The 576,716-nt window shown below is 37.5% G+C and overlaps 4 protein-coding genes across 11 annotated transcripts; 2 read left to right on the top strand and 2 right to left on the bottom strand.

The window, feature by feature from the left end:
• Nucleotides 1-105,143: 105,143 nt before the first annotated feature.
• TRMT9B (tRNA methyltransferase 9B (putative)) lies at nt 105,144-114,445 on the top strand. Of its 2 annotated transcripts, XM_069485217.1 has the most exons (3): nt 105,144-105,297; nt 108,973-109,146; nt 113,409-114,445. In XM_069485217.1, the coding sequence occupies exons 1-3, from the start codon at nt 105,144-105,146 to the stop codon at nt 114,443-114,445; spliced, it is 1,365 nt and encodes a 454-aa protein (XP_069341318.1). The 2 variants fall into 2 exon arrangements, with proteins under 2 accessions (XP_069341318.1, XP_069341319.1); XM_069485218.1 differs by lacking the exon at nt 105,144-105,297 and having other exon boundaries at nt 109,058-109,082.
• A 34,653-nt stretch (nt 114,446-149,098) lies between these two features.
• On the bottom strand, nt 149,099-486,889 carry DLC1 (DLC1 Rho GTPase activating protein). Of its 6 annotated transcripts, XM_069484934.1 has the most exons (17): nt 472,006-473,028; nt 385,346-385,495; nt 378,130-378,270; nt 321,748-321,781; nt 176,329-176,400; nt 171,939-172,020; nt 165,690-165,753; nt 162,569-163,992; nt 161,801-161,977; nt 159,157-159,316; nt 158,855-159,053; nt 157,030-157,243; nt 155,480-155,594; nt 154,505-154,723; nt 153,648-153,865; nt 152,373-152,546; nt 149,099-151,674 (listed from the first exon to the last, which is right to left on the bottom strand). In XM_069484934.1, the coding sequence occupies exons 1-17, from the start codon at nt 473,026-473,028 to the stop codon at nt 151,554-151,556; spliced, it is 4,587 nt and encodes a 1,528-aa protein (XP_069341035.1). In that variant the 3' UTR covers nt 149,099-151,553. The 6 variants fall into 6 exon arrangements, with proteins under 6 accessions (XP_069341035.1, XP_069341036.1, XP_069341037.1 ...); XM_069484935.1 differs by lacking the exons at nt 321,748-321,781; nt 378,130-378,270; nt 385,346-385,495; nt 472,006-473,028 and adding an exon at nt 295,049-295,335; XM_069484936.1 differs by lacking the exons at nt 321,748-321,781; nt 378,130-378,270; nt 385,346-385,495; nt 472,006-473,028 and adding an exon at nt 191,022-191,358.
• LOC138393756 (nucleoside diphosphate kinase B) lies at nt 396,473-397,121 on the bottom strand. Of its 2 annotated transcripts, XM_069485216.1 has the most exons (2): nt 396,843-397,121; nt 396,473-396,729 (listed from the first exon to the last, which is right to left on the bottom strand). In XM_069485216.1, exons 1-2 carry the CDS (start codon nt 397,068-397,070, stop codon nt 396,709-396,711), a joined length of 249 nt encoding a protein of 82 aa, XP_069341317.1. In that variant the 5' UTR covers nt 397,071-397,121; the 3' UTR covers nt 396,473-396,708. The 2 variants fall into 2 exon arrangements, with proteins under 2 accessions (XP_069341317.1, XP_069341316.1); XM_069485215.1 differs by having other exon boundaries at nt 396,473-397,121.
• Nucleotides 486,890-523,200: 36,311 nt separating the features above from the next.
• C12H8orf48 (chromosome 12 C8orf48 homolog) lies at nt 523,201-524,196 on the top strand. The gene is given in 1 exon segment (XM_069485041.1): nt 523,201-524,196. A coding segment is annotated over 1 exon segment (996 nt).
• The last annotated feature ends 52,520 nt before the right edge of the window (nt 524,197-576,716 follow it).

Below are 576,716 nucleotides of genomic sequence, written 5' to 3'. Positions count from 1 at the left end.
CTGTCTCAAGAAAAGTCTGAGGAAACAGCTGATGTTAGACTGTGTCTTGATTTCATGGATAGTCATTCTGATATTCTCTTTAGCTATGAGCTATATCCACTCTGGTGGGTCCAAGAAAAGGCTCATCATTTCTAGCATAACTTTAGTGCCGTCCTCAACTCCACAAATCCTCTCATATCTCATCTTCAAAGAAAATATCCACTGTTTCTAAAGCCATACAATAAAAAGATCTTACAGTGAATAAAGTTATTTTTTGCATAAACATAACTGATTTTTAATGTTTCTATTCTTATTGCAAAATATATTTAAAAGTATCTTAATCATATCTACCTTAATCACATCATTTGTAAATACGATATGAGTTCATTGGTCTTTGTATATAAAATCAGATCTGACCTACAACTGTATCATCTTTGTGGCTACACATCCTAATTTTCGTGGGGCCTAGAGGTCTACTTCAGCGATGGTGTTAAACTAAAATGCATTGCTACTGTACACTAGAATCGGTGGAACCATCATGGGCCTGCCACAGACTCTCATGTGGAATAAGCCAGTTCTGTAATCTTGTGCTGAAAAACTACCCAATGGTGCAGGAGGAGAACAATAGCTGAAAACAATATTGCATGAAATTGTAACTTCCAGGGAACATTTGTTGAGGAGACAGAATAAACAATTCTGTGAAAAACTTTCAAGGGCCTTTGCTTTGCATACAACAATCCTTAAAATAATGGGTTTGGAGGAGCTTTAGTTTCAGCATTCTCCAGCTTTTAAATCATGCCTTAAGGTGGTTGTGTTCAAAGTAGTACACACTCCTCTGGCTGTGCATGACAAGGTTCACTGGAGAACTTCAATTTATATTTATTTTTCATCTAAAAAAAGATGGGAAGTAAGTTTTATTAATACAAAAATATTTAATATACAGATGGACACTGTTGCCATCTGTATTAGTCAGGGTTCTCCACAGAAACATAACTCAATAGGATATATAGAGATATATAAGAGGAGATGCATTATGGGAATTGGTTCATGCAATTATGGAGGCTGAGAACTTCCACAATTTGCTTTCTGCAAGACGGAGAACCAGAAATGCCAGTGCTATAATTCAATCTGAATCTGAAGGCTTAAGAACAAAGGGAACAAAGGCATGGTGTGACTACCAGTCTGAATCTAAAGGCCTGAAAGGTGGAGTGGGGGGTGTAAGTCCTAGAATACAAAGGCCTGAGAAGTAGGAGATCCAACGTCCAAGGGCAGGAGAAGATGATGTTCCAGGTCAAGAAGAGAGAGAGTTCACCCCTCCTCTTCCTTTTTGTTCTATTCAGGGCCTCAATGGATTGGAAGATGCCCACCTACATTGGTGAGGGTGGATCTTCTTTACTCAGCCTACTGACTCATGCTAATTTCCTCCAGAAACACTTTCTCGGACACACCAGAAATGTTTTACCAGCTATGTGGTTATTCCTTAACCCAATCAAGTTGACACATAAAATATTAACCATCACACTGTCCCTCAGGCTACATGTCAGCTGTTTCTTGTGCCCTACTGCACACAAAGAAGAACCTGAGAGAAGATGGAGGTTCTACCACACACATGCTGACACATGCCTTCTTGGGTTTCTGGTGTCTGTGTGCATATAATTTTCTATGGCCCAGTTAAGTTGGTTTGTGAATTAAATTACCTGGTCCTGATTCAAACAAACCTTCACAAATCAGAAAAGTGTCGTAAATAGACTTCTGCAAAAACAAACACTACCTCCCCATCCCAGAAAAAAACCCACTTTTGAAGATAAAATAGCACAAGAAAACAAGAAGAAAAAGACAAAATTGACATTTCTATTTTCTGTAGATCTTCACTGACTACATAATGTGGTTGAACTGATAATGATCTCAAGCTCTGAAAAACTCTGAGAAGAATGCCAAAAATAAGGGAGTATCAGGACTTTTGAAATATGGATTTAAATTCAATTTCATTAACAAGGAACCTCACCCTGAGGACCTATTGTGCCTTGGAATAATACTTGATGATAGAATGAAGCCATCAAGATCAGCAAGCTGTGTAAAAATTAATAATCTGAAATATGAACTTATAACTTTTTCAGTATGGTTTACACATGAGGTATTTAATTTTTTAAAACTTCTCATAAAATTTAATGATGAGAGTTTCCAAATACAGGAGTTCCTGTATAAAATTTATATATAAGTAGTATTTCCATTTTAGTGGCACGTGGACAGGAATGTTTTACTGATGCAAAAAAGCTTGAAGACAACCAACTTTGAGACACAATGTGATCATGAGTAGTATAGTCAATGCTTATTTGTAAATAAAGGATGATCCTCTTGTTAAAATCTTATTGCTATGAACCGTGAGATAAAATTCTTAGTTATCCTGGCCAATTATGAGGGGATAATCATTATCAATGGGTGTGTTTGGACATTTTTAAAGAGAATTAATACTAAAAGAAATGGAAAAATACTTCTTACACCCAGACTGAACTGAGCAGTGAATCCAAAATTATATATTACTTTTGAGGCATTCAGATCTAAAGAAACTAAAGGTGGCAGAACTAGTTCTCAATGCGACAGAGTAGAGTGTATTTTGCTAGTCTGCAAGCAGAGCTATACTAGTTTGGGTAATAATGTTTTTAATTGTATGTGGTTCATTATACTTAGGCAAATTTCTGTATTGGACGTACATAGTCTTGATAACTAATTATAAGGACCAAGACAGTCAGTTCTACCAAAGTAGTTGATTGATGAAACAATGGGAGCCCTGAAATCATGGCTCTCACTGGCAGAGTGAGTTGCAGGGAATCCCATGTCCTGGCACTAGCATGAGGCTGAGTGGGCCAGCTGCCCTGGTAACCCTCACTCTCATTTCAGTGCTCCAAGCAGCATTTTGTTTTGATTTTGAGTGACACACTGAAATCAGTGAAGTTTACCTTAAACCTCCCTCTCATCTTGGAATACCTGGGGAAAGGCACATTTCTCATTCCAACCACAGGTTCTCAGAAATTTATATACCATAAAATAGAATGTAATATAAAACAATTATAAATTACTTGATATTTGCTCTGTGCATGGTATTATGGTTAGCACTTTACATGCATAATCTATCTCATTATAAAATGTTTCTAAAGAAGTTTTATGACTCTAACCAAGCGTCATCTTAAAACAACCATGACTTAACGGCTTAATTCACATAAGTCAAATACTTTTGCACACTTTCTTTTCCCCAATAACTACTATTCAGCATGAGTTTTCTCTATACAGAATTTCAGGCTTGTTTCCAGCTTTTAATAGATCACTACATCTGCTTTTAATTCCTTCTACCTCAAGCTTTTCAAAATACAATGCATGGATGACTCACTCCTTAGCACCATCAGCCTTCCAGCTGAGGTCCAGCCTAGGGAGAGTGTGAGGCCTGTAGTAACTCTCAATGCCTGGACCCTGGAATTGCTTGCAAATACAGCTCTGAGCAAGGGATAAATGGCATCTATGGCTACATCATGGAACAGTAGGGCCTCTAGAGATTCATGGAGCATATATTGCAAAATTTCCTGTCTGCAAAGAGGAGAGGTAAGCACAATGACAATTCTGCATAACTTCATATAGGCTCCCTGGTTCGCTAAGTGCTGTATATTGTTATCACATACGCTCACAGGTTCTAGAGTCACATAACCCGCAACCTCAGTTCAAATCCTGTTATCCAATTTATAAACCAGGTGACTTGGTCCTGAGTTTCCACATCCAGAAAGGAAGGGTAATAATAATACCTACTGCATAGGGTTGATGTAAGGATTAAATGAATTGTTTTTTTCTAGATAAAGTGCTGAGAATGTGCCTGATACATAGTAAGCACTTAACACAAGCTGATTATTTAAATCTGAAGTGTCACAACAACCCTAAGAGGTGTATATTAATATTGCCATTTTATAATAGAGAAAATAAGCTCAGAGTACTTTAGTGATTTTCTTGGGTCCTACAGCAAGTAAGTGATGATACTGGTATTTGTACGTAAGCTGGATGCTCTTAAATTTCAAGTGCTTTTCTCTATACCACACAGCAATAGTCCCCAACCTTTTTGACCCCAGGGACCGGTTTCATGGAAGACAATGTTTTCCACGGAACGGGGTTGGGCGGAGGAGAGGGAGATGGTTTTGGGATGACTCAAATGCATTGCATTTATTGTACACTTTATTTCTATTAGTATCACATTGTAATATATGATGAAATAATTATACAACTCACCATAATGCAGAATCAGTGGGAGCCCTGAGAGGCTATAAATACAGATGAAGTTTCCCTCCCTTGCCTGCCACTCACCTCCTGCTGTGCGGCCTGGTTCCTAACAGAACACTGACCAGCACCGGTCTGCAGCCCAGGACCATAGAGCCCCACAAGGAAAAAAAATATGTATCTTTTAAATGAGAACCAAGCAGAAACTTATAGTATAGACAAGGCTATCTGAGTCATATATGATCTTCATATTTATTTTGGTCAATATATATGGAAATCAGATTTGATTAAAATCCTTTTCAGAATATAGTGAGGATATAAATGGTGTTCTAAATTTTGAGGAGCTATTTTATAAGATGTGGGAAAATCTGAAATATCTGTGTGTGGAATGTGGCCTTTAAATTTCAAGTTTTATCAGAAAACTATGACTCTTGCTATTGTCTACTTATAAACAAATTTAAATATCAACCCAGTTTCTAAATTGCTTATTGCCTATACCATAGCTTTATTCTTTTGGTTGACTTCTACATGTGTTTGTGTGGCAAAGACTGGAAAACTTAAGGGATTTTTTTTTGTTTTGTTTTGAAGAATCAGAGATGATTTCCTTTTCTAAGCAAAGAAGCTGTTGAAATGGAGAGAATCGAGCAAGTAACAACAATGTAGCGTACTTTGCTTTTCCCCAATGCTGTAGATAACTGGAATAGTTCATCTAATCTCTTACATAAGTCTTATGCAAGAGACGTGAGCCAGTTCTTTCCTGATCTAGTGCCAGAGCTAATTCAGATATTTAAGAGCCTTTGCTTCCTAATACTCCTGCTAAGCATGGTATACACTTACTTAGTTCACTTAGGTTATTTTTAAATTACTTGGATAAACACACACACACACTCACACACACATTTACGTTTATAAACATCCTTGCCAACACAGTGAAAGCTCACATTGTGTCTGTTCAAGTATGCTTAGCCTGAGTGGGGAAGGAGAAAGGGAGAGAAAGTTTTGGCATAATTAATGGTACTTTTAAAATTTTTCCTAAAAACATATATATTCACTGGATGCATTTACATAACACGCTATTATTGTTCATCAGGCTTTTTGTAGGGCATAACTCTAGTGTAGAAGGCTAAAAGCCCTATTAACTGGCTCAGAAGTTTGTTTTTTCTTATTTTTAATGAGGAAAGCGAGGCAGCTAAAAGTTAAGCCACTATGCTTAAGGACAGAGAGAAAATCAGAAACAGATAGATTAGTCTCAGAGATCCTGTTTGGACCACAAGGGTAAAGAGGGAACATAAAAAAAAAAAAAAAAAATCAAAAGATACAATTCAAGGAAATTCCTAACCCCTTCATTCAGAGCACAGTCTTCTAGGATAGCCCTTAGTCTCTGTCTTAGTGGTTTATCCCCCGTTAATGCAGAATTCTAAGTGATCATTTTGTTCTCCAGTTGGAGGTACTAGCTCCTTCTTGCCACTCCTCTTAGACTTTTAATGAGCTTAACACTGACTCAGAGCAGCTATTACTCTAGAGGCAAGAGGCAGGGCATTAAACAAGACTCTCTTGGTTCCTGCCTCCTCTATGGAGTTCACTAGGATGGTATGGTTTAGCACAGTGTTTCTCAACTTCAAGTACAATTAGAATCAACTGGAAGCTTTTATAAAATGTCCTGCCTGGGTCCCACTCCCTCAGAGATACTTATTTGCTTAGCCTGGTGTAGAGCCAGAGTGCAGCTGTGGTTGAAAACTACTGGTCTAGTGGAACATTGCTCGGAGGCAGGGTGTTACGTGATCATGTTCTTTATTTCTTTATTACATCTGTCTTCCCAGTGTGTATTCACATGTAAGATGAATTTAAGTAGTTCAGAGATGAACTTTCTTGAATCCAAATAGTTAAGTATTTTTTATGTGTACTTAAAAATATATCTATACATAACTGGCATGTCAAACTTGTGACTCCACAGATATTTTTGCTCAGTACTATAGAAGAGGCAAAATGGTATCTCTATCCTCAGGGTTTTTGGCAGGGTTTGAGAATTAGATTGACCTAAGACAGATTAACAGGAGAAAAGCATACAAACTTATTTACTGTAAGTTTTACATGACACAGGAGCCCTCATAAGTAAATGAAGACCCAAAGAAGAAGTTGGAATTGAATATTTATATACTGAATTAGACAAAGAGGAGTAAATTATGAAAATGTGGCAAGTCCAAGAAGCCTTGGGCTAGTGTAGTTTTGGTGGAAAAGATAAGGATTTTTGTCTCACAAGGTTTGTTTGTACAGATTGGTCTCAATTTCAGCTCTTCATTTCTAGTGATAAAAATGTTACTTTCTTTCTCATATAGGGAGGACATCTTCCATATCAGGGTTTTATTTCCTGATTTTAGGGAAAAAGGGGAGGTCAGAGAGCCCTTCATGCACCTGCTATTTTTATAAGCACCAACAGCTCAAAGTAATCCTTATGCCAGAGTGAGATATTTTGGAGTGGCATATTCTGACACTTTTCAGTACACGAGTATGAAGATTTCCTTTAAAATAATGAATTGGCCAGGCATGGTGGCTCATGCTTGTAATCCCTGCATTCTGGGATGCCAAGGTGGGAGGGAGAATCACTTGAGTCCAGGAGTTCAAGACCAGCCTGGGCAACAGAGCAAGACCCCATCTCTACAAAAAACAAAAAAATTAGCTGGTTGTGTTGGTGCACACCTGTAGTCCCAGCTTTGTGGAAGGCTAAGGTGGGAGGATTGCTTGAGCCCAGGAGTTTGAGGTTACAGTGAGCTATGATTGTACCACATCTGTACTTCACCCTGGGTAACAGAGTGAGACTCTGTCTCTAAAATAAATAAACAAATAAATAAAATTTAAATTTAAAAGTGAGTCCGATTAATAAAAATATTAAATAAACTATAGGTACTATGAGGCTGTCATAAAAATTATAAAGTTGGTAGGAGACTGAAAATTAGGAAACGCTGATTTGAAGAGTATGGGAAAATCAAGGTACTCATCAAGGTACTCATCAAGGTATGAGCAAGTCATGGACTGTCTAAATTATTCTTGGTGGTGGCTCCCAAGCACGTGCAAGGTAAGAAAGACCTGAAGTTGACTCAGTTCAATTCCCTAAATGATCATTTAACTGATGGCCATTTCATTGGACGACCAATTTGCCAAAAGCCAATTTATTGAATGATCAGCTAACTAACTGACCAAAAAAATACTGAGGGACAGACATCTTACACCAAAGTATTTTACTTTGAAACAAATGGAGATTTCTCAAAGAACTAAAAATAGAACTACCATTCAATCCACTAAGCCCACTACTGGGAATCTACCCAAAGGAAAAGAAAGCAATATATCAAAAAGATACCTGCACTTGTATGTTTATCACGGCACTATTCACAATAGCAAAGGTATGAAATCAACTTAGTGTCCATCAATGAATGACTGAATAGAGAAAATGTGGTATATATACACAACGAAACACTATTCATGTATAAACAAGAATGAAATCATGTCTTTTGCCCCAACATGGATGTAACTGAAGGTCATTATCTTAAGTGAAACAAATTAGACACAGAAAGACAAATATTGCATATTCTCACTCATAAGTGGTAGCTAAAAATTAACATATCCACATGGGCATAGAGTGGAACAATAAACAATGGAGACGCAGAAGGGGGGGGCTGGATGATGAAAAATTGCTTAATGGATACAATGTATATCATTCATGTGATAGATAACCTAAAAGCCCCGATGTGATTGCTACAAAATCTACGCATGTAACAACATTGCATTTGTACCCCATAGATCTATACAAATTTTTTAAAATGGCAAAAAAAAAAAAAGAAAAGAAAAGAAAAAGAACTGGGATAGGACATAAATCCTCAAAATTAGAGAAAGGAGTATGTTGCAATGAAGTAAAATCATCCCTTCCCATTGCACATTAGAGAGCTATTCCGGTATCTGAAATTTGAAACACACTTGAGATTCACATTCAACTGACCTGGGCTTAGGAATTCATGGTGAGATGACTCTGCGATGCAGAGGAGAAACTAAAATTAAAAAACAGAAAACCCTCAGTAATGCAACAGTGAATCACAGTGAATTGATTTTTGCCATAAGGGCTTTTTGTGAATTAGCAACTTGACAAACTGGCTTTCCACAAAACAGATTTGCTTTAGAGTAGTGGTTACCTATTTTATAGAAAACTGGAATACTTTTTTTTGTGGGTGAATCTTTCTATATAAGTCCTCTTCTCTAGGCTGCTAACTTCTGGAAGTGCTGTGTCACATCTCTGTGTTCTCTCCAACACCTGATGCATTATATTAGCTGGTGAAACAGGAACAAGCCCTGTTAAGGTATGTTTGGTGCAGTGCCCTTTTTCTCGCTTGCCATTTAAGGCACAGAATCTCAAATGCAAGTACCAATTGAGTCCCACCAATCCAAATAATCTATCTATGAATAGAAATGGTGAATAGGTCTATTCATTTATTCATCTATCTATGAAAAGGAGATTAATTTTAGCTGTTTTAAAAAAAACAAAGAACTAATTGAAAAAAATGAATTCACACCACAGATCATGAACTGTATGAATTTAATTATAAAATTCAGTTAATAATTGAATTGAGCAATCTTTCATATATAGTGAGAATTCTGATACCAATTTGTAATTTTTCCTTTCCAAAAAGTGTTGACTTGCTAACTTCCTTCCTTTGGTGTGACAAGTAGAGTCATTTCTGTTCTAGCCCAGTCAGAATTTTCATAACAAGCCTCCAGGTTCTGTTGATTTTTTTATGTATCTTCTGTGTGATTCTAGTCTCAGGCTGTTTTATACTGAGGTTGTCACTCTCAGGTATTAAATGCAGAAAACAGTCTCTTGTGTTATACACGTTCAAAGTGCTGGTTTTAGATACAGTCTTCTCCAGCTATATTTATAGGGGTTAATTCCTCAAAGCATCTCTGTGAAATGCCTGACACACAGTGGGAATGTCTCTGCTCAGTATTACGTGACTGTACATTTCTCTCTCTGACTCCAACTTCTGGACTCTGCCCTATTGTGGCAATAGAAGCATTTAAAACTTAGCAACTTCAGTCAGGAAGAGTAACTTCCTGATTGGATCTAAGTAGGTATAACCCCTCTACTGCTCTAAGTCAATTAACACCATGACACTTCCAGTCAAACATCATCAAATACTGTACCAGGCAGCAGACCCTCAAGGTTTTATTGCTTATTCATTTAGTACTATTATATGGGCCACACCAGCATTATGTAATACACAATATATGCTAAATAAATAAACAAGAACTTTGCAAACAATGTACTACTTTAACTGTCATATTTTTCTCCAAAAATATGATCTAAGAAATAGTTCACTAAATTTTTTAAGCTAGCCCATTAGTGCAGCTAGAATAGAACTAGCCATGGACTTAAGGGAACTAGATGGCCACCCAAATACCAGGCACATCCCTGTCTTAGTTCATTCAGGCTGATAGAACAAAACACCATAGTGTAGTTATAAGCAACAAAAATTTATTGCTCACGGTTCTGGAGGCTGGGAAGTTCAAGATCAAGGTGCCAGCAGGTAAGAGTCCATTCCTCATGGATGGTGTCTTCTATGTGTCCTCACATGGCACTAGAGGCAGGCTTCTGTAATAAGGGCACGAATACCATTTATAAGGGCAGAGCCCTCATGACCTAATCACCACCCCCAAAGTCCCCACTTCTTAATACTGCCACCTTGGGGGTTAGGTTTCAAGATATGAATTTTGGAAGCACACAAACATTCAGACCATAGCAATTCTGTACCCCAAATTTCCCTCCTAAAATTCTGTAACGAGAGGCATTTCAGTCATTACTTTGAATTTGAAAGGTCACTTATTTCTGTAAAGGGTTTTATACTATGCTCCCAAAAGGTAAAATCTGAGCTGGGCTTAGTGAACAGATACCTTGAAACAAGACAGACTTCTAGTAGATTTCACAAAAATGAAAAATATGCCTTGGTGCTTTGTGAAATGGGGTAAAGGAGCAGGGATCCAGAGGCCAATTGACCTGGTAGGGAAAGGGAACCGGACAGAGGCATTGTCTAATTCCCAGCACTGGGAAGGGCTGCCTGACCCTAGACAGCTGCTTTATAACAGCAGCAGTAAAACCTACAAAGAATCTGAGGTCTAGAGCAGCGCTGCCCAACAGGGGGTTCTACAATGCTGGAAATGTTTTCTATCTACTCTATCCAATATGGCAGCCACTGGCCAAACATGGCTATTGAGCATTTAAACTGTGGCTAGTGCAAGTGAGGAACTGAATTTTTAATTAAAAATTTTAAATATAAATAGCCACATGTGGCTAGTGGCTACTGTATCAGACAGGGCAGGTCTGGACCATGCTCTCTCTGTGTTCTGCCTATATTTTGCCGAGACCAAACAACATTTTAATTTCTTTAGTTCCCTTCTTCTTCATTTTTTTTAATTGCAAGAACATTTCCAAACAAGATATTGAAATTATATTACTATTATTACAACTTCCATATATTGAATACCTAAGTATCAAGTGCTTTTATTATTACTTTTAATTCTAACAAGTCTTCAATATAGATATTAATATTTTTTAACAGGTGAAGCTGAGATTCAGAAAAGTCAGGAAGATAGTAAAGGAAGGAGGTTGAATTTAAACCTAGATCTGAGTTTAAAGTCTATATTCTTTCTACTACATCACACTAAAGCTACCAAGCATATAAAAATACTTAAAATTTTTATCTATGTCTATTTTTCCAGATTTAATCATACTTTTATTACATTTTATTAGTATAAAGAATAAAATTTTCTGTCACTTCATCATTCTGTGTACCTAGTTCTCTCTCTGTATTTGTCACAGCCAAAGAGAGTGACTATTGTCTATAGCAGAAGTAGTTCTCTTAGGAAACACAAGTGGAATTATAAAAAGTATGGACAAATTTATGACTAAGAGGGTCATAAATTGCTACTAGCACACTGAGATGCAGTTATTTTTAAAGCTTGTTAGGAAGAACAGTTGTGTGTTCTTACTGCATGCTATTTGAGGTAACTATTTGTAGCTGAACATTGAGATGGATTAATCCTGGCATGACTGACTTCAAATCCTATGTTCTTATGATAGACCATTAGCAAATTAAAGAATCAGGATTCTTCATAGAGCTCAGTTGTCGGCTACTAATTTATTAGTTCAAGCAAGGTCTCAAGTTTGATCTACCTATGTCATTATACAAAAAATACTAACTGCTTGAAAATGCAAGACTTATAAAAATCAAACATAAACAAATGCTTGTATATTTGAATAAATTCATGAGGAACAATATTAATTTTAGAGAAAGCAGAAAAGCATAATACCATTGAACACACAGTTGTAAAGAGAACCTCAATTAATCAATTTTTAAGTGTTCTTTTCAGTTGTTGGATTTAGCCTTCTTGAATCAGAATTTAGATGGCCGTGAAATGAGCCAGAGTAGAAAAAGAAAAGACTAAATACCCAATTAGATGCACAGTGTCAAGAGGAGGCCAGGTTTCTGAACAAGCAAATGAGGCCAAGGGCCAGCTGTTTTAGGAACAACTGGTACCCAGAGATGTCAGATAAAGGGAGCTCTTAAAAACTAACAGTTAGTCCTCAAGGGAAAACCAGGTGATATACAAAGTAAAGGAACATGGTGTCTGGCAAACTAAAAGTAAAAGAACATGGGTCAGATATTCATAAAAAGCCCACGCGGGTGGGCATTTGGCACGGGCAGGATGGTAGGTCACTGCAAGGAAGGAGAAAATGAAGTCAACAACAGAAAAACCCAGATGCGAGGGAGACTGCAGTGCAGGACAAGAAATATAGTCTCTGGGAGGGCAGTATAGGAGCCTAGCCACTGAAGAACTGGAGAGTAAAGACGGAAGCCGACTGTGGGCCCGAGTATACAACCAAGAGTGAGCTCAATGCAAGACTAATTCATGGCTGAGAAAGTGAGCTGTGCCTTTAGAATCAGGAACAATGAGGTGTCCGCTGGCGTGGGAGACGACTTGGACCAAGAGAAGGTCCAGGGCAGTTTTTAAAAATGGCAAGACTACTTGATGTCTAAGATTGCTGAGAAAAAAGAGTGGCTCTGTGGGAATTAACACTAACAATCTCTCCCTGGGGCCAGCTGAGAAAGGTCAGAGAGCCAGGGCCCTTACCCCTGGATAGTTACGCATTTGGGCAGTGGGAGCTTGGAAGGTAGCATGCATAGTAACCTAATTCTCTCCACCTTTTCTCTACCTAAAGGCATAATCAGAGACAACCAGAGATTTTCACCCTGGTAAGGGGAGACACATTCTCTGAATCACAGGTGTTCTCTGATGACAGTGGAATCAAGCCCCCTTTCCATTTTAGTGTCCTCTTTCTCCCCTGTAAGAACCAAATGCTACCATGTCTCAGGTACCATTAATTTGCACCAAAGGAAAATTGCAGAAGATTCCCTCTGTATTTGCTCCTCTGATGGGGAGGATTGTGAGGACAAAAAGGCCATACTCCTCCTTGAGCACATGGTAAAATATTACTGATTATCTCTGCAACATAAGCCAGTAAAGGCATGCTTTACAAAACTCACATGACTCAATGTTCTTCCATTGGAATCCATTAATCCCTTTCTATATGTGTTTACTGTTTCCCCATCCAATGTATAAAAGTCATGGCAATTGAACTAAAGTGTTCAGCTTGTTTTCTTTATTTGCTAGGAGCTTTGGCTTCTGGGAGGAGTCAAGGATGGAGAAGAAACAGGTGGATGGGGGTGTATCTCAGCGCCCACTGTCCAAAACTCAGCAGTGAAATCTGCTTTTGCCTTCCCCACCTCCATTTCCCATAGTCTTCTGTATGTGTGATTCCTCTTGTGGCTATCCTGTTGTAACTCTCAGGTTTTAGTTTCTTCTTGAAACTATTATATAAATTAGGCTGGAGTCACCAGAGTTACTTGGAAAATAACAAATCTATCTCATAATTAGCACAAGAAAAGCATTAAAACCAGCAAAACTTATTAAAGAAATGCCAATCAAGTTTATAGATATTTTCTGTAATAAAGGATGAAGTTTATATTCCATATAGTAGTATAATATGCCCAGAAGGAGGCAAAGATGCTATTAAATAGTGAAAATGAACATTGCAAAAGCTTTACCAGAGCCATGCTGTTTAAAGGATTATGTTTTTGGATGGAGATAAATCTAACAATTGAAATTGTTGTTTTCTTAGAACTAATTCAAGAAGCATTCACTTCTGGAAATCTCTTTTCTTAGTTGTTCCTTTGTTTATAATTATTTTGAACATTTGCTTTCTGTTATCTATGATAACAGAAAACAGATTTGAAAAAAGCAGTTCTATTGGGTCACAGGCTTCAGAAGTGACCAGCCTTTACTTAAATAGATATTTGTTAGGTGACATCTCTTTTTAAAAAAAGTTATCAGAAGTAAGAAAGGTTATTGAAGCTTCCAGAATCGAGAAAAACTACAAGCGGCTCATTTTTATAAATGCTATTGTCTTATATAACCCCCTGGAAGACACCCAGTTCTCACTTCTGAGAGCTCTCATGAGTCAATTTGTCATCTGATATTTTGGAGAGTTTGAAGTAAATTGGAAGAAGTGAATTCTCCTACTAAACTTCAATGACAAACTATCTTGTACTTTAGTTTCTTGGAAACTAAACAGAAGGAACCTATTTTATCCCTTTCTTCTCCATGCCCCATGTATTCCCAATGTCTAGAACAGTTTCTTGCATATAAGTGCCCAGGAATTGTCTGTAGAATTAAATTGAATTTTGGAAAATTTTCTTTTTCTGAAGATGGAATTAAAAAAAATATGAAGCCAGGAAGTTTTTCCAGTGTTCCCCTCTAACACCCACAGGCATCAACCACCCAAGCATCTCCCTTTCCTGCACTGGGGAATGAGGCCTACTCCCCTCCCCTCTCTCCCCTTCCCTTCCGGCTCCTTCCTCCTCCTGTTTCTCCCCTCCCCTCTCCTTTTTCTTTCCTATACCCTCTTCCCTCACCTAGAAGTTTCTAACCAAAAACTCTATACACACAAAGAACAATTGCCAGTGGGAAAATAGGATGCCACTTTATTAAGAGCAGGGAAAGGACTCAATAATCGCAATGCAAATCTCTCTAGACAGGCAAATTTGGAGAGTAAGGTTTAAGTAAGGAAGCCTGAGTCCCTGTCCCTGACTCTAAGATTATCAGGGAGTCCACTTATTCTCCAAAACACAACAAAAAGGAGATAAGACAATCTTACAGCAAGTCAGCAGGCACCCCCAAGGTCCTCAGCCAGAGGCAGAGAAGCTTCCACTAGGATAGAGGAATCAGCAGCAGAGCAACTCAGATGGGCTTGTCTGTAACCACACACGAATTCCCACCACAGGTAAAACACAGCCCAATGACACTCTCATGTCCTCAGTAACCAGGAAACCACTTGTTCTACTTCAGAGAAGAGTTAGTGGAGGACTAGGGGTGGGCAGAAGGATTGAAGTGTTAGCTTCCCTCAAGGACAGAGATAGAAAGTGGGAAGAGGGAACTGAAGGTTTCCAGACAGGGAAGCATAGATAAAAAATTGGAAAGTGAATTTAGGATTCTATATGATCTCGATTTTGCAGAGGAAACCAGGCCACAGAGCTGTGATTTTCCCTGGGCCTTTCCCCAACCCTAAGAATACATGAATTCTCATCACTGGAGTTGCTGGCATCTCACCCCGACCTGGCTTCAACCTCTCCCTTTTATCTTCTTCTACTGTCACCATGTTGCCACCAAATCAGACTTCTTTTCAGGTCCTTAAACAATCTCTGTAGTTTCCCGTATCCATGTCTTTGGCAACTTTAGTCCCTCTTCTCACTCTGTCATTAGCTTATGTCTCCTTCAAGACCCAGCTCAGACACCACTTCTATTAGACAATCAGTGATCGCTCCAAGCAGACATCTGCAAGCTCTTATTGGTGTGCCCCAAAGCAAGGATCTAGCAATCTGAGTCCAAAACCTGGCTCACCAGCTTTTTAGCTCTGACCTTGAGCAAGTTACTTAACTTTTCCTGTTGCTCAGTTTCCTCAGATATCTCATAGGGGGTCGTCATGTCATGTTAACGGACATCATTTAAATTATATAGTATAATGCCAAGCATCCCTAGGCTACCAAAAAAGGGAACCTACTATTATTGCTTGCATAGATGATAAAATATGGTGAATTATATTTATTTGTGGACCTGAGTTACCTCTTCCCATTGATTAGGTACTTGCTGAAGCAGCAACAATAGCTGCCAATTTTTTTATCTCTTCCACCCCTACCCAAATGTCTTGCACAATGTATACAATACAATGTACATCTGATGAATGGAATAGACTTAAATATGCCAAAATAGACTTGACTCTCTATGTTAGTTCATATTATACTAAATCATTAATTGCTACTTACCTTAAAAGGGGACCATATAAATTAATCCATATTGTAGAACATATATTAATTTATTTAAAATATCAGATTACCTAACTTTATATTTTTGTATATATCAAGTGTGTTTTTAAAAAAAGTGCTCCACTTTAATAAAGCATGATAACCTATTAATCATTTATTCTAACTTTTGCTTAGCTTTTACCCAAAGTTCAGACCTTGCCAAAATTTTTTCTCCACCTGGTTAAGAATTATTTTCTTTGGATTTAATCTGTTTTTTCTACTGCAGAGCACTTCTTACCAAGATAGCTTAATAGACTCAACAAACTAATAAGAGTTTGGTAAAATGTCATTCATAATTGAGGACAATAATGGTTCTTTAGAGGCCATATTTGGTGCTTTTCTGCTTCACCAGGGCAGGTTTATGCCTCGTGAGGGTTAGGAATGGTGTCTAAACACCCCTGTGGAGGTATGTATACACTCTGTTGTAAGAGTGTATTCATTTCAACCATGTCTCTTAACACACAATTTTTAAAAATAAATTTTGAAAAAAATCGCTGTGAGTATAGCAAGTTTGCACCATATTAACTCTACAGCATCTTCAAAGGCAAAGATTCTTTCAGAACATGGAGGAGACAAACAGGGTCCTTTTGTTCCAGGATTGTACTTCTTAAAGAGCAATTCCAAACCCAACAGGCTGAAGGGGCACACACAGTGGGCCTTGCGTGAGCCTCCAAATGCCCAAAAATGGTTCCCTGGAATCTTCCGCTGCTCACTGATGTGTTGACAGGCTCTTGAGCAGAAAGCTCAGGCTGTTAATAGGAATATATGGCTAAGATAGTCAGAAATCGATCCACTCACATTTCTCAGACCAGCCTCCATTTCTCTCTTCTAAACAATCCAAGCACAGATTTTCTTTTTAAAACATTTCTCCAAAAAAGTGTTTACATTCCTGCTTCCTCCTCACTGGGGTGGGGATAAGGTGAGTAAAATCCTTAAGGTGCTTTAAGGCAAGTGGGGTCAGTCCTCCTCCTCCGCAGCCCCCAAGTGCTCCTGGATTCCCAGAAGAGGGTGGGAAGAGCCAGCAGTTGGCAACTGCCCGCCCTCCCTGCCCGCTCTCGTCTCACTTGGCATCGCCCTCCCCTCAAGCTCAGTCATGTCTTTTGGGGCCTCACAAAGCAATGAAAAGCACTGTTTGCTTACAAAGATTGTGGGAACCCCTGCAGTCCATGCATTTTTTTTCTCTTTTACTTTCTTCTAAAAAGCCTTTAATTTTCTAAACGCACATACAGTCTATGCCTATTTTGATGGTTTTAGGGAAATCAATTTCTCTGCGCACAAGGTATTAATTCTGGATAATAAAGCTCTGAGTTCATACATTTAAAAGTTGGGGAGGGGAGAGGGGGAGAGAGTGAGAAAGATCGGAGAAAATGCTATCCTGAATACTGATTTTCCTCTTCTACGATAAGAAAACCCTCGACATTTAGCTGAGGCCTGAGAACTGGAACCTTCCTCAAGTTCCCCAGCGGCTGAAGGCCAAGTGACTAAATTCTGGCCAATGGGATGTAAGAAGTTCCCCGCGCACTTCGCGTGTTAGGCACACGCCCATTCTTCCAGCCCTTTCTCAAGCCTGCTGCCCAGACCAGGGCCTTGCTGGCAAAGGCAAAATCCTAGGGACGACAGAGGCAAAAAAAAAAAAAAAGGAAGCTCGAGCAACGCAGTCACAGTATCAGCCCTGGAGCGCCTGTCTCTGGACTCTTGTGTGAAAAAGAGATTTTAAACTGAGTTTCTATTTTATTTTATGCAGCCAATCATATTTTAAGCAAAGGTGGATTTTCCACAAAGCTAATCAAGCATAAGCTTCAGAAATCCTTACCAGCCTCACACCTCATCCATAGTGAGTCTTTTCGTGGGTGCCTTTTGCATCGAGCAGCACCTTTTTGTTAGAAACGTGCAGGAAGGAACTCAGTAGGCCGAGATGAAGGGAAAGAAAATTTATTCTAACATCTCCTTAAACACCGCTGACTCCAAGATGGCGTCAGCCCCCAAATGGCCGGGGGGGGGGGGGGGGGGGGGAGCTTTTATCGTCTGGTTGGGGCGGTCTCTCAAAGGGGTGGAGCTTGGGCGGGCCCTCAGAGGGGTGGGGCCAGTTTAAAGGGAAAGTTCCCATGGAACCTCCCGCCAGCCTCTGGGTTCAGCCTAGCACTTTCGTGTCAGCCAACTTTACACATGGCACAATAAATACTTCATAGCTTCCTTTACATAAGGTAAATTTTAATGTACTTGGTGAGATTTAGAATTGTGTGACCCATTGTTTCTCAAAGTACACTCTTAGCTATTAATGATTGTCATAACAAAAAGGAGTACCTTGGGGAACTAAAATATTTGCTAATACATGTCTGTTTATGGTTTTAACTACAATATTTCTCAGAGTAGGCAACATGGGAATGTGCATAGTGGATATCCCAGCCAAAGAGAATGGTGTGTTTCCTAAACTTACTGGATCATCAAACCTCCTTTTCGAGGAGTAGTTCACAGGTTAGTTTTCCATGAAGCACAACTTGGAAGCACTCTCCTGGTCTCAGCAGAAAATATTTGTAGATCATCTCTTGGGGGAAACTATGTGTTTTATTTTTGTTGCATTAATGTAAGAAGATGATTTTTCTTCCTGATCTTATTTTTTTAAATTGCTCCCTTTCTGGAGTTTGTTGCTCACTACGCATTAATTTCACTAATATTCTCATATGTGGATTGACACCGGCCCATCTGTCAGGTCTCCAACAAAAGCTAGGAGTATTATGCACAAAATACTTGATCACCTGTGGAGGAAAGGGTGTGACTTCAAAGGAGTTGGAGTCACACTGAGGTTTTATGTCCCACAGGGAGGTTCTTGGATGGTGGGGTACAGAAGGCTATAACCACAGTGGAGATGTGGTTCTGCCTAAGGGACCCTTTTCTATGTTTATGTCAGTGCTTGTGGAAATATCCAGGTACATATATGTGAGCCAGATTTTCACTACAGGGAAATCATTGACTCCATGCTTCTTGTCTTCCACTGAAATTTAAGTATTTACACTTGTATTCATCTTCTAGGGCTTCCGTAAGAAAGCACCACAAACTGGGTGGCTTAAAACAACAGATATTTATTCTTTCACAGTGCTGGGGGCTAGAAGTCCAAAGTCAAGGTGTCATCAGGCCATGCTGCCACTGAAATTCTGTGTAGAATCCTTCCTTGCCTCTTCCTATCTTTGGGTGGTGGACATGGATTCTTGGCATTCCTTAACTGTGTTACTCCAGTCTCTGCCTCTGTCTTCACCTGGTGTTTTCTTTTTCCTACTGGGGTTAGGACTTCAACATATTTTTTGGAGCGGGCACAATTCAACCCATAGCAACATCAAAAAATCCTTAATTATCTGTGGGGCAGCATGATGTCATGGTGGACTTAGGTGTCAGAAGGCCTGAGTGGGTACTTGGCACATCCCTAGGCTGTATGCCCATGTACATAAATGAAGATAACAATGCACTCCTTGAGTTCCCTCTAAGGGTTGTGACAAAGACATAGAAAAGTGCTTTGCAGGCTTTCAGTGATGATAGAAGTGTTGTTATTGTCTTCAGAGAGAAACATGGCTAATGTGGGTAATTGAAATTTGGCACATCATCTCATACCTTACTTTAGACAATCATTTCAACCTCTACCCCATTCATCTGTCTCCTAGACAAGGACAAAATATCGTTTGTATTGCTGCCCTTGCACTCTCTACTAAGTGATGTTAGATGATGAAGAGAATCCTTGTCACTGCAGCTAATTTACAAATTGGATTATGAAGCATTGAGTAATGGGGAAAAGTCCATATTGCTTTAATTATAATTCTCTGAGGTTCAGCTTAGGGTAGAAGACTGAAAAATGCTAGCAGAAGACTTTTTCAAGACTACATATTAATTAGTTTATCCAAAATTACTCATCCTCAATTATATATAAACTACTACTGTTAAGTTCGAATAGTAGTTAGTAAGGAAATAGGAAAATAGTAGATAATAAGGAAATAGTAGAGCTATGATTCACAAACTAATGCCTTGGTCTCTAGAAGCACTGGTGGTAGCAATCAGAATTTGCAACCTTGTTTGCAGAAGTCCCCCAAATCATATTTCTTTATTTAGTTTTTTTTTCAGTGCAGAGTAACTAAAATGTTCATCCTTTCCCTTTGGATGGAATTTATGATATTAGTTTGATAATACATGTTACCTCATGCTTGGTTGATACTCTTTTTAGCAATCATATATCTTTTCAAATAAATAAAAATGAGTTATTTATAATGTGCAACTTTTTTGATGTATAAAATATTATAAAGCATGGAGATAAGAGAAATTGAGATCTTCAAAACGGATTCTTGACAGTTAAAATGTTGAGAAAATGATGGAGTGAAGAGTGAATACTGATCACATGTCCCTTTTAATGAACATTGGAAAAGCAAGGCAGTCTTCCAAATACTTTGTTCTATTTCTTACTTCAACCCATTACTTGACTTAAATGCTTTTTAACTATGACCTTCTAGAATTTCCTGTACAACAATATTCCACTGTTTAAAATGTAGTTGGCTGACTGATTTCTTTAACATTTCAGAATGTCCTGTATCATTTTAATGACTGGGGAGTGTGACTTTGTTCTCAGCACGGTAAGTAAACAAAGCCAAAGCGCTGGAGAATAATTTTATATGTTCAAGGAAACCTCAGACAGGGCAGAATGCTTTTGTGATACAGTACATTAAAATAAGACAAAGCCTGGAGGTCAGAATCACCGTCCCAAAAGAGCTCAAACCTGAAATCAGAATATACTACGTGAGGAGATGATCATGTTTTAGTGCATTTGTTGAAGCAGGCTGCCCTTGTTTGTGATGGGATAACCCCACATGGTTTTCCTGTGCTCCCTGGCATCCCTGAAACATCAACAGATGTCCCCTGACCCTTCTTTGGTGGTTTCTATCACCTTCCCTAAACTTGAACACGATCTTACTTATCATACATTTTGTCTTAGAGTAGAATAAGTCATTATAAGGAAGCCTTTTTCACCCTCTGGGGAAAGATGTTCCCACGTAAGGGCCGGGATCTGTTTTCCCTTTCATTCAAAGATTCTAAAATAAGCAGCCTCTCATCTTCGCTTTTCCCAACAAGTTTCTTAAAATCAGCTGATTTTCCTTTAAAGGAGGGGATATCACATTACATTTTCTCTTGGGGGGCATGTGATGAGAGAAAAGTAACTCCCTAAGTGATTTTTTTTTTGTAAACTTTCTTATGAAGTATAACATACACACCAACATTAAGGGTACAGCTTGATAAAACTTTATGCAGTAACCCACTCATGGAACCACAGCTAGAATAAGAAACAGGATTTTGCCAGCACCTCAGAACCTTCTGTAAGGCACCTCCTAGTCACTAACTAGTATAATTAACTGGTATTCTGATTTCTATCACCATAGATTGATTTTGCCTCTTTTTCAAGCTTACGTAAATGGAGTGGGACAGTACATTCTCTTTTGTACCTGGCTCAATATTCTGTTTGTTGAGTCTGCTGAAGCAGTAATTTGTTCGCTTTTATTGCTGACTCATACTCCGTGCTATGAAAAATGCAACAATTTATTTTTCCATTCTACCACTGATGGGACTTTAGATTGTTTCTAATATTTGACTATAATGGAAAATGCTGTAATAAAAATTGTTGTGCATGTCTTTCGAGGGCACATGTACATATTTCTGTGGATATATATCAAGAAGTGTAATTTCTGGGTCATAAACAGTGGTATGTTCAAGCAGCCTTGTGCTGGCTCATAATTGCCCACTGTTTTTGCAACCCAGTTGTTAAATATAGCCATTATTAAAAATTACGTTATAGAAACACAATAAAATAAATGATTTTTTAAATGATGGTAATAAATACTCAAAGCTCATTGTTTCCTAATTATTTTACTACATTTTACTATCATCTGTCCTCTTGAAGTTATTTGTATTTATTACACCTGTACGGTAGAAATATTATATAATGGTGTGCTATTATGCATCTTTTTTTTTTTTTTTTTTTTTTTGAGACAGAGTCTCGCTTTGTTGCCCAGGCTAGAGTGAGTGCCGTGGCGTCAGCCTAGCTCACAGCAACCTCAAACTCCTGGGCTTAAGCGATCCTACTGCCTCAGCCTCCCGAGTAGCTGGGACTACAGGCATGTGCCACCATGCCCGGCTAATTTTTTCTATATATATTTTAGTTGGCCAGATAATTTCTTTCTATTTTTAGTAGAGACGGGGTCTCACTCTTGCTCAGGCTGGTCTCGAACTCCTGACCTTGAGCGATCCACCCGCCTCGGCCTCCCAGAGTGCTAGGATTACAGGCGTGAGCCACCGCGCCCGGCCCTATTATGCATCTTTTCTCAACTATGCATTCAGGAACATCATGTTGATAGCATGACATTGGTTGTGGTGGTAGTATCTACACTATAGGAATTAGCAATCACTAAAACGATCAGGATTTATTGTTTTGTTGATTATCGAGACTTAAGAAAGACATAGAGAAAATAATAATGTAAATTAAAGGCAAAATGTATTGTTTCTGTAGCAATTACATTGTAATTCCTTTAATCAAACCTATGTGAATTACAATGATTGCTTTCTCAAGGAAAACAACTCAATGTCTCTTTCAGTTAATGTGTCCAGTTCCATTTCTAGTGTCTGTGGATATTAAGTCTTATCAGGTCCAGATATAGCTTCTTATAATCCAGCATCCTAAACACATGTTGGATTATAGCCTTGTGTGAGCAAAACATGAGATACAATCCAGCATTTCTCTAAACTTTTGTCTCTTTCTTAGATATACATACAATGGATAATGGGAAGTATTTGGACAGTGTGTGGCAAATTAGGCTTGTCTTTGAGGAATAAAAATAAAATCTTAAGTCGCCCAACCAACTGATCCAAGGAGACCCAGAGAAACCTTAAAACTGAAATTCTAGCCATGACAGGATGGGAGGTCAGACATGCCTCATTATACTCCCTTCCTTGCTAACCACCAATAGGATTTTTTGACTAAGGGTTACCAGCCTTTTGGAAAGACTTGCTCCACCATTGATTACAATCAACCTCCTAATGCTGCTCCTCCCTTTTTGCCATTTCAGAACTACACAACTAACATTCCTTCCTGATATGAGGCCGCTGACCGTGGAATGGTTCTACCAGTTTACAAAGAATGCACAGTGAGGGTTTTCATGTCCTCTGCTTCACTTTTTGACAGCAGAGGGCCCAAAATTCCACCCTCAGATCATGCTAACACTACCCTTTTCTGTACATGGATCTCATGAAGTAGTATGAGGCTTAATTGTGCATGCACATGTATCTCCTTTCATAAATATTCATGACTCCCCCTATAGCTTGTTAAATATGTATATTTGGCCACTCTGCTGAACACACATTCCTGTTCCTGTTGCCCCTCCCTTGAAGTACCTGCTTCTGGCTTCTGGCCTGAGGCCATGCTTCCTATCCTGTCAGAATGGCCACCATGCAGGCTGCAACCCATGGTGAGAAATAAAGCTCTCCTTTCCAAATTTATGAACCTCATAATTCTTCAGTTGACATCTTTTACCTCAGTTTTATCTCCCCTAAGTCCCCAGCATCCCCGTCTGCTTTCAGATGTTCATCTTTGTAGCTCGATTCTTTGAAATTTTAGTGTCCTGGCATTTTTAATGGCTGTAAAATTGGACTAGGCCCTTGGTTGTTTGCTCATGTTAATTGCTTGCTGCCTGCCCAGCACCCCTTGTTCTCACAGCAGTTATTAACTGCAGATACCTTACTTTCTTGCCAACCAAGAGGGATAATTCCTCTTGGTTGGAATAGATAATATCTGCAGTTCCAATCAGTTTGGATGATTGACTCAGCGTGCAGTCTTTGCGGCACATACTGGGATAGTGCTTATGACATTTTTAGGTACATTGGTCTTTGATGAGGCAAGATGAGAACATTGGCTTAATTTTACATATGCAGAAAGTGAACCCTAGAGGAATAAAGTGACCTGCTTAAGGGCACAGGTGAGTTAGTAGTAGAAGAGTTAATGGAATCTAGAAATCTAAATTCTCAACTCCCAGGCAAGTCCTCTTCCCACTCTACCACTTCTGGTGGCTATTTTTATTTTAGTGATACTGTGATACTGGTGGTACTAGACTGCACTAGGTACATACTACTGTGAAGTTGGTAATCTCACCTATTCTGTTGCTTATTCTGTTGACTGCAGTGCCACCAATGGACCTTAACACTTTGACCCATAATTAATTTTGGAATATAAGGGACAGAAAATTCCACTCACACTAGTTTGGGGTGGGGCTGGGGTGAAGAAGGCAAACTTATTGGGTGGGATAAAGATGGCCTCAGGCATGATCAGGACAGGGGACTCAAATGTCATCCAGTTTTCTCTCCACTTGCTGCTGCTTCTTCTGTCTGTGTTTTGGTTTGTTTCTCTTCCACTTCTTCTCTGCTTTCTCCAAGCTGCAGCAGACATAGTGGGTACAGCACCCAGGCTCACTTCTTTATTGCTTAACAACTGAAAACGGAAAGGGACCCTCTTTCATGCTCTTTTCTAAAGGAAATCTTTCAGGGAAAAATCTGATTGTCATGACCTTGGACACAAGGCCACTTCCCCACAAAGATCACAGCAACTGGGAAGATATGAGAAATAGTTCCCTAAAATAAAGGTGGATTCCATAGTCAAGGCCCCTGGTGATGTGAGAAGCCAAGAAGCCACGCCGATTTTTATCAAGAGGATGGCCTTGATAGCAGAGTGTTTATTATTTGAGTTACAAGGTTGTATAGGGAAGCAAAAGTCAACTGAGCAAAAGTACTCACAAATGAACTGTGTGTCCACTCAGGTTAATTGTCTCTAATTCCCTTTTCTGATGTCACAAATAACTGTCAACCCAATGCAACATAATGGAAATCCATTGCAAAGTGAAATCACCAATAGTGCAAAAGTTGCCTTGATAAAAAGAGATCTTAGGAAACTACTCCAATCATTCACAAATCCACTGATAACGAGGACCTGCCAAAGTAAGATCAGCTCACAACTAAGAAGAGAAAGCCAGTCATGGTGTGCTGTGAGTTCAGCATCAGAGGATTAAGAATGGTCCATGGAAAACTGGTGAAATCCTAAAATTTTTAAGCTAAATAATCGTCTTTACAATCACATTGCGCAAATGAGTCACATAAAATGGAAGGTGAATAATCAGGCCCTCTTACATTTTTGTCAGAAAAACAATGTCCCAAAGAAGTGTAATAAAGATTTCATTTATTATTTGTTCATTTCACAGAATTAACACATAGATGCAATGAAAACCAAATTTTATTAAATATAAGGTAAAATAAGCTTTTATTTACTATCCTCTGGTTATTCTTCAAGATTAAATTTTAGGCAAAATCTTTTTAAAAAACTATTTACTATGAAGTTTCTGTCTTCTTGTAAGGTGATTCCCTATAAATAACGTTTTCCTGTTAGCTGTATTGCAAACTAGCATAGTCACTGTTTCTCAGAACTTCTCTTACTAGGCTAAATGATTTCAAAATGTGGTTTAGGGCATTTTTAATTATTTATTTCTGTCCTTCCTCTAAGTAATTGTGTCATGTCAGCTTATCCTACAATGGCTTCTTGGAGAGTTCCAGCTGACACACCATCTTTGTACATACCTAGTCAGATGAATTCAATTTCATTAATTTCAGTGCAATTTGATGATGATATGTTGCATTACGTCCAAGTAGATATATTCGTTGTGTTTGAGTACCTTGTTTTTGGTGATATATTTTTAACTGGTTGTATGAACTCTGGGAAAGTCGTGTAACCAATCTGAGGCCGAATGGCAAGACTAAAAATTCAGGATGGTTGCTTCACATTCAATGATGCAGTGACATGATCCCTGGCACACAGTAGACAATTAGTGCTCGTTGATGTTCACTTTGTTTTCCTGATTACTGATAAGGATGGTGCTTGCATGGCAACAATAAAACTGTTCAAGGAGCTTTGGCAGACTCGAGTCTCATAGCCACAAATGCTATTAAATACAAGCAAAAAAAATTGGAGGCTCTCCAAATAACTGACAACACAATGCAACATAATGCAAAGTAATTTCCAAGTGAAATCACAAATCATGCAAAACATGTCCTGACAAAGGTGATCTTGGGGGAAATGCTCAAACAATACACCAATCTATTGATAGCACTTGTCACCATTTGTTAGGCCGGAATAAAATATGCTACCATTATGTCTCTGATGGAAGGATCGTGTGAGTCAAATCACAAGAATGTATGACAACGGTGCTCTGAAAACCATTGCTGTCACACTGCACCAGCACTTACTCCAACTTCTAGCAGACCCCAACCTATCATGAGTTTTATCTCCATAAATCAATTTTCCCAGGATTTGATAGTGTCTGGATTAATCATACTCACAGTTTTGAGCTGAGAGAACAAATAGAATATAAAGAGCTAAAAGCAACCATGATTGTTTTAAGACCAGGAAACTTGATAACAATACTATTCACGCCCTGTCTTTTATAAATCATTTTTTTTATTAAGACAAAATTCACCTACTTTAAGTATTTCAAAGTGCACAGTTCAATGGTTTTAGTGTAGCCACAATGTTATGTAAACATCGTCACTATCTAATTCCAGAATATTTCTATCACCCCCCAAAAGAAATCTCTCTTTTAAAATGAACACACTTCTGGAGGAGCAATACAGAAAGTCCAACACTAATATTTATACATTTTCAGATTTTTTTTAATTGCAAAGGAAAATAAAAAACTAATGTACTAGGGAAAAGAAGTCACTTGAAACAGGGAAACAGGGAGAGAGAAATATTGAAGCAAGTATGAATAGTCATTATTTGGGGTAGTGGTGGTGGCCTGCCTCCAAGGTGGCTTCCACTGATGTCAGCCTCCTGTTTGTCACACTCTGTGTAATCCCCTCCCAGATGATATCAGAATTGGTCTGTGTGACCAGTAGAATCCTGCAGGAGCGATGCCATGGTACTTCTGAAGCTAGGTTACAAAAGACATTGTGTTTCTGCCTTGCTTTCTCCCTCAGACACCTCTCTCTGTGGGAAGCCAGCTGCCATGTCATGAAGACACCAAACAGCTGGTAGATACCTGGTTATATTACGGTAATTAAAAAAATATTTTTAAACCAGTCTGTAGAGTGCCTCATGTAGACGGGAACTGAGGCCTTCTGCCAACTATCAGCGAGGAACTAATGCTTCCTTCCGGCAGCCACATGAGTGCACCATCTTCGAAGCAGATCCTGTAGCCCCAGTCAAGCCTTCAGATGAGATGCAGCCCTGAACAACCTCCTGAGAGACTTTGAGCCAGAGCCACCTGGCTAAACTGCTCCTGGATTCCTGACCCTTAGAAACTGTGTGGGATAAGATAGATCTGTGGTTTGATACTGCTAAGTTTTGAGGTAATTTGTTACAGAATAGTAGATAACTTATACAGTGGTATTTGGATAATAATTCAGCAAAGTTGGGAACATGAGAAAAGAAAGCATCTCTGTCATCTGGGGCAAACCACTGAGGTTCATAGATATAGAATCAATGTACAAACCCTTTAATTGGCACTAACCTTAAGCAGGTCAGACTGAAACTTCCATTATTAGTCTTTTCTCTACCATCAGGGTGCTCTGTTTTAACTTCTTTTTATAATCAAGACAGTCCTTGTTCAAATTAAGCCTGTATCATAAAGAAATCAACAGAGAGGCCTGCAGTGTGATTTTCATTGGGCCCCATTCATGGCTAACTTTGATCCCCTGAATCTTCATAGGGATAGGCTGAGGGAAGGTTGACATAAGTACTTTACAGAAGGGGATTCCAATTTTTCTGTTTGCTTTTATTGGATTTTACTGAAAGATGTCAAATAAACAAACCAAAATTTAAATTAAGTGCAAATAAAATGGCAAATCAATTTCAAATAAGTAGGGAGTCATGGAAGAGAGAGTTTGAAATGTTAACTCAGGTATCAATATACCACCATCCCCTATCCTTTTGGAAAGGGACTGGTTTCTCCTTTCCTGCTGAACATATACTCAAACCCTCTCCTCTTTGAGTTACTTTAACCACTCTGCAATGTTTTCGTTTGGCACCAAAATATGTTTATATAATTCAAACCTTCAGTCTGTTCGGATCTTGTTAAAACTTGTTATGCTTTGCTAAACTCCTAGGAAAGGAAGTACATTTTCAGCATGTGGGCCATAGACTTCAGCTATGTTTGACTAGATGTTTGCCAGATACCATCAATTTCTGTCACCTAGTCAAGAAGTTACTGGAGGTAGGGTAAATTTTCTTTTTGAAGGAATGTGGACCAAAAATGTATTTAATGATTCCGAGCACTAGTTTTCTTGGATTTGCAGTGGCTCTTAGATGGCAACTATGGGACTAAGCCAAGGCTGTCCAGTTACTAATATCAACAGTCAGGAGCCAGGGGAGCTCATCTTGTGTTTCATCAAATGAAAACAGCACACATGCATTTGTTAATAGAGCATAAAGGGCAGACATGGTATCCATGGGTCCACTGGTTTTTAGAATAAGCCAAAAAACAACCAGGTTGCTTCTCTGGGGCTCTTAGAATCAGGTATGCAATCAAAGTGATGGTGTCTTCCAGACTGGCCCCATCCTGCTTTCTCCTCTTCTTCTGTTTTTATTGATCTTTTAAACTTAAACTGTCCTTGGTTGGTGAGCCCGGTTATTAATTTTTTTTAAAAAATTTATTGATGAGATTTTGAATTATTTCAACTACAAAGTCCAGAAATAATATAACAGATATCTATTTATGTAGCATCAAAGTTGAACAAATGTTAAAATTTGAATTGTTTTTTTTTCTGGATGGAAAAAATATTTCAGACACAGTCAAGGCTCTAGCCCTGTAGTGGACGTGCCCTAGGGCTACACCCAACTACCCATACCCTTGTGTAGTCCTCTCCCCTTGAGTCACAGGATCTGTGACTTGTTTCTAATCAATTGACTGTGGCAAAGAGGATCTCACTCCTTTGACTAGGATATATTATGTGGCAAAGGTTAAGAGATTTTTTAGATATCATTAAAGTCTTTAACACTTGGAGTTTAAGTTTACCAAATAGGGGATTATCCCAGTTGGGCCTCATCTAACCAGGGAGCCTTTTAAAAGAGGAGATCAGAGACTTACAACTACAGAGAATCTCTCTCTTTATTGCTGGTTTTGAAAAAGCAAGCTGCCATGAATTCTACAGCTTGGGGAAAATGAATTCTGCCAACAATATGAGGGAGTTTGGAAGCAGATTCTTCCCCAGTCAAGCCTTCAAAAGAACAGAGTCTGGTGGACACTTTGATTTCAGTTTGACAGATCCTGGATCAGAGAACCCAGCTAAGCCATGCCCAGACTCCCCACATATAGAAACTGGCAGATAATAAATGGATACTGTTATAATTTATTAAGTATGTAGTAATTTGTTATTCAGAGATGGAATACTAATACAAACCCTAATCTCATCCCTCTGTCTTCCCCAGAGGTGACCATATGAGATAATGCTCGGTCTTACCAGAATAAAGTAAAATACAATGGAAACAATGAGATCCCATTTCACATTCACCACATTGATAAATATTAAAATACCTCATAATCCTAAACATTGAAGTAATAAAAAGTTTCATATACTGAAAGCAGGAATGAAATTGGTACAGAGAAATTTTACAATACCAATGTGACCTAGCAATGCCATGGCTAATATGTCTTTAAAAAGACTGAACTTTTTAGAGAAGTTTTAGGTTCACAGCAAAATGGACAGAAAGGCACAGAGATTTCCTATAGATCCCCAGCCCCAACACATGCATAACCTCAATGTTCACCACCAGAGAGGTACAGTTGTTACAACTGATGAACCTACACTGACAAAGCATTATCATCCAAAGTCCTTAGTTTACAGTATGGTTCCCTCTTGGTGTTGTCATTTTATGGATTTTGACATGTATCCACTATTACAGCATCATACAGAATAATTTCACTGCTTTAAAAATGTGCTCAGCCTAGTCATCCCTCCCTCTCCCCGAATCCCTGGCAACCACTGATGACTTTGCTATTTCAATAGTTTTGATTTTTCCAGAATGTCATATAGTTGGAATCATATAGTATGTAGCCTTTTCAGACTGGCTGCTTTCTCTTAGCAGTATTCATTTATGTTTCCTCCATCTCTTTCGATAGTTTGATAGCTCATTTATTTTTATCACTGAATTGTATTGCATTGTCTGGATGTACCACAGATTATTTATCCATTCGCCCACTGAAGGACATCTTGATTGCTTCCACGTTTTGGCAATTATGAATAAAGCTGCTATTTGTGTGAAGGTTTTGTGTGGACACAAGCTTTCAACCCTTTAGGGTAAATGCCAAGAAGCATGATTTCTGGATCATATGATAAGAGTATGTCTAGTTTTGTAAGAAACTGCCAAACTGTCTTCCAAAGTGCTGTACCCATCAGCACTGAATGAGAGTTCCTGTTGCTCCACATCCTCATCAGCATTTGATATTGTCAGTGTTCTAGATTTTGGCCATTCTAATAGGTGTGTAAGTTTTTAATTCTTCATCTCCAAAAACTTTTTGAGCTGTTTTTTATTAAAAAGTTGTTATCCTTATTTTACAATAACAACAAAAAAGAAACAAAGACCATGGGTCTCTGAGAAGTTACTTGACTTCTAATAGTACAGATGTGATGGTGATTCTAATGAGAGAAACATGTCTTGTGACTATCATCTATATTTGTTGTCTTCAAATCATGATTCACAAATGACACTTGAAATACTATTTTTCATCAAGAGGGCTTTTATTTTCATTAAGGAATTAAGTGAGGCAATTTTGTATATTTCTATCAATTTGCTAAAATTTTCCCCAAGTAACTGCTCCAGATGGCATGTTAGAGACCAGAACACAGGATATTAAATGTTTTTAGGATATAATGCCATCTCTAACAATACTTTCTTCTAGATAACATGGCCAACCTTTTTCTTCTTAATGCCATCTAATTAATCAAGATGAGAGATGTCAGATGGAAAATTCCCATTTTCCCTTCTGAATTAGGTACTTTTTTATATAGACTTTGGCACCTGCACCGCTTGGGCAGAAACACAGCTCACACTAGTGAGCAATTTGGCCTTGTTGGTAAATAAAATATACGTATACTTCTAATCAGTTGTATTTAAAATTAAACAAAAATTACATTCCAAGCATTTTTAAAGTCATCATTTTTGGCAGGGTAGCTACGCCAGCTGAATCATTGATATTTTATGACACAATTCCAGGTGGTACACTTTCCTCTCCTGTTTTGCCTTGTGTTTTGTTTTCCTCCTTTAATCTAAGTCTTAAAAATTCACTTGAGCACAGGACTCTTTTTAAAAAGAGTCTCTACTCAGATATGGTATGTAGGCTTGTTCCTGTTGTCATCTCCTGGGACACATGGAAGTGAAATGGCTGATACTGTTGTCCCATCAAGGCTAGAGTTGCAGAAATTCTTAAATTAGCATATGCAAAACTTCCCGAATTCTTTCTCTCATTTTCATGAAACTCTACACTCTTAACATCATGTCCTTAAAAAATGGAAGAGAGGCTTATGTATTGGGTATGATCAACAAAGAAGGAAATGGAACCCACTGGCTCTCTCCTCGTCTCCCATCTTTGGCCACGAGTGGCGCACTCACTCTTGGCAGAGGGAGTCAGGGACAGATGGGATGTTAATAACCACTCTTGGAACATGACTTGGCTGCTGTCGGGTCCTGTTTTCAGTTTCTTGGCTGCTTATTTTGGTGGAAGTCACTGGGATTGAGTTGGGTCTAAAGGTGTCATGTGAACAAACAAGGTGTGTATTACAGCAGCTTTAGTCTTCACAGACCCTAAGACCTTCCATAACCTTCTCTGTCTCCCACTCCGTGGAGGAGGAAGAAAAACAATTAAATCTCTAATGTGGTTTAAACTTGGTCCAAGCTAAAAAAAAAATAAATATAACAATACCTTTTAGATAAAAAATTTTCATTTAGATAAAAATGTTCTGTCTCTGAGATCACCTTGTCCCCCTGCCTTCTCCCTAAGACATTGTAGTTGGTATAGAAGGTGGTAAGGGGTGGCCACACAACCTCTTGGGTGTGAGGGGGAGGGAGGGGCTACTGTGGTCTTGTGTTGGATTGGGAGTGTGATCTGGCAACATCTGCTGGCCACTTGATCAACTGCTTCCAGCCCTGCTGTTTTGGGCTAATGAACTCATGGGTCATTTTTCTGGGCAATGCTTCTGGGCAGTGCCAGTCAACTCTCACAGGTTGGTGCAGGCTCATCTCACCTCTCACTGCCTGCGGACTCCCGAGTTGGTCTTACCTTCCACATGGTCGCCCGGCCAGATAGTGCACCCTTAGCCTCTGCTGTGGGTCACTTGACCTTTATTCTGGCAGCCCTTGACCCAGTGTCCTTATCTCGTGGAAATGAAACTAAACTTCAAGACATTTCTCTGCCTGACCGTGATGGACTGTTTCCTGTCTGGTATGTGGCTGCCTACAAGGTATCCTCCTCCCTGGGACCTAAACAAATAAGACAAGAGTCCAAGAACTCAACTTATAAAATGCATGTATAGGGAAGCATCCAGGTGCATCCCTCTGGCCATCTCATTCTCTCTCTCTCATTCCCCCTTCCTTTGCATTATTGTCTCAGGGCTGGAAAAAAGGCAAGTTTCTTCCCTCCTCTTTCTGCTCTGTTGATCCCGCACATAAAACTCTATGGTTTAACTCACCACGCTGAAGAAAAAGATAAATGGATTTAGCTAGCACTTTTTTGAGAGCAAAAGCCTTGCCTAAAAAGGCTTTTATTTTGGTCCATTTAAAGTACACTTCTAATGTTTTTTAAAGTTCTAAATGTTTTGTTTCATTTAAACTAAATCAGAGTTTAAATGATAGAAACTGAATATTAGCTGTTATTCTGTCATTGTTGTTGTTAATTTTTTTGTGTGTTCTGTTTATAGAAATATTAATCGCCTGCCCCCGGCAGATGGGTGCCTGGAGTGTGTTGGAGTCAAGACCACAGATTTGGAAAGTCAGAAGTTAAAGAACAAAAAAAGAACACACATGATTGCCAAATGATTTCCCCCATTGTAATTATGCTGTCACAAATCCTCACAGGAACTGAGCAAAACAAGTATAACTTTTGATGCTGGTCCATAGGTGAGAAAACTAAGCTTTACTTAAACACATTTCAAACTGTATCTGACTTGCTCCAAAACCCACCTCCTTTCCTGCATACAGTGCTGCCTCTGGCGAAAAGCTGGAAGTTTAGAGAGAGATCAAGAACCAAGAGTGGAGGCCAGAAAGGAACCATGTCGATAGCGTCACCCACAGCGTTTAAATTGCCTACAGATTCTCGAAGGTCAGAGAACAGAGACAAATGTGGCTCCCATCATCCCCATGCCAGGGTGCTCTGATTCTTTCAAGTAAATGCTGGGCAGAGAGGCTGCTCAGGACATTGCCATTCAGTGTGAAGAGAAGATCCGGTACATCTGATTGCTTGTTTAATATTAAAAACAGAATCAGCAGATGACTTTGTTAAAATGAAGGAGGCTCTGAGGCACATTCTCTGAATTCTTGATATCATCTGGGAAGCTCATACATCCTTCCCCAATCTGGGGAAGACAGGAAGAACAAGTTCTGTCATTTTGGCTTCTGAATCCCATGCTGTCTACCAAGTCTCCATGACTTTGACAAATGTCATAGGATGGGTGTTCAGAGAATGGATTTATTATATAATATGTTGACAACTTAGTAACTGAAGCCTGCTGCAATTAAGTTTATACATACCTTGACATGTTTTCAGTTGCAGAATTTCCTCCATGTAAATTTTACTTTCCCTATTATTTTCATTTGATTGTATAAAGAATGGTGACAAATGAACAAGTCTGCTGAAAGAAGAATGAGCTCTCACCCTTGAGCAGGGTGAAGAGGGCTTTCATGCAAGGATATGTCCCAACTGGGGTTGTGAGACCCTGAGGCTAGTGGGAAGGACATCCTGAGAGAGAGGTGGCCTGGTGAGGGTATTTGAGCCCAGGCTGGGTGAGGAGGGTGTCTGTGCATGTCGGTGGCCTGGGGAGTCTTCAGAGTCCCTGAGGGCATGTGGAGTCATCCATGCAGGGAGGCAGAGGTGGTAGCCAAACCTTGGAGTGTGGGATCCCAAGTGTGGTGAAGAGTGAGCGCATCCTTATGGGGGAGTGGGTGGTGGCAGCAATCAGAGATTGTTTACATATTGGGAAATTAATCAGACAAGTAAATAGATTAAGCATGACGGGAGACAGATTTTCCACTGTCAAAGAAGGGGAGAAAACTAAATAAACCCTGTGGTATTGGATCAGAATTGGTAGTATAAGTGTAAGCATATGGTTTTTCCAATATATGTAGAGGTAGGTAAAGAAATATATATAGATATACATGTATTCCTGGCTCTGTCCATTGACAGAGTGTGACTGAAATGATACCCTAGTAACAGTGAGCAAGACACCTGCACCCAGATCTGGTTGTTTCAATACCAATCTCCACAAAAAGGAACCAGGTTCCTTTTATTAATAAAACTAGCTGATTCCAGGGCTTGGGAAGGGAAAGTATAAGGTAAGGCAGAAACATCTTTTAGTGTGTCAGAAACCAAAAGAGTGCTCAGACAATTATGGGGACCTGTCAAAAGGACACAGGGCCAGCTTGAAGGGACTCCAACTGGCCAAATATAGGACAATTTGCATTTCAAAATAAATAATACTATTAGTGAATTATAACCTATTTAACAAAATAGAAAACTACAAATCTATACTGATATTAATAAATTATAAATTGGATGAGGAATGGGATTTTTATTCTCACAGTCTTTCTGCACATAATACTTATTAAGACAAAAAGAGAACTTTACATCAAAGAAGTCTGGCAGACACCAGACTTAGTCAAGTGATCAAAGTGAATGTCACCAGTTATAGGGCAAATTAAAATAGTGCACCACCGATAGTGTGTAGCAAGACCACAGCTTCACATCTGTGATGTTCTTGCCAAAGACACTTAACCTGAATCTAATCATGGGGAAACAGCAGCCAATCCTAAACTGAGAGGCATTCTACAATATAAGCTTCTTATTATCTTCAACATACCAGGGTTATAAAAGTCAAGAAAGTCAGAGGAACAGTTCTAGAAGTAGAATGAAGAGACCTACAATTAAATCTAACTATGGGTCTAAAGCAAATCCATTTGCTATAAGGGGTGTTACTAGGAAAATCAGATAGGGTCTGAAGATTAGATGGCAATTATGTATAGATGTTAATTTTCTCATTTTTGGTTGCATTGTAGTTCCATAGGACAATGTCCTTGTTTGAAGGAAATGCACACTAAAGTATTCTGCAGTTATAAGGTATGAGGTTGGTAAGTTATTCTCCAGGATTCAGAAAAAAGTCTTTGTGCTGTACTAATAACTTTTCTATGGACGAAATCTTTAAGTAACATATAATATAATACATATGTAAATAAAACAACAGATATTTAATGTAAACTTTACACATAGACACTGGCATACTTATTTCTATGGCTATCATAAATGATTAGACATGGGTGTTCAACCATGCTAGTCTAGTTTGAAGCAGAAAAATGTAGCTAGTATGAAGCTCTAGGTCAAGTGTCTATGAATCATTATAATATTATAATCATTATTACTTTTAAATTTAAAGTAATTATAAATATATGGCAAAGTTTTAATAGTCCAAAGAACTTCTGTACACCTTTAAACGTCATCTAGAGTCAACATTTTATGATATTTGATTTTTCATCGCTCTCCCTGTCTGCATATTTTTATTCTGAACTATTTGATAAGTTGCAGACATCATGTCCCTTTCCCTTTAAATACTTCTACCAACAATAAAAATATATAAATACTTCTACCCCTGTCTCATAAGAATAAGGATATTCTTCTACATAACCATAGTACAGTGATCAAGTTTAGGAAATGTATTATAGCATTGCTATAATATTTTATCTAATATATACTCCCTATTCAAATTTTGGCAATTATCACATTAATTTTCTTTATAGTGATTATTTTACCATTTCAGGATCCAATCCAGGATTGTAAATCATGTTTAGTTGTCATGTCTCTTTAATCTGGAACAGCTCCTCAGATTTGTTTGTCTTTCATGATAGTGACAGTTGTTTTTTAAAATGTTCCTCCATGTGGGTATGATGTTTACTCCTTCCCCATTTTTGTGCCAGTTTTCCCATGTGTTATAGATATCTCTTCTTTTTTTGCTTTCTTGAGTTGAACCAAATCCCAGAAATAGACACTTGTTTTGATGAATGCATTCTTCATAATATAGGCTGCTTTTAATTTTTTTTTTGTTTTTATTTACTGTGCTGGAGGCCCTATAAATCAATATCTGAAGAATTTCAATAATTTGGAATTATATAAAGACAGCAAATAGACTAGTTGAAAAGAGCTAATTCATAGTTTGGAATTAACTATTTACCATTGACTAGACAATTAAGAATAACTCTACACAGCAAGATACAAATTATGGATTTACAAACTATCATATCCTCAGTGTGGATCTGACATTCATTACCGGTTGCATCTTTCTAAAGCATCTACAAAACTCTTAGCTTGAAGGAATGGGGGGTGCTGTGTCTGTTCTACCTGGGTCTTCTTTCATTGTGTTGGTTCAATGTTGAGCTCTCGAGCTGGTTCCTTCCCTAATAATAGAGCACTATGGTATTATAATGGGACTCGTGAGTACATGAAGTGAGAAGGTAGAGAACTAATTGTAAGAGAAAGATGAAACAACCTGAGAGCAAGGGGTTATTAAGTGCACTTAGTGTCAGGGAAGGTGGGGTGAGATGGGATAGAAACCCTGGGTAGAAGGATTATGATAAATATAGAAAGAGAGATATCTACATGAAAGACATAGGAATATAATAGTGCTAACTATGTAACAAAACATTTGCCTCCTGTAGGAGTAATACAACCTCAATATTCTCACAGGCACATTATTTTCCTCCCTGCCAATGTAACTATTAGCTTACAAACTATAAACATAGTAATGTTCAATTTCATAATATTAGGAATATGTGTCCAGCTGGAAGACTGTTTCCCTAATCATATGCATATTGCTGCAATATTTTTGATGACTTATATTTTGTAACAGCTAAGCAATGTTAATATATATGTTCTTCTACTAAAACAAACAAAAAAAGTGTGCGGGGGGGTGGAGTTTGTGCTTAAGAATTTAGTGAGTTAACATTACTTCTGAATGTTTTAAAGTAGTGGCCTAAGAAAATGATATTTTGTTTTAATCTGTTTCAGATGCAAAATGTAAGACACTGGATATGGGCTGGGCCTGCTTCACTTTAATTGCTGAGTGTGCTGCCACCTGGTGTTCTCTAAGGGCCTCTGTCTTTTAGGCAAATGAGTTTGATATTTCCTGTTGCTTGTTGGACATCACACGGGAAAGTGTCTCCTCACTGCAACCTCTTCATGTCGGACTGTAGATATGTCATCTTCTCACCCCTGACTTTCTTATTCCTGCTGCTGTTCCCAGCACTGGGCACAACACTGACAGAGACAGTGCCTGACGTATCGTTAACTATTAGTTGGATGAATGAATGAATGATGTTTGTTACCTAGACTAGAAAGCTTGATGCCATTTTTAATTTTCTCTTCTTTCTTCTGCCAGTGGCTTACTTTTCTTGAACACCTATGGCTCTTGCTTTCTGTACCAGAGATGTATAAATAGGGTGGTCAAGTGGATAAGGCTATAGCGTCAGTAGACATAGGTCTGGATTCCGGCTTTGTCACTTACCAACCGGATGAATTAGGAACATTAATCGTTTTAAGAGGGGAGAGGAGACAGGAGAATGTAACACTGCTCACCCATCCTTACCCTCTCATATGCACATACTCAGAACGCTCCCAGAATACTGTGGGATGTGTTGACCTTTGTGCATTATGAGGGATGGAGGCCCACCGCATTTTATCTCAATATTAAAGCAAACAGACCCACAGAAAGCTGAAGGACTTGGAAGCATCTGGGTTGCATTTGAAAAGCACTTCATGTGATGCTTAGGACAAAAGAAGCATTCAAACATGGTAAGAATGATAACTAGGTCGCCAGCCAGCTATTGTCATTGCCATTTACTCAGAAGAGGATCGCGTATGTAGCTGTTCTGTAATATCTCTTGAAGTGTTGAAATGAATTTCTGATTCTGTCGAGTGCATACTGGTATTTTATCTTCATATGTGTTTCTCTCTAATACAAGGTAAACTGTGAGCTTAGGAGCCATAGCTAGTTCTTCTGCATATGCTTCAAAGCTCCTAGTCTGATATCTTGTACACAGCAAACTCTTAAAATAGTTGTGGACTGAGCTGTCCTGATATGTGGCACTAACTCTTCATTTATGCATTTTGTTGATGAACAGGGATCACCTGGATAATTTAACCTTTAGACATTCTCCAGCTCTCAGCTCCCTCCCCTCACCAAATCTTTAAAGGGCTGTTTCCCTCTTTAAAGAGGAGATGATTTTAGATTAAATTCCTTGTCATTCTTTAAAATGCAGACTGTGCCTGGGATTTTTAATTCTTTGTATCATGACTGCTTCCTGGAAAACATACTGGGACCAAAGTGAAAACCTTATTCCAACAGAGTTCTGGCTTCCAGCCTATCCAAGGAAGTCCATGAGTAAAAGGACATCACTCTACAACAAGTAGCTCCGGAGAGCCATCCTGTCACCTGGGCTCCAGGCTGTCCTGCAAATGTGAGGCCCACAGCATTTATTTCTGTGGTTGTGTCTAAATGGCCTCCATACAACCATTTCTTTTTTTGCAATCTGTGCCTGGTGAGAAGATAGTTCTTTTTAAAATTTTTTATTTATTTATTTATTTTAGCAACGAGTCTTGCTATGTTGCCCAGGCTGGTCTCAAACTCCTGGGCTCAAGCCATCTTCTCACCTCAGCCTCCTCAGTAGCTGGGATTAGAAGAGTTCTTTGACCTGGAGCATTCTGGAATCATCATGTGTCACACTGCTTATTTATCTGTCAGCTCACTCAAAATTTTTGCTCCAAAAGAATGATCATTCACACTCACATAGCAGCTAGAAGTAAGGGAAGGTGAGGGTCGAGAAAGAACTTCCTACCTCTCGCCTCTGGAACACCCGAGATATTCTATTCAACAAAACTTAGCATTTAGAACCTTTCAAGTTACATTCATTTTCTCATAACCAAATAACACATTTATCATTACAAAAATGCCAGTATAAAGAGAACTGTGATCTCTATGATAATAAATACTCAGTCTCCATTCATTTTAGTTTTATTTTATGGCATTTAAAAAATGTTCCTAATTTTCTTTTTTAAAAAAACATTTTGCACATATTTTGTTAGATTTATTCTACACTTTTATTTTTGTTCCTATTATAAATTACATCTCTGTTTTGAGTTATATTTATAATTGCATGCTGCTGGTATTTTAGAATGCTATTGATTTTTGTGTATTTGCCTTGTTTTTGTATATTTATCTTCTAATAGATTCTCAGTATAGTACTTGGAATTTCTGAATAGACAAACATGTTCAATAAAAATTTTGTTTCTTTCTTTAAAATTCTTATTCTTTTATTTTTTTTCCTTGTCTCATTGTGGAACAAACTAGAGCACAATGTTGACTAAAAATGGAGATGGAGCATCTTGTCTTATCCCTAAATTTAAACCAAATATTTAAAAAATTTCACCATTAAGTTGCATGTTTGTTATAGGATTTTTCACAGATAATCCTTTAACAAGTTAAGGCAGATTTCTCTATTCTTGGTTTGCTAAAGATTGTACCACAAATGAGTGTTGAAGTTTAGCAGAATAAATTTTCTGAATCTATTTTTCTCCATGTTCATTAATATGATGAATTTTATTACCATATTTTCTAAAGATACATTATCTCGATTTCCTGAGAAAACTTCTACTTGGTTCTGATGGGTTTTTTAAAAATAAAGGGTTTTATTATGGATTTTAGTGACATATTTTATTTGCATCTGTGTATAAAAGGGAGATTGCTCAATAATTTTTCTTTCCTAATGTTCTTGTCTAACTTAGTATTAAGGTTATGTTAGCCCCATAAAATGAGTGGAGAGGAGCTTCTCCCTCATTTTGCTACTCAGTACGATAGTTTGTAAAATATTGGAATTATGATTTTTCTTAAAATTTTTAAATAGAACTTACATATGAAACTGACTGGATTGATGCTTTCTATTTCTTTTTAGAGCCATTTTTACAAGTCATATCTTTCTAGGAAATAATCCACTTTACCTACATTTTAAAATGTATTTCCCATAAAGTTGTTTATAGTGTTTTTTAATGTCTTTTCAAAATGTGCTACTGTATTGACAATTATGCCTCCTTTTTCATTTGAAATATTCTTTATCTGTATCTTCTCTTCCTTTCTTTCTCTTTAGATTAATCTTGCTGAAGTTTGTATATTTTATTAATCCACTTAAAGAACAGGCTTTTGGCGTTTATTTTTTTCTACCGATTTTTTGTTTATTGAGTTTATTATTTGCTTCATTTTTTTCTCTGTTTGCATTTACTTCACAGCCCTTTTTTTCCTTACCATTGGATTTAATCATTCAATTTATTAATTTTTGATTCTTGATCAGTTTCTCACTGAGTTAAGGGAAACTGGACAACTGTGTGCAGCACATTTTCCATGGGACAATGTTTTCTTCATGACTATAAGGATATGTAAATTCTCACTGAAGACCATGTTAAAGCAAAGCTAAGGCCATTCTATTTCCAGGAGATAACTTAAAATAAATTATATTTAGAGGAAGAAACCCAAAATGAGCTATCCTAGAGAAATACTGTTCTAGACAACTTTCTGTGATGATGGAAATATTCTAAAATGTATACTATCCAATAAAGTAGCCACGAGTCGCAAATGCCTACTGAACTCTTGAAATGTGGCTAATGCAACTCAGGAACTGAAGTTTAAAGTTTACTTAATTTTAGTTCATTTAAATTTAAATTTGAATTTTTACCTTTAATTCATACATAACTGGTGACTTCCATATTGGAGAGCACAGTTGTAGAGTCTGTGTATTATTACCTTTGTCACAGAGTATGCTTATCTATAGACATTAAAATGGGAATAAGAAAGTTTTTCTTCCTCTCTCTTTCTCTTTCCTTCCTCTCTGAACAAGTCAGTCCTAAAAACCTTAGATGTATTATTGTTATCGTTTTATATAATTAGCACTTGTTTCGATTTATAGAGATGTTTACAGTTTCTAACCTCAGTCTTGCTCCTTGCTCCCTTCTGGGTTTTTTTGTGTTTAATGTGTTTTCTGAAGAGTCTCCTTTAATTCCTTATGGGAAGGTCTGTGACTGGTAATTCTACCTTTGTTTATATTTTTAAAATTTTGACTTTAATCTTGAGTGAGAGTTAGGATGGACATACAAATCCTTTGTCTTCCAGCTTCCATTGTTGCTATTGGGAAGTCTGTCATTCTGATTGTCATTCTTTCGTAGGTAACATTCTTCACTTTTGCAATATGCTTTTTGTCCATGATAAACACTCATTGTCTTTGTTTCAATACTGTTGTCTAAGCAGGGATTCATTTATTTCTTTAATCTGAGTAGTCATGTGTTTCTTAAATTCTAGAAAAAAATTAAAAGCATATTGCTTATCTCCCAATTCTATTATTTCTCCTTAAAACTTATTTTATATGTATCTTTAATTTTCATTCTCTTAACTGCCATGTCTCTTAACCTCTCATTTGTATTTCCATCTATTTTTCTCTCTCTCCTGCATTATAGATAATTTCCTCACACTAATTTTTCAGTTCACCAATTCTTTCATTGCCTATGTCTAACCTAACTTTCCATAGGGTTTTTCTTTTTACCTTAAATGTCTATCATCTTTATTTCTGGAATTTCTAGTTGATTGTTTTCTTCAATCTGCCTGCCTTCGTATCACAGGGTCTTATTCTTTCTTAAAAGTTTTGTTTGCTCTTTGTGTCTTTAATTTTTAAAATAGCCTTTCTCAATATTCTTTATCAGACTTATAGTCCATTAAATTTAGTTCTTGGAGTTGTAAATTTACTGTGTTGTTTCTGTTGATTCTCATGTCTTATTTCCTCTCACAAGCTACATTTTTTATAATGAGCTCATCTTTGTCAGGACTTGGTTTTCTGTGAGAATCTTCTGTAGTGTGGGTTGTAAGAATATAATTTTAGACCAGTGTTAACTTTTGCTTTTGCTAAACGTTGTGAATTTTTTTTTTCCAGATGACTTGGATGTTGCAATTTCAATTCACAAATTCAGGTGAGGTTCTGGTCTGTGGCTTTGGATAGTTAGGGCTGAATTTTCCTCTCCAGATCTCCCCACTGAGACAAACTTCCTTGTTGTCTTTCTTTGCAAGGGTGTGATTTTTTTCTGGTCCAATTTAAGTGGCATGACTCTACAGAGGGGTCTCAGTTACAACTCTTTCCTTGCATGGGCCCAGGGTCTTATCACCTACCCCTACCCAAGCATTAAAATCAAATTCCTACACTTCTGAGCCTGACATCCCAGCAGAATATCAGTATTACCTTAATATTTGAACTTAATTTCTAGACCTGATTCTAGCTCAGCTGTGCATTTTTTAAAAAGTATTTATTTTGATATACAATCACCTGAATCAAAGCATCATGAAGCCAAGGATTTTGCCTTGTTTACTGCCATATCCCAAAGCCTAGATAAGTGCCTGGCACGGGGTGGGAGACCAGTGAATATTTGTCAAATGAAGCAAAGAATGAATGAATCCACCTCCTGCCATATGTGTGTGTGTATTTGAAGGGGAAGAAGCATTTCTACATGTCTGGAGTGGGACCATTTTGAGATTGTCCAGTAGGCACCAAAGAGACATACTACCTGACAAATGGTGGTGCATTCCACCTCCTCATCCACCCCATGGCACACAGTAAAATCCCAATCTTCTTAGTCCCCAATCCAATCACTCAAACCCAACCTCCAGCCCTTCCTTTACCCTTAGTGTCCCATTTCCAGCCAACTCTTTCTGGCCATGGTTCCTGCCTGCAACTCCTACTCCACCTGCAACCCAACTCTCATACCTGTGATTTCCCAGATCTACTGCACAGCTACATACCCTGCCCTGTGCTTCCTAACAGAATATTCTACCAAGCCCCTACTGGAATCCAAGCATCAAGAGGCCAAGAACTTTATTTTGTTCATTGCTGTACCCCAAAGCCTAGGGAAGTGCCTGGCACAGAATAGGAACTCAGTAAATATGTCTTGAATAAAACAAAGAATGAATGAATTTAACCACTACCCTCACTGAAATACTGTATGCTATAAATATACAACATGCAATTAAAAGCTTCTGCTCTAAAGTAAAACAAAAATAGCAGAAATATGCAGTCTGAAGCTTTAAATGGCTTTTAAAAAAACTTTTCTAATGTGTGATACTGCTTTGAGTTTCCTTTTACAGTTTCCAACATAAAACAAAGTAACAGACAAGAGCTAAGAAAACCCAAATCCTCTGTTATAAAGAATAAAAATAGAAGTAAAAGATTCTGATGCAAAATTTAGATATGGCTTTTAAAAAAAATCATGTTTAAAGCCCCAGCCTCAGTTTCCAATTAAAATCAAACTGAAGTCCAAAAGCAAAACATTTTTCTTTATAGAAATCTTCTACCATGTTTCTGTACTTGAAGCGGCTGGGAGGGCCTTTTTAGAAACTTCTTTTCTTTAAAAAGTCCTCTACGCCTATGTTTCTAAACAAACAACGTTTTCAAATAAAATAAGCCACAAAAAAGCAAGCCAAACCCCCAAAGCGGAATTCTGTCAAATGCTTTTAAAAAACCCCATCCAGTTCAGTTTCCAATTAAAACAAACAAACAATAAGAACATACAATACACAAACTTACTTTTTTTCTTTGAAGAGGCTTCCCATACATTTTCTGAAAATTTTCCTTCTAAAAGTTTTTTCAAACATGTTGTTGTTTTTTATTTAATGTAAAAAGTGCTCTCTTAAAAAACAACCTACCGTCTATTTTGTTGAAGCCCCAATTACGAAGAGCTAAAATTGGACGTGCTACATACATATGCTTTCTCCTTTGGCGGCTTTGAAATTAAGGGATGTGTATTTGGCAGGACGTAAAGGCTTCTAAGAGCTGAGACCTAAAATGGAACCCAGTGCGCATGCTCCTGGGATCTAACTTCCTGGGTGAGATTTTCCCAAGGAGGCTCTGAGGGTGGGCGACAGCGCCCCGCAGCCCTCCCATGTGGCTGCATTCTGTAATACTGTAAGAGGAAGATGTGTTCAGAGAGTGGTAACTGGGATTTGAAGAAAGTATTAACGTTTGCAGAACATCATCATGTTAATGTGTTTCAGGTCCTTCCAAAATGATCTTGTGTTTGATTGAAAGATAAATATAAAAAAATATAACCTGTTCAAAACAGGTATTCTCTAAATACTGCACAATGGTCTTGAGGACATTCTCATTGGTAAATGACTAGGTAAAAATGTTAGGTAGCATTTCATGCTTTTTTTTTTTTTTTTTTTTCTGGAATCGTTTAAACATGTCTTTTTACTGGGGGGGTTAAAAATGTTTTCTAACCTGCCTGGGGTTTAGAAGTTAGTTCATTTTAGTGTTCTATAGCCTTCTCCAGCTAGAAATTCTTCCAGGGGAAAGAATCTGGGGAAACTCACTTCTGCTCCCCAAAACACAGTTACCAGAGAGGGGAAAAAGATATGTTGACTTACCCTGTGAGGTTGTAAAGAAAGTAAATTTACAGAAGACCAGGTAAATGTCTGAGTTTGGTGAGGCAGTCTCAGTTCCCTGGCGGCATTCCCTGACATTTTCTGATGATATTTTAGAGAGGCTGGCTGATGGAATGGCTGATGGACATTATATATTTATACAATATAAAATAAATGCACAATAAAATTAACCCTTTTATGTGCAATCATATAACCACCACCACCACAATCAATACATAGAACATTTTGTAAATACCTTTTTTATCAAAAGCCTCGATTTTCCTACCATTATACAATCTCTGAAAGTCCTATAGATGACACCTTTGCACGTTCTTTAGGGGTTTGGAAAAGTGCATATTGTAAACAGGTGACACTTAAGGGTATCTAAATGAGAAAGATTTGTAAAAGGGATGATTCCAGCTCTAGGTCAAAGAACTGCCTTCTAATCCCAGCTTCTTAGGAGGCTGAAGTGAGAGGATCGCTTGAGCCCAGGAGTTTGAGACCAGCCTGGGCAGCATAGCAATATCTGTTGCTAGAATAAATAAATAAATAAATAAAAATTTTAAAAAAAATTTTAAGAAGAACTGTCTTCTCACTGGGCACAGATTGCAAAAAAGAACTGGTTGTATGGAGGCCATTTAGACACAACCACAGAAATAAATGCTGTGGGCCTCACATTTGCAGGACAGCCTGGAGCCCAGGTGACAGTATGGCTCTCCGGAGCCACTTGTTGTAAAGTGATGTCCTTTTTGCTCATGGACTTCCTTGGATAGGCTGCAAGCCAGAACTCTGTTGGAATAAGGTTTTCACTTTGGTCCCAGTATGTTTTCCGGGAAGCAGTCATGATACAAAGAATTAAAAATCCCAGGCACAGTCTGCATTTTAAAGAATGACAAGGAATTTAATCTAAAATCATCTCCTCTTTAAAGAGGGAAACGGCCCTTTAAAGACTTGGCGAGGGGAGGGAGCTGAGAGCTGGAGAATGTCTAAAGGTTAAATTATCCAGGTGATCCCTGTTCATCAACAAAATGCATAAATGAAGAGTTAGTGTCACATATCAGGACAGCTCAGTCAACAACTATTTTAAGAGTTTGCTGTGTACAAGATATCAGACTAGGAGCTTTGAGGCATATGCAGAAGAACTAGCCATGGCCCCTAAGCTCAGTTTACCCTGCATTAGAGAGAAACACATATGAAGATAAAATACAGATATGGTGACTGTGTGTCAGAGACTTGTCCTGAGTCAAGTAGTTCTTTGACTCACAAACAGTTTTATAACAGGAACATTTTGCAAACTGGTGTAAAATCTGATCATACCAATTGGGTCACTCTTGTCAACAACTAAAGCAGAGTCAAGAGGCCAGGGGAAAAAACACCCAGGGTACATAACATTGCTCCAAGAATGGAATTCTCTGCAAGCCTGGTTTCAGAAACTGCCTGCTGTAACCTGAAACTAGGTTTATCTAATAGCTGCTGAAACGACCTGCTGTGACCCTAAGACTAGTTTTGGTTGTCTTGAATCTGCCTATTCCATGGTTTGAAATTAAAGTGTTGGTTGAAAGTGCTGTTTTACACACACACAGCCTCCAACCCTATTCTTTTCTCAGCACGGGTCAGGATTTTCACCGCTTTTGTGAAGGAAAGATTTTATATCATGTTTTATAGGGTTACAAATGTTCTGAACATAAATTCTATCATAGCCTCCATGGCTTCTGAGACAAATCACAAAGTTATACAACAATATTGCAATACTTGATTGGGGACAGTAAAACATTTTGCAAGAGAGATACAGCTTACCTAGAGAGAGTGGCCATTTCTGCTGTTAAGAAATGGCTTTGCCATCACAATAAATACACAAAGGGATAAATTTTAAAGGGGGTGGTGGCCTTTCTCACCCAAAGCTGACATTTGCTCCTCCAAGAGAAAGGGAGGAGTGTATAAGTGGAGCAGAAGGGAAGCATTCTCTTTGAGCAAGTGTCTAGTCTAGAGCCTTTGGAGTTAGCCATGTGTAAGCACTTAGAATCTGATGCAGAAAGAGGGAAATACCCACAATAGAGAAGAACGAGTAACACTGTATAATACTGTGAATATCTGTCTATTTGTGATTTAGGGCCAATCTGGGTTTACAAACTGACATGAGAAGATGAAGATGTACAAGCTAGGAAATGGCACAGAGAGATTAAGCAATTTAACTCTGGTCAAAACACAACAGGTGCAGGAGCCATAATGGATCCCAGGCCCCTCCCTTCTTCACACTCCACATTCAAACGACTGAACTGTCACACTGCCTTGGCCTTCAAAAGTGGACAGTGCTGCTTTCTTTCAAAACTGCATGAGTTCAGAGCCAAAGCAAAACTGTCCAATAGCACACACACACAAAAAAAGGAATTACTTTTCAAAGACATTCAATTTCTACCATTTTTGACTGTACCTTCCCATCATCCTCATCAACTTAATAAATATCAAAACAAATTTAATTATTTGTAAATTCTTAGCAAAATTGGAGGAAAATTTTGACTGGTGTGCTAGTCCCAATTCCAGCACATGGTGAGCACATTTGTGTCTGGTTACCTTGGCATCCAGACAGTCCTTCCTCCTCTGTATGTATTTGGATAGTTAACTTACCATTTATTAGAAATACATGTTCCGTTGAGGTGATTTATATACGTTATCCTGTTTAATTTTTTAATCATCTTGCAAGATAGGTATTATCAGCTCATTTTGGAGACAAGAACACTTAGATTTGAAGAATACATTGCTCAAAGCTCAAAAGCAGTGGAGCTGGATTTAAATTGGAATCTAACTTTAAAGCGCTTGATTTTTCTGCTATGGATTACTATCTTTTCCATATTCTGTGCGGAATATAAAATCCTGTTCAAGCCTTCCCATCTCCTTCAACCAGATGTGCGCCCACTGGAGCCGGCTTGTGGGAGACAAGTGTGAGCATCTTTCTCAACGCCACATTCAATAACTTTACATGAGTAGCATGAGCTGAGCACTGGTGCAGGTATTTACACCACAAAAATTAGCAAATGCTACAAATTAGTGCTTTTCAGAGAGCTGTCTGTTAGCCACTGACCAGTACACCACACCCCGCCTTTAAACCATAGCGATCTCTCCACTTTCCGAGTTCCTGGTTTGTACATTTTAGAAGCAGTGAGACAGTCTTCTAAATTTCACATCAGTAAATCTTATTCACGCAAACAATATAGTATAGGAGTTGGCAAATACTAGGTCCAAGATGCTAGAAAACAGAATTGGATTTTAAAAGGCTCTGAGCACAGGGGCAAGAAAGGTGCTACATCTACCAGCAGGGGGTGCCCAATTTCCAGACATGAGCACTCTTGTCTTCTCTCTTGGACTACAGAAGTGATCCAAAAGAAAAACATAGGACCTGGCTTAATGAAATTTGTCAGAAGCTCACACATTAGAAATAAATAGAAATAAAGACTACCTAAATAAACTTATATTGGCAGAGAAAAATCTTACCTAATTCTACATTGCCCACAACACTGGAAATAAAGAGGCACCTTGTTAAAAAAAAAACCAAAAAACAATCTAGTAGAAACATAAAATGAAGAACTCAGAACTTTAAAAGTTCAAGCCATGATTCCATTCATATAAAGTTCAAAAACAGACAAAACTAATTGACAGTGCTTGAAATCAAAACAGAAGTCACTTCTGCAGGATTCAGTGTGAATTGTTAAGAGGGCATGACAGGGTCTTCTAAGGTTCTGGAAGTGTCTTATATTTTGATCTGAATCGTGGTTACATAAATATATACTTTTGTAAAAATTAATTGAATAGTGCATTTAAGATTGCGCATATATGGACATTGTAACTCAGTAAAATTGGTTTTTTTAAAAACAAGGATAGAAAATAGAAGCACCGGAGGGCCCACCAAGTTTGAGAAACTCTGCAATGGCACGTACGCTGTATTTATGCACAAGAGAAGAAAAGCATTAATATTGAAGAAAAAATGATTTGAAAAAAAGAACTAGAAATTCATGATGCTAAATATACATCGTCTGAAATAGAAAGTTAGTTGGCATTATAAATATTCACTATCAGATAGAACATACTTAATGCATTTAAATAACATTCCCTTCTTACAATGATAAATTCTCTTACAATTACAAATGCAGTTAGTTTTATTTGCATAACTTGACTTTAGTAAGGAGCTCACTTCCACCATGCTATTCTAAATAAATCTACATCTCTTCCTGCATCATTTTCACTTAATTAATTAACATCTAATTTATAAGCATCTCAGCATTTGAAGCATTCCCACAAATAGGGCAAACTAAAATAGGTACGCACATATTTAAACATCTTGGCGTTACTTCTCCAGTTGAACAAATGGCCCTTTCCTGTCCTATTTAATAATTACAAAAGCTTTTTCCCTGTGAAGTTGTCGTGACCTGCACAAGTAATTACTCCATTCTTCATGTTCCTGTAAAATCCTGTAGCACCTGTCTCTTTGCAAATAGCACTTACTATACTGTGAGTTCTTTGGGGACAGAGAACAAACCTTAATAATGTGCACTGTGGGCATTCAAGAAATGTCTATTGAATGACTGAATGCACTAATAGACAACTCTCTTTGGACACTGGACATCAGAGTCTTAGGTGCATTTACTAACTTTGGAAATAAAGACTGCACAACCTCGCCATTATTTCACTGAACTCCATACCCTTGCTTACACAGTCCTTTCTTCCTGGAATGTCTTTATTACACACATCCCTCCCCACTGACCTTCTCGTGAATAACATCTCTTTATTCTTTACAATTCAGCGCAGGAGTTGAAGCCTTTGATCCCCCACCTCATTCTGGATTAGGTGTCACGGGCACACTTACGTGAAACCGTATGTCCACAACTAACCCTGCTCTTAGCACACTGAAGAGTTTTCCACTTTAGATCTCTGTTTCCATTATGTGCTGAGCCACACCTTAAAACTTTGGTCCAGGTTTGAGGGCCAGCAAAAGTGCATAGGATATTCAGAATAAAGGTACAATTGAGTAGGCGGATGCTGTTCCCTGGTGCCTCACTACTTACAAGCGAGGTGCACCTGGAATGACAAAGCCCATGTATCTCCCAGGGGTGAGAAACCCTACTGTATACAGAGCACAGAGCCACAGGCTCTGTCCCTCTGCTGTCATGCAGGAGGAGCCAGGTGAGGCACATGTTGCATCACTGCCTCCTCAGTCCTAGGGTTTTGTGGGACCCGAGAGTGAGGCACGAGGCTCACCTGTCATTGGCCACTCACTTCCCCGGGAGAACTGCAGGTCCTTAGCACAACAAAATTTTGCATAGGAGCTTCCTACCCCTGCTTCCAAGGAAGACCCACACACTGTCATAGCCTTATGTTCAGTTCATTAATTTGATGCAGCTTAGATTACATCACTAGGGCCAGTTGTGTGCCTGTGGCACTAGCAAAGGGCTCAGGCCTCTTTCCAAAGCTGGGACTCTGTTCATGATGAATAAGCTCCGCAATTCGATTGTGACAGCACCTCTGCGGTCATGGGAGGCTCCTCACCAGCCTGCCAGCATGTGCTGGCTTCCAGTGCTGGTGAACAGTGCTCACCAGGTCTGCATTAGCTGCCTGGTGCATGCCTAGATGTGGGGCTAGTCCTTGGAGAGGGACAGTCACTGCCACCACTAGCACCTGGGCTCAGTCTTCTCTGTCCCCAGTTAGACAGCTGAAGCCATGTTCTTCCCTTTCCAAACCTCTAACAAATATATCTGTGTTTTGGTTCCATTTGGTGCTGGGCCAATTAATGTCAGCCTAAGAGAGGGACCTGGTTATGGCAACAGGTCTTCTACATCAATCCTCTCCCCAAATGCCCACATACATTCAGGGCACAGAAATAAATATACCTAAGTATACTCACATGACTAGGTCAACTAAGATAATTAATGATTAATTTAATTTAATCAAATCAAACAAATAACAATTTATTGAGCAATTAGTATGTGCTATATAGCATAGAGAAAATGGAACAAAAAGTAGAGTAGTAAAAAGAAGAAGTGCAAACCCTGCCACTAGCTGGTTATAGACCTTGGGAAGGTCCCTGTCTTTTGGGCCTTAACTTCCTCATAGTCATCATACTATGATTTAAAAACTCAATCCCTCTCCTAAATAAGATTAACAATAATTGGCAGTAAAAACAAACAAACAAACAAAAACTCATTTTCTCTCTTGTCTGAAAATGACCATCACAAAGACCTTGACAATGTCATGAGCTCGGGAGGAAGGGGGTGACACCTGGCCTTGTCTGGTAGCTGGTCTCTGGCACTGGCTCCTGGGAACCTCGTAGCTCTCTGTGCTGCACTGCAAACGCTCCTCTGAGCTGTGGTTGGTCTGAAAAGTCAGAGCCAAGAGGCTTGCAGTGCAGCTCAGTTCTCAGGTATGCAGTAGGTTGTGGGGATTTGAGAAACAAAAGGGCAACGTGTACCAACCACTAGGCAAGAGAAAGTTCTTTTCTGCCTTTCTTCCTCTCAAGCTGACCCGACAGTGGGATTCATCTGTGACCTGTGAGTCAGAGAATCAAGCTCATTATTTCTGCTCAATAAAAATCCCTCCCGAATCCTGATTATTTTCATTGTGCTTTGTGTGGTTGACCATAAAATGTCCAAAGGGAACTAAGCCCACATTAATTCTAAATGCTAAGTGGACACTCTTAATGTCCAAAAAGGAGCATTTTTCTGGGCTCTAGGGTATAACGGGCACTTCAACATCTAGGGTATAATGAGCTCTAGGGTATAAAGAGGATCAGTGATCAAAAAAAAAAAAAAAAAACTCTAAATGTGTAAATTTAATTACCATCATCAGAAAGTTCACCATATCCTAGGCAGCGCTGATATTAGACCACAAACAAGAGAATAAATAAATCACAACCAAAACAACCTAATGACCAACCAACCGATCAACAAAACAAAAAACAAGAAAGGACCAGATGAAATGCTAATAGATTTTCTTTAGAGCCAATGTATTCTAGTTTAATGATGTAGTTACAAAACGACACTATTGGAAAAATAAGATCCCTGACTGTAAAAACATCTCTAATACGATGGCTAAGATTGCAATGACTACAAATTCAGCTACTCTCAGAGAAATCAAATTCAGAGTTGTCAAATGCAAGTCCATATACTTTTCTTATTCTCTTGAAAATTACTGTCTGAAGGTTCTTAGTGTTATCAATGCTGAATTCTTGCTGAGTTGATGTTGATGCAGAGTACCTGATAGATAAATTTGATTTTGTACAGTTGATTCATTCACCCCTGACCTGGATGGCCCACTCTGCATAAAGCACTTGGGACCAGAGTTCAATGCCTGAATTCTGGATCTAGTTCTTCTATTAGTTGCGATTCTGAACTGGTTGCTTCACCTTTCTGAGCTTGAATTCCTTCATTTGCAAAATTATAGAATGCTATTAGAGCATCTTTGGGTAACTTTTAAACTCTAAAATTACTTACTTCCATGTCCCACAGAGGTAATACAAAAATTCTCTGTAATAAATTGGGCAGTAGAGAAACTCCATTAACTCTTTCTGGCCACAAGACAACCTTTTGGTAAACTGCAGCTACGAAATATAGTCCGTTGTGCACATGAGATTCCAATATCAACACTCAGTGATAAAAATTATTTTGTTGGAATATGGAAACACAACTTAATTATTTATAAAAAGTAATGCTAATAACTCTGGCTATAAAACTTGTGGTATTTTTCATTAACATTGAAAAATGTAATATGGTTGCATTATAGAAATATTGGCAAATTTTGTCTCTAACAAAGCAATAATGGCGTACATGATCACTGTCAACTCATTCCAAATTAATTTTTCATGACTCCAGGTTGTGATTAACTTTACTACTATTACATACTCAATATCTGCTCATTGTAAAGTAAAAATCCATCAGATTGATTTATGAGTAGATTATAAAAATAAATTAATATCTGTGAGCTGTTTACTTCTCTGGTTCATCCATAACCTGAATTTCAGAAATTATTTCTGACAGTATGAAAATATAAAAGTAATCCTCTCTTTATCTTCGTTTTCTTTAATGTAACAACAAATATTACTCTAACGAATAATATAATAAAATAATATTTTTCCTGGAAGTAGCTAACTTTCTATTCAGAGAAATTTAGCAAAGGTATGATAATACCTCATCTAGAAATAATCCCAGAGGAAATCTGTCCATGGATTGGTTCACGTTCTTAGCAGAAGTGACAGGCACTGAGAATTAAATGCCCTGTCACCGCCCCCCCCCCGCCCCCAGACAGAAATCTCAACTTATTTTAAAGCAAAAGGACTATATCTGAGGTTTAAGCATATTTAACATATATCTATACTTCTTTTTCCTCACATATACAATAACTTCTGTTGCAGGAAGGGTATCACAGATTCCATTCTGCCACAGAGACTTTGTAACACTTCTTTTAATTAATCACATCCTCCCAATTATTTGCACACACAATGCAAAGAACAAAGAGCTACTCTAGACCATGCATATTTATAACAAATTATAAGAAAAAAATTTATCTGACACTCACTATGTACAAGATACCTCCTAATTCCTTGCTAATCGAACTCTTACGATCTGAGTATGTATTACAATACCATGCAAAAAAGCCTACCAAATCAAATCAGAAATCTGCTATAATAATCCAGGTGTGGGTGACAGTGAAAACATTGAAATTATGTGCAAGATACATGCAGGCACACACACACACACACACACATACACACAAACATAAAGCTGTGTGAATATACACATACATATCTATATCCTTGCTTTACTGAGAAAACCTAGATTTGGAATGAATGATACCTGGGTAGCAATGAGCACACTTAGCACCTAGATTGTGGTTCTTAAAAACACCATCTACCCTTTTTTCCTTAAACACCAGGATATAGACCCAAAATTTATGACTCCGCCCCTCCCCTTTGCTCCACAAGTAGGCAACTAATAAATAGAAGATAAGACATGCGACACAGCCAAAGAGCTAGTAAATTTTAATAGCTGAGATTCAAAGGCAGCTCTAGCTGACTCCAAAGCCCAACCTCCTGACCACTGATTCATGATAACCTTTAACGAGTGCAGGTTCTGTCTTGCTTCAAGTCAGCACATATGAATTAATATTGCCATTTTGTGTTCATCATTTGCTTCATGATCAGTGATTCCTCCTCCAATATTTGTGGGAAATCTTATTATCCTAATGATTAAAAAGAATGAGAGGAAGCTGGTAAAGTGAAAGTTTGTATGTAGAAGTAATTTCTATGAGTTCTGGCATTTTATTCAACTTTTAAGAGCCCCGAAGCTTTTGGATTAAATATGAATCCCAAGAAAGAAACTTTGAAGTTAGGGTAAAGAAGGCTCTTTTCGGAAATCCACCACACTGAGTAGGATTCAAAATCTTTCTTCCTTTTGAAACGAACCCTAACTCCAACCTCTAGCCTAAATCCTAACTCCTTTCCTTAATCCCTCTGTGGATTTCGTGTGAGCACGAAATAGACTTCGGTTAAGTAACCAGGATTCGGGCGTTATGTGTTGTGGCAGTTATCCTTCCATAATTAAAACAGAAATTGGTACCTTGAAATAGAGTGCTGCTCCAACAAAACCCCAAAAGCTTGTCTTAGAGTTCAGGGAGTGGGAGGCTGAGACACTGAGAACAGAGGCTAGCGTAGTGTGCAGGGGCAGAACATTCAAACATTGCCTGGGATAACCTGGAAGGCAGCCTGCTGGCCCATTAAAGCAAAGAGGTGGGAAAATAAGAATGTTAGTATTGTGTGTTGGCTGTTACAGTCTGTGATAGCAGTAGAAAGAGGTGAATTGGCCTGTTTTCCAACAGAAATGAAAGGGAATACGGTCCACCCCTCATATCCACGGGTTCCACATTGGAGGAGTCAACGAACCACATGTCAAAAATATTCAGAAAAAAAACCCAAAACAATAAAAAATAATACAACAATAAAAAATAATACAAACAGAAACCATAGTGCATGACAACTACTTACATAGCATTTACACTGTATTGGGTAATTAGAGATAATTTAAAGTATACAGGAGAATGTGTGTAGGTTATATGCAAATACTGTGTCATTTTATATCAGAGACTTGAGCAGTCTCAGATTTTAGCATTCACGGATATCTGAGAACCAATTCCTTGCAGGTACCAAGGAACAACTTAGTCTAGAGATGGAATGCCTTGCAAAGTTGGAAAAACTGACTACTTCCAGACCTCAAATAGGAAAAAATAAAACTGAGAAAGATTTTGTGTGACGAAGTTTCAGTTAAGCCCAAACCCAACTGGACTTTATCAGTGTTAACATAAAAAAATATACAGAGATGAATCTCTAAGTAAAAACATTTTATTTGGACATACTACATAAGAAGTAGGATTGCAATTTGGGACAGACACACAGGCTACGGTGGCCTCCAGTATGCCCGGAGAACAAAGGAAAAGGTTAGGTTTTTATTGGGGAAAGAGGAGGTTATATAAATTGGTTTGAAAGAAAACTTGGTGTTGGCAGAATCTTGTAAGAACTGGCGAGTTTGATTGTGTAGACCTACTGTGTATACAGTAGATCTTTCTAATTCCATTAATGTGAAGCCCTGTTTTAGGAATGTAGCTTAAGAATGGCTACTCTGAGTAGATTATTTCAGAAAGATATATTATGACTTCTGAAAAGAAATTACAGAAATTCAATGCTTCTTAGCTCAGCTTACTGCTTGAAATGGCCTCTTTACCTTCTCTCTGCAGACTCATGAAATTACCAGTATCATCTCTACCTTGGATATTCCTCCACTCGCTTGATCCACTAAAGAAGCTCTGAATAAAGCTAATCCTTGTACCAGCACTCAGTAAACCATTTCATAATCTTTTTTTCCTCTGAAGTGGGTGTGTTCACAAAGAATTTTCCATTTCAAAAATAAGAAGGGGAAAGTCGATGAATGTCCAGGGGCAGAGAAGGGGTCCTCCTAAGCTCGGTCATGTCCAAGGACATTGTATTGTGCCAGTAGGAGGCGCTCTCACTGGAGCGGGTGAAAGGGGCACTCGGTGTGGGTGCAGACCTGCAGGCTCAGCCTCCCCCAGAGCTGCGGCGGGGGGCGGGTGGGGGTGCACAGCTTTTCTCTCGGTCCACCCCTCCCCTGGACCCAGCACCTGGGCCAGAAGCTGCTGCCCCGTCTGAGAAGAGCCCACGGTAAACACCTGTCTGAGTCAGCTCAGGCTGTTATAACAAAATACCTTATGGGGGCAGGAGGCTGCTTAAACAACAAACATTTATTTCTCACAGTTCTAGAGGCTGAAAGTCTGAGATCAGGTAAAGGGTCTCTTCGTTGCAAATTGCTGACTTCTTACTGCGTCCTCACAGGGCAGAGGGCTAGCTAGCTCTCTGGCCTCTTCTTATAAGGGAATTAATCCCATTCGTGAGATCCTCCTGTATCCCATCACTTTGGAAGTTGTTAGAGTTTCAACATACGAAATTGATTTGGGGGTAGACACAAACTTTCAGCCCATTGCAACACCTGCCTGCTCTAGCTGCTACGTTCCTTCCGTTGGTAAATGGATTTTCTTCTCATTGGATGGGTGAGATATGACATTTGAGTTTGAAGGAGGCAGGCAAAGGAAGCCTTTTGACCCTTTTGGTTCTAAGTAAAAGGCAAATGGAAAACCCTCAGATCTATCCTTTTTTTTTGAAGTGCTATATTGGGTGGAAAAAAAAAATGTCACCTTTCCTTGCTTTGTCAACATAAATATATCGTCCTCACGAAGCTCGTGAGGAATGGTGGTTGCCTCAGAGCCAGACTGAGACGTCTGGTCCATTACGTTTTTATTTATGAATTAGCATGCCCTTTGAACTTTATGTAACTAATTTTCTAATATTCATTTATTATAAGAAGAGAGTTTCTTAGTCAACTTCTTAGTAATAATAAAATGTACTAATAAAAATATAATGTTTTAATATATAGAAGTTTAAAATGTCCTGCAAAGTGCAAATATAGAATATATGGCCATTAAAAAAACACTTTTAACAACACACTGTGTTGTTTCCTAAAGGAAGATAGGTTATAAACAAAATTCAAATTAGATCCTGGTAGTATTTTTGCATGAATATTTTTAAAGTCACCTTATTTATATGTTATCCTGAAATGGAGAGAAAGAAGAAAAATAAAATGAATATTAGAGCTAAAATTAAAGTTTTATTGGCCAATTACGGACAGATTGAGAAAGGCCAGAAAGGGAGATCGATGTTCTTGACCAAGCATCAGAAACTCTTTTACATTGGGGGTATTTCTGAGATTCCATGGTGAGAATGAAACCCGTTGGTATGTCAAAAGGAAAGTACGACTTAAGATTGATAAAATAGCTCAGTGGACCTTTCTGGGGGCAGGCAGTACATCACCATACATTCCACATCCCAGGGCAGGACTGCGAAAGGCAAGAATTTGACTTCATCACCCTCGTCTTCCATCCCTTGATCTTTCCATTCCTGTGTCATCCTCCAGTTCAGCTCACAATCAGGATGGGCAGAAATTTGTAATGTGTAACTCACAGGCAGTGATATATGCATTTTCATCAGGGCTTTCAACAATCATAAAACCTTTACCTTTTATCACCAAAGTAATAAATCCTGACATTTCAGTCATCAGATTGAGGGATGCCAAGGAGAGAAGGACCCAGGGACAAGGTAGCTTCCTGATCTCTTTAATCATAGTGTAGAAAAAGCTGTCTTTGGTGTAATTCTCAAAGGACTAGAAACAGACCAGGGCACAGCTTTGAAATGACTATAAGCTGCTCACAGAAGATGTAGAAATAAGCAGATTGCATATGTGAAGCAAGAGAAAGAGAAAAAATATTGGGAGTGGCTGAAGAAGAATCCTGGAGGCCTCTCTCAAAGGTACTCCTACCACCTACCTGTGCCCCTCTCCATTAAGTACCTGTTATGTAAGACTATTTCATTAGAAGAAGTATGAGATGCTGGTGGAGATGTTTAATTTTAGCCTCTCATTCTTTCTTTTTAGTATGATTCAGCCTATTTGGCTTCATTTTAGGAAGCAGATGTTTAACCTCCTGTTCCTTGAGCTAGTAATCTCTATAATTAAGAGTTTTGAAAGAATACTGGAAGGGGTACAACCTAGTTCTCAGATAAATTTATATCTGTGCGTGGGAAATTTATTTCCTTCCGATTACTTTAATTATAATTGTGAACATCTATAGCATTTGTTTAGCATTTACATTTTAACAACAAAGCTTCACTTGGGAAAAAATGGCAGAGATTCTTGAATGGCTTCTTTCAAATTAATCTTTGATGTTTACTTCCTTGTTTGCAGCAAGTGAATTCTTATGGACTTTTTTCAAGTTTTAAATGTATAATTCAGATTAAGTGCAGACTGGGTTGGTTCTGCTACCATGAACGACAAAACCCTGAAATTTCAGCAGCTTTAAATCAATCACAGCTTCACACAAAGTCAGGCAGATCGACTTACCCTCTTGTAGAACATGGGGACCCCAAAGTCGCCATGGCAGGGAAAGAGAGGGTGGTGGAAGGAGTGTATGAGATTTTTTTTTATGGACCAAGACTTCACTTCTCCCCAGATTCTAACAGGCAGACTCAGCCCAACCTAACTGCAAAGGAAGCTGGGCACATAGAACAATCTAGATGGATATTTTGGTAAGAAACATCAGCTTTTACATTAGATAGAAGTGTTTACAATAACTCCACAGAGCAGAAGGACAAAGGAGTAAGAGGATTGTTTTAATAGTGCAACTTTTCTTGTTTGCATGATGTGGCTTTGACACCAAGTATCAGAATCCACTAAGTGTAATCGGGGACACCGATTCTTACTTAAAAGATGTGAAGCACTCACAGTTGGGTGGCTATGTGTGGAGCGGGCAGTGAAGATAGGTTCAGACTGGAATGAAGTTCATAGTGGCTGCCGTGAAGGGAGAAAGACATCCCACCCCCAATAAAAAGTCAGTAGAGTTGGAGTATGAAAGAGAGAACAAGATCAAGTCCCAGACATTTCTGGAAGGGAAAGGAGATTTTTCAGTTTTAGAACCTTTTCTTCCACATTGATCCATCTCTCAGTCTTATTCCCTGGGATTGTTTCAAAGTTCCTCTTTCCATTTCTCTACTTCTCCTAACTGGTCACAATTGAAAAAAGAATTTGAAAATTTAATCCAAGAAAAAAAAAAAAGAGGCAGAAGATTAGAGACAAGCTGATGTTGTCCTAATTTTTGTAAAGGAAAAAGGAACACATCCAGAATCTTCAGATAATTAGGCGTTGTGACCATGTCTATCATGAAGGACACCCAGATGAGTAAAATATAGTCCTTTCCCTGAAGTAGTTCACAATTGGGTAGGAGGAGGTGAACTGTAGCTGTTATACAATGTGACAGGGAACATAAGGGCTCTATATACCACGTGCAACAGGAGTTTGAAACACACAGCAAGCAAATCTGCCTGGAGGGATGAGGGATGTGTCACACAAATGATATTTGAGTATGTCTCAAAGAATGAGACATGTGTAAAGTCAAAGAAGCCTGAACCGACACAACTTGGTCTAGAGCCAAGTTGGATATGGGAAAACGAGAGGAGGCAATGCTGGAAACATAGGCTGAGACCAGAGTGTGCGTGTTCCCAAAAGCCAAATGAAGATGTTTGAATATTATCTGGCAAATGATCATGAGCCAGCCCAGGTTGTAAATTAAGGAAGGAGAAGGATTCTGTGGGAAGTTTCCCAAAATGGTGCTTAAAGAACGATGTCCCTTCCCAACATCTCTGGTCAATATGGTTTAGGAAACACATCATACTGTATCTCCTTGGAGACTCACAAGAACATGAATGAGTATAAAACACTTGAGAATTCCTGAAATAAAGAAATGTGTTAGGTTTTATTCAGTAGTTACAAAATGTACTTGAGTAAATGTTTTTAGCTTCCTATTGCTGCATAACAAATGACTACAAGTATATGGCAGTTTAAAACAAAGCTGGTTTATTAGCTCACAGTTCTGCAGGTCAGAAGTCCCCTACAGTATGATTGGTTTCTCTGCTCAGGTTATCACGAGGTGAAAATCAAAGTGTTGGCCAAGCTGAGTTCTTGTTGTCTGGAGGCTCTGGGAGAAAGTCCACTACCAAGCTCATTCTCACGGTTGCCAGGGTTCAGTTCTTTGATGTTGCAGAATTGAAGTCCCCATTTACTTGCTGGCTGTCGGCCAGAGTTTGATCTCAGCTCTTAGAAGCCCTTTTCGGGTTCCTTCCATGTGTCTCCCACAGATAGAATGTCTCCCACATAAACCACATGGAGGTTTATGTTCTTCTAAGGCAGCCAGAGTGCATCTCTGTCCTTCCTTCTCTGACAAGCGGAGAAAACTCTTTGCATTTAAAGGGCTCATGGGATTTGGTCAGGACCACCAGAATAATGTCCCTATCTTAAGGTTAACTGATTTGGGACTTTAATTACAACTATAAAATTTCTTGACAGCAGTAAGTAGATTAGTATTTGAATAAACAGGGGCCAGGAATCTTAGACATCCATCTTAAAATGCTGCCTATCTTTTATTTTTATAGAAAATTGTTTAGGATATTGCAAAAATAATGTTTCATAGCTGCCAGTTTGATAAAAACTGAGCTGATGTTGTAGAAAGAACACTCTGGAGAAGGCATTGGAGAGCAGAGGTGTGGAAACACGGAAATCAACGTAGCGGCTGTTGTGGTTATCAAAACGAGACAAAATGAGCATCTAAACTAAAAATATTTGGAGATAGAATCAACAAAACTTGATGAGAAAATAGGTAAAGCAAGAAATTGAAACAGATTTTTAGCCCAAAATATTGCATCATGTGTGATGGAGATCATCACTTCAGGTCTTGAAATAGAATTGGCAAGGAAGAGATAGTTTAGTTTTCAATATATTGAGCTTGAGGTCTGTAGTATAGATAGGAAAAGTTTGAAACTCTGAGGAAATATAGGGGCTGATGAAATATATTTGGGAATCATCACAATGGATGAGATTTCCCAAATTGAGTGAAGAGAAGGAGAATGGAATAGGATTGGGGATGGAGTAAACAAGCAAATTCATTAAAATCAGGCTAAGTCAAGTTAAATCCATAAAATCATTTGCTTACTAGGGCAGGAAAATGTCACAGTCAAACGTACCTTAATATTAACAAAGTACTTTACAGAATATCCCATAATATCCTTAAGATAGATGAAAGTAACAAAGTGGCTTTGAGAACTACATAGTATCTGTATTCAAACAGTGATGGTTAATGATTCATTGTCAAAGAATCAATAGACAAGAGCCCTGGTCTTGGAGTTGGGCGTGGGGGCTGGGCTTTTTCACTGAGAGTGAACTCATGTAATAGATTACACACACACACACACACACACACACATACACACAGCCACATGTGTGAGTGTGTTTCCTGAATAAATGCATAACTAGTTATAGGACCTTCAACCAGTCAACCCACTTTCTGGGTCTTTGTTTCTCAGCAATGTGAATGCTGCATTAGATGTTCTGAAAAATTCTTCCATCTTCAAAAATTCTGAGGATTATAAACTACAGCAGGGCGGAGTGCCCTCTTGCAAAGCATAACACAGTTCTCGTCTTTGTTCTGCCCCATTGAACATTTTTGTCTATGATTTGGATAAGTACTTTTTTTTTTTTTTTTTAGCAATTTTGTAGTTGAAACAAATCTGAGAGACGCAGCTAGGTGACAGATGGCAAAAATCAATATTAAATTACTGGCAGGAATCTGGAAACAAAAACACAAATAAATAGCCAATTCTTTGACTAAATAAGGATTGTAGTTGGAATGTAGAATATATTTTTCAATAAACATAATATCAAAGATTGTAATATGGTTTCCAGACCAAGCCCCCAAACCTGTTATGTTAATTCCTGAGCTGTGGGTTACCCCAGCTCATGTTTGTGGGGTCTGGTTAGATGCCCAGTAGGTACCTTGCCTCCCTCTTTCCTGAGTTCGGTGTTTCCACGCTGCTTTCTAACCTTGTTTCATGCTCCAGAATGAATTACCATCTCCTTTCTGCATACATTTGGGGATGCCCTCAGAACAAAATTTTCTTCTGCAATGATCTCGACTAGATGCTCTTCTAAAATACTGTATTATTTCTAAAACTTTTGAAATAATCATGTTAATACAATGGAGTTACACCTTTCATGTTGGGGACGGTAGGTGGGTTCTAAAGTCAACATGGAAAGGTAAAACGTCCTGTAGTCAAAATTACTGTGAAAAAGTCTGTAGGAAGACACCACATTGAGGAGCGACCTATGGTAATTTTGTTAATTCCAGCACAGCTTTTCCTCCATTGTTGGAACAGATTGTTGTTTTTTCAGTTAAGCACCAGATGAACAGGTTGGCTTGCATCCAGGGGCCATATTGTACCAAAAAACACACATCTTGAAACACTAGACTCACACTGAGCACAGCCAGAAGCTAGCTCTGTGGGCCACTTGGTTTTCAATTCCCACCTTGTCCTCACTCTTGAGCAGATATTCATTGCATAGAATGTGACTGGAATTGTTTAAAATCAATATCTATCTATCCATCTAGTTGTCTCAAGTGTACTCCTAATGGGACTGGGCTGTGTAGACAGGTGATTAGTAGAAAATGGCAGATTGAGCAAACTATCCTTCTGCCTCTAATTCTCTAGAAATAACATTAAGTATATATTTTTAATGTGCCAGAAAATAAGACAGTATGGTTTCAATTGAACAGAAATTATGGAAAATCCCTAAAGGACAAGAGATGGGATGTTTGATGGATGGATCAAATCCAGAAATGTAAGCAAGAGAGCTGGGATGGGGGGATGATCAAGGAAGACTTTATTTTATATGTGTTATTTGGATTTTTATGGGGAGAACATATTCCTGAACTATTTGTGAATCCCCTCTCAAAAAATTCCAAAACCAAAACAGGCCAGATGTGATGGCCCACGCCTATGATCCCAGTGGCTCGGGAGGCTAAGGCGAGAGGATCACTTGAGCTAAGGAATTCCAGGCTGCAAAAAACCAAAACAGACTAATATATGCTCAGGAATATAGACAGTAAGAAAGAAAAGTCTCTCCAATGCCCAGTTGGAAGTGGATCCTCACAGATTATTTTCTGGGCATATAAAAACATGGACACATATAGACAGGGTCAGGTCACCATAGAATGTATTGTCCAAACTGTGACACTTTAAAAAGTGGAAGAAGGCATTGGTAATTATTACACCTGGAGAAAAGGTAAAAACCAAAACTATTCTGGCAAACCCAGAAGGAAGGTGACTCTTGCATATATGCATGTTTTTTCCCTACATAAATGAGATCATATTATCCATATTGTACTGGAACTATTTTTTTTAATTAGCTTCCCCTCTTGGACATCCTTCCTCATCAGAACAGGTAGGTCTGCCTCACCTCACCTTTTCCAATGACTGCATAATATTTCCTGGTGTAAATATACTGCAATTTATTTAAACAACCTACTATTAACAAGAGTGACTTTTAAGATTATTTTAAACTAGTTCTTTTGTTTTTGTTAAAGTGCTACCTGAACGAGGCAGGAGAAAAAAAAAAAAATCAAGCCACTGGAGAGCTTCTAAAATGTAAAGTTAGCATCTTCTGCTCTTGTGCCTTCCCCTGAAGTACCCACTTTTACCAGCTTCTATTTTACAGTGCTCCTGGTAGTTAACTTTTCAACATAACATATCCATTTACTGATTTCTTGAACTAAAAAATGTAGTATCTACATGAAAGATGAGAAATACAATGCATGTGTACTACCTTCCTCAACCTCTCTCTGTCTCCGATACCTCATTATATTGAGAAATTAAAGTGACTGGGGTTAAGTCCCACTGATACAGGAGTGATTACAGACTCCAGGAACTATCTGCATTTAAAATGTTTTCATGAAGACTAATTTCCAACTGATAGAAAGATGAAAAAAAAAATCAAGTAGAATTTTTGGACAGGAGGCTGTCCAGTGTCCCCAGCCTCTCCCGCCTGGGCCAATCCTCATACCCTCTCTAGGAGGGCAGCCCTTCCCTATGCCCCCCAAACAACATCAACCCCCTCAAACACAAGGTCATCCTTTCTGAGATGCTCCTTCTAGCCTGGATGGTCTGGTTATTTAGGCAAAATTTTTAATTCGTGAGTTGGGGTGTCTCTTTACAAATGTATATCAGCCTAACCATTCACAGAGAGTATGAGGAATGGGAAGGAAAAATCTTCCATTTCCACTTTAGTCATTACCACTAATGCACAGCTGTAGGCACCGCCCTGTTCTCGTTGAGTCTATTTTACGAAAGTCAAAGGCTGAAAGCACTACCGATGTGTCCTCTCTCCCCAGACGTGCATGGATCCTGCCTCCTGCTAAACTTCACTGTCAGGGAAGAAAGATGACTCAGGTCCTATGCTCCTCAATGTAATTAGATATACAAATGAATGATTGCATTAGAGGGATTACATGTTTTTTCAATTACCTTGATTTAATCTCTTCTATTAACTTAATAGAAATCTTGGTCAGAGGAATCCACCAGGAATACTATGTCATTTGCTAATAAAAAAATTGCATCAAAATAACAAGAAGGCTATGACCCTGATGAACGTATACAGCTTCCAGAACAGCATAGTAATACCATCTTATTTGTTCCTTTCTATAGACTTGGAAGGAAGGAAGGAAGGAAGGAGGGAGGGAAGGAAAATAAATTCAACTCAATTAAGAGGATATCTTGGCTATCATTACTATCAATTTATGTAATTAAAATTATGCCTGGCTTGATCCAGCTCTTTAATGAAAGTGGATTGCAATGTAATCTCCTAGATGTTTTATGGCTCTTGACTATTCTGGTTCTATTGCTCCTACATGGCTATATCCTGGTGGGCCTTTTTATAGATGTGGACTTTGGTTGATGGGCCAAGAAACATTGACTGGGTTGTGAGTTTCTTTCCTGAGAAATATAATCAGCCCGTGCCCCTTGGTCTAAAACCTGTGGACCTTGGGCTCAGAAGAGCATTTTAAACTTGGTAAGGTGTTGATTAGGAACTGAGGTATATAGAATGTTTATGGTTTCTTTGTGTTGCTTATCCATTTTTTCTTGCATATTGTTCAGTTTTCTGATGATCCATGGTTGAAATTCTTCTTCTGTCATTTTGGTGTTCTGAGTTTGGTTAATGTCCATTGCTGGAGAGCTGGTGTTTCCCTTTGGAGGTGTGCTTTCCATTTGATTCTTCATACTTCTGGAGTTCCTTCGCTGATTCCTTCCCTTCTAGATCAGCTGCTGCTTCTTGCCTTTAGATTTTCATTTGGATGATGACACACCCTGTTTAGTCGCTGAGCCACTAGGTGGTGAGATTCGGCCACACCCTATATGATGAGTCAGTAGACGCAGTAAAAGGGTGTGCAGAATGACCTCCCTGTCAGTAGGTGGCGCTTACTGGGAGGGGCAGGCTGCAGTGTTGTTTTGGGGTCCTATAACCAGTTCTGGTTCCTCTGGAGAGACACCCTAGTGCCTCACGTGGTGGGTGGGGCCTTGGGACTTCCAGGTGTGTCCTTATTCTGCACCTCAGTGGGGGCAGGTCAGGGAGTGAGTGGGCAGAGCTGGGTTGGGTGAGCCTGCCCTCAAGCTCCACAAATGCTGTTAGCAGGGGTCAAAGGTCTGTTCTTGGCCTCTGGGCAAAGCTGCCAGGAAGGGGCTGGAATGGCCCCTCTCAGCAGGAAAGTCTGCCTGTGGGGGTGGGGCTGTCTGAGACCTACAGTCTAGAGTAGGCCTTGCTCCTTTCCACCCTCTCCCACTCCGCAGTTTCTCCGAGACAGTCCGCAGGCAGGACCTCAAGCCAGTGGATCTACCCTGGCTGTCATGCAGGCCAGCAGGGTCCCTGCCCAGGATCGCAGCCTGGGCTGGGCGCAAGGCCTTCCTGTGAGAGGAGGGGTGCCCCTCAGGCATGCTGATCTGCCTCTGAAGGCACACACACTCAGTAGGATTGTTCACAAATATCCCTTCTGTGCCCCAGGGCAATGCGATTGAGGCCTGAGTGTATGGGATCTGGTCTGCAGGCCTGTCCCCTGGGCCCTGGAGATCAGTCCCTGACCCTTCCAGGGAGAGGAGTGCTGGTCTCAAGTCACCCACAGGGTGCCCAGGCTGGATCAGTGTCTCTCCGCCTCAGGATTTGCCCCGCTGTCCTGAAGTCACCAGGCAAACAGCACCCGGGAGGCTGGGTGGGTAGGGAGCTCGCAATCTGAGTACCCCTCAGTCTGCTGTAGGTCCCCAAAAGGAGAGGTCCCATTCCCTGCAGATGCCTCCGGGTGGCGGCTAAATTGTCTCTCTCGGCAGTGGCCAGTAGGCAAAGGGGGAGGGGAGAATGGAGCAATATGGTGCCTGCGGACCGGGAGGTGCCCTGAGGGAGCTGGGAGCCTGGTGCCCTGTCCGCAAGAGGCTCAGGCTCACTGGTGGTGGCCGTCCCGGGCTGGAGTGGGCAGCTCTCTCCGCTCAGGAGCCCACCCGCAGTCCCAAACGCAAGGGAGGGGAAATGTAGCTGCTCCACCTACCCTGGTCTCCGAGCCTCTGGGGGGCCTTTCTCCTTCCAGGTCTCCTCCGCAGCCTCTTCGTGTGGAGTCTCCTGTAGTTTCAGGCGCTCTCCCTTCCGACCCTCGTCTGATCTCTGTTCCTCTGCCTGACTATTTTTTTCACTTTCTTCTAAAATCTGTCTTTCTTGCAGAGACACTCTGGCTGGCAGTTTTTCTCGTCGGCCATCTTGATTCCCCCTTCTTCTAGAATGTTTAGAATTTAGTGAAGCAGTCTCTGAGGACACTTCGTATTCCTGTGAGAAGACAGTGAAGGTTTGAGGGGAGGTGTGATCTAAGTCATCTTACATGCATAGCTTCAACCTGCTTTCTGGGATGGTAAAGTTTAAATGCAAGAATCTTATTCCAAAGTTGTAAACAACTTCAGTGAACTCCAAATTTTGGATCTCATAAGTATTTGATTTCTTCTTTATGCTTAAATACTTGCTGAGTTCTTTCTGCCATGTATAAAGGCACACTATGTTGTGCATTATGGGTGCCAGAAAACTGAGTGAGGCAGAGGCCCTATCTGCAAAGGAAATGCGGAGACAGATCTGAACTGCAAGGGAGGGAGAAATATTTGAGGCAATTGGTGGTGGGTAGAGGTATGCAGAGTGATGGCTGAATGTGACTTAGCAAGCCAAAAGTTCCAGATTGGAACCATAATAGGTAGGTGAGGCTTTTAAATATTATCTTAGCATTTGATTGTTAATGGAGTGTTTTCCCAGATCTGGGGGCTGGGCTGAACAGAAGATCAAGTAGTGAGGTTAGTTTTCAAATCCATTCCAGTGTCTGGGTTGCATGTGCCTAGTCCTGCCAAGTGCTGTCAATCTCTTGAATCAAGCGTTAACTTCCCTCTCTACTGGCAAGTAAGTGCCTCGAATGTCATAAGCTAAGAGCTGGCTGCTGAGGACTTATTAATAAAAGAAGGATCTGACCCTCTGGCTAAAGCACTCCAATGAACTGCTTCCATTTCAAGGTCTTCACAGACAGTTGAGATAAATGCAATTTAGTATGTCCTTGCTGGAAATCATTTGACGAAAGAATGTCTGTGAAATTCCTGGAACCATAGACTAATAGACTTAAATATTTTACTGCTGTCAAGTTGGAAGGCTCTTGGAACATTGAGTTTAAGCTAGAAAATTAAGTTTAAGCTTTTCCATCTTTTAGCTATTCTGTGGGAACTGACTGATAAGGACAGTGAAATGGAAATGAAAATACACCAAAGGAGCCTTTTAGATCTTTTTTTATTGGGCTTTGATACATCAGCATAATCCCTTATGCTTGGCTCCTGAGGCAACCAATATAAGTAATCAGAACCCACTTGTGAGTCCTTGTCAAACGAGATGAATTGAACCCTAACATGTGCCCATCAGTGTGCTCAAAGGAACACCAGCATGAGAAAGATTGTGTTCATTGGAGAATGATCTCCAATTGTGCATTAGCTGTTTTCCATGATTGTTCTTAAAATATAAAGAGATATAATCATATATCATAAAAATTGAGAACTGAAAGCCAGGAAAGCAATAACTGATTTTTATTGATCACGTATGATGTGTCAGGCACTAAGCCAAACACATAACATTTGACATCTCATTGAATCCTTCATAAAGGCAGATTGTCTTACTAACTTGATATATGATATAAGCAGAATGTCTTTGTCCTTTAAAACCTCTCAAATATTACCTAGAGAGCATAAATTCTGATCACCTGAGGGTCTGGTGTTTGCTGATCTTGAGATGGGGTGGAAGTGCAGTATATATTTGAGATGCTGGAGCTTAACTTCTCTGCTTAAGAAAGGCAGAGGAAAACAGGAAGGATAAGAAGAGCAGAGGAAAAACTTCAGGGAAAAAAGAAGCTGTGCGAGGAATCGTCCAAGGAGGAAGGGAGGCCAAGAGATTGACCGATGAGGAGAAGAGACATTAGGAAGGGAAAGAAATGTTTATAGAATTTTTTTTTTTTTTTGAAACAGAGTCTCACTCTGTTGCCCGGGCTAGAGTGAGTGCTGTGGCGTCAGCCTAGCTCACAGCAACCTCAAAATCCTGTACTCAAGCAATCCTCCTGCCTCAGCCTCCCGAGTAGCTGGGACTACAGGCATGCACCACCGTGCCCAGCTAATTTTTTTTTCCATATATTTTTTTATTTGTCCATATAATTTCTTTCTATTTTTAGTAGAGACGGGGTCTCGCTCTTGCTCAGGCTGGTCTAGAACTCCTGAGCTCAAATGATCCACTGGCCTCGGCCTCCCAGAGTGCTAGGATTACAGGCGTGAGCCACCTCGCCGGCCTATAGAATTTTAAAAATAATAATCTACTTGCTAAATCCTTGCCCAATAAATCATTTTTTTCCATTACTCCCCCCATGGGGGAAAAAAAAACTATTTCAAAATCTGCATTGGATTTGCTTTGTGGAGAAAGTCTTGCTTCAAAGAGTGCACAGAATGGGAACATGGGCTGTCAAAACCAGAGGGTTGGGGAGCTCCAACTTTTGAATTTCATAGAGTGGGAAAAACTGAGACTCCAAGAGTTTTAGCTTCCTCAAGAGAGATTATCTAACAGCATGAAATGCTGCACAAAAACACAATTTAAACTAAAAATGGATAACATGTAATCCTAATTTTGGTAGATTGACACAGACAGGAAGAAAATGCACCAAAATATTAACAATGGTGTCTTTAGGTGCTAGAATTATGAATGTTTCTTTGTCACTTAATTTTTAACCTTCAGATGATTTTAGAGTAAACATTTGTTTCTTTTATTTGCACTTTATTATTTCTAAAATCCCTTATATCTCTTAAACTTTGTATGCACAGATAATTGCTTTATTAACATGGTGTGATTCTTTTATGTTATTTTTCTCATAAAGACAAGAAGACCTCCCAGAGGAAACTCTTGGCTTTGCCCTTGTCTTGGAATAATTGGCCAACAATATTAAAAATTAATCTGCTGAGAAGCACATAGGTTTTTCTATTTTTTTTGCTTTTGATATTTTTCTTTCTCTGTCAATAGTAAAAAGTTAAAATATCTTTTCAAATCCTTGTTTTCTCCCTTTTATTTTCTTCTAACGTGCACCTAGATCCTCAATCAATACATATTGGAATAATTCCAAATAATTTATCACATAAAATTTTGCTGACAGTCAAACATGACAATCAGAGATATAGACTTCTAGAACCACAAACCATTACAGACTTTCTTTAAAGCTGTAGCTAAGATAGGTGAAAGTTATACATTTACTCTGGTTTATAAATTTAAATATAAATGGAAATTTTGAGAAAAATGTTCATTTTTGTTTCCATGTAAGATGATTTTCTCTTTTGCATGAACATTTCTTTTGTAATTTTTTTTTAAGTGACAGGTGAAATTGTATTTATCATGCACATGATGTTTAAAGTATATTTACATTGCAGGATGACTAAATATAGCTAATTAACATATGCATTATCTCACATACTTATCATTTTTGTGATCAGAACACTTAACAACCACTCTCAGCATTTTTAAAGAATATAATATATTGTTATTAACTATAGTCACCATGTTGTACAATAGATCTCTTGAACTTATTCCTCCTGTCTGACTGAATTTTGTATCCTTTGACCAGCATCTTCCTATCCACCCACCCTTGGTTAATACCATTCTACTCCCTAGTCCTTGGTTAATACCATTCTACTCCCTAGTCCTATGAGATCAACTTTTTTAGATTCCACGTATGAGTGCAATCATGCAGTGTTTGTCTTTCTGTTCTGGCATATTCCACCTAACAAAATGTCCTCCAGGTTCGTCTGTGTTGTCACAAATGGCAGGATTTTCTTCTCTTTTATGGCTAAATAGTAGGCATGAACATTTCTTGAGTACTGATTACAAAATTACAAGTTAACCCTTGTGTAAAGAAAATTTGTCTTGTAACATGTATTTAGTCTGAATATAGGAAAATTGTGCTTGACATTTTTCTTAAATGGTTTACTTCAGGTTATACCGATCTGGTTTATGATTAGACAGAACTGAGTTCATGAGAGAAGCTTGCCTGTGTTATATTACACTTGCCTGTATGTGGCCTGAATAGTAAATGCTGAAAACCTTTGCCGTGGAGAATGAGAGAGCCACTGTCCAAAACGACACGTTTTCTCTTGCAATTAAAAAAAAAATGTAAGCACCAAAGACTTTCCCACCTGTCTGCCCCTTGGCAGTGACTTCAACCTTTGGGCCATATCACCTACATTCTTTCCCTGAGAAGGGCATTTTCTCCTATTTTGTTATTCTTGTTTCAGGATGACTGTTTATTTTTCTTTTAGACCAAAAAAAAAAAAAAGAAAACAAAACAAAAAAACCCAAACCTTCTCTGGCCTTTTGTGCTTGTTTTGACAGCTCAGTTGGATTTCTTTTTAATGTTTTTAATCATTTTCCCACTGATTATCAGTATTCATATCAACCTAATGGAAGAAGCTGAGGCACAGAATATAATTTTAAAGAGTTTGGTTGAGCCAAGATGAGGACAGCTGTCTGGAAGACTCAGAACCAAGTAACCTTGGATGTGAGCTCCATTCGACCTTTGTGACAAGTAAGTTTGTTTTTTTTTTTCTTAATTTTTTTTTTTTTTTTTTTTGAGACAGAGTCTCACTCTGTTGCCCGGGCTAGAGTGCCCGTGGCCTCAGCCTGGCTCACAGCAACCTCAAACTCGTGGGCTCAAGTGATCCTCCTGCCTCAGCCTCCCGAGTAGCTGGGACCAGGGGCATGCACCATCATGCCCGGCTAATTTTTTCTATATATTTTTAGTTGTCCAGCTAATTTCTTTCTATTTTTAGTAGAGATGGGGTCTTGCTCTTGCTCAGGCTGGTCTCGAACTCCTGAGCTCAAATGATCCACCCGCCTCTGCCTCCCAGAGTGCTAGGATTACAGGCGTGAGCCACTGCACGCACAGGCCTGACAAGCAAGTTTTTAAAAGTAAAAAGGGACACAAGGAGTGGGCTGATAACAAAGTTGTTTACCAGGAATTCCTATTGGTTTATAGAAATGGCATTGATTAGCATTGCATATACATTGCTGAACTACAGGGTATGAGTGATGGTGTCAAGCATATGACATTGTTAGGTTAATTTACAGCTACTCATGGCGACAGGCAGTCCAGACACCACATAGCCAGCAGCTTTGAGAGATGATTCCTTAGCTCAAGGGGAGAAGTGGGACTTGACTGCTGCCTCATTCCTCTGCCTCTCTGGTCTGATAATTTAGAGGCACCTCACATTTCTCAGATAAAAAGTATCTTTTCTCATGGGCTATATGTTGTTTCCTTTTTTTTTTTTTCTTTTTCCCATCAAGCCAGCAGAAGTCATCCTTTTCTTCTTTCATCGGAAAAATAGGGAAAAAAAGTACAAGTTACAAGTTTCAGGTCAACAGGGATGAGCACAGTCTTACACCAAAATAAAGACCCTATTTTCGCCGATTATCCATGTACAACGTTCTTCCTGGTGTCCAAGGCAGATTCCTTGTTCTGGTCTCAGTTGAATCCGTCAAATAACGGGATGAAACCAATCTTTGCAACCCTTTCTCATGTTAGTTTACATCTTGACTTGATTACTATTTCCAAACATAACCAGTGTCTTTTCCATAGTACAGAAGACGACACCATGGGAGCAGGAAAGAGACCTAAGAGCTGCAAGGGCTGTGTTGAGAAAATACGAGACTCATTCTTTGTCCAAACACCTGAAAAGACTGTGTTCTGCCATTTCCCAAAGCACGTTGTCAACATCACATCAAAGACTCCCAGCCCAGAAGAAGACTTTGAGGTTATTAACTGAAAAATCACGGGGTTCACAAATTTGGAAAGGAGAGCTTTATTTCTCATAGAGGGTTGCAGCCTGCAGGCTGGGAAGCCTAGGCTCTGGCAGAAACCAGAAGCAAGCACTTGGAGGGAGGGAAGATGGAGACAGGAATTTATGCTGAAGGGTTGGCTGACTATCCACATTCAATAGGTTAGAGGATCAGCTATTAATATTTATGAAGGGGGATACATGCAGGCATAGTAAGCAAACATGCATGTTACACACATCCCATGTTTACTTTGGGGTGGAGACTTAACATTTAAATGCATTAAAATTACGCTGTATACTTCAAAAGGTGAAACAGAAGACACAGAGGCATGCCGTGTGCAGCCTCTGTAAACTGGCCAGAACAAGTCCGTGGCCAGTGGTCTGCTAGTCAGTTGTGTACTTCAGTCGTGGAGCACATCTTTTGAAAGGGCTGGTTTCTGTTTAACACTCAGGAAAGAAAGCCTAGTGGTGGTCAGCCTGGGAGGGGGTATATCGAGGCACGTCCAATCTTCCATCCTGTCATGGCCAGAAACTCAGTTCTTAAAGCTTCTCTAGGGTCCCCATGGCCAAGAAGGGGTCGGTCCTTTCCGTCAGTTTGGGAGCTTAGGACTTTATTTTTATTTCTCAAGCTGTCTGGCGTGAGCTTCTATCTCATGTATGGGTTCCCTCTGCAAGCATCACCAATAAGAGAGCTGGCATCTTCATCTACCCTTCCAGAGACAAAGAATTGTACCTCTTGAAAGAGCCCTACTCTTAGGCAGTTCAAAATTTAGAAATCTCCATCTCTTGTTTAGTCTAAATGTTCTTCACCATAACTTGCATTCACTGGTCCAAGTCTGCCCTCTGGAGCATCTTGGAATTAAGTCTCCTTCCTTTTCCATATCACACGTCCTTCCTAAATTCTTTAAATGAATTAAATGGAAGGCTTTTATCAACGATTAACACCAAAACCGGTCCTTCGAAATCCAGCATGGAAACTAGGAATCTCCTACTGAAACTTTAGATCATAAATGAATACAATAACAAAGGCACCAAATCCTTCCTTTATGCCACAACTTTCCAGATCCAAGCAAGAACTATTGAGGGACCTCAGTGATCATCTAACTCAACCGCCTCACTTTCCAGATGAGGAACTTAAAGCCCAGAGGTCTTGACTGAGTTCAGGGACAGAGAACTCTGGTTATTAGAACTCCAGGAGGAGAAGTGTAGTAGAATAGGATTGTCTTGCTTGTTCTCAGAAGAACTGTGCTTTGACAATTGCAATAGTTTTCTAACAAAATTTTCTTATTGCACACTTCTCTGAAACTATTCTACAGCATGTTAACTTTCAGTAACAAACATGAGTACCTAATATTAAATATTAATTTATCCTAAAATTTTCAAAAACTTGGAGCACCCACCAAAAAAAAGTTCTAGAAGTATTATTAGGAAAAATAAACACTACCTATCCCAATATTCACCCTGTATTTTCCCCAGAAAATGAAATCTCTAGGGATTATGCAGGCGCCTGTGAGCGCATGAGTGTGCGCGCGCACGCGCACACACACACACGCACACAGAGTGGCCCTACCCCATGGAACAAGAGGGTAGTGTGTTGACATGACGTCTCATACTTGATAGGTAACAGCAGGGATGAACTGTCAACAAAATCCATGAGCAAAGAGTTGTGGCTACAAATAGAGGCATGCTTTGCTCTCAAACTACATATAGTCCCTTTACCTTTAAAAATATATAGAATATAAAAATAGAAAATTTCATCATCCAGAAAAAACCACTAGTAACATTTTGGTATACTCATCCAGTATTTTTCCTCTACATATCTGTAAATATACCATGTGATGTTTAAAAAATTGGGATCAAAGTACTTTTCATTTAACATTATATTGTATTTCCAGGTCATTAAGTTGTCCTCAGAATCATGGCTCTGTATTTTACTACTGGTAGATGTGCTCATATTTATATATCACATTGGCTGTTGGTGGAATTTAATTTTTTTGCAGTCTTTCTTTCCCTATTATGACAAATAAGGTCACCTTTGCCATTCCCTGTCCATTCCCAGCTAGAAACAAACAGCACGCACACACATAAATCAGACCTGAGATTCTGTGTCTGAGAGTGCTTCTTGAATTATGTAATAGCATTGTAAAAAAAGAATAAACCAAGAAATATGTGTCACTCAGTGTTCCAACAAAAAGCTGACTCCAAAAATGACAGGATTACAAACAGTAGATGATGAAAGAGGAACGTGACAGAAAGTAAGAGAAAAAGGATGCAGAGGTAATGCCCAAATAGCTTGAGAGAGGGAGAGGAAGGAGGCAAATGACACAAAGGACAGCTGGAGGGTGACCCAGTTTCCTGTGGGGCAAAACAAACAATGTTGTTTGGCATCTTCAGCAAACATTACGGTCCATAAGGAAGAAAGATGATGGGCTTGTATTGGTGATAACAGAAAATTATTAAAGTGCATATAAGAACTTTTATCATAAAGAGTGTTCTTGATAATGCTAAAAGGATAACAAGTATTTACATGTCCTGCTGGCAAAGAAAACAGGATATATTTTGAGAGAGATGAGCCATGGAATGGAAACAAAAGCAAACAGCTAACGTGGCAGAGTGTTGAGGTCAGCATCTGAGGGAATAGCTTCTGTGTATTTTGTTCGGTATTGTGCAGTACAAAAAAAGTCACACACGTATACGTCAGAAGATGATGCATATGTTCCTTCAACAAAAGCTTATTAAACACCTCCACATGCGTGGCTCTGGGCTAGACTTTGAGGATACCAGGATGAATCCTTCACCATCCTCCCTTTAGGAGAGAGATGGGACATTTGGCAGCTCATGACAGCTCTGTAGCCTTCCTTCAAGATACTTATTTCACTTTGGGATTGCACATTTTATTTCCAATATTTGTGATTATTTGATTAATCTCTATCATCCCACTAGACTACAAGTGCCACGGGAGTAGGTGTTTTGTCTGTTTTGCTCCCCATTGCTTTCCTCGCAGAGTGCTTGGCACATAATAAATGTCATGTGAATATTTGTTAAATAAATAAATGAATACTTTTTATGCAGGTTAATAAGTGTTATAACAAGGATCTAGATAAACAGCTGCTAAATTCTTAGGATGGAGAGATTAATTTCAGACAAAAGCTAAAAGATTTGATGGAAGAGATGGCTTTGAAAGCCAGGAGAGCAGATTAAGCAATGACTGTAATCACATAGGTGGGAAGTAATAGGACATAAAAAAACCAGGGCATAACAATGAGAAGGGAGAGAAGCAGATAAATGAAAGTATTACAAACATAAAATTGGCAGACAGCAGCTGCCTATGGGATATGAAGGGCAAGGAGAAACATAGCCTAGGAATGTGCCAGGTGGTTGGAAAAACAAGGGTCATAGAAGAAAGCAGAGCAGCTTAGGACCCTGGAGGGCAAAGGACCTCAGTGTCAAATGTATTGAGGTCACCCTGATGGAGATGTCAAGCAAGATATTAGTGATGTGGATTTGCAGGTTTATGAGAAGACCAGTTCAGAGATACAGAGTTTGGAGACACTCACACAGACTTTCTCTTTGCAGTTAGAAAGGTGGATGAGGTTGCCCAGGGAAAGATGATGGAGAGAGAAAAGCAGACGACCAAGGACAGGTGCTTGAGAAATGTTGAGATTTGGCAGGAACATTTTTTTATATAGTTCAGGAAGACAGAGAGGAAGCAGGCTGTTTCCCTTCTTGGCCCATAAAATCCTATCAGATAAGAAACCACCCTATCCTGATGCTGGGAAATTCACTGTTTACTCCAAGGAGGACTCTGGGTTTCACAGATCTGGAGAACATCAGTTCCTTGGATAAAGGCAGCAGCTCCAGACTCTCTGGCACCAAAATGGCTGGAGAAGTGAAGTGTTTAGAACTTAGGGAGATGGCTACTGTGACAACAGCCCATGCATATCCAAAAATGCCAAGGACTGTTCTTGGGTAGCACCCCTATCTCTAAATTGTGCTGACATATTACAAACAGCTGTGAGCTCTTTCATCCCCAGACCAGTCCGACTGGTTTGTTGTGGGGAATTCTTTAAAACCAATGAGGCCATAAATCCTGAGCTTTGTCTACCCCTGTTGTTAGAATGTTTTGTCTCCAGTCTCCCACAGATCACCCTGGGGAGACTGGGGCACTTTATAACTTCTTTCTGTAGTCAGGAGAACATTCAGTGTTCCACAGCGGTCTAATTTCTGTTGGGACTATGGCCAACACGCTTCCCAATTCACCCTAAGAGAAAACCTATTGTTTCTATATAGACTACGCTCATTAGTAACAATCTTACATGTGGCATCACTGGCATTTTTTTAATTTACCATTTCCTTTTTCTTTTCTTTCTTTTTTTATTCACAAAATCTCTGTTCTAACAAGTCAAGTTAGGGAATGCCATAGGAATGGTTATGAATACCAAGAATAGAAATTCTTTGAAAATTTTTTTCATAGAAAATGTCAAGCATCACAAATAATGAGATAATAATGCAACAACCCGCCATGCGTCCACCCAGCATCAGCAACTGTCAATGTTTCTCCACAGTCGTATTTTATTTCTCCCTTGTCCCTTTTGGGTGAGATATGAAAATGAAATTCTCATGTACAAAAAGAACATAAACTGGTAAAAAGTCCAGCTACGTTCCTCTAGCGTACAAATTTTCTTTACAGCACACTTTTATTTCCATTTCCACAGCCATTATCCGTTTTTTGCTGGTGACCATGGAAATACATTTTATGATGGCCTCAGCTAGAATAATCTGTTTATCTTCCTCTGTGTCTTCAAACAATGATGGTATCTCAAGTCACAGATCTCTAGGGATTCCACAGATATGCTTTAGCCAATCTGTGAGCTCTCAAAAGACATATGCAAATATTTTTACGTTTATTATATAGGGGAGGTTCCAAAGCTTCTATCACAATCTCATAGGGGACTATTAACTACAAAAAATTAAGCATCTCTGCCTCTACTGTATCTTGAAAACATATCAAACATACTTTCTCATTTTCAACCCTTAGGCTAAAAATTGTTTATATCAAAATCCTGCACCTGTCACCACCTGCAGCATGCTGTCCCTGCCCACCTCACCTATAACTGCTTTCCCTGATGCTTTCCTGCAAAAGTTAAACCAGACCACCTTCCTTTCTGTCACATTCTGTTTAGATCTCATTGACAGGACAAGTGTTTATTAGGTACCTACTACACGCCAGGCACTATCCTCTACTTATTTACCTGTACTTTGCCTCCTATTGCCCTGGTAGAAGAAGGCAAGGAACGTCACAGTACCTAATACCGCAACCTGTGTCCAAGGACATACTGTAGTTGTAGCTCCACTGAACGGAAACAGGAGGCAGCAGGGGCATTTCTGCGGGCTGGCGTTCAGCTCAAGAATATGTAAAACCAGGCTCGTGATTTTTTGCCTTTGAAATGGGAAAAGGAGCCGGTTACAGAAAAAGAAGTCACTTTGATTATCCTGGGCATGAGGACAAAGAGGCCCAAGCAGAGGTTCCCTGCCCCCCACCCCAATATACGGTGACACTAGCAAACTATTTGGGAATCAGAAACTATATGATGATCTGCATCACCTCTCTTAGTAGCACCTTAAATATACCAGTGTCTTCGTGAGACATATAATTGGGTCCCCACAAATAACTATGCCTAGAAAAACAACTCAGCTGAAACTTCCCCCACTCTCCACCCCCATGGGATCGGACGCATCAACCTCATTCACAAAGGGCAGCAGAGAGGTTACTAAACGTCCTACTTTTTCCATATTGGAAAAGTGCATTTGTCAAAGTACACAGGTCCTTGATAATTACTGAGTTGTTTATTAATAGGGGTTGAAGATTATTACTCTAATGATCTGTCAGAAAGTAGTTAATGCAGGCGGGTGCGGTTGCTCACGCCTAGCCTATAATCCCCAGCACTTCGGGAGGCCTAGGTGGGAGGATCGCTTGAGGCCAAGAGCTGGAGACCAGCCAGGGCAACATAGCGAGACCCTAGCTCTACAAAAAATAATAATAATAATAAGAAGAAGAAGAAATTAGCTGGGTGTAGTGGTGCACGCCTGTAGTCCCACCTACTGGGGAGGCTGACGAGAGAGGATAGCTTGAGCCTAAGAGTTCCAGGCTGCAGTGACCTGTGATAGTGCCACTGCACTCCAGCCTGGGTGACAGAACGAGACTCTGTCTCTAACATACAAAAAAAAAAAAGTAAAAAGTAGTTAACTCTATTGTCACATTGTCACAGAAGCAATGGGAGGAGGGGAGGTTTGTGTCCAATTTTAGGCAAAAACTTCTAACCTAAGTTCCACTCCACCGTCTGACAAGTGCTACTTTGATGGAGCTGGTTTTGGAAAACACAATAGATTAAGCATGCTGTTTTAGTGGAAAGATTTGGAGCGTCTAAGCAGCGGCACCCTGGACTCAAACCACCCTCTCCCCTCTTCAGTTGTCCCTGGTACCCCATATACCCAACGGGGAAATTTCCGTTGAAGTAGGTGGTTGCAAGAATCAAAAGAGATAAGACGCGCTAAAGCGTCACGTTGTTGGTCGTGTTGTCACCCCAGGTACCGCGTTGTTGCGCTTCGGGCCGACCAGGTGTGCCCGCCTCGGCGTCCTCCCCTACGTAGGATCGGCCACGCCGGGAGGGACAGGCAAGAAGAGAGAGGCGACAGGAAGGTCACCCCAGCCCCAGGCCGGGAGGGCGCGGCAGAGCCTCCCTTCCCCGGCGCACTCGGGCGGGGCGTTCGAGGGGGCCAGGACAGGGAGGGGACACTCCCCGGGCCCCGCTCCGCGCCCGCCGCCCCTCCGAGTGTGCCGGCCCTCCCCGCCCGCAGGCGCCCCGGGCCTGGGATCCCGGAGAGCCGGAGCTGGAGCGCCGCCTCCTGAAAGGTGAGCGCCGGCCGGGGAGGCGGGGATGGCGACGGGGGCCGGGGGCGGTCGCCCAGCTGCTGTCCCTGGAGCCGCCCGGAGCCCCGGATCCCCGAGAGCGGCGCTTCCCGGGCAGGGCGCGCCCGGACAAGGGCTGGCGAAGCCTGGACTCCGGCGGCGCGGGAGGAGGGGCTTGCGGAAGGGGCACCGGCGAGCTGGGCGCGGGTGACCGCGGGGGCCGCGCTCCAACTTGTCTTCGAAGCCCAGACGCGCGCCCGGGTGCGCGCTCCCCACGGCCACGCGCGTCCCCGCCATCCCGCTCCCCCCACCCCGCGCGCGCCCTCCGTCTATTTTTTCCTCTTGCTTTCATCCTCACTCCAAAATAGGTCAAGGGGTGGAAGTTACACCTGGTGCAGCCCCGGCTCTGATGCAAAGGCGGCTTTCCCCCAATCGCGACTCCGGGACAGTGTCGTAACTACTCGGCTCGGTAGAGTTTCCCGCCCCCAGACCGTGCAGAAAGCGCCGGCGACCCGGGCGCTGACAATGGTCAGCCGAGGGGAGCGGCGAGCAGCCTCTTCTCCGCCCTAGATCTGCCGCCTCTCGGCCGCCAGCAGGGAGGACGGGGCGCGACAGGTCACCTCGAGTGTGCCGGGGGCGGCCGCGCCCGGGGTCCGACCGCCTGGGTGAGTTCCTGTTCGTCCTCTGCCATCCCGGTGGCCGAGGGTGACCTGTTTACCTTGCAAACTTAGACACGATCAAAACAGGCGAGCCTGCGTGCAGTGAGGGACTGCGGGATGTGCTTCAGATGTGAGACCGGATAAATCAGAACTCGGAGCTGAAGGGAGCATGTTCAGTGTCTTAAAGGTGAAAATGCTTTTGTATTTCATGGAGTGCACGTGTATCCTGCCCGTTAGAAGCGATGGCTTGAGAATTGATTTTTAACTAGTAGGAGGTGGCCAACTGATAATGTGAAGCCAGAAAGTTTTCAAAGCTGATGGTGAAAATACAGCTTAAGAAGGAATGCCAAAATAGGAAGGTGGGATTTATATAATATCACTTGCTGTGTGTATATCTTTTTATGGTACCTGGTTTCTTTTTGATAAATAGACATGAGCATGCAATGCTTTATGTAGAAAGAGGGTAAGGCTGTAAACATCTTTGTTAGTTGGTATGCATGAATTTAAATGTACGTTGAAAATTTCGTGTGTGTCGAGAGCTAGAATATCTATCTACATCGTTTTGAGATTCAAATTATTGGCAGTACTACAGGTAACTTACCACTGGTGTTTAACCTATTGTTTCAGGAGCCAAAAGTACTATTATGCATGTGACTCAGACACAGATTGAAGCCTTTAGTTTTGTAGCTAATGAATGGTTAATATTTCAAGTTTAGGAGAGGGAGAGTTGGAGGTTTTCCTGTCCCTGATGCCTGGATCGAGGATGCAGTGTAAAGAACTTTCCAGCACGGGTCAGTGAGTGGTGCCTTAGAGTTGCTCCCAGAGCAGCATCCCTGAGAAGAATGAAAACCCCTCTCTGATAGCCGCTGATTACACAACGCTCATTTAAAGCAGACCTTGAACCTTGACAAGTTGGGAAGTACCTTGTCACTAAAGAAACTGCTCCAAAGAATTGCTGCTTTATTAATGCGTTTGGTCAGATTTCAAAAGGGAACTCTCCATAGACTCTTTTCCTAATTCAAAAGAAATTCTATTTCTAGAAAGATTCAATTACCGTAATGATGTTCTCTGGAAATTTGTCCTTTTGTGTGCCTCTCTTAATATGGCTAAAGCTCCAAGGTAGTTCAAAGGTTTTAATAACATTTTACTTACCAGAGAGATGTGGAATTGAAAACGCTTTGTCTGCATAGTTAACGCTGCCTTACATTGGAAGGGCAGTGGGAGATTATTGCTCCCCATGAATCTTAAATCTCCATTTATGCGTATCTGTTAAAGCCAAATCTTAGTTGGGATTACGAGGGCTTTAAAGAAGAGGTAGAAACCAGATATTATAGTATTTCTGATAGGTGGATATGTGAGCGCTTTACTGCATTTCACTTGCAAAGAATTTATATGATCCTTTAAAGAACTAGTCTCCAAAATTTGAAACATGTTATGAAGAAGGTTCTATCATCAAGGCAGGGGCCAGACATGTTTGGCAATACACAGACTTGGAATGTTGAGAGAAAAATGCAATGAACTCCTTGTGTTTTCTGCATGTCAATGTTCTGATTTATATTTTTAAATAGGGATTAAGAAAAAGCTCTTATTGCAGTTTAGCCGCTAGTATAATGCATTGTTGATATTAGGCTGTCAGCACTTGTCTGAGCAATCTTATGTTTCCACTTACAGGTAAATTAGGAAGTATTCTGAAAACAGTGGCATGAAAGCATTAAGATAACTGAGGATTTATTTAAGGACAGACTGAATAATGATGCTAAATGGCCAGTTAAATGTCCTACAGCTTTTGTGATTCTCTTCTCTTGATGTGATAATAGAGACCATTTTCATAGAGCCCCTAGCTAAGAAGTCTTCAAAGGGAGTTAACGTCATTTACTTTGGGTACTTACTTCTCATCCAGAGAAATATCTAACCATTCAAGGAAAGCATTTCCATAGTTGGAACTAGATCACCTGGAGTGAAGCCTACCTCTGAGCCATTTCCTGTCTGTGAAATGGGGCTAACCATGCTCCTCTAGGTGGTTGTGAGGAGCAAATGGGGTAATTGGCGTAAACTGCTGCGTAAACTATTGGCACTGAGCAGCCATAAAGAGGGGTTTATAACAAGAAGTAGAGATATGTCGACTTAAGATCATCTCCTGGGGGCTGCAGGGGAGTTGCTGCCTGACCACATTCAGAACTGAATATTTGGGTCGATGGGTCGTTCGTTCCCCCAATCTTGGCCACTTAGTACACTCCTATAGTATACAGAGTGCACTATACTCTTAGTAGGCAGTGTCCTTTGGGTGCTAGAGGTGGACACTTGCACTTGTATCTCCTCCATCCTAGACAGGCCTTTGCTTACCTAGGTTAAGGAAATAACGTGTGGTTGTTATTGGAGATAATGATGAGATAGTAGGGAGAGGGAGGTGATGACCAGTTGAAATTCTAAAATGGATTTTAAACATTTACTTAATTATTAATAGTTCCTGTTAACGCCTTTGGAAGTAGGGCCACCATAAAATGATGATAATTCCTAGTTTTCCCATGGACGGTTAGCAAAGGTAGAGAACATCTGCCACGATTTAGAATTGGAGTCTTCGGACTATGGGGATGAGGCAGCAATAGCACACGTTCAGCTTTTGAACAGTTTGGCATTCCCAAGGCACCAAAAGCACAATGCTAAGCCCTGGAGTTAATATTAATAGCGAGAAAAACAGATCCCTACTCCTGTTCCTACAGAACGCATGTCTGCTGGTAATAAATAGGTAAACCTATAAATAACACCCATGCTATGTGCTATGCAGGACAAGTATCAAGGACAGAAACGGCGAATTTTATCTGTGGAGGGAGGTTGGTCAGGGAAGGGATATGAAGGAAGAGCATTTAAGGAAGAGGAACAGCACCTGCAGAGACTCTGTGCGCATGTCTGTGTGTGTGTGTGTGTGTGTGTGTTTTGCAGGAAGGACGATGGAGAGAACAGGTGTCTTTGAAGGAGGTGGGAGTGCTGCGTGAATGAGCAATAGGCCCGGGCTGTGAGACACATTTTTTCTTTCTTTTATGTAAGGATGATAGTCTCAGTAGAATTCTTAATTGTTTTGTGTAAACATCTTATCTTAGGCTTTTTTTCAGACTATTGAATTGTAAAAAGATTATTTACAATCTTTTTTTTAGTTGATCAGGAACTAAACCAATATTTACTATGATTGACTAGTGTGTCAGCTCTTTGTATTGTTATTTGTCCGATTATAAAACCACTTGAATTAATTTTCTGTCTTAATTCTAACAGATTTTTGTTTAAAATACATAGTATGTATATTGCCAGCTATCATATACACAGATGCACACAAACAAATCTAGCATGTATCTATCATCTGTCAATCCACCTATTTCTCTCTCTCTCTGGTTTGAATCTATGTGTCTATTAAAGAGCTATAGGGACCGATTCATTTTTTATAATGTTTCTCATGTGAAAAGGCTTCCTGAGTCTTTGAGAACCCCTGAGCCCAGCTCTGCGAAGCTATGGTATGGACTGCAGATTAGCAGCAGGAAGGAGGGTCACCCTTGGCGGATGGCTTGTTCAAGGTCTCTTGAGGGGTTTGATGTATGGTCCTCTTCACCCGTATTCATGGTTTTATTCTCTTTGTTTTTCCCTGTTCTCTTCCCTCTTCCCTTCTTCTCTCTCTAAGGGTCTCCTGTGAGACTAGGCTGGGCTATGCTTATTTCTCAGGTGTTGTCATTATGCCTTGGCCTTAACTCCAGACCCTAAAGGGTTGTTGGCCCTGATTTAGGTAGTCCTGAAGGTACAGCTTGCAACTTTCTTCTTGTTCTTAAATGTGTAAGTGTGTATGTGAGAGGGGCACATTGTCCCTTCCCATGGTCCTTCTGAGGTATTACCTGCCACTTGGTGTACTGACTGGTCTCATCTCTTGCTTTCCTTTCTTGTGTCAGTGAGGTTGCAGATAACAGAAACCACCCTAGCTACTTTAAGCAGAAAGGGCTATGAGAATTAGATGCTCAGAGGAAGGTTGGAAGGGAAAGTTGCAACTTAAAGGAGAGGATAGGATCTAGCCTGGGCCTCGAGAGCTGAAGCCCAGGCAGCATGGCTGGTCTGGCCCCCAGGGCTGCTATGGTCATTGCCATAGTCTGGAGGCTGGGGATCAGAGCCACCAGCAGAGCTGCTAACATTAAGGACACACTGTCTGGGCTGTGTTCCAGTGATCAGAGAAGCTGCTGCAAACTGCCTCTCCACCCCAGGAAGCTAGTGACTGGACGTTGCTATCAACAACAAAAACAAGCTAGCAAACATCTTCCTTAGATGCCCTCCACCTTCCTTCTCATCCAGCTCGTCTCCCTTTTGGAACCTAAGCTGTGCCCAGAACTCTTTTTTCATCTTGTCAAAGTGAAACACTATACCCGTTAAACAATAACTCCCGATCCTTCCTTCCCACACTACCTGGCAGCCACCAGTCTGTCTGTGGACATTTGACTGTTCTAGGAACCTAAAAAGTGGTATCATAACTGTTATCATCCTTTGTGACTGGCTTATTTCACCTAGTATAATATCTTTTAAGATTCATCCATGTTGTACCATGTATCAGAATTTCATTCCTTTTTAAGGCTGAATAATATTCCATTGCATGGATATACCACATTTGTTTATCCATTTATCTCTGATGGACACTGGGTTGTTTCCATCTTTTTCAGTATTGAGAATAAATGCTGCTGTGAACACTGGTGTACAAAACTCTGTTTCAGTACCTGCTTTCAGTTCTTTTGGTTATATGCCCACAATATTGATGTTTAAATTAAGAATTAAAAATGGAGGGAAAAGAAAACATTCTTTTCCTCTATAGGATCTTTCTGATCAGTGATTGCCGGGGGGTTGGGTGTCGGGGGGAGAGATGAATAGGTGAAACACAAGGGATTTATAGGGCAGTAAATCTGTTTGATACTATAATGGTGGATACCTGACCTTATGCATTTGGCAAAACCCATAGAATTGTACAATACAAAGAGTGAATTCTAATATAGACTGTGGACATTGGTTAATGATAATATATCAATATTGTTTCATCTGCTGTAACCAGAGTACCACACCAATGCAAGATTTTAAAGATTTCATAAGATATTTTTTAAAAAAATTAATAAGTATGTCACTTGGTGCTAGCATAGAAGATGTAGAAAATAAATATTAACTTCAGCGGTCTAGGTGGATGCCATGGCAAGTGGTAGGCTACATAGCTCCAAGTCAATGAAAGCAGCTCTGTCACTCTAATCCCAGTGGAAACATCTAATTGGCTACAGTACACCTCAAGAGCAGAAATCTCACCGAAGCTTTTAGCAGATGAGGAGGACGCACTCAATTAGGCTTCAGTGCAGACTATGTCCTTGCCATCTAGTTTCATACTGGTTAAAAACTTGGGTCAGAGTCCACAGAATCCATTGACAGGCCTGAAACCAGAGAAAATGCTAGCCCTGAAGCTATCAGGCCAACCCATCAACAAATCTCTCCAACATTCTACCATTACTTTTTCCTTCTGCAGGCATTGGATTCTCCATGCTGGCTTTTCTCTGCAGGAAGCTCTTGAGGCTGTGCATCGAGTTGGCAGAAATGTAGACCTAGCTCTTCTTGTTTTGCTAGCAAAGAATATTGTAGTTGCCACATAACCTTGGAAAAGTGGGCTCCATCATAAAACATTCCCATAAAAATCTATACAGACATACCCATATGTATGCATTATACATAGAAACCTGCACGCAGAATGTTGAGCTAGATATTTTTAAAGATTTTTTTCAGCCAAAGTAATTTATGATCTTTTGTCTGATAGTTTGTCTATTCTGCTTGTTAAAATGTGGGCCTTTTGAAATGTATTGGCAGTATGTGTGTACAGAAGCTTTTTATTCTCATTAAGAGGATGTATTCTGGCACGAAATTGATGGTTTTGTGTGTAGCATACCACTTTAGCATGAGAATGAATCTTTGAAAGGCAGAAGTTACTAGAAATCCTACCACTTGGTACAGCTAAAAGCAGATCAGCTTCACACCGTAGCTCTGTGTTTGTGCTTCAGGCAAGGTATGCCTTGTCAACTCAGTTGTCAAGTTACGAACTTTTAACCACATAGTTTGGGATTTTGAATTATTCCCAGTGCTCTGTGCATTATAAGGCATCCATTCAAGTAGCAAATTGAATAATTAAAAAAATGAAGGAAAAACTATGTCATATTTTGACAAGGACATTTTTATTACAGGTAAATAGTAATCACTAAAACATGTTTATGAGTTTTGAATACTTTGTGCAACAACTATTTTAGTTGAAGCTGCACCTGAATAACTCCTGTTTTCTGTTTATTTAAACTAGACTGCGGTGTGGCATGGTGGATCTGTGATGCTTATAATCAGTACCCATGGATGCTAGTCCTTGCTTCTGAAGAAACTAATTATATAGTTTCCATATGCGTTGATTCTCAAGTATTCATAAATGACACCAATAGCATCAGCTTTGGTTTTGTATCCATTTGCCTATTTTTGATGCTGATTTTCTCATGCATGAACTTTGCAACATCTCATTTTCTAACAATTTAGGATGCCATAAAACAAAGATTTAATGATCAAAGTAGAATACTGGCCTTTCTAAGAAAACTCTAAAAGTCAAGTTATTATTGTCACATTATTTCCATTATTTTAAGACTACTTTGCAAAAATATTGTATTTCATCTTTTTTAGGCATTATTACACATTTCAACATCATTGGTATGGGTATGTCTTAGATTGGATGGCATATCCTCAACTACCTTAGCAATGAGTAAAATAATTATGCATATTTCAAAAGAGATGGCACCCTAGCTTCCATGAAATGTTGTATAGCCATTTACAAGAAATGTTTCCATCCTGCCTCAGAACTTCTGGTTGAATGTTTTATCTTATTTGTTTTGTAATTTTAAATTTAGAATCACAACTCTGTCCTGTTTGTTTTTTATTTTTAAAGCATATTATGATGGAACCCCAGGAGGGTTAAGAAATAGTATTCACAGTTTTAAATTCAAAATAATAGACCGTATATCTTTGTACACAGACTTTTTATCTCTGAAGAAACAAACACAGTCATAAAATGGGGTATGAAACTGAAAAAATTAAACTTTCTGAAAACACTCTGGTTTATTCTAGGCACAGGCTTAATAACTCCTGCCGCTAGGAGAAGTACAATTTGCTGCCACAGGAAAGCTTAAAATTGTCAAACACATTCTTATAAAAGACAATGCAAGCTGCCTGCAAATGAGACCAGTCTTTCAACTGGCGTATTTCCTATTTCTGTGCAGCTTTCATAATCGTGGCTCTTACTCAGAACTGAAAGCCTCTATGTGTGATATAAACATTCAAGTCAGACCGCCGCATTGTTTCTTATGGGTATCAAGCAGATGTGGGTTGCCGCAGACAATGGGTCTGAGCCGTTGAGAGCTCGGTATAAAGGAAACGGAACTAGCACCGCAGTGAGCACCGAGCGCAGAAATGGTGGCAGGAAGAGCTCTCGTTAAAAAGCGGAAGGCTGGCAACGAGAGGGCCAGCACCCAAGGACTTGGCAGGACGTCGCAGGTGCAGCCAGTCCCCCCCAGCATCCAGATGCCAGCAAGGCGGCCTCCTGTGAGCCATCAGTACAGATGTCACCAAACTTGTCTATCCAAAGCTGACCCCTCTGGTGACCTGAAAATCTTAATACTCTTCAATAGGATCCCAACAGACTTAGTTGTCTGATTTGTTTTTTTAATTCCAAAGGAGACTGAAAGCAGCAAAGTAGAAAGTAGAGGAGCGACTGAAGACGGGCACACTGAGAGTGAGAAGTGACAGCTGACAGCAAGGTAGGGCAGAGGAGCAGTAAAGTACTCCAAACAAGGAACGGCTGTGTGCCATTTAGCGTCGATGCACTGTTTGTTAAGCCCTGGAGGGCATTGCTGCTCCATAACACTTCGTCATCATTAGCCTCTAGGTTACCAATAAAAATGTGTTATTTATAGACTATTTAGGAAGACGTAAAAGTATGTGGTATATGTTAGTATAGGTAATGAAATTATAGGTAGCGTGAAAATAAATTTTTTGACAGTCCACAACAAATTGGATTGAGAAGCAGAAATGTTTTGTGAGTTTCATGTTTAAACATGCCATAACTCTGGGATCCTGGGTAAATCATTTCCTGAATTTGTTCTCTTTCTGAAATGATCATTCCAGCACATAAAAACAATGTGCTGAAATCTTAGATTAGTGCAGTTAAGTTGAATACTAGGGGGTTGAGCAAAAGCACAAGTAAAAAGTCATTGAAGGTGTTAGGAACAAATGTGTTCCATGATGGGATTAGACAGAGGCACAGCCAGGACTTGACCTTGGGACCTTAGGTCTTGAATGCCCTGTTCTTAACTCCTACTCTACCCTATACCTTCCACACAAAGACCGAACTTCATGAGACAACAGTGAAGTGGTAGAGATAATGACAGTGATGATTTGTTTACCCCCTAAATTTTTCATGTGATACAGTTGACATTAAAAAGGATGACATTTTCCAATTAGCATGTGACCAACTCAGGCCTCTTCATTTAGATTGTTTCTAACTTTTCTCTACCAATGCACTATAACTCATCACACCCTTTCTAATTAAAGTGGCTCTTTGACAATGGCAAAGCCTCCTGAGTTTTCAGTTTTTCTATTTAAGTGAGTAGTCACCTCCAGAGTGGAATTATAATCACTAATCCACTTACAATACCAGAAGAGAATATATTAAATGTGTTTTCAGAACATCATCTTTGTGCCACATAGGGATTAGTCAGTATGAAGGTGGTAACTGGGACTTAGCTTAACAAGTGGATTTTGAAGCATTGTCACCAATTAATTTTGCATTGGCATCGCACAGGCTGAAGGGTTTCATAATACAGCTACTAAAAAAAAAAAAACCCAAAAACCACCATATCCTAATTTATTTTTTAAATAAGATACTATTCAAGTCACAAAAGACATACATCCCAAGGGACCATGAAGACCGGCAGGAGTATGTGACTTCCGTGGCATGTGGTCTGATGAGGATAAGGTTAGGAAGGGAATGAAGTGGTTTCTGTCCTTTTAATCTGGAAAGCCATGGGCTTTTTCTTTGGATGGAATTACTGCAAAAAAATTTTTCTTTTCATAAGCAAACATTATCCAGTGACAGACATCTTAGCAATTTCTAGTTTATTTGTCATACAGAGCTACATAGCTCCTGTCGAATTACCAAAATCTCTTGATGCTTAAAAATCTGAGGTCCGAATTTTTTAAGGAATGCATTCAGGTTAAGAGGAATCATAAGATGGTGATGTTTGATGCCCACGTGACTCCAGGTTCATTCTCCACTCTGGAAGGGACCGGTCTTCAGGATGGGGAGGGTGGCAGGGGCAGCCTGAGCAGCTGCGGCCCAGGAGGACCCTTCCTGAGGTGCAAGAGTGCACACCCACCTCTCCCAGGAGGTTTTGTGCAGTGTAACAAGATCATTTATTACTAGGAGAGGCGAAGTGTGGTGGATAGACGATCATGCTGTTCTGTCTACACTGGCCTGGCCTCACTAGCATTATGGAGTAGCAACAAATCTGGACTTCAGAAGTCGTCACATAAGCCAGCTTGTACTCACATATTTATATAAAACCAAAAGGCCCCTCCCTCTCTTAATGACACAGTTTCCGTCTTGGGCTCTGGGACAATGCTACCTTCTTTTGTGCTCACGTCGGCTTATAAATCCACTTTCCTATGTTTTTGTGTAGTTGAAATATAAATAAATACACACCCACACACACAATCATCCCTTAGTATTTATGGGGAATTGGTTCCAGGTCTCACGCTTGCCCCTCTGTACTAAAACCCGAGGATGTTCAAGTCCCTGACATAAGACAGTTTAGTATTTGCATATAACCTACATATTAATACATCCTCCCCTATACTTTAAATCATCTCTAGATTACTTATAACACCAAATGCAAAGTAAATGCTATGTAAATAGTTGTTATAGTATATTGTTTTTATATGTATTCTTTTTTATTGTGGGTTTTTTTTTATTTTTTTGACTATTTTTGATCTACAGTTGGTTGAATCAGCTGATATAGAACCCAGGGATAGAGAGGGCTGACTATCTATCTATCTATATATATATAAAGAGAGAGAACTAATTGAGATCTTTTAGCTTTCTCCTGGTTGTAACTCCAATCAATAATTTTTTTCCAGGTGTGTGCCAACTCTATTTTACATCTGTGAACAAAATCACATGCAAAGACCCAAACAAAACAAATTTACTCAGTTCACTTGTAGAAATCTGCTATTATTAAACAGACCACTGTATTCCTTCACTGTCCTTGAACTTTTGTTCCTGGGATCTGTTTTTCATGTAAGCCTATTTTCCCCTCTGTTCTCTCTCTTTATTTCTAAAGTAGCATTTGATGGATTTTTCTATTGTACTGTATTCCCCATCACGACGTAGCAGTAGAGAGAGAACATTTGTGGCAGGTGCATTACTCTTCGCCTTGTACCATGGTTGCAGTTCACTGTCACGGCTCAGTGCAGGGCTTCTTGGTGAATGTGAGCTCTGTTGTTCAGCTCTCTAGCAGACACCTTCTGGGCTGTCTTACACATTGACGTGTCAGGGAAAGAGATGAGCTGCTGTCGCAATCTGGTCTTTTTTGAGCCTTGCAATGAATCCCAATGTGTTACGTGGTTAAGGCAGCTGTCAATATTATGAATGCTATTCCAGAAATTAGGGTCTTAAAAATATCCAGTCAAGTTCTAAAAGTATTACTCCAGAAAAATCCAAATTTTATTTGGAACTGGAAATAGGAATTGGCACCCAAGCTTTTGATGACACTTTTGACTTACTGTCAGTCACTTCATACCATTCCAGCCTCTCAGTCTGTACAAAGTGACATGTTTGGGGACTCTGATAAGAAGAAATTCAAGCCTGCATATCGGCTGTCAATGCTGGAAAGTTCTGTTGTGCTTTTTGGATGTTAAAGTGCATTTCTATATGAGGGATCAGAGTCTTAAGAAAGGAAGAGCACTTTAGAAATTATCCATGTTTCTTATTTTTTGTATTTGTTATTGATATAGTCGTACATATTTTGGGGGTACATACGCTATTCTGATAAATGTATACAATGTGTCATGATTAAATCAGGTAATTAGGATTTTCATCACCTCACACATTATCTTTTCTTTGTATTGGGAAATGACAGTTTTTCTCTTGTAGCTATTTTGAAATATACAGTAAGTTATTGTTTACTATAATTTCCATATTGTACTATTGGACACTGGTATTTCTTTATTTCTAAGAAGAAATAACCGATACCTAGAGAAGCTAAGTGACTTGCCCAAGGTCACACTGCCCGGGAGTAACAGACCTGGGCTTGTGACCTTGGTGCTCTTCTCCCTGTGTGGTGTTTTTTCATCATACCAAAGTGCTCTCAGTTCTATTTTGAAATTTTATTTGTGAGGTTTAATGTATTGTATTGGTGTTTCACTTTTCAAATTGTGTATTAGCTGACTTTAAAATGGACTTGTCATTATGGCATCTAGTTTAATATCTAGTGTATGGTTGCCATTAAAAGTATTTTATCAACTGAACAAATACCTCATGGCTAAGTGCCCTAATGTATAATAAAAATATAAAGAAACTCCACTAACAAAAATTACTAAACAAGAAAATGGGAGGGGGGGAAGCAGAAAATGGATATTGCTAAAAATTTCAGAAAAGGAGAGTTTTGCAAAGTTCAACAAAGTTATTTCCTCCTAGATATAGTTACATGTGGTTATAACTTTTACGTATTATAAGCATATTCCCATGATGAAAATTTCTTTTAATGTTGAAATATTTCCTATTTATTTATCCAGTGACTACGATTGGGTGCTGGCTATGGGCCAGGGTGTATTCAAAGTGCTGGGCATGTATCATGGAAGCAAAAAAATACCCTGATTTCATGGTGTTTAAAAGCTAGTTGGAAGAGAGAGGTAATTAATTAATACTGCAGAAGGATATTGAAATGGAACTCTTCCTTGTTTTCATTTTTTTTTGCACAGCAGTGCAAAAATACAGTAGTATCAGTCAGGGTCTGGGAAGGGTAACCACACCACTTATGTCAACAGAGAAAATTTAATATAAGGGCTTGGTAAACAGATGTTAGAGGACTGGAAATGCAAAGAGGGAACAAATGAGGAAGGATGGCAAGAGAAACTGCAGGATCCAGCTGCCCCCCGACCCCGTCCTGTGTTGGGGGAACAGAGAGGAGAATGGGCTTCTTAGAACCTAGACGCATGGAGGAGGGGTCCCCAAACCTAGGACCCAGATCTCTGAATGGGAGAGCCTGGAGAGCCAGTACTGTATTTCCAGAGCTCAGAGGAGTTGGGACACAGATCTCTTGGGAGGGGATTTGCTTGGCAGGTAAGGTGTCTTTCGTGGGTGTGCAAAAGGGCTGGTTCTGGGAGAGTAGAAAAAACTGGAAACTAACCGACTGCTCCTGGAAGCAAATGCTGCTGCCAGGGTGAAGAGCTGTTGCTGGGCAACTCTGGGAGGAACAGGAAGCAAACAGCAGAGCTGGTCCTTTCTCCCCCTTCTGCCCTTCCCAGGCTTCCCGTGGTGTCCCCTGTCAGCAGAGCTGCTTGGCAAAGAAGCAATGTTGTTTGTAGAGTCCCCACCCTCACCACACAAAGCAGAGTGTAGGAGGGAGAGTTTGCAGTGGGGAGATGATAACTTGATAACAGGTACAGCCTCAGGTACTTAGGTGGCAATGACGCCCACGTTCTGAAACTAGCTGCTAGACTACCTAAGTAGGACTTGCAGAAGAAGTAACTGAGTTTTATTTTATTGTGGTAAGATATGCATAACATAAATGTACCATTTTAACCATTTTGAAGGATACAGTTCAGTGGCATTAAGTACATTCACAATGTTGCGCAGTTTGTTTTTCTCTTTCTTAAGCCCATTTGGATGCCTCACTGCCTTCTTGAGTTCCTCATGCCCTTTATACTGTTCTCTGGTGAGAACAGTGTTCACCCCCAAAGCCTCGTCCTATCTGGACCCCTAATTCCTACAACCACAGGTGACTGGTTACGTTAGCTGTTTGCCGCTGTGTGCCATTGGCTGCCAGATTCCCACTCTGGAATGGATGATGCTTTTCGGAATCTTCGTATTTCTCTGAATGGAAAAGACCACAACAACTTCTGGTACTTTTTTTTTTTTTTTTTCTATTTTAATTAGTCCAGATTTGAACTGCAAGCAACAGAAATCAATTCTGGATATCTTAAGCAGAGAAGAAAATTTTCTAGAATCTGACGGGGACCACACAGAATCAAGAGAAACAGGAGGCTGCAAAATGAGTATGGTCCGTGACAGTCTGAGAAAAGGAGGGCGAGGACCCCTTTTAGCAGAACTTATCTACCAGGACGCTGTCACCACTACCGCCAGGGCTGCAGTCACTGCTGGGCACCATGACGGTTCCTTTGCCTTTGAATGACTTGCTTTGGATTCACAGGCCAGGATGGGAGCTTCTGATTGAATCTAGGTCACATGACCAGACCATCTATATTAGTTTCCTAGGGCTGCTATAATAAATTACCACGAACTGGATGGCCGAAAACAACAGAAATTATCTCACAGCTCTGGAAACCAGATGTCCTAAATCAAGTTGTCAGCAGCGCTGTGTTCCCTTAGAAGGCTCTAGAGGAAAAATGTTCCATGTCTCTTCCAGCTCTTGGTGGCTCCAGATATTCTTTGACTGGTGGCAGAGTGACTCTAATCTCTGCTTCCATCTTCTACTCTTCCCTTGCAAGGACACTTGTCATTGGATGGAGGGCCCACTGAGAAAACCCAGGATGATCTCATCTTGAGATGCTTAATTCCAATTGTAAAACCTTTTTCCCAAATAAGGTCACATTCTCAGGTTCCATAGGTTAAGATGTGGACATATTTTTTTGGGGGTGGGGCACTGTTCAACCCACTGTACCATCCTACTGGGGTGCAGAAAGTGGGAGAATCTCCCTGCTTCAATGTCTCTGGTGAGAGGCAAGGCCCTGCATCTCACCCTCACTGCACGCTATGTGGCTGTCCCCAGCAGAAAATGACATTGGATGTTAGGCAGCCAAAATGAACCAAACAACGGCCACCACAGTGCTAGTATGAAAGTGTCTCTACATAATACAGGGGAGGCACAAGACAGCACAGGGGATGAATCCTGTCTGGGGGACAGCAAAGGCTTCATAGCGAATATGACACAGCCCGACCTTCAAAGGTAGCTACGTCTGCTAGGTGGTCTAGAGGAGAAAGGAATTCCAGGCAGAGAGGGAACAGATGAGCAAAAAGCGTGAAGATACCAAATGTGCCTTGCAGTGTTCACAGAGTTGCAAGTCTGGGAGAGCAGAGCTTGTGCTGGAATATAAATCAACTAAATCACTAAGCTAATTCCTTTTTCTTTCATCGCAGCAAGCATTTCTCCATGACAGAAGCCAGGAACTCATTTACATTCTGGCGCAAAGTCCTCCTGTCATTGTAACAGACAGTCCGTTGACTGGCTGCTTCAGATAGCTCTGGTGGAACTCAGGGTGTGAACTGGGGGTAGGACATCAGGAGGGAAGATGCTGGAGGATGGGCAAGGTCAGATCGTGGGGGGCTTTAGGTGCCGTGCTCAGGTATTCGGACTTCAGTGCTGAGAGTGAGAGACAGGAAGGGGATGCAGAGAATGACTCCCAAGACACAGCTGTGACAGCAGGGAGTCTGCAAGCGTAGAGACCTTTGTATTCATCTGTTTCCCAAAACTCAGTTCTTTATTCCAGTGTTGATTCATGATAATGTTTTCATCAATCCCTGGTGACATGAGAAGATTAAAGATGGCTTGGTCAGGTTTAGTCAGTTTGTCAAAAATTCTATTCAATTTTAAAGGACTCTCCTTTAGTTTGATGTCATGGCCTCCCAACTTTCGTGGGGGTAAAATTGTCCATTCATCTATGCAATTATGGCGATAGTAAAAATGGTTTTAAAATGTGAATATCTTATCTATCTGTCTATTCATCTACCTATCTATCTGTGTCCTATCCTTCAAATAAAAAGTCCCGTAGTCCCTCTGGTTCTCCAAATGTCCCTTGGAGATTTTTCTGGACTGTGAAATCCACAAGAGTGGGAACTCCTGGGCCAGGTGAGAGCCCAGCCCTAGACTGAGGCAGGGGGAGGAGGCTGGACAGGAACGAGACAGAGCTGGAAGCCACGTCATGAGATCACTGTAGTCCAGATTTTCTTACACTTTGTATGTACACGGACTCGCTGCCTGACACTCAAATATGGAATCAGATTTTGTTTATTTTTTTACGACAGATTGAGCATTTTTGATCCAAAATTCTGAAATCTGAAATGCTCCAAACTGTGAAACTTTTTGAGTGCTGACATGATGCCACATGTGGAAAATTCCACACTTGACTTCATGGGACGGACGGGTTGTAGTCAAAATGCGGGAGCACGACACAGTTTATTCTATGTCCCCAGGGGAAAAAAAGGCCCTTCCATCCGCCTTCAGATGCGATAGATTTTTTCCTTTCATACCCAATTTCCCCCGCACGCATCCTCATGGAGTGTAATAAAACGGCAGGTGTGCAGGCCAGACCTGCCAAGGGCAGCTTCCCCACTATGCCCCAGATCAGGCCAAGACCTAGAGCATTACTCACTGTGATTTCCTGCTTATTGTGTGCTCAGTGGTATAAAGACATTGTTGAAAATGTCCAAAAGACTTGGCAGCTACCACTATGAGTAACAGTAATAAGAAAAAGAGGGAGCATTTGTGTATTAATAGTAGTGATGAGGATGTCGTTAACACTGCAGAAAAAGTGCCCATAGACGGCATAGTGCAAATGTGTGGTGGGCTTATTGAAGGACTAGAGCAGTGTGCATTCATAGCAAAACAAGAAATCATGTCCGTTTATAAAATCAAAAGGAGATTTCTGAGACAAAACCATTGTTAATGAGGCAGCCGACTCTGGAGGAGACATTTTAAAAAGCCATCCTGCAGATCCTCTCTTCACCCCTAGAGGACCCACTTCCGGGTTCCTCAACTGCTTGTGATGTTTATGCTCACCTAAAAAAAAAAAAAATACAGTGCACAGTGACCTTTTAATCAAAACACATCTTCACAGGCGGATTCTGAAAGGCAGCCACTGTTTGCTGGTGCCGTTGTTTAACAGCGATGTGGGTATTCAGTGATGTTACTGTGCCGCTTAGTGACCGTAAAAAAACATTATTTTGTCACTGTATTCATGGTATGTCATATTTTTACTGTGACATGCTTACATGTGGGTAAGTGTAAGAAAATGATTGCTTATTGGTAGCATATAAATTCAGAATCAGGAATGATGGCGCTACCACATGACCACAGATTGTCCACATGGGTGGTTGAAATAGTGACACATTTGCTTTCTGGTACACACACTTTGTTTCATGCACAAATTTGTTAAAAACATTGTATAAAATTACCCTAAAGCTATGTGTATGAGGTATATATGAAACAAATGAATTTCCTGTTTAGACTTGGGTCCTATCCCTGAGCTATCTCATTATGAATATGCAAATATTCCCAAATCCAAAATCTGAAACACTTCTGGTCCCGAGCATTTTGGGTAAGGGATACTCAACCTGCAGTAACCCCATGGGTGCCTGTTTTAGGATTAATTGTGTTATAAATATAGTTTATAAAATACACTGATGTGTAATTCATCCTCATGCTTCCCTCTCAATTCCATTCTTAGAAAATCGTTAGATGATATATAGCTTTACAGTTGACTCTTATTTAAAAGCTCTTTCTTGAACAATCTTTTTTCAGTAAAATAACTGGGGAATTCTTTGTCTACTATCCTCCCTGAATCTTCTTTCTGAAGAAAAGATGGTAAGTAATAAATGTTGCACTTTTTCTCTGTTATTGCTGTTCATCCGTAATATCAGAACAATTCCTTCCAAGCTGTTCTTCCAGGGATCCTATTGCTTTTGTGTCAACACACACTGAGAGCTGGTTTTGCCAAATTGACACCAGCAGCAAATGCCTGGGGGAAGTGGGTGCTGTATTTTCATTTTTCTTAAACCTCCTGTTTGATTTTCTTCTTCTTTGCTGACATTCTCTAATCTACAAAATCAAAATGAAGTGTAATATAGTTACAGTGAATATGGCCTCGTCATTGCCTGTGGAGGAACGATCTTTGGTAACAGATCTCATGATCAATATTGTGCTACAAGCTCCTTTCCTAATTCTTGCATTGTCATCTTGTAATCACCCCCCACACACTCACATTCCCCACCCAGATGTTACCACATTCCTTTCCTTTATTTGGATTTTAGAGCTAATATCTTACTCTTAATGAAGTCAATTTAGACCTGCAATCCTTGAGATTTTTCAAGAAAAACAAAGTATTCTTGGGGAATATTTGATCTCTTTCCCCTAAGATAAACTCCCCTCATATCGTTCAGTTTTTTTTAACGTGTTTACTCGGGGGTAATTTTATAGTCCCTGGTGGGATTATAGAGTGGATCATACACTCCCAGTGCTACATAATTTGTTGTTTTGAAGCTCTGAGTTTGTTCTGCTCATAGGATTTCAATTAAAAATGTCAGTTGCTCCTTTCCGTAGCATTTCCACTATAATCTCTCCGGCATACTATTAAGGAGTTCTGTGTAGAATAGAGAGTATTAATGAGGCTGTTTTACTTGCTTCATTATTTAAAGGGAATAATACTCAGAGTCAAAGTATTTCACCCTGAGCTAGAAAAGCTAATATTGCTTGTTCTCTATGCTTTTCTAGCCATCAATCACATACTTGTTCCCTACTATTGTCATTGAGCTGTTGCTTTGTGTTACTCCTGTATTAATATTAGTCTGTAGCTTTTAGAGAGTAGGGACCACATTATCTTTTGTTCTCGTAGCTACCAAAGCAATTGCAGCCTAGTAGGTGCTTAGTCATCGTTTCCTGAATCAAATTTAATTATAGTAGAGCTCTATGGTGCATGGCTAGCTGTCCTCTAATACTAATATTTATGGGGGTTTACTGTTGGTGATTCTTCATGTTCTAACCTCATTCCTTTTCTTATTGTGCACAATTCTTATATTCTCTCCTGGCCCTACTGGGCCATGTCCTGGGATAATGACAATTTTTAAATGATGTCTAATCCAGCCTGACTTTCTGAGCTTCATACCCATCTAACTTTGTTGTCCTTCAGATATCGCAGAAACAGTATGGCCAAGCCTCAAACCTACACCTCCTCTGATGGTGAACCACAGCCCTCTTTACCCAGGCAAGGCATGAGTTTGGGGAGTCATATGTTTCATCCCCAAAGTAAAGGTTCTACTACATTTTCATTTTATGCTTCTTTGTATGTTTCCTGTATTAAATTCTTGGGTCTTGAATGGGGTAGTGCACTGTTTTATCTCTATCCCTAGTGCCTTACATATACCAGAGGTCCAATTAATATTCATTGAATGGATGAGTGTGTATTTTTAATTTAACATACAAAATCCTTTTTTTTCAAAAAACTGACTTTGCCCCCGAGCTGTAGTTTGAGGTTCTGGATCCTCTCTCTTCACAGGAAAATGCACACAGCTCATTTGAGGAGGTTCGAAGTACAAACTTTTGCCCTGGAAGAGGGCTTCCCATTTATCCAAAGAAGAGGAGAAGAAATGCATTTCTTTCAATACTAAATACGGCTGATCTAATAAAAGGATTCAATCAGAATTCAACCCTTTTTAGATAGATACTACCCTATCCTATCTTTGTCTGCAACTTCTTAGAGAAAATGATATGATTCATACATTTTAGGCAGAAGCAAATTTGGATCATAATTTAGGAACATTAAGGGAAATCAGTTATATGTGTAGGTGTTTTGGGAGTGTGATTTAGATACAGAAAAGCCTCCTGCCCAAGTAGCTCATATATGTCTTCTACACTATTGACAATTTTTCCTTTCATTGGCTACTCTTACTGACTGAGGCGTTGAAGACTTTGTCTTCAGTACCTTATCTGACAGGGTCTAACACCTTGGGGCACTAATGCCTGAAGGAAAGGTGCACAGGCAGCCCAGTCTGCTGGTGACAGCGACTGACCAGGGCAGGACCTGGGAGGGCAAATCCAAGTGGAAAGGCTGGCCCTGGTACGGGGACCGACTCAACAAACATCATCTCCTTTATAACTAAAGCAGGCTCTAAGACTGCATGAGGAAAGATGAGGTGCTTTGACTGGTAGTTCATTCCAAATCCTTCTTAAATGTGCTTCCTAAAAAGTCACCTTCTGTGGCTGTCAATGGCATACATGATATACCCACATACAACCAAGAGATGGCTGGGGTTAAAATGTAGGTATAAATTCTGAAGACCCAAGAAAACCCAGATCAGTGACTCTTAAATAGGGACCAAGACTGGGTTGGGGTGGGAAGTAGGGGACATGTTGAGGGAAGCCATATGCACCTCGCCCTGCCATTCTGAGAACCACTGGGTGTAATACGAGGAAGTTAGTGGCAGGGTGGTGAGCACACAAAAGACACAGAGACTAGGGAAAATAGTTGCAAGCTGTGACTTAGATTAAGGTCCAGTCACCCCATTTACAAACAAGCAATTAGGGCCTGAGATATTACCGGATGTGCTTTTCCTATCATACCAGGCATCTCTCAGAATTTCATTCTATACCCCAGGACCTCTGTATTGCAAAGTGCTTTTTGGTATGCAAGGTGCATTATTTTGTTTTATTTTATTTTTTAGTAACTAAGAGAATTTTGATGGGTTTCATGACAAATTCTATTATGGAAAAGAAAAAAAATGTGAACAATGAAGAATAACTAGGAGCACTTGTCAAAGTGACATGGCAGTAGCTGATAATATGAGCAAACACTGAGGAGTCCAATTGTACCGGAATGATTTGATACAATTTAGTTATATTGCCTTAAATAGTTAGTATACATTTAATTAAGCCCCTGGATTCGGAGTGGACTCTCAATGCTTGTAGTTTTCCCAGGAATAAGATGAAATCAATCAATTTAATTTTGGGAGAAAGTACTGTATGTTTTACAGAAAGTTTAGGAATTGATTATTTATAAGCCGCTCTTATAATCCTGGCACATTCCACATACTAACAGTTCTTTGGAATCCCTACCTCTCTGAGTAATTTATGCACACGACGAGAGGTCAACGTGGGCTGTAGCTGGTTCAATATTTTTATTACATAAAATGACATTTAGTATTTGTCTTTTTTCTAATAGGGCCTGTGTGTTCCCTTCAGAGACTCATACAAGTGTCTCGTCATGTGAAGGACCTAGATATTTGATTTCACTCCTCCAAGTTTTCATTTACATTACACATTGAGAAAGTTATGAGAAACTGCCATGATTCACAAAGACAAGAGGTAATTTTCCTGTAATCACAAGATGACTCAGGTTAGTAGCTTTCAGCTCTTACTGCAACTCAAATAATACGACATTTTTTGGCAATGTGCATATTTGGTAAACCGAATTAGTCCCAATTCCTATAATTTTAAATTTCTGACAAGGTGACAGTAAGTTGGAGTTGTTTTTTTGTACTAGTTGGGAAAACATATTTGAAAATAGGTGTCCAGGGTAAGTAAACATAGGAATATATTTAGTATTTTTAAAAGCAGGATGCTTTTGTAGGACTTAAAAGTATTTTTAAATGATAGTTTTTATCATACAAAAGTTTGCAATATAATTCGTGCTTGAAAATAATTTGTAGTACTCCATGGTATATATATACCACATTTTATTAATCCACTCATGTATTGATGGGCACTTGGGTAAATGGTGAACTAATATTTCTTGTATTAACCTGGATGAAACTGGAGACCATTCTTCTAAGTGAAGTATCACAAGAATGGAAAAACAAACACCACATGTACTCACCATTAAATTGGAACTAATCAATCAACACTTATGTGCACATATGGAAATAACATTCCTTGGAAATCAAACAGATGGGAGGGAGAGGGAGGGGATGGATAAATTCACATCTAATGGGTACAATGCACACTATCTGGGGGTTAGGCACACTTATAACTTTGACAAAAATGGTACAAATGGCACAAAAGCAATTTATGTAACCAAAATGTTTGTACCCCCATAATATTCTGAAATAAAAAAAATGCTGGACAATAGGGAACACATTAGGACTAAATTTCCCACAATGCATTCCAAAGAATATTCCACTATATCTATGGTCCTAAACTCTGCTGTGCCCAATAAAATCACCTGGGAAGCTTTAAAATATTCTATTTTCCAAAACCCACCCCCAACCCCAGACCACTTAAGTTGGATAACTCTAATGGGTGGCCCAGGCTGAGAGCCACAACATTAGATGCTTAGTAGACAGTGCTTGCACTGGGTGGGAGGTTGGCAGGGGGGTGGTGGAGGGAGGTTGTTCCATAGTCAAATAAATTTTAGAAACATGCGTTTCACAATGGACGTAAAGATACTGAAAAATCCTAATGTAAGAGAACTTATTTAAAATACAGAATTTCCTAATCTCAAAAAAAAAGAAAGAAAAGAAAAGAATATGTAGATATTAAATTCAAAGTACCATGTATTTAAAAGTAAAAAAGAAGCTATGTATTTTATAATTAGGTATTTTTTATTAATATAAGCAAAATCTTTTAACTATTCTGACCAACTTGTGTCTTCACTTGAGAAATATAGTTTAAGTCTGTCTTTGCAATTTAAAACAGAATTTTATGCTATCTCTTTTTTTTGATATTGTGTCGACATAGTATATAATAGGAAGACAATATACAATGTTTATTTTTTTTTAGTTATGAAAAAGTGACTATTGTATGCCTAGGAAATGTTCATAAAATATACAGCTGCTAGGGCAGAAAATCATAAAACACAAAACAAAATTTGGAAAGCTTCATCTTAGTTCTTTTTCCCTAAGAGAGCCTCTTGGCCCCACAGCAGGGTATTTACGATTTATGAGCAAAGACTTCAGAGCCAGCTTGTCTGAAATAAAGTAGTATTGTTTTACAAAGGGAGCTAAAGAAATAGCTCCTTGATTCACTGGTTGTACAATTAATTATTATTATTATTATTTTGAGACAGAATCTCACTCTGTTGCCCAGGCTAGAGTGAGTGCCGTGGCATCAGCCTAGCTCACAGCAACCTCAAACTCCTGGACTCAAGGGATCCTCCTGCCTCAGCCTCCCAAGTAGCTGGGACTACAGGTGTGCACCATGATGCCTGGCTGATTTTTCTATTTTTGTAGTAGAAATGGGCCTCACTCTTGCTCAAGTTGGTCTTGAACTCCTGACCTCAAGCAGTCCTCCCGCCTTGGCCTCCCTAAGTGCTAGGATTACAGGGGTGAGCCACGGCACTTAGCCCTAAGTCATAGTTTTTAAATCTTTGTCTATTTTCCCACTCCTCTTTTGCTTCCTTTGCATTAATGTATATGATGCACATGATAACCACTCAATGTCTATTCATTTCTCCTTCTCCTTTTCTCTTCCTCTAGTTCCTTCCTCTTTACTGTGTCATTCCATCTTTCTACTTTTTTTTTTTCCTGCTTTTTATAAAAATTGTATTGGTACATATTATTGGCTGCTTGGTTTTGTTTTTTGGGGAACGCTATTTCTTCTATTAATAGTAGTTATGTGTACTTCAGGAGATTAACTGTCCAAATTTCAGTTAGGCTCCAAATTGTTGTTACCTTAGATTCTACGGCTTATAAATATTATAAAATTGTTCAGAGAGATTTTATTCTCTGATAAACTCAGCAGGTTTTTTCCAATAAATACCAGATAGAGAGCCACGCAAACAACTGGCTAACCATTGCAGCTGATCAACACAGAAGTAATAAATTAGGAAATTGCAGTTTATGCAAACATTTCTAATAAGGTACTGGAGTAGCTGAGAATTGTCTTAATGGGGAACCGTAACAATAAAGCAGTAAGGTAATTAGAGAGTGAAGGTAAGTTAGAATAGCAATCTCAAGCTGTTACAAACTGAGGATCATGGAGCATCCTTCCTGGATCCTTTACCTGTGGTCCCCAATGCCCAAGTCACAGCCCATTACCGGGCCGTGGCCTGTTAGGAAACAGCCTCGCATCACTGCCTGAGCTCTGCCCCACACCCCTCCCATGACACCCCCATCCCCCATCCCCAGTCCGTGGAAAAAGTGTCTTCCATGAATCTAGTCCCTGGTGCCAAAAAGTTTGGGGACTGCTGTTTACACAATTTCTGTTCCCATCTGTTTACTGAGATCAGTAATCCTCATATATCATTATAGTTGTCCCACTTGGAAGCTGTTGCTGGCATAATGCATCCTTATTTACACTTTGAGTTATTGGGTAAAGCTATTTCTTCAACGTCTAACAAGCTCACAAATCTAAGATAGGCAAAATGAGTTTCCTTTCTCTACTCACACTGATGAGCTACTCATCTGCTGCCTTAACTGAAATGGCATCTTTAACGAGAGCAAATGGACACTCTTCTGCACTGGTCACTTCATAATCTGGCATAGAGTTTCAAAAATGTCATATTGGATAGCCCCAACTCAACAAATCAATTTTCACAGTCAGCTATGTATTTTGCAGCATTTAGACTTAACTGGGAAATACCAAAAAATGAAATAGATTCATATTGCTCACACACTTAAAAATAGCTCTGTCTTCAAGGTTATGTGTTTATGGTAGAGGCCAGGTAATTTGAGGAAGAACTTAGAGAAAGGTCTCCAAGGGATGCTATGCTGTTCAGACCCTACAAATGCTGAGGTTGAAATTGGAGCCAGTTTTTAACTGCAAATTGGAAGGAACTGTCAGTTGCCACTTAACATTTGCAAGTGCAGTAAAATTTATTTGTTCCAGTGCTCTCTAAATTATATTGCCTGACTGATTCCTTGCAGGGCAAAAAGCTAAATAGACTTAAATCTACTGAGATTTTGATAAAAGGAGAGCACTTAGCGTTTCAGTTTTTCCTCTTGTGTGGGCAGTTACAGCCGGCCATATGTTCACTTTCTAAATTCCAGTTGAGGGTGCAATATAAGCTGTTTCAGTTTGGGTGGAAGTTTTGTCAGACCTCACAAATTAGATTTTTACTCTGTTAGGAGTTTGGTAAGATTTTTTTTTTTTTTTTTTTTTTTTTTTTTTTTAAGCGGGGGCTGTGTCAGGTCCATAGTGATTAAGGACAACCTACTGCATTTTAAGAATAAATCCTAAACAGCTCTTCCTTGCAGTGGAAGGCATGATGGAATTAGAACATCATTATTTGGTGATAACTGTAGTAATAATTGTTTGAAGCAAAAATCATCAGGGATGCTAAAACTTGTGGGTGAGCACGTAAGAAACAGAGTATTTCTTATAGTCTGAAAGTATCTCTCCAGGAGATATTTCTTAAATACAAAAGAGGAAGAAGTTACTTTACAGTGAAGTAACTTCGAAGACACCATCTTACCCAGGGGCTTCCTACTTCCCAGGGTGGGGCTGGGGGTGGGAGGACAGAGGCTGTCCGGGGACAGTATCTTCTCCCCAGTCACACTCCCATCTGCAAGCTTGCAGGTATAGCGTCCCCTCCCTTCCCGCACTCCCCAGGGTGAAAACAATCACTCCTGCGAACCAAAGCCGGCACTACCCTCTGTACTCAGAGTTAGATTCCATTCGTGTTATGTTTATTTGCTCATTTGTTGAAGGTTTGCTGTGTCCTAAGTGCTGGGGATTCAGCATTAAATAAGACAAGTCTCTGTTCCCTAGGGTCTTACAGCCAGTGCAAGTGACAAATATCTAAATACTGGAAGCCTAAAATAGCAGGGCCCTCCAGGAACTGCACTGGTAACTTTCCCACTCCTTTCCTATTACCCTATGCTACACGGAAGGTCAGGGAAGGCTTCCTGGAGGAGGTGATGCCTGCGGCAAGAATGACTATACATTAGCCAGGTAAGGCACAGCATCTGTTCAGGCACCTGGATGAGAGGGACTGTGTCACCTCTGAGAAACCATGGCTCATTGAGTATTACAAGATCAGCTGACCTGGGGGAAAGATGGTAAGAAGTGGCCCTTCACAGGCACGGTGAGGCCAGATCGGAAAGGGCCTTTTGATCCCTCCTAAGCCAGTTGAATTTGATCGGACCCACTATGAAATGCCTTTGAAGAAGTGTAAGATAAGAAGCAACACAATTAGACTTATATTTAAAAGAAACCAGTTAGGACATCATTGAAATTAGAAAAAGCATTAAAAGGCCAGAAACCTGTTTGCAGGCTGTTGAAGTCATTCAAGCAAGAAAGAGAACCTTTACTGAAACAAAAGCAGTAGTGATATAGAGAAATGGTTGGAATCCAAAGACATTAAAAAGGTAGAATTAATAGAGCTTTGGGACGGCGAGCCACCTGTTGTAAAATTTTAAAATCTATTTAGCATCAGGTAGAACAATCTCAAACCCAAGTGAACCATTTGGTAAGAATTTTGGCTATGCTTCCAAAATTAAGAACTGATTTTGCACAGGTATTTACGATTATTAGCTCATTCTCAAACCTGAAATTCCCTGAAAATTAGCCAGTACGAATCATGCATTTGCTAGTCTTTTGGCAACTATGAGGTTACAGTGAAGGTGTTGTTTTTTGCAGCTTGTAAGAAAGTGTAAGAACAGCGCAACTTTTGCAGTAGTAGGTCCCCAAGTTTAGGAAATCTGCGTCCTCCTTCGGGCATCTTTGGGACATACACTGACCTGCATTCCTTGGGTTGGCCCTGTTTTCCCCAGGATGGATCATGAAGCCGCCCAGCTGGAGAAGCGGCATGTGCACGACGTGTATGAGAGCACAGCCCCTTACTTCAGCGACCTGCAGAGCAAAGCCTGGCCCCGCGTCCGCCAGTTCCTCCAGGAGCAGAAGCCAGGCAGCCTCATCGCCGACATAGGTAACCCCAGTGTCGTGCCACATACAGTGAAACGTCCTCTTCACAGGGAATGGCAAGATATTGGTTAAAGCATTCAAAGCTTCAGTTATATAGGAGGAATAAATTCAAAAGAAAAAAAGAAAAATACCAACAATCCAAAAGAAAAATAGTGAAAGGATATGTGAACATATAGTTCAAAAAAGCAGTGGAATACAAATTGCATAAAAATAGTTTGATAGGTAATCTATTTACATGGTTCAGTAACAAAGGTACCAAAGATGTACAATGCAAAATATCCTCCCTTCCCAGTCTCCTGGCACCAAGTAACCTATACCAGAGGCAACCAATGCTATTAACTTCCTGTGTGATCTTCTTGAGATATTTGATGTTAATGTAAGCATATTTGTGCCTGTGGGTATGTGTATGGGTGCATTTCCCTTTTTTGATTGCACAAATGGTATTATGCTGTAAAAACAATTACACACTTAGCTTTTGTTACTTTTAAAGTACTGTGGAGCTCATTCCATATTTGTGCTTATAGAGCTGCTTAGTATTAAAAGCTGCCTAAAATTATGTGTTGATCATGCCATGTTAGGCCATTTGTTGCATTTTGCTACTAATTCTTTAAATACTCCTATGCAAATCAACAGTTACATCTGTAGTATCTTTTTTCCCATTTGCATCTTTTGAATTTTGTATATTTACATTTTTTAGTATTCAATAAATGGTCATATTTTGATTATAAGATGAAAGATAAGCTGTAAAATGAAATTGAAATTAAGAACAAATAAATGAAAAGGAAAGAAAAAAGTCCAAAGGGATGAGAAGAAGAAATGACAGTGTGATAATATGATTATCTCCAAAAGGAAATGTTTTTTTTGTTTCTGGGTTTTCTGCTTAGCTACAATCATCTACTGTTTGTTATGCATGTTAATCTGACTGGTTATTAGATTAGCATTTTATAATTAATTGCTAATAAAACATTGCATTAAAAAAACATCCAGAGGCCAGCAGGTTCCGGGTGCCCAGACAGGAATTCTCCGGGCAGTTGCACTATTTCAGTGGTGAAACTTTTAGTTAACTAAAATTTTGTTAACCACATCACCCCATTCCCCAATCAAGCTGATTTGCTGAAGTGTGTGATAACAGCTCCCAAATAAATGGAGTAAAAAGAACTTCAGTGATTCAAAGACAGCAGAAATCCCCATATACTCTCAGGAAATACCATGACCTATGCAATTACGGCATTGCCTTTACCTGAAATGGGCTTGGTCAACTTTAGTCCATTAGATGGTACATAGGGGGCATTCTGTGGTTTGAAATCTTTGCTTAGATCAGTTCAGAAAGTAGGAGAAACACCAGAGCTGGATTCTTTTTGAGCGAGATTTCCTTATTACCTGACATCAGAGACAGCTATCCTAATAGTACTGACAATTTCATTTTTATGTACACACTAAAAATTAACTCTTCAATAATTGAGATTCCACTTGTCTCTTAACTTTCTGTGTATTTATTCTTAGCCTCAATGGTCAGATTTAATTGGCTAAATCATTCTCATTCCTTCACTGAAGCAATGAAAATTTAGAACACCTGCTATGTGGCACCTACCACACCGTGCCCGAAGAATAAAACATATCATCTCATCTCTGGACTCAAGAACTGTATATAAAATTGGAAACAAATAAATTATATTCTTCTTTGTTCCCCTAGGAAAAGAGAATTCTCTTTCAGATAAGGTCTTAGGAAAGAACTCTTAATTTTAAAAATGTAATTTTTTTTGGTAAACTTCAAAAAGCACATTCAGATTAATTCAGTTATTCTCAGCAACTAGTTGCCCACCATGGACCAAAACATTCTGTTGAATTGAGGCAATTGTCTGTTTTCTTCTTTAGTTACAGTGTGGTGCACGATACAAAGTCAAGGGGAATGTATGCATGCACTTGGTTAGCTCTCTGTAGTACTGCACAAGGTCATCACTTCATGAGATTTTGTACAGAAGCATGGTTGTGTATTAGAGCTTGCTATGGGATCGTTAATGTTCTGATTTACATGTAAGGTAATGGGTCGTCGACTAGGCTTGGCAGTGTTCTTGATTTCCTTCTTAGGATAAAATCTTCTCTGTCTGGCATCTCAGTGTTTGCACTTAGAAAATGGATAATTGCATCATATTTGGGAGTTCCACTGCTACCCTTAAAAATGAATGCCATTAGAAATGACTACGGGACAAACAGAGGCTGCTTCAGGAGCTGTTTAAATTTGAAAAGACCTCAGTTTCCTCTTTATTACCAAATGCTCTCTGAAGAGTTCCTCCTAGCTCTCATGGTCAATGAATCTCTTCTTATTAGTATCTTCAAAGTAATTTTCCCTTTAATCCCTCCTAGTGTATCCCTTAAAGCCAATAAAAAAGCAAACTAATTTCTTAAAATAGGACCATCATCTTTGAAATCTACAGGATTTCAATTTTAAAATACTTTGTGAATTATATTTTCCCCATCACTCCCCTCCAATAGTGGATACATGTTCTCATAAGCATTATTACAAACAGTAGCTATGAGATCAAAAATGCTTCTCAGACTCCAATCATTTCTATTGAAATGATAACATTGGAAATCTTATTTTTTATTCATATGCTCTCCACTGTCTCAGCTGGCATCAATGAACTTTAATTTTGCTTTTATTGTCTCATGATTTTGAAAAGTGCCTATTAAGGAGGATTTATTAAGGGGTGTCATAATATATTTCAGAAGCAGCAAACGAATCATCTTTAAATAGTGGTAGATTTATTTTTTCCAGGCAGAAAAATCTATAAGTAATGTCAGTAGGTAGAAATATCAGCTCTAATGATTTCTTTAAATATTGCTGGAAAGAAATTAGCTTACAAATCTGTGATAGAATATCATACTAGGTACTAGATTGTAGAAGGCTTTGTTTCCAGATGGTTATTCATTCATGTTATTATCTTGTTCTTCATAACATCAGTAAGATCTGATTGATCTAAATCTTCGGGCTATGAAAATCCTGAATTATTAATATTTCAGTCTTGCCCCTGGAAGCTAAATGTCAAAAATTGTCCATTTAAGAGAAAAATAGTTCTTTGTCCGTGTTGTATGCTGAGTCAAGAGAGATCATTTTAAACCCAGCACTGACAATAGATTGGATAAACACATGTTTAAAATTCTTTTTTCATTCAACTTCAAATTTTAAATATTTGAAAAGCATATTTTGTTGTATAAATTACTTTTATAGCCATTGAAAAGCTGTTGACAGTAGTTTGGTTTACATAGTCAGCAGGTGCTAAGAATCTCTGGAGAGACAACAGGAGAATAAATGCCATAGCATGCCTAGATACATAATGAAATACGTGTATGAAGGTAAAGTCACTGCACACTGTCTGTCCCTGGGATGTAGAACCATCGTCCCCTGCCATGGGCCAGCCAACATGTCGTGGTTGTGCCACTGTGCTAAGCCCTATGGACATTTCCTCGTTAAACATTCCCTTTCCCTCTTCTATTCTAGATGAAAATATGTGAGTATTGTCTAAAGGCTTTTCTTTTGCTTTTGTGGATATCTTCACCCATGTTGTGTTCTATCTTGATTAGTCAATATAAAGTGATTTTTATTCCTTGTTATAAGGCAAATGAATTATTTTCCACTTTCCATTAAGGGAACCATGTAACACAGGTTTTCCTCTTACAGGTTGTGGGACTGGAAAGTATCTTAAAGTGAACAGCCAGGTCCATACCCTGGGCTGTGACTACTGTGAGCCATTGGTAGAGATTGCCCGGGAGAGAGGATGTGAAGTCATGGTATGTGACAACCTTAATCTCCCCTTTAGGGATCAGGGCTTCGATGCCATCATCTCCATAGGAGGTAAGGCAGCCAGATCACACGTTCACTCTTTGCCATGAGAATCATTTACATGGTTGAGGCCACTCTCGTGACTCAACATCCATTCTGTGTAGAAAGGTTTATGTGATTCATTTTATCTCATTTAAGAAAAAAATATTTCAACTACTTGAGTGATTTGACTAATCTCAAATGCACTTAATGGTACACATGATTTTTTAAACTACTTAAACCTTCAAACTGTTATTGTATTCTTTTTGATGATTCATTCCAATTTCTTTTACATTTGAGTAAGAAAATATTAGAGGAATCATATTCATTGAAAATAGTACTTCATTATACTGAAATGAAGCCAGATTCTTCCAAAGCAAAGTAGATTTTTAGGATTCATATAGCCTTTTTCAGAACAAAATAGTGCCCTGTATTAACAGAGAATTCTACGACTAACACACTGAATGTCACCTGGACCAATCTGCCACTCAATGGTACTCAAGTTCCTGGAGAAGATGGGTCCCCCCGGTCCCAGATTGCATTGTTTTTATAATGCCATTCTGCTGTCTCACTGCCAGAGATGGTTCATGAGTTTAAGGAATGTTTTCCTCATATTCTCCCAACAAGTATGCCCAGAAAACACACATGCCAAAAAATGACAAAAACAAAAAACAAAACAAAACAAAAATCCATTTCTGAAATATACACCAATAAGGCTCATTTTACCCAATGTATGTATTCCTGACACCTAGTATATTCCATATTTAAACATGCTAGGAAACTTGATATTTAACTGAACCCTATGACAAGTTCTTTTGCAATGGAAAAATCTTTCACAAAGCAAATTACTTGCATCAATACATTTAAAAAAACGAATCTATTTGAATATAACAAGCTTCATCAAAGCAAGGTGATCTTATATAGAACTAACTGCTGTTCATGACAAAAATACACAGTAAGATTGTTTGCCCTCTCCTGAAATAGATGAGATTGATTTATTCAACATTAGATGGGGACTGTATCTTTGCACAGTGAGAGGACGCAGGCCTGGATGCCATAACCTTGGAAGTAGTTAAAATTGGCAAGAGATGGTTGCCATGGAAACCTGCCGTATGAAATTAGCTGAAACTACTAGGTCCATTTTGGTTGTCAGTATTAAGAGGATTGTCTTAGTCTGCTTGGGCTGCTATAGCAAAATATCATAGACTGGGTGGCTTAAATGACAGACATTTATTTCTCACAGTTCTGGCAACTGGATGTCTGAAATCATGGTACCAGCAGGGTCAGGTTCTGGTGGGGGGCCCTTTTCCTGGATTGCAGATGGCTGACGTCTTGCCATATCTTCACATGAATAGGGGTAGTGGGGGATGGAGGGGTTAAGAGGGGAGAGAGAGAGAGAAAGAGCAAGCTCTCTGGTCTCTTCTTATAAGGCCACTAATCCCACCATGGGGGCCCCACCCTCATGACCTCATCTAAACTTCCCAAAGTCCCCACTTCCTAATACCATCACACCGGAGGTTTAGGGATTTGATATATGAATCTTGAGGGGACACAGATATTCAGTCCATGACAAGGAGGGATTCTTGTTGAATTAAGCAACATGATACAATGCTTTGAATCTTTAGTGGAAAAAGGGTTTGGTGTGGTGATTCCACCTAAAGAACTACCAGTTGGAGAGAGGTCAGAGAAGTGTGTGTACTCTTTGCTCTTCTTTTGTTTACATTAGTTTCAGGGTCTGCAGGCTACCTACATCCAGGCCGTGCTGTTGAGCCACCCTTGGGAGAAGGGGATACTGATCACCTCTTCTACCTTTGGGAAATGCTATGTGTACCTGGCTAAGTCCTCTGTTTTCAGTTTACATCTCATGCGTGGCCCTCAGAGAAAATGGAGCACAGCTGGTTAGCATCTTCTAATTAAAAATACTTCCTTAAGTGGAAAAACAGCATGTGTTTTTATGATCTGTAACAATGAATTAATGTGACATGGTTTTCAGATAGATTTCACATTGAGAACTATACTATGAGAAATTTCAATACACTATCTCTCTTATGTCCATATATATTTACTTCCCTATTAAAATGTTATATGTTGGCACTTCTTGCTTTTCTTAACAGGAAGAAATACTTTTTTTATTTTTTTGCTTTTCCATATCTTTAAGTAATAGTGTAGGAGATAAGCATCACACTAGTTATACATTCATTATGTTTTACTGACAGATTAGGAAAAGAAACACTCTTTCTACTTACCCTTGGAATGGTCTGACAAAAATTCTAGGAATATTTAGCAGCATATTAAAATAGTGTCAATCTATAATATGCTTTTTGCTAGTGGTTCTCAACTGGGGGTTATGTTGCTCTTCCTCCCTTGCCCCAAGGGACATTTGGTAAATGTCTGGAGACATTTTTGGTTGTCACAACTGGGTGCATGTATGTGTGCTAATGTCATCTAGTGGGTGACCCCCAAGAAAGAATTATCTAGCTCGAAATGTCAATACTACTGATGTTGAAAATCCCTGCTTTATGCTAAACCCATAAATTTTGAATGCTAACAGTTAGAGAGATGAGACATATACACTTGAAAACTTAAATAATAATAAATCATTAAATTGTCAAGATATAACAAGACTGTAAAGGTGATCTTCTGTACCTTACCATCTTATTCTGGAATCCAATAATTGAATTCAACCTACCTATTATCCGGGCTCTTAGCAGGAAAATGTTGCGCTAGGATACATATATTAAGCACTGTTTTTGCCTTTAAGTTGTGATCACGATTTTTAAACAAAAGGAGACATTTTTTAATCTTTTAAAAATTCAACATGGTTTCTGAACAGTGATATTTCAGATAAAGATATCTTTACATGCCATTTTAGTTACAGTTGCAATGTTTCTTAATAGAACATGTATGTAATACATGTCTAATACATATTCTATGTAATGAAGAAATCTTCAATTGTAAACTTTTTTCTTAAAAACATTTGGCTTGAAGATTGTTACTTATTATATATTAAATATAAATATAAAGCATAATATAGAAGATTCTGATATTTTCTTGGAGAAAATAGATAGATCTAGCAGAATGAAACCTGCTAGTGACCTGTTCTTCAAACACATTTTACCCTCACACCTCTGGCATGGTACAGATACCAAGGTTTGCGTGCTGTTGGTAGGAACAAAAACCTGATCGCTAGCAATACAAAGTGTGCCTGTGGAATGATCTTTCTTTGACAGTTTTATCTATAAAGGAATCTCATTTTAGATATTTATGAATAATATGTCCCTGTGGCAGGCTAAGTACAGAGACTAATTTCTGGAAATCACCGCTAACAGCTGGATTATGTGACCATTACAGGAATAGTTTCAGCTTCTGTCCCTACCTTCACTACTCGTATCAGAGGGGGCATCTCTCCACTTTCGTCGGGACTAATTTCCTCCCTGAGATAACGTGGCAGATCTGTGTGTGGAGAAATAATTTGATGTTTTCTCTTGACACAAGACTGTGATTAAACTCCCCCAGGAACTAGTAGACTAGCACTTTCTATATATTGTTGAATAAAAATATGCCTAATCACACACTTACAACGAGATAAAGTCAGTCTTGCTTGAATCTCACTTTGACTTTTCAGGTATTGGAAATAAAACAATGACCCCAAAATTGATTTTTTTAAAGAGACACAACTATTTAAATCATATTAACGTTTTAAAAAATTATTAGCAATCGTTTGGACTTGTGCTGGCCTGGTTTATCTTTGCATTAGCTAGACAGGAAAATGATCTTTAACATTTTTCTCTACTTGCATGTGCTTTGTTAATTTTATTAACACTGTTTAGTGGTGTTAATCCTTCCTTGCTTTAGAAGTGCCAATTATTTATTAAAGCAATGAATTATTTCATAGAATTCCTACAGGGAACACTTAGTATTGCTTTCAGATTGTAATAATTCACACTGGCCATCGTGGTTAACAAAATTTGTAGGATTTTGGAACTGAAAGAGCACTCATGGATTTATGTGTTCTAGGCTGCTTATTATAGATGACGAAACTTAAAGTCTATAGAATTTGAATATTAATAACTTGCCTAATATCAGCTGTCTAATAAGTACAGGAGCCAAAGGCAGAAATGATCTCTCTCCTAAAACCAGCCTATGCTGTTCTGCCATCCATCCTGCCACAGAGGAAATAAGTAGGTTTTACTATATGTCAAAATTTCATCATTGTTACATGGAAAACCCTGGTATATAAATGTGTACGTTTATATGTGTGTATACACATTGAGATCTGGTTTCTTCTTTTTCAGTCATACATCATTTTTCTACAAAACAAAGAAGAATCAGAGCCATCAAAGAAATGGCCAGAGTTTTGGTTCCTGGAGGGCAGCTGATGATTTATGTCTGGGCCATGGAACAGAAGAACCGTCACTTTGAGAAGCAAGATGTGCTCGTTCCATGGAACAGAGCCTTGTGCTCCCAATTCTTCTCGGAATCCAGCCAGTCTGGGAGGAAGAGGCGGTGTGGGCATCCCGACAGAAGCCATCCCTACCATCCTCCCTGCTCTGAGTGTAGCTGTGCTGTTTGTTTCAAAGAGCACTGTGATTCCAAACGGTCCCACAGCGTGGATTATGAACCTGTCACAGCCAGAACCTGTTTTGCAAATATTCCTAAAGAAAGTGAGGGAGAATATGGATTCTATAACACATTAGGAAAATCTTTTCGATCCTGGTTTTTCTTCAGATCTTTGGATGAATCAACTCTGAGGAAACAAATTGAAAGAGCGAGACCCTTGAAAACCACAGACGTTTGTGTCGATCACACGATCACAATCCAACCTTCCAGGCACTCTAGTCTAGACTTGGATCTCCAAGAGCCATTTTCAAAAAAGGAGCAAAACTCAGATGAGGACGTGTTTGTGGAAACTTCGTCTCAAAAACACTTGGAGTGGCTGAGAGCACCAGGCACTGTGAAGCATTTAAATGGAGACCATCTAGGAGAAACTGGGAAAAATGCAGGGGGGACTCTTCTGGATAGCACTAACACCAATGACGATAGTGCAGATGCAAGTAACTTAGAAGGAGAAAGCCCTTCTGCTAGTAAAATACTGAGGAGGATTTCTGCAGTCGATTCCACAGATTCCAACCCAGATGACACAATTTCTGTTGAAGAACGACAGGCCGACATTTTGGATTCCAGAGCCTTTATGCGTTATTACCACGTGTTTCGAGAAGGCGAGCTCTACGGCTTGCTCAAGGAGAATGTGTCAGAGCTGCATATTCTGAGCTCTGGGAATGATCATGGCAACTGGTGTATCATTGCAGAGAAAAAGGAAAATTGCGATTGATTGGATCCTTTTTAGACAACTCCTCCAAAAGATGAACCACACTCTTTTCACTGGGTTTGATATGGTTACTGGAATTTGCACTCAGTTTTATTATTTTTTAATCCATTTATTCTGTGGTCTGGAAAGACTGCAGATTAACTGATCTTTTCTTATCTTTGAGTGAGCACAGAGCCCGGCACTGAAAACACTTGACAAAGGATATTTGTGCTTACATGTTAATTTAAAAGATCTGAAGAAGCAATACAAAATATACTGTATATTCATACAGTTTGGATTTGTTTTCCCCCGAAAGGTGAAATTCTCATAATAATATATGTCTAATGTTTTTCAGTATTATACATTAATTTTTAAAGGATTCTTCTGTTAAATATACCTTGAAAAACAGTATTTTTTATAGAGTAAGGGGTAATTTCTGATTCTCAGGTTATAATTTAGATCTGTGTGCAAGATAACAGGTAAACCTGGTCTATTGCACAGATACATATTGAACCATGTGATTAGTTATTTTGTTGCTAAGATCTTGCTTCTACTTAAAGCCTTTCAGAAAAGTGAGCGACAGTAGAGGGAACCAAGAAGTGTTAGAAGGATTTTTCTAAATTATAAGCAAACTTGCTCCAAGATAAGGTGAAATACAGTAATAAGGTTTTTCAGTGTTGCTCAGAAGGTTTTTAACACATTGACTGCCACACTAGAAAAAAAAACCTTTTTTCCTTGGGGCCATGGTGTTTTAGTATGAAAATAGAATAAAAACTTCAAAAACAAAACAATCCTTTCTAATTTAATGAAAAATTTGTTATTTTTTGTTGTTTTCTGTGCATGAGTTACATGCAACTTGAAAAATAGTTCCTGCGGCTCCCAAGGTGAAGAGATGTGTGAGTTCCATATACTTCACGAGACGCCAGGCTCAAAACTACCCTGAGTTAAATACAACTCACATGGCAGTTATTGTGTTAAAGGCACTGTTAGCATGTAGGGAGTGGACTATGTGGATACTAAGAGTTGTAAGAACCCAAGTGATATTTTTCCAACTTTATTAGAAGCATGAACACCCAGGTAGGAGAAGATCAAGATTGACTAATGAGGATTTTCATCAAGAATTATGGTTTTCTTATTAATTGAACGGATATTTGGGAAAGAAGAAGCTAGCTGAAGCACTGTTCTATTTTAGCTCTGAGGACAAATAAATTGTTAAGGTGCAGGATATTTATTTATCCTTGGTAGAGGTATGACTCAGATTTATTGTTGGATTTTTAACAAATAACATCTGAGCATTTATTTTATTGAAGGTGACCGCATTTTATTTGTTATGTTAGGGATTTAGGCAGAATCAACTTCTATTAATTAAAGGTTGAATTTCCACCATTTTATCAATAGACTGGGCTTTGTGTGGTCACTGCATCTATTTAGATTTAACTGTGGGTCTGTTTAAATCTGTGTCATGGATCCTGAGACATAAAATTCAAATAGGACAGGACTAGACGAGTAGGAGAAGCAGAAATAAGTTGATCCAGGAATATGGTCTCAGTTCCTTAATGAGTAGAAAATTCACATTTGACAAAAATCTTTTTACTTTATGCGCCATTGTAATCCTGGATGAAAATCCAAATCTTATTTAATTTTTCCACTAAAACTAAACTAAAATTGTTAGGAATTTCATTTGTTCTTGGGTTCTTTTTTCCTTCAGTGATTGTGCTGTTACTTAAAATAAGGATGCTACTTTCGAAGAAACTGAAAGGATTATTTTTAACGCGAATCTGAAAATCATGGATGTTTATAATTCTCTTTTGGCTTCAAAAGAAGACTGTGTCATCACCATTTCAGTAGATGATGATGTCTGGTGGAAGCGCTACCAATTTGTATTCCTGTGTACATTTTGCATTAAAGGAACATTGAAAATAGACACAGAAGGGGAGTAATAATTAAAAATTAATTTAGTGTCTTCCATTTCTTAAATTAGGACATTAAACCATGAGTATAAGTGGGTTTCCTGGTAGAAAGAAAAGATTCTCAGAGTAAAAGATGTTCTTACAAGTAGGGTTTAGTGGCCTTTTTTATTATGAATGGATTTTTCCTCTCTCTGAAGCCTGTTACTCATATCTTTAATCCTGAAGTCATCTCTTTCTGGTAGTAGCCTACCACACAGAAGTTGTGACGTGGTGTAATTCAATTTATTAGATGGTGCCAGAACAGCTTTTGAGCTAACCTGTAACGGGCAACCTCTGACTCATGTGCCCACCACTTTGTATAAAAGGATTCTCTAGAACAGTCCTTGGGAGAGAAATATTTTCATATAATATTGACAGGGCTGTAGATAAAACACCACTAATAGAAGCAGTCTTTTGTTCTTCATTTGCTGAACACAAGAATCTATGCATCCAGACATTATTTTGTATACAGATATTTAACTCAGTGGTTGGTAAAACCTCTCTTTGGGATATTCATGTGAAAAGGACTTTTAAATTTAACTTCTGCCTTTGGAATTTAAAAAAAGCTATTGAAGAGCCAAACTAATGTTAAGATTGATCATTTAAAAAGCTTGCCCATCTTTACGATTGTCTTTAAAAGGAAATACAAGTCATAAATGAGTACAAATGTAGACAGTTTATTTGTGAATCAATCAATCCATCAAGATTTGGTTGCTTGATTATAGACTTTACTGATCTATCTGAAGAAATTTGAAAACTTACTTCATTATTAATAATAGACCAGTGTCTTTCTGATTCCTTCTCCTTTACTTGCTGCCATCAGCACAGAATCCCACCATCTGAAGTAGAGGGGAGGGTTTGGGGGATTATCAGAGAGTTCTTAAAAACTTTTGCTCATTTGGGGAACTGCATGTTAACAGTCAAATGATTTGGGGGAAAGTGCATTAACACAAAGGATGCCATCAAAATAATGTTACACTGGGAACCATGCAGGTGGCCTATTTAAATTATTATTTTTTCCATTTTCAGTCTAGTGATGAAATTACACCAGCATGTCATCGTAGCTAACAAACTGCATAAATATCTTGGAGTATCACATTGGTTTGATCCTCTTTTCTCATCACAGATCCCTATGCAGAATAGTATGCATTCTTGTTTCTAGTTTGCTGTTCTATTTCCTTCCAAATTCTTTTACATGCCAAGAATTCTTCTGCCTTTTAAGTGACCATTAATTGAATGGGCAAAAATTTGGAGAGAACCCAGAGAGAAAATAATCCAAATATCAATCAGCTAGGAACATTAATGCACGTGTATATTGATGGCCACAAAAAGAGTAAGCACTGGTGGATGTTTGAAAAATAAATATATATGGGTTTTGAGGAAAGCAGAAAGTCTAACTCAATAGTTGAACTTGGTGGGGGAGGGTACTCCTTAAAAATGAGCTGTGAGCACCCTGTTTGGGAGGAAGGAGGAAATCAGGACCAACAACTAGCCAACCAACTGCAGTCCAGGAAGAACAAACTATGGCAGGCCTCAACTTGCCTTTCCTATTACACAGAAAATTTGACATACTGATGACAATAACCGTGAACTTTTCTTAATATCCAGTATTCATTATTTTATTTGTAATCCTCACCACAGCCCTCTAAGATAAGTATACTTATTGTTCCCATCTTGCAGATGAGGAAAACCGAGGCAAAAAGAAATTAAATGGCAGAGCTGAGACTCAAACCCAGATCTAACTCCCAGCCTGTGCTCTTAACCACACCATACACTCCCACTCACTGGGCCCCGGTCACTGTGCTGGGCAGATTATAGGAGCTTTGCAAGGCAAATGTGATTATCTCCTTTACAAATGAGCTTTAGGGAGGTTAAGCAAAGATTACACAGCTAGACAGTAATTTGATAGTAATCCCATACATGCTTTCTCCCATCTTTTACATTTATTTATTTTTTCACTTGTAAGTCTGTTTCAATTTGAATTTTAAAAAAAGTTCTTGGTCACAAAATATTCTGTGATCACTTTTCACCAACTCTTCGATCCTTTAAAAATGTTGTTATTGTGTTCCCATGTTGTAAGTGAGGAAATTGAAGGCTGTTTGATTACTGAGCTCTGCTATGTGCCAGATACATGTGGTACAAGGCGATGTACAAAGAATATTAGAATAAACTGACCTAAAAGTGCCAAGATAGAACACTTTCGTATTTGTTGTGTACCTATTAACAAATTACATTGTTTAGTTTGAGAAAAACAATATAAAAACCCCCCTCTTAGAGAAGCATAATGCATACTAGCACATTTAAGACCTACCCTAAAGTAAAACTGGTCTTAATCTAAATATACATATTAACATTTTCTAGCACAAGTGTTCTGTGGAATATGTTTCAGAAAAGACTATGTCCTATGGAATAAATGCAAACTCCTTTGGATGGCATTTGGGTCCTTCATAAACTGACTCTAAATTGTTTTCAGCCTCATTTCCCGTAATTGCACACATTTTTTTCTGTTCTGCGATCTGCTATTTCAAACAATGGTTTCATCAGACATAATCACAAGTAATTATCACACCTTCCAGATTTATACTTGGATTTCAAATGCTATAAATGTAACCCTTCTCCAAAGAAAAATGCATGACACAGGCTTCATTCCATCTAGAGGCATATGAGATACGAGTGATTACACACCCATCCAACAGATGGAAAAGCCATGGGAGTGGAAGGGAAGCACACAAGCCTGGGCAGACTCTAAACTGGAATGCTCAACTCCTCTAATCCCAGTCTTAACTCAAAATTATAATTATTGTTTTGATATTATAAACTCCATATTTGCAACCTCAGTTATCTACAAAACTGGAGTGGAACACTTAAAAAGCATTCTCACCAACAAAGGATTGAAATCATAATGCAAATAGCATGTGGCATGAAAGCACAAGAAAAAACCCAAGAGAGCTAATCAAAGAGAAAATACTGACTGTGAATTGTCCTATTTTTGATGCCTCAGGGCTCCAACGGCATGTGACACATTAAGAAGGATATGAATCATTTCAGTAACAGAACATGTTCTGTCCCATCTTGATGCAGGTCTTCCCCAATTGATTGTGCACGGATAATGCATCACTTTATCTGGGAAGGATCAGAGCTGTAATATAATCTTTCTGATCAATCTGATGGACCACTGTGACAGCTGATTGTCAAACTGGATCCCCATTTAGCAAATAAATACATACCTTGTCTTTTTTTCAACCAGAGTTGGGCAAAGTAAAGTTTACCCCAACCCAATTAATGATTAACCCGCAGAAAACAATATATTTTCTCCGCATAGAATGTTTATTTTTCTATGGATATTACCTCCTCCTAGGAAGATCAGTGAGTCCCTGCAGTTAACCTGTAGCTAGTGTTACTACATGTTGAATTCCCTGAAGAAGTTACAATTGTATTTCCTGTTCACCCAGCAGGGAATGTGGTTGAATAACAGGCACTTTTCTTATGAGCTAAGCACACCACTTCTAACTAGATTTTCTATTAATGTATAAACAGAGATTCCACTACTAAAGGTTTGTTTTTCTACTCTGTTTATTTACACAGAACACTGGCAATACACAAGGCTCACTAATGTGGACCAAAATGGAATTTCTAAGATGCTTTGAATATGTATGTACAAACTGTCCCATTTTCTTTAGATGCACTTAAATATGTATGTATGTAAATATATATAGACACATATACATGTATATTCCTGGACATCTAGTGCGTGCTGTCATTAATGACCAAAAAAAAGTAACTCCCTTGTGCACTTGTGAAAACATTAAATTAGCAATTACCATAAAAATGTATGTCATTGAATAGATTTGTTTCAGGGAAATTTAAAGATAATTGTTAAATGTTTTTGTGCCTCTTCTGGTGTCAATACATGTCTTTGGGTCAAAATGCAGAAACTCTTTTTTTCTACAGTATACAGTTATTTGAGCTTTTCCCAGAGGAAGCTAGCAATAGTTTTAAAAGCACAAATTGATGTAAAATACCTTGACTCTTGTAATAATTTGAAGATATTTTATTTGCATTAACCAATAATGTTCAGGATCTTTTTGTAATAAGAATTTTTAAAACGGTATAATTTGTATGTTTATGATATGTATTCGATTGTTTAAGTTATGTATCAGTGTATTCTTTAAAATGTTCCTAGATGAACAAAATTTAGATTTTCTCCTCCACTCTGTGACAGGACAATGTTGTTCAATTCACACAGCCAACCCTCATTCCACTTCGACGGAACAGAACAAGTTTGTGTTTGAATTCTATTATATTTAGCTAAAGGAAACCAAGTTAACCATTTAATAATACATTACCTTTAATGGGTTAATAAAATATATTGACTACAAAAGACATGCTTTGAGATTAATAAAGATGTATTAGATCTATCCAAAAGTGTGTGTGTGTAAATGTGGTGCTAATTTTGAAAGTTTGTTATTTTTTATTTTGCTTGGAAGGTGAGAATGTCTGTTCTCCTTCCTGTCCTGCTCCATCTGCAGGTTGTCAGCTCTTGATCAGTGTGGGGGTGTGAAGTCAGGGGGACTTGTGTCCGGCACTGCAGTGGCCCTAGCACAGCTCAGAGGGGATCCGATCTCACCACAGATGGTGATAGTGTGGCTTGACCACCCCTCACCTGTAATCTCCCAGTTTAAAAACGTTGCTAGTTATTGTCTTTAGAAGCCATCACTTCTTGCATCTTTGTGCTCATCCTTCATTACTGAAATATCTAAAATATAAATTCAGCTTAAAATCTCAAAACTTAAGCCAGGTGTGATGGCTCACACCTGTAGCCCCAGCTACTAGGCAGGCTGAGGCAGGAGGTTTGATTGAGCCCAGGAGTTTGAGGTTATAGTGAGGTTTGATCGTGCCACCGTACTCCAGTCTGGGTGACAGAGAGACACTGCATCCAAAAAAAAAAAAAGACACTATACACTATACACTTAACAGATGTTGAGCAGTTTTTATAGTTTACTCAATGGTTAAAATCAGGAGGGAACTGTCAGCTTCAGTACACTCCACGCCCCACCCCATCCCCAGGGGCAGGACACACATAGTCCCACAAAGGTCCATGCTATGCACCCTCCATGCATGGCAAACCACCAGCTGCCTGAGCTTCCAGAAACCTAAGGTGCCACTGACTCCAAGAAGAAGTGACTTAGTGACTTTCCAACCCAAGCACCAGGCCCATGTGCTCTTTTCTGCAGTCTTCCTACCATACCACCTTGTCTGTGCATCCGGAACCTGCTGTCCTTTGCAGCCATGAAGATCTTAGTCGCACTACAGCCCCCACTGTAATTTATTTATTACTGTACAGGAGTATTTTCACAGTATTACACTGTACTATTATTACCACATATGAGCCTTTATAGTATTGTCATCACCATATACACGTAGTTCATCAAGGATCCGAATGACATACAAACTGAACCTACAGAGGTTCTTAGGAATGTATCTCATCTATAACCTGGGACCACCTGTACTACACCATTTTATGTCAGGGACTTGAGCATCCGTGGACATTGGTACCTGAGGTGTTCCTGGAACCAGTCCTCCATGGATACCAGTGATGTCTTTCTCCTCCATGTCACTCTGCCTTGACCTCCAGGAACAAACTAGCCATTTGAAAGGGTAATAGAGAAGCTCTTCCACCCACCCTGCCTGTCTTCAGCATTCTGGGGAAGAAGAGGCCTGTCCTTGGCTGATGGGACTCAGTTCCTGGGATCCGCTATGGAGGGCTAATAAATGATACTATGAAGCCAACTTCATTGATTTCCCGTATCTTTAGTCTCCTCTCAGGAAATAAACTCTCCTGTTAGGTCCCTTAGGTCTAAGTCCCCTCTCTCAGCCTTCTCTAAGACTTCAGGTGTGAAGAATAAGTGCTCATTTATTCGTCAGATTTTTATCTGAGTACTGATGAAAACTGATCATATGTGCTTGGTCCTTGAGTTAATCGTTCAAGGGTAAAAATGAAAACCACCAGTGACCACTATTTGACCATCAGGTAAAGCAATGATGATGCAGATGCCAACAATGACAGCACTATTTATCACGTGGGCACGATGTGCCAAGAACTTTCTATTCATAGAATCATTTATTTGTTACACCATCCCTGGGGGGTAGGTATCACAGAGCCCCACCTGTAGATGTGTAAACCGGGACTTATAGAGGTTAGGTTCCTTGCCAAAGTCATATGGATGGAAAGTAAAGGTGCTCAACTTTGCACTTGGATTTATATCCATGAAAACCCTCATTCTACCCACTCCACAGGAGCGTGGGTCTTGTGAGGGAGATAAAGGCTGAGAAAACCTGGGAAGTGGGTTGCAGTTGGATTCTCAGGGACCTTGAATGCCACGACAAGGGATTCAGACTTGAACCTAATCACACATATTTATTTCTTGAAGATTTCTCTGAAGATTTTTGAGCAGATGGGTCATAAAGATTACTCTGGAGAAAGAGGAGGTGAGGGTGGGGAAGGAAGGGTCTGAGATCAAGGGGAGTCTCCAGAGGGGGTAGGGAGACACAGTGAGGAGCTGGGACAGCAGGTTTAGAAATGAAAATGACACATCCAGAGTGAAGATGGAATGAACTATTCACAGAATCCGGTTAGACAGCCGGGGAGAAGAAAAAGGAAAACATGGCTCCGGAGTTCCCAGCCGGCTGCCCAGGAGACGTGGTGCTTTTAGCAAATAAGACGCACCCGGAAGAGGACGTGCCTGCGAGGGGTCCACACCGGGAACGTGGAGCCAGGCTGCCCTCTTCTGGGGGAGAAAAGCCCGCGGCCGAATCCGGAAGTCCAACTGTCCTTTACAGAACCGACTGAGGCTTGATACTAACCGGGCTTTTAAACACTCGGTAACTAACAACTTGGCAACCAGGTAGCAATTCATGCAAATCTGGTTGTGCAGACAGAACAGGAGGTTGTCAGAGCGAGCTGTTACATCTCCTACTGCATCTTATTTCGGATGCCGGCGCAGTTTAGTGACGACAAAAAAAAAAAAAAAATATATATATATATATATATATATATATATTTAAGTGAAAGTAGATAATATAAATCTGTGGAGGGAAAATGAAGGCAAATCTTTAGTGAATAGTAATACGTTCAGACGTGATAAATGATTAATACCGTGATCCTCAGCTGTTGCTTCTACATTGAAATACTTAAGGCTATCAACTGGGGGAACGTGGAGGGTTGGAGGGACTTAAAAAGATCATATGTGCAATCAATGAAGGTAACAGTAGGCGAAGGGAACTGGACGGAACCAGTGGGAACTGACTCCATGGGCGGCGTCCAGGAGTGTTGATTTACTGCTCTCTGGCACAGTTCCTGTTTACAAGTCAAAGATGTTCCCTGCCCCTACATTTACAGGGTTTCTGGGAGGATTCATCAAGTTAGTATAATACATGTAAAGGGTCTGGCCCATAGTAAAAGATGTTGCTACTAAAATGGTAAGATTCAATCACTTAGGGACTCTAGTCTACGATTTCCCAAAAAGTGGTTAGCAGCCCAGGAACTCTTAATAGACTTCTGAAACATACAATTTATGCTGTAAAATTTTCATGACTAATTTCTATGATATATGGAAGCCCGTCTGGATATCAGGTCAGGATAGGATGTCCGAAGGGGCGGACGACCCAGAGAATGCTGCCCCCCCCCCCCCAGGGGCAGCTGCTACTGGGCTCATTGTTGCTGTAGGAGTGTGGACCAGGCTGGTGTTTGACAGCTGCAGAGCATTTCTTTCGACATTCATCAGATTTAATGGGCTATGCCACATAAGCAAGGTGATGCTACCAGGATGTTTTAAGAAATTTACACACACACAAATCTGTTAGAAGTGGTTACACTATAGGATTCCTAGCCCTGGAAGAAGGGTTATACATTCTGCCTTATCTCCAGCTATTGGGGTTATGTGAATTATCTGACACAGACCTGTATTTAATTTATATATTACAGTACATTTATAAATTAAAAGTATATATGGCAAACAAAAGGTTTCAGGAAGTCCTATGCTAGAGCAAAGAAATTCATTTAACTTTTTTCAGCCCTGTGTTTCCCACACTATTTGAGCTGGAAGAATTGTTTTCCACATAAAATATATTAACACTTTATAGAGGCGACTCACGCCTGTAATCCTAACACTCTGGGAGGCTGAGGCAGGCAGATCGTTTGATCTTAGGAGTTCGAGACCAGCCTGAGCAAGAGCTAGACCCCGTCTCTACTAAAAATAGAAAGAAATTAGCTGGAAAACTAAAAATATATAGAAAAAATTAGCCGGGCATGGTGGCGCATGCCATACTCCCAGCTACTCAGGAGGCTGAGGCAGAAGGATCACTTGAGCCCAGGAGTTTGAGGTTACTGTGAGCTGGGCTGACGCCACAGCACTCTAGTCTGGGCAACGGAATGAGACTCTGTCTCAGAAAAAAAAAAAAAAAAAGACCAAAAAACCTTATAGAGCACATTTTGGGAAAGGTCTCTCAGCTTCTAAAAGGAAGACCCAAACAAGCCAGTCGACAAACACAAATAGAGTGCTTCTGTCGTGCCATGTTCCTCTGCCACCTGCCTTTTTTGCATCAGCATCTGGGACTGTGTCTCCACCACTTCTCACTACTCAGCTCAGAGGGAGGGGGTTTGTGAAAGCACCAGCTCTGGTCTGAGCACCTCATTAGAGATTAATGAATGTTGGTTTCCCAAGAAAATGTATTTTTTAAAAACTACTTCTTTAACAACTGCCTTAGGACAGTAGCTTTATCCCTGTGTGAAAGATGGAGAGATATCCCCCCTAATGTGGCTTGGATACTTTGTATTGTTGGCAAGTGGCAAATTGCATGGAGCTCTACACTGCCAATGGTGTCACGCTGAATTGTCACAGTAGCATATTGCTCCTTGTTTCTCTTTTATCTTCTTTACTAGTTTATAAACATGGAAAGCAGAGTGTGGTGAGCCTTACCTGTAAAACAAGCATAATATTTATCTTTCAGAGTTTTCAGCCAGAATTTCAAAAATGTTTTAAAACGTACATGTGTGTAAACTACCTAAAACAATACCAAAAACACAGCAGCACCCAATAAGTGCCAACTCTTGTTGTTATGTCCAGACCTCCTGTTCACATTAACTCTTGGAGGACGGGAGGAAGCATGTATGTACAATCACTGGAGGAAATCACAGAACTGTAGTGTTTGGAGTTTGTTATAACTTTTTAAAGGACTGAGGCTGGTTCTTAGAAATTACCTTTCACCTAAGAAAAAGAGAAACTGGGGCTGATAAAAACTAAGCAACTTGACCATGTTTTGCACAGGAGCATTAATTACCAACAGACAACACTTTGATCCCACACTAAGAACACAATCTCGCTGAAAAGTTACAAATTGAGCAGGATTCATACCTAAAGCGCACACACCCATAAATCTTCACTTTGCACGGTCTCAGGGATTCTGTAATTTACACAGATTTGCCTATCTAATAAATCTGAACTCTGGGACACTAAATGATCTGCTGCAAAGGGTCCCAGTATTTTGTTTAAGTCTCTGCCTGTATTTCAGTCAACATGTTTTTTCTTCGTCAAGCGTGTCTGAAGCAGGCAGCAAAGCATCAGCCCGTCCCGCCACTAGATGGCGACAAGCCCACTTGTGGATCTGGGGAAGCAATCAGTGTGGGAAGTTTGATGTCCTGGTTCGACTTTAAATGTTCATACTTGGACACAAAAGCAGATGAACTAAATATGCCATCATCCTGAATGTTTAAAGCTAATTGAATTTATTTTTTGGGACACGGTCTCGCTGTGTCGCTCAGTCTAGAGTGCAGTGGCACGATCGTAGCTCACTTAAGTCTCAAACTCCTGGGCTCCCTTAAGTGATCCTCCTGCCTCAGCCTCCCAAGTAACGAGGACTGCAAAAGCACACCACTACACCGAGCTAATTTTTAATTTTTTTTGTAGAGAAAGGATCTCACCATGTTGCCCAGGCTGGTCTCGAACTCCTGGTCTCTCGTGATCCTCCCACCTTGGTCTCCCACAGTGCTGGGTTTACAGGCGTGAGCCACTGGCCTGGCCTAAAACTAGTTGAATTTAATAAAAATAGAGCAGAGGTAGAGAAGGGGCTGCCAGCCCAGCATCTCTGAGCCATCTTCTGTAGGCTCAGGGAGGATCCCGACAACCGTCTAATCTCTCAAACTCTAGACACCACACTAACAAAACAGTAAGCTAACACATTCTGGACTTCTCTCCAAGATAAAGTCGACCATTTGTAACATTTTTTTAGAGACCATGGCAGCTGAATAATAACAAGTGGGTGGGGTGGAGGAACTTTTCTAGAAGAACTTAAATGTAAGAGGCTATAATGTAGAGATGAGGGGAAGTGGAAGAAGACTAAGAACACATGGAAAGTAAAATCAGAAGGAAGAAAAACAAATGTTTTAGAACAGCTGAGTGTGGGGGGTTGGAAAGCGAAGCTCTGAGTACAAAATTTCAAAGCTAGAAGGAGCCTTATAAGGAAGCAGCAATGGGCCTAAGGGCTAAATAATTTGCCAAAAACCACACAGACAGTTAGTGGCAGACAAGCCACAGACCCTCATTTTTGCTAACCAGGGCTCTTTCCATTAAAACACGTGGTCCTCTCAATGTCCAACTGAAAACCTTTCGCAAAATCCAAGTAAGTTCACGTAGAAACATCCTCTCTTGTGTCTCCACTCGTTTCTCCGCCTACCCGTGCACATGTGCACACACATTCACCATTGTAACAATACCGGAAATTGGAGGAAGCCATCTGAAACTTCAACTCGGGGCACAGCCGCCACAGATAACATATCAAACGAAAGGCTAGAAAGCGGTACTGTTCACATCCACACAGGAAGCCCAACTCAAGCTGTTTGACCCTATTTAGTAATCAGTTCCATACTCACAAAAGAATGCCAGAACAAAAACAGAAGGGGAAAAAAAAAAAAAATCCCAACAACATTTTTCCTTAGGAAGAGGAATTATTCCAAGAAGTTTAAAGAGAGGCCCAGCTGGTTTGTAGAGTTTTGCAGGAAATTTGTAACTCTTTTGTTCCTCTCCAACCCAGGGAAGTAGCATGCCAAGGCAGTTATTGGGATAATTCAAACAAATCAAAGCCATGTTTTACCTCAATTGTGCTTATATTTTAGGCAAAAGTATTTTGGAAGTAAACATTTCCCATAAGCATCAGATGCATCTTGGTTTGATGGAAAATGCTAACAGACTTGTGGCGTTATTAGCTGTGTGACTTTGGGCAAGGTACCTAACTGTTCTGAGCCACTTTCTTCTTCTGTCAGAATGAAATTGATTAACACACAACTATACACATGAGAAAAACTCTCTTCTTTGAACTTAAAGACCAGCAAATAGACATCATTAGAGTGAGCCTTCCAGAACTCACGGTCACAGCTGTAACACTTTCACTTGCCCTTCCCTAGCTTGGCGAGCTGTTAATGAGAGACATACTGATTTCCACTTCCCCAGGTTTAAAGAATTAAGTAAAAGAGAATCAAAGTCTCTTTTAGAATTAGCAAGGATTCTTAACCTGGTTTGGGGGAGAAAGCTAAAAACTGAATTATCAAGGCTAAAACAAAAAAGTGCTCTACAGGAACAAATAATCCACAACGCCATAATTTCTAAAGGACTAATAATATTTAGAAATATGAAATTGACTAGTTGAGATTAAAATGTTGTAGTTTTTTTAAAGGTCAGACATTCCTATCTATGCAATTATATTCCCAGAGTAAGACGTTATCACATAGGAATAAACTTTACCAAGAATAAAGAGCTTACTTGGAGGACAGATTAGGTTCATGCCCTTACTTAAATGGAAAATTTCAATTTTTAAACAGGAAAACAAAAAGCATGATTTGGGAATTATTCTGTGAAAAAAATATATAATTTATTTATATTAACTTGAAAAAATAATATCTTTTGTGAATATTCTTAAAATAGCCTTTATTTTCTCTGTACCTTGTAAATATCAGTATTTTGTTTTTACTATACTAGGTTACCATGGCCTTTTAATTAAAATAAACAACATATCATTTTATATCTGGGAAATAATATAAGGTGGTTTATCTACTTTGGATTTACTCAATATTTAGAATAAATATTCCCTTGTGCCAAAAAAAAAAAAATGAGATTGATTAACTATTGCCTAACAGAATAGTAAAGAGAAAAAGAAAGTTAAGAATCAATGCCCCGTGTCACAAAGGCATAGCGGGAAATATTAGCCCCTTTTCTTCCATTTAGTTCTCTTATTTTGCTTCATGGGTATACACCTGCCTAAGAAAAGAGAAACGTGAAAAGAAAATGCCTCATTTACTTTGGAGCCACTGCAGAGCTCTCTTAGACATTATCTTGGTGAGAGCTTCTCAAACATTTTGGTCTCAAAACCCACCTACACTCTTAAGAACTGAAAGTCCCAAATAGCCTTTTTTATGTGGTTTATCGATATTTACTTTATTAGAAATCAATACTAAGACATTCTCACATTGTTTATTCACTTAAAAGTAACAATGCATTACATATTAGTATAAAGTTATAGTTTATGAAAAATATATTTCCTAAAACAAAACAAAAATTTAGTGAGAAGAGTGATGTCATTTACAGTTTACAAATCTTTTTAATGTCTAGCTTAATAGAAAACAGCTGGAGTCTCAGAGCTACTTTGCTTCTATATTGTTTGGTGTATTATAATAGTTTGTTTTAGCTGAAGTTTATGAAGAAAAATCAGCCTCTGTTTGTGGGAGAACTATTTTAATAATTTATACCCAAACTCAATAAGTACTAGTTTCTTAAAAGTAAATTTCAGTGTGGAATCTGCAACCCTATCTACGGAGTTTTTAAACTCTGTTATAGGAAATCCATTGTCTGTTTTGCACTTTGAATGGATTTTGTAACATTTGGAAAATACTGGTTTACTGAGTTATATAGATCTAATTTTGACATATTTTATTACACAACATCAAAAATCATTTTTATCAATATCAACACCAAGCTCATCAGAACAGTCTCTATAAGAAAACTTTCATGTCAAGCTCACCACAATAGACATAGTTTTCTATATTTTTAATTATCTCGAGTTCCAGTTTTATCTTTGGCAACAGACACCGTCAGTTGTTTTCCTTGAGGTGACAATCTCATTTTATTCATTTTTGAGAAAATATCTGTGAAATGTCCAAGTCTAAATAACTAATAGTTTGTCTTTCACTCTTTAAAGTAAAAACAGTGTTCCACAAAAAGAATAGTTTGGTTAGCTCACGATACTATTACCAAGTATTTTTCTCAAAAAAACCAACATTATCATTTAACAGAAATGCTTTTTGATCACACAGAATATTAAATGGACATGAACCCAAAGGTTGAGATTTAATAAAATTTTTACTGATTTATCAAGGGTATTCTTTTTTTTTTTTCTTTCTTTTTTTTTGAGGCAGGGTCTCACTCTGTTGCCCAGGCTAGAATGCAATTGGTGCAATCACAGCTCACTGTAGCCTGCAGTTCCTGGGCTCAAGTGATCCTCCTGCCTCAGCCTCCCGAGTAGCTGGGACTACAGACACACACCACCTGCCTGGCCAATTTTTTTCCTTTTTCGTAGAGATGGGATCTTGCGATGTTACCTAGCCTGGTCTCGAACACCTGAGCTCAAGTGATTCTCCCGCCTCAACCTCCCAAAGTGTGGGGATTACAGGCATGAGCCACCGCACCCGGCCTATCAAGGACATTCTTAAGTGAAAATGACATTTATTTCACTATGAATGTTTGGTGTCAATTTGGTGCCATTGCCTTGATACATACTAAGGTGACAGTAGTTTTAGCCTCTTGCTTTTTTGCATCATGAGTGGAAAGGTAAACATATGAAAAAATGCAAATAAAATCTTAACATTAATACAAAAACAATTCTGACCTCACAGACTCCCCAAAAGGGTACCACCCCAATTAGTCCAAGGAACACACTTTGAGAACCACTTCCCTCAGCTCCCTTAATGCTCCTCTTTCCTCAGTACTCCAGCCTCCAGTGATGTCTGGCTACTTTAAGTTCTCCTACTGCAGCATCCAACAGAGGGTCTTACTTCCCCAATTCTCTGATGTGAAATTTACTATATCCTCTATTCTCAATGAAAAAAAAAATTTATTGAGTACCTACTACATGCCAAACATCATTCTAAGCTCTGAAAATACAGTAGTCGACAAGACAAGCGATGTTCTTATTCTCAGGGACCTTATAATCCGCCACTGGAAAACAGACATAAGCATGTAAATAAATTAACCTACAAGATAACGTCAAACAATATTAAGTGCTGTGATAGCCGTAACAATAGACTGATGTGTCTCAGAATAATGGGGTGAGCCAGTAGCAAGATGGCCCCCAAATAAGAGGTGTCCTATATGTGTACCCAATAATAATATTTCATGTGATGTGGGCATGGGGGAAGATTCCAGTGAGACTGTGGCTAGGGTAGAATTGCAATGCCCCTAGGAAGCTGGGGAAGGGGAAGAGGAAAGAAGGTATGGGTGTCTGCATTTGAAAGGGGTGCTACCTCACCCCTTCTGAGGAGGATGAAGCCTCACCAGTCTCCCAGCAGGAATAGCAAGGCACTGGGAAGAGATGACGTTAGAATAGCAGCTGATGGCTGCTGCTGACTCACACCTGTAATCCTAGCACTCTGGGAGGCCAAGGCTGGAGGATCATTTGAGGTCAGGAATTTGAGGCCAGCCTGAGCAAGAGCGAGACCCCGTCTCTACTAAAAATAGAAAAAATTAGCGGGTTATGGCGTGTGCCTGTAGTCCTAGCTACTCGGGAGGCTGAGGCAGGAGGATCACTTGAGCCCGGGAATTTGAGGTTGCTGTTAGCTAGGCTGACGCCACGGCACTCTGGCCCAGGTGACAGAGTGAAACTCTGTCTCCAAAAAAAAGAATAGCAGCTGAGGCAGGAACAAGAGGCCACCCTGCCCCACTTGGGGCCATTGTGGGAAAGCTAATGCTGCAAGTTGCTACTTGTCCTGCCTGAGGACAGTGGCAGAAGGGGGCGAGGATGGAACTGGGGTTATTTGTAATAACAGGAAATTTCTATTACCACAGTCGCAATACCCAACTTCCCTTGACATTCCAAAGCTGGCTGTTATTTCTGCCTGAGGCATTACATAGCCACTTTTAGAATATATTTTATTCACCTGGTTTAGGTGAATATTTCTATACCAGTATTCGCCTAAACCAGGTATCTAGAACAAAACCAGACAAACAAAAAAATAAAAATAAAACACATTTAAATCAAAAGAGTGGCTTGGAGGTCCTATGGGAAAAAGTGCTTTGCCATGGAACAAGTGTGATGCCACTTACTTGAGAAAGGTCCCCTAGAATTAATTCTTACCTTGTTTTCCTCTCTCCTGTACCCCAGCCAGAGGTTGCTGCTGTTCCTGTTGGAGGAATGTGTCCTTTGCAGCAGCGGAGGCGGCATCTGCTAGGCAAGTTCTGGTGTTTTTTTTTTTTTTTTTTTTTTTTTTGTGTTGCAGCTGGTCCCCCTGTGATCTGTTCCCCTGGAGTTAATGCTGCTTTCTCCACGCTTCACTGAAGAGCCACGATCTTGTTTCACGGGTTTCACGCTTTTCTAGTAAGTATGAATTATGGTAACCCCAGCAGAGGTAGATCTGATCCCTTTCACAGGTCATTTCTCTCTTAGCCACTTCCTGATTTCCAGAAGGCACATCCCGAGTGGCCGCAGGGCTCGGAGTGGCTGCAGGGCTCCATGCAGAACACTGCGCTTTAGACAGATCCTGCATATTCTCCTTTAATGTGAAAAATCTCCCTGCTAGGGAAATGCTCATCCAGAGCCATCCATTCAGTTCCCTCCACCCATTAAATAACATACTCCCCCTTCTTATTAAATCATAACATTCTTAAAAGGCAAGGCTGTTGTTTCTCACTGTAACCCTATAGTCCCAGCCCTTGGAGATGGCTGACGTGTTTATCGTCAGGATGTTAGAAAATGTGGTTAGAAAGACTACTACATGGTCTTCTTTATGTTGTCCCCGGAGACAGCTGGGATAAATTGAAATAAGGGTGGTGGGAGGGTGGGCTTTTCTCTAATCTCTGTTTCAAGAGCAACAGCACTTCGGCTCTAGCACCGTGCCCACCCCCCCGTCAGGTGATTTATTTTATGGTCGCCTTTTAGGTTGATTCCTAAACTGTTTAAAGCCAAACTTACACCCCACATATAGGATCTTATCACAAGCAACTTGAGCATAGATACATCAAGGGCTTCGTCTTAGTTTTCCCAGCTTTGGCATCCTTTTATCCTGTCTACCACACCTTCATCGTGGTGGCTGTCTTCCCTTTTGAACTTTTTCCCATACGTTCATCTCCTAAAAATAGACCCCACATAAACTTTAACCAGTGGGCCCTGCATTTCTACCACAGGAACATTTTTCACATTTACAAATTGCATGCATCAGAGCAAGCCTTCACTCTGGACCCCGGGGAGGACTGCAGGGGAACAACGCATTTTAATAAGGAAAAGGCAAGTCAGAGTCGCAAGGGAGACTCTAGGTTTTCAGAGCTGCCCAATCTAGTCCTTACACTACGAGCATGCAGTATAAGTAATGCATGAGTAATTAGCCCTGCCAGGCCATTGGCTGGATCGCTGTGGGGGCGAGCGGTGTCTAAGTTACAGCTAGCAGGAAATTAATAGAGAAGATAAGGAAAGCTGAGTAAGAGGTGCCTAGTTTTCCTTTGTCCATTCTTCAGAAAACCCTCTACTTTACAGTAAACTCATGCACTGCAAAACGAAGCTAGAAAAACCAGGGTGTGTTCCAGCTGGTCCCTTTATCCTATTCATTCCAGATTCTTTGCTTTGTGTTCCAGCTTCAATTCCTACCTCCAGTTCTCTCTGGTTCCTGCAAATGGGATTCACTTCTTAGCTTCTTGCAGTAGAGCTTACTGTCTCATTGGGTCTGCTCAATGCCTTGGTTTGTGTCTCCTTTCACCCCTTGAGAACCCTGCTAAACCACCAGCTCCATCACCCCTGGCTGAACCAGTAGCTAGTGGTAGTTGTGGGAGAGGGTCAGAAAGATCTAATCAAAACCATGTTGTTGTTTAAAAGCAACATTAAGTGAGCTCAATGAAAGTTGTGTGTTTGGCCCAAACCTTAATTGTTCAACTATTTTATTTCAACTTTTCCTATTTTTGGGGGGGGTGGGTATAATGAAGCTCATGGAGAAGAGAAATAAAAGAAGCCGAAATCCTAATCAATGAATAATTTCCATTATGTAAGACCAGATCCTTTATTTTTAGACAGAAATTCATCCTGTTTTGTAACCATCTGTAGAGGACCTCCGTGGAAGGTAGTAAGCATGGATAATATTAGATAGAAAAATGCTGAGGTTGCACACTTCAGTTATTTTTCTTTGGCTCTCAACAGCCAAAGCATAAAGCATTGAGAGGGCTTTGGCTTTGCCGAGAACACCCAGCGTGCATTTACACTGTTTACTAAAGCAAGCACACTCTAGCAGTTGCTGGTGAGGAAGAGGAAACTTTCCCCAGCCTAATTCCCAGAATACAGAGGGTGAGTGTGTGAGAGGAAACCAAGTGGATTGACAAACACATGACATTCACGCTGTGAGGACAGCAGATGGATCGCTTCAGCAATAAACCGTCAAGTTTTGGTGAGAATATTTCCCAAGAGGAAGAGTGCGGCACAGTGGGAAGAACAGTAAATTCAAAAGGATTTAATTTTGGTTTTGGCTTATGGTGCCTTAAAATTGTCACTCCAAAAGCTGACTGTGTCAGGAAAACAACTTATTTCCTCAGCAATGGTATGAATTACATGGCTGTGCACAGAACTGCTCTGGTTTCTCTCTCATTGGTTCCGTTTCTCTGGAGACTGATTCACTATAGAAAAGGCACCGTTGCATGTGCAGGTGATGAAGACCTGACTTGCAGGTATTTTGACTGGTTGGGTGGCCACGTGTTCATAGAAGCACTTTCATTAAAAGCACATATCAGATATATTAAGGGTAAGATTTTTTAAATCCTTATTCCTATCTGTCCCTAATTCATAAGCTCAAATAGTTGATGTCAGAGATTTTGTTTAGGCAGCATTTGGGATTTGTTTTTTCTTTTTATGGTATTCTGGGTTCCCTATTTATATGCTTGTTCTTGATGTGATGGATTCATTTATTGGTTCATTTATTCAATGATTCATGCAGCAACCAGACTCACCTCCAGTCCTTCAATAAATCCTGTCAGTCTTCCCTTTACAATACCTCCAGAGGCCAGGCACGGTGGCTCACACCTGTAATCCTAGCACTTTGGGAGGCCAAGGCAGAAGGATCACTTGAGCCCAGGAGTCCGAGGCTGCAGTGAGCTATGATCATGCCATTGCACTCTACTCAGAGGAACAGAGTGAGAACCTGTTGCAAAATAAAAAAAAAAAATCCAGAATCCAGCAGGGCATGGTGGCTCACGCCTGTAATCCCAGCACTTTGGAAGGTGGAGGGAGGCAGGAGAAATCACTTGAGTCCAGGAGTCCAAGACCAGAATCTGACTACTTTTCACCACTTACCTCTCTACCCTCCATCGCAAAGATCCACACTGTTCTCTCCCTCACCACCTTCAGGCTGATACCCACGTCCCCTGCTGTGTGTGGCCTTCCCTGACATTCCATTACAGCTGAACGGTCCTTATCCTCACCCAATACACATTGCCTGTCCCCAATTCATTGTCTCCACAGCACTGGTCACTCTGCAACGTGCCGCCTCTCATATTTGTTTATCTTGTTTACGGGCAGTCTTCCTCCTCTCCAGGACGTCAGCTGTCAGCTCCACGAGGGTCGTGCTTCCTCTCTCAACTCTACCCCCAGCCCCTGCACTCAAGTGTTCTAAAAGCATCCTTTAAACATTGCAAGAGTAACACCCAGTTCCTGTTTTCAAGGGACTCACGGTCAAGTGGGGGAAACTGACAGACAACACATTCAAGATATGCACAGTGTACTAGAGAAAACAGCCAGGAAGGAATAACAGAGTAGGTGACACTTGAGCAGAGTCGGGAGGGTGAATCCAGGACCAGGGGAGGGGAAGGAACCTCGAAGAATACGACAACTGCATCCTGATGTGTGTGGACCACGGAGGGGGAGTGGTAGAGGGGTGGGAATGGTTGTGGCCATATTGCAAATGTTGTTAAGGACCAAACTAAAGACCCTTAACTGTACCTGGAGGATGGGGATTTTCAAGCTGTCCCCAAGGGCTTCACCCCTGCCTGTGGGTGTAGGAGAAGATAAAATTGGGCTCGGATCACCATCCTACCCCACCTGTTGCAGACAGAGCAGCCCAGCGTGGGCTGGCTTACACACTGAGCTTCCGATGGGTCCTTCTGAAGGCTGTGCTCCATGGCCAGAGCTTGGAAAACCATCTCTTGGCAAGAAAGCTGCCATCTTCAAAAATGACCAAAGTGCAAGTGGAATCCTTTCCTTTCACTACACAGGAGGTGGCGCCCTGGCCGCAGCCTGTAAAGACAGGCAGGTTTTCCTGAGCAGCTTCAGTTGCAGTGTGGACAGAAAGCGACCTTGGGCTTTTGAGGGGGCTCAAACCTTATCAAGGCTCAGCAACCCAGAGGTGCTGCCTTGCATGTGACAGTAAGTGACCCTTCCTGGAGGCACACCTGTGATCACCTCCTGTTGCAATCCCTGTTTCCCAAGCCATGAAACAACTAACTAAAGACACACAGTGAGTGGCAGAAGCAAGGTGAGCTTTCATTGCATTGTTTAAAGTCCTAAACCCACCAGATAATAATAACAGTGGGGCTGCAGGAGTGCTTGGGGCATGGGCACGGAACCAGGGTGGAGGTGTGGGGCCAGGGAAAAGGGAGGGGGAGGCGGGAGGGGGATCCTAGACCTTTGTATTCTGGATAAGGTTTTCGTTATCTGCAAAACAGGAGAGAAACTCAGGGTTTCTGAGCGCCCTGCTACCTCTCACTGGGACACTTCTTAGTCTTAGGAAAGTGTAGCAAGTACAAACGTGCCAGATTCCCAGTTTCTATCCGTTTCTAGAGAGTTGCAACTAAGGTCACGAAAGAAGGACCTAGCACATACCTGTATCATAAAATGCTGACCTTGAGAAGTCCGCGCGGTGGAGCAGAGCGACCTGGCCCGGGTCGTAGCTACGTGACTGCGCGCTCGCCCGCTGCGCCCCTCGTGGTGTCCTGTCGCGCCCCGCACCGGGCAGGGCGGGTCCCGTCTCCTGCGCTTCCTACACGCCAAAATGCAGCAGCGCCCACTGCAGACCGACGCGGGTCCGCACGCAGAATTCCTTCTCCCCTCTCTGTGCAAGACATGGAAGTTCACCGCCGCTTGCAGAGCCTCGGGTTCCTCATTCTTAGGCTGAGGACTTGGATGAGCTCTCTGAAGCCACCGCCAGCTCTCTGAGGACATGGCTTTGTGATCGTTGCATTTCTACTCTGCAAAAATTAATGGGACCGTATCTGTAAAGTGCCATGAATTCCTTGGGATAGAAGTGCTGACATAATTTTGTCACCCATTGTTTCTGTAGTCCAGTATGATGGCAATTTATGAAACAATACTTAGAAGTAATAATAATATCAACACTCCTACGTAGTAGTTTATAAATCACTTCAAACGGTCAGGTGAACTGGGATCCAAATCATTATTTTCAGTTTTACAGATGGGGAAATTAGCATTGTTTCTTATGATATTAATCATCATTACTGAAAAGCAATCCATTTTGAATGAAAACACGAATTGCTAGGACAAAAATGTCTGAGAAACTCTTTCTTCTTGGGCAACTTTCAAGGAATGCTCCCGACCTAACCTTAAACAAAAGGAAAGAGCAAAGTGATGTTATCTTTTAGGTCAGGAAAATAAACAGAGTTTTTCTATTTTCTTCCCTCTTTTGTAAGCAGTGACACTTGAGAAGTTTCTCACCGGCAGGTTTCTGCCAGAGCCTGAAAATTATCTGCCTGATGTGAGCCTAAACAAGGGAGGGGGCAGTCTGGGGGCACCTCCCCTGTGCTCTGGGTTTGAGCAGACAGAAATGGGAGCTGCAGTTTTAGGGAAAGCTCTTCCTGTTGGTTCTTTGGTTACGTTGCATGGTATCCCTTACCCCTGAAAATGTCAAGAAGGGTAGAAAGGAATGAGAGGTGTCTGTATCTGCTTGTTCTCTGTGCGAGGCTTGGATGATGTCCAAGGAACGCCAGGGCTAGAAGGCAAACTGTGCAACTGGGCAGTGGGGAGTGGGAGGGTGGCATACAGAGTTCCCTCTGCAGAGCCCTTCCTACATCCCTGGGAAGACGCCCAAGTTTCTCTCTGTGTCTTATATAAAAGGCTAGGAAAGTTGCCTCAATCAGGCATACTCAGGGGCTCACGCCTATAATCCTAGCACTCTGGGAGGCTGAAGCAGGAGGATCGCTTGAGCTCAGGAGTTTGAGACCAGCCTAAGCAAGAGCAAGACCTGTCTCTACTAAAAATAGAAAAAGTAGCTGGGCATGGTGGTGTGCACCTGTAGTCCCAGCTACTTGGGAGGCTGAGGCAAGAGGCTTGAGCCCAGGAGTTTGAGGTTGCAGTGAGCTATGATGACGCCACTGCACTCTATGCAGGGCGACAGAGCGAGACTGTTTCAAAAAAAAAAAAAAGTTGCCTCAAGTAAAACAGCTAAGAAGTGATATCCCTGGCTTTCAAACCCAACTGTCTGGACTCCACCTTCAGTACTATCTGCTTCTATTCATCCCACAGACCCAGACATCGCACAGGTTCTCAGGCCCCATCACAGTGATGACCCTGAGGTGGCAGAGACTTCGGGGAGAGCAAGACTGTGGGTCTCCCTAGTCAACCATCCTCTGTTCCAAAGCAGTGAGTGGGTGTCATTCAACAGGGCTATATAGCAGGAGTCTGCAAGCAAAGGTCTGTCCCCGGGTTTAGTATGGCCAGCGAGTTAAAACTGGTTTTATATTTTTAAATGGTTGGGGGGAAAAATCAAAAGAAGAGTAGTACTTTGTGACATATAAATATCACATGAAACTCAAGTTTCAATTTCCATAAATAAAGTTTTATTCGAATGCAGCCATGCACAGTTTTCATATTGCTTAAGGCTGCTTTTGCACTTCAACTGCAGAATCAAATGCAGTCCATTCTCATTATTCCCTTTATTTATGTTCTATTTAATATAAAGTCACCACAAAGACTGAATTCAGTTATGGGGTAGAAACCGGGAGCTCAGGTAATGAATGTGGAAAGAATCCCCAAGCTCTAGAGCAAAACTCAGTTTCCTCCCTTTGCAAATCTTCTCTTCTGTTATTCATTCAACAAACAATACCTTCCAATCGGCATGAGTCTGTGCTGAGTGTTGTGGGCCATTTAGAGTTACTAGTTCAAACAATAACACTGTTACTTAGTCAATCTATTTGAGAATTGAAGTTGTGGAGAGGAAGGATGGTTGGAAGGAGAAGACAAAATAAACAGCTGGCCAATTTGTGTCTGGATCATCAGTCTCTGAAACGGATTACTTTTTAGATGTTTAAAAATTTGTGCATATTTATGAACAATTTTGTTCCATGTATATAATGGGAAACTGGTTATTGTGAACACATTATTTGTTAAACTTATTATTTTAAACATGCTGTTTGCTTGTTGAGACCTAATTTTCAGAAAGGACTTGAGATTGCTTACAACCAAAGCACGTGTACAAAAGCTAGGTGGCTGGGCAGGGTCTGAGCAGTAATGTGACACAAGCAGGCAGGCCACACACAGGGGCCGTGGAATTGTTAGACTGAGTTTCAAACATGATTCTGAGGTTCCCATCTCAAATAAGTGCTTGGGAGAGGGAAGGTCAGTTATAAGAGCAAACTCAGGGGGGAAAAGGCTTTCTGAAGCCCTTATGAATAAAAGGCTCTTCTTTTTTTTTTTTTTTTTGAGACAGAGTCTCACTCTGTTGCCCGGGCTAGAGTGCCGTGGCGTCAGCCTAGCTCACAGCAACCTCAAACTCCTGGGCTCAAGCAATCCTTCTGCCTCAGCCTCCCAAGTAGCTGGGACTACAGGCATGTGCCACCATGCCTGGCTAATTTTTCTATATATATTTTAGCTGTCCATATAATTTCTTTCTATTTTTAGTAGAGACGGGGTCTCGCTCTTGCTCAGGCTGGTCTCGAACTCCTGAGCTCAAACAATCCACCCGCCTCAGCCTCCCAGAGTGCTAGTATTACAGGCGTGAGCCACCTTGCGCGGCCTAAAAGGCTGTCTTGATGGGAGGTTTCTGAGCAGGGACCCTGGAGCTGGAAGGGAGGGGTACCAGTTCCACAACCTAATCAGGTCCAAACAAAATGCTTACTGCCTCCTACCCTGGCTCTTTGAGCTTCCTTGATGAAAATACAACTTGGTATTTCCGTTTAGAACGCAAGTATCAAGTGCGTTAAGTATTTACTTTTCTGATGCCTGGCTATAGCCAAAGAAAAATCCTAAAGTACCCAGAAGAGTGAATGGACTGGATAATTTTGAATAGTCCTTCTTAGGGAATCTCTTCACCCAGCCTTTGGATAAGTCGGGAGGCATCAGTTCAGGGACTTAGAGAAATGGTATTTTGTGTCCCTAATTGAGGGTGATCCATAGACTTTAGAAACATTAGACTTCAGGGGAGAGGCAAGAACCTGAAAGCAAAGCCAGGAATTTTTCAGGAAACAGTTCGGGGTCCACCCTAGCCCGTGAATAAGTCAGGGCTTTATTCTCCTGAGAGGGCTAGAGGTGATTTCATCCTGGAAAATTTTTAAAGCTCATGTCCACCACCCCACGAAAACATTCCATCAGTGCCCACATTTGCATGCACAGAAAGCCACGTTTCTCCTAAGACCCTCGTGGAGACTGGTCTACCTGAAGCCCCTTTGAGCTTACCCTGCCTCTTAGCCTAGGTGACGTATTTCTCCTGCGTCTTGACATGGAGACAGAGGCTCAGACAGATTAAAGAACTACAGTCTGAGAACTCTGATGTCACTTCATTTTTCTATTCATCATGTCTGTTACCCCCAACTCCCCGTGCTTAGTGATCTCAAAAGTGCAGCCACGTGTGGAACAGTCACTGGATAACAGCCCCTCCACCCCACAAACACACACGCTGCAGAACCGTCATTGTGGCCAGGGCAGAAATTGATGCAAATCTCAAGCACTGCAGTGTGGCTTGACAATCCTTGCAAGGAGGTCAGAATTTATCCTGGCGACCGAAAAGAGCTATTTAATAACAATCCTCCGGTAGCCTTTGGTCTTATGAAGAGGATTTCATATGAGGAGTGTCATAAAGCAAGTCACTGAATTGGATATTTCTGGAATATCCTGGAAATCGCCTCCTCCCCTCTCTCCGTCCCACCCCCATCCTTAGTCGGGAGCCTCTGCAGGTTTCTAAGCAGCAGCGTGATGTGCCTGAGACCAACCAGGTGCTAGCAGATGATGCTGAAAATGATCTGGCAGTAGACTGAGCACATACACGCCCAGGATTAATTTGAAGGGATTTGTCAAGTCCAGAGGTCTCATCCTGGCTTGGCGGAAGCCAGGACGCCCTTGTGGACTAGGCTGGAGAATCTGAGTCTGAAACCTCATCTTTGGACCAGGACGCAGCCTCCTCCCTTGGCCCCAGCAGTTTAACATTTGTAAGCACTTAAAAAGCACAGGAAGGTGCCAGTAGCAACTAGAGTCTGAAAGTAAAACCTCATCCCTTCAACCTCATTTGTATCTTTTTTTCCCCAGATTGTTGCAACCAAATCTCTGTTCCTAGTTCCTTCTCCCAGAGGTGAGGCATTAGGCAAAGATAAGGGGGTGTGAGGAGAAGCCTTTTATCTGGGAAGAGAAATGGAGGATGGAAAACAGAGGGTGGTGATGAAATTACATACATTTCCTGTTCACTGCAGACTGATGTCTGACAGTTAAAAGAGTTTAAAGGTAGCCTTTTCACAGCACCTTTTTAAAGCCTAGGTGTTTATTTGGGAGCTGTTTGTGCTGGGTGAAGTATCTTAAGGCTCTGTTGCTTGTTATTTTTTTAAAGGAGGGTAGTTCTGGTAAGTGACTTGGGAAGTCAGTTAAGACACAATTGCACCTACTAGGACACACGTAAACCAGAGTCCCCCAAGAAAACTGTCAGAGTAATTTGAAGCAGAGACCTGGCATGCAATTACTCTGGGAAAACCACAGATGACTTAAATCTTAATTAACGACAGTGAGGGAGAAACATACTTCGTGAGCTCTGAGATAAGTGCATATTTATTATAGATCCATTATTGTCTTCCGGGGTCCAAATAGATAATGAGGAGAAGATACTTAAAACCCAGCTCTCTCTCCACTTCTTAAATCTAATTAAGGGGAAACTCACCGTGCCCTCAAGATTGTCTCTCTTGGATTGTTAGTGTTTGTTTTCCGAATTAGATGGAAGCTCCGAGTCACCAAGAGCCATGTCTGTTGTTCATTGTGTCACCCTGGAACGTGGGGAGAGCAGGTGTCTGTTTGCTGGGATGCTGCAGCGAGGGGTCCTCCCGTCAGGAAGAGGTTCTTTCACAAACCAGCCTCAGACCACGGGGTGGCCCTTCCTCTCCGCCATTTTTTCCTCCTCCATCTTCACAGGTGTGTCTGATTGCAAAGCAGATTGTCTTCTGGGACACACGATTTTGGAGCTCTGGGAATATGCCAGGCACCGTGTTAGGTGTCGGGGACAGAGGCAGGAATAAGGTAATGTCTGCCTTTAAAGAGGCTACTGTCTAGTAGCAGACCCAGACTCAAACCAAAACAAATCAACACAAAACAAAAGGCAAACCCACACAACACAAAATAACATGGCCGAACAGAGCCTGGAGGAAGGACATTTAGTCCACCATGGGGGTGCGGGGTTTGGGGGGTTTCTTAGGGAATTCTCTCTTTAAGAATCACTTGGAGTTAGCTGCTGCCCCAAAAGCTTCTTCTGCCTTGCCTTCCAGAACTTACAGGACCCTCCCTGCTTCGTCACCAAGCCCTACCCCCTCCACGCTCCTGCCTACCTCAGGTTGCGCCCCGCCTGGAATGCCTCCCGCCCCTCCCCTCTGCCATCCTCCAACACCTGGCTCAGATGTCCTCTCCTTCCCTGGGCCTCTGAGTGGAGGCTCCACAACAACAGCACATTTTAATAAAATCGTTCCTCTGTCTGTCTCCTTGGAAAGACTGTCAGCACCTCCCAGTCAAGACTTATACTTTTGTGGCTTTCCTCTGTTGGCGCATAGTAGGTACTTCGCTCAACACGTTTGTCGAATGATTAGCTACATAGAAACCTAGGGACAATACTGCCATTATAAATTCCAAAAACTCCCTAAGGAAAAGAAGCTGCCAGGCCTTTACCACGTTGCTCATGGGCCACCCAAGATTGGATGGGATTAATCTTGATTAATAATTAATCTTCCAAGTGTGTACAGTGTATTTTAGGCATGTGTTTAAACTAAGAAAGAATAGGAAATGCATGCAGAAGTAATATTAATAATAGTTACATGCTGCTTCCTATGTGTCAGGCATGTACTAATTTCTTTACTATTATTAATATTATCTCTATTTTGCAGATGTGTATGAAAATTCAGGTTGAGTGACGACTTCCTTGAGAACACGCGGCCAGTGTAAATGGTGGTTTGACCACAGAGAATCTGGCTCCAGAATCCAGGCTCCCACCTGGTAGATGACACGGCCTCTAGTATAATAAAAATAACAACAGCTAACAGACACTGACTGGGTGCTTACCATGTGCCAGGGGCCATTCTCAAGGCTTATACGATTATCTTACTGGGAACCCTGGACAACTTAAGTTAGCAGTACTTTGTTTTCTTTATCTGTAAAGTAGGATGATAATGCCTCTAATCTCATCATTTCTGTGGTGAGGATTAAATAAGATAATGTGTGGAAAAATTAGAATCATGCAGACCTACCTGCTTGAATAAGCAATTGCTCGTGCAACCTAATGGACACTCATAGCTTTAGGGGACTAAAGGGGAAAGTGAAAACACCGCTGGCTGGTACTGACCGGGACCCCAGCCCTAGGAGAGTTAGAGGTTTGAGTGAAAGTCAAACCAGGACACCCTGATGGAGGTGAACCCAGTCAGAAATGACTAAAAGTGAAGAGCTCATCTACTGTGTTATGGGGGGAAAGAACTTAAAGGCCCTCCAGGGTGACTACTCTCATCCAAACCTGACTTCTGGCCCATTTATTGCTGTTGTTTAAAACCTCAGGGCAAGCTGGGCGGGGTGGCACGTGCCTGTAGTCCCAGCTACCCGGAAGGCTGAGGCAGGAGGATTGCTTGAGGCCAGGAGTTCAAGGCTGCAGTGAGCTAAGATGGAGCGTGTGAATAAGCACTTAGCCACTGCATTCTAGCCTGGGTGACATAGGGAGACTTAATCTCCAAAAAAATAAAAAAATAAAATAAATAAATATGTATATGTATATATATAAAATAAAGCCCCTGGGCAGCTCAACTCCGTAAGCCTGCTTCCACTTCCAGAATATTACATGTTTGCATTTGGCCGCCCAAATGGCCATCTCGGAAGCCCACCCAAGTCAACATTCTCTAACTGTGTGGCCCCCGAGTCTCTTGCACACCAAGATACTCTTTTATTTCCTCACATCATCTGGGTAATGTGTAGTTGTCATAGCAAGGACAGAAGGAGGCACACAAAGGTACTTTTCTTGCCTGTCTTTCCTTGCTGTCCCAAAGGAAGGCACATTCCCTGACGTTGATGCCCTGTGCATCCCTTTCCTCGCAGCACCTTTGATATTTCCCATTCTGTTGGAAAATTGCCTTTGTCTTCACATTTGTGCATATGTGCTCCCAACTTAAGGAAATTTTGCCCAAATCTGTTTTCTCTAACTACCACCCTATGGCTGTCTGCCTTTCCTGTCTAACCTATTGAGGACCATGAGCTCTCTACCCATTGCTTTCCCGCCTCCTATATGGTAGTCCCTCTGTGACAACTTTAGAGGGTGCTCCCTGCCTACAGGGGACAAAGGTCAAAGAATTCCTTAGCCTATCTAGCAGCGATAGGCTGAATACTTTTAAGTTAATAGAAACAGGAGAAACACAACGTGATTTTTCTACTTTGCAAACTAATGAAGGCTATGAAACTAAGTATTTGTTTTGGTTTTTGTTTTTATAGTGCTTTTTTTTTTTCCTTTTTGGAGGGGGCAAGGGATGGGAAGGAGAGGCACATGGAGGTGTGAGATGAAGAGAGAGAATAGAAGGGAGGGACAGAGGGAAGACACAGAGAGTGGGGAACATTCCAGACCTAGCTAGGGCCTTGGAGTCCTGAAGTCCCTTTGAAGGTGTTAGGACTGCAAAGTCACAGCAAAGGGGCATTTGTGTGAAGGAATAGGGACCAACTAAGGAGAGCCTGAACACCAAGAGGGTGCGAAAAGAACGAGGCCAAGAAGTTACTGTGAAAATTGAAGTAAGAAACCACATTCCCTTAGGCAACGTAAGAAAGGGAATGTGGCTCTTTTGGGTGTCTCCAAGCACAGAGGTGTGATCTCGACCTAAGAATTTTTGCCAGTGTATTTTGATAATGAGAAACTCTGCACTGGTTCTGTTTTTGTTTGATTCCTTCCTAGACTGCTTTTCTTTGTTGTTGCTTAAGTGAGGGTTTATTTAGAGGTGTTGTTCTTTATAGTTCCTGATTTTATCTCTATTTGTACTTTTCTTGGGATGAAATGGGTTCAGGATCAGAGAAAACTAGAAAGTGGGTGAAGGCAAATAAACAGAGTTTTGTTTCTGAAATGAATTTCTTATTCTGTTAGGTCTGCTAAGCATGGAATGGCACTGTTCAGAAATCAGCAAAAATGTAATTCTGACATTTAAATGGCCACTGGTCCTCTGAAAGGCAACCTGGCTTCAGGCTGAACGAGCCACGAGCATAGTGGTCCCCAACCTTTTTGGCACTAGGGACTGTTTTCATGGAAGACAATTTTTCCACGGACCGGGGGTGGGGTGAGGATGGTTTCGGGATGATTCGAGCACATTACATTTATTGTGCACTTTATTTCTATTATTATTACATTGTGATATATAATGAAATAATTACACAACTCACCATAGGTTGGGGACCCCTGAGGCCAACCAACCCCAGCTTGAGAAACTCAGAAACTGGCCGTAGGTGGACAAGCAGTTTTAATCTTGCGGTTGGTGGAATGTTGAGTCCATGTTTATCTGACCTGAAACGTGACCAGTTAGATTTTTACAAATATTTACCATATTTCTGTTCTTTCTTTCTTTCTTTTTTTTTTTTTTATAAAGGTTATTATAGGCAATAGAGAGCAATGGAGATTGAACTGCTTGGAAATACTCTTAGATCTTTGAAATAGCATCTGCATTGTCCAATATAGAATCCAAGAGCCACATCATGCTATTTAAGTTTAAATTAATAAAAATGAAATAAAATTAAGCATTCCGTTCCTCAGTCACACTAGCTGTAGCCACATGTGCTAGTGGATACTGTAATAGACAGGGCAGACATGGAAAATTTCCACCACGGCAGAATGTTCTACCTGCTACTCTAGAATTTATTCAGTCTTTTGCAAATATTATACAGATACTGTATTTCTTTAAGCTTTCCTACCTTTACTTTAAACTTTTTCATCTATAAAATGGGGCTACTAAGTTCTCTTTCAAAAGACTGCTATGAAATTTAAATGAGATATTAACTATATATAAAGCATACATCTGCACATATTATTATAAATAGTAGCTCAACAATGAGTCTTTTCAGATTTGGGCGAAACACACTTGTATTTTAAAATACCTGTAACCTACAAAGCTTTTTGAAACAACCTCCTTGTAAACTAGACTGTTTTTATGGGAGCAGGTTACTCATCCTGAAGATAGCCTTTCTCAGTCCTAAGAAGGGTAAGGTTTTCCTTTCCATGATATTTTGTATCTTAATAGGAAAGAGAAAGAAGGAAATGAAAATCTCCTACAAGTAGCACCATTTCTAGCCCTGAACCACCCCCTCTCCTCTTTTTTTAAAGTCCAAATGAGATGAAAAGTCTCTGCAAAAAGATGTTTATACTATAGGTGTCAACACAGCTAGGGGGCCAGACAGGCAAACCAGCGGCTCTAATGGGAACTGTGTATACACAGCAAAGGTAATTACTTCGGGCTGAAACTGCCAACAAGATTTAGCAAACTCCCTGGCTGCAAAAGTCTGATCATCCCCTGGAGAATGGGCCCAAACTCACTGCAACCGCACAGACCTACCTGAGCTTCTCCTGCCACAGGCTCTTTGAGATCTTTTGTAATTTGCATTCCTTAGGCAAATGGAATTTAAATTCCTCAGGCAAATTTCATCCTGATGGAACTCCAAGATGACATGCATGCCGTGATCTCATTGTTTGGGATTTCTGCTTTATAATCATTAATGTACGCTTCAACAGGCAGGTGAGGCAAAAGAAGCATTTGGACTGGATTCCACTTGACGTTCATGAATGCTCTCTTAGAGTTGAATAGCCCTTACTTTTCAAAACACCTTTGCAATACCTCAGCAGCATTTCATGATATTCTTGCGTGGTGGGAAGGGCACAATGAGGTGTTGCAGAAAGAGTCACAAGACCAAGATTCCAGTGCTGGGCTGTAGGTTCAGGAGCCTGTCAGTAGATGTTCCCTGTGTACCCGTAAGTAATGCAAGATCAGAGAGGATGGGGGGTGCAATCAGGACACATCTAATTGTTCTGTGCTTGCCAGTGGGGAGAATCACGTCCTCCTGCTGTGTGTCACAAGGAGGGTAAGTGGAATCTTTGTACATTTCAAATCATATATTCGACTTGCTAGACAGAAATACAAATTCTTGCAGCCATCAACTGGAAAACATTTTTTGCCTCGTATTTATCTTGGCTTATTTAATTTCTCCTTAATCATCTCACTAATAGAGTGACAGAATACTGTAATTTTTTGGGACTCTGACAAATGTGGTTACTTTGCTGTGAACTTTCATTTTCCTAGTTTTTCCTGATTCGGGGCTGAGGCCATGGGGGATTGATTTACTGAGAAATCTGCCCCCTGATTAGGGAAAGATCAGGAAATGGCAGATGGGCTGGGGTACTGGATCTGAGCTGAAATCAGAGCTCTGGCTCTTCTGGGTCCGGGGACTTTAATTTGTCACTAACCCTCTAAGCCATATTCTGAAGACAGAATGGTGAGAATGCGGAATGCCTCTGGTTCGTGGGGGTGTTTGTGAAGCTTAAATAGGGATATGAAAAGCGAATAACAGTGCTATAAAGACACATGAATGTCACTATAAAATCCCACACACCTCCATAACCTTTCTCTACACTTCTCTAACTAGCAATGTTGGAAAGCACCAATTTTGGATCATTATGCTCCTAAATTTTTCTACAGATTTTACTTTTCAAAAATTTCACTTGTCTCTACAGCTCTGAAAAAAAATCTTTTAAGAAATCATTTAATTTTGTTAGCTTTTTCCAACTTACTCCATCTATACACTGGTATGTAGGCTGCTTTGAGTACATAGAACAATTACCTTGAGTTTTGTTCAGGTAAGACCTGAGCTTCCCGTTCTGAGTCCCTAAGAAACTGTCCTGCTGCCCCCCCCACCCCCATGGCATTATCATTTTTATCTTAGTATCTGCAGAGGGCAGGGTGGTGGCAGCCTTGCTCACATTTCTGTCTTCAGTATGAAGTACATAGTTGGTGGTGAATAACTGACTAAATGAATTGAATAACCAAATGGCAGGTGGTGTGACAGAAACAATCTAAACTCATCGTGAGAGCGGCTACTCCATCCTGGTAGCCTTTTGTGACCTACTGGTAACTTACCACTCCAGAGCTCTTCAGACAACCAAAGTAGTAGGTATTCAGGCTTAACGCTTTTTTTTTTCCTTTGGAGACAGAGTCTCGCTTTGTTGCCCGGGCTAGAGTGAGTGCCGTGGCGTCAGCCTAGCTCACAGCAACCTCAAACTCCTGGGCTCAAGCAATCCTTCTGCCTTAGCCTCCCGAGTAGCTGGGACTACAGGCATGCACCACCATGCCTGGCTAATTTTTTCTATATATTTTTAGCTGTCCAGATCATTTCTTTCTATTTTTTTGGTAGAGACAGGGTCTCGCTCTTGCTCAGGTTGGTCTTGAACTCCTGAGCTCAAACTATCCGCCCGCCTCGGCCTCCCAGAGTGCTAGGATTACAGGCGTGAGCCACCGCGCCCGGCCGGCTTAAACACATTTTCATCTTTACTTTATATAGCTCTGAACAAACCAGGTCTGGAGCAAGAGTCAAATAAAAAAAAGTCTTTGGTGTGTGCGTCTTTTAAAAATATTATAGTGGGGTTGGGTTTTCCCCCCCTTCCTATGCCCAGAGTAAATATTTGTTGTAATAAAAGCTCTTCTGAAATGGACATCACATTGTATGTAAGACATGTGATTGGTTAAAATTTCATTACAAAGAACTCTTCATTTTAGAATCAGTAGCCATAGTATCTATGTATAGTATCTATCATCTTTTGTCAGTTTAAATTTAAGATTCCACTAGGTTTAACAATTTATGTCATCTTTTTCATTTTAAACTTTTTAAGATCCTGATAGGTTTAATAATTTCTAATCTCTGCAATGTCAAAGTGGGCAGCAATGAGTGAAAGTGAGTTTCAGAACAATAGAACCCTAGTTCTCTTCTCTTTGAAATAACAGAAGCTAATGCAGCCACTTCAATTGAGCAAATAATAAATTTATTAGGTGCCTACAAGTACAAAATACTGAAAGCCACTGTAGGGGATTATAAAGTTGTGTGGCGAAGAGCCCTGCTCTCAGAGAGCTTACAATCTAGGCAATTAGTCACACAAATATGCCGTGGTGATACTGTATTAAGCGACCTTAGCAAAGTTCTTGAAAATGTTCTTATCCTTCGAATTTTTCTCTTTTCAAACACAGAAGGAATCTTTTCAACAGGGAAGCTAAACAATGGGAAAGAGACCTTTTGTGGGATCAACCGGTGACCCTTGACTTTGCTTATGTGCATCTTTCAGTTGCTGTTGCCTATTCTAACTTTCTCAGCCACTATTTCCTAACTGGACCTTTGTTTGGAGGGAGTCTCCAACGCTTCCTGAACCTTCACCAGGGTTTCCTGTTTGTGAGTGAGTGGCTCAGTTGCAGTTTGGCCTTGGAATGATTTGCAGTCCAACTTTTCCTTCAGCAAATCTATCTCTTGGTTTTAGGTGATGCTAGAATGCTTTGCTTTGCAATCTGTGGTTTTAAGGGTGGGGGTGAAATGCAAAAGGAAAGCAGGCCAGACTTTTCCCTTACTTTAAACATTTAATAGTGCACTTATTGATTATATTCTGTACAGATATAGAGAAAGTTATAAACCTCTTCCTTTTACTTATTTGTTTTTTCATTTAGACTGTATTCACGTAAAGTGTATTTACAATAGGGAAAAAAAAAACACGAAGCCTTGAGGTACAAAACCCAAAAGAATATCTGAGGTATAAATACAAGTATATTTTAAATAATAATCTTTATCATGCTTTATCTATGTTTGAAAGCACAGTGGACATGTGCACGTTTCTTAATAGAATTGGTATATACAACATACAATCTTACAAATCTGGAAGCCATCAAAATGGAATATACAAGTATATCTTCATGAGGAACACGGATATCCAAAATACTCAAATTTTAAAACTCTCATCTGACCCCCTGTGAAATTCTTCAAAAAAACCTCTGATATAACACTGACAATGGTAACTAAATTATAACAAAATAAAAATCCTTCTTACAACTCTCATTCATACATTATTCACTTTTGATCCATACAAAATAAATTTACTAATACTGTCTCTTGAGTCAATCTTTACCACTACAGTAAAACCTGAATAAAGACCACCCTTCTAAAAAATAATTTGCTATTTTTGTTTTTCTGGTGTTTTACTATGATTACTGTTTTCCATTACCACTAAAATATATTTCAAAGGCATTCTAAAAGGAAAAGAAAAAGAAATGTAGGAAAACCAAAATAAAGCAAAAAGTCATAAAACCAGAAAACCTATTTGCTGATAAGAACAAACCCAATTAATAAACACATGCAGCTTTCAGGAATGCATTAAGAATGACCATCAAAAAAACAAAAGAGCTTTTGTAGCTGGGTTAAATTTACAGGGATTTCCTTGGGACATACATAGTTTCCTATGTTCCCATACATAGAGTCTTAAGAAACTTTGTTATAAACACAAAAATGCAAAGAATTCTAACAGGGAAAACATTCTGATGCTTGATTCAGGAGTAAATGTTAGAATGCTCAGTTTTTATACCTCTGCTTAAAAACAAAATGAAATTTACGCTTTGGAGCCAGTAAGGCTGGGACTAGGGGTTCATCCTTGAACTAATCTCTGCTGGTTAAAACTGTATCACTATTTGCAATCAGGTACCAAAAAAAAACCAAACAAACAAACAAACAAAAAAACCCCAAAACACAACACATTTGAAATGGATATCAGAGTAAGAATTCAAGTACAGAAGTTGGAGAAGAAATATGCTTAGTAACTTGGGTGAAAAAACCCAATAAATGGACAAGGGTGTTAGGCTCCCTTTCTGATGGATTCATGGGTAGTCAGATATTCCAGGTTAAACTGAACCCGATGCATCAATATCCTTCTTGGAGGCGTCTCAGTGTGCCAGACACTGCATCCCAACTTATACATCTATGCCATTCAACCAGCAACAAACACACATTCACACTCCTCTGTGCAAACCTTTCTCTGCTCATCTCCATGAGAAAACATGTCAAAGAGTACCAACTATTCCAGTGGATACACCAGTCCCTCAACACACTGTGAATAAAATGACACAGGTACACATACACCGATATCACAAGAGAACAAAGTATCTTCATTATCTTCTGTAATGTATTTAGAGTCTTGCTTCTCAGAAGCAATCTGAATAAGAATACAAATACATTTTTTTTTTGCACAGTCTTATATATTCCAGTCAAGGTCTATTAATATAGACCTTAAACAATCAGGAAGCAGCTTTAAAAATGTATCAAATTGCTATAGTCAATTCCTACACTCCAACTTGTAGTTTTCTTTGAGGATCAGACACGGAACCCATTCTTCCAGGGACTGGGGCAAGGTCCTACAAATGAACACCCGGATGGTGGACACAGTTGGTTTGCTTCAGTAATCACCTAGATTTGGTGTCTTTGGTTTCAGTGTTCTGGTTGGTGAAGGAGTCCCGGATTTTTACAACCTCAGCTGCACACAAATGTCCAAAAGATTTTGTGTACCACTCTGGCATGTGGCCCCTGTAGCAGAAAGGAAAAGCAGATGAATTATTTAAGTTAGAAAGCACTGAAATAAAATGAGAAACATCTGCTTGCTAGGTCAAATGCATAAAATCTATCATTTCCTGTGGCTTTCAATTCGTGGCAGAACTACCATATTTGCATTGCTTTTGTAGCACCTTTTTCTAAGGGATTCAAATTAGGAAGTGGTACACAAAAGACTAAAGCACACTAAGATGCGACTTTATGAGCACCACTCTTCATGAAGTAACCAACAAGGATGTAGTCAATTAAAGACATTCTTTTTTTTTTTTTGAGACAGAGTCTCGCTCTGTTGCCCGGGCTACAGTGAGTGCCGTGGCATCAGCCTAGCTCACAGCAACCTCAAACTCCTGGGCTTAAGCAATCCTATTGCCTTAGCTGCCTGAGTAGCTAGGACTACAGGCATGCGCCACCATGCCCGGCTAATTTTTTCTATATATATTTTAGTTGGCCAGATAATTTCTTTCTACTTTTAGTAGAGACGGGGTCTTGCTCTTGCTGAGGCTGGTCTCAAACTCCTGACCTCGAGCCATCCATCCGCCTCGGCCTCCCAGGGTGCTAGGATTACCGGCGTGAGCCACCGCGCCCGGCCTAAAGACATTCTTTACATCAGACCAAAAGCCTGAATCTTCTTCAGGGCCCTCACGCTGTGTCAAAAAATCAGAATCCGAACGTACCTTAAATCAGCTCTGCATATATAGGTGAGTTTGGATTTTCCTGGCCCGCAGGGTTCGATCAAATACCTGGACAAGAGCACATTAACCCTCACACCCACCACAGGCGCCCGGTCATGATCCACGGAGGTGAGTAAAAGTGCACACGCTCCCTTGGGTAAATTAGTCCTCCAGGTTCTGTAGAGACAAAAACAGATGGGGGGGCAAATGGTATTTTCCTAGAAGCCAAGTTTAAAAAGGTGCTTCACTCTTAGGGGAGACAGCTGAGGGGCCAGGCTCAGTGTTCGGGCTGTGTGACCCAAGCCTGGGTAAATGGCACCTTCTAAATTTGCTATAGTGTATGTTCCCCAAAAAGCATGTGCTGGAACTTTAATCCTCGATGTTGGGAGGCGGGGCCTAATGCAAGGTAGATTAATGGTGATTACAAAAGGGCTTAAGGCTTCAAGTTCGTTCTTTTGCTCTTTCTTGCCTTCTTTGCCTTTCTGCCATGGGGATGACACAGCAAAAGGGTACTCCCCAGATGTGGCCCCTCGATCTTGGCCTTGGCAGCCTCCAGAACCATGAGCCAAATATATTTCCATTCATTATAAAATACCCAGTCTGTGCTATTCTCCTAGAGCAACACAGAACAGACTAAGATACTATTCTCCAAAGACTCCTGAATAAGAAACCCCGTACAAAACCACTTCTATAGGGGGTGTTTGTCCTCAGATAATCTCCTCCTTGAAAACAGAACCCAATTGAAGTGGAGCTTAAAACCATTTTTATATTTCACAAATGTCTTAGAACATGGACACCCAAAAGGAGCACTGCTTGTCTGAAAAGTTCTGGGCTCTCATCGTGACATTGCCTCCAAGATTTTTGGAATTCCTCTTTCAATAATGTCTCCAGAGAACTTCCAAATTACATATAAATCAGCCATAACCACATCTCCCTTGGGACTCAAATGTTATTTCCTGGCTTATTCATTCACTAGCTGTTTCTAACTAGAAAAATCTACCCTAAAAGGGGCAAAAATCTGTGACCAATGAGCATATTCATTTGTATGGGCCTCTCTTTCTGAGATAAGTTCCAAAAGAGTTCAATCCATTCTCAGGGAGGAACATACTGCTGGAATAAACATAGATGTATTTCCCATATTTGGAAAGGTTCGCTCTTTTTCTGGAGGCATATGTTCTACTTTAAATGATTTTACCATATTGTAAGATTCAGTGACATCCAGGCTTGGCGCTGATACCGAGTTATCCTGGCCACAGTAAACAATCTGGAAGCTCTCACCTCAAAACTACGTAGTCCCGAGCAGGGTGGGGCGCCATGCTGTTCTGGACGAACTGGTAAATTTCAGTCTGGCTGTCCAGGATCTCGATCACTTTTGAATCCAACAGGTCTACATCCCAGAGGTGCTGTTCTTTAAGTAGGCGCTTTAAGATTTCCTCAGGCACAGCAGGTACTTCGATGGTTGACCTCCAGAGCCTTAGTGGGGGTCCTTCACTCACCTGGAAAGAGGGTGTATTTTTCAGTGCTAAGACAACCCATTCACGCCTAGACTTCGAGGGCAAATTGTTAGTTGGAGACCAGGTCAAATGTCAAAGGCTAATCAATCTATGACTTTAATAGGCTGCTGTCCCGAAATATATTCAAGAGCAAGTCAGAAAGTGAATAATTCTGTTGTCAGTTCTAGTCAAGATGATTACATTTGTTTTTCTCAGACCTGTATCAGAGAGAATGTAACAAAGTAAGATTATCCATTTGCACCCCAAAGCCTGCTTTATTTTCAAGGTGATAGAGAAAGTATCAACAAATACCTCCTACTGAGCATGTCATAAAATACCCAAAACTCAACACCAGGAGTAAAACATTTGCAGAACTCGAGTGTGATTCTGTGGAACCAAAGGATTTCATTAGAAATAGTTTGAAATCCTCTTCCAAGTGTCACACCAGGTGAGTATTATTCCTCATTTGACTGGTTTCCACTCTTACCTGGCGAACCTGAACCAGCTGGCTGCCCAGCGCTGCCAGGGTCTGGGCTACAGGTCCCCATGGGATTATGGCTGGCCAAGGGGTCTCACCTCTGAGGAATCTGAGTCCTGATCTCTAGAACTTGAGTGGCCGACAAGAGGGAGAAGATGATTTACCTTCTTATAGGACAGCTCGGCCTGCTCCGAAGTCGAGTAGCTGACCCAGCCTTTAAACTTCTCTTTGACCTCTTTGAACAGGCCGTCCACACAGTCCTGGAGGAAGTGCTGGTAGTCAGTGGATTCAGCATTACCCAGGCGGCTCAGGGCTTCCAGGGTGAGGGGCTTCAGCTCCTGTTCGGTATAGGAATTACGACAGCGGCTCATTTCCTCAGGAACCTGTGTGGAACATGAGGGACAAAAAGGAGGTGAGTCCATTCGTCTGCATCATCAGAGGAATAGGCAGGGCAGAAACAATGGCCTGGATGCTCAAGGCAGTACAGGCATCTTCCCACAGATGGCGGGGGATCCCTGCCGACTCATGTGGTAACACAAGGTTATAAACAGATCACCTCCATAAATGTATCTAAAAAGCTTATTTCTTAGCTGGGCGCGGTGCCTCACACCTGTAATCCTAGCACTCTGGGAGGCTGAGGTGGGAGGACTGCTTGAGCTCAGGAGTTCAAGACCAGCCTGAGAAAGAGTGAGACCCCATCTCTACTGAAGACAGAAAAAAATTAGCCAGGCATGTGGCGTGCGCTTGTAGTCCCAGCTACTAAGGAGGCTGAGGCAGGAGGATTGCTTGAGCCCAGGAGTTTGAGGTTGCTGTGAGCTAGGCTGACACCAAGGCAATCTAGCCTGGGCAACAGAGAGAGACTCTGTCTCAAAAAAAAGGTTATTCCTGTGTAACTTTGGAAAGTTAGAATAGGGGACTAAGTTACATTGATCAAGGCAATTTGTTGCTTTTAAAGGAGTATCCCGCAGGTGGGCAATTTCATTAAGCATTGACTCTAACAAGCTTATACATTATAATGTATAAGTAAGACATTTTCAGGCTACGTATATAATCTCCAGCAGTGATCAAGTATCAAGCCTAGGATTTTGTACCTAATCACGTTATCCTTTACAAAGGAGCCAACTTTCCCAACTCCTTACCTGGAAAAGCTTCTTGCACTCGGCAATCATGTGGGCCAGCCCCTGAGTGGCAGCCAGGTTTTCATTCAAATCTTTCTGATCTGGTTTGCCCAAACTCTGTTTTCTTTGCATTACCCTAGGTAGAAGAAATACAGGAAGGGAAGGATTTAAATATTTATATACTTTCAATCAATGTATTATCCAAAAAAAGCCAAAGGAGAGAGGAAAAAAAAAAAAATTTTACTGGAAGCTACTTGTTAACTAGTTCAGGAGAGCTTTGACTTTGGTCACCTGTGATTCTCAGAGTTTTATCAACAACACGCAGGACAATATTAAAGAGACAGCATTAAATCCCAAGTGATTTAAAGCCACTTTTGTTCAATAGGTTTCTATTTTAAATAGGGCAGCTTGTAAGGTCTACATATGCATGGTGGAGAGAGGCAGCTTTTGAAGGGCATGAGGCAGGAGTCACTGGAACTTGGGGAAAGGGTGTCCCTATTCTTACCTGTTTAAATACACAGGATCACCTCCCAGAGGTGAGGGACACATCTATTGTTTCTTAGGCCTTTTGTCTTAATCTTATCTGATCTCTCTCTTCTGCTTCTCTCTAGTTCTCTATCCCATTGCAGCTGCAATGCCCCAGTAAGCTTTTCGAACTAGTTAAAAGGGTATTTAAGCACTGTACGGCTTTCAGAAGCAAAGCTGACTTCAACTAGCCCAAGTAGGCCTCTGTGGCTCTAGCTAAGAAATAGTTTTCAAGCTCCTTTAGAGCTGAGGAAAAGGATGGATTTAGTCTGGGTGGGTTAAGTCCATCTCTTCCGGCCAGACGTGGGCAAGCTGCTTACTCAACTGACTTCCCTAAGCCTCCCCTTCCTCATTTGTCAAACAGATGCTCACAGGCCCTTCAACTCCTGTGACTGTCATGAGGATTAAATGATATAAAAAATGGAAAGGGACCATTCTGTGCCTGACCCAGAATAAGTGCCCAGCAAGTATCAGCCTTCATTATTTTTCAAGATTCCTCAACTTTTTCCACAGCCACCTCCATCTCGTATACATGTGTTCGAGGCAGAAATTTTGCAAACAACTGGTTTCGGCCAGATCCTGAACAGAATCAACTTCTGAGGCTCAACGTTATTCTTAGTTCTTTTAGGCTATTTCCTTTCAACTTCCAGCACAGGCCAAAAGTTTGGCTTTCTTGCCCACACAGAGGCCAAGGTGGTAGGAATCTTATTTTCCATCCAGTTTTTAGGCCAGTAAACCTGCATGCTTCTTTGCTGGCACAAAGTATGATGACACCATGAGACCTGCCTCCAGAGCAAACACTTGCCAGGCAGAGCAGGAATCCAAAGCTCACTCTCTCACGATCAGGTTGTTATCAGATTGTCTAGAAAGTCACAGCCCCAGGGCTGAAAGGAGAAGAGGCTGTGTGCTGTGGAGGTGTGTGGGCTGTGCACGAAGGTGGTCTAACTCATTTTTGCTTGGTTCAGGTAAGAATCCAACAAAAACACAGCGACAGGCCTCGGTCTGAGGAACAGAGCCCATGCGTGCACCTCCCATCCAGCCCGTACCTTGGGGAGGAATTCTCTCTCTTCAGGGTGTTGAGGTGGAAGAGGGAAGGCGCTAAGCACACGGCCAGGTTGGTTGGAGTCATCTGGTTTTCTTTTACAGCCGCTGTGACATCGCTCAAGAAATAAAGAAGGGTCTGGAGAACCTCCCGGTTGTCGTCAGGCAGGAGCATTACGGCCGCCTTGATGGCCTGCAGGCGCTGGTCCTTGGGTACATCTGCACGATACCAGCATTTCTCCCATCAACGTGGTGATTTTCCACGCACATTGCAAGGAAATGTCCCAAAGCAAATATTGGCATCAAATAGCTCCGCCCAGTACTGAACAAGCACTTGCAGAGAATGTACTAGAGGGTAGTGCGGAAAAAATTATGAATTGCCACCGGCGCTACTGCCCTCAAGTATTTCCTGCCTCTTGGAGGAGTTAAAAAATTTTAAACACCCACAATACCAAAACACTCCTAAATCCACCTCAGAGTTTAGCTCCAGAGGATGCCTGTTCTTTTAGTTTACAAAGCAGTTTTTTCTTTCCTAAGCACTTTTTAAAAATTGCTAGTTTACCAATCTCAATTACTGAAAACATTATAGACTTTATGCTTTTGTTTAGTGTCAGTGGAAAACCTTATTTGCGACACATGTCAGAGGATAAGAACTGAGATTTCTTTGCCTTGACTATAATATGTTCAGTATCTTTGAGGACTTTCCTAAGTTTAACTGATTTGCTCATTCTTTAAATGGGCAAAGTTAGTTGCTAAAATATTCAGTCACATTAAACAATAGATACACTTAACTAGTGATTTCTTAAGTTTTGGCAGACATACTGAGAGGCTGTTAAAAATGCATATAGATATGCAAATATATAAAAATGCAAGTAAACCCATACAATAATTCCCATGTAGAAAATGCTAAATTCAACCTTCAGGTCTCCTTTACTAGAAAAATCTTTTAAAAAGCATGTAGTGGAAAAATCACGTCACTCAAATGCAGCTCCATAGGACACACTGGTTAAACAGCTCCATGGTTACAGTACATAACAAATACCTTGGCTGGGAAAATGTGACCTGTGTTTTCATAAAATATGAAAGGATGAAACAACTAATGAAATAATCCAGACCAGCTCCATTTCTCATAAAATAAAGTCCAATGCGCCGGTTCTAAAGACAATTTGAACACTAAGAGAGGCTGCTTTTAAACTGCATTGCTGTAATACCGCAGTGAGCCAAGAAAAACACAAGGCTGTAAAAGCTACAATCCTGATCTTGATCATTAATTTAGACAACTGTTTGCTTTAAGCTTTACATAAAAGTGAGAAGGGTATGGGTATTGTTTTCCCAAGTATTTCTGGCAGAGACTGAGATGAGTAACAGAAAAAGATTATTTATTCATTTTACAGCAAGATAAAACACACAGACACCTGTGAAATTTTAAATACAACAACCATGCTAGAGAGAGATTGTGAAGCAACTGAAATTTCTGCAGACGAGGCGGAGAGACAGAGATCTTGGTATCTGATCTTTATCTGAGCATCTTACATAACAGTGTTCTAGAAGCAAATGAAAGAACAAACTGGATCAGGATGTAAAAATGTACAGTTGCTTCAGTCATTACAGACTGGGAAATTTAGTTTCCCATCATTCAATAAGCACACAGAACTGACTACCTGCTCCACAAATGAGGAGGCAAGGAAGAAATCAATGACATGTGTTTCCAAGAGGTCACCATGCGGGTCCTCTTGTCACAAGAACAACATCAAAAGGGACCCAAGCATCAGTTGTTTCCACTTTCTCCCAACACCAACACCAACAACCCTAAGATCAAAGAGCACTCACATTGATAGATCTGCAGAAAGGTTTCCGAGAGTTTGTTTGTCATGAGTGGCTCAGGAAGATCTCGAAAATACTGCTTCAGCATGTCTGCCACGTCGTAAGCAGACTGTCCTTCGTAGTTGACACAGTCTATGGCACCTTCGTTCATCTGGCGCAGAGCCTGAATCCGGGATTTGACCCCCGATTTTCTGAAGAGCCCAACCTGTTGGAAGAAAAACATTAAGTGTCAGGAACATTGAGACGGAAGCAGCAGCTCGCACCTGAGCTCCCCTGAGTTCCTGGCACCCGCAGGCAGTGGCTCTCACCTGATCCAAACAATGGTTCCGGAGGTAGCGCATAGCCTGCTGAATGCTCTGCGGCAGGGGCTGTCCTGTGCGCTGCACGTTGACCGTCAGAGGGACCCCAAACACATTCCGGTCCTTGTAGTCTGGAACCTTGATCCTTTTCATGAACTTGGGCACAGCCCTGTTTAAAGAGCACGGTGGGGGGAGCGGGAGAGATAGGTTTACTGGTCCCTCTACACTTGTCTTATCTCTGCAGGTAAACCCTGTGGGCTCTAGAGCTGTGCTAAGTCTGTGGATGTTTACGTTGAAATTAATCAAAATGACAAATTCAGTTCCTCAGTTGTACCAGACACATCTCAAGGGCTCCCAGTAGCTAGCTACTGTATTGGCCTGTGCAAATACAGAACATTCCCACCAGCAAAGATGGTTCTGTTGGACAGTGCTGTTCCAGATCTTCTAAGACTTGGGGTGTGAGGCCCACTCACATTTCCTTGGTTGGGGTTGTCCTTCTACTGTTAACCTTGGGAACTGGGGTCCACGACCTTAATGGAATTGAAGGGCTTCCTCACAAAGTGGCAGAAATCAACATATAATACGTGCTTCTAATACACCTAATTATGTGCTTCTGATAGAGTGTGAAGAACAAGTTCCTATTTGTCTTGAAAAAGGATAAGAATCTCTTCTGAGTTCTTGATAAGCTCTAAAGCATTTAAGGTAACAAGGTTCAGGTAACACTGGGTGACAAAAGGACAAACACACAATGTTGGTCTAACACGAGAACTGACTTCAGAGTTCAACAGTGAATGATCCGAAGTCAAAATAAATTCTCCTCCTGATGTCCCTGGAGAATACAACATCTTCAGGTTTCTAAAGGAAGATGGGAAAGGAACAATGGCGGTTTTGTGAGTCTATCCCAGCCTCCCTAGAAGCCTGAAACCAGGTCGGCCCTCCACCCCCAGACCCAGCAGTATGTGCAACAGCAGGAAACTGATGTCATGCGTTTAAGGCTGTCAAGCAGAAATTTCAGCTCTACAAATGACCTCTCTGAACGGGACAAGAAAGGGCAAGGCCAAACAGGAAAAGAACTCTGCGCAGAAGTTGTCCCTACTCCACGGATCCCACAGTGCGAGGCTTTTCCATTTGGTTTACACTCACTGGAAAAACTGACCAGAACTCAAGAAGTATTATGGACTTTTAGATGCTTGCGGGTTTGGTGGGAAGGGGGTGGGAGATTCAGAAATGAGAATCTAAAATATGTAGTTTTAAATAGCCAGCAGGGAAAATATTACTCCAAGCCCAGAGGAGCTCTGCAGAAGACCGACCGCTTTGACTTTGGAGCACTTACCAACGGCCACGACACGTTGCTGTTTATAGCTCTAGCAAAGGTATACAGCAAAAAGCAGAGCCCCGCTTGTATTTCCATACAGTTAAGTATATGGCAGCACGGCTATAAGTGTGCATAATACTCGCTTTGTCGGGGGAGAAAAGCCCAGCGGCGGAATGTGGAAAGAACACATTACGATCCCTGCCGAGAATCTGAAGCATGTGAGGATAAACCGGTCAATACTTATTTCTGTCATTCAGAACAAACAACTTCTGTATTTAGCAAGGCTCACATAATAACAGCCTTTGAACAGGAGGTGCTTTGATGCTGAAGTTAAACTCACTATGGGTCCCAAGGATAGGAGGAGCTGGGGAGAGAAGGAACAGTTACATTGCTTCGCCGACTCTCTCAAGCAACTTGGGTTTGACGCAGAGCACTACTGATGCAATGGGCTGCTTTCTCCATTTGTATAAAACGCAGCAGTTGTGCAACTGGGCAATAAAGACTCAGATTACTGAAAAGACTTAAGGCTACTGGGCTGACACTGTGAAATGTACAGAGATGTCAACCTAAAGACATTTCTCTGCTTCGTACAGATAGCAGAACAATTAAGATGTGCACCGATTGGGCCACATCCACGACCCAGCCAGCCTAACATTCTATGTCTCATACTATACACTGAGGGCTATATTTTTAAAAGTAATTATGAATAATTCATCTAATACACTTCATCTTTATTTATATTTTAGTCAGTATCTTAGTGTAGTGAATTCCTTAAATTTATTATTCTCTGTTTGTGTCTTTGCTGGGGAAAAAACATAACTTCAACTCTTTTGCACAGGTAGATTTTTGAGTGATGTTGCAAATACATCCAAAATGATTTCTCAAAACATGCGTGAATAAGGGAATAAGGCCAGGTGTTGTAAATCAAGCATTTCAAAGATGGCCTCATAACATCTGAACATTTTTCTTTCCTTTCTTCCATAAATATGATCTGATATTGTGCCTATATTTACCTAAAGTGGGTTATTTCTACCACTGGGAAGAAGGTCCCTACACCACGTGATGTAAGAGTAATGCACTCTTATCCTCTTATCCCATCAACTGGCAATTTGTCACTCAGAAAACTGAAAAATCAATCAGCCAACCCATGCTGATAATTCCCTAACACTGCCCTGGCTTTAGCAGTGTCAAATGTGACCTCAGGAATGCAGAGACTGATTGCAGCGGGATGACAGACTAAAGATATTCATCAAGGACAGAACTGTCATATGCTAGTGTGGGGACAGCCTCAAGGAGTTGACTGAAAATATCACTTTCAATGACAGTTTAAACTCTCACCAGCTAAAACCATGCTTGTTAGAAGGTGTGTATTTTTCCAGCAGGGACGTTAACTTTAGGAGCGAGTATTTCTGCAGCAGGTTCATCTGGGCCACAGACTGGCAGTTAATCTGCAGGGATACAGAGTTTAGGCTCGGTCGATGAGAGCTCTGGAAACTGTGCCATCTCAGTCTGTGCCTGCGACAGAAGAGTAGAGGACAGTGAGTGACACAAAATCAGCAATGGGCTGCTTGCTGGCATCTTAGGAACTGAGAGGACTCAATTTCTATCCCATTCTTTTTTCCCCCACTGTACATATAACATAAAATTTACCATTTTAACCTTTTTTTGGAGACAAGGTCTCTGTAGCCCAGGCTGGAGTGCAGTGGCACGATCGTAGTTCACTGCTGCCTAGAGCTTGTGGGCTCTAGCGATCCTCCTGCCTCAGCCTCCGGAGTAGGGACCGCAGGTGCACACTACCACGCCCAGCTTTCATTTTAACCATTTTTAAGTGTACAGTTGAGTGGCATGAAGTCCATTCACGCTGTTGTGCAACCATCACCACCATCCTTCTCCAGAATTCTTTTCCCCTTCCCCATCTGGAACTCTATACCCTTGCAATAATACCCACTCTTTTTGAATGTTGGCGTTTCCTGGTCTGACACCTTCCTTAGTAATTTACAAGGCTATGAATGCCAAACTTAAGCTCATTTCTCCCCACAGAACAAGCGGAAGAAGTTTCTTTCTCATCCCCTCTCCCCAGTCTGGAGAGAGGAGAAAAGCTCTTACCTATTGGACCTGGTCAAGGAGGCCCCAACCCCAGAATCCCTTCTTTCTGGGATGTCGGAGGGCTCTTCAGGTTCGTTCAGGGAGTTGCCGGTGCTGTCCAGGTCACTGGGTGTGGCCCGATCATTGTCCACATCCAGGTGTATCTGCTTTGGCGAGGACGGGCACGGAGAGACTGAGTCCAGGGCCGAGTCGGAGTCGCCCTCATCTGAGAACTTCTCTGACCACTGATTGACTATCCGCTGCATTCCTTTCACGTGGTAGAGGATGTCATCCAGCTCAGGGAAGATGTCCTCATTTTCCAGGTCGGCCAGGTCACCTGAGCTGGAATAGAGGATGGAGCCCGGCACGTTGTCATAGATGCTGAGGCGGCTGCTTATGGAGCTCGAGGAATTGCGCCTCTTAAGTTCCTTAGGGCTGTCGCTGCTGTTTTCCCTTCGTAGGCTGATGTGGCCGGGGCCATGGAAGCTTCCCGTCCTCCAGTTCACAGAGCTGTTATTCCCTGAGGGGGAGAAACTGCCATTGGAGAGGGCCTTGGGGAAAGTGCCAGGCTTGTGATCTTCAGGGATGTAGAACACGGTGTCCTCCGGGTAGGTCTCGCGGTTTTTAAAGTTCTGCTCCACCACGTTGTTAAAAGCTGACTGACTGAAGGGATCAAAGCCTTCTAAGTACATGCCCACCCGCTTGTTGCAGGCACTGAGGCTCCGGGTCCTGGTGACAGGGCTGGGCGTGCTGACTGCGCTGCTGGTCTCAGACTGGCTGCTGCTGCTGCTGGTCTGCGTGGAGTTGGAGACACTCCTCTTTCGTACCATGGGGACGTTGATGCGGTTGCCGTTGAGGGCAGAGATCTCCACGCAGTTCAGCTGCTTCAGCTTGTCCTCGTCCACCCCCTCGTGCAGAATGGGCCCGCTGATGACCAGGCCCAGCTTGGAAGGCGCCTTGTGCTTGCCATGGTGGGAGCCCTTGAGCTTCAAGCTCTCCATCCGTTTCAGCAGGCTGCGCGTCTTGGACTTGGTGTTCTTCTCGTGGCCTTTCATGCTAAAGCTGAAGCTGGACAGTTCCTTGGGAGAGGGCAGGCTGCAGAAAGAGTCGTCATTGCCTGCGAAGTTGCTGGAGGAGCAGACGCTGATGACCGAGTTAGTCCGGGGGGTTGCGGTGTCCTCGCTGGGGGGCGCGTGGCTGGGGAGGCTGCTGGTGCTGCTCAGGCTGCGGACGGAGGACACCTCCTGGCGCTCGCTGAGGTCCATCAGCACGCCCCCGGGGCCCGCGCCATCCTTCGGGTGGGAGTCGTCTGGGGACCCGGGGATCGGATCCTGCTTTGGAGAAAAGACATCAAACTCTTCAAGCCGGGACCACCTCTTGCTGTCCCTCTGGAAAGTCCATTTGCCACTTATGGCACAAGGCTCATCCTCGTCTGAATCTTCACTCTGCAAAGACAGAAAGAAGCCACTGACACACTGGGACTGGCAGCCAGCAGGGAACGGGCGTGTGCTAAGGACCAGACTGCTAAGAACATGCCACCAGGGTCTATTCCTCCCTTACACTTTCTTATTTTTTTAGTAAGAAAGATGTATTTAAAAGGAGAAAGCCTGATCAAATGTTGCACGCTAAATAAGAGTAATTTTATGGAAACCTGGGATCCATAGGCTGTTCTTTAATTGCTCACAGAGGAAATCTCTGAGATGGGTGAAAATTTCAGGCATGCAAAATATTTTGAACTGGAGTCAGCAACCGGTAGGACTGCCTCTGGATGGCCTCCGGTTTTGCTGTCTGTTGTTAGCATGTGTTTAGATTTCCTTTTGCAATTAAAAAGGTAGTTTTCAAACACTAAGAAGAGTGATAACTTAAATCTCTAGCCACTCTAAAAATTCTCCTACTGGACTAATGGGGACATGGAAAGAGGTGAGCCATCACGCTGCTCTGCCCACTAAAGCCTCTTTGTAGCCTCTTACCTGGTCCTCATTCCCGCTCCCCCTCCCCCAGCACCAGACACAGAGGCTAGATCCCAGGCCACAAATGTCCTGGGGAGTTTCAACCTCAGACCTGCTCCAGGCCATTTAACAAGGCTTCACAAATACCCGGCCCTGACAGCACATAACATTCATAAACGCCAAGTAACATCTTTGCTGATGACGCCTGATTTATGTGCAGGACTCAAAGATGTGCTGTCACATGGACTATTGCATCTTGGCCTTTTTGGCAGGGTATCAAAAGGCACCATTCAGTATGATACATATCCTTCCCACTGGTGTGGAAAATATCCTATGACCCGAGTTTCACAGGACGATGAGTAGAGAGCATTAAACGCTGACTCGGAGGGCTCTTCTGCACAGCTCATTGGGTGCTGAGGTTCCAGTTCATTTGTTTAAAAGGTTTAACTCCCCAAGAAGGCAACTTTTTGCAGGTCATGGATTCTAGGATAATTAAAATTCGTACTCTGAACAGTCAGAGAAATATGTTCTTTGACTAAACTTATCCCTGTTTACTCTAATTTGAGACATTCACTCCCAGCACTACACCCACCTCTTCTCCTAAGATCTCATAAAAGGTCCTCACAACTCACATGTAAAAGAAAATACCACCCAATTCAGTTATGTGCCACCATTTGACTACAATGAGTGGGATTTCCTGTCCTCTCCTCCCCCAACTCCTTTCCTCCCTCCCAATCTCTTATTCTTCAATATCCCACCAGCCAGCCTTTCCTTTCATCTCTACAGTTTTGAAACACAGTCATTTATATCTGGGAAGACAGAAGGGGTTGAAAAGAACTTTAGCTTCATTTTCTCTAGGGAGTGATGCAAAAATGCACTGGGATTCCTTAAGCCTCATCTCTTTACTATGTAGTAGGCATTGAGTTTATTAGGCAAAATAACAGATGATCTGCTCAGGTCAAAAACAGTACATAAAATAATTTATTGGCCAGCTGCAGCTATTGACTTCAATTACATAAGGCTATATATATGGTCTTTGGTAAACTTGACTAGATTATAACATCAAAAATGCACATACTTGCAGAATAGAAAATAAGAGTTTGAGAAACAAAACCTATTACAAAACAAACACATCATCTGGTTTTTGGCTTGCCCCTTTTGCACCAATCCTACTATATAATTTATATACTCACTCTCTTCCGATGAGGACTAATTTCTAGCTTCATCACCGCACATTTGTTTAAAGTATTTAGACGCCTACAGAGCAAAGAAATAACATTAGCAAAGATAGGCAACCACTCACTGATGGGTGGATAAATATTTTTTTCCAAACAATTAACATATTTAATGAGTTCTTTGAACCCATTAATATCTGTAATCTAGAAGAGTATTAGAAACTTCTTTAAAAGTGAGTAGTTTAAAATACCTTTATATTTAAATTTTTCACGTAAATTTAATTTGAAGTATTTTATGGTGAAATGGTGCACTGCTATGGTACTGTCGGGTGTCTCTAATTCTTTGTGGAACAAACAATTGTCATCAAGTTGTTCTCACTGAGAACAATTATTCTTGTAATAATCCTTATGTTGAGCATCAGGGAGCTCCACACACAGTGCCAAGAAATAAAAGCCTATGGTGTCTCCTTTCGTTGACACAGAAACAGCAACAAGGAACGAAGTACAGTGGTCTGCAAAATAAGCAGTGTATTCTATCTCTAATCAAAATTAAAATAAAAAATAAAATAAGCCTTAGGTATCTCTGATGAATAATAATCTTGGACAGTCTGTTTTAATATTTTACAGTGTTCTTGTACACAAAGGAAATTGGAGCCCTCTCTAATATTCAATTATTTTTATAACTTCCTGTATAGGACAGAGTAACATTTGATATAGTCACACAGCAAGAGGACAAATGATCATTTTAAAATTTTGTATACTGTAACTTTTATTTTAAGGATCAAAATCTTATTGAGTTCAGAAATTAGTACTTAGATCAGATTCTTCTTTGGAACAGGAGTCACATTTTAACTTTGAATACTTTTCTCATCCCTGCCAAATGGTAATGTCAACTTAAAATTAGAGAAATAATTTAGTTTCATTGAAAATGAAATACTTAAAAAAAAAAAAAAAACCCTCACAAGGAAACAACGCAATAGCTGAAAAAAGAAACTCTTTAAACATGCTGGACTAAATGGCATGTAAAGTGTGAGTGACAGCCCTTCAGGCCCCAATTTTCCAACATCTTCCTGATGATCATCACTTGGTCTTCTTCAAATGAACCTGTCACGTGGCTGACTGCTGTCTCCTATCACAAAAATCCCCACCAGTTTTTCCTAAAATTGCAATTCTTACCTTTTCATAGTATCCTATGAAAGAGCATTTAATTCACACAAATTCAAACTGACCATGAGACCTCCACAAAGATTTATCTTCCTGATCCTGTTCCTGCAGCTTGTCTAGCAACTTTGATGCACCAGGATAGAAAGTATTCTTGCCTGCCTGATAAGCCTGCCTTTGATTTCATACATTATACGGGAGCCTGTTTATAGAATAAACAGAGATAGCTCAGAGCACCCATGTTCAGAAAAATTCTCTCTTGTTGATGGGGAGGGAATGAAAATAAATAACCAAAAAAAGTCTGCAGACTTTAAAATGAGTGGATATAAGGTCTCTTTCTTAGGGGCATCAATTACTTCAATGACTTATACCCAACGGTGTTTTGGGTCTCAAATGTTTTTAAGATTTAAAGAATCCGGAATGGTTACAGTTAGTTTAGGTCTGGGTTCCATTAATCAAAGCTGTAATCAAATACCCACTTGACTTCATTTGGGCTTTACTGGTTGAGTGGTGTTTATAACCAAATTTACTAGGCATGTAGGTCTATGCAGTGGGGGAGGGGCTTAATTTCACAAATTCTAGATTTGAGTCAAACAAAAAAAGACCCAGGAGGCCAATTTTATAAAGGTCCATATTATCTTTTTATGTTGGTAGCACTAAACTAATGGCATTGTAATTCTGAAGCCCAGAGTTATTCCCTGGGGTTTCTGTGGTTTTCCTCTATCCCCTCGGACTTCCAAAGAATGCCCACTGCTGGGACCTCACTTACAGAGAGACAGAACTGATATTAAATCATAGTTCTAGCAAGACAAATCGGGGCCCATTCAGAGTCAGGCACTTTGGTAGGCACTTCATATGTAGGATTTCATCATCACAACGCTATGGTATAGATTTTACAATTTACCTTCATTTTATAGGTGAGAAAATGGGGGCTTAGAGAGGTCACAAACATTGTCCAAGGCCACAGGATTACAATGTGGTGGCTCTGGCACTCAAACTCAGTTATCTTCTGCATTCCTTTCTAAAATAAATACGAATGATCGTAATAAATGAGAGCAACTTACATCCTCAGTATGATTCCTCAAATAGTGGCTGATGTGCTGATATCAGAACCCATCTGTCCAGAAGCCTGGGCGATTCCTATCCCCCTGAGGACCCGCCCAGGCTCAGCTCCACAAGAATGTGTCCCTCTTATCTCCCGGGCAACTTGGACCCTGCTCCCAAGAGGGAGGGAGCCCAGGGTGGGCTATCAAAGCTTCAAGAGTTTTGCAAGCACTCTGATAAACGGACAGCAGGTGAGGAGAGGATCTAGGCCCCATTGTATTCAAAATTAAAACAGGGGAAAAAAGACCAATTTCCCCAAAAGACCTGACAAATAAAAACTGCTCCAATTTGTAAAGATCTTTTCTTGTAGTTAGTGCAATTGCTTTAAAAAAATTACTCACTTCCCTTTTAACAGACCAGAAATCATAACAAAGTTAAACTCAACTACAAGGTAGGCTGCTTTGCGTGGCTTAGGCATTTCCAGGGCTGTTTTACAACCGAGAGCATACTGAAGATGACAGTGTGGAAATCTACTTTTCATTATACGATTGTCACTTGATTTATATTATTCTTTGACGTGTTTACAGGAGGCATTTAGAAGTTTTAATTCCAAAGGAAAGTAGCAATTTGGAGTATTTTTTAGAACTTACAGAAAGACAAAAAGCATTTCAGAAGAGGTAACCTGGTAGTAGATTACAGCTCACAATTAACATTATCTGTGCATGCTTTAAGACAAGCTAATCATTCCTCCAGTTTGACTACTGCGTGTAACTCCCTTGCAATCTTGGCCTTATCATTGGAGTTGGATTATATCGCAAAGCTAGCAAGACTGGGCCAAAGCCAATCTCTCCAAGGAAATCTCTCCCAAAATCCCTTACAGTATGAATGTAAGAATGTTGGTTAGCAATTTAAATCCAAAAAACCTTGTAGTCCCATAATTGTAACTTTTGGTTATTACCAAACTTCATATTTAAAGCAGTATCATCATCATTCTCAAAAAAACCCATTAAGTCTATGTGTCTTCTGCCCTAGGTAGAACATGTTAAGAGATCAGCTCCGACCTGCGTCTCAATCGAAGGAGGTATAAAATCTGTAAATGTTATAGGTACATCAGTAATTTTAAGCAGAATGCTAGCGCTGGCATATGCATGGGATCATTGGTGACATCCATGCACAAAATATGGTCCAAGACAAGGGTAGGAAGAAGGGTGGGAAAGAGAAACTCATGCAAGATTTTTGTAAACTTTTAAAACTGAATTTCTGTAATTGTACTGCTACGTATATTTAAAATCAACTGTTACCTGAGCAAGGCAAAAGATGAAAATATAGAAAGTTTATCAGTCTAGAGAGAACTTCACAAGCCACAAGGCAAAATTTCAAAGGGCACTATAGTTTCATTATTTGCTGGCCCCTGAATTCCACAGGCTGAGAAGGTATTTGGAATAGGCAGTTCTAGCAAATGAGGTGAATCGACATAATCAATAGAACAAGTATCTGAGCTACACTGCTGACGACTCAGAACTTGCAACACATTTCAAAGAAGGTGCTTGAAATACACAGTAGAGGGTTCACATCTTTTTCTCCTGAACATTGGTTTAGGGTTCTCAAAAGGGGAATCATATTCATGAAACATCTATTTATGTGAACATATGGACAAGAGCCCTTGAGTTTTCCATTGCAAACAAGCTGATGACTGTGAATTCTGACGAATTTCATTTTTCTGAAAGTCCGCCCCCAAGCCTTTCTGCACGTACTCAAATTTGGGCCTGATAATTTAAATTTTTTTTTTTTGATAATTTTTAAAGTGCTCCGACATCCATCACTGTGTTTCCTTCTCATAGATAACCCGTGATATGTTATTCTACCTATGAGAGAAAACTGAAGTCCACCCAGAATACGCTGTGGAGTCTGAAAACAGATGAAGCTCCAGTTTCTTTCTGGCTTCTCCTTTCACAAAATATCTAGGAGGAAGATTTATTCCCTTCAAAGGGAGGTGACTTCTGGAAAGGTACTCAGAACCAATAAAAATCGCAAAGTGTAGAGGAGGCTTTTCCCTTCAGAAGAGGAAAACTAAATTTCAAACTGATATTCCAAAGGAAAAAAAAAAGTATTCAAGAATTTAATCATGACCCTTTGGGCTGAAATGTTGCAGTGATATTTTTATGACCCAGGAATTCCTAAGCTGTGGCTGCTGTTCAGAGGGTCCATTCCCTAAGAGGCTTACAATGTGTGAAATGGCTGATCTGATGCAATGCTTAAATATTTCTTAAGATGCATCTTACGAGTGAAATCATTTATATGCATTATCAACAGTGATGAATTGAAAATAAATTAATTCTGCCCCAAAGCTAAGCATTAAAACATTTAAAAAATGTCTACAGTGATTCATATTCCAGAGGCTGACGTTTTCCCCTCCCAAAACTGCACCCGTGACATTTTTTCATTCCAGATGACATAGCTATGATATTACACACCACAGCAAAGGACTTGGAATTAGGTTTCTTTTAGAAAATGTGTACATACCCTGTATAATTCTAAGAGGTTATTTAATTGGACTAGAATAGTGGCAGTGTTTGTTTCTGTGCTTAATGTGACATTTTTTTTCTCTCTTAAACCATGAAAACTAGCCTATTCCACATACCATTCTAAACATGCTCTCTTTCCTGCAAACCACTGCTTAAAGTTGGCTGCTTCAAATAACATTGTATTACATAGGAAAGGCAAAAAAAAAAAAAAAAAAAAAATTGTTCTTTCAAGACCCACCACTCATTTCTTTACCTACAAAGAGGAAAGAAATATGGGATGTCATTCTACCTTACTGATGTTTTTCCAAGTGAAAATGAATACTGAAATTTAAAAAAATAGTTATTTCACTTTTACAATCAAATGAACCTATGTGAAATTTGTCTGTGTATAATTTCTTTTCCCAGAATTCAGTTTTTAGGACTTTTATGTTTTGAGAAAAATTACAAAGGATGACTAACTTAAAATGCATCAAAATGTTATGAAGAGGCTCATGCCTGTAATCCTAGCACTTTGGGAGGCTGAGATGGGAGGATCGCTTGAGCTCAGGAATTTGAGACCAGCCTGAGCAAGAGTGAGACCCCATTTCTACTAAAAACAGAAAAATTAGATGGGTGCAGTGGCATGTGCCTGTAGTCCTGGTTACTTGGGAGGCTGAGACAGGAGGATCTCTTGAGCCCAGGAATTGGAGGTTGCAGTGATCTATGATGATGCCACTGCACTCTAGCTGGGGTGACAGAATGAGACTCTGTCTCAAACCAAACCAAACCAACCAAACAAACAAAAAAACAGTCACGAACAGTTTAGTTTGCAAGAGTCATCAGTGTTCTGTCCCCTACAGGTTTTATTACTTCCACTTCACTAAAACCTACAAGCTGCTACTCAACTTGAAGACCCACCAGCACCATGAACAAGAATTTCTGACAGTTTTATTCACATTTCACATCATTTACTGTCTGTTTCCTGTATGTTAAAGACTGTGCTGAGTTATTTTATAGCCTTATTTAATCTTATCTTTATTTTATACCTGGGGAAACTGAAGAGGGTCAGAAGAGTTTTCCTGGAATTTAAGGGATGGTCCTGTTTCTATATGTCATAACCTCCAGCCCCCTTTTATTCCTCAGAATGTGCTGAATTTCCATGCAATACAGTAGCAGCCCCGACTCTGTTGGGGTACCCGGTTGGGGCTGTGCAGTCAATCACATCACCTTTTAAAAAACCTTATTCCAAGTTTCCAAATCACCTGAAAGTTACCAGTTTCAGCAATCATATCATATCAAATATGGAATGGTATTGTTTGAGGACCTGCTCAGACAATGTGGACGCTATTTTAATGGCAATACCAAATAATGGCATCTTCATTTTTAATGAAAAGGCTTATGATTTATAGCGAAGTAAATCACTATACTATTTGCTAATCAAAGACCTAGCATAATTAGCTAGAACAAAAGCAAACACAACCTATCTCAGTGATCATTACTGTGTTCTTAAAAAATGGAAAAGAAAATAAAAACAGTCAAAACAAAGCATGCATGTTACCTGCATAGAGCCTCAATGGCATCTCTGTCCAAAAAGTCATGCTCTCTCTTGACCAAGGAAATATCAATGGGGAACAGGAGATCTATAAGAAAAATAAAGACAAATATATTTATTGAGCACCTAGGTTATTGCCAAGTATCTCAGTTTAGCAAAGGAGGGTTAAAATGGCCAAAGGAATTTATTGAGAACATACTGTGTGCAGGACATCTCATTCCCTACCAAGTTCTATGGGAGAATAAAGCGACTCAGTATCAGCGTCCTAAAGTAGCACAGGCTCTATGGTGTCTGGAAACTCACTAATTCTTGTCAAAGAGAAGTGGTTCAAAACACTGTTCCACCTTTAAGCAAATCAGTAGGCAAAAAACCCTTGCTATAAACGGAAATTTAAGCCAGAATGAATTCCAGAAGGATGTTCCCTTTTAACGTGGCTGAGGTGGTTTTTTTGTTTGTTTTTTGATTTATTTTTTAAATATGTGTCTTTGCTCACATGTGATCAGGAATGAGTTTACAAAGAAGGGAAAAAAAACAAAAAAACTCCAGGCCAAGTAAAGATCTCCAGAACAATGGCAAGTGGTAGTAAATGGAATCTGATCCATTTGCATGATATCAAGAGCTCAGGAGAATTGGAGATATGCTATTTTTAAACAAATACTAGCACTTCAGTATGGCTTTCCAGGCATTTACACAATTCCCCCTAAAACAAAAGGGGCTAGCTATAAAGTTGGTGCAGAACAAGAGAATCCCATATCCCTTAATCTGTAGCAGAGTTCAATTCTCTCTGAACAATAAAGTTGTATCACAACTGAAAACCAGAAAAGGGGCAAACAGTCAATTCAATTGAAGAATTCCCTTTTCTGTATTGCCTAAAAAGATCCCTTTGTAGATAAATTCACACAAGAGCAGAGAGGAGAAAGACCAACAGCACCACTGTGAAAATTTACAACGGCTCTGAAACTGCCACTAGATAAAGGCGAGTTATCTCTCCCTTTGGAGTTCCAGCTATTAGGGTAAATAATGGGCCTTCCCAGAAGAATCGCTTGCACAGTACCAAGAGTAAGAGTGCCTCTGTGCAGCTCTGGGGGCCAGGCGAGGGCAAACAGGAAACCGGGATCACCATAATCTAAAAAATCCCTTTGGCCTTCAAAATGGCTAATGCTGCATATGGTGATGCACAAGGCCATCAGTAGTTTTGGAGATGCAGGTGATTAGTAATGTTTTAGTTCTTGGGCATGCATAGACTGTTCATTGTGTTTTTATTGTTTCTAACTCCTGATCACTGGTTTTACAGAATGGTATGGAATTCCTTATTCCTAGCAATCTATTAAATATTTTCTAGAGATAATACTTACAGAGTGCCTTTTTTTTTTTTTTTTTTTACAGTGTTACAAACTATCATAAGGAGTGTTAATTTATAGCCTATTCTTTTTTCGGAGGGCAAGAGTTAGGTTACTGATGTTGTTCCCTGAATAATACAGGCAGACCAGGGAGGTAGCTATAGCCCAAAGTTTATGAATATATAAAATTGAGTATCACAGGATTACATTTATTAATTTATAGACCACATCTCTCTTAGGCAAATGATCAGTGGCACCTTTATAGCAGAAATACAAGAGGAGGCTAAATAGTCAATGTAAACTACAGCATTAGTAAATGAAGCAAGACAGACTAAAACTGGTTGATGGTTGTGACACTGTATTTCACTATGGACAGACACCAAGATCTCTAAGTATTAAATAATAGAGCCAATATTAAAGAATATGTTTTTTATTATAACATCAGATCTGTAAATGTAAACTGAAAAGCTCACATGCCTGTTCCATATATGGGAGAAAGTGACCGTGTTATTTTTGCAATTTCTAACTTCTTGTACTCAGAGCTGTATTTTAGATTACTTTTCTGATCCAGATTACTTCACAATTCTTTTTTTCTGTTTTTAAATCGGGTAGGGACTAAATTCAAGTAAGGAGAGAACAATTAAATTAATAATTGTCTCTTATTTGCCGAGACAGTTCTCTGAAAGGGCTAGCTTTTAAAAGATGATAGTTTATTGATGTACAGAAGAAGTTCTCTGAACCCAACTTCCAGCTTGGGTTGAGAGGCAGGAAGTATAAATTGCTAAGTACCAAAATAAAGCTAAACAGGAAGGCAAGGAATGTGTGGGTTGGTATGTGGTGTATGGGATGTATGTACTCTCCCTGCACACAGTGGTGGGAGGAAGGGAAGCTGTGATAGCCCAGATTTCCGGAACAACAAGCAGTGTACCTCAAAAGTAGGTTTATGCTTCAAAAGATTCGTAAACATGAAGGGACCCCCAATGTAAGTTGTGAAAATGCCATCTGCATTTTAGGATTGGTGAAAAAGTGGGACAGAGACTGGAATTGGGTTTTAGCAAACATACATCACAAGAAAGAGCCACTTGGCAGCAAATCAACACCAAAAATAAGCATAATTGAAGGAAATTTAATTTCTAAACAGGAGAACAAAAGGACAGCCACTTTAGTGCCACTGCAAATGCAATTATCTTTCTCTATTTCCAGTAGAGCTGTGAATTGAAAATCCAATAGAATGCTGCTCCCCTCCCCTCCAAAGCCCTCCTGAATGTTAACAGGTCGAAAATTCTCTCTAAAGGAAAGATAAGCAGCTCCAAATACCTTTAGAAAAAAAAAAAAAAAAAGGAAGGAATTGGAAATATTCTCCGAAATGAAGGAATAGTAGAATATTTTTATATAATCTCACAAAATAATTCAGGATCCATCTTTATGGAAAAATGTTATGTAATTAATCTGGGTTGCAATTAGGAAGACCAGGTATTGTAAATTAAAAATCACTTCACTATTCACATAGTCTTTGTTTGAAAATTACCCATAAAATGGAATTCACTACTTCACAGCTGTAATTGTTTTAAATTGATTTCATAGAGAGTATAATAAAACTCCTATTTCAGTGAACAGCCCATTCATCTCAGCAAGCACAGAGCACATGCTCCTCAGGGTATTAGAGCCAGACTTGAGGTGTTCTTCACCTGTTAGCCTCAGCATCCAAGAAATCCCTAGGGCACTAAAGCAGTAGTAAGAATCTAGCCAAGATCCCAATATTTTCTTTAAAAAGATCTATTTTTCTTAATTAAAAAATTGAGTGCCACAGAAAAAAATAATATTCATCAAAAGAAAATCTAAAGAAAAGTAAAATGCCTAATGACAAACTGTGGGAAAGATATCTACAACACACCATCGACAAAGGATTAGTATTTAGAATAAACAGCTCTTATAAATCAGTAAGTTTCTATTTCTTTTCTATCTTTCTTTCTTTCTTTTTTTTTTTTTAGACAGAGTCTTGCTCTGTCACCCAGGCTGGAGTGCAGTGCAGTGATCATAGCTCACTGCAGCCTCGAACTCCTGGGCTCAAAAGTGAGGATCCTTGTATATTATCGGTAGGAGTGAAAACTGGTATAAGCTCTTTCAGAAAAAGAGCTTGCATTATAAAACTGAACATACATATTCTTTGCTACCAGGTATACAGGAAAGATAACTTATTACAGACGTGCTACAAGAGATAGGTACAAGAATGTTCAGAAAAGAACAGTTATAAAAGCAAAACAGAAAAAGCCGAAATGCCCACCCATCAGAGTGTGGATATGTCCACACCATGGAGTATTATAAAACAGTTAAAGCAAATGAATAACAGTGACAGTGTAGAAGAATCTTTACAATATTAAATGAAAAAATTAAATCCTGTAAGATTACATACAGCATGATACACTTGGTAAAAAGGTAAAAACAATTTTGTAAAAATATACTTTTCAGGAAAGGCAACAAAATTATATGAAAGGAATGCAAGAAAAGAATAAACAGGTTTCAGGACCATGGTTACTTTGGGTAGGCCTGGCAGAGGGAGAGACTGGGAGAGTGCATGGGTGTGTTATTATCAAGGTGCTGGCTTTTGAGTGGTGGAGGTCTTAGCTGCTTACTACTTTTTTTTTTTTTTTTTTGATACAGGGTCTTGTTCTGTCGCCTGGGCTAGGGTGCAGTGGCGTCATCATAGCTCACTGCAACCTCAAACTCCTGGGCTCAAGTCATCCTCCTGCCTCAGCCTCCCAAGTAGCTGGGACTATAAGCAGGCATGAGGCTAATTTTTCTATTTTTTTTTTGCAGAGACAGAGGTCTCACTGTTGCTCAGCCTGATCTCGAACTCCTGACCTCAAATGATCCTCTTGTCTCAGCCTCCCAAAGTGCTAGGATTACAGGTGTGAGCCACAGCACCTGCCCTACATTATTTTTTTAAATGAAATATTTAAATAATAAAATTTCTGGAAATAAGTCATAAATCAATAATGATCATGAACCAAGTACTATGATTATGCCAATTAAAAAGGACGTCATTCCCAGCTTACCTTCATACAGTTGCGCATACTGGGGGAAACCCGTTGCCCGCAGCCAATCACATGCTTCCTTGGCTTCAATTTCTAGAACAGAACAGAAGAAAGAACTGTTTAGCCATGTCCTCAGTATGCTTCTTTTTCTCTTAATAAACTTTGATTTTGTTATATACGCAAAACATGACCTCTGTAGAAAATATAGATAAGCCAAAAAAAAAAAAAAACAACAAAACAAAAACCTAAAACAAACCCACTTAATTCAAAATGGTTTAAATTGTTATGCATCTTTTCTCATTTTTTCACATGTATATAATTATGTATTTTTCCTTTAAAAAAATAAAAATGGGGTCCCAGGAGTTAAGTTACTAGGTGCTGCTTCTGGAGTGCTCTGGTTACAAACAGTTATGAAAATAAGGCATAATGAGAAAGTTGAAGAGGGATTAAATAATTTTAAACCTGGCTGGCCTCTCGCTTGGTTGCTTTTCACTTCAACAAAAGGCCACCAAGTATATCTAACATCCTAGAATAGAATTTAACTGAGCAAAGTAACAGACTTTCTGACACCCAGGGGACAGGTGGTTTAAAAGCCCCCAATGTGACGCTGTGCCTTCAGGTGTGTGGGTATTAACTGGGTATCAATCCAGCAGGAGAGGTGCAGGCTGTCAAGTAACGTGAGGGCATGAAGTCAATAAATCCCACAATCTTGGCAGGCTGAAATGGCTAATAAAGCTTCGACTTCCCTGTGGTTTTAACATCTTGTAGATAGTATTGATAAACAGAAAGGCCAAGAGCAACTGACACACTGTGTTAAAACCTCACTCAAGCACATATTTACAATCCCGTTAACACTGACTCATAGACGAGGTCCTAGGCACATTAATTAGTTTCTCTGTTTGCACAGAGAATATTCCTTTCAACTTTTCCTCCCACCTTCCTCGGGCCATTAGAGTACTTAGTTATGTAAGACTATTCACTCATTTATAAAGGACATGCTTAATCTATCCCAGATTCAAATTTTCATTAAGCATCTCTCCTCTGAGCCAGATGGGAGACCAATAGGCAGCAGTAGAATTATACACATCCTACTTTTGTCCCCTGAAACTTTATGGTTTCAAAGCGTTTTTCACTTACTATTTCATGAGTTCCTTGGCCTTTAAAGCTAGGTAAGTAAGAAAACAAATTCATTAAAGCAAATGGGAATGTTCTTACTGAGCATACCAAAGAGAAAAAACAACCTGCCATCTTCTGATGAGTTAGTTAATAGCCAAACTAAAAAACAACCATGGCAGTAGAGTGGAAATGAATGGGATGGCAAAGTTGACTTTCATGGATCTTTTCAGTGTAGTGATAAAAGCAGCATTATTAAACCCAAGATTCAAGACTGCATTGGTGGTGAAGGACTGAGCGACATAAATGTGGAAGAACTTCAATGTCTGTACTGAATAAAAGAATATATAAAATTGTCCAATGTGAATCTGAGCTTAACATTTTTTCATGTAGATCCACACCTTGTCTCAGCAAGAAATTAGGGAAATTTTAAATAAAATCATACAGTTTTATATTTTATTGCTGGAAAAACATAGAAGCTCAATATTTTATTTTAAAGAATGAGGAAATTACCTTTTCCATATCTCTTTGTGTTCTCCCTCCACCCAAAAAAATAGATATGGAAAGAAAAAAGTCTGTTGTAAAAGATATTTTAAATAACTCATTTCTTCTGGCCATTTAGAGGTTATTTTTATTGAACAGATTGTTAGACATCGAACAATAGATTGTTTAAAAGTACATGTGCTTGCTTTTTTTTCTTAGTATTTTACTTAATGATTGGTAACTCGAAATCCTCAACGTCCACTCTTTTATGACTATAACTAGACATGACACCAGGACAGCACCTGTATAAAAAGCATTAATTAGACACAGATTCACTAGCCCATTTTGCCACCTATTTAGAGCACATTCCCAATCTTATAAAAATGGTTGCATGTCAAGAGGCACGAAAGATGTAAGATACTCTTTCTCTAAACAACCTTTACATTTATTTATTAATACCTTGCAAAGTGAGTGTTTACTTAATGTCCCAGGTGATTTCAGGAACACACAAATGCATACTGCTGTCTTATAACTCTCTTATTTTCTACCACTAAGAAAATGAGATGCCCCCAAATGACCAAAAATTGATCTAAAAAGCTGTGTCAAACAATCACCCTTAGGGTCACTTGGTTAGAAAGAAATGATGTGAACAAGGCAAGGTTTGCTTCTTCAGCAGATAATTTAATTAACAGCTTACACAATGGCTAAAAAGCAGTTCTTTCAAGAACTGCAGAGGTCCAGTAATTTTACCCTTCTGTTTCTTCATCCTAGAATAGATGAAAATTTGTCTTTCTTTCAGATATGAAACCATGGGAAATAGACAAGTGTATAACTATTTTACATGAAAAAATGCTCACTCATGAAAACTTAGGCTGCATAACATAAACGAGAACTTAACCCACTCTTTCTGTAGAAAGAAATCAGAATTAGAAAACTTTTAAAAGTTGTCACCTATTTTTTAGAAATTGGGATACTTGACCTTATTCTCACCCTTTCCAATTCACAAGTCAAGGGAAAGTACTAACAATCTAATATAAGCACTGATTTAAAAAAAAAAATCAATATTTTAGTTTTATTTAAAATGAAACGAACCTATGTCTACATGCAAGTTAGGTAGCTACAGTGGTCCCCAACCTTTTTGGACCAGTTTCATGAAAGACAATTTTCCACTGAAGGGGGTGGAGGGAGGAGAAGCTCAGGCAGTGAAGTGAGCGATGGGGAGTGGTTGTAAATAACAGATGAAGCTCTGCTTACTCACCTGTCGCAGCTCACCTCCTACTGTGGGCCTCGTTCCTAAGTTTCATGGAAGACAATTAATTTTTCCAGGGATGCGGGGCAGGCAGAGCTCTGCGGCCTGGTTCCTAACAGGCCACGGACCGGTACTGGTGCTCAGCCTGGGGGTTGGGGACCACAGAGGTAGGACACACCCTTTCTAGTTTCACTCCCTGACTCAGGCCATTACTTTCACTCTTATCTCCTAACTAAAACACTGTATCCACCAACTCTGGCTCATCAAACTTCCTGAGTTAAGTTTTGGTCTTTTCTCTCCCTCACAAACTTTGCTGGAGCTCCACTGCCTAACAAAAAATCAAGTTTAGACGCCTCTGCATGGTTTTCAAGGCTCTCCACTTGGCATCCAACCTAATTTTTCAGCTCCCTGGTATTCCTGCATCCTACCCAGTGCTCATCTCCATGCAAACCACCCTGAAGTCCCTGGCCTGAGGTGCCTTCCCATCTGCTCAAGCTCAAATTTCACTCATCCTTCAAGACCCAGATAAAATGTCACCTGCTCCGTGCAGTCTTCCCAGATGCCTCTCAACAGTTCTACCAATAGCTTATTTTATTGAGCGCTTAATGTGTGTAAGGCCCTGTCTAAGCACTGAATGCATATTAGTTCATTTACTTCTCATATGGATTCTAAAATATGGATTACTAATATCATCCCCAAGATAAACACATGGGGAAACAGGCAGAGAAGTAACCACTTCTCCTAAAAACAAGCTTTCTGCCTGTAGTCCCAGCTACTCAGGAGACTGAGATGGGAGATCACTTGAGCCCAGGAGTTCAAGGCCAGCCTGTGCAACATAGCAAGACCCCATCTCAAAAAAATTATATATATAAAAAATAACCTTTCTACATTCAAATGTCATAGTGGGAGAGGGAATTAAAAGTGAACAGAAATGCAAGTTTCTTTCTTCAACACAAGTTTTCCCTTTAAAAATACTGTTTGTAACAACGAACAAAACTTAAAATATTAAAGAAAACCATGTATATATTACATTACTTCAGTCACCTTAACACCTGCCCAATGCTCACTTTGGGGGGCCTCAACTGGCCCTCAGGGCATGATTTTCCCTTCAGTATAGGTGGGGGATAGTGTGAAAACTATGAGGATGATTTGTTAAAAAACATTTCCCACTGGGCGAAAATGCCATTAGAAACTAAAATTACAATGGAAATACAATGAAACTTTTATACCTGGGTTTTCTCTAAGCAAACAACAGACAAATGTGTTAAGGAGGAAACAGGAAATTTTTATTGGAAACAGCTTCAGTCGTCTGTCTGTCGGTTCACAAAGCATTTCTGCACATCAGGTGAATGAGATCCAGGAGACCCTTTTGTGTATGGCTGGGAACCATTAGGGCATATTTGCACATTTCCTGGCATGATTGGGATGACCCTCTCTTCCCATTACCCCTCAACGGCAAGTTGAACAGAAATTCCCCGACCCCAGCATCACGCTGTTGAACTCTGTTGATCTTAGCTGGTTGAGCAACAGTAATTGTGTCTAAACAGGATGTGATTACTTCCATTTTCTGTCCCATCTGTCTGCACAGTGGGAACTCTCAGGTTTCTGCCCTTCTTTGACAACTTGCTATCAAAATCATGCCTCCATGCAAATTCTACTCTAAATTAGTTTTTTTTTAATGCAATTCTAAGGAATTAGAGGAATGTCAGAAAATTCAAGCATTTTCCAGCTTCCTTGGATTTCCTAAAATATGACATACTCGTGGACAAGATACCTGGAAAAGTTAATGATTTTACTGCTAGAGAACCACGTTAGCTGTGTGCAGGCAGGTGGTCCAAACCAAGATTCAGTCCCCTCCCTGTGGTGACAGAGATTCCTGCAAATGGGAAGGAAGATTCTGCTTATTGATTCTCCTGATTACATTACAGGGAGCCAATTTTACAGGGCTGCTGTGCCCCTGGACACCACGGCTTTAATAACAGCCCATCTTTACCTGGTGGGTGGATTTCACAGGGAGGCTCACCTGGAGAAGCAAACCATGGCCTCAAAAACTTGCAGCAAAGCAAGGAGACTTCAGTGACTCTTAACCCTGGATGTGGGTAGGCACCGCCTTAGGGAACTTCTAAAAACATCAACCACCCACTCCCAGGTATTCTGATTTACTCAGTTTAGGGAGGGCCTGGACATTGTATTTCATAAAAGCTCCCTACATAAGTTTAAAGGTAGCCAGGATTGAGGACCACTCAGCCAGGTAACTTTTCTTTGTATTCCTTTGTCTGGACTCTTTCTCCCTAGGATTATCCTAATAGCCTCCCAACTGAACTCTCAGATAAGCCTTGCCCCTTGCTACCCTGCAACATGTCTATCCTTGGCCAAGGATGCCTGAGACACTGAGTTGGTTTTTAATGAAACACGTATTTCATCATGTCACTCCCCTGCTTACAATTCTCTGGTGACTTTCTACTGCCTTTCAGATACAATCCAAACTCCACAGCGAAGACTACAGCCTTAGCAGTTTGGCCTCTGTCTTTCCACTCAGCTCTTGGAAGGCCCCAAATGCAAGCTTCGCCCCAGGCTAACTGCACCCCTTGGAGTCCCAGATGCCCCCCTCTCTCACACACCTCAAGCCCTGAATTCTCTTCCCTCCCTCAAACCACCCCTTCTCCACTCCACCAACCTCTCCCTTCTTAATTCATTTGTATATCCTGAATGACTACTTTTTGCACACAGGAATTACATATCTATTTGTTTGAAGAAGGAAAAGGAAAAAAAAAATCTATTACTATTTTCCCTTCCTTAAAGGCAGACTAAGAACAATAACTTGAATCTCATTCTCTTTGCAATTAATAAAAATAAATGTGAAACCTACACAACTGCCTGGTTATCAAGAGTGATCTATGTAAAACAAATTCCTAGGAAGGCTAAGTCAGAGAATGCATACATTAATATTTATTAAACTCTAATGTTATCTAATCACAGTAAAGATTTTGACCAGCAGTTGGCAGCATTCTTACCCTCAGGTGCCTAAAAAAAATTCCAAACATCTGCTACATATAGTCTGACAAAAACCAGTCAGGAAGCTTCTGGGAGACTGGTCAACTACTAATTCAGTTTTTTAGGCTATGTGGCCTAACAATAGGTTTATTAGTACAGTCTTACGTTTAAGTGAAGCCAATCATCCTGCATTTCCCTGTTCCCTCAGTATTTACTTATTGAACTAGGTGTCCTGCCAGTGGCCCTTAGGGACAGTCAAAGACACAAGGTCCTCCCCAAAGCAGGAAGCCAAGAGGAAAGGTAATTAACTCACAGTTGAGCAGAGGGTGTCTGATGATCCTCTATCTTCTATTTAGCAATGCATTAGCTTCTTAAGGGCTATTCTACGGTCCAGTGTTTGTTAAGTCCCAAGTGACCCTGTGCAGACAGCACCAATGATTCCCCCTTTCACTGGTGAAAGCCAAACTGCTATCAATGGCCCACACATCCTACCCCACTCACCCCATTTCCCTCTGACTCGTTCAGCCACACTGGCCTCCTCCCCCTTTCCAAACTGCTTTATTTTTCTTCTTCCAACACTTATTTATTACATTGATTTTCTGTCTTCCCTTATTGTAAGCTCCACAATGACAAGTTTCTTTGTCTATTTTATTCTCTGATATATCCCAAGCACCCACAACAGTGCGTGGCATACAGCAGTTGCTTAATAAATATTATGGAAATATTTATATAAATCACTGATAGGATATCTGTTCTAATAAAAGTGGTCTTGTTAATTTTCTTGAGCATGATCCACAATAAGAAATACATTTTATATTGTAACCTGGTATACATATGCAAATATGTACATGTGTACATGTGTGTATAAATATAAGTATACATTCATGCATACAAACGTGTATGTAAGTACATGTAAAACTGAAAGGAGTTTCAAACAATACCTACACTAAGTGTTGTAATCTTACATCTTTCTATTGTATTTTTAAAATGCTGGGCCCACTGAGGTGGCTCATGCCTGTAATCCCAGCACTTTGAGAGGCTGAGGCAGGAGGATTCCTTGAAGTCTGGAATTCTAGACTAGCCCGGGCAACATAGCAAGACCCTATCTCTACAAAAAATAATCAAGAGGCTGAGGCTCAAGGATTGCTTGAGTTCAGCAGTTGATGCCTACAGTCTCAGCTACTCAGGAGGTTAGGGCAAGAGGATTGCTTTAGCCCAGTAGTTAAAGGCTGCAGTGAACTATGATTGCACCACTGCACTCCAGCCTGGATGACAGAGTGAGACCCTGTCTCCAAAAAGAAAAAAAAAAAAAATGCTGTTACCTACTAAAGTGACCAATTTGAAATGCACTGTTCTCAGGCACATGCTCATTTTGCCTTTTCTCTAAGACAACCTTTAGAATATGTTCCATTCCTAGATTAATTTTCAAAATTTCTCATCAATTAGATGGAGACATTCTTCCCTCAAAAAACTGGGTTACTAGAAACTGCTTTGGGAGATCCCCAATTTTGTAAATTTATTGAATTTTTTATTGTTAAAATTTCAACTTTGCCTTTTAATGGATTGAGTTCTTGATCTGTCCCATGAAGTTTATGTTCATGTGACAGAGAACACAAAACCAAAAATGTTTGCTTACATCCATATCTAGAGCCCTCAAACTAAAATTAATCTCTGTAGGAAGAAAACACTTTGACACACAGAAATGTCTGAGTTTTACGCTACTTATTGACGGTTCACATTTGTATTTCTGTTACATAGCAGCTTCTTGGATTGCACAGAAGCAGTGAACTGGGTGCTGAAATGCACCTGGGAGGTTTTTTTTTTTATCTATTCTCTTTACAAATGAGGAATCTGGTCCAGAATTTAGGTAATTTGCTTAAGGTTTCAAAGCTACCCAGCTCTCATCCCCAGGTTAGAGCATCTCTTGCCTATTTCAATAGTACCCTCACTTTTAAATCACTGGACTGTTTTTCAGTACTAGTAAGAAATGGAAGTTTGGGGGAGTTTTCTTTTTAAGTTTTGTTTTGTTTTTCTCTCTTCTGCTTGAGGTTTGGAGATAGATATGCTGCTTTCTAGTAAAGAACATTCCTAGAAATAATATAAAGGGGAGAAGGAGAAAGGACCCATTTTCCCTGTGATGTGATGACAACTTAATAAACGGTTTTACCTTGAAAGAAGGAAACCTTGGGAGACACACCCTGCAAGCTTATACCTGGGATTAAGCCCTCCAAATGACACTTTAGCAATGCAGAAATTAAATCAATTGTAATCCCCTTTGGGGATCATATAGTACAGAGTTTGCAAAGTACTGTTTTTAACTCACCAACTGGGAAAAGGCAAGTAGCTCACGAGAAAATATGTGCTCCTCCCTCGCAAAGGCAACATCTCTGGATTAATTTAAACTCATGAGGGACATGGCTTTGCAGGCACCCTGGCCTTGTGTGGATCCAGTTATTTCCAGGAACAGAAAATATCTCGTAACTAATCAAAAATTGGCACTTACTACCCTGCACAAAGAGGCCAAAATGAAATGAAAATAAACTATTAAGGAAATGGATATTGAATCATCACATCTTTCTGTTTCATTTCAAACGGGGGCGGGATAAAAATAAACCTTTGGTGCACAAACACACATCTATCCATGTACACATACACATATACATATTTCTAGTATTCTATGTCAAATATTTATACATTCCAAACGATGCACTAAAAACAATGATTTGGAATAGCTCTTAAAGGACATCTATCTTTAAGTCCATTAAAGATATTTGCAAAGATTAAGAAGACAATTTCAAGAAAGGAAACTAAGTAACATACTTTTAAGTGCCCTTATTTTTCTGAGCCTTATTTTCTTTGTGAAATGAAGCAGATGTTTTAAGATTATATAACCCATTTCCTTTTCAAAATTATTATTCAAGGCAAAATACCTTGTTATAAACCTTAGAGTAACCCGTTTCCATCATGAAAGGTTGGCACATACATCAATTCTTTTTTTTTTTTCCAATGTTACTCTACAAAGGCCAGCTCCCTCATCTTTAGCTTTTTGCCCTGTATTTGTACTATAGCACAGGAAAAAATAAAATACTGTGCAAATTGCAGTGCTACAAAAACCTTAGATTAGAAATAAAAGGGCCCGGGACAACAAGAAATTATAAAACCAAACCTGCTCACTTCTATTTTAGTCCATTCTGACAGAAAAAAGAAAAATCAAGAAAATGAATGAAATATCAAGTTGCCTTACAAAGACCAATGAAAATAAAAACATGGCAGGTACTGTTGAGAGGTATAAGCTACCTCCAGGTATCCCTATGTCTAATCTCAAACAGGAACCACTATTCAATTTGACTTTCTCAGGTTCCCGTTAAAAGTAGTAAGAAAAAATAAGACACTGACTGTCTTCTAGGTGAGCTAAGGAATTATTTTCATCAACATTGCTTGAGACACCCAGCCACCCAAATGAACACAGTCTATTGGTCAAATTTTGACTCAGGCGCATCTATTTAGGTTCCTCCAAACACATTTAAGATCTTCATCTGTGTCTGTCCTCATTTTGTTTACACGAGGTGACCGGATGGGGTCTGAGGTTCCAGTCAACTCACATGTGGCCTTGGACTAATCACTGAACTTCCCCACATCACAGCTGCCCCTCAGCTAGGAAGAAGGACTGATTTTTCCAGGCTGCCTTTGCTCACTTCTGGACTTTCCCATGAAATGACTTTTACAAATGCACAAACCCTACATAAAATTGCTTTTCAGTGCTACGTAGTTTGAAAAAGGGAGTTGTGGATGCTTCCTGAGTTTAGGATTTTTCTAGATACAGGAGGTAAAGATCACTTCACCATTTCAGCATCTTTTATGTATTTTGTCACTTGAGTGTGACAAATGGCACAGCATGGCTGGAGTGCAGCCCAGTGCATGGGCCACAGGCCATTGCACCTCCAGAGTCTCTTCTTCTATCATTTCCTTAGTGCTGTGAGCCTGGGAAATGCTACAACCTCAGGGTGTGGAAAACTTTTGTCCCGGAGACATCCTTTAGAGGCTCCTACAAGGAGAAGGAAGGCGCCTTTCTGACAAGCTTCAGGAAGTGACCTCCAGTCCTCTCCACAGGACACTCAAAGGTGGGGCAGAGAGAGAACAAAATGTGGATGGGAGGTGTCAAAGGCATCTGAGGACTCTGGCTTCACTGACCTCAGCCTTCAGTTAGCTTTTGATTTTCTCCTGGTGGGGGAGGCAGTAGACATGAAAGCCTTTTCCAGGTAGACATATGGATGAAGGGAAAACGAGCCTACTTTCCAGAACAAAAAACAAGGATGAATGATGAAGAGAAACTGATTTCCATTGTTTTGGCTTCACTCTAGTAAGGCATTAATAGTTTACCTTTGGGTGCCCAAGCACTTCATTTCCTCACAGGCAGGCATTCAAATATTTTCAGTGACATCTGGGAGAAAGGTTTCCCTTAGAAATAATATTTTCAAATACTCTCACCAAAGAAAGCATTATTCAGGACAATCAACAGAGGTTAGACTTAGAAAAACGGTAGCCCAGAACACTTCCTCAAATGTTCAAGACTGAGGCTCAAGTCTTTCAATCACTATGCCCCCAGAGAGGGGACATACACAAAAATTGTCATTCCTGGACACTAACATTGTAATTCCCTACCTATGAAATACAAGCCACCACCTCCCCCCCAAACTTCAAAGTAAACTGCAAGGCTCTATAAAGGCCATACCAGAAAATTGACTGCTGCTTGTGAAAGACTAGAAAAATATACAGGCTAAATATATGCCAGGCTTTCTTCCTGTCCACCATTAATTATGATGGCAAGGAAGAAATATCTAGTGAAAAAAATGTTAAAACTGAGTAGGACTAATTAGAGTCCCCCCAGGACTCCCTGCTTGTTATCATTGATTTTGATCATGATAATCCTTAACAATAACACAGGGTCCCACATAAGGAAAAGTGCCAACAGACAGGATGAGTCCCTTCTCAGTCGGGAATCTTAACCCTTCTTCATTAACTGGATCCCTAACTAATTTGAGGTTGAAAGAAAACCCACTGATTGCACTCATACAATGCAGCTACCGTTCCTAAAACATATTTTAACCTTAAAGCACTGTCTTCCTTAAAGGACGAGTAATGCTGAATTCTCTGCATTCTTCCATATGCAATGGCCACAGAGTCAGAAATAGAGACAGTTGTGCAAGTCAGCTCCAGAAAGGCATTTTCCTTCTACTTTCATAGCTAATGGAAAAGAGGAATTTAGAACTATGCTTTTTAGGGCAGAGTGGACATTTATACTCTATGGTTGGGCATTAGTTCACCTTGACCACAACAGGAAGAAAAAAAAATTTAATGTCCTAAATGCTGTATAGATTATTCTTTTGCATTTTAGCCCCCATAGATTCAAACTAAGTATTTTAGGGGCAGATCCTGATAAAATGAGCATTCTGGGAAAGTAAGAGGTACAATTAAGTTTAGACATTAAAGGAATTAATTCTGTCTCTCTCACTGGATCCCAACTCAAGTAATTCAAATCATTGAACTGTGCAAACATTAAAAATGAAAATCACCTTTCTCCCCAGGTCTGCTTTATAATCTCAAGAACAGGCTGGGCATGACCAGTCACACCAGCCAGTCACACCATGGGGCCAGGTTTTGCTCTGATGTTCTGAAGCACTGAAAATTCAGTCTTTAATGATTTGGCAATATCCAGGGAGGAAAGGGAAACATCTGAAGTTATTTTTACTTTTGCAAGTCTTCTGGTTATACAGGGTGAATGGTAGGGTGGACCAAGTATTGTCTGGAGCCTTTCAGGGTCTTTTTTTTTTTTTTTTTTTTTTGCATGGCCTCATTTCCGTCTTCCTGTTGCTAGGAAGGAGAGTAAAGCATGAGAAACTTGTGTTGACAATACTGGACCATCCTGTCCAGCACAAGGCTCTCTTCAAAAAAGTCTGATTCACTTTACCCACTGTACTTTGGATGTCCCCATTCTTCTGGACCAAATCACCCTTCCCTGAATATTTTCGAATTGTGTGTTTACCAGCCTAAGTCATAAAAAAATACCAATCTCATTTAAACATTGCATCATGGCTTAAAATCTCTATGGGGACATGAAGGGAAACCCAAGTACTTATTTCTGCATTTGAAACCACCTCTTGGAACTTCACCAAGCCTCTGATTGGAAGTCATCTCACTGGGGCCTCTCATATCCCCTGTAAGTCCCATTAATAGTTCTACAAATAAGAATTTAAGTACTATATACATTCTTAAACACACTTCACAGTAATAACTTGTTGAATCATAACACGCTGTTCTACTGATCTGGTATATTTTCCAGGAGGACCCAAACAATTCTTTTAATGTAAAAATGCTCTTAAACTTTGCTTGGTCTTTCCTCTTTGAACCACAGTACAGAACAACAAACAAGCAAAAAAACAAAAGCTTTAGATTGAAGGGCAACCTGCTTTTCACCTTTGTTCTAGAGCCATGAGAAAATTCTTTGATTGGTCCAATGTATTAAAACTTGAAACACTGCCTTCAGTTAGTAATAGTTAATTGCTTAACTGTTCAATCTTTTCATTCTTTAAGGAGTGAGTGGTGTTTCTCATAAGATCTACAATTGGGAAGTTATGATGACAAAAGTCACTGAAATCACTCTTCCCATCCACACCAAGTAGAGTTGGAGGCTCTTTGGAGGCAGAAAAACGGTCAGTCCCCCTTTCTTCAACTTCCAGCCTGTTTGGTGTCACATGTTATCCAGCTTGAATTAAAATAACATTTTTTTGTCAAAAGCAAATTTTTAAAAACAGCTGAGAGAGAAAGTCAGTCGGCTGTGCTTCATTTTAAATTCTCTGAACAGTAGTACTAATGCAAAAAGTATGCGTCCAGACTTGGGCCACGCTGTAAATCTGGCATTCCACAATAAAAGTTAATACACGCAATCGCCAAGATTTTCTCAGAAAATGTCTCGAAATAACTTCTGTGCGCACATCTGCTAACCATTTGACACTCGTTCCTCAGGACTTTAGTTCTTCCATTAGGGGGGCTGCTGCCTTACAGGGCACCCCTCTGACCATCTGCTGTAGTCTGCAAGCCAACATGGCACTGGGTGCCTCCCTTAATTCCACACTTATGGTCTGCAAATTATCTCTGCCGAGGACCAGCCTGCAGTCCAGATGGATGGTGAATTAGTCAACCTCTTGGAGCTGCTGATAGATTTACATTCAGAGCATTGCAATCTGCTGGGCTATTATTTTCCCCTCATCCCTTCAAGCAAACAGAATTTTGGAGGAAAAAAATGTAATTTGAGACTCAGTATTCGGCCTTCTCCAGACCTGTGTTTTTTTTCTACTCAAATACGTCATTCATACATGCCACCAGCCTAGGCTGCATTCCTCTATCTCACCAGGACTAGCTGAAGCAATCTCTGAATCCTGAGAATGAACCCATTTGCTAATCACATCGGTTGTAAAAAGACTCACTCAAAGCAAGACTGGGGATGGGGAAGGGAGGGGAAGTGGGACAAAGTCTTGTGCTCCACAATGCAGACTAATGACTATAGGTAAGGGTTTCCTTCCACAGTAATTAGCATAAATTGGGGATTTGTTGAATATCAGTCAGACACCTCGCTAAGCACTTCTACTTGCATTAGCTCATTTGATCCTCACCAACTCCTCGCGCAAAAATACAGTTATTACCCTCCCCCCTTGCAGATCAAGGAAGCACAGTGAGGTCGTGTCACTGCCCAGGTTCGCCAAGCTGGCAGGCTACAGATTCCGACCCTGCCGGCCTCACCCCTGGGCGCTCTCACTCCCCTCGCCCCACAGGCTGTGCGCTGGAAAGACTCGCAGAAACGCAGAAAATTACAAGCAGCAGGGTCGTTTTGCCGCTGTGGGGTGAAGCTCCTTCCGAAGGATCAAAGGCTCGACCCAAGACGTCGGCGGTGGAGACAGGGGCACAGATTGGGGCGTGGGGCAGGGTTCCAAGAAGCCGTCGCCTCGCTACGAAAAAAGTCGGGTCTGGCGGCATGCTTCCTTCCTCTCTCCCGCCCAGGGACTTGCTCCGCGCGCTCCTCTTCGGGGCCAAGGGCGTGGGCATCTCCACCGGGCATTTCAGGAACCCGATTCAGCGGCCCCGCACTCGCGGGCGAATTGTATTCTTTCTAACAGGAACCCCTCACTTGCAAGCTACGGGGCTTGCTAAAATAAATAGCCTCAGCACTCTCCGCGAACCCAAAGCCCCCAACCCAGACTTTCCTGGCCCCCGGTCCGAGTGAATTCCCAGCGTATAAACATCTGACCCAAAAGCCGTTTGAAATGAAAATTAGTTTTTTAATGAACTTACTTTCAAGTAGTGATGTAAAAAAATTTCACGTGCCACTAGAGTCTAAAATATCCCCAGATAAACTTCCAAGAGTCAACGCTGATTTTGGACGTGGATGGTGAACGACTGCAAGCACCAAGAGCGCCACGGTCCCCAAAGGTAGGTAGAATGCGGTGGCGCTACGCCCCTCGAAGCCGGCGTTCCCCGCGTCCCCCGCCCGGCCCCGTGCCCCCGACTCTAGCAAGCAGCAAGTTCAGTTAACCTGGGCTTCACTTCATTAGTCGCGGCCGATCCTGAGCCCGCCAGGGTCCCCAGGCAATGGTGGCCAAAGGTCATAACCCGAAATTCAAACTTCCCTCCCCAAACTGCGACCCCTGCTTTCCCCACACACCACTTCGGAGAAACTCGGGCGACTCCTCAGAAAGCGTTTCAAAAGCACAGAACGACAGGCACCGACATGACAAGACGGGGTGACATTTTCTCCGCAGAGGGTCCCCTCCGCAGCTGGCTCCCCCGGCTGGCCCGACAGCAAGGCACAGGTCTAGCTTACGTGTTAGGATCATGGTGTCCGGCTTCTCTCTGCACATCCAGCGCGGCCGAAGGCGGCAGGCGCGCTGTGGGGAAGTCGAGGCAGGCCGAGGCAGCTCGGCTCCCGCGTCGGGACCCACCGCAGCACACGGGACGCGCGCCCTCGCGGTGCTCAGCGCATCCTTGCTCGCCTCTCCCTGCCCCTCGCCACGGCCCCAAAAGAACGCGGGGTTGTCTAGAGATCGCAGAGGGAGAGCGCTCAGGGAGCTAGGCGAGCAGCTCGCGAGCGATTGCTCCTGCTCCGGGGAGGTTCGGCCATGGCCGGGACAGAGCTACGCGCCCTCACTCCAGCAGCTGGAGCGCACAGGCTCTCGATCGCCCCGCCGGCAGGGCTCTCCCGCTGGGCCCACCCCCGAGAGGCGGGACCAGACTCGCCTCCTCCGGGAGGCGGGGGTCGCAGGCCGCAGCCCGGGGCTGTGCTCTGACCCCGCCCCACTCCCGGACTCCGCCCGGCTCCCGCCACCTCCTCGCGGTCTGGGTCGCCTGCCGCAGCCACGGGCCGTCCTCTGGCCCCGCCCCGCCCTGTGCCGCCTCCGCCCAAGGCTGGAATGTTTTCCCCCTCTGTGGCCTGCACGTCCGCAACGGGAAGCGCCTAAAAGTCGCCAACTGTTGGCCCCAGGTGCACAGGCAAAAGGCACGAGGCATTTACTTGGCGGGGCTGTCCCGGCTAGACGCTGGGGCACCGTGCCCTTTCCCTCTATCCTGTTCTTGGTGGCTCTGAGCACTTTTTACCCTATGTCATTCTGCCTTTCATCCTGGGGGGAAGCGCCTAAATTTGCGGGAACAGAGAAGCGGAGAAGTAGGGATGGACCAGCGCTTCCCGATCTGTAAAATGGAGAGAAGAGTGCCTGTCCCTTGGACAGTCGACATTCATGGCTAACGCCTGCAGGGGTACAGAACGAATGTAGGTAATTAACACTGCCTTGGAGGGATTGAGCTTTTGCTCAGCACGCATCTAGTGTCACAGCTAGTGTTTCTCAAACTGGCCCTTGGGCCGCAATCCTAAAGCAGAATCTTCATTTTTTACAAGCTCTCAGGTGATTCTGATGCACTGTAATTTGAGGGCCCCTGATACAACACAAAGCCCCATGGTTAAAGATAACAATCAAATACAATTGCAGTAAGATTTTTAAAAATCCAGGCCGGGATTCCATGAAAATTTACTTTGTAGTTCATTGATGCTTTCTGCCTGTTATTAATATCTCTGGGCAAGGAAAACTACTGACGCAAACTCATTCATTCAACAAATACAGAGAGCATTTACTATTATCATGTGCCAAACACAGTTCTAGGCTGGAGGAAACAGCAATGAGCAAAAGACAAAATTATCCCTTCCCCCCTGGAGTTTACTATCTGGTGGGGAAGATGTACAATAAACAAAATAAATAAGTGAAATATATATAGTGTGTTGGGAGAGATATATAAAGCACGGGAGGGGGCAGAGGAGCTGAAGAGGAGCACAGTTTGTCTTTAAATGGGTAAATTGAAATGGGAGAATTTAGTCTTTCTTAATTATAGTTTAAAAGGTATTGATTGCATAGCCATATCATGGTACATATATAAGACTCTTCTCCCCACCCCCACTCCCATAAATTTTGATAAAACAAAAGAAAAATGTTAACTCTACCACTGGCCTCTTAATTTACCCAAACCAGGATTCAGCTCTGAAGAGTATGGGGTTTCGCCATTCAACAGGTATTTCCAGGACTTTGACCTACTTAGAACAGCTAGGGGCACAAAGATAAGCAAAGGCAGGTCTGGCCTCTGCCCACTCAAACTTTGCAGTCTGTTGGGGGAAGCAACAAGGGTGTACGAAAAGGAAAAAGAAATGCTGTGAGAGTCCAGGAAATGGGGACCTGACTTGGCCCAACAAGATGCAGCTGCCCTCTTGCAATTGTGGGAGCTGGAGGAACTGTCCAAACGCCCACAGTTGCCAGCAAGGGGGAGCGTGATTCAGGGGGAAGCCTGGAAAGTATGGGTAAGAACTTTCAGTTCCCTTTATCCTTAACAGAGATAGACAGTGACAAGGCATTTTGATAAATGAAAGCATCCCATGATCAGATTGGCATTTCGAAAAGATCACTCAGGCCGCAGTGTAAACTTCAAACTTAAAAAATAGGGGTATACCTCCAAAACACCCCTAATTTCTCTTATTTGTTAAATTTAAAACCTTAAAAATACAGATACGTTAAGCATCTCCCCCCAAATACACCAATTCTCAGAATCTATTCTTAATGTGCATTATTTGCTTGGTAAAGTTATATTTTTATTTAATTAGGTTTCTAGGAGTCTGTACATCCCTATTATACCCCATCCCCGCTCAGCATTCATCTTTCCAGAATAAAACATGCTAATCCTTTCTTCCCTTCTTGTTCAAGCTCCATTGCTTTGTCCTTGAATATTGAGAAATATTCTCTGAGTCTTCTCTAATTTCATTACATCACTCTGGAGGTCGTGTTATGTGGTTTATCATCTAATAATACTAATAATAACTCCCAAATCATTTTTCTTGGTGATGCATTGGTTTGCACTTGACCTTCACTGAATCTCATGTTCTTCTACTCTTTGGTCTGCTGATAATAGCCTATGACCAGGGCCAAGCCCCAATTTTAATAGTTTAATGCTTACTCCTGTTAGAAATGGACATGCTACATTTTGAAGGCTACTACACTTAGAGATAGTGGTTGGAAACATGACTTTTGGAGAAGGCCGCTTACCAGCTTTATGAGGAATATGTTATATAGTCTCTCAAAACTTCAGTTTCTTCATTTAAAAAAGGAGGTAGTATTACAATAGTGCATACTTTATGGGGTTTTATGAGGATTGAATAAGATGACACACATAAGTGCCTAGCACATAATAAGCACTCGATAATGTTAGCCATTATTATTATATACTATTAAATGGGCACATTAAACTAGATCATGAAATTCCTATTTAAATGATCATTCAGGAAAAGATTAAAATAAAACAAGACCTGACTTTAATCTTTGTGAATGTGAGGAATCCTTACAAACTGGGGGAAGGAAAGAGTGAAAAAGTCATTGAATGTCAACAAACAGTGGTGCTTTACCAGCTGAAAGAAGGTCCTTGGGCCAGTTCAGAGTCCCTCCTCTTTGTTTAACCTTCAACTCATCGGCCAAGGTTTCATTTGTCTGGCAGATGACGTTAAACTGGGTTTGTTAGCTGATTGGCATTGAGATTTCAGTATTGAAGCATTGGACTTTAAGAGGCAGGAATTACTTCTGCAACATAGCCCATTTTTCTGCCAGTAGTCTGTGGTCATCTGAAACCCCTTCAATATATCAGAATGAAAAACCATCACAGACTACATCAGACATTGCTGTTGTTAATTATTTGTTCTCTGTGGCAGATTAATAATAAAAAAAAAGATTTGGCACGAAGACCTGTGCTGTTTATTTCCTGCCATGTTCTTTCCTCAGCTTGGGCTCTAGCTTCTTGGAGGCTATTCACAGAGGTGTCCACACTCACTATATTTGGATGTTTTCCTATTCAACTGTGGGATCAAGGAAAGAAAAATCACAGCGCTAACTCCTAAACTGTGTGGCAGAAGGTGGAGTAACTAAGATGGCTACTCTCTTTGGTTCCTATTCTATTTTAATAATTGATACTGAGATATTATTGATATTGTCCAAGGATACTCTCTTGCATTTTTTCCCACTAAAATGTGTTAAGAAATTCTCAAGTGTTTACAGGCACTCAGGCAGGTGATGCTGGGGAGAAAGCAAGCCACAGTGGGATGGTGAGAACCGGGGAGTCCAGGACCTCTCTAAGAGGACATCCACCAGTTGGGCTCACTTGCTTGTTGACATGTGTTAACAGAGCAACTCCAATATAACAGAGCAAGATTTTTCCATACTCCCTGTGTTTCTTTTTTAAATATCAGATCTCCCAATTTTTGGATGCTGGCACCTCATTTAAAAAAAAAAATCCATTCCAAGTAATTTCAACATTGGGCTTCATTTTAGCCTTGGGGCCACCAGTTTAAACCTCTGCTCTAGTGATACGAGCCAAGCAACCTCTTTGGAAATTTATTTCTCTCCCTTAGGAACTAAAAGACTCCTCTGCACTTGGAAAATGTTGTAATAGAATTTGTGCTCAATGGAGCATTGTGAAATTACTGGGGAAAATAATTTTTATTTGTAATGTTCAAAGGAAATATGACAAAGAATAGAAAGTTTTGAAAATGGTTTTAAACGGTATTCAATTAAGGAAAGTAATTAAATTTGAAAGTGAATGGCTGTCCTTAAAACCTTCATTAATTTTTAAGCTTCAGTGACCCCAGTCTGGGCTCTTCCCCCACTCTCTACCCTAACTGGTATTTAGCTTTTTCAGAATTTTTTAAAAATCCAAATGCTGCGGTGGAGGATGGAGAAAGAAGAGAAGAAAAAAGGGGCTTAGGCAGTGAAGTAAATTCATTTCCTTTTAGTTTTAACTGGAGTTCTCTTGTTCAGTCAGATCTTTTTTGACTACAACTTTTGAACAATCCAAGTTCTGGCTCACGCCTGTAATCCTAGCACTCTGGGAGGCCGAGGCGGGTGGATCGCTCAAGGTCAGGAGTTCCAGACCAGCCTGAGCAAGAGTGAGACCCCGTCTCTACTAAAAAAATAGAAAGAAATGATCTGGCCAACTAAAATATATATAGAAAAAATTAGCCGGGCATGGTGGCACATGCCTGTAGTCCCAGCTACCCGGGAGGCTGAGGCTGTAAGATTGCTTAAGCCCAGGAGTTTGAGGTTGCTGTGAGCTAGACTGATGCCACGGCACTCACTCTAGCCCGGGCAACAAAGCGAGACTCTGTCTCAAAACAAACAAACAAACAAAATACGAGGAAGGTTAATTTAGTCTCCCAGTGATATTTTTAATGAGGGGTGGGGGAAAGTCTGTTGTTCTTGTGTACATGTGATATGTCTAATTTTTGGATAATCATTTACACCCCAACTATGAATCAGCCTAGCATAGTACTTTTGTCATTCAATAAATATTTATCAAACCCTAGAAAAGGCAGTGTGTTCAGTGAAACCAAAATGAACATGAAGAGGCAGCTTGTCCTGAGCTGAACATTGGCAGGACAGCTCTTAGGCAGAAAGCAGGAACAGGTACAATTCTGGAATGAAGTTCAGTGGAGGGTGGGAACATGCTGCAGTCTCCATCCTGACTCGACAAATCAATGGGCATGCTTTCCTCAGAGAGTTACAATATTTGACAGTAGAATTTCCTTTTAAAGGCTATTTTATGTAAAGGCTTAGGTGTTCGATTAGCTCAAGGCCTCCCTGCCAAAAATGGCAGAGAAGACATGGACCCAGGAGTGCTGGTACCCGGTGCGCACTCCCATCATCCCCAACATCCATTTGATCTTTGCCAAGGACTGCTCTCATTCTCTCATGTGGCCCCTGACTACACACAAAAAAACAAGCAAGTAAAAAGAAGAAAAACTGCCATCATTTTTGACTTCACAAAAGGAACTAGGCTCCTTTCCCATGGAATTAACCAATTGAAGTGGCACGGTAAAATGTATATAACATAAAATTTACCACTGTAACCATTTTAAGTGTTCAGTTTAGTGGCATAAAGTGCATTCACATTATTGTGCAACCATCATTACCGTCCATCTCCAGAACTTTTTCATCACCCCAAACTGAAGCTCATAACATAAAATTTACCATTCTAACCACTTTTAAATGTACATTCTCCTCTTTCCCCAGCCTCTGGGAACCACTATTCCACTTTCTGTCCCTAAGAATTTGACTAATCTAGGTATCTAACATAAGTGGAAACATACGTTTGCCCTTTTCTTTCTGGCTCATACTGGTTAAATATTTTAATGTTTTTTTTTTAACAAGTTATATATATTTTTTAAAGTATCCATTTAGTCCTATAGCTTTTCTTGGATGAAGCATTTTGTCTTTTCTTGCTGCTATATAAGTTTTATGTATACATTAGAGATACTAATCATTTATCATTTATTATAAAAATATTTTTACTAGTTTGTCATTTGCCTTTTATGCTTATTAGCTTATGATATTAAAAAATTTAAAAGCTCCAAACAAAATCCAAAGGTCTTACTTATTTGCTCTTTCCAATTATTAACTAGGCGTTTGCTTAAGTTAGTTTTCCCTATATGGTTTGAAACCAGCAAGGCTTAAGGCACAAATTCAATTTATAAAACTTAGTTATTTGATGCATGGGATTTTTTATTTTAAGTTATAGTTTTCATGATGGACCCTAAAAATACTCTAGCTGTCTTAATTTGTGTTTTTCTGTCTCCCCTAGTATCATGTATAGATGCCTTGCCTAGAGTGAGGTCTCCATAAAGACCTGCTGCTAAAAAGCTAGGAGGATCAGAATATAAGTTAGGGACCCAGGGGCACTGAATTTTTGAGAAACTTTTTGATTTTCAAATTTTCCATAAGTGCAATGTGTATGTGTGCATGTATGTATCTACTAACATCTTAGAAGATCTATAAATTTTTCAAGAAGTAAATATAATGCTGAGATTTTTAGCCTTTCACCTTCTCAGTTAAATAAAACATTTTCTTTCTACTGCCTTGTTTCAGAGTCATGTATGTGGTTGCCTCTAAACTCTGGCTTTTAAAATCAATATCCAGATGATTCTAAAACATCTGTGCAAATAAAAGTATCCACCAGAATTCTGAAAATCTGAGTGGGATCACTCATGAGGTTGTTTCCACTAAGGAGATGTTTTGTGTTCATCTGAACTATATATTGCAACTTCTTTCTGGTGGACCCTGAAATAAAGATGCTGTAGGGTGGGTTTGGGCAATTGCCTGAAAAATAATAAACAGTTCTCTTTCTTAGCTGCTAACTACAGCATGTTGGCCATTGTAGTGTTATTTCTGGAAACCCCTACACAGCTCCAGATCATTAACTCACTTTAATAGTCAACAGGAGAAGGGAGCTGCAGTATATCTTCAAGATTGGCTTTTTATGTGTAACTAACTCAGTCAGCTATCTCTTATTGATGCAGTTGAATTAAGCTGTATTTTGGGGAACTGCAAGACAAAACATTATACATTTTTAAAGAGCAGACCTGGCAACAAGACTCATGAATTGTGAAACACAGCATTTGAGGATTTATCACTAGAGAAAGGACGAGATCTGACTGAGATACTCTGTTGCCGGACAAACAACTATTTCCCTACTAGTGGTTGGCATCTTTTTGATGGGCCAACAAAACGAACATATAAACGGCAAAAACAAAACAAAAGATTGGAAAAGCCCACTAAATTTTTGTTAGTTTTCTTGGTATTCACTGGTCTTGGTTGGTTGGTTGGTTGGTTGGTTGGTTTTTGAGACAAGTTCTTGCTCTGTTGCCCAGGTTGGAGTGCAGTGGCACGATCATAGCTCACTGCAGCCTTGAACTCCTGGGCTCAAGCAATCCTTCTGCCTCAGCCTTCCTAGTAGATGAGACTATAGGGGTGTGTCACAGCATCTGGCTAATTTTTAAAAAAATTTTTGTAGAGACAGGGTATCCCTATGTTGCCCAGGCTGGTCTCAAGCTCCTGGACTCAAGCAATCTTCCCACCTCAGCCTCTGAAAGCATTGGGATTATAGGCATGAGCCATTGTGTCCAGCCTCACTTAATTTCACAAGTGAGTTCTCCAAATGTCTGAATCTCCAATAAAACTAAAAATACAAATATAGCTATATATTCTTAAGTAGAGCTACATCAAAAACATGATATGGAAAAGTTGAACACAAAAGGATATACCACACAGATAACTTAGGAAAGAAAAATTAGTATAGCTACATAGATATTAGAAATAAAAGGCTTTAATTTAAAAAGGGCTATAAGTGTTGAAGAGAGTTACTACACAATACTGAAAAGTTCATTTAATAAGGAAAATAAAACTATTCTGAACATGTGTGCCCCTAACAAAATAACTTCAAAGTTTACAAAGCAAAAATTGGTAGAATTAGAGGGAGAAATTAACAAATACATTGTTGGGAGATTTCAACAGACTTCTCTCAATTTTGGATAGGTTGAGTAGATAAAATCCAATAGAAAAGGTTTAAAGATCATGTACAGATACCTGTACCCGTCAATTAGGACATACACATTCTCAATGCTGCAATATGAAGAACAAACAAAACAAAACAAAGGCACTGACCATATACTAATCCATAAAGCAAATCTCAACAAATTTCAAATAGGTGATATCATATTGACCACTGTGGTGATTTTGAAACATGGCCACAAAATCTTGGGCAATCCTCTCATCAAAAGGTGTCATCAATGTCCCCCCTTCTCCCCCTGCATCCAGGTGATCCTTTCTGATCTTCAAGACCATAATTATCTGCCATTTTACCTATACTAGATTTACAATTTAAAATGCCAAATTCCCAATGATGAGATCTCATATATTTCTGGCAGAAAGGTATGTTGGTACAATCTCTTAGGAAAACAAGTTGATATTCATTTTAGCTGAACACTGACTATGTTACGATCCAGGGATTCTGCTCTAACGGATGAACTCTAGAGAAACTCTTGCATATGTGCATCCCAAAAACTCAAGGCTGTCTACAGTAGCATTATAATAGGAAAACTGGAAATTATCCAAATGACCATCAACTAGAGAAAAAAATCTTTAAAAATGGTATATTTACACAGTGAAAATATTACACAGCAGTGAAAATAAATGAGCCATAGCTACATGTTCATAACAACATGGATAAATCTTTGAAAGAATGTTTAGTGAAATACCAAAATTAAAAAGAAAGTACATACATAATAAAAAATTAATAAAATATGAAGGGAATGATAAATTTAGAATTCAGGATGGCGATTTCCTCTGGGGCAAGGCAGGCATACTGGATAGGGAAGAGCATGTGGGTAGCTTTGATAGGAAAGAGAAATATTCCAGTTCTTCAGGTGGGTGATAGAGTAAAAGGTGGTGGGTTATTGTGCCTCAATAACTTTTACGTCACAGGATCTTAAAATACACTGTAAAATACACAGTTGTAGATAAATTATGCTGTTTTACTTATGTCTTAAAAGGACTGTTTCTTTTTTTTTTTTTTTTTTGAGACAGAGTCTCACTCTGTTGCCCAGGCTAGAGTGAGTGCCGTGGCGTCAGCCTAGCTCACAGCAACCTCAAACTCCTGAGCTCAAGCGATCCTCCTGTCTCAGCCTCCCGAGTAGCTGGGACTACAGGCATGCGCCACCATGCCTGGCTAATTTTTTCTATATATATTTTTAGCTGTCCATATAATTTCTTTCTATTTTTAGTAGAGATGGGGTCTCGCTCTTGCTCAGGCTGGTCTCGAACTTCTGAGCTCAAACGATCCGCCCACTTCGGCCTCCCAGAGTGCTAGGATTACAGGCGTGAGCCACCACGCCCGGCCAGGACTGTTTCTTTTTTAATCAATACTATAATAGTTATCCTCTGTTGTGTTGTTATTGGAAAGTTCTAGACCTAGTGAACTAATGGTACTGAAAATAATAACCATTAACTTTTCAATATCTAAGTTTATAAGTTATTAAAATTAATCCCCAAATATTTCCTGTTTCTTCCTTTTCACATCATCAAAGCCAAATATTATTATTGATAATAATAACAGTAGTCATAGTAATTTGATTCTGTAAAGGAACGTCCACTTTCCAATGTTCATATCAACTCTATTTTCATAACATGGCATCTAAAACATGGGCCTTCCATATTTATTTCAGTTCTGTGTTTTAAAAAAAGTTGACATTATTATTGTTGCTTGTGCTATTAGAATGTTTAAAGTTGGGAGGATAAGGTCTGAGATTGGGTTACATATAGAAAAGTTGATAATATTCTTCAGCACAGAGAGCCACGGGGAAAAACAAACCAGGAAATTTAATCTAGAAGCCAAAGGACATTCCTGGTTAGTTTTGACTTGACTGATCCCTCATCTCATATAGCTTTGCTCCTAAATAATGATTTGAAATCTGCATGGAATTTAGAAAGAATGAAGGAATGTTGATTAATGTAGTATAAATTTCAAATATCTCTGGGACGATCAATCTTAATTTAGGCAAGATGAAGACAAAAGCTTCTATCAGTATCCTCCAAACAGTGTTGAAAATGAATCAGTTGGCTCACAATTTATATATGTTTTTCTTCATTTGCCTGGTATGGTGGTTTGCATACTTGTATCTAGGGCAACACATCAGTAAAAAAAGAAAAAAAATTATTTTTCCTTCACTAGGCTATCCTAGAAACTGAACGTATCAGCTGTATCCTTTGGATTTTTCCTGAGAACCGAGTTGCTAAATAATACTGCCAGTCTCCTGGGGGAGTGAGGGAATCTAACCCAAAACTCTGACCTAAATACATCTCCAGGAGAAAACTGAAGAATGATAAAGGAAGCATCAGCCAACTTCCCCAAATTAGTATGTGTGGATTTCTTTTTCCCCTTTTCAAAATGAATTCAGTGTTTCTCTGTACTAAGAGCTCTGGGACCCAAATTGCTCTATCCTAGCAGCTTTTATTTCTTCTCTCACCACTCTGAAATCTTAAAATCGGAAAAGGAAGTTCTTTCATACGGTTTCAGATCTTGGGACCGATGGTGACAATGCTAATCTGCATATTCTGCAGTTATGGAGAGGCAGGATCCTTTACTTGAAAATTAAGTGTGTGGTGGAGAAAGTCTGCTGCAACCGTGGTTACGGCTGGAATAGTGCTTCCCAGCATACTCTGTGAGTGAGAAAGTAGGGTCTCGGGGTACGGCACGAGCAATTTTTGTTTCTAGGCCACTAACAACTAAGCAAGGCCTATAGGGAGAACTTCAACAACTATTAATAAATCTCTGTGTGTGTGTGTGTGTGTGTGTGTATGTTATACAAATGGAGCACAGACATGGTGGTATTTCTTCCTCGGTAACATTTGCAAGCTTAAGAGTTTTATTCCAAAGGCCTAACCTGGAGCTTTTAGGCTCTATGCTCTCACTTCTCATTCTTCTAGGCATTTCCTTGACAGCAGATGCCAAGTTGGCCAGTAATGGGGTGATAATACTTTTATGATACTAATTAAAAATCTCTGAGCAGAATCAAAGTACAGAGGCACAATCTCAATTGTATTGTCCTCACAAAGCTTAAATAACTCAAATACATTTTCAAACCTCCTCTGTTTTTACTTCCTAATTCAAATACCACCCCAGAATTAAGTTCTTTTTCCTAGATTCTTGGTCATATATTAGCCCTGATTTTTTTTATGTTTATTTATTTTTATTTTATTAAATTTTTTTTTTTTTTTTTTTTTTTTTTTTTTTAGAAATAGGGGTCTCACTATGTTGCCCCAGCTGGTCTCATACTCTTGAGCCCTATTCTTTTCATTTAATTTTCTCAAGATTTTAAAACAGCAACTCTCCTCCCTCATCATCTTCAGAGCATTAATAATCCCCTCATTTCCTACTCCCAGAACTTGCTCTGGAACAGCTTTCTCTCCTAGGGACAAACTATCTGACCCAATATCTCTTCTTACTGCCTAGCCATGTATTGAGGCAATGCCCTGGTCCTTGTCAGGTAACAAAAACATAATATTTGTTCTGTCTTCTACTCCTCACCTCGGTCTACACAATGCCATCACGGTCCTTCCTGGCTCTATGAGGGCCCATCTGCACCTTCACTCTTCCTGGCCAAGTATGAGCAACATTACTATTTCGGCCGGGCGCGGTGGCTCACGCCTGTAATCCTAGCACTCTGGGAGGCCGAGGTGGGTGGATCGTTTGAGCTCAGGAGTTCGAGACCAGCCTGAGCAAGAGCGAGACCCCATCTCTACTAAAAATAGAAAGAAATTATATGGACAGCTAAAAATATATATAGAAAAAATTAGCCGGGCATGGTGGTGCATGCCTGTAGTCCCAGCTACTTGGGAGGCTGAGGCAGGAGGATCCCTTGAGCCCAGGAGTCTGAGGTTGCTGTGAGCTAGGCTGACGCCACGGCACTCACTCTAGCCTGGGCAACAGAGTGAGACTCTGTCTCAAAAACAAACAAACAAACAAACAAACACATTACTATTTCTCAAGCCCTCTTTTACAGTTGATTACTTTTCCTCCATCTTCAGATAGGTGAAGAGATCCTACATACTTGGCCAGTCTTACCACTAGTTGGAAGAACATCTGTACATAGGAAGGAATGAGATATAAACAAACTTCAGTCTGGGCTGACTAGGGCCAGAATAAAACAGGTGATTGTGAGACAAAAGGCTCCATTAACAGTCCCTGGGGGCATCAGACCTCCTGTTTGCACTTGGTTTGGGAAGACTTGCTTAAGTGAATTACTCTCAAAATCCCAAACTGAGACTTCATTCTGCTGGTAACCACATACATGTTTAAAGAACTCTTCCTAAGGATATAATAGGCATTTCCCAAGACCTGTCAGCTCCAGGCCAGTTTTAAATCAGCCATTTGTCTCTGAAGGGTGTTGTATTGCCCATTAAACCAACACCACCTGAATGTCTGGGATGTGTACAAGTGTGTGTGTGTGTGTGTGTGTGTGTGTGAATATATATTCCCTCAGCCCTCTCAGGCCCCTTAAAAGAAAAGGAGAGGAAAGACAGAACTATGAGTTGGGTCTGGGGATGTTCTATAGCTTCTCATATTACATCTATTTCTAACAACCTTTTTTTATTAGAAGAAAGTTTAATGAGTATTTTCTTTTAAAGTTCATCTTCCTTTAATGTAATCAAGGAGTCATAACCAAAGAGAACTGTCAGAGAATAAGAATTGCAATGGTTTGCCCAGCAGGCGTGATTATTCCTTTAAAAGTGTGTTGTTTTTTCTTCTAATTACATTAGGCAGTGATTGGGAGGATGGTGACCAATAATAAGGGTTTCATTGTCTCTCTTTTTTTCTTTGTCACCAATACTATAATTACTCACTCCGTTGCCGCCATTGCCGTTAACAAGGAGCTATGGACAAGCCATGGTTTGTGACCCTGGTCATGTGACTTGCTGATACAGACACAGATTGTGCGACACATGACTGGCTGTAAACAGAGGAGCCTGGGATGGCTTTAATATCCTCTTAGACAGAAGCATGACAGATTAGTGGGGGACTCCTTCCTTCACAGGAAACCAGGCCTCTGGCTATAGCTTTGTCTTTAACTCAGTCTTAGATCTTTATAAACACTTTCCCCCTGAACTTTAAAGGACCCATACTTTTCAGCAACAGTTTAATGTGCATGAAATGAAAACTCAGATAAAGGGTTCAAGCATAAAATCTGATTGAAGGGCCTGATTTCTCAAGATGCTTTCTACAAACGCAGACTTGACGTCCAGAAAAATATTTCAACAGAGAACATGTTTCCCTGGAGAGAATACCAGCCTTAAAAATGCATGAGCCTTTATAAGTAGTATTGAAGCTTAATTGTTTTAAAGAAATATAACAACTTGCTACATTCTATTAGGAGCAGGTTACAGTTGAAGTCCTCACTGAAGTGTCTCGAGTAAGAGATGTCCTCAGATAAAGTAGGGTAGCTGGGAGGTGATAATTAGGACTTACTGGAATTGAAACCATATGATGATGAAATATCTGCAGAAGATGAATTATGGAGAGGAGAATCTCAATCCCTATAAACCATGGGTAAAGATCTGTGGGCAGATGTTTGGAGAAAGTGGACTCAAAAACATAAAAAGCAGGAAAACACAAAGAGGACTCTACATAAAAAAAGCACATGGTATTTACATGGGAAGAGAGTATTTGCAGATGTCAGTTCTCCCTTAATCTGTCAGTTTAATGAAATATCACTAAAAACACCAATAATATGATTTAAGCATAATGACCATTAATATACATTCAATGCTATCTATGTCAAGCACTGTTTTCATATATTAAATGGTTTAGTCCCCACAATATTATGATTATTAATACTCCCATTTTATAGATGAGGAATTTAGGCAGAATTTAAACAACTTTCCAAGATCACACAGCCAGTAAATAGCAGAACTGATGTTCAAACACAGACAGGCTTCAGAGCCTGTATGTGAGTTTAGGCATTATCTGTACTTTCAAGTCAATGGCACTGAATATTGATTCTAGAAATTTAGATTTTTTAAAATGTAGCACTGCATATCAGGGAAGTTGAGACACTTGGGTTGCCATTTGGACACAAATAAAGTTGACCCCTAGCCTACTCTTTACACCAAAGTATTTTTCAAATGTATTAAAGGTTTAAAAATGTGAAACAAAACAAAAATGATCTGAAGAAAATCTAGGGGTGACCAAAGAGCAGAGGTGGAGGAAGATTTACTTTTTATTCTATATTACATTGTACTCCTTACATATACTATTTGCATATATTGTCTTTTAAAATTAACTATTTTAAAAGAAGGAAAAGAAAGTGGTAGGGATGCCTACTGTATGTGTATGAATAAATGTTGTGCATTCAAATCTGTTCCTGTAGGACAGAGCTCTGGGGTTTACTCTAACCCAGAAAAATATGGTTGTCTTTTATCTATTTCTATGTGATGTCACAGATAGTCTCCTTTTTATGATTTCTTAGTAATTGAACAGTATGAACGTTCCCTCCAGGCTTACCAAATAGTCACAGGGTTGCTTTGTGTGAGAGACTGTGTGTGAATCCTAAGTATGTTTTGTGAGGCAGAGGCTGATTCTTTAGAGAAGTCTAGAGACTTCAAAAAGTGACAACATTGCCAGATTTTCCAAAGTTTACATAACTCTGGTCTATAAGAAGTGTTCTGAAATGGCACAGGAGATACCAGCTAGTCATCATGAATAGTAGTTGACAAGTTTGCATGCTTTTCTTGACAGATACCAATCATTCTTTTGGGTTCATCTGCAAAGTTTTTGGATAGAACTCAATAATTCTGAGTTTATAAATATATAACCCAAAGAGATGATTCAATATATTTGACCAGTTTTAATGGTGTTTCAAATAAATTTTAATTAAAGCATCTTTGTTTAGTGACGTTACAGATTATTCTTATTACATGAAGCAATAGTTTTAATTTTTATGGACTACTAACGTAACTATTAGAAATAAGTTGATTCCTACTTGTATTATCAGTTTTAAAAAATCTGATTGTGAGCTTTAACATAAAATTAATCCTTTATTTTTATTATGCTTAAGAAATGGGCATATATAACCACCCAAGACTTCATCAATTATCTGAAAAGCTGCTGCTTGGGGCAAATTAGTTCATTAGAAGAACTTGTTTTAAGGTTATGACTTAATAAATCGTGGTAACTATTTTGACCACAACACACTTTAAGGTATATTTCTTCCATTTTGCCTCTGTACATTTTCCCTCTCCTACAAATGCTCTGTTCTCTGCTTTAAAAATTTTAAATTTATTCTTTATTGCATAGTCACACATATTTAGTGTAGAAAATAATAGATAACTCAGATGATCAAAGAAGAAAAAGGCCTAGAAAATCCACTCCATTTTTCACTTAGAAATGAGCACTATTAATATTTTAACATGTAGATAAGGGAAATCTATTGTGTCAGTCACTGTTTTTTTTTTTTTTGCAAATTAGAAAACTTATAAATGTAATAAACTCAAGTTTAAAAAATCAAATGTAAAACTGAATGAACTCAAAAGTGAAATTCTTCTACCTATTGAGAAAGTTAGTGTGATTATTCAAATCATTTTCTATGCAATTACTAGTATATTCTATGTATTCTCTTTCTGTATGTATATGTATGTATACAAACATCTTTTTTCTTCAGTAATTTCTATGCAAACTGTTCTACAACTTTTTTTTTTTAAAGTGTATGTCTACATCAGTGTATAAATATATCCAATTTCTTTTAAAGTTTTCATAGGATTCTGTTATATGGCTATATCCTAATTATTTAACTAGTCTTCTATTGATGGACATTTATATTGTATGCGGTTTCTTACTGCTACAACCCTCCTTCAGTAAATATTTTGGTGCCTGTACGTTTTATACAGTGAGCACATGACAAAACCACCTCTACCAAAAAACAAACAAAAAGAAAAAGAGACTATATGGCTGGACATCAACATTTTTAGTCTTAGAATCTTAAATACTACAATTATAGTTTATAATCCTAGTTTATAACATTTTTAGGCTAAAAAGCTATATTTTATAAAAAGAAATCATATTTGCCAAAACATATTTTCAATGCTTCGGGAAGTTCACTAATGACGTATTAAGATAAATGATTTTAGTTAAATAAAACTTAAACATTCTATTTGTTTTATAAGTTTCCATATATTTTAAAATCATACTGTTTGCTATACTAATTTGTAATTTGAGGGCCCACATCATGACTTGGTTAAAAATCTTGCTATTTTAGAATTATCCCCAAATCTGAGGTCTCCTGGTAAATAACACTTATTGATGAAAACACAATAAAGATCTCATTTAATAGTTCAAATGAGGAGTAAAAGAGCCCAAAGCTGCAGGCCAGTAGTAACGTTAACTGAATATATTCACTATGGGCCAAAGCCTATAAAATGAAATGAGAAACCTTCTAACTAGTTTTTTTTTTTTTAAATAAAAGTGAAATATTTTTAAATGGATAAACTGGAGACTAGTCCTATTTCATTTCTCATTTTGAGTCCTAATTTTTTAGATGTTTTTAAAAGTAGCATGCTCTTTAGATTTACTCTGAATATAGCATCTTTTGTTTTCTGACTTTTAAAATTGGAGAAAAAAGTGACAGTTAATTTTCTTGTTGCTTTGCTTAATCAGCAAAGAGCATCAATCCAGCAACCTAGGAAAGAAATGACTACAGTATTCAAAATTAACAATCTTTGAAATACAGTACTATTCTTTTCTATTAGAAAGTTAGCTTGATTAATATATTATTAAGCTTATTGTTAACCAAATGTCCCTACCTTTACACCAAGCTGTGTCCTAGGACAACTTCCTGTCATCTATATCATGGCCAAAATGCCATCCCAAAGGATCCAAGTTAGAGTCACACAAAGGATATTGAGTACATAGTTTTGTTTTGTTCTGAATTTCTTCCCACTGTGCCAAATGATTACAAGGTTACAGGGTTAGAGTGTGCTGGGTGCACCAGATGCTTTTTATATATTAGCTTTAACTTTGCCTCACATTGTTCTGCCATGTAAGACGCCCTGAGGAAAACTCTTCTCTTTCTTCCCACCAAAGCCTAGAGAGAGCCATCAAATATTTTCTCTCGGAAATTGTGACTCTTGAGTCATTGGGGGGGCTATGTATTCACACACTTCCCATCCCTTCCTTCCAGGGCTTAATCATAGCTGCTGGTTAGGAGAAGGAAAGGGTGGGTTCCCACATTTATAAACTCTAGAATGAAAGGTTATGCAAAGTCCAAGCGCCTTTCTATCTGATCTGGCTAAAGAGAATGTTTGCAACTCAAAAGTCAGAGACCTTGGGTGAAGAGTTTGCTCAGAACATCTCCAGGTAGGATTCAGCCAGCACCTAGTAACTATTAGATCCATCCAGGGGCAACTTTATGCTCTGCCCCTTTTAAAGCAGAAACCTTGCTGAAGTCAATGTATATTTTCTGTGAATACATTCAGGATAGAAAGAATCTATTGCTTTTGTGAAAGAATAATCTTTTTTTTTTTTCAGGTATGAGGGTTAAAGCAAAATTCCAGGATTAACTTCAGTGACTGGAATTTGATTCCTAGACAGGAAGTGTAAACAACTATGTGGATGGTGTTCACGCAGAACCTTGAGACTGATTTACCGAGAGCTCTTTGCAACTCGTCATGCATGTCGTGCTGACCTTGCAAACTTAATTACCGAAGTCGTAAGAGGCAGGATGCCTACTTCTCTGTACCATAACTTACAAATCAAAACCAGTTACCCGGTGAAACTGTCTTTCCCCCTTTTTGGTATAAACAGTCAAGTCTGGAACACTCTACGACATGAAGAAGTCAAAGAATCTTTGACAGTAAAAAGGAAAAATCTTACATGCAATTGCTCAGGGTTAGAGGCAGGGTTAGAGAAAGTGCAAGGAAGTGAAATTGAGCCTTGAAGGGGTTTGGGAAGAGAAGAAAATTCTCCACAAAGAAGAACGTGTTTTTTTTTGCAAGAGCAGCCTGCTAATACTTAGCTCCAAAGGGAATAATAGGAATAAGCAGAATAATAACAAAGAAAGAAAAAAGAAAAAAGAAAAAAAGGAGAGGGCAGTGATTAAGGGTAATGTAGCATTTGAAAAATAAAAAAGAATTGGTAATTATCACATAGCTATTTATTAGCTTCCAAATCATAAGTCAACTAAGCTTAATTCTAAGCAGACTGAGTGAGGAAGTGTCATATAGTCTGTTGTCGTCTCACAAAAATAATATGCTGCCAGGGGTCCTGGTCTAAAGGGGAAGGTCTTCAAAAATGCCACTGTCAGCTCTAGAATTTAAATGCTAACAATCTGGCTATATTTAAATTCTATCTAAATGCAAATCCATGGAGATTCTCTGGTGTACTTTTCACATTCTGAACGGGGACTTGGTTTTTTAAATTTTTATTACCTTTGGAATCATAATAATATTCCTTTTCCTTTTCCACCAATTTACATTTTTCCTCTGAATTTTTATTTATCAGACTAAATACTTCACCACAAAACCAAAGTACATTTTAAAAGAGAAAACTTCTCTTACTTGTTTAGTTTACTCACTAGTTTACAGTAGTAGAATTCTTTGAAACTAGATATCATGGGAATATTTCAGGCTTTGGAACTTGTGCATACAAACCAGCTGGGCTTTGTTTAAAATTTTAAAGCCTTCAGATATTTCACTGAGAGAAACCCAAGATATCTTTTTTTATACATGCCAAGAGGTCACATTTTTATTGGTTCATCTGTGTGTCATATAAAAAAGTCCTTCATATTTTTAACCATAGTATGTCTCTGAGGTCACTGCCCAATTCCTGCATATCATCCAAAGGGGGTAATCGCGAGTCTAACTTTTGTGAAGTACAGCATTTATTTTTGGGAGCTACATTTAGTAAAACTTTTTCATCTTTCTGTGTAATAAACAAAAGAAACAATATTTGATGATATGTTTGCTCTTCACGGAGTAACCAGGTTCCATTGTAATTTACAAACAATTGTGAGGAAATAATTTGTGTATTTGGGGAAAATTCATGGTCGTTCAATTGTACCTCTACCCTAACTTTGCTATTCCTTATTTAAACAAAGATGAAAGTTGTTGTCAGACAAGGATACTGAGGTTCTGAGGCAGATAAGAAAAAGGGAAATGCATCCCATAATATGTGGTTCTTCTTCCCTGGGTCAAACAGTTTCTTGTAGGGATATCTGCAAAGCTTGGTAATCTTTCCCATAGTGAAATCTGGAACATTTTAAAAAGAGGGCATATACTTTCCTACAGATTTAGCCCTGCTTTTGTTCCAATGCCCTCTCAATAGTTTCTCAGTAATCTTTATTGCTAGAGTTAATGTTCACAACCAACACACACAACACACACACACACCTCTCTCTCTCTCTCTCTCTCTCTCTCTTTTTCTTTAACACCTCTGCATCATAAGGCAGTTGTTTAGCTTCATTTCATGAAAGAATGAAATAAATCCAGGGTCCCCTAGCATACCGAACAGAAATAGAGCTAACACTTGAATCTGAGTTCCAGACCAGGCACGAGTGCCCTGAACCCCTTTGTTGAGAGGTACCTCTCTGGGAACCAGAGTTGTATTAATACATAAACAGCTGCAGAATCTAGCAAGGAAATTTATGTAATTAGCGAAGCAGGCAGAGATAGGAGTTTTGGCTTCAGATTCAAATTCCACTCCATGAGTCCAAGGTGGAGAGTGTTTTGTTATCTCCCTACGTGGGGCCGATTTCCCTCTTAGGCCTCTAAATCAAATACCAGTACTGTGGCAGGAGCCCAAGAAACTGTTAAGAGATTGAGGCAGAAAATTCTCCTGCGTCCACTCCCCAAAGCTTTGGGTCCACAGTTTCTGCCGAGCTACAGAAGCTCCTAAGTGAAATTAAAACATGGGAAGGAAGCAAAGTGGACGTTTCATGAAATTCCCCTTGTTAGGTGGTGGTAGTAGTCACACCAGAGGCTCAGGATTGGGTCATTCCGAAGGACCCCAAGGCGCTGCCCTTTATCAAAGGCTTGGGAGACAGCTGCACATTCTTCCTTTCAGATCTTCCTAAGGGTGGAGAAAGGACTTAGTTGGCTCTCCTGGCTCTGTGCCCCAACATGAAGCCTACAAACCCGCTCCCTTGCTTGGGGCACCATCTCATTCAACACTCCCCTCTTTTGTTGATTATTGTGCAACTTCTAGGTATATCACCTCAATTATAAACCCAGACCCGGGCTTTCCCCTCCCCATGCTCCCATGATAACTTTCCCAACTTTCCTGGGTGAGCTGGCACGGATCCTGTGAACCAGAGCCCACACATGTCCACCGTCTCGCCAGACGGCATCCCCGGCAAAGTCTGCCTCCACCCCCGAGCCCAACCTGGGTTAGTTGGTGCACGGTCCTTGGAATGTTCTTCCAACTGGTGTGTGAATCTGAACAGCAAATGGCAAGAAAGAAGAAAGGAAAAGATGGATGGAGGGGCAAAGTGGAAACCTAGCAAAAAAAAAAAAAAAAAAAATGGGAGGGTGAGGGATCACAAACTTTGAGCACTAACTTGACGCCATAAACCTTTGAGTCATAGAGAATGATTCTGATGAGTGGACTGAATGCTGTTTGACTCAGAGACTATTCCAGTACCTGTTCCAGCTTGATTTAAAACCTTGAAAGGTTTCTCATCATCTTCACTTGGTTTTCAGGGGTGCTGCCCTCCTGGATCTGGCGGCTAGAAGGCTGGGAGTTCCCATCTTCATTTTGCCTCACCCCTGGTGGGTGAGGGGCCTGGGGATCTCTCTCTATTTCTTCCTCTTTTCCTTTCTCTCTCTTTCCTGGCATTGGTTAAACCTCTGGAATAATTTGGTTTTGAAACCACAGAAAGCTTAATGTAGCCTAACTCTCTGTCAAAATAAATGGCTTTTATTGGGGAGACGGAGGAGTAGGGTAATGATTGTCAATACCTTTAAATATTTTTGTGAAACTACTATGTGAAGGAGGTGATTGAAAAGGGTTTGGGGAGCTGGGGTGGGGAAGATGGGCCTATAAAAGATTATTCTATATCTAATCTAAATTTAATCTCTTTCCTCACCTAAAAGGTACCACCTATCAGAACTGAACCCTAAATGAATACATTTATTAACAACACCAGCATAGCTTCTGCAGCAGAAGTAAAGCTAAAGATTCTTAGAGCACTTTGGAATGGAGTGAAAGGTTGGTAGTAATCTTTCAGCATCCTCCCTGAACCTGCCCCGATTCTGATCCTATTTTAACCCACCTTCCCTGCCCCTGTCTCTTCTGATGTGAGGGTGACTGGGTTATGTGCCTCTGTTCCTTATGGAAATGTATCACATCCCTTAGAGGATGCTTCCTGGTGGATATCCCTTCTGAGATGCTATAGAACATAGAGAACAACACAGTGCTTCTTAACCTGTGGAATGTGAACCCATGTCAGGAGCCTCATGCTTCTTGTAAAAGGTCCATAAGTCAACATTCATAGTATTTGTAGATGGAAGGGACAAAAATATCTCACTCAGATATGCACACTCTTATTAAAATACAGGTAGAGACCAGGCCCGGCTCACACCTATAATCCCAGCACTTTGGGAGGCCAAGGCGGGAAGATTGCTTGATGCCAGGAGTTTGAGACCAGCCTGAGCAACACAGCGAGACCCTGTCTGTACAAAAAATACAAAAATTAGCTGGGCTTGGTGGTATGTGCCTGTAGTCCCAGCTACTTGGGAGGTTAAGGAGGGAGGATCATTTGAGCTCAGGAGTTCGGGGCTGCAGTGAGCTATGATCACAGCATTGCACTCTAGCTTGGGCGACAGGGGAAGATGCTGTTTCAAAAAAAAAAAAAAATAGGTAGATGCTTTTGTGATAAATAAAATGCAAATTAATTTTAAAATGTGCTAAATTAATAGCAGCTTTTTTTTTCTGCCATATTTAAATCAACAGGGAATAAAAGCACAGCTGCAATTCTGTGGGGGTTTATAGAAGTTTTTGACTTTAATAAGAATTTATAACAGAAAGGTTGGGAATCACTGCTGTACAGAGTGGCTGCCTAGCTATACAGACTTTTGATAAAACAAATATGTAATGACTGATATTGGAACAGCTTTCCTACTTAAGAGAAACATCCTAAGAAGAAAAGTTCAAGAAAAGGTAAACAAGGCCCCAGCAGAGGAACTGAACAGTTCTGGAACTTGAAGAATATCAGAGCAAAAATAATTATTGCCTTCACAACTCAATGGTGGTACGCTATAGTTTAAACAACTGGGTTTGGGGATTCTTAGATACTTATCAAATTGGCAGAGGATCTCTCTTGAAGTCATTGTCATTGTCTGCACCCATGTTTGAGGTTGACACCGTGTAGCCTCCCTAAGTATGACTTCAAGGTATCTGTACAGACAGATGTGCTGTCAACGTGCATATACGAGAAGGCTAAAGTTAGGGAGCCCACTATTTTAGCCTCAGTCCTAACTATGTCTTACCTGGCTCATAGTCAGCTAGAGTGCATCTTATAATATTATTACACTTCTTTAATATGATAAAAGTGCAATATAACAAAAATATTCATTCACACCTTTATAACACATTTTACCTGCATTCAGTTAGTACTAGATTGTTTGGTGAATTGCATGATTCACTGGTCAAAGTTGAGAGAAAGGAATATAATTCACATAGTGTTTAATACTGCCTCCAAGACCTTCCACAAAGTACCTAGAACTAAGAAATGATATTGAAAATGGGTGGGAAGCTCCTTATACTAAGGTTCTCAGACATCGAGGTAGAGGAGGAGTGGCTCCTCCAAATCTCACTTGAGGGATGAATTCAGTCAGATCAACTAAGTGTTTGCGATGGCACCAGCTGGGAGGGCTCTGATCCTCGAGTGTGGGGTAAGGTTGGAAGGGAATGGGTAGTGATTCACTGTGGTGGCTGAACTAGTGGGAAGGAGAAGGAGAAAAGGTGCCTACTACTTCTAGAACAAGGTGGCTGAAGTTACTCAGGAAGCAGTCTTGGAAGAAAGAGCCAGCAAGATCAAGATGGTGCTCGTGGTCTGATGTAGAGTGATCACATTATCCAATCAAGGCAGTTGGGCAGGCGGTTGGGTAACAGGCCTGATCTGTTATCCCTGGCTTTGGTGCATCTTTCTGATGTTCCCTTTGAAGGTTACTGTGGTGTTGATTTTAGCCAGATCTTCTTTATATGAAAATATCAACATGGGATCACAGGTATGAGATACAGTGTGTGAGCTGGCCTGGAAACTTCACTCCTCTGGAGGTAGCAAGGCATAGCCAGAGAAGACATTCATACTTCTATATCAGGACAAAGTTCCTTTTTCTTTCATAATTTTACTTTAACCCAGAGACATCCCCTTTAGGGCTTTCTCAAATGCTTTAACCAGAAATTATCAATGGTGTTGACTACAGTTGTTTATCAGCTTGGGTCATTCAGTGGAATAGCCTGAAACTATATTAGTGAATATGCATTTGTGATGGTGATGAAGTAAAGTCTGAATTAGCAGAGATTATGAGTCTGGTCTTTCCACTTTCTAGTGGGTTTTGCTGTATTTTGTGGGTACAAGTGTATGTTCATGTGATAGTCCCAGAGATCAGTAAAGGGAGTTCTGTCTGAATAGGTAAGTTTCAGAATGGATACAGATGGCTCTATGATTGGTTTTCAGTTGGCTTCTCTTTATATTAGGGTTGCCAGATAAAATGCACAATGACTAGTGACATTTGAATTTCAGATAAATAACAAGAATATTTTTTAGTATAATTATGTCCCATGCATTATTTGGAACATACTTATACTAAAAAAATTCATTGTTTATCTGGAATTCAAATTTCACTGGATGTTCTGTGTTTTTATTTGTTAGATCTAGCAGCCCTACTTTATACTGTAGTCTTAATGAGATTCTAAGTGTTAAGTTAAAAAAAAAAAAGGAGATGAAAGAAAGATAAATGGTCTAATTCAGAAAGGGAATAAATAGGCAAAGAATTTAAAGTGGTTTGGACATGATGCCCTGAAAGGGTGGCTGGTAGATAAATGGCACATGGACTGAGAAGCACTGTTTTTGTATTTCTGGAGACATTCTGACCTCCTTGCAAAGTATTACAGTCCTGGAGAAGCCAGCCAGCGGGTTCTAGTCTCATGTTCTGTTGGTACCTCTAACACAGTGCTCTTAGTGGTGAAGGTAGACACATGGCCAGGATTTCTGTTTGCTGTGGCTCTTTTGGAAAGATTTGGCCAGGATCCCTGAAACCGTAAACATCTGCTATTTCAGCTACATTTTCTTGAATAGTACAGCCAAAGCAGTGAATGCTTCAGTTAAGACATTAGCCTCTACACCTCTGCGTATTCCCCTACTCTGGTGAATTAGGTAGACCATGCACGCATGAATGGCACTGATTCTCTTCCCACTCAGTCTTGTGGCCTTGACTACAAGTAGGGTGGATGACTTCCTTAGGTCCATTTCCTTAAGTACACAACAATATATTGGGTCTCTGGGTCACGTCACTCAGATGGCTGGTTGAGTCCGAAAATGTAAACCCAGGAAAGTGTTTAATTCAGGTCCACAGATGTTCCTCCCCGTAGAGGTACACTTGATACTGTGTCACTAATGACAGCATTGTTTCAGGGCCAATTTCCCTAACGGTGGGAAGAAAGGGATAGGGATTGGAAAGGGGTTATATGTCTGCATCTTAAAGTGTATGGCCAAAAAACCTATTTCCAACTAAACTAACCATCTTTCCTCTCGGTGTTTCCTTAATGGCATGATGTCATCCAAGTTCACAGGCTCAAAACACTGGTATCTTTTTTGACCACTTACTCCTTTGTCTTATTCTCTTCCCCTAATGCTGATGTATCCTTAAGCCCAGTCCATTCTTCCTCTACAGTGCTCTGCCCTTGCTACCACCCTAAGTCAGGCCATCATTACTTTTCACCAGGACTATGAATGATTAACTACTCTTTTTGTGTCTAATTTCCCTTCAAGCCATCTTATTCATACTGATTAAATAAGCCAACTTATCTACACTGGTGGATAATTTTTCTCAAACACACCTCTGATTATGTATTCAGCTATTTAAAATCCTTGAAAGATATACCAGCTCATACCAAGTGCAGCTACCACAGAGAAGGGCTGATGCTGGGACCCAGGTGAAGCCTGACAGGTGAGTCCAGAGGCCACTGGGAATTGCTGCCCTTGTGGCCCTTGAGAAAATACCTTATTTGTCAGATCTGGCAGAAAAGCAGGCGAGCTTCCTGAGCCACGAAGCCACTTCCACATGATGAAAATGAAGAACAAGGGGTTAGAGAAATTTTGTCCAGTTCATCTCCTTTCAAAGGAAACAAAACCCAGAAAATGGATTGAATTTTGAATGAACAAAAAAAGGCTCCGAGTGAGCTGAACTACACAACTAGAGGAAATGAACAAAAGGCCTTTTCTAGTGGAAGGAATTTGTGTACATTCTAGGGTAAACACTCAGCAAGAAGATAATTCAGAAAATGGCTACAAAAGGAGTTAAGGGGGGAAAAGGTAAAAAAGCTAACTAAAATAGACTTTGCTAAAGTCTTCCTTTGTCTTAACATTTCCTATGTTCTTAAGTCTAATTGGTCAAGACTTTTTCTGAAAGATTGCAAGGGAACTTAATCTTTATATTACGGATTTGGGGGCTCTTTAGTAAGCGACTCTGATTACACAGAATTACATATATTATGTGTGTGACCTGGACCATAGCTCCTTTTGGATTTAGCTGAGGTCCTTACCCTCATTTCCCTGAGGATTATGGATTAAAACTGAATGGCTTCTCAGTGGGGAAAGTTGGGTATTTTATCCACTGGATCTCAAAGCTGCTATTTGTGGCCTGATTGAGAATGCCAGAAATCAGAGTATAGATCGTGAGAAGAGCACAGTCCTTCTGTGTGATAAGTCACCGGGCAGTTAACAAAAATGAATTTCTAATGACAAGTACCACTGGCTGAGTGACTTAATTCTAGGAGGAGTTCCACAAAACAGTATTTATTTGATCCATACAGTCCTGCAAATGGCATTTCCGTGGATTATTTTTGCCATAAATAACTCCAAATAGGAAGTGTAACGTACATTTGTCATTTCATTGAACCATGATTTAAAACAAAAACTAAACTTATTTTTAGATGACTTAATCAAATAATTTAGTCTTCTATGACTGAAAATGTACATTGGGTACCATTCACTTCGTCTATTTAGAGTGTTCTTTTTTTTTTTTTCTTTTAACAAATAACAAATCTACATTTTTTTTCTTCATTTTCTGTGTTCTAAGGGGGATTAAGCTTTGGAAAATAAAGGAAGTTGTCACAGATCGGGCCTCTCCAAGCCACAGTGACGACATCTCTAATAGTGCTGCCACACTGTACTTGTTTTCCATTTCTTATTTCTTTATATTTCTTATGAGACCACATCTCAGACATTAAAAAAATGTATCTTTAAGGCTTTGACTGAAGGAGGAAAGCAGCACAAATAGTCTTTAGATTAGCATGGCTTCTCGATAAAGAAATTTATTCATTTGAATGTTGGATGCCTTTTCAAAATTTTAATGACAAGAAGGGCCAGTAATATTCCCCTAAATGAAATTCTTCTTCTCAGACTCTAGCTCTGCATCTAGATGTTGTCCTGGATGTATTTCAGTTCCTTGTAACATCAGGTGTCAGACAGGAGAGGCTACAGGGTTATTTTAAATCTCTTTTGCCTCCAATAGCAACATGAGGCTATTTCCAGGGTTCCTGTTGTGAAAATGAATGAGACAAGTACCAGAAATTGATTTTTATGCTTAAAATACATAGGCTAATGGTCAGGATATTATTGCCAATCAGGAAAGGGAGTGGAAGGAACAGGCACAGGAACTCAAGGGAAAGGAAAAGACAGTTATCTTTTGTCTTCTGAGTTGGAAATAAACTGTCTCCAGTCCAGATAAGCCTCCTTTTGATCTTCCTCTTGGAATAAGGAGACATAAACAACTGACTGTTTTACACTGGTTTTAAAATTCAGAGTGAAGCCCACACTAAACCAATTATCAATGGGCATTATTTCTGTGGGGAGAGACCCATCGGTGACCTTCTTGTTGTTCTATCTGTGCTCCTAAAGCGGCCTAAAATCCCCACAACAGTCAGGAAATGAAGTCGATGATTACAGTTCTGTTTTTCCTGATGGTGACTCTGTGGATATGATGGCTGGATAAAAGAGTATAATTTATTATCATAATGTTAGAGGGAGCACATACTCCTCTTTGTATGGTATAAAAGGTCATGAGTATAGGAAATGAAATTTAGAATTTTCTGTGAAATTTATTATTCATCCAGATATAGTACCTAGGCATATATGTTCATCTTCACCATCTTACGGATCAGAAGGAAATGTGACGTGCAGTACTTGGAAATTTGGGGACTTTACTACTAGATAGTTCAAGGTTAGAACCTACTGAACATTACTCATTTTTAAGTTTTGATTGGTTTGTTCATTTCTCACAGATAAATCAGCTATGTCCAATGAGAGATACTATTTTGGATGTAATGCTTTTTTTTCTTTCTTTTGCTTTGGAGTTTGGATATTCAGGGATTAAGTCTTGGCTCTGTTGTTGAATTGTCTATGAGAATTTGGGCAAATTACTTAATCCCTCAAATTTGCGTGTTTTTGTAAAATGGGAATATAATCCCTATTTTATAGGGTTTTACTGTTTTTTAAGTTTAGAGCTAATATGGATAAAATGTCTTTGAATATTTCCTGGCTTAAAGTACAAACTCACTAAAGAACAGCTCTTCTTCCTGATAAAAAACACTACTGGTTGAGTGACAGGGTACTTAGGTTTTAGTTCACACTAGGGTCTTAGAACTTGCTCTGTGGCTTTGGCCAAGTCTTAACCTACAGAATCTAAATTTCCCCCTCTGAGGAATAAAAGAGGTGGTCTAAACCAGGATCTTCTTTTTGCAAAGATCTGTTGGTGTTATTGCTTTTCATTAAATTCTCAAAGAGATTAAGAATGTAGAGAAATAGTTAATGCTTTAGGTCCCTTAAGGTCTAAAATTCTGTGATTTATGAAATAAAGCTGATTATAAGTTTATTTAGCATGATAATCTTACTTTTTGCCAATTGTTACCAAGACATACTGTGCTGGAGAAGGGTGTTGATGTATACTAAAATTCATTAGAGATAAAAGATGTTGTGATGGATGCATTTCTATGTGTTCTTTAATATTTGAAGAGTCAAACAGTTCTTATATGATGAGAGAAACACAATATGAATGTCTCATTTTAAAATGCAGTCACAGTCATGGAGAAGAAAATTCATTAAACAGTCTTTCACAGTAATTAGAAATTAATAGAAGTCCTGTGAATTAAGAGTAACACATAAATGCCATATGTTATTGATTTCAGAAAGCCATTTTGAAAATACGTTTTTGTATATTATACTCTATTGCAGAAAACATGAACTGACAATATTTTGGAGACATCTCCTAGAGGAATACAGTCAATTAGGGTGTCTGGTGAGAAAAATGGAAGAGGTGTTCTCTATTATGGACTTTTAACCTGGGGGTTTAGCCTAAGGGTCTAACCTTTTATAATGTTCCCTGAAAGGATTAAAATCTACAGGAGACTGCTTTGTGACTGAGGGCCCCTAAGGCTCTGTAATCTGTGATTTAAGAAATACAACTTATTTCACGTTTGTTGAGCATAATAATTTCTTTGTGTACTGGTTATTAGAACATGCTATGGGTAGCCATCTCAGAAGTTGCTGAAACAGGAGGAGAAAGTAAATTGCTTAGCAATTATTTGAAAATCCTTCTATGGTTTAGGAGATAAAAGAGAATCCCTCTCCCCCTTACAATTAGGGATTTGGGTAAGAAAGAAATAAAGAGTTGCTATTAAATTATTGTCTCCTCCCAGTAAAGTGTCAAAGATTTTTATTAAACACTAAGTGAAACTTTCAGGAATGGTATGATTTATGACATTTAGGCTGAACTGACCTAAGTTTATTCTTATTCTCAATTCTTATGATTTAAGAACAATTTGTAATAGACATGAAGTCAGTAAGGACTGAAAGAGTTCACTGAGCTTCCGCAGGTGCTCTTTGTCCTTTTAAAAAAGTAGTTTACATACAGGAGAAAGCAAATTTCTATACAAAGTCTAATACATAATGGCCAATAAAGGCCTTGCAGAGGGTATAGCTAGAGTACTTTGAGGCTGAAAACCCTTGGGGAAAGTCAGTATTTCTAGTATGTGATGTCCCAGGTCAGAACCTGTTGGTGAGGTTTGGGCTTAAAGTCAATTCCAAATGAATCCTATGTGTCAGGTATAAGAATGCCTGTCCAGGCATAGCAGAGCTCAGAATCAGTTTATGGGCTCAGAACTAAGTCTAGGAAGACAAGGAAGTCTACATTGCCATCACCCCCATGGAAAAGCTACTCATAATAACAAACCCAGAAGAACAATAATCAAGCTTCATCTATATGGCACTATTCATTTGAGAATAATGCATTTTTATAGACATCATTTGGGGGTAGCTATTTTTGTAACTAATTTGTAGAGTCTGAGGACTTAAGAGTGGTAATTATTTATTTTAAGAGCTATGTTCTAAGCTTGTCTGGGTGCTTACGCAAATATTTCAGTACCATACTTTCAACCTCACTAAGAGAGCTCTAGCAGGGTGTGGCCAGCTGGATCTTTAATACCAACATCACTGCTCATAGGAAAATTTTCCAATAAGAGAGACCAAAGAAAGGAAGCCAACAGTTATTTAGTGCCTAGTATGTTCCAGACACACAGTGCTGGGGTTTTTACACTTTGTAGCTCATTTACTCCTCACATTTGATCATTTCCTATGAAGTAAGTACTAGGATTTAAGTAAGTATTATTAAATGAGGCCATATACATAAACTTAGATCAGGGCTTAGAACATAGACATCCCTCATAAATGTTAACCATTATTATAACTCCCTTTTACAAACTGCCATTTAGATTCAGTTTATCTCAGAGACTTCCCCATTGCACACAGTTAGTAGGTGGCAGAATGGGGTCTTGAACTTGGCGGGCTTTAGTTAGTACAGAACATGTACTATTTTGAACAAACTTCTCATATGGATTTGTACGGTCGTTTCTATGTCAATATCAGAAAACAGAAGTTCTATTCCTCAGTAGCTTAACTGACCTACTAGGAGCTTTTTAAGTCCCATATCAAAAGGAACACAGGAATCAGCTCCCAGAGTATTTTAGAGGCTACAAGATTTATTTTAACAAACTTTCATCCTGAGTTCTTGTTTCTCATTGACTTCCCCGTCTTCTCCAACTTTCTCAAATTGATGCTGCTTCTCTGACTTCAGATCCTCGCTAGGTAACAGTCATTAGGCTGTATAAAATGTTTTCTTTTCTCTGTATGGCTAATGATCATTAATACTGCATTTCTTCCCAACACAATAATGATTGTTTTGAAGTAACTTGAACTCAGAGTAAACACACATATTTTTAAAATCAACGTATCTTTGAAAGGTACTTTATGGAATTGTCTTGAATATCTTGAAGTGAACAAACATTTAGCCCTATTTTTAAAGTTCCCTGTTTGAGGTTTGGCTTCTTGCAAACCGGTGGAGGAAAAGTCTCCTCTGGACACACTAGAGCTCTCCCCAGAGCTCACGAGGGATGGGAATTTAAGCTCTTCATGTACTCTTCATTTACAGACCAATCTGATTACTTAACTTTTGGTGCTTCTACGGAAACCAAATAATGTTTCCCTTTCTTTCTTCTGCCTCTTTTTTTTTTTTTTCCAGCTACTAAATTATGGATAAAGCTATTTAGTTTATTGAATTTAAAGTACATATGAGGCTCTAGATTTGGAATGATTTGAGTTAGAATGCATTTTTAGGAACATTTATTAATTTAGCTGGCCCATGTCTCTACCAATATTAAATCATAAAGTCTACTTTTTCAACCTTAAATACTGTAGATAGATGTTTAAGTGCTCATTTTCAACTTTTAACCATCTGCCTATACTTTCACTTCCCTCTTATTTTTAAGCATGTGTTTTACAATTCAACATATTTTTGAAATAATTATAGACTCATAAGAAGTTGTAAAAATAGTACACCCATTACTCAGTTTCTCTTAACGCACATTATCAAAACCAAGAAATTGACTGGCATAATGCAACTAACAGACTACAGAGTTTAGTTAGACTTTAGCAATTTTTGCATACCCTCCTTCTTTTTTGTCTTTGTGGAAAATTCTATGACACTTTTAACACATATATGTATAGATTTGTATGGCCATTGTCACAATCATGGTACAGAAATGTTCTGTCACCAAAATGAAACTCCCTACTATTTTTATTTATGGTCACACCTTCCCCCTTGTTCTCTAATCCCTGCAATCACTTATCTGTTCTCCATCTCTATAATTTTGTCATTTACGGAATGTTATATAAACACAGTCACACAGAATGTAGCACTTCATTATTATGAATGGAGAATAAATGTATCTATTTTGGGGGGCATGGATCTCTACAAATCAAACTTCGTAGGATCATACTTTGTTAAATTACTTTTCTTGGTTCATGGTTTGCTTCTCTGGATATAAACTTTCTTGTTTTATTTCATAAACATAAAATGTCTTATAATCAGGTCAGGACCTGGTTTGGTTCTATGGCATCTAAAGCAAAATCTTAATATGTTTTTCTTTTGTTCTCTATTTCCTCTAGAGAAAAAAATGAAACAAGTGAAATAAGTAGATTTAAATTGCTGAGAGAGGGATGAAAACTGCCTACTAATAAGAAGTCTCTTCCTTCTAGAACAGATGGTTGTGGCAGGCAGATTAATGTGCACCGCCCTGCCCGCCATTGACAATGACCGTGTCTTAATCCAAAGAACCTGTGAATATGTCATGTTACATAGCAATAAAGAATTAAGGTATCAGATAGAATTAAATTTGCTAATCCGCTGACCTTCAAATACAAGGATCATCTTGGATTAGCCGGGTGGGCCCAATGTAAAACACAAGGGTCTTTACATGTGGACAAGAGAGGCAGAAGAGGAGGTCACAGTAAAGCAATGTGAGAAGAACTGGCTGTTGCTGGCTTTGAAGGTGGAAAAAGGACCATGAGCCAAGGAATTTGGGCTGCTTCTAGGAGCTGGGAAGCGCGAGACAATTCTCCCCTAGAGCCCCCAGAAAGGAATACATCCCTGCCAACACCTTGAATCTAAGTCCAGTGAGGACGATTCTGGACTTCTGACTTCTAGAACTGGAACATGATACATGTACACTTTTTAAAGCTAGTGGTCATTTTTTACACAAATGAATGTATTGATTATAGAATTTTAAAAGTACAGTAGTCTGCAACCTTACTTCCTTCAAATTCCTGCGTAAGAGACTCAAACACACTTGAGTTTTAGAAGCTAATTGATATAAATATATTACAAAGCAATCATTCTTTTCAGTGGAATTTGAAGGATGTAATGCACAGTGACAGCAATGCGTGCAAATGAAATTGTGGTACTCTAGGGCAAAAAATGCCAACCTTCCTATTCATTTTGCTATTTTATATTTCAGATACCATTCCAATCATTAGTGTTATCAGGAAAAATTTTGGTTCTTGGACTGAGAATCATGTAAAATCTGTGCTATTTCTGGACAGAATAGAAAAAGCAGAATCAGAGTGGACCTACTCCAATTTAATATCTGTGGAATAGATTTATAGTAGTGCAATAAACTTATTTCTTCTCTAATTTTTTTCCTGTCAATATTTGCTGGAAATTTGGGATAGTTACCAAAATAAAATGGCCCTGACACTTAAACTAAGATTTCTGATAGAAAACATTTAAGATAATGGGATATATGTGATTCTTACTTATTTCAGTTGATCTAATACATATTAAATGAATTAAAATAATTGCTGATTTCAACAAAATGGTTCTGGGTCAACTGTAAATCCATATAGAAAAAAAAAAAGTCTCAATCCTGACCTCACATCATAGTTTAAAAAAAATCAATTTAATGGCTTGTAGATCTGGCTGTTAAAGGTAAAATATATAGCATTTAGAGAAAAAGTAGTACTTCTTCCTGACCTGGGAGTGGGCAAAGACTTCACAGGCAACCCAAAAGACAACCCCAAAAAGAACTAACAATAAAAGAAAAATGATAGATGTTCTGTATTAACTTCTGTTCATCAAATGACACCATTAAGAGAGTGGGAGAAGATTTTTTTATAATTCATATAACTGACAATGATTTTGTATCCAGAATGTATAAAGAACTCCTAAAAATCAGTAAGAACAAGACAGACAGTCCTCTACGCATCACCCAGAATGACTAAAAGGAAAAAGATGGAAAATACCAAGAGTTGGATGTGGAGCAAAAGAAACTCTCATAAACTTCCAGTAGGAGTGTAAATTGGTATGGTTGGAAAATTCTTTGGAAGTATCTATCAACTGTGATATGGCAGTTCTACCAAATATATACCAAATACAAATGTGTACATTTGTTCACCAAAAACACATGCAGTGGAATGCTCACTGCAGCATCAACTGTAATGGCTCCAAACTGGAAATCATCCAAGTGCACATCCTCAGTAGAAGGGATAAATAAATTGCAGTATATCAATACAACAGAATGCTATGGAACAAACAGAACAGACATGCTACAACTTCCCAAAACAGTATGATGAATTTCATGACTACAATGATGAGTGAGGGAAGCCAAGCACACAATAATATCTACTATGTGATTGTATTTATGTGAAAGCAGAATGAATATTTAATGTTAGGAATTAGGAACTTTGAGGGCTGGTAGTGGTTGTGACTGGGAGTTGGTGGCAGGGGGTGAGGAAGTCTACTGCAGGGTTGGTAATGTTTTATTTCTTGATGCAGGTTTTGGTTAAACAGGTATATTCACTTTTTAAAATTTATTAAGCTGTACACTTATACATGCACTTTTCTGTATGTATGTTATTTCTTAATAAAAATGTTAACAAAAAGGTAACTTAGCATGCATGCTTGGTATGCCTATTTGGTTTGATTCTCTTTAAAAAACTAGCATATCATTGGCTTTGTGATACTGTAGATTATGGAATATACATGATAGCCCTAGATGTAAACCTTGATATTGTGGGAAATGCATGTATATTATTAGTAATCCAGGTACTTATCAAATGCAGATTGTGTTTGCAGACATTCTTTTTTTAAAATTCATATTTTAAGGATCCCATTAAAAGGAAGCATACTTCTTGCCTTTAGTCCAGTCAAACAAATTGTTCCTTGCTCTGCCCTTCTGTGATGCTTTGTTTGCACTTCTGTTAAAGCATTTATTTCATTACTTAGGAAGTTTTATTAACGGTATATGTATCTCTCTTATCCATTAGATAGCCATTTGAAGGGAAGCACCTTTTTTGTGTCGTAGAACATAGTGGCTTATACTTACATCCCAGATATGAAATAAATAAATGTTAGATTGTGTTAGTACCCTTAAGGCAGACATTGCTAAAAATCAAACTTACACACAACCTTCAGATATGTTGCATTGCATTTTTAAAATAAGATTCATAATAAGAAAAATACATATATAAAAAAGGCACTGCAGATTGCTAGGGGGAGAAGAAGAGGAGAGTTTGTGTTGTTTGTACTGGTTATGTTCCTGATGTTCTGCCTAAGAAATGTGTAAACCAACGCCACAAGTCGATCAATAATTTAGATAAAGAACTCCTACTAAAATTGACATCTGCTTCATGCATAAAAAGTTCATGCATTTTATTCACACAATCATTCAATAAGTTAGGACTTATTTATGAATGTCAGAATCCATTGAGCCTGGATAGGCACTAGACTTGAGAAATCTGTACGTAATGCTTATTTTTTTTCCTCCTTCTTTTGTATAATATCTCCCTGTAGAATTCTTTAATGATAAATGATTATCACACACAAGGGCTTAAACTGTAACATCTAAAGTAAAAATAACTTCCATAAACTTTGCTTAATTTTACAGAGGAAACACAATTAAACTAAATTTGAAAATTCTTCTTCAGTGACTACTAAAGTTTAACTAACCAAATAAATGCTTTGCTGTTTTCCAAATATGCAATAATGCAGGCAGCCTTTTAAATTGTTCTCTAGCACAACTAAACTGTAAAAGGTTTATTTGGCTTTCAGAATTCAAATTGAAGTTACCTTTGTTTTCCAAGGCTTCCCTTTTTGTAGCCATAGCGTGGGTTCTATAATAGAGAGGTCTCAGGAATTTCCACAAAAATGTAATATTAGGTTCATTATTTAAACTCACGGGGTCTCATATTAAAATGGTAAAAACAATATGCCTCCTATAGAAATGTCATGAGGCCCAGAGGGCATGACACCATGGAGATGCCTAGTAAAGGTTAACTATTATAACCCCCAAACTAATCACCTGTAGGGGCCGTTGAACAATAGACCATGAGTAGACCATAACTTTATTGCCAAAGTTATTTTGCCTGTAACATTCACTGAGAAGTATCAAGTTGAATTTAAGAGGTTTCTAAAATGCATCTAGTAGGACTGGTCACTAAATCAACTTAATCATAGAAAAATACCTGCTATAACGTCTTTACTTATTGTACAACTCATCTCAGTCCTTAACATACCTCTTGGATTCCAGAGCATGGCACTCTCCTGATTTTCCTCTTACCTCACTGGCCATGCCCAAGGGCTCAGATATCTTTGAACTCTTCTCTAAAAACTCTTTCTTTAGTGATCTCATCCAATTTGTGGTCTTAAGACCATCTATGGTGAGTACAAGGGTATTCATTTTATTATTTTTAAATAGTCTATGTATCTGTGAGATATACCTATTTATGAAATATTTTAAAGCAAACATACAAACAAAAAACCAAACTGCCCTTCTGGACTAAGCCTCTTCTCAAACAATTAAAGGTTTTTAATATACATTAGACTTAGACTCACCAAACTTACTTCAATAGCATGAAAAAAAGAGTTTTCCTTGATAAAATAATTGTAAGTATTTCAACTCTCTCTGCGGAAAGCTTTTACTTAAAGGTCATTCAACAATAGAGACTAAAATAGCCTCTTCCTGTTAAGGTTATATACAGATTCATTTTGTTTGTTTGTTTATAAATCATTTGTTTTAAACTCTAAATATTCTCCTCTTAGCACTAACACAACTGGAATTCCAGCCAAGAAAGAAAAAGCCTGTTTAACTCAAGTGACAATACTCAGGCCCTAACTACTAACTGCAGCCACAATTAAGTAAAAAGGCATTCAGATCCAAATTAGGAACACAATTAGCCTGGAGGCAAAAGAAGATGCCACTCCTATTCCTGGCTTCCACAAGGCCAGAAGCAGGGCAGGAGAGAGAACATGGGCTGGACAGACATGGTAGGCAGGTCTACAGTACTGTCCAGAAACATGATGATGCCACTTTTATAATCTTAAATTTTCTAGTAGCCACTTTAAAAAACATAAAGGGAAACAGATGAAATTAACTGGAATACTATTTTTTATTTAACCCAATACATTCCCAATATCATTTCAGCAAGTAAACAATGTAAAGATTAATAAGATACTTTACATTGTTTATCTCATGGTGTTTGACATCTAGTGTGTATTTTATGCTTCATCCAAGTTGACACTGGCTACATTTCTGGTACTTAATAGTCACGTGTGGTTGTGGCTACACTGTTGGCCAGTGCAGACTTTGGGGATATTTATGGGGTGTCTCTGGTGCACCCTTGCTGGCGTGAGCCAAGGACTGGGGTTTTTGCTTCTCTTTCCACTGCCACCACCTATTGCTGCTGAGATTTTTCTCTGCTCTCTGGTGTCAACGCCACAGAATAAAGTCTGTCAACAGACAGGATTCTCTCTCTCTATGGACTTTTTAATCACAAACCCCTTTTAGAGCTTGTAAAAAGTTCTGGTGCTTACACAAGCAATGAATTAGACTGACAGGACAAGTGTCTTCTAAATACCTTTGGGAAAGGCAAAAGTCATAAATGGGTAGCAAAAAAAATGAATTCGAGGGTACACAAAAATCTAAGATTCAGTTACATTTAGAGAACTAGGACTTCGCTAATCAGAAACTTGGGCTGTGAAGTTAGGAGAAGGTTCCACATTCCTGGTGCAGGGGAGGTAGAGGTGGAATGACGCTCCAGGAGGAAGATCCAGGCAGGAGAAGTTGAAGGAGTGTCCTTGTGCAACCGACTTCCCTGCCACACTTCCTTCACCAAGATTTACCCCTAAACCATCACTACTAGCCTGGGGAAATTTGGAGAGTGGGATGAATGAGAAACCAGCTTTACATTGTAGTATATGTCTGGGAAGGGTGTTGGGGGATTATATGGAGGGGAGGATAAAAAATGAGGTGGAAAATAGAAATGGTTTGTTTCTCACAAGCTCCGTGAGCAAATGCAAAAGGAAGGGGAGACAGGAAATCACAAATGCCTAGCAGTAGCAAATAAAGTAGAATTCCTGAGGCCTCTTATGCCACATGATTTGCAAGAAGGCGAAGATAAACTGGAGATTGCTTGTATGCTATGTAAACCCTTGTTGCCTTGGAACACTTAGGAGAAGAAAGTCAAGTATGTGCCTGGCAGAGTGGACTTAAGACACTATTTTAAGATGCCATGAGAATTTGATCATGAGAAGCTTCCATGTGTAAGCCTAGATGATGAATTGGAATGCTGAATCTGCCTCTGTCTTCTTTAATTTTCTAAAGCTTAACTCTATTGGACAAACCACAGGACTGAGGATCAAAATCTAGAATCTAGTCTTTGTGTCCAGGTTGTGTGTGACCTTGGCCATACCATTCTCCTCCCTGGGCCTGAGTTTCTTCATCTATAAAATAAAATATTGACAGAAATAACTCCTACGTCCTTTCTGTCTTCAATGTCCATGATTCTGATTTACCTAGTACTCTTTCCTATTAGGGAGACTGGCCTTTTCATTCCTGTACCTCAGGGTGGACCCAAGTTTTGTGAAACCTGATGCTATGCACTTTTGGATGATGTGCTCTATACAAATAAGACAACAAAATTACTAATACAAAATTAGTTATGAAAGTGAATATTGATTTCAAGTGAGAAAATAAATCACAAGGAATTAGCAGAGATTTGAAGATTCAGGTTGTTTTCTTCTGACATCTCTTGTGGCAGTTTCCCAGATATGCTTACATAGAAATGTTTGTTGATTCCAACCTGGCTTCTCCTGTCCTCCCTGAACACTACAGCTCCTGGCACTCACAAGGGCCCATCTAAGTCAGAATCTCCGGACTGTAAATTTCATTTGTGTCATGGGCAGAACTGGATCACTCAATGTTCATATTTTGAAGTCCCAAGCCCCTGTAGTCAGAATGTAGTTGTATCTGGAGATACGGTCTTCAAAGAGATGATTGAGTTAAAATAAGGCTGTTTGGGTAGGGTCCTAATCCATTATGACTGGTCTCCATATAAGAAGAGGAAGAGACACCAGGGGCGCATGTGCACAACTGTGGGAGGACAAAGCTGCCAGAAGATGTCTATGGCAAGCAGAGGAAAGAGGCCTCAGAAGAATCCCACCCTGCTGGAAGTTTGATCTTGGACTTCCAGCCTCAGAACCAGGAGAAAACAAATTTTCTGTTGTTTGAGCCACCCATTCTGTGGTATTTTGTTATGTAGCCCAAGCAAACTAATACACTAACTTCTTGATAAATCTTCCTCCGCTTAAAGACTTTGTTCTTTCATGCCTCATCATCTTGCCCCAAACAGACAACCCCACTTCTCTCCATCTGTTCCAATCCAACCCTACTCAAGCCTTCCCTTCTTCAAGTCTTCCTAGTGGGAAGAACTCTTGAGCTCAGAACACACCAATGCCTATTGACGGTCATTATCTTGGCAAGTGAATATGAATTTCCTTGCGACAGCTCTTATATTATTATCCTATAGTGTTACTTTGACTTTTCAAAAGACCCTATCTCTTCTCCCTCCCTAGGTGAGTCCTTTGAAGACTATTAGGGACAACATTTTATATTAAATTGCAATGTTAGGAAAAAGTCTTGAATTTTTTTCTTTCTTTTTTTGTTTTTTTGTGAGTTAGGGGAAGAGGATACCCATTTAGGGCTATGGATAGTTAAAAGAAAAAAAAAGTCTTTAAAAATGTTATTTCCAAAGTAGTAGGAATCCACCATATCTACTAAGAGTTTAGTTTTATATCTGCACTAAACAGACATAAACAGCACGACAACAGCTATGGCTGAAATCCCCTACTCCCTCCCACCACTTCCTACTAACTCACTGGGTTAGAGGCATTTATCTTTACTTCTGTTGTGGCAACCCAATCCTGGCTATTGCCTTCTGTTTTTCTACTGCTTACACCAGCAACGGAAGTTCACAGGAATATCTTCCAAAAAGCTTTGGCCAGAACGAAAGGAAGTGAGTACATTCAAGGGTGAAAGGATGATTCAACCTCTTTGAGTGCTTGATATTTGGTATCCCTTCTGAAATTGCTCAAAAGAATGCCAAGAAGTTGTAATTACCATGGCCCTCCATGGGAGGTGGAAAGCTGCCAGTACTCACTGGATTTCAACCAACAATCCATTTCAAATAAGTCATCAAATGAAATGAGCATCTATTTTGGTCATTTTTAGGGAATATCTGACACCCCTAAAGAATCCACATGCTTGCTGGATGCAGAGTTCCCTAAAACTATGCTTCTTTATCAACATTTGAAATTCAGGCTTAAATGTGCACTAAAAATAATAAAGTGATTTACTAGAGAGTTGATGACAGCGAATGGCTAGTATTTGGTCTTAGAATAAGAGTAAATGTCTCAGTGCACAAATATCTGCATTAGCTGCCCACGAAGAAATGAGCACTTAATCTCCTAGTAAGAAAACATACCTGTGTTCAAAATATTTGTCCAATGCCATATTTTTCCACTGAACCAAGGTCCTCTAGGGAGGACATCCATCACTATCCTCAGGAAAGTGAGAGGACTGCTTTTGCAATCAGAACAGCTTCCAAGGCCCTTGTGCCAATAGCTGTGTGGAATGATTCAACATTAGCTTTGGAAACTTCCTTGGGAGCTGAGTGGGCAGCAATGGATCATCCCTCGCCCTTTGCACATATTGTTACTGATCTCCTTGGAATAGTATATGAAAAATAATAGCTTGCATTTTTGTAAAGAATGCTTTTCCTGATGGCATCAGACACTTTTAGAGTAAAAGCAGGCCCTGGTGAGCTGTGGATCTTGGAATTGGATATGTTCCAAAAATGTTTGCAAATGCTGTTTTGAGGCAGAGTCAACACACCTGATTTGGAAGGCTGCCATAGGCAGAGGCCAGCAATGTTGGCAAAAGCACAAGGACTCCATTCTGGGGATTAAAAAAAATAACAAAACTAATTTTTAACCTTTTCATAGTCAACTTGAGGGTGCACTGTGGTCCAGAATTACCCCATTTTGTCATGGATAAGAATGCAAACCCAGGAAAATCAACATCTCTTAAAAAAATTGCTACCCATAAACTGAGAAAAATACTGAGCATGGTTTTTCCCTTTGATATGGCTATTTCTCATTTATTTGGCCCAAATTGATACCATAATTTTCTGTGCCATGGGAAAGAATAGCTAGGACCTCAAAGTCTTTGGGTTCTAATCCCAAGTTTATCACCAATTTGCCATGTAGCTTCAGAGTTGTGTATATACCCTGGGATTGCCACTGAAGTTGACTAATGTATTTTGTCAGCATTTGAAGATGGCCCTCCTTCTGCTGCTAAGATCAAAAGCAGATGAGCTGTCCTAATCAAACATGTCCTTACAGGTTGCAACAGCTGCAATGGCATTATTGAGCCTTGGCCTATAAATAAATAGCTCCTGTCAATGATGAATGATCAAGCTGAAAAGGACGTCAATGCAGCTCTTTGTTACTCCCAGATCCATATTACATGAAGTATAGTTGATGGAAATGAGGATGCTTAATTTATAGGAAAGTTGATTCAGAGAAAATATTGTCATTTCTTTGTGTGTTTGAAGAACTTTTGTGAAGAAGGAAAATTAAATTTGTTTTGGTTTGTGTGACATCAAAGTATACAATATGACCAATAGGTAGAAGCCACATGGAAACATTTCAGACCAGCTCAGGATATTATTTTCTAATACAGCTCCTTAGAGATGATGCCACAGTACCAAATGACACACCCATCCCTCAAGGTATCCCAAGAGGATGTTTGATGGCCACATGGCAGGAACATCAGGGTTGAACTATAGAAGTATTACCCTTGGCCAGGATTTCAAGGATCATTTAAAAAAAATAAGCAAGGGATTATTGTAGAAACAGAGACTACCACCTTTTAATTTAGCCAGTTAAGAATAGGACATTTTAATTGCCATTTGTTATTACTACCATTTAATAAAATAAGGGATATCATAAGTCCAGAAGAATAGAAAAGAAATAATGTAAGAATGAAGAATAGTTCTTTAATAGTAAGTAAATCTAGCTTTATAAAATATATATCATTGACATAAATTAAACCACAACAACCAAAGCTATACAATCTGTACACATACACACACACACACACACACACAAATGTGAACTGGAAGAAGAAATATCAACTCACAAGAGTGGAGTGATGTTTAAAAGGGACTTCAATTTTATCCACAATATTTTACTTCTTTATGTCAAAAATGATAACACAAATATTATGAAGTGTTCACATTTGTCAGCTCTGGATTCAGGAAGCAAGGATGTTTGTTATATTATTCTTTTGGGTTTTTCTGTATTCAAAATGATTGCTCTCTCCTTTCAAACAACAAAAAAAAGCACTTAGCTTTACTACATCACCCTTATTTTTCTCAGTGTAACATGTACCAGTGTAAACTCTATTGCCAATTACTGCAGATCTACATACCCTCATTTGTGGGGCAGAAGATCATTCATTTATTAACTGCCTCTCACAGGCCTACTATGAACCATGCATTATGTTTATGCTTTCTCCAATCCTATGATTCTATGAATCTTAATTTTTAGCAAATACTCCTTTCACAGTTTCTTTCAGATCTTATATATCCTCTGAAACTAGGAAAAAAGCTCTTCTGCAAGGAAGCTTTGATCATTTGTACTGATTATCCTTGGGGCTAAGAGAACATCCCCTCACTTAAGTCATGAAAGTCACGATATACAAGTGTTGCACATCTAATATCAAAATACATCAAGTACCTCTGCAAAGTCAGTTATAACCATGGCTTGAAATGAGATGAAAATATTTCTAGTGGTAGGGGTGTTTGGAAATGGAAGTATAGTTGGGGCTTTAATTTGATTCCACTACTTCAGAGAAATTGAAAATCATCTTAGAATTCTCTCTAGTTTATTTTTTCTCTACTTGGTCTTTATGCCTTTTTGAATGTATGTTTACACAAAGCAAAGCACTTGGTCAATGACATGTTACCATAGTTATTTTTCTGATGAATGAATGGGTGAGTATCTATAAAATATAAAACATTTCAGTTCCTGTTTTTATCTATTTCATACTTTTCACTTAATTCTGCAAATAATTTCCAATCTGGGGATCCAAGGATGTCTACTGGAATAAAAATAGTAACATGTCATTGAGCCATTTTCAACATTTCAGAAAGCTTCAAGAAATCTGACTTAAAATGTCAAGTTGTTTGCTCTTCACTGGAATCATATCAACACAGTTTGTTAATAGTAGCTATCCTATGTTGCTCAGGTTCCATAATTAGTAGGTGCTTAATTAAGCCTTTGATTTTTTTTTAAAAAAAGTAAAAATTATTGCTTAATAAATACCTTTTTTGTAGCTAAAAATTTCAGACTATGGGCCCTATGGGGATAAATAAACAACAAAAGGAGTATCTGGGGTAAACAAAAAAGTGTTGGGAACTATAAAAATTTGGATATACTAAGTGGCAGAACTAATCTAATGAGACTTCAGGAAATGCCAAAGGATGCCCTGCAGCAGAAGCAATGGCAAGGATATATTAGTTTAAACTTCTTTTTTGCCTCATCCTGGCTTTAGACTGATGATACATCTTTCTAAGAACAAAGTATTTATTTCATTTAAAGTAAAAATATTAAGTTAATTTAAGGTGGAAGAAATCTCCTGGAAGCTAAGTTCAGTCTTAGGAGATACTGGCAAGTAGTAGTACGATCTGGGCTAGTAATTAATTTTTAAAATTTGTGATAAGATAAAATGCGTGTTGGCAAGAGGACAAATCAAAAGATGGTCACTCTGCAAATTAATATGAGTAATTCTTAATTTCATACTTCTGTTGTTTGTTTTGAATTGGTACCATTTACAAAGGCAAAGTAGAGATGCTAAGCTGGTTTCAGATGCTGTATCTTCCAATTTATCAAAAACTCTTGACCTTTCTCTTGTGTGGTATTAGTCATCTCAGGAAAGTACCTCTGAGTGAAAGAAAGTTCAGTTTTTTTCTTCCTAAGTGCTTGTTCTATACACTTTTCAATTCAAGTAAAACAAATCAAGATCTCTTTTAAAAACAGTTATTCCTACATGAATTTAAATGTTTCTAGGTTACGAGTTGGCTTGGAGATTTCTAGGTTTATTGTTCTTTAAAATAGAAAATGTAGCTCATTTCTTTCTGTCTTGTAAGAACAGAAAGAACAACATACGCCTTATGTAAACAACATAAACAACATACCATGAACAACCTTTAGTCAATCCTCAACCTACAGATAAAGTCACAACTCCTTGGCATGGCATTTAGATTATTAAGTTCAACCAACATTTACACCTAATAGTGCTTTACAGTTTCTAAGTACTTCTGCATGTAATCTCATCTCTATTCACTTATCTCCAAACATGCTTTTTCTTATGCTTCTGACTATGATGACTAGTAAACTTCTCTTCACTCTTTAAAATACCACCGCAACATCACTTCCCTTGGTAAGCTTTCTTTCCTGCTTTGCTAGCTTGCACTTGGTCCTCCCTTCTCTGCATTTTATTGCATTTTGTATATATACTCTTATTAAATAGTTCTTATTTTATATTAAAAATATTTTTATATATCGTTTCCACATAAGACTATGAGGAGAGGATGTTATTTCTATGTATTTATGGATGATAACATAGAGGTTAGAAAAATGGACAAAACCAGTCAGTAGGTTTTAGAGACTGAGTTTGAAACTAAATCCTCTGTCTCCAAGCCATGCTCTTTCTACTTTATAGTATGACTTTTCATAGCATGCTAGAACGCTCAGTTTCACTAAATATTACAGGTATTACCATTGTTTCAGTTTATCAAAACAATGGCCATTAAAAGTTTTAAGAAAAGAGTCTAACAGCCTGCATGTATTGAGTATTTACAATACGCCAAGCAATGTTCTAAAAGATTTAGATGTATTAATTCATTTAATCCTCACAAGAACCCTATAATTTATTTTACAGGTATGAAATTGAAGTGTCCAGTGGTTTAATAGCTGGTGTGAAGGCACCTAGCTAAAGAGCGGCGGAACTGAGATTCCTAACCAGGTGGTTTGGCTTTGGATATTTTCTCTCCTAAATAGAACTTTGGACATGATCACTGTCTACAAGGTTGGTTTCAATTTTGATACTAAGCATTCTATGGAACCAAAGTGTGGCTCTAGATCTCCCTTTATAGCCTCAACTATAATTACAAGGCACAAAAGAGAAACAGAGTTGATTCAGACAACTGAATACATTGGGTTTCATGTGGATAGTTATTATGAAACAAGCAGGGTTTTTATTTTTGGATTTTTTTCCCCTCTTACCCTTCAAATAATAAAGCAAACCGGCAATTGAGAAAAAGAAAAAGAAAAAAACCCGACAACCTGTTTCTGATTTGTTTGGGACTGTATCCAAGATTTTGGGACTAATTCAGTGTTGCATTTTCAGAGTGTTCAAAGCAGGCATTCTATTTTGAAATAACTTTGAGATGAAAAAATAAAATTGTAAAATATGTTGTGTCAAACTGCTATTTTAAAGAGTTTTCACAGTAATAAAAATGAAACAAAAATATTCATTGTAATTTACACTGTAAAGACCACCAGAGTATAAAATCCAAATAAAAACAAAATAAAAGCATGAATAAGAACAAATAAAAATACTTTATGCCTTCTGATAATAAATTAAGAATTTAGATTAAGACAGTAAATTTAAGAAGGCAGTATTTAACAGCTATAAGAACCATAAAATATAGCTGAGAATGTATCAAAGAAGAAAAGCTCCTGATTTCTAATATATCAGAATAAAATTCACAGTCACTATTCTAGTTATTTAAATATTATTGTAGCTTCATGATTAAGAAGAAAAAGCAATTTATACCCGGTAAATTTTGGACATTTTATCCATATTTTTACAATACTGAACTTTTCATCTCTGATAGTTTCTCAAAATTAATCTTGGATGCTGTCTATAAAGTTCTTAAAATTTTTTGTAAGTTTTACTTTGTTTTTAATTGACACATAACTGTACATATTTATGGGGTACAGTGTAATGTTTCAATACATATATACATTGTGAAATGATCAAATCAGGGTAATTAGCATATCTGTCACCTCAAACACTTGTCCTGTCTTTGTGGTAGGAACATTCCTGGACAGTTTTTATTCCTAGACATTTAGGCCAAATGACCTGGGTCTTTATTCCCTTAACTTATAGAATTACCTTTTTTCTATCATCTCTATGGAATTTCTTAGCCTGGCTGTCTCCTCCACTTCTCTCTGGGTTTCTTCATCTTTTCCTTTGTTACTCATGCATTCATTCATTCAATATCTATTTCACTTCCCACATCATGACTTTACTCCCATCAAAACTGAAGCTTCCCTTTTTAATGTATCTTACTTTTTCTGTTTATCAAGGAGAGATTGAGATTTTTTTTGTTTTAGTCCATCTGTCATGAAAATCGAATAGTAGAAAAGTGGGATTCACTCATGTGCCTCTTCTCAATTCATACATTTCCCCCCTTTGTCCTTCTTTAAACTTAAGATATAGTGTTGACTTCAAAGTATTTAGCTTGTGCTCATTTACATATTATTCAATTACTCATTAGTTTTTATGTTTTCCATTTTAGGTTGTAAGATATTAGAGAAAACTCAGCATCAAGTCCCAATAACCACCATGATTAATTTTTTTTAAAAAACTTTATTTGGATGATTTCTTTATTTAAATCAATACCTAGGCTACTTGGCTAACATAATGAATAGGGAATTTAAGTGGGAAATTAGAAACAGGGAAGGGAAGTAAGATGTGACAAGAAACGTCTAGATTTCTTCTGTGGGTTTTGGAATTCTGTTGGGAGTGAGGATTTCTAACCCTGGACAATTACCAAAAATGAAATGAAGATTGAGTTTCTATGAATAGGAAAAAGTTGGAAAAAACCCTGGAGGCTGTGAACAATCCTTATTTTATAAACGAATGACTCTGCTCATAAGTCTGGACAAAAGTGCCTTGATAAAGTGGACTGGTTTTCTGCTAAGAATCCCTTTCCCCTCGGGTCTGTAGTGTACTTACTTGTAAACACAAGGCTCCTAGTTTTTAAGGCAAATGTTCCTCAAGGTTATGGACAGAAGAGGAAATTCCTTTCAAAATAGCTTTGTGATAAGACTCCCGTCCCTTACATGAAATAAACTTTTTGGGAAACAAAACAGAATGGATAGGAAATAACATGATAAGAAAATAGCTCTGTGGTTTTTACATTAATTTTAAATCCAGTCTCTTCACTGGAAGAGTCCTCAATGGTTTGTGCTGACTCCTTTCCCTGCCACTGCCATCACCCTGGAGGGAGACATCTCTACAAGTCTTGCACATACTCCTCGTTGGTAACTTCTTGGGTCTTTGATGTGCTTTGGGTCAACGGAATCATTGTAGCACGCTGGTCATGGGAGCGATTTTGAAGTCTTGAGGCTTGGCTTGACAAAAATGCTCAGGGAGAAAAAGACTTCTGTTAAGGAACGTATGGCTATGAAGCCAGAGGTATTTTCAGTCTTCATTCAGTCTGGCGAACTCCAAGGGTTAGGATGACTGGATATATGGACATACCAGCTCTGTTGAGTGTGCTACAGGGACTGAGTGGGCTGCAGGGGTGGAAAACAGAAAGGCCGGGTGCAGCACCAAACTCTGAAGAAAGCAGGTGTCTGTACAAAGCTCATTCACTTTCAGTTATCTGCAGGTCAAGAGAGTGAGAACCCCTAGCCAAGGTGAAGGTTAAGTACACTATTTCCCTTAGACTTTAAAGTTAGCTTTAGTATTCTATTGATAAGTATTGATGGGGTAAAGCTCAAATTCCAGATTTAAAAAAAAAACTTTTCACTTAGAAATAGACAAATAAACTATTACAGATGTAGACAGTTTCGGATAATTTCAACTCTTTTACTCATTCCCTACACACACACCTATATACACACACACTCACAGGTTTTAGAAGCAATAAAATATTTTATTGAGCTAAAGTCATGGCTATTTCATTTCACTATGAGTAGGATATTTTACAAATAAAATAAATCATTGGCAAATAAAATGTTGCACTTTAATGATCTGAAAACATAACATCTTTTTAAATAGTCACTAGGTATTTTGCAGATTTCACCAATTACTTGTCACACTCTGGCTGGAAATTATGAACCATTCCATTCATTTATTAACTCAGCCAGAGAAGTGTTTTTAAAAATTTATGAGAATGTTTGTGGTCAAATTCCTTCATTGCCTTTACATATGACTAAGTGGAGAGAATGCTTTTCAATCAATTACTGGTACAAGCACCTGTCCTGTATTTTGTACCATAACTATAACCATGACACTAATTGGCTTGCTTCTTAACACCTTCTTGATCATACTGCCTGAATTTGGCCAGTCTTGCAATGGGGCATTTTGTGATTGCATGTTAAAATGAAACTGTTATAGACCAGATGGCATTATTGGGTGGTCACACTGAGAAAAATAAAAACCAAAAAACTACATTGCAAGTTTTAATTTTAGATGGGAAAACAGAATTCCTTTCAGTCTGCAGTGCAGACTAATATACATCATTTGCACCTCTAAGAATAGTGAGTACTCACTCTAAGACGGAGCTCCTGAAAATGGGGTCTGGTACCCCACAACTGCGCAAGATGGTCTGTTAAAGAAAATATTGTTAACTTTGATTTATATTTTATTTGTTTTTTGATTAAAGAAGAATGACATTAATCTTTTCAAATATTTAATTTATATTTAATTCGACATGACATGAGTCACTTAGAATATTCAAAGTCTATTAAGGGGAGATTTTGATTTCCATGGCTTCAATGGGTTGGTCAAGTCTCTCTCAATCATTCATTTGCTTTCAGCATTTACGTGTCTTTCAATTTACTTATGTATGAACATAAGTACACTTAAGAGAGCATAAAGATATATTATATCATTTGAAAAGAAATTTGACTGAAAATAATGCTAATAAGTTAAGACAAAGAGAAGAGCAAGAGAATGTTGATATTTCTCCTAGTCCTGATATGAATTGTTGATGTGTTGACAATCTAAGCAGATTTGACAAAATGTCTACCTCCACTTTCTCCTCCATGAAATGTTAGGAAGGCTATTCAAGTAAAGAGATACATTCACTCTTTTTCAAAGTGAACCCTGACCTAGAGGAAAATTGTGCCTTGAGGTATTGGCTAAGGATAGAACACTCAATCTAATGTTTAATGACAAATGTTGAGAAGCCACACATAAAAAATTTCACTTAATAGCCAGTGACCTAAAGACACATTGAGGAAACATGTCCTTTTTTGCCTTGATAAAAATGGCTATAAGAATCCTTGAAAAATAATATGGTGTCAAGGCTAAAATGTGTTCCTCTGATAGTAAGTACTGTTAGAAATGCACAGTACACATTGCAAAAGACCTGAATAAACAAGTTTTATAACAAAGGGTTTGGAATATACAGTTAAATGAAGACACAGATGTTTCTTATAGGTCTCGGCTTAAGTTATGAAAATTTTATTTATAATGTATGTATTAATTGTATTCTATATGTTATTTTATTTCACTTGATATTAAACATGGGAAGAATGTTAAAAGAAGATGAAAATAAAAAGAATATTAAGGGTCACTTGATAGCTTTGGTTTTTCTAACTCTATTTTTTCTAAAGCCTGTAAACTCCAGAAAAACCAATACTATTACCTTAAAAAAACTTTTTTGGAGAGAGGAGAACTGCCTGTTTAGGAAGATTCTCCAGTTGGGTAGATATTGATGTAAATTGATAAATGCATGTGCATCTGTGAATATCAATATATGCATCTTTATAGATATACAGGTAGCTATATCTAAAAAGGGTCATCTCAAGATTTTGAGAGTCCATGCAGTCTTAATTTCCACAATGGTATATAATTTTCCCCATAAAAAACAGTTTTTCTGGAGAGTTACTGCAAGTAGAGAACAATGAAGTCATGATGAGATAGAGATGTCGGGGAATTAGCTAAGCTCACTTACTAGTAGATGACTTCTGCTTATCACTTTCTGAAAACAAAATTAAAATTTACTTGAGATTATAGAATATGGTATTGCTCATAAATAGAAAAAATAACAAAATCCTGTAAATGTTAAATATGAGAATGGCAAGTCTAGGCAATAAACTAGTATCAATTATGGGCTTTCAAATGCTAATATTAAAGGAGCTAAATTTTGGTGTTTTGTTGGAGGGTGAGGAGTAGAGAGGAAGTGTTTTTTTTCTTTTTCTCAAATTTTCATAATTAAATGCTACAGGAACAAGGCTAGGAAGAAATTGTAAACTTGTTGCCCATCTGTCATTACTGCTTGCTTGTTAATCTCTTGCCTTTTTCTTTTTTTTAAAATAGGCGACAAAACACAGCATATTCCAACAGTTCTCTCAGGTTCTTTTGTGCTAAGCATTTCCCCCCCAATTGTGGTTATATTTTAATGCTGTTTTAGAAAGACCAAAATATTTATTAAAGGAGAACAAAGGTTACAACATTGAAATACATTAACAATGATTATAATACTTATTGGAGGCAAAACTTCAGAAGAAGAAATAAATCAAAGTACACTAACCTTGCTAATAAACTGTTAAAATTAGGTCATAAAGTGAACAGAAACAATGGATTTGATCTTTTTTAGAGATCCATATTTCAAAAACTTTTTTTTTTTTTGCAAATTCATTTACCATGTTAGATCAGTTTTGGAAATGCTTTCTCTGACTTTTGGAAAGAAGGAAATTGATGTTTTGGTATTACAAGGCTGATGGTCCTTATTACTTATTTGGTACCTGGTTCCAATAGAACCACTTTAGGTTTTCCACTTTTAGCAACTTGATAGTTAAACATGTATTTAGACATCTTTTGAAGAAATTGTTTTATGCCTTCATTATCTTCAAAATAAAAACCACATGAAGCATTTGTCATTCTTGCTACTTTTAAATCTCTTTCTATGGTCTGAAGTTCTTTGTATAAGCCTTAAATAATCTGTTTGTTCTAGGTCATTTAATCTGTAGCTATAGAGTGAAAATTTTAAACTCACTGGAAGCCACTATATTAGTTACCAACAAATAGTAGTCATGTTTCCTCTATTAGACATATAACACAATAATACCTCACAAGGATTTGATAGGGGAAAATGTCAATTTATTTTTTCTAATCCCTTATAATTAAAACTATTTGTTACAACATGATAATTATAAAACAGAAATAAAAAAGTAGGCTGGAATTAAAAAGAAAAAAAAAAAAAAAAAGAAACTCCCAACCCAGGAGAAGTGGGAGCCTTTTTCTAAATTTACATGAAGTCCCAGCAAGTCAAACAACTGTGTATTGTATATGTCAGCATTCTGGAATGAAATTTTAACAGAACTCACACGTTGAATGTTGGCTGATCAACAATGAGGTTAAATAAATCATAACCAGGACTTTAAGACCCCATAGAGAAGGCATTCATGCTAACAGCTGTTACTGTCTCTGATAGACAAAAAAATGACTATTGACTCCAGTTTAAACAAATTATAGTATCAATATGTAAACACTCCATGGAGAATTTCAGTTAATATTACAAAGACTTCCATTCCTGTTAAACAACAATATAAGTGGCATTTTTTTTTTCTTTTTTAAATCAGGATAACCCACCAGCCATGATGGCCTTCCCAGCTTCCACAGTTGGCTTTATTCATGTCTGTATCCCCGATTCTCTCCTAGACTAAGTTAGGTCACTCTGTGAATGCACAATTCAATAGCACTCTGCTTTTTTATTTTTTTGGAACTCTCAGGAATTGCTGAGTGCTCTGTTGTGTTCCATGAGGTCAGGGATTGTGTCTGCATTGTTTATTATTATGTCTGTGGTGCTTAGCATAATTCTTGACATGAATGCACGAATGAATGAATGAATGAACGAATTCCTGTTTGTTCATGTCCTAAAACTGTATTTCCTGTGTGTCCTGGTTTATAAGGTTTTGTATTGCTTTCAGCATTCATTCTGCAAAAGAAGATAGATTTATAAAATGTTAATTGTAATGTGATAGTTTAATGTCAGAAAATGTAAGAAAAAGATGAAATGGATGAAAAGTGGTTGTCTGTTTTTAATGATGGACTGCACCGTATTATTGACAGCGCTTGTGTTTTTTCGAGTGGCTTTCTTAGAATAGTTCCAAGAACTTCAAACATGCCTTTAATCCTTGTGTTATCTCTGTGATACGTGAAGCATTTTCAATATCACCATATAACAGCTTGGGAGGCAGGCAGGTCTGAAAGGCAGAAGTCCAGAAATGTTTTCCATTTGACTAAATGTTTGTTTCTAGTTTAGGACTGTGTTCGTTTTCATCTGATCTCATCAAAATTTGCTTTACTCAAGGGCACTGTTTTAATTTTTTATTTGTGTAGTTTTCTATTTGCTATTGTCTATATTTAAAAATGGCCTATGTTTTCTTTTTGAATCTTCAAATTTCAAGAAGAGCTGTTTAATATCATGGGAATTTAAGACACATATTAATTTACTGCTTTTCTCTTTAGTCTCACTCAGAGATAAGGTGAAAGACTTTTAATGAAAAATTCTACATGATAACATCAACATTAAATATATCCTGGTAACGAATTTACAAGCACTGAGAAAACAGAATTTTCCTCAGGAATTGTATTGGCTCTATGTAGCTCAGGAAAGCAAAATGACTACACAGATAGGTACATACACACCTATGCCTGCAGCTTAGAGGTACACAGTTGTGCAATACACACCTCCACGGACTCTGTTGCCATCTACGATACATTTTATATTCTTGAACTATGTAGAAACAAATAACACGATTGTATATTTCTACATGGAGATTAAAGAAGATCGTCTCCCCAAATTTATCAGGACTTCAGGTTTTCAGAAAACATATAAATTACAGAATCTGGGGAAGATGAAAAATTACTGATTTTAAATCCAAGGATATACTATTTTAAAAGGACATTATACTTAAAAAATAACTCATAAATTAAGTTGGTTTCTTCTAGGAATTAAATATGAAACTTGAGAGGCTTCCATTACCAGTGAAAGAGACCCCATAGCAGATTCCCTTTCTCTCCTTTACTCCTCGATAATGCAATTTCATCTTTTAGGAGTCGTGGTTTTGTCTGCAGTAAGGCTCCAACTGTGCAATAAAATCTCAAACCAATTCTTAATTAGAATTTGGTAATGTGATGCACTTCATAGTAAGTACTTTTTATGATCATTTGTTTTTCTTTATATTATCAGTTAAATATTCTTGGGTTCCTTTTTTTCCCCTAAATGAAGATTTCAAATATCACAAAGAACAAGCTGATGTATTAATAGAAAGCAAGGAGACATTATTAATGGCTAGGAAATCCTCAGAATGGCTAAAGAGAATAGAAAATATGCAAACGAGGATCCTTGTAACCAAGGAGGGCATCCTTAAATGATCAATTTTGTTCTCACATTTTTTTTATTTTAAAATTTTAAATTACATTGGGACATCTTGAAAGCTATTGCTACATTCATTAATAGTTCTTTAGGAAAGCCACTTGTTTAATTTTCAGAACCCTGTTGCAGGGCTTTGAAAATAGCTCTCCTATTTGCTTTGTTTGGTGGACCTTGTAGCTCTGCATTGTGAAATATGGCCTGTGGCCTGTGGTGACTCTTGGGGCTTCAGGGTTTTCTTATCGTTTGTGGAAGTGGTGGCATATTGTCACGTCTTACTGAAGGGCCCTTTTTTCTGCTGCTGAGAAGATTGGAGTGCAATGGCCCTTCCTGCCAGGAACATGCCCGACTAGGCAATGTTTTCTTCTTCAGGATCATGGAAAGGCCTCTCTTGGGAAAAGGTGTAAGGAGACAAACCAGTTGCCACTTCTGAGGAGGGGAAATTTGATCCCTTTGTGGTCTTATCTTCATCCACTTCCAACTTTACTGATTTACCACTGCTGGGTTGCAGAGGAGGAACAAAGGAGAGGAGAAAATGATTGATTTGAGTGCTCGTGGCAATGAATGAGTGACAAGAGATGCGTCTCAGTGACAGGGCTTTGATAACGGCCTTGGTTCATGATTGGGGGTCCGATATTGTCATGCCCACCACCATACCACAAAGTGCACACAGCACTTATTCAATCTAATAACTGTCTGTGGAAGAATGCCATATAACATACTCCTCTTGTTAGTTTGTTCGTTCATTCATTTATTCATTCAACAAATAATTATTGAGTACTTTCATGGGCTGGACAGTTTTATAAGCATAGAGTTATAGTCATGAACAAAACAGTCCCAAATGCCTGCCCTTTGGAAGCTTACATGTTAATGGAATCTGCATTCTACACTCTACATTCTTACAATAGAGTAAAACTATTAGATCATTTCCCAAATGTCTTACAAAATAAATTACTTTAAATAAAAAAAATCATGAATATGGGTAATTTTCTGCCTTGGTGCCAGGCAGGGAGAATTTGAATTTAAATAATAAATGTGGGAAAAATAAACTTCAAACAAGGAGCTAGAAAATACATCCTACTGTAGATGCATGCTTTAAAAAATATTACCATTGTATTACTATTGAAGATGAGACACAATTCAAGGAAAATTCATAACCCATATTTTCTTAGAATTCTATGTTGATTATCTATAAAATACTAAACATCCAGTCTCAGAAACCACAGGTAATTTTTACTTGTTGTGTTCCATCTCATTACATAAAACTGGTATACAAGACCATGGAGTAATCTGCCAATTTTTCTGTCTGCCTCTACAAAGGGCTACAACTCATCCCCCATCACGCTCCCCAGAATTGCTGTGTGAATCAATTTACCGCCCTCTGCTTCCCTGATGTGCAGTCTACAGGACCAGCAGGTGCCTCTGGCCAGGGCCATCTCATCCACTCATGCTGCTGCCCTGGAGAGGTTGCCTACATGATTTTCCCAACTCCACTCTCTCCCTGTTCCCATCTCTCCTATACACTGCATCAAAGGGAACCTTCCACAGCACTGCTGTCCTGTAATTGCTTTCCTGTTCCAGAGGGTCCTAGCAGATCCAGCATCCTCTCTTTGACAGGCAACAAATATAGCAACAAAGTCAACAACAGTATTTTGTATTTTCAATTATAAATTGTCTTATACAGATCATACCACTTCATACTCAAACTTAGAAAGGATCAAATTTATTAAAATCATTCCCATTTCACAGAGGGTTACATTGAACAGATATGTCTCTTGTGAGACTTGAGGTTATGGGCATAGTGCTCAATTTTGTTTGTATCCTTGAAGGTATTCTGCATACAACATAGAACTTAATAAAATACTAGAAACATGAAAAAAGTGTCTCTTCCCTTGAATGGGTTCCTATGTACTTGTAGAGATAAGACATACATGTATGAAACAGCAAAAAAAAAGCTATATATATAATATAATACAATAATTATTAAGTAAAATGCTATCAACTAGAAAGTTTCAAGATTGAATGGCTGATGGAAAGAATAGTCTCTTGAGTAAAGACACTGGTAGAACTGAATATTCCCATGCAAAATAATGAAGTTGGACACTTACTTCATAGCATATAGAAAAATTAACTAAAAATGGATCAAAGATCTACATTTAAGAGCTAAAACTATAAAACTCCTAGAAGAAAACATAGACATAAATCACATGATCTTGGATTTGGCACTGCAGTCTTAGATATGACACCAAAAGCATGAGTGACAAAAGAAAAACTAGGTAAATTGGACCTCATCAAAATTATGGACTTTTGTGCATCAAAGGAAACTTGCGATCAAGTAAAGAGACAACCCAAAGAATGGAGAAAATGTTTGCAAATCAATAGAAATTTATCCCACAGTGGATAAACAAATGGCCAACATACATGAAAAGAAGCTCAAGGTCATAAACCATTAGGGAAATGCAAATCAAAACTACAATGATGCACCATCTCACACTCACTAGGTTAGCTATAATTGAAAAAAAAAGAATAAGAAGTAATGCAGAGAAAAATCAACTCATCCATTGCTAGTGGGAATGTAAAAATGGTGAAGCCTTTTAAAACAGCCTGGCAGTTCCTTAACAGGTTAAACATAAAATTATTATATGACCCAGCAATTCCCCTCCCAGTTATATGTATATTCAAAATAATTAAAAATGGGTGTTCAAACAAAATCTTGTACAAGAATGATCACAGCAGCACTATTCATGGTAGCCAAAAAAGTGGGAACATTACAAATGCTTATTAATGGATGGATGAATAAATAAAATGTAGTATGTCCATATAATGGACTATTATTCAGCCATAAGAAGCACTGATACATGCTACAACATGGATGAATTGAGACATTACGTCAAGTAAAGAAACTAGACTCAAGATGCCATATACTGTATAATTCCATTTATATGAAATATCCAGACTAGGTTAATCCATAGAGACAGAAAGCAGATTAGTGGTTTCTAGGGGCCGGGAAGAGGAGGGACTGGGGAATGACTACTTAATAGGTATGGGGTTTCCTTTTTGGGAGATGAAAATGTTCTGGAACTAGGTAACGGTGATGGCTGCACAATGTTGTAAATATATTAAGCATTCCTGAATTGTGCATTTTAAAACAGTTAAACTGGTGAATTTTATGGTATGTTTGTTTTACCACAATAAATACAATTGAATGGCTGATTGTGGTTTGGGGAGAAGAGAGGGATCAGTGAGTGTTTTTTTTTTTTTTTTTTTTTAAAAGGTGGGCTTCTGAGCACAAAAGAAATGTAGAATTTGAATTTACAGGAAAGGGTAAGGGTGATCCACATATAAATAGAAACTAGAGCAGACTGGCTTGTGTGACAAATGGGGTTCATGTGGAATTGCTAAGGAATGTCTCATTATATTCTACAATTTTGATCTAAGCAAGAACTGATTTAAAGCACAAAACACATTTTCATCAGAGACTAAATGTTCCCAAACTGATAAATGCAACTATCAATAAGTAAGCACATAAAATAGAACATTATATTCATTGGATATTGTTATCAAATATTATTTTCCTATGTCTTTAAGAAAAGAGGCAAATACTCCTTGATCTCTCATAGCTCACTAACTTTTATAACATTTGTTTTACAAAATACTGTGATACTGTAAAAGAGAGAAGTGGGGGACACACACAGCATATTTATTTATTTTTTAATATCCAAAGTGAATCCATACATCACTACTTTAGGAACTCAATATGTGCAACTTGTCTTTGATGTATTACAGCATCAATATGCAATTTGAAATATACAGAGTTTGAAATAGAGATTGTTAACCGTTCACATGGAGATCAATATAGCCTCCGGAAGTCTGACTGTGGGCCTTGCCAAAAAAACTCAGTGACAGCCATGCAGTCAGTCGAGAATGTCAGCAGGGCAGGCTGTGGGGTGAGTGATGAAATGCAGCCCCACATATGAGGGTGTTAGGGGATCATATTTTAAATTTAATGGCGTAGACTTCTGCCAAGGGAGTCCTAGAGGTTACTCCCCGGCACAAGAAAGTAAAGGGACTATCTTTTGAGTCTTCAATTTTTAGCCACTTTAAACTCATTGGTTTTCTCAGCCCTAAACTAAGGTCATCACCTTTCCCAAGTTTTCTCTACAAACTAAATAAATGCTGTGTGTCGCCACCTCCTTCTCTCCGTGGGGATGTTAGACACCACTGACCTAGGTGACTGCTGCTGGCAATACACCCACATACAGACATTTAGATTGGGAAGAGGCCTCAAAAACTGGCTGACAACCAGAATCCTAGTTCAGGGACCTATTTTACACAATGGGAAAAGTTGCTTCCAAAGGTCTTACATTTCTTAATGTCAAGGAAAGCATTGCCAAGTGAGATGGTCTTTGATTATTTTCATCAGTTCATGTTTATTTGGCAGCCTTTGGTGTTCATGCTACTGTGCAATAGAATATATTAAAGGGAGTTATTTTAATCAAGAAATTTAAGGCCACCCTCAAAAACATTATTTTTGTTAAATCTCTTAATCACTCACACTTGTTATCATAAATGAGAAAAGGGGTTGAGGAAGCCCACATTTTAAATCCTCTGAGATTATGGTAGGAAAATTAAACCTAAAAAGGTGGTTAGTGTACATTATCCTATAGTGGATTTTGAGCTATTATGCTAAAAGTGTTTGATACAGGAAAATTACATTCCATACTAGTATTTCATTAAATATACTGAAGTTGTTTTATGTAGGTTAGACACATCTAAAGGATTTTAAAAGCTGAGCAACATATTAAAATCTTTTTTTTTTTTTGAGACAGAGTCTCGCTCTGTTGCCCTGGCTAGAGTGCCGTGGCATCAGCCTAGCTCACAGCAACCTCAAACTCCTGGGCTTAAGCAATCCTTCTGTCTCAGCCTCCCAAGTAGCTGGGACTACAGGCATGCGCCACCATGCCCGGCTAATTTTTTTCTATATATATTTTTAGCTGTCCAAATCATTTCTTTCTATTTTTAGTAGAGACGGGGGTCTCACTCTTGCTCAGGCTGGCCTCGAACTCCTGACCTCGAGCTATCCACCCGCCTCGGCCTCCCAGAGTGTTAGGATTACAGGCGTGAGCCACTGCGCCCGGCCTAAAACCTTTAAAAAAAAAAAAAAAAAAAAAAATTTCCCCTGGGACCTTGCCATCTGATTGCTCCTTCTTCAGAAGTTCCCAAATTCTGGCCAGGCATGGTGGCTGACACCTGTAATCCCAGCACTTTGGGAGGCTGAGGCAGGAGGATCACTTGAGGCCAGGAGTTTGAGGTTACAGTGAGCTGTGATGAAGCCACTGCACTCCAGCCTGGGCAACAGAGAAAGACTCTTTCTCAAAAAAAAAAAAAAAAAAAGTTCCCAGATTCTACTGCTAAAATTTCTAAACTGTCTCTCAAATCTAAGCACCACTTCACCATAGTTTCCCTCTGGCTTCCGTTGATCAGTTTCCTGTGATACTGCTCTTCTACTCTATTCTGTCGTGGAGGTACTGTTCTTCTTTCTTAGTTAAAACAAGAGGAGCTTAGGATTTGGAATAAAACAGACCTGACTGAAATCTCAGTTCTACCAGTCACTAGTTGCGTGAACTTCTGCAGTCTTCTTACATATACGTGCCTCAATTTCTTCCTTTGCAAAATGCAGAGTCACACTACAGGTTTGTTAAAGGATAATGTGAAGCACTATATATAAAAATCATTTAGTACAGAGAAGTGCACAGAAACTCAATAAAAAGTGTCCCCCATAGACTAGAATAGCCCCTGCACCCCGTCCCCTTCAGGTGAATATCTTGTGCAGCTACTCTGTACGTAATCCAGTTTTGCTTTCTTTAAAGAACATTAAATGCTCACTTTAAATAACACAATAATCTACCTCTGTGAAGCCTTGCTGTTTGTGTTATGTTTATTTTTTATCATTCTCTTGCTATTATTATGAAATGGAGCAAGGATTAAAAACTCTAGATGAAAGATTGACCACCAATGATATTCATTAAATATGGTAAAGAAAGAACACGTAAAACTGGCTTTAGTTTAACTTAATGTTCCAAAACAAACTATAAACATTAATTGGTATAGAAACATTCCTTTGTACACATTTTTGCACAGGAAACTTTAAAAAAGAATTACTTGGTTGGCTAACACCATTGGAATGTCAATTTCTAATAAACAACGAGCACTCCATTTTATTGGTCTGTTAGGGATACGTATATATGAAAGTACAGCATTATAATTTGAAAAATTTATTTTAGCTTTAAAGTCTTTAAAGCTGGCTTCAACTATTCCTACTTTTATATGTTTTAAAAAAATTCTCAGTGGTTAATATGTTTCAGTAAAAGGTGGAGAGTTTTACATTACACGCTAAAACAGAAACAAATCAAAAGATTTCCTAAAAATGTGAAGAATGTCTGAAATCAGCTCTAATAAAAAAGAAAATACACTTAGAGCATGTGTAAGAAGCTGTTTCTTTCTGTATCTGTTACCTGGAATTGCCGTGATCAGATTATGTAATTTTTGAAATGACTACAGATTCTGAGCAACTTTTTTGGATAAAAACATTGGAATCTTTTGTTTTTAAGAAGCTACTTAGATCCAGGTGAACAGAAAAAGAAGTACTCATTTAATCTCACAAGGCTGCTGAAGTTTTTTGGGGAAATAAAATTGTTTGCTCCATAAAGCAACCGCAAAGCTTTTATAAAAATAGCCAAGATTTTGGTTGTTTTGAGACATGTAAACTAAACTGGAGTCTATTTTCTAGAGGATCCTATTGCCTAGGAGCAAAATTTAGTCCTGTTGGCGAGAAGAGCTTGACCATGAAATAAATGGTCATGCAATTTCATCAATTTTTTGCTTCTTGGCTGTGGAAAGAATGTGAAATTCTTTGCAAAGTGAGAACAAATGGCACAGACTCATCTGTTTACTAAGGGCTTGAGAACCTAAACAGGATATGAGGGATACAAATGCCAGTGACATTAATTTTGGAAAAATATTCACGATTGTTTATGGGCAAGGGCAGGCTTTGACAGGTTTTAACATGTGTATCACTGTCCAGCAGGACTTGGACGTGGGGCAGAAAGCTTTAAGGGGTGGTCAAAGGTGAATTCTATTCTGGGAAGGCTCTGATTTGTTTTTCCTGTACTGCCCACTTCCTTCCTCAAGAAGTTACTACCATCTAAACAATATTTCTTCTCTCCTCAATATTAGCACAGGACAGCTTGCACAGTAAGGTCTACATATGGCCAGTATCTGCAGGAGCAAGAGCTTACAGATTTTTTTCTCTTCCTACTATCTCCACTGTAGCTAATACTTCTCCCAGGGCCAAAGGCCGAGTTACTCATCTTACTATAGTCTTACACATGGAGAAAGTTAACCGCCAAAGACAAAACCAAAAAAACTGTAGAAAGTTGGAAGCTTCATTAGGAATGATCTAGGTAATTATAGAAGATGGGTGCTTGAATTAGAGGTTCAGTCATTTTTTTTTCTTTGCTAGGTTTTCAATGAGTTTTCCTATCTATACCAGGAAATGAAAGGCCAATCTGAAGAATTCTTGGGAGAGCCCAGCCACTTAATCTCAATTTATTATAGTCTGTTGCATAGGGCGGAAATGTCTGTTCCTTCTGTTCCTCCATGCAATTTTAAATAGAAAGCTGATAGGAGTTCTGCCTTTTAAAAAATCATACTTCTTTTTAAAAGTGGCTCTTGACTGAGAACAAGTTTCACTTGGATTGCTAAAGGAGCCCCAAAACACTTTCAAAGGGCTTCATTCTCCAGGCACTCCAACCAGTGTAATCATCACATTTACATTTGAAGATTTCCCCGTTAAGTCAAGAGATTTGTCAGGATTCAGGAGAGAATGTGAACAACCAGTTGGCACCTACAACTAGGGAGGGCAAATATCTCATTCACTCCCTCCCCCCTGCACAGGTATTTCTGACCTCCCACTGGTTGGAAGAGCACTAAGAACTCTAAATTAAATACGTATCACATGGGAGGGGAAGTATGCATGTCCAAGAGTCCACTTTGGCAAAACAGTAGAGGCATGCTTTTTTTTTTTCAGTTGATAAAAATATTTTCAAAAATCAATTAATCAATTAAAATGTAAAACTCTGTGGTTAGTAGTTTTGGATTTATATTTTGAATTTTCTCTAGGAAATTAGAGGTGCTTTCACATATGCTTTCATATTCATCTGTGTAATATTGCAGGTAGAGACAGAGAAGTTAGTGCTGCATACATGATAAAGAATGACACAAACAATTATTTGGCACTTTATAGAAATCTGCCCTATTGTTTAATTTAATGTAAATAAAAGCAGATAGGCTGACTAAAATTGACACTCTGTAGTTGATCACATGGCCAGCTTACATGGTCAGGCTCACAATTTAAATTCTAGAAATGTGAATTTCTCTTTCCAGGCCACTAGTCTGTCCTTTGGGGGAGACACTAATAGCATTTCCTGTCAGTCACAAAAATATGGCAATTGTAGGTCCTGGGTTTTTCCAGGATGATCTATGCATATATATGATATTTTCTATGGCCAGAACATGTGATCTGAATTTTGTTTCAAAAAACATTTTTCTCTATATAGGGATTAGAGGCTGCTGATTTCCTGTCACACATATAACTTTGAGTCCCACTGACTTTGAGCAGCTTTGGGAACCTGGAGAACACTTAGACTGATCTGAGGGAAGATTCTGGTTTACTTCAGTAGATAGTCTTGGATATAGACTTTGATTGGCTCTGAGCTTCCCTCAAGCGGTTTAAATCCAAGTTTTGAGTACAGACTAACCTGGAACCACCATGGATTGACACTGTGAGGAGGTTAATCTCCCTGAACAACTCTGACAAAAAATTGGGCACAAATGAGAAATGGTTCATTATTACTCTATGTAGACTGTATGTAGTGGGCATGGGACTGAACACTGAGCTTATTCGGAATTTTCTGCTGCTTTAGTGATAATATTAATAAAAACAATTCACCCTGGTTCCACATTAACCAATAAGAACTGTATCACCATCTCGTTATTGCTACTTCTCTTTTACTAAATGCCAGGATATCACATCTTTTATGCCCCATAATTTATTTTTTCAGCCCAACTCCAGATCACCTTGGAGAACAAGTAGCAGAATCAGGAATCTTAGTAGATTTCCTCGATGATAAGGAAGGGGCTGAAAGAGGTTTGTTGTTTGCCGCATGTCACACAGCAAGTTAGTAGTAGAGTTTTGTGCATTATTCTCTCAAGTGTATGCATCACTGTTAGATTAAGACTCAAGATATAGGCTCTCTGATCAGACTCAGTTCCCCAACACCACTGCACCTTTTCAGGGGCATAGATGTATGTGCTGAAAGACATGAAAAAAGATAAATTAAGTTTTTTGGATGTTTGATAGTATGTAAACTACGGCCGGTTTACTGTCACACAGGCCATTGTTGTGCTTGTCATCTCACAGGTAGGCATCACATACAAATGGATGAATTGTAAAAAAAAAAATAATCATTTTACATAACTGGTTTTGTGCCTTTTATATTCCACTGAATGAACTTTGGCTTGAACAGTTTGGTATTTATATATTAATAGCTGGTGTGTAGGGTGAACTTAGTCTTTAGTGTGATGAGATGCTTTACTGAATGTCTCCATCCCACATCCCACTTTGTCTCCATTTTTTTTCATTAGTAAATGGAATAATGGTAATATTTCACAGAAATGTGAGGAAGATTACAAGAGATTATATATCAGGGTATTTTGTAAACTATAAATCTATACACAAATGTGAATAATTACTATTGCTGGAACAGACCTGAAGTGGCCATGGTAAATTTACTTACTAAACTCTTGTTCTAATATTATTATTAGGATTTTTATGGGGGGGGGTGGATGATGCATATTTAACAAAGAGATGGTTCTGAAATATGCTTTATTTCCTCTCTTGTGACTCATGATTCCTTTTTAAGGAGTTTCCTGTTCATAAAAACAGGAAATACACAATTATCAGGAACATATAAATAAAATTAAAAGGAGAGAGACAGAGATTTTGCAAATTATGTATTTGATAAAGGCATTGATTCTGGAATATATAAAAAACTCATAACTCAGTTATAATAAGACAAACAGACCAATTAATAAATGGACAAAGGATCTGGATAGACATTTCTTCAGGGAAAATATACTAATGGCTAATAAGCATGAAAAGATGTTCCATATAGATGTTCTATATGATCTATGCATATAGAATAGGAAGTGCAAACCAAAACCACAAATAGACACCCCTTCACACTAGCTAAGATGGCTATAATAAAAAAAGACAGACAATAACAACTGTTGGTGAGGATATGGAAGAACTGGAACCCTCATACACTGCTAGTGAAAATATAAAATGGTGCAGCTGCCTTGCAAAATAGTTTGGCAGTTCCTCAAAAGGTTAACAGAGCTGCCATATGACCCAGCAATTCCACTCATAGGTATATACCTAAGAGTAATGAAAATACATGCTTACACAACAACCTGTAAACCAATGTCCGTAGGAACATTATTCATAATAGCCAAAAAGTAGGAAACAACCCAAATGTCCATCAACTGATAAATGGATAAATAAAATGCTGTATATCTGCGCAATGAAATATTATAGGCAATACAATATTGATGTATGCTACAACATTAAGGCCCTTGCAAATATTATACTAAGTGAAAGATGCCAATCATAAAGGACCGCATATTATATGATTCCATTTACATGCAATGTCCAGGATAGGAAAACCCACAGAGACAGAAAGTTTTTGCCTAGGACTCGTTTGTGGGGGGTACTTTTAGGGAAAATGGAAAGTGAATGCCAATGGGTACAGGGTTTTGGGGTGAAGAAAATGTTCTAAAATTGCACAACTCTGTGAATGCACTAAAAACTATTGATTTGTGTACTTGAAATGGATGAATTGCATAGTATGTAAATTATAACTCAGTAACACTGGAGGAAGGGAGGGAGTGAAGGAAGCAAGGAGGAAAGGAAGAATGAAGAGAGAGAGAATGAGAAACAGGGAGAATTATATTTCTGGATCCTAAAATTTATATTACATTTGCTCAGTGAAAACGGGTAACTTTACAATGAGCAAAGAAGCTCTCTACCTCTAGACTGATGAAGAGAGCCTGACCCTTAAAATATAACGATAAATTCTGAAAGTGTTCATTTTACTTACATTGGTGACCTCCATTTATCGGAAACGTTTACATCTCAGACCAGATGGATTAGTAAAATGAATTTGGTCCCATGTGGACCAAAGAACCTAATGGCCAAAAGCTTTGATGTCGTCAAACTACTAACTAAATAACACGTTGGATAAAAAGAAAACAGATGTACAGACACCCCTGACAGAGGCTTTGATCTCTTCTGTGGTGGCTGCTAGCCCATAAAGGACACTGGGAACTTTGTTGCTTTTCCTAATGAGTCTTCCCTACTTTATTAGGTTCACTGATTTCATGCACACCAAACAGGCGGGAAACAGCACTGCTTTCTAAGAAAGGACTTTGATGTTTTACTAATACTAGCCAATAAAACATTTCTTGTACTCCCAGCCAGTAAATAGCGATTATAGGATATCTTCATAAATACTGTGTTCAATCTCTGCTGCTGCAAGCAGAGAGCAAATAGAAAGGGTTGCAGCCAGGAGTCAAGACCATCTTGAAAGTCCTAATCAGACTCGTGCAGCAATTTGCTTTGCTAGTTTATGCACTTTTTCCCCTCAAAAGTCATTGACTGTTTGTCTCATAATACTGTTAAATTTTAAAAGTAAATGGTGAAGCAAGATTAGGTGTCAGTGAATCCAGGAGAGCTGATGCCATTCTTCCTCTTTTATATTTTGAGTACCTCAGGGCGATGAGGGGAGAGAGGCTGGCTAAAAGGAGGGGATGTAAAAGTGCCCTCAATCCACCTATAGACTTTTGATCACAGGGATGTTCAGGATTACTTTGAGAAGAAACATCACACCAAAGCGCTTTTAGGCATTTGCCACTCTGCTGGTGATGTGGAGAAGGTGGGCCACTGTGTCACAAACAGGCAAGGTTAGCTGCAGAGAGAGGGATCTTTGGAATCTGGACTAGTACACGCAGCATAGGCAAAAGTGGGGCTTCTCTGTTGCAGGAGTTGTGTACTTTACAAGTAAATGCCTGGCCTTCAAGTTCTTTAAATTCTTGGTTTTATTGCTAAGCCTCGATGCCTTTTAAATTTTGACTGGAAGATGAAAAAAAATTGAGGGGAGGGGATTATTCTTGTTAACTGATGGAGATGATTGTCATTTTATTTTTAATGTTTCACATGTGTCACCAAAGAGCACTAACCTTGGAGTCCAAGGAACTTGGGTCAGGATCCTAGATTTACCACTGACAACCGCAGACATTTGGGCAAATTACTGAACCTTCTTACTCTTCTGTGAGGTCATTTGTTAAACACGATGATATCTAGAGTTTCTATTGCTATCTATTTTAAATGTAAGAAATGATACAAATGAGTTATTGCTGCCTAATTTACAAAAGGAATACATGTGCCTTGCAGAAAATTTAGAAAAGACAGATAAGCAAAGAGTTGGAAATTTCTTTCACTTTCATTGGTCCATGATTCTTCATAATCTCATACACTTAGAGTAAAAGATTATTAGAGCAGGGAAATACTCCAGCAGTTATCTTGTTCTACCTTCTGACTGAGCAGATGGGAAGGCCAAGATACGACTTGTCTAAAGTTACACACACATACATTATTGAGCACTGTGCTTGCTCAGATTAGTATTAAAATGTCTTGTTCTCTGTTTCTCAATGGCATTTTTCAGACCTTTACTTTAAAATTTCTCTACAAAGCTATGAACTTAGAATTATCATTCCTCTTTGTGGATATGCTTGGTTGTATTTTGAATCTTTGTGGATATTTTTATCAGCTGCTGTGTCCAGCTGTTGGGGTCTCCAGAAAACACAAATAATATAACAATCCATGTACACCTGCCACATGCAACTTGGCCTCCTGGGTTTCTTTATGTTCACTCTAAGACTACTAGACTACTACAAGGACCATTCACGAGTTCTTAGTTCTTTGGTCAGTGTAGTGGCAGGCAGCTGTTCTCCAAGATAAGGAGGTGGCCCGATTTCATGTGGCCATTGATGTCTATGGCAGACAGAGTACGGAGTCAGTGGCCAAACAATATCATGAGAGGCAATGACCAGGCTTAAAGGGTGGGGAACACACACAAGCCTTTACCAACGATGCTGAAGATTAGGTAAGTGATGCTGTGTGGGGATAGCTTAGGAAGATTCTCTTCCTCAACAGTCAGTCACACAAAGTAAATAGGGAGTCATTCTGATTTTTTTTTTTTTTTTGCCATTCCAACCTAACGATACAACTACAGTGTTAGAGTGACAGGAGAGAGCCCCAGCTGAAAGGATTCTTCTCCTGTCACCCACATTCATTTCAAGTGACATTAATGTTGCCTTGGCAGTTGTAAGAGACTGACATTTACCTCATCATTTCTGGAATTTTAAATTCAAATACAAGTTATAACATGCATAAAATATCCTATTATATCAGACAGAGTTTTTAGAAATAGCTATTTACCTCATTACTGTACATCTCCTTCTGTGATAGATTTAAAAAAAATTTTTTTAACACAAAGGAAATAAAGATCTTCTGTTTGTTTACTTTCCCTGAATTAAGCAATATTACTTTGGAAGAAATAATGGCATACTGGGCAAATGAAGTATTAAAAATGTAGCATTTATTCATACTTTTGACTGCTTGAAAATAGATATTTTATAATTCTGGTTTATATGTGTTCTCAACCCTTGGCCATTGTTATCGTCACTTCATGACAGATACTCATATTTTATCTGAAAGAAATTTCAATACATTTTTAGTATGCTTTCTTATTTTCCAGCAGTTAAATTTTTTTTCTCAAAAAATAAGATATTTTAAAGGCTGACTATTGTGTTTAATATTTTATTTGGATCATGGAGTATTCCACATAGGAGAATTTGCACAGGATAAGAATGTGCTCCATAGGAATTTCAAATAAAGATTCAATAATCTTACAATCGATATGAGCCTCATGCTCTATCACACTGCTTCAGTTTCAATAGACTATTTAAACACATGAATGAAAGTAAAACAATTTGGCTTGTCATCTGGGTAGTTTGTCAACACAATGTTTTGACACTTGGACACGCCAGAATAGTCCTTTTTCATCCAGCTGTTTGGAATTAAATAAACATAACCTTCATATGCCATAAATCCTCAGAGCAACAGAGTCTTGAATTGAGGATTCGGTTGCAGGGAGATGGCTTCTATTGTTATTCTCTCTCTCTGAGGCTAACATAGTAACATTTAATGTCTCAAAAGTCTCAGCCACTCACAAGTTATAACAAGCAAATGTTTTTCTTTTTTCTTTCTTCCTTATTTTTAAAATAAGGGAGTCATGTATAAGTCAGAGCAAAACCTTGGGTCATGCTGTAGTTATTATTTATACAACTTATTTCTACCAAAAAACAAAAAAACAAAAAAAAAAACAAAACTTGGTAGCAGCATGCAATTAATTCTTAACTAGATACTGGTTCCTCCTCCACTGGTTCAAGATAAATGCAAGTTCCAGTAAAACATCTAGCAAGGAACTGGTAAGTTAGGATGGGTCTATTTTAAGCCTACTTCCTGTTTACATAAGTTTCTGGTCTAGTTCTGATTGGCATCCTGAAGTCAGCCTTTATTAGTGCTTGTATTTTGGCATTAGTGCTTATATTTTGAATATGTAGTTAATTTAAGACAACGCACTTAGCTTGTGAAGAAAAATTCTGGAAATCTGAAGAAGATATTACGAATGAAGAGAATTATTTTAGTAAACAGCCATCTTAGAGTGAAGGAGTCTAGCTAAGGGAACACCTGGTAAGTGGTAGAATACCTTTGCTTGATTCCTGTTTTAACCATATGTCTAGGGTTCTAATTAAAATAGCAGTGCATATAAGTTACAATTTTCAAATGAACACTGAAGGGTTGTATGGATTAAATTTTGAAGCCACATTAAATCAGAGAAAGCTCATGAATACTGACAAGTTAAATTTTGTGGAAGTTATTTTGGCATGGGATCTTGGCAAAGCAAAGACAGATTTGCCTTAAAAAACAAAAACAAAAACAAAAAACCCAAACAACTGATTTGTAAATCATATTATTTTAAAAGAAGCCAAACCAGAAAATATTTTGGGATGCTTAGTAAAAATATGATTGGTCAAGACTGAATTCTAGGGCCTAGAGCCCTGACTAGCTCTGTCTGTCAAATTTTGTTATTATTTTGCTTTTATTTATTACAGCCAATTCAGTTGTGATGGCCATTATCTTTGGGCTATTTGTATTGTAATAGAGTCTTATCCAGTCATTTAATAATGAAAGCAAGTTTGGATCTGCTTGCAGTTTTATAAGTATGTCCATTTGGTAATGAAAAGCTGGGAGGTGGTAATTAAAGGAATAGGTATAATTATATCTTTTATTTGAATTTTGTAGATGAAAATGAACTAGATAATGTCTTTTTGACTGTGGAGTGCCATTCAATGGGATATGGACAACAGTGGCCTTTATTTACATTTATGAAGTGAGATAGTTACAACTAAAAGCTAGGGTTAAAGCTGGTACTTTTTTTTTTCTTTCTTTTTTATTTCAGCATATTACGGGGGTACAAATGTTTAGGTTACATGTATTGCCTTTGCCCCACCCGAGTCAGAGCTTCAAGCGTGTCCATCTCCCAGATGATGTGCAGCACACCCATTAGGTATGAATATGCCCGTCCCCTCCTCTCCCCTCCCACCTGCCCGACACCTGATGATTATTACTACTATATGTACACATAAGTGTTGATCAGTTAATACCAATTTGGAGCCCATTCTACTAACTGAAGTATCACAAGAATGGAAAGCTGGTACCTTTTTAAAATTGGGGATATACAAGGAAAATGTGGAGAAAATGCACTGCATTCCCCTGAAAGTTTAAGGCCAAAAGGAAATTTGTATATTCAACATCTCGAACTTTTATCTTTCTTCAATTTAGCAGAATGACAACTTTCGTCAATGTGTGATATTCTAAACCTGCATATAAAAATAGATATATTGGGTTAATTTGTATAAATATTCTTGTGCAGTGGAAATAGATGGAGGGAAGATCCTTCTCAACTAAAATTTAACATTAATTAACCCATAGGTTTAATCCATAGGATAACTGGAGATTTTCCTGCCCCAGAAATTATTCTCTTGGAGGATATTTTATAAGAAATGGAGCCAGATGGTCCATCTTCACCCACCAGACCACAGTAAATAAGTTAATTTGGACCAATTGCCACATACATATTCAGCTGTGGTGACCTGTAATTTCTAACAGCTTTAAAAGCATCCATTAAAGCAAAATGGAAGGGAAAGAACTATAAAAAGCCAACATCAATTTTCAGAAAGATTTTTTGAAGATTAGAACCTTTTGTCCTTATTGGACAAAATACTAATAGTAGGAAGCAGGAAAAAGCAATAGAAGGCAAAGTGCAATTTTTTTAAAAAAAAAAACAAGATATTAACCAATTTTCTGAAGTTAATAGGGAACCCATTTTGGAAATTCTGAATAATTTACTTGTGATAAATTGAAAATGTATTCTGTTAATGTAAAATATCTAAAACTATGTATAACAGAAGAAATCATTAACTAACTTAAGAATTAAAAGAATGCTGAGGGTAGAACCTATTATAGTTTTCTGGCAGTGTAAAATTGTGTAAGATCAAGAAATGTATAATCCTTTCTTTGGATAAAATCTCCTTAAGTCTCGTTCACTTTTCCAACACTTATTTTTACAGATTCTTGATTTTCTGTAGATTTCAATGACTACATTTGTTTGTTCAATTCTTTTTAACAATCTTAGTTGGAGTTGATTGACATCAGTGAATGGCATTATTGTATTTTAGCTGATGCGAGATGTGATTATAAGATTCTGTCTGCTCCTTTTTGTAAATTGATGTTAAAAACAGAATTGAAACTTAAAATCCCTAATTCACTAATTAGCCTATTAACCTTGTCATATAGTTGTTTTACCCATATCCATAAGAAATCATCTATAATAATGTCTACAGTGAACAAAAGAAAAATAGCAATGCATTTAAGTGTATTAAACCATGGATTTTTGGATCCCTTTTAAGACTTACTGAACTCTGACAATATTTCTGTTACAGCTCTGAGACAGGTACATCTTACTGTACTTGCTTTGGAGATGGGCCAAAAAATATAAATTAGGGCTACTTAGGATAAATGGTATGACAGGTAATGATTACAACTTTTAATATTATGAGTTTATTGAAATAAATACAACTTGAGATCAATGAAAGGATAGATTGGATACCTGCCCATGAGAACTGTTCAGTGCTAGAAAAACAAAGCTCTAGCTAGATGTTCCTGGCTTCCAGAAATATGGGGGAAAGAGGAGATGTGGTAGGTACTGAAAATAATTGGCCTCTCTAAAATAAGAAATGAAACACAAATCATTGAACAATTTCAGATTTCAATTTTCTTTCTGTGACATAAAAAGATTGATGCTTAGATATCTTTGAGGTCCATCTCAGCCCTAACTTTTTATGATTATATAAAAATTATTCTTCCATAGAAGTCCTCACATCTCTTCAGTTGTTTTGCTTGCTCTTCTAAGGACAAGAATCCAGAGCAGGATGCAAATATATTGTTCCAGGAGATGACAAAGCTTTACTGTTGCCCATGTTTTCTAGTACCCTGTTGGCCTTTCTGATTACATTGGGGAAATGTTTGTAGTATCTCCAGAGCACAGCATACAAAGTCTCACATCTCCTCCTAGGTTATAACTGGTCATTTTTAAATAGCACAGTCCTAATACATGTGTTGAAAAATGAATGAATAAATGGATGAATGCACAGTTAAAAGCATCATTCTAACATCCTTTGGAGGAAGTTAATAAATATTGGTAGCTCTATGACTTTAAATATTTAGGTTTGGATTTATCCTTATTTTTATCCTAAATCAAATTCCCCATGTGTGTATGTGTCTGTGGTCTGTGTGTGAATACACGTGTGTGTCTACATATGTGTATGTTAATACATGTATTTATATTGATATGTATTTTATTATATTAAGGGAAATCTAAAAAAATGAATCAATCTCTATATAGGATCTGTGATAATATAAATACTAAAGTTTCTCAGCTTAAAAAAATAATTTTGATCACCTTTCCTCTTCATATGTTGTACTAGAACTTTTGCTAATCCACATGAAAACTTCGTGTATATCAGAAAATGGTGCCCTCTCAGCAGCCTCTGTCCCATGGGTATCTGGCTTAGTGAGGTATCGGTACCTTTTAACAATTAGAGAAAGGCCTCCCTTCCTCAGCATGGATCAGTTCCCCTCTAGGACTTAGAAATCTCAGGACAGGCTGGATTTCAGCCCTCAAATCTCTTCTTGGCTGCAAGCCATCGAACAGGGCAGATCCTGCCCAGCTGCAGCCCTGGAAATTGTTTTGTTGTTTGAGGACAGCATTTCTCTCTGGGTTACACAGTAAGCAACTGGAATCAACCTAACTTCCTTGAAGCCAATAAAAACCATTCCTCTCAAGTGATGGACATGCTCTTTGAGGTGTGCTTCCAGGAGGGGCATGGACTTACCTGGGACCAATCAGAAGCTGAGCAAGCCCTAGCTGAGCCAATGTGGGCTGGCAGTGTAGAAGGAAAGTGAAGACAGGTGTCCTTGGCCTCAGAGCACACAGTCTAGCTGGAAAGTCAAAACTATGGCATCACTTGGAAGTCAGGTTCTGAACACACAACCACTTGGTTTTCCTCTTTCTTGCTTTATGTAAAAAGGAGATTGGGTAAGAGGATTTTGAGTGTATCTATCTGGGGTAATAGGTTTTCTATGTCCAGGCTACAAAGAACAATAAGCAGTATGCTATTAATATCTCTAGTGCTCACTGTGAAGAAACAACCACAAAAGTAGTTGTTAGGTGCAAATGGATGGGGAGGATTCCTAGAGTAAGAGCTTAGCTGCACATGGGATCGGATGAAATCCTCAAAGAAGCATGGAGAGAATAATCTAGTATTGGGATGCTGTGTAGAAAAAAGTGCAAGAGAGGAACTGCTATAAGCTGTGTGGAGAATAGTGAAAAGTCCAGGGTAAGTGAAGCAGGATGTTGAGTTATATAGGGCAAGGCAGGAAAGGCAAGCCCAGACTAGGGTCTGTCATTCCACTCCTTCGACTGATCACGGGCACGTGAACTGCCAAATGTGTGGTCAGGGATTCCAGTTGGATCTGCGGCTGTTGAGCAGCCTGGTTCAGTGTGTTATGTTCAGGGACAGAATCTAGGATCCCGGCCAACATCGTACCACGCTCTAAGCAACCAGCGAAACAATTAGCCAGCTCAGACATAGCCATAGCACACTCATCCATGGGCACAGACCTCAAGAGGGAAATAATCCTGATATGTAATCTCAGGCCTGGCCCATGTTCTCCAACTTCAAAGGAGACTCCAATGAGTGAAGTATTAGAAATGAGGAATTTTCCAGCAGAAGAGTGTCAAAATATTGACTCCAGCAGAACTGTAACCTAGAGAGAAAGCTCACTCTTCAAACAACAAAACAATTTACAAAGTAGCTTAAAGTCAGTCAGGAGAGAAAGCAGAGTTTGGGAGGGAAGCCAAGGAGCCTGCATTGCTGCAATGCTTGCTCTGGTGCCAGTGATAAACATTAGCGCACCCCTTCAGACCTCTGCCCGCTGGAAAGGTATCTAAGTGGCTGCAGTGCTCTCTACACATAAATAATCTTAATCTTCAAATGCACAGTAGACATGTGGGAACAAGATTAGGGAGACTTTTTTTTTTTTTTTCTTTCTTGGCCCTTTATGGAAACTTCCAAAGGAACAAACTTCAGCCTACTATGCAAGTTTTACCTTAAGTAGATGTCTCTGGAGACCCGGGTATATCGCTGCACAACTTACCAGGTTGGACTCACTCTTTTCCCATAATTGTGTCTTCTAAACTACAGAAGCTTTAGAAGTTAAGGGGTTTAACCCAGATCAAAGGTGAAGAAAGGACTGGTAGTTCAAAGGAACATAACAATGACCTTCAGCTGCCTCATGTGTCTTCTGTAAGATGTTTTTAACTTTGGTGGGGAAAAAGACTGCAGTAGTACTTGGGAGATATATATATATATATATATATATATATATATATTTATTTTAGGAACTTTGGATGACCACGTTGTTAATGGTCAATTTCCATTCAAATGGAAATACAGATATTCTCTTCAATCTGAAATATCTTTGTTCTGAATGGGGGAAATCCCTAAGTGTGTAAAATCTGTTATTAGCACAGATCTCAGCTGTTTGTTTCATGCCGGTAGTTGAGTGTGGCTCAGAACGCAAAGCATTAAACTACAAGTAGTGTTTGGATGGTATTAGGCTCTCTGTTATAATCAGACTCAGGAGGCTGAGAAGGAGAGGGCCAAAGGAGTTGAAAGAGGGGAATAAATCTTGAGAAGGAGGGAGACAGCTGGGGAGAAAAGGAGGGACACCGCTGAGTTTTTCTACATTCAAGTGATCCTACACTCAAGTTACATTCTTGCATGGACCCACCGTCTAGCTGAGAAATACTGCACTTCAATAAGGAGGCTGTAGAAGGTCAAACTGTGGATTTATAATATCTCTGTACGCACACTTTGGCTTCTCTTCACCTGAAATAAAAGTAGATGCTTAAAAATGATCCACAGAAGGAAGAAGTGCTTTCAATTAAACGCTAAGGAAAGGCCACTTAGGAAGGTATTATTATGCAAATACATACTGTAAACCTTTTAGTGTGAACAAGTGGGAAGCTATATCACATGTGTGTACAAGTTTTCCCAGGGTAAAATTTCCAACCTGATTTGGGGTACATTTTTCTTTTCCCTCTGGTTTCTCTTTTCTCAGTTTCTGCTTTTCCATCCCATTATATTAATATCTTTTTTATGTGTTTGACATTCCAGATCAGTTTCAATAACAGACCATAAAAAGGAGATATCTCAAAAATTAATATTTCCTTAAGAGTCTCTGAATGCAGCAGAGAAAACATAAACAAAAAAGCCTTTCCCTTTCCTTCTCCGCCCCCCATGCCACATCTCATCCCTCAAGTCCTCTAAATGGCAAAGTAACACTGGGAAGAAAGTTTTTAGTGCTTTCCATAGAGACAAAGGATGCTAGTTGAGAATCTCATGTTGGTGGTGACCTCCCAGTTGGAAAGGTATTCTTCCTCAGAGACCGTGCTGTGCTGTTAGGAAGTAAGAGGCATTAGCACACCACTCACTATCTTCCAGAGGCCAATTAGCCAGCTTGGAATATCCAGACCCTGGGGTCCTTTCATTTTCTCTTTTAGCAGCTTGCCTTTTGGTCATTTACCATGCTTCATTAAGAGGGGTAAGACTCAGATCTGTCCATTTGGCTCACTGTTAGAAGCTGTGATGGAAGCTTCCTTGGGGAAGGCAATTGAAGCCATTGAAGGGAGATGTGGGAATTATCCATGGATTAGGATTATCTAAATCAGTGGCTTTCAACTCTTTTAACTAGGAGAATCCCCTTTACAGGTAAAAAAAAAGAAACCCTGTGCCCTCCAACACGACAGTAATTACACTGTTAATATCTGTTGAGTAAGGCAAACATGTGCTCATATGTTCATCTTGTCTTCGGAGTCCTCAAACACATTCTGTTCCTTTGCCAATTCTTCTTAGAAAGGCATCTTTCCTAGAGCATCAATACTGTGAATTGCTTGTGATTCGGACCCAAGTAAAGTAATGAAGGTTTACAGAAGGAGCCTTGTATGTATCATCTCTTGGAAACTGTTCCACACACACACACACACACACACACACTCACCACACACACACAGATTGTTGAGATGTTTTGGAATAATGAATGCTAAACAACAAAGGAAAAGAAAAAAGAAAACATCTCTCCACCAGTTTTCTATAGGTGTTGCCATGGGAGAAGGCTTACATTTTCTTGCTTAGTGATGATTCAATATGTGTGTGAATCAGAAGGAATTAAAATCAACTGTGAGAGTGCTCAAGATTATGGGAAGTATGACCCTAACGTGTTTTAGCAATGTTTTTGCCTGTGTAGTGAATGGAACTCAGGGTTAGAATTTCAGAGTACGAGAAAGAGGGCATGTTAACATTGGGAAAAATTACAAAGACTCCCACAGTACTAGCAGAACAAATTTTCTTTTTTCTGAGTTGTGATCCGTATTTGAATGTTGTTTCTTTTTGTTGATTGCCTTAAAAATTATCCTTAGTATTTGGGCTTCACTTTTTCTCAAGAGATAACTTTGTCTTCTTTATCAGCAAGAAAATTGATGATATCAATCAAAATCATCAGATGCCAACTACTTCAATTTACTAGCGACATGCATTCTGGAGGCTAAAAAAGGTATTCTCTGTCTTTTCATGTGTTCTTCTGGGACAATCTCATCCTTTTCTTATTTGCAGATGTGTCCCAAATTGGTATCTCTTGCCTCGCCTTCTCTCACAAGTTTAGACTCATATACGCACCTGCCCTCTTGTCACATGTATGTGGATGACCACAGCACCTCATACTGTTTCCTCCCTAACCTGTTTCTCTTCGGCACTTCCTCCAAGCATCGAGGGAAGGAACCTGGTGGCAACCTAGACAGACTTCTCCCTTTCCTATACTCCACACACCCAATTAATCCCCAGGTACTAATTATTATACTTTCTAAGTATTTCTCAAACCCATTCCCTCCTGCTTAGCTATACTTCCTTCAGGTTCTCACAGTCTTTCTCTTGCATGCCTACAGTGACTCTTAATGACTCTCCATTGTCTAAAAACATGGTCTTTGCCTGTTAGTATGACATTCAAGACTTTTCAAGATCTTCGCTCTTCTACTTTCATCTGCCATTCTCCACCTTCCATTTTACCAATCTGCACACATCAAGAGATTGCTTTAATTCCTTCGACTTAAAATCTCCTCCCTACATTTCTTCATCTGGTTGACTCTAACCCACCTTTCCTGAACCTTATGACCAAGCTAAGAGTGCCTCTCTTCTGTGATCCTATTATAGCTTGTGTATACCTGTTTCTTATCACCTGTGTGTTATGTTATATTGTAATTATTTGCTATTGCATATTCCCTCCACCTCTTCCCTCACTTTGAAGACTCTAATCAAGAAAGAAGATGGTTGCTTATACTGCAGCAATTTGTTTTCGGTTTTTGAAAAAATGCTGGAAATTCTCAACTTCCATTGAGAATCCAGCTCTGTTTTTTTCCTTCCCTTATATTAGGACAAGATTATCACTTGCTTGTAACCAACAGAATGTGGCTGTGTGACTTCTAAGGTTAGGTCAGAAGAGGTGACACTGCTTTTCCTTGTTCTCTGGAACTTTTGTTTTGGGATCCCTGTTCCACCTTGTATGAGGTCTGACTGCCCTGAGGTTGCCACGTTGTGAGGAAGCCCAGGCTATGTGAAGAGGCCACGTATAGTGTAGGTGCTCTGTTGAGCCCCAGCTGAGGTGTCAGCATCAACCACCAGACACAGATGAAGAAACCTCTAGGAGGTGATCCCAGACTAGCTGGCTTGTCACCCTACCCTTTGCAACCTCCCAGCTGAGGCTCTAGACATTGTACAGAAGAGGCCCTTTGTGCCCATCCTAACTCTAACCTATGGAATCCATGAATGTAATAAATAGTTGATTTACACCACTGGATTTTGGGGTGGTTTTGCAGCAGTAGCAACCATAATACACACACACAACAGAACTCTGTTCATTAACCCTTTATTAGCTCCTCCTCCCTTGATCTCACCTCCTCATTCTTTCATTGTGCTTCCTGGGATCACCTCCTAAATAAGCTACTTGTACCTGAATCTTTGTTTCAGAGACTTCTCTTTAGCAAAATTCAAGTTAAGATATCCCCATCATCACAATTTATTCAGATAAATGCAAGATATTTTAAAATTGCTTTAAATAATACTTTAAGCAGGCTGAGGAAAAGGCTAAAACTTGAACCAGGGGTGGCAGTCTCAAGAAAGTCTAATGATCTCAGAAGGCAGTTAGCTGGGCAGACTTATAGGTCCAGTAACACTTTTGCCTGGAGCCAAGGAGATTTTTAGAGGCTGTTGCAATGATAGCAGATTAACAGAAGAGATGGAGGTAGAAGACACGTTTTCATCTGTGGAGTATTTTTCACTTGGAGAAAAAAAAATAACTTTGATTCCAAAAGACTGAAAACATGCCTTTTAAATATCTTAGACTTTATTTTCTATAAGATTTCCAGGTCACTATTTAGAAAGGACTAATTTGACCAAGAGAAAATCAAGGATTAAGATGGCAATGGCCGTGCCATTAGAGTGAAGTTATTAATCTTTCAACATATAGAATATTCTTCCTTTTATTGAGTATAATAGATTCAGTCATGTGGCAGCATTATGGATTGTATGTGTATGGGTGTGTGTCTTCACCAGAAATAGAAGAATTTGATGCTCAGAAAGCATTTGAAAATGAAGGGTTCACAGAAAGCTGCCCATATCAACCCAGTTTCCAACCTTATTCATAATAAAGATACCTACAAAGGTAGAGTAAGTCAAATGCCTATTTATTTTTACATGACCACATTCCATCACCCAACACCCACTTACATGTCATCACCTCACTCTTTTCTTTATCACATTTATCTGAGTTCCTATTTAAATATCTGGAGATAGTTTAGGGAGGAGGGCTGTGGTCCAGGATCTATCACAGTGCCTGAGACATATTTATAATATTTGTCGAATGAATAAAGCAGTGTCATAAGGCCAATGTATCCCATCGTTTAGATCATAAATACTGTTCATTCCTGTTTTGTTGTCAGTACTGTGCCCCACCTAGAAGTGACCCTGGATTGCAAAACTGCAACGAACAAAACCCAGACTGAGTGTCTCTCTTAAATACAGGCAGAAACAGACTCCTCTGTTAACAAGCATACCATCCAGATATCCTGTGTCTTTAACCACGCTGCAAGGAGGTTCACCTATTGCCCAGACAGAAATAAGTTGCTGTTTATAAGTTTTACTTAATGCATGACCACTGAAAATATGAGAGACAAAAGGCAAAAATATTGCTGAAATATTGGCAAGGATTCATTATTTGGTTGGATGCCAAGTGAAAGTCAGTTCCAGTTGTTCCATTAAGAGTGAAAACTTCAAGCGCTGCCAGACATTGCTATCTGCTTGTGCAATTTGGCATAGTTGTTACTAGGTCAGAACTATAATTACAAGGCTAGTACAGCAAATACTTTGCCAAGCAGTATCAACTATAGAAGGCACAACAGTTTTCAAAGAGTGGCACAATATATGCAATTATACTAATCGTTAACACTTATTTAGCACTTCCAACAGGCCAGGCAGCTTTCTAAGTGCTTTATTTATAGTGATTTATTTAATTCTCACAACAGCCTTACATGGTAGATGTATTCACAGCATTCCCATTTTACAGGTGAGGACACTAAGGCACAGAAAGGTTAAGTAGCCTGTCCATCATTATTTACATTGTAAGTGGCAGAACAGGGATTCAAACCCTGCAAATCTGTCCCCAAGATCCATGCTCTTGATTATCACATGATACTGCTTCTCGTACCCATTATAATTAACTGTTCCAATACCATGCAAATGCTGTCTTTGACGATATGTTAGAAATATGATCAAACAAATGCAAAAAAATAGACCTGCTTTATCTTAAAGGCTAATAATCACAGATTTAAGGCACATAATGGTGCTGCAAGAATTTTCTAACCAAAGTTTGCAGTATTTTATCAACACTGTAGCTAGTCCCATAGCACTACCTGAAACTGCTCAACACTAAAAGCATTTTTCTGGTCTGTATTCATTTTGGTGGGACATTGTTTACCGTGACTCTAGTAAATAACATGTGAATAATCAGCTGTAGTTTTACAGTTGCTCGAGACCATGCATCTGCTCTCCATAATCTTTAGTTACAAAGCAAAATGTAAATTGCTTGGTACTGAAGCTCCAGGAAAGGGGGCACCTGGTTAGCCTAGGTCCTTGGTGTATATTTGCACAGAGCAGGTGCTCAGTTAGTAAATGAACCACCTCCTACATTGTGTTGCCCTGCACTTTCTCACTCCTGTTTCTTTACTTTTTCTCTATAATCATTGGCATCTATACATTATCATATTCTCTTATATCCACAATTTTTGCAGTAGTTTCTGCACCTGCTGCTGCTAACGGAGACTTGAATCTCACCTTAGCACACCTCTTCTCTGGCAGCCTTATCTTACTTCCGTATTCCATTAGGTTAGTTACAGGAAGAGAAACTCTCTGACTCTGAGTTGCTGTTTGCCAATCTTAATTCTCTCAACTCTCTTTTGAAATGAGGCCATCACTTTCATATCAATCTAATCTCCAATTCCTCCTCCTTATTCTTTAAAACCTACAGCCGTTGGTTTATGCACTTCCCTTTCACTCCAACTCCAGCAGCCTCGCCCGAAGAGGCAATCTCTGCAGTCACCCCCCACATGCTGTAACCTTGCAATTCCAGGAGCTTCACTGGGCGGCAGTCTGGATCTTTTTTATTTCCTGGAGCACTTCCTTTAGAAGTTGTCAACCTCGAAACCTCATTCTGATCTCAACCTCCCATCCTGTGTCTCTCCTTTCTTATTGTCTGACACGCACCTTCAATTCCCTGGTATCCTGGTTTCTCATCACCTTCAAGCAGGAAAACCTCCACATTGAGTTAAAGCCACAATTCACCTTTTCTTTTGCATCCCTGCGATGGCTATTTACTGCTACACAAAATCCCACAGCTTTGCAGGTAGGAACCATTTCCCATTGGAGCTCCCTAACCTTAGTGGGTTCTTTTACTCATTCTTGGACTTTTCACTCTCCATTCCTTAGTGATTCCTCTAAACCTTCCCCATTCATTTCAAACCCTGAATCATTTTTAGCAGACTGTATTGTCTCCACCGCGTAACTATCAGTTATGCGCCATCTCAGCTTCCTAGGCACCCCACATCAAGTTATCTACTGCCACCACAATCTTCACCCCATTTCCATCAGTCTGGGGTGGTGTGTCCTCCTAATCAAGACTCCCTTCACTTGTGACTGTCACCTAGTCTTCTGAAGTCGTGCTTCAATGATTTTCTTATCTCTTTCTCAGAGTTCCAACCTACTTTCCTTCCTCCCTCCCTCCTTTTTCTTTTTTTTTCTTTTTTTTCCCTTTTACTCCAACGTCCCCTCCACTTAAATGCATGCTTAAGTCTTTCCTATCCTGACTAAAAAAACAAACACCACAAACCCAAATAACAAAAACAACAGTGAACAGAAAAACCAAAATGTACCTCAAACTAATTCTCTTCCATTCCAAGCTATCCCCGTGGATAATCCTTTTTTCCTTTTCAGGAGAATGTCTCCAAATGACATCCTTGTCTTTCTACATGCCACACTCCTGAAATATCTTTGCTTGCCAAGACCCTCCAGGCTGGGTTGGGGCTTCTCCCTTGAATTTCTTTGGGGGACTGCGCCTGTTTCCACCACTGAAGTTCCCTTACTCTATTCGAGTACTGGATAAAGAGACCCTTCAGAGCATGGAACGTGTCCTGTTCATTGTTGTGTCTCTGTTTGCCTGGCACAATCCCTGGCACATGGGATAGTATCAGTGTTTGTTAAATAAATATTTCCATTTAAAGTTCTACCACATGACTCTGCTCCATTCATATTGCCTCTTTATTGCTTTAATATAATCTGATCATTTTTGCCCCAAGATATTGCTATTCCCTGCTAGAATAATATTGTTCCCAACTGGTTCACTAAGCTTCTGAAAAGATCTTGGGCAGTTCTTTGTAGTTCATAGAGTTCTCCTGGCTGAAGTCAGCTGGCCAACACAGCATCATTTCTTCACTCACTTGTTGTTCTCCAATAACTTCTAGATGTCATAGACTAGTAAAATCTCCAAACTATTATGGGCACAGAATTAGATGGGCAATTTTTATTATTCTAAGTAAATACTTTAACCCACATCACCCCAAACTTCTATTAGTACCATAATTTCATAAAAGTAAGGATATTTTAATAATAACAAGAAAAGCAAGAAAGATAGAATAAAGAAAGGGATTTAAATTGAAAAAATTTAATACTATAAAAAATTAAGTATGTTGCTGTATGAGCCTACTCAGGCTTGCCATAACAGAATACCACAAGCTGGGTGGCTTAAACAACAAGATTTTATTTTCTCATAGCTCTGGATCCGGGAGTCCAAGATCAAGGTGTGGGCAAGGTTGGTTTCTGGTGAGGCCTCTCTTCCTGGCTTGCAGAAGGCCACCTTCTGGCTGTCTCCTCACATGGCCATTTCTGTTTGCTCTTTCCTATCATCTCTTCCTCTTTTTATAAGGAAGCCTTTCATATTGGAGTAGGGCCCCACCTGTAGGGCCTCATTTAAACTCCCTTACCTCCTTACAGTTTTCATTTCCTAACACAGTCACACTGGGGTATAGGGCTTTAACATATGAGGAAGAGGAGGGGTCACAATTCAGTGCAAAATAAATGACCTTATTTTTCTCATTGTGTAGCTGATCATTGCAAATTTTATCCTGGATTGACACCAATCTGTAGGCCAAAATTTGGAAAACATATTCTAAACTTTGTAAATACCACACATGTATTCTCCTATTTTATTTATTTACAGGCTTAATTTTTGTTCTTGCAGCAATTTCCCATCTCTTTTAAATGGCAAAATGCTTTGAGGCAAAGTCCTTGGATAGAAGACTTTTTGGATACAATTATCCATCCATTCAAAAATATTCATTGAGCACCTAACCATGTGAATAGAATGCAATTTAATCTTGTCAGCTGTGGTGTCATTGGAAAACAAAACAAAACAAAACCCTGAGCTTAAAATGATAAGCTCTAAATACTAACCACCTCGCTGAGGCAACGTTTCTTCATCTTTAAAATGGGGATAATCACATACGGTTCCTTTACCTGTTTGTAAGAACTCCAAGAGGGTGATTTAAGTTTAATTTTTTTTTAGCTGTATGAAGGACTATACAAATACAAGGTATAATAGTAATTATTAGAGATAACATAGTTGAATTCAAAAATAGTAAAACACAGACAAATTAGATTAATATTAATAATATATAATTTCCTTTCTAAAGTTGTTAGACTAGTATATCAGGGAAATGGCATGCCTCCTGATATCAGCAAAGCATCTTAGAAAGACTTAGTGATGTTCTTTTAGACTGGATGGGTTCTGGGATTTTGGATAGGGTCATACTTTGGCTGAGCAAATGACCTTTGAGCATGTTGATTATTGAATGAATATGGACATAGACCCAGAAAAAGATCTCTAATTTTGTCATTGAGCTCGTCCTAAGTAACATTTTAATTAAATTAAATCAAAAGTCCTTAACAAAAAGTCCCAAATGACTTGCTTATAAAGTCTATGGGCATCACAAAGCTGAAACAAAGAACAAATATATGGAGAAATAAAGACTCAGAATTATCTCAATAGGCTGGAACGATGGGTAAGGAGAGGTGTGTTTAGTAAAATGAACAAGATTAGATATAACTGGGGCAAATATCAACCCTGTATAGGCTTAAAACCCCCAAACTCTGCTGCACACGAAGGAAAGTCTAAGAATTCTTGTTCATGTTAAGAAGACTTGCTTATAGATGATAATAAGCTTAATATGAACCTTAGTATGGTGTAGGTGACAAAAAGACAAAGAATAGATATATTGTAATTATAGTCTGTGTTAATATTGTCATGTGGCCCAGAACAAGGGAAGAAAAGTCCTACTGTATCCTACCTTGCTCAAAGCAGATGTGGAGTATCTTATTTACTAAGAAGGGCTGTTAACAAACTGAAAGCATCTAGAAGAGACCATTTAGAGATCTCGAAACCTTTACCAGTGAGAAAATGTTGAAATAATGAAAGAGATATATCCTGCAGAGAACAGTATATCTTTCTTACTCTCTTTCAAATATTTGAAGGTTCATCATGTAGAAAAGTAAACAAACATTTTATGTGATGCTTCAAATAACTGTTCAGTTACACTTGTTCTCTTAAGGTCTCTGACCAAACAGGAATGGCACAAGAAAGAGAGTAAGAAGAATGTCTTGATTCATATCTACACTTTTATTGAGTCAGAACTTATTTAGAGAAAACATTAAATTTTATTAAGAACAAAAACCAAAAAGATAATCCCACCTACTATCTGTGTGCACTGTTAAGGTATAACGTACACCTTAAAATAACTTACAATGAACACATACATTATAAAATTATAGTACATTATTGGACATTATACAATAATGTATCTTAAAATACGTTATAATGAAGCTAGAATGGGTTCACAAGAAGTCATCTAATGGGTTATGAAGCTATCATATGATCAATTCCCCAAAAGTTGCAATAACAGAACTTGGGTTAATTCCTAGAAGGCTGCAGGAATAGTTTCAAGTTAAACCAAAGTTGAGCTATTAACATCCAGTAATAAAACTCACATGGAATTCATTAGCATAAGTTGTGAAATCAGTCAGGAATAGTCATGCAAATATTTTAGATAAATTAATGGACATAGATCTAAAATGCATTTTGAAGGAAGATGCTGTTCTTGGGAATTTTCTTAACTTCTTGGCATGGATGTCAAAGAGTAACAATGCCTTTTTCAAACTGTCCTTGGATGTTCATTGTGACAGGGATCTGATCTGACATGGTTATTACCTTGTGAGTGGCAGTTCTCCTCCTTGAGAAAAATACATAGTGTGTGTGTGTGTGTGTGTGTGCGCGCGCGATTGTGTGTGGTGCTTAGATATGTATAGATGTATATGTATATATCTATAAAACAAAATTCAGATTAAAAGAAAACTACAAAATTATGAAATATTTACTATCGATTCTATTCCTTTTTCTGTTTCCTTACTACATCATTTTAAATCTGAAAAGACTTAATCACATCACCTGTTTTGACAGAAAATGGCAACTGAAAAGAAATATCTTGATTTGAGCGGGCCCTGGTGCCTGAGAGTGTGATGGCTTGAGAGTGTGCTTAGAAAGAGGAGGAATTCAGTTACTCTGGGTCAAAGCCATATGCTAATTTCATTTCCCTCTCTTTAATAACCTTCATGTATTAGTAAATTAGAATCTGGGGAAAAAAAAACAAAGGCAGCAAATGCTTAGGAGTAACAAAAACATTGCTAAGTTATAACATCTGGACTTTATCACCGCAACCCTGACGTCAGGACGCAGCCCAGATGTTAACTATATGAACCATCTAACGTTTGGGTGAATGTGGTCTTTCCTTTAATTTGCAAAATCCTTGTTGCAGAAATCTAGGAAAACATAACAGCTTAGGGATATAAGTGGTCTAGCAAATATTTAGGAGACTAGCTTTGGGATTAGAGGTATATTCATCTCCTCGGAATGTTGTGGTTACCTCCTTGGAAATCCTACTCTCTTCTTCCCCCCACACCTGCCCCACCCCCCAAATAAAAAGGGATAAAGAAAAGAATAAAAAGCACTTGGGAGACATAGCAAGAGGGGGAACTGTGAACGTAAAAATGAGAAGTAACTAGTCCTTAGTCTTAACAGCCATACGGGCACAAGCTAGGACACTCTTCCTGCCAATTCAAGGGCAGACTGCCTTTCTCAGTTGCATCTTGCTGGAATGAGCTTCCTGATTTCTATGTTCTATGTATGTCATTTTACATTTCCTAGATAACTGAAGAACAAGAGAACATTGATTAGAATGTAGATGGAAAAAAAAACCTATGAACTATATATTTCTTTCCACTCTCAATCATCACAATGAATGCAGGTGTCATAGATGCCTCTATACCTTTTACAGTTGTATAGGTAATGAGGCTATGCTACAGTGCTTGTCTTGGGATGATGATTTAAATAAAATAGAAAAAAAATTTCGTTAGCTATCTTCTAACTCACCTCCATGCCTAATTGTCAAATATCACTGGAAACTACTGACTAGAAAATGATAGAAAAATCAAAATGGTAGCTTGAAAAAAAAAAAAGGGATCTGAGAATATAGGGAAAGGGATAGAGATTTTTGACCTATTCACAGATGGAAGTGCTAGACATAGTATGTGTTCCTTTGGGTAATTTCATGTGCTGGGGTGTGACATGACTGTTAATAAAAATCATTTAGCATTTAACAAAATATTTAGAGTTTAACAAATATTTAGAAAGCAGAATAGTGATGGTTAAGGCCACAGATCCTGGAGACTGATGCTCTGGATTCAAATTCTGACTCTTTCACTTACTATATGATCTTGTAAGATTTATTTAAAATATCTCTGAGAGTCAATTTTTTTAAATTATAAAATCTGGATAATTAGACCCACATCTCATTGCATTTTTGTGTGACACTGAAGATCTAGATTCAAATTCTGACTCTTTCTCTTACTATATGATCTTGGAAGATTTATTTAAAATACCTCTGAGAGTCAATTTTTTTAAATTATAAAATGTGGATAGTTAGACCTATACCTCACTGCATTTTTGTGTGAATTAATGATAAATGTATGAAAAGCCTATAGCAGTACCTGCTACATAAAATGAACTCAACAAATGACATTATTAGTTATACTAAAGGCAGCAATAAATCTGTCCATCTGTATATCTGCTGACTTAAGTACTCAACAAATAGTTGGTGAATATATGAATGAATGGATGGATAAAAGAAGAAACAGTAAGTGAACAGATTTGGAGGTTAACAAAACTTTCCACTTTAGCCAAGGGAGATTACTTCGAATTTCCTGACCTGGCCTGGCCAGTTTTCACTGTCTCTGTACCCTTCACCAGGGTTCATGATGTTCCCTCCTCTTCTTTTGCCTGAATTTATTAACATGGCCCCCTTCCCATTTCTATCAGGATCACTTCCCAGACAATTCCAGGCATAGCTTCTTTGAAATGCCTACAGCACCATTATTATCCATGGTCACCTCTGTAGCATTTGGTAGAGTGCCTAACACACGGGAGGTACTCAGTATTTGTTACATGAAAGAATCTTGCCCTTTTCATTGTTTAATGTTTAATGTACCTGTCTTGAGAGTAGGGCCTGTGTCCTATGCCTTTTTGCTACAACATATCATAGTAGCAAGAAAATACTACAAATAGGCACACAGCATATGTCGGTTTGGAGGAAATTTAGAGATAACATACTTTAACCCCATCTCTACAGATGAGGAAGGTAAGGATTATGTAGGCTATTGACGTGCTCAGGGTTGCAAGAGCTAGTTTAGTTCTAGAGTGGAGTTTACAAGGTGGACCTCTTGATTTATGATTTTCAACTGAATGGATGAAATGGATATACAGCAAAAAACAAATCCTAAAGGAGGTTTATAAGTGATCACATGTACCGTACTTATGACTATGCAACTCAAGCTTTCACAATTCCTAGGAATTCAAACAAGGTCTTACTTGGACTACATTACTACGAGAACAATGACTTTTCTTGTGACTTATTTCTAAAATGGTATAACTAATCAAAAGCAGGGACAGGCTCTTTGGAGACAGGCACAGCTGCCCTGGAGAAAACTGACTACCAATGAGATACCATTAGTGTGCAGAGGGAAGGATGTTCTTTAAACATATTTTGCAGTCTGATCCTCTTTGCTATTTGCAATCTGTGCATTGCCTTGTTTGTACTGGAAGATATGATCAGGGCCAAGGCCCACCATGAACTTCTGTAGCACTGCAATCAGGATGCCTCAAATACTTGTCCATGGTGGTCATGACTTGTATCACAAAACCAAGTTCTTTACTAGAATTTTCTATCTAATTTGTCACTCAGTTACCAGGATCACATAATCTTATCATTAAAAACAAGAACAAAAACTCTGACATGCCTATTGAGCAAGTGAATAGCACTACAGCTATTGGTAGGAATGATCTTGTGTAATCTAATCTATTTTATATGTTTCGGTCATCATGAGAATGTATGCTCTGATTAAAATGCAGATTGCTGAATAATGAAACGTTTGCTGTATGCTGTATTGAGCATTAAAAATTATTTAGTGGAATATCCTGATTATATCAGAAATGTTAACTCGATTCAGGATATGATATTGATTTTATGTCAGCTACAGAAAGGAAAAGAAAATAAAAGCAACAGAGGCTGTGGGAAAGCATCATGCTGAAGGTAGAATGTTCTAATCCTAACCAGCTGTCCTTGCTTGAATGCATGGGAACTTAATAGCAAACTCTCTCTCTCATAATGTGTTTAGCCAGGAGCAAGCTTTGTATGCATTTTACCAAAGCAATGAAAAAGCTATTTTCTAGCTACTAAAGTGCCTAAGAAAAAACAAGAGGGAAATCATCAAAAGCCAACTTGAAATAAAATATATGTTAGTACAAACAACGGACTTCTCCGAGGCCATTAAGTGGCAGGGAGCCACAATTAAGCAATTACTTAAACACAGCAAGTTTCAGTTCACTTGTACTGTGTTAGAGGGGCTACTATCCCAACTGGAATCACCCAGCAAATCGCAAGTCCAAGGGTGATAGAAACAAAACATTCCAGTACCTGAAGATTAATAGCCTAAGCATCACACTCAGAACTCTTCAGATCTTTCAAATTCCCTCCCTCACATTTTTCTGTAAGGCCTGACAAATTGTAAATCCTCGACTTCACAAAGGAAACTGCAGCTTTACTCTGAATCTCTTGAAGTAACAGATCAAGGGAATATATAGAAGTACAGGAAAGAAATAACATTTTTACTATTTATTTAAGAAAATAGGCTCTGAAGAAAACATGAAGATAGGAGAGAATTTAGATTTCTGTTTCTAAAAATAGTTACCCATATATATCCCCATTTATTAACAATATCTATTTCCTGATTTTTACTTAGGCCCTGTAAGATTACAGGGCACCATGGACTTTAGATTCAGGAGAATGGAGCGCATATCCAAATTTAAACTCTTACCAGTTACATGACTTTGGACCAGTTACCTAACATTTTGAGCTTGAGTCTTCTCATTTATAAATGGAGAAAATAACATCTGCCTTAAGTGATTGTTGCAGCATTCAAAGAGATCAATGACTTCTACCCACTGTTGGAATGTAGTAGGTCCTCAGTGAAAATTAACTTCTATGTCTTCTTATTATTTCATTTTCCATGTATACAAGGGTCTGTTATTTCTCATATGGGCAGGAGACAGTCTAGAGTTAGACTCTAGAATACTCAATTTCATTTTTGAAGTAAGGAAATAGAGAAAATACAAAAGGATAAAAAAATTACAATTATGAAACTCCCACTTAATCATTCCAGTGGCACCTGGCATGGAAAATTATGAATACAAAAGACCTGAGGCTACTCTAATACCATCCAACACAAGAAGTTATGAATGCAAAATGCCCACAGACTATCCAGTGCTGTGAATCACAATGAACCATAATGTTCTGAATGGAGTGCAGTTAGAATATCTTACTTTTACAAATTTTACAAAAACATGTGAACACAGTGCTAGGGTTCCATTTCCTCTGGGCCTTGGAAGAGTCTATGCAGATGGACCCTGAAAGTTCATTAGTTTTGTGATAAATCCACCTCAGGCTGTGGGGTATAGGGAAGAAAAGCTTTATTATTATTATTACTTAAAAACCAAAGACACTACAATTTTTAAAAATGTCACAATTTCTTCAAACCCATCACATCTCCTTCCAATCTACCCTACTTAAATTGTAGGCTTGTTTCTTTTAAGAAATGTAGACTTGTTTTTTTTTTTTGAGAAAGTGATGGGAATGTTGACTTATTTGAACTGGTGTGTGTTATTCTGCCTGGAAAAAAAAAAATACTGGTATGCTATGCGGGTGCATACAAGCACTAAATACAAGTACAAGAGATGTTTTTTTCTGCTCAAGTAGATTCCTATCTAATTGGGTAGAGAAGATTAATATATGAAATAGCAGCAAAGAAATTATATAAATAAAATTATTTATTATGAACTTTTAAAAAAAATCAGTAAGTGCTACAAGACTTAGATGAAATGGACATCAGTAAAGGTTGACATTGTTCTAACATTGTAAGAAGAAGAGAATTGAAAGGTGGATAGAATTTGGATTGAGGAGATCATGCTATGTTTACTGAAGAACAGAAGCAAACTACAGAGGAGGAAATGAACACACTGCTTTAGTGGGACAACAAGGAAACAGGTATAACTAAGGAGAGTGTAGGTAGATAACAGATGATCTTCACAAACAGGTGGAGGTGTTTTAATTTGAGATACCTGGAAATTGCATGATCTTGATGGTTTCTGAGCAAAAACAGTGACAAAGTGAAGAGGGCAGCGGGATGAATAATGAGTTGAAGTGGCAGATGCTGGAGTCATAGAAACCAGGTTGGAAAACCTTGACTTTATCCAGAAGAAAAAAGAAGAAGAATGGTAGTTAGTGCCATGGAAGTGGAAAGTAGGAAGACTAGAAACAAAAGGGCAGACACGGTGACACACAGAATGTAGAATGGACAGGATTTGGTCACTGACTTGCTATGAGGGATAAATGGGAGGTGAGGTCACCTGTACAAGATGACAGACTCCAAGGAGTAGATAATGAGGTTGATCTTGGAATTGCCTATTTTAATCTGATGTTGCAAGATACCCAATATCTATTGGAAAATCCCAATAGATGGTTGGAGAAGAATTAAAGTTTAAAGTTGAGAATAGGACAAGATGAAAGGAAGGAAGGAAAAAGAAAGGAAGGAAGGAAAGAAGGAAGGAAGGAAGGAAGAGGGGGGAAGGAGGGAGAAAGCAAGGGAGGGAAGAAAAATCCAACTGATGCTGGATGGATAAAAGTGTAATTGTTATATAATTTCTGTATGGTAGTTTGAGCTTTAGGAATTAACAACACAGAAGCAAGAATATAATCTATAAATAATTTATGAAATTACAATATATGTGATTGTACAAAGGAGGGGTTACTGATTCAAATAGTTTCTGAGTATTTTGATTAATTCAGAAAGAATGTGAAATAGATGTTTTGCCTCAACTTCCTAATATCTATTCTATCTTTTAATAATAGTTGGTTCTATACAAGATGCACTTGTATATTTTAATATACAACAATACACACATTTCTGCATTTGACAATATGTGTATGTGCCTTTTGGTTTATATACTTGTCCACTGATTAAATCATTCAAATCAAAGGTTTGTGTGTCAGGCACCATTCTAGGCATTAGAAATACCAAGATGCACAATACTAAGTTCCTGGATTCACAGAAGAACTTACATTCTATAGGGAGAAAGAGACAATGAACAACTTATATGACCTACTAGGACAAATGGATTGCAATCAGCTGATAGGAAATTGCAATTTTAATACAGTGATTAGACTGGCCTCTCATCAGAGGTAACATTTTAGTAGAGACCTGACTGAAGATAGGGAGAGAGTCACATGACTATCAGGGAAAATAATTTTTCAGGATGAAGGAACAGCAATTGCTAGGAACACCAAAGAGCCTAGAGTATATGGAATGGAGTGAACTGGGGAAAGGATATAAAAAGGTGAGGTAGGAAGAGCAGGTAGGACACAGGTCAGGTAAAGACTTCTTGGTCATAGAAGGGATTTTACTGCATGAGGGAAAGATATTAGGGGGCTTTGAGTTGAGGAGTGGCGAGATATAATTTATGTTTATAAATATCACTCTGGTCACCATGTTTGCAATAAATTATAAGAAGTGGGGCAAAGGCGAAAGTAGGAAGCCCAGTTAAGAGGCAATTGTAAGATACAGGTGTAGGATGATGGTGGCGTGGCCCAGGGTGGCAGCAGTGAGGGTGGTGACAAGTGGTCAGATTCTGGATGCAAGTGTTTCATAATATAAGTTATTGTGAGATTGTTACCTGTGAATCACATTTTTTTGCTTTTTCTAACTCTGAGCTAGACTCTCCTTCCATTTTTTATACTCAGCACTTACCTCAGCTGCATTTATACCCAAGTACAGGCCAAAAATAAGCATATATGAACTTTATGTCTATTATTACCTTTAAACAGACCTTTTGGCTTGACCTGTATAAAAAAACCACACTAATAAAGAAATATTGTCTATTATTTACAACCTTCATTGCAAACCTTATTCATCTAGTCTTTGCTTAATTCTATTAATAATTTAAAAACTCTTCATCATATCTTTATATATATGATATATATACCAATTTATACATCTGTATTTGTATACAAATATATATGTCTATATGTATGTGTATATGCATGTGTATATATACACATGTACATATAAATTTATATGTATATAAAAATATATAAATTTGACTGCTAATATCTTGTTGTCTATGCCATTTACATTTTTATGTTTTTTTAAAGTAAATACTCTATGACTTTTATAGCGTTTGAAAAATTCTCTTTTCTATTATGGGTATCCTAATATACCATTGGTGGGTGTGAAATATTTATATAACAGCACTAAGAATAAATGAACTTTATGTTTGAACATGAATAAATTTCAAAAATATAATTTTGAGCAAAGAGAGTTGCAGAAGGATGTTTGTAGTATGGTGCACTTGAAATTTTTATGTGCAAAATAATAATTAATATTATTTTGGGATACTTAAACATGTAATGAGTATAAAACCAGTTTGAAAATAGTTAAACACCAAGTTCAGGATTGGAGAATTTCAGGGGGAGTCAGAGAGAAGGGAGGGAGGGAGGGAAGGAGGGAAATCTGATCCTGAAGGGGCACACAGAGGGCTTTAACAGAAATTATAATGTTTTATTACTTAAGTTAGTGGTACATACATGAGTATCTTGCATGTCTAAGATATTTAATAAAAATACTACTACTATAAGTTAATTGATAACCTATACAATGATATTTTTGGAGAAAAGCTTTTTGCTAAGCAAAGATAATTTCAAATGTTACCCAAACTATATCGAATCAAAAACAATGAGTATGTAATGAAAACAGCAACTTAAGCCACATGAGACACTGGTATCGAGTGTCCCAGGGTACAACTGCATGGCCCATTAGCTATAGCAACATCATCTTCATTTTACAAAAGCAATTAGTACATACTTCAGTCTTCAAAGGGAAAAAAGATTACCTACTCTTAAAAAGTTATTAAAAGTACTTGGCTTTTGACCCTTAGAACTCAATTTGTACAAGGTATGGTTCAGCTTTTTCCTATAGCCATAAACGTTGTCAAACGCTATTTTCCTAAACTCTATTTAAAAACAGAGACATTATGTAAGTTATTGTGATTTAAAAACATACAGTTTTGTTTTGAGACAAGGGGATAGTTCACATAATGGTCTTTTATTCATTCAAATTAGTTTAAGTTTTATTAGGGGGAGAAAATAGGAAAAAGGAAAAGACAGCATTCACACACAAGGACAAGTTATGCATTATGAGCTTATTGAACTCAATATCTCACTTTGAGTACAAATGTGGATAAGGGAAAATAGTAGACAACCACAGAAGTTGTTTGAGAGTGGAGGTATGTGTGGGTAGGTGGTAGAGATTAATGAGGACGGAAGGCCACGAAGGTTCAGTAAGAGAATACTTTATGCAGCAAAGTGGGAGTCGTGCTCAGGGTCACAGAAATAAAAACATATTCTGCGAACTGGCCTCACAAGAATGGGAGCTTGGAATGTGTGTGGTGGTGGCCGAAAAAGTGGGTGTCTAGTTTTGATCCATTTGTCATAGTTTCCAAGAGAGCAGACAGTGGTTTACCCTCACCTCCCTGCAAATGTCCTTCCCAGACTACACTTTCTCCCTTATTTCCTTCCTTCATTCTTAAATTAAATGTTTTAATTTAAATCAAATGTTTATTCCCCCCTCCCACTTGTCTCTGATGTACCGGCTAATCCTTGGGGTATGCGCAGGGTGGCTGGTCAGGGACTGTTGTTATTGTCTTAAATGTTGCAAAGGGCATTTATACAATAGATTTTCAGGCACTGCTTTGACATAAGTTTTCTGGAGTTTACCCTCTGTGTTTATCTTCAGTTGTGCAATGATTAGACTGTGCCAAAGAGCTTTGGCTAGAAACACAGTCTTGAGTCCTAAGTCATCAATTTATACAAATAATCGCTAAAGGACTAACGGAAACCTTTTTCTCCCTTACTTCCTTTCTCTAGCCACAAAAAAAGGAAGAAAAAAAGAAAATACTATACACAAACTTTTGTATGTAAATTGGAATTAGTTGCTGAATGTACACTTCATAAATTTTCAATATTCTAAGTGTAAAATGTCTGGTGTTATTCTCGTGACATTGATATATGTGCCATCTGCATGCAAAAGACATGAGTCAGGCAAGCACTTGGGAATTGTCCTGTTATCCACCCACATTCTCCTACCTTGTGCTCATGGCTGCAGGTGTGTTTTGTGTGGTGGTTGGTTGGATGTGATCTGTAGCCTCAGCATAAAAGAAAGGGCCTTAGTTTCTCCCTTCGACTCAGTGGCATGTTACTTTACCCTGGGGAGTTCTGGCTCTTAAATAAGCCCTTTGCATAGTTCCAATATAATGAATATCTCTTAGACTATTAAAATCAACCCATGTGAAATAAAACTTTAGAAGGCCTGATAATAACTTTAGAAGGCCTGAGAACTACTGCCCACGTGGCTGTGTTTGGTCTCATCACCCTTCTGCCCCACCCCCATTGGGTTATCATGTCATTTGTCCTGCCATGAGCTACGCATGAGTCAACATGCATGTGCTAATTTCATTTGGCTGGAATTCACTAAATGAAATTCTAGCTTCTTGTAATAGCACAAAAGAAAGATGTTTCTATTGCAGCCTGAAATGGCATGCTCAGACTTGTTTTCATCAGTGAAAAATTATAGTCCAAAGACTGTCTTACCAGAGCTGAAAAACAATACATTTGATGGCATACTTAGAACCTGAGATGAGATTCATTTATAAAAAAAAGTTGTATTTTAAATATAACATACTGTAAAGGTAGATTAGGAATGTTCTTACTCATCTAGTTTAGTTCCCCCTTTTTTTTTTGCCAGATGTTTATGTTGGTGAGAAACCAATAACACTGTCTAGACCTCTAGGATATAGTAATCAAGCATGAATGAAAAACATTCAAAGGTCACACTTCAATCTGGACCTGCAACATCCTGCTATTCAAGACCAGATTAGAGATGATGGATCGTGATAAACTGAACCACACTGAATGCTGAGTCAGTAATTTGAGAATTGTCTACAAAAAGCTAAATATGTCACCAAAAATCTACCAGATAAAACAAAGTCTAGACACCATAAAATGTGCTGTTTCCCCCTGCTGACCGCATGTTGTCAACAACCAGATGCTACATTGGGACTTTTACACCAGCATCCTATAAATCAGGAATCCTCAATCTTTTAAGAAGAAAAAGTTCCTTGAAGTCACGCAATTCCTGAGGGGGTATGTGTGTATGTGTGTGTTTGTGTGCAATTGCCTAGATGTGCTCATATTAATAAAGAACTGAGAGAGGAGTGTTATATTATGGTATCAAGGAATTCAGATCACAAACGAAGATTTCACCACCAAACAATAATATATCATGTTTTTTCACTATCTTGGTTATTTTCATTGTCTAGAAGTTGCTAATTTATTTATATTAAGAGTGTTTCAGTCTGTTACTGAAATGATTTATTGATTAGATATTCCTGCTATAGAGGATGAAAACTGACATTCCTCTGTCATGACACTGAATTCAGCACTAAGATAGTTTTTACTGGATTTTTTTAATGATGGAAAGTCAGGGGCAGTATCTTGGCAAATCATAAAAATGGCCTTCTCTCTTGTCACTTTCCAGTTCCCACTCTCATGCCCTTACGGAACTTTCAATGTGGAACACATCCGAGGTACACTCAATGCAAGGTATGGGTCAATTACTGCTTCAAAACAGCAAACCTTTCCATAGCATGCTGAAATAAAGTCACCATGGGGTACTTCATATATATATATATATATATATATATATATATATATAAATACACACACACACACACACACCACCCAAATAATTTACCTGGCTGAATTTACCAATGCTACTATGAAAAAAATAATGATTCTGCAATACCTGTGTTTACCTTCTCATCACCCTCCCAGCTCTCTCTCTCACACACACAACTGTCACATTATTCTCATAGCGGCATAGAAGCTTTTCTTTGTAGTGATTCAAAGGTTTTCATTTCCGTGGGCAATAGTGGAAAAGTGATAATTGCGACATTAAAGTTCAAAGTGTGTCAAGGAAGTTTTCACTTACACAAATAATGTTTATTAGGGTACAGAATGAGCATGACCCTGACAGGTACAAAAAGCTAGTAATGGCGAAATAGCGTGGATGTCCACTTGTTATCATGCACTTGCACCAGTGGTAAATTCATGCCACAAAGAGGGGAGAGAGGGCAGAGGAAGCAGAGAGATGAAGAAAGGAAGGGAGTGACGAAAGAAGGGAGAGACAGGGAAGGAGGAAGGCAAATACCTTATGGTACCTGTCAAATTGTGCTTTGGAGTCTTGTTTTCTACGTTGGTTACTTTCTCCTGCCAAATAGAATCAAGAGAGATTCTAGAGTCCAGAGAGAATTTAGAGTCCAGAATTTAGAGAATACTAGGGTCCAGAGAGAATTTTTAATTTGCCCCTGTATTTTTTTCTATCACCTAGCACAGCATCTGTCACATAGTCAGTGCACAATCAATATTACCTAACTTGGAGTTAATAAAAGCTTATGCCCATCCAGTGTGAAAACCCTCTGTTACTCTTTGCTCTGGTCACTGTTCTGTCTGCCTTCTTGACTGTACAGTAGGTGAGCAATGTCCCATCTATTTCTGTGTCCCTTATTTGAACACAAAATGCTCAACCTTAAAACTTTGCTATTTTCTCTCCATACTTCAGCCTCTCTACCTAGTAATACCAAGAAACCATAATTAACTAGATTCTTTGGAATATACCAGTGAAATCACTCTAGGAAAAAATGAGACCATGATACCTGAATATATTGTTAATATTCAAAATTTGCTTTAGTGAAAAATGTGAAAATTGGTCAAAGCAATATCAATACAAATTCATATCTCCCCTGGTAATTTTCTCATTGATTTCATTAACCTCTGCATTAATTTTCAAATATGGCATTGATCTGAAATGGACTAAAATTTTTCGAAGTAATGTTAGATATGGAGCTGTAGAATTGCTGCACTATGATTATATAATTAATCTTTATTTTTATTATCTTAAGTATTTAATATTTTTCTACTCAGGGTGTGATGTAACTTTGGGGACTGGTAAATACTTAATAACATAATTATGTCATATTTTAACACAAGTCACTCATTATTTTTTTCCTTTTAAAGATGCAAAATAGAAGTATCTTTCTTAAAGTTATTATCAGAATAAAAGGTGTCCTGACTTCTAATTTGGTTCCATAGCAGATTCTGTAAAATTGCAAATGATTAGGACTATCTATTTAAGTCCTACAGCCCATGTATGTTAAACTCTGAGAGAAATATCATATGTCAATTGAAATATTTAAAATATAACTTCCAATTTTAGTTCATTGTGATTTATAAATCAGCCAAGAGCACCTTATTTTAGAGAGTGACATATTTTAGACTTCACTGCACTTAAACTTTGAAAACAGGTTACCATCTCATCTTTAAAAAATATGATTAAAGATGAGACCTCATATTAATAACACTTTGGAAGTAGCAAGTCCTTTTGTCCTATGAAGAGGAGCATGGTCAGTTCATTGGGGACAATACACTAACTGCCTGGCCCTTGTTTGCAGAGAGGATTTATCTTGGCTCTATGAGGGCACCCAGATATTCTGACTGATTTATGCATGTTTACAGGTTATTCTTTGCTCCATGAGAGGAGCTTGACCCACAGGGATCTTTAGGTCAGTTTAAACTTGTGTTTCTCGACCTTTGTGCTCATGTTCCGCCCCTCTCACCCATGCTTCTTTCTGTATCTTTGGCATTTTGCAAGATGCAGCTTGTACTATGAATACAGTAAGTTTATATATATATATATATATATATATATATATATCTCAGAGACAGGGTCTCACTCTGTTACCCAGGCTAGAGTGCAGTGGCTTGATCATAGCTCACAGCAACCTCAAACTCCTGGGCCCAAGTGATCCTCCTGCCTCAGCCTCTCAAATAGCTGGGACTACAGGTGCATACCCAGCTAATTAAAAAAAAATTTTTTTATAGACAGGGTCTCACTATATTGCCCAGTCTGGGCTCGAACTCTGGGCCTGAAGCAATCCTCCCATCTTGGCCTCCCAAAGTGTGTGAGCCACCACACCCAGCCTATTGAATATATTTTTAAAAGCTACCTATGCTCCTTTCTGGTATTGCCCCTTACAAATGTGCCTTCTCCCATACCCCTGAGAATCACTGGTTAATGCATCTATCAGTACTGAGTTTCAGACACCTCTCAGTGCTGGAGAGACACTACACAATTCTTCCTTAATAAAATGGAGCTCACTTTCCTCATCTTCAAAGGTACTATTTAGGCCTCATACTTATGGCCAGTGAGCAAGGACCGTATCTTTCTTGTTATTCAGTGCCTAGTACAGTATTCTGCCTGCAATAGATGCTCAATAACACATCCTTGAGAGATTAATTAATGATGATTGCTGCTTTGGAGGTTTCTGAGCATTTTGTCCATGGACTCCATTGGTTTTTAAGGTATTACCAAAAAATATCCTAACTTATGTGGAACTAAAAATAGTAGTATGTACCTCTCAGGATTATTTTTAAGATTAAATGAGAAAAATGCCTTTAGTTGCTCTCAGCACAGGTTCTGGCACTTAGAAGGCACTCATAAAGAACACATCCAATTGCTAGGTACCACATTTAATTCATATTACAAAAAAAGCACATGCCTAGTCTTGGGCTGTGCCTGAGAAGAGCAACAGCAGTACCACAGTCATGAGTTTGATTACTATGGTGATGAATAACTTTGGTCTTTTCCATGGTATAATCTTCATCAATAATTCCAGGCAAGTGTTTCAAAAATACCAGTGGTTGTCCATAAGCCACGAGGGAAGAGCAGAGGGATCGATGTAAATCCATCATCATCATCACCACACACTAATAACTCCAGCACATGTCATCTGGGTGGCTCACTCTCTTTCTCCAAAAATGACAAATTATTATTAAAAGGAAGTGACTCAAGTCAGAAATTGAAAAACACATTTAAGTTTAACTTCCATCTATACCTAAATAATTTCTCTGGACTGGAGAAATTCCAGAGGAATGTTCTTTTAAATCCAGTTTTTGCTTTACGATACAGTTTCAGATCCTTAAGCAGACCTGTGACAAATTACTACGCCCCTGCTACCAAGATTTTGATTTTGGACCCATCCAGTTATTGTAATTATAATGGGCTTTGACAAAATGTGCAAAACGTTCATACATACTACCTTAAATAAAGTCACAGAAGTTTTGTTCCAGAAAGGGAGGTGTGTGAAACATCCCTTTCAAGTGGAAGCCTTGACATTTAGCACACTTTTTCCCATACCAGCACTGAGCCACGTGCTGGAAACCCCACGCCTGCTGGTACTGTTGCTCTTTTCCATGTTTGGCTCCATCCATATAGCAATTTTCAAAGCAGGTTCCAACGTGCTTGGGAAGACTTTCAGATATTGTATATCTTGCCTGACAAACTCATAGGCAAGGACTGATTCCCTCATCCATGTGTGGAAACAGTTACTCTCCAGTCATTTCATTTTGGAGTTCACAAAGGTCTACACAGAAATCACCTCCATTAGATCCTTTTTTGCTTTCCTGCAGTGGTACAGAAATCAACTCCATTTAGCACTGAAATTTTATTTCTTTTATTTTCTTTTTTTTGGACTGGTTGAACTACTTTTGCCCCAAAGCCCTAAGCAAATTATAGTGGTATCATGCTAATAAGATGAAGCTCCTTAGGAAGTAGGGCATAAAGAAAAGAGAAGTGGGATTACAGCAACCTAGTGGATGTAGTGCTTACTATATGCCAATGATTCTTCTAAGCACTTTGCATGGTAACTTATTTAATCCTTAAAACAATTTTATGACATAGGTCCTATTATCAACCTCTTTATATCTGTGAGGAACAGAATGACTTGACTAACTACCCATTGCAAGAGCCAGGACGTGACCAGGCAGCCTGACGCTGCAGGCAGCTCTCTCAGCCACTATGTTATGTTTCCTGTCACCAAAGCCAGCCTTGACATCAACTTATTCCTCTTTGTATCAAAATAGCAAAATTTAATGTAATACATACATGCCCACATCACAGTCTCATGAACATCCCTAATGGTTGTCTCTCTTTAAAATCTTCTATGGCGTGGCACAGGAGTAGAGAAGTCTTTGTTTACTAGAGGAGCCTGCATATTTTGAGGCATACCTCACTCATGGTTAAAAGGCATCACATATGCCCTTACATGCTTTTCACTGTGAACCGAAGGAACAGAAAACAGTTCACGGGAGTCAATGTTTGTGGTTGCCCTTCATTGGAAGTGCGCCAGGATTCTTGATGCCTCACTGAATTGAGAGCCAATGTACGACAGAGCGTGTCAAGCACTCATTTTGCTAGTGAATTGGAGACCTCATCAGCGGGAATGTAAAAATCTATTTCACAAAAGACATAAGATACTGGACACTCAACAAAATACCCCAGGGGAGCCAACCTAATGTGGGTACTTGAAGAATTTATTTTATGTCCATTGAATCTCACCTGGATTGAGATTTGCTTAAATTTTCTTGCTCTCTTCATAGGCAATTCAGCTTTTCTTCCCTCTCCTAAATGGTTAGCTATGGAAGTAATGCCATGCCAGGGGTCTCAACCAGGATGAGGCATTTAGATTTATTCCCTCATATATCATGTCTCCCTAATAGAGAGAACAGATTCTTTTTTTTTTTTTTTACATCAGTGTGTTTTATACTACAGGGTATCCCCAAAGTCGCCAGACATAGGGAAAATGGGAAATTATAGCTATATGTATCTTTATTTATAGAATATTCATTACAAAATTTTAGAAAACTTTTCCCTTGGTATTAGCAGTTTTCACCTTATTAGATGTTGTTAAATAAAGACTAATATTTCATTTCTTTCAGTTCATTTATTCATTCTGCTGTCCAAAGTGAAGAAAGTTACTGTGCATGTGTAGTCTGGGCTTTGCCTTACTTTCAGACCCTTTAACTCTTTCCATCCTTAATTTTAGTTTCCTTTATTTTTCCTTAGAGGCAGTCTTATTGGTATATCAGTCCAAACTTGTTTTGTGGAGCATTGTCAAATAAACATCAAGGAATTCCAGCCAGCTCACGTATGACAGCCCAGCATCTTAGTCTATGAGAATTTTTGACTACAAGTATTTGAAAGCCACAGTAAGCATTAAACAGACATTCAGGGGGTCCATGAATTTGGGTGAGCAAACATTACATTTTAATTTTCCCTAAACTTGAAATGGAATTTAGCATTTCCTCTGATTATGAATGTTGTCAAACTGTCCTGACCCCTTGCAATGGTATTACCTGTCCCTATGACTTCGTCACCAATAAAAACTGACTTTGTCACCAATAAAAACCAGACATTGTCACGTTACATTATGGTTGTTGCAGATATCACAAAGCATGATTTACATTTATCCCTACTCTACAGTTACTCCACAGTCAGATCCACTCCTGATTGTACACGATTGCCATTTTTCTATTCAAAATGTTCCTGTAACCTTGCTGGGCAACTACTAGGCAACTCTGTGCATTGTAGTCATTCATGCTCCAAACGGTAAAGTTGCAGTTTCACACACTGGAAACCCAGATATTAACATTAGGTTCCAGTATTCTCTATCTGTAATGGTTTGTGACAAGACATGAATCAAAGATCAGTTTAATGCACAATTTAATGTTCTTAATTTACCTAAATAACAACGGTCTGCATGTTGGTAACTTGAAAACTATCTTTTAACTCATACTTCCTTCCCTATATTTTAAATGCATTATCCTGTTATATAATTCATTTATCTTATACTACTATATCACAATTTTGTGTTTTGAATACTTTGATAACTATATTTCACTATAATTGGTTTCCTTTATAATTCTATATATCTTATTTACATATTTTAAAACATTATTCTGAGAAGCAATCCACAGGCTTCACCAGAATGCTAAAGAGATCCACTGGCACAAAAATGGCTAAGAGGCCCTCTATGTAAGGATTAACAGGTTCTCTGCAATGTAATGTACTCTGATGCCATAATGCCCGTGTATCAAAGAGGAGGGAGGGGAGGACACAGAGGACCTGCAAGAGGGAAGCACACTTTGTCCAGACAAGAGCTGTCCACCCACCCCATCGGCCAACCACTGTCATCCTCAAAGTTCCAATTCACTGAAAACTCAACGTCATCCTCTGCTCTTAGGAAAGAAGACAGGATACCTGTGGGGTTGGGAATAATGGTCGCAGAGAAGACAGGCTTCAAAACACTTCTTATTCATTACCTCATTAATTTCACAACATAAAGTGAAAGGGAGGCTTGGACTTTCCATTGCTTTCCATTCTGCACATGGAGGCAATATGGTATGATATAGATAAAGATTTTCTCTGGTGTTTAAAGAAGAGACTTTCTGGTGATCATTAAGAGCTATTATTTAGTGTTTGGTAAGTGGGAGGGTTGAGTGCAGAGGAGAAGTTTGAGGGCAAGGGATGGAAGTAAGTGCTCTTGAGGTTTGGATGTGCACCAAATCAATCTCCATTTGACTAACTGAACTTCGAACCACGAGCCAAGAAAGGAGAAGGCACAAAAAGTGTCCAGGTCCTCAGTAATCCAAGTCAGTTGTCATAGCCAAAGTCCTTTCTTTTCAAATATAGTACCTGGATTCTCCACTGTGTGAATTACTTCAGAGGTCCATATTCCTCTTAGAAAAGCCAGGCAACATAAAGAATTCTTTCTCTCAGGGGAACCTAGAGCAGCAAAAATCCTCCTTGTTGCTAGAGCCATGGAAATATTTTATTTTTCATCACACATAAAAAGTAATCTTTTTTCTTTTTTTAATTTAATTTTTATATTTTAGAGACAAGGTCTTGCTCTGCCACCCAGGCTGGAGTGCAATGGCACAATCATAGCTCACTGTAGCCTTCAACTCCTGGCTTCAAGCAATCCTCCTGCCGCAGCCTCCCAAGTAGCTGGAACTATAAGTATGTACCACTAGGCCCAGCACATTTTTCTTATTTTTTGTAGTGACAAGGGGGTCTCGATATGTTACCCAGGCTGGTCTTAAACTCCTGGCCTCAAGCCACACCCACCTCGGCCTCTCAAAGTGCTGGGGCTACAGGCATGAGCCATCACACACCCAACCCATTTTTCTCTAAGTGTTTTTCATTAATATGTTTATACCCGCTGCTATGTTTTGACTCCAAATATACCATTAATATATAACAGACAAATGAGAAGAAAGAGATAGCAACTTTTCAGGGACAATATCCTCATTCTTAGAGGTCATCAGCTGTCAAAAGCTCTTCCTTTATAACAACATAAGAGGAAGTCAGGGAAGCAGAAATATTTGACTTAGTCTTACTCTCAAATTAAAATATTAAACCACAATAAGATATTTTTAATGTTATCTTTAATAAGATATTATTTATACACTCTTTCCATTTGTGGTAACGGATTTATCAAATAAGACAATGAAGGGACCACCTTTTCTAGGGGTCAATGAATTGTAGTTGTGGATTTTATACTCCCGTATCTTATCCCTTAAACTTCCTCTGGCCAATTGCAAATTGTCACTAGATAATACAAAAATTTTTTTTAATTTAAAAATATTAAAAAAAAAACAAATTGGAAAGTTGGATTTAAGGTGCCACATTTTACTTTAAAACAATAATAAAATGGTTAAATTTAAAATATTTTGCTCTCTCTCCCCTGCCTTATGGTTAGACTTGACATTGCATAGTCTTCAAGTCGTGGGCGATATTGTTTAGTTTAATAGAGAGAAAGATTTTCATGCGCAACAAACTATGATGGTAGGAAACTAGGATGTTATCTTCATAATCCGCTTTCTCACAATCACTCACCTTAAACTTCCCCTCTTCAAGTCATGTCAGGATAATTATGTGAAAGTCAAATGGCCTTTTATCACGAACACAGCACAGAAATCCAAGTGACCCCAAGAGGCCACTTCTAATATTTTTAACAATTCAGAACTTCATTCAGTATATGAAAAACAACTGGCTTAACCAACAAGGTTAAGAAAACATAATCTTTGACCCATCCACGTAGATGACACAGGAACACCAACTTAGAGAGCAAACAAGGAGCCATAAACACTATTCGATATCTTTTCTGAATTCAGAGAGTTTTTCACAGCATGTTGAGATAACTATTTTATATCAATGTATGAATGCTCTTCCAAACACCCAGAACCAGGCAGAAGTATACCCCTACAGACACAGTCTGCCATTTGGTGGCTGTCACATGAGCCCTAGAATATTTGAATTGCACCACTGTATTTATTTATGTTTTATTATATTTCAAACGCCTGCTCTGGCATACCTGATACCCTCCTGCAGCTGAGAGCAGCTCCAGGCTGCCAGAGGAAATACCGGCAGGCTTGCCCTGGGCAGGGCCCATCACTCCCACTGACACACAGACCTGCCGGGCGGCTGCTGCGCACATGCCAGGCCACCTCGCCCAGGAGAGCTCCAAAGCTGACCTCACACAGCCCCACAGAGCCCAGGGCTTTTGCTTGCAGTTGCTCATCACCACTGATTTCCTGACTCTCACAGGGACCTTGATTTTCTTTTCAAGGTTAAAACCAAAACAAAACAAAACCCAACTCTCAGGAAACCTTATCAAGAACTAATCAGACCAGAGAGGCAATACAGAAAACAAACAAACAAATAAAACCCCTAGCACTCCAGAAACGTTAAATACCAGAGAAACGGAGACTGAACACACTGCCCTAAGTAATGAACTTCACGCAGCTGATGAGATCGTTAATGATCCGAGTTAATAATTGTGTGTATGAAATTGTTTTAACCCCTCTGGTCCCGGCTCCCTGCACCCACGCCCCTCCGCCTCTTACCTGCCAGACGTCTGTCTCTGGTGTTTTTCCAAATGACATCCAGGGCTCTCGCCGTGGAGTCCCTGATGTGGTCACTAAAGGACCTACGGAGAGGGGCTCGCGGGGGCCGAGCCATCATGTGGGCCTCGGGGTCCCCCATGCCCCCGCGATCAACTTCAGTGCAGCACGGGAGCTGCGACCATCCTGTTCCGCTCCTGCCGGAGCTGTCCTTACCGGCAGCGGGCTGTGGCTCTGCCGGGGCGCGGGGTCCCGGGGGCTAGCCGAGAGCTAGCCCCGCGCCCTCCGGACGCCGGCACTGCGGCTGGCACTGCGGCCCCCGGCAGCGCCGACTGCAGGCGCCTCCTGGCCCGCCGCCAAGCGCACGCGGCGGCCACATCTGGAAAGGCTTACCAATGAGCCGCCCTCGCCCCGCGCTCGGCTGCAGCCGGGCTATCTGGATGCTTCCAGCTTCCTGTGTAACCCAGTAACTCGCCTGGGTCCATGCTTGGATGCTGGTCTGTTAAATAGCATGTCCCTCCTTTACAGGCAATCTAGGTAACCCCGCATGTTGAAAGGCAAGGCCGGGGGAGGAGGCAGGAAAGGGACTGGGGCCTGGGGTGGGGTGGGGGGGGGTGGGGGGGGTGGTGCGTAGCTTTGTCTTCAACGTTCAAGGTTAAGTCTCATTATCATTTGCATCTCATTAACTCATTTGTATTTTATAAACTCATCGTTTTAGATTAGGCTGTTGATGAGATTGAAAGTTCAACCTTTCCTTGTGGTTGTGGGAAGAAGATACGGCTGGAATGAACATCCTACGAATCAATCTGGAGTCTAAGACATGGATACCTGGGTTTCAAACAAAATCTTGATCAGCCCCTCTTATTTTCCCTCTAACTACCCTTCTATTAATACTTGCATTCAGGGGTTTAATCAAGTCATTCTAGGTTTTGCCTCAAAATAAGGTTCAAATATTCCTTGGTTTTGTGACCTTTTAGTTCCAAGTAAGTGAACTTCATCATTATAATTGCACATCAAAAACTCATCTCCAAAGAATTAAAAAAAAAAAGTGCCAAACACTGGGAAATCAAAATATGGACCAACTACTTCTTTTACAAGATATGTTCTTGAGTTTCTAAAATGCCAAATAAACCTATTTCTATGCCAATGAATTTGGCAGATTTTCTGCATTTTAATGCATGCATTATTAATCTTCTCTCACTGTCCCCCAAATCCCATCTTATAATTTTCAAGGTTTGGCAGGAGATCTTAATATTGGCATAAGATAGTATCTAAGGCCTAGTTCATAACCTTTGCAAGATGAGATAATGCTGTAAAAGCACTTTGTAAATTGCAAGACACCATGCAAATGCTAATTATTACTATAATTATTTTTATACATGAATTCATTTTCAACCCACACTGATCTCCCAAGTCTTCAAATTTCTACAACATGAATCCTTTCCCCCCATATCTCTGACAACTTAATTATACAAAGAATAATTATGAAAAGAGTGAGATTGTGCTCATGAGTTTTAACTAACACTAGTACCACTGCTTATTATTGTAATAACCCATATGTCCTAAATTGTATTGTTCCCAAACTGTTAAAGCTCATGAGTCTCCCCAATTAAGAATATGCTTCTTTGGCCGGGCGCGGTGGCTCACGCCTGTAATCCTAGCACTCTGGGAGGCCGAGGCGGGTGGATCGCTCGAGATCAGGAGTTCGAGACCAGCCTGAGCAAGAGCGAGAACCCGTCTCTACTAAAAATAGAAAGAAATTATATGGACAACTAAAATATATATATATACAAAAAATTAGCCGGGCATGGTGGCGCATGCCTGTAGTCCCAGCTACTCGGGAGGCTGAGGCAGTAGGATCGCTTAAGCCCAGGAGTTTGAGGTTGCTGTGAGCTAGACTGACGCCACGGCACTCACTCTAGCCCAGGCAACAGAGCGAGACTCTGTCTCAAAAAAAAAAAAGAATATGCTACTTGGTAAATATCCACTTCTTTGCCTTATCATTGGGCTGGGCATTAATTAGGAGGGAATAAATATTAATACTAACTGCTGAAGTATGTAGATCTCTGTGCCTGTGAGAACCAATTTCAAGTGAACATTCTCCATTAAAAAATGTCAAAAAAAATTAGTTGCCTAATACCTGGTTTCGTTTGAAAACAAAGTACCCAAAGTGTGTGTGTGTGTGTGTGTGTGTGTGTATACATGTATGTGTTTCTCCTTCTAAGAGGTCTGAGTACCTTGAACCTTATTGACTCAAGTCCTCCTGGATCAAGATGAACAGGACAAGTCCATCTGGACTCCCTTTGCAGAGAAACAGCATGACGCACCCATAACATGAGTAGGAGGCTACCCCATATACTGTTCTAGGCCTGAGGAACTTGAGGATGAATAATATATCAACTCTGTCTTCAAGGAGGAAACATCATATTGGCCACAGATAATTTCAAAATAGTGGGATATGTTTCAAGATAGAAGCATGTTCAAAGTGTTACGGGAGCACAGAGAAAAATGCAGCCTGGATTCCTAACTTCTCCTAGGCACTGACCATTGATCTAAATTTCCAATCTAGATCGATGACAAAGTCAGGGACATACAGTCATTCCCAGCATTAATATAAACAGGTGACTGAGTCCTGCAAAGTGACTAACTGTAATGGTAGGAAGCTTTACTGTACCCAAACACAGAAAGGAAAAGGGAACATTGCATTTACTGAGCATCTATCATGAACCACAAAATGCTTCTAGAGCTGTATATAGACCCATGACTCATCAGAGATCCAGCCAGTACAGGTGTTATTATGTCCTCCTATAAGATGAAGAAGCTGAAGCTTAGAGAGAAGAAATTTGAGAAAGGTCAGATAGTAAGTGGCAGATCCAGATTCACACTCAGAGTGTCTGCTTCCAAAGCTCATTAGCTTCCCAATCAACTTGACTGGTCTTAAATTAATGATGATAATAATGACAGTGACCCATTAGTGTTATCTAGACATAGTTGATACTGAGCTATGGACTAATGGTCCTTAATCCTAGCCAAATAGATTAACCAACTGGACCCTGGGTATGGAAGAAGTCTGAGTCTGTACATGGATTTTAGGTGGTTCCAACTATGAAAACTGAAGGACAATGAACCAAGAGAACTGAGGTCTAGTTCAATGCACACTGTTTAACCACAGGGCACTCAGGTCTGATCTCCAAAGTGTTCTAAGACAGCCCTCCTTCCCTTTGTCCCTTTCTAGGACAATACTCTCAATTCTTCAATGTTGCTCATCTCAGCAGGTATTAGGAAAACCTACCTATTCTTAGTACAGGTTCCATTAGGTAGAATGATCCACATACCTAACATATCTAAGAGGTTTTTATGTTGTTTTTTTTTTAAGGACACTTAACTTCATATATGTAAATTTTATCTGTAGTCTATTTTGGGAGGGGAAATGCAGCTAAATGTTTTTGATCAAGGCAGACCTTAATTATTGATTTTACCATAGCCCAATGTGAGGCTGGCAACTTGGCCCTTCCTTTCCAACAACTCATTAAATCCAAATTTCATTGTGAGAATATTTCAACTCCTTATGGATGAATCTTGGCCGCATTTCATGGGGATGCTGTAAAAATCATTCTAATATATAGCCAGTTTTAAATTATTCTTATTTTTTGCTTTCTTGGTAGGCCATTAGAATGTGCACACAGAAAAGTGCTTTTTAGAATCTACTGTTTATAGCATAAGTCCTCAAGTTGTACTTCCACAAATTTCAAATATCCCAGTTTTTTTGTGTGTGTGACAGTGAGAGGTGAGAACAATTTGTGATAATTAGTATTGTCTCAGCTTGGCGGGTGCGGAAAGTGGGAATATAAGGAGTCCATTGGTTTTTCAAGATCCCACTGGGAATTAGAAGAGAAATGAGAAAAATGACAGTATGCTTTGATAGCTTTGCACTTTCTTATTTTTGTGATAAAGGGTTAGTTTTGGCCATTGGCAGAGCTGCTGTTAGACCAAGGGATGCTATGCAAACTCTTCCAGATCCCTGGAGAGCAGGGGTTCTAGTCTGTATATTAAGCTAGAGATTCTGGTTCAAGCAGCTTCCAAACGAAATTCTCCCTGGAAAGCAGACAGAAAATCCTAGCAACTATATCTATATCTATGAGTATCATTTTTAAATTATTTCCATTTTTGTATAATGTACAAAGCACATAAGTACAGTGATTTATAGATATAATTTGTATATAAATGTATACATTGGGGTTCTTTGCTCAGAAAATCTTACTGACAGAAACTAGCGATCAGAGTTCAGAGACTTGCTCTACAGCTACTGATAAATTCCAAAATTACACTATTTTTCAGAGCAAAATCAACTTGTTCGGAATCATACTGTTAAATAAATCTATAAGGGGAAAAGATGTAACGAAACAAGAAGTGAATATTACGGAAGAGGGAAGGATTTCCTTTTCTTCTTGACTTATGCAACAATATCATATTTCCTTTATGACTGCTGAATCTCAGATACTACCTGTGCTTTCTGAAGCATAAGATCTCCACTTGGGCTAAGAAAAATCACCTTGCCTGTGAGAAAGAAGACTTAATTTCAGTTCTGCCCCTTGCCAGCTTTGTGATCTTGGCATGGCCTTTTCCCAGTTGCTTAAGAGGAGGATTGACTAGATCATTCCAGTCAAGGGAAGGGGATGGGAGTGGAGGATATCAAAATTATATGGGGGAGGTGCCCCTTCTATTGGAGTGGAACAGAAAGTTTAAACAACTCTGCTGGGCTAGATGGTGTCATGCCACTTCTGAAAAATACCTGAGCAGAATTTTAACTATTAGTAAATATAATTGGCCTTTTTAAGGCTTTCCTTAAGCTATTTTCAAGTTGTATCAAGCATCCTTCTCTGGAGTTCTTCATTTGTGTGTTTGGGTTTATTCTTTTTATTTCTCTTCTGTTTTCTATAATTGACTCTATTTTTTTCTATATGGAAATTTTTAGCAGACAGGCAGGAAATAAAAGATATTGGAGAAGGGAAAGAGGATGTACTGATGCCCCTAGATTTTTTTTCCTATGTCATAATTTCAGATTTTCTGCTATGTCATAATTTCAGAAGGTTAAAGTATTTCTAATTTTTATAGAAATATGGCAAGGATACCACACTAAAAATAAGGCAAAATAAATAACTACAACTTATATTGCAATAGTAAAATAAATTTTGGATACAGTTAAAATTTTAGGGGGAGATAATTTTCTTCCTCTTATTCTTCATTTCCTTTTATTCCTTTCATATTTGTTTTCCTTCTTTTATCCTTTTATATTTCTATCTTTTTGCTCTTCACAGTGTAAAATGTCAGTATATTATTAAACTGTTCCAGCATTGACATAAAACCATAGCGTTGTAATTTTCTCTGCTCACTCAGATTTAGAGTATATTATGACTACTTGAACTACTCTTAAATTGTGTTTATTCCAATTTATACTAGCTATTTTATATATCTTTTTATTGAGCTTGAGATAAAAATATCAACCTCTTGCTGATTCTGAATTATAAGACTTTCCTCTGAGAAAGAAAAAAATGCAAATGTTTTATTTTACCTTCATGTATGCTCATTGCCACAAATGTCCATGAAGAATGCCAGATGTTACCACCCTTTGGATTATAATAATTATCACTCACCTCAAGTAACATGCTTACTCTAATAATAAAATGAAAGGCAACTTTGGATAATGGCTGTATGATATACTCAAGTATATCCATGCAGGGATAATTTAAAACTCAGACCCAAAAGGAATCCAGATACTTCTCTACATTAATATAATTTATTGATTACATCTTTCAACCATAGTATTAATATTAATAAACATCATATATTGTGATAAGACCCAAACCATTGTCAATACCAGTGGGCTGGAATGTTTTAGTAAAAGGCTGTTTGCAGGTAAACTTTGCTTCTGTGAATGAAGGGGTCCTGCTGATACACACACACACACACACACAAATACCCAAAAAGAAAAAAAAACAAATTGTTTTTCAGAAATTGCACGACAGGTCATTCAGGACCCTGATCTCTAAGAGAAGGTTTAAAATAAAACCAGATGAGCCCTACCCTTGTCCCAACCGCAACTCTCTGCCTGTGGACAATTTTTGGGCCACAGAGTAAAGAGAGGAAAAGCAAATATAACCCAGCAGTCTTGAGGTGATAGAGATTAATTAGAGTATAGGGAAAACGAAGTGGCCGGAATTTGCAGAGCAGAGTACAGAAGAAGATGAAGCAGTACAAAGAGTGACTTCTGCAGCTCTGCAGGGGGATCTTCCCAAATGTTTGGTTGAAGGCTGATCAGTACAGGCATGAAAAGGAACTCTTCAAGGTTAGGAACAAAGTGCTGGAAATCAGTAGGCAGTCACTTCCTGGAACTCACAGGAGGCTGGAATTAGTTTGTGTTCCTACCAGCCAGTGTTAAGCGACCTCATGAAATATGGGGCATTGGGTAGAATCCCTAGAAAAGTCAGGCCTCACTAGTGGAGCTAAATTAGTCTCAGAATAAAGGCTGCTCTGGACCTGACAGCAGAAGAAAGGAAACAATAAAGATAAAAGCAAAAACCACTGAAATTGAAAACAAACAATTTTTGCCTTTAATCCTTGCTTGGGTGAGGGAAAGACATAAAATGTAACCAAAATGTTTGTACCCTCATAATATCCTGGGGGGGAAAAAAAAAAGAAAAGTCAAGGTGACATGAAAAAAAAAATAATACCTTATATCTTGTCACTTTATTATTTAAAATTAAAAAATAAAAAAGAAAACAAACAATTTAGAAGAATAAAAGCTGGTTCTTTAAAGAGATCAATAAAATTGCTTAATCTCTAGTCAGATTAACTAGAAATAAAAAGTGACTTTAGCAAGGTCACAGGATTGAACATCAATATGCAAAAGTCAATTATATTTCCATATACTGGTAATGAAAATTTAGTAATGAAAACAAGAAAATACTGTTTACAACATGATCAAAAATATGAAATATTGAGAGATATTTCATCTCTCCAAAAACTATAATACATTACTACAAGAAATTTAAAAAGATCCAAATAAACAGAGAAGATACACTAGGTTCATGGATTTTAGGACTTAATATTACCAGGATGTTAATTCTCCCCAAAATAATCTACAGATTCAACACAAAAACAATCAAAATTCAAGCAAGTTTTTATCTGTTGTTTTTTTGTTTGACAAGTTGATTCCAAAATTTATGTGGAAATATAAAGGACTCAAAAGAGCCTAAACTATTTTGAAAAAGAAGAATGACGCTGGAGGATTTACAGTGCCTGATTTCAAGACTTACTATTAAGCTACTGTAATCAAGACAGGGTGATACTGATTTAAGAGTAGAAATACAGACCAATGGAGCACAATAAAGATTCTAGAAATAGATCCATATTACATAGCCAGTTGAGCTTTTTTAATAAAGGTGCCAAAGTAAGTCAGTGTGGAAGTATAATCTTTTTCAGCAAATGGTGCTGGGACAATTGAATAACCCTATAGCAAAAAAAGAAACTTCAACCTTTTACCTCACACCTAAAACAAACATTAACTCTAAATGGACCATAGACCATAGATCTAAATGTAGTAAAACTGTAAGAAAAACTGTAAGACTTGTAGAAGTTTGTGATTTTCTTCTTCTTACAACCATATTTTAACAGATGGACAAAAGGTTTGAACTGACACTTCAAAAAAGAAGATATATGAATGACCAGTAAATACAGGAAAAGATGCCCAACCTCATTAATCATTAGGGAAATGCAAATTAAAGTCACACTGAGAAACCATTACATACTCAAATTAAAAGAATGATCACACTAAGTGTTGGAGAGGACATGAAGCAGCTGGAATTATTAGACATTGCTGATGGGAATGTAAAATGGTTCAACCAATTTGCAAACAGTTTGGAAGTTTTTCCAAAGTTAAATATACCTTTACCAACTAATTCCACTCCTAGAAATAATATTTCTTTTGACAAATACTTGCATGATAATATTAATAGCACTTTTTCCCACTTATAGATAAATCTACAAAAGGCAAAACTATAATGACAGAGACCAGTTCAGTGTTTGCCAGAGGCTGAGGATGGGGTGAGGGTGGGGTGAGATTAACTACATGGTGCATGAGGGCATTTTGGAGGGTGAAAAAAAATCAAAATGATAAGCTGGGGAAAATATTTATAACATAAATGACTGATAGAATGTTAATATCTATAATAAATAAAGCACTTCTACAAATCAAAAAGCAAAATAGAAACAACCCAATTGAGAAATAGATTGGTTTTATGAATAAGCATTTCATGGAATATATGGAATTGATAGAACTGGGAAATAGAAGCTTAGTGTTCAAACTTTGGCATCACTGAACATTCTCTAACAAAAGCAAATCATCAGAACCCCAAATCTCTGAAAATCATATATATGCCTTCACAGAGAGGTGAGGAGAAGGTGGTGCATCTATCACCAGGGAAGAAATTTCTGTTTATGGAATTATCACTGACTTCGAGTATGTACATGTTAAAAGAACACACTCAGTGGGGTTAATTGAATCAAGTTATATTATTATAAGGCACTTCAGATATTATCAATAATAAAATTTATTTGAATGGTATCATGAAAGACTCATTCCATATTGAATAATTATTAGTATCAATTCATGCAGTATAAAAGAGTAAAAACATTTTAACTCAATAATTATAGGTTATTAATGTACTGCATTATTCTATTAGGATATGTTATTTGTATGGCCACATATTCCTTTTCAAGGCACATGATGGAACCTTAAAAAAATACTTATTTAAGTGAATAGGCATTTTGCTAACTTTAGCAGCAAAAGAATGTACAAATTTCACAGTCTCCTTGTTAAAGCCAAAAACCTCTTCCCAACTATTTTAAAATAGAAATAAAATAGGAAAAAGTAAAACTCTTACTCTTTTGATTGGCATACAAAACGCTAAAGAAAGACAAGTCAGGAGAGGAAAGAAAATAAGAAAAAGCTTGAGAAAAGGAAAAATTGAATTGTGGGACATGGAATATCACCATTTGTTTGTATGACTTGAAACTGTACAGGAGATGACAGTCTGCAAACTTCATGGGAAAGAGGGTGTCTGAGGTGAGAGTTGAGCTCTCAAGAGCGTGAAGAACAAATGCAGATGGTGAAGGGCACTGGAGATTTTTAGCAAATGCTTCTTTTGGACAAATTCCCTTTTTTTGTCGGGAGAGGGGAACCCTCATGAATAGATTTAAGAAACATGGTGGCAGTCAAAGAAATCTAATGTCTCATTGCTTCCCTAATCTCTTGAACTAGAGACTTGGGAAGTTCTAACCCTAACTTTCCCTCACACTCCTTATTGGCTGGGCTTCTTGGCCTCTGAAACTATTCCATGTGTGGCCAATGGCTGATCAAGGTCTAGACAGGCAGAGAAATTGAAAGGAAGCATTTAGAAACTTCTTTTGGTAGTCTGACAGAGTAATATTGTGTCTGTTGAACCTAATGATTAAAAAAAAAACTTCAGCTTCTATTTTTTATATTTTTTCCCAATTTTATTTTTCTAGTAATTTATTTTCATTATATTTTAAATGGTATAGGTTAAAAAAATCAATCTCCAGAAATGGTTTGGGAAAAAATATTGCGAGTAGCTCTAGATGGAGAGAAAAGGTCAAACAAACACCGTTTGGTGAAGTTTTTAGTTAGCTTCTGAATTAAACAATTGTGGTATTTGCACATTTCTCATTATTTTTTATTTCCATGGAAAAACAACATAGTAAGTATTGTTAATATTTCTACTGGAAATTGAGGAAAAAAAAAACCTCTGAAGGATATACAAGTATTTTTGCCTGTGGAATTTCATGCACAATGAGTGGTTCACATCTGGCACCAAGATTAGATCGTCAATGATGCAAGAATATCGAAAACCTAAACATTCAAAAAAAAAAAACAAAGGATAGATGGTGGCAGCAAATAGAACCAACAATTTTGCCATTTAAGAGTAAAATATGATTATTCTGAAGTAAAATTTCTTTGTATATAGCCATGTTTTCATTTCTTAGGAGGATGATTTGCTCTGAAATCAGTTGGCAAACTGGAGGTCTTTAGAAGCAATTTTCTAAGTTCTTTAAATTTATATATTATGTTTCTTTATCATAATGGTGTTGCTTGCTATGTATTATCATGAGCAATGGTTGAATTGTAATAAAGTAGAACTCAATTTTTAAAAGCATATCACTGAAAGCAAAAGCATAACTCAAAATCTTTCAACTTTTTTCTAATCTGGTCACTCAATCTCCTGTGATGTAGACCTATTAAAAGTCCTTTATCAATAGTGATTGTAGTTGTTATCTAAAGTTGTGGTCCGCAACCCCCAGCCCGTTAGGGGCTGGCCCTTATTGGCATGTGAGCAAAGCTTCATCTGTATTCACAGCCGCTCCCCATTGCTCACATCACTGCCTCAGCTCCGCCTCCCCCTCCTGCTCCCCCATCTGTGGAAAAATTGTCTTCCATGAAACTGGTCCCTGGTACCAGAAAGGTTGGGGCCGCTGATCTAAAGGTTTATGGTATTGTAGTTTATCATTTAAAAAGAGCTGCTTCTGCCTCTTTTTCCTTTACTGCTTTATAAAGAGTTAAGAATAAGGATGCCTAGATCTTTGCAGCTGGGGTAACACCACTGATTAATTTAATAAGATTTAGTATTCTTAGTAAAAATTATAATTGCTCTCCAGGGCCTGTTGGAATCTGGACACATCTCATTTTTCCAATCTTCTGTCCTTCCAAACACAAACTCTGGGCTCCAGCTGGCTGGGCCACACAGTTGCATCACCCTGCCTTGTGTATTCCCACGGTTCTAATTTTGCCAATACCGTTTTCCCTGCCTAGGGATGCCTCAGACCTTCCTTTCCAGTTTTTCAAGGCTTTCCTTTTCCCCAGATCCTCTCTGGATGACTCCAGCACAGGTGAACTCTCTCTCAGCTAAATGTCCAGAGTATCTTGAGTATCTTGTCACTTAGCTGTTAGCACTTACCTTGCTCATCAGGCTGTCCACACACTCAAAGGATGTATTCTTAAGGTCTGGAATAAGGAGATCTTGAGACAACTAAACAGGAGAGGCAGGAAAGGCAGCACCTACCAACATCACTTGTTGCCTGTCCTTTCCCCCCTTATTGCTGGAGGGATAGAAGAATTGGGAGAGAAAGTGGATAGGGAAGAGAACTTGATGCACTGACGTTTGGCAGGACTTGGATTACCCTGGAGTAGGGATCATAGGTTCCACTGAGGGGAAGTTAACAATTGTAGCCTTATTAAAGTATTACACCATTTATATCAGTTTTTAGCAATATATGAAGTGATTTTGCAATGTCACTTGGGCTGTTTCCAGGATTGCAAAATTGCAAATTAAGTGATGCTTGTGTGTGTCATTCTCTCACTTCCCTCTCTGAACATCTTTCCTTCCATGACCTCTTCCTTTTCCTAAGACATTCAGTCCTCGTGTCATCTTGCTGTTCAGAGTTGCTGCTCCATGGTGGTCTACAACTCCTTCACCCCCAAATATCCTCCATCACAGAGAAATCAGAATTCCTGTTGTATGGGTGCTCCGTAATACTCAGTGGGCTATTACAAGATGTGAGTAAAGTTTAGTCCTAGCAGAGAAGAGGGAGAGTGTAAAGTCATAGAGAAATTTATATATAAAATAAGAACCTGGTCCCAATAAATGTCTCCTTATTGAATGTGAATGGTGGAGCAGTGTGACACTCAGTTTCTCATTGCATAGTCCCTGCTCTCTTTTTCTCTCCCTACCATGTCTGCATATGGGATTATTTTCATTACTTTAAAAGGTTGTTGTCTTTGGGGGATTGGATAGGAAGTTGGCGAATGGCCAATACATGCAATCATATGACATAGAAGGTATTGTTGATTACTTTGCTTGCTTGATAAACTTTTCATATTTATGTATCTTTTCTCTCACCTTGACTATAAGCTCTGTATGGGTAGTGTTTTCAACAGTTTTATAAGTCTAGTACACTGTATGGCAAAATTATATATTCAGAAATATTTTTGGTTATATAAAATACAACCTTTTAGTAGTTATTCAATGTCATGATAATTTGTCCTAAGCCTTAGGATTTTGTTATGCAGCAAAAATTTTGAAATATCAACTGAAATTGTACGCATGTGGAGGAAGAAGAATAAATGGGAAAATTCTGCTGACATTAACCAGTGATTACCAAGCTTCAGTGTTGATTAAAATTCCCTGGAGAGTATATTAACATTTATGGTTTTTGAGCCTAAGAGATGCTGATTCAGCAGGCCTGGGGGGATCCAGGAATTTGAATTTTCAAACAAGTATTCTAGAAAATTATTAGGCACACTTTAACAGACATCTCATTAAAAGATACGCCTTTATTCTCAATTACAAATGCCATTTTTCTTTCGTTCAATTTTTTAATTTTTTAAAAAGATTATTTTGAGCGTCCTTTAGTGCAAGACATCCAAAGATTAATCAGACATGGATTTTGTTATATAACAGGGAAAATAAATCACAGTAATAATAATAAAGGGCATAAAAGGATACAAACCCTATAAGACATTCAGATATAGTATTGGAGAGTTTGGGGAGAAAGTGGTAATTTCTGAATAGTGGAGATCCTGGAAATATGGAAATTTGGAGAAGGCAGGAAAGGAAATTTTAGGAAAAAGTAATAGTATTAGCAAAGATATTGAGGTAGGAAGTGTATGATGTGGTGAATGTGGGCATTCCTGAAATAGAGCTGAGAGGGCAGTTGGAAACGAGATGTGTAGCTTGGCCAGGATGGAGACTGTGCAGATATATCTTTACTTGGGTGAGATTCCGAAGAGAAAGTGTAAAAACAGAAAAGCAAAAGAGAACTCAAACATCAATGCCATGAAACTTATTTAAGGCTTAGCAGAGGATTCAGTGAGATAACAATTGAATTGCAAACAATTTTCTTAAATTATATTATATATTATGTCAATAAGTGCTATGATCCTAATATGTAAATTTATTTCTTTGTGCTTCATGATACTAACTTCTATTATTAATATTTGAGACAAACAAAATCAAACTCTTGAATTGAAAGAAAAAGACCAACATTAAATCCAATAAAATGAAAACCAAAGCATTGTGTCTACTTAAGGCATTACTATTTCTAAAATATAATTCCATAGAGTCTATTGGATATTTATATTTGTTACTCTCTATATCATTTATGTAGACACATAAAGAAATATATATAAAGTAAATTCTAGGGAATCACAAAAATATTATGAGATATTCCTTTGCTCTCCTTCCTCTTAAAAACCAAACCAAACCAAACCTGAAACGCCTAAGGGTTAAATAATTTCACTAAAGAAAACAAAAGCAAGGTAAGCTGAAGTCATGGGAAATGGTAGAGACAGAGTGAGAGGCTGAACAGCTACTGTAGATGGAGCAAAGATTTTCCAGATATGGAATTCTTTCTATGCATCAGTGCTGTTAGCTTGGCTCACTTAGGTTCTACCAAGAAACCAAAATATGCAATGGGGGCTTCTCTCTAACTTCTGTCTATAATCTAACTGAACTTACTTTGCTGAAGTTTTATATTTTGTTTCCTTCAGGAAAATGTCTTGATATCTGTGATCTTCAGTTGTTTTTTGAAAGCTGGCTTCCAGTCTAGATGGGAATGCTTTGGGGATGCTCGAAGGTATTTGTATGGGTGTCGGAATATCTCCATTTGAAAAGACATTTTGACTGTGTCTCTATCCCACAGTCCTCTTGTCCACATCACAGAAAGGTCAGGGTGCTGCCTGCATGTGAGGAGGAGGGGGTCACTGCTCTGTTTGTGTTCTGTTGTCATGGACCATATGGGAGAACGGCTTCTGATTAGCTGCAGAATGATGTGTAACATCTCAGAGTCAGGGTCACACGTTAGACCAAGATGACTCTTTCTTTTTTTTTTAATACCCTAAAATTTGGTGCTCAGAAATACGACAGACTAGTGAAAGTTTTCTTGAGATAATAAGCCAGCTCCCCTAATTTCCTAAAGTCATAAAATAAGAAAAGCCTTATGTCTCCCTTTGAGGACTGATTTTTGTTTTGAACGCTGCTGTCTTTATCATTGCAGCTGGAATATAGCCATCAGAGACTTTAGAAATAATAATTTTTTAAAAATCATGCAAATGCCCCCCTACATATGTAAATTGTTTTAGTTAAAAGATACAAAGGCATAGAATTCAGGTTAAGTCTAGCAGAATTCTAATGTTTCTTTTCTCTTGAAGATTCTTTATTTTTTAAAATGTGTCAACTATGTCACTCTTTGATTTTTTGTTTGTTTATTTACATTCTTTTTAGATGAATACCTATATTCATTTTGTTTGCTTATATTCTTTCCTCTTTTAGATTTATAGTGTTAGCTATTATCATCAATATCTTACTAAAGGCATTTAAGTGGAATGAGGGAATGTGAATACAGTCTATTGAAAATATCACGTTGTTGAGGACAGTAGCACTTGACCCAAATTACAATGTGAATTAAAAACTGTATGGCATATCAGGATAATGTTAAGTGATTTTAAAGGGGAGATAGTTTATTTACTCAAGGAGAAAATGAAAATCCATGAATCTCATAAATAAAAGATACGATGGAGGCTAGGCACAGTGGCTCATGCTTGTAAACCGAGCACTCTGGGAGGCTAAGGCGGGTGGATCGTTGAAGCTCAGGAGTTTGAGACCAGCCTAAGCAAGAGCGACACCCCGTCTCTACTAAAAATAAAGAAATTATATGGACAACTAAAAATATATACAGAGAAAAATAGCCAGGCATGGTGGCGCATGCCTGTAGTCCCAGCACTTGGGAGGCTGAGGCAGGAGGATTGCTTGAGCCCAGGAGTTTGAGGTTGCTGTGAGCTAGGCTGACACTACGGCACTCTAGCCTGGGCAACAGAGTGAGACTCTGTCTACAAAAAAAAAAACAAAAAAACAAAAAAAAACACAACAACAAAAAAACCCCAAGATATGATGGTACTGATTTGGATGAGTGAGGCTGAAAGAGATGAGGTGGAAGATGTTCTCTGGGCAGCAACATAATTATTTGAAGTAATCATATAGTTCTGTAGCCTAAAGAGACAGTGTCACTGTGGAAAATTATGATTTGATTGAACATTCATGATATAAAAAGTTCTTGCCAGGTCTTGTGGAGTAAAACAAACAAACAGAAAAAAATATGACATGGTTCTTGTGCTGCTTATGACATATTTTGGGAGATAAGACATGTACACTAGAAACAGAGAATAACATAAGACATCATATAAAATTAAGTAACAGGCCATTTTTGATAATAATTATATATTCAATAGGAATTTGGAGTGCATAGTACTCATTCATATTAGGTCCAACTAAAAGAGGGCCTAAGGTGTAAGGATCCAAAGATATTGTATAGTTGTGGGACGGGTCCCTTGGGAGCTGGAGCTGACACACCCAGGGAGTCATCTGGGAAAGTATCAGCTACTCTCTCCATCTCTTCCTCTAGTTTGTGTTGTCTCTAACTTCTCTGCCTTGGTCCCTATTGCTTCGTTATCCTGCTCCTCTTTGCAGAATGGTTTCCTCTGTTACTTCACCTCACAGTCTATGTGAACTTTAGGCAAAAACACCTGCTGCAGATTGACTGAGTCCCTCTGGTGGCTCATAATTCAAATGAGAGAAAGAAAAGAGAGAGAGAGAGAGAGAGAGAGAGAGAGACATTGGCTACTTGGCCACTGGTCCACCAATGCATTCTCTGGTCTTGAGTCTTGGGTCAAGTGTATCTGCCACCCCCACCACGTTCACCCCAGACCAAGTGACTATGGCTATGGGTTAGAATAGGGGCTCCCAGGGCACACAGGCTGATCTTTTCAGGACTGAAGATAAGATGAGCAATGAAACCTGTCTGAGTCAATGGGGGAGTTTACTGAGGAGTAGATCAGTTGGAACAGGCTCCGTGTAAAATAAAGTGGCTCCCAAGCTAATCCTTGAAGAAAGAGTAGGACTTGGAGAAAAAGATAACAGAAGACTATTTTTGAGATAGTCAACTTCAAGAGCAAAAGCATAAGGACAGGAATATGTAGTTTGGATAAATTATGTGAACTAGTACAGTTTTACTAATTTTGGTCCTTTTATTAGTATATTTGGCTGTGGGATACATGGTGATGTAGGACACAAAGAGGTGGAGAAGGCATCAGCTTTGGGGACAGAGAGTCATGTTCCCTGCAGCCCTGTGAGTATGGGAAATAATACAGAGAAAGCGCCTAGCTCTTTTATCAGCACTGCATAGTGGGTATCCAATAAAGTACATCTCTCAATAATATATTTAATAGTACTATTTTTCTTTTGAAAACCTGAAGAAATTCCAAAGGAGATAAATTAAGTAATTAAAATCAATGACTAAGAGAAAAGAGTTACTTTTGTCTAAAGAAAGGTAAATGTTAATTTTAATGGAATATGGAATATATTTTGTGATCTGTGAGTTTTTCTAAAAAAGTTTTTGGCGTTAAAAAATGTGTTAAATACGTCCCTTTAAGTGTGATATAGCCATACAATGGAATATTATTCAGCACTAAAAAGAAATGATCTATCCAGCTACAAAAGGACACAGAGGGACCTTAAATGCAGATTGCTAAGTGGAAGAAACCAAGCTGAAAGGCTCCATATTGTACCATTATAGTGTCATAGAGAGTAGCTTCACTGCCCTAAAAATCCTCCGTGCTCTGCCTATTCCTTCCTGTGAACCACTGGCCACCACTGATCTTTTTACTGTCTCCACAGTTTTGCCTTTAGCCAGAATGTCACATACTTCAAACTATACTATCCATTTAATTTTGCTGTGAACTTAAAACTGCTCTCAAAACCTAAAGCCTATTTATTCATTACATAAGCCCCCTTTTAGGTGCACTGTACTGTGCTAAGTGACGTTTTAAAAGATGCTCAAAAGACTGATGGGAGGCAAGGCTGAGACAAATGAAACACTCAAAGGACAATGACAGTCCATCTGTGATTAAGTATGAAAATGCTATAGTTGTATCATTTCAGGAAGTATGAAATTAATGCGAGCAGGAGTTATAGAAGACGTCACAGTGAAGGTGGCACACAAATGAGGAGTCCTTGGGGGATGGGGGAGATAATTTCTGGAAGGGAAACAGGAGGAGCAAAGGTCAAATTCTGCAGAAGCAGGCCGGGCGCGGTGGCTCACGCCTGTAATCCTAGCACTCTGGGAGGCCGAGGCGGGTGGATCGCTTGAGGTCAGGAGTTCGAGACCAGCCTGAGCAAGAGCGAGACCCCGTCTCTACTAAAAATAGAAAGACATTATATGGACAACTAAAATATATATAGAAAAAATTAGCCGGGCATGGTGGCGCATGCCTGTAGTCCCAGCTACTCGGGAGGCTGAGGCAGTAGGATCGCTTAAGCCCAGGAGTTTGAGGTTGCTGTGAGCTAGGCTGACGCCACGGCACTCACTCTAGCCAGGGCAACAAAGTGACACTCTGTCTCCAAAAAAAAAAAAAAAAAAATTCTGCAGAAGCAAATTCAGGAGAAAAGGAGGCTGTTACCATGGCTACAGCAGAAGGTGCATGTGAGAAGAGGATGGCAGATAAGGCTGGAAAGGAAGGGTGAGGCTAGTTTGTGGAAAAATTTATCCCTCAGCCTGAGGAGTCTCAGCATTTAACCACAGCATATAGCATAGTAGCTAAGAGCATGCACTGTAGTCTGCAATGCTGGCTTTGAACCCTGCCTTGGCTATTGTATGGCTTTAGGTATCTTAGGAAACCTGTCTGAACCTTGGGTTCTTCATCCCTATAATGTGCATAACAATAACACCTACCTCATAGGGTTGCTAGAGGATTGAGTTCATGCCTATAAAGTGCTTGAGAAAGTGCAGGCACAGAATAAATGCTTGTTATTATCTATTCAATCATTCATTCATTTGACAAACATTAACTCAAACACCCATTAAGAAGCTGGCATAACAGAGGTGCAGGGAAAATGCCTGCCTTTTAGGAACTCACAGCACAGTGGGGAAAACATTTAGATAAGTATACGCAAGAAGACCACAGACTTAAAGATGTGGGGAAATTAAAGAAGTGATTAACAGTGTAGTTATCCCCCATTATCTATTTTCCTTAAATCCATTGGAAAGAACTGATTTAGCATTTACATTAAGAAACAGTTTATATATAACATTAGCAGGTGTGAATCACAGGAATGTATGTTCTGTAGAAGCTCAATGGTTGGAAATTCTTTTTTTCTGAACCAAGAGTCTTGTTCTGTCGCCCAGGCTGGAGTGCTATGGAATTATCACAGTTCACCGCAACCTCAAACTCCTGGGCTCAAGCAATCCTCCTGCCTCAGCCTCCCGAGTAGCTGGGACTATAACCGCACGCCACCATGACCATCTAACTTTTCTATTTTTTTTAGAGATGGGGTCTTGCTCTTGCTCAGGCTGATCTTAAACTCCTGACCTCAAGCGATCCGCCCACCTCAGCCTCCCAGAATGCTAGGATTATAGGTGTGAGCCACTGTGCTTGGTCTGGTTGGGAAATTCTAAAAACAAAAAATAATACTCTATTATGCCAGCTAGTGAGGGCTCTTTGGCAACCATTTTGCTTCAGTAACTCTTTAAGAACTTTATGAGGATTTTTCTACCAGATTATAGTAGTCAGGACAAAATAGCTTATTAAATAACCAGATTAGTTTTCTGTACATCCTGAACACAACAACAAAATGGGCACCAGCTTTTTCTTGAGCATTGGTTAATTTGTTATGGTTGTTAATAACTGCCTAGGATTTCCTACTTAGATAAACACTACATCTCAAAATTATGCCTTAATTCGATAATAGAGATGCTTAAGGATCCATTTGGAAGAGACATTAATCTCAAATTCTCGCCTATAGATAAATAAATCAAAGTGCTTCAAGCCAATGAAGGGTCAATATGAGAAGAAAAGTACAGTCATGCCAGCAGAATTGTAGGTCATTTCATACTCAGACAGGTCAAAGTCATACCTTGTTAACTTATAACTTTGCAAAGCGTAAGTACTTTTCCAAAGAAACTGGAATCATCTACAGTTATCTTGCAGGTACATATTTGTGTATGTATTCACATTATTAATAAAAGTAACTAAACTGCAACCCTTGCACTGGAAATTCTATAAAAGTGAAAATTTGAAAGAATCTAAGAAATGTTCAGATAAGATTCCGAACTAAATGGAAGCTCCCTTATCGCTTTCTGAATAAAATTGATCCAAAGGGGCCTTTTCATAAATTGTCATTTTTCAGGGAAATGACAAATTAATTTTTCTACTGATAAAAGGTCAATGGCAGTTAAAACACCAATCTGCAAAACTGTCTCATTGGCCCATATTGGTAGTTCCTAGCCACCTCTTTATACTGCTGACAGCCAATCTTTCCAAGACATAACAGGAGGACCAAAATGTGCACAAGACTTTTTAGAAGAAGAAATTTCAAGCTCGTCAAATATTATGAAAAGTGCTGGTCATTGATAGACTGAAGATTAGCTGACTGCCTGCATGCCTGTATGCCAAATAAACAGATTGATTCCAAACTATGTCTTGAGCACAGGCTCGGTGCAAGATACCACAGTGGGTATGGGGTGACAGAGATGAAGTAGGATGTTTCTGCCTTCAAGAAGCTCACAGACTGATATGAAAGATAATTCACAAACAGAAATACATCACAGGGAACATTAATGCCATAACAAAGATACCAATGGAGTGTTACCTTCAGTTGCAGAGACCTGGAAAGACCATTCCAAGTGCAGGAGGGAACATTTGATTTGGAACTTGTTAAAAGAGAAATTATCATATACCTGTGTTGCTTGAAATACAGGGGAGAGGAAAAAAAATTTGTTTTATTGGTTCTGGTAATATAGTAGATTTGTCTCACCTACTTAGCAATAACTAAAATACCAACAGAAATCTAAGAAACATTTAGAAAATTACCTGTATTTAAAAATACCCTATGAGTTTAAGAACTTTGGCATTTAAGAATAGCTTACTTATATTTTTCATGAATTCCTTGATACCTGAAAGCTAATGTGTTTCCTCTCAACAGCTCAGTCAACCACGGCCAACTTTTCATGGATTAGTTTACATTAGGTTTCAGAAAAACAGAGAGGTTATGTGTGGGCATACCCTAAATTCTTTCCTCATGAAGAAGCAAGCGAGCAGCGACCATAATACTTTTAAAAAAAAAGTGAAGCAAGTGAGTATTTAAAAGCCATTAGTATAAAAATAACAAAATTCATTTTCTGAGAGTGAAAGAGAATAAAGAAATTGGAATGTTGGCCAAAACCCAACCTGGCCAGAAAATGACAATTTTAAGATCTTGCTGAACCCTGTAAAACAGCTCGGGGTCTTTGCAGTTACAGAAGAGCTTGACTTAGAATAGAATTTCAATATTTTACATTTGGCTTTGGGAATATCATTCATATAGAGTAAAACATTTGCTGATTTTGAAAAGATTTAATTTATTCATTCATTTACCAAACATCAAGCAACTACAACAATGCCAAGCATTGGGAATACAGAGCTTGAATGAAATAAAATTCTGTCTTTCAAGGTGTTCACAGTGTGGCGGGTTAGATAGCCATAAAACCCATCTGATCTGTACTAAAATGGGGACATAAAATAGGGCAGTCTTTCAAAGGAGATCTCGGAAATAGAGCAGTCCTGTTTGTGTTTTTTTCATCAAATTTCTTTGGATCTGTAGATATTGAAGCATGGCTTAGAATGGGACAGATCACATGGATAATTTTCTGAATCCAAGCACTGATGATCAGATTGGAGAAGGTAGAAGTATCTTTCCATTTTAGCTTCCTCTTCTTCTTCTTCTTCTTTTTTTTAAATCTGCATTTCACTTATTAGGGGTCAAAAGCAGCAAGAAAATTAATACCAAAAGGCATCAGGTCTGGGCTTTGTTACTCAGTATGTTTATAAGGACCTTGGAATAAAATTCTAAAAACCCTAATTTTTCGTCTAGCAGATTTGTCACAAAGATGTGTTTGATTTGTATTTTCTGCCTTACAGCCACAATACAAAGTTTTGAGAGACCATGGCTCTGTTATATGCTTCTGAAAGCTATCTTTCACAAGTGTTTCCGGCTATAATTATTCATTATCTTGATTTTTTAACATTTTCTGGCCAACCAACTAACCTTGAGGCAGGAGAACAAACATGCTAAGAAAAATGACCAAGGAATGCAACCAAAGTCAGATTCTAAGTCACCTTTTTCAATGCTACCCTTTACACATTTGTATGGGATAGATCCCCAAATAGTACCATTAATTAATTAACTGGCTGACATATTTGGCAGTCGTGCTGGGTAGTAGGAGTGATGGAGAGAGTCAGGGGAGAGAAAGGTTAAACAGAAAGTTTTAGAACCATATTAACTCCAAAGCATTAAGATTGTAGCCAAAGCATCTCTATAATTATAATGTATTGATTAACACATATTTACAGAACACTTACTGTGTGTTAATAACTATGTTAATTGCAGGACACACAAAGACCATATTCCTGGCCTAGAAAAGTTCATGTCCTAGAGAAGAAGACACACAGCTAAGTAAGATAATAAAACCGTAACAGAAAAGACACAGCTTTTTAGGCACATGGAATAATCAATGACTAGCTCTGCCTGTGAAATAATTCATTCAGGGAGTGATATTATTGTTGGATGTAATGAAGCAAGTAGGATTTTCAAGACAAAGAGAAGACAAAAATGCCATTTTGGGCTAATGATAATAATCTGTTTTCTATGGGCTGCCATGTAGCCCGACAAAATCTGTAAGGTGTTCTTTGATTTAATTTTAGAATGAAAGATTTCATATAACTCTTTATTACTATTTTTCAAATATGCTCAGAGAGGTACATTTCAGTGACGAAAATGTAGTGCATGCTAATTTTTGAAGTTACATGGTTCTATTCAACAGAGAACTAAGTCATTACAGTAGATATATTTCTTTCCCATGGGATTAAATGAAACTATTTTCATTTAGGATGAAGAAAAACATAATTCTCATTTTTTTTTTCTTTCTGAATAAGCCATCTTTCTCTCTACCTCTATTTCTGTCTCTACCTATCATCATGTGGCTGCTACACACCACAGATCTAGGTGGAAGTATTATAGAAAAATACAGAGGTAGAGAGGATTTTATGGTTGGATGTGGTGCCTGTAGTTAGACCAACCAAACAACCAAAAAAAAAAAAACCCAAAGAAATAGAAAGAAGAGAAAATATTGGTAGGTAGATCAGCAAAGCTCCCAGAGGGAAACAAATGGCACATTGTGGGAATTGAAGGGAGTTTAATTGCAAGACCATTTATATGGGGAAACCACAGGGCAAGAGGAAGGAATGAATGGTCATCAGAACCTGGGAACTTCGTGGAAAAGGCAGCCTGAGATATGCCAGCAGCAGCTCTGGGCAGCTGGGGGAATGAACTTCCCGACCTCACTGGCACCATCCCCACCCCTTAGTCTCCTGCTACAGTTCCCCTCTGGCTGAGTGGGGAAGACAGAAAGGATGGAAGTCCTTTTATTCAGTCCACACTGGTCCACCTCCCAGGTCACAGAGCCAGGGAGAAAGTAGGGCAGATGGTGGATCTGAGGGGTGAAGGAGACACATCCTATACAATAAATGACACTTCAGCCAGATGACAAATGGCCAAGCATGTTCAAAACAGGAAAGTTTGATCTTATCCTGTAGACCACAGGGAGATAGAGAAAATGTTGAGGCAGGAATTGACGTGATCAGGTCATGCTTTTCAAAGGAAACTCTGGTGACAGTGTTGAGAGTAGACTGGTGTAATGATAGGTTAAAGCAGGGAAACCAGTTCTGGATGCTGTTGCAAAAGAAAGTCCAGTGGAGACTGAGCCCAGCACGAAGGCAATGGCTGGAGGAAAGGACAAGGGATGATGACAGAAGAGTGTCAACGGCATTGTGTGCAGGAGGTGGGGGAAGGTGAGAGCTGCAGGAGAACCCAGGCACCTGGCTGGCTTGCTGTGTTACACAGGATCCAATGGCCCCAGGCACCAGGGATCTGGGAAGATAATGGAGTCATAGGAAAATGGGATACAGCATATACATCTCTCTGGGACTAATCTTTTGTGAAAATTAAATATTATCTGTTCCCAGGAGAGAATTTCAGTCCAATAGAGAAATGAATTTCTACAGAGAGGTTAAAATGTGACAAACTCTGCCTATCCTGTGACAGTCTTTGTCTGAATTATCTCACTCAGAAGATTCATAGAGAAAGTGATCCCTTTCTTCTTCCACATGGACAGCTGCTTAGCTGTGACGTGGTGCCCCGAGGGAGCAATTAAGGACTTGTGGAGCACACAGGACAGCAGTAACACAGCTAGTGTTTATTTGCTCTGTACACACAGTGGTTGTAAGCACAACTACTTATCATAAAAACCAGCTACCACTTTCTAGGGCCTACTTTGTGCCAAGCATTGTTGCTTTACAACAACATGGCAGATTATTTATACTCTAGCAATGAGGGAAATGAGGAAGTTAAGTAACTTGCTCAAGGCCACACAGATAAGAAGCAGATATACTGGAGAATATACCAAACGCTTTGGGCCAAAGGCATACAGACTCCACTGGCATAATGGAAGTTATATGAAAATACTATGTACTGGATACAATTACACATATTGATATTTGCATGACGTGTTCTAATTAATTTAAAAAGAAATTGGATGACTCTATTTCAGATCCTGCGAATGCACATTCAGATAAAGAGTTTTCTGAAGACAATCTTAATTTGATTCTTTTCCTGGGAAGCTTTATGAATAAGCTGGGCTAAGCAATTGTCAACTGAGAAGAAGAGAAGGAGGATGCTGGCCTGATTGGGATGTTCTCCAACTAGAGTTTGAGCTCCTTTAGGGCAGAGACCGTGCTTTATTCATAATTGCTTCCTTGACAGAACCTAATATAATGCCTAGAACATGTTGCTGTTCAATAAGTATTTGTGGAATGAGTGAATCCACGGGAGGCTGTTTCAAAATTGTTTCCCCTTGGAGTTTTTTTCTCATCACAAGGTGGGAGACAAGCAGCAGAATTGATTCCACTGGCCTATATTAACATAGCAACATGGATCAGAATAGAAGATAGCTACTTAAAGCACACACAGGGACAACCACACAACTGCAATTCAAGAATGATTAATGGAATGTACCCATAATGATTTTGTTTAGAGCCTCACAAAGCCTGGTAGAGTTGGTTCCAGTTGGCTTGGATGAGAGGTCACACAGATTAAAAATAGACTTTCTTAATAAAGAACAATAGGTCACATTCATTTAGCAACATAGAAAAAAAAAATGACAGGCCTTAGGGGTGGGTATGAAGCTTAATCCTATTTAAGAGCTCAATTAACTCCCAGAAGATTGAGTAGGTCCCTTTGCCTTCATGGCCATTCCTCTGTCTGGTGGAAGCTTAAAAACAGAGACTCATAAAAACAGGAATAAAGGGATTCACATTTGTATACAAAACACTCAAAATACTCAATATTTTAAATAGAGAGTAATAAAGTTTAGAAATACAAAAAGTAGATTGCTTAGACTGTTATGATCCTTTAAAACTTTTGAAATAAATCATATTCTCTTTTGAATTGTCAAGTCTGTTATCATTATTCTTAAAATATTCAAACATGAGCATTTGTTTTGACATGTAAATTCACTGACTTTTAAATAAAATTATTTCTTTTTTGTATCTATATTAGCAAACAAAATTACATTTCCTCCTAAATGTATCAGCACATTCTCCAGAAATCAAAATCAAAATCCATTCTGGAGTAAATTCTAATCATTCTAATGTTTTAATATAGAGGAAAATCCAGGTTCTGCTCAAGTCAGTCCATCCTGGCTTGTTAAGTATCTGATATGCCTGGGTTGTGGATAGGATGTATATATCAATTTGTGGGTCTTACTTTTCACAGATCATCTTATAGAGTTGAATTGAATCTATCAACGCTTTTAATTTGTGCCTCAGCAGTATAGAAATGACCCAAATAGATTAATTAAGCAAAGAGAGACAGTTAATTTCATATTTTTGCTGTTGTTGTTCTTAAGGAGGAAAATTTCCAGGATTATGATAAAAAGTGGTCGTTACATTATATTTATGCTCTCTGTTTAATTAGTTCCTTGTTTTAATAATATTATCAAAATATTTGAGAAGCTTGACAAAATGCAGTGCTTCTCCCTATCAAACTGAAGCCTTTTAAGTGGAAGAGGGAGAAGATAACTTTCTGCCTCTCTGCCTCCTCAAGCAATGGCATTTCCATTCCTTCTTTCCCCTCCCGAGTAGCCAAGAACTCACATCCTAATTTTCTCCTTGAGGTATGAAAGAATTTGCTGATATTCTGGAATAAGATGACAACTTTGCTCTGTTATATACTTTGTTTAAAATGCAGCAAATCTTGGGAATTACGGAGAATGTCACAACCCAAGATAAAGCACGACTTTTGCTGTGTTTCTTTTTCATTGTGATGCATATGCTCACGTAACCATTTGTTCCTTGCCCTTTCTAGATAGCTAAAACTGTCTAAGATTTTGGAGCTTTGAAATTGTTATATTAATCCATATAACATTATACTAATATATTGTTAAGTTGAGCAATTTTTCTCTTGAACTGACACGTGATGCCAGTTCAATATTTTCTATTCTGAAGGGTTACCTTTCAATATTACTAGAATGAAGAAATCAGACACAGTCTAAACATGAAAGAAAAGTTTAGTTCACAGGAGGACACAAAATATGAAAACTTTTGCACGGAAACAATCTAGAGGCAAAAATGATATCACTGAAATAAAAACCAAATATCCCAGTATAAAAATCATATCAGACAAACTCTAATGCTTTAGTGAAAAGGCATTTGAAATCATGTCGTCTCTCTGATAATACTACAAACTTTCAATATGGCTCTTAAAAGTCACAAATGTCTATAGTCTAAGTGATCTATCTGCTTCAAGTTTGGTGGTGTACCTTTAATCTATTTTTGTTTTTGCTTTTATTACATAGAACACATAAGACAATATTAAGAAAGACAGAAAGATTGTTAAAAAGCACAAATTCCACCAATCTAAGAGTATTTTTTTCAGATTTTCGTGTTTCTCATGAGTCCTTGTCCATTTCCCCATAATGCTGTTAAATAATTATAATCAGAGCACAGAGTGTAGAAAAACACTATAACTTGTTTCGCCAATACAATTATTCTTATTGCATCATAACTATATTTTTGATAGTATAACATCAGTTTTAAACATCAAGTACATCTTTTTCTGTGACTACCAAATAAGCTCATTAAGATTAAAAAATAAATCTTGGTTATTATTAACAACTGATTTCCAAAGACCATTTCCAGTACATTGATCAACATCTAATTCTTTTACTTAAGAAAAACAAAAATTGTGGTTGCAGTAACAAGTAACGCCACAAGAAGCACACATCTTATTCAAACACAATGTAATGCTATGTTAGAAAACCACACTTTTTTTCTGACATTTTGAGCAAATTTATTTTTTAAAAATTCAACAGTAACATTTGCTCAATGATATTTATAAATTTTAGATATTTAATGAAATGCCTACTTTCAGATGGAATTTTATTCTAAAATAGGTAAGAAAGAAAAACAACAAAAAATGTCAACTTACCAGCCTTTTCCTTTTCTGAAATACCTGGAATAGCCTGAAAAAGAAAAGCCACAAAATCATGGTATTATTAGAAAGAAACATCCAATGGCATCATTAGGAATAAAAGGAAGTACAATAAATAGAGCAAAAAGTAATTTGAGCCTGACAATAGAAAAATTAGCATTTTGGAACTCTCAGTAAAAGTCACTAATCTTGCTGTGGTAACTGTAACCATTATGTAACTATTTTGTCTAAAGACAAACTCTATCACATGCCTATACTATCTTTACAAGACATTGGCAGTAAATTAGTCTAAAAACATTTCTTTGAATTTGGGTAGATATTTTGTAGTTAAATTTCTTTGTCTTATTTTTTGGAGGCAGAAATAGCAAACTGGTCAGTTTCTGGGCATTTTAAATCCTGTCTTGTCCCTTATTTTCTGTCTGTACTTGAATGACTTATGTTATCTCTTCTGGCTCAGATTTCTCCTTATTAAGCTAGCATAATCACATCTACTCCACAGGGTTACTAAAAGACCTAAATGTAGTAGCATCTATAAAGCATACAAGATCCTCAAGAAAAAGATAGCTGCTCTTACTATTTATTAATATGGGCATTGGTCCTGTAGGTAAATTTACTGATATGAAAGGTTAAGAAGTTAATTTCCAGCATTTATCACTATCATTATTTTAAAAATAGGGTTTAGAATGAGATGTTTCAAGGTACTTAAAGCTTAACTGTCTAGTTCTACTGTTTTTGAATACTATAGAGCTGCGATCCCCAACACCAAGACCGCTCCTGTTAGGGAACAGGTTGCAGAACTTCACCGTTCACCACCCCCCCCCACCCCCGCCCCATTGTCTGTGGAAAAACTGTCTTCTGTGAAACTTGTGGTGGCAGGGGTTGGGGGCAGGCACACAGCAGGAGGTGAGTGGTAGGCAAGGGAGCAAAGCTTCATCTGTATTTACAGGCTCTCCCCATCCCTTTCATGAAACCAGTCCATGGTGACAAAAAGGTTGCAGACTGCTGCCCTAAAAAAATTAAGGAAGTTGAATTTCTGGTTTTCATTCACCTCAGTTATTCATATATAAAATACAGTTAACAGGGTTTGGCGGGTATTCACTTGTACTGGAAGGCTTTTATAAGTCTTTCTGACCTACAAAAGCTTTGGGATTTGACACTGTCTACCCCACAAACACCAACCATAGAATAGATCCCAAAGTGAGGTCTCTTCCCTTCTTCAGGGGATAATGTCCACAGAATTAGAGTGAGGAAAGTACAGTCAAATGGAAAATTTATACTATTGAGTGTGTGTGTGTGTGTGACAGAGAGAGAGAGAGAGAGAGAGAGAAGGAGAGAGAGAAAGGCCCAAGTGCATCTTTGTCATAGATCAGCCCAAGAAAATAACATCAATCTTCATTTCCAGAAATATCAAATATCAAGATGACAATATCTTTATAAAATATTAATTACTGTTGAGATCCTCATCTTTGGAACTTAGGGGATTCGGAGATAGATTGATGCGATTATTCAAATAAGGTAAAGATCTCTTTATGGATAAAAACCGGAGTGGGCGTTGATCTATATTGAAAGTACTAATATGTTTTCACTTAATGTCAATCTACATTTAATTGTTCAGTACTTGTTCTCTGGGTGTGAACATCGATTCTGCATCCTGCCAGAGATGTGGCCACGAAGGGAATATCAGGTTATCAAATCGCAGCTTAGAGGATCAGGCCCAGAAACCAGGGCATGAAACAGATGGTGCAGGCTTCAAGTATCTTCTGGAGAACTTATAATAGGCATCTGATTTTTCTTCTCCTTCAAGAACTTCTCTGATTCAATACTACAGGAAGGCGATTTCCTTACTTTACAAGACAGTTATCCTAAGGTTTTGGTGACGTTTGTTTATTTTTTGTGTGTCTCTTTTGAAAAGTACTTAAAAATGAAATTAAATCCATCCTATGTGTTATATGTTAAGTCTAGCCCCCGGATATACCCCCTGATCAGAGGTTTTAAAATAAATTTGCTCTTTTGTGAAAAGCCAATAAACAAACAGCAAACAAAACGTTGACAAGATTGGAAAGATTCGTGATAAAAGGTGCTCATGGAGAAAGTTTCTCAGTTTAAAAATAGCTAACACTGAGTGCTTAGTATTAAATATGCACAAGGCATCGCTTGTGTGGCGTAGGACTACTCAGGTGCAAGTGGGATGGTTTTCTTGGGCATTGAACCCTTGGGAAGAAGGCATTGGTTAGGAGATTCTTCTTGCCCTTGACTTCTGAGAAGGCTAGGTTTGGGTCCATGTCCTGATATCCCATAGTGTTATATCTATCTCTGAGTTTAGAAAGAAACATTCTGTGTAAGCTGACTATATAGTCTGGTAAAGAGTAGGTGTTCATCAATGTTTGTAGAATTAAAATATCAAATATATATTTGCATATACAGCTTAAATAACATTGTATGATTGTTGCTTATGAGAAAGCTCCCATAAAAAGCATATTTTTGAATTCATTAGGGGCTTTTGCTAATAGCTGCCATATGTTTCATTTGAACTGCATCCTCAGGAAGTGATTTAACATTTCTGGCAATAAAGCAATTAAATAGGATTTTCTTGTTGGCCATATGGGTTCGTTGTAACTTCATATTTTCTTCTCTCATTTCTCAATGGAACAAAGAAACTCTACTAATAACTTCCAAATGAGAGGAAAAAAAATCATTCATAGCCTTTTGTTATTATTCTCTGTGATATTTAAATAATAGGATAAACAACCTTTTCTATGGCTTACAACCATCTCTGTTCCCCCATATACTGATGCTCTAATAGCTCTCTAGATGTAGAGATTTTCATTTCAGTTGGCCCATTAAACTGTTTTATAATTGAATTTTTAAAAAGTCAATAAAAGAAATCTTTTTAGCAAAAGAGAAGGAAACAGTTTCCTTTCTTTTAATGAGATCTTTTAAAGCTGTGTGTGGGAGCTTAGGCTGTGTGTATGTCTACTTTGTTTTTGGACATGAAAGATGGTTGGAGAAATGCTGATTTTGACATGCCTCATGGAAATGTTATGGACATAGGTTGATTCTTTTGGTCTGCTGCTAGGATGGCTTTCTGTACATACAGGAGAACCTCAGCTGGACACCTTTTAGGAACTTACACCAACCACACAAAAGCTGCTAACATAAACAGCAATACAAGTAATAGATGACACATCTGAATCCATTTCAGTACAATGACAATTAAGGCATTCTAATTGAGCCAATTCCTTCGTGATGATTTTAGGTGGAAAAGGATAGGATCTTTCAGCTCTAATATGTTAACATTTTTATTAATATGCCATATCCCTCACTTATATAAAATATTTTTCTCTTAGTTCTTTAGAATGAAGAATATAGAATACTACCATTAAGAAGGCCTTTTTTAGGTCAATCTCTTGAAACAATGGGCAGCTATGATAGTCTGAAAGATTCTATTCCTAGGTTTCATGAAGGGATAATTTATTTTTGTCCTGCAGTACACAACAGAGCATTAACATATATTTTGTGCTTCCTCTTTCTGTAGGTAGTGCTTGTTATACATAATTTTAAATACTAGAGATGTTCACACAGAAGTGTCTGGAATATTCTGTTTTGTTCTATAGGAAATTGCAGGGAAGTGATTCCTTCAGTGATGGAACAGCCTCTGTGTCAGATGAGGGCACAAGAGCCCATGGTGGGCACAGTGGACAACAGAAAGAGTTTTGAGATTCACATTTTTGGGGAAGATATAAAAGACAACATAACAGAAAAAAAGGTAGATGGGAAAATGGGTTTATATTAATCTCTTCTTCATTTAAAGACTCTTTTGAGATCACTCCAGTCTGCAAAATTGTTAGCCAGTCACTGACTTCAGTTTGCTTTCATTTGAACAAAGAAATTTATTGAAAACTGTGTCTGATTGGCAATCTGATATCCTCTATTTTGGTTTACAATATACTTCTCTAACTTTGACAGTTGTCATTCTGTCACTGAAAATATAGTCTTTTCATGATGGAGGGGGACTTAGAGATTATTCATTCATAGCTCCCAAACTTCAATTCTTTGAATATCACCATCATGATTTTTCTTATATACACATATCATCTATAAATTATTTAATATTACTAATTTAAAAAATAAAATTTAAATGTTTCCCTTCTTTTACTTGATGTGTTTTAAACAATAAAAATAAAATGCATAAATTTACAGGTTTGATTTGTTGGTTATATTATTCATAATATACACTAAAATGAATAACTGTCTGTACCGAAATTTAAAATATTTACCTCTGTATTATTAGCTGAGGTACCACCAGTAGTCAATGTACCATGCTTTGCAAAACATTGATTTAACTCTTTCTCTGTATTTTTTCCCATTAGGATGTTGAGACCTGGACAGGTTAAGTGACTTGCCCAATGCTACAGGGCTTTAGGTGGCCCAATGGGAACTAGACTAGAATCTGGGTCTTATAGCACTGTCTACTATACTATTATTGATAACACTGATAAAGTCAAAAGGTCATTGTGGCTTCATCCCTCCTAGTGTTCAGGATTCCAATGTAACTTAGTTTCTTAACCAGATTATGGAAGGCAATGGAAATTCAGTTTCAGAATGAAGAGATGATGTGCTGCCATGAGGATTGTCTTCAAGGAACACATCTCTGTAACCAAAGTGAAATAAATGCATGCATAATTATCTGGGAAATGTCATTCATGCTGGGTATCCTTCTTATTTCCAAAAAACTTTGACATATCTATTTGATAAAAGTTGCCAGCCATATTGAGAATTTGGTTTTTCCAAAATCACTGACTATCATAACTGTCTTTACAGGTTTGTAGGCCAAAATTATAGCTTTATTTATATCCTATGGTGAAGCAATTTGGGGTCGTGGCTCAAAATAGTTGTTTAAACATTTGAACAAAGACAAAGTTGATTCTTTTTTTTTGAGACAAGGTCTCAAAAAAAAAAGAGCCACCATGCCCAGTGACAAAGTTGATTCTTAAGAGAAGTTTTGGTGCTACTCACAATACATCTGTGGTCCATCTTTGAGCAGAGATGGGATGATCTTCCACTAAATAAGAATGTGAGTTGGTCTTCTGACCTTTAAAATGTTTTTTTCTTTTTCAGAATACTGGCATTTACTGTATTTAAAGCTGGTGACTCTCTCTTCAACAAATCCTGCAGAAAATTTATGTATTTATATATATATTTATTCAGAAATGTATGTATTTATTCAGAAATGCAGAGCAAACAGAGATTATCTCTGAATCGTTCTCTTCCTTCAGTTGGATTAACTTGTTTCCATGTGTTCATTCCTCCTTTACTTGTTTTGAACCATTTTACATTATTTTTGGTGATAATTTGAAAAAAAAAATTCTTTTTTGTCAGCTATTTCCCTTGAGTCTTATAAAGCCCAGTGTGAAAGGTACCATCTTCTGCCCTAACCTTTAATTTGGGTTTGTCACACCAAAGTAGCTGTTGCTAGGTGGGTCTACTTTTTCCCCTTAAAGGTAAGAAAGCAATGCTATTCTACTTGGGTTCTCATTCAGAGGATGAACCTCCCAGTTCTGTACCTGCTGGAGCAGCAGGGCCTGGGGACATATGTGGAAGTGATCCCAGCCCATAAGACACAGGCTATTTATCCTTTGCACTCCAGTGACCTTTGAACTGTAGGAGATCCCTGGGACCACCAATCACATTTAATCAGAACTCTTAATGGAATTTGTCACTTATTGAAATTTACCCAAACTAAAGTGAATTCCATACACTGTTCAGAAATTATTGAACTATAGATATATAATGTATGTATACAATATTGGTCAATAGACTTGGATAAAAGTGTAGAGGTAAAGTATTGGTTAATAGTTTAACAGAATTGCATGTAATATCTAGCTTATAAACAAAATAACTTGCACTGTGAATTTATTTGTTTTATATATTTTTACTTAATTTATTAGAAGGTTGAGAGGTAAAGCATTTACTCAAATCCATCTTGGTTAGGTTAATTACTACCAATTATATTCAAATATAAGCTTAGATCCATTACAATAATTCAGTGTCCTCATGTTCATCTGTATTGCCAAAGCTCTACTAATATTCTTACAGTTCCATAACTTCCAACTTAAAAACCTTTGGTAAGGCCAGGCACGGTGGCTCACGCCTGTAATCCTAGCACTCTGGGAGGCTGAGGCAGGCGGATCGTTTGAGCTCAGGAGTTCGAGACCAGCCTAAGCAAGAGCGACACCCCGTCTCTACTAAAAATAGAAAGAAATTATATGGACAGCTAAAAATATATATAAAAAAATTAGCCGGGTATGGTGGCGCATGCCTGTAGTCCCAGCTACTCGGGAGGCTGAGGCAGGAGGATTGCTTGGGCCCAGGAGTTTGAGGTTGCTGTGAGCTAGGCTGACGCCACGGCACTCTAGCCCGGGCAACAGAGTGACACTCTGTCTTAAAAAAAAAAAAAAAAACCTTTGGTAAAACCAAGCTTCTGGTAGGAACTCAAAACATATACCACTAAATCAGAACTGCAAAAAGAGTAGATTAAAACTACTTGAATGATATACATAAATCTCTTTATGACAAACTCTAACTTTGTTCACTGGATTGGAATTTACTCTTATCACATATGACTTCATGTAAGTGGGCTCTTGGCTGAGGCCCAGAAACATTTTTGTTGCAGAGAGATATTCACTGTAGTGGTAACCACTAACAAATTTGATCTGAACCATGTATATGATGTGTGCTCTGATCTACAAGCCTTATTTACACCATGATACCAGGATCAGTTAAAATACAGGTTTTATGTTATCTGAATGTAAGGGTTTTCTAATGTTCTTCAGCTCTAAAGAAGTTTATCATTTCAGGCCTGAGAATGGACAGACTTACTGTAAGTGATTGGAAACTAAGGAAGAAATTTAGGGTACAGAACACTAACAGAAACTGATGAAAAAAAATGACAAGGGCTTTCTGGAATGGGGCTGCTAATCAAATAATAACCAAACATTTGGTGCTTTCAAAGTTGTAAATCGTATTAACACTGAGATCTCTTAAAATGTTCTGCTCTTTGAGGATGGATGCTTGGCAGAAGATACGCCCTTCTTAGCATTTCCAAGGTACATGTCTGAATCAATCTATAAAATGCAAGAGGTGTCTATGGTGTGAGGAAAATAGGTTAATTTAGAGGTGAACTTGATGTAGGGGACTTTCTTGTCTTTTTTTTTTTATTTCAGCATATTATGGGGGTACAAAAGTTTAAGTTACGTATATTGCCCTTGCCCGCCTTCTCCCCCCGCCCCAATCAGAGCTTCAAGCGTGTCCGTTCCCTAGACGTGCGCATCGCACTCATTATGTATACACCCATCCCCCCCAACATCTGCCCAACACCCGATTAATGTTATTCCTAAATGTGCTCTTAGGTGATGATCAGTGAGACCAATTTGATGGTGAGTACATGTGGTGCTTATTTTTCCATCCTTGCTGCCTGCTCTTGATAACATGACAACTCTTCGAGGACCTCTCTCCCTAAGTTCCAAGGTCAGAGAGCCCAATTCAATTTCTTTAACATGCTGATGACCTGAATCTCTCTCTTTTGTTTATTAATTTCCATTTGCCTCTCAAGATTTCCTTTTTACCCTCTCTCCTGTGCAAGAAGAGTGACCTGGATGGGAAGGAGAAGTTACATGCCCTGGTTTGCTTAGGATAATTTTGGTTTAACGGGCCAAAATTTGATCAGTTTAACATTCGTCTCAGAATGTTCATTTTTGATGACATGAAATTATTAATACTTACATTAAAATAAGCCAGGGTGGGTTTGCATCTCCAGCTTCTATACTCTTGTCTAGTATTGTGTGAGATGCATGTGCAGAGAACAAAGTTTTCACTTTAACGTATGGTTAAATCTAAAATAGGACTAAGTGATAAGTAGCCTCACTTTCCCTGACCCTTTCCAGATGTAATCTAACAAATGCCTCTCTTTCAAGAACAGCACGCAGGTTGCTTGCTGGTGTAACAAAATGCACTCAGACGCAAGTGGCTAGGGACAGCTGATTCCTTCCGATATCTGGTAGTGAAGGAGGCATCCAACAATGCTGCCCTACCAGTCCCTTTATACCAGCCAGTAGTGCTCTGGTGCCTGCTGCAGCCTGCAGGTTCCACAGAGTCTGACCAGGTAGGAGGGAAATGTAGGTTAGGTGTATGTAAACTCTGTAGGGCAAACAGAGGTGGAGCAGTTCTGTCATAGAATGTACAGAGTAGTAGGGGAGTTCTTGCTACAGCACTTTTGTCATTTATTGTATTATATAAAGGTGCAATGGTTATATAGTTGTTGAATAGGATATTTCCTTTCTTGCAATCATGATTCTTTTTTTTTTGAGCCAGGGTCTCGCTGTGTCACTCAGATCAGAGTGCAGTGGCCTAATCACAGTTTACTGCAACTTTGAACTCCTGAGCTCAAGTGACCCTCTTGCCTTGGCATCCTGAGTAACTGGGACTATAGGTGCACGCAACCAGGCCTGGCTAATTTTTTGATGTTTTTGTAGAGACAGGGTCTCTCTCTGTTGCTCAGGTTGAAATGGTTCCTAATTTTAACAACTCTTTTAACTCTCAAAAGTGTCCCATTTGGATGATAATTTATATGGGAAGACTTCGTTTGGATCCCATCAGCAGGGTCCCCATGCTCCCTGGCTTCCAGGTAGGTTGGGCCTGTAGGGAGTCATATAGGAGATATAAGGGGGAGGAGAGTGCGGTCGGAGTGTGTTTTCCCTGGATCCCACCTCACATGGTTGCCTGGAACTGATTGTGTCTCTTCACCTAAGGTCATTGCTTTTCTTGAGCCTGGGGATTTTGCAGAATCTTTCCCTCTGGGTTCTGTTAATTGCTTCCTTCTCTGGTCTTTTGGGCATTGGGGTGATCAACTTAGCTGCTACTAACCTCCTGGTTACTGTACTATACCTTGTGCTTCTTATGTCCCTATACCTTTGTAAATGGTCCCTGTGTAACTAATCCCTCTTCAAATTATCCAGTTTAAATGCTCCCTCTATTTTCTATTGGATCCTAGATGGATACATTTCTATCCTTTCTTTCTTCTATAAATGAGCATGGAAATTCCCTCTCTCTCCCCACTATCTTTCTATGAAGGGTTATGTGGAGCATAGATTGTGTAATAAAAGAAAAAGTCTTACAAATCATGGATGTATCCTTAAAGTTTATCTTAGTCCCGGAAAACTGTATTTCAAAATGGGTCCATGAATTCTGAGCCTTCTGTGAGATGTAATTTGTGGTACTGACATATTTTCCGCTTAGGCTAATGGTGAGAAGATTGAAATCATCAAGCATAAGGAAGATTAAGTCATAACATTAGCAATAAGCTAATAACATTTTTGTTTATGAATACAGATGGGAGGATAATTCATTAGCAAGTATAAAACCATTACTGTCCCCATCTAATTCTCCAATACTAATTTTTTTCTAGAAAACTCATTAATTTGTACATTAGACATAAAAGTAGAGACTTTATAAATGTAACTGAAATTTACATATAACTTTATAGGTTAGATACAATTTTGATTTCACTGCTAATTAAACATTTTACAAAATACATTTTCAATAAATATTTATCAAAGGCTGGGTAGAAGGTACGGGAGGGGATAGGCAGAGAAAGAAATAAATTAGAATGGTAGGAGAAAAGACAGAGATAAAATGGCCATGTTTAGTATTTTTTGACCAATATCACTGAGGCATAATGACCACATCTAACCTGGGCTGTGTCTGGTGTGTGTGTGCGGGGGTGGGTGGGGGCAGGAGAGACTACAGAACAAAAGGGAGGAGTTTGAATCAGGACCTTTAAGAGAATTGCATTTACAAGGGGAGGCAGAAATTAAGGAGAGTAGAAAGAGGATTGAAAAAAGTCAGAGAAATAACCTGTAGTCAAGAGAGAGTCCAGTTATGGTAATCAAAGGGGTCAGCATTTTGTGAATACCTGGGAAAAATGATGGCAAGATGCTTCAGTGACATGGGGCAAAGGTAACACTTATGCAGAGGTGACACCAACTGTGCACTTACTCAATGCCAGACACTCTTCTAAGCACTTGACACATACTAACTATATAACCTTATTAACTACCCTACAAAGGAGGAACTGTTACTATTTCATTCTATATATGAGGAAACCAAGTCACATAGAGACTTGAGAGAAGTCTCACAGTAAGTGGCCAAGTCAAGATTTGAACCCAGGATTTTAACTCAGATTAAGTCCATGTTCTTCACCTCTCCTCTACACAGCCTCTTTTGGACTGATGTTTTTCCTTTGTCTGTAAATACAGTCTACCATAGATAGCAAAAGAAAAAAAAGGAAGTCAGAAATTGAAGATATTGGTTTTTTTTTAAAAAAATTACTGGTAAAACAAAATAGCCAATGGGAATGTGGGATCAAAGGAGTAATTGAACACCGATCATCCTTGAGGAATGATCCTGATGAATTTTAAAGGAGTGGGGAACATTAACGCGTAGTTTAGCCTTGGACACATTTTCCTTTTCTCTAAGTCAGTCCTGGGCTGGCTGAACCTTCCTTCTTTTCCTTTGGAGTGCCATTACTGGCTAAGAGTACACTTCGGAGTAAAAGGAGAAATCTTTGTTTTTATGACCACACTAGCAAGTGTTTATACGTTTTCATGAGACATGTCTCTCCTCCCAAGAAACACAACTGAATGAGGTTAACTCCAAATGTGGGTGCTGACAAGGAGCACTTATAAAATGGAGCTAGCTTGTGCAGAGCTGGAATTTTTCATCAGTCAGCCATGATGCTAAAGTACCTATTTATATCTATAATGGGGATATGTTTTGTCAAGTTCAAAAGTAATTGGTTTAGTGGCTGTTTAGTTTACAAAACTGCTTCTACGATCACTTCAACAAAATTGAAAACACTTAAAAAAGTGAAAGTAATAAGTTAAGTATGTAAAAGACACCTGGCCTTAAAGAGTAACTTTGCATTATAATTAAGATCCCATTTTCCCCCCACTGGCAAAGAATGCTTGCAGATATCATTCCCTGAAGGAATGTTCCATCAATGGCTTCTTGCCCCACCCAACTCTTCAGTATCCTTCTCCAATCATTAATCTGTGACTTTATTATTAGGGTTGACAAAAGGCTGGTTTGGGGTTTAAGTTAGTAAATAGAGCTATGGAGCCGGAGCCTAGTGAGTGGTGGGAAGAATGGCATGAGCGGTGACTAGGTTATGTGAGATCTTGTCCTTGATGTTGAGTACTAAGAATTTATACATGGGTTTTAAGTAGATAAATGATGTGATTTGCAGTTGTAAAAGATATGTCTGGCTGCTGTAAGGAGAATGTGTCGGGACAAGGGGGCTAGAGCAGAGATGGTGTTAATAGGTAAGTGATAGTTCAAGAAAGGGAGATAAGAGCCCTCACACAGGGCTGTTAGTCATGAGGTTGGGGAGAAGTGGTCATGCTTTGGTTATAGTTGGTGGGAGGAAGAATCAACAGCAGACACTGGTAATGGGTTGGTTGAGTGGGGAAGAGGTAGTTTTCAAAGAAGACTCAGATTCCTGCCCTACGAAGCTGAAGCTGAGTAGATGAAAGTACCACCTATGGAGGTAGAGAAGGTTGCAGATGGAATGGATAGGGTGGTTTGTTTTGGACAAGCTCAACTAGAGAGAACTGTGAGACTTTTAAACCACTGGTTATAGAAGTCTGGTGGTCAGAATAGAGGTCTGAGCTGAAACAAAGATTTGGTGGGACCTGAAGCTAGGGAGATGAGACTGTGACATAGGAAGGGAGCCTGAGAGTGGGTAAAGATATTTAAGGGCCAAGTTGAGAAGGAGCCAGCAGTGTAAACTGATGAGGACTAGCCAGAGACAAAAGGGAAAGAGCAGAAGAGGATGCTGTTGCAGAAGCTGAAAGAACAGACTCTTTGGAAGTGAGCTGGGCAGTCAATAGACTGGAGTGATCTGAGATCAAGTAAGATGAGAACGAAAATGTGAGCATTTGATCTAGCAACTGGAAGTCACTGAAAAAAATCAGCAAGAGCTGATGTAAAAATGCCATGGGGATGTGAAGCCAGATGGGAGTGAGTTGAAGAGTGAGTGGGAGGGGATGAAGCAAAGACATTTGTTCACTGAATCACTGGACCAGATATTGATTCATCCAGTTCATTATTTGAACAAATATTACATGAGCAAAAACTCAGCCCTGGGGAAAAGATGAAGAATCAGGTCCTGCCTTGGAGTGGCTCATCACGGTCTAGATGGGGAGACAAGTAAACACCTTCTCCTCACCCCCTCTCCCCACACCGACTCCTCAAACAGTATTGCTTTCTGGATTTATGACTATCTGCTGGTCTTACAGGGTATCCCAGATTTTTCACGTCAAGACATGCATTCACAGAAAATGATAATATTGGTACAGGTCATCTCAATGAACAGAAGGACTGGTCAAGGTTGGAGCTGTGTCCTAGAGGTCACTAGGACATATGACACATGCTTGTCATTGGCTCTAGTCTGTGGGATAAATAGAGTCCTAGTCACCCCGGAAAAGGTTCAACCCCAGTCTTTACCTCAATCTATGTATGGTAAGTTCTATTCACATCTAGGTTCTTCCCATCAAAACTATGGTTCATCGGGCCGAGAAGGAAAAAAGGACTTCTATAATAGAAATAATAATTTTTTCTACTGAGTTTTGGGATGGCTTGGTATTGGGATATTTTTGATCCCTCATATATTATATAATTAGGAAATATTTCTACCAAGAATGTAGAATTTATCTTATATATATTAGGATTTAAAAATCTTTTGCACTTTCTTATTATATACTTAGAATGTTATGTCTTGTTTCTCAGGCTAAACTCTAAAATCCTTAAGGACAGGAGCTATATACACATTTTCTTTTCTTTTTATTTCTTTTTTGTTTTTTTAATCTTCCCTGTGCCAGTGTAGTATCTTTCATGCAGTAAGTAATGCTTGTTGATTGATACATACACAGGTATGTGAAATCCATATTGAATGCTCAGGCTTCATTTGTTGTAGAAATTGAAACAGACATGTTGCTTTACCATCCAATGTTTAAAAACCAGACTGATTTTTATCTTTGGATGGTTAACTCATCTGATACCAAAAGAACCCAGCAAAAATGTGACTGAGGTAGAACTTTAGCAGACTATGTACACATGCGTATTGATTATTAGATATTTAACTCAATACTCATGAGCTTTTGACTGGACACAAAGGTCTACCTTGCTGAAATGGGTTACAAATTCGATGGATCTGTGCCTCTTTTTCCACAACACCCTCCTTTAATAGAATGTTGAGTATTTTTGAGATCTAAGAAAATATTAATTATAGATGATATAGGCCAACACATTCAAACCAGTCACCAGCTACTTTCCTCCATGTCTTCTTGGCTAATCAGGAACCTTCCTATTGTGTGGCTGTGGGTCCTCTGTGTCTGTGTTTCAAGGCCCAGGTCATGGGTGTGAAACAACAAACACATAAGGAGACGGAATGAGGGATCAGAGATTGGGATCCCATACATCCGTCTTTCCTCATTACCTTCCTTTTTATTTTTGTCTTGTTTGCTTGTTTAACTTTTCTTCAGACTCTCTGTGGCACAACAGGCTGAACACAGCGATTCAAAATGCCTCTCCTTACAAGGGGAGTTTTATGAGCCTGGAAACAGGTCAGCTTTTAGGTAGGTTTTCTGCCCTTTGAAAAAATGTTTACGCACTTGAACTTAAGTTAAAATAAACATGACGGATAGACTTGAAAAGAAAAAAAAGATAAAGTGAAGAACATGCACAAAATGGCTTAAAATGAGCATTGGGAGTATGTGAAGCAGGAGAAAAGCTTGCTCACTTATTTACGACTTGCTCGGAGCCAGGTTCCTCAGCTCCCAGAGGTTTTGGTGGTTTCCTGGCTTCTATTATTCCAGCTTTCTAGTAAATAAGTTCTCACACTGGTTATGCTGAGAAATTATATAGATTGGTGGTTTGGAAACAAGCCTAAACTTTTAATGTAATTTAAAATTTTTGTTTATTTTGTAATCACTGGATTGGCTGCTTTGGAAAACAATGATTGATAGGAGAAAATGGGGCATTCTCTTTGGTGGCAATTCTAATTTGTAGGATTCATTTTTGCTCAGAGATTTGAGGATATGAATCTACTGCCTAAGAGTATAGAGAATGAATTCTAAGCCTAATAGTATTTTCATAAATTTGACTCTGTAAGAGGTGATATTCTGAAGAAGATTGAGAGTAAAGAATTTCCAAGTTGAGGACTTGTTATAGTGAGAGCATATGTAGTTTTGTTAAAGTAGCTATTACTATGTAGGATCAAGACGAGGAAAGAACCATTATGCCCGATTTTGTCTCATAACTGAATTCTGTTCACTATGTAATGTCCTCAAATTTAAAATATCTATGTTCCATTTCAGAAATGATGCAGATAGAAACATCAAAGGAAACCCCAACCTACTCAAAACCAAAACAGAACCCACCAATACTCAAAAACTTTACATAAAACCTGAAACTCAGTATGCTCTACTTTCTGTTTAAAAACACAATTTATTTTTTTGAAATTTCTAAGATTTCAGAAGCACAAATATTTTTACGTACCAAAAGGAATATTAATATTGGCACTAAGTCAACCGTTGTGCCTTGTTTTAAGTGGCTTTAATATTATCCTTTCCATTTCTTATCCCTTTTTCCTTGTCTGCTTCTTAACATAACACCTTGAGAATGTGACCAACAGGACAATGTGTGTAACTTCTGAGCACAAAGACTCAAAGCATATTAAGTTGACTTTAGCTTCCATAAAACAACAATAAAAAATTTTTTTAAGCTGATGAATTAGCTTCAGCATTTTTAATGACCTCTAAGTCACGAATAGTAAAAACTTGATTGATCAGAATACGTTGGACATGGAACGTAAATTGCATCTTTTTCTTAATGCCATTTTAAATTTTAAAAAAGTTTATTTCAACTATTTTTGAAAATTGTTGTAAAGTAGATTTGCATATTTTCCTGCCTTAGCAAACAAAGCATAATGAACAATCTTTCTTTAAAGACTTTGGTTCTTGCAGTGGTTCTCATTTCTAAGCATCTAAGCTATACTTCCTACCCTCTAGTTTCAAGGAGCTGCTGGAAACATTATATATACCCTGTAGGCTGATTTTCTTGGGTTTGCCTTTTCTCTAAGAAGTAAATTATGGGTTACTTGATTAACCCATTAATTAAAAGGTTATTTGGTATTTTAGAGAACTAAAATAGCTTATTTGAAACAATATATTTAAATGTGACGTTTTCTGTATTTTACAGAGTCACTGCTGAAATGGATGCTCAAGAGTGATTCTGGGATGCTGAAATCTCCTGCTCAGAAGTTTTAAAAAAAATGAGATCTCTGTTTATCCTCCCTATAATGGCAGAGAAATGGATTAAGTCACCTCTATAGAATTTCTGCTGTACTGTGATTCTAGAAAAATAACTGAAGTTAATTTTTAAAAAAGAATATGACAATATTTTCATATAGCACATATCACTACTTATATAACTTTTAAAATATCTCTCCTTATTACATGCATAAATACTTGCAAGATATTCCTTACCTATCAATGTTATGTAAGTTTTTCTTTGAGATGCAGAATAAAAATCTGATTTTGGGATAAGAGAATAGATTTTTATAAACAATTATTTTGTGAATTATAAAAAATAATTTATATTTTCTTTTATGAATGTAAAATTTATTAGATATTGTATTTAAATTTTAACTGGGAGAAGAAAAGATTCGATATTCAGAATCTTTACAAAAATTGGACAGAGTTTATATTTCCAAAGGCTTATCTTTCTTTTGGAAGTAAAATTGAGGGAATTACTTTCCTTTTAAATCTTCCAATAGGAGCTAGAGACCATTCATCTAAATCTCTGAAACATATTCCATTATTTGCTAAAATACAGGGAAGTAGAACCTTTAATAAAGTTTATTTTTCTAATATATACCAAATCCTAAAGTGAAATTGCTTGACTATGAGTTAGTATGGTTTATTATTGAGACTGAAGGTAGAATTACAATGGTAGAAATTAAAATGTATCAATATATGCTATTAAATAATATTTGCTGAATTATATTCATATTTCAGACTATGACAAGCAACAATTCCAGGGGAAGGTTTTTTAACTCTCATAAAGGAAGTCCTGTTTTTCTCAATATACCAGATTAGCTTGTGTTTTATTGTTGTTTGTGGCAACTGAGACCTTGATAAAGCAGTCAAGATTAAGCAATTGTGTTGGCCTCGCCAACTTTTATTGTGGGATCCATTGTTGAAAAAGAACTGGAATGATCAGAAGACTGGGTTTGAATACAAGCTCTGTCATGTACTAGCTACATGCTCTTGGCTTCAACTTCACCTTCTTTATCTATAAAATGAGTATAATAACAATATGGAGATACTTTAAACAGATACAAGCAGACCTACCATTTGATCCAGCAAGCCCATTATTGGGCATCTACCCAAAAGAACAAAAGACATTCTATATCAAAGACATCTGCACCCGAATGTTTATAGCAGCACAATTCACAATTGCAAAGATGTGGAAGCAACCCAAGTGCCCATCAATACGTGAGTGGATTAATAAAATGTGGTATATGTATACCATGGAGTACTACGCAGCTATAAGAAACAATGGTAATATAGCACCTCTTGTATTTTCCTGGATAGAGCTGGAACCCATTCTACTAAGTGAAGTATCCCAAGAATGGAAAAATAAGCACCACATGTACTCACCATCAAATTAGTTTCACTGATCATCACCTAAGAGCACATTTAGGAATAACATTGATTGGGTGTCAGGCAGATGTGGGTAGGGGAGGAGATGGGTGTATACATACATAATGAGTGCGATGTGCACTGTCTAGGGGATGGACACGTTTGAAGCTCTGACTCGGGGGGAGGGGGAATGGGGAGACAAGGGCAATATACGTAACCTAAACTTTTGTACCCCCACAATATGCTGAAATAAACAAAAACTTAAAAAAATAATAAAATAATAATATTTGCAGGGTTGTGATGATTAATAGAAAAAAATTGAAAACACTATGTAGTACGCCACCCAAATATAAACTGATATTGCTATGTGACATTAATGGTACCTTAGGAAAACAAAATTAAAGCATTAAGACTGGTGACAAATTTGTCATTTTTTCTAACATAGTTAAGATTTAGAAATAATTGAGTAGAAGCAAATGATTTACTAATAGTAAGCTACAGAAGATAAAATAAAAAATATAAACAAAGTAAAAATAAAATTGATTGTTTCTGGTTAAAGATAAAAGGAAAGCGTTAACTTCCTTCCTGGAAGAAGAAATAGAAATAGAATGAAGACATGTTCAAATACTTGCTTGATAATACCTTTAGTACAGAACTGAATTCCAGAATGCTGTTACAAGAGCATTTCATTCCTTTATGGTTCTGCTATATCAAAATCTCGATCATGTAACACAGAAAAGGTGGTCTATATGAAAAAGTATAGAATGTGGATATTATTTCCATAACACACACTAGATACTGGCAGTCTGGTTTCTGAGTCCAAGTAAAGATATTTCTGATCCAATTAGAATTATTTTTAAATTAAATTACTCATTATCTGCCTCATTTCAGAATAATGAATTACCTAATTTGTAATTAAGAATGAACTCACTCAGAGTTATGTAAAATAATTGGTCAAATATTTTCCAAGGTCATGGTACAGAGTAACAACATGGTCTAAGAAATTTGTATTTTATAATTATTCTTGATGCCTTGATTTAATCTGTATAATCATATTAGCATCACAAATTGTAAATAGATAAAAATAAAAGCACAGATTCTGATGTCTGTTCACATTGCTCAGTTTTACTATGTGCGTATCAGAGAATTTAGGACATAAATTAAGAAATCTAAATTTCCAAGATAACGTATATATTACAATATGTACATACCTAATTGTACCTACACAGCAATTTCCCAACAGTTTTGATAAAATAAGACTAAAAGGCATAATGTTGCTTATACTTAACAGAGATAGATTCAGAGCAACAAAGAAAAAGGTATTATATTAACTAAATTATTGAATTAAGCCAGAGTTCCTTAGTGTTAAGAAGTGAGTTCCACTTTCTACTGCTAATGATATAAAATCCAAGAAAGAAATACTTCCCCATAATATTAACGGTATGTGCAGTTTTTACCAGTAAGTCTTCATTCATTTATTCTTTCATTCAATTAATATTTATTGATCTCTTATCATATGTTGAATAGTATACTTCAATGTTACCAGCCAAATAGTATAGCTAGAGGAACTTAATTTAATATCTTGGTCAAATGGACAGGTATGTTCAAAGTTGCTAAAACATTGTCTTTGCAGATGGTTTGGTGCCACGGAAAGAACCTGCATTGTGTTTTGCCCCAACTTGCTTTTGACCTTACATGCGTCACTTGGCCAGTCTGCCTCTTAGAATCCCCTTTATGGGACCTGGGATGATGATGTCACCCAATCATAGACTTGTGGGATAATGAAGTGAGATAATGTATGTTACAAATGGTTAAAAATAAATCAGAGTCCTAATGCCATGGTTTGGAAAAAAATATTATCTTAATTTAACTAGAAATAATCGTGGTTGAGGCTGTAGCTGCCACCTCAGCTGAACTTAAATCTTGGTGTTAAGGTCTGGTGTGCTGGGATTTCACTTGCTGATTTTGTTAGAAAAGAAGAAATCACACTGCAACTACTGCTACAACATAGATGAGTTTTCCTTAATGTGCCCAATCCTGTCATGTACTATAAAAGCAAGCAAGTTAGGATGCCAGTTAAACAAATCAGTATGTAGTGAGCATTTACTGTTTACCAGTGACTCTTTCTGTGAAGATACAAAGATGAATAAACCCCGATTCCTGACCTTGAGAAGTTCAATTTTGAGAAGTCTATTTTGCATGTTTGTACACCTCAGCTGCACATGAGGATGAGCTAGGTGGTCTTGAAGGGCTCATCCCATTCTAACATGCTGTGGCTCTACACCCAGAGCACAGGAGGTGAGTTACCTGTCTAACCAGCAACTTGTAAGCTTCAACTTACTCAAATCTTGAAATAATAGAGTAACAATAAATTCCCTTTATCATTTGCATGTGGAAATCAGAGAATTCCACAGAAATCAGTAATTGTTATAAACATCTATAATTTTACTTTTGTATACTTTGTTTAATTTTTTTCACATAAAATATAAGTTAACCAAGCAATTAAACAAACACATGTACTGATTTGGATTTTTATACCAGAAGCACTTCATACATCACAAAACATATATGTGGTAATGAGACAGGAGAATTTCTGTAAGAGTAGGAGCTCAGTAAATATTTGTGGAATGATTGATAATGAATTAATTAACTGAAGCATTGTCTTGCTTGTCAAATAGGAATTTTATTAATACAAACCAAATTACCTTTTATCATAGGGCTGCCATGAAGTTAAAAGACAAGAAGATGAAGGTACTCAAATGATATAGTAATTGGCTTCCAAGTTATCCAGGACAAGCCACAGTGTGTGACTTTTCTGGCTCCTGGTGATAACCTTGTAGGGTATTTATAAAGACAAGATGATACATGTGAAACAGCAGGGTGCCAGGCAAATAACAAGTGCTCAAGAAATACAGTATCATCTTTTCAATTCTCTAGTTTTTATTTACCATTTTTTTCCTTTCAGAGGCTACATCTCTGGGAATCATCACATCAGACAAGAGATTATGGGTGAGTATTTTAGATATTTTCTTGATATTTGTATACAGTTTTAAAATTACACTTGGTCCTGGGCAGGATATAGGGTAGACATGCCCTGTCCTTATGTCACTTGTTTTGAAATAAGGAGAGTGGATAGCTCTCATCTCCAGAAAATTTCCTGAAGAATCAGAGATTATTTCTGATTTAAGTAGAAAAGTCCATTTCTGCAAAACTAAATCAGTAAATGGAAAGCACTTAAAGCAGCGTTTCGCAACCCAGGGCCCTAGTGGTTGAACCTCTGAAACTGCATGTCAAATTTATTTGTGCCTATGTCCATTTTTGTCTTAAGAAAATAATCCCCAGCTTTCATTAAGTACACAAAGGGATTGTGATTCTCTCCGAAGTAAGAAGTATTGGTCCAGAAAGCCTATAACAATTAGTTTATAAAGTGTTTGACTCGTGGCTTGAGGGTTTGCATTCATTTCTTTCTTCTTTCCTTCATCCATTCATTTAAGAAATATTGATTGAATGTCTACTATGTGCTGAGAGCAGGGAGAATAATGTAGTAAGTAAAACAATAAAATCCATGCTATACCCACTGGGATGCAGAAAATAAGCAATTGAATAAAATGGAAAATTAGGTAGCAGCAAATGTGATGAAGGAAGATGAACCAGAGCCAGGGCGAAGCATGATGGGTGGGATGGGGCTCAGTGCTAGGATCTCAGGGGCTCAAGGAAGCATCTCTGGCAGGGAGACCTGGGGAAGAGGCCAGCACAAAGTTAGGAGAAAACCACTCATATATCTGTATAAACAGCCTTCCAGGCACTGTTTGCGCCTGAGTGTTACCTTCAGTTTTTTATGGTGGCTTTTCTCTTACATATGGTCCTGCTTACTTTTTGTTGCTACTTTTAAAAAAATTATTATTTTTTTCATAGGTCCCATGGATGTGCATTTCTGCTCCCAATTTCCTCTCCTGTAAAATGAGGGTGTTTGACTAACTGATTCCTCAAAATGTTAACAGGTTGTGGTGCCTATTGTTGTTTTATTATTGTTATAAACTTCCCAGGTTTCAAAGCTCTCCCAAACTCAGTAACAATCTGGCCTAAGCCATAAACTCCCTAATTAATTCATCCACCAAAGAGTCATACACACGTACACACATACACACAAATAAATGAAATATATCCCCTTGTCTTGAAAGAGATTAAAATCTAACAGAGATATACTTTGTGGAAAGTTAAATTATGCTTTACGGCTGGCTGCATCCAATTGAGAGTGAATTATTCCCGTTCCTGGGATAATTTTACCAGCATTTAAGTCTGTCTGAAGGTTTAGGGTTTCCCATGTCGTGGTATTGACAAGGGCGTATTCACATCAAGCTATGGGGCTATCTGGGGTCAATATTGTTACTTTGAGAGTCACATCGGAGTCCACATTCAGTAGGATTTGAGTTAAAATAATGGATTGAGGATCGCCTTTCAGCAAAAATCGTTTTTCCTGTTATCTCATTTATTTAGCTGATAAGCACAACACTGCAAAAGAAACTAGTAACAAATAACCAAAAAGAAAAGAAGAGAAAAGAAATTCCTCAAGAAATTGGAAAGCTTGATGCATCCTACCATATATAAAAGAAACACTAAGAATTTTCCAGTCTTAATTATCTTCCTCAACATTGAGACCAGCCCAAAGATGAGAATGAAAACAGTAAAGTTAGCGTGCAGCTTTGAATGTCACTCACAGCTTTGGGTATGGGCATGTGCTACGTCTTTCACTTTGAGCAGTTCTTAAACTCTAGTATTCATCAGAACCACCTGGAAGGCTTGTTAAAATGCATGTTGCTGGGCTCCACGCATAGTTTCTGATTCACGAGGTCTGAGGTGGGGCCTGGGAATTTTCTATCTCTGACAGTTCCTAGGTGATGCTGATGTTGCTAAACAACATTCTAAGGATGGCTGACTTAGAGAATTCCCAAGTAGTTCCTGGTTGGAGAACTGCTGCTGGGCACCTGAGGATGTCATAGCAGTTGGAATGTTCTAAGGAATCCCTGCAGAAAGCCTTGAAAGCAGAGCAGCCAAGGTGGTGATTCCAGTTGGCAAAACGGCAGGCCTATCTTCCTGGTATGCAGCTGCTAAGACACAGGTGCTTTTCAAACTTTGTACAGCTCTTAGTTTGGTGCCCCAGGGAAGAGCAGGCTCCATCAAGGATAGCCAAGAGCGCACTGATTACATCTGTATCCAAAGTGTAGAGGATCGACAGTCATCCATCACCTTCTCTAATCACATGTGAACATGAAATCAGCCAAGTTGTCAGCTGAACAATCTTTCAATATGTAAAATAATAAAATGCCTAAACCATTTGCTATTCTATGAGCTAGGTAAGTATTTATTTTAGAAGTAAATTGACTCTTCAAATTGAAATGTGTCAAATCAAGAGGATACATTTAGCAAGTGTGAATTAAACAGTTTATTCCCTTTCATTTGGTGAAATCCAAGATAAAAACTATTTCTTCTCTTGAAGAATCTAAACATGTTTGATGAGCTATGATCAAATTAAAATAAAGCTCTACTTTTTATTCTGTGTAATATTAATAAATATGATATAATACACAGCATGTAAATAAGAACTACCTTATTTACTATTTAATGCCTATAGTAAACTATCACTTCACATTTTAGAAAAAAATGTTTAAAAGTGTGTAGAAAATTTGGAGGAAACTCTGGAAAATTCTCTATAACTAGAATAACAAGAAAAGCAGTTTGGTAAAGCAAGAGATATGTGATGGTTAATTTTATGTATCAACTTGGCTAAGCTATGATGCCCACTTGTTTGCTCAAACGCTACTCTAGATTTTGCTATGAAGGTATTTTTTTAGATGTAATCCATATTTGAATCAGTAGCTTTGAGTAAGGTAGATTATGCTCTGTAATGTGGGTGGGCCTCCTCCAATCAGTTAAGGCCCTAAGAGGAAGGACTGAGGTTTCCTGAAGAGGAAGGAATTCTGCCTCAATACTGCAACAGAGAAATGTTGAATTTCTGCTTGAATTTCCAACCTGCTGCCCTTCAGAATTTGGACTCAAGACTGCCACATCATCAACTCTTACCTGAATTTCCAGCCTATCAGCTTGCTTTATGGATTTCAGACTTGCCAGCCCCCACAACTGCATAACCCAATTCTTTAAAATAAACCTCTCTCTCTCCCTCTCTATCTCTCTTTCTGTTTTTTACCCCATGTGTCAGTCTCTCCATCTGTTTGTGTCTCTTTCTCTACCTCCAACATATCCATTGGTGCTGTTTCTCTGGTGACACCTGAAAATACAGCATACACCAATGACAGGACTAACGCTAGAGCTGTTGGATTTCAGACTGTTTTTAATGTGACTAGTTGAACCAAACAGTAATTTTTGACCACTTGAGAGTGATTTAATTTTCCTCTTAATGTTCATCGTCTCCACTCTTTACTTATTGAAAAGCAGAGATATTTATTAATATTTGCTGTGTATTGCCAATATTTCTGTGAAACAGGCTTACCTGTGACTGCTATAATTTCCTTTGCTTGGAAGATGCAAAGAGAGGTATACTTATGATTCCTCAGTGACTTGATTTGTTTGAGACAGAGATTGGGTCATCTACTACCACCATGCTTCCTCCAGTCAGTTTATGTTGCTTTCAGCCTTAAGTGTAGATACACCAAGTAATTATTCTGAACAGAAAGTGTTGGCTCATTGCCTCAGGACATGAGCATCACGTACTGGGCTGCCATTTTGCATAATTCCTGAGATTAAGCAACATTGGTGTTCTCAATCAGTTATGATCACCAAATGGAAAAAATCATTAAAACTACATGTCTCTGTACACTTGGAGGTAAAATTTTCTCAAATAAAAGTTACAAGATAGGGAAGAAAGTTTACTGAGTGTCTACTCTGTGCAGGAATGCACTATGCTAGGTAATTTAGTGATATAATCTTATTTGATTTTTTAACATGTCTGTAAGGCAGATATTATTGTTATTCTCATTTTCTGAGTAAGAAAAAGAGGGTCAAAGATATTAAGTTGACATATGTAGGGACCCAAATTTGAAATATTAATACTTGGTTGCTTAAGTTCCCAAAATGGTGGCATCAATGGTCCAAACCATCAAGATGTTTGGTTAGTAAAATGTTCTTTGGGAAACTAGCAATGGTTTCTCAGAATCTTGGTATTTCTTTTGACTCTATATATTCCAAACTTATAGTATTTTCCTACAAACCACTCATTTGTTTACTCTGTATTCTTTCATTCAATACATGTTCAGTACTCTTTATACCAAAATTTTGTACTTTATGCTAAGGAAAATACAAAGATGAATTAATTATAAGTCCTACCTTTAAAGTACTTTTAATCTAGAGGGAAAGTTCTAGAAAAGAAACAGAAGACAGAGTTCAAAGTCACAAGTAGTTTTTGATGTTTGCCATAAAGCAGTACAAGCAAATGAGTCCTCACAAAATAGTGGTAAAATGGTAAAATGTATGAAGTAATGCATGAGGCTAGCCACTATGCCTCTATTACCATGACAACAATTATTATAATAACACAAGACATATTGACTGGTTAGAAAAGCAAGTGTGTATAAAATCATTTAGGTAGATTTTTTTTCTTGTGGCTCAGAAATAAGGGGCAGAGAGTAATAACCACAATGGGTTTCACTTGTAATTAAATATAGTTTGTATGTGGTGTGAAAGGGAAAAAAATCTAATTGTGTGTACACATTTAACTTAATGAGTTTAATCTATTTCTAATTATTTGATTATTTCATCAGATTGGATAATGGGTGGATAATAGTGAGCTGACGGCAACCTCAAACTCCTGAGCTCAAGTAATCCTTCTGCCTCACCCTCCCGAGTAGCTGGAACTACCCACCATGCCCAGCTAATTTTTTCTATTTTTAGTAGAGAGAGGGTCTCACTCTTGCTCAGGGTGGTCTCGAACTCCTGAGTTCAAGTGATCGTCCCGCCTTGGACTCCCAGAGTGCTAGGTGAGCCACTGCACCCGGCCTATCGTCTCTTCTTATAAGGACACTAATTATATCAGATCAGGGCCCTATCCTAAGATCTCATTTAATCTTAATTACTTCCTTACTGCAAATGCAGTTACCCTGGGGGTTAAGGCTTCTATATATGAATTTTGGGAGGACACAATTCACTCTATAGCATTATCACTCTAGAATAACATTTTAAGTAATTCAACTTGAAGCCCTGAAAAGTATATTTTTGGTGTCTCTACACAAAGGCGTATTGATTCATTAAAAAAATCTTATTTTTTATTTTCAATTAAACTCTTTTATGATAATGGAAGGGAGGTTGTTTTTCTGGAATTTGGCATAGTAGCCACTGACTTGCCATTATCTATACAGGAATTGATACCCTTTGGCCAGATTTTATATAATACACTTCCCTTTGAACTTTTAATGTAATCTTATTTAGACTTTTAGATCTGGTCATGAACTCAGAAACCATCCAGTCCAATTCCTTTATTTAAAGATGAGGAAATTCAGTCCCAAAGAGCTCAAGTTGGCCAAATTCCTCAGAAAGCTATTCAAAGCCTTTCACAATGTGCCTCAATACATATTTTAGCTGATTGTCTTTCCTACTCCTGCTCCATATATTTTCACCACCCCAGATTACTTGCTAATTATCTCTCAAGCTCCTGACTGAAGCCTCTCCAGACATTTTGGCCTACACACCCCCAAACAGAATTGATTATTCTTTCTCTCTCTTTAGAATTTTTCCAAAGGTTCATATAACACTTCTCAAAGGATATCATAGTAATCTGTGTTAATTTACATTCACCATTAAATTGAGGTGCTTATTGAAGTCAGTAACTGTGCTGTAAATATTCACCAGTGCTAGCCCATAGGATAAGGGCTTTAATAAATGATTTCCAAACTTCATTTCTGAAGGTCATGTAGCTAATAAATGGAACATCAATAATAGGAATTTGGGTCTCCTGACTTCCTGATGCGTGCTTTCTATTCTAGGCCGCATTGCATTCTTAAGATGCAAGTGTTAGAGTTCCAGAAAGTCTGGGGTAAAGCATTCATAAGCATTAACTCAGAGAAGCCTCAGAAAAGTCCTTCCCTGAGTCAGAGATTACATCCAAATTCATTTTCCGACAGCTACGTGCTTCAAATACGCCATGCCAGAGAAAACGGTTTTATTGGTTATTGGGCAAATTTACCCCAACTATTCAGCACCAAAACTCAAGTTTGACTTTTACCTGTCTAAGAACTCTGCAAGAGCTGACACCCTCACATTGTGGGATGTTTTATATAGAAAAGTGCTGATGACCCAAACAGATTAAAGGTCAATGAAGTTAAGCCTGGGGCAATTGTTCACTGAACTCTGGCACATTCTTACCGGGTTTCTGCAGTTTTATTGCATTTGGCCCATTGCTCATGGTTTAGCAAGGATTGTGAAATTCTAAGTAAAGTTACAAGAAGTTACAAGAAGACAGGTTGATTCTTCTCTCAGGAATCAAAGCCCAGTTTTTTCATATTTTCTTTCTGGAGAATTAACAATGGTTGAGATATGTTTGAAATAGATTACTGAACTCTTACAAAAAATGAGATGGATGAAAAACACTTATTTTTTTTTTCAATGCTGTATGAATATCCAGAATTAAAAACATACTAGAAATTTTGCAGTTCTCTGACCATGTAAAAATGCTTGGAAGAAATTAGAAGAGGGCCACTCAATCACAAAAACTATCAATTCTGCCTGTGGTATAGATTTTATAAAAATACCTGTATATATGTTCACATAAATGAGGTATTATCTTTTTTATTTATATAATTTAATTTAATTTTTAAATTGATAGATAAAATTGTATAAAATTATCAAATTAGGTATTATCTTAAAAAGAGATGAGAACTTTTTGAAAACCCACAGATAAAAGCTTTGAGAGGCTACAATTTTGCTTTATAACAAATATTGTTCTCTTTACCTTAAATTTTTCTGAAACAAATAGCTATAAGTCGGAAATTTTAATTAACTGAAACCAATTATATCAGAACAAGTCTCTTTTCCATTCTACACACATATATGAAAATACACTTACATAAATGTTTTTATTTATAAAAAATGAAGCAACCTGAGGAACTTCATGAAAGCACTAATCAGACATCGATCTCAAAATAATCAGTTTTGTCACCTCTACATTAGTGAGATTGCAAAGGGTACATACTGTCTAGGTAGAAGCATGGGGGGTGGCCTTTGACTTGCATTTAGTTTAAAAAGTGCTTGTTTAAGTATTTTTTTCTTTTGCCCTTGCTTAGCAGCATAGGATATTATTAATTTGCCAACTGTTTTCTTCTGGTCTATAATAGGTAAAAAAAATGTAATAAAAGTATTTTTCTTTAAAAAAATATACAGTAGAATATTCTCCCATTTTATCTATTAGAGTCTCTCTTTCCCAAATAACCCCATCACAAAGCACAGGGTTATAATGCCCTAAAAAATTCCTGTTAAGGAAGGAGCCAAATAAAAATTCTAACTGAGAGAATGGAAATAAAAAGGAAGTGGTGCGTAGAGATTTCCCTTTTGCTTGAATCTAAGCACTCAGGATGGTCATTTTCTTTTTGTTTTCTTTCTTTTCTCTTTAGATATGTACTCATTGACAGTTCTTCACATTAAGACTATGTTACATTGCAAGTTCGTAAATGCTGGAAGATATTGTCAAAATTATTTGAAAGGCAATTCTATTTTATCCTGCAAAAGCGAAACAGTTATATTTCTTTTTTAAATAGTATTTGTTCTCTATTGTCTCTGCTCTCTCATAAAACCTGCCTCATAAGCTGATTCGGAATTTCTGGCAACTGAAATGCTTAATTTGTATCCTTAACCCATCAATTCAGCTTTATTGGGTAATGTTATGCTCAGGTAATGCTATACAAATCTGGGCAAATAAGTCTTACTTCAAAGACTTGGAACTCAACTTACAAGTGAAAAAGGCCCAGTTCTGCTGGTGATATGCAACTGAAGTTCTGCTTGAGGTCAGTGGGAATCTTGACTATTTTAAGGGCTGAAGTTTACTTTAAGCCATTTCAGCAAAACACAGCTCAATCTAAGTAAAGCATCAGAAAGGAACCTCAGCACATCTAATGATGTTGAAATTTGTCTGGAAGAACAATCCTAAAGATAGGTTTTGTGACACCCAAGAGTGCTTCCAATTATTTTAAGGAATTTTGCAAAATTCTTTAGGGAATTTTCAAAATATACTTAATTGTTTATTAACCCCCAATGATATAAAATAAAATAAAAATAGGAATCATGTCATGATTACAGGAGAGAAGCTGGACAATGTCATAAAGTTAAGCAATGAGACATTATTGTAACTTTGAATAAGTTGGAAGTTAAGTTCTAATGCTACTTAGGTAATTATGGAATGAAGAAAGAGAAATGCTCAGGATATTGCAGATGTACTTGCACTTGATGGAATTTGACAAGAATGAGATGCGTGCTAATTGAAAGATCTATAAAGAGATACTGCATCAACATTTTAAAAGTGGGTATGCCAGATTCTCTATTATCATATTTAGAAAGCATTATTTCTCGGCTTATCCCGACAGGAGACAGATAAGTTGAGTTCAGACAAGTTGGGGTTGCCTTGAGCAACTGCATTCATGTCTTTGAGTCCTAGTTTCCTCTTCTGTAAAATGAGGACAATAATACTCACCTCGTTGGATAATTTTAAGAATAAATGAGATAATGCACATGAAACAGTGCAGGGCCCTACATGGAACGAATACTCCACAGACTTATCTGTACATCAGAATCACCTGGAGAAACTTAAAACACACTAGTGCCAGACCTCACCACAAACCGATTAAAATCAGAACCTGGGGTTAGGGACCATACATAGGCATAATAAAAGCTCCCCAGGAGATTCTAATTGTAGCCAGCATTGCAAACCACTGATCTAAGATATCCAATTAGTCTACTAGTAGTCCTTAACCTTGGCTGCACATTTAAATCACCTGGAGAACTTAAAAATACTGATGCCTGGGTTATGTTTCTGATTTAATTGGTACAAGGTTCAGCTGCAGCATTGGGATTGTTAAAAGCTCCCCGGTTAATTCTAATGTGCCCAGATGGAGAACCACTGAGAATCAGCAGAATAACACTTATTCTGCATTTTTGATGGCACAGTGTAATTTCTTTTTCTTTTACAAATAGTAAGACAATAAAAGAAGAGTAAAATTTTCTGATTATATGTATAATCCATGTCTTAAAAAATATTAAGTGTAGAAAACAATGAAGAAAATTGAAAGAAATCCACAATCTCTTTACCCAGATATAAACATTGTCCACAGTTTGGTTTGTTTCCTTCTTTCTGTGCTAATTGTTTTATATGGTTGAGCTCATGTTTTATACACATTATTCCTTTTTTCATTATAACATTATAGCACAAGTATTTTCATGTCATTTAATATACACTTTGGGTGTCGTACGTTTAAAAAGTCCCCTTTATATATTATTATTCTGTATATTTCAAAGATAGTTCCAGACTTGTTCTAGACAAGGTATTTATTTAGGAACTTCTGGGCATATTTCCTCTGCCAAAATCAAATGTCCTTTCTGGTAGCATAGCAATGAGTAGACTCAAGCTTCTTGCTCAAGGTAGAACTCAAAGGGCTAACAATAAGTACTATTGCCTAAGTTCTCCTCATTGAGCACATATATCCATAATCTTCTATAAGTAAGTCATGGTATTAGGTGCTGGGCATTGGGCCAAGTGGTAATCTGAATGCTAAGCCAAGCTAAGATAGATTTCCGGCACAGTCAAGGCAGGAAGAAGAGGAAGAATGGAGAATTTCCCAAAACCAAAGAAATAAATCCAAACTCGGAGCCAAAGAGCAGCTGGACACAATAGATGTCAACTACTAAACTTTTGAGAAAACAGCAGAACTTTCCAACTTCCTGCTCTGAAGGATAAAAGTATTGAGCAGTGGCTTAATTTGAATCAGCTTGAGGGACAGAGATGAGTTAGCACATACTTCGTCCTTCTATGGAGTGAGCCTAAGAGGCTGAAGACAAAATCTGCAGGGAAGGTGACCTCTATGATACTTTATAGGATGTGGAAGCTGAGCAATAAAGCTTAGATAACTTGCTGGAAGTTAACCAGTAAAACTGGAGAAAGAGTCCATGTTTTTGGGCATTGTAAAGTCTTCCTTGGAAAAATTTCCCTGACATCTTCCAAAGTGGAGGCGACAAAGTGTGAAATTAGGACATTTTTCTTGGTACAGTCAGATGTCTGGGCACTCTGTAAAAAGGGAAGCCAAGTGCCCCACAATGTAATAATTTCAAGGATCTGCCTGAAATTAGAGTTAAATTCTGATCTAGGTTAACCTTTCCTGAAATGAATGCATTCGCTCACATTTCTTCCACTTCTAAATGTGGACATTTGTTTCTCACAATCCATGATTAAGGATCTGTTATCTAGTATTGTTGCCTAATTTTTAAATGGATGTTAATCTTGTTACTAAAACAAAACTATAAACAAGGGGGGTGCTGTGGAAGAGGGGCAGCGCTTGGAATAAAGCTGAAATTTGCCGTAATCTCTCATTCTGAGCCCTATGTGATCCAGCTGCTGCTCACCCTGCATCTGTCCCTGCCGCGTTCCTTAAGCATTCCACCATCTTTCCTGTCTCAGGGCCTTTGCCCTGCATGTTTCCTGTTTAGAATTCTCTTCTCCTGTCTCTTATCATCCACATGGCTAGCCTCTTTGCATCACTGAAGTGTTTCAGCTTCCTAGGGAGGCCTTTCTGGATCATCCTGTAAAAGAATTTTCTTCCCATTTCTATTTTCTCCATTATACCCTTCTTTTTATTTCCTTATCACAATGCATTCATTCACTAATTGTGCATAACATGCCTATTCTGTGCAAGGTTTGGGTGTACAATGTTGGTCTTTGCCATCCTGGAGTCTATACCTTAGTGAGGGATATAAACATTAATCAGACGATCACAAAAATGATTGCAAAATACTAATTCCGTTAAGATCTACACATGAGAGCCCGTGAAACCAACTTGTAAGTATTTCAGTATTTTACTTTGGACTTGTTTGTAGTTTTTTGTTTTTTTTTTAATCTCTTTGCCACAGAAATATTTGTTCCCTGAGGACAAAGTCCTTGCTTTGTGTCTGGTTCTGCACTGTATCCTCAGAGCATGCACATTGGAGGAACTTAATATATGTCATTGAATAAATGAATGCTAAGCATTTACATTTACTCTTTCTTTTAAACTTCATGGAAACCATAAAACTATGTACTGTTTTGCCTATTTTATGGATTAACAACACTGAAGCCCAGATAAGAAATTAGTCCAAGATCATAAAGCTGGTGCCAGCAGTGGAAATTGAACCTAGCTTTTATTTCCAAAGTCATTGCTCTTTCTATTATACAAAGGGCATGGGAGAAGTGGAGAATAAATTATCGTAAATTGTTTTACTATGATATAGAACTGAAGCTCATTGGTTAAAGTATTTTCACATATTCTCCCTATAAAGTAAAAAGCAAACAAAACAAAACACACCCCAAAATCTACCATCATGCAAAAGAATCCTACAACTTCATTTTCTAATATTAATAGCATCACATGCCCAGCAAAATCTAACCTCGCCAAGCATGCTCAAACATTTCTCAGTATTTGATGATTGCAAAATTGGATTTTATTTGGATCTCTTTAGATTTGGCATCAAAACGATAACTTGAATGATCAAGAACAAAGTTGTATGCTTGTGTGGCATTTGCTTTGCTTGGCTACAAGAAACCAGGTACAAAGGTACACACTCCCTTAACTCTTTCTGTGCTCTAAGTAGCTCTTTGAAATGTGAAATTCCTACAGTGGTTTCTTTGTTCCTTATGACTTGAGTGTTAGCAGGGAGAGGGGTGTGTGTGCGTGCATATGTGTGTCTGTGCATGCGCATGTGCACGTGTCTGCTCTCATGTGCGTATTTTGATCACATTTATGCTTTTATCTCCTTCCCTTTACCCAGTATCTCTCCCTCCAGGTCTTGGACAATACAATGCTAGACTACAGCATCAGAGCAAAGAGGCAGGAGAATGAAAGGAGTGGAAGGGAAGAGAGAGAACAACTCGTAAGATAGTTTCTGGTCCAGATTCTCAGATACACACTGAACTCTGCATGGAGTGTCAGCCCATTCATCACCTTCCTCTTCAGATTTGCTTTCCAAGTTAGCTCCTCCCTCAAGGCCAAGCACTATTTTTAAATTTCCAGGTCTCTGGGTAATGCCACTCCAATCTCCCCTTTTGTTTGCTGACCCTCAGTACTGGCACATAAATCTCTAAGCTTACATGGACTCCCTTTCTGGACTGGAATAGGTGATCTTTGAAATTATCACACACTATCGATTTCTTTGCAAACCTTTCAAAGATCAATGCAAACCAAACCTTCTCCCTAATTTAATAAAAATGTATATTTTAAAGAGAAGTGTTTCATTTCTAATACATTTACCTGTAAACAATCAAAACAATGAAAACTAATTGCTGTCTAAGTAACTGTCTTGAGTTTATTAAGAGGCCATTGCAAAGTTTTTTCCTGTCTTTGATAATGACTGTCATCTTTTGGACAGGATTAAATTCTTGGTATGTTTGAGACTGCATATGCTATATTTGTGCCCAGAGACTTTCAACACTTTTGTCAACCGGGACAAATGTCTTCCTGTTCTGATGCTTAATTTACATTTAATCCAATCTGTGTTCCATTAGTATAATCCTTAGAAATCCAATTCCATTTTTAATTTCCATTTCACAACCTCTATCCAATTACTAGTCTTCACATACGTGAAGAGAATAGGATCCCCGGTAGAGATCCCTTTGTTAACATAAATTGAAAGGAGAGTACTTTCAGTTAGATTGGCTTTATCTGTCTATTGGAACAGAGGCACAGTAGGGTATAGAATGCAATGAGCCAGATACCCAAAGGGCTTACTGTTATCTAAGGTTGTACATGAGGAAATGATCCATCCTCCTTTAGTGGGACGTGACTCCAGCTATCCTCTCTTGGAGGAGAAATTACTGGCCTCAGTTCACTTCAAGATGCTATGATATTTTCAGGATCCTCTGGAAAGGCAGATGATTTTGTACCTTTATCCTACTACAGGTGTAATCAGAGTTCAAACCTAAGACACCTTTGAATTCACTGGAGGGAAAAATGCCAGATGCATGAGGTGTCAAAGATTTCTCTTTTGAGAATCTTGGAGTCCACCTTCCTCAATGCACCACTTACAACACCTTCATTGTATCCCACTGAGTGAGCAGTTGCGAGACGGTGTTGCTCCTGGGTTTCCAGACATGTGTCATTTCCCCTGCATATTTAGTAGCACAAAACTGCCTGAAGTGGGGAGAGCGGAATGTGAGGCATGTCTCACCGAGGAATAGGGTTCTTATTTTCAAAAATATCACTCAACTGCTAATGGAAACGTCAACCTCCCAGCCCTATTCTTAAAAATAAATAAATGCAAGGAGTTCTCCATGTGAGAGGCACATAAGGGACTCGAGATATTCATTTCCATGAAGTCACTCACAGCAGGCCTGTCTGGAAAAATGCTTTCATCTTCTGCAAAGAGAGGAGAAAAATGTACCAGCCAGAAGGTTTAAAGACCAGGACTTTAAAGTACAGGGTGAAGTGGGAAAAGTGATCCTTCACTCAGGTGAATTTGGGCCAAACCAGATTAATTTCCACACTTCAATTCAACATGTGCCATGTAGAGACCATAGGATCATAGAATTGAAGAGAAGTCTCTACAGCTAGTCCAGCTACCTGTGCAACACTGGCTTTCCCATAGTCCTGGCATTCCTACAGGGACCCTGAGGTGAAGGGACAGTTGAAGTAGTAGGGTTTTACATTGCTTCCATCAGGATAGGTTGGCTTTTATCTGCTTTATGGACTGTAGTTTACTTTAATTCATCAAACATGCATCTATTGAGCATCTACTCCATGTGTGGCACTGTCCTAAGTGTGGTGATGTCCACAGTGATCAAGATGATCATGGCTCTTGGCCCCACGAAACCTGAAGTCTATGGAAAGTTCTTTGTGGGCTGGTGATAGGTGTGTGAGGAAGTTCTACAGCTAAAACCATGAATGGTATTCTAATCATTGAAGATGAATACACCTAGTGAGTTAAGAGCTGGGGATAGAGTCCAGAGGTCCTGATTTACACTTCAGTGTTCTTCTTTCCAAGTTCAGACAAGAAGAGAAAGAATAAAAAAATTTAGAAAACTGCTCAGCTAGAGATAATGTGAATTTCAGGCCAAGAACTTCCTCTGAGGTCTTCTCTCCATTTCTTTCCTTTTGGGTGCTCTTTGAAGACTCAATCAAGACTATAAGTTCATCCTTGGACACAGGGAAGATGGTTCCAGACTGAGGTCTCTCTTTCTCCTTTGGGTCAGAGGCTGTTTGGGTGCAGTTCATTCCAGAAGCTTTCCCATCAGTCACTATCCTTTCCTGTGGACTCTCTGGCACACTCTCATTTTTTGTGGAATTGCTGGGACGCTCTTGCATTCCTTGTCTCATTGCATCACTTCCTTCCTTCCTGTCCTGTATGCATGGGGCACACTTTCTCTCCACCCTCATTCCTTTCTGTTCACTTTCCCAACCATGAACCTTGCCTCCTTTCCCTTTCCTCTCTATGTCTCCCTTGAGGCTATTTTCCTGCATTTTATAATGTTGAGAATTAGACTAGAGGCCGGATGAAATTCAGTTAATTTATCTTGCAAGGCTGGCTCTGATCAGGCTGATCTGGAGAAGGGCGACCTGCAGTGTCTGTAACTCAGGATATGCAATGTTCTTCCTTCAGTTCACCTAGACCATGACCTACTAGGAAACGTGGCACAGAGAATTGCTGGTGGTGATCCCGAGCTGTCCTTAAAGATCCCGTAATACATGCAGCTTCCTGTTCTTGGCAGTTGTCTACATATTAGCTTGCATATCTCAGTCCACATTCGGGGCCTGCTGGAAGGAAGACAGAGAACAGCCTCCACCTACTGAAGGTCTTCTCATGAATTGGTTCTCTGTATGACATTGTTTCTTGATTACAGTGTAAAACAAAACAAAATAAGACCAAAAACCATGCTTATTTGTTTTTGAGGAGAGGGGTTTATTTTCTTTCTGCTGTCTAGCACATGGAATCTTTCCTGCATCCTTTGAAGTCCTGATACCAGGTACTCTGTGATTTTTAGTTGACATAGTCTGTAGTAGAAGTGGAGGACCTCTGTGGCTTATTCTTCTCTTTTGTGTGTTTTCCTTCACCTGGTTCGGGTAATTTAAGGATGAATTCATCAGTCTTGGCCTATCTACCAGCACAAAGAAGGGAGGTCAAGAGCATGTGTCAAGAGATTACTCCAGTTAAATTTGCAAATGAAATAAAATGTGCAAATGAGGATGATATGGTATGCTGAGACATGAGAAGCTTTTCAGTTTAGGGAGTTTTACAGAAATAAGCATATGCTCTTTTCTTATCCCAATTACAACCAATAATTAATTGTGTGGGGTTTGGAACTGTGTCTACAGCTCTGGAGTTGGGAAGGGTTTCCAGAATGTTGAACATTCTGGGCATAAAGTAAATGAGTCTAGTCAAGGACTAAATCTTTGACCCCGGCTTCAAGTGATCACTGTATTCCAAACAGCTGAATTTATTCCAGTAATATATGACTCAAAGTGAAAAAGAGAATCAGAGCTGTTTTGTTGAAAGACATAATTGGGAATTTTCAAACAGATGAGTCTTTGATCATCACTTTAGAGCTGAGAGAGCAATGTCTCACACTTGATAAAGGGCCCTTAGACACCATGTCTTCTATCTCCTAGTACAATATATTTCCTATCACGTCAAACTCAAGTTCATGTGTTGTCCTTTCTTCCCTTCCCCACCTCTCCATTCTTGCTTTCCACAGAGATTGGGTACCTTCTGCTTATGGTAAGTGCATCTCTGGCTGATTGAAGTGCTGCCTTTGCATTGCATGTAGCAGCACAGCAATAAGGTCAAGTTCTCATTTGCTGCAGGTAAATCATGAAGAACCTGGGATATTACCCAACTGAACATACAAGGTGAGGCAGTTTTTCCCTAGATGGAAAAAAAAATTCTTACAAAATATAAATGTTCTAGGCTGGGCGCGGTGGCTCACGCCTATAATCCTAGCACTCTGGCAGGCCGAGGCGGGTGGATCGTTTAAGTTCAGGAGTTCGAGACCAACCAGAGCAAGAATGAGACCCTGTCTCTACTAAAAAAATAGAAAGAAATTAGCTGGACAACTAAAAATATATAGAAAAAATCAGCTGGGCTTGGTGGCTCATGCCTGTAGTTCCACTACTCGGGAGGCTGAGGCAGGAGGATTGCTTGAGCCCAAGAGATTGAGGTTGCTGTGAGCTAGGATGACGCCATGGCACTCTAACCAGGGCAACAGAATGAGACTCTGTCTCAAAAAGAAAAAAAAAAAAAATCAGTGTTCTATCAGAGATCATGGTCCATTTTAGCCACACTTGTGTTCTCAGTTGGCATGGGTCAGTCCTAGAGGTAGACTCAGGCAATCTGGTGCATATACATACACTTTGAGCTATTAGGCTAAACAGTTCTCACAGAAGGGATGGTGAGGGTTGGATGCTTGTGGTTTACAGTTTCTAGAACAAACAGAAGTTTCTTGTGAGTAAAGATAAGTGGTAGTGATGTTAGCCATGTTCCTCCTGCTCAATCCTTCTTCGGTGATGCTTATAGAACAGGAACATGCAGGGCACTGTGATGACTGCATTGTTAGCCTAATTCATGTTCATGTATGCATCCTTGCTATCCATAAGTGCCCGCAGGCCCAGAGGACATGGACTGTGACTTAAGCTTCTCTCTGTCTCCCATCATGCCGTATGTACAGATTGGATGAGCTTCCAATAGGTTCATTCTTTCTATTTAATCTATTGTTACCTCCATTCATATTCTAGCAAGTTCAGTACTTTTGGCTTTGGCAAAAAAAAAAAAAAAAAAAAAAGGTTGAAATTGTTCTCATCAAAGTCATTAAAGACATGCTTTTTCTGTTGTCGTGGTGACTGTTGTTAAATCAAACAGGCAATTTTAGGTCCTTATCTTAGTTACATGGTTTTTCTGTAGCACTTAAGCTTGCTAACCACATCATCCTTCTCGAAATGATGTTCTTCTGTTTTCTGCCACAGAACTCTGTCACATTTTTTGGATACTCCAATTCTGTTTTCTTTGAAGTTTCTCTCATTCTTCCAGTAGCCCAGGCAGAAACCTTGAAGTCATCCTTGACTTCTTTCTTTCTCTTGCAGACCACATTTGATCCATCAGAATTCCTTTTTTCTCTCCCTTAAAAATACATCTAGAATATGAACGATTGTATCACCCATTGCTGCTATTACTATGGCCCAGCCACCATCCTCCCTGGCTTCGACTGCTACACTTGCCACCTTGCTGGTCTCTCTGATCCCTGCCTTGTGTCTATCGGCTATTCTCAGCACATAGCCAAAGTGGTCCATTTGAAGCCCAAATCACATCACCTAACATCTCTACTCAGAACACTCTCCTGGCTTCTCATCTGACTTAGAATAGAAGTCAAAGTGATACAATGGCCTTGTAGGCCTTAAATGACCTGGTCCCACCTCCTTGCTCACTTGGCCCTAGCATGGTGACCTCTGTGCTGCTTTTCCCAGCACACCTGGTATGTTCTTCCCTAGGTGTCTATGTGGTTTGTTTTCTTCCTTCCTTCTAATCTTTACTGAAAAAACCAATGTCAGCTTCTTAGTAAAGCCTACCTTGATCACTCTGCCTAAAGTCCACACCCCACCTATTCTTCCTAGAACATATCATTATTAAACATATTGTATATTTTACTTATTTCTTGTTTATTTTTTTCTGATATACTACCAGCTCTAAATGAACAGGGATTTCTTATTATTCTTATTTCTTATTGTTATTCATGTCACTTTTGTTCACTGACATAGAGTAGGTGTTCAGTAAGCATTTGTTGAGTGACTTACTGACTGAATGTTAAAGTTCTCCATCATTTTCTCTCAGTCTTTTCTTCATGCCACTTAAGTAATTATCATACATCCAAAATCACCTATCTGTGGATTACACCCCAGGGAAGATTTCTCCTTGGAGCTCCAGACATGTGTTTTTCAACTGCTTCTCAGGCATTATCCTTGACTTTTGTATGAGGTTGGGACTCTTTCTCCTATGAATGGCTTAAGCATATTAATGTGCATAATTGAAAAGTCCAGTTGTAGTCCTGGCTTCAGGTGTGGCTGAAATCAGGGCTCAAACAATGTCACCAAAATGTGCATAATTTTGCTCTCTCACTAAGTTCTGCTTCTCTCTTGGGTACATTCTTAGACTTTCTTTCTGGGGTGGCAAGATGATTACAGTAATCCAAGCCTCATATTCTTGCCACTGTAAGTCCAATGCAAAGGAGACAGCTTCTCACACAATTCCTGATATTCAAACCCAAATTGAACTAGCTCTGGATGAGTGAATCTTTGCCTTCCCCACACCCCAGCACCAACACAGACACTCTCAGTCACACACATGAGTACACATGACCTTGGCCAGGGAAACTGCAGTATGTTCAATGGCTCTGATCTGGGTTAATATACTCTACTCTTGGGGGTAGCCCTATCTCACCATATGAACTCAGTGTCATTAGGGGAATCTTCAAATGAAAATTGAGGGTTGTTTTCATAACAAGGGAAAATGGATGCTAGCTAAAGGTATTTTCTATCTTGGTAGCATCATCTTCCTAGGTGCTCAGTTGTAAAGAGGTCTAGTATCTTTCCTCTTTACTCCTTATATCAAATGTTACTTTATTGTACAGATTATAATTCTTTAATATGTCTTAGATCATTCATGCCTCCTCTTCCTCATTGCTACTACCTCAGTTCAAGGGTCATCATTTTGTGCCTGGATTGCTGTAACAGCCTTCAAAATAGTCTCTCCCTAGAGTCATCCCAATGTATTCTGTCCCCATTCAAAAGAGATTTTTCAAAATGCATATATGTCGTTCTTTGTCTGTCTCTGTCTCTTTCTTCTTAAAGTTCCTCTTTGTCATGGTGTAGGAGACACTTTGGGATCTGACTCCAAGCAGCCTCTGCACCCTCAGCTCTGAACAGGAAGCCTCTGCACCTGTGCCAACCTGAACCAACTCTAGTTTTCAAATGTGAGGTGGGTTTTTCCACCTCCATACCTTTGCTCACACTGACTCTTTTGCCTGGAAAGTTCTTTCCTTGGCTATCTATATATTCACCAGGGTAGATCCATCTGTCCTTATATATTCAAGAAATATTTTTTGAGCACCCATTGTATGCTACCATTCGCCAATTCCTTCAAAAGTAGTTAAGGTGTCCCACCCCGGGCTTCCCTGGTTGCTTGTTAGTGTGTCTCCATGTTTAACTGTGAACTTTCAGGAAGCCTATTGGAGCTCTAGGATCTAGCACAATGCATGGCACATAGTAGGCACTCAATAAATGATCATTAAATGAGTAAATAAAATGTAAATAACCAAAAGGTAATATTTGGTATTTAAAGGCACGTTCACTACTGAAAAAGTGTATCATAAAAGTGTCAAATAAAAGCTGTGTCACTATAATGGTACATTCTCAGGAGCCAGATCCTCTTGAAAATACATTCACCAGAAAATGATGGAGGTAGATACCAAATACATTAAAATAAATTGGGAGGTCATTTATTGGACCAGCAATTTGAGATTTTGCTTATTGGGAAATAGTTATACCTCATTACCACTTACATTTCACCTGCTACTTCTTTAAAAAAAATGTGTATGTGGCTTTGATAATGGGAAATAGGATACTAAATATATGATAAAAAGGGGGCTAAACAAAGATAATTGACTTTCATTAGGGGTTATTCTAAAAGCCCCAGATAAAAATTGGTAATAAGAATCAAATATTTACAGAGAGGACTGCAATCAATAAAAATTATCGTTTCCGTGAGTAATCTGTTGACAAATATTTTGTACACAAACAGTGGCATTGTTCAAGTATTGGTAGTCAGTTCACTAGCATTCCAAGAGAATGTCCAAATTCTTCTGTGGTGATGTGGAAGAACATCATTTCTTTAGAGTCACCAACGCACTGCAGAAATCCCTCCTTTAAGTGTTTGTATTCATCACTGATTAAACACTGAGGCTCACGTGCTGACATCTGAGTTACCATAATTATAAGACACAGTTCCTGAACTTTGTGTCATATTTTGACTAAGCACTAAAGTATTTCCTCATCTCCTTGAGTAGAAAGGAATACGTCATTGACAGAAAGAGGAAAGTTATTACAGGTACACAAGACACTCCATTTGAAAAAGAAAAGTCATATTGATTCATCTTAATATTCTCTTTAGAACAAGATTTTTACTCATATTGAAAGGGGTCTACCTGGTAAGTTATTTAGAAGGCAGAGAACAAATTTGCCAGAAATATATGTTCTTCGGAATACTCCTAATGAGGCAAGAGAGTTGGAGGTCCTCAAATACCCTGCCTGACATCCACCAGGGATTGTCTCAGAACAGCAACAACGCATAGCCACAGAAAGCAGCAGAGATGGCTGAGCCCAAACCTAAATGGCAATTTTTAAGATAGATGCACACAAGTGTGACTGAATTATTAATCTCTTCCACAATCCTTGTCATTCCACATAATGGCCACATTCATTAATGTCATTTTGAATACAAAAGTGTGCTGTTGGGTTTTCTCTGATGATAAAAGGCTCCTTCATCTTTCAGTTTTCCCTGAAGTTGAATATTTCAATCTTGCTGAGAACTTGGCTATAAATTATTCATTATCTTATCTAGCAAATGCAGGACAAGGATGTCCGTTCTGGGCCAGTGATATCTTGATCTTAGTTAAACACAATTGTCTTGATCTGGTCCCTTTCTCAGTTACATATGTGTCTCTCTTTAATATATTCTAGTACAGAAAATACTGGAATTTGATTCAGCCCAAAGAAAAATTTTCCATACGATTTAAGCAACATGCAGATATACGATCTAAAATACTACTTAATTCACCAAAAATAATTTCATGTATTACTTTCAAAGAGCACACTTACTGTACAAATTGAGGTATAACAATGACTATCATTGGTAAGGACTCATTGCGTCTTAAGAACTCTGTTAAGAGATTTACTTCCATAAACTCATTGAATCTTCATGATCACCTTTAAAAGGAGCCAGTTTAATTATTTAATCAAAGTGTAAATATTTTAAGACTAGCTTAGCATAAATACTAAAAAAGAGAAAAGATAAAACTTAAAAGCTTTGTGTTCATACATAAAGCATGCCCAGCTTTATAAAATATTAATAATAATTTCATGTTTCTGCATTGCTTTGTTTTATGGAAAATTTAGCATAATTTTCAGGTTTGCATTGCTTTATCAAGATGTAATCTAAATTTAGTCATTTTCTAAAAGACTTCAATGAAATAGAAAAAGTGTTAATAAAGGACAAATTTATATGGACCCATAAAGTGGCATTTTCTGCTTAAGAGATATATGTGAAAATGCTACAAATGAAAGAACTATATCTGCTTTTAATTTATGATTTTTAATATTTAAATTTAGCCTCTTAAAATTGGTCTCAATGAAATAAAAATGCAATGTCAATGGTTGTGCAGTTTGTTATGGATTTAGATCTGCCACAATGGAGCACTCCAAATCCAAGATTTGAAATATTCTTTCTGTTTCTATATAAATTGGAAATTTTAACGACTGATTTTTTTTTTGTCATGTGATGAAAATTAAAAGAATAATTTATATGCCTCAAAGCTTGGCCACTATTCTAATTCAAAGAAGAGCGTAAAGTACATGCACCACTTTATGGAGTAATATTTGGCAGAGTATTATTATATTTGGGTTAAAACACACAGAATAAAAAAATACATAGCCAACCTTGGCTCCAAAATATTAGGGAATAAAGATGTTGAAGATACTTGTTGGAGTGACTTGTATATTCAATTTTTTTCCTAATATTTTTACATGAAACTCAAAAAAGTTTAAATCATGCTATTCCCACTCCACTAACTGCTCCAAGAAAAAGCACTAAAAAAAAAAAAAAAAGAAAAAAGAAAAAAAAGAAAAGAAAAGAAAAAGAAAAGAAAGAAAGAAAGAAAGAAAACTGTTCCCCTGTGGTCTTAGTAGCATATGCTAGCTGAAGAGAATGGTTTGACTGTAAGCAACTAATCACATGAGTTCTTAATGTCTGTGTAACGGCTCCTACTTTCTGTTCCAGAGAATATGGAAAACATTTTCACATTATCTGGTAAACACCATACAACAATGCATGTAATTATTTACTTGTTTTCTTTGAATAATGGAGAAAACAGTGGGGTAGTGCAAATGAAATAAGACAAACTGGAAGAATTTGCTAATGACAAACTTCCATCTTCCTCCATTCCTCTAAGTAAGCACATTAGTGATGAGATCCTTCATGTGACCTGCTGCTGTAAAGAACATGCTGGGCACCTGGAGTCACACCCATCTGGCACACAACACTTCCTCTTCTCCCTGCCCACCACCAACCTTTTCATCACAGAATTTTTGAATATGGGAAAGGCAATATAGTCAGAGTAGAAGGTGTGATTATTTTAGAATGCAGAGTTACACATGTAAAGAAACAAGGCAGGTAGGTATTTGGGAGCTCAGGAGGAGTGACTTACTCTATGGATGCATAACTAGCAAAGGGAGAGTGGAAATTTTGAATTGTCAGTATACTTTTTGACTTTCTTTAGAAGTCTGCCTCACGATATCATTTCAAAGCTTTGGAAAAGCAACTTCCTGCTTTCACCTACAGAGGTGGCCTGAAGAAAGACCAGATGGCTCCTTTTAGCCAAGATTTAATCCTAGCTCTTGTTGAATGACTCAAGTCAATGGGCCTCACTGTGTCAAGATTCTTCACCTGTTAAAAATTGGTTACTATGGCTGATTTCATGGCTATTTGGCGTGGATTACATGTGTCAGCAGATTGTAAATATAATGATGGGGAGAAAAAAAGAAAATATGGTAGAAATCATCAATGACAAAAAGTAATAGCTAATGAGTCCTTTACACGTTTCATGCTCTTGAATTGTGATTTACTAGTTTTTGGTTTTGGTAAATTAAAATATTTTTGGGAGGGTAAGGTAAGGACAGTGTGCTCCAGTGAAGATTTCTGGGGCTTGACAAAAGGAATCCTTGAAAATTAAAAGTCTGTAGAAATTAAAATAGCAAATATATGTCAAAATTGCTTACTTATACTTGGCCATATATTTTCACAGAAATAGAACAAAGCCAAATATGCCCTTATTCTTTACTTCTGTATGCATTTACTGTGCAATATACATTTTCATAACATTACAAATCCTGAAACACCCTCTGTGAATTTAACTTCTTAAAGTTTACGAAGTCATTTAAAGCTCTCTAGTTTTGGAACATCGAAGGTACAATGGTAAACAGGTGACTCCTAATAATAAAAGGTGAATTTATATAAACCTAATTTGCCTCATATTGAAGAAAATTTTTTCTGTGTGTGAAATGATACAGTTTGACCAGGAGATGGCAGCATTCTGAAAGAAAAAAAGAAATAAACAGGACAACAAAAAGCAAGGTAGTGCGATTAACATGCTTTTTATTCTTCAAACTTTTAATGATGATATTATTTTAATTAATGTTACTTTTTTGGACATTATGATTTTCAAGGCATAAAATGTCCTCATTCTAGGAAAAATAACTTGGTCATTGTGAGAACTTATCTATACTATTTTCTCATCAGAGAAGAAAGTCCTTTGAAAGACAACATAATCTAATGGTGATAGAATATTAAGTCAATAAGATATTCATTTTCTCTGGGAGTCAAAAATAATGTCTGAAAAGAATACATATAGTAATCAATTTATGATTCAAGAAGAGATTAAATGTGTTAGAATTTCTCCCCATAAATCTTCGTGGGGTGGAGGAATATTCTTGTGCACTATAAAATACATTGTATAAAAACGTAATAAAACTTGAAAAGATTCTTCTATGGAGATTACGTTATATGTATAGATATATATTGAATTATTTTGCTTATTTATTTACAAAATTTTCAAAACCATGTATTCTTGTCTTAAAAGTATTTTAAATCTAGACATCTGATTACATGTATTTCTTTTTTTTGTAACAATATTGAAGTCTTCAATCAGCCTGAAAGATTAACAGAACTTCCCATATGTGCCTAAATTGCTAAAAACTTGAATTGAATTGAATTGAAAAGATGCCCATATAGCTCATGTCCTTGTAATGTCCCTTCCAATTTATACAGCAAATGGAATTATAGATAATGCACTGTGATAATATTCTTATGTCAATTAATGAATAAGGTTGTTTACTCTGTGCAACTGAGAAATATGCTAGGAATAATTAGGAAAAAATAATAAATAATGTTAGCATTAATGAAAGATATTGAAATAATTTTAATTTTATGTCTCTGGTTTTAAATGATATCATATAGGTAATAATTATTTCCTTTCTGGTCTGATGATAATATTTTAATGAAAGTTCTCACAGGTATTTTGTAAGAAAAAAATTACATTTAGTATTCTATTTCAAAAAATTAAAAAAAAAAAGATCCTTTAGTCTGAGTCTGAATGTAAGCAGGTATCCCTGGGGCCCATTCTTAAGATGTCCATGTAGCTGTTAAGTCAGAATTTGTCCTCTTTACTCCCCTGGTTGTGAACAAGCCACTTCTGAATTCCTGATATAGTACTCACTCAGAACATTTACATTATCCTACAGTTGGGCAAAATCATCTAACACAAAGCCTATGTGTTGAATATCTCATGTAATTTATTAAACACTGTACTGAAAGCATATTGCTTTTGCAGCATCATAAAGTCAAAAAAATCTAAGTTGAACCATCATAAATTGGGGATTGTCTGTACTTATTGCTGAAATCTAACCTTATTAATCCCAGGAAGCTACTGAAGTTTCTAGATTGCAGCCCCAAACTGAACTTCTAGAACTCTGGACAGGTAGAGTCCATCTTTTGTCATTGGACCTTTCCCTCATCACAGTTCCAAGAAAGTCTGACCAGTATAGAATTAAGTTTCATTAGGATTTGTTTAAACTGAAGAAGAAACCAAGCCCCATAATAGACAGAAAATTAAGTCATGAAGACAACAAATAAGAAACAAATTAAAGTCTAGTTAAACTGATAAACACATAGTTTATTTTTCCTGGAAAAATATTCTAATCCATTATAAAATAGTCATCCTCCTTTTTTATTGTGTTCAAATTTGTTATTTGTAATTGCTTCATTGTAAGTCAACATACAAACTATTCTGTAATGTCTTAATATGTCACCTGACCAGCATGTGCTCTGACTTAATTCTGACATAATGATTTAAAGAAAATCCATTGTTTCATATCTCCCCCTGCCCCGCTCCTTTTTTGGATTTAAACTCTACCTTTAGCAAGGCCAATCAAGGAACTGCAGTGTGGCAGTCATCCAACTGTGGGTTGTATGTACCTATGTTTAGGCTTGTTTGAATATGGTTTTGATGAATCACAAGAAATACCACCATAACCTTGAATCTGTGGTTTTATATTCCTCAAAGTGTCCTTATCTCTCAAATGGCAGTGGAGAGGAAATGTATTCCTGGCACTCATGATTGCAGCTCAGGACACAGATCCCTGTAATAGGATGTTGAAATTGATGTTCTGACCCAAACCCTAAGGTGACGGATTTGCTATTAAAATGAGTTGTAAGATAGACCAAACTGTACAGCTTGCAAAAAGGTATTTGGAGGAGAATGCATCAGAGATGTCTTAAGTCTCCCAACCCCCTGAAAGACATAATAGGATCAAGAATCAGAGGATTTGGGACAAAGTGATTTTGGGAGAGTGATTTTTGTATGTTATGAGTCCTCTACAACACCTTGCCCTACAGGGAAGGGTCAGTCAGGTTCCTACCCTCATTTCAAGGTTGATGAAAGCTTCTGAGCTTTGGCACTGTAGTAAGGGGACACAGGAGCCTGACTTGGCCTGAATTGGGTGTTTAGCTGGCGATGAGCCCCAGGAGATGTGGCTGAATTAGTATCAGCTGAACTCCTAGATCTGGCTGGAAAAAGTCGATGTTTGTCTTTCTCATGGACCAGAGATGTATAACACAGCCTCAATTAAGGGCCTGTCCACAGGGCTGATTAGAGGTGTAAACAGGCTTCATCTAGGAGAAGCTAAAAGTGTTCATATATTCCTAGAAGCTGTGAAAAAAACAACTGACAAGGTGCCAAGGCCATATTAAGGAAATTACAGATGTGGCAGCTCATCTCCAACATAGTCTGCAACCATCCTTGCCTCCTGGTATATGTGCCCTGGATATAGCCCCTCTCCTATTGGTAAGGATTGGTTTGCATGACCAGTAGAGTACAGCAGATATTATGGTGTGTGACTTTCAAAGGTAGTTCATAAAAGGCACAGCGGCTTCTGTGTTGGTGTCTTAGATTGATCACCCTGGGGGAAGCCAGCTGCTATGATGTGAGGACATTTAGGTTGCTTCATAAAGACATAGGTGGAGAGGAGCCAATTTGCCAACCATGTGAGTGAGCCAGTTGGGAAATGGATCCCCAGCCCCACGACTGCCACTTCATGAAAGACCCTGTCCTAGAACTTCATGAACAAGCCATTCCTGAATTCCTGATACATGTACACCATGAGACACAATAGATGATTACTACTGTTTTAAGCCACTAAATTAGGGTGATTTGTTATGAAGAAATAGATATCCAATATAGATTTTGCTACCAGGAATGGGGTGCTGTTGTAAAAAAACCCTAAAATCTGGCAAAATGTGGGAGTGACTTTGGGATCAGGGGCAGGTGGATGCCAAATGGACCTTAAAGAAGGTGCTATTGAAAGACTAAAGGAAATCAAAAATACTGTTAGCATAAGCCATATGGCTTTTGAGGAGATTTTCAGGGAAAGCTTAAAGGAAAGTGAAGAAAATGTTATTAGAAAAATGGAATCCTTTCACTTAGTGGCAGAAAGTTTAGCAATACTGTTGTGTGTGGTAATGTAGAAAGGAGAAAATTTACCTAAAGAACTAAAGTGATCTAGCTAAGGAGAATTTCAGGCTGTGTTAAAGGTACTGTCTGACTTCTTATTACTTAAACCAAAATAAAAGAATAACAGATAAGCTAAAGTACTGTTAAACTATAAAGGTGCCAGAGTTTGTTGGATTCAAAAATAAAAGTTTTGCTTCTTCCCAGCCTTTCTAGACAGTAAATTATACAAAATTAAGACATAATTTAAGAAAAACATTTAGGTCACATGCAGGAAAATATGGTCTCAAGATAAAATCCTTTGCTAAGACCTCAGAAATATCTGAGATGATGCCCCAGACAACTGCTTGGACAGTTCTAAGTCCTCTAAAGATTTTGAGAATGTACTTTGCAGATCCCATACGTTAAACAATAGGGTTTCTAAGAATTATGAAGACATTGTCTTTTAGAAGCCTCAATAAGAGCCTAAAGCAGAGAAAGGCATATCTTGATTAGCTTTGTAAGTGTGGCATTTGTGTAATGGAGTGAGACCTAATAAGATGCATAGGAATATACATAAAGCTTTAAAGAGATTGTATTAGCAAAAACATTTCCAGCTTGGGTCAAAAGGTTCACAGATAGCGCAAAACTAAAAGAGGACTTTGGGCCTCCAAAATATGATAGAAAGTAAGATGAGAAAACTTTCTAGGGGCAGCCTAAGGCCAATGATTGGCTGGTGCAGAGATGCAGAGGTCCAGCCTCCTTGCCTCAATTTGGGACAACTTTGAAGGGTAACTCAGGCTCCAGAGTGCTCCACAGAACACAGAGGTTGCAGTTGTCACTGCACTGCAGCTCACTTCAATCTGTCCTCTGTTCAGTTTTGCTTTCCTCACGTTCATATGTGCCAGTCTCCTGAGAACACTTACCAATACCCCTTTCCAGGAAATTCTTGGTTCTGGAGTCTGATTCCAGGGATACCAATCATGTCATACCTTTCCTTTATTTTCTTAAGTTCTAGCCCAATGCCTAGCACAGTGGTTTATGCATAACCATAATAAATTCTTTGTAGCTTTTGGGGAAAAAATAAATTGGGTCTCATAAAGTTAATGTTCAACACAGCAATAGTATTAGAGTTCAGCTACAGTATAAATTAAGAAGGCTTTTTTAAAATTAAAAAGGTAAGATAATTTCATAGATATAAATAGATCAATTAAATACACATTACACATGTCTAATAATTTGTTCTTTACCTTTGGATTAAGATATAGAGTTTAATTGTCTAATAAGGAAAGTTTGATATTACTAGTAATCAAAAAAATTGTCCCTTGATAATTATGCAATTCCTTTTCAGTCTATATTACTACATAAGAGCATATCAAGAACCAATCAAAAATATATGTAGAACTGCACATTGAGTAGTATTGTGTTTGGCTTTAATACAGAAAGAAAAACTACAAATACATTACAAGTGGGAGAACAGTTGCACAATTTTGATATATCCAAAAAATGCCAAATGTATTAAATACTTGGTTAATATTTATTTGGGAAATACACTTAAGTGGAAATTCTAGTAGTTCTGAGTTCTAAATGTTCATCTATTAAAAATTATTTAAAATTATGGCTTTATTCCACAACAGGAACTTAGTAAAAAATAACGTCAAACCATCGTATCTAACATCCAGTGTTCTGAAGCATTGAATTTGTTTCACATTAAAACCTCAATGCCCTGTGCCAGCAGAACTACAGACCTGGGCTAAACGCAGTTGCTCTGGCCTGGTGTCTCCTCTGCTTCACACTTTTTTGTTTCTTATTGTCTCTTCAGGATTCAGGACTCAGTGATGAAGAAGGCTTAGGAATTAGTGTGATGTCCTAGCTATAGGGAACTGTTCTTGAGGAAACTTCACGAGGATGCTCTTCCAAATGAAGTAGGCATATATCAGAGGCCGCCTGGACTTACAAAAAAAAACTCTTCAACATTTTCCTCTCTAATTTGTTTAGTCTAGGATTTAAAAAAACTTTTGCTATGGATTGATAAAAGAACATCTTCGAAGGCCAATATACAAAAGAGATAAAAGTCAGTCAGTCTGGCTGGGGCAGGTGGAGGTAGGCAGTTTCAGAGGTGCCCCCAAATGCACAGTATGAACAGCACTGATTTATTTGGCTGTTACTGCTTGTTTGTATAATTCTCTGCATTTCATGCTATGACTAATTTGGTAAATGCCTATCAGTAAATTACTACAGTATTTACATAAATATAAGGCCTTCAAAATGAATAAACAACAGAAAATAAATAAGGCAATCTACAGTGAAGAAGAAACAGTTAGAGCTGATTTCATGAACATCAATGGATTTTGCTCTGAAAGAGCCTATCAATCTAGGAGGTCATCTGGATTTCACAAACTTGTTACAGTGGAAAGACTAGAAAATCACTAAAGAAGCAGTGGCAACAACAATCTAAGGAGTAGGAACTATTGATTTTAAAAGAAAAGAAACTCATACACAAGACGTTCACTAAATACCCAGAACAGTCAAGAACATAGATGGTTTTCAAGTGATGTTGTCTCAGGACCCCTTGAGGAAACATAGTAAACAATTTCCTTACTTTGGTATTTTGGTTAAGTGACTCCAAATGTTTAGATGTGTGAATTTCAGAATACTCATATGGTTGCCTGATATTTTTAGTTTTTCATTTAGAGAAATTTGCTATGTTGTAGATTCCGCTCAAAACTATAGTCAAGAAAGCCCTCTGTGTAAACTTTGTATGACTGCTATGGAACAGTCACCTGGAATCCTGGTCAAACATTTTGACTGATTTCAACTGTCTTTAACAAGTGAGCACAGAGGCCACCAAATGCCAAGGGAAGAATTAATTATCAATCAGTTAACATGAAAGTAGAAAAATATGGGAACATACTGAATGTGTAATTAGAGCTTTGGGACAACTAGGTTTGAAATGAAGAGAGTGAGGACTCTGTGAAAATGGCTCACCGGTCATTATTACGTCTCAGTGCCATGAATTATATTCTTGGTTGCTGTGATGTGGCATGCTGTTGGCTTGCCATTTTATATTGCCCAGAAATAACTGGGAGTTGTTATTTCTCTTGGATGAAAATATGAGCTGAATTCGAGAAGTCACATTGGTGCATGGGAAAACTAAATTTTTCTCACTGTAATGATGATAACATACAAAGTACCATGTACACAGAGTTAAGTGTTAAGGATCAGTATATCTGGGTACAAGTTACACTCATTCTTGGCAAAACGAAACTCTTATATTCAAAGTGAGAAGAGGTATGCGAGGAGATCACTGCAGAGATGGAGTGACCCATCTGAAAGAAGACTGTCAGGGGTTAACGTGTAAAAGGATTGAAAACAGATGTCAGTATCTCAAAACATGAGAAATGAAGAGAATTTTGAATTTATTTTAAATATAAAAGTAAATGGCTGTGGAAAATATTTAATGAATTACATATTTATTATTATTTCAAAATCCAGAATACGTGAATAGAATCTTCTATGCTTTTAAATCATAGAATTCTAAGAAGTGTCTCATTATAATAATCATTGCATGATTTCCTTCTCAGAAACACTTTTTCCAGCTCTCTGGTGGCTCAGTTTTTCTTTCAAAAGCTATAAATTTGGTCTTATTTTTCTTTCTTATAAACAATGAAAATGTTATGAGCAGAGGCAAATATTTCTTTAAAAATCCACATACTTAAATGTTATTGCTTAGCTATGTCAAAATAAAATTGCCACATTTAAAAGCATTACAATCAAAGGCATTTTTTCTAAGATGATTACAATTTTTTTGAATTTGTTAATTGTAAGCTGCACAAATTCAAATTTTTTGATGTTTCAGAAGAGTTTGACTAAACTTTCTTTAAAAATTCTGTGTATGTCATTTTTTCCATTACTATGCTGACTACTTTTTGGTTATGAAGGTTAATAATAACATATGTGACATTATGGAATACTACATGAATTCTAGCCAATTTTCTATATTACTTTGAATTTTTTCTCTAGGACTTTAGTAAAAAGGAGTATGTGCAGTTCCTATTGTAAAAGACAGCATTTTAACTATTTTGTTTTAAATAGTGGATAGCATTGTTGAAAATTATCAGTCTTATTAAAATTCATCTGATAACCATTTAAATGAAAATACAGTATATAATAAACAGGTAGAACCAAATAGAGCTATTACTAAAATTTTGTATGTGAATTGAGTTTTACGTAATACTTAAAATGATGTGATTTGAATGCCAGAATCTCTATGCTTTTTTTCAATTTAATGCTGCCCATTAATATAATCACAAGCACAATGACTTTAGCTTTATGATCATATGTATAAGATGTACGATTGCAGTTAGACATAGAACCTGGTTTACCCTGAGACTATTATTGGAAACCCCTGGTGGTTTTCTTTTCTTTCTTGGATCAGTTTTAGTTTTATTTATATGCTGTATAATTGGAACCAATGCAAATGATGGTTTATAGTTCCATGGAACAATCAGTTTTTACATATACACGAAGTATAGCCTAATTTATTGCAAAGGGAATACTGTAGGATGCTTCATTAGAAACTAAACTCAAATGAAGTAATTCCAGTCAATGTACCTGAAGTGTATTTATTATTTGCAGCAAATACCTTCCCATGTTCAACATCTGGTCTCTTCACTGGATAACTGACTGAACCATGAAAACTGATATGTAGCATTTTTTTATGGAGGTTTGCAGAGTCTTTGAATATCTGATGGAGCTATTGACAGTCTTCCCAGAAATGTGTAAATGCATACATCCATAAATTATATATAGAATTACGTATAAAATATATATGCATATATACATAAATTATACATATATAATTTAAAATAGCATTTCAGAGGCTTCAGGGATGCTTCTAAATCCATTCATAAATTCCAGGTTAAGAATATTTTTTTAATCCCTTGTAGCTAATTCATCATGGATTAATGTCATACTCCCAATTAGACTGTCCTGGATTCTGTTAATAAATATCTGTCCATCAAAACAGTATTTTATTGGCTTTATAATTTTTCTTTTTAAGCAGTCCTACATGGAATTTCTCCTTTTATAGAAGCAACAATTAACAAGTTGATTATTATTTGTAATAGGTGCCCATTAACCTCTGTTCTATCTTACAAGCTTTTATCTTTTTTAAACCCTTTCTCAGATCATTCCAAACCCCAAATTTTCTATCCCTGATACAGACCACACTTTATACCTGATAACAATAAATAAATCTGCTTTTGTGGTTTCTGTGTTCATCCTGAGCAATAGTCTTATACAAAATTAATGAATATATTTTAAACTGAATAATCATTATATGACTACATAAGAACTTCATATTACTAATTTGGTTTCATTAAAAATTTAACCATACAGTTAAGAATTATGCAACACAGGCTTTTGGAAAATAGCATCAAAATAACATTTCAGAAAACAACATCATATGTTATCTTTGGAAAATAACACACACAAGCATATCTATATTCTCTGTTGTTATACATATACACACAAATGCATGTATATAAAATCTGATATATATATCAGTTATGATACACATACACACACACACACACATATATATATATGTATATATATATAAAATTCGTGGTGGAGGGATGATTTAGAAAATGATGTTAGAAGCATATAACCTATACCATGCTCTGATGAACCAGTCATCGCTCTTTATGGTTCAGTAAAACCCTTCTTGTGCACTTTGAGTATTCAAACACCAGTGACATTTGGTTTACGATATAATAACATCTCAAACCAACTTCTATTAGCTCTGAATCCAGATGGTTAGCATGTGAATCCCCATAGAAAGTAATGTTTAGGAGCATTGCAAACCTGGATGCCATGTTCTCATGTACTCTCAACGATGCTCTCAGTTTTCTATGCAGTAGAATGCTAGACTCTCTTCCTTCCTCCAGTTAATTATTTTACAGATAAAATAGGTTTTTCTCCATGCTATCTGGGGCTTTGTCTCTTTCTTCATAAATGTAATGATTAATACTAATTTAATGTATATCTATAATTAAAAGTATCTTTACAAAAAACAGCAACAAAGAAACCTCAGAGGTTTTAGTGTTCAGTTTTAAAATATTTCATGTAACACTCCTTTATTAATTAACACAGGAACAACTCAAGCCACTGAAGATACTAAAGATGACGCGACATCAGTATTCTGCTCCACAGTGAATCAAAGCACTTTATATAAAATGATACAGCAGCTCATGGGTTGTCTGAGGAAGAATCTAATATGAAAGACATCATGAAACTATTTCAAAGGAACAAAACAGAATTTAGGAGAGAAATTGATGCATTTTGTGACATGAAGCAATAGACTTCTTTTTTTTCCCCCTCTAATGTGTTTTTTGGCAGTGGATAACCCCTTTAACTTTTTAATCTTTGTGTGAAATACATCTCAGAAATCTATTTTAATGCTCAATTTTCAGCATGATGTATACATATAGAAAAATCTGAAGAGTGCCCATTGGTATCATTCTGATAATATAAAAGAAAAAACATCTTATTGAAAAATAGGTGATTAGAAACACAGAGACCTTCCATACAAAAGAAAAGCCAAACATTTGTGATAGTTACTATAGTTACTAATATAAATAGATTTAATAGCAGCAAATCAAATGTAACCTTAAATAATTCTGAAATAAAAGTAGACATTCTGTAAAAATGTGACCTTATGGAACAGAAGGCTACTTCATTATAGGTGAATGTTCTTAGAATTTCATATTTCTACTTAATATAAAGATTGAAATTTTTGCTCATGGTGATAAGAACAGCTCTGTAGAATACTAGACTTTTCTCTCTTTTCACCAGGTATTCAGACTGCCATCAGGTATTATTTATTCTCTAAGCTCCAAATTGTGGGGAAAATATCTCATAGAGACGATTCTTTTTTCTAATATCCCAACCATAAAATCGATCCATGACCTAGAAATTATTTTCAAACTGTAGTGAAAAGGGTATACCTAAAAGAATAGCAACATCAATAACAAGAAAAAATAAAAGGCCACACACAAATTAAAACAATCTTTTCCCCCCAAAATAAAAGCTTATTTTTCAAGCTACTCTCAGTATTGGCCATTTTCTTTAAGAAATTTCCTGAAAGTCAGTTGTTTTTGACAATGGAGTATTTCTTTCTGGATAGGTTTCATGGTCTGCTAGAGAATTTTACAAAATTATAGTTCAGTAGCTGGACAGAGTTGCACATCCAGTTGTCTAAGTCTACCTGTGGTATTGGTCAAGATTATTGTGCGTTTTTTTGTTGTCTTGAAGTGGAATATTGTGTTTGGAGGATAAATCAAATGCATAATGATTCTCATTACTCACTGGCTAATGGTTATGGCACAATTATGAAGTTCTGATTGTGCTCCTAGACAACAAGTCACACCTGAACAACTGGATACTCTTCACATCCAATTTTCTTAAAAGTTAACACATTTTCAGTAGATATTTGATTTGGGGTACAGAACAATTTTTTTTCTGCTTAATAAGTGATTTAAGTATTTCTTAATTGTGTTTATGGGTTGAATAGTTTGGTCAATTGATATGGCAAAACATGGAAAATTTGAACAAAGAATCCATCACTCTAATGGACTGAAGTCTTGGGAAAACTGATGAGTTTACATTTCTCATCATAAAACTTTACCAAAGATGGTTACCATAAAAAATATGTACATACCTCTGTGTAACTATATTGACCACTTTTATAAACATGAGAATATTGAAGAAAGACTAAGGAACCACCCCCACAGTTGTGTGTATTGTTACAAATTATGAGGCACTCACACACTGAAATACGTATGTTCCAAGGGAAAAGTGGATACCATAGGAATTATTCTAAAGTAAAAGATCAGCATGGACCAAATACCAGGGTAAAAAGAACTGCTCTGCAGGATTATAGCAGGTGCTTTAAAAAGCGATTTAAAGCATAAATACCTTTAAAAAGTGGGCCCCATAACTGTCCCTGATGTTATAAAAGCCAATGCTGCAATGATTTCTCAAACCCTTCAAGTCAAAACTGTTGAGAGCATATTGTTTTTTAAAAAAGTATTTTTCTTTAATAAGAATATGGTAAAGTGAGGTCAGCTTTCATATTTTAATTTTGCATTTCAATCTTCTTTACTCATAATAAAAAATAAGAGCATTGTTTCATTGCAGTCTGCCTATTGGCACACATTATTGTTGACCCTGTTTTTTTTCATTTACCCCAAAATAGCATTGTGCAGTATCCTGCAGGTCTCTCCTATTCCCAATATATAAGTACTACCATAGTCTACACAGCATTTCATTGCATTTCATTGTAAATGCCTACCTCCCTTTTCTGGAATGTAAACTTGAGATAGAAAGTATGCTGTATTCCTCTACAAGTCTTTTTCATCTAGCATAGTGCATGGCATATAGTAGATGTTCAATAAATGTTTATTCCATCAATGCTCTAGATATAAATAATAGGGAATTTAATTTCTATGTAAATATTCAAGTAAGGCATTATCTGCTATTTAAATGGTATACTTTCATTCTTTTTGCAATTGTAGCAAATCTACTACGGTTTAAATTCAGAGTGTTCTCTGTTGAGTCCTATTTTAGACCTGCCTTTTCTCTTAAAGGCAGTCAAACAAGCAATCCAAGCTGGTTTCTTTGTGTTAAGCTAACATGGGCATTTAAAAAAAATAACTGACACTGTGATTTTCACTAAACTAGGAAAGGTTATTTTGGAACCACTGGGACTTTAGATATTTGAAGTAGTAATTACTTCCTCCATAAATGTTACCTTTTAGAGTCAAATACTATTTTTCCTATTGCAGTTCAACTTTTTACTTAAAGGAAAATGTCTTTTATTCACGATTTACCATGCTGTTTTATTCCATGTGGTATTTTTCTTTTTCATTTGTTTCGATAGCATTGTAAATTCTATGAAGCATCATAATAATAATGATAGTAACTTACATTTATTCAGTACTTATTCTGTCCCAAATTTTTCACTAAGCACTTCACCTGTGCTATGTCATTTAATACCTACATAAAATTTATGATGTGGGTGATTTTATATCTCTGTCTCCATTCTTTAGCTATCTACCATCTGTATCTATCTAAAATCTATTTCTATCATATCTCTTACTCTCTATTATCTATCTATCTATCTGTCATCATTATCCATCCTCTACCTGTCATCAAAGGTTAGAGAGACAGTTTTCTGACTGTTAAGCAATGTGTTCAGAATAATAATTTAGGAAAGCCATGACCAGATTTTGCATACTTGTTTCTTTAAAGCTCTGAGTATCCAGGAACAAAACTGAATTACCATGTTTTGCATAATTGTGGATCCATGACCTATTGTAGTCAAGCACTTGTGTGATCATTTAGAAAACAAACAAAATATGTTTCTAGAGTTGCCATAAATTAAATAAATTAAATACCATCAAGTCACTGCAGCTAAGACTCCAAGCGTATTTCTTCTCTATTGAGTGGATGAGATATTAACTCTTACCTGATAATCAGTAACACTTAACATGTTGAGAATGACTGTTATCACTCAGAGCTTACCGTAGCCTTGGGTTTGGTTCCAGAATTGGCTGCTGGGGTGGAAGATGGTAGGTCAGTGGACTCGGTGTTAGAAGACAAATTTACTTGTGTCTGATTTACTGAAATGGTTTCTGCTCCACTTTCAGATCCTGATTCCAGATCCTATGAAAAACAAATGCATTGGCATGAAGGACATGTGAGTGTTCCCCACATGTCCTTCCCCCTGTCCCCAAAACTTTTCCACTTTGTCCTTCTCCCAACACACACTGATACTCTAAAGAGTTGCTGACAACTGACACTGGCGTGTTACCCATAATTGTGCATTATTTTATAATAACAATTGTACTCCTCAAACGGTCTGGAAATACTCTAGAAAGAGTTAACATACTTATTACAGCTTAGTAATACTACATTCTTTAACAGCTTACTGTGAACTGGGAGGGCCAGTGGTGGGAGCTAGCTAGGACACTGCAGTAAGAGTTAGGAGGTAGAAACAGGTAGACACACCTTCCTCACTGTGACCTTGAGTAAGTCACTTAACACCTCTCAGGCAACAAAGTGCTGCCCAGACTTTCTCAGAGGGCCATTGTGGATGTCAAATAAGAAGGAGGTTCTTGTTTCTCCTCACTTCAGTCTCTTCTATGTTCCCATTTGACTTCCATGGTGACACCTAGAACGGTGGCCTAGAATCGTTTAGCTCAAGTGTCTATCTAATAAACTCTCTGAGGGCAGGGATATGCGTTTTTTTCATGTGTGATTCAATTCCCTCATTTGAAAATGCGTATAATAGTAGTATACATTCAAAGAGTTTCACGAGGATTAAGTAAAATACATGCAAAGTGCCACGTAATTGGCACACATAATTTTCATTGAATCTTAGCCATTTTTATAAATATTTTCATTATTAATATCATTATGTCCTCTTAGTAACTACTAACAGTATGAGGTCAAGACATGTCTGTAGAGTGGATACAATTATTCAGTAACCTTTGCAAAGGTTATGCATTTAATTTATCAAATGCTCTCTTTAAGTTATAGGTGACCTTATTGCACAGAGGATGGGTGGGAGTAGAGAGGATGCAGAGGGAAGAGAGCAAAGGCACATATCACTGTATGCATTTTACCTGAGAAAATCATGAGTTAAATATCTCTACGTCCACTCTTTCTACATCTCAGCTTTACCATGGTCCTCATGGTCAAATACCATCTGCCCTCCCCACAACTTTCTGGCCTGTGCTTTGCCCCTCTCTTGTTTATTATGCTCTAGTCATACTGGCTCTTTGTGAGTTCTTCTAATACGCCAAACTGGTTTCAATAGCAAGGACTATGTCCCATGTCCTTTCTTGTCTCTTGCCCCAGTATTCCCCTTAGCTGGCCCTTTCTTGTCACTCAAGCCTCAGCTTGAACATCACTGTGTCAGAGAAGCATCTGTTGACATTTCAAGCCAAAGTAGTTTCTTCCTTTCGTTTTCTATTTAAAATCCTATTAACTTATTTATCTACCACATAATATTTATATCTATCACTCTACCTACCTATCCACCTATTCATTCATCTCTCTTTATAATCCTTGTCTGTCTCTCTTTATTAGAATCTATGCATCACAAGATCAGGGATTTCACCTGTCTTATTTACTGATAATCCCCAGATCTTAGAATAAATAGTACCTGGCACATAGAAGGTGATCATTAAATATGAAAGAAAAACTAGACAGGCAAATATTAACATCTCTTCTTTCTTAGTGCTCACAATAGAAGTAGTTTTGTAGTTTCTGCCATGAAATTATATATTGCATTGAAATAGCATTGAAACTAAATTTTCTCCAGTTGGAAGGGCACAAAAGACATACAAAACAAAAAGTAATACTATATTCTTTGTGTGTGTGTGTGTGTGTTTGTGTGTGTGTGTGTGTGTGTGTGTGTGAAATACATAACTGACCAAATTTCTGATGTCTGGAGTGATTTTTAGATCAGTACTTCTATTATTTTTTGCACAGCAAAGACAAATAATATTTTACCTTAAGAAAAATATGATTCATTAAAATTTCAAATTGAGTCAACATCCTATAGATAGTCATAATTAGCATGTAATTCATCAGCACTGAATGCACAGTCATAAGTAGCAGGTAATTTATAAGCCATTTATATTTGACCTTTATGTATATTAGAAATCTTTCACATTAATTTTGCCTCCCTGTCTGTGAATTGATTAGGTAAATAATAAGGTAATCATGCATCTTTGTAGCCATACAATGGTTCCAAGGTGAAATATTAAATTTTTTAAAATCTACCATTTATTGTGTTTTTGCCTTTCACAGACAATACTTTATAGTGATTATCGGCTTCAGTGTTCACCAGCCCTATGTGGGAGGCCTCATTATCATCACTTGAGAGATGATGAGGCCAAGGCTTAAGGGAAGTAAGTTGACCAAAGTCACATTCCATAGCAGAGCTTGCATTAAAACTCATGTCTGACTCTGAAGTTCAGCCTCATAAAGTAATCATCATGATGTTCTTCTGGGGGTTTAAAACACAACTAAGTCAGTAATTTAAGCAGGATCATAAGTGTGTAGTTTAGTACAAATATTTATTATTTTCTCTTCTTTCCTCTGCTCATTATGAGAAATAATACACAAGCTCTCTCAAGATCTCTCACATCCATTCCCTCCTTCACGTCTACACTACTACCATAAGAAAACTAAGTGGAACATGAGCCCTGAGTTATCATTGCAGCTGCCACCTAATAATTTCCCTAAAACCTACCTTTGCTTTGTGTAATTCACCCTACATACCATCTTCTTAAAGGCTTCATGCATCACTGCTATGCTGTGCCTCCAACTATGCCTGGCAACAGGGATATAAAGATCTCAGAGGAGCTCTTATTGTGGGAGGGAACCCAGTGTGGTATGTGCTGGAACAGAGGTGCTTACACAGTTCAATTGTGGCACAAAGGAATGTGTACCTTGTGATCCACTGGATATTCATACCTGGAGATCATACACACAAAAAAGATCTCACTGGTGACTCTCAATCTGGTAGTAGAAGCCATGGCAAATTCCCATGGAGAATATTCAGAGTCAAACAGTAGGGTGAATTGAGTCTAGAATCTGGATATAAGATTTAAGAAGCAAAGGTAGGATGAGGAGCCATTGAAGTGTATGGAAAGTAACCGTGGAGAAGATAGAAGAAAATGAAAGGAGAGGAGCTGGAACCAAGGAAGTAGTGAAAGTCAAGGGGGAGAGGATGCTCGACAGCATCAGATGCTGCAGCTAAAGACCAGGCAGGTACTATTGGATTTACCAGATAGGAGAAGGGTGTGGAGAAATGACAGCGCAATAGCCAAGAGTTAAATCAAGGACGAAATACGGGGTGAAGAAGAGGAGACTAAAGCTTGGCTCATAAAGGAAGGGGTGAGCTAGGGAAATACCTGAAAGTTCGGGGAAGACTTTTGCTTTTGTTTTTAATGGTCTGCAATACAAAAGAATAACCTCTCTTGCCCATCTACTTCTTTTCTCCCTATACACTAACATAGCAGGCTTAAACAAAGGAAGGGTTTATTTAATAGGCACATGGTAGAGAAAATGCAGCATGTATACATGCTAAAGAGAAAAAGGATGAGAACAAATAGCAAGAGAGCAGTGGAATCTGAACCTAAGAGAGAGGATGAATAATTTGTGGAGCAAAGCCAGGGGGTGGGAGAGGGTGGAAGAGGATGGGAATGAGAGCAAAGGCAGTGACGTCAGCGTTAGATAGCAGGAGCCACACATCTTTGATTGATGTAGGAGGAAAGAAAGAAGCAAAGAGGCACCTACGGGTATATGCAGGTGTCATGCTGGGAAGTCTGTGAATGGTTTTCATTTTCTATGTGAGGAGGAAGGGAAAGATGGTAAGAGAAAAGGATGCTAAGAGATAAGTGCAAGGATTGCGTAGGGATCTGTGGAGTATGGTAAATTTTGAACAGCTGTCTTGGAACATAGGTGAAGATCCAGGGAGATCAAAAAGTACTGCAGAACAGTGCTGGAGGTCCAACTCAAGGTAGGGAAGTGATTCTGGCCTATGGTTTTTTAAGCTCCCCTGCTGCATGGATGAAATAAATATCCCAGGAGGTTATCAATATCCCCTTGATTACATGTTGACTCACAAACAATTCAAAACTCAAACTTCAAAAATATCTTGTTATTGGGAAGAAAATATCCTGACTAATGACAAGGGAATTCTCAGTGTTAAAAACACTCCTTATCCCATTTTGAAGGAAAAATTTGCATCTTGGAAAGTTTTATAATATACTGGAGTGAGCATGGGTTTCGGAGGCTCACAGATTTGGAAGTAAATCTCACCAGCTGTGTGACCTTCAGTAACTTACTCATCCCCTCTGAAGCTCAGATTTCTCATTTTAGGGTAGTCAAGAGGAAAAATAAAGTAACATACATAAAGGTTAACATTCATCAATGCCTTTATCCCCCATCCCTGGTCATTCTATAAAATAGGCTATCTCAGCTAGCCCTAACACATCGGCACATGTGGGTGCTTAGACAAAATAAAACATGCAAAGGAAAAAAAACAAAACAAAATAAAACAAAACAGATCTTGGGCTGTGGTGGATCCACCAAGGTACAGCCAACTTGTAAGGCTCTACCTAGGCAACCTCCTTTAAATCTTTATCTCTATCCTTATTTTAATATATTATTTTCACGTTAAAGTCATTCTTAAAGGCCCTAGCCTATGTTATTCTTTGCAACCTTTATTATATGTAGAATTTGTTCCAGCATTTTCTTATAAATATTCTCAAATTTGGGGGTGGGGGGAGATCACTGTTCTATTGTCTGTCTTGTCCTTCCAGCTAAACTCCACATTCACAATGGCATTTGATTGTGGGGCAGAGGCAGTTTGCTCTCTGAATCTGGGACAGTACTCCTTGGTGGATGATCAAGGTCATAATTATGCCATCATAATCCTCTTATTCCATGGGACAATTATCAAAAGAAGTGGAAAGTGCCTGTGGAAAAAATTTTGATGATGAAAGAATGTTAAAATTAGCTTTAAATACCAAGGAGCAGAAATAAAGAATAAGGGATGACCTAGAAAAACATAAAGATCAAAAAGGAGTTTTGAGGGCTCTGAGATATGTCTTTCTCATCATTACCCCAATGCTTGGTGTGAGTGAGTACAGCACAGGGGGAGGGAAGGGAATTAACAATTACTAAATATGTGCTCTGTGCTAGATTTGTGCAATACATCTTATGTTCTTTCATTTCTTCCTCCCAACAAGCCATAAGTTAGGAAATAATATCTCTGTTTTTTATGTGAACCTGAAGTTGAGAAATTAAATAATTTTCTTATGTTCCCAGATAGTCAGTTATAATGTTGCCATTTGAACTCAGACCTGCAGACTCCAAAGTTCTTAATGTTTCCACTGTATTATTTTGCCTATTCCCAATATATATCTCTATTTACAGAGCCAATAACAGTGGTGATATTTCATGAGATAGTATGTGTAATATAAAATACAGTTTATGATTTAAATGGAGGTAGACGGTGTGGATGCAGACAACCCCTAAAATCATCACCTATGTCAGCTTTTGTTTTTGTTTTGCCTTTGCCCCCCAACAAAGAACCCCCTCTAGCAGGTAAGGGCTGCCTTGTTTTCTGAGATGGAGACGACAGCAGGGAGTTGTGTTTAGCAGCAATCTGGCCTGTGTCTTTTCCCTAAATCTATGGGGATTGAGAAAAGTTGAACATAAAGGGAAAAGAGAGATATTTAAAAGAAAAGATATCAACAATTCACAAGAGAAAACTTTTAAAGAATAAATGTATCCCATGCCTACAGTAATGGCAAAGAAGTACTAAATCATACCTCCTGTTAAAAATATGATTACTCCTGGCTTTAAAAGCACTGATGAAAATGAGTGTGAAGCTTCTATACACTATTTGCCTTCAGGATATTACTTTAATTGCATTTCCTCCATTTGGATATCTGTTCTACTTGTTAAAACTCATGGATGTGCAAGATACCATGGCAGCACCAGGGATTTAGGGAAGACTCGCTGTAAAGAAAATATTTGCAATGAATTCTGAAGGATAAGAAAAAATTATCCAGAAGGTTACAAACAGAAATAAAATTTTCATTCCTACTGGATTTCCAGGTTGAAGTATTTAGCTTCATATTTATTTGTTTTCAATTAATTATTATATTTTGCTTAAGCTATCAGATTTCCATTATAATTGGCTAGAGAAGGCAGGATGGTATAGTAGTTGGAATGACATGGCTTTGGATTAGGACTAGCTGGGTTTGTATGCCAGCTCTGGCACATGCAATTACTAGCTAGTCTATGTCTTTTACTCATGTGAAAAATGTTATGAAGAACATTTCTTCATAACATATGAATGAAAGTGTTAACATATGTAGAGCTCTTGGAATAGTACCTATTACATACTAAACTTATCTATCATTTTAATCTGTTTATTTACTTTGAAATATTCTGCCCCACAGTCAGAATAATTTTTGAATCACTTAAGAATCAACAGTCGAACTATACTAATCAAAGAATTTGATACAATATGAAATATGTAAAGTGTATATTCAATCCTAGAATCTATGTCTTCCAAATTTTATTTTGAGTATCAGACTCTCAGAGGAGTGTCTGTCTTATATAAAATTGATGCACAGAATAAAATTCTGAGCTTTGTCCTATTTATTGTATTTTGCTGAGTGAATTTTAGAGTGTTTTCAAGTTAATCTCATCTGAATTCTTCCTTACAGTATTCTGGGTTAGTCCAATGAGCATCCATTCATCCCATAAACCATCTTACAATCCATGCATCCATCCATCTATTCATCCATCCATGTAGCAAATATGTATTATATTAAGCATCTTCTACATGCAATATAAATTTGTGGGACACTGAAAATAGATTACTAAACAAGACAGACATGGTATTTGCTAATGGAGTTTATATCATATCAGAGAAGACTGACAATTATGGAAGATTTGATCACTAGGAAGCATATTTTCCCAAAATGACCTTTCTTCCTGTTTCAGATAAACATGTTCTTTTGTATCACCCATTTCTCTATGGAATTTCTGCATGAAACAGAAGTGTTTGAGTGATTTTTAAGGGGCTCTATTACGGTCATATATTGGTAGATGCCATTAATTAAGATGTCTCATCCACAAGAGGGACTGTGCAAAGTGGAGATACGACTCTCATGAGAAAAGAAGTGGAAAGTGGAAAGCTCACAGGAACATGCCGCCGCAGGTTGGTTGGGGTGCCTGATGGGGAGGAGCTGGTGCTGAGAGCGTTCTCGATGTCCTGATCCAGCTGGTCCAGTTTCATAATTAGCAGCACCATGGAGTCCAGCCGCGCCCTATCTCGATCTTCTCTTATTTCCTGAGGAACAGAACATATTGTTACTGCATCTGAAAGGCCATTTCTTGGAAAGAATAAAAAGTTCCCTGTTCTTCAATGTGACAAAAGGGACACTGGATAATAGGCAGTATTTTACTCAAGGGCGAAGAGAAGTTCTATTCTGCATCATCAATGGGCTCTTCATTGAGAAGACACTGATCTAGTGCCAAGAAAGCATTTGACATGAATATTAAATATATATCTCACAAAGCAAAGTGCAATGAAAAAGAAATATAACTGCAATAAGTAGTGACATATATTTACTGCTTTCCAATTAATTATTCTTGAGAAAATTTATACATTACTCTTTTTTTTCAGGGTACAAAGTGATTATTTGTAAGATACTAACACTTGTTTGTGGTTAGACATTTAAAAATGCACATGAGAGAATATTTTTGGAAGAATCTTCTGTAGGATAATAAAAAAAATGGGAAGGAAATCAAATGAGGTACACTTTCAGTTCATGCAGGGGACAGTTTTCCTTGCATGGGGGCATTTATCCATTGCTGCTTTAAGCTGTGTCCTTGCCAAAATATTTCTTGTCTCAAGTTTCTTTTTCTTTCACACACTTTTGCAAAAAGCTCCCACAACAATATATATTTTTGTGAACAACCATGCTTACCTATTCTCAATTCTTTACAATATGGACATACACTTATGGAAATACTTGTGCCTATGGTAGTAGCTGATGCTTCTCATTAACCATATGGAGTTACTTGGGCATGACTCTTGTATTCTTGTGTGTTCAAATCAAGTCGATTAGTATTAGGAATCCTCCAAATTCCCTGTATTATGTAAGGTATCAGGGTTGGGTAGGGAATTGGGTGGGAAAAAATAAAAAACAGGGAAACCACAGGTTCTTCAAAAGCAAAATCTATTGAGGGATGTCATGGACTCAGAGCTGACCCCTCTGAGGTAAAGCATCATTTTTGACTCCTGCTGCCATCCTCCCATCTGTCTGAGTTATTTACCTGGGCAAAATCAACTTCAAAAGGACCTCAAAGAGAAAATACATGTTGACAGAAGACTGTGGGTTAGCAATAGAAGGATAACAGGTTGGGGGCTTTGCTTTGGTGACAGTTAGTGGTGGGATGAAAGTGATGACTGTATGAATCAGACCACTTACTTATTTATTTATTGGCATTTCTTTTAATTCTTCTAAATTCTCCAGCCACCATTAAAAGGCATCCCCCAACTCTTTGGTTACTCTAATTCTATAGAGCTCTCTCTGTCTTAAACAGCTAGAGCAAATTGTTAATATTACAGAAGCATTATCTTCAGATGTCAAATAACTGGTTTATTAGATTAAGTTGGTCATAGAATCAATTAATTAAGCTAACATTAGGTAAGTTATTTGAGTACACTGAACTTGTGCTTAGTTTAACAGATTAATGCAAATTGAAGAGCTAGTCCTGTTTTCACAAAGATTTCTTTTGGGAATAAATTAAGAATTTTTTGAGATGTGCTAATGCCTTTAGAAAACTATGCCATTGTTATGACTCCATTTCCTCTCCATTGCCCCTTCTGTCTAAAACATTTAATGAGGCTCTGACAGAGAATTACAAACTTTTGTCATAGTAAAGTATTACTGTGCTTAAAAGGGTCCATTATATTTGCAAACAAATAGACCTGATCCTTACTATATATCATATCCCTCAATGCTACAGAACTTTGTTACATCCAAAGGAGTGTTATTTATAGTAAAAGCCTGCTGATAACTTAAAATAGTGTCCCAGAAATATTAGATATTATTAGGTTAACTGTCTTCTAAATATTCCAGAAAATGGAAAAATCCTATTGAATATTAATTAAATCCCTTTAATTACTCTTCCCATGTGTTTGGTTATATAATTTTGTTTATTTTTAAACCAAAGTTGTGTTTGGCAAGACGATGTTCTTTGCATCTCTATTATCTGCATATGGTTTGGTGTGATTGTCTTTCATTTCTTGGTTATAATGTCCTCAAGGAAAAAGATTAGGTTTTTCTACCTGGCAGACATACAGTCAAGTTATACACTGCACATGTAATAAATTTTCAAGAATAATAATAATGAAATCAATAGAAGCCAGTGAAATAACACCTCTCAAAGCCTTAGAAAACATATCCTGATATTTTCCAGCTACTAAGTTAATGTTGGATAAAGCAGTATATCCTGCAGCTATCCTCGACTGACCAGCAGTAGTCTCAGAAACAATTTATTTTTGAATTAACTGGATGCTGACATTGTGCTTTAAAAACATTTTCAAATCCATGGGCTGAGTATCAAATTATTTCAAATGATCTGCCAAAAGGAATAAAACCAAACAGTCTCTCGCTCTACGATACTCCTTTTGAGAAATAAGCTTATTTCTTTACCCTTTCCTTCTTGGATGCTTCCTTATTTACTATCCATTACATTCAGCCTGAAGTGTCAAGTAGACAGACCAGTATCATACGTTACACATTCATAAAACTTCACAAAGTCGAGTGACTACAAATATGATGCTTTGGATAAATATTATTGCCCTTGTTTTTAAAGCCCATGTATTAATATTTCACAAAATTCTAACCTTTCATATGTCGATGGCTAAACTCCAGCAAATAGCTCATGCCTGAAAACAGAGGAGCGTATTTGCAGATTTTGGCTGGGTTGACTTCTACAGTGGACGTAAAAAATTCCTTTTCACTATAGTCCATGAAGAGGAACTTTTTAGTAAGTGAAGCTGCCTATTAATGATGTTAGTATTTCAGTAACTTAACCTCTGAAAGTCAAAACCAAGGTGTTAACTTCTCTTCCCCTCCATCTTCCCTTCTTTCTTTCCTTCTGCCAATGCTGTTCTGGGCCAAGTGCTATGAAAGAGACTTAATATCCATCAGTCAATAAGACAGATAAGATCCCTGTTTTCCTGAATACTATAGTCAACCATGTGAAGATGGATAATTAAAGTCAACAAATTTCATAAGTAAGATAGTTTCAAATGGGAACAAGTGTAAGAAGAAAATAAGTAGGCTAATTAGATATATCAAAACTGCAGGGCTGGTGCCCCACTTTATACAGTCTGGCCAGAGACGAGCTTTCTGCAAAAGTGAGAATTAAATCATAATTGGCAGGGGTGGAGGGGAGTATGAGATGGAGGAGCTGAGAAAGAGAGAGGTAGAGATAAAGACAGAAAGATAGGATTACAGAAAAGATTAGGTAGTTGAAGGAGAGGAAGTGAGAGGGAGAGGGTGAGAGTGCTAGTCCAAAATGAGGCTGGATATAAATGAAGTTCACTGTAAAGAATTAAATTTTACTCTGGCAATGGAGGCCACTGGCAGGATATAAGCAAATGAGTGATTTACTGTGTTTTATAGACTCTTAGATTTTTAAATACATATTGGCAATCAAACATTTTTGAAACATCGTAACTTTGCATCCAGCAATGCCACATGACTGACATATGCTACTTGTCCTAAAATTATTTGTCTAGTTCTGGCCTTGTTATGCTAAAGTATGAATGATATATTAAAGTGGTTGTAAAGAAATGACAGGTAATTTTATTATAAAGCTCCACACATTTTAAGATCAAAGTGAAAAGGAAAAAGGCACTGTATGCGGAACAAATTTCTTAGGAGCAGAGACGGGGTGGGCCCTGGTATGTTGATAAATGTTTTGCAACTGGATTCCTAAATAAAATGAAAGTACTGATCTGTAGCATTTGCTGATTTCTGTGGTGTAAATAACACCCCCCCCCCCCGGGCCAATTTCAAGCTACCAATTAGACATTATTGACTGCAGAGTTGGAAGAAATATGCACAACTGTCTCCTGTGAGCTGGTGTGAGCTGGTATATGGTGGTTCTCAAATATACTAAAGTGGGGACCAGTAGGATGGAGAATCGTCGTTAGAATTTGACTTGAATAGAAACATTGACAGTTAAACCAGTGGTTGTAATTATGGTTTAGTCTACATAATAACGTATCAAACTAAAGCATTTTATTTATGTAATGCATTTATTTTCCTTAACATTTGCTCTTGTTGCCCAGGAAAAGTTCAGTATAAACTGTAGATTTAAGTGTGTGTGTGTGTGTGTGTGTGTAGTGGCTCCTTTATCTCCCTTCTTTGCACTATGCATTATTTATGCTAGTAAAATTCCTTAAAATTCACTATAATTAACATAATTCAATATTCATATTTTATTAAATCAAAACACATTTAAGTTACTCAATGTATTAATGTATCACTTGGATACTTTACTTAACACCTAAGAATTTAGAAATATAGACGTTCAAGACTGCAGTTATTGGTTCCAGTACCCTGATTTTGCAGATGAGGAAACTGAACTTCAGGGAGATTTTAAAATCCAGGTCGCTCCTCCATTGTTAAAACCAAGAGGAGAGTCTGGCTCTTCCCACTCCCTGTCCTGGTATCTTTCCAGTACTGCATTCCAGTTTCTTTCTATGGATAACATTTTAAGTTTCATACCCACTTGGGCATCATGTATTCTCTCCTCAATTCCTGCAACCTGGTTTCCATTCCTGCCAACATACAGAAACCACGCTGTTGAAGAACACCAATGACCACAACAATTAATTGTAAGAAACATTTGAAGTCATCTTGACCCATTCTTTAAACTTTTATTTAACTAGCATTCAAGATATGTTTATTGACCACCTACTGTGTGCTATATGCTGTTTTCCTAGGAAAGCAATTTCATATTTATATGGCTATAATTTTTAGAAATGGTATAGTGTCAAATTCTGCCTTCCTCTAACTTCTCTGCTTCTCCCTCCAGAACTAGACAGAATAAGTGGTGTCTATATTCCATGAAACAGACTTACAAATATTTGAAGAACTACGTTGTTCCCAATTTTTTCCTTTTCTAGGTGAATCATCCTCAATTCTTGTAATGATTTCTCATATGACATGTTTTCAAATCCTCATTAGTTCTCTGGATATGACATAATTCTGTCAATGACTCAGTTAATGGCTGGTGCCCAGAATTAAATATATTACTTTATGTGTTCTCTGACCAGGGCAGAATAGACAAATACTTCCCTATGTTCTATATACCTTTTGAATGCAACCTAAGAATCTAGTGCCTGTTTAGAACATGAACAGGATATTCTTAATGGGATAGCTACAATCTGCTTTTTTAATGAGGAGAAACTATGTAGTTGACTGTAAGCTGAACTTGAGTCAACAGTGTGATATATGTTCTCTTTCCCCCAATATGTGCCTGTGCAGTGCTAAGAACAGAAACATCCTGTTGCCTTGAGACTACAATCAGCTGCTGTCAGAGTATAGATAATATATGTAGGTGATGTGGAAAAAAATTTCCAGTTTATTTCTTTCAGACATAGGTGAGCAGATACTAGGAAAATTAGGATAAAGACTTCAATTCACTTAGACTTGTTGTCAAAAACCTAATATGGCCAAGTTCCATCATGGTCACCTGGAAATCTGAAAGATGCTCCTCATTTACTCGGAAGAGCTATTTAGTCCTGGGAAGTGAAGTTTCTTTGATTGCAGTGGTATCTGGGAAAGATAAATAGGGTTTCCAGAAAGTCATTCTTTCCAACAAGCCTCTGAATTGCTAAGGCTTAAACAACAGGAGACTCCACTACCCTGCTTTCCTTCCATCTGGGAAAGACAATTCCAATACTCCTCTTTCTGCAAATGCTCTTGATTGAACAACACAAAACATATCACACACATACAAGGTAGTGGGGATGAGGTGCAAGTTACTGGACATTTTACAGGCTGGAGAAATACCATGTTCAGAAAAGAGAGTGTCTTGCTTGGAGACACACAAGTACTGTTTTTCTAATGGCAGCATTTGGAAGAGAACCAAAAAATTCAGTTAAAATACCCGGATGCTTCCAAATAGTGGATGTTTGATTCAGCAAATATAACATTGCCTGAATGCTCTGCTTGTCAATGAGCTGTGGCATCACATAGATAGTCATAATAAATTAAAAGCCAGGCCAGGAATAGAACTAAAACTTCCTGATTTTTAATTCAAGGTTCTGGCCCCGACATTGTCTTCAATGCCATATGCATCATACTAGCTATTCTGGGCTGGTAATACTCCTTGCTCGGTCATGAAAGAAAGGGACCTTTTAGCAAGACTTGGCTCAGCTTCATCCTGAAGTATTTGATCTGCAGCCAGCTGGAGTAGTACAAAATCTCATATTAGTGTTATACATTTTATTTGACAATAAATTTCTCATTCTAGACTTTCCTTTCTTAAAATAATATCCTGTGTAAAAAAACCAAAAAGTTATGAAATCTTTTTTTTAAGGAGCACTGAAGATTTTCATCTGATTTGACAGCCAGAAGGTAAAGATAATGTACTTATCCTATGTCAGAATTTCTAGGCAAGTTAAATAAGTCAATCTTAATTTTTATGCTGCTGTGTTTCAACACGAAGCTTATATAGACGGGGAGGAAATAAACAAACCAACAATTATCTCCTATTTGCCAGGTATATTCTGTTCAACCTCCAATTCCAGTTATATTATCTTATACTTATCTTAAATTAATTCCTAATTAATAATGTGTGCTAATTCAATTATAATATTAGATGCCTTGACAAGGATAGATAATATTGTTATTTAAAATTGCTACAAGGAATCTTTTAATTGATATGTAATCATTAATCATACTGGCTTTATACTAAGTGTTTCTCTTCACTCCCTATCTATCTGCTTCCGCTTATAAGTCCTGGTGAAGAAAATTAGTTTCTTTTGCTTGATTTTTAAACTCCAACTAGCCTTCAAATGGAGCATTTATTAGCTGAAACTTTTGTAAATTGCCTACAGAGTTTCCTAAATAGTTTCAAAGGACATTTATGCAGCTGGTCCTCAGGAGCGCTCAGAAGTGGCAGGTGTGAACTCAGGGGAGAAGGAGTGGGTAGCAATTTCTCTGTCTCCCAGGGAAATCTGACTTCCTCCATGTGCTTCAAAGGCCCATTTTGGGGACTGGGATACAATAGTTTCTACCGAAATAATTTGGTAAGCATTCTGAAACCAGTCTTCATTTTACGTGTTAAAGTTGAAGATTGACACTCAGGTCACTGCATTACAGAACACAAGGTCAGCCCCTTTCTGAACTGATTATTTGTTCTGTGCCACCATGCCTATGTGATATCCTACAGTTATTTTGTTTTTTTTTTTTTTTTTTTAAACAATGCTCAGGAACTATCTGCTCAGGCTCAGGTTTTAAAGAAGACCAGGCATTTCTTGATTTGAAAACATGGGATACACCTCTACGTAACATTAAAATTTCATAAACTGCTTTTAGGAATATTACGATGCTCTTTCTTTGCCATGAACAACAAAGACAAAAGTAAAAACTTCTTTCTTTTCCATAAAAATATATCACTCCTATAAGGAAAACTATGAAACACTGAGAAAAGAAATAGCAGAACTTGCAAATAGATGGAAAAATATACCATGCTCGTGGATCGGAAGAATCAACATTGTTAAAATGTCTATACTACCCAAAGTGATCTACAAATTCAATGCAATCCCTATTAAATTACCAACATCATTCTTTACAGACATAGAGAAAATAATTATACAATTTGTATGGAATCAAAGAAGACCCCGTATAGCAAAAGCAATTTTAAGCAATAAAAACAAAATGGGAGGTATTAATTTGCCAGACCTCAAACTATACTACAAGGCCGTGGTTCTTAAAACAGCCTGGTATTGGCACAAGTGCAGGGACACAGACCAGTGGAACACAACAGAAAATCCAAATATAGAACCATCCTCATATAGTCACCTAATTTTTGACAAAGCGGGAAAGAATATACTCCGGGGACAAGAATCCCTATTCAACAAATGGTGCTGGGAGAATTGGTTAGCCACTTGCAGAAGACTGAAACAGGACCCACAGCTTTCACCTCTCACAAAAATCAAATCACGGTGGATAACAGACTTAAACCTTAGGCGTGATACAATCAGAATTCTAGAAGAAAATGTAGGAAAGACTCTTACAGACATTGGCCTAGGCAGAGAATTTATGAAGAAGACCCCCAAGGCAATCACAGCAGCAACAAAAATAAATGAATGGGACATGATTAAACTAAAAAGCTTCTGCACAGCCAAAGAAACAGTCCAGAGAATAAACAGATCACCTACAGAATGGGAAAAAATTTTTGCATACTACACATCAGATAAAGGACTGATAACAAGAATCTATTTAGAACTCAGGAAAATCAGCAAGAAAAAATCAAGCAACCCTATCAAAAAGTGGGCAAAGGACATGAATAGAAATTTTTCAAAAGAAGATATAAAAATGGCTAACAAACATATGAAAAAGTGTTGAACATCTCTAATCATCAGGGAAATGCAAATCAAAACCACAATGAGATATCACTTAACCCTAGTGAGAATGGCCTTTATCAAAAAAACCCAAAACAACACATGTTGGCGTGGGTGTGGAGAGACAGGAACACTAATACACTGCTGGTGGGACTGCAAACTAGTGCAACCCCTGTGGAAAGCATTATGGAGGTATCTTAAACAGATTCAAGTAGACCTGCCATTTGACCCAGCAATCCCATTACTGGGCATATACCCAAAGGAAAAAAGGTCATTCTGTAACAAAGGCACGTGTACCCAAATGTTTATAGCAGCACAATTCACAATAGCAAAGATGTGGAAACAACCCAAATGCCCATCAATACATGATTGGATTAGTAAGCTGTGGTATATGTATACCATGGAATATTACTCAGCTATAAGGAATGATGAAGATACGACATCTCTATGGTTCTCCTGGAGAGAGTTGGAACCCATTATATTAAGTGAAGTATCCCAAGAATGGAAAAACAAGCATCACATGTACTCACCAGAAAATTGGTTTCCCTGATCATCACCTAAATACAAATCTGGGAATGACACCAATTGGACATCAGACTGAGGTGGGGGGTGGGGGAGGGGATGGGGGTATGCCTACACAATGAGTGCATTGCACACCGTTTGGGGAGTGGTAACACTTGAAGGTGCTGACTCGGGAAAGGGGGGGTGGGGAAAAAAATATGAAACTATTGTTTTTAACTTGCACTGTTCACTTAATAATTTATCATGAATATTTCCCATATTATTTCATATCATTGTACAAGAAATAATGTATACATTATGAGGACATACTGTATCTAACAAGATATACTGTTAGACTCTTTGATTCTGTAAAACTAAATTGAAAAAAAAAAAAAAAAGACATGTTATATAGAATAAACATAGTAACCAATAAAAAAAAAAAAAGACACACAATGCCTTTATTAAACTTTCTTTTAAAAATAATTCAAGATGTGATTAAATGGCTGTCCATTGTTAAAAAAAAAAAAAAAATTCAAAGAAGGGCAAAAGACAAAAGATGGAAAATAGAAGAGAAAGAAAAAGAACAACAAAAAAACCTAATAAATCAGTAGACGAGATCCAATATATGAAAATAGGTACCAGAAGAAAGTCCCTGAAATGTCAGAATGACTTTGTCATAAAATATAGATCAGGTAATCAGAGCAAATTATACATTTCCTTTATTTCTTAACATCAGAAAATCTGATCATTTGGTTATACACTCAAGCATGCCACTTCATTTCTATTGTATTAAATACTCATGTTGTGAATAGAGATAGGAATTACATCAAAAAATAAAGATATTCCATTATCAAAAAAAAAAAAAATATCACTTGATTTTAAAAAAAGTTCTGCATCGACTTGACTTCTGACTACTTTTCTAGTGTCTCTCATCACTGTCCCTGATCCTGAGTCCAACCACCATATTTTCCTTAATATTTTTAGGTATGAATTTTACCACTGTATCTTCCTTAATATTTTTACAGTTGCATTTTTATTTTTATTTATAAATATTACCAAATATACAAATAATAATCTGATATGTTTCTAACACATATTAAGTTACAGAATTAACAAAATTGAAAATCCTTATGCTATCTGATGTACTCTAACATGTACCATATAATGTTTTAGGAAATGCGGTGCTGCAAGTACAGAGCTATTTTTGATTTCTCAAATATGCCACATTCTCTCTCATTTGCAACTAGGATTGCCAGATTTAGCAGATAAAATTGTAGAATTTCCAGGTATACTTGAATTTCAGATAAATAAAAAATAATTTTTAGTATTAATACAAATATTTCCAGATATTGCACAGGACAATATTGCACTGGACATATTGATACTAAAACATATTTAGTGTTTATCTGAAACCAAAATGTAACTGGGCATCCTATATTTTTTGCCGGTAACTCCACTTTTGATCCATGTATTAATAATGTTTCTTTGGCTAAGCATACCTCTCCTTGCCTGGGTATATCAGAGGAAATCCTTGGCTTCAAGTGCAAAGTTATGCCAATAGAAAAGTTTTTCACAGGCTTGTTTCCTTGAATGAATAAACAGTAACTGACTCTTAAGTTTGGCTATACAACTTCAGTGAATGGAAATGTTCTTTTCTCAGCATCTTATTTTACGTTATAATCCCAAACCAATTTAAGAGTTGCCATTTTGGTTTTTCTTTAGCAACTAAATGTGAAAACGTATGAGGCTGCTCTTGTGATCTTTTTGGAATTTCATATTTACTTAAATTGTACATGTTTGGCACTAAATCTCTCATGAATGAATAAGTTCAGAATAAATTTTTTGCCATTATCTATTTTCCCACCACTATCATGTATGATGTATCTATGACTTCTTTGACATTAATGAACAGTCCTCACATTGAAAAAATATGGGAAATTATGTAGCCCAATTTTATCATTTTTTTCTGAGGAGAAAATTACTCTAGGAAGTATAAGACTTTCCTAAGGTTACAAACTTTGTTAATGGCAGAATTGGAAAATCCATGTCTCAGATTCAATTCACCTTTTCTTCTTGTTACTTGAGTAGCTGTTGACACTTTCAGGCCTAGAAGGTAGTTCCGTCAACTCTACACATGGCCCAAAAGGGTGTATTTTTTTTTTTTTTTCAGTTTCCAAAGGCTTTATTGGTAAATATGCTTTAGAAAAGAACAATCAATCCTATTGCTTCCAAGTCAGTGGAATGAAGAGCCGTGTCCAGGGACACACCAGGCGGTGCCAAAGGGGACTGCTGCTTTGTCCACCTCTTATTCATAGACCCAGTCATAAGCACAGGACTTGTAGTCAACCAATTCTTCAGGCTTAAACCAGAGGCTGATTTCTTTTTCGGCACTTTTTACTGAGTCACTGCCGTGAATGATGTTCCTGCCAACTTGAATGCAGAAGTCCCCACGAATGGTGCCTGGCTTAGAATCCGCCGGGTTGGTCTCCCCAAGCATCACTCGGCCTGTCTTCACCACATTCAGCCCCTCCCAGACCATGGCCACAACTGGGCCTGAGTTCATGTACTTCACCAGTCCAGGGAAGAATGGGCGGTCTTTCAGGTCAATGTAGTGCTGCTTCAGGTGTTCCTCAGAGGCCCGAAGGAACTTCATGGCCACGAGGCGGAATCCCTTCTGCTCGAAGCGCTTGATGATCTCGCCCACCAGGCCGCGCTGCACGCCGTCCGGCTTGATGGCGATGAAGGTGCGCTCGAGGTTGGCCATGGTCCGGGAGGCTGGCGGGGCCGGGCGGCGGTTGCGCTGAGCTGAGCTGCGGAGGTCCAAAAGGGTGTATTTTTCACACAAATCTAAATGCATTTAGAGATCTGGTTTGAATACATGTAGATTTAGAAAAACCTTGCAGACTTAGTTATATATGGCTGGCATCTCCTTATTATTATTAATGTACATATCTAGAAGATAAAACCAGGTCACTGATGATTTGTTATTTTCTTCCTCCTTTCCTTCCTCTATTCTGTCTGTCAACAATTAACTCTGTCAGGATTTCTCAAATGGTAGCAGTTCATTAGAATCATCTGAGGAGCTTTTTAAAGTAGACAGAGGGGCTGATTCAACAGGTGTTGAACAGGGGCGGAGCATTTGTATTTTTAACAAGTTCTCAGGTAGCTCTGTTGCTGCTTCTGCTGCTGGGGGCCACACTTTGAAAATCACTGAACCACATGTTGGAATAGTAGTTGTCAATACTGGGTGGTTATCAATATACTTGTATGGCTTTGAAAACTTCCATATACCAAGACTCCCCTGGTGAAATTTTGATTCAGTAGGCATAGGGTGAGGTCAAGCTACTGTGTTTTTAAAAAGTTTTATAAATGTATCCATAGCACAGCTACATTTGAAGAACACTGTTATAAATTACAGAGAAAACCCCTGCACCAGTTTCTGACAAAAATTAGGACAATAGGAACTAGATTTTCACCTAGAGTGATTCCACAAGAAATCGATTAATCCCCTACATTAACACATCAAAGAAAAAATTATAACAAATAAATGTCAAAAAGGGCATCTATAACATTCCAAACCTATTTTAAATGACCTGCTAGTGATTCAAAATGAAACAAAATAAATTTTAAACAACTCTTTTAGGTAACAAGGACTTAGAAGGTAATGTTCTTAACTTGATTAGGAGTATCAGATACTTAGGGCAAGCATTGAGGATGAAGGAACTCAGGAAATTTCATCCCAAGAGTATTCTGAACTAAAGGTCCTTAGAGATCAACAGGCTGTTTTTTCTCTATCTACATAAACCAGATGGACCCATCACAAAAAAACAAAAACAAAACCAAAAACAACCCCCCCCCCAACACACAATTGACTTCCCTTCCCTTCCCCGGTATCTCAATATATTGCAGGAAAGATCAAGAATGCAACCAGACCTCGCCCAAATCATTTTAAATATAATATCTGTCTCCTCTCAGGTTGACAAGTCATCTGTTTCCCCAATCCATTCATTCTTCCAAAATATCTATTCATCCTCCCCTGCAACCATTTATTGCCCTTTAACAGAATTATCTGTATTCCTCAGTTCTTCCTCCCTTCTAAAGGGAGGGTAGGTAAATTTCTGGACCCCGTTCGGATATCGGGTGATCGATCACTCCGTGATTCTCCCTAGGCACACGGTTAACACACCTTGCTCTTATTAATCTATTTTATTGTAAGTTGATCTTTCAGTGAACCTTCCCAGGTGCCGGGAAGTTCTACCCCCCCGCCCCCGCCCCGCACGCCCCACGCCCCACGCCCCACGCGCTTCACCATATAGTTCCCCTCCCCCCACCCCAGTTTGGCACTGGCGGAGCTGCCAAGCTCTCGGCTCTTCCGAAAGCCACAGTGAGGAGAATCTTTGACCAGCTGGTGACACGGTAAGATACCTTCACTTACCACACTCCCGGTTTTCCTTTGTGGGCTCCCGGTGGTCGAGCAGCCGGTTAAAAACCATTGTCTCTTTGCCTTTGCAAATTTAAGATTGATGAGAGAAAAGGTTTTTGTAAGTACTCCGTGGTATGAATGTTTATGTGTTCACATTGTCTGGTCCCTCTCCTCTCAGAAGTAGGTTTTTTTTTTTTGTTTGTTTTTTTGACACAGTCCCGCTCTCTGGAGCGGGCTAGAGTGCCGTGGTGGCGTCAGCCCAGCTCACGGGAACCTCAAACTCCTGGGCTGAAGCCGTCCTCCTGCCTCGGCCTCGCGAGTAGCTGGGACTACACGCGTGTGCCACCGCGCCCGGCCCATTTTTTCTATTTTTGGTAGAGACGGCGTCTCGCTCTCGCTGAGGCTCCTCTCAAACTCCTGACTTCAGGCGTCCTCCCGCGTCGGCCTCCCAGAGTGCTACGAGTGAGCCACCGCGCCCGGCCCAAAATAGCCTTTTGTTGTTGTTGCTGCCTTCTTTTGTCGTCTTTCGAGGGTCACAGAGAGGGTTACCACAGGGTAGAACATGGGCCCGGAACCCCTGTAAGCGCGCCATTGGAGCGGCCAGCAGACTAGCCAGCTACACGGTTCTGACTAAATCGGTGTCTATTAAAGACACACTTGGCGGCAGTTCCCTAAAAAACGAAAACGAAAAAGAAAATAAAAGAAAAACCGTACGAGGGACTCCTCTCTCCGTGTTTCATGTCCCCGAGCTTGTCTTGTGACTGAGCGGGAATTTTCTCCTCAGCCTCTGCCCGGCCGCGGGCGTGTTTTGGCGGGAACGCGGCGTCAGGCGACCAGTCTGAAAAAATGGCTGGGGGTCCGAGACAGGAAAGAGTCTAAGCAGCCACACTCTTTGTTCCGAACATGTCCAGCTCTAGGGGAGTCCTTGCCTCAAATGGCCCTGTCGTCTTTGTCTACCTTGTCTACTTCAGAGAGTAAATTTTGGGTGATCACAGGAACTGCCTTCTGTGTGTCCTATGCAGGCTAAACCTGAAAAATTACCACCTGGGCTTTCTACAGACAGACACTGAACTGAGTTGCTTTTGAAATAAATATACCATTGAGAATTCCATTAATAATTATTAATGGCCAAAAGAGGGATCCTTTACATGGAAAGATTTCTAAATTACAAAAACATAAATTTTAGAGATCTCTTATTTAAAAATAAATAAATAAATTGCCTTATTTATATTAACAGAGAAATTAGATTAAAAGAAAAGACACATAATGTTGTGGTTAGCCTTAAAAATTGTCGTGACACAATTGAGCAAATATCTGATCTAACAGTAATAAAAATCCTTTCAGGCCGGGTGCGGCGGCTCACGCCTGTAATCCTGGCACTCTGGAAGGCCGAGGCGGGTGGATCGTTTGAATTCAGGAGTTTGAGACCAGCCTGAGAAAGAGTGAGACCCCGTCTCTACTAAAAATAGAAAGAAATTATATGGACAACTAAAAATATATATAGAAAAAATTAGCCAGGCATGGTGGTGCATACCTGTAGTCCCAGCTACTCGGGAGGCTGAGGTAGGAGGATCGCTTGAGCCCAGGAGTTTGAGGTTGCTGTGAGCTAGGTTGATGCCACGGCACTCTAGTCGGGGCAACAGAGCCAGACTCTGCCTCAAAAAAAAAAACATATATATTAATATAAAAATCCTTTGAACACTACCCCTGTGGGAATAATAGCAGAGGCCAATTGACCTTGTAGCCTAGTGGTTAAGGTTCTGTGCTTTCACGTCGCAGCCTCGGTTTGATTCCTGGGTAGGGGATGAGCCTGTTCTGGTCTGACATTTACCTAACTTTTGCCATTTGTTGATTCTTTTCCCTTCTATACATAGCTTTTGATTTCCTGTCTTCTGTGGAGGCATGTGAGGCTTTTAGACATTTATGGTCAACTGAGAATCTGGGACCCTAGAAAATATGGCTGGACAAAAAAACGTGAGTTCTACCTTGTTTATGGCTATCGAGACTTTCCTTTCTTTGAACTGTTTTTGTGGCTTTTCTGGATCTTGTATTAATAAAAATTGTTCTCTACCTCTTTGGAGACACCTCTTACTTCCTTGATCAGGTTATAACCTTGGTAAAGGCTTATTGGTTTCCCTTAAAAAGGTACTTCAGTTAAAAAATTCAAAAACAAAAATGTCAGCTGTCTGTTCCAGCTAAAGTTTGCTCCATTCATCTTCACTCCTCCCTACTCCTTCCTCTTTGCCGATTCTGGAGTTCTGGCCAATCAAAGGTGGCCAACTGTTCAAAATGTTTAAGGAAGGCAAACGCTGAGCCGTAACCAGTCCCACTGTTTCTATACCTCACTTCCATTTTCTGCATGTCACTTTCTTTTTGCTGTCCGTAAATCTTCTCCAGCGTTGTAGTCTCTCAGAACCTGTTCTGGTTCCGCTGCTCAATTTGTGAATTGCTCTTTGCTCAATTAAACGCCATTAAATTTAATTTGTCAGAAGTGTTTTCCGAAGTAAAGCTCCCAGAGACCCCTGGGAGCACCGAGAGTCCAAGTGACGCCCCCTTGTGTCCCTTGCTCCGTCGCCGCAACTGGAGCTTGTGGGTAAATTCTCTTGCATTCCGAAGCTCCACAAGTTTGTGTTTTGAGCTCTCTGAGTTTGTTTGAGAAAATTGTTGATTCAAACTGGGTTTAGAAGTCATGACGGATTCTAAAATACGTCCGGGATCAGATTGGATCCGAAAATTAATTAACTTCGATCCAGGTAGAGGCCTCAAATGTCAGACTGGGTCCGGCAGAAATGAAGAGTGAATGACAACAGTACAGGGATTGTGAACTCTAGCTTTCAGGAATTTGCAGAGATTTCGGTGTTCTGTCCCTTTGTTCCTTTTTCTTGTGCGCTTGGGTAAGGAAAAGTCATTGCCTAAGTTGATCATGGAGATCTGAGAGCCAAAGCCAAAATTTAAGGTGAAAATAGGATCCCTAATTTCTGAAGAACTGAGTACTTTCTGGCTACATCTACTTTCTTTTTTTTTTTTTTTTTTTTTTTTTTAGTTTTTTATGGCTTTATTATTTTCTTTATTTTCTTATCTTTTATTACATATTTGGTGTGCTGTTGTCATTGTTGTTTTATATGCCTACCTGAGCAATTTTGGAAGTTATTCAAGCAGGTTTTTTTTTTTTTTTTTTTTTTTATGTATGTTGCCCTTGCCCCCCCCACCCTGAGTCAGAGCTTCAAATGTGTCCATCCCGTAGACAGTGTGCATTGCACTCATGTATGTATACACTCATCCCCTCCACTACTTACACATGTATAAGTATTAGGCCCTGGAATTGGCAAATGCTTATACAAATAACAAAATCTTACTAAAGGCAAATTGTTGCCTAGCTAGTAATTACTTAAAACAATAAAATAGGTAATTAAAAGCTTGATAGTCTAAATAAAAAGTAATATTTAAGAGCCAACAAATAAAAATTCCTTATGAGAGCTATAAGATTTGTTTCTAGCTGTATATCTATATCATGTGTATGTGATATTTTACTACCAAAACATGTAAAAGAGCTCCACAATCCAAAAAGGATAGATGGATACAAAATGGTACTAAACAATTATCAGATGGATTATATATTGAGAATTATTATTTTTCACCTATCAGATTGTCAAAAAGAAAAGAAAAAGTTGACCACACTCAAGTTTGACAATATTTTGGAAATGTAAATTTCCTCCTTTTGGGAGGGTGGTTTGGAAATATCTATTAAAATTAAAGTAGGACATACTCTTCAACTTGGCAATTCTAATTTTAGACACCTATCCTAGAAAATTACTTGCACACATCCAAAAATAATAAACCCAATACTATTCAGTGGAACATTTTTTTCCCTAGTAGCCAAAGAACTGGAAATAACCTACAACATATGTGGCCATCAATAGAAAATTGTTTAAATTAATAAATTATGATACCATTATTCCTCAGATCACTAACCAGTGGTTGCAAATAATGAAGTAGACTCACATGCTCTGACAGACCATGAGTAATCAATGTAGTGCTTCAATGTGAGTTAGAAAAATGTCCCTTTGGATGGATGCAGCTCTGTGCCAATGTTCATGTTTAACGAGTAAAACACTGGTTGCCCATCAGTCCCCACTCAGCACTTTAGTCTGGTGTCCTTGTGCAGTGCACAACCTGCCCAACAGTACTTGGGACTCTGCTACTCATAGGCAAAGTGCTCCAAGAAGAGGTTAAGTGACAAAAGAGTAGTAAAGACCAGCACTCTATAACAGGAAGCCCTTTATGTCCAAACACACACACACACACACACAACACACATATAGACATACATCCTAAACCAAAATTCTTTATATGGAGAGAGAGAGGCACAAAAAAAAATCTGAAAGAATACTCACCCTTGGGGAGGTGGGTGTGGACTTAGGGGAGGGGCAAGGGAACCTACATATTTTTTTGTGTAGTTTGAAATTTCTCCAATGAGTATATGATGGTGGATTATATAGTGATTATAATTATTAAACAAAAATGAATGTTTATTAATAACAAAAAGCACAATAAATTATAATTTAAGAAAGCTAACAAACCCCACAAATATGAAAAAGCTCCCCTCAAAATTTATTCCGTAACTGCATAACACACTTTGTAATACCTTTTTCCTATAATACTTTTTTATTACCGTTTTTATCATGAGTGGTTTAAAAATTTTTTGGTGTGTCTATATATTGACATACTCCAAAACCCTTAAAATAATGACTGAAGATCCTTATTATTGGTATGGAAAGATGTCCACACTTTCAGTAAATATGTTACTACATTGCGCCTAAGAGAAATTTCCATTTTTATGTGTATAGACAGTTTATCTCTGTCAGCACCACTAACCCACAGCCAAGTTTGTTGAGAAATTGGTGATCAGTTTCTTCCATAACCATCACCCTCAGTATGTTGAATTGTGAGTGGGACAATTTGATGTATGATTTGGGCTTCTTGATGACTCACCAGCATGACAGTTCTTTTCTCATAGGTTGCACAAGTTCCTGAATATTGCACTGTTTCTTTCATCCCAAAGATAGAAAAAAATAACATTATGACCTTGGATTTCTACCATAAACCCAAAGTGACTTTTGTGAGAAGTGATATGATGGGACTCTATGTGGAAAAGATAAGATTTAAAGAGATCTAGTACGTGAGCATATAAAATATAGTTTAGAAGATTCTGCATTGGAGATTTTAAGGCTAGCATTCAATGGATGAGCTATAGAATACATGCCATGAACTAAGAAAAATATTCTTATTTGACAGTATTTTATGTTTTAAGTCACATGGTGACTAGTACCATAGAATGTGATTTGATGGAATTTGAAAACTTAAGTAATTATTTAAGTAAACTTACACTGAGGTTTTTAAGATATTACTCGACAACTTGTTATTAAAAACTGTTTCCTCAACCGTAATCACATAAGGATATGTTTAATTTTTTTCCCTTCATTTTCTCGATGCATTTAAACAGGGTAAAAGATTTAAATTTGTATCTTATTCATTTTTTTTTTTTACCTTTAAGAGCTTTTAAATAACTTGAAAAAGATGAGCTAAGTAGTGAGTTTTGTTATTTCCCTCTACATACAACAAATAGTAATTATAGAAGAATTGAAAATATATAGGTATAAAAAGTATTTTTGAAAGATAGTAATTAATATATTATTTCACCTCAAGAAGTCCAACCAATGTTCTTGTGTGTCTTCTTAAAATCTGCCCTGGTGCTTCAAACAATAATGCCAGTAGTTAAGATATGCCTTGGAATTGGCATACCCTAAAAGAGGTTTCTTATTTGTGAAAAGAAAAAAAGCTTCTCAGTGTGCTTTCCATGTAGATAGTGCTCAGCTGAGGGTAAATTCTTTTCAACTGTGCACATGTGCAGTGACAGTGGTATCCATTTACCCTGATTCTGGGGTCTATAGATTTCCATGTGGTTCTGCTCTGGCCTCTGATGACTTTGGTCCTGAATCATTGTCTTCCTATATTCTAAGTTTACTCTGCATAAAAATTACTCATTGGACTTGTTAAATATGCAAATGTAATTCTACAGCAATTAAAATAATTGGACTTGAGTTATTTTTATATATGTATGTATATATATGTAGCTCAACATTGGAAACAATCTCCATAACTTCATATTGAACAAAAAAGAATTTGAAAAATGATTAATACCATTTGTGATTTGATATAAAATTTGAGAACATATTAAACATGTATAAAGTTGTATTATATATTTGAATGAATGTAGACATATTAGATATGGCCCCTTAAGGTGATTCAGGATGGTAGTCACTTTTAGGGGCTGGAGAGGAAAGTGGAATAAGACAGGGTCTCACATATGCTGAACTGTCTCTAAGGTTTCATTCCAGAATCAAACAGAAATAAAACAGATCAAAATAACATAAACAAATCCTCTAACCAATGGAAAAATATTCAGATTTATAACCCCAGGTGGTGGGTGTAAAGAGGTGTTTGTTGTGTTCAACTCTGTATATTCCAGGATATTTGATATCCTTTCAACAATTAATTAATTAAATGTCAATTTCTGAGTCACGCTCTAGAGATTCTGGTTTGTTATTTTTCTGGATGGACCCTGGAAACCTGCCCTATGTAAATACCCCAGATGATTCTGATGAAGATACTCTATGAGGAACGTGTTGAGAAGAAAAACGATATTTATTTTCATCTCCTCTACCTCCCATTTATTCCCCCACATATTGAAGTCTGATTTCTGCTTCTGCTAAACTACTGATACTGTGCTGGTAACAAATATAAATGCTCTTCAATTTAGTAAATGAGACTGAGGTTTCCTTGACAGTGGTCAGGCAGGGCAGTTAAAAAACACTGGTCAGTAAACAAGAATAATGTGTCAACAATTACTTCTAGATGAGATAGTTTTAAATAGATCAACCTTTACTAGACTAAAGCAACACGGTGGATTTGTAGGAAACGACGGATCACGGAACAAACCAATGGGCACCTATGGGCACCTATTTCTTTCTCTGGGGTCTTTCTGTTAATCCTGGAATATATTTGGAGTGTGTAATTCTCCAAGGATATTTTTATGCTGTCATAATAGGATGAAAGGACAATGTAGGAAGTAAACTGGTGAGACTTAGGCTACAGCTATCAGGTTGAACCATATGAAATTGACAATATCTGGCCAGTTTTTACCTTTAGAGTGGTTCAATATAATAAATAAAATGGCAAATAAGGATTAACCCTATTAATTTTAGGCCATATGAATGACTAGTTTCTATATAGGAAGCTCCATGTGGGAGAAAGACCACTATATCCCATTTATATAGAAAGGTCTTCCACCTCAGTATGAACTCTTGGATGTTTTCTCTAAAATCCTTAAAGATTATAACGAGAAATTTTAATGCTCTCTTTAGTATAGACTGATAACTTGCCATATTTCTGATTAAAAAGTTAAATAAGTTAGCATCATGGCCATGGTTCCTAGTTAAATGATTTTTTATTTAACAAACATGAAAAAACCATCATTTTTAACTTTTCCAAAAATCAATGACAAACTCGAGTATATGTATCATTTATTTTTAAAATAACTATTTCTTTTATTGATCTCTTTTTGATGATTACCAACTTAACAAGAAATAACTAGTCAGTGTAGCTGCCTTATATTATTAAGCTTTTCATGCGTATATTGTCTCCTCAATCAATGCTTAAAGTCTACATAAGAAGAGACTGGGTCCTGTGTGTCTCTGTAACCTCTAAAGAACCCAGCACAGTCAATGCACAGAGTAGGGGTCAAAAATATTTTTTGATTAATTAACAATGAGTTATCTACTAAGTCCCACGCTTTAATAAGCATCTAGATAATATCTGGCAATCTCTAAAAGTCAAAGTTTCTGCAGAAAGAAAGCATAAACAGCTACTATGGGGACTTTTTCTTTTTAATTGAAGAGAACTTTTCAGATGCACTGATTGGAAAATGTGTTGGCAATGTACTGGTTCATTGTTTGTGTCCTTACAGGACTTGTTCAAAACTCAAAAACGTCTTTGTGGTATAATATTTCTGAGGGAAAGGGACATTTGAAAAATAGCCTTTTGCTTCCAAAATATTGAGGTTACTCATCCTCCAATTCCCTGAGATCATTAAGACCTGTTTGTTTGCCTTTCTCTTGTGCATACGGAAACCAAACAATGGCTTCTTCTTTCCCAATATGGTAATAACTCTTAACTGGAATTTCTGCCTAAGGAATCTCTCCAGCACATGGAAGAGAAATTTTTCTTTATCTATCTATACATGTATGTTACTTGTTCTCCATATAAACTATGTGCCCATGAAAGGAACTCATAAATTTCTATGGTTTTTAATTCAAATGGTCAAACTCAATAATGTATTAGTCTCCTGTGGAATTAACTTGTACCTATGTCCTATCATGGAAGTAATTCTTTGGCCATCAGTTGCATAAGCACAAATAAAAATATGACTGATAAGGCTTGTGAGTTAGAAAGCTTACAAAAAATATTAAGTAGCCATTTAAAATGAGTCTGGGATTCAGGTTTCCTCAAAATACTACGTTTTGAAGTATATATATATATATATATATAGAATATATAGTTAATGAGGATTAAACCAATACATAAAAATAACTTCCTGTGTTTTTAAAAGATGGGGTTTAAGACTACCCAGTATTACTGTTCTCAGAAGCCCATGGTAGATGAAATAGTGCTAAGTGATACAATTCTTGTTATTTTTATGGTAAAATTATGAAAGAAACAGACCACAAAATAGTAATTCAGGGCTGAAAAGGAATTTAGAAATTGTGTAGCTTTTTTTTTTTTTTGAAACCAATGAATAAATTGTCTAAGATTAGTAATACCAAGAAACAATTGGCTTCCTAGGTTTTGATTGCAGGAGAGGGTAGCTGGAGAGAAAGTTAAAATATACCCTTGGAGAACTACATGTTTACTGCATACATTAGGTGACAAATGAGTGTTTTGCCAATGTCAATCTCATTTTCTTTTTGAATGTTTAAGTTAAGCTTGGAGCAAACTTGGCCCATCTTTCATCATTCCTGGTTTCAGGGAGGGTGCTGTGGTTTAAATTTTTTTCTTTCTCTATTGAGCAACTATTAGATCAGTAACACTGTGTTGTATGCAACAGATTAAACAAATCCTCTCTTCTTTTAAGGAGTTTATATTACATTTGGTAGACTGACATGTAAACAACCAGCCAAAACAAAATGGAATGAGTCCAGTGCTGGAGTGAAGTACTATTAAAACAAAACAAAACAAAACAAAAAAAGATTCTGACTGTTTGATAGGGCCCAGGGGTCAACTTCATGGGGAAGGCAGCAATTAAACTGAACCTTGAAAACTGAGTTAGATGGGGGAAGATGGAAGGCAATGGAAGTGCATGCTGTGATGGGAATATGACAGGACATAAGACATGTTAATAATACAGGTTTAGGCGTCTGATGCATTTGCGGGACTCCAGTTCTGGAGAAGTTCTTGTGCAAAGCCACATGAAAGATAGATACTAAACACAAATAAAAGGTTGCTGAATTGGATTGAATTGCACAGGTTTGCACTGCTCCCCCAGTTTACCATATCTTTCTATTTTTTTCTCTTTGCTCACCAACTTTCCTTTCCCAGGTCTTCATTATAACACATTTTATGCAGAAAATATTTAATAAATGCATTTTAGAAAAATAAAATGAAGCTTTTCTGTTCTCTCTCTAATCCCTACTGCCTCCTGTCTGTATGAGACCTCTAATGGCACAACTTTTCTCCTATTTGTTTCAGGGTGAACCTAAATTTGCCATTTAAGTGATTTGCAAAAGTAGACATGTTTTATAAGCTGGTGAGGAGTGGTCTTTGCTCAGTTGATAAAGCTTTGTCTCACTGTTGTTTGTGGATAACCATTGAGTCCTTGTATTGAAGAAAGCATTAATGATAATGTACTTCGACATGTACCAAGTTGCTAGGCATTTCCTAAGCATTCTGTGACTATTAAATCAGAAATGGCATTTCTGCTTTGATGTGTGCCATTATTCAATTGGATAAAATTCTATTCAAATTTTATTCAACCACAGATGTTTGCTGATGACTACTAGGTCAAATACATGAGAAAGTATAGATCTTTTAGCGGACCTTGTCACCATTACTAATAAAATAATTCATAGTACGTGTTCTTCTACTTAGAGCGAGTTAAAGGAAGGACAGAATATTTTTATTTTAAATGACTCCTTGTGGACTGAAAGTGTTTATCCATTACAGACTTAGAAAGCCCATCCAAGGGGAAATAAGAATTATGATCTCATTATTTTTAAAATTCTGTTATTTGCTCAGCAAAACATAATACAAATGTGAATTTTACTACAGTTATACAAATAGAAAGTAAATTAAATAATCCTAAGAAATGTCTTTATTCCATTTAATAGAATTTTAAGGGGATATTTCCTTATGCTATTGAAAACAGAAACAGCAATACTGTTCTGGCAGATCATTTTCATGGACTTTGGAAATTGAAAGAAAACAAAGTAACTCATTGCCCTATCTGGACAAAATAACAGTAATGGTAAAAAGAGAAATCAGATCTCCGTTATTTTCCTTAAGATCTACCTTGTGTTTTGGTCAGAAATGAATTATTTAATAAAATTTACCTACTTTGAGTGAATATTTATCACAACCTCTGTACTTAATAACACGATGCACCAATGCATATGGAATATAAGTGACTATAAATATGACATATGCATTAATTGCTAAATTTGTCAGAAAGTAAATGGTGAGAATTCTGTGAACTTTTTTCACATACCATGTGTCCAGGAATATTGTTTTAAAACCTGATAAGTATTTAGGACATGCTTCTCTTTCCAGGTTCCTAAAACACCATATGCAGTTAAAAAAAAAAAAAAAAAGTGGTTCACTATCTCTTGGGGAAATACGCAAGTGCCAGAGATGCGCAAGTCAGGCGGTGTTTCCCACAAACTCCATGGCTCCTCTTGAGCACAGGAAGGGAAAGAAAAATCCTCTAAAAAATTAACCACATGTTAGTGTTGAAATGGTGCCAGGAACACAGACAGCCCTAGAGGGTTTGTTTCAAATTAATATTGATGGAGCTGTGTGGCAGGTCAAGGAAATGTTATATCTTGCTCTTAGAGTTCACAGGACTGAGTATTTTTATTTAGACCAAAAGGAAAACTTGGAAAACAAACAGCAGTGGGAATAATACTACTAACACTCACAGTCTGACATTTGTAGATTAATGCATAGTGAGAGAGTGGCTCACTTTCTACATCAGTCACTCATGTAATGAAATCCCTGGGAGGCAGAGGGATTGTGTTTGGCAGAAGGTGACAGGGGTATTACAAAGCCTGCCTGGTGAATGAGACTGTTGCATTTTGCTGAAATTTTTGAAGTATTGGGTTAATATCATTATTATAACTGTGTCATAGCAAATATATCTCACATTACCGTGGTCAAGGTGATTACAGTTTAATGCATATAAAGCAAAACCAACCTGCCCCTCCTCCATAAAAATAATTTTTCCTTTTTTTGGTTATTGCATGGACCAATTGTATGCAAATTGAAAAGCTGTCCATGCTTAATTTTCCAAGTATTGTCTGTTAAGTAGCAATTTTTTTCCATAAATAAATTACAGCCATTATGAATATAAATATCTGACATCAAAACTGGCAAAGAGTAGACACTCAGTAAATAGGTTTTCTTGCCCTTTCGGAACCTCTTCAGCATTCTCTAAATTACATATTGCTATGTCTATTCACAGGGTTTTTGTTAGTAGTAGAAGCTACCATTGTAGTAGTAATTGCATACCAATATCTTTTAGTTATTGGAAGTTATTAGAAGAATAGGCGCTTCTACATTTTAATAACTTCCTTCTGTATCTCATATAAAATTCTTCTGACACTCTCTACATTCAAATGAACCTCATTCTTACTTTCTTTACCTCCTTTTTCTTACTCTGTGCCATCTTTTTTTGGAGGATTAGAAAATTTAAAGCTGAAGGGAGAATTTGACACCATTTAGGGTATCCTTGTCTTTAAGCAGATTTGACAACTGAGGCTTAGTAGGGACAATGTAGATTTCGAAATCAGTCATCCTTCCTTCCAGATCTCTGTTCTTTCCATGTTACTGTGTGTTTCATATCTCACAGGGATGTCTGTATTTACAGGGCTATTGCCTCATTCTATAAGCATTTTTTTCTTTCTCTTTAAAAATTGCCTGTATTTACCTTTCACCCTAGTATTTCTTCCAATTCTCACTGCAGTCCTTAGAGCTTACCTAAAAGTTACTTACAATGAGGCTCTATTGGAAAAATTTCTTGTCCTATCATGGGTTTTTCTTAATTTTATCTAGTTTTAGCCTACAACTTGCCACATCTAAGTATGGATTCCACATACTTAAATACTTAGATGTGGCTTTCATTTGCTGCAGGTGTGTCCCAAACTTCAACCTGTACTTTGGGAGTTGCTACTAAATAGTCTGAATACTCTGATTCTGCCCCCCTTGCATTTTTTTTATGATTGTACTAATATGTGAGTGACTCTTGGTTCTCTCCTTGTCTACCCAGCTCAACACCCCCCTTCACAGAAAATGCCCTAGGTTTCCAGATCTTTTCCCAAACTCTCATCAACTATCATTGCATTGCCCTGTCCTTCCAAGCTTTTCCCAGAGCTCTCTGCCCAACTCCTGGCTTCAAGGGCTCTGTCCTGACACTGGATTATTCTGTCCTATCCCCCTGGTGGTCCCAAGGACAACAGGCTCCCCTCCCAAGGATCACTCTAGTCTCCACCCATTCCTCCTTTCTTCGAACTTGCATCATCATCCTATTGAGAGCCATAGAATTTCATACCAATTGTTTCTCATCGTACAGAATTGGATTTTCTTTATATAAGAGGACTAAAAAAAATTCTCTTGATCTGCTTCTGTCTCTGTCAGCTTGAACTCTATGCTGATCTTCAGCTCAGCAGTCACCTTTTTCTGTTCCTCCTGGAAATATCCTATTCATTCTCCAGGGTGCAATTTATTGGTCACCCTCTCCATATAACTTTTCTCAGATCTGATTCCCCTGGAATTAATCAATCTTCTTGCACTACACCCTGGGCCCCTTGTTCTCATGGCTATCAGAGTCATTTTTATTTATTTTCCCCCACATGTGTGAGCTCCTTGAGATTAAAAACAAATCTTGAACCTTTAAATTGTATGCTTTTCTTTTAAGCTTTTAACAATTTCTGCCCTTGCTAGAAATAGACTCTCAATTCTTTAGTGGACTGAAGCTCCGGGCTGCAGAGATAGTGTTTTCTTATGCTTTTGCACCTCTCAAAGCACCAAATAAAATGTTGAGCACATAGCAGTCATTCCATACACTGACTGCTTAGCCATCTGGCCAGAAATTGAGTAACAGAGTTCCCTGTTTGGTTGCGGAGAGACAGTACCCTCTTTGGGGAACAAGAGAAGGGCTATGATGAAAGTTTAGAGCTCAGGAAGCAAAGGCATTTAGTTTTTTGTGTTAGTCTTTTAATCTCAGACATTTCTAGGCGTTTGTATGGATGTGTACTGTTCTGGTGTAAAAAGATAAGGTAGCAAAAGAGAACAGAGGAATGACAGGTGCAAACACATTTACTGGGTCCAAGGAAGTCATGGGATGGTAAGAGATGCAGTGTGTTGTACTTCAATCGCAAATTGGTTTCAAGCACACACATCTCTGGTTGAGAACCACTGATACAGTGTAGGGAGAAGCAAAATACCAAAAGCTATAGATGCACAGCTATTGTCACAATGTAGGAAGTTTAGCTTTGAGTTTCCTGGCAGTGAAAGCAAAAAAGGGAAAAGTTTTATGTTATGCATCTTTTGTCCTTCTCAATGCAGGGTACCAAGTAATGCTCAATAAGTTTATTTTTATTTATTGGAAGCAAATCCTGAATGTCTTTTTGGTATCTATAGGGATAGAATCTCTAGATTTAAAAAATTGTTCTGGTTGCTCAAAAAGGCACATAAAAATATTCTCAACTAAGTATAGCTTTAAGAATATCAATATATTTGTTTGGGAAATATGTTGATATTTAATAATACATACATCTATTTAATTACTGGGTAACAAAAAAATTCAAAGATTAAATCCACATTTGTTTTTGGTATTTTTCATTTTTAGTTATACATACCATATTTAAATGTGATCTGATATTTGCATTAGCATGGAAGTGATTCTTAACCCTGAATGAACATTAGAATCACCTCCCAGGTAATTCTAATCACCTTTAAAAAGATCCTTTAAAATATTCTTATGCCCATTCTTCATCCCAGAACAATTACAGTATGTTATACTATTTGGAAATGGGATGTAGGCAGCAGTATTTTATAAAATTCTCTAAGCAATTCCAATGTGAAGTCAAGGTTCCTGCTTAGATGAAGAGTATTCAAATTAGAGAATGCGTGAGTCATCAGCACAGTTTGTTCAAAATGCAAATTCCTCTCTCCCCTACAAGTGAAATTCTGATACAGTAGGTTTATGCGAAATTTGCCTGTGATTGTGCTGTAGGTGGTCTTTGAGAAACAAAGACCTATGAAAAAGAATCAAACACATCCTAAAAAGAAATCTAAAAGTAAACGCTGGTACAAGAAGTGAAAATGTGAACATTATTTCCAATGCTGTTTGCCTTTTACCAGTAAATATGGTTATTAGATACTTTTAATCTGTGATGGATGCATGTAGAATTCAAGAAGCTCCTGAAATATTCACTAGAGCATAGCAGTAGATATACTTAAGGGCAACTGAGCACTGAGATACCTTAAGCCAATCTTTTGAAAAATGATTTTTAGGCAAATTTTGGGGTAGTGCTCATTGTCTTCATTTTTCTCTACTGTACTTTTGAAGGTGAAAAGGGAGCATACTTTCAACTTAAAAAACATACTTTCTCCATTGAATAAAAATATTCAAAAATTTACCTGAAGCATATTGGTTTATGAAATTTGATAATTGATTTTAAAATTCTATATAATGGCAAGGCCAAGAAGAATCAACATATTTCTCTAAATCTAAAAACCAAATGTTTATGAATTGCAGAATTTTGTAAACCACTAGATTTTTAAAATGTATTTTATTGCTGCTTAATTTCTGACAATGGATTATATTATGCATAAATACTGAAATGGAAAAATGTTCACAATATATTTAGAAGTTTAAAGGAGTTATAGCATGGCATATGTGGCTAATTGCTATCAGATCTAGTTTCATGAAGAATATTGAAGAATGAAAAAAGAAAGAATACCTAGACAACAAATAAGAATAATCTATAAAATCCATAATTGTTTCTTCCATGTCAGTCAACTGAGTGTTTATTAAGCTATGGCAAAAGTTTGTGCTCTTTCCGTTGTCCCTCACAGAAACACTATTCCTACTAGCTTTAGAAAAAAGAAAATGCACTGGTGACATAACTGAGAAGTCCAAGAGGTAGATTCAGACACAGATGCATCCAAAAATCAAGCATTGCTATTACAACTCTGTCTCTCTTATCTCTGTATTTGTCATGACTTCATCTCCAGGTAAGCTTTTTCATTGATGGCAAACATGGCCACCTGGGGTTTAAGGCACACCTTTCTTAGGAAAAGTGCTCTCAGAAAAAGAAAGAATACTGTTTAACTGTTCAGGGGGCTAAGGTCTGAGTGGCTAGAATGGGTGACCTGCTTACCCATCTCTAGGGCTTGGAAAAGGGAATCGTGGGTGGCAAAGTGGGGTAAGGTGTGCTGGAGAGGGGGTCATGTGATTGTCAGCCTCCTAAAGCCAAGTAGAGCAGGTACTGAAACAGAATGATTCAGGACACGTAAAAGGTAATGGTTTCCTAGAATAGTTGGAATAAAAAACAAGTCCACAGAAAGGAATATTTTTTCTATCAGATCTTAGAAATTCATATGTAACATTTTATCACAGCTCTTGTATATCTCCATATTTAAGCTAGTGGTTTTCTGCCTCCCTATCAAATTTCCTTGTTAAAGAGAACAAAATTTCTATTTATTAAAAAGCATTCTTAGGTTGATATTTGAAAATGATGATGCAAATCAAACTTGAGATCTCTAATTACACAGTTTCAACAGGCTAACTAAATGGGACCCAAATAAATCTACTTTCACACAAATTATTATGAACTCAATAATGCGTTATTGAAAATGAGACCTAAGTATTGGCAGCTTCATAACAGACATTTATCACATATCCTTGACTATAGCAAACACTAATGAGATATATCCTAAATAAATAGTATACACGAGAATTGTGATCTAGTTTGGGAGCAAAATATACACCTAAGAAAAATTGTGAACAACTGTAAAATATCATCAACCACTAAATGATATAATGCAACTCGTATGTGCTCATGCTAATAGGAACGTTAGAATTCTCATTTTAATCCCAGAATATTATAGCCCGTATATACACAACAGGTTTATTTATATTCTATTAAACATTATTGGAGAGGTATGAAATTCTTCTCACTAAGAAAGGCAATATTCTAAATCAATTTTAAGCTTGCTTTTTGCTTTACACCAGCCAGGGCTGGAAAATCTCTTTCATTCATAGGAGGAGAGGTAGAAAAGAGTGTGAAGTGCCTCTCAGTGAAAAAGCAAGTGAGAAAAAGACTCAAATGGTATTTAATTTTGGCAACTAGGAGATTACTGGTGACATTTTTAAGAGTAGTTCCAGTAGAGTGGTGAAGATATAAGACAGAGTCACATAAAGTGTAAACAGGAGGTGAGAAAATGAAGACAATGATATTAGACTGGCCTCGCAAGAAGCTGTGCTGAGAAGGAAAAATTGTTCAAGAGAAGCTGCCATATGGTAGTGTGCTGTTGGTACAGGTTCCTCTCCTCTCCTCTGTTTTTTTTTTTTTCTTTTCTTTTTTCAAAGATAGGGGAGACTAAATCTAACTTACGGGGTTGAAGGAAAAAAAGCCAGTTTAAATGGAGAAGTTATTGACAGCAGAGACATTTGGGAAAAATGATGAAGTAAGGCCACTGAAGACTGTAGGAGGGGATGAGGTGCAGAATATAGAAGAAGATGTTAGCTATTGAAGGGAAGAGGAAATACTATTCTATTAGGCCTGCAAGGGATTCATGAAAAGGAATACACTTTTATGGGGAGAGGATAGGAACTTGGAGGATTTATTTAACCTACGGCTCTAGTTTCTCTTTTATTAAAATGGCGAGAATCACTGCTGAAAGTGTGAGGGTGTTGTGGGGCCCAGTAAGTCCTGATGGAGGTGATGAAAGAAATCTTTGGAACAGGAAACTTCTGTTAAGGTAGCCACAGGTCAGAGAAAAAAGCATGGATTAAGAATTATTCTTATGTAAACCAATCACAAATGCCTGTCCTATATGCAAAAAGTTAACAACCAAGCTGCTTTTCTGACTGACAGATATCTAAATGATAAATGTAATCATGAATTCCATGAGTCTCAAACTTTCTTCCCCCAAAATGCCAAGTAACTGATTTTTGTTTTATTTCTAAAACTCATAGACTGAGATGAGATTATGTAATTATATGTAGGCTATCTTCAATTATGTATGCTGTCAGGATACTTATGTCCTATAAACTTTGTAATATATGATCTGTTGATCCAACAATACCTCTCTGGGGAACAAATACTGAAAAAAATGGCAAAATTTTTCCCCAAGTTTTCTCTGTGTTCATGAGAGGGAGAAAGAAAAGTGGATGTTTCTATAGAATCATGGATTTGATGGCAATAGAACAAACTTCTATTTGGTTCCATAGTTTTAAAATGAGGATGGTGGTCCAGAGAGCCAAGGTGCTCCCATAACTGGCTAGCAACAGAGTTGAGATGGACTAGTGAGTTCTAAACCACTGCTCTTTTTATCAGATAACTCTCCATAATTCAAGATGTCATTGCTCTAGATTTTAAACATATACAGACAGTATTTTGAAAACTAGTAATTTAAATTTCCCCTTCTCAATCCACAAAATTTGTTAGCATTTTATTTGGAGTTATAAAAATATGCAGGTATGGGAGTATTAAGAGTCTGTGTGTGTGTGTGTGTGTGTGTGTGTGTGTGTACAAGAGAGAGACACACAGAGGAATGATGTGGCTGCGGCCTTTGGGTAGATGTTGGCAGTGTGAAATCAAATACCCCAACCATTGTGATATTCTGTCAATTAAGTCATTATTGAGTATCTGTTACATGTAAGAAACCATACTAGATTTATGGGGAATAGAAAATATATGATACCTTTAAAGACTTGGGAATTCAAGATATTATTACTAAAACATTTAAAAAAAATATAAAGCAATATTTGATAAATTGTCAAAGCTAGAGTGGCCTGAAGTTTGTTTAAGAAAAAAGGGGATGAGCTTTCTCTCTGCCTTAGGTACAGAGAAAGGAGTGGCATGATGAATTTATAGTTGAATTTTTAGGCTGCTTTACTGAATATACAAACTAGTGTGAAATGCAGAGCAGAGGGTAAATATCCTGATTGTTTCACACTTAAGCATAGTTGTGGTTAGCTACAAGGTTTATATACATTGTTGTGGTTGAATTGTGTTCCTCCAAAACATATGTTCGAGTCTTAACCCCTGGAACCCGTGAATGTGACCTTATTTGTAAATAGAGTCTTTGCAGATGTAATCAAGTTAAGACAAGATCATACTGAATTAGGGTGAACTCTAATACAATGATGGGTGTTCTTATAAGACGAGGGAAATTTGGACACAGACAAAGACATGCGGAAGAGAAGAGCATGTGATGATGGAGGCAGAGATTGAAATGACATATCCTCCAGCCAAGGAGCACCAAGGAATGCTGACAAACTTCAGAAGCTGGAGAGAGGCCAGGAAGGATTTTTCCCTAGAGCCTTAAGAATGAGTATCACCCTTCTGATGCCTTGATTTTGGACTTTGAGCCTCCAGAACTGTGAGAGAACAAATTTCTTTTGTTTTAAACTACTCAGTTTGTGATAATTTGTTATGTCAGCCCTAGGAAATAAATACACACATTTTTCTGGTGAGCCCACCAAAGGAGTCCAAATGAGAAGGATACCAAGAATTATATATATGTATATATGTATGTCTGTGTGTATGTATGTATATGTGTGTGTGTGTGTGTGTGTGTGTGTATATATATATATATATATATAAAGAGCTTCAGTACAACTTTCCCAATTATAAATGAGGCAATTGAGGACTATAGAGATAACAATTACTACCTTCCCAAAACTGATTAATAGGGAGCCGCAACAGAATCCAGGTACCCAGACATATCTCCATTTATTTGCACTTCCCAGATCTTGTGTTTTTTGCAAGTGGAAGATTTGTGACAACCCTGGGTTAAGCAAGTCTGCTGGTGCCATATTTCCAACAGCATGTGCTTGCTTCATGTCTTGTGTTATATGTTGCTAAGTCTCTCAATATTTCAAACTTTTTCATCATTATTATACCTGTTATGGTGATCAGTAATCTTTCATGTTACTATTGTCATTGTTTTGGGGTGCCACAAACCTTGTCCCTGTAAGACAGGGAACTTAATAAATGTGTGTGTTCTGACTACTTTACCAATCACCTGTTCCCTCATCTCTCTTCCTCTACTTGGGCCTTCGTAGTCCCTGAAACATAACAATATTGAAATTAGGCTAATTTATTAGTTATTAATTGTAATAATTGTTTTTATATTAATTGTAATAACCCTACAATGTCCTGTAAGTGTTCAAGTAAAAGGAAGAGTTGTGCGTCTCTTCCTTTAAATCAAAGGCTAGAAAAGATTAAGCTTGGTGAGAAAGGCATGTCAAAAGTCAAGATAGGCTGAAAGCTAGGCCTCTTATGCCCAATGGACAAGTCATTAATGCAAAGGAAAAGTTCTTGACGGAAATTAAAAGTGCTATTCCAGTGAACACACAAATGATAACAAAGCAAAACAGCCTTATTACTGAGACAGAGAAAGTGTTAGTGGTCAAGATAGAAGATCAAACCAGCCACAACATTCCCTTATGCCAAAGCCTAATCCAGAGCAAGGCCCTAACTCTCTTCAATTCTACAAAGGTTAAAGAGCTAAGGAAGCTGCAGTAAAAAAATGTTGCGAGCCAGGAGAAGTTAGTTCATGAGGTTTAAGGAAAGAAGCCATATCCATAACGTAAAAGTGCAAGGTGAAGCAGCAAGTGCTGGTGTAGAAGCTATAGTCAGTTACTCAAAAGATCTAGGTAAGATAACTGATGAAGATGGCTACACTAAAACAACAGATTTTCGGTGTAGATTCTATAGTTTTCTATTTGAAGAAGATGGCATCCAGGACTTTCAAAGCGAGAGAGAAGAAGTCAATGCTTGGGTTCAAAGTTTCAAATGACAGGCTGACTTTCTGTTAGGGGTTAATGCAGCTAGTGACTTTAAGTTGAAGCCATTCTAAAAATCCTAATGCCCTTGTGAATTATGCTAAATCTATTCTGTCTGTCCTCTAGAAATGGAACAACAAATTCCTGATGACAGCACATCTGTTTATGATATGGTTTACTGGTTATTTTAAGCTCACTGTTGAGACCCACTAATCAGAAAAGAAAAATTCCTTTGAAAATATTACTGCTCATTGACAATTCACCTGGTCGCCCAACAGCTCTGATGGAAATGTACAAGGAGATTAATGTTGTTTTCATGCCTGCTAACACAACAGCCATTCTTCAGCCCATGGATTAAGGAGATGTGGATCGAGTCTTATAACTGCAGAAATATTTAATACATTTCATCAGGCTATCGCTGCCATAGATAGTGATTCCTCTGATGGAGCTGCATAAAGTAAATTGGAAATGTTCTGAAAAAAGTTGACCATTCCGGATGCTATTAAGAACATCCGTGATTCATGGGTGGAGGTCAAAATAGCAACATTAGCAGGAGTTTGGGAGAAGGTGATTCCCGCTCTCATGGATGACTTTGAGGGGTTCAAGAAATCAGTGGAAGAATTCACTGCAGATGTGGTGGAAATCACAAGAGAACTAGAATTAGAAATGGAGCCTTAAGATGTGACTGAATTGCCGCAATCTCATGATCAAACTTGAATGGATGAGGAGTTGCTTCTTACAGATGAACAAAGAAACGGAGTTTTTTTGAGAAGAAATCTACTTACAATGAAGATGCTGTGAACAATGAAGGATTTAATTTTCAATTTATTTCATAAAGTAGTGGTAAGGTTTCAGAGGTTTGACTCCAATTTTGAAAGGAGTGCTACCGTAGGTAAAGAACTATAAAATAGCATCCTATGCTACAGGGAAATATTTTGTGAAAGGAAGAGCCAATCAATGTGGCAAACCTCATTGTTGTCTTATTTTAAGAAATTGCCATAGCCACCCCAGCATTCAGGAGCCACCACCTATTAACACTGAAACAAGACCTTCAACCAGCTTAAAGATTCTGACTTGCTGAAGGCTCAGATGATCATTAGCATTTTTAGCAATAAAGTATTTTTAAATTAAGATATCTACCTTTTTTTAGACATAATGCTATTGCACACTTAACAGACTACAGTATAGTATAAACATAACTTTATATGTACTGGTAAGCCAAAAAATTTGTGTGACTTGCTTTATTGCTATATGTGCTTTACTGCAGTGGTCTGGAACCTAACGTGCAATATCTCCAGGGTATGACTATATACCTTGCTTCCCATTCTATAATTTTTCCCCCTATTGTGTGAATGTCCATAGGAAATGTGGTAATCCATAGAGATAAACTGGAAAAACAGACCACTTCTACTCGTTGGTTTTGCCCTATTGTTAGTCCAGCAGGTTTTACACTTTTCTTGAAAACGACATCATATCAAATTCTACTGTCTCCTATTCAAGTCTACTATCAAGACTTAATCCCTGAAAGGAGAAACCGTATTAGTACACCAAAAGGACTGACCCTTTTTCAATCTTCATTATTTTCACTTTTCCAGACTCTCCCACAAAACAGGTTCTTAGATTTTTAAAAAAATGTCATTGTCTGGGCAATTGGGCTTTACAAATTTAAAAGTTCCTTTACGAGTAACTAAAAAACTTTTTTATTCTTTTAAAGCAACATTTTAACACAGAGGAACTGGACAATGCAGGAAACAGACAAGCTGAGGAGGAAATTGTATTTCCCAGAGCTCTGCTCTACTGCTCTGTCTTTTAAGACCTAGTCCCGTATAAAAGACACTCGATGCTATAATGATCCGTTTATTTGACATATTTCCAAAATACATAGAATATTTTTTAAAAAATCACATTCTTTTAGAAAAGTATTTGGTCACTGGATGCTCACAGATTTGAGGCTTGAAAAATAAACTTTCCCCACATCTTTGTACATTTTGGGGGGAAAGCTAGGGCTATGTGGCCCAGCCCTCATGCTTAAAGGAGACTATAGGTTTGTTGTATAAAAATTTCCTTAAAATCTGCATTTCTAAAAATGTATATGTTGAAATGAAAACTTTGAGAGAATATATTCTAATTTATGGCCACATAGTTTTTGAGTTGGCTATCTTCAGAAATAATACTAAACAAATTTTAGGGGTAACTTTTCTGCTCTGTTAGACTCCATCACTTTCTTTTTTTTTTTTTTTTTGGATAAACTAGAAACACTGGCTCTATGAATATTTTTGCTTATTTATCACATTTGGTTTTGACATTGCCATGCACCCTAAAACAACAAAGCAGTTTTCAGTCATCTCTCAAAGATTTCCCAAAAATCTGATGGCCACTGAACTTCCACTTGGTCCTTAATATTTACACAGTTCCTACATCTTTTTGTCTTCTTTCTCCTGCCTATGCATTTCTACTGGTTCTCAAGTTGACAAATTGAGACCTGAAGGCTCTAGCAAGCAGACTCAGTTTTCCCTTGAATGAAAACATTAATCAGGGTGAAGTGCAAACAGGGAAAGGAGATGGAGGGATGGCGTAGTTAAGGCCCGCTGCCTGATTTTCATTAGACATGCCGCTGGCTTTCATTTAGGTGCACAATGATTTCTCCTATATTTCTAGTACATGCTGGTGGATATTTTAGTCAGTTGAGCAAAAAGTCAAAATATGTCTGTTTTCCTGCAGTCAAAACACAGAATTCTATCTTACACATGATCTAAGCTAAGTGCATCATTTTCACATTAAGTAATAAGGTCTCCTTTCTCGTGATTAATTCTGTGTTTATTTCTTTCAACAAATCACATCAGCACGCATGACCTCATGTAATGGCTATGCCTGAGGCTTAGAAGGTTGGCCCACATGCTTACATATAGCAAATAATATTGTTGTATTACTCTGGTAACTGGCTCTTAGGGACCACTGTGTATGCAAGTCCGCAGGGGCCTCTGAGGCTGTCTTTCAGGCCATGGTCGGGGTGCAGATGACGTGTTTAAAACTCCTAGCCTATGAAATTTCCTGCCAGCAAACACCATCAGGTCATAAATGTAGTACAAATTGATTCAAATAACAGAATCAGGAGGCTGCCTGGGATCTCTAAAGACCATTTGATACTGACACAGCTCTGAAGCAGAGCTGTGTCTGCTTCAGACAAATGGGTCCCTGATCTGATTTTAAAAATGTCCAGGACACGGAATAATTTTGAGATTCTTATAAGGGTTCCCAGGAAGAGTGAAATCTTGCATAATTCATATTGCTTATGGTCTGCTCTCTTTTACAGTACCATACAATTAGCTATCATATAAAACTGACTTTTTTTCTCTTTCGGTACTTTTCACTAAAGCAGTGGTTCTCAATTCCAGTTGCCTGTTAGACAGATCTAGAGAGCTTTAGGCACACAAACAAACCATAAACTGGTGGTCAAACCTCATCTTAATAAAATTAAATCAGAATCTCTTTGTGGGCTCTAGCTCCAGTATTTTTAAAAGTTGCCCAGGGGATTTTAATTGCAGAGTTGAAACAATTGCTTTATTTTATGGCCTTTGCTGGTTGATATGTGTTTAATCAATGGTATTTTTGTAGTCTAATGGTAAAGTGAATATCATAGTTTTGTTCTGTTTTTGTTTTTAAATTTGGAATTTCCATACTTTATTCTTAGCTCTCTGCAGTCAGTTTTCAGCAAAACAGCCAGCCAGAATGATTGTTTTAAAACCAGTCAGTTCATGTTACTTCCCCAACTGAGAGCAATTCAAAGTCTCCCTAGCACTCAAAATCCCGATTTACTGTGGCTAAGATGTTGTTGGGATCTGGCCTGTTCCTAAGACCTCAGCTCCTACCACCCATGTGTCTCTCACTTCACTTTCCTCCCATTGAATTTCCAGCTGTTTTTCAAACATGCTACATTGCCAAGAAAACTCCTCCCCTAACTCCTTGACGTTCATAGTCTGGCTTCCTAAGTTTTTCCAGGTCTCTCTCTGCTCAAATGTCATCTCCATACAGAGGCCTTTCCTGTACAAAACAGCCACCTCTTCTTTCCAAGATTTCTCTACATCCACTCTGATTCATTGCACTTATCAAGAGACACAACAATACCTTTGGCAAACCAGAAGTCAGCAAACTTTTTTTGTAAAGTGCCAGAGAGTAAATATTATAAGTTTTGTGTGCCATACAGTTTCTACTGCAACTACTCAACTCTGCTGTTATACAGCAAAAGCGGCCATATACAATATGTAAGCAAATGATTATGAACATGTTCCAATAAAACTTTATTTATAAAAACAGGCAAAGGGTCAGATTTGGCCCACAGGTAGTAGTTTACTGACCTCTGCTATATAAGTTGAGGTTCTTTTACACATTTGGGTTGGGGTATACTGCATTTTCTGTTACGGATACAACTTTCTCTGTTTTTTTTTTTTATCCCAAATTAGTAAGGCATCCAGTTATAAATTAGCACACTTCAAATGTAATTAGTATTTGAGCCAATCCTGGACTTTCAAATTTTAATGGGAACATGCACCTTGTATGCTTTTTTTTAGTCAACAGTCCTTTGAGAAATAAAATCCAAACCAGTTCTTGTTCTCTAGTACTTTGGGGATTTGCAGCAGATCTGACATCAAAGGACTACCACTAGTTGTTTGTGACTTCACAGAGAGAAGCATTCTATCACCTTCTGAGTCCCATGAAACAGCTGCCAGAGAGCCCTTGGTGCCTGTTTTTCCTAAAACTGCTTAGTATAGGGAAGAATGTCTTCCCTTCAAAATTCCTCTTTGATGAGAAAAATTGTGAAAGCTCTAAATGGAATCACCTGATAGAAATGATATTTTCCTGGTCATCAGCTTTTTAAATTTATTCTTAGAGCATCCTTTCCAGCAGAAGGATGAAATGACTAGAAAAGTAGTTCAGTATTCTTCAAAGTGTATTCTACTAAACATTATATCTGCAAGATGTTAATATGTATTAAGAGGATAAATTTGGGAAATATTAGTTTCTTTACTACAAGATTGTCAGAACATTTATGCTTTTATTTATTATGAATTTTCAAGAAGGAGCTAGAGTATGCATTTTTCTCATTCTTTTTGAGCAAGGAAACCTGTTTTATTTGCAACATATCTTGCAGAAATAGTATTCCTTGGAATCCAACTTGAGAAAAACAATTAAATCCTATGCCCACTAAAAGTTATTTAATGATCTCTGAAGGCTTCATTGGTATTGTATCATCAAGTTTCACAAATGCTTCTGAAACAAACCGCTTTTATTATTACTATTTGAACACATGTTAACAAATATAAATAGATATATAAAGTAGTTTGCCTATAAAAATCTCAAATTTCCTATCTAAGCTCTCCTTGATCTCAATGAAATAGCTAGAAAGAGAGATATTTTACATATTTAAAACTTGGTAAAAAATTGAAGAAATCTTGCTCTTTTTTTTCTGAGATGAAGCATCCAATTCTCTTTTCATGGAGAATAGGAATATTTCAAAGTAGGCCATGGTAGTGAATCCTAAAAAATAAAAGCTCAGTGAGAGAGTAATGTCCATGGGACTTTGGATGAGAAAGTACACCAAAATAATACCGTATCTAGGAGAAGGAAGTAAATTTTAAAAGAAAAAAAGAGCAATAACTACTTTTCTGCAGTGATTTCCTTTTCACTTTAGTACCTAGTATTTTTGTGTTGAGCTACTTTTATTCCCTATTTACTATCTACATAAATGCTTAGAAATACTAATTTTCAAGAACACTGCTTTATTCACACTTCCTTCGAAAGTGAACTCTAATAATATGTGATATTAACAGTCAAACAGTTAGAACTTGAAATATGTCCTGGGATAATCCTACCAAACTACTGTTATGAAGAATTTCATTCATCTTCAGTATATTTGAAAGTGACCAAATGGACAATTGTGCCTAGTTTGAAAACCAGAAGAAACATAGTATTCTGTACACATTTCCTTCATCCTGCTTTTGTTCTGTTATCCAGTTTGCATTGAAGCTGAAGGAGAACATGGGGGAAATGCCAGTAGCGCAGAGGCCAGCTGTGCTTTCTCCTCAACTTTGATCACTCAAAGTCCTTTTAGTATTTTTTTAAATACACTAGAGAAATAATATACAAAAATGTTCTAATTCAATGTTTTGAACTTGTCTGATAGACATATTGGTCGTCTGTACTTGCTAAATTTTGCTGACCTGATTTAGATGCACATCTATCTCATGACCATGAGAAACTAACAGGGCATCCGATGTTCTAGATTGGTATTTATCAAAGTGTTCCATTGAATGTTAATTTCAGAGTATATTAATAGAAATTCCATGAAAAAAAAATGATTCTGGGAGCTATTTAATTAGGAAAGCATTATGTTAAATAGGCAAACGATTTCTTTGTTATAATAGTTTTCCCAGCCTTTGTATGATAATTATCATTATGAAAATCCAAAAGGCAGATGTTGTATCACATTTTTATAGCACGTCTTTACTACTGGGTGGCTGCTGTTCCTTAAACTAATGTCAAATGTTTGGCACCTCTATCTGTATTATCCAGGATTTACTGACCTTATTTAGGGGCATGTTTACCTGCAATATCCTGGGACTACCTAAAATCTTCAAAGCATTGCATTAGTCATGTCCATGATGTAAATAGTCAATATATTTTTTAAACTCTAGAGTAGACCCATACATAATTCACAAATTCTTCTCAAAAAGCAAAGAAAAAATATTTCAGCATCACAAGCTCAGAGGATGAGATGAGGCTTAGAATTCCTGATCTTAACAAGAGAATATCAAATGAGTGAAAAATGAGCGACAAAGTGATGTTTTCAGTTTAGGTTCATTCTACACTAGCAAAGGAATAAAGAACATTAGTATGATTCAAAAGCACTTTAGTGTATTATTTTTAAGACCAAATTAATATTGAATTTTTATTAATATGAGCTATAGTATGTTTCTTCTCACAAATTTGTCCAGATACAATTATGTCTTCTATGAAATATCATTCCACTGTACTGTCTTTTAAAATTACATGAATACAAGCAAATATTCCATGTTAGAAGAAATTTAGGATGATTATTTGCAGTATTTAGTGACAACTGTGATTCATGGAAATTTTCAGTGCCATTTGAAAAATAGTCATTTTATTTCATTTCATTTCACCGCCTCCACAAAAAAGTGAAAGTGCTAAAACATTCTTGTATAAAGGTATGTACTCTCCAAACTTCACATTTGAAGGAATGAAGAGGAAGAAAGGAAGGAAAGAAGGAAGGAGGAAATGGGAGGAGGAAAGGATGGAGGGAGGAAAGAAAATAGCAAGGGGAAGGATATAGAAGAGAGAGATTGAGAGAGAGAGAGAGGGAGAAAGAGAAAGTTTGTAGTTTCATGGTTTGATCTTATTGCACGCTTTTGGTGTCTTTCCACTTTCTGTCCAAGTCAGTGGGCAGTTGGCCACAGATGGCTGTATTCATCACATCTCTAATCAGGAACAGAAAGCAGATTTGTTCTAGAAGAGTGGTGGGAGGGTAAATGGATGATCTGAGGAAGGAAGCAGGAAGCTCTAGGCACTAACAAACACCAGCCTGTACTTCAGAGATGAAAGCATAGGTACCTAGTGTATATCTTCACAGAGCTTGTAAACCAGACAATGGAAAAACAGCTTCAGAGCTTGTATCACATGAATTTCCATACTCAACTCAAAGGTTTAAACAAAGGCACAATGTAAGGAACCACCAATGATTAAAGCTGTCATCTAGAATAACCAAAAAGAGCAGAGCACCTGGTTAATTCCACAAAAGCCACAGTAATGTGTTAGGATAAAATTAGAATCTATGACAGGCCAGTGACTACAGAATTTACTAGACTTTATTAGAGGGAGGCCAATTTTTTAAGTGATATCATCCTACCCTTAGGTGCAACAGCTGTAAAAGAAAGAAAGACAAAACAAAAATAACCCAGATATCTCTTTTTCCAGGTTTGTGGTTGCTTAAAAACCTGAAGAATCTGCATACTCAGTAATGAAAGTTCTCCAAGGAACCAAACTTGAGCTATACAAAGAAATAGACATTTCAGACCCTTCTGCCCGTATTTATTACAGTATACTTCATGTGTAAGGAAAAATTCTTAGAGAATCCTAAGAAAAGAGTAGGGTTGAAGACATTACTTGATCATACAGTTTTTGACTGAAATAATGATCATCCCACTGGCAAAATCCTTTCTCTACATGGCTACTACCTAAAGACTGTAGGAAAAAATTTCATGGTGTATCAATTACATAACAGAAAAATCACATTAAAACAAAGAACTTTTGATTGATTTTCTAAAAATAAATAAAAAAGAACCCCAACAGCAAATTAGCTTTACAATGTTCAGTGAAAGGATAGTAAAATCCCTTCTGGATACAATAAAAAATAACATGGACAAATGTTCTATTATTGAGAACATAGAAATATGAAAGATGATGGCAGAAAATAATGTACCCCGATATCAATGAAATTTCTGTCTTGCTGCCCTGGCATCACTTAGCGAGAGACTCTCTGGAATATATAATATATGCTATAATGTATTTTAGCAATATTATAACAAAATATACGCTCATGCAAAATATGCTACTTTTGGGCATTTAAATAAGTCTATTCTTTTTCTTTCTCTGCCATTTTCAAATGGTGAGAAATGTAAAAATAACAGTCATTTCTTGTTTTCATCTTTTGATTTCCACAAACTATTCTCACTGGGAAAAATTGCTATTGGAGACTATAGCCCAGGCATGTTATTTAGTCATGACTAAGTTTCAAATCATCGTACACTAGAGGCAGAAACCTTTTTCTTTGTGTTTATGAAAGGAAGGAAGGAAGGACGGACGGACGGACGGACGGACGGGAAGGAGGAAAGAGACAAGAAAGAAAAAAATCTAGGACTCAGTTCTCATGTTTCTTGTGATTTTTAAACATTTCTCTAAACTTCTATTGCATACTGGACTCTACAGCCTTCACTGCATTAACTAACAAGTATGCTATGAGTCTCCAGTTATCAACAACTTGTTTTCCAAGTGTTGATATTTGGAATCAGAATACAGTTAATTCTCTATGGATATAAAATGATCACCTTGGAAGTCTACTCATCTCTAACATAGAGATTAAAATATACGCTGTTTTTTACTAAAGACTGTGCATTCATTGTTAATGTTGTATGATTCTTGTTTTCTTATTAGGATATATGAATTATGATACTAGCTCTTTATGTGACATTGAGTAATACCTATTTGGCATAAACTAGGTTTGTTTCAGGTGAATGTGTGGTTGTGGAGAATTGGTTTGCCATACATTTTCAAATGTTTTATCATTATTGACCAGATTCACTCAACCAGTAAGTGTTAGAGATGGGATTTTTGTCCAGCCTCTCTAACTCTAGATCCTTTGTTCATATTGGCTTCTCAAAAATGTTCTAGAAAAGAAAAAAAAAAAAGAAAACACTCAGTAGATATTAGGTCTTTAATTCTTCTAGGTGGTAAACATCATAATAAAATCTTTTCTTATGAAAAGATTTTGTCAATTTTAGTTTATGAAGAGGGTAAGTGAAGATTAAAGTTACAAGATCATATGAGAAAGCTTTTTCTAATATTTGTTGCCATGCTGGAGGAGAAGGTGTCATTACTGCTATGTTTTTATTTTTTATGTTTTTTTACTGTTAGACCAGCTAAATTGATTTTCCTGACTCTTTGAGAATACTTTGCCAACTAATCTCAAACATGAAAATATCCCACTTATAGATTTAACATTTTCAGAAAAGCTATCTGCACATTCAATCAGACTCTGAAAGATTTTAGAATGGTGCATGTGGAAATCCACCTTAAGTTTGTCCACAGTACACTGACATCTCTAAGAGACTCAAGGGCCTGGATATTTGGCTATATGGATAACTAAATGCTAATAAGATAACTACTCTGAAGAGTATAATTTTTGAAACAAAACTCATCTTGGAAACTACTTCAGGTCAAGTTGGGTGACATCAGTGATTATGGCTGGGAAAGCCTCTTCCCAGGTGACTCACTCAATTGCTCAGTCCATGGTACGTCACTGTGGGTGTCCACTAACACTCATATGGAAAAAAGGTTGATAGTGAATCATGAAACCCTGGAACAGAAGTTGTATTTTCGAGCAGTAGTCATGGGATTTCCCAGGGCCGAAAGAATAGCTTCTTCCCTATATCTCCTAAAATTTGTTTTAAGAGCAGTGTCTACATTATCCTTCTTAAAATTAATCCCATCCCCCTCCTTTCTTCATAGTGTTAAGTATTTAATTTTTTATTTTAATTTCAGAAACAATCTATATTAGTTTAGAACATTTTTTGAGCAGATTATGGAGTTTCTAATATACTGCCAAAAATGAACAATAGCAGATTTGGCAACAAAGGAAACACTACTGTTTTTTTTCTTTTTCTTTTTTTTTTTTTTTTTTTTTTTTTTTTATCATTTCCTGGCAGTTACAGGAGGTTTTGAGGCATCTGTACTTTCCTACTATGCATCCCTTTAGCCATTTTGTTTGGAGACCAGGATGAACTCAGTCAACTGATGCCAGCTTGCAGGCATTTCATGGATTACTGAAGAAACTGGTTTAATGAGCATCTTGTACCTTACAAGCCACAATCATTCCAGAGGTTAACCTTACAAAGTAATTAAGAGAAATCATCCCAGTATTGTGAAATGACCTAGATTCAGAGATCACTGGGCTTGACAAAGACTCTTTTTGTGTAGAAAGCTAAACATATTGTTGGACTTGAGTAAATAATAGTCTTTGGAGATGTGGAGATCTATGTAGCTCAGCTCCAATGGACTTGACAGAATAGAGAGAAATGGACTTTTGCCTTTGAAACAAGAAAAACAAGGAGAGATCATTTTGGAATTCATGGGGCAATATTTCCAGCGTCAATCTCTTTTAAAGAGGAGATTGTGTTGATATTTGTTTTAGTTAACCTAAAAAGTGTAATTTTTGAACTTTTATCTATTATTTACTGAATAGTATATGCATAATTAACAAACATAGGATAGGATTTAGGAATATGACACAGGAGAAGTGAATCCTGCATTGCCATTTTGCACATTAGTGGCAGGTTGTGGTGTGATATGAAGAAAAATCAAAATCTGGATCAAGAACACAATGGTGTTATCTGACTGAGGAAACTTCAATTTGGTGATACCTATAACTTCGTAATGCTAGTCACAGGTTTCCGTAACTCTGCATTATTGTGGCAGTCAGTAATTATATGCACAGTTAGGATTGTCAGTTTTTAGTCTCTGAACTTTACAATAAGCCATAACTCTTTTGATATCATTTTCCTCTAAACTTAAGAAAATATGTTGTTAAAGAACCCAGAAGATATTCTGCAGTTATATATTATTAAAATTAGGTATGATGACATATCTAATGTATATATTGTGTGTAAAATTAGGGTTTGTCTCAGGGTTAGTCTAAGCACACAATCAGACATGCTTGGTGGTTCCGGGACTGTTGGGTTTCATCACTGGAACATTCTAACATTAAGATAATCCATGTTGAGTATCAATGTGGAAATCTCATGACATCCTCAAACGAATTTATAGAAATAGTTTTATAGAAATGATATTAGCCTGGCTTGGTTTTATTTTTATTTCTTTTCATTCTACTTCCTATAATTTGAAACTCAATAGCACCTAGTTAGCATTGTAGAAATACTGTTTCACAGATAAATTTAATTAATAAGATACTAAAAGTTGCTGTATTTGCTAAACTACCTCCACTGCTGTGCTGCCTGTAACTTCCAAATGAGAATGGCCATGATGTGAGTAATAATAATGAAATAACAATAGTGATTTATAGTTTCTTGCTTTTTGTACCTTTCAGAATGAGCTCACAGTCATTACCTCACTTATTCCTTACAAAACCCTGTCAGGCAATTTAATCTTCATTTTATAGAAGAAATGAGAACTAGGTAAGTGACTGGCCCACTGGCCAAAGTCACAATTAGTCTCTTCAGTATTTTCACTAGGATCCAAAGATAAAATATTTTAAAGATACATAATTATGTATTAAAATAAAGAGGAATGGAAAGTAAATACATATAGGCATTCAGAAAACTAAAGATTCATTTTATCAAAAAAAATAGTAAAGCACCAAGTCATTTATAGATATCCCTGGGTTTCTTTGGTTATACTTATGAAAATAGAGAAATTCATTAGATGTTTACTGATAAAGTTAGATGGCCCAGGGTCTTTTATTGTTATTTTTTTAGGTAGAAATGTTTACTGAGTTTAAGTTGAGCAGCCATTTCTGGCTTAAGGAAGCAATATTTCACTGGAAATCTCATGACTATCCTCAAAGAATTTATAGAAATGACATTAGTCTGGCTGGGTTTTTTTTTTTTTTTTTAATTCAACTTCCTATAATTTGAAACGCAGTAGTGCTTAGTTACCATTGTAAAAAATTGTTTTATACTTAAATTTAGTTACAAAGATGCCTTCTTTAAGAACTGCAAAAAGATGTATTGGGACGTAAAAGATACTGATTTATGCTATTTGTTTAAGCAAATAAATACATTTTGAAGTTGTAAAACATGAATGCCTTCTTCACGTCCACTCAGCTGACAACTAAAAATGAGGACATACAGTGAAACCTTTCTCAGAATGTTAAACTCTGTTACTGTATGTGCCCAGGCTCAAAATCCTTCTTATGATTAAATGGTAAAATTAAAACGTTTTAATTGCCACTGCACTAGGATTCCTTATGACATTAAAAACAAAAAGAGTTTGGTGAAAAAGTCCAGAATTATTTTTTGGACTACGTGCAGTTTGGCTTGTTCATGTAGTTACAAAAAACAAATGTTTGTCCAACAAAATGCTGAGAATCCTGTCTCCTGGGAAACTTATACAAGATCATAGTTTCATGAGCACAAAAAAAATCTTGTAAAACAAACTAGCATGTAATATGAGAAAGTAGAGAACTGTTTAGAAAAAAAATGGATTCTGTTAGTTGAAATATATTAGGAAAAAAAAGTTACTGGCTTCCTAAAATACTATACTTCATATGCAGAACATATTCAGAAAGTACACTGAGAAGGGAAAGAGTAATGATTAAATTTCAGTAATATTGCAGAGAAGGGAGGAGTTAAACTTGGAAAAAAACTTCCTGATGGGTGTGCAATAGAGAAGGAGGTATAAAAGAGTTTCTTAATATTTAGAATGTGCAGTATCAGGACAGTTGGTGTGGGGTATGTGGGTGGTAAAGATTATGGCTGATAGGTAAGTGTGGCTGTGAATTCTATGAAACCCAAGATCTTGTTTGTTTTGTTCATCACTGAGTCCCCATGTGCCAAGTGCCTGGTACATGGTACACTCACAACAAATACTTGTTGAGTGATTGAATGAGTAAATAAATTAGACAAAAGGTATGAGAACTGATTTGATGTCAGAATCTACAAACTGCTAAGTAGGTGAAATGACTCTGTTGTTCATAAATGACTCCTTTGTTATAAAATGACTGCTTTATTTATAAAAGCAAATATTACAAGCAAATTGAAAATATTTGCCTTTGATAAAGAAAAGGAAGAGGGTAGAATATTGTATAAACAGACTCTTACATGTCCTGATGCACACACTATACATACATTATGCACACATTACCCATGCAGAAACATACTTGATTGGCCTGTTAAAACTGTGGTCTCTAAACCCTGGGCTGCAGACCGGTACAGTTCTGTGGCCTGTTAGGAACTGGGCTGGATAGCAGGAGGCAAGCCAGCAAAGCTTCATCTGTATTTACAGCTGCTCCCCATCTCTGGCATCACTACCTGAGCTCCGCCTCCTGTCAGATCAGCAGTGGCATTAGAGTCTCATAGGAGCACAAACTCTACTGTAAACCACGCATGTGATAGATCTAGGTTGTGAGTTCCTTATGAGACTCTAATGCCTGATGATCTGAGGTGGAGCTGAGGTGGTGATGCTAGCACTGGGGAATGGCTGCAAATACAGATTATCATTAGCAGAGAGGTTTGACTGCACAATAAATGTAATGTCCTTGAATCATCCTGAAACTATCCCCCTCCCCTCCCCTGGTCCGTGGAAAAACTGTCTTCCATGAAATCAGTCGCTGGTGCCAAAAAGGCTGGGGACCACTGTGTTAAAATATACGTATTAGATTGTGCCACTCCTCTCCTCAAAACCTTCCGAAGGCTCCCGTAGTATTCAGAGTAAGAGCTAAAGATCCTCCAAGACCCAGGATGGCCCGAGCCCCCTCACCTGCTGGCTTATCTCCTACAGTCCTCATCTACCACACTGTGCTCCAGACACACCTGTCTCCCCAGCTCCCACCTCGAGCCCTTCCTGCTAGCTGTTCTCGAAGACGCTACAGCTCCTTCATCCCTACCCCCACCTGCAAAGCTGGCTCCCTCCCTCATCTCTTTTTTAGGTCTTTTCTCCAAAGCCACCTTCTCAATAGGTCCTTCTCCAGCTACCCTGTCTAAAATTACATGTCTTATCTCTTTTCCTGCTTGATTTTCATGTATCAATTTATACCATACTTCATATTTTACTTATTTATCTTTTATATTATGGATCTCCCTTACTGTGATGTAAGCTACATGAGGGTAAGAATTTTTGTCTGTTTTGTAGTGGTTGTTTTGTCTACTCTTTGTATCCCAATTCCTCAGAACACTCTTTGGAAGACAATGCTTGTTGAGTTAATGAATGAACAAAAGAATGAATCAATAAAATTAACACAAATTTGGGGCTTTTGGATTAAACTTTATTATCTATTTTCCTTCATTTCCAAATTTTTAAAAGATGCAAATTGATTAAAATGAAGTGATAACTGTTAAAAAGAGAAAAACAGCTTTGTTTCTAAAAAAGGAAAAACATCATTTCCTTTTGAAATATGCAACAGTAAAAGCTTAGGTATTCTTAATTCGGGGTCCATGGCTCCCTAGCAACTTCACAAGGAGTTTTTGAACCTATACATTTTTGGGCAAATTTGTATTATGTATAGTGCTTATTTTTCTGGTAAGATGGACTACATACACCCTTTGTCAGATACTCAAAGATAATGTTTACTAAATTATAGCCCAGGGCTTGGGGAACCTTTTCATGTTGAAAGGCCACATTAATTTAGCTGTAATCCAATAAGGCCACATCAAGAAATTTCAATTAAATATACTTAAAAACATACATTATTTTGTAAAAATCTGCTATGTACTTAATAATTTCAAAAAATGAAAACTTAATTTTAAAGTTCACTAACATTTAAATGACTTCGTTGTGTCTTTTTGTTGGAAAGCTTTTGAATATTTGGTTGCAGCATGGAGGTTTGCAGTTTCAGCTGATCCTCTAGATGGGTATCAGTCATTTGTGCGTCTTGATTTGGGTTAGGTAGGAGAATGTAGATTCACAGCAATAAGGGATTGTAAAGCAAGAAAGCATTTTTTCAGGCTTTTATAGGTGTGAGTAGTCTGCATTTTTCCATATTTCAACTGGATCTTTCTTAGCATCAAATAATGTATTTAAAATGTCATCTACTGAGAGCTCAGTCACTTCCATCTGTAGTCGTTTAGGTGTCTTGGTGATATCAACTAGGTGAGGCTAAAATCTCATTTGAGTGTGATGTCAAGCATTGCTTAGTATCTATATATAGTTTCTAAACTTTTTGGCTTTTTCATCTATGTATGGTTATTGAATGTTGCATTCCTCGACCGTTTCTGTCTACATTGCCCGTTTTCCTGTCAGTTATTTTTGAGTTCCTGGTTAGTATAACACAGTGTAGCATGCCGGCCACTGGTTTCACATGTGAAAGTTTTCTGCCTTTCGTATATTACCCTTTAAAATACGAATTATGTGCTACACTTCTTGCTTATGGGACTTGACAAGTAGTAGATCCCCCGATAACATAGTCTTTGTAGGCCCTCAGGTTTGAAAGCAAGGTTCAGCTCCAAACAAAGATTCTATTAATACTAACACTGACTGAGCTCCTGCTATGCCATTCTGTCCAGGTGCTGTCACAGACTGAGCCGGCTGTATATTAAGCTTCAGAAAATCAATTCAAGACAACATAATTAAATCTGCAGTGTTATCAATGGGTCTGAATGGCTGCATCACATTTTATTTTGTAGTTGTCATGGTTGAAAACATTGTCCATTTTTAGAACACAATCTTAATTGTGGCTTAATCTGTATTAAATTCAAAAACTTGATTTAAAAATGTTTGTTTTTGATACGTTTCTATTTCTGTGGATAAGTCTTTGGTTGCCCTTAGCATTTTTTTTAATGTGTCTATCTTAGAATTGTGAACTTTCCCTGAATCTAATACTATGCCAAGCTCACACCAAGTGCTTCCAAATGTTTATTGAAAGAAAGAAGACAAAATTATTTTAAAAGCCACCATTTTGTATGTATATTTTGTGGAATTATTTAAAGTATGCTTCTGTCAAACAAATACTATTATATGTTATATGCTCCTGTTATTTTTATATTATTGTAATAATTACTGGAAGGTTCTTAAAACGTAAATCAGGAAGGATGAAGTTATAAGTAAGACGTTACTTACAAAAGACATAAAATGAGGTAGAAAGTTATTTTATAAATATATCAGTCATGGGAGAAAAAAGAGAAAGTAAATATAATATTTAATTATTTTTAGGAGAGTAAGGCAAATTCAGTTAATTTAATTAAATAATTTGCTGTTACACGAAATGCTAAGGACACTAACAGGAATAAAACGTGCAGTTTTCTGGAGAAAACCAATGTATAAAGAAATAAAAATGAAGGTTACACATTTGTGAAATCAGGTGGTTAAATTCAATGACACAATTCAGTAGAATTCATCCTCTCTCCGTGCACTGCCCCCCCATCCCCTGCCCCACCAAGAAGTAATCAAATTTTTGCTTGCGTAGAAGGAAGAAAACCATGAATTTTTTAAACCTTTACTTTTTGCCTTTGTATTATGATATAGTGTGGGAATAGTTGAAATGAAGAATTATTTATCATTTCTCCAAATTATCATCATCATTATCTTTTCCAAACTACTTTATTAAAGAGAATAGGTTGAAAAAGAACCAACATAGACCACATGGTTACACAGTAAAGTAATAGCTGAAAAACTGATAGAGTATGTGAAAATTATGGCCCTCAATGCAAGTCTCTAAGGTAATCAGTAGACACTAGAAAAATTCTCTAAATGTTGGGAAAGAGCCACTGCAATACCATTTAAAAAAAAGTAGAATGATTCTGGAAACTATAGAACACAGAGCTTTAGTCTTAGATGGAAATTCAACAATCAAATATTATCTTGGTTAAAAAAAATAATTCTAGCCAAAATTTGAACATTTTAAGTATATTACCATTAGTTGTGTAACTTCAATGAAGCAATTTTGGCAAGATCCATAATTTTAGAGTTGGAAGAAATCTTAACCTTGCTTTGAAAATAAAAGACAAAAGGCCCCAAAAGATGAAGTGATTTTCCCAGGGTCAAACTGGGTAAGAATTAAAACACAGAATTTCTAACTCTCAGCGCACTGCTATTTCTATGAATCGAAATTTTGATTTTTGTTTTTGAGCCTTGATAAGATATAGTCAACAAAATGTTCTAACATAGGGTGAGCCTATTAAAAAATTCCCTTGTTATTTGAAATGCTAAGTTGGCATTTGAAAGAACTCCAAAAGAATACTTTGTTCTCTATGACCACAGAGATTACACTGAACAGTATTTGGAGAGGGTCATCTGATATTAAGTTCCTACTACAATTTTGAAATCACAAATGTTGCTGGCACTTCATAAGTCAGTAGTTGAAAATACTTCAATGATCTTTGAAATATGGATTAAGCCTATAATTGTAATTCCACACCACCACCCCAACCAGATTCGGTGACATTTCCACCTCTACCCTGGCTCTTTCATGTAGCCAAGCTCACAGTTTTTCTTTGCTTAGAAAAAACTGTGCTTATTACTTTAACAAAAATCCCTGAAAAATTTACTTATTGTTAATTTGAGAACTAATTTTGTGCAGTAGCATGTTAAAGATAAATCCTCATGTGATATAATAATACAGCGTATTATTTTGTAGAAGAGAATCCAATTTACTCACTAATCAACTAAAAATGTTAGCCTTTAATGCAATTCCATTACCACAGATCAATCTATTTCTTGTTTCCAGCTAATGAATAATAATTCTTTCCTACTAAGATACGATTTTTAAACAATTTAACAAACTTAAAACAACCCAATAAACAATAGTTTGATTTTCTAAAAGTAGCACTTACTAAAAGCTCTCTAAAGAGTGGTTCTCTTGAAAGTTCCTTTTTTTTCTTGTTCTATCTCTAGAGAATTTCTAAGCTCTTGTGAAGTTCTGTGTTTTTCAGATTTCTTCCGTTCCCTCCCCCTCTTTGATTCTGTCTCTTTTTTCTCTTTCTCTGGGACAGGAAGTGGAGGCTGTTGACCTCCTCTGGATTCATCCCAATGTCAGAAGGTGGTCTTTTCAAAAAGATTCCAAGCCCTGGATTTCTTCCTGATTTTATTTTTCAGATAATTGTGTCAATAAATAATTTGGAAAAGGTTTTTTACTCCTCCTTCCTCATAGCTGTATAATGACCAAATGACCTCTTTAAGGTTCATTACTGGGCTTTTTAGTTTTTCCTCTCGGAGAAATAAGTATTATCTCTCTGTTCACTGGAGCTGCACTGTGTTTTCCTGCCAGGGTGGTGGCGGGGCTATGGGACCCTCTGCTCCCTCACCCCAGTGTGCTCTATGCTAATACTCTGGCCTGACTTCTCTGGCACAGCCAAGTTCCTGAAGGGTGGCTGTTAAGATTTCCCTTTCCCATCCGGTCTAAATAGTGACCCTTTTGATTTTTAGAAAAAAAGGAAATGTTATGGAAAAACTGCTTCCTTCAAATAAGCATAATAAAACTAGAAGGATACAAATGCCACATAACGTGCTCTATAAAAAGATTTTTGTGCACAATTCTTTTTATACTTTTATAAGTAGCAGACGGGCAAGGGAACATGCCCTTTTCTCACCCAGTATCGCATTGTGTATATTATGCCTGGAAGACCATTCAGATTCCCCTCTGCCTATTTCTGAATCTACCCATCCTTCAGTTAAATTGAAATTCCTTCATACAGCCCCCATTGAAACTTCCCCAGATAATTCCGGTCACTGCTGTATGATTAACATCTAGGGAAGTGCTTGAAACACAATAAAGTACTCCATAAAGAATTATTGAACGCAGGATCAAATGAATACCAGAAGTCAGGGAGGTTGCCTTACCCTGGTATATATTGCCTGTGTCACTTGCAGGTTTTTAAAATATGCTGCTGCCTCATACTCATCAGAAAAGGCCTATCTGTCCAATTGCCTCACACCATTTAAAGAGCTATGTTTCTTCTCTTCCTAGATACTTTTATCTCCCATAGCTCCTTGCAAAGTGCCTTCCTTGTTCATGATAAAAGCTCAGCCAATGTTGGTTGTCTAATTAAAAGACTTCCACAATGGTCTATGTGATCATTCATTTAGTCATCACAAAAGTTATTTCCACCTGGTTATATGCTGGCTTTGCAAAGGTGAATAAAAATTGATCTCTATCATGGAGAACCTCCTAGGGTATGGACAAAGTAAAGAAGCATTTATAATCCAAAGTAATAAGTGTCATCTAAATGGTTTGAGAGTGAAGGTGTAGGGGGTATAGGGTTTTGGGAAGGGACAAAAGAAGGGGTGGGGAGATACCTGGGGAGGTGATGGTGTGGATCAAAATTAAGGGGCGCCGGGAGAGACTTTCCTCTCATCCTTCCTGATAGCATATCCCTGCTATTTCAAGGGTAAATGGATTACTATTAATACATATGAGGGACTACACCTGGTACTAAGGCCAGGCATTCCTAGGAATCACAGTGCAAATGACAAACACTAGTACTATGAGTACTAATTCTGAAGACAGATTCTTTTCCCCAATGGAATTATGGTGGTTGTTTCACAGTGTGAGAGGAAATACAAGGTCCTATGGAGATGTGTGTAGAAATACTGTGATAATGGTGGAAGCTACCATGCCAGTGAATTAGCATCCATGCTAGGTGTCTTGGTATGATTTCTCCATCTCTTTATGTGAAAAGTCAGTGTGTCAGTGCTCACAGTATTTTTCAACATTCAAATACATGTACAGGAATTTTCCTCCACCCCTTCAACAAATGTTAGCATCTTCACCTCTCCCTGCCTGTCCCTTTTGCCCTTGCCAGGCCTCTGTCTTCAGGTGATAAACACTATGGAGCCTATCAATTTCCATCTTACAAGATTTTTGTAGAGTTTATCTTCCATGTTTTTTAATAATAACAACAACAACAATAATAATAACAATAGTTGTTTGTCCTTTCTTAAATATAAAATCACATTTATTACTGATTTCAAACTAAGCGTGGTCTTTTGGGGGTCATTTCTCCCACACCCTGCCCATCCCCCTGTGCAGTGTTACATTCGGCCTTTTTTTTCTACAGGGCAGGGAACAGGTTCATTGACTTACCCAAGATCACAGAGCTAGGTAGTGACAGAGCTGGTAGAAACCTCATCTCTCCTCTCTGATGCCAATGCCGTTTGTCACCCCATAATATCTTCTTTATTTATACATAAGTCAATATATGTGGTGTTCAAGAATGCTGCCTGAGACATACCATGTGATGCTTCTGTGTGTCTAGCAGCAACACTCTTAGTCAGGCATTTGTCTCTGCTAATATCTAGCTCCTTTCACCTTAACAGTAGTGGAGAGAAAACACGGTTCTGGGATCTTCTTTCTTTTTCCACTCTGCCCCGTATTTGTACTAGCAGGGCAAAGTCACTTATGGGGATAGATGGGCCAGAATGAGACTTACTGTTGTTCCATTCCAGCCCTTTCCTAGGAGGGTACAGAATAAGTGCTACAAGGTGATAGGGTATATAGGCCTTATAAATTTTATTGAAAATTTTCCAATTCTTCATTTATCATTTTATCCTGTAGTCTTTAATAACATATATTGTATGATATAAGGATACCTGAAAAACCTTAAGTCTACCCGGGAACTTTTCTTTCATAACTTATTTGGCAACCTAGTAAGAGGAATAAAATGCCATTGCTATTCTTATTCTTGGTAAATTGTTCTTATTACAAATGTGCCTGTTCTTTACATCTAAGTTAAGCACCCTTTTGAAAGCAGAAGAAATTTATAGGGTTGTAATCAAAGTAACTTTACAAGGTGTTGAAGCTCACTATCTACCAACAATCTGGAGAAAAGCATTGAAACACATGCGTATTAGTTGCTATAACTGCTTTGGAAGCCCCTGTAACCTTATTGTTTTATTGTTGCTCATTATGATGCACAGGTATCATTATCACAAAGAATAAAAATAAACCAGAGGTAACTGGCCCTTTCCTTTGTGATCACAAGCAACATACATCTAACAATTTTGAACTAAAACATCTTGATTATCCAACATAGCTTTTTATATATTCTTAGAAAAACAAGCAAAGGAGATAGGAGATGTTTTTTATCTGGTTGCCAGCATTCAAGGAACTTCCCAAAAGACTGTTATCTAGCTTGGTAACTTGTTGGGACTGAATATGTATCAGGTTCTCCATTCTTGTGGGAATCTGATCACTGGATTCTGGACCTTGATTATACCCCAAAGTTTCAGATTCTATTAGCTGCAAAGAAGAATAACTGCTTGGGTGATTCTGACCTCTTGGCTATAAGGTAACAGAGAATAATCATGGAAAGAGAATATTTTTAAAAAATGACCTGATGGGACATGGGTTTGTTTCTTTGGGTCTATTCAAGGAATAAAAGAGTAACCTGATACATATTCAAACTAAGTTGATATTCACTAAGATTTTTTTTCTTATGGATTTCTTCTTGATGTTTATTTATTAAAAAGCTTTAATTTTGTTTACTTTTGGAGTAGGCCTACCTATTGAATATAGTGAATTTGATAAAGATTTTATGTAAAGTAGACACAAGAACTTTTTGTGCTTGGTTATCTCCAATTGGGACTGGTCCTTTCTGGTCATGAGGAAATGGCATTGTTCTAATAGCCACTCAGAGTTATTATTTTTGGCTTATTATTCTCTGTTGAGGAAACAGGAACCTGACATTTTGCTGGATTCCCAGGACCTATGTCTTTAAAGACTGGGATTATCAACCTTCCCTAGAGAGTTGTCTTTTAGGGAAAGAGGACCATCTGGGGCTGGAGAGGCAGTTCTTTTTGCGGGGACACGAAAGAGCTCAGAGGAGCCAGATGGAGAAAATGGTAGCTAATCTACTTCCTTGTTTGCTGTCCCAGGGATTAAACACATGAAAGAGATAAACTGAAATAAAAGGAAGAGAAAAAAAGATGAAATGTGAACACAGTGAAAAGTTTTCCCCAAGAGTCAAGAAAGACTCAAGATATAGGCTAAAAGGAAGGGCTGAGGTCTCCGGGGAGCTAGAAGAGTTAGTGTTGGATTTCTTTGAGGATGCCGAGAAATAAAGCTTCCTAATGCTCCAAGTGTCTTAGTCTTAGGCAGACAGAGCTTTATCTTCCTAATCTAGAGGGTTGTGAAGAAGGCCAAGTGTATAGGGTCAGATGTAATCTAGACACACACAAATGGAAAAGCAACATGTACAAACAAAAAGCAAGAGTAGACATTTTTTTCTTCACCGACTTAATGCATTGCATTCTTGCATTGTATTTACTGAATTTTACTTAGAAATCTAAGTCATTATCCTTGTCTTTGAGCAGACTGTAATCTAATTAGGGGAAATAAATCTCAAAAATAACAATATAACGTACAGCAATAAAAGTCCCTTTAAATCTTTATGGTTAAACACATTCACATTTGTTACCACATTAAATGTTTCTCCTTTGTGCCTTTTAATATATCAGTTGATACGTGAAACATGTGTCCCATGTATGTAAATCATAAAGCATAATATTACAATGATTTCCTGTGAATCCACAATCCCACCATAGAAATGGAACATTACCAATGATTTCCATCTACCTATATGCTTGTCTCCCATCCCATCCCCTCCTCCTTCCAAGGTATGACATTCTGCTAATTTTTTTCATTTTTATTTTTCTTATTCCTTGATTTTTTAAGATACAGATTTTTAAACTGCATATATATGTATGCCTAAATAAGGCATGATGTAGTGCAGTTTTAGAGGTCTATAAATGTATAACATTCTATGTAGTATTCTGAAATTCACCTCTTATTCACTGCAACATAATTTAACAAAATTCTAGTGTTGTGGATTGAAGAGCTTAATTAATTTTATGTGTGTAAAACATACCGTTGTGTTGATATGCTACAATGTATTTACTCTCTTGTCAATGGTCATTGGGATTATATCTAGTTTTTTACTATTATGAGCAGTAATACAATTAATATTCTTGTACACCTCCTGGAGAACAAATTTAGGGCTATTTCTAGGATAAACATCTGTGAGATTGCTGATTTTTAGAGTATGTGAATGTTTAAGATATAATGCCAAGTTGTTTTCTAAAATCATTATTGATTAATGAGTTTCCTGTTCTGTGAAATATTTATCTTTTCCCCCCTTTTTCTATTGGGTTACTTGTATTTTTTTCTTATTGTTTTTAAAGTCATTATTTTTAATTTTTAGATATGATACTTTGTTTCTAAGTGTTGCAAATATCTACCCTCATTTTTTTAAATGCTTTTTTTGTACTGTTTCTATAAATATAACATCTAAATTTTAACATGTTCAAATACTTCCATCTTTTATTGTCTAAGAAATGAATTTTTAGTGTTCTTTCAATATTATTTATGGATATCTACTAACAGTGCCCCTCCAAGTTCAGAAATTTATCTCTTTATGTTTTTATCTTAAATATTTCAAGTTTTTCTTTTCATATTTAAATCATTAATCCATCTAGAATTGTGTGTGTGTATCTATATGTGTGTGTGGGAGAGAGAGATGGAGACAGAGACAGAGAAAATGGATTTAATATTACCTTTTTATATACATAAACAATTTTTCAGGTATAATCCCCCTTTTAGTGAATTCTTATAATTTTATGTTACATCAGCATCCATTTTGAACAAAAATTGGACTTTCCCATATCAGAATCAGGGCTTAGTCACCCTTGACAAGGCTTCTAGTTCTGTGTGTCCTTCTCAATGAGGTTGATCCGTGTATCTGCCTTATACAACTGCCTCCTGGTCACCACCTCCCTATTATGGGACAGCTGGATACAACCTATTGACTTGCCCCACTGACCCTCATATCCTGTATAAACTGCACAGATATGCACCAATGACCACCCACCTCTCAGTCACAGCGTGATTCCACAGAACTAGTGCTTGCTTGTTCCAAACCTACCAATTAGAACTCTTTATGGCAAACCTGCTGGGGTGCCACCCTGGGCCCCAATAATGGCTTTGGCCCACAGGTCCCTCACTTTCTCTGTCTGCTGCTCCCCACCCACTGGTTGAATGTGAATGGGCTGGACGGCTCCCCTCTTCCTGTTGGCCTTGGGAGGGTGCTGCCCTCTTCTCTCTGGATCTGTGAATAATAAAATGCTTCTGTTATTTCCTGTGTTTTGTTGAGTTGCCTCCTCTATGTCTCACCTGACATACTGGAACCTAACTCTCTTCCTGGTCAGAGTTCTCCTAGAGAGTGGCTGTCTTGGTAGGAATAAACTGAACACCGGTCAGACAAGAGCCACAAGGGCACCTGCCAGGATAAAGAAGGTTCCTGTGAGAGGGACACCTGGTCATGAATCAGACATTTAGATATTAGCACATCTACCAGGATAAAGAAGTATCCCATGAAAGTCACCTTGTAAACATTCATGACCATTTCCCCTGGAGTCCTGTCAGGCTAGGGCTAGAATTTATAGCCACTCTCTAGAGAACTCAAGACCAAATTACAGGAAAAAGGAACATCTCTTTCCTCATTTATCCTCATGGGAGCCTCTACTGCACACATCAAAGTTCTATATTCATGAGATTTTTCTGGGCTTTCTCTTTTAATAGTTAATTTATCTACTGCTTCACAGAAAATGCATTATGAGTATTTAACAATATTTTTTGATATTTGGGTGGTCCAATCCTCTCACCTTGTACTCCTTCTTCAGCACTCTCTGTCCACCATGCTTCCATATACATTTTAAAAGAAGTTTGTCAAATGTCTTGAAAAACTGTTGGCATTTTGATTTTAATTGCATTGACTCTATGGTCCAATTTTGGGATCACTGATATTTCTACAATATTGAGTCTATGTGTAAACATGATGTACCCTCTACTTATTTAGATTTTAATATCTTTCAATCATGTTTGATAATTTCCCACACCAAGGAATAACACACAAATGTATAACACATGAAGAGGTACTTCTTTGTAACAATATAGTTCCTGTTGGTTTTTTAAATGATAATTTAAAAAATATACATATTTTAAACTTCTCCATGTTTGTTAAACACCTTTATTATTTCTAATAATTGATCTGACTATTCTTACAGGGTTTTCTGAGTAGACAATCATCTACAAAAATCTAATTCTTCATCAGTCCCCATTGGGGTAGAGCTCCCGTTCAAGTGGAAGAGAGGTGATAACAGTTTGTCTCCATTAGGAATGCTATTTGCTATAGGTTTTTTTTTTTTTATAGCTATGACTTTTTTAGACTAAGGTAGTTCTAGTCTCTTCCTATTTTCCTAATTATTTTTAAACATAAATGGACTAGACTAAGATAGTTCTAGTCTCTTCCTATTTTCCTAATTATTTTTTAAACATAAATGGATATTGAATTTTTCCAAATGTTTTTTCTGTATCTCTTGAGATGATCATACAGTTTTTCTCCTTTAATCTATTAACAAATATTATACAGATGTAAAACAACATATATACACTTTCTAATATTAACGTGCACTTTTATTGCTGGGATAAACCCAATTTGGCTAAGGTGTTTTAAGTTGTTTTATATGGCTGAATTCTGTTTGCATCTATGTTTATGAGTGAGATTCATTCTTTCCTGTCTTGGAAGAACTTACAAGAGATTGAAATAATCTGTTTCTTCAAAGTTGATTAGAATTTGCTCATAAAATCATATAGGCCTGGTGTTTTCTTTACAGGAGGATTTTTAAACACTTTTTAAAAAGAGTGTTATAAGATTATAATTTTTCTTGATTCAGTTAAGTTATACTTTTCCAGTAATTTTTCCATTTCATTTAATTTTTCAGATGTATTAACCTAAAGATTTACATTGTATTCTCTTGTCGTCTTAATCTTTGTCATTATATTCCATATTTTATTTCTAATACTATTTATTTCTTCTCTCTTTCTTTTTTGACTTGATGGAGGGTGATGTATGTATTTTTAGAGTTTTCAAACAATTCACAATTTTTTTGTTGTTGATTCTCCCAATTTTGTGTCTGCTTTTTATTTCCTTGATTTTTGATTTTATCTTAAAGATTTCCTTTCTTGATTTTGAATTTATATCATTCTTTTTCTAATGCCTTAAGTTGGATACTTTCTTTATTAGAAAGTTCTAAAGTTTTCCATATTTAAATAAGGACTTAAAAGGTCAATTTAAGGTCAATAGGTCAATACTGCTTTTAAAAATAAATTGTATATATTCCATTAAGATTGAGTTTTCACACTAATGCCTGGTCCTAAAGCCCGTACTATGACCAGAATAATGGGGTTTAGAGCCCTGAGCTCTCAGTAATAACTCTAACACTTAATGCTCTGTCACCTGGAGTATGTTACTTATTTATTAGGGCCTCAGCCTTTTCCCTCTATCAATTTGTTCCTAATTTATAAATTGTTTTGGCCATTAAATGAAAAGATACATATAAACAGTCCAGACATGGTGCTGACATATACTTAGTGCTCAAAGAGCAAGAATTACAGATATTTGCAAAGGTAAATTATAGACAGGCTGTGTAATTTTCCAGATCCTAAAAGTATTCTTCAAATCTATGTTTGAATGTTAGGATTATCATAAAAATTTGCAATACAAAATGAATGAAAGATGTTGTTGAAATTATATAGCCTATGTAATTTGACTTTATTTTTGACCTTCTGATAGTTGTTAAAAATGCCTGTCCAGAGAACTATGATATTACTTTCCTAACAGTCTATGCAGATATCCAAATGTCCCAAAGCTCTCGAGTTTTCCTAAAGGGAAAGCATAACTTTTGAAGCAAATTAAATATATAAGCAACTCTAGTTTCTATTCTCCATAAAAATAGTATTATAGCTCAATATTGTGAGAAAATATTTGGGCAGGGCAGCCCATTTTGTATAAAAAGTGGCAATTGAATTTTCCTCAGTTTTTCTGTAGTTTATATAAAGTATCACCTAACAATAAATTCACTTGTGCTCTGCCACCCATTCGAGCTCATTTTTTTCCCCTCAGTGAACAAAGTTACTTCCTCTTGTGGAAGAATTTAATAAAACATTGGAATAAAATAATCTTTTGATATAGCTGGAAAAGAAAGCACATTTGTCTTATCTGACTACATAAGTTATTATAAAAGCACTTTGGAAAAAAGTAATTTATTGCCCATAGGGCTTTTATTTTTGTTTTTTAAGTAACTCATACAGATTAGGAGAAAATATTTGCAGATCATATATCTGATAAGGGGTTAATATCCAAAACTTATAAGGAATTCATATAACTCAATGGTAAAAGAAGAAAAACCAAGCCCAAATAACCTCATTAAAAAATGGGCCAAGAACCAGAATAAACATTTCTCCAAACTTGAAGGCATGCAGATGGCCAACATCTCAACATCACTAATCATCAGGGAAATGCAAATTAAAAGCACAATGAGATATCACCTCACACCTGTTAGGGTGGCCAGTAGCAAAACCACAAGAGAAAACACGTGTTGGTGAAAGTGTGGAGAAAAGGACACTCTTGGACACTGTTGATGGGAATGTAAATTAGTACATCCATTATAGAAAACAGTATGAAAGTTCCTCAAAAAATTAAAAAGAGAACTACCACATGATCCAGAAATCCCACTACTGGATATACATCCAAAGGAAATGAAATCATAAGAGATATCTATACCCCATGTTTGTTGCAGCACTATTCACAGTAGCCAAGGTGTGGAAACTAAATATCTATTAAGTGATGAATGAATGGATAGAGAAAACATGAAGCGCGAGGGCGCATGTGTGTACGTGCATACACACACACACACACACACACACACACACACGGGAATATTATGTAGCCATAAAAAGAAGAAAATCCTAACATTTTCTAGAACATGGATGAACGTGGAGGACATTGTGCTAAGCCACACATGGAAAGACAAAGAATGCATTTTCTCACTTATGTGTAGAGTCTACAGGAGTCAAATTCATAGAAGTATTGAGTAGAGTGGTGATTGCCAGGAGCTGGGGAGAAAGGGAAATAAGGAGGCTTTGGTCAAAGGGTACAGAGTTTTAGTTAGTCAAGATCAATATCATTCCAGAGATGTACAGCTGTAGGAAAATAGTAAACAATATTGTATTGTATACTTGAAATGTATACAATATTGTATTGTATACCCTAAGAGGGTAGGTCTTTAGTGTTTTCATCACAAAAAAGAGAAAATGGTAATTGTGTGAGGTGATGGATATATTCATTAGCTTCCTGTAGCCATTATTTCTCATTGTGTGTGTATATCGAAACATTGCCATACATCTTAAATATATACAATTTGTATTTTTCAAAAGAAAGAAAAAAGGAAGGAAGAAAGGAAGTCAGGCTTTCAGCAAAGTCCCTGGAATGCTCCCTGGCAGATCCCACCCTGAAGCCACTTCCAACCTCACTGAGTGACATCAGCCTGGGCTCTTCCCTAGAGGGAGATCTCAGGGCTTAGGAATAGCCATGGAGCTCTCCCACTCTGGGGACCACAAAAATCCCAAAAGTTTCTAAGCTAACACCCTTCAAAATTTTGAGGCCTGTGGAAAACCTACGCATGGAAAGTCTGTTTCTATTTCAGTTGTGTATCAGTTAAGATGGAAAATTTTTAAAGTCCACACAGATGGTAAATAAATTTCTGCTACATGAGGCAGTTCCTGGAATAAAGCAATTTTCTCAAATAACAAGTGCCAACTTATTTTTTCAGCAGGACTTATTTTTAACTTTCCCAGGGAATGGTTGAGAGACAGAGAGTATCCTTTACCTTAGGAATCTGAGTCGCCTTCCAAAAGAAACTAGTGCTATTCTCACTACAGACTTATGTATATGTATACACACATATGGTACCTGGAATGAAGGGAGTTGTTCATTCACTTTCTTGGGGGAGGGGAGTGAGTGACAGAGTGAGAAGATGGACATTTTGAAGACTTATTTCTGTTTTCATCCAATGTTTGGTTTTCTATAACTTACTCCAAATAGCGTGAAATTGATTTATATTCTTGCTTAGGAATTTGTTAAATATCTTGGACAAATGACCATTAATCTTTCAGAATCCTTTACACAGTGTGAGAATTGGCCTGTGTCCTCAGAAGTCTCCAGCGATAGTCCCCTAGGACACACTTGAAAGCCCCTAATGCTTTGCTGGGTCATGCTTCATTGGGGAGAACCAGCCCTGGGCTGCAATTGGCAAGGAATGGTAGTGTCTTAAACAAAACTATGCCATTTGCCAAATCAGGGTGATTCAAACATTCCTTCTAGTAGCAGGGATTCCCTATTCAGAAGAAACACAAACATTACTATTAAATAATTAAATTGTGTTATAACCACTAAGAGTTTTATTGAGGATATCACAGCAGAGTGCTAAGGTAAATATACAGCCATTATACATTTTCCTTCCTTCCTCTCTTCCTTCCTTCCTTGCCTCCTTCCTATTTTATTCCTTTCTTTCTTCACTTTCTCTTTATTTTCTGGTAAAATATTTCACTCAGCTCTGCTATAAATTGAAAGAAATGTTTACTTAGTGCCTGCATACTAGTCACTTTAGGAGTAAGGAAAAAAGAAAAACTTGCCTTTGCTTTAAAGAGCTGAAAAGACAAATATGAAGGAATTAGAGAACCACTAATGGGAAGCCATGGGGCCATACGCTAACTTGATATAGTGAGAAAGATACCCAATGCTCAGTTGGGATCTACGAATAAACCATCTACATGGAAACAGGAAAACAGATTTGCAGTAGAGAATTTTTGAAGTTCTGTGACACTGTATAATTTTTCAGTTGCAATGACAACTTTTGTGTGACGAATTCTAGCGCCTGAAAGTAAACACTGACAAATAAATAGCAATCATTCTGTGCAAACAAGCATGATTTACTAACAACCAAGTCTGTGGGGATTAGAGGAGAGAGGAGCAGAAATAAAGGTTTTCTAATTCAACACCCTTCCTTTTATAATGAAGAAAGGCTGAGAAGGTGATTGGCTTTCTCTAAGTGACAGGTGTTGTCAGAGCTGGGATGAGAACAACAATGTTCCATGAGCTAGCTCTGTAGCCTTCCATTGTAACATAAGGAACAATAATGAGTTCAGGTCACACTGCTCTGTAGTATATACGTGAACTTGTCAACCTTAGTTATCAACAGTGAAGGACCTCCAGGATTGCTATGGTCTGAAAGTATGTATGTGCCTCCCTATTCATAAGTTGAAATCTAATCCCCAGTGCAATGGTCCTAGAAGGTGGGGCCTTTGAGAGGGGATTAGTGCCTTTTATTAAAGGCCCAAGAGAGACTTCTTGCCTCTTCTACCATGTGAGGACACAGTAAGAAGGTACCACCTATGAACTAGGAAACTGGACTTTACCAGACACCAAATATGCTGGTGCCTTGATCCCGGACTTTTCAGTTTCCAGAACTACGAGAAACAAATTTCTGTCATTTATAAGCTACCCAGTCTGTAGTATTGTGTTGTAGCAGCTTGAAAACACTAAGACAGAGGTTAATTTCCTAAATTTTTTTTCTTAGTTTTATTTGGCTACTAGATTTCCTATGATTTTATACCAAATCAAAGTGTAGGTATTAAGTAAGAATTGAATGAAAACACACTTTGATAGTGATATAATTAAAATGACATTTTTCATAAACAAAAGAGATAAAACTATAATTTCAGTTTAAAAAAGCATTAATTTTCTGAATATTTGTACCTGTTTTTCTTTCTTGCCTTAAACGTGTTATATATTAAGGTTGAATTTTTAAAAAGGTGTTTCCTATGATATAGAACCGATACCTTAAAATTAGAGTTTGTTTCAAAATATCTTTACTTTGGAGAAAACCTTGATTTTCAATTTTGGTTCAAAAGGACTTTAGTCTTCTTACTTTGAGGGCCCAGCAAAAGGCCATCTTTTATATCAGGGCTTTGGCTAAACATAGTGGTTAAAATAATGAATTTCCTGTTATTCTTAGCATGTGCCCAGAAGCCATGGAGATTTTTGGACTTACTTAGTGAATTAAAGAAACAAAGTGAATAAAAGACCCTCTTATGAATAGCAACCATAGAAAATAAGGATTATAAACAGTAGTAGTTTCACAATGAACAGAAAGACATAACCACAACTACAAAGTCTCTTCCAGAGCTGGGGAGACTCCTCATTGTGTTGCAGCTCTGAGGTAAATTGGAAGAAATACAAACTTGAGACTGATACTCAAATCCTTAGGTAGACATACTGTGGACTGAGGTATATGAAGTTAAAAGTAAGGCCTCAATGATTGACAAGATTTGGATATGTGGCCTCAAGATCTGAATTTGTGCTGTGAAAGAGACCACAGATGTTGTCTTGGAAAACTAGAGATGAGTGAAATTATGCAGGCTCTAAGAAGAGAATGAACCTAAATTCCCATCATTCCCTTCAATCTGGTATTTTCTGTAGCTCCCACATGCCTGGATCATTATTTCATAATCAGTTATCCATTGAATTCTGAACAGGCAGTGCTAAACTTCCATAAGACATTCAGTTTACCACTTCCTAGGGAATATGAAAAGTGAGCAGGTTGCCTCTTGAAGGAAAAAGAAGCTATAGGGTGAATTATGATTAAGGAAATATATCCATTTAAAAGCAAAAAGCATTTTACACTTCTGTGTTCTTTAAATATAATAAAAAATTCTTTTAATATTGTTTCAGAATCCTAATTAGCATCACTTATTGCTATGTGAATATTGGCTCATCCACGGCTTTCTGTGAACATCCGGGTGTAGTAGTTTTATTTTTCATGATATTTTAAAGTACTCTACCAATTATCCAAAGTTTAATCTCTATCAAAAAAATTGTATTGAGGTTTTCAAAATATTAGGAAGATTGAAAACATAAGCAAATGTAATAATTTCAAAAGAATTTTCTTATTCCACTAGGAAGTTTAAATTTAGAAGAGGGCACAAGACATATTTTCGTTTTTACATCCATATACACAGCATGCTTCTTTTAGTATGGCTAAAATACATAAGTCCACCATGTAATTTATCACCTAAATGGGACACTTCAGAAAGTTCAACGGGGAACTAACCAGGCAGGATGTGGGGACAACAGGCATAAACCAGAGTGGTACAGACAAACCAGGATGAATAAATAGTCAGCATACTAATGGAGCATCTACCATAAGAATGTTCGCGTTATGAATGTTTTTCCTGCAAGATTTTTGCATTTCTGGAGGAGTATGACAGTAACTTTTTCATCTTTGAATATCTAGGAAATAACTTAATGCCCAAGTATTAGATGCTAAAGAAAAGGCTGAATGAATGATTGAGTGAATAACAAAAATATGTATTTATGCAAAATATTATAATTTTATTATGGGATACACCCCTTCATGTATGTGAAACCAAAGAAGATAATTAAAACATCACAGCCAAGGACAAAAGAAAACAGCATAGTGAGTGAATCTTTTTCTCTTTTTTCAGGCACACAGCAAGGTAAGTTGGGCTTTTCTTTTACATCAACCTTACTGAAAATAGAGACAGTTCTATAGTCCATTGTGTCTCAGGGAATATGGACTTGCTCGTTCATCCATCTGTTGGCCTATATCCTGCAACCCTTCCATCCTCTAGACAACTTCCTACTTCTCACTATTCCATATTAGTTACTGAGGCTACACAGGGAAACACTTAGTCTCTGCACTCAATGAGCATGTAGTACCACCAAATCAGGACCCCAGATTCATCCTCAAACAAGATGAAAAAATTATTAACCCTCATTCATTCATTTTACTTCCTTCCTCAGTGAGGGTATCCTCAAGGAGAGATTGTAGAAGATGTAGCTGTGGGAACTTAAAGAAAGTGGGATGAGTAGAATGAACAATGTGATAAGAGCTGGCATGAGGCAAATAGGTGTACCAAGTCACTACTAGGAGACTCTAAGATTCTGTGAGAAGCCAGTGAGCATGGAATTGTAGTGCATTTCTATATGACTCTGTTCCAGTAGTGAAAATATGACTGAAAATGTTAACAAGGACTAAACACAGAGGATTTTAAAATACAAGCTGGGGAATGTCATCTTGATTTGATAAAAAAAACCAAAACATGGGTTAGCTTTTTTAGGGAGGGAAATAACCTGATGATGATGTTTTCTTAGGAAGATTAAATCTGATTATACTGTGTAGAACGAGCTGGAATAAGAGAAAATACGGGATCCAGAGAGATGGCAAAGAACTCATCGTAGCACCTCCAAATGCTGAGGAGGACGTGGATCAGGTGGAGAGAAGAAGTGGAGACACATAAAGCATTCATGGCTACACAGATCACGGAGAGATCATATACCAGGCACCTATTCTAACAAATTGTCTTTAATCTTAATGAGGAAATACCAACTAAGATCATGAAATCTTTAAGAAAAATTAATTGCAAGGAAACAGTGCTGCAAAAAAATGATTCACATAATATCAACAACATATTAAAAAACACTAGAAGAATTCTTGTAATTAGTATGCTCAGAGAAATTTGAAAGACTGTTCTATCTATAAAACATGAACATAGTACCAGAGAAGAGTAAGCAGAGAATATTCTCCACATTCGTCACTTTCCCTCCTGTTACTGGTATTAACTCTTAGCTAACGTCTAAGCCCACTCCTTTCCTCTGGGCACTGACTGAATCCTTCCCCTTCTCATAGGTTCAAGGATATCAATCCTAGAGCTGCCTCGTCTTGTGTATCAATGATATTTCCTCTATTGGATCATCTCTATCAGCTTCCAAATATGATATTCAAATATTTTCTATTAAAGTGAAAAACAACAACAAAAACAAACAAAACAATGGCTACACGCAGTGGCTCACACCTATAATCCCAGCACTTTGGGAGGCCAAGGCAGGAGGATTGCTTGAGGCCAGGAGTTCGATATCAGCCTGAGCAACATGGCAAGTCCCCATTTCTACAAAAATTGAAAAAAAAATTAGCCATCCATGGTGGTTCACACCTATAATCCTAGCTATTGGGGAGGCTGAGGCAGGACGATCACTTGAGCCCAGAAGTTTGAGGTTGCAGTGAGCTATGATGATACCACTGTTCTACAGCCTGGGCAAAAGAGCAACACTGTCTCAAAGAAAGGAAAAAAAAAAAAAACAAAACTATGTGTATGCATATATATACACACACATATATATGTATATGCATATGTATATGCATATATACGTATGCATATATGTACGCACACACACACATATGTATATGTATCTTGACTTCCATCCTCCTCTGGCTTCTACCCTCTTTCTTTGTTTTCTTTTATAGCAAACATTAATACTTAATAGCTAAATTTGCTCACTTTCTTCAATTCCTGTCCTCCTCTGTGCTCTTGAACCTACTGGAAATAAGCAAATGTTCCTACCAAAACCGCTCTGAACAAGCTGGCCAGTGGGCTTCCTGTTGTTAAAAGCAAGTTTTCTTCTTGATCTACTTGGGTCTAGCCACAGCATTTAACATTTGATCTCATTTTTATTTTAGAGACAGCTTATTTCACATGGCTTCTAGGATCCTACTCTTTGATTCTTTTCTTTCATTTGTTCATTCCACTCCTCAGTGGGCTTAGTATCTTATTTTATGCTTCCCTCCACTGGGAAGCAAGTCCTTTGGAGCAAAGATGTTATTTTATATCCCTCACATCCAGAAGAGTGCTGGATATATTTTAAGTGCTCAATATCTGTTGGTTGACTCAGTAACTGAATGGAAACAAGAAAGAATTTATGTAAGTTAAAAATATGACAGCAACAAGAAATATTTTAATGGACAGTGAATAACAAAATGAATATATATGAAGACCAAAATGCTCATTTGGTCCAGTGAGTCACAGAAAATCTCACGATAAGTAAAGCAAAAATACAAATAAATGGCCCATAATAGATGGAAGTTAAGAGACATAGATACGGTTATTAGAAAACATCTAATAGGAATTTTGAGCTGAAACAACAGAAACAATGGGAGGTAGCAATACTCAAAATATTGGAAGGAATATTTCCTAAGCTGATAAAAGTCACAGCTTTTCTGATTGAAAGATTTTAGTAAACATTAGGTTGCACTCAAAGGAAAAAAGTTATTCTTGATCTGATGAATTCTATGACTCCAAAGAGAAAGAAAATATCTTAAGAGCATACAGAGACTTAAAAACAAGTTACTTGCAAAAGATGGGTACCAGTTTGACATGCATCTTCTAATCTGAAATACTGGGCCACAGGAGAGTTGAGGAATAACTTCTAATTTCTCAAGGAGAAAAATGAGCCCGAAAAACTAAACACATTTAATTACTGATTAAACTATGAGCAAAGTAAGGGCCCCTAAAAACTTAAAAATATATTCACAATTATGTGATGATGTTATTCAGGGGAATACATCAACCAAATTAAAAAATAAAAGAATATAAGAGATATAAAGAACACAGACACAAGAAAGATACAGGACATAGAAACAGGAACAAAGTAGAAAGAATTTAAAGGAAAATCTATTAGACCTCCATGCCTAGCTGATTTCCCTTTTAAAGATATGGGTAACATCTGCTTCCTGTGGGTCCAATTTCACTGCTTTTTTTCTGGAGTGGATATTTACTTTAATAATAAAGACTTTTATGGTCTTTGAATTTTTATCCTATAGATGAAGCACAGAATGATTAGTGATAATCATACTATAGCCATAATATAATTACTACAAGATAGAATGTATGTGCTAAAATCTTGAAAACACAAAATTAATATAATCAACAACTGGAAGACAAAGTAGGGGAGGAGAGATGGACCAAGGGGTAACTGTTAATCCTCTAAACTTTTGAAATGGAAAAGCAATAAATACTGTTTAAAATAGATAGATCAACAAATAGAAGAATACACATTTAATTTAGCAGATATATTCATAAGGGCAAGGAATGGAAGAACAAAATATACATAAATGATACAAATCAGAGGTACAAAGGAGAAGCTTTGAGAAAGTGTGAGAATACTAAACTCTGTTGGAATGTAAGTTTTTGATGATACAAAATTTGTCAGCCCATCATTTTAGCCCATTACATGGAACTGTGCTTGGTACAATATAAGCCATTGTTATGGGCTGAGTTGTACCACTCTCCCAGTACATATGCTGAAATCTAACCCCCAGCATCTCAGAATGTGACTTTATTTGGAAATAGCCTTATTGCAGATGTAATTAGTTAAGTTACAATGAGGTCATACTGGAGTAGGAGGGCCTCCATTCCAAGACAACTGGTGTCATTATAAAAAGGGGAAATTTGGACACAGTGACACACATAGGGAGAATGCCATATGAACATAAAGGCAGAGATAAGGATAATATGTTTATAAGTCTGCAAGCTAAGGAATGCCAAAGATTACCAGCAAACCACCAGAAGCTAGGGGAGAGGCATGGAACAGATTCTCCTTCACAGTCAAAAGAAGGAACCAACTCTGCTGACACCTTGATCTAAACTTACAGACTTCAGAACTACAACAATAAATTTCTATTGTTCAAGCATGTAGTTTGAGGTATTTTGTTATAACAGCCCTAGTACACTAATAGGGCTGTCAAAGAATATTTGTTAAATATAAAAATGAAATACCTCATTTTTCACAAGTGGACATCATGTAATCCTGCAATCCCCAACTCCTGGGCCGAGGATTGTTAGGGACCAGGCCCTAGATCTCTGCTGCCCTCCCCACCCAACCCTAGTTCATGGAAATACTGTCTAAATTGGGAGGCGAGCAGCTGGGCTAACAAGCTTATTTACAGCCGCTCCCCATCACTCGCATCACTGCCTGAGCTCCATCTTCTCCCCCTCAACCCCGCTGTCCTTGGTGCCAAAAAGGTTGGGGGACCACTGATTAGTCTGTGTAATTAATTTAATTAATTAATAGATAGAAATGGAATTATGTGTTTATGGTTATTAATATGTAGGTAATGGACCAGAATTGGAGACAGTTAACAGTAGTGTTACAAAGACACTAGAATGGGACTAGTCAGAAAGGAAATTTAACTTTTCATTTTATGCTTTGTATGGGCCATGTGCCCATGTGCATTTATCACTTATATATTAAAAAGGTAAAAATAGGGAACTGATAAAAAGACCAGTGCTATCTGACTGGAGGTATCTTTCTTCAGGTTAACCAGTGAAGTGCTTTAAAGCTTGGAATTGACTCAGAAATCTTGACTTACAATTACTTACAGGTATAGAAATCTCTCTATCTCTTAAGCAAAATAAGATACACTTTGTGTAGAAATGTCCTCATATTATTCACTATAATTTACAGGTTTTTTAAATTACTGTTTCCCAAGAGATATTCAGGTAAAACTAAGATGAGTCAATACAGACTGAGCTGATTAAGTGGTTTAATTGGAACAGACAGACAGTAAAAAAAAAAAAGAGTAGTATTAACTGTTAACCATGCCCTAAGATAATGCCTGAAGTACTGTGCTTGTCTTCACTCAATCATTATTCTACAAACATTTAATAAGTGCCCACCACACACCAGGTGTATGCTGGGCACCAAGGAGAGGATGGTGAAGGTCCCTGCCTTCAGGGAATTTACAGTTTGAATTGTATGTTTGTATTCTAGTTTCCTGAGACTGCTCTAACAAAATAGTACAAACTTAGTGGCCTAAAGCAACAGGAAGTTTTTATTTTTATTTTTTTTATCTCACAGTTCTAAGGGCCAAAAATCAAAGTGCATGGCAGGACTGTGCTCTCTTGGAAGGCTCTGGGGGGTATCCTTTCCTGCCTCTTCCAGTTTCTGATGGCTCCAGGGTTTCTACTGCTTGTGGCTGAGTCACCACAATCTCTGCCTCCTCCTTCACATGGACTTCTCTGTGTTTGGGTCTTCTCTTCTGTGTTTTATAAGGACACTTGACATTGGATTTAGAGTTCTCTTGTGTAATCCAGGAAGATCTCATCTTGAGATCCTTCACTTAATTACATCTGCAAAGACCTTTTTCCAAATAAGGTTACATTTGTAGGTTTCGTGGCTTAGGATGTACAAATGCCTTTTTTGGGTCTGCAATTCAACCTCTTCAGTGTGGATAAGTGAATAGGTAATTACAATCTAGTGTGATAGGTGCTATGCTAAGTTACAGAGGGTTACAGGATACAGAAAGATGCCTAGAAAGAGGCTTCGATTCAGTCTGAGGGGTTCCGGGAAGACTTTTTAAGTGATGAGACATGTAAGATGAAACATGAAGAATGACTAAAATGAGTCAGATGAGGGTAGGGAAGTGAGCTGGGATAGATGAGATGAGACGTGGCTGGAAGAAGTTTAAGGTGGCTGGAAAACATGAGATGAGAAGCCAAAAAAGAGATGATATAGGTAAACAAGGCCTGGATTGTGACTGTCCCTGAAAACTATGTCTTGCATAATGGAATTTAAAGGTACAAAAGGGATAGAGACAGATTTTCACTGTGTAATGATAATCTGGGCTGTAGTGTGCAGTGTGCATTGGAGGGGGTTAGGACCAGAGGCCAATTAAGAAGGTGTTGGAGTAATTCCATGAAAAGGTGGTGGAGAATAAAAAGAAATGGTTATGAGTGATATTGAGGATATATAATTATTATCATAACAATTGTTAAATACAACTAAATTCACAGGTGCATTTCTATAGTGTTTCTAAAGTGAAGATAGATTCCCAATCTCTTAAGTTTTTCAGCTGAACTTTCTCTAACTGACTAGCCCACAGGTAACAATGTGAATCTAATGGCCATTTTCAATAAGCATCTTAAATTTTTGAAATAAGTCTTTGACGTGTGGACTGATTTTCTTTAGTTTTTAGAGCTATGGGTACACTTTAATTTGCATTGCTTCAAAGTAAATTTGGCTTCTTAAACCCTGTCCTTAGTGAAAGAGTGGAACTGCACCCTTGAGTGATGGATATTGCTTGCGACTCACTCTTGATTACGTGTATCTGTTTAGTTCTCTTGGCTTCATAGTTTCACAACATCCTTGTATAAAAAGGTTAGGAATGCAGAAGGGTGTTATCAACGTGGCAGTGGAATTCTTTGCAGAAAGAACTAAAGGCAGCTGCAGTGTGAGAAAGTAAATATGTCACTTTGAACATAAGCAGTCCCTCAAGCCCAATAGTAGTGCACATTAGAAAAACCCATCTGCTCCTTCTCACCTGGGTGCCTGTTCACCATGGCAGGGGTGTGCACAATGATTGGAGTGCAGAAGAGAAATTACCATAGGTCTCAAAGTCATCTGGCCAGCAACTTTGGGCCAAAATATTTACTTATTTGCTAATAATTCTTCCAGAATCAAGTACTTATTAAGAGGGTGAAATGGTAACAATTACTTGAAAACCCTGTGTCATGTATAACTCCCCAGCAATTGAAAGGGAGAACAATAAAAATCCCTAGACAAGGTTCACCCTAAGTGTGACAGCTACATCACTTTGCTATTTCAAACATGGCTTTGTGGCCCCTTTATATTCTCTTTCAATAGCAGGTTTCCTGCCTTCTATTAACACACTTCTACCATTTTCTGACTTTCACTGTTCTTCCCCGAGTCCTCATACTATATGGAAAACCACGGTGTAGCCATTTTTATTAATCACAATATTCAGTTTTATTTTCTCATCATAAACAATAGGCTTTAAATGACTTCAATGTAGCTTGACGACAGATAGCATTAAAATGCTCCTTCTTTGAGCCCGCAACTCTCCTTGTTCTTATATACCACCCTCACTCTATTGTCCATACCTCAAAGGAATTTATGTGCACTAAATTTTGCTGTGACGATCTGTGAAATAACTGGAAAGGAACTGTGTCTTGGTAGAGTTCTGTCTTTAGAGAGGAATACTGAGAGCACAAATATTGGGCAGCAGTTCATATGCATCATTCACTGTATCAGTGTAGTGACTTATTTATTGACATCTCTTAAATAAATCTGGTCCTCTTAAAAATGAAGAGATTTACATGAGAGTTAGAAATTAAATTTCATAATCAACTGGCTTCAAATAAGCAACAGCACTATTGTCCATTTATTTTCTATCAGAAAATAAATAATCTCAGTGGTCAGGGTTACACATTTAGGGGACAATGATTACAAAGTATTAAACGTCCAAAATGGATTTATTTCCATTTTCAGTTGCTCAGGATAGGCTGATTGTACAACTTAGCATGCTTTCTGTTTCTAGTCTAGACAGAAGTTTAGGTTATAAAATTTTAGTGCTTTATGTGATCACTAACATTTTAAAAGAAAAATTTGCATGAAGATTATACTGAAATCTAGCTAACTTCCTCTTTTTTGCTTCCCTCATTAATGATTGCTCAGTGTGGAACTTGTTTGAAATACTTTTCCGCTTGTTTAAAATTTATCATGCCTCAATCCAAACACTGTGAACATCTGAGAGAAAGCACTTTGTAACTTCTAAGTGGACAGAGATAATATTTATGATAAAAGTCTATGTTGATCACAGGGAAAGCGTACAGAATAATTGAATTAAATGAAAATTCATGCCTTAGGAAAAAAGCAAATTTTTATCATAAAATTAGAAATAAGGAGAAGCTGGGAAAAACAAAGTTCATTTCAGACTCCAGTTTCAGTTTTTAAAAATTTATTTTATATTTTTGTCAGCATATACCTGAAATGGTAGTAAAATTTTCAAAGATGTATTTTCCCCTTTTCGCAAAGTAGACAAACGTCTGAAAAAGAGGGATAAAATGTTTCCTTTCATCGTTCAAAAAAACCTTAATATTAGGTTTGTGTTACATTTTGATGTTGGCCAATTCTTTCTGATTACTTTTAAATTATAGTGTTTCCATAATAATATGCAACTCAGCATCTTCTCTGTGGGGCAGCAACTTTGCATTGGTAACAGGACATACCACTATTAACATTCTAAATTACAGCTCCTTGGTCTTGTCAACACACACACATTATTCCAGTTAAAGTGAAATGCAAGGATGTTTAAAATTTCTTCCAACTGAAACATTCATGAACATATGAATGCAAATTCTGTCTTTCATCCCATATTTGTTTATAGGATGCTGCCTACCATATAGTCTAGTCAACAGCAATTTTTGGCTTGTTGGGTAAATGAACATGTGACAGGACGTTAAGCATCACCTGATTATCTTAGAACAAAATGAAGACAAAATTCAAGGGATGTTATTGATGAATGCATTGGAAATTAAAGTTGCATCTGCACAATGGCAAGTTTACATACTGAGAGAAATATAATAATTACTCTGCACATAAGAACTTGGATGTTTGTTTTTTAATGTAGGTGCTGATTGGCTCTACGTTGAGTAAAACTCCCACTTCCTGTGCCTTTGTAGGGAGTGTGGTGAGACAAGTGGTCCATAGGCCCTTAAAGGTGATCCTGCTTCCCATTTGCTCTTGCATCTCTGTTGGAAACATGTTGGAGCAGAGTACAATTGGGCGACTTGCTACTGTCATCCCTGTGGTAGTGACCACTTGGTTTTTGTGTGTTTGTCACCTCCTGTAGTCCAAATTTCAGTAAAGACTGTATTTTTGCAAGAAGCCAAATATTGCTTCTCAAATTGTGAATTATTATTGCAGATATTGAAAATGAATGTGCATATATATTTTTGTTAAGGAAATTTATTTTATTCTTAGTATTCCTGCTGCAAGTTTGGGCTTTATACACTTCACAACTTTCTTAAAAACATTTAACTGATTTGGCAATTCATAAATCTTGTGGCATAAATTGACATTTCATCTAAATAAAATTTCAATAACAATGTTGAAAATGAAGACTTATTCATCACACTAAGCCTCAGCACCAATCTTTTGCACCCATACTTTGCCCTATAACAACAGAAGGTGAATAGCATGGTTGTTGATTACTGTCCTCTGAACACACTATTATCCGTCATGAGATTATATCACTCATAGTGCCTGTGGGCTCGCATTTTCTGTTCTTATAATTAGAAAATGTTTCCTTTATATTCAAATAAGATGACAATTGAAATTTTACATTTTTATCAAGTATTTATGAAATACATGTCTTGTCTGTTTCACCCTGACTAAAATGTTTGAGTGCCCTCTCTTAGTGACCGTACAGAAAATTCCCAGATGTGAGGAGAATATGAAACATCATAATCAGAATTGAATTTTTACCAAGAAGGGAATTATTCTCTTTCCTTTTTACTTCTCATGCTTTCAGTAAGTTATGCTGTTAAATAACCTTGGTACAATTATCCATAATTATATGAAACAATTAATAACATTCCATACATGATACTTTTAATATATCAATGAGGGTATTGAGAGTTAGAGGGAGTGAATAACTCATATCATCACCATTTTGTATTTGAACCATTTTTCTAGTATATCTCCTGGTAATATTTTAGTCATTAAGCACATTTTCAATGATTTTCGTTTTGCTTTTTGGCTAATTAATCAAATACTAGCTGGGGAGAAAATTAACATGTCTGTAAAAGCCAACATCCTCTTCAGGACTCATTAGTATGTTGAAATCTATAGATAACTTTTTTTTTGACAAAGTGAGCCCAGAAGTTACTTAGCTAAAAAAAACTTTAAGTTTGAAAACAGGTGTTTTGCCTAAGCTAAAGTATGGCATATAAAATACTGGCATCTTTTGATTTTCATATCATCATGAAATAGTTTGCTAAAAAAATCTTAACATTCAAAAGTGTCTGTTTACATAATGGCTTTAGTGAAGTGTTTGCTTATTTCATTTACCACTTACTACCTAAGATTTAAATCTGTGTATTTATTTAAAAAATAAAGTTGTATTTAAAAAAAATAGTTAAAATGGCACAGAGAGATCTGTTTCCCTCGTTCATTTCTACTAGTGCAAAATCCAAAGTGCATTCTCCAAATCTCAGCCCAGGCACCACTTGAGGGAAGCCACTTCTGACCTCCTCATATGTAAGGGGACCATCTCCTAGCCCTGTCTCCAAGAGATCTTCTTAATACTTTCTACCTTGGATAAGATTGAACAATGATATTACTGCACTTGTAGTTCAAAACCTAATATTGCATTAGGTTCTAATACTGATAGTTTTTGAAGTTAGTTGAACTTAATATTAAAGTTAGTTATTTGTGTGTTACACTGCCCCCACTAATGTGTAAGCTTCTTTAGGTTAGGATGAATATCCGATTCTTATTCAATTCTACGCCACACATAGCAAAGTGTATGAGAAAGAGAAGGTATTTAATAAATATTTTAGTTAATGAAAGCATATTCCAGGCTCTACTATAATATATAAGTATAAAATTAGATAGCTAATATGTCCATGTGGGTAGACTTACTTTCTAAATTCTCTCTCAAATTTTGTCCGTCTTACCCCAGAATTATTCCCAGACAGTTCAGCATACTCATAGATCTATAACTAGGGCAATTTAGTAAAACAAACAAACGACTACTACTGCTGTTAATAACTGAAGTCACATGGTCTTTACTATGTGTAAACAGATACTGCTTTAATTACTTTATATATATGAACTCATTTGATCTTCCTAATGAGAGTAAAGAATCCCATTACACAGATATAAAAAACCTGGAGAATGGAGAGATTAAATAACCTACAAGATTACAAAGATTACAAAACTATACACGAAGGAAGCAGGATTGAAACCCAGGCAATTTAATTTCAGGGTCCATTGGCTTCATTACTTTGTTCTGTGCATAGCACTATAGTGTGGAAGTTGTGGAAACTTACCATGGGCCATATAACACTCCAGAAATTCCCAATTGAAGAAGCTACTGATACTGGATACCTATATATGCTGTGAATATTGATTCCACTAGAATTTGACTTATTCACATACATAATAATTTGGCAATTCTTCAGTTATTTAGCAGTCAGATCCTCATCTCAAATTTTGTTTGAAAAATGGATTGTTTTACTTGCTGTACTATGAAGGTGTTTAATCACATTTTCTGTCTCATTTAATGTCCATAACCAACCTTGTGAGGTAGAGACTATTGACTCCATTTTCCAGGGATGTGAAAGGCCCACAAAGGTTAAATAATACAAATAACACCCCCCAGTTTTGGTTTCGGCCTTGCCTCTTGTCACAGTTTATTCTCTTGGCTAGAAAATCAAGCTCAGACCAACCTCTTCATTTTCTAGACCACGTAATGATGCTGCTTCAATATTTTTTAAAAACACTTGGGTTAATTTTTAAAGTACATACAAAGCAGTAAACCCTTTTGAATTTCATTGGCTCAAAAAATAGAATTGAAAAATTGAAGAAGTCCATTAATCACTAGTTTTAACCCCATGCCAATGTATAAATAGAACTGAAAAAAAAGAGTTAAAGTGTATTTTCCTGTTTGCTTATATTTCCTTTGAAAATGATGAGGTTATCTCTAAAATAGCACTATGATTTTCTTTACAGTTAGACAATTATCTGTGGCGTAGAAATCTTGTTGGCACCAAGGGACAGGTACCCAAGGGACAGGTACGTTATTTCTAAGAACATGAGCCAGAAAACCAACAGATCCTGTTGGCACCATTGTGTCTGGTGCCCAGATAAGAGAGGCAGGGCTCTGTTACATAGGTTATGTGAGCTATCCCAACGTTTGTGGAGACTGGCATTTCTTCGAGGGAGGGAGCCAAAATCTATGGTGGGTTTTGTTGTTATTAAAAGATTAATAAGTTGGTCTTGGTTCATAGTAACAGAAATCCATGAGGAAGAAACTAAATCAGTCTTACTATTATGACAGCCTCCAATGCGCAATTGGCTCTGAAATAGCCATTCATTATTTAAAATAACATCATAAAAGTCTATTAATTCTTGCTCCAATAAAAGCTGATGTTGGGTTAATGTGAACTCATTAAAAGCCTTGTTAATAACTAATGTAAATTTTCAGTTTTGGTCCAAGCCACTGATTGGATCAGAGGCTCCTTGCACATCATAACTACTTTTTTCAATAGTATCTGGAAAAAGAAACATTCATATCTAATTGCTTTCATTCAGAGTGTGTGTGTGTATATATATATAAAATATGAATAAATATATATTTATATATTATATATGTAGACTTAAAGGCAAATCTCTCAACTTTATGTGGTTTTCACAATAGAAATTCAAAAGAAATTCATTAATGTTTGATACTCTCTATAAATAAAGGTCCCTCAATCTCCCCTATTCATTTGTCTTTCAATCTCTTATTCTATTCTTCCTGTCATCTTCCCTCCACTCCATTCCCAGCTTCTTCAAGGTGACATTAACCAGAAAAGCTGTGGAATTTCTAGACCAGTGACTTCCTAACATTTTTGATTATGTGCTCCTTGTCAAACATGTGTATGTTTCTTATAAACTGTAACACATACACTTTTGTATTAGTATATCATATATATTATAAAACTGCAGTCTTCAGCCCCCAAGCTGTGGACTGGTACTGGTCTGTAGTCTGTTAGGAACCGGTCCGCACAGCAGGAAGTGAGTGGATGGGTTGAGGTTGGGGGGAGTAAGTGAAGCTTCATCTATATTTACAGCTGCTCCTCATCATTCACATCACTGCCTGAGCTCCAACTCCCCCCCTCCCCACCCCATCCCCCCCGGCCGTGGAAAAATTGTCTTCCATGAAATGGGTCCCTGGTGCCAAAAAGATTGGGGATTGCAGTTATGAAACATACATAAAATTGAATGATAAATTATAATAAAGGTGAATGGATATCCTAACATTTACATTTTCTACACCCACCCTTGCCCACTCTACTCTGGAGACAATTGAGTATATTCTAAATAACCTCTACTCATAGGTTGCGATATTACTAGTCAGTTACAATTAATTAGTTGTTTTGTGGCAAAGGATAATAATCATCTTGCTCTTGAAAGTTGCCTCAGATATCTGGATTTTACATGGTTTCTTTCTCCCTCTTCTTCCCTCATGCCCTGTTTTAGCATGGAACTAGCAAGGAGAATGAGAGATTATGGTATAAAGTATGGGATATCTTGTCAATGATTTTGGTTGTTTGGCTTAAGTTCATCTGCATCTTTACAACTTGGGCCTTGACACCTGGTATTATCTTCTGAAAATAAATCCTTTGCCATAACAAGGACATCCATTCATCATTTATGGACACGTTGTAAGCACGGGGTTGTATGCTGCAGACACAAGATTGAATAACTATCCTCAGTAAGCTTATGTTTTCATTAGCTATGGTGAAATCACTTGAATCCCAATGATTTTCTTCACAATATAGTATACATAGGAATTATAACTGGGATCTATATATCATATTAATAATAAGTCTTCTATGGATGTAGAGAGAATTGAGCAACTAACTTGGCTGAGAAAATTGGGGCAAGTAAGCCCCTCCAAAAGTGAAAACATTTGAGGAACTTGAAATATGAGTTTATTAGGGCTTCACCTCTAGCCCTGTGGAGATACAGCCCACGAGGGCTGGCTCTAGTCATCAGAGTACCTGCTGTAAAAGGATAGCAATGATTGCAGCCTGCTACAAATACACTTTTTGTCAAGGACTTGTATATATTTGACCAATGCTTCTTTTGGGATCCTATTTTAGCTTCTCCTCTCTCTCTTTCTCTTACTGTCTGTGCCTCTGTCTTCTCTCTCTTTCTCTCTGCCTTTTCTTTGTCTTCTCCCTTCTCCTCTTTCTTCTGTCCACCCTCCCACCCCTTTCTCTCTCACTACTTTCCTTCCCTTTAGTGCTGGCCTTATATGTTAGCCAAACAGAAGCCTTATTTGGTAACTCCAGTGGTATTGTACTGACTAGATGCTTCACAATGTAAGAAACTCTGCTATCTGGTTCATAGTGGTGGACCAAGTACAGAGAACAGGGCCTGGGACATTGGAAATGCTCAATATTTATTACTGATTGATTTAATCAGACACTATATCTAGTGTTTTCCTTTTTCATAGAATTAAATGTTTTTGCATTTCTGGTTGGTTTTAGGACAATTAGATTTGTCATGAGCCAAAATATTTGAGTCCCAAACATCTACAAATATATTTTTGGCTTCTTAGTTGTTTATAACGCAGAATCCAGTTTAAATGGCATGAGCTTATTTGATAGTTTTCTGTGGCTTTATGAAGCACAAGATAAGCTACTTACAAAGCTAGTAGCTTTACTTGGGGCACAAAATCAACTAAAAGTACATTGGCATAGAACTGTCACAGGAACGTGTGGTTTGTTCACCCACACACGAACCATCCTTCTAGTAACAACTTTTCATTACCAGCTCTCAAACTCCTGACCCCAAGAGATCCTCCTGCCTTGGCCTCCCAGAGTGCTAGGATTACAGGCATGAGCCACCTCACCCGGCTGATTACCAACTGTAATCCTTGACCTAAAGAAACAATTTAAAAAACAAGAGGATTTAGGAAGAGCAGTCTGCTCAACAGGCCTGTGTTGTTAAAAAGCAGTGTGATCTTAGCATAAAATCATACTGTTATTATGAATTTATCTGCAGAGCTATATATACTTACCCTGTTTTCCATTTCTTCTCTCCTTGTCAACTGATACTTATTTACAAACTGATTCTTCCACTAGTCCTTTCTTTCATTTCACATATCTTGCTACATTAGCTTGGGGCCTTGGCTTCACTATTTTTTTTTTTTTTTAGGTTTTTATTTCTTAGACAATTTTTTCTTCCTTTTTTTATAGTCTTCCAACCACCCTCCTACTTTGGCCTATTCTATTTTCTGCACTATTTACTATGTTCTTTATGTCACCCATTGATCAATGTTATTCTTCCTTTGCTACAAGGCTCCCATATAGGCATTCAGGAGATAGAAAGGAAAGAGAAGGCCATCTTAGGTATAGGTGTGCTTTTACCAAACTTATGCATATTTTAAAGATAGGGTAAGGAGAAAATATTTTATTCTTATCAATCATGGGTAATTAATGCATTATATTTTCCAGATAGTTAAAGTGCAGTATGTACAGTATAATGTTATACTCCTAGATAGCTTTTCTATAAGAAATAGTGGAGCGTTTGATCAACATAACTTCAATATATGAAATAGTTTCTTAATATGGAAAGGTACCCTGTGGTGTGAAATTGAAGCACCAAGTATTTATACAGAATACCACAGAATGTATACACATCTTGGTTATTTCTTCCATATCATGCCATGATATATTAGAATATATTTATATTAGAGTGTTATTCCTCAATATTTATGTTATGACTTATCTCTCGATATGAATTTTCACGTTCTTCCTTGATAATAGAACTTTTAGCAGACACATACTTGCCCAGAATGCAAACCCCAACTCTCTCTTTATTGCTAGATGTGGCCGTAAAACTTTAAGTGCTAGCCCATGATATCTGAGAGAAAAAGAAGGGTGCACCTTCTGAATCCTACCTCAACACAAGATTGTGGCCACCCCGTACCCTTTTTCCTTCCCACTGACTTGAATATGGATGAGAGCTCAAGACAGCAGAACAGGTAGATGAAAGGGATCTGAGTTCATAGAGCCTACATATTGGTCCAGGGCTGCTCACACCCAAGTGTTATGTGTGTGTGAGAGAAATATGTTGTTTAAACAAATATTATGCTGGTTTTCTGTGATAATAGCCAAAGCTATAGCCTAATGCTGGGTGATAAAATAAGATCCTAAACTTAGTTTAGTTTATTGTTGGAATGTGAGGTTTTCACTGGAATGTGGAATTAGGTGTCTTCTCAAAGTTCAGATAATTTTCACAATTTTTTGGAGTTTATTTTGCATCATGATGTGAACTATTTCTTGTCTTATGTGAGCAAATAAAATATGTTCATACATTTATATAATTATGGTTATTCAAAAAATTTGGGAAATATTTAAATAGTTTTTACAGAAGATATGAATTTTGGACTCTCTTTAATTAGTAAACCACCATCAAGAACAAATATACTAATTCTTTAAGAAAAAAGTCTAACCTCAAGCCTTCCCCTACATATTTTCCATCTTCACATCTCGTTTGGTTTAAAGAGACCACTTCTTACTCTGTCTCCCTCCTCCAGACTCCCTGGAATCTGTCTCTGAAAATTGCTTTTTAACCAGATGCCTCACTCCAGGGACAGAGCCAGGCCCTGTGAGCACTGGGCATATGTCACCCAACCATATGGCTCATTCACTAGTGTTTGCTCACATTTCATTTGGTTTTCCTTTGATTTCAGTGGCTTCAAATTCATGATATATTTCATCATATTTAGGGTAATTATTAGCTTAAAAGGTCCATATTTACATATACTACAAATGCAGTCCTCTCTATTGAGACTCCTAAAAAATATAAATGTGGCTATCCTTGATGGCCAAAAATATTGTTGGAAACCAAGAAAAAATAAGTTGTGCAAAACAATGAATGCCTGCCAAGATTTGTAGGTTTCAAGGAATAATAACTCATCTCTAAAGTATAATATCTCCAGAGCACTATTTCTATACCTTCTGAGGATCACTCTTATAAGCTGTTTTTTTCTTCAAGTCTTAGAACTTTGATTATATCCTGACAAAAGAAATCCATGCTCATAAATTCAAGGAAGGATTTGATACACTCACATGACCATCAGAAAATGAGCTGATAAAAGTTCTGTAACTACAATGATATTAGCTTATATTATATTTGACTGTTCCAACCTCTCACCTTACAGCTATCACTATGGCTGACAAATAGTTTTAAAAATACAGACAATAAAGCAAACTTTTTCTAGAATCTGGTACCCAATGCCCAACAGACATAAAAAATAAGGCTCATGGGTCCCTCCAAAAGGCTTATCTCTTTTAAACCTGTTGCAGTGGCATTAGGAATTGAGTAGTTGACTGGAACCCTTGTTGATACTTAGAAAAACTTTATAAATATTTATTTTCATTTCACAGAAGTAACAAGAATCATAATGATGATACAGATATTTTGTGCAATGCAGAATCTGCCTCAAATAGTTTATATATCTAATATTACTTTATTTTTGTTTTTCTGTTTATTGTATGCATTTCACCCCTAATTCTATGATATTTTATAAAAATTAACATAGGATAAAAGGTGAAAATCTCCCCCTCTATCCTTTTGATTCCACTCATTCAAAGTAACTGCTGTTAACAACTTTGTGCCTATTTAGCCAGGATTTTGCATGTTCTTATTCAGTCATATAAAGAGGTTTATGCTACTGTCTTTATTGGTATCACTTTTTGTATACACACATATATATATTTTGCCATATATATATTTCGCCACGATATGCTATCCATATTGGTCTGCTGCTGTTGTTTTCCAGACACCTTATATCATAAGCATCTTTCAAAGTTAGTACACATGGATCTTACTCCACCTTTTTAATGGCTACCTAGTATTCCATACAATAGATAAATAACAATTAAACACATTCCTTCTTTATGGAAATTTAGACTGTTTCCTTTTCTTTCAGTAACATGCAATACAATAACATCTCTGTACATATATTTTTATGAATATTCTCTATTTTTTGTAAAGTTCTGAAAATGTCAATTCAAAGGTATTTTAACACTCATTCAATAACAACTAAAACAAAAATTCTTACACATTTTTGTTGTTCTAAGGGCTTCTCCCTTAACCATACTTTTCCCAGAGTAAATCCCAAACCTAGGATTTTGCATTTAATGTATTCATTACAAAGCATCTCACATGGGTTGTAGAGTCAAAGTAAATATTCCACCAGACAATGCCACAACACTTTAGAATGACAGAATGCTTAAAATAGAATATTTAAGTTTGAACTTGTAAATGAGATATAATTATGGCTCTCAAAATGCAACCATGCTATAGTGACATGTCCAAGAGTAAATTCTTTCCAGCATTCTTAGTATTGATATAAATGTCCAAGTGGTGAGTATATGTTTCTGGAATGTTTAATGTTTCTGTCAGCAGTGGGGCAGGATTTGTCTTATTTTAGGGGAGCTATGTTATAGGTCAGTTAATACTTTCTTATAGCATTATTGCATTCCCTCCAACAGATTTGATGGGATCTATGAAAATTTTTGCAGAAGTGACCTAAACATTCTAATCATAACAACTGTATGGAACATTAACATTTTAATACAACTTATGTAAGGAAGAGAGGGTTTGCCAGAAGCACAGAATGCTCTGTTGGCATACAGCTTGAGTACACTGACTTTTGCTGTAAAGACGTTGACTTCACTTAAACTAACTCAGGACACGTTACAGATCTAGTTTGTTAGCAAAACCACAGTTCATGGAAACCAGATTTCTTCACCACAAAGAGAGCTGGAGATTTTTTTTTCTCATTTTAGATAAATAGCCCCAGTTGAACAGATCTAAGAACATTAGTTTTATTGTCAGGGGAATTAAAATTATGGATTAATATCTCAAGAGAGAGGCAAGGAAGTATGTTTTAATTGTTGCATAAAAGTGTTCAATATGTAGGGTTTCTTCAGTGCCAATGGCCGTGTGGGATTTATAGAAGAAGAAATTGTATTTGGACTTAGGATTATAGAACACTACATTGTTGGACGAATTGTAGGGAAATCCTACAGATAAGTTTTGGTCAAGAGTTTACTTGCTAAATCATAATTCATGGAGTGCTGTGCCAATTCTTGCTTCTCTCACTTGGAAACTTCTTAGGGGAATATGGTATCTCCAGAATTGGTGAGAGGGGCCTTGTCAAGAAAAAATATTTTCAGTTATTAGCTCTTTTTGGTTAAGAGTTAAAGAAAAGTTATGGAAAGAAACAGAGACCACGATGTATCTATTGATGGTGAATGTGCCAGGGTATCATTTAAAATAGAATTGGCAATTTTGGGGGGAGGTGGTACTGCTGTCTTTATATATATAAATGGATGATTCTTTTTTTTTTTTTTTGGTTGAGACAGAGTCTCACTTTGTTGCCCAGGCTAGAGTGAGTGCCGTGGCGTCAGCTTAGCTCACAGCAACCTCAAACTCCTGGGCTTAAGCGATCCTACTGCCTCAGCCTCCTGAGTAGCTGGGACTACAGGCATGCGCCACTATGCCCGGCTAATTTTTTTCTATATAGATTTTTAGGTGTCCATATAATGTCTTTCTATTTTTAGTAGAGACGGGGTCTCGCTCAGGCTGGTCTCGAACTCCTGACCTTGAGCAATCCACCCGCCTCGGCCTCCCAGAGTGCTAGGATTACAGGCGTGAGCCACCGCGCCCGGCCAAAATGGATGATTCTTAATATGGGATTTATACCACTTTTATTATGATAAAATATACTTTTTGGAGAGAAAAAGAAACAGGCCCAAATAAATAGTATTAAATAAAAAATACCATGACTTTTCTTCTAAAAATTAGAGATTATTCTTCAGAAAGCCTTGAACTACATAATTATGAACTAAATGGTGGTTATTTAATTCCAACTAAAGAAAGTGATACCAATCCTGTCTTTAACACAATTCCAAAATAGATGTTCATAAACCATTGAAAATACATAGATTATTACATTTTAATTTTTACATACTTTGATGCTTTCACCAATCAATCTTTGAATTATGTAGCTCAATGCAGGCCAAAAGAAACATCTCCATATCTCTTTAATCCAAGCAAAAGAATAAGTGATGAAAACAAAAATATTTACACAATTTAAAAAGCCGGATCATCTGTGCATGTGTCTTACCTTTCTTTTGCGAAGTCTGACTTGGTTATCTGTGGGTTCCTGGGTGGCCAGAGTCTCCCGTAAGTGTAAACACTGCATGTCATCTTCTGCCTTGACCTTAGGAAGACTTTTGTTTTGATGCTCTAAGAAACCACTCTTCTCCAGGCCATTTGCAGCTGACATTCCACTGAGGCAGGAAGAAGGCTGCAGAAGGCAGCTTCCAAAATCTGCTTTCAATAATGACCGTCCTCTGTCTGTACAAGAAATAGCCAAGAAGTCATCTTGTACTACACTGCAGGTGCTTCTTTCATTCTCATCTTTAGGGAAATCAGGTTTCCGTCGTTGTTGAGCAATTACAGCAGAATTAAGCAATTGCTTCTCAGGCACAATATCTTTCACATTCAAAGAATCAAACGCATTTACTTTGGGTGCATCTTTTATTTCACTTAAGTTTATATCATTATAAAGCTCCAGGCTTTTACTTAGAGTGTCAACAAGTTTTCTATCCCCACTTTCTTCTACCAATGCTAAGTCAGCTTTACCAGCCACTCCCCAGGAGTTAGGAGAATCTTTGTTACTTTCCATGATGGGTAGTGTCTTCAATAAGGAGCCTGCTCCTTCAACGGTATGTAGGCCTGACATTTTCTGCCCTTGCGTACTTGAAATCTGTTTATCATCTGTAAGGTATAAATCAGAATCAGTATCCTCATCAGAAACGTGCACTAGTGTTTCTGTGCTGGCTTCCAAGGAAAGAAACTGATCTTCACCTTCACGGTTGTCATTTTCATCCACCTCCTTTGAAATGTGACCCATTGGCCTGCCAGGAAAATCTCTCAGCTCTGGTCCATGACAGCAGTCTGGTAGTGAAACACACTTCTCTTTGCGGTCCGCATTTAGAGTTGCATCCTTTTCCATACTTGCCTGCAAGCTGTCAGCTACTAGTCCATGATGACATGCTGTGTTACAATCATCAGAATTAAAAGGCTGTCCCTTCCATCGGGTCACATGTTCTTCCCAGCTTCTCTTTCTGATAGCTACAGACATGTCATCGTAGTTTAACAACAGACAGAGAGATACATTCCATATGAGGCTAAAGGAGATGGAACTTGATGAAAGATTATTTCAAATTCATGGATCAAAGAAGGGGGTGAGTTTTGTCATTTCGCCACCTATTAAAAAATTTTAAAAACATATAGTTATAGATACATTTCTAAAGTCAAAATATATCTGGGGGAAAGAGAGCACTTAATCTATGCTGTAAAAGTTGAGGTAAGAGATTTTCTAAAGCTTCTGTTTAATAGCATTTATAGTGCTATTTCTTTATGAAGCAGTCTAATATTAGAAGAAAATTTTACATTTAATGTTTCTTGTCAAAAATTGTCAGCAATGCTTTTAAAGACAGTTGGATTGGTCTACTAATGAACAAAAATATAAATACTGAACATTTAAAACTTCATTAAGGAAATATTTGGAATGCAGTACTAAATAGAAGTCACCAGAAGAAACATGTTGCTCTAGCTTGCATGCTTTCCTGATTTACTTTTGTGAACACGGGTCATTAAAGAAATCCATTTGCTGTTTGGTTTGAATTGCAGCAAAGGCCACCGGGGAATTGTTCATGCAAAACTTGAGCTATAGAGACAGCATGTGTAATGTATTAGTGTGTTAAAGAGCTAATACGGATTCCAAATGACCAGGATGCATTTACTCCAGGGAGCGACTACGAAACACAGAATAATCCAGTTTAGCTCATATTAACACACAATTCATGGATAAGAAAGCATAACATATACTGTTTACAGTATTTTAGGATAAATAAATCTGTCCTATCACAGCTACTACTAGGTAGCAAGTTGATGTTCAAGCTTAGAGAAGTTAAATAACTTGCCCAAAGTTACACATCTAGCAAGTGAGCCTAGATTCAAACTAGGTCCTGGTTCTAAGGCTCAGGCTCAGATAGCCAACAACCTTCATTGTCTCCTTGGAATTATGAGGTTCTAACTTCATCCCTTCCCCCTGTCCCCCGTATGTTTAGTATGTGTAAACTCTAAATGCCTCATGTAAGAATTCAAGTGAACCAAAAGTATAAGACAATTGGTACTATTCTTCAGATATTTGAGTCTCACTTTCTTTGGTTTCTAAGGAGTTTAGTTTGTATATTACTGTTAGGATTTGTCCATAAAAATTTAAGTAAACATGAAAATCATGCATAAGATAAGATCAGAATATAAACACATTCCAGGTATCTATCCTTTTGCCTTGGATTATTCAAACCCATAGTTAAAGGAAGTAAATTGTACCAATGTAAACTCAACCTTATAAAAAATGCCTAATCCAAATGTGGTACTACAATAAAACCAAATTATTGAACTATAAAAGGGAAATCCTATTCAAGAGCAGGCACTTTTATTTTTTTTTTTGAGATTTTATTTATTTTATTTTAGTTTATTTTATTTCAGCATATTACGTGGCTACAAATGTTTAGGTTACATATATTATTGCCTTTGCCCCCTCTGAGTCAGAGCTTTGACTCCACAAAAGAACTGTCAACACACAAGTTGGATTGGCTTATTGATTTCAGCCCTAAACAAGATTAACTGCTGTGCTGGTTTTGGGTCGCTTCAGTCTATTAAAAAGGACTCTGACTCACCACCAAAAATTTCAAACTGTTCTTACTAAGCACATGCTGGAAAGGTAAATACTTTTACCCTATAAAGATTGGTGAAGTTAAGAAATGTACTAGAATTTTGGTACCCTAGCCTGACCATATATCTTTGTGGATACTATGTGGTTCCCTCAAAGGTCTGTGGCCATCTTTAAAAATGGTCAGCCTTCACAGTTTCCATGTTGGCATTCATTTTGCACTCAAAAGAAAATATAAAGTCTCTGAATTCCATGCATAAGTCATTATAGTGTGGGAGGCTACGGAAAGTGGAAAAAACGCATAGATGCAGGCCAGAAAATTTCTGCTTTCATGGGCAAATTTGGGTTGTAATAGGGCAGTTCTGTTTTAGATACTTTCTTTTCTTTATTTTTATCCAGTGTAGAAAGAGCAGGCTAACTTAAGAAATGCCAAGTGGTATTACTGTGTCATTCCTAAGCAGCATTTACATTTAAGTTGAGCCTGAATTCTGGTTTCATTTCTTTTAGTAAGGAAAAATATAGTTTCATTAACTTTTTGGGAAAAAAATTTTCCCAAAAAAACACAAAAATTTTGCCTGTAAGACCTCACAATGATATTATTAACTTATTTTGCTCAACCTGGACAAGTAGGTAAGTATTTCTATCACATCCAGGAAGATAGTTCAACAAGTTCTGAAACAATCTAACTACAAAGAGAGATTGTAAATTAGATAGATGCAATTTAGCATTAATTCTTTCTGTCCTCATTTCTACTCTAGGTTTCTTGGACATTTATTTCCAAATCACTCCTGTAAATATACTCTATTTACTTTATTTTATTTTTTTGAGACAGGGTCTCTCTCTGTTACCCTGGCTAGAGTGCAGTGGCATCATCATAGCTCACTGCAACCTCAAACTCCTGGGTTAAAGTGATCCTCCTGCCCTCAGTCTCCCATGTAGCTGGGACTACAGGACCTCACCACTGTGCCTGCCTAATTTTTTTTTCTATTTTGGGGAGAGACGGGGTCTCACTCCTGCTCAGTCTGGTCTCAAACACGTGAGCTCAAGCAATCCTCCTGCCTTGGCCTCCCAGAGTGCTAGGATGATAGGCGTGAGCCACCATGCCTGGCCAACACTGTCTATTTTAAGACATAAAATTTCCTAATAATCATTATGACCATCATCATTACATTTTGAGTGCCCAGTTCATTCCATGTCATGTGATTAGAGTTTTTTAAAAGCATAATCTCTGCAACCTTTTCTACCTATGGATCCTATTTAAATTCTGATTTGTAAGATTTATAGCTAAATCTTCCTCCATGATTAAAAGGCTAAACAGAATATTAACAAATAAGAGCATTAGATTATTGATGATTGCATATGAGCATCCTGGCCTCATTTTCTGTATCATTTGAATTGACTATATTAAGTCCTGTAAGAAAGGGAAGTCGTTGTAAAAGACCTGACTTTCCCTATGAACCTGCTCCCCAGGCTGCCTTATTTAAAATTATATTTCAAACTACTGACTACTTATTTTGCAAATTTCTGTTACATTTCTTTTGTAAGCTTTTTCATGCAGTTTCATTCAGAATGAGCTCAGCTGCTGAGGATTTGGATAGAGGATCTGGAAAAGTGTAGGTCATTTCAGGGTGTTGATTTTATGAAGTGAATTTCCATGGGGATTTTTCACTTCTTAAATGCATGTGTTCAAACACCACTGTATTAATATTACAAGAAACTGTATGTACTTGTAATTATGCAATGATTCTGGAAAATACTTGTGAAATGTCCAAATTTGCTTTTTGTGATATTAATGCACAGGATATTTAGACACAAAGTGATTTAGAATTTGTGTTGATTTTGTAACATTTACCACTCTTTAACATAAGAAATTCATGGCATACAGTATGCATTTTAAAAATTAAACAAAACTGATTGCTATTATATTTTAAAATAATAATTGGAGACATTCTAGTTTAAGAATCCCTGACCTGTGTTTGATATCAAACAAGTATGCTCTACTTTACACTTGCTTCTGAAATACACATACACCTTATAATTTGGACTGTCAATTGTTCTTAGAAAAGAAGAGCTAATGATAATCACTATTGCTGATAGCCTGAGAGAGAACAAGGTGCAAATGAAGTACCTGAGGCAGAAATCAAGTGTGCAGTACTGTAGAACTGACAGTAGTGAGATCAAAATCACAATTCAGCAAGCATTTATTTAATACCTAGTGAGTGGCAGAAACTTTGCTAATCATTGGGAATGTAAATCTAAGTAATATGTTCTACCTTTCCTATTGAATCTTACAATTTTATGGAAGAAACTCCAGCAAACAAGGATAGTAAGTCCTGTCATGGCCACAATACCATTGGTAGGTGTACCAATACAAGGAAAAGTTTGACACTAAGTAGGGGCTCATCAATTTCCTTCTATCCCTCACCTGCTCCTTCCTTCCTCCCTAGTGAGTGGTGTTGGGGATGGTGGATATGTTAGGTAGGGCTTGACAGAGAAGGAAATGTCTGAGTGAGATCCTCTGTAGTAAATTTTCTGCCTCCACAACATTCAAGTCAAATGGGAATTGAGGTAGTTTCCTTTCAGATGGAAGAAGTCTTTCTTTCTGGCTTCAGATTTTTACTGTTGTTGAATCACCACTTTGGAAAAGATAGCAGAGGCAACAATAAACTCCAGAGAATTACTTATAACTTGAAAACTCATTAGTTACCTTGGAGGGGAACCACAACATAGGAACATTTCAGAGAACATTGAGGGGAGAAATTTTTCAATGAAAAAAATTTTCAGAATATGTCCCAGAATGAATGACCCAAGTCTTTGGATGGAAAGGAACTCATGGAGTATGCAGTAGTACAAGGAAGAAAAATAGACTGTATCAAGAAATATCATTGTGAAATTTCAGACTTAGGAGCTAGGCAAATGATCCTAAATTTTATCAGCGAGAGAGAGCGAGAAAAAAAGAGATTATATATTAGGAATTACAAATCAGAATGATATTAGATTTCTCAAAAATAACAATAGAAATAAGATGACAGGAAAATTAATGCTTTCAAAATTCTAATGGGAAATTATGTCTACCTTAAAATTATAAAAAGGAACCTTATTTTTTAAAATCTCTTCTCAAAAGCTACTGGACAAAAAGTTCCAACTAAATGACAGAATAAACAAAGCTGGAAAGACATAGCAACAAAGAAGCCAAGAATTCAACACAACAGAATAAAATTTGTGTAGCTGGTCTAGTGGGCAATGATTTCACATAAATTCTAAAGTTCTCTGTGAGGGATGTCTGTTTGGAAAAATAAAACGAAATAATAGATTAAATATATGACCACATTGAGAGAAATTTTATAGTAAAGTCAAGATAATTTGTGTGGAAGAATTAGTAATAGCTACATAGAAAACTAGGGGAATCAATTATTAACTCCAGGAGAAATAGTTTTATAAGAAAGGAAATATCATAATACATTACCTGGCTAAGCTGTGGCTAGTTTAATGCAAATAGTACATGCTAACTTAACCAAAATTTATGAAACAGAACTACTTTCAGAGCTATTTGATGAGGGGTGGGGTTACAGATGATGGGGAGAATAGTTTCAGAGAGCTAATGCCTCATTTTCTATAGCAGGGAGTTAGCAGATAATGTCTAACATAGGAAAAAACAATAGTATAATCACATTGTTTAGAAATATGGAGGTAAATATCAGAAGTAGCTAAAAATAATTTAAAGTGTGATTATTTTTTGTGTTATTTGCTTGAGATAGAAAAAAAGTCTTGTTTCTGAATCTTGGAGTCATGTTAAATGATAACCTAAATTTTAATATGTTCTTGGGTAATAATTTTAAGATTGAGTTGATGCATAAATATGACTGCAGGTCCTGTATAATATATCCGATGGAATAAAAGTATTCTTTTTGCCCTTTCTCCGTTCACAATCACAAAAACACCAGCCTTATGTCTTTAGAAAAGTAAAGGTGCCAGTTTGGATATTTATCTTGGGCCACCAACATCAGTGTTTTCCATGATATTTCTTTTAGGATTTCCTTGCTTATCCCAACCTTCCTGGGAAGTCCTGAAATTCAGGACAGGTATTCTTGGTAATCCTCTCAGCCATAGTTTTTCTAAAATATTATCTGAATAGATGTTTAAGAAACATAAAATAACACATAAATAGCATTAAATCAGTAAATGCTTATGAAAAGAAGAATTCTCCATTACATATTTGCTACTTTTCCTGGGCACTTCACTCCCAATACTTGGAAAAATGGCAACTTTCCGATTCATCCCCTCAGATGTGGGTATCTTGTTTTATCCTTTGAAAACACAGATGCCATATATCTATATCATATGCACACATATATAAATAAATGAACACACAATTGACTTCTGGGTTGTACATATGTGTGTATACATACACATGCTACATACATTTTATATATATATACATGAATGCCTAATTTACTCCTGGGCTGTTTGTAAACACCTTCATACAAACCCTGCATATTTAATAGAAGGGAAAATAAAGACATAACAGTATTGCCACTTTCCCTTTCTTTTCTTACTTTTTCCTTAGATGGCTAAAGTTACTTTTGGTTTCCCTTAAGGTGTTTCTTCCTAAAAACCCATCCCATGTTAAATTTATAGGTCATGTTATCCTCCTCCTACTGCTTTAAGGCAAATATATATTATATATGAATAATAGCTACCACATAGCATGTGGGAAAGAAGAGAAGAAAGATATAAGGGAAATAATCTTCTTTTAATTAAATGTAGGTTATACCTTCTAAAATACACTCTTGCAAGAAAAGAGAATGTATCTGAACCAAAAAAGAACATATCTACAATGGCACATTTTGTTGCTATATGGTAAGGATCAGGCTGGTGAGACGGAGACACTGGGAATCTGACCATCCTGCAATGATATGAAATCTTAATGTGTCTCAGCCTACTCTCACAGTCACGTTTGTACGTACTATGTGCCCCCCAAACACTTAGTGAATTGAATTAGACAACCAGAACACATACAATCACAGTTTAACAGATCTTCCAATGTGTTCTCAACTATTGTCAAGTAAATCCTCATTACAGTGGACACTTGTGGAGGCCAAAATGAAATTCATTTTCTTAATGAAACTGTAAAATTATTTAGCAAACTAACTTGTGCCCATTTGGGCATATTCCCACTGCCACCCAGCTCAATAAATGAAGAGAAATGCTTTTCATTGCCAAACTGAACTGACATATGCAAGATGTTTCAGAGCAGTAAGAAAACCTAGCAGAGATGTTTTTCTTAATTCCTTTTCATAAATGCACAAATAGAAAAAAAGATAATAGCACATTTTAAAAAAAGCATTTCTATGAGTCTAATCAAGACATCCAACATTTAGTAAAAGACAGTTAGTGCTTTTTCTTTAAAATATTCACACTATCTAGTCCAAATTAGACAAGGTTAGAATTAGGATGTGGGAGAGAAAAACCTTTAATAACAATGCAAGAAATATTATATCTCCATAGGATTTCATGCAGATTTCCTTTCATTAGTAGCAATATGTGTCCTAATCCCTTACAAAATCATTATTCATCTACTTTTACATACTTTGTCTAATGTTGGAATTTACTCACTATGCCTCATTAGCTGTTAGTGGAAAACACGCACTCCTGTTAAAATTCTTTATTGGTAAATTGCTTAATGGAGATTAAAATATATATGAAATAGCTTCCATGTCTTTAGGCTGTCTGGAAAGCATCAAAAACTTTACTAAATTACAGAATAAACCAACTATAATGAGCCCAGTCAGGGGAATAAGTAGTACTTCACTTTTTCCGAGAGACACATCCAAGCTTCCATCATTTTTGATCTTCAGAAGAAAAATGAAGAAGCAGGTATTCAACATAAAAATTCTTTTAATGTTAACCTATTTTTATGACTATCTGAGAGTCTTTTACTGAGTTTGGAAAACTTTTTCTCATTCTTAGTTCTCAGAGTACAGTTACTCCAGGAATCAGGCAAATTTGAAAATTAACTCATCAAAAAAGAGGAGGGTGTTGCAAAATGCATGCTGTTATTTCAGTGGTGCCCTATTTTTACTTCCAGGTTACTGCTATTTAATGTACCTTCCAGTAGTATCTAATTTTCTTACAGGGAGGATCCCAGATACTGGCAGTGTTTGACTTACCACCCACATTATGGCTCAAGTCAGCCAGAATTGCAGATTCTCTTAGCGTTTTCTTAAGCAACCCACATGTAATTTGAGGAAAGCTTGGAACATTTCATGATATTTTCCTGATATCACTAAGACCTTTCTGGGGATATTTGGTTTCTAGGAGATCCCAACATTAACACAGTCAGAAGGGACAATATTGCCTCATGGTTGCAGCAATTTCCAAATATTTGTATTATCTTTGTATTTCCTTGTTTTATTTTTTAAAAGGTATGCAATCTTCTCAGTAGTAGTGTTCCAGAGCACTTTGGGCATTTACAATTACGTTTGTACCTTAGATGAATTCTGCAGATAAATTCATTAATGAATAATTAATTTTTTCCCATCATGCTATCTCTTTTCTGTAGAATCCTTTATAATCAAAGGAAGGTATTGCCTTTCCTCTGAACTTGTTTCAGTTGAAATTTTTCATGCAACAAGATGATATTAAAAGTTTGGCTGCCCTTTTTTTTTGTATGACAAAGCAGTATGATTGAAATGTGGTTTTGCCTTATTATAAAAACATATTTCTCTTCAACAAAGGACATGGATTATAATACTTTATCATCACCATGGTGAGATGTGACTCTGCTTTAAGTGGTGTCTTTATTTTTAGCTTTGCTATCATTTCTAAGAACACTCTAACAGTAGACGCAGTAATCACTAAGTATAAATAAAAGATATGGCTACATCAGCACAGGTGCTTAGATAGCAAAGTGACAACAGGGAACTGTAGTTTTAGTCATTCCACAAGCACAACTTTCACTGAAATCAGAAACAAGAAATCCTTGAGAATTTATTAACTTTTGTCTCCTGTACGTAATAATCTCATCTTACGTTGTCATCTACCTATATATATTTGAGCTTGTTTTTATCACCAGGTGCTTTTCTTTATACCTAAGTAATAATAGGTACATTAGAAACTTTTGATGATAATGATAATAGTAATAGTAAAAAAAAAGCTTCCACTTATTAAGCATTTATTATGGGGCAGGAACTGTATTTGGTGTGTTACCTACACTATCTCCTTTAGTAATAATACTAACAAATACTCTATGAGATAGGTACTTTCATTGCCCTAATTTTACCTGAAAGAACTTTGGCAGGACTAACTAGCTCAATGTCAACCACATATTGGTAGGCAGGGAGGAGTATCTCCTTTTTTTGTGAAGACAAGATATCTGTTAAGGAACCATTTTTTTTTTTTTTGTGGTGGTTTGAGTTACCTAAATTCTGTGTGCCTCAGTTTTCTCACTTCTGTAATGGCAATAATGAAAAAATTGTTGTGGGCAAAATAAGAATGAGTTAACATAAAAGTAATGAGGCAATAGTATTGTAGAGTGCTTGGTCCATGGCACATGGCAAGCAATCACCAGATTTTAAGTAACATGATGATGATGATGATGATGACGACGATGATGATAATGATGATGATGATAACAACTCCTTTACCTTTAGACTGATCTTAGCTGCAGAACCCACAGCTGAGTATGAGCTAAAACTATCCCTTGTATGTCCATGCTATTTCAATATACGTGAATGATTAGGTCCAGATGTGAAACACATGAATTTTTATTCTTTCTTCATTAATTAACTTATGCTTTGTAAACAAAGACTTGTTTATTATACTGTATGTAAAACAGTTTGCACATACAAAATCTCATGTGATGCTCAAAATGACCTGGTTATCTCACACTTTATTAATAAAAAGCAGAGACTTGGAATAGTTATGGGGCAAGCTTTGAATCACAGAGCATCAAGTGGCAAAGATGAAACCAGAGCCAGTTTTCTGACTCTGCCCATGACTTTTCAGTACACCACCCCGTTTAAATTGTGGAAAATTCACTGGTGCTCTGTTCTCATTGGCCTCATGTAACTTTTAATTTCAAACTATTTCTGGATGCGGATGCTTCCTTCTGGTTCTTAATTAACTTGAAATGTCATCTAATGAGAGTGTTGTTAACCTCTGGCCTAAGGCTCTCATGACTCTTGCCAACCTTTCATTTTCTTTTCCCTTAAAAATTATTATTCTATTATTACAGGATGTCTGGAAAATAGAAAAAAAAAAGTCCAAATCCCACGTGTTGCCACTCTTCAACTCTAGTTTTCTTTTTCTTTTTTTTCCCTCTCTTCCTCCCATTCATTCCACAAACATTTATTGACAAACACTGAAAATTTCTGACATGCTAGGTATTCTACAAATTGCCAAGAATAAAAAGAAACACTAATTGGATTTCTAAACATGTTCTTTGATCTTTCTACTTCCTTTCTATCTCATTTCCATTAATAGGATTTCTCTTGGAATTATTTAAATTGCATTGCTAAAACACATTGTTATTTCATACTAATATAAAAACAAGTTTTCACACATATAATCAGCTACAATTGTCTTTTCTACCCAGCTACCTCAATTAATGAGCATGATCATAAGCATATGATTAACATCACCTTTCATCTTTTTTGCATCTGAGTCCTTGTGTAATCTTTTCAAATTCACTTATTTACTCTATAATCCATTGAATCAAAATGAACAATCTTTTTTAAAACTAAGTTTTACGGTTTACATTTCACATTTATTCTGTTAACTTCCCTAAAAATTAAGTCCATTTATTTCTCAGAACTTTATGAACTGACTAGCAGTTTAAGGCCAAAAGAGAACATTACATTTCTATATCATACCAGAGTCAATTAAGAGTTATGCTTCTCTGTAAGTCTGTTTGGTCTGTGCTGTTTACATAAGGGGCCTATCAGTCATGTGGGTGAAACAGGCCCAATATTCATGCCACTTCCCTTAAATCTGGAGGTTTTCACTGTTCCCTCATCCTCATCCAATTCTCTTGTACAATTCTTGACATTTCTCTATTTCAATAATAAAAATCTTTGATCCAGATCTAGGTCATATCTCATTTGGAACTTTGCTGTACTGTAATGGATTTTACAGAGTAATTCTCATTGTATGATAGTACTGATACCAGTTTATTCATTTTATAAGAAGAAACAAATAAAATAAAAACAAAAAATCTTAAATGACCAATCCTAGACCTATTTTAAGCTTATAACTCCTAATCCTCTATGAATAAGATTAAACCATCCCTTAAGTATTTGTAGTGAGATATACAGAATGGGTAGGTTTGCATAGGACCAGAAAAATTTCTCCTTTTTTATTATAACGTTCTTAAGAAAAAAATGAAATGTGTTCTCTTTTCCTATGCTGTCTAGTAATCATGCAGTCAGCCATATAGGCTATTGTTTTACTGAATTTATTCCTCCCTTCAATAATGGAGAGCGTGGTGACATTGGAAAGAAGGTTACATAGTGTATCTTTTACTTGGTAATAACATCAGGAAACTCAATCTAACTCATGAGATGGGAAAAAAAAGCATCATGACACATTATCTCTAAAGAAATGGCATCTATTAGAAATGGAATATATTAGTCTTATGAGAAAAGCACTAGCCTTAGAAAGTACAGTGCTTCAGTGTACACAGCAGTGTATATTGTCATATATGAAGTATGATACAGAAAAAAGTCAACTCTCCCATTTTATACTGCACTGATCAGACATTTATTTATACACTATAAAAAATTCTGCATTCTACTACTAAAGGACTTTGTAGAAGGCTCAGAGTAGATATACAAATCAATTAAAGGATTGAAAATAAGCTGTAGAAGGGAAGATAAAATGAGCTGGGCTTATTTGGTCTAGAAATGTAGACTTAAGTTTTCATATGTCCATTTAGGCTTTTTATATTTCCACTGGGGAAAAAAATCCCACACAGAACTGGATATAGGCTGCAGCAATAGAGATTTAGGTTGGATAGAAGGAAGAATGTCTAGATACATAAGACTCTTAAACTGACCCCAGTAGGGGAGGTATGTAAAATCACCTCTAAAAGTCATTGGTTGGGATAGTTTTATTATGATACCATTTGAGTACAAGCATATAAATTAGACTAGCTCTTTTCTAGCCCTAATTTTTAAGAAACCATTTTAAAATTAATATAATTATTAGCATATGTATTGATTTTCTTGGCATAAACATACAATGTAATAATTGCAAAAAGTTATTCTTTTAAAGTGTTAGTTGAAGGCATATTAAATCTTTTTAAGAAAACTTTTGCATTTGAGAAAATTGCATTATTACTAAATTTGATTTTTTTTTATCATGATTTTTTTCCCATATAAGTAACAGTAGTTGCAGGTTTTGCGCCCCCCCCCCCGCCACTTTTTTTAAAGAGAAACTCCAATTTTCTGTCTGCAAAGTAACCTTCTACTGGACATGTTCATACTTAATTATGCATAATTATTATTTGAAAGAAAGATGATGTTGTGTAAAGATATCTTAATTACGAATCAGGACACTGTGGTTCTGCTGTTCTCTTTTACTAGCTAGCAGTGTGACCTTGGACAGGTCACTTTTGAATGCCATTCCTCAGCTTCCTTGTTCAAAACCTCAAGACAGTGTCAGAAGAGGTGATCTTTCATGTTCTTTCCTTCCCTGAAAGTCTATGCAGGGATTTTATTAAATCATAATTTACATAAGTAAATATTTTATTTTTGACATATTTAAAATGAAATAGATTCTTCATATTTTAAAAGTCAAAATGAATAGGTAATGAATAGTTAAAATTTATCAGTATAAATTATTCTAGCATGGAATTTAAGAATAAATTAGCTAATCGTCACCTTGTCCTATATAAAAGCTTATAACTAAAACACTTGAATTTCTTATTATCTAACTGTCAATATAGCTCTCCCTCTTTCATTTAGTTTATTTTGTGTTCATCTAGTATACTTGGAAATATACATGAATATTTGTTTCCTTTATGTACCATTTCATATTATTTCTATAAAATGATTTCATTCTAAATATGCATAAATATAACAATATGTTATGCAGAAATCAATACTATTTCATTCATTACCAAATTTCTTTCCTAATATATTGTACATTTAAATATTTAAGATCACCTTAAAGAGATTATAGTCCAGTGGAAATGTAAATATATGATTATATGAAGTAAGGACATGTAATCAGTTTCCGTATGATTGCAGTGATTTCTGGCTGCTTTAAAGTAGCAATAAGGAGTGCCAGTGTCATTGAGAATTACTTCAATTGTTCAAAACATTCACACAAAATATGACCTGAGCAGTGACTCCTGGAAAATTAATATTTATTAAATCCAATTCTGGTATTTAATTTTCTGAAACTCAGATTAACTACTAGTTAGGATGGAAATGATATCTGAAATTTCATGTGTTTACTTTTTTTTTTTAATGCACATTTTAAGCTGTACAGGAGCAGCTTAACATGTGGTTGAAACTGGTTTGGGGAAATAATGAAGAATCCAATCTTCATAGTTTTAAGTGAGACACAAAATATTCTTTGGAAGCTGATTATTAAGAAAAAGTCACTTCAGTGCTTTCTACTCTCCCTGTTGGCAACAGAAGCGGAGTAAGGATTCATTTATACTTCACACTTGTGTGTGAGAAAATGTATTTGTTTCATATCATGCCATGCAATAGGAAAAAATGTCTTACAGAACAATTAATAAATAAGTTAAAAATAGAAATGGATCAAAATAAAATCTCTGTGGAGGAAAAGAGCAAAATCTATATGGATCCTATTTTAGAAATGACATTTTGCTGAAACGATTTGACTCACAGTTTTCTACTTACTAAACATTTTCCACTCTTGATTTTATGGCTCTAAAACCTAGGAAGTCACCAACTTCGTGCAAGATGCTAACATTTATCTTAATCTTTCTGCCTGTTCAAAGAGCACCTCAAAGGAGAAAGAGAGTCCATAACGTCTTACCTAGACAACGAGGAGCTGAAACGCCAAGGCATGACACTGTTCGACACTCAGGCTAGGAAAGAAGTCCGTCCCTCTTAGTTTCTCCAAAATCTAAGTTCACATTTCGTGGTTGAGATCATGGCTCTATTCTGAGCAGTTTTACGCAGTGTGTGATTCTAAGAAAAACACCCTCTGCAGCTGGAGGGAACCTTAGCTAAAGCAGGATCCTGTCAAGGCATTCCTAGTGACTTCTGTCTACTAAATTCAGACTGATGTTTTGCGAAAGGGGCCTCCACAACCAGACCCAGATTGCCTGGAAAGTATTTCCTGCCTCTGAGGAGTGTGCATGTGAGAAAGCCTGCACCAAGCAGAAGGGAGGGGGAGAGAGCCCAGCGCCTGGGCGTTTTAGGAGTTCTGATTTTACACAGAACTCAAGTGAGTTTTGTCAAAGCTCTTGAGGTGATTAGCTGGAGAGTCATAAAGTCCTAGAGCTTTTTCTATCCCACACTGCTTATGGAAAAAAAAAAAAAAAAAAGAAGAAGAAGAAAGAAAACATAGTTCTCTCCCCATTCACCCACAGTCTTTCCACTATATTAGCTGTATATACACAGCTTAATCAAAATACCTTTACTAGTTCTCATTTCAAAAGATCCTTCAAAAGAACAAGAGGAATTTAGGTTTTTAATATCATAATTCTTCTAAATTTTCAAACCTTTTTTTTTTAACATCACTTAATATGTAAAATGCTGCAGTCTTACATTTTATACCTGAGAAAATCTGTAAGCAAAATCCCAAGAATCTAGTAAATAGAACATTTTCTTCAAAATCTCTCCCATGGCAAGAATCCTTCACAGAATTAAAGGAGTTTGTGTTATGGCATATGCAGCATTACCTCCAGTCAGGATCCTCCAGAGTTACACAAATCCAGTGCTGGAAAAGCAGGAGACAGACTCCATCTTGATCATATTAGAGTCTTGCTGACATTAAACACTTGCAACTACTTCCATCTAGCATGACAGGATCCCTGAATCACATCTCTAAAGCCACTCACAGTATCTGCATCCTTCGTCCGAAACAAATTTTGTGAACTATCATCTGTTTATCTTTCCTGCTTTCTTGTGCCTCCACAGGATGACTTCCTCCGAGCTGCTCCAGGCTGGGAACTTGGACTCTCATTTGGTTTTGATTAAAACCAGACAGCCAACTCTAGAGAATTTAGGGAATAAGCTAATGGAAACTGCAAGTATGGCTTTAATTAGTGCATCAATTAATAATAGATGTTAGCTCGTCTTATAATAAGATGTCACATATACAGATGCAGAGGAAGGCCAAGTCGTTTCAGGAAAGAAGTTATACCAATTCTCATTTCTTTACGTCCCAGAATTCTCTTTAGGGAATGTGGAATGACAGAAGAGGGACGTGTCCTTGGGACATCCAGGTTGCGTAGAGGCCAGTGGAGTGGCTTCGTTGTTTATACCAGAGAAGCAGGAAACAGCATCTCTGACTTTAATTATCTTGCATGGTGGAAATTGCTCAGTCATGTCTCCTTTCTACTTTATTTACAATCAGCGGATTCTAGTGCTATTTATGACATAAGCATTTTTTTCATTGATTGGTGATCAGATTAATCTAGTTATTGGGTCTATATGTGGCTTGCAAATTTCTAGAAGTTTTCAATAATGAGAGTTGCAAGAATAATTACAATTCTGATATGATAAATAGGTGACATATAGAGAGGTACAAGAAATATTAAGCCTGTTTGCCCTATAATCCATCCTGTTCTTCTCTGAAATTATAAGTAGTTTTCATTGTTCACATTTATTCTATTTCTAGATATCACAATGGCCATCTCTCTCTGACAATATTGGGCAGATAATAACTTGAAATATGATGTTATAGCTATTACTTCTTTTCTTATTGGATAACTAAAATCTCAAAATTAATGCGAAGTATGAACTGTACTAGGCACATGTTTCACAGCAGGAATAACTTATACTGTGCAGGAGTTTGAAAATGAGAGGTATTCAAATAAAAACATTTAGGCAGAAGCAGTTTTTAAAAGTTTAGATCAAAGTCTTACTGATTAAAAAATGAGCATATAGATTTCTTTAATTTAACCTTCAACCATATACCAAGAAGGAAGTCCGTTCTTTCATAAATTCTTTAAATAGTATTTATATTCCTATTCGTAGTATTTCTGGTGACGCTCTGCACATTTAATCTTCCCAACAATTTTTGTTCTTTTGTGTTCTTATTTTTATTTTACAAATAAAGTATTAGGACATAATTTTCTCACTGTCAAATGGTAGAAAATGGCCAAGTCCACATTAAAACTCAGATCTTCTAACTCTAAGTTTAATGCTTTATTTTTTCCTCTATAAACTGTTTCTCTTGACTTCCACTTAATTACTATGTGAAATTGGGAAGACTTCTTAAACTCTCTGCATTTCAGATTCCTCTCTAAAAATAGAATCAATTCCACATTACTCACAGATTGGAAAGCAGGATTAAATTTATATACATAAATATTTATATATTTATATTTTTTCCCTAAGGAAAACACTGAAGCAGAATGGAATGAGAATAGATATAACTTCTTTCCTAAAATAACTTGTGTATCTCCATCTTTATCTCTATCTCTGCCTCTAGTCCTGATATACATACAGTGGTTGCTCAACATTATATTAGCACCCTGCTAATTCTTCTTAGCTAGATTCTCTTCATGAATACTATGCCCCTTTATATAATTTAACTTTGTTTCTATTTATATTGGCTGGAGGAAACAACAAAACTCTGTTCACATACATTTATAAAATGTCTTTTTAGATACCTAGACACTCTGATTGGTAAGTTTCTCCTTAACATTATCTTCTCTAAATAAAAAAGACTTCATGTTTTCTTCTATTAATAGAAGGATTTCTTCCCAAATCTTTAATTATTCTTATTTATTTTTCATCCTTCGGTTGCCTGACTCCAAACAAATCTCAGAAATTATAGTCTTATAAGGGCTTTACCAAATATAAATATGAAGATAAATAATGAGATAACTTCCTAAGTGCTTAATTTGTGTCAGGCACATTGAAGGAGTTCAAAATAGTTGTTCCCTTCTTCTATTTGTAAAGCTAAATACCATACTCCCTTAAATGTTGGCATATTACTTTATACTAGATTAGTTAATAAAGAATGATATAAAAGCAGTTAAGAACTTGAAAACAAAGTGTCAGGATAGGAGTCTGGCTCCAAAACTAACAAGCATTGTGACTTGTGTGAGTTACTTAACCTGAATAAGAATGTTTTAGCTTTTGTAACTAAGAATTTACAAAATTAGAGACACTAGTCTATGTATAGCCATTGGACTTTCTGGCCAGTATAATGTTCATTGTTAGCTAGAATTGTTTGTACCATTTGAATTACTGCCCTGTTTGATCTTTACATCTCTCTTTTGGGTGATATTTTTAGAATATATCTATCTATCAAATTCTAAATTAAATGTGTACATTTGGAACAATTATATTGGTGGAACAATTATGTGTTCTGTGGGAAGAAAAGAGCAGCAGAGGAGGATTAAACCTTATTTTGAAGATCAACTTTCTTCCCATGGACTTTCATCTAAACAGTAAACATTGGCTATTATAGTTTCTTGAGTCCTTCCCCAATCTTTTTAAGGAAATTTAAATCTGGACTTCTTTTGCATAATTGTTCAATGTCTCTAATGTAGTTCAATAACACTTTGTGTAAAGCAATATTTATCCTTTGAAAACGATGTTTTACTCTTTTATGAAATGAGTAGCAAACATCATTAATTTGGTACTCACATTCAGCATTTGTGATATTGTGAGTGGAATTTAGCCTTTATTTTTTTCAATTTTTGTGAAGGAATGATTTTATAATACTAGTGAACTTGAAATTAGTATATAGAGAGGATAAATGCCTTTAAATTATTTTGAAGTGTACACATGTGAACAGTTAGTATAATAAATGTAGGAACACTTTGCCCTTGAAAGTTAATGCCACTCAAATCTCCATTTAACAATTTTTCTTGTAATTTATTGAAATTACCACATGTATATTAAAGCAATAAAAATACAATTTATTTGGGCCGGCCAACGTGGCTCACGCCTATACTCCTAGCACTCTGAGAGGCCGAGGCGGGAGGATCGCTTGAGGTCAGGAGTTTGAGACCAACCTGAGCAAGAGTGAGACCCTGTCTCTACTAAAAATAGAAAAATTAGCTGGGCGTGCTGGCATGCGCCTGTAATTCTAGCTACTTGGGAGACTGAGGTAGGAGAATCACTTGAGCCCAGGAGTTTGAGGTTGCAGTGAGCTAGGCTGACACCACGGCATTCTAGCCCAGGTGACAGAGTGAGACACCATCTCAAAAAAAAAAAAAAAAAAAAAAAAGTGGAATTTATTTGACAGGATTTCTAGTTTATTTTTTCAGTAATTTTTACATGTGCTTTCTTTAAATAAGTTCACCTTGATAGACTCATTCAGGCAAGAAAAAAATACATAAATTTTGTAGTTTATATTTAATGATCTTCATATGCATTATTAGTTTTTTGGTCAACTTTCTCAAAATCTTGACACCCCACTTTTGGTAACCATTTTATATTCATGTGGAAGTACATATTAAAGGAACACACTTAAGTTTGATGTTAAATTAGCAAAAGTAGCAAAATCATGTAAGCTCTCCAAAATCAATGATACCTGTTTCTTGTACTGTTTATGTTCATTAGTCCTCCTTATTGAAAATTATTACAATCCAACAATGTTATGAAGAAAAAGATATCTTGATAAATTCCAAATGGCATTTAAAAAAATAAATTTAGCAAATAGTAAAAACAAAAACAAAAAACTCATATTGGCACAGATAGTAGGGTGTACATGATCTTAAAAGCTTATGAGTCTCATTGTCTGTCCAGTAAGGGAGGATACCTTCAGAAACACAAAGATTCCAAGCCACACAAGATGTGGTCTGTGTGTGCCCAGGAAATAGGGGCTGAGGCTCCTCCCATATGAGGCAAATGTTCCTTCTATGTGAATATTTAAGCTAACATCAGCATGTGCCACCCTTCCACCACTCTTGTTAAGTTCTCTGAAATTCTCATTTCATGCCCCTCCCCAAAAAAGGTCTATTGAAAAAATGTTCCTGTCCATGATTGGCTTAGAGCCCACACTCTCACTAGCTTCCGCTGTATCTCTTTCAAATGGGGCCACACATTCTCTGCTACAACTTCTGCTCACCTGGAAAAAAATGGTGAAAATGCCTCTGTTTAGACTCCTCAACGGATGTCCAGATTCCTTCTCCCTAGTAAAAGCACTGCTCCAGTTAAATCTGTACCCTTCTAGATATATTCTAACTAGCTCATTTTCCCATACTCTGCTCTGCAGTACAGGACAACATTCTCAGCCCACCCCATTGGGGGATTATGAAGTTGCCACAAAAGCTTGTGTCCCTGAAAAAATATCTGTTCCACTTTCTGTTAAAGTAAAAATACACTTTTTGTATTTTTCCTTTTCAAATGGAACCTCATATACATACCAAGTGAACATGTTTAATATCCATTCAGACATTCAAATAATACTTGTGTATTTACTATGTTCATGGCACTGTTATATGCACTTGGAATGTACCATGAAACACAACCAGACAAAGGACGAAAGAACTTTGCCCTCATGGAACTTAAATGGAGGAGGGGGATTGGTAAGCAAATAATAAACATAATACATAAGTAAAAAATCTAGTATGTAGATAATTGTTAGGGAAAACGGGAAAGGCAGAGCATGGTAAAGAATGTGTGGAGTTAGGGTCGAGGGACAGTCACGCTATAGAATTAAGTAAGAGGCATCAAGGTGGGCCTCATTGACAAGGTGACTTAGTAAAAACTTAAAAAGGGGGGATGGAGATGACTGTAGAGATATCTGGGGTCACAGAGTTGTAGGCAGAGTGAACAGACAGTGCTAGGTGCTAAGGAAGAGTGCGCCTGAGTTTCCGGAAATAGCAAGGGGATTAATGTGGCTGGAATGGAAGGAAAGAGGGGGTGAGAACTAGAAAATGAGCTCAAGTTGGTAAGGGGGACCAGGTTAGGCCATGTCTTGTGAGCTCTTTGGCTTTGATGCAGTAGAAGGTGGAGCCCTTGCAAGGTTTTGATCAGAGATGTGGCAATATCTACTTTACATTGTAATAGAATTATTCTGGCTGCTCTATTAAGAGCAGCTTGAAAGGAATTAATTCCCAAAGCAGGGAGAGCAGGTAGGAGGTCACTATGGTAACCCAGGTGAGATATGAGGGCTCAGATGAAGGTAACGAGAAAGGTCAGATTTGAACTTTTTGTTGTGATGATTGTTGCTATAGTTTATGCCACGAGTACTTTTTGAAGAATTGGATTTGCTATATGGGAAGAGAAGAGGAGTCAAAAAAGCTTTGTGATCAATGGAAGGATGGAGTTGTCATCAAAAGAAAAAGAAAACCCTAGAGGTGAAGGAAGTCTTGTGTGACAGGGACCTGAATTTTAGTTTTAGACATGCCAGGTTTGCAATGTCTATTACACATTTCTAAGAGAAATGTCAAAGAAGCAGTTGAATATATAAACTCAAGTTTGGAAGAGAGGTCTGGGCTTGGGAAATGAATTTGAAAGTCTTGAGCATATTTGGAATTTAAACCATGAGATTAGATGAGATCACCAAGAGAGTGCATATTACCAAGAAGTAACTGACCATTAGATTGAATGGAGGTCACTGTTGATAATGACAGGAATAAGTTCAAAGAATCATATGGACAAAAAGCCTGATTTGCATGGTTTAGAAGAGAATTTGGTGACAGGATTGGAGATACAAGAAGAGTCAACTCTTTTGAAGAGTTTTCTGCAAAGGGGAACAAATACATGGTATAGTAACTGGGGACATGAGATGCTTTTATTAGGATGGAATTATAAAAGGATGGTTGCAATTTTTTTTTTAATCAATATGGTATCTTTCTAAATGGTGGGGAGAAGATGTTGTGGTGAAGAGAGTAGAGAAACGTTGGAGTGAATTCTTGAGTAGGTTATGGGATCTGGTGAACAGGGACTGATTTCAGATAGGAATGTGACAAATGGGAAAGTTTTAGTGGATATTAGATATGGTGATTCAGTTAGTCACTCAGCTAATCCCAGCCAACCACTATCGTGGTTTTCACTGATATTCTACTTAAGCCAATTTTTGTTGTTATTCTTAATCAAATATTTTAAAATTTATACCTATAACAGACTATTGGTTAAATAGATGATATCTAAGGAACACACTATGACAATTTTGCAAATATGCTTGTCTGTGTGATTCTTCATCTTTATCTAATTCCACCTTCTATATTTCTCTGAATGAAACACGGTGCACTCAGGTGCAAGAGGACTTTCCCCCTGGTGTCAAATACTCTAGTTTTATCCCTTAAAGGTTCAAAGACATTGTTTTTGCATTACTCTCATCTTCCAATAGTGTCGTTTTGCTGTTGCCTTCTAGCTCTGAGGATTTTTTTTTTTTTTTGCCAATTTCTTCATTTCCATTTTTCAATTCATCTCTCAGTTTATCCAGACTACAGTTACTTTTGGCATTTCTCTTATGTATTTTAACAGCTTTATTGAGATATAACAGATACAATAAACTTCACATAAATAAAATGCACACAATAAACTGAACATATTTAAAGTAAACAATTTGATTGGTTTTGACAAATCCCTGTGCCTGTGATATCATCACAAAGATTTCTTGCCATAAGACCAGAAACACAAAGGTTTTTTTTTTTTTTGAATAAAATTTCAGAATATTTTTGAAAAAAATGATAGTTATCTCATTTATCAAAATTAATAGCTTATAGTCTCTAGCAGGCATTATTAAAAAAATGAAAAGACAAACTTGACTACAAGAAAATATTTTCAAATTGACTATCTGACTTGTATATAAAATATATGACCTCTCACAGCTCAATAATAAGAAAACTAACAACCAATTGTTAAAAAAACCCAAAAGTTTGAGCAGACACTCTGTCAAAGATATACTTATGACAAATAAACACATGGAAAGATACTCAACATTATTAATTGTTAGGAGATGCAAATTAAAACCAGAATGAGGTATGACTATACATGTATTATTAATAGAATGGCCAACATTAAAAAGACTGATCATACCAATTGTTGGTATGCATGTGAAACAGCAAAAATTCTCATCAACTGATGGTAGAATTATATATGGTACATCCACTTTGGAAGTTTCAGAAAAAGTTAAAAACATGCCTATCAAATGTCACTACCATTCACTGCTAGGTATTGACACAAAGAAAGTAAAGAATATGTACATAGAGTGAGTTGTACATGAATATTCATAACAGCTTTATTTGTAATGACCAAATAACTTTTCCCAATGTTATTGTCCCAAATGTCCATCACTAGATGAATGGATAAACAAATTGTGGTATATTTTTCCAATAAAATACTACTCAGCAATAAAAAGTATACATGCACCAACATGAATGGATCTCAAAATATTTATGCTCAGTGAAATAAACTAGAAAAAATATATACATGTGGTTTCATGTACATAAATTTCTTGAAAATGTCAACTAATCTGCAGTGACCAAAAGCAGATCAGTGGTTGCCTGGAAGTGGAAGGGGAGAAATGAGCAAGAGAAAGAGATCTAGGCACGAGGAAACTCAGAGGTGATGGTTTTGTTTGTTAGTTTGTGTGCCAAATGTTCATTGTGGCATTTTTAAAAATTTCCATTTCTAATTGTTGATTACTGTGCTACAGAAATATAATTCATTTGTGAACATTTTCTTGTATCCCACAAACTTGCAAAACTCACTAACTAGTTATAGTACCTTTTCAAAGATCCATAATGTTTTCTACATAGGTGATCATGTTGTATATGAATAGAGTTTTACTTCTTTTCTGATTTTATATATTTCTTTTATATATTCATTGTTGTTGTTGCTTTACTCCACAGGCTAAAATCTGTATTACAATATTGAATAACATTGATGAAAGCAGACATTATTGCCAGGTCTTGGATCTAAGGAAAAAAGCATTTGGTCTTTTACCCTTAGTTATGATTATTAGGGGTTTTCTTGTAGATGCCCTTTATCTGGTTAAGGAAGTTCCCTCTATTTCAGTGGTTCTCAACTGAGGGTGTTTTTGTCCCCCAGGGGACATTTGGCAATGTTTAAAGTCATTTTTGTTTGTCACAACTGAGGCAGGTGACTGCAAAACATACTGTAATGCACAGAACAGCTTCCCATAGCAAATAATTATCTGACCTCAAATGTCAATGATGTTGAAGTAGAGAAAGCCTGCTCTGTTCTTAGTGTGCTAAGAGTTTTTTTTTTTTATCAGAAAAGGATATTGGAATTTGAAAATGTTTTTCTGAATATAATTTTTCTTTTTTAGTCAGCATGAAGTTTTTCCTTCTTAGTCTGTTAATATGGCAAATTTCATTGGTTGATTTTTGAATGTTAGACAAATCTTACCTTCCTGGGATAAATCACTCTTTGTCATAAAGAATTATTTGCTACATTATTGAATTTAATTTGCTAAAATTTTAAGAACTTTTGCATGTATGTTCAAAGGGGATAATGGTCTGTTGTTTTCTTCTTGTCTTTGTTATTAATTTCTGATTTTAGTTCCATCATTATGGTTGGAGAACCTACTATGGATGACTTGAATTCTTTTAAATCTATTGAGTCTTGTTTTATGGCCAGGTATATGGTCATTCTGGTAAATGCATTGGAAAGAATGAGTATTATATTTTCTTGTAATGTTTTTATAGATGAGGTATCTGGTTAAGGTCCAGAGAATTGAAGTATTTCACCACTACCCTGCTCCTGAAATTTTTAAGAATTATCCAATTTTCACTCTATATTCTAGTAAGATAATCATTTATATTTGAAATGAGTATTAAGTAGGTATTAGCCAACACTGTAACAATTTAATTCAACCAGTTTTTAAGTGTAAACATATCAGTGCATGTGCTTGCATGGGCATCCAACAGAAATCATTATTTTACTTGCAGATAATCAGGCTCCATAGAAGTGGCATGTTAACTATTAGAAACAAAGGATATGATTATAACTGAAAGAACATAAACAATTCTTTATCAAACTCTTGAAAAAATTCAATGTTATGTTCAGTATTCTATAGGACATATTTACATTTATACAGTATCACTTCTACAGCATGGTCTTAATTATTTTCTTGGATAGGACAACACACCGATAGTGTTTCCTTTCATGAATTTCAATGACCAGGTTTTCATTTAGTTTAAAAAAAAAGAAAATTAAAATATTTAAAATTTAAGCTTTTGTGAAATTACATATCTCATTGTTAAGTTGAAGAAAAATATGTTGGGCAGAAAGTAGCAAAAACTTTGCCAAAATTCAAATGTTAGAAAAATAGTTTGAGAGAGTTTGTAAAATATGTGTCATAATATGTTTTTACTATCCTTATGCTGGAAGGTTGAATTTCACTACTGAAATAATCCTATTGTGGAATAAAATATAGCAGAATTTCCTCTACTTATATTAGTTATTCATGGGCCAAAGGAGAGTGTTGATTATAGTTGCCAAGTTCCTATGTAGACAAATGAATCACAGAAACACAGTAGCTATTTTATTTGGGCCCTTGCTGAGCTGCAAGTTTTTTAATGAGTTAAAATAATATTTTGGGTCTTGGGTAGAAGGTGTGAACTACCAAAAACACAGATATTTGACTTTAAAGTTTAAGACAAAAACAACTCCACATGCAAAGTCAGTTTGAGCAACAGATCCATTGAACTTGGAGATAGAATCCCCTGGGTGATGGTCTCTATGACTGTTTTCTTTGGGTTATACAGCAGTGAAGCCAATCTGATGATACTAGAGTTCTTAAGCGAAGATTGTTCTATCACTGCCGTGTATGCTCAAAAATTGTCTTAGCTTATGTCTGAATAGCCATGCCAAGATGATTATTTGATTCTCTTCTAGATGGGGAATAATAATAATGATATTTATTGCTCAACAAGAAGATAGAAACCAAAACATATGCAAGGTATATAAGCAAATGGAATAAGTGAATTAGAAGAAATATTTTTCTTAAAATAAAGTGGGCCAAGTAGTTTTATTAGCATTAAGCTACATTTTTTTTTCAAATTCTGATTAGAAAAAACATCAATGAAACCCAGCAAATGCTTTTGAGCGCCTACTATGTGTAAGACACAGTGTTATTAAGGATTTAAAGGATAATTCTAACAATTACCTTAAAATCAAATGTTTTTTATAAATATTGAGAGATACACGGCACCCTATTAGCATTTGATACCGTTTTATTTTCCATTTTAAGTAAAGGCCATTTTAACATTTCTTCCCAATCCTTGCTATCCTAAGGCTTAACTCTAATGTCTGCTTTTCTGTAAATATTTTTGCAGATGATCCAAAAATTAGTTACTCCCTTCTTCATAGTCTCTTAATACTGAATTTGTACTTCTCTTCAAACATGACTCTTTCTTAGGGAATATCATAAAGAGAAAGTTTGGAGAATATTGTAAGGCAGAATTGCAACAGGTATATCCTAAACTAAAGACTGGATTCTTATATTTAGGAAGGTCATGCTGTGCAACTGAGAGAGAGCTTCAGGATAGAAGAAAGCAAATACATAAGAAAGAAGGAAGCACCTATCCTACCAGAAAGATGAGATTATTAATCCTAGGAATCAGTGAAAATGTCACAGCAAGGATCCCACTTTCTCCTGCAGTGTGAATGAATACCTGTGATTGTCCTGCATGCTTAGTTGAATCACAACTTTTTCTCCTATTGTGAGTTGAAGGCAATGTTTTACTTATAATTCTATTCCTAACATTACACAGTTAAGAGCTTGGGAAAGAAGGGATGGAGGCTACCAGGAAAACACATGTAAGCATTAGTTTTATTAGATCCTATCCCTACACTGGAAGAAATAGAAATTTTGATTAGTGTGCTCTGTGGAGGAGGAGGATTGGGGAGAAGCAGAGGGTAATTTAGAACAAGGGGCATATCTGTACAAGGAAGGATCCAGCCATTGGTGTATAATGACTTTTGGGACTTATGGGAAACTGGAGTAAAACATGATGTCACCTATGGAAGGCAAAAGTCAAAAATGAGGGATGCTTTGCAACCTTATCTGGAGCTGATCAGTGTATTATGTTTCTCTTCCCATATCATGTTTATATGCTTTTGTCTAAGTCCTCTGTGTTTGTCTACCAAACTTGTGAATACATCTTTTATTACATCCATTTCTTAAGAGAAATAGAACTATGAGATAATATAGAAAGAAATTTACTGCTGAGTTTTAAAAATTCCTTGAAATGCAAACCACAAAGGAAATACCAAGTTGCTTCCCTAAGAGATGGAGGAAATTTGTAGGACAAGATACTCAGTTTCTGGTTTTTGCTTTCATTCTCTAAAGACATTTCTGTATTTCTTGGCTTTGTGTATGTGCATGTGGCGTGTGTGTGTGTGTGTGTGTGTGTGTGTGTGTTTCCAGATACATGTGTAGCATATCCTTGAGCCAGACCACATGCTTATGAGTCAAAATTCCAGCTTGCATTTGTCTTAAACCGTGAAGCTCTGGGTGTAACCTAACAGAACCTGGCAGGTTGTCTGAATAGTTCTTTCACCACTTGACCCAGAATATAGTAAATCAGATGACATATTGTTCCAATTTTATGTTAGTACTCATATTTTAATAAAAAAAAGGAAGAGTGTGTTCTATCAAGATTTTTTTGAATACAAACAAAATCTAGTTAGAGATCCAAACTATTACAGTATTTAACATTGGAGTCACAAAACACTTAGTTGGTTAAAAACAACAACAAAAACCTTTATATATAAATATTTTTACGTTTGCTATAGACTGAATTGTATTCCCGCCAAAATTCACATGTTGAATCCTTAGCCCCCAATGTGATGGTATTTAGAGATGGCACCTTTGGGAGATAATTGGGTCTAAATGAGGTTAGGAAGACGAGGACGGACCTCATGATGGGATTTGTGCCTTTATAAGATGAGGAAGAGACAGCAGAGCTTCCCCTCTGCCATGTGAAGACATAATAAGAAGGTGGCAGTCTGCAAATCTGGAAGGGGGTATTCAGTGGGAACTGAATTGTCTGGCACCTTGACCTTAGACTGTCCAGCCTTCAGAACTGTGAGAATAATTATCTTCTGTGTAAGGCACCCAGTCTATGGTACTTTGTTATAGCAGCCCCAGCAGACTAACAGCATTTTACATTGAGTTACATTTAAAGTATTAATAAAACTTAATACTAGCAACTCAATGTTTATAAATAATAGTAGCAATAATAATAAAAATAGATGGAATTTGATGAATTATTCCTTCTCTCTTGCTAGTAAAATTCCTGGGGGAAAGTCAATTAAGATGGGGCTGAAAATTTATCCTTCCTTCTAAATAAATGTTAGTGCTATGTTGAAATAATGAGAACACGAGCCACTCTCAGCTCAGCCATCCCTACACAAGATGAATTGAACATTTTGCACACTTATTTTTAGAAAGGCTTATCATATGTTACAAATGGGAAAAACACTATCTATTTCTGCCACTTTTTAAATAGATTCAGTTGTACAACCTCAATTAGCTTAAGTCACTGAGCTAGTTAGTTGCAAAGCTTCCTCCTCCCAGCCCAAGGAAATGTCTAGCCTCAGAGCAGAAGCCTAACTCTAGGCTATGATATTTTTCTCCAAAATCTTTTGTCTATGCTTTGAATTTATTAAGGCCAGATAAGAGCTAAAAGAGGCTTCTTTTCAAAAGCCAGAAGAGGTTTCCTTTCTCTGCTTTTTTATAACTTGTCTCTTCCCTGCCCCACCCACCTTCCCCACCCCCTGAGGCAGTAGGCACTGAACTATCTAGTTTAATGGGGTGGAATGAAAATAATAAAATGAATGGTGAAAGAGAATACTGGGGAAATGGTTTTTCAGAATATGATTCTGTCCTACTTATTTAAAGGAGATTTTAAGGGTGATTTATCTCTGAGCATCCCTCTCCATCTGTTTCTTTCCTCTTACACTTCCAGACCCTTTGACTTTTCCTAAAGTGAGGAAACCATCACTTAAATCCTGTCTCTGTCCACTTAGATCTGTAATTCCTAACTCTTTTTTTTTTTTTTTAATACTTTGAGGATTATAACAGGTACGCATTGAGCACTCACTGATTATCATGCCCTGTTCCCTAAGCTGTACAGGATTGCCATTTAAGCCTGGCAACAATCCTCCTACAAGGTAGGATCTATTAATATGCTCCTTGTAGGGATAAGGGAACTGGAAGTTCTCACATGGGGAAGTGCATCCCACTCCAAAGAAGGAACTCCTACCTTGTGCCCTTTGATATGTTTGTGTTGTGCTCCTCCCTGTAATTTCTCCCCTTGTGGACTCGCATCCTATCTCTAAACTGCTGTTCTCTACCATTTACACAGTTCCTCTTTATATTAACCTGAAGTCTTCCAATGGTGTAAATGGAAAGGCATAAAGGTGAAAAGAAGGAAAAATACTTTAAATGTCAATTATTTCCAAATTATATACAAATACAAAGTTGTTTTTGATAACATTACCTCATATAAAAATTTGGAAATAGCCTGTGGAATCATTGCTAGGTAAACTAGGAGTGTGATTATTTAATAGTTGGAATGCTATGTGTCACTAGTAATGCTTATGTTAGAATACTAATTAATGTAAGTTCAGGCAATAAAACCATCATGAACAAAAAACTCACAGAAAAAATCAACCTATAGAGAGAAACACTGGAAAAATGTATCAATATAATAACAGTGATTGTCTTTGAGTAGTAGAATCTTTGTAATTTTTTTGTGTTTTGTAATTCTGAGTAGTTCCTAAATTTTCCATAGCAAGCACACAATACTTCAATAATGGAAGACTATTTTTAATACATACAGAGTGAGAATGTTAAAGCCATACATGTTTGTACTACCTTTTACTTCATTAATGATAAGAACCATATCTTTTGTTGATATTGTATTTTTCTCTTTTTCCCTTAAACACACACACACATCCCTGATTGTATTTCAATAGAAGGCTCAGCACATTATAATTTGGGTTTTTCAAACTACATCAATTTGGGGGACAAAAACTGGAGCACACTGTTCTGGAAGTCCTCACATAGTGATCTGTGTGTTCTGCAAACTTGTGGCTCCCATATGGCAGGCACCAATTTCTTCCTTTTCTTCTCCCAAAGAGGCAAAGAAATAGCTGTTTGCCCTGCAGACCCTAAGTGTAAGTTAAGGTATTGATGTTTGGCAAAGGCGCCACCACTCCTGCTGACTAGGCACTGAATATGCACGGGGTGGTGTCTGTCTGTTGTCAGGGCCAGAGCCAACCGCTGTCATCCCTTTAGCCACTGCCTTCTCCTTCTTAGCTGCTAAATCCACAGGACTGCTGCCACCAATATTTTGTCCTGTTAGTCTTCTATAAAGAGTGTAGTTTATATTAAAATAGTTTTGTTATTGCACTCTTCCATGAGTCTTTGAGGATTGGAATGGAGAAAAATCTTAGTGGTATTAATACTATACTAAATATCACATTTGCCCTTTGCAACACTCCTGTAATTGACACAGTAGGGCTGACTCTCACTCACCTTCTGATAAGTTATAGGTGACTCTTATCTCTTGGTAATCATTCATTCAATTATTCAACACATACTTATTGAGTTCTTTATATGCCAGGCACCGATCAAGGTTTTGATCACAGATCAAGCACAAGGCAAAGTTCCTTCCCTTTTGGAGTTTACTAATTGTACTTAAGTGCAGACAATAAATAAATAAGTACATACTAATTATAATAGCAGCTGCTATAAAGAAAACTAAATTGGGACAAGAAAACAAATAGTGATTTGTGCATATCTGCATGTGAGAGTGTGTGCGCTATTTTAAACAGTTTGTCAGGAAGGAAGGTCTCCATGAGAAAGCAGCATTTGAACGAAAGTGTGCGGAAAAAGGTTTTATGACAAGGGAGAACCATATGTAAATATGGTAACTACTGATAGCAATGACAATGGCAACAACAACGTGTACGGTAACAGTAATAGTAGTAACAAGCAACTTTCAAGAACTGATATGGTTTCGATGTTTGGCCCCTGCAAATCTCATGTTGAAATCTGATCCTCAGTGTTGTAGGTGGGGCCTGGTGAGAGGTGTTTGGGTCATGGGGGCGGATCCCTCATGAATGCCTTGATGCTCTCCCTACAATGAGTGAGTTCTTGCTTTATTAGTTCAAGAGAGAGCTGGTTCTTTAAAGGAGCCTGGCACCACCTCTTTCCTTCTCTCGCCATGTGACACGCCTGCTTCTCCTTCATCTTCCACCTTGATTGGAAGCTCCCTGTAGCCCTAACTGGAAGCAGATGCTGGTACCATGCTTGTACAGTCTGCAGAGCCATGGCTCCATTATAGGAGCGCAAAACAGACTAACATAAGAGCTTACTTACTCTTCCAGACTTTGGGCTAAGCATATTACATCAATCACTTTACATAAACCTCACAAAAACTCTATGAAGTAATAATGAAAATTATTACTATTGAATGTATACCATGTGCCTAAAACCTTTCCAGGATTACCTCATTTAGTTGTCACAAAAACCTCTGAGATTCTGTGGAGGGAATGGCCTTCTTAAATGCTGGAAAGTGAGAGCCGAGATACTATTAGGGTCACCCAATCTTGATGCTTCTTTCTCCCTCTAGGTGAGGAAGGGGATCTGCTGATACTGAGTGTGGCTCGAGAACATGGAGAACCCAATGTTTATAAACATTTGTGTAAATGGGAACACATTTATTTCAGTACGTGCTTCTGGAATAATGAACAATCACTAAGTGTAAAAAGATCACAGCATCTCAAAAATTAGGGTTTCCAGATCTGGTGAGACTTAATTCTTTGCAGATGGTGTCAACAGCAGCTGTGTGCCCCCACTAGGGACTTTGAAGGCAACAGGATTTGAGGCTGAGATATGCTACATCTACTCTTACTCTCTGTGGCTATTTTGCTTCAGAATTTTTGTTGTGAGTCTTTAGGCAGTTAAATGAGTCACTTACTCTAACTGGCTATGTGTGGCATATTGGTGGGTGCGACCAATTTCATCCAGTAATCCTCCTGAGACACTGCAGTGGAGTTTACACTGTAAAACCCCATTTTTCCATTTTACAGATAGAGAAACAGATGAAACATTAAGATGGACTCAGTGTCACTATGTATCTTTCCCAAAGTCATTCAAATTCAGGTAATAAGTGGTAGAGGCAGATTTCAACCTCAGGCTGCTGACTCCAACCCTTCACTTATAAAAGCCACACCATATATGGTAAAACATTGTTCAAATAAAGAGTCCTTGCCCCTGCCCCCCAGTTATGTATTAATAGATAGCAATGTTATCAATGATATCTTTTTTCTTTTTCCTACAAAGATAAGTTCATCTAATATAATTTTCCCTATTTTTACATTTCCCTTTCACTCTTAAAATATATAGCCAATTCAACACTTATCAATTTCATCTATTTTCTATTTAGTCATTTACATTCTTCTGATCTTCATAGGTAGACTTTATCCGTAAATCTTTTTAAAATATAATTATTTTGAATAGTTTCACATCCTACTGCCATATTTGGTCACAGTCAATTTTTATCTAGATTATTGGCAATATTTAATTATGCTTTTGTTCAGTAGATCTGCTTATAGATCTACTAAGCTCAGCAGAGATCAGTAAGCCGAGAGCTTCTTTAAGAACAGCAGGTTCAATGACTTCCTTCCAATCTACTCCTTGAGGCCAGGATCTTTCTGTCTCTGGCCTCAAGGTGGGAGCCAGTGACTGGTGGGAGCAGGTGCCCAGGAAATATGTTTCTGGTTAAGATCAAAACCTCTGCAGGTGGGCAAGTTGGTAGCTTTTATTCTGTTTTTTTTTTCCCCCTGGAAATGAGGCATTTTGGAGTGCAGGGAGGTGCATTTTATAGTTTAAACACTAAGAAAATTCATGGAGTGAATGAATGATTTCTAGGTATTGGAAAGGGTGGGTGGAGGACAGAAAAATATTTCAAGAAGTGCTGATGTAGGAAATTATTTTTATTTTCTTTATCAAAGCTCAAATAAGCTATAAATCCTTTCCAATGTAGCATCAAGAAAAGGAAGACATTGTTATGAAGTGGAGACATGGGCGTATTAAAAAATCTCTAGAGATATAGTTTACAGAGTTGTGTGCAGCATCAAATAGGACTAAATACTGCTTTATAAACCTAGTTGTAGAAGACTGAATTTCAAGTAATCATATAGATGCTGAGAGGTGTTGATACTTATTATGTCAGGAAATTATAACAGGATGGAATGTTAAGAATAATGGGTACCAGAAATAAGTGAATAATAAATAGGTGGTCCAGAAACACAGTGATGGCTGGAGAAGATCTGCTCAAAATTCACCATGGTCATTTTCATGGTCTCAAACATTTCACTGCTACTTTAGTAAGTATTGCTATGGTTAAAAATAGGTTTAAACTTTAACCATTTATACTTTCTACTGCACAGTAAAATTTCAATCATTCTTAATGGATTACTTTTGTGGTCTTTATGAAATCCTAGGTTTAATGAACTTCTTTAAATATGATTAAGGAGAGGTGACTGAAGTCTGGAATTAAACAGAAAATCCCCACTCAATGTTTCAATACTTGAACTGGGTAAACCATATAAGCCCCATCCCTAACAGAATGTGTCTTGGCAAACCATAGGCTTTGGTTATATCACATTTCCCCCACAAGTATTGCTTAAAAAAAACACGTGGTCAGGTCAATCAATTCCCTATTATAAACCAAATGCTCATTAGGTCTGAAGTACAATACTGATTATTTCTGAGATTAGTAATGAGGCTCTGAAGACAAGATAAAAAACTCCAGCCAGTTAGTTAATGAAGCCTTACTCATGGCAATCACTAATCTAGGATTTGTTCAAGTAGCAATCTACAAACATGGTTTTGAATGTCAGGATAGACACGAATCACAGAAGGATACCAGAACAGGGGTTCAGATTATCCTCTCAGGAGTCTAGCAAATTCCATGCTACAAGTTTTATATAATAAATGTAGGATTTTGATTTTTTAGAACTACCACAATTCTCTTTGAGAGACATGGAACTGATATTCCACACTACCGTGCTATCACAACAACAATTTAACAGACGAATGCTATTTTTTAATTAGATCCATGGAGTTATAATTTACACGCAATGAAATTCACCAATTTTAAATGTACAATTTGTTTTTGACGTTCATACAGATTATTTTGCATGGCAGTTCAAACTTCTTATTGCTGAGTAGTATAACATTATATGGATGTACCACAATTTGTTTATATTAATACATTCACAAATTGATGAGCATTTGGATTGTTTCTAGTTTTTGGTTATAACAAAGCTGGTAAAAATATTCATATACAAGTCTTTGTGTGAAGATATGTTTTCTTTCTCTTAGGTAAATACCTAGGAATGGAATTTCTGTGTCATATATTAATAGTAAGTGCATATTTAATTATATAAGACACTGCCAAAGAGTTCCAAGGTGGCCAAACTATTTTTCATATCCAAAAACAATCTCTGAGAGATCCAGTTGCTCTACATACTGAGAACACTTGGTATAGTGTTTTTAACTTTAGTCATTCTGGTAGATATGTAGTGGTATATAATTATGGTTTTAATTTTCATATTTCTCATGATTTTGAGAATCTTTTCATAGACTTATTTGTAATAAGTCTATGAAAATAAGCTATTGTAAGAGCTTTTTTGTTGATTTCTTAGAATTTTTGACCTAGATGATTATGTTGTCTATTAATAAAATTTTATTTCAATACTTATTTGTGAAATGTTTTTCTGTATCTACTCAAATTATGATATGGTTTTTCTTCTTGTTTTGTTATTATCATAAATTAAGTTGATGGATTTTCTAAGTATAAACTAGCTTTGCATGTGGATGAACTCTATTGGCAATGATGTTATAAATTAAAGAGGAAAAAGCCCATCTTCCTTGTTCTAATAATTACTGAACCTTGTATTTTTATATGTGTGTATGTATATATAATTGGTATTTAGCAAATATTTATTTTTAAATACTCAATTAAAAAATTCAATTTAGCCAATTTCACAAAAAAATAAATGCAAATCAGGGAAAAATTTTTAGACATAGAAATAATACAACTTTGTAGGCTTTTCTGAATTAGTGCCATGTTGTAGAATTGTGATACTTGTGTTGTAAATTTCCGTAAGCTTAAAAAGAGATAATTTAGACCAGCTAATGCAGTCATTAGATAGATAATCTCAAAATGGCAAAAATAACTCTTTTATTATTCATTATTTTTATTATTTGCATTGCATTCCATGTATAATAGGTATATAATATATATCCACATAAATTAATCAATTTTCTCTCTCTCTCTCCTCTCTTTATCATTCTCTCTTTCTCTCTCTTGCACACACACATACACATATACACACACAAACACATATACACGCACAAATAGGAAGTAACTTACTGGATTGGTCACTTAACTGACAAACCCAAATATTGGCAGCCCAGAAGCCAAAACAAGTTCTAGGAGCAGCCAAAATGAACTTTTTTTTATCAGTGATTTTTCTCCTGTCTTATTACTCATGCTCTTACTATTCTAATTAAAAATATATATGTGGTATAATTGATTGGATCAAGTTTGGCTATGTGGTTAATTTGTACATAGATTAAACACAGTATTTTGGCATGAGCAAATGAACCCTTGTGAGAGGTGCAGAGATGGGAGGATCTGAGAGCCGACAGCATGAGGGGAGAGATTACAAAAAGCAGACAAAAGAACTGAAAAGTGTAGCAGCTGGGGCTGCTCAGTGATTGCATACTATTGTGCATGATTCATGCCCCTGAGAATAATCACAGAATTTTAGCATAGTGTAATAGCCTGTGTTCAAGATGATGAAATGTAGTCATTAAGAATAAGTTAAGTCTGATCAGTATATTCTGTTTAACAAAGCGTAGAAGTGTACAATCCATTTTAAAAAGCTGTCCATTAAAATAGTTAAAAATATTTTCTCAATTTTTGGAGTAAGCTTCATTTCTTTTGGGAAATTCACTTTGACAATATGCTTCAACGTCCCTTTGTTCAATGCTGCTGCTTTAAAGGAGGAATTTGATATATCTGTGAACAGTTACTATGTAAGAGCCGCAGAAGTGGTACACTGCCAGCTTCAGGGGCACTATTCACATAGACTTCAAATTTAATCACACCCCCTGGAACTGTGCAGTATTGCAGCCCTGTCCACAGGGGCTGGAATTTTGTTTGTTTGTTCACTATTGTATCCCTAGTGCTAGAACAGTACCTGGCACACAGTAGGCACTTAAAAAAATTTATTACTTATGAATAAACGCATATGTAAATAAATTTAAACCCGGACATTTGGAAAAAATATTTGAGTTTGCAGAAGAATTAATATTGCATTTTAAATGCTCATTTATGATATGAAAAAAACTTATGGCTATTTTAAATTAGAGCAGAATATTTTATGGAAATGTAATAGGGAGATGTCTATAAAGGGAAAAAAAAAAAAGAACTGGGAAAGTGTCAGCTGCATAATAAATGGCATGCAAGAAAACTTAGGTTTTTCCCTAAGTTTAAGGTAAGTCACCTTTGCGTGCCAGTGTTCACCTTTTCTTTCATGGTCCAAAGTGAGGCCAGAGTAGCCTTTTGCCTTTCCTTCCCAAATTCAATCATGCTGCATTTTATAAGAAGATTTACTCTTATTCTCTGTTAAAAACTCAGTCTAGTGTAAATGGATCCTGTGGTGTTGTTGGACTCTATTTGTTTAATATACTTTGTCAGTTCTGGTTTAGTACCATATAGAGAGAGGCCTTAGCCAGATGATGATACTAATAATGACAAGACATTAAATTTGGAATCTGGAGATTAAAATTCTACATCTGGCTGAACCATTTATGCTAAGATAAATGACATTATATTTGGGGGAAAAAAAAGACTTCCTATTTGCCTGATGTCTTTTGTTTGTCTATGAGGTTTAAAAAAGACCTCAGAATCATTACATTATTATGGATAGCAATTAAGCCATTTGGAAACTAATGTTTCCACATTTTATGACATGTAAAATCCTAAAATTCTATTAAATGCATTAAAAACATTAACAATTTTTGAGACTTTAAATTTATTAATTCTTTAAAGGTGCCTCGAGATACCAGCCAAGCACAATAGTTCACATGTCATGAGATGTGTGTATTGGCTACCAAGATATGTTGAAGAGAATGGGGAATGGGACTAAGAAAACAATCTTTTATGGTATCTTATGGTATTTTGAAATTCTTATCTTGAAATTCTTATCTATTATAAAGTCAAAAATAGTTTTGAAAATCTTGTAAGGGATATGCTATTTATAGGGCCCATGGTCAGCTTGTCAGATGTAATGGTTTTCTCATATTAGTCATTAATCTTTGTTTCAGCAATAACTACAGACCACCATAAATTCTTAATACCCATGGAATTTCATGGTCTGAAATTATTCTTCAATTTAATGCCCAAGCATTAAAAATAGAGCAAGAATTTGAGAATTTGTTTTCTTTTAATCAGTTGCAATGTAAAATGTTTATGAATCTCAATCTTGAAAATCTGTTTTAATATGATGAAATATTTTGGAACATTTTAAAAAGCCATAACAAGACTGAATTACATCCTTTATATTGGACTCAACAGAGGAACTTTTTAAAGAGCATATTTAGCTACAATTTTTTACAAGATTATATTTAAGGTGCAACTTGAAATCACCTTCCAGATGTCTCATTTATAGAATATGACTGGTTTATCCATGAATCACCAACATGTCATTCTGCTTCAGCACTGAAGTTTTATGTATACTAACGAAATACCAGAGCCCTCTGCTCTCGTAAGTCTTTTCTTATAGGATCCACTCAGTCCATATTGAGCGATAATGAAAACCAGCATTAGAAGATAGGCCATGCTTCCAACAGGGTCAACATCTTAGTAATTGGCCCTAATCAGTCTAGAATATTATATACCAGATTTGGACTTCTTTCCATTTTCCATATTTTACTCATCAATCATGGTTTCTGTCATAACTTGGCAAGAGTCTCTAGAATGCTGTATGTAGTTAAAACAATCCTACATTTCCTGAAATAGACACTCCGTATATCCTAGAGTGAAGAAGTCTTTGGAGAAGTTCTTTCTTCTTGAATTAAGTTGTATATTAAAAAACATAGTCTTAGCTTAATTAAAATCATATGTTAAATGTCTATGACATATAATTCCTCAAAATCTTTTGATGAATCAACTACTTTGATTGCATGTGACTGTTTAAATTAAATGAGGAAAATTTCACATTATATGACAGAAAGCTTATGATATAATGGGTATTACCTTATATGTAAAGCAGTTTAGTTTGCTGGACTAATAATAGTATTTTTAATTTAGAACTTATAATAAACAACTGAACAAATTTTTATGACCTTCTAGATATTCTTAATAGTTACTGTTCATCAATTATTTTAGATTTTTGTGGCTTTATGAATAAAACTCAGAGTCTTCAGCATTACATGAAATGACATTTATATAGATTTGTGTAAGAGGGGCTCTCTTGTCATGGACTGAAAGCTTAGAAGGCTACTTATCTCACAAATCACATTTAATAAATTGGTAAAAGAAGAAAATGGCTACCTTTTTCATTGACCCAACACAACCTGTAACCAGTGGAGTTACTGTCTTGACTAATTCTTTTCAGGCCCCAGGAAAATGTTTCTCTACATCTCTTGTTCTCTGTCCTCAAAAGAAAGGTAAATATATCCTATTGCTGTAAATGTTGTAAAGGTTTATGAGTTTTGCTTATGTTGCTACCAGAGACTGACATGGTTCATGTATTAAGAAGGCATGTTTGTCAAGGTTGGAAAATACAACGTATTTTACCTACGTGTTTGTTAGCTTGACTAATAACAAAATGTTTAGCCTCATTTGCACTCTTCTATCAATCCTCATCTTCATATATCTGACTCCTCTACTCTTTAATCTCTTTCCCTAGCTCCTGCCTCTATAGACACTTTGTTGAGTCATTTTAAAATACTTTCTATTTTCTAAAACTCCCCTTTCTTTCATTCATTTCACATATATTGTTTCCTTTCTTGGAATCTCTCTTTTTTCCTTGTCTTTTGCATGAAATTTCATCATCTTCAAGATTCGGCTCAAGTGTTAATGCTTCTTTAAAGTGTTCTCAAACATCTCATAATTCTATATAGATTAATTTAAAAATAGTACTTAAAATATCATCTTATAATTATTAATATCTGTGTATATATATCAGACTATCTTTTTAAAGTGATTTATTTGAGTGCAAGAGTTGTGCTGTGAGGAATATATTATATATATGCATATATATACATACTGCCTAGAACATGGTAAGAGTTTAATATGTTTGTTCTAGCACATAGTAAAAGTCTAATAAGCTGTTAAGTTCTTCACATTAAGCTTAGCTATCCCCACCCCTACCACACCCTCCACCTCACACTCAGAAGTTTGATTAATATTCGTTTTTCTGTGTATAGCTTATTCATCACTGTATACCACATATCAAATATTAAATTGCATAAATGAATTAGTTTCAAGAGGGGAAACAGTGATGGGACTTGGAGAGATATGCTGTGAATCTGAAATACAGAAGTAGGTAGAGAGATGATAAATATCACTGAGAAATTTTAAAAATAAATAAATAAAACTAAAAGGAATATTGCTATGGTTTGAATATCTGTCCCCTTTAAAACCATTGTTGAAATTTAATTGCCATCGTGGCAGTGTCAAGAGGTGGCACCTCTAAGGTGATGAGGTCATGGGGGCTCCACCTTCTTGAATGGATTAATGCTGTTATCTGGGGATTGGGTTAGTTACTGTAAGAGTGAGTTGCTATAAAATGGGCTTGGCCCTTTGTTCTTTCTCTTTTCACATGCATTTGCTTCCTTCTCACCTTCTGCTATGGGATAACACAGCAAGTAGTCCCTGACAAGATGCCAGCTCCATGCTTTGGGACTTCCTAGACTCAAGAACCATGAGCTGAATAAATATCTTCTACTTATAAATTACCCAGTCTGTGGTATTCTGTCTTAGCAATGAAAAACAGACTAAGACAGAAAATTGGTACCAAGAAGGGAGTCTGCTGCTATATCAATACCTGAACACGTGGATGTGGAAGTGGCTTGGAACTGGGTGACAGGTGGAGACTGGAAGAATTTGGAGGAGCAGGCTAGAGAAAGGCTGTATGAACAGAGCATTAAGGGTGATTCTGATGAGGACTTAGAAGAAGACCCCAGAACTGGGAAGAACCTGAATCTTCTTAGAAATTACTTAAGTGGTTGTGACCAGAATGTTGTTAGAAATATGATGGATGTTTGCTTCTTCTGAAACATATGTTGAAATTTAGTTGCCATTGTGGTGGTGTTAAGCAGGGATTAGGGGAGGGACAACCTTGAAGCTCTGACTCAGATGGGGCAAAGGCAATATATGTAATCTAAACATTTGTACCCCAGTAATATGCTGAAATAATAAAATAAGGAATAAAGGAAAAAAAGAAGTGATTAGGTCATTGGGATCCACCCTCATGAATGAATAAATGCTGTTATTGCAGGAGTAGGTTAGTTATTTCTAGAATGGGTTTTTATAAATGAGCCTGGCCCTTTGGGCTTTCTCATTTCACATGCATTCCCTTGCCCTCTCTCCTTCTGCCATGGGATAACACAGCATGAAGGCCCTGGGCAGCAGCATGCTTTTGGACTTTTTTCCCACTCTCCAGAACTGTGTGCTGAATAAATATTTTTTTAATTATTTATAAATTACCCAGGCTATGGTATTCTGTCATAGCAACAGAAAATGGAGCAGGTTGAATATAAAATAAATATTCAAAAAAATAAAAAGGGACATTTGAGGCATTTACTTAGATGTCCCTAATGGTTTCTTCATCTGAAAATGGAAGGGAATTATTAGATTGATTAATTTATCTGCCATCCCTTTACTCTGGTTCCATGAGAAATATTCAACTACCTTACCTGAACTGCCAAGACATTGTTTTTAAAGTTAATGTGCCTTGCTTATATCTTATTCATCTTTATATCTTTAAATCTTATATCTTTAACTCTTAATTTTTTCTCATTGTTATGACCTGGCATATAATAGGTGCTTGACAAATACTGAGAAATATTTGCCTTAAGTACCATAATATAACCATAAAATTATGCATAAATATTATAAGTTCTGGCAAAGGAAATTTACCATAAAAATTTGTAATGGAGATTTAGGAGATTATTCTTAACATGTTCAGCTCTCATAAGGATTTGGCAAAATTCCATCATATGGAGTAGTTGGCATCATATCTCAAGAGCACACCTGCTCTTGATAGAATAAAGATGCATCTCTATGACAACATATTAATAAACATCAAGGTAGCCAATAAACCAACATGATCTAGTTTATTTGGTTTGGTATTATTGTTGATTAATTTCTTAACTAAGCTATGGGGAGGATTTCTTATATTTCTGACAATAGAATTTCTCTTTTTAGAAAATACTTTTCTGGGATCCAGAAAAATGTTGGCATGTATTCAGTGGAAGGACAATTATAAGTGCTGAATTTCAGCGAAAGGACTCTTCTTTCTTTTATATTTTATTCCCCCCCATTTATACAATATAAGGAATTTATCTTAGTTTTAACCTTTTCACTTGCATTAAATTTAGTTATAATTGTCCAACTACATTGAAAGTCAGGAAATGGTCTCCACCTATTAAGATGACTTATTTTCTTACTCTAGGGCTGGCAAAAATTAGCAGTAAAAACACAGGAAGGAAGTAATATCTTAAATATTATAGAAATTACTTTAAGTCAGGTTTCTAAAGTCAGTTAGGAGGCAATATCCACTGGTGAATAATCAGTTTTAGTGAGGTGATAAGTCTATGAGTAATAGGAGAAAACACTGAACGACAAGTAAAATAATTGTATTAAAAGAAACTCAATACTTTTCAAAAATTCTTTTCTCTAAGAGCTCATTATGCTGAGGAATATTACAAACTATATTAGAAAGTACTTTCATTTGAGTTGAAAATTGTTTCAAAAGACTCTAAGCACTGGATGAGGTCAGGTAATTTAACTGCTTCAACCCTACAATTACATTTTCACCATCTGGGCTTCCATATTTCCATGAAATACCCCAGTGAAATCACATGGAAACATTGCTGTGTAACTAACACACATAACATAATTCATGTATGTGACACAAATAGTCCAAAAAAGGTTGATACATTAAACAGCAGAGGAATTAAAGTTTTAAACCATGTTAAAGGATGTGGTCGAAAAAACATCTGGAAAAGAACAGGTTGATTGAAATAGGCCTATGTGGTTTCAGAATTGGAAGGTCATACTAAACTAATCTCCAGAAGAAGAACTTTGAGGGTACTACTGCCAAAATAGACATAGGCAGCTCAAGGATGTAATACATTTGGATTTTCAAGGATCACATGAAAATGGTGGAGCTTAAAGTGATGGTCTAATAACATGTTATACTTTATTTTTGTCCTTTCTGTTGTTTTCAAAAGTGGCTATCTGGCTTGTTTATAAAATACATATGAATAGGCAGAAACATTTATATTATCTTAGGAAATACTTATTGTGCTTATTATGTGCTGGTCAGGTACTGAGATTACAGAAACAGGAGATGTATCTTCTTCCTTGAGACCCTCAGAGTCTAATCTGAAAGATAGGCAACTACCCTAATACCACACTAGAGGACATCAGCCCAACCTCAGAGTTTTTGGATAATATGTTTGAGATGTTTAAAGGCAATTTGAATTTCAAAATTAAAAGTGAGGATAACTCTATCTCCTACTCAATGGTGAAGAAATATATATGGAGGCATATGGCTTTCTGCAGAAGCACTTTGTAGAAATAGAAAAGAAGTAAAATAACAGAGTCTTAAAACAAAATATTATTATTTACATTATTTTAGCTCTTTCTGGAGTAGCTTCAGTTATCTTAAAATAAACTTGAACACTATCAAATAGATGAATCATTTAAGAAGATTGGTGACTGCAGTTATGACTGGAATCAAGCTACATGTTTCATGTTTGGTCATGGAACTATATAGCTAGAAAGAATTTTGGACAACTCTGATTCAGATATTCTTAAGGTGTGTTCTTTAGAACACTGGCTCTTAGTGAGTGCTATTAACTATGATGTTAAAGGAATAGTATGGTCAAGTAGTCTAGAAATCAATGAATTAAATGACGTTAAATGTATTTTTCTCCTGCAAGAATTCTCAGTTGAATTTACTCTATTGATACGCATCTTATTCTCCACAAAAAAGCACAGCATTTCCCAGACTTCTGTAACCACACATATAACTATATAACCATATAACTATATAACCATATATATTTCAAAGAACACTTCATGGAGAATATTCCCCTGAAAACTCTTTGGAAAATATTGCCTTAGCCTAAGTCCTTTACTTTGCAAAGATATACTTAAGAATAAGTGGGTTAAATGATTTACAGTCAAAAGTCAGTTGAAGTGAGCCAAAACTAAGAATCTAGCTTATAGATTAGCATTCATCTTTCTAAACCACAGTCTGCAATTTGTGCCATTTATCTCTTGGAGCACATAAAGATTTTCCAGATATATGTGGGTTCAGATAGTTTGAGGGGAATCTGGTTCTAGATTTTAAACTTCCATATCTGTGTTTCTTAAAGTTGATTTGCCTAAGAATATAAGTCTATGGGTTGATCATGGGAATAAGATTGCTCTCTCTTTTCCTACAATCCCTTCCTCAATAGTCTTTTCCCCGCTTTACAAAATGATATCTCTCATCTGTCTGCAGTGTTACTAAGGTGCATTGCTCCCAAGTGTAACACTGTTGGAGTGCCAAATAAAGCATTATAAGGTCCCTTGAGAACAATTCAAAGAGAGCTTCAGTAAGAAATATTTGAAGTTGCAACAACTTATTTTATCCAGGTGAAAAGCTCTTGGCAAGGGAAACATACAGATCTATCTACCTATCTACCTCTCTAGATGTATATCTACATACAAATTAGAATTAAGAAGTGAGATAATTATAAGGGAAGCTTACTAACATGTTTATTGGATCTGACTAGTTGATAAGGAAGATTGGATTTGCCAGTAAGATTATCCATTGCCAATATGGTCAAAATTTTAATACATTGAATGAGCTAAATTTTCAGATTCAGTATTTTGATGCAAATATATCCAAAGCACAGCTACAATAAGAAACAAATTAGAAATTCTATAATTTATAACTATTTAATCTTATGATAGAAATATCAGCTGTAAACTTAAACATATGCAAGTATATACATATTTTTTCAAAGTTCTGTTGGGCAGTTATATAATTAATTGAAGACCACTGTTCTATGCCATGCATCAGAAATGTGTTTATTAATTATTAGTTTTTGAGAGTATTCATGATAGAACAAGAAAAAAATAAGCAAAACAAATACTACAAAAACAATGCTTTTGGAAAAGTTTTTTTGTTTTGTCATATTTTGAAATGTAAGAAAAATGTGATTAAAATATATCTTTTTATTTTTTTAATGGCTACAATTTTTGCCCTATTCTCCAACTAAGAGAAAGTCCAAAGTCTAAATGAAAGAAAAAATGATCATAGAGAAACCGTGAACCGTTTTTAGAATCAAATTCTCTCTTTTTCTGGAGAGCATTAGTAGGTATTTCATCCTAAATCATCTTTTTTTGGGTACATGACAGAAAATTATTTACTTTTATGAAAAAGCAATTTTTAAGAAATTTAGCTTTCATTGGTTAGCCACAGAATTACAAATAATAATATTAAACTAAAATCTTATTACTTCAGCTTACATAATATTGGTCTCATTAATACAATAGTTATTAACACCCTCAGAATGTGAACACATTTAAACCTTGACAGCATTAGTCACTAATGTGCCATTGATTGTTAATAATCAATAAAGTAACACTTACTTTATTGATAGTCATTACATTGCCAAATTAAATATTCACCTATCAGATTTCATGTGCATATATACCACCTTTCTTCCCATTATTTTAGATGAATTTTCTCTGCTCTTATCTAAAGCCTATCCCTCCATGCATGCACTGTAATTGCTTCCTCTCTCATGTGTTGTAGAATATCACTTCTGTATTATTTCTCTCCTCATCTACTGCATGTTCATGTTTTCCCATTTTGTTTAATTTTTTATCAGCATACACACATACTTTTTTTTCTTATATTAAACACAATTCTCTCTTGATTTTACTTGCCCCTGCAGCTATTTCTTTATTTTCTGTTCCCCTTTATGGCAAAGCTTTTTAAATGAGTTGTCTATACTTACTGTCTCTATTTTCTCTCTTCTGATACTTTTTAAAACTAATTCCCATCAATCTTTGATCCCTACGACTTCAAACCTATTCTTGTCAAGATCACTAAATTCCCCCGCATTAATAAATCTTGTGGTTAATTCTAAGTCCTTATCTTATGTGAGGGCATTTGATATGGTTGATCACTTCCTTCTCTTTGAAATGTTCCCTTTACTGGGCATTTGGGATTCCAACTCTGATGGTTTTATTTGTATTTCCCTTCACATCCCCACCCCATAATGTTGGTAAATAGGGCTTCCTTGTTTCTCTTTTCATCTATAAACTCTTGTGTATTGTTTTTCCAGAAAGTTCATTGCCACTGGTAAGGTTCTGAGGATCTGGCAAGCTCTGATTGGTGAGTGACAGTGGCAGGTAAAACTAGCTTAAAGTTGCAGCAGATTGTTTTAGTATCCATTAGATAAAACTGGTTTCAGGTTACAGCAGGAACTTTCCACAGGCTTGTAGAAAATTTAATTCTTGGAGCAGATGCCATGTGCCCCTAGTGCTTTTTCCTCCTGGTCCCTAGACTCTTATTTAGTTGGGTATGACAAGAATGACCCAATTCATATGATCAACTTTCACACAGTGAAAAATGGTGGCTACTTACACCAGGGGATTGGAGAAGCCACCGGTTTGTAGGTGCAGTTACCTTTTGGTGACTGATCAGATGTGGTTGGTGAGGGAGAGGAAGGAACCATGGATGACTCCCAGAAGGACCAGATACAACTCAAGTTTGGGGAGGGGGTTCATAATTTTTTCTTTTAAAATTTTATAGGCTTTGAATGACTTTTTAACATTTCTTATTTGTGTCTAGGTTAACCGAAGCCTCTATTTTATCAAGAGGTATGACAATCACTGTGGATTGTTTTTTAGGTCACTGTATCAAAGCATGCATTGGGGCACATTATCTAACGACAGCTGAGGAAAGGAAGGCCTTCATCACACAACACAGTATGAGAATAATGTGTTAAAATATAACAAATAGATCACCTTTAATACTTGTCAGCTACATTGAGGATTACACAGTATAAATAATTTTGGTCCATTTGATGCCATTCTCTTCATCCTGGATGAAGTTTCTTCTTGTCCTCTGTTCTTATAATGTTTATTGAATCACTATATTTGACACAGAGGGGAGATTTCAAGAGGGCCAATGACTTTACTCCCAGCCTTTTATCTCTAAGTGGCCTCAAAATTATAAGTTCTTTGTTTTGAGGGGATATTGTAATAAAAACAGAGGCAGAAGAGACAAAACACACAATCTTACAAACATAGCAGTTGTTGGTTTTATGACTTAAAGCCACAATTATTAGAAAAGGGTCTAACAAGTTTGGTGCATGAAATTTAGCCACAGAAAGGACAAGAACCAGTCTCTGCTGGCCAGAACAAAGGCTAACATTGTGAGATTTCAGTAGCATAATACATGGGCTTCAAATAAGAGTTCTGGTTAGTGCGATATAAAGGAAGTGCTTCATTAGCTATCATAGTGCATACCTCTCAGCCTTGTACCACATGGCAGCGTGTAGCAAGGGCATGGGCGCAAAGAATGAGCTATTCACTCAGGTTTCATAATCTTGCTCTGTTTCAGCCTCCCGGGTTGACAGCTTTCAAGTTAAGCATGGAAGGCTCTAAAGAAAAGTCTTACATTCTTTAGCGATAGAGTTTGTTTTTGGAAAATGCCTATCTAAAATAAGGAGATAAAATAAGTTTAGCCTGTGAGCTCAATTTATTACATTAGCTGTCTTTCCAGAGCATAGTGATAATTTTATGATTACTTTGAACACTTTAGTAAAATAGTTTTACAGAAAGATTCATCTCAAATGAAATTATTTGCAATTTCTATGTCATTCCGCCCTATGCAATTATATGAATATTCATTTTACAGTGAAAGCTTACTTTGTAAGTAGAAAAATTATAGTAACATGCTGTGCAAAGGTACTGAATAGTAGAAAAATAATTCTACTTAGTAGTTTTTAGAAAAACCTCTGTGAATGCCAATCCTATCATCCACAACCAGATCCCTGTACTTCAAGAAAACACAAAACTATATTAACTGAAATACAAATTAATGGAAACATTTCTGCATTCATTTTATACACCCTCTGTGATTCAAAGGGAAATATATTATATTTAGAGTCTCATTTATATTCATTTCTTAGATTCCAAGGATAGTCTTGAATAGTATTGCCCAAAGGCTCTTAACTGTATAAAATTTCAGAAAGATGCCCAGAACCATTCTGAATTTGAACTACAATGAAGGAAAAATAAATAAGGTAGTTATCTATTGGGCTAGTGACAGAAAACCTAGATATTATAGAATTTTCAAGACAATTAGCAAAAGAGATCACAAAATTCAAATTCATATTTAACATTATTTATTGTTAAATTGCATTGCTGCCCTTAAATATATTGGAGATACTTATTTCTATAATAATTGAGTAATATATGACATACATGTTTTGAATTTTGCCAGATACTCAGATGGATCAGTGGGCACTGCTTATTGCCTAAAATCATTAAAAATCCTGGAATAAACTCATTAAAATATCTGAAAAGAACTGTAAAAAAATTTTTTTTTACTTATTTTCAAATAAGAACAATACTTCCTTAAAACAATTTCTTACGTAAAACATGAGATGTGAGCAATCACTTTATAAGCTGGCCAGTGGAGTTTATGCTAGTGTCAGAGAATGTAACTTGTACCCAGAAGGCCCCCACAGATCATCTAAAATAAAGATGCTTCTTAATTAACAGGTAGGTTCCTGTATTTAATAATTGCTTTTCTCACTTAGAAAATCACTGGCAGTTTTCATACTAAAAGACAACCCCAAAAGCAATTGGCTTAGTTAGCCTTTAACCTGGTTTCCATATGAACTACATAATATGGGTTGAATTATATTCCCCCTCCTCTATTCTTATGTTGAAGTCCTAACCTCCAGTACTTCAGAATGTGATCCTATTGGAAGACAAGGTTTTTACAGAGATAACCAAGTTAAAATGAGGTCATTAGGGTGGGCATTAATCTAATATGGCCAGTGTTCTTGTTAAAAAAAAGGAAATTTGGACACAGAGTCACACATAGAAGGATAACGCCATGTGTGCATGAAGGCAGCCAACTATATACAAGTCAAGGCCTGGAACAGATCTATCCCTCACAGTCTTCAGAAGGAACTAACCCTATGAATGCTTTGATTTCAGTGATAATTTCCTTTTCAAAAAGATCACTGTGATCATGCTCATTTTTCTTAATTCTAAAAAATGTTTTGGTTAAAATTGGGACATTCAAAATGTCTAGGCTCAAATTTTGTGTGTAAATTTACATTGTAACAGTTATATAAATATTAATTTGTCTTTTATTATTTAGGAAAAATATAGATAAATATCACATATTTTGAAATTATTTAACAATGAAATGCCACTACATTTTCAGAATTTAGTTTTATTTAAATTTAATTTTTTAAAATGCAAAACTGGCTAAAGTGAATCATATTCTCGTAATATTGAGAAAACATTGATGGAAAATTTATTAATCTTTCATTGGAGAGCTTGCTCTTTATTAATTTCTTCAACTATCTAGCTATTTATCCACCTGAGCTTTGAAATAATTGCATTTTATATCATGCAGATCATTTTGACTTATTTTTTTTAATTTCAAAATATTAAGGGGAGACAGATGTTTTTGGTTACATTGATCACTTTTGTAATTCTTGAGTCACAGGTATAGGTGTGTTCATCACCCAAATGGTGTTCATTGTACCAATTAGGGAAGTTTTGCCCCCCTCTCCTCTCCTTCCTCCCTGCTTGATTTCCACTGAGTTTTACTTCTCTCTGTGCACTTGTGTGTTCATTGGTTAGTTACAATTTAATAATGAGTACATGTGGTGTTTGTTTTTCCAATCTTGAGATACTTCACTTAGGATAATGGTCTGTAGTTCCTTCCGAATTGCTGCAAAAGGCATTAATTTATCCTTTTTATGGCAGAGTAGTACTCCATGGTGTGTCTGTGTGTGTGTGTGTGTATGTGTGTGTGTGTATACACACATACACACACACACATATATATATATCACATTTTATTTATCCACTCATGAATTGATGGGCACTTGGGTTGATTTAACAACTTTGCAGTTGTGAACTGTGCTGCAATAAACATTCGAGTGCAGTTGTCTTTTTGATAGGAAGACCTCTTTTCCTTTGGGTAAATACCCAGTAGTGGGATTACTGGACTCAATTACTGGATTGGTCTATTTTTAGTTCTTCGAGGAATCTCCATACTGTTTTCCATAGCTAGCTCCCTTGTTCAATGTTATGGGGGAAATGTGTTATACTGAATTGTGTGTAAACATGAATGTATTAATATTCAGAGAATGAGGAAGGGTTTTGATACAAAAATTGAAAATAAAAATCTTGAGCCCTGTGGGAAATTACTTGGAACTATTCACAAATTATCGGCTTTATCTTTTTAAAGACTTATATGATAAAACACAATTTGGGTTGAAAAAATGAAGTTGGAATCTCCTTATCTTCAATATGAAGCTGGCTTATATAATATTTGAGAGATTTTTTTGAGTATTTCAGACTTTTGACTCTTTGCCAAAGTGAACATTTGGGGAATAATATTAAATACATCTGACTAGACCTGAATAATATGCCACCCTCAACACGGAGGGGAGGGGAGGCGGGTGGAGAGAACTGAGAAGGGTGTCGATTCTCCTTGAAATTATCTTAGCTATTGACTAAGACCTAGACTAGGGTATTTTTAAGACATAGAAAAAAGTCTATCTCCAGAGTTTAACATTTCATAATTGTTGAGAATAATTCATAAAACTGCCATATTTTAAAAAATAAGCCTGTTATAAAAATATATATCCTGGGTAGCATCCTAAATTTAGGGGGCTCAGGAAGATCAGGAAGAAAAAAGGTTAGATTTCCTTGTGCTAGTAGTACTTATTCCACAAAATTCTCTGGATCTGTGTGAGGTATTATTTATTTCTGTTTCCATAGTCATTTAATTCATTCTCTCAACAGAGATTTACTGAACATCTACTATGTATCTGCTGGTTGCTGGAAAAGGTTAGATTTCCTTGTGCTAGTAGTACTTATTCCACAAAATTCTCTGGATCTGTGTGAGGTATTATTTATTTCTGTTTCCATAGTCATTTAATTCATTCTCTCAACAGAGATTTACTGAACATCTACTATGTATCTGCTGGTTGCTGGGCTTATACTAGTTGTCAACACCTACATCATTTTCTGCCTCCATTATCAAATACTTATATGAACACATAATTGGAAACTATTATTATAAGAGAAAGGCTACAAAATGTTTCGGGGCAGGCGTGGGTATGAAGCCCTTCCAGAGGAAATGAGACTTGAAGGAGGAGTAGTAATTAAACACATAAAGAGATAATGTGATCTCAGTCAGAAGGGACTTGCATGGACAAATGACTTGGGAAATTCAGTGTTTTTTCCTCAAAATCTTCAAAGATCATCAGAATGCTGGAGCACAGAACGTTGTGCAAGGCGGCTTACAGAATGATTTCCGTATTTTGACTTTATCCTGAAACATGGTCTACAAATAGGTAGCCTCCTGCCTGTAAAGACTGGCAGACAAGTTTTTGCTTGTGCATTTTAGCCAGCACGCTTTGTTTATAAAATCTGTATGCATTTAGGCGAGGCATACACTTTCAGATTTGTTACAAGCCACCTCTCTCTACTGTCCTCACACACGTACACTTCCTGTCTGATCCGTGAGGCAACGAAGCTTGCAACCTTCTCGCAGGGCCTGTAAGATTTTGTACTTAAAATTGCATCAAAGAGAAACAGGAAGGCAGAAGAAAGCGGCAGAATGGCCAGCCTGACGCGGACTGCGCAGGCGCGTTGGGTCGCCCGGAGGAGGGAGTGGCGCACCGCACAAGGGGTGGGGCGTCGCGCCACTGCCACTCACTGCGCATGACCGGCGCGCGTTACCAAGGCAGCTGGGAAGGCATCACCCGGAAGGCAAGCTCCGCTGAGCTGTGGGTACCGAGAGCCATCCCCGGTGGGCTCCGCTCCTACTGGTTCCTGAGCCGGTATTGACCAGGGCCAAGGAAATGAAGAGCCGAGTTTGATACAATGTGATGGCGAAGTCGGGGGATGGACAAGAAGAGCAAGAATTGGCCCAAACAGAGAAAAGTGCTGTGGCAGACCTTTCTGATGAAACAGAAACTTTTGGTTTCTTTACTGATGAGGTACAGAATTCTGGTTCATTCCGCTCTTTTGAAGGCCGGCAGTCCTGGTCCCTTGCCTCTGGGAGCAAACCAGAGAGTGCAGAGCAGGCTACTAGCTTGGAGCAAGCTGACAAACAATCTGAGCTTTCAGACCTCAAAACTTATGAAAAGAAATTGAGTATAAAGTGGATCAACTACCTCCAGGGCAAAGAAACTAACTCTGGACGGTACCAGCCAGACGCTAGACTTCAAACAGAAATTACTCAGGTATCCGATGAAGAATTGAATGCCCTGCAGTCTTTCTGCACCGTTAAGATAAACTTGATCCATCATAGATCAAGAAAGAAGAGCAGCAGACATAAAAAGCTGCAACTTAGATTGGATGGAGAGACTTCAGAGAGAGATGACTTAAACTATACTGTCCCTGATGAGCTTTTGAACAGAATCTATTTTAAAAACATGAGGACAGTACCAAAACAAGTGACAGCATCTAAGCAACACATTTCTTCTCAGTGTCCTGATTGTAACAGGAAAAGAGCAGAGCTGGCCCAATCTGCCTTCCTGAAACAAAAGAAGACTTTACTGGAGTCACTTCTACTCCAAGAAAAAATAGATGAACATCTTTACACCAAAGACTTTCTCACCCGTATTGGAGAAGCACATCAAGACCTTCCCAGGCTTTCAGATGACCCCAGAGTAATTTGGAAAAGACTGAATGAGAAAAGTCACATCAGATACTGTGGTTTGGAAAGGTCAGATACAGAGCAGAAGATTTAGCAAGATGGAAATAGTGCTTATCATTCACCTTTTTCTCTACCACTTCTCAAGCCACTTACTCTAATCAAACAGATGGTGATTATCAAAGATATTATAATATGTAATGTGGATAGATGTGTATTTGAGTAATCACTATAATTTCTACAGGCACTTGGGAAACAAATTTAAGACTTTACTATGCTTCCTCCACAGATTCGAGGACTAAGAACTGTCTGTCCAATACATTTTTCTAATTATAGAAGGCAGTGTTGTAGTTGGAATAGTAACAAAGTTTTTAGAACAATCCAGGAGAGATATGTTGTAGTTTGGACTAGGGTGTTGATAGTACAGAGAGAGAGAGAAGTACAGAGATATAAGAGATATATAGAAAGTAATAACTGTCTTTGGTTATGAAATGGCTATGCGGAATTAATAAAGAGTAAATGTTAAAAATGTTACTAAGAATTTGTGTGCCTGGTTGAATGATATTTAATTTCATTAAGATAGGAACCCCACAAGAGGGCTGTGTTTGATGGGAGTGATCAAGAGTGTGATTATTTGTACATGGTTAGTTTGAGGTGCATTTGGGACATCTGTGCTGAGAGTTCGTTGATTACTTGTACTTGTATTTCAGAGGAAAGGTCTACCCTAGAGGTGTGAAATAAAGAGGGGGGAGGTTATATGAGGGAAAAACCATTGGCATATAGTATAAATTGAAGTCATAAATGTGAGCTTTTCTGAGAGAGACTTGAGTGAGAAGAGAAACAGAGCTAGTATCAACTCCTGAGAAATGCCAGTTAATGGTTAGATAGAGGAGAGTAAACTTGCATAAACGGTTGTGGAAAAATTATCAGAGGGATAAAGGAAACCAGGCATGTATAATGTGATAGAGGCCAAGAAATATTTGGGCATTTTTGAATTTAGTGACAACCATTTCACTTAAAGAAATTGGGTATACAAAGTAGATCAAGGAGTAAATTTAAGATAAGGAAATAAAGAATAGGGATATATAGACATCTGCTTGAAAAGTTTAGTTGTTGGAAAGAAAGGTGAAGCTGAAAGTAGATGTTGAGTTGAGGGAAGAATGCTTGAACAAATTACCTAAGAAACCATTTTGGACATGAAGATTTCATGAAACTTCTGTTGTTCATCCTAATTTTCATTCTGAGGAAACAGTATCATTCCCTGAGGAATACCATGGTATTTTGAAAACATTTATGGGGAAAAAAATCTTAGTTGTCATTCTGAGAAATCATTTACTGTTTATTTTCTCCATAAAAATATAAACTATAGAATTAGTGATATAACCTAGAGGTCATTTTTCTACAATTATAACACCTAAAATATTTCAGTGGAAAAGAAATTTGTTTGCAAAAATCAGCACAAAAGAATCTTTGCGTTATATTCCAATATTACTCGTTAAGATTTTAATTTATATATAAAGATACTCTTTTTTCCTATAAAGTTTAGCATATTTCTTCTAAGTCATTCCTAAATGGAAAATATTCATTACTTTTCATAATAACTTTTTATTTGAACTCCACATTATGTCATACTTTATCTTTGACATCTCAATAGTCTCACATTTTACATAATGAAAATTCTAAATAGTTTTCCATTTAGAATTCCCCCATTAAAGGTCATGCTCCACCCTTTTAATCAACCAAGCTATAAATCTGAGTCATCTTTTGTTCCTCTTTTTTTTTAAACTCAAACCAAACTATTTTTCAGCAAGACCTCTAGATTTCTCCTTTTTGGTATCTTTTGACTATGACTCATTTTCATCTCATTACCCTCCCCTCATTATCTCTGCCTTCCTACTCCTACGTTCACTCCTCTTCAATCCATTGTCCATACAGTTGTCAGAATTATGTTTCTAACACACAAATCTGTTCAAGTAATTCAGTTGATTTAAAACAAACAAAACTAAACCACTCTAAATGGTTTATCTCTGCTATAGAAATAGTTAAAACTAATTAATGCCACATAGAGGTTCTTTAATGTCTGGCCCAAATTTGCCTTTCTAAGTCCTCTGTTATTTTTGTCCCTCTATGTTCAGGCCTCTCTACAGGACTGGCAAGTCCTTGAGCTCTCTTGTCCTTTATGCCACTATGGTTTACACGTCCACATTGTTTTGGCTCAGATTCTCTTAACTGCCTTTTTCAGCTGATGTACTCTTTCTCTTCTTCCTATTCCTTTAGTTCTCAAATTTTATTATCATAAATAGATAATATATTTTCATGATTTAAAAATCTAAAGGAAATTAAAAGATTTAGTTTGCGAAGTCTCCCACCCTGTTGCCTCTAACCTCATTCAACACTGGCCCGCCAGACCCTTGTCCTGCCAGAGTTATGTCTTTACATGATGAATTGTGGAGCAATCAGGTATTTTGGGATGAGAGCAGAGGTAGAGGGAACTCAGGGAATTGAGGAGTGAACATTTACCCAGCAGGACAGAAATATTTCTGTACTTTAACCAGTGCAACTTTCTTAGTGTGTAGGGGCTGAATGTACATGTTATCTATAAATAACCACTTATGTTAGTTTCTTATCTATTTTTCCAGTGCTTCTTTACACAAATACAAACACCAAAGATGGTTTACTGTATACTCTCTTTTTCACCTTGCTTCCCATCCCTCTGTTTTATTTTTGTTTAACTTGTAGTAAAATATGTATAAGACAGATTTGCCATTTTAACCATTGTTAATAGTACCATTCATTGGTATTATATTCATAAGATTGTGTAACCATCACCATTATTTCCAGAATTTTTCTCCACTTCAAAAAGAAATTCTGAATCCATTGAGCAGTAAATCCTCATTCTTCCCTGTCCCTAATCCCTGGTAACCTCTAATATATTTTCTGTTTCTATAAATTTAGCTATTCTAGATATTTCATATAAGGAGAATCATACAGTCTTTTTCGTTTTGTGTCTGGCTTAGTTTCGAGGTTCATCCAAGTTGTAGCATGCATCAGCACCTCACTCATTTTTATGGCTGAATAATATTCCATTGTTTGTGTATATTTCATGTATGTATGTCTACTGATGGACACTTAATGTTGTTTCTACTTTTTTTCTATTTTGAATGTTGCTATGAACATTGGCATGCAGGTATCCGTTTGAGCACCTGTTGGGTCTATACCTAGAAGTAGAATAGTTGGATTATATGGTAATTCTATGTTTAATTTTTTGAGGAACTGCCAAATTGTTCCATAGCAGTTACAGCATTTTACATTCCCGCCAGTAATGCACAAGGGTTGTGATTTCTTCACATCTTTACCAACACTTGAAAAAAATTATAACCAACTAGTAGGTGTGAAGTGCTATCTCATTGTACTTTCTTTTCTACATCAATTGAGATCATCTTGTAGTTTGGTATATGCTTTAACCCAACGTAAAACCTCACCTTCTCTGCACACTCATTTTATAACCCTTAAGCACTGACTAATCAGAATTAAAGGCTGTGGGCTGTATGCTCTATGACATTAATATAAGTTCATATTATAACAATAATGTCTTAATTAGTATGCTTTTCTCTCTTATTGTGAGAAACTCAAAGGTGATATCCATATCCAGAGTGGTTAGCACAATGCCTCACACATGATGGTGCTCAACAAAAATTTCATGGATTAAAAAAATAAATGCTTCCAAACAATGGAATTCAATATGTCTTTGCCACCAAAAGAAGAAAATAATGTGCTAGCATACTGTTATCTGTCAGTGTTCTGCCTTTGTGTAGCTGTTTTCTGTAAGTTTTCTCTCCTTATCTCTCCATGGGTTAGATTCCTGTTTAGCTTGTATATATATACATTCTTTTCCTCACTGGCAAATTAGCATAAAGCTTTTTGATAAGACATCTTTCCAGGAAATATGCAGCTAATTAATACATTACTCATTTTTAAGAACTAATATAAAAGATATTTGTATGTAATCCACATGTTCAAATAGAAAAAGTTAGAGATAATGGATGACTTTCTGAAATTTTGAAAAGGTGTAAAAATCCTTGATGCTCAAACTTGAAAATATTGTTTTTTTTTTTTTTTTTTGCCCCTGAATACATTCAAAAAGAATGAGTATCCTTTCTCCAAACTCTTTATAGCTTCACCCAAGGGATTCCAGTAGAGCTGAAATGGAAAGTCCATCAGATCAGGTGCTAAGAAACCACATATTTCCGCAATTGTTGCCATAGCACTAAAAATGTATCTGGCAACTTTGTACAGAATTATACAAATAATATATATATAATTTATGTAATTGTAATATGCAAATTACATAAATACATGTGTATCTATTAATAAATAATACATAAAGTAAAATTCTGCACCTAGAAACAAATCTATATGTTGAATAAATATTATAGTAATGAAACGAAACCCTCGAAACAACAGTAAGTGATATGCTAGATTGAGAGAGAAAAGTAAGCTCAGTTCTGAACATCTGAGTCATTCAAATTCCAATCTCAGAACTGTTTAGGAATGTTTGGGATGCCCAGCCCAGAATACCTCCAATTTTAAACATGTTAGTTTAGTTCATGATGAAGCCTAATATAGTCACTTAGCTCTTTCTGCAGCAGCATAGCTCAACAGGTTGCAAAGAAGTAGGAATTGTGATTGTTGGTGTGCATGGGCTCTCCTTCAATTTTGTCTGGAATTGGCAGATGAAAAATACATACACAAATAGTTAATTTGAGAGACAGAGAAAGAAAACATAGTTGAACTTCTATTCTCAGTTGAGAATACCCTTTGGAATAGAGAATCCAGAAATTTTCCAATTTGCAATTGAATCAAATTACAGTGAAAATTGCAAAATTCTCTGAGCGTTTCATGTCACAATAAGGCCTGATTTTGACGAGCCCACTGTTCTCTGAAATATTAATTGAAGTTTAGGAAAAAATGTGTTGTAGTTATCTCACTCAAAATTTGCTGTGTGTGTCAGGACTAATAATGCTGCACATGCACTGAAAGGATACGAAGGTTTTTTACCCACATAATGAAGGTTTTGGGGCTGGGAACTGGGAGCAGGGCAGGCCTTCAGGCATGTCTGAAAATGGCTTGCAAGTGAGGAAAGGAGACTGGCTTGGGTTTTATTATAATTACGGGTTGGGCTTGAGGTGAGGATTCCCACAGGTGGTCTGGGGCTTGCATGGTTTGAACTTCTTGCCAGTACCAAAGAAGGGGGGAGCATATGGACTTTCTTATCAGCTAGTACAGCTGTGGGGCAGAAGGGTGTGGTTTTAAAGTTTTCAGCTGTCAAATATCAAAAATGGAGTCCTACCATTTATTACAATTTATCCCTGATGTTTGACTGATGACTGAAATACACCATGTTTTATTTAAATAAATTGTAGTTTGAGTATACAATTAAGGGTGCCCTCTGAGGCCTGTCACCTGAGACTGGTTAGGGCAGTGAAAGTTCACTGAACAGCTTGTGCAAGAGCCCAGCATTTTGTATCTTGAGAAGTGAAATGAGGGCCTTGATCACTAGTATTAATAACAGTGCTGGGAACTCTGAAGGGGATAAGAGGAGGCCCTGTATTGTAGCTTTAATATCTATAGAGACACGTAAAACCTAAACTTATATTTTGGGTATTTGTGAGGCAAGAGATTCTCATATTTATCTCCCAAACGGGGGAAAACCTAGTTGCTACCACTGGAAGACCCAGATGGCTAGATCGTTGACAATGGCCCAGGAATATGTGAAAGTGCACAGATGGGGCCAATTGTTGGACATGTTGACTGCCTAGAGTTCAGCCAAATTTGCTGGCCCTTGGATCCTGTTCTTTATTCAGAGATACCTAGATTAAGGGATGAAAAGCAGAGCTCTGCAGTAAGCCCCATCATGTATCGTTTTAATGCTGTCCATAAAATGTAGAAACTCCCATTGCTGTTCACTCATTTAATCCCTAGGGATCTCCAGGTAAGTAAGGGGTCCAAGACAGGAGCAACCTCCTCTAGCACTTTGTCAACTGGCAAGGGACTGAGTTCAGATGAGACTACCATCTCCTGTGGGTTGGATACTCCAGAAGGCTCAGACTTAGCTCAATCCTGTAGGTAACAGTTCTATTTTAGCAAGGAGGCCTTGTTGGCTGTGCTGAGCTGGCAGGATGTTGCTTCCATGATCCACACAAAGGTCTAGAGCAACGGTCCCCAACCTTTATGGCACCAGAGACTGGTTTCATGGAAGACAATTTTTCTACAGACCCAGGGTCAGGGGATGGTTTCGGGATGATTCAAGTGCATTACATGTATTGTGCAGTTAAACCTCTCTGCTAATGTTAACCTGTATTTGCAGCTGCTCCCCAGCTCTAGCATCACCACCTCAGCTCCACCTAAGATCATCAGGCATTAGATTCTCATAAGGAGTGCGCAACCGAAGCCCACATCCCTTGCATGCGCAGTTTATAGTAGGGTTGGTGCTCCTATGAGAATCTAATGCCGCCACTGATCTGATAGGAGGCGGTGCTCAGGCCATGATGCCAGCAATGGGGAGTGGCTGTAAATACAGATGAAGCTTCACTTACTTGTCCACCACTCACCTTCTGCTATGTGGCCCGGTTTGTAACAGGCCATGAACCAGTTCAACTAAATTCACCAGCTGCATTGGCCTCTAACAAGAGTCAGCCTGTCTTTTGAAGCTATGAAGCCAGGCATTGACTTCTGTTTTCTAGCTATCAAAGTCTTAGATGGCATCTTCTTCCAATGGAAGCCTGTTTTGTCTACATTAAAAATATGTTGTTTAGAGTAGTTACCTTCATCAATGATCTTAGGATCTCATCTTCTGGATAACTTGTAGCCCCTACATCAGCACGTGCTGCTTTACCTTTTACTTTTATGTTATGGAGTTGGCTTATATCCTAACATGAACCAAACTCTGCTAGCTTCTAATGTTTTTCTGCAGCTTCCTCACCTTTCTCAGTCTTCATAGAATTGAAGAGAATTAGGGACCCTTTGGGTAGGCTTTGGTTTAAGGGAATGTTATGTCTGATTTGATCTTCTATCCAAACCACTAAAACTGTCTCCATCTCAGTGATAAAGCTTTCTTATCATTCATGTGTTCACTGGAGTAGCATTTTAAATTTCCTTTAAGAACTTTATCTTTGCATTCTCAACTTGGTTAACTGGCACAGGAAGCCTAGCTTTTGGTCTATCTCAGCTTTCAACATGCCTTTCTTACTAAGCTTAATGTTTTCTAGGTTTTGATTTAAAGTGAGAGGTGTGTGATTCTTCCTTTCACTGAAACACCTAGCGGCCATTATAATGTTAGTAATTGGCTTAATTTCAATATTCTTGGGTCTCAGGGAATAGGGAGGCTCAAGGAGAGGGAGACAGAGGGGGAAATGGCTGGTTGGTGGAGCAGTCAGAACACACACAACATTAATGGATTAAGTTTGCTGTCTTCTATGGGCACAGTTTGCAGCGTCACCAAATAATTACTATCATAACACCAAAGATGACTGATCACGTATCACCATAACAGATATAATAATGAGAAAAAAGTCTGAAATATTGTGATAATTACCAAAATGTGACACAGAGACACAAATGAGCACATACTGTTGGAAAAATGGAGCCAATAGACATGGTCAATGCAGGGTTATCATAAACCTTCAATTTGTAAAAAACACATCTGCAAAGCACAATAAAGGGAAGCACAATACAAGGAAGTACGCCTGTATTTAATATTTTCATGTCACAATATTGGCCACAAAGACAAGTGCATTAATTCTTTAGCAAAATATTGATTCTTTAGGAAAAAAAAGAAGTAAAAAATATTGCATCCTTCTTTTAAGGGTAAGTGGTTCTGAGTTTGTTTGGTTCCTTTAGGGAGGTAGAGTATGCTCAACACTTGAGACTGTATGGTAAAAATCACATTGAGTATCCTTGTTTTTGTCAGTGCAAGCCCTCAGTGGCCAGCCACCTGAGGAACCTACCCTTGGAAGGACAGTTAGGCTGATTGGATAAACATGCAATGGGTGGGATCACAGCAACTTGCTGGATTCAGGAGAGCAGTGTTATCTATGAGCTGGCTGAACTACTGCTTTTCTGTCTGTGTTGAGCATTGGTGGAAAGTGTTTGAGTGCCTGATAATGATATAGAGAACTGATAGGCATTGTTCAATAAGGTGTCATAAGATTGGAACCAAGGTCTGTGATAAAACAGGAGCCAGTGGAGAAACTGGCCAAAACCAGTTGGAGCCAAGATGGTAACGGAAAAACGACCTCTGGTTACCCACACTGCTCCTTATATGCTAATTATAATGCATTATCATGCTAAAAGAAACTCCTACCAGCGCCATGACAGTTTACAAATGCTATGGCAACTCCCCTAAATTGCTCTGTATGGTATAAATGTATGGAGAGAATCCCCAGTCTGGAGACACTCTACCCCTCTCTCAAGAAACTCATGAACAATTCTCCTTTGTTTAACATGCAGCCAAGAGATAACCATAAAAGTAACCAGCCAGCAGCACACAAACACTACTCTGTCTGTTCTTACCTCAATAAACTTGCTTTTGCCTTACTCTGTCAGCTTGCTCTTGAATTCTTTCCTGCATTAAGCTAAGAACCGGCGTGGCCTTCAGGCCAGACCCCAGTTTTGGGGTATACTTTCCTGTATCAGTACCAGCTAGGATAAAAGGAGGTCTACTGTCTCTGTAGGTTCTGTCTTATCTTCGTACTATTCTACTGCATTAGCTACATGTTCTGTCCAGGGTCTTCCTGGGTCTGCTGGACTTGGTCCTGTGGCTGGATATGGACAATGTGAACTGCTGATGTTAGCCAACCTGCAGCTTCCCAAGTGTGGCTGGCCTTGCTGAGGCTGCATCCTGATGATCAGCTGTGCTGCATGGTGGTCATGGAGCTAGTGGTCTGCTGGCCTGGCTGCTGCCTCTGGACCTGGACGGGAGTGGGCTGTTGAGCCCAGGTGAAATAGTTCTGGATGGACTCAGCAGGAGGCATAAACCAGTGCAGCTGCTCCTTATCTATAATTGTCTCTTGGAACAGTATCAATGAGAAAGTTACACTGACCAAATTTTGTGATTGCCATGGTGGTATCATTTGTCTGTGGGATTTGATACTTGTATTTCTCTGAGAGATCCTGGGATAAATACTGGGCTGTCTTAGCAAAGAACCCAGAAACTTCTCATTGTTCATCTTTATGTCTTTATACAAATATCTTTCATTGTTAAATTCTGGACTTTTCCCTGGCCTGGGGCCAGTACTATGGACCTTGCTTGATGTCATTGCTGCTAGTACCACAAAATCTTCCTGCTGTCCAAGAATCCAGGGAAGATGATGAGCAACCCTGGAACTTCTGAGGTGTGGAGGCCAGGTCAGGCAGAGGGTGAGGAAACACACTGCATGGGACAAAGGTGGCAGTTGGACAGTCTCTCCCCTGTCTTCTTGTGTCAATCACTGTTTTGATTGCTCTGCTCCCAGTACTTTTTTCCTCCATTTCTTAAAGCAACAGAGTTTTCCCCCATCTCCTTCAGGGTATATTTAATTACTCTTTTTTGGCTTTTTGTCATTATTCAAATTTCATCCCAAATACTATCAACTCAGAGACCTTCTGGAGCATTTTGTGTAAATTAATGTTTCCCGCGATAGTTACCTCTCACCGCATGTCCTTCAAAGAACATTTAATAATCTGAAATCATCTTATTTGATATTTAATTTTTAAATTATCTCTCTTACTCTTTTTTTTCTACCCCCCTTGAAACTGAGACACTATATAAATTCCTTGAATTATTGTCATAATTTGAGACAATAAGAACACATTGTGAAATAGCATAGAATGAAAATCTGGCCTGCAGTCAGAAATCAGGCTGTATGGGTATGAGAACCCTGATGAGAGAACTGCAATTTTGCAGGAATAGATACCATAGCTTAGCTGGCATACGGTGGCAGGCATGTTCAAATGACATGTGGGAATCTTCCAAAGGGCAACCTTGGCCCATGGACTTTTCCCTGGTTTGACAGAAACTTTCTTGGAACTGTGCACATACCAAGGCTCTTCCTATCTAATCCTCCTTCCTTTTCTTTCTCCTTCCATAGATTTCAAAACCACACTGTAGTCTGAAGTTTTTCCCTACCCGCTTCCCCTCTCTTGATAAATCTCTTACACTTCTAACGTCATCTTAGTCTCTGCTTTTTTGTGTACCCAAACTAATGCAGCATACTCTAGAAAATAATTCATTTATTCATTCAATAAAGATATTATTGAGGACCTACTATTTTATAAATACTAGGAATTTAAGGACTAAGATATAGCACTGCCTTTAAAGGACTTAATATCTCTTTAGATCACAAAAATATTTAAAAAAATATACAGTACAATGTGGTCAGTACAGTGATAAAAATATTTTGCATATAGTCAGAGATCTTGGCATTCGTAAGGGAATTTATTCGAGACAAGATGATACATGAGCAAAATCTTCAAAAATATGTTTCTGGAGCATAAAGAATGAAAAAAATAAAAATAGATACACTGGCATAGGACAAACCATGGGGTAGCCACGTTAATGAGCTTAAATTGAACTTTGTAATTTATGAGGGCAAATGAGTTTGCTAGGGCTTCTGTACCAGAGTGCTACCATCTGGGTGGCTAAAACAACAGAAATATATTGTCTTAGAGTTCTGAAGGCTGGAAGTCTGAAATCAAGTTGTCAGCAGGGTTGATTTCTTGCTGAGGGCTGTGAGGTATAATCTGTTCCATGCCTTTCACCTAGTTTCTGGTGATTTGCTGGGAATTTTTGGTGTTCCTTGGTTTATGGAAACATCATCCGATTCGTGCCTTCATGTTCATACTGCCTTCTCCCTGTGTTCATGTCTCTGTCCAAATTTCCCCTTTTTATAAGGATACCAGTCATATTAGACTAGGGTAGCTGATTACCTCTGTAAAGACCCTATCTCTAAATACAGTCACACTCATATCAACTTACTAATTTTTATGGGGGGGGGGTCATTCAAACCACAACAGATAGGGAGGGAAAAGCAGAGGAATGAAATGCCTAGCATTTCATTTTAGTGAAATCATTCTAGGATCTTAGTTGAAGGCCAGATACTCAAGGTAGTGATTCTCAACCATGGCAACACTTTAGAATTATCTGGGAAGCTTTCCAAATATACCAATGCCCAGGCCCTACTTGTAGATATTCTCAGTTAATTGTCCTAGGATGGAAATCCTGGCAACAGTGTTTTATAAAAGCTCCTTACGTGATTGTAATACACAGCTGTATTTAGAACCACTGTTTTAGGGTGATAAGGCTTGAGACAGGAAGGGGAATTTGGAAGCTGTTTCATTAATCTAGGACAGAGATCATAAGGCTCTGAAACATGGCATCAGCAGGAAGAAAGAAGAAGAGGAGATAGTTTCTAGAAACAGGAAGTACATCAGCAGGACTTAATGACTGAATGGTGGGCGGGGGAGTAGGAAGAATATGATCTTGTTAGGTACATACCGGTGTCATAGGCAGATATTAAAGGTAGAAGAAGTTTGTTCTCTTGGGAAAAGCATAATAATTGAATCAATTGATTTTTTTTTTAAATTAGACTTGTTATTTTGGGATCATTATAGATTCACATGCAGTTGTAAGAAGTAATACAAGAAATCCCATGGAAACTTACCTAGTTTCTCTCAATGGTAACACCTTGCAAACCTATTAATATATAGTACAGTATCACAACCAGAATGTTGACATTGATGTGGTCAAGATACAGAACAGTTTCATCACCACAGGGATATACTGAGCTTGAGGCATCTGTAGATAGCGTTCAAGTAAGACTTGTTAAGGTGGTATTCTACAAGAAATGCTCTTTTTTATTAAAGTACCAGAAATCTACTACATCTAAGTAAGGTCCACTTACCTCAGGTGACTCAATATAATTATACTTGGACATGGAGAAATTTTGTAAACTTAGGATTTCATGCAACACATGTCTATCAGGGAGTTGGAAATATGCATAGGTAGCTATTCCACCTATAGAACAAGCTCTAGGCTGGGCACAGTGGCTCATGCCTGTAATCCTAGCACTCTGGGAGGCCGAGATGGGCAGATTGTTTGAGCTCAGGAGTTCGAGACCAGCCTGAGCAAGAGCAAGACCCTGTCTCTACTAAAAATAGAAAGAAATTATGTGGACAACTAAAAATATATACAGAAAAAATTAGCTGGGCATGGTGGCACATGCCTGTAGTCCCAGCTACTCAGGAAGCTGAGGCAGGAGGATCGCTTGAGCCCAGGAGTTTGAGGTTGCTGTGAGCTAGGCTGACGCCACGGCACTCTAGTCCGGGCAACAGAGTGAAACGCTGTCTCAAAAAATAAATAAATAAATAATAATTTAAAAAAAAGAACAAGCTCTACTTGAGGAAATAGTTTATACACACACACACACACACACACATACATACACCCATGGATAATTGCTCATATGTACTGCAAGCATGTACAATCACAGATGCAACTTTCACTAGAAGAAACAAAATTTTGTGAGTGGCAGACTCCCCACATTTGAAGAGAGTGACTATTCTGTCTTTTAAAGGGTGTGCTTTCCTTTTGACCGAAGCCAAAAAAAAAAAAAAAGAAAAGAAAAAAAAAAAGAGAAAGAGATTAAAAACAGCTGGAACATATGTCTATTTTCACCTCCTCCATCTGGAACTTTGCTTTTGGATATCACAGACGTTTTCCAAACAAACCTCTGTTGAACAAAATGATAAATGTAAAAAAACATGCATTACATGTACGATTCTCTTTTTGTTTGAAGAGCTTTGTAGAATCCAAACCATTGGTGTGTTTTTCAGACATAAAGCTAAGCCTTTGAGCACAAATAGAGTTTGATTGTGATGACTGATGTGACATTCAATTTATATTTTAAATTGGACAATATTGTTAACTATAATGTTGAGTCTTTAATCAGTAGGTCCTGTTTACCTGAGAAATAAAAGTGAAATCTTTTATTATATGTTGATACTTGAAAAGAATAAGTTAACTAAAATAATGGGCTGTCAATCTTTCAAATTTCTGTCAGTACTTTACTTTCATATTCATCCTTTTCCTTCAGTTTCTCTGCTGAAATTGCTGTAGCTAGACCCTTACCATGTCATGCTCCAATTACTATAATATCTTCCTCACTCTTCTCTGGATGTCAGTATGCTTTTATATCAATACATCCTATATGAGGATTCTAGGTTAATCTTTTAAAACTTCTTGAATAACATCACTCCCATTGTGTATAGACTAAAATCCAAGATCCTTGACCTTTATCATTAATATATAGGTTCTACTTCAGTTTACAAGAGGGTTTAAGTGCCCGGGTTTTAAAAGTCAGATATATCTATATATACACACGTGTGTGCACATACATACACACCATACATACACATATGCTTTTGCTTTATTTTCCCTCTTGAATTTTTTCTATGCATGTATCTTTCCATATATATATTTGGATTGGCACCGATCCTGTATATACAGTACTAAGGACATTTTTCATTTGTAGTTTCTCAACTCAAACTAAAAGTTGTTAGTTCAAATCCCATTTCTTCCAATAACAAGTACAGTTTGCAAGGATTCATTGTCCTAGCCCAACTGATGCATTTTGAGGGCCTGAAATTAGGCAATTGCAGAGAAAATAGATGAAAAATGGAAAGAGATTGGGGATAATAAACTAGGCAAACCTTAATGCCCAGTTGAATAGAAGAAAGAAAATGGTATAAAGTATGATATCTACCTTGAGCTACTGGATGCATTACCCTAAAGAATCCAGGAAAAGAAAAGATTTGGCAGAATGAGGAGGAAATCATTATTTTGAATTTGGTGTATGACATCTAGGTGAATATATTTATTCCAGAGTAGTTGAGATCCAGGGAAAGAGAGCAGAGGCAAAGATAAAAACTAGATGCAGCAGAATATTTTCCATGTTCATCCAACATAAGACCACTAAATATAAATTCACTCCATTACAAAAAAAATATAGCCTGGAGGTATAGCATATTTAAAACCCCAATTTTATTGGCTAATAAAGCAATAAAATTAAAGTGTATTCCATAAAAATGACAGAAAAAGATATTAAATTTCAAATAAAAATCTTGGTACCATTTACCTTGAACTTTTGTCTCGGTATAAGACAATTCAGAAATTATGGCTACTTGACTATCTCAGCAGCTGTTTTCTCAAAGACTAGAGATATAGGCTCGGGCTTCATGGGTAAGTGATATTTATTAGACTAGGAGAAGTATGGGGACTGGGAGAGGTCATGGCTACTCTTTTGCTCTGCATTTAAGGAAGTTCTTCTGTTTTGTGACCAAGCACATAGTTTGGGGATAAGTGAGGAAGAAGAAGGTCACCTCTCTAACAAGCAAGATTACCCCAGGGCAGTCAAACCGGTGACAGATGGAGTCAGATTGCCCTCACATTCCTATAAGAGAAGATATTTTTCACAGTTCTGGACCATATCCACTCAACATAAAACAGAATCTGATGATAATTATGGGTTGCTAGTGCACAGTGAGAAGTCAAATACCAAAGCCAGTTCTTGCCAAGTTTTCCTTTGTATTTTAAGCACATGATCCATATTCTTCATTAGGCTATCCTTCATCTGTCCAAACAACAGGCCGTTGTCAGTTTATAAAACTTAACCATTCTTAGCCCAGACATGCTTAGGTATACTTCTTTAAAGTTATAATAGAACAGAGATGTTTGTATTTCGTATAATTATAGCAAGTGCTAATCGAAAGACATAAAACAAAACTGAATCTTTCTAAGAATGTTTGCAAGAACTAAAGGAACATTCACTGTCACAATAGTGAGGGGTGATGAATCTCCATTTCTTCTGGGAAAATTTCAGTAGACCTTTCTGACAGCTTTGAGATAGGTACTTTGTGGATAAGATTGCATGTGCTCTCTGAAAATGACATTCAGGTGAATGTTGACTCCTGTTGAGTTGATTTTGCACTGCAGGATCCACTGGAAGCTCAGCTGTTACATCACAGAGAGTCATCACCAATTTTGCACTTATATAATGACTGTGGGGATTTTTTTCATGTTGATTAGCTATTTGCATGTTTCTTATTTTGTGAATTGTTCTGTTCATCCTTTCTGCCCAGTTCTATATGGAATGTTCAATTCTTTTTTACTCACAGGTTTCACTTTTTCTGTATCAGTGGGGTCAGTTATCTTTTTTCAAACAGATACTGTGTGAATTTTTTTCAATTAAAAAATTAAAATATGAATGGTAAAAGGAACTATTTTAAAAATCAGGATAAAAGAAACATACGCTATAATCTAAATTCTAAAAACATGTGTAAACATAGTGTTTTGGGGAAAAAATGACAAACTACACCAAATATATTAACACTATCTGTGTATAATAGGATTACTTTAATTTTCTTCTTTGTATATCTATATTCTTTTCACAGTCTCAATAATGAACATGTATTATTTTACCAAAAGCTTACCAAATCTTGGGAGAAAGAAACCTAACATGCTTATATAAATATATATGTCTATATATACACACACGTGCATGTGCATACATACACACCATACATACACATATGCTTTTGTTTTACCTCTTGAATTTTTTCTATGCATATATCTTTCTATATATATATTTGGATTGGCACCAATCCTGTATATACAGTATTAAGGACATTTTTCATTTGTAGTTTCTCAACTCAAAGATTCTAGTTATTACCCACATTGTGAGTCTTTCCTTTCCACAATAGAAGCTAGAAAGCTCACATTCTCAGTCTCTTTGCAGCTACAGTACAGACTTGTCACCTAGGTTCCACCAACTAGAGTACACAGCAGGAGCATCATATTTAGAAGTGAGCAAGTGGCCACATATGCTGCAATCAATAGTCTCACAAGTATGGTCGTGGAAGCAGCTAGTTCTTTGGACATGGCAATAGTGGGTCTCCAGTCTTGAGTATCTTGGATGCTGAGAGGAAGGCACTGATGCTTTCACTAGAAAGGCCCTCATTGTATGGTTGGGCAATGGATCTGGCTGTTTAGTTTAAGAATTTTGCTTTCTAGCCCTTCAAAATACTCTAGGAGCTTAAAATATTCTTTAGTATAGAATGCCTTTTAGAAATTTTTTATTCAAGCATTCTGCCATCTTCCCTATTTTTTTTCTTTCTTTCTGCCTGCCTGCCTGCCCCGCCCGGCCCCGCCCCGCCCCTCCCCCCTCCCTTTCCTTTTTCCTTTCCTTTTTCCTTTCCTTTTTCCTTTCCTTTTTCCTTTCCTTTTCTTTTCTTTTCTTTTCTTTTTCTTTCTTGAGACAGAGTCTCACTCTGTTGCCCTGGCTAGAGTGCCATGGCGTTAGCCTAGCTCACAGCAACCTCAAACTCTTGGACTCAAGCAATCCTCCTACCTCAGCCTCCTGAGTAGCTGGGACTACAGGCATGTGCCACCATGCCTGGCTAATGTTTTCTCTCTATATATATTTTTAGTTGTCCAAATAATTTCTTTCTATTTTTAGTAGAGACGGAGATCTCACTCTTCTTGCTCAGGCTGGTCTTGAACGCCTGACCTTGAGCAATCCTCCCACCTCGGCCTCCCAGAGTGCTGGGATTACAGGTGTCAGTCACCATGCCCGGCCCCCCTAATTTTTTCTATTGGGATATTTATAGCTTTTTATTGAACTATAAGAACTTTCCATACACCAGTGGCATGGAGTCTTTGTTATAATGCTTGATTCTCCACCCCCCAAAATTGTCTTTTATTTATTTATATTTTGATATAACTTCCATTTTTATTAATATTTTAATGTTCTGTATAACTCATTGCTTTATTTTGGCTTTAAGTGTTATTGTCTGTCCAAAATCTAATAAACATTGACCAATATATTTCTCCTTTATTTTATAAATTCTTTTTTTTTTTTAAACTTTAGGTCTTTAATTCATCTGAAATGTATTTTGGTAACTGAGCAGCTATTTGTTCAAACTGTGGAGTGTATCTTGATTAGCCAATCTGGCGGCTGCCAAGGTTTTCCCCACAGAGAGGATTTCTCTTGTTCAGAGCCTTACCCCTAAGAGGGGGTACTGGGAGTAGAGCCCAGCAGAGGGCGCTACTGCCTGAGCCAACAGCTTCCTTTTGGCGCAGTTTTGTGGGCCTGAGGATTCTTTTTAATTATTTTAATTATTAATTTTTTTTAGTGTCTAAGCAATGATTTATCTGCTAACCAGATTTTGTCATGTTAGGTTCCCAACTGTTCTATTTGAATCTATTACTTATAATTAATACCAGAAGTCTTATTGAGTCATGCTCTTCAAACTGGATCACACCCTTATGTAACCTCCTCCCTTTTATCTTCCAAATATTTCCAAGCCTGAGTGCTATTTCTGTTTTGTTTCTGTTTAAGGGATTTAGCTTTAGCAAATGCATAAGATAGTATAGCCTGAGGTAGCAAGGCTGTTCATATTTCTTCCAAATTTGCACTGTAAATACTACCTGCCTCACCCCACCCAATCTGGGTTCCAGTTGGATTGGATTTTTAATAAGAACCGATGTCCATTTTGTTAGCAGTAGGCCAAAAAGAGGTGTTTTGGAGAGGGAATCTGGCATCCCTAATTCCAAATTCCTGGATCCCTTAGTTTCTTTATCAGCACACCAACTTTTTGGAATATCAGAGAATTTAACTGCTTCAATTCAGCTGGGAGCATGTGGTGGCCATTGGTTCTGCCCATCAAATATGTGGTGGCCATTGGTTCTGCCCATCAAATATTTCCAGTTTTCCTTCTGGCCACATGGTAGGATTGCAATTCTATGCTCCCTTGAAGCTGAGTGTGACCACCTGATCTGCATTGATCCGGGAAATGTTGAGTGGAAGTGATGTGTGTCTCTTCTGGGTAGAAGTTTTAAATGGAGACTCAACAACCTGCCAGTTCTATACAGCCTGGATATGAAGACAGGCCGGTGTGAAAGAGAGCAATAGAGGTGTTCCCCGAATGAAAAATAAACCTTTGTTGTTTTAAGTTACTTAGCTTAACAGGTTGTTTTTTACTAATATGTAACAAAGTTCCTCCTGACTTATACAGAATTGGTACCATAAAGTGGGCACTATGGAAACAACCTAATTTGAAAACTTATTTTTAAAAAGGAAGACATATTGTTATATTCAGAAGTGGTGCAGTAAAAAGTAATTGGGAAATTGGTTCTGCACATCCTTGAGGTAAGGCTGTGGTGTGGGCAAAGAACTTCATCCAGGTGGGTGTCCTCATGATGTTTGCATTGTTTTACACCAGGGTAAAACTGGACTACTGTGACAAATCACAGGCCAAGAAATGGAGACAAAATACTCATGCAAAGATCATCTTACCACATGATAATCATAAAACTTGAATAAAAATAGACAAATATAAGACTGATTTAAACAAACCAAAAAACCTCACGACCTTCTGAAGTATATTCAAGCATATAACAAAAAGGCTATGTCACTGATGTATGGGAAGTTCTTAGAGGTCAATAAAAAGACCTTCATTGATTTTTCCTGGGATAGCATAAGGCCTTTCAGTTTAGCTTGTTTAGCTTTGATTTCAGTTTAGAAGGGTTTTCTGTAATTGCTGCTTCTGTGGCCAGTGTTTTGATTGATTATTTAGGAGCAATGTAATTCCTAGCTTCTATCAGCACTATCTATTTTCACATTTTGTCAGTTCTCCTATATACTTTCATCTCTTTGCCTTTCTTTCTTTGCATTCTGAGAGAATATCACAAGTCTGTGCTTTACATCAGTTTTTCAATTTTATGCATAAGTCTTCTTCATGTCTAACACCTCCATTTTAATTGTGCACTTTACATTTCCTTTCCTTCTTAACTCAGTGACTTTAGGTCTTATACTGCTGTCTTTCCAAGGCAATATTCTGAACACTTTTAAAACATGTACTTGCAATGTGGAGACTGTTGCAGAGGGTTTTCAAGCAAGTTAAAAGCAATGACCTAATTTCAGGTTGCTTTTGTTTTATTTTTAATTTCATGCAAAGCATGTATAAGTTAACAACTTATATCACTATCCCTTTCAATTGGTCTTCTAGATTATGGAAGTTCCTCTCAGATTTGACTATTGATTGACTCTCAATCTTTGATTATGACTTTATTGTTAGTTTTCATATATTTCTGTATAAACCACTTCATGTATTGTAGAGAAAAAATGGGATAGCTGTTCACAGACACCATTTTTCTATTTAGACCTCCAGAGAATATGAAATATAATGAGTAATGATCACTTATGAGATTGTAATCATTATTGTTTTGCCACAATCACAAGCAGGCAGATCACACACACACACACAAAAAAGACAGGATACCCTTTGCCTCTCTTCCCAAATCAAAGGCATATTTAGTTGCTTTTAAATGTGTTTTTTTTGCCAACAAAATCACAAGAATATTCTTTTTGAAAGACAGTATTGTTCTAGATGTCAGGTGACAATTCTCCTGACTGTTCTATTATAAACGTGTTCATTTTCATGAAAGTATATTAACTAGCATACCAACATCAGTGAATATAGCTTTTTTACATAATGCAAATAATAATTAGGTAAACAGAAATAACATATGTTTCAGTGTTTCAAAAGTTATTTTTGTGTTTGGAATTTTTAATAAAAAGAAATTTATCAATATGCCCTACTTTGGGCATCCTGAATATGATATCCACGAATGAGATGAATATCAAATAAATGTAAAATTTATCTTTAATCTTCTGGTCTTTAAGATTAAGGAACAAAGTGAGAAGCAGATACTGAACTTTTTGAACAGCTTTGACTCTTGTTGAGTTAAAGAAATCTGGGTAAAAGATATACTGGTAACTACTAGAGACATATATTTAAACATAAACATACTCTCAAGTAAAGAAAGATTACTAATTGTGAAAATATGTATTTTTAACACAATGCCAAAAATTGCCTGTGGTTTATTGCATTGCAATATCTTAAATAACATCTTTAAATAGAACAGTAAATTATTTTTCTCATAGACTCAAAAATGTTAAGTCAACCTAAATAAAACACTTTCAATAAATCCTGTAGGAAACTATGACCATTGCCCATTATCACGTTAAAATTTTCATTTCTAAATATATCACACAAAGATGATATGGAAAAAATAAGATATTAGGAAGTCTCTTTCTTTTATACATGTAATCCCCACATGTATATATACATATATCTTCTACAAGTATATCTGATGAGTTTAATAATTCCCCGAGTTAAACAATTTTTAATATGCCTGCAGCAGATAGTCCACTTTGGATTTGTCATTTTGAGATGAAAATGATAAAAGTGATGTAGAGAGAGTTAAAATGCTAAATAAATTAATTTTAATAGTATCACATCTTATAGTCAATTACTGGGTGGATTCCTCAGCACAAAACTTTGTTCTTTGTAGAAAAGATAAGGTGTTAGGAAACTTTAAAATATGGCCTTCTATATATATTTATTCTCTCTATATATATCATTATTATATTGTCTTCTAGAATTAGTAGGATGGTGAGGTTGGAGACAGCTTAGGGAAGGAAGGGTGGATTTTCTTGACAGACCTGCTCAGCACTGTGGCTCTCAACACCTTGAAGAAATAGCCTTCAGCCTCGGCTATCTCTTATTTTAGCTTCTGTAATAGGGAGAGTATGGAACTTTCCCAATCCTTTTCAAGAATTTTGAGTACCAGATTCCTAGAGGCCTTTCTTAATGGTAACCAATGCTTTCATGGAAAAGATACTACTTTAACTCTTTAGGTTAGCAGAGGAGTAATACTGGGATTTTAGGAATACTTGTGCTTTGAATGAAAGCAAATGAGCTTAGACAGGAGGCACAACGAAGAATGGGATGTTTGTTAAGATAGATTTGGGAGTATTTCAAATGAAAGTTCTATACTTCCTTTATAAATTTTCCTAGGACTTCCAGGCTCCTTCCAAACTGTGGCTTTGTGGAACTAAAAATAATCATATATCACACTTCACACAAATCATGGTTGTGCTAAGAAGTTGAAGCTCAAGAAATACTTATCAAACACTTGTCATGGTGATGTCTTAGAAATGTAAATTTTGAGAGAGGTAGTTATTTTAGAATCATAAAATTGTTCTACAATGTTAAATGCCTAGGATGTGGATCAGAAGAATGCTTTCAGAATTCTGAACTCTAAATTCTTGTGCCGTAGATACACTCTCTTCTTTTTTCAGTCTTCTTTTGTTTGAAGGATAGATTGGAACTCTGGTGCCATCTTTTTCCTCATAAAAAAGTCCAGCCAGGATGAGAAAATTCTGAATTTCCACCTTAATATGTCCACTTGGACTTTTACTGGTTATATAATTAATAGAATTATATTTGTACTATTGGAGTGAAAAGTTCTTATCAATTTTTTGATATAATTTTTTTTGGACAGGGTCTTGCTCTGTTGCTACAGATTTTTTTTTTTAATATTCTGAAACAGTTATCGCACTTTATGTGGGGAAAAAAAAACCTCAAATGAAAGATGGATGCATTTTCAGCTTGTACCTCAAGTTTTTATTGTAGTTGACATTGGACAATTTTGAAAGTAGAAGACTGGCATAAGAAGCGACTAGGCCTTCATAAAAAGTGATCTGTATTGCTTCTCCCATTTCTTATGCCATTTAACCATGCAGTCGTTGTTGAGATTGCCAGCTGAGTTAGTTCTAACAGCATATTAAAGCTAGTAAAACAAAGATTGCCTGAAACACCATCCTATTTCTTGGGCTATACTTCTTAGCATAGCGATAAATTTGGGTAGTTTACTTTTCTGAGTTAATTTAAAATAAGCAACTCTTAATTTATACACCAACAATAGGGTAAATATTTCAGTGTTTTTTACATTGTAGTGTGTGTGTATATGTGTATGTGTGTGCTTATCTGGGTGTGTGTGTCTCATGAAAAATAAAAGCTTGAATGGAATTCCAAGATGCACAAACATGTGAGGCACTGACCAGGCTATAGCACATGATATTATGATATATGAAGTCTGTGTATATCTAATGAAAATATTTAATGGATATTTTTATTCAAAGTCAGCATCTTTCTCTCTTGACAGTTCCCATTCAAAATACATTTCATAACTGCACAGAAGGACTGAGTAAAAAAAAAAAAAAAACTTATAGACACATTCTGATCTATTTTTATTTGAATTGCTACATGCAAGATTTGAAATTGCATTATGTATAGAATAAGAGATCCACACAACAACTAAATTTAGCCACCTTTCTATGGAGTGCAGACTTTCATAAATTATTGGGAATTAAAGAAGTTTACATAGAAAAAGAAAAGCAGTATCAGGAGTCTGATTGCTAATTTTTCTCTGCCATTTTTAGTGGTCTGCCTTTGGTCTAAATAAACTCCCCTAGGCTTCACTTGCCTTATTCAATAGAGAAGTTTATTTTCTAGAGTTCTGGAGCTGGTATTTAAAATTTTTACATACAATTAGAATTATTAAAATGTCAAATAAATTCAGAGGAGTATAAAAATAAGGCAAAATTTAATTGAAATTCAATCACCTCTAAATTCATCTCATTTTTGTAAATATTTAAAAGTAGCGTTTGGTGCATGCTGCTCATCAGAGCATTTTCTAGGGCTGCTTTGTGCTGAGCAGGCACAGGGAAGAGTGGAACAAGTAAGTCCCTATGCATCCCGGCTGGGGCCACTCAGACAAAAGCTGGGGCTTTTGTCAATTTTATTGTTTACATAGGAAACAAGTATTTTCTTGAAAAAATAATCTGTGAGCTAAATAACATATAGGAGTGATTGATAAATAATTCCTAATGTCTCTTTAGAACAATCTACTATTTTAGAATTCTATTGCTCTTATAAACTTGAAAATATGGTAAAATTACCTCAAGCTAGTTTTCATCTTTTTTAAACTTTTATTTCAGTTCATAAACTTATTAACACATTATCATTTGCATACATTTTTTCTTTACATAACTCAATATGAAATTTATTATCCCATTATTACTGTTGCTTCTTTGTTCTTATACTCAGTGTTCAATAAATAAGTTTATGCGGTGACCTTAGAATGTAACATATTGACCCCAAGTCAACTCCATAGTGAATCTTGTCATATCAATTTTGCCTCATTTTATGAATGAACTAAAATTTTGAAAAATAATAAGTTATACTTTTTTTGCTGTTGGGGCATATTATAATTGCAAAACTAATATTTTCATTACTATGAATAAGAAAGAATGAGATTCTATATAGAATAGAAATTTTAAAAGGACTTATGTCTAATTTAATCTCCCCCAAATTCTTTTTTGTGGAAATTGACAAGCTACTTCTAAATAGAAAAATGTGAAGGTCTTTGAATAACCAAGGCAGCTCTTAAGAAAGAAAAAACATTGTAAAGATTCTTATATAATAACTGAAATGTATATTTGGGAAGGGAAAAAAATCTCAAACTAACTATAATATGTATCAGTTTGTATGAGGTATGGACCTGTTGGACAATCTGATTCAGGTTTAGCGTCTTCATCATATTCACTATTATGAAATGAGCCTTAGCTGAAATCAGAGGCACTATATAAATTCATTACTTGGAGAAATTGATATTAATGGGAGTATCTCAAGAACCCTAAACTTTGTGGTTAGAAAGCAGTAGAAAAAAACATGGTTCCCTTCTTTTAGAAGTTATGCCAAAAATTCTGACTATAAGGGCCCAAAATTATGTAATTCTAAATAATTGTATTTATTTATGGATCTTGATTTAAATAAGGGCAATATTAAGAAACATACCTTTTTCTCTGATAGCCTTTTATTCAATTTATAAACACTCTCAAGCTATGGATTGTATAGAATTTAAAGACTGAAACCTTCAGTAAGAAGAAACTAATTAAGGAATTCCTAGGGGAAATTAAGACCTAAAGTAATTAAAATTTCTCAGTGAGGCCGTTATTTTAGTTATTTCCATTAAAAGAAGTATTCAGTAATTTATGTTATTTGAACTGCACAAAATTAGCTACAACTGAAGAATGTCCAAGGAAACTTTAAAGTAAGACAATACCAAAGAAATTTTGCATTTTCTGTCAATTACTAATGCAATTCTCAAGCAGTCATCATCTTCACCCAAATCAGAATGTAGAATAGATGTAGTTGAAATAAAGGAACAGTGGCAATATAAAAATATACCATAGCATTCCTGTACATGATTATTTTATTCCTAATAAAAAAGATTTTTTTATTTTGATGCCTTTAAAAATCTTAGGTTATTGAAGAGTTCTTTTTCATTTAAAATAAACTTGTTTTAGCATAAAATAATAAGACTGCCATAAACATTATCCAAAGTGAAATTTTCTCATTAACTTTATTTTCATATCATCTATAAATATACATTTATGAGCATTAACTGATCATGGCCTTTATTTGTATTATATATAGTTGCCTATTTACAGTTTAAAATCATTTAACAATGATTTCAAATGGAGTATACTCATTTTATATGTAACACCCATTTTACAAAATCATGGGTATTTTCTCAATTCAATTTATATTTTATTCTTTGTTTATTCAGTGCTTCCTAACAATTGCTTTATTCATTTTGGGTCCCGTAAGCTTTTAAAAATGTCTATTTTCATCCAATCTCTTAAAATAAAGTCATATGACGCCCTCCTGAAGATACAGCCTCATCCTCATTAATATTACTATAAGTGTGTCAGTGTCAAGCAGTTCTAACATAGTAACTACTCAGCCCACCAATAAGTTAGACTTTCTCTAGGTCTGGTCCCTCATATTTTAGTTCCCACAATCAAGCTTCTGATTAGCTTTTGAGCTCAAATTCCCATCTTCCAATAAATAGATGTTATCTTTTACTTTATGGCACAAATTCCTTTTTGAGAAAATGATAATTTAAAATATTCTGTCCATTTGATTCCATAAATAATAGAGCTGTTAAAGAAATGTCAGTATTTTACCATGTAAACCATATTTCCCAGATTGCTAGAAAGGGGACAAAACTATATTTCAGACTATGTGCCTTATGTTTGATTCCTAGAAACTTCATCCCTATAAAGAATAACATTATTATTCATTAGAAAGTACTTGATAAATTAACAGGCTAGCAATATGAAGCTGGGATATTAGATGGCTGCTTAGAAGACTTGGTGAAGAGTCTGGTGAATGGCCAGGGTAATAGGACAAAGAAACAAGGAAATAGAGGAGAGGGGTGGAGATGTGACTTGAGTGTGCATTTTCTAAGAAATCTGAGACACTTAATTTTTGCTATATGTAATTTCAAATTCTAGAAACTGCAGTCATATATAAGAAAAAAAATAATAAAACACCTGCTTCGGTAATTTTGCTAGCTAAGTAGCCCAGAAATAATATTTATATTCCATTATGGGTGGTTTTTCCATAAGTTGTTTCAATGCGTCTACTATTTTTCAGAATTAACACTATGTTTTCACATTTCAAACTAAAATATATGGCATTGAGCTCCAATGGTTGAAGACATCACAAAACAGGAAACAACCACATATTAGGTACCTCCTGATGGAAGAACACAAGGCCAACTCAGAAGTTCCCAGCCAAAAATAAAACCTGAATCTAAGCAATTCTCAACCCCTAAAGAGCAATTTTTTAAAAAATACAGAAATCAGAGGAATATGTTAAACTATACCGTGGTACTACAATCAGCAAAATCTATACAGGGAAATTGTACAAGACAAAAATTCAGGATTTTTTTCAATAAAGTGCAAGATAAAGAGAACTAATAGATTAAAAGAATCTCTTTTTTTAAAATCAATTGCCATGTATAAGGTTTATTCGGACTCTGATTTAAATAAATGTAAGAAAAAGACACATAGGAGTCCACAGGATAGTTGCACACTTACTATTTTCTTGGTAAAATTAAGGACATTTATATTTTAAAGTGTGATAATGGTATTGTAGTGTTTTTAAGAAGAGAGCTTACTTTTTAGAGATTCATACTAAAATATTTACAAATGAAATGACATGATATCTAGAATTTACTTAAAAAATATGGAAATTAGGACAAATTGAAGGGGCTATGTATGAAAGAAAAAATGGTCATATGTGTTAATTGTTAATCCTTAGTCCAGGGTACCTAGCAGTTCATTACACTGCTCTGTATGTTTTTGTATATGTTCAGAATTCTTCGTTATTTTAAAAAGTTATGGCAAAATAAAGATGTTTCCAAGCCTCTAAACAAGGAAACCAAAACAAAATAATTTTAACTTTTCAAACATCTTTTATTTCCCAGTTTTTTTTATATTTTTTGATTCTGTGACCCTTTGAAAGGAAGGACTTTGTATTCTCTTTTACTTTAAAAATTAGTTAACTTAAAAAGCATCTGCAGAGAACATTTTTCTATTCACCATCAGTTCATTTTCTACATGTACTGATAATATAATTGAATTTTAAAGGATAAATCTTTTTGCTAATTTTAAGATGCCAGAAAATAAAATTTCTTGAGGTTTGTAGGTGGTAATGTCTTAGATGAAACAGCTGTTAATATAATGTAAAATAAATGTGCTAATTTTAAGGTAATTAAATTCAGATAATGACTAAATTAAATTGTTCAAAAAATGTGTAGTTTTGTTTAATAAAATTTAGAAAATTACCTTGTTCTGCAAATTGTCTGACATAAAAACATTAAAAACATGAAGACTAGTACTTAACTTATAATTGATTCCTGGCACTAATGGAAATAATTGTCTTAGTTTTTCTCATCAGTGTATTGGGATGCTGAGTTTCTTTGTCATACAATCTAGGTAATGTTTCTGACATCAATCACTGATATTAGACATAAATCATTCATCATGATTAATATTCATTCTGAATATATTATGAATATAACTATATTCATTATGTTAATATCATCATTCATTATGAGTCTTGGCAATATTAAGATAGTAATTCTTATGTACAATTCACTGACATAGAGTTTGCTTAATGAGAATCACTAAACTTTTATTTTAACATTTTATTTAGAATTTCCTACCAGATATGGAAATAGAAGAGAAGTTGTTGAGTCAACAGAAATGTAATAATATTATAATTAAGGTTTTACAAGATTAATTTGTAGTAACTACTTCCTTGCAAACTCTAATAGATAATGTATTCAACTTAACATTAAAAAAAGATGCGTGGTAAATTTTAATTACTTATACTGAAAGATTTCTGCACTGTACATCATATTGACAATTTAAGTCTTCCAGTATAAATGTTCAAGACCTTTGCCCTGTTTGAAAACAACTAACTGAGTAAATGCAAGTGATTTTAAATTAAGGATGACTGTGCAATTACTTTAGGGAAGAAAAAATTAGCTTATCCATTAGTGTTATAGGTTGCTGTAAGGAAAAAAAAACTCTGTCTGTTCATTTAATTAACTCTCAACCTTGGAAGGCAACTGATCATTTCATTTGTACCCTTGTTGATTAAGCAGCTCTGAATTTTTTTTTAAAAAGCTATGCCTTTAGATAATATAACCTTGATGATTTGTTTCTCTGGGATTTCTTGAATCTATTTGGTACATTAGTTAATTGTCAGAAAAGGTAAATGATTTCCTAAATAGATTTGGATCAACATCTACGAAAAATTTATGATAAAAAGAACAATATAAATTGTTTTTATAATTTTTATAACAACTGTAAACATATGTAAATATTACTTCAAAATGCAATGATAATCTTATATTATCTGTACTGAAATTACTCAATAAAATAATGGAGATAGAAACAAAAATGAAAATGCAAACCCCAAATAATATCATCTGCTTTAAATTTAACAAATATTTTCACTTTGTACTATGTAGCAGAAATCATCTTTCTAAGCAATTATGTGACAGAACATTATAATGATCAGTTATTGTTAAGAATTCATATTTCCATGAAAAAGCATTACACATTTTAGATGAATATAGTTTCAATCAATGTCAGACAGTGACACTGAGCATCTCAAGTTCTTTTATGTCTATTTAATCACATACATTTTTCTCTACTTACAGAACTTCATTTCATGAATAAAATATGATCTGATTTTTAGAAAGACTTTAACATGCAAACCTCTTACATATTAATGCATATAGTATACTGTTATAAATGATATTAAGTATAAAAGGAGAAGGAACGGAGTTTTACCTGGTTAATCACACGTGCTGGTCTAAAGCTGAGTAGAACAAGTGAACTCACTGGCAAGGTCTTGTCTGATAATCATGAGTGAGCGTGGCAACAGTTTCAAGGGGTGGGACTTGTCTTCAGTAATGAATTCCCAAAGGACTATTCCCAATCAGAGAATGCTACTGCACACAATGAAACCATTCTCCATTTGTTGACCCTAGTTTTGTATTTATAATAAACTGTGGGTGTAATCTTGCATCAGTATATTTCACTGAAGTTTATGGTATGAAGAAAATTTTAAAAACAAGAGTTACATGAAAACAAGACCTATCCTTCATTGCTTTGAAGTTTTTCCACTGTGTATTTATTTACTTTAATGTTTCCCCTATTGGGATGAAAATTAAAAATAAAAGTTAACCTCTAAGCAGTACAATCTCCCATCTGATGATACAGGGAAGCCTGGAACAACAGTTGTGGATGGATACATGAAGTCTCTGCTTTGTGCATTTTGGTGATGGGATTGGAGCTCACTATTTTTGGAGCCACCTTATTCAACTCAGGACACCGTTGCCTGTTAGACATCAATTTATATTATAGTTATTCATGCAGTGTATTTTTCCCCAAATTGTTTACAAACTCATGCATCTCATTTCTGTGTTACAAATCAGACAGTTTTGTTCGATTATCTGTCTGAAAGTTACATTTCCCAGAAGAAATTTTCCTTTTATACAGTTCTCCTAACTTGTTTTGACTCATTCCTCACCCAATTCTGTCAATTTGCGCTAAGTACATATCCAGAATCCAACAGCTTCTCACCACTATGACACCATCCTAACTGGCCTCCTCTCCTCTTTATCCCTGCCCTGCAGTCCATTCTACATACAGCAGCCTGGCTGATCCTATTAAAACATGAGTCAGCTCATTTCATTCTTCTGATCCTCCAATAACATTAATTCTGAAAGTGATCTTGAAAAATCCCCTAATAACCTAATTCAGAATGAAATAATGGTTCCTTACCATAGCCTACAATAGCCTGGCCCCTGGCTCCAGCTATCTAACCTTATTTAGCACTTACCCTTTCTACTTCCTCATACCCACTGAGTCCATGCACTGTGGGCACACTGGCCTTCCTGCTAGTCCTCAAAAGTGGCGAGGGCATTCCTGCCTCAGGAACCTCAACCTGCTGATTACTTTCCCAGCATACTCTTCTCCAGTTGGGTTTCTGTGCATTTAGATCTCTATTCACATGTCAGCTCAACTATGAGATCTTTCTTGACTACCTATAGAAATAGCAAAGACACCCTTCATCATGCCCTCATTGCCTTGCTATATTTTTTCCCTTAACATTTAGGTATTTAGGCATTTGTTTATTTGTTTGCTAGTTATTCACCTATAGTATGTGAACTCCATGGGGAAGGAAACTTTGTTTTATTTGCTGATGTATCTTAGTATCTAGAACAGAGCTTTGCAATGAGTGGGCATTCAAGAAATATTTTTTAAATGAATGAGTGATTACGTTTTTCTTTTCTTCCCCATATTATGGAATATTCTAAACAATAGAATTTAATGGAATAAATGAAACATCAGTCTATTCTAACAGTGGTTTATGTGACTATGTAAATCAGCATAAGTGATTTAAAATCCTAGAACTTGAAGACCCCTAATAGTTCACTGTGATTAATCTCTCACCAGCCTGGACTGCACTGAATTTATGGATAATCTTTTCTTGATCTCCTTTTATGTCCTTCCAATTGGCTTAATTACCTGTATTATAAGAAAATGTTCTATACATAAAAACTGGTTTCCTCACATTATTCCTCAAATAATCTCTTAGAAGGTTCCAAAAGCTCTGAATAAACTTCTCTGTTTTTCTTCCTTAAAATATGCAAAGCTGTTCTAAAGCACTAATTTTCTATAGGTATTAATTGTTATAATATCCCTTTAATTATCTCCTTATTCATTTCAGCAAAATCTCTGTAACTATATTAAAGCTAAAGACTAAAAATGAGGTACCAATTTTGTGAAATGACACACGCAAAAAAATGTCTTTGCCCCTGTTGAAAGCAAGACTTAACTTTCCAATTCCATTTCTAGTTAAAACTGAAGGTTATTTACAGATAATGTGAGGGAAGGTGATACAACTACAACAAACACACAACTCTCATTTTTCCAAGACCTCTATCAATTTGTAAAAGTCTTAAAAGTTCTCGGTATACAGAAAGTGATGTAAGAGCTATTGCATTCAAATGCAGAGGATATGTATGCATAGGATTGGGATAGTTTCAGATTTTTGGAATGATTAGATGTTTTATTAAGTTGATTTTAAAAAGTAAACATATTAATCTACAAGTGTATTAAGATAAATGTAAAGTCAGCAAGCCAATCAGAGAGTGAACAGTACCAAAGTCCTGATTGTTTTAAAACAGTGTCCAGATTTTTTTTCATTGTGTATTGTTAGGATTTTAGGAAGAACAGTTTGTCTGTCTATCTGTATCTATTTATCTATCCATCCATCCATCGATCCACATATTATCATACTTATACATAGGGAAGATATTCAGAATATTTAACAGCATATTTAGCTAGGGAAATAGCCAATTTGAATGAATTTTGGGCTTAATCCTTGAAGCAGGGTCTTGGAGCTCCTTACTTTGCCAAGCATTACTATTATCTATTGCATTACAGAAAAATGGAGTAGCAAAGTAGGTGCAGGTTGCACAAGGGCACATAGGGTACTTGATGCAGTAGCTAATGACTAACTGGTAGTGAAATATTTTGATACCTAACACCTGAGAAGCTGCTCTCTTTAGGTTACAATTGACCTATCAATTGCAAATCCCTTTACCAGACAATTCTTTTTGTTTTTCTTCTTTGTAATGCTAGTTCTTGGAGAGCGTCACAAAATGAAAAGTAGGATTTTATTATCAAAAATCTTGGAAAATGCTGCATACTGCATTTCCCTTCGAGGACAGTCACCATAATTGTCATGTTAAGGGCTTTGAAAAACCCTGCAGCAGGGGAACTCATTTAATTACATACAACCTATCTATGTTTCTAAATTTGCTCGTTTTCTCCTTTTCCCTTTACTTTTCTCAGCATCATTTGAGATTTTAGATCAGAGACTCTCCTTCCTTGCTATTAGCAAGGACTGTACTTCACATTGATTTTATGAGCTGCAAGGCACTTCTGAACCAGGATGGGTTAATTTTACTTCCCAAATCACTGTTGTATTCATTCTCTCCTATTCCTTGCCTCTCTCCTATCCCTACCACCATATCCCAACTACTCTACTAAAACCAGGCATTCTGCAATGATTTGCAAAAGACTGATTCCTTACAACCTGGCCTTCAATTTTTCACCTCCCTGGTCCACTTTCTTCTAAGTAGCTAGAGGTAGATCATTCCTAAAAACCAATTCCAATTATCTCGCCTTCCTGCTTAGTTTGCTAGAGCTGCTGTAACAAAGTACCACAAACTGGTTAGCTTATACAATAAACATTTATTTTCTCACAGTTCTGGAGGCTGAAAGTCTGAGATCAAGGTATCGGCAAGGTTTGTTCCTTCTGAGGGCTGTGACAAAAGATCTGTTCCAGGCCCCTCTCTTACCTTCTGGTGGTCTTCTGGCAATCTTTAGTGTCCCTTGGCCTCAAGTACCTTACCACTCTGCCTTCATCTTCACATGACATTTTCCTTGTATGCAGTCTGTCTCCAAATTACTTCTTTTTATAAAGACACCAGTTGTAGTGGATTAAAGCCTACCCTAATAACCTCAATTTAACTTGATTACTTTAAAGACCCTATATACAAATAGAGTCACATTCTGCAGGACAGGAGCAGTTAGGACTCCAACATATTTTTTTCTGTGTTGAGTTAGATCTAACCTAGTTTGCCTGGCTAACTCTTCTTTCTTTAAGGGTCAACATAAAAGTTACATCTTTTGATAAGCAATCTGTAATTACTCAAGTTTAGTTAGATAACTGTTGGGCAGTTAGCACTCTTTGCACTCTGCCATCTGTATTTTAAACCTCTTCATAGGTTTCTGTGAGCTCCCTTCGGGTAAACCCTATCATGTTTATTTCTGTGGCAGAACTTGGCTGCTGTTTGAATATTGTTGAATGGATTTATTCCAAGAGGTGAAAAATGAACACACCTGGGCAGGTTATCAGGGTTATTTAATCTGGGAAGGAAAGTCAGCAATCAAGATGGAAGAAGGAGATGTTGAACTTTGCCAAAATGGAGTAGAAATAAGGCAAAACATCATAAAAAGATAAAAAGATGAGACTCTTTGTTCACTGCCAAAATATAGCTTCGTACAGCAGAAGGAAAATAGAATCTTCATTTAGACAACAGCATAGTTCAAATCCCAGCTCCGGCACTTACCATCAGATCTTGCACTGGTTGCTTAACTTCTAAATTTTTGTTTCTTAGAGTATAAAATGGGGATAATGTCACCAATCCAAGGAGGCTTAATAAGTAACTTTACTTTTAATTCCAAAATAACCTCAACAAAACAGCAACCCAGTTTTTTCTGTTAACATTTTTATGAAATTGTGAGATGTCTTAGCCTTGCCACCCAACAGGTAGAGGGGTCACACATCACGTGGAGTTTCCGGCTGCTGGCACATGTACAAATTTACTTCTGCCTCCCAGGTGCTAAGATCATACAGCTTTGACTTAAATGTGGACCCACAGTTGTAGCTTAAATTGGCTTTGAAAAAGATTATACTGGGATTCGACATTGACAAAGACATTGATATGTATGCAGAAATCTCCTCTCACATGCCAGGGGGAAAGACAGGAGAGATAGCAGTAGAAATCACCAACTATGCAGAGGAGAAAGGAGGAAAGTACAGTGGAGGGATGGTACCGAAAAATCACAGTTTACTAAACAAATGTCTGCATTATTTGAATCATATACGATGAAAACACATTTATGCTTATTAAATTGAATAATCAAATAATTTTAAAGTAGAAATTGCCTACTAGAAATAGATTTCTAATAGTAGAAATCTATTAGAATTCATCATAATATTTTCCAGAAAATAGAAAATGTTAGTGTGGCAAATGTATGCATCCTTGTGAACTGTCCAGTAAACACTAAATATTTGTACATCAAAAGCTTCCTGTTAACTTCAATGTAAGTTATTTAATTTCCAGAGGTACATAAATCAATTAAGGAAAAAGTAGAACCATGAGTTTAACCATAGAAAATTGAAGAAAATCCCTGTGTTATTTTTACATCAGTCCCTCTCTTCTCCCTAGAGGATATATTCTAAGACTCCCGTGGATACCTGAAACTTTGAATGGTACTGAATCCTATGTATACTGTATTTTCCTTATGTATACATAGCTATAATAAATATATAAATTAGGCACAGTACTCTTGTGCTTTGGGGCCATTATTAAGTAAAATAAGGGTGATTTGAACACAAGCACTGAGACAGGGCGACAGTTGATCTGGTAATCGAGGTGGCCCCTACTTCACTAAGGGACAGGGAGCATAGACAGAGTGGATACCCTGGACAAAGGGAGGATTCATGTTCCCTCCTGGGTGAGACAGAGTGGGATGGCAAGAGATTTCATCACACTCCTCAGAATGGCCCGTGATTTAAAACTTACGAATTGTTTCTTTCTGGAATTTTCTATTTAATTTTTTTGGACTGCAGTTGACCAAGGGTAACTGAAACCACAGAAAGAGAAACCTTGGATAAAAGGGGACTACTATGTGCTCAAGAGGTCAAGATTATGAGCAAAGCCTGTCAGTAGAGCAGGGTGCAATTTTGCAACCAAGTTTAGCTGCTAGAGAATGCAAGAGATATAGAAAAATCTTTATTCTCTGGATTTGGAGAAAGTTTATATTCAAACTTCCATTCTGACACCGAAGAAGACTTTCAGTTACTATTCTAAGACATGAAATGGAATTATTAAGACAAGTAAAAACCTATCATCAGTTGGTTAAAATTGAATATTTAATATGCTTATTTTTCTTTCAAAAAGCCGTTATTCAAATGTACTTTACAATTATTTAAGTTGTCTTCCAATTGATACAATATATATATAAGTGTTTAAGAGAACATTTTACTTGCCTTGTGATGAGGACTCAGTATTGGAATATTTTAGGGGTTGGAGGTCAAATGTGAATATCTACAAAGCAGTGTTATACATTTTTTTAGCTAGAATTTGACTAGTTTTCTGGTCCATTTTACTACCTAGTCCCTGCTGCTGTTGCTGCTCCTTCAGTCTTTCCTGAGCTACAAATGCAGAAAGTGGGCTGGGTGCAAAGAAATGACTGATAATTAAGGTGAGAACAGCTCCTGCGTAAGCTAATAAACACTACTGAATAAAGAGTTTACCTCAGTTGTGTAAAAAAAAAAAAAAAAAAAAAAAAAGGTAAATAAATAGATAGATACAACAACCATGGAAAATGTTAACAATCCTTGAATCTAGGTAGTGATCATATGGATATGCATTATAAATCATACTTTTATGTTTGAAATTTTTCAAGATAAAAGCTTGAAAAAAATAAGATAAAAATGATATAAACTTCAAAAAAATAATAGATCTAGAAGGACATTTGAACATTAAAAAAGCCACTACCAATGAAAAAATTTGTATAAATAGATTTATGAGTCATTTATTAAACGTCACATTTTTGAGCACACCATATTTTCTGATAAAACAAACATTAAATGTAAATATATAATAACATAAAATGTAAATATATAAAAAATCTGTATGGAAGCTTTCTATTCTTTCTATTACTTTTATGAGGTACAAATATTTTACTTAAGAATTAACTGTTTTTAAAACTTACTTGGTCTTTTTTTAAAAAAAAACTGTAAATATAGAAGTTAAGGTGACAGCTTTCTAACGACTTTTATAATTACTAAAGAGAAACTATGTCCATTATGTTTGTTTTGGAAAGTACTTCTCAATAACCTTTGAAGTGGTGTTTATAAGATTACTATATTCCATGCTTTGGAAATCATTTTTTCAGATCAAATACAAGCTTAAGATACCATTTAACTATTCTCAGTATGGGAATAAATTTGTTCATTTATGAGTCCTGTGTTGTGTTTATATTAAATTACTGTCTAACTGGTTTCCATCCACTTTCCAGATTACCTTAATAGAAAATAACATTACTGCCCCAGGTCATTTTTCTTCATATAAATGGATTAGATATATATATTTTCTTATTGCTCCTTTAGGGAGGTTTAATCTTGGCAGCTGCATTTTCTGTGTTTGACACTGGTTAAGGAGCATTGTATCCATTAACATTAGTGACAAAGGTATAGTTAGATGTTAATGAAATTACATTATTCCATTTTGTAGGTGAATTAAAATAATCCTTTTTCCTTGAAAATGGAAAACCTTTTTGCATGGTTAGCAGCTGCCATGCTAACTTATGATACAATATGTAGTGTGATAGAAAAGAAAAAGGTATTTCATAATCAAAAGAGCATCGCAGAAGAAACTTCAGTCATTTATATATCTAGAAGAAGGTGCATTTTACATTTGGCAAATGAACATTTTTTGGAGGTCTGAAATCAAACCCTTTTGTTTGACCCCTAAGAAAATAGAAATGACAATTAGTATTTCACAGCATCTTTATTGTAAAGAGCTCCAAAGAGCATAAGCGTGTTATTGTGTCTTTGGCTTTTCTTCATGAGAAAAAGATCAGAGCATTTAGCACATGGTGCTGGGTTTGTTAGAAGCCCTCCGTGTCAAAAGGTTGGAATAAAGCCTGTTATCTTGGTGATCTCTGCCCCTTCTGGACTAAGCCACAGGATTAATGCTTTACAAAGAATATTGGATTTAAAGAGTTAGCTTCATGTTAAGAACATTTTTCCTTTACCCTGATTTCTATTCCCTATGACTTAAAATTCCCCTCTCTTTACTCATTATCCAGTTATCACACCATTTTTAATGCTTATCTGGCCTCCGTAGGTAGAGCGGGCCAGGTTGAGTATCGAAGGGAGGGAACAAATGGCAATTGCATTGGTTTGAATGTCAGCAAGCAGAATGGAGCTCTTATGTGTGAAAACAGCCTAAATTATATTTATTGAGGCCCTAGAGGCATGTATACAGAAAGCCTCAAGCAAGAACAATGAATGCAAAATTATGCTTTTAATCCTAATGTTCTAAAATGGGCACAGGAAGATCTTGCTTCATTTTATATATTTTTGTTTGATATATTGAAATAATAATGAAAATTAAACCTATAAAATGTGCATTGTGTAGCTCTAGATATGCTAGTGTATGTATTTTAAAATTTTATCTTCTGAACAGCTTTCAGTATATATGTGGTATATACATTTAGGATAATTAGGTATTATTATTTTTGAGCTATTCATTAGAAAACTGGAGCTGAGAAAGATTAAACAATTTTATCAAGTAGCTTTAAGCTGTTCTTTTTACTCTCTGTGCAGCCATCCTTAGCATGTTGTCTTCAATCTTCACGCCCATGAGATGACTGCAGCATCTCAAAAAATTACATCCACATTAGGAAAGCTAAAGGCTTTGTAGAAGCCCTATCCAGAAGACCTGACTTAGCTGTAACTACTCAAGGGGAAAGAAGTTGCTAGAATTGGTTTACACTACTCATGATTCATCCCCTGGAAATATGAAAGTGTCCATTTCAATCACTAAGAATAAGAAATCTCCTCTACAGGAGGAGATTCTTTTCTTGCAGTAGTTTAATGTATAATCCTCAAGAAAACTAGTCTCCAGTTCCTGAAGCAACAACAACAATAATAATGATATTTCCCTTTTCCTTTGGTTTGGAATAGGATCAGTATGTTCATAAAAAACACTGAAATTCTATGAGTAAAAGATATAACATGCAATTTATAATAGAAATTTATCAAATAGTTGACAAACCAGGCAATGTGTTTCTGTGAAAAATGCATCAGTTTTGGAAGCAGTATTAAATTTTTAATCCTGCCATTAACTAGCCATGTTAGCTTCTGGAAGATTATTCATTCTTTTAGGTGCTCAGTTTACTCATGTAAAATAAAATCTCAACTTGCAGAATGCTGTGAACATTAAATGAGATTATGCATAGAAAACACTTATTATAAGCAGCCTAATAAATAGTAGCAAGTATTATATTCCCTAATAAATCCACTTTATATAATAGAAACCTATGTTCTTACATGTTTCTAAAGGTAAACATGTCCCATCTGGGAAATGTAGAGATTTCTTATTAATACAAACAAATCATCACTTAAATGAGGTTAACTGGTGTATTGCTAGGCTTATGCACTCTGTACTTGTTTGTGGTTAAAAGCACTATTTCTAAGCAACTATCACATGCTCCATCCTTGCAGGTTCACTAGCAAAGTATCACGGAACTAAGTGCCATGGAGATTTATCCTGATATTATAAAATAGAGCACAAATTTGGTAGAAAAATATAGCACCTAATCATGACATTGGTGGAGAGGTAGTTTCATTTTGAGTACTAGATGGTGTAAGTTGAATTCTCACTTCCTCTAGGACTAGAGAAAAGCTCAATTGTTCCTACTCAGAATGTCAGGTGCTTCCTGAGGAAAGGTTTATATCAATAGCTTTTTGAACTAAATTATTTTTTTTTTAAATTGCCTTTTTTCAGTCAGGTAAAGTTCTAATTATGGAGCGAACATGAGATAACTGGGTAAATTTTGATGTGTTTATATAAAGGTGAAGTTAATTTTTATCTAGCTGTTAAAAAGTAAAATTGCAGTTATTGAACTAAATATTTTAAAGCTTATTTCTTATCCGTCTTTCCTTCACCTTTATAATCATTTACAGAAAAAAGGAACTAGCACATTTTTCATCTAATGCCTTAAGATAATAAATTATTGAAGACTCAAAAGCATTTTAAATACTAATTAAAATAATGAAATTGGATCTACTTGCCACCACGTTGAACAATAATTTAATTGACTCTATTGATGACTCTGGGCAAAATTAATGCAAATAAGTAATTACTCTCCTAGATATCCAAACACACTATAAAATACTTCTAACTCCAAGCACAGCTGCTTTTGACCAAATATATATTCATAGTCAATTGTCTAACTTTAAGGGATTTTATTAAAAGAATAAAAATTAAAAGATAAAATAATATAAAATATTTAGTTAAAAACACATCTCCACTATTAAAACTACTGTATAGAGAGATTTATCATAAAAGTAACCACTAATAACAATGAATTTTGGAGGATTAAGGTACAATGTGCCTGTTGAAAGGGACTGTCACTGTATAAGCTAGATTAAGCTACTAATATTATAAGCAACTCCCAAATCTCTGGGAATTAATATAAAAATTTTCTTTTTGCTCATATCACAGTCTAGAGTGAGCTAGGTGGCACTGTTCCAAGAAATGATTCAGAATTCCAGGCCGTTTCCCTCTTGTGAGCCTACCACAAGTAGTTTCAAAATAACTCCAGCACCACTGAGCTTTTAAAAGGGGAAAAGGAGTAAGGAACTTCACACACTTGGTATTTAACTGCCTCAGCCCAAAAGTGGATGTATATCACTCTCACTGAAACCCCATTGGCAAGAAATAGACATATAATCCGACCTACAAACAAAAAAAGAGGGGGTTTGGAAATTTAGCCCCCATTGGATCATATACTTCACTGAAATGATTACAGACTATGAAAGAGGAACTTGAAACTTTATTGCTCACCTGTCTCTGCCACTATAATCAACCCTCTAAGCATATCTTTCAAACTGTTGGGTTGAATACAAAACATCCATCTATAACCTCAGGACCCATCTAAAACTGAAGAATGAAGAATTAAGAGCAAAAGAATAATTAGAAACAAGGAAAATACTAACAAATGAAAACCAGAATCACTATATTAGCATAAGAAATGGACTTGAGTGCAAAATAAGAAAAATGGGTATTAAAAAGTTTTCTGCGTAATGATAAAAATGTTTAACCTCAATAAGAAGATATAACAGTTCTAAACTAAGATGTATCTATTGTGTCATATAACAAATATTTATGGGAAAAAACTGTTGGAACTATAAGAAAAATATGGAAAACTTACTTTTTATTGGAAAAAATGCTAATAATCACCACCACTCAATAGTCAAAAGAGATAAAAATTCAGAAAGATTTGAATAACATAATTAACTTGTTTATGCAATGAACATATTTAGAAAAAGAAAGGTATATTCTCTTATTCACCAATAAAATATAATTATGTAATATCTACATAATATAGTTATGATTAAATAATAAAGTATTACATAGAGTAATACTTAGAAAATACATTTCCATAAATTCAAATATTAGAAATAAAATCTGAAAATTAATGACATAAAACTTCAATCTAAGAAGGTACAAAGGAACAAAATAGAATTGAATATGGTAGAAAAAAAGATAAGAAAAAAGTGTGAAATTAATGAAATATAAAACAAAGTTATAATAGAGAGGAACAACAAAGTCAAAGTTGTTTCTTTGAAAAGACTAATAAAGTAGTCAAATATGGAAAGGTTTACAAGGAAAAAGAGCATGCACAAATAAATACTAGGAATAAAAAATAACTCTAAATAGTAATTTTTATATGTATGCATTATATATATGTAATTCTTTTTATTTTTATTTCAGCTTATTATGGGGGTACAAAAGTTCAGGTTACATACGTTGCCCATGTACCGCCTATCCCCCCGAGTCAGAGCTCCAAGCGTGCCCATTCCCCAGACAGTGCGCATTGCACTCATCATGCATAATTCTTGATTAAAAGCCCTTAGCAAACTAAAATGAGAAAGGAACTTTCATTTTTTGTTTAAATAAGTATACTATTTTCCTTTTTAAAAATTTTATTTCAAAACATTAAGGGGGTGGAATTTTCTTACTGGGTAGGACTTTCTTAATTTAAGGTTTATTTTCCAAAACTATTGCAGATATCGTGATGAAATGTTAAAGCCACTTCATTTGAAATCAGTTTTAGCCCAGGATGTCTGTTATTATTGCTCCAATATAAGAATTTATTAAGAATCTTATTAAATAAAAGAGAAATGAAAGAATAAAATAATTGAATAGAATTATTCAATAAAATAATTGAAAAGAATAAAATAATTGATAATTGAAAGAAGAAAAACAAATATTATTATTACTTGTACACATAAGTATTTATCAAAAGAATTTATAGACATATTATTAGAAATAAAGAACTCATCACATTTGCTAGATGCACAATCTAAAAATAATTTAATTTACTACACCCCAGAAAAATATTTTGAAAGTATAAACTTCAAAATATACCATTCATAATAGCAACAAAAAATATAAAGTACTGAGGAATGAATCAATCATATGATGCAGAGAAGCTATCTGGAAAAAAGTATATTTTACTAAAAGATAATGAAGAAAATTAATATATAAAGAACATAAAATTAATGGACACATATTCTATGTTCATGGAAAAGTGGAATCGATGTAATAATAATATAAATTCTTTACCAAATCTATCCGTAAATGTAATACAGTTTCAACACAACTCTTGACAGGGTTTTGTTAATTGGCATTTTACAGAATGATTCTAAAAATGTATATAAAATATCAAAAAGCCAAAAAAAGGTAAGATAATTTTGAAGAAGAAAGGTCAAATGGGTGCACTTATCTTACCATGTTAAGACTGCCAGTTTTATTTAAAAAGACAATACTGAACAAGAACAGAGAAATGAGTCCACGAATTGACTTTTTTATATATATATTTAGAAAATTGATAGATGGCAAAGTTGGCCTTGCAGATAAGCCAAAAGCAAAAGTTAAAAAAAAAGAGAGAAAAAGGCAACTTTTAAGTCATTCAGAATAAAAAAAGAGAACATTTAAATATTTGGGGATGAGGAGAAGGATTTCTTAAACAAGACAAATAAAGCACAAAGGCTAAAGGAAATGATTAACAAATTTGACTATGTTAAAAATATAAATGTCTGTGCAGCAAAAGACAATCAAATATAAAAAAGACCAAGACTGTCTCTGGAAGACATTTGGAATGCAAAAAATTAATGAAGTCAGTATTCCAAACAGATTTTTGAAGCTAGAAATCAAAAGGAAAAAAAAAGTATAAAAACAGACAAAGATATAGAAAGGCAATTCACAGAATAGGAAATCCAAATGGCCAATAAACACATGAAAAAATGCTAAACCTTGCAAGAAAACATCAAAATGCAAATAAAAGTCACAAAGAGTTACCATTTCTCGGCTCTCAAAAAGAGAAAAATTTAAATAGTCCAACAATAACAAATGCTAATGAGGGTATAGAGCAAAGAGATTTCTTTTCACTGATGAGGAAATATAAATTGTTTTAACCATTTTGGAGAGCAGTTGGTTAATATCTGGTATATATGAGATATGTATATTTTGTCCCAGCGATTCCATTCCTAAACATATGTCCTACAGATTAAGGAAGCATGTTACAAGAAGGAGCATAGTAATGTGTTATAGTAAATAACTGGAAAAATGAAGTGTTTTAATAGGAGAATGAGTGGATAAATTGTGTATATCCACCAAAAGTAATACAAATATCAGTGAAAAATGAGTCATGAAGCATTAATGTATACTCTTGGATGAATTTCACAAATACCATGTTGATAGGAATACAGCAAGTTGTCAAGGAACTTACTAGTATGTTACATTTCATAGGATGTTTAATGACGTTGAAGAGTATACTATTAATTATATATAGTTTAGGATACATACACATGCAGTAAAATACAAAGAAATGCATAGGAGTGACAGAACTAAATTTATCATAGGGATAACTCAGTGATGGAGATTGGGTCACATGCTTTGGAAAGGTACATGGGAGAGTTCAATCATATTTTTAACATTGAATGTTGAGTCCATGCCAATTTATAATATTATTTATGCCTTCTTGTATGTCAGAACTATTTCATAGCTTTTTTTTTTCTCAAAGGGATACAGATAGTGAAATGAACCATCAAAAAGTCTAATCTGATGTTTTTACTTTTTTTTTTAGTAGTAACTGAGCCTAGAGGGAGGAAATAACTCAATCAGTGCTATCTAACTAATTAATGACAGAAGTAAACTAAAAACCATGCATCTGCCTCATACTCCAGTGCGTTAATATTTCCTATTGCTAAGGAACATTAGAGAATAAAACGTTTAGCTCCTTTTTGCAATTAGGAAAATTGAGTTTGAAAGAAGTTTAATTGACTGTTTAGGATTACAGAATCAGAATATAGATCAGTGGTTTTTCCTAACTTAATGTAGCCAAGAAACACATTTATCAACACAAGTGGCTTAAATGGCTGTGATTTTTTTCAAATTGGTTAAATGTAAGCATGATATATCAAAATTTCCAGAGAGAGTTTGCCTGGTTTGAAAATATCCACCAGCTGATTCTAATACATTTTTTCGTTTGCCCAATGTAGAAAAGGCTTAAGAGGAAATATTTCTACCCAGGGAATTGAACAATAATCTTCCCTTCAGGTCAGAAGAGCTATAAAAATAAAAATATTTTTTGTTGTTGTTTATGTGTTATATGTTGTGCATGTATAAAGTAGATTATTGATATTAGTGTAAGGTGTGTATGTGATTGCACACATATGGATTTTCCAAGTTGATAGCAGAGAAGGGCATTAGCTACAAATAGTCAACTTAAGGGGACAAAAGAATGTTGGTGAATTTATAAGTAAAATCCACCTGTCAAGTCAGGGGTTTGGGGTGCCAAAGAGGGTACAGTGTTGCCCCACAGGTAAATAAGAGAATGGGCTTGCCACTGGGGGTTTGTACCTTGTAGACAGTGCCTAGTCCAGGCATTCATCCATCATTTCGTACATTAGACAAAATCCATCTGAGAGAATGGAAAACTTCAGGACAGAGAAGTGTCACTAAGATCACTTTCACTTAATTCTTGAGACAAAACACAGCCTTTTTCTCATTTTTTTTACAAATACAGTAATTCTACTAAGATTTGTCTTGGTATCTGAGGGGTCTCCTTCCTTTCACCATTTTAGCTGAGCTATCTACCTTCTTTTGTTTTGGTAAATAGAGATGGAGATGATGAGTAATATACACACATGTTTAGGGATTTAAGAAGCTCTCGGGCAAAATTATAGGCATAGAATAAATTATGTAGAATTTATTCAGAAGTTAAAAAAATTCAAACTCAACAAAATTAGTAAACATAGCAGGATTTCTGGAATTAACAGAACAAACATGAAGAAAATAATTAATCATGACAATAAAAAATATAAACCTCCTTCAGTTTATAATCTTAGAAATCTTCAAGGAAGTGAACAGTCTATGATACATAGTAAAATGTACTATAGAAACTGTACATTCTTAATATGTAGATTAAGATTATGATAGTACATTATAAAACAAAATAATGTTTGAGTTTTAAAATTCAACAGTTGCCACGCCGCCATCCCCTGCTTTTTTTTTTTTTTTTTTTTTGTCTGTAGAAATGGAAAACAGAGAAGCTTGGAGATTTACCAGGACTGAGTTCCTTCACAGTCAACAATTGGCTCTTAAACTTGCAAAATATTTGGAGCATGTGTTTTTCTTTGCTTGTTAGTTTTCCCACACTACAGATTTTCTAGATTGTGCCTAGCTCATTTCTTCCTCGGCATCCTTATGCATTTCCTCCACGGATCTAATTCCCTGCCTAAATTAGTACACATTTTTTTTGAAAACAAAGAACCGAATCAAAAAGAAAATAAAAATGGCCAACATTGTCTTAGCATTAAGACAAATAATTCTACTATTCTTCATTTCAGTTTTTTTGGTTAAATATCATACCAGAGTTGTATAAGAGAACTAATTAAAAAATGAGTTATGTTGAGTTTGATTTTTAAAATCTCTGTTATTTATTTGTTGTTGTTTGGTAACAGGTGTATTTGGCTTGGGGCTATCTGGGGACAAATTGAGACCAGAGGAAGAAGCAGGTGAATTTTTTCAAAGGGGCTTTACTGTTTTTCCCTCATGCATCCTTGAGAAGTAAAAGTAGATAAAAAAAGCCTAGGCTGTATGGGGCAAGGGGAGATGGAGAAGTGAAGTGTGGAGAGAGCCCTGAGAAGGCCTCCTGAGTCTTTAGTGGACTTGATTCACTTAACACTGTGGAAGATTGGGCCCTTCAAGATGTATAGGGAAGGACAAGTGGATTCTGGAGCCCAAGCTGATGTGTAGAGGGCAGAGGTAATCTCCAAAGGACTCTTATTTCAAAGTGGCCACTAACATTGTTCCAGCTGGGAATAGCTTTCTTGAGGTTCCTAATTGTTCTTTGGGATATAGCTTAAAAATATAAAGGAATTTCTAGGAGTGTTGAAGTCTGTCCTAACCTACATGTTTGCTAGAATTTCTTCTGGGAAGTCTTAGCCCTCAATGTAAGCTTTACATTGCTTTAATGAAGTACCAATTACAGGATACGCTTATACTTAGGAAACTTCATTACTCACAACCAAGTACGGATTGAGTCTGTACAGAACTTTAGACAACATTGTTATTCAACAGGTAAGATATTAATAACATTGATTTGTCTTCTAATCAAAAATTCTGTAAAATGGAATTTGAAAACTTTTTTTTTTTGGTAGGATCAGGAGTAGATATTTACTGTTGTCAAGAGTAAATGCAAACCCTGTTGCCAAAAAGTCCTACTATGGATGCTTTGTATCATTGTTTCAAACCAATAATTATGTAACCATATCACACACCTAAATGAGAACTTTATCTTCATATAAACAGAACGAGCAAATTCCCTTTCCTCATGGAGCTTACCATTTACTGCTTAGTAATACAACCAGCGGGAAAGCGCACCTTTTAAGTCATACCTCAAGGATATTTGATGTATATGGAAAATAAGCATGAGCCTAGTCCTTTATTGTATGAACAGCAAAAGCACCTCCTGCTGTAGAGTCTGCACTTTTCTCTAGGGTTTAGGAAAAGTTTACCTTTGTTGTTTTCACATCCCTACTATTGGTATTCCCACCTCATGCCCTAGGAAGCCTCTACCTTCCAATCTGGGATCTATTCTGTTTCACCATATTAACTTAAGTGTGGTCATAAAAAGATTAAAGGACAGATACTTCTGGAGCTCTTACATTTTAAAAGTAACTTCTCAAAACAACAATAAAAATTTTAAGCCTTTCAAAATCCTAAGATGCAAAGTAAGATGATGATTTGACAGGGAGTTTGTGGTTGATGTTTTCAGTTTAAGGACCTGCCTTAGTTAGTTCATCATAGAATATTAACAGGGCCCTTCTAACAATATTTATTTTGTTTTGATATGTTGGATTCTACAACATCAAATCGACATTTTTTATTGGAACTTTGGAAGATGCCTTTGGCAATTTTGAAAGACTCATAGAAACTCTAGCCAGGTAAAAACAAAAAAATATGAGCGAATGACTCTTCAGTCTTATTAACAATAAACACATTCTTAAAATGAACACCTTTATTTTCAAGATCCAAGTCTCATTAGCCTTTCTCAAGTTTCTTCTTTCGAAATTTCCTTGAATATTAATTAGGATTTAGTAAGGACTTTAGAAAAAGAAATCCACAGCAGGATGTCTCTGTGGTATTCCAAGTCAAGAGTATTTATCAACAGAAATTTCTATATTTGTAAATGTCTGAGATCATGTGAGTTTACAAGAAAGAGTTGTCTATTTATTATAGTGAGGTCTTTCATGTTCTCCCATGACAAGAGCAGGCACAAGACTAATAATTTATCTTTTCACTCTCTGTATTTACTTTGAGAACAGTAACTATTCCAGCACTGATTTACACGTGTCAAAAATGATTTCTGTTAAATATTTACATATTATATATACAGAAGCTTCAATTTTTAGAGTACTGGAATAATTTATTAAAATTTAAAGGTATACTGGTATTTCTATAATGTAAAACCTCACTAATCTACATTAATTGAAACAAAAACCAGAATGAATTAAACATGTATCAATTTCAGTTATTTAAAGAAAGCTAGTTTTATTACTTCAACATTCATTTATATAGGAGTACAATTGTTACTGATCAAAGTCTTTATATAATATAGTTTAGTAAACAAGAAAAGATGAGCTACAGTTAGTTAATATCCATCTATAATATGAACATAATTCAAGGAAATTCTAAAATAATTTTTGTTAGCATTTCAAATCCTGCTCTGAAAACGTATGTTCTCTCACACAAAAAAACGTGTTTTATCACAGTTATAGCAGCTTTAAGTTTGAGCATGTCTCATTCTGGAATATCATGCATTCTAAAATGTGCAATCTTAATCAAGATTTTTCCATATAGCAAATTATCAATTTTCAAATGGATGATATTTTTAAAAAGTTCATAACTGTTATTTGGGACGCTTGAAATTCATATAAAACTATATTTTATTTATTTGATTGGATTCCTTGGACAGCATCATTAACTCAAATGTATATGATACATAATACTGTTAGATTAATTCTCAAGATTGTATTTATGCTCAGGTGAGCTTGTACAGCAATTTATACGTATTTCATTGTATTGGAGAAGAAGAGACAGCACAGGGTTTAAATAAGCATTGTGGTAGGAATAGAGTGCACAGCCCCATTCCCATTGCATGTAAATTCCAGAAATACCCTTGAATTGGCATATCCACAAGCCTTATTCCCCCAGATAAAATTCATGGTGCACTACTCACTTTCTGTCCAGAGTACTTATGTCTTTAATACTTTTTAAGTTTCATTGCAATAATGGCCTCAATTATTAACCTCTCCTTGGATTCTTGCCTTTTGTTAGGTTACTTTGTATTTCCTCCCACAAAAGGGGCAGAAAATATTTCTCGAACGTGTAACTCTGAGTTTGACTATGTGACTTGCTCTGTCTAGTAGAGTTAGGTGGAAGTGGCAGCAGTTTTGTTCTGAGTGTAGGTCTCTACCTAGGGTGTTTCCATGTTCTCTTCTGCATTTCTGTTACCACCACAGGGACATGTCTAAGTTAGTTTGCTGGAGGATGAATAGTGCCTCAGTGGAGTCCAACCTGGGTGAGCAGAACAGCCAGCTTGCCCCTGACATAAGCACAAACCCAGTCTTTCTTTTTTTTTTTTTTTGATTCTATTTATTTATTTTTTTCGATTCTATTTATTTATTTTTTCACTGTTGTAAGCATTTTATTTATTTATTTTATTTCAGCATATTATGGGGGTACAAAAGTTTAGGTTACATATATTGCCCTTCCCCCTCTCCTCCACCCCCTGAATCAGAGCTTCAGCCATGTCCATCCCCTAGACGGTGCGTGTCGCGCTCATTATGTATGTATACACCCATCCCCTCCCACCCCTCACATCTGCCCGGCACCCAATTAATGTTATTCCTAAATGTGCTCTTAGGTGATGATCAGTGAAACCAATTTGATGGTGAGTACATGTGGTGCTTATTTTTCCATTCTTGGGATACTTCACTTAGTAGAATGGGTTCCAGCTCTATCCAGGAAAATACAAGAGGTGCCATATCACCATTGTTTCTTATAGCTGAGTAGTACTCCATGGTATACATACACCACATTTTATTAATCCACGCATGTGTTGATGGGCACTTGGATTGTTTCTACATCTTTGCAATTGTGAATTGTGCTGCTATAAACATTCGAGTACAGATGTCTTTTTTAATAGAATGTCTTTTGTTCTTTTGGGTAGATAGGAACACTCATACACTGCTGGTGGGACTACAAACTAGTGCAACCTCTATAGAAAGCAATATGGAGATACCTTAAACAGATACAAGTAGACCTACCATTTGATCCAGCAGTCCCATTATTGGGCATCTACCCAAACCCAGTGTTTCTATGCAGAGCTGCTTAGCAGACCGCCAGCCTATTCCAGCCATTGATCAATAAACGCTTTTTGTTATATGCTACTGAGATTTTGTGAAACCAACTGATACGACCAGAGAGGAAAAATCATTGCACTGAAAGACAGAAAGTTTTTGCAGTGGTTTCTCAAAACACAGGCCTTCTACTTCCTACAGCAGAATCATTTCAGTGTGCTTGTCAGAATGTAGATGTCTAGGTCATACCTCAGACTTACTGAATCAGAATCTTTGAGGACAGATATCTAAAAATAGATATACCCTAGTCAATATTTAATATCCCAGTAATAATCATATATATTCAAATATGAGGAATGATAGTCTATGGGCTCAATCTCTGGAGATTTTCCTTTACTCCCCTAGATGGTAGCAGCAGAAAATTTCCCAAGAGAAGTATCAATGGGACCTTTCTTGGTTGGAGATCCCTTTAAGTTGCTCTTTTTGCACAAGCAAAGGAAGCATAAAGATCACAGAGGAAAACAACCATACATAGACTCCCTGGTCTACTCATGAATGCATCTATGTCTGTTTTATGCTCAATAAATAAAGTGTTTTAGAGTCATGATGTATTTTTGCACCATAGATAGATTTACTGGCAAAAGCACAGAAGCCAAATGAATTAAGTCCTAGGCTAAAAACTCTCAGTGATCTAAGTTTCTCGATCCCTTTATATCATATGAAAGTTACTTTAGTCTTTTTAATCTCCCTTCCACCTCCAAATACAGAAGATGAGCAAAATCCTAGGTTTTATAACCATACATATAACCTAAAAAAAGAGGTAAATTTCCTTTTTCTTTTTTCTTTTTTTGCTTTTGGGGTTCATAAAACCCATTTGAAATGGCTGGCATATGACAGATTTGGACACCATAAAAATTCACATTTTTTGGACTATGGGCTATTTAATGTCCTGGATTCAACTCCTAAATATCCATATTATTGTTCTTTAATGTCTTGAAATGTTAACAAAACCTTTTCCATCCTTTTAGATTTATGATTTACTAATTTTGGTGTGATTATTAAAATACAAGTACAGATAACTGGCCGTTATTTTAGCTGTTTGTATTAGGGTTCTCCAGAGAAACATAGCCAATAGAATATATATATTGTATGAGAGTGTGTGTGTGTGTGTGTGTATACACACACACATATATATATATACACATACACACACACATGAGAGAGAAAGAGAGAGAGAGAGAGAGAGAGATTATAAGAAATTGGCTTGTGCAATTATGGGGGCTGAAAAGTCCCAATATCTGCAGTCAGCAAGTTAGAGACCCAGAACAGCTGACGGTGTAAACTCCATTCCAAGACCAAGTCCAAGGGTAGGAGAATATCAATGTCTCAGCTTGGAGACAGTCAGTGAGACAGAGCAAGTTCTCCCTTACTTAGCCTTTTGGTTCTATTCAGGCCTTTAAAGGATTTGAAGAAGCCCAGGCACATTAGGGAGGGCAATTTGCTCTGCTCATTCTACTGATTGAAATGTTAACTTCATCCAGAAACTCCCTCACAGACACACCCAGAATAATATTTAATCAAATATCTGGGCACCTCATGGTCCAGTCAAGTTGACACATAAAATTAAACATCATAATGTTCAACATACATGTGTCTGTTAAGTTACAAATAAATGATTACTAGGGGCCAATGTTTCTGGAAGAGAATATTTTTGTGCATACAGTCTTATAACTTTGTATTAGAGATTGGAAACATGGTTTCCAAACCTGGCTACATGTAAAATAAGTCATCAGGAAGAATAAATGTAAAAATGTGCAGTGGATCTTCCTACTTTTATTTCTATTTGTTAACTGCAAAGGCTTTTGTTTGTTTGTATAATAATAAAATAGAGACAAAAAATTGATCAGTATACAAAGGAAGCACCAGGATCACAGAGAAAGCTCTGGTATAATAATTGAGAAGTCATAGAAAATTTTTACATCAAAATTTAATTAATTATTTTTTATAACCATGAATTTAATTTTCTGGATAACTCTAGGGTTTGTAATGCCTAATAGTTCACCAAAATAAACAAAAAAAATTAGAAATCTTAAATTAATTTTAGATGAGGTATACTTTTTAAAAAACAAATGTGTAGTCTAGGCTACTTCTACTTTATGGTTGTGCCTTATTTAATATGTTGCTTGCAAGTCCACTGTACTCGTTTTGTAGCAAGCTGGTAGAAGGGGACAATCACATGTGTGAGAAAGGCTTATGTATGATACCAGAAAGTAGTGTACATCATTTCTGGTCGCATTTTATTGCCAGAACTCAGTCACATGGCCACATCTACCTAGAAAAGGGGGTTAGGAAATAGTCTAATTGTGTGTCCAGGAGGAAGAAACAGACAGGTGAAGGGTTATCCAGATTGCCTAATTTCCTTCTCCACTGGCTGGCACTGAGTGTTTATATGACAGATTTGTACACAACAAAAACTCACATTTTCAATCTAGTTTTGGACTCTGGGCTCCAGAGATCAGCGAAGTGCTAGTTATTGGCTTATAAAGGCCATGTTTGATCACTTGAGTAGTGGAGATTTTATTTAGTGGCACACTAGTAGCAGAGCCTGCAATCTGTTGTGTAAAGGGCCCTATAGTAAATACTATAGACTTTTCAGGCCATAGGATCTCTGTACTACTCAACTCAACCATTATAGCATTGAAACAATATGTCTCCATAGGTGGGTCATTCCCCAACACTATTTATAAAAGCATGAGGTGGGCCAGATTTGGTCCATGGGCCATAGTTTGTTGCCTTGCTCTATTTGAAAAATTAATTTACAGATTGCTTACATTGTCTCCTTTTTACAAGGACTATAGCTTTTTCCAGTTGTTATTGTAATTAATTGAATGTAGTTAATCAGCCTTCATCTTGATATATCCTAACTATATGTATGTATTATTGAGGGAAATGGTAACTATATATACATATTATGGCAATCAATATGTTTGTGCTTGAAATGTTTGTCCAGTGTTGAGGCTAAGGCTTGGAAGAAACTGGTGGAGAATTCACAATGTGTTTTAATTTGTATCCTTCAATTGTGAATAGGCAGAATTCCCATTTAAAAATGGTATAAGGGAAAAAGGGCCTTTATTGGCTCACATAACTGAAGAGACCATAAATAGATCTTCAGGTAGAGCAAAATCCAGATAATTAAACAATATTTTTAGAAATGTGTCTCTATTTATATCTCAGCCATCTAGCTAGAGCTAGCTAGCTAGATAGATAGACAGACAGACTGGGTGGCTTAAATAATAAAAAATCATTTCTCACAGTTTTGGAGGCTGGGAAGTTTGAGATCAGGGTATAAGCATGGTTGGGTTCTGGCAAGGGCCCTCTTCCTGATTTGCAGATGGCTGCCTTCTTGCTGTACCCTCACAGGGCAGAGAGCAAGAAAGAAGAAGCAAGCTCTCTCTTCTGTTTTCTTATAAAGGCACTAATCCTATTATAAGGATTAATTAATCTTTATTAATAGGCCCTCATAAGGGCTCTTCCCTCATGACCTAATTAGCTTCCAAAGAGCCCAATACCATCACACTGAGGATTAAAGTTTTAACATATGAATTGTGGGGGGACACAAGCATTTTAGTTCATAGAATTCAGTCTTTCACTTTTAGGTTAATTATATTCAAGTAAATTCAAAAATAGTCTTCATCACCTTTAGGCTCATATACCACTTGTTCAATAAGCTCAGTAAACACATAGGTAATTTTTTCTTTATTATTTTAGCAAAAGTGGTAGTAGTAGAGATAACACTCATTGTTTTAACTTCAGTCAAATGCCCTTCTTCATACCTGGTGGCTGAAAGGAAGAGATAAACTCATTGGCCAGGCAAGAGTGGCCATTCCCACTCTTTAGAGATGTGGAATGGGTTTGCTTTAAAGACAACCATGTGGAGTGAAAGGGAGGTGGGTAAGGTTACCCAAAGGAAAATACAGCTGTCATACCAGAAACTGAGGGAAGGAGTAGCAGCAGAGCAAAAACAACCATTGTTAACCATACAAACATAATTTAATGAATTTATTTATATATCATAGTTTTTCAAATAAACTTTAGGTGAATATATTTTAAAAGCTTTATATATGAATACTTTGAATGAAGGGTTAAGGAAAACTACATAAAATATTATGAAGGTGAATTCAATCCCTAGGAATACTTACTGTTACCAAATTTGATTCAGTTTAAATCTGACACGATGCTACTACCCTCAAGAATCACTTATCAAACAACACTGTCCTATAAGGCACTGAATGAAAATTATCTAGTTGGAAGATAAAATTACCCTGATAAATGAATAGTTTGAATTTGCAATATGGACATAAAATATGACAGTCTATACTGCCAAAAATTAATTTTAATGAAAATAAAATAAGGACGTATTTAAGAATTAGATTTAAATTTGTTCCAGTGCTTACACATTCCAGATGTTTACATTTATTACTTGCTTGTTAATAAGTACAGATTTGGAATTAACTGACCAATTTGTTCCTTTCATTTTCGTTTATATTTATAGCTATGTGTGCCAAATTTGCCTTCCTAAAATACTACATAATTCTTTATTCCACAAGGAAATAACATCCACCATATGGTACAAGTACACATGCATGAAGCCCAGATGTCAATATTTTCAAAACTTGATTTTTAATGAGTGGAGATGAATGGAAACATGAATTACATAATGGCTAGCATTCAACATTATTCAAATTCAGGGGGAAAAGTTGAGAATGTTCCCTATGATTACAATTGTTGCCCATTTAAAATCATTAAAAACTAGATAGCATAGGGTATAGATACAATCATTTT

This window comes from Eulemur rufifrons, chromosome 12 (genome assembly GCF_041146395.1).
Source record: "Eulemur rufifrons isolate Redbay chromosome 12, OSU_ERuf_1, whole genome shotgun sequence".
NCBI classification, from domain to species: Eukaryota; Metazoa; Chordata; class Mammalia; order Primates; family Lemuridae; genus Eulemur; species Eulemur rufifrons.
Note: the sequence above shows the minus strand (reverse complement) of the source record. Positions and strands in the feature narration are given on the sequence as shown.

Bases quoted from the DNA above. Each gene is read 5' to 3' on its own strand.
- TRMT9B (XM_069485217.1), top strand. From the start codon at position 105,144: ATGGATCATGAAGCCGCCCAGCTGGAGAAGCGGCATGTGCACGACGTG. The intron at 105,298-108,972 runs GTAACCCCAGTG...TTCCTCTTACAG, and splicing joins CAGCCTCATCGCCGACATAG to GTTGTGGGACTGGAAAGTAT. The intron at 109,147-113,408 runs GTAAGGCAGCCA...CTTCTTTTTCAG, and splicing joins TGCCATCATCTCCATAGGAG to TCATACATCATTTTTCTACA.
- LOC138393756 (XM_069485215.1), bottom strand. From the start codon at position 397,070: ATGGCCAACCTCGAGCGCACCTTCATCGCCATCAAGCCGGACGGCGTG.
- DLC1 (XM_069484934.1), bottom strand. From the start codon at position 473,028: ATGTCTGTAGCTATCAGAAAGAGAAGCTGGGAAGAACATGTGACCCGA. The intron at 385,496-472,005 runs GTAAGACACATG...TCTGTTCCTCAG, and splicing joins TCAGACTTCGCAAAAGAAAG to GAAATAAGAGAAGATCGAGA. The intron at 161,978-162,568 runs GTAAGAGCTTTT...CTTCTGTCGCAG, and splicing joins TCCTTGACCAGGTCCAATAG to GCACAGACTGAGATGGCACA.